Source organism: Pan paniscus, chromosome 1 (assembly GCF_029289425.2).
Source record: "Pan paniscus chromosome 1, NHGRI_mPanPan1-v2.0_pri, whole genome shotgun sequence".
Classification (NCBI taxonomy): domain Eukaryota; kingdom Metazoa; phylum Chordata; class Mammalia; order Primates; family Hominidae; genus Pan; species Pan paniscus.
The window spans coordinates 831,550-1,408,265 of record NC_073249.2 but is presented as its reverse complement, the minus strand read 5'-3'; the positions used below and the strand labels follow the sequence as shown (position 1 = coordinate 1,408,265).

Here is a 576,716-nt window from a genome sequence, read left to right as displayed (position 1 = left end):
GGAGACAGGAGTTACAGGCAGACATAAATCAATACATGTAAAGTGTACACTGGTTCGGCCCTGAAAGGTGAGACATCTAGAAGGTAGGGTGTGGGAGAGGGCTTTTCAGGTCCTGGGTGAATTCAAAGATTTCCAAAGACTGGCAATGGGTTGAAAAAGTTAAGTTTTGCCTGAGAAGAGTTGAAGTCAGCATAAAGAAATGCTTGAGTCAAGATGAGGGGGATAGTGGAAGCCAAGGTTCTTGTTATGTCCGTGAAGCCTGTAAGTAACAGGCTTCAGAGAGAATGGATGGTAAATGTATCTTATCAGATCTTAAAAAAATCTGGAAAAGACCTGGTAAGGGAAGGAGATTCCCTGCAGAATACAAATTCCTCTTACAAGAGAGGGCTTTGCAGGGACATTTCAAAATATGTCAAAGAGAATATATTTTGGGACAAAATACTTTGATTTCCTTCAAGGCCTGCTCTCTATCATGTGATCCCATACCAGAGTCAGGTCAGAGTTGGGTATCTCACTGCTACAAAGAATCTGTTTTGTCAGCCTTATGATCTCTATTTTAATGTTAATGCTGGTCCCTTGTGCCTAAACTCCACAGGGATGAGGGTATGTGTGACCCGCCTTTTCCATTATGGCCTGAGCTATGTTTTCAGGTTTCTTGGGATCCCCTTGGTTAAGAGGAGGGTCCATTCAGTCACTTGGGGCACTCAGAATTTTATTTGTGCGTTACATTATCTCTCTTTCTTGCTGGCTTACATTATATTTCTTTCCTGCTACTTCAATGAGTATGCTCCTAACCTCAGTTACTTTTTATCATTTTCTACTCAGTGTCCCACCTTCCCGACTGCTTAAAGATGTCTTTTGGATTGAAATATATCTTGGGCCTCCCACAATCTTCTCACCTCATTTTTTTCATTGTGCCCATTTAAAAGACTATTTCATTCCCACACATGTTTAACTTATTGTTGTTGTTATTATATCATATATAACAGATGCTAATACTAATTTAAATATTTAGGTTTTAGGGGATGGATACTGAAGGGGAGATTTTTATCAAAGATTATAAAATTTCAGTGAGACAGGAAAAATAAGCTTTAATGATCTATTGCACTGAATGATGACTATAATAAATAATTATGCATTATATATTTAAAAATTGCTAAAGAAAATAGATTTTAAACGTTTCCAACACAAAATAGAAGTGTATGAGGTGATAGATTTGTTAATTACCATGATTTAATCATTCCACAATGTAAACATGTATTAAAATATCACATTGTGCTCCATCAATATATACAATTCTTATTTTTCAATTAAAAATATAATAAAATAAATTAACTGCAGACAGCAGTTTGACTCCTGTTTATTAAGCCCCTTTTACATAGGCCAGAAGCCCACCACCTACTCTAGCTTCACACCAAGTGTCCTGCTTTAGTCTTCTGTCTCTCACATGGCCCCTTTATTCACCTTTATGTATGGGAATGTGCCTGCCTCTAGTGAAAGAGCCAGCAAATTTATAGTTCACCTCTACCTACTTTGTCATATTTTACCTGTTCCAGGTCTGCAGAGAGAGGAGTATTTTTGTCGTAGTAAACCTTTGTATTAATACCTAAATACACATAGATTTGAGAAGAACATTATTTTTCTTAGGTAGGTGTCCATAGACGGAGCTGAGATTTCTGTGCAATTGACCTCAATTTATAACTTCAGTTTTCCTGTGACACCTACAGCGATGTGTCCTTATGATCTTTTTGCTTGTTTTGGACCCCACAAGTGAGGTCTTAAATTTATTATCATAAAGTAATATTTTATTGCTCTTTTAGATAGCTATCTGTGGATTTGATATTGTTTGGACCTGGGTCCCCACCCAAATTTCATTTCAAATTGTAATCCCCTGTGTTGGAGGTGGTGCCTGGAGGGAGGTGATTGGATTATGGGGCTAGATTTCTCATGAATAGTTTACCATCATCCTCTTGGGGCTGTTCTTGTGATACTGAGTGAGTTCTCTTGAGATCTGGTTGTTTAAAAGTGTATAGCCCCTCCCCACTCTCTCTCTGTTGCTCCTGCTCCCAACATGTGAGATGCCTCGCTCCCTCTTTGATTTCTGCCCTGATTGGAAGCTTCCTGAGGCCTCCCCAGGAGCCTGGAAGATACCAGAATCACACTTCCTGCACAGCCCATAGAACCTTAGGACAATTAAACTTCTTTTCTTTATAAATTACACTGTCCAGGTATTTTTTTATAGCAATGTAAGAATGGACTAATACAGGCTTCATTATGGAAGCGATCACCTCTTTATATAGTCATTGGACTGCTGTGATTAGAAAATTCACAGCAATGAGTTGGTCTCATTTTGTATATATTTTATTGAGTGTTTGCCATATTTAGGTTACCTCTGGGATGGGGTGCAATTCTCATACACAATATACAGACCGTTTACTTATTAGAAGGATGTCTGTGTTTGTATCAGGAGTGGGAGGACAGTGGTGAACTCATTAATGTGATTCAGTAGAACATCAAAATGAGATCTTCATTGTGGCTTTGGAATACATTTTTGACACTTTTAAAATTAAAATTATTTTAATTCATATTATGAAATATATTGTACACAATAAAATCCATCTAATTAATATTTACAAATTTAAAATAAAATAACCTGTAATTACTACACATAGAAGAAATATATATCAACAATTTATTTGAGCTCCTGGTGTTCTCCTCCCATCTTCTCTGGAGAGCCACAACATTCTTAATTTTGTTTTGTAAATCATTTATCTTTACACTTTTATCATAAATGCCCATATCTTCAAATATTTGTGTGCATGTCTCTTGAGCTTTATATTGACAGAATCATATCAAAAGCATTTTGTTTGTTTGCACTTAACATTTTGCTTGGGAGATTCATTCATGCAAGTACTGATGATTAAGACATTTTAAAAATATATAACTGTTACATAGCATTTCACTGTTTAAAAATAACTATTTGTATTTTCTGTCCTCCAGTTTTCTGCTATCTAGAAAAGGCTCTTTGTTAAGACTTTTATTCTAAGGCAGATGGGAAGTCAATATAGGGTCTTGTGCAGAGAAGAAGTACACATATTATTTTTGCTACTCTGTAGGGAGTAGGTTGCTGAGGGTCAAGGGTAGAAGCAGCAAGATTACATAAACATTTCATAAATACACGAAGAATAAGTGGCCCAAAGCAGGTAGGTAGCAGTGAAGATGGTGAGAAGCGGCCGGATTCTGGATGTCTTTGGAGGTAGAGCCAACAGAAATATTGTAGACTGGCTGTAGCGTGTGTACAGAAGACAGCACTCATGGGTGACCCCAAGGCTTTGGGCCAGAGGTATTAAGGGGTACCATTGTGATCAGAAGTGGGAGGCAAAGATGTGCCTGGAACAGATATGGGATAGGGAAATATCAGAATACTGTACATCTGAGATGTCTAAAAGCCATTCAAGTGGAAAGGTCATGTGGGTAATTGGATGTGGAACTGAATCAGTAAGTAAATATATACACAATCTTTAGGAATCATTAAGACAAAGGAAAATAACCCAACAGAAAAAAAATGTCTGCAAAAGGCCTGAACAGATAGTTAACAGAGTAGAAAGTATGGATGATCAATAAACATATCAAATGATACTGCATATGGATAATAATCATGGAAATTAAAATAAAACCATTAGGTTGTACTCCATACTTGCTATTTTTCAGCGAATATTTAAATGAGTGAACATACTATGTTTGAATGAGGATATGGAGTGAAACGAACTCTGATGCATTAGCAATGGAAATGTGAATTTGTGTATCTCTTTGAAAAACAACCCGCATTTACCTAGTAAATATTCTAAGATCCATTTTTTTCTGTCCTAGACAGAAAGTCAAGGGCCTCAAAAAGGCTGCTCCAGGACCCTTTTAAGTCTAGTTTCCAGTCATATTTTGCTGTTATCTCTCACTGATCTCATCTTCCCATTCTCCATTCCAACCACACAGGCATCTATGCTGTTCTAGAATATATACTCCACAGTTCTGCTTCAGAGTTGGCATGCTAGGAATTTTCTTTTATTAGACTCTCTTCTCCAAAGTATCTATGAGACTCACTTTCTTATTGTTTTACCAATCTGTGCTCAAAAGTTACTTACTCAAGGCCCAGCCTGAGCTCTCTACTGTTACCCACCAGTATTATTGATCTGCCCGAGTTCGCTCTTTTTCCTCTTTACTATGATGCTGATGACCTTCCATCATGCTATGTAATTTACTTATTTATTATGATTATTTTCAGTATCTGCTCTCTCCCCACCCCTTCCCCGCACACATACACTCTTATCCTAAAGTATAATTTGCTCATAAGCAGGGATTTTTTTTATTATTATATTTTAAGTTCTAGGCTACATGTGCACAACGTGCAGGTTTGTTACATATGTATACATGTGCCATGTTGGTGTGCTGCACCCATTAATTTGTCATTTACATTAGGTATATCTTCTAATGCTATCCCTCCCCCCTCCCCCCACCCCACAACGGGCCCTGGTGTGTGATATTCCCCTTCCTGTGTCCAAGTGATCTCATTGTTCAATTCCCACCTATGAGTGAGAACATGCGGTGTATGGTTTTCTGTCCTTGCCATAGTTTGCTGAGAATGATGGTTTCCAGCTTCATCCATGTCCCTACAAAGGACATGAACTCATCCTTTTTTTACGGCTGCATAGTATTCCATGGTGTATATGTGCCACATTTTCTTAATCCAGTCTATCATTGATGGACATTTGGGTTGGTTCCAAGTCTTTGCTATTGTGAATAGTGCCACAGTAAACATACGTGTGCATGTGTCTTTATAGCAGCATGATTTATAATCCTTTGGGTATATAACCAGTAATGCGATGGCTGGGTCAAATGGTATTTCTAGTTCTGGATCCCATAAGCAGGGATTTTTTTTTTTTTTGTTATTTCCTGATGTATCTCAAGTGCCTAGAGCATTGTCTGGTACATGGCACATAAAGTTAGCTAGGTAGATGCTAGTTGAAGGATGAATGATAACCAGTTACATGCAGCAGCATGCACTCATGTGTGTGGTGATGAATATCAGAGCCTCTCAACATTTAATGACTCTCATTAATTTTTTTTGAGCAAATAATTTGAGCTTTCGGTTTCCTTACCTTAAAAAATGAAGATAAAATAAATCATACCAGTGTTGCCCTTTAGTAGATGAAAATATAATACTTTGGATTTTGTAAGAGACCTTTTTTATTATTTGGGGAAGGTTTTAGAATTTTCTCTTTGTCTTTGATATTAAACTTCACAAATATGTCTATGTTTAGATTTTTCCTAATATATCATGTTACATTTTTAAGGGGAGACTATAATCCTGCTTCACATAAGGAAAACACTTGTTTCTTCAAATATATACTCTCATATGTATACTTATTTATTTCATTCTGGTGATGCTATTATGTTGAAGTCTTATCTGGATTTTCTCTGAGACAATTCTTCTACATTCATCAGAGTAATCAATAACTAGTTATGTCAGATCTGTTAATTAAAACATTTTTTAGTGTTTTTTCTAGATATTTATATTTGTACTTATTATTCCTACTTACTTCTCTTTATATTTTTCTCCTTTATGTTAACTATGAAGTCCTCATTTGGGGGTTATATATTTATTTTAAATTTTACTGTATGAGAAATTAATAATTTTTTTTATCTGACAACATACTTTCATTTTGCTTGTTTCATTTTACTTTATTTAAGGAGTTTGTTTTTCTCAGACAGCTCATATTTCCCTAGACATATTATCTACCTTTTCTTTAAATGTATTTTTGTGACAAGTATTGAATCCAGGCCCCAATTTTTGCCCCTTCTATAAATATACTTGTGGCTATATCCTACAATTTTGAAAAGTAGTTTCCTCTTATTAAACAATTTTTATTTCCTGATCTCTCTATCTCTATTTCTTTCATCAATGGAGTGAGATCACAGTCTCTCTTTTATATTGTCCTAATACCATAGCAAATTAGAAAGCCATTTTACAGTTTCTAAATACATAATTCTTATTTAGGTTGTTTTTCTTTTGGTAAATAGTCTATTTAATTTATTTATGGTGTCCTAATGGAAAGTCACTTAATAAATTGTGCATTTGAAAAGAATATGAGTGCATGAATGTAGTTGAATGATTCAAATCTCTACATCTCTCATTTTGTTTACTTGATATGTTGAATTTCCCCTAACATTGTATTGTGAATGTTGTATTATAAAGAGAAAGTTGAGAGACTTCTTCATATACATGTTCAGTAAACACTCATATACCTATGAACATATACATGTTCAGTAAACACTCATATACCTATGGCCTCTGTATCATCCTTATAGCATATCTATCCTATTTGACTTTGATTTTTAAAGACTTTTAAAGACTTTTTAAAATTTTTAAGTTTCTTTTTAAGAGATGGAGTCTTGCTCTGTTGCCCAGGCCGAATTGCAGTGTTTATTCACAGGTACCATGATAGTGCACTATAGCCTCAAACTCCTGGCCTCAAGCAATCTTCCTGCCTCTGCCTCCTGCGTAGCTGTGACTACAGGCACATACCACCCCACCCAGAAGGCACTTTATTTTTTCACATCAGTTTTAGGTTCACAGCAAAATAGGAAGTTAAGGAGCTTTCCCATATGCCTCCTGCCTGCACACATACACAGCCTCCCCCTTATCAACATCCCACACCACAGTGGTACATTTTGTACAACTAATGAACCTACACTGATGCATGATCATCACCGAAAGTCCATAGTTTATCTCAGTGTTCACTCTTGGTGATGTACATTCTGTGAGTCTGGACAAATGTATAATAACTGTATCCATCATTATAGCGTCTTACAGAGTATTTTCACTGCCCTAAAAATCCGTTATTGCTCTGCATCCTCTCCGGAAACTGGTGATGTCAGTGTTTCATATTTCAGTCATACAAGTAGGTGTGCAGGGGTAACTTATTATTTTAATTTATATTTCCCTAACAACATACGATATGGAGCATCTTCTCATATGCTTATTTGCCATCTATATTTCTTCTTTGGTGAGGTGTCACTTAAGGTACTTGGCCCATTTTTAATTATGTTGTTAGTTTTCTTATTGTTGAGTTTTAAGGGTTCTTTTTTTCTTTTCTTTCTTTCTTTCTTTTTTTTTTTTTTTTTTTTGAGATGAAGTTTTGCTTTTGTTGCCCAGGCTGGAGTGCAATGGCATGATCTCGGCCCACCGCAACCTCCACCTCCTGGGTTTAAGTGATTCTCCTGCCTCAGCCTCCCAGGTAGCTGGGATTACAGGCATGCACCACCACGCCCGGCTAATTTTGTATTTTTAGTAGAGACGGGGTTTTTCCACGTTGGTCAGGCTGGTCTCAAACTCCCGACCTGAGGTGATCCGCCCACCTCAGCCTCCCAAAGTGCTGGGATTGCAGACATGAGCTACCATGCCCGGCCCTTAAGTGTTCTTTACATACTTTAAATAAGTTTTTTTTTTCTTTTTAATTTAGTGATGGAATCTTGCTGTGTTGCCCAGGCTAGTCTTGAACTTCTGGCCTAAAACAATCCTGCCACCTCAGCCTCCCTAAGTGCTAGGATTATAGGTGGGAGTTACTGGACCTGGCAATGGATAAGTTCTTTATCAGATGTATTTTTGTCAAATATTTTCTTCCAGTGTGTGGTTTGTCTTCTCATCCTCTTGACATTGTGTTTCACAGAGCAGATTTCTTTAAGATAAAGTTTGACTTTTCAATGATTTATTTTATGAATTGTGGCTTTTGTGTTTTATCTAAAAAAGTTATCGCCATGCCCAACATCATCTAGGTTCTCCCCTATGTCATCTTAGGGTTTTATAGTTTTGCATTTTATATTTAAGTCTGTGATTCATTTTAAGTTAATTTTTGTGAAGGACTTAAGGTTTATGTCTATTTATTTTTTGCACATGGATATGCAGTTGTTTCAGCACCATTTGTTGAAGACTATTATTGCTCTGTTTTACTGCCTTTGCTTCTTTGTCAAACATCTGTTGACTATATGTACGTGGGACTATTTCTGGGCTCTAGCCTCTCCTGTTGATCTGTTTGTCTATTCTTTTAGCAATACCACACTGTCTTCATCACTGTAGTTTTATAATAAATGTCAAATTCAGGTAGTATAAGTCCTCCAACTTTGTTATTCTCTTTCGCTGTTGCTCTAGCTGTTCTGGGTCTTTTGTTTCTTCCTTTAGCTTTTAGGAAAAGTTTCTTAATAAATACAAAGTCACTTGCTGGGATTTTGAGTGGGATTACATTGAATCTATAGATCAAGTTGGAAGAACCAACATCTTGACAATATCGGGCCTTTTAATGCATGAACGTGGAATATGTCTCCACTTATTAATTTCTTCTTTGATTTTTTTATTAGAGTTTTATAGTTTTTGTCATATATGTCTTGTGCATATTTCGTTAGATCTATACCTAAGTATTTTAATTTTGGGTGCTAATGTAAATGGTGTTGTGTTTCAAATTTCTTCTTTTTATAATGTTTAGAAATTATTATTTTATTTTTAAAATTTTACAGATAGCATTGTATATTTTTATCATGTGCCCATAATATTTTGAAGTATATATACATTGTGGGATTATGATGTCTAGCTAATTAACAATTGCATTAGCTCACCTAGTTACCATTTTAGTAGGAAAAGCACTCAACATCTACTCTTTCTGCATTTTTTTAAGAATCCAATCATCATTAATTATAGTCACTTTACTGTACAATAGGTCTCTTGAATTTATTTCTCCTAACTGTAATTTAGTATCCTTTGACAAACCTTTTCCTATTCTCTCCTTTCCCCTACTCTCCTTTCCTTCTGGAAACCACTTTTCTACTCTCTACTTCTATGAGGTCAATTTTTAGAAATTCCACATATTAATGAGATCATTCAGTATTTGTGTTTTGTGCCTGGCTTATTTCACTTAACATAATGTCTTCTGTAGCACATTCATGTAGTTCCTAATGAAATAATTTTATTCTTTTTATGGCTAAAGAGTATTCCATTGTGTATATATATCACATTTTCTTTATCAGTTCATCTGCTGGTGGACACTGAGGTTGATTCCATATCTTGACTATTGTGAATATGGTTCCCATAAACATGGGAGTGCAGATAGCTTTTCAACATACCAATTTCATTTTCTTTGAATATCTACCCAGTAGTGGAATTGGTGGATCATATGGGAGTTCTATTTTTAATTTTTTGAGAAACCTTCATACTGTTTTTTAAAGTGGCTGTACGAATTTACATTTCCACCAACAATGTGTGTGGGTTCACTTTTCTCCACATCCTCTCCAGCACTTGTTATTTTAAGTCTTTTTAATTATAGCCATACTAACTGCATTGAGGTGATATCTCATTGTGGTTTTGTTTTTCATTTCCCAGAACATTAGTACTGTTGATCTTTTTTTTATATATACCTGTTAGACATTTATGTGCCTTCTTTTGAGAACTATTTATTTAGGTATTTTGCCCATTTTTAAATCAGGTTCTTGGTGTTTTTTTGTTACTGTTGAGTTGCTGGAGGACTTTTGGTTTTGGATATTAACATTTTATCAGTTAAATAATTTGTAAATGTTCTTCTATTCTGTAGATTGTCTCTTTACTTTGTGGATTGTTTTATTTGCTGTGTAGAAGCTTTTTAATCTGATGTAATCCTATATGTATATTTGTGCTTTTGGTGTCTGTGTTTTTGAGGTCTTATCCAAATAATCCTCCCCAGACCAATGTTATAAAGCTTTCTCCTATTTTTTTCTAGTTGTTTTATAGTCTCAGATTTTACATTTAAGTCTGTAATCTATTTTAAGTTGCATTTTATATATGATGAGAGATAAGGGTCTAATTTTAGTCTTCTGAATGTGAATATCCAATTTTCCAACACCATTCATTGAAGAAGCTGTCCTTTCCCCATTGTGTGATCTTGGCACCTTTGTTGAAAATCACTTAACTGTACATTTATAGATTTAATTCTGGTATCTCTGTTATGTTCCATTGGCCTCTATGTCTACTTCTATGCCAGTATCATGCTGTTTTGTTTACTGTAGTCTTGTAGTAGTGTATTATGAAGCCTGTGATATGATGTCTTCAGGTTTGTTCTTTTTACTCAAAATTGCTGTGGCTATTTGGTGTTTTTTTTTGTGGTGTCATAAGAATTATAGAATTTTTTTTTCTGTTTATGCAAAGAATATCATTGGTATTTTGATAGGGATTGCATGAAATCTGTAGATTGCTTTGGGGAGTATAGAGATTTTTATTTATTCTTCCAAAATGAACTCAGGCTATCTTTCCATTTATTTGTGTTTTTCTTCAAGTTTTTAATCAATGATTTATAGTTTTCAGTACAGAAATCATTAACCTCCTTAGTTAAGTTTATTCCTAAGTACTGTATTTTATTTTATATTTTTGCCTATTGAGAATGAAATTCTGTTCTTGACTTATTTTTATAGCTGAAAAATTAGTATACAGAAATGCTACTGATCTGTATGTTGATTTTATATCCTGCAACTTTTCTAAATTTGTTAATCAGTTCTAAAAGAAGTTTTCTGTGTATTATAACATGGCACCTTCAAGCAGGGACAGTTTAACTTCCCCCTTTCCAATTTGGATGCCTTTTATTCTTTCTCTTGCCCAATTCTTCTGGCTAAAACTTCCAGTACTATGTTGAATAGGAGTGCCAAAAGTGGACACTCTTTTCTTGTTCTATATTTTAGGGGAAAAGCTTTCAACTTGTCCTCATTCAGCAGAAAGTTAGCTGTGGGTTTTTCATATATGGCCTTTATCGTGTTGAGGTACATTTCTTTTGTACCTAATTTGTTGAGAGTTTTGATCATGTAGGATTTTTGAATTTTACCAAATGCTTTTCTGCATCTATAGAAATGATCATGAGTTTCTTGCCCTTGATTCTGCTGATATGATATATCACATGTATTGATTTGCATATGTTGAATTCTTGTATCCATGGGATTAATCTCAATTTGAGCATGATAAATTATCTTTTCATTGTGCTGAATTGGATTTGCCAGGGTTTTTTTTTATTATTATACTTTAAGTTCTGGGATACATGTGCAGAACGTGCAGGTTTGTTACATAGGTATACATGTGCCATGGTGGTTTGCTGCACCCATCAACCTGTCATTTACTTAGGTATTTCTCCTAATGCTATCACTCCCCTTGCCCCCCACCCCCTGACGAGCCCTGGTGTGTGATGTTCCCCTCCCTGTGCCCATATGTTCTTATTGTTCAGCTCCCACTTATAAGTGAGAACATGCAGTGTTTGGTTTTCTGTTCTGTGTTAGTTTGCTGAAAATGATTTCCAGCTTCATCCATATCCCTGCAAAGGACATGAACTCATTCTTTTTTATGGCTGCATGGTATTCCATGGTATATATGTGCCACATTTTCTTTATCCAGTCTATCATTGATGAGCATTTGGGTTGGTTCCAAGTCTTTGCTGTTGTGAATAGTGCTGCAATAAACATACGTGTGCATGTGTCTTTATAGTAGAATGATTTATAGTCCTTTGGATATAAACCCAGTAATGGGATTGCTGAGTCAAATGGTATTTCTAGTTCTATATCTCAGAGGAATCGCCACACTGTCTTACACAATGGTTGAACTAATTTTCACTCCCACAGTGTAAAAATGTTCCTATTTCTACACATCCTCTCCAGCATCTGTTCTTTACTGACTTTTTAATGATCGCTATTCTAAACGGGTGTGAGATGGTATCTCATTGTGGTTTTGATTTGCATTTCTCTAATGACCAGTGATGACGAGCTTTCTTTCATGTTTGTTGGTCACATAAATGTCTTCTTTTGAGAAGTATCTGTTCATATCCTTTGCCCACTTTTTTATGAGGTTGTTTGCCTTTTTCTTGTAAATTTGTTTAAGTTCCTTGTAGATTGTGGAATTAGCCCTTTGTCAGATGGATAGATTGCAAAAATTTCCTCCCATTCTGTAGGTTGCCTGTTCACTCTGATGATAGTTTCTTTTGCTGTGCAGAAGCTCTTTAGTTTAATTAGATCCTATTTGTCAATTTTGGCTTTTGTTGCAATTGCTTTTGGTGGTTTAGTCATGAAGTCTTTGCCCATGCCTATGTCCTGAATGGTATTGGCTAGCTTTTCATCTAGGGTTTTTTATGGTTTTAGGTTTTACGTTTACGTCTTTAATCCATCTGGAGTTATTTTTTGTATAAGGTGTAAGGAAGGGGTCCAGTTTCAGTTTTCTGCATATGACTAGCCAGTTTTCCCAACACTATTAAATAGAGAATCCCTGTTGCTCGTTTTTGTCAGGTTTGTCAAAGATCAGATGGTTGTAGATGTGTAGTGTTATTTCTGAGGCCTCTGTTTATAGAATCCATTTGAAAGTGTTCTTTCTTCTTCAATATTTTGGAATCATTTAAGAAGAACTGTTGTAAGATCTTTTTTAACTTTTTTATAATATGAAAAATTATAATATGAAAAAATTATAAATCGATCAGGTCCTGGGCTCTTTTTATTTTTTGATAGGGAACTTATTACTGATTCAATTTCTTCACTTATTGGTCTATTCAGATTTTCTATTTTTTAATAATGCAATTTTTGTAGGTTTTATGTGTCTAAGAATTTATCCATTTCTTCTAGGATATTCAGTTTGTTGTCATATAATTGCTTATAATAGTCTCTTTTGATCCTTTGTGTTTCTGTGGTATCATTTGTAATGTCTCCTTTTTCATGTTTTATCTATTTGAATATTGTCTCTTTTTTCTTAGTTTGTCTACCTAAAGATTTGTGTGTTTATCTTTAAAAAAAACCCAACTCTTTGTTTCATTGACCTTTTACATTATTTTTTTTCTCTATTACATTTACTTGTGTTTTTTTTTCTTATTACTTCCTTCCTTCTACTAATGTTTTTTTTCTGGTTCCTTGAGGTGTAGTGTTAGACTGTTTATTTTAGCTCTTTCTCCTTTTCTGATGGAGGCATTTATTGCTGTAAACTTCTCTCCTAGAACTGTTTTTGATGTGTCCCATAGGTTTTGGTATAATGTGTTTCCATTTTTGTTTGTTTCAAAAATTTTTAAACTTTTAGTTAATTTCTTCACTGGCCCTTTGGCTATTCAAGAGCATGTTGTTTGTTTAATTCTCATGTCTCTGTAAATTCTGCAAATTTTCTTCTGGAATTGACTATCTAGTTTTATAACACTGTGGTCCCAAAAGATATTCGATAGAATTTCAATCTTCTTAAATTTGCCTAGATTATTTCTGGGGCCTAATGTATAGTCTGTCCTGAAATATGTTTCATTTGCTGTTGAGAAGAAAGTATATTTTGCAGCTTTTGGATGAAATGTTATTTTAATGTCTGTTAAGTCATTTGGTCTAGAATGGACTTTAGATCCTTTGTTGCTTTTTTATCCAGATGATCTATTAATTGATGAAGTGGGGTATTCAAACTCCTTACTATTATTGTTTTGCAATCATTTCTCCCCTTAGATTTATTAATATTTGCTTTATATATTTAGATGCTCCAATGTTGAGTGCATATATTTTTATAATTATTATAACCTCTTGGTGAATTCACCCCTTAATCATTATATAAAGACCTTCTTTGTCTCTTTCTATAGTTTTTGACATCGAGCCTGTGTTTTTCTCATATAAGTATAGCTACTCCTACTGTCTTTTGAGTTCCATTTCACAAAATATTTTTTGTTCCTTTAATTTTATCCCTTTCCTTATAGGTGAAGTGAGTAACCTATGGTCAGCATTTTGTTGGGTCTTGTTTTAAAAACTCACTCAGTCCCGGCGCGGTGGCTCACGCCTCTAATCACAGCACTTTGAGAGGCTGAGGCGGGCGGACCACGAGGTCAGGAGATCGAGACCATCCTGCTTAACACGGTGAAACCCCATCTCTACTAAGAAAAACACAAAAAAATTAGCCGGGCGTGGTGGCGGGCGCCTGTAGTCCCAGCTACTGGAGAGGCTGAGGCAGGAGAATGGCGTGAACCTGGGAGGTGGAGCTTGCAGTGAGCTGAGATCGCGCCACTGCACTCCAGCCTGGGCAACAGAGCGAGACTCTGTCTCAAAAAAAAAAAAAAAAAAAAAAGATTATTCCTAATAGATACGGTCTTACTTTTTGTTTTCCTTTGTGTTTGTGCGTTTTCTCTAGTAGCATATTTTTATTCCTTGCTTTTTATTTTAGTGTGTCTATTTTAAGATTTTGCCTTGTGGTCACCATGAAGCTTACAGAAAATATCTTGTAGCTAGATTATTTATCCTAGTAACAACTTAACTTTGATCACTAAAAAAACCTTCTAAACTTTAACTCCTTTCTTACTTTCCACATTTTGAATTGTTGACCTCATTTATGTTTATCATATTACATACCTTTTAACAAATTATTTTAGTTGTTATTTTTAATAGCTTTTTATTTAACCTTCATAGTAAAGATATAAGTAATTTCACACTGTCATTTCTTTTTTAGAGTATTCTGAATTTGACTGTTTTCAAATGTTTTTGTATTACTCAGTGATTTTATCTTTCAGCTCGAAGAACTGCCTTTAGCATATCTTATAAGCCAGGTCTGGTGGTGATAAACTTGTTCAGCCTTTTTAACATTTTTTATTTTTTGCTTTGGAAAGTCTTTCTCCCTTATTTCTGAAGGATAGATTTGCTGGATATATTATTCTTTGGCAGATTTTTCTTTCTTTAGCACTTTGAATGTATCATCCCACTATCTCCTGCCCTGAAGAATTTCTGCTGAGAAATTTTCTGCATGCCGTATTGGAGCTCCCTTGAATGTGATGTGTTTTTTATCTCTTATTTCTTTGAGTATTTTTCTTTGTTTTTCATTTTTGATAGTCTGATTATGATGTGCTTTATAAACTCCTCTTTTGTTGTTCCATTGGCAGCATCTGAGCTTCCAGTACCTATTTGTTGTCTTTCCCCAGATGAAAAAATTTCCAGCCATTATTTCCTAAATATGTTTTTTAGACATTTTCCTCTCTCTTTTCCTTCAGAAAATTCTATTAGGCAAGTGTTAGTTTGCTTGATGGTATCCTATAATTCCCATAGGCCTTTTCCATTTTTGTTTATTCTTTTCTTTTTACTTCTCTGAATTGATAATTTCATATGTCATATTTTCCAGCTAACTGGTTTTTCTGCTTGATCAAATTAGTTGTTGAAGCATTGTATTTAATTGTTCAATTAAATTATTTTATTCTTTATTTTGAGGATTTCTATTTGGTTCTTATTTATGGTTTCCACTGCTTTGTCAAACTTTTAATTTGTTCATGAATTGTTTTCCATATTTCATTTAACTTTTTATATGCATTTGTTTGTAATTTCTTGAACTTAAGAGGATACTTCTGAGGTCTTTTTTGGTCATTTCATAGATCTCCTAGTTTGTAATTGTAAGCATAAAGGAAAATGAGTATTTAATATAGAATATGTAGAATTAAGTATTTATCATCTTGAGAAAAATATTCTATGATTATTTGTAATTGTAATTGGCATAATAAATATAATAAAAAGTACCTTATTTAATTTCCCAAATATCTTATTATATTTTTAAGGTATTACCTTATAAATATGTAGACAGACTAAATTTGAATAGCAGTGTAGAATCTTGAACATTTGAGAACTTGAAAAATGACATGGTTGTTTTTATATTAACCTTTTTCATTCACTCATTAATCTTTTGTTGACTGAATAAAGATATCCAAGTGTCGTTATTATAGTAATTTTCTTTCCTAAATTTCATGATTTGAAGAGCTTGGTGATAAGATATTTTGCTTATTACAAGTATTGATCTGGGACAGATCTGGTGCTGCTTAAGGAAAGACTAATAACATGTCCCAAGTTCTCCTGGTTATTTTTATTTAAATACTGCTGGGGAAAAGGTGGTGGAAAATTATTTTATTCCATTTGTGTATATAAATCACTATGCATATTTTTTACTTTTTATATTTTACATGTTATCTTAGCAAAAAGAATATTAATAGTTTCAACCAAGCAAAATAAATATGAGGGCTGGACCATTAAAAGTGACTTTTGCATTTTTAACCACATATTATCTTTGAATTTAGTATCATATACAGGAGATATGAAAATAAAAGAAATTCATTTTTATAACAACATTAAAAATCTATTGAAGTATTGATTGAAGAAATTCAATTGAAGTATTTTTGTAAACATTGTGATTATGTGGGTTATTAAGATACATACAAATGTGGTTTTAAAATTCAACAAGAGTAAGGCCAATATATTTTACCATGTGTAATTTGTAAAAATACATGTTTGTATTTGTAGTAAAACTTCTTATACACAAGATCAAATATGTAAATATTAAAGGAGAAGGAGTTGTATATATATGTAAATAAATTTGTTTCTTATTTGAATGACATTTAGATACTGTCAACTAGGTTTAGCTATATTTTACAGTACAAATTTAATTAAAATATATGCTATGGAAGTATTTTAATGATTTTAGGTTGAAGTTATAAAAACATCCCCATATTTATTTCTTTCCAATAAGGAAAATTTGTCAGAGCATATAACACACCATTTATTCTTCACTTCATTATTTTATCTACCTTTTCCTATGTGACTTTTAATTCTTAATATTTACTAAAATTTCTGTATCAAGGAATAATACACACAGCTTTTACCTTCAAGTTATTTAGTATTGGAATAGTGCACAAAATTATAAACATTGAGATAATGCAGGCAGAATAAAGTACCCAAGTAGGTTTGAGAAATGCACCATCAGCTTTCACTGAATTATGAAATCCCAAATACTGCTGAAGGGTCAACAATGAAAGACAGTTGTACTGAGAAGGTAAATTTTTGAACGTCTCTTTATTTATATAGAGGGTTTCCCCTTGACAGGGAACTGAGGATACATATTTGAAGAAATATGATGGAGGTTTCCAGCAATACTCATAATAATTGAAACATCTAATTAAAATAGGGCTAACATCATTCATCAGCCTCACAACATCAGCTGTTTTCCAAGAACTTCTTATCACTGGGCCTCTTGTTTTTTTATACTAATGTATGTTTGTTTGTTTCATTCCCCTCCCCAAACCTCCACAGAAAAACCCTTGTGAAGAGAGAGGATGGGTGTTCACAATTTGTTCACAGTGACTCAGTTTATCCTTATAGGGCTCTCTTACTTCTCCAATGAGCACTACCTTCTTTTTGTGGCCCTTGCCATTATCTGTCAGGTGTTCTTGGTGCAAAGTGGAGACGTTCTCTTGGCCATTGGGACTGTGATTAAGTTGCACACTACTCATGTATTATTTTTTGGCAAATTTGTCCATCTTAGACATATTGTGTTCATCAGCTACTATACCTAAGATGTCTGAGATTCTCTAGACTGAGGATCACAGCATTTCTTTTGTTAGGTGAGCTTTGCAGCCCTATTTCCTAGTGGCCTGGGCTGGGAAGAAAGCTTTCTCACTGTTACGGCTTATGACTGGTGTGTGGTCACATGTTTCTCCCTTTGTTACATCCTGATCATGAACAAATTGGCTTTGTCCAGCTGGTTTATGGGACCTGAGCAGCTGGGTTTCTAAATTTCCTCCTCCTCCACGTAGTGTCTACCCTCTGCCTGTCTTTCTGCAAGCCTGATCGAGTTAACCAGTATTACTGTGATATCTCACCAATGGGGGCCCTGTTGTGCCAGTCCATGCACCTGGCAAACATGCTTGTTTTAGTGGAATCAGTTATCTTGGAGATCAGTGCTTTTCTGGCTGCCTTTAACTTTTACATATACGTCATCTCCACTATCCTAAAGATCCAGTGTGTAGAGTGGAGTGCAAAGTGCTTCTCTACATGCACTTCCCACCTCCTTACGGTCTGTTTGTTCTATGGCGTATTGACATTTACCTACATTTACTCCTTCCCCAGTCAACACTCACATGTCTAAGGCAAGCCCACATCTAGCCACAGACAGGCTCATCTCTATGCTATACAGAGTTATTACCCTGATGTTTAACTTCATCACTGACAACCTGAGAAACACAGAGGTAAAAGGAGCCTCAGAAAGGTTTTATGTCATTGAACATGTTTATAGAAACCATAATTTAAAATATAATAGAATGACTCAATGCTCCACTTTTAATTCATAGAAAAAGTAATTTTCTATTGATATATAGAATACATACCTACATAGGCATATAAATTTATAGAAAATACATATACATATAACTTCAGTTATATCTATTTATGTGTATATGTATATTTCTATTTGTGTCCATTGGGAACTTAACATTTATCAGCCAAAGTAGACTTTTTTTTTTTTTTAAGTTCCGGGGTACATGTACAGGATGTGCAGGTTTGTTATGTAGGTAAACATGTGCCATGGTGGTTTGCTGCACCTATCAACCCATCACCTAGGTATTAAGACCAGCATGCCTTAGCTTTTTTTCCTGATACTCTCCCTCTCTACGCCACCCTCCACCCAACAGGTCCTAGTGTGTGTTATTCCCTGTAGACTTTTTCAGAATAAACCAGGAACTGTTAGTAGTAATTACACTGGTATAAGATGTTTAAAATAGGCCTGTCTTAGGCTGGGCGTGGTGCCTCACACCTGTAATCTCAGCACTTTGGGAGGCAGAGGCAGGTGGATTACCTGAGGACAGGAGTTTGAGACCAGACTGGCTAACATAGTGAAACCCTGCCTCTACTAAAAATACAAGAAATTAGCCAGATGTGGTGGTTGGTGCATGTAGTCCCAGCTACTTGGGAGGCTGAGGCAGGAGAATCACTTGAACCCCAGAGGCTGGGGTTGCAGTGAGCTGAGATTGTGCCACTGCACTCAAGCCTGGGTGACAGAGTGAGACTCTGTCTCAATAAATAAATAAAATGGTCCTATCTTAAGTAAACTTGGATCTATAACACCTTAACTATATTCATACTCATGCTTATACCCATAGCCATATTTATGTCTACCAATATCTATATTGTGTGTATCTATATGGTTTATATCTGGCTTTCAACCTGTATTTAATCTAGCTGTAGATGTTTTCTTTAATTTTTTTCTTTTAATTGTTCATTTACACTTGGAAATTGCTAAGAGAGTGAATCTTAAATGTAATCACAATAAAAGATAATTATGTGAGGTGATGGATATGTAAATTCATTTTGTTTGATAACTTCACAGTTTATACCTATATAAAAGCATCACATTGCATACTATAAATATATGTATACGCGTGTGTGTGTGTGTGTGTGTGTAAACTATACCTTAAGGCTGGGGGAATAAGCTAAAGTGGTCAACATAACCTATTATATGATAAAGGTATATCTATGTTGGAAATTTTTCTGATATTGCTATCAAATATGTAAGATTTAAATGACAGTATTTTCATTATATTATTTGTAACCTGTTTAAATGGAATAAAATACCCATTTATGGCTATCTGGTGAAACTGTTGGGAAGTAAAGCCTGTTCATTGATCACCCTTCTATGTTTGTTGTTATTGATACTTCTCCTTTTTGTTGACATAACATGCTATGACTTCTTCTGTAGTTTTACTTTCAACCTACTTGTTTTGTTACTTTATGTGAGTTTCTCATAGACAGTTTATAGTTCAATTATGTATTTTTATCCAGTGTCCAATCTCTGTCTTTCAATTTGCATATATTATTGCATCATTTACTTTTAAGGTAATCATTAATATGCTACAATTTGTCGACTTTTTAATTTGTTTTCTGTTTGTTTCTTCTGTCTTTTATTTCTCTGCTTTTCATTTATTGATTTTCTGATGTTTTCGTTAAGATTTTTAAGGATTCTAACTTATGTATAGCATTTTTATTACATCACAATGTATAGTTTTTTTATACCAACTAATGTTGTTATAATTTTTCTTTCAACCATAAAATATAATTTAAGGAACTCATGAGAGAAATATAGTATATTGTAATTATTTCTCTTTGTACAAAATTTGTTTTTTCCTTTATGACATTGTGGCTTTCCTATCTCTGTAGAAAACCATATATACTGTACTCTTAAAAATACTAAGAGAGTGGGTATACAGTGTTTCCACCATGAAAATGATAATTATGTGAGGTAATGCATAGCATATGTTAATTAACTAAATTTAGTCACTCCACAATGCATCTATACTTCAAAATGTTAGGCTGTAAACAATAATACATAAATTTTATGTCAATTATTTTTGAATTACAAAAAAATGAATGCAAGTTGATCTCATAAAGATGTCATAAAGAATAAATAAAATGAGAACACAATATGAACAAATTATATGAACCTAACAAAATAGCCTAAAAAATAAACCAATAGTATTCTATTTTCAGAAATATCAAATATGTAAATACCTTAATAAACTTGAAAATGCATGCATTAAACTAATACTGTATACTATACTCTCCCAAAAAAAGAGTGGAGATTATTTATCAGCACATATAAAACAACTTAAAAATGGATAATTTATTTCACCCTAAAAATGAGTCTCAATAAATTCCAAAGGTTCAAAAAATTACAAATATTGTGGAATGTGTAATACATGTATGCACATGTGGATATATGTATATCTGTACATATAGGTATATATATGTGTGAGTGCACATTTGTATGTAAGACCATTATGAAGCTATCTCTAGATTATATTGTTAAGTAAAAAAAAGTATAATGCAGAAAGGGATATTTAATATTTGCTTATATTACAGTTATGTTACCTATAACATATAATGAAACATTGCATATATACATATATAACAGTTTATGATATATATAACAGTTTATGATATATATAACATATATGTATAACAGTTTATATATATCTAAGGTTATATATATAACATATCTAAGGTTATATATATAACAGTTTATGATATATATAACATAACATGACATTACATATACATATATAGTAAGGTTATATATAATATGTTATATATAACATAAGTGTTATATATGTTATATAACATGTTACTAATATATGTCACATATATAAAACAAAATGTTATAATTATAAAACAAAATGTTATACATGTAAAACATGAAATGTTTTATCATTTTCTTTATCAATTTATCTGATGATGGACACAACTGCTCCAGATATATTTGTAAGACAAAATTCCAACATGTTTTCATAATTGTGGAAATATATTGTAAAAATATGCTTTACTAATCACAGCAAATGATGTATTTCTTCCAATTTGTTATAAGATGTGTTGTATATTTTTATTATGTAGCCTCAGTTTTGGCATTCTCACTCTCTCAACCTAACTTTATTTCATGATTTAGTTTGTGACTTCAAATCTGCATTTATGATACATTTGCTAGTAGATACTCATAGCAACTGCCATAGTATAGACACCCACTTCTCATCCCATCTATGTTACATCCAAATTTTTTCAGGGGTGCCAAGTGCCTAATTTCAGAATATACTCTCCCAATTGGTACTTACAACTTGAAATGGTGTAATAATATAGCTATAGCCAATGAGATGTAGCTTATACTTACTGGGTTATCCTTATAAAAATAATAGACAGTGCTTCATTTGCCTCATGAAATCTCTGTCCTTAGCCTTCATTCTACTTGGGTTATGGATGAGATGCCTAGTAATACAAAAGCCATTCATGATCCTAGGGAAAACAATATTGAAGGGCAGAACAAGATGACTGAAGGTGCCTGTTTCATTGATGGCCCCATTGAACTGCCATACACACTATTGACTGCCTAATGTCAGACTAATGTTGCATGAGGCATAAGTGTACTCACTGGTTTAAAAGGACTGAAGTAATATTCTGTCACTTTTTCCTGAACACATGGAGACTTTAGAATTTGCCCAATAATTTTATTCAGTAGAGCACGATTTTTCTCCAATGAAATCTAAATAACGTAATGAGGTTCAACCCCAGAGTAGATACCTCATTATCACAATGCTGTAAGTGAATGAACCCAGCCTATTAAGCAAGGGAAAATTTATCACACACACTACTTCTCTCCAGCTCACATTCACATACCAACAAATAAATGGCACAAAATACACAAAATGTTTTGTGATATTTGCATGTATGATGTGCACATGCACGTATAGGTAAATATTTGTGTATATGCATATATAAGTATTCGAAGTTATGTACATATTTTTGGAAAATGTTGGAATATATATTATGACATATTTATGTGAGGGTATTGTGCATATTGCTTTATGAATATTCTTCACATAAAGAGTACAGAATTTTGGAGACAATGAGACTGCTAGGAAGAAGGCAGGAATAAGAGGGAAGGGAAAATTGGAATGGAGGTAAGTATGAAAAATCAGTAAAATCTGAGATGCTCTAGAAGATGGTTCCGGAGTACAGAAGTGATGTTGCATGTTGAAACTACTAGTGTTTCAGAAATGCAAACACGTTCCTAATTCCTGCATGCATCTCCCTATTCTGGAAGCTGTACACCATCAGGTTTAATGTGGGAGTCACAAGAGTATAGAGTGCAGCTACCACCTTGTCTCTTTCAAATGTATAGCTGGAAGCAGGGCGGATATAGGTGTAGATTACAGGAGAATAGTAAAGGGTCACCACTGTGAGATGAGATGAGCATGTTGAGAAGGCCTTCCTCTTGCCTTCTACTGTGCGGATACGGAGAATAGCAACAATGATAAAACCATAGGAGATGCAGGTAAGAATAAAGTCCCCTATGGCCAGGGTAATATCAGCAACATACACCATCACCTCATTGATTCTTACAGGGCTACAGGGCAAAGCCAGCAATGGGGGTGTCTCACAGAAGAAGTGGTCAATGGTGTTTGGCCCACAGAAAGTCAACCTCATGATAAGAGCTGTGTGCACCCAGGAATTGGTGACTGCAATAGCCATGACCATGCTGAGCAAGGCTACACACATATGGTGGTTCATAATAGTACTGTAATGAAGAGGGAAACAAATGGCCACATAGCGGTCATAGGCCATGGTGGTGAAGAGAACCATCTCAGCTCCCAGAGACCATGTGAAGAAGAAGAGCTGGGACATGCAGCCTGCATATGAAATGGTATTTTCTGATGTTAGCATGGTCCCCAGCATCTTCGGTATGATGCTTGTTGTGCAGATGATGTCCACAACAGCCAGTGTCAGAAGGAAAACATACATGGGCGTATGCAAGGTGTTGTTATAGATTACGGCAATGATGATGAGCATGTTGCCAAGAAAAGCCACAAGATAGATAATGAGAAAAAAGAGGAAGATAATTCCCTGGAGTTCAGGCTTTTTGGTGAGGCCCAGAATAATGAACTCAGTTACAACGCTGTGATTCATCCTGCTTGGGTGATTGAATGGCAGTAATTGCACAGAATAAACAACTGAAAATTGAAAGAATCCCTGTGTCGTTAGGAGATAACATGAGGAGTGTGTGTACTTAGGGACTTAATTCTTGATTGGACACAACTTTGCAGCAGGAATTCCCATATGATGGAGTTCTGTATTCCAGGCAATATCCTCTGTTTTCCAGACTAATCCCATTCTCTGATGTATGTTCCTCCATTGATGACTCAAACTGAAGCCAGTGGTTGAGAAGAAAAATATTTTCAAAATGCCTTCAAATATTTTGATATCATTTTCACTTAAAACTTGTCTAAATACACACACACATATATATATACACACACATATGTATATATTCTGGATATGCATATATATCCAATGGAGCTGTAATACAAATTATTACATACCTCAATAATTCAGTTAATTGCATGGTACATTTAGGTGTCCTTGAGATATACATGAGCAAAGATACTTGAAATAATACAAGCTGACAGGGCTAATTATAGTGAGGATATTTCAGATGAAAAATGCCCAACCTAGTATTTTGAGGCTGTATATTCATGGGAACATTGACTAACGTATCACAGTCCAAATACTAAACAATTTAATCAAATGTCTGTATTAGTAGTTTTTCATCAGTTTGAGAAGCACATTGCCAAAATTCACTGGACCAGCTATTTGTTTTGCTGTTATATAATGGCAAGATAATTGGATTTAAAAATATAAAATGTAGGGTTGTGTCTTCATTTCATCATAGCTATAGATTGGCCATTTAAGCTCTGTAAGATATGGATTTATTATTTCTAAACATTGAATAAATTGAAATAAATACCAGATGTTAGAGAGACAGAGCCATGATTTCTAAAGGATACCCAAGCATAAATGGCAACTGGAGTTTTCTGGAAAATAATTTCTAGGACACAAGAAAAATCTGTGTCCTATGTTATTTTCCCCCAAAACTTCCATAGCATTCTGTTTTCTGTTTTCTTTTACTTTCTTTTCTAAAAAAGATGGGGGTCTCATTCTTACCCAGGCGGGTCTCAAACTCCTGACCTCAAGAGGTCCTCCTGCCTTGACGTCCCAAACTGCAGGGATTACAGGCATGAGCCACTGCACTTGGTTGCTGTCCGTTTTCTTTTATGCTTATTTATTTTGGTACATTTGTATGCACAGACAGTTACACGAATTCATGGCTTTTGGAACTATTATGATTAGATGAATCTAGTGATAGTATTCAAAGTAGTTGTGAATTTAGTCATAAATTTATGTTTATCAATGTTCTTTAAGTTTTCAGAGATCATATTGTACCTCTGGTATCTAAACAGAGACATAAATAAAAAGTATTTTTGAGTGTGGGTCCACAAATCTAGTCTGTTTTGCTCTCTCATGCCTTGTAGCCTCAATAATTTGTTAACCAAATTTTAGCTACTGATAAATTCATCTTTAACTCTTTAAACTGGAAGAAAAAATAGAGCTTTTGTCTAATCCATAATCCATTTCAGAATCTCTAGCTTTAGTATTAATTTACCCATACTGAAGGAATGTTACAGCCACCATTATTTGGGTCTTTGACATGTGACAGGCTGTATGTTAGGTCCTCTGCAGAGATGATACAATTTTGTCCTCACAAGCACATTGAGTCTTTAATATTTTTATCTTTATGTAGTTGATAAGCAAACAATGCATGGGAGTAAAAATAATAGTAGGTAGATTGTGTGTCTCATAAGTGCCAGGATTAACACCTAGATCATCTGACTCCAAAAAATTTGCTATTAACCTCTCTACTATATACTTTCAAGCAAAACACAAAATAATATGGCAAATGTACACAAAAACTAAGAAATATAAGAGATATCTGAAAGAATATGGATTTTTATTTTGAATACGAGATGATTTGGAAGAGGAAAATATAGACAAGGTAGTTGATTCTTAAAATTTAATTCAAATATTAGAATCTTTGAAAGATCTGAACTGAAGTGATATTAACTAATTTAAAAAATACTATGTGTTGAATATGTTTTCAAATAGTAAGCGGTTCTGGTCTGGTCATTTTATCTTAATCATAAATCTGACATCAAAGCTTCTTGAGATAAATGTATAAGATAACAGACCCCTTTCAGCCTTTTGGTGATCTTAATCACCAAAAACAGGCACTCAAATATAAACTGAGCTTTCATTGTTGAAGAAAAAAGCTTTGTTTTTTTTTTCTTGGAGAACTCTCACTTATTAATGTAAGTACTGTTATTTATCAATGTTATTTATCCACGTAACTGTTACTGATCAATTTTCCTAAAGCAGGGTATGAAGAAGGAGATCCCAGTCCCAAGTACACAAGGGCAAGTTTCAAAAAATTCTTAAAGTTCACAGGAGATAGAAAAGCGCACCGCTGTTCCACCATCTCTAAGTTAAGAGCAAAGGCAAGGGAACCTGAGGATTCTGTTTCTCTTTTCTTCTTGTAATGTCCTCACCCGCTTCTCTGGAGTTATGACATTGGTTTGCTTGACTTTGTTCTCAGTGCGGCTTCCTTGGTTTGGGTGGTTATTGTGTGTGAAGGAGGCTGAATCTGGAATGACACTATGACACAGTTCACTGTGAGGAGAGGGTATCTACTGACTATGAAAACCTTGTTCAGGATGCCCACCATTGGCTTAAGGTGGAGATATGTACTGTTTTCTATCCATAGGTGTCCAAACAGTGGTCAGTAGTTTCTCTTGAAATTCTGCAATTGATGTTAGTCTGACTTGCATGCTACTGTAGGCTCCAAAAAAGCCACAGTATCCAGAAGAAGAGGGCCTGCCTGCATCAGCAGGAAAGTGTCTTTCTCCAGAAATAGAAAGTCTGTTTCTATTTGCTGCAAATCAAAAGCCATTTATTCCTGGCCGTGTGCATCCCTGGTCATCTCCTCTGAAATTATCAATTCAGCTCTAGTTATTATGTTTAATCTGGCTTAGATTTTCTAATGATCAAAATCTGGAGGCAAGAAAAATCGGTGAAATTTAGTTTGTATCATTATAATACATATGGCCTAATCTTGACCCTGTCTGTGACCTTCCATTTTTAAGACATTCTTCAAGCCTCAGTCCATTCGCATTAGTTAAATGGAGATAACAGTAGTAAACTCACCGAGATTCTTTGAGGATTAAATAATGAATATGAATCTTTAGCCCTATTCTGGTGACTTACTGAGCTACCAATCAAAGGTAAAAATAATTATTATTTAGAGTTCCAAATATATAATTTTGAAAAATCATGTTTTAGTATGTGAGTATTCAGTCGTTAATAATGAGGGAGTTTTTTACTATTTAATGGAAGAAATTTCCAGAAATGTATTTGAAAAGATTGAATAAATATTATAATAATTTAAGAATAACCAGATTGGGTTAGGGCAATAAAATATAATTCAATTAATTCTATAATAATTACAATAAAGGTGACTTTATTCATTAAATATTTAAAGGCCACAGTTTATGCTAATCATTATGCTATTAGATTATGACGATGTAGAAAATGTAATATACATTCTCAGTTATTTCAGCATCAGTGATAAAACAATGAACAATAAACTAATATTCTTTGGGACCATAAGAAAATCATTAGAGTTATAAAACAGTTTTATATAGTAACATAGCACACTTAATTTGGTCTTGGATAAAATAATGAAAATACTAACCAAAAACATGAGTGTGATATCTGAAACCCTAGCACCCGTGATTTTTATTGCTTAGTCAATATTCCTTTATATTTACCATTATATTTACCATTTATACTGTTCTTCTTTCTCCTGCATATCTTCCCTTATATGGGACAATTTTTATTCTCATGAATAACTCTGCTTTTAGTCCACATGAATGTGGTATTGTCTCCAAAAGTAAGCAGGTTTTGAGGAGTGTGAGTGGAAAGGGAAGAGGAAAGAGAAGATAAATTCCAATAAAACTGGCCTGGTGTGTGGTTCACACCTGTAGTCCCAGCACTTTGGCAGGCTAGGGTGGGCAGATGGCTTGAGCCCAGGAGTTCGAAACCAGCCTTGGTAACATAGTGAGACCTCGTTTCTACAAAAAATACAAAAATTAGCCGGCCTGTAATCCCAGCTACTTGGGACGCTGAGGCAGGAGACTCGCTGGAGCCTGGGAGGTGGAGGTTGCAGTGAGCCGAGATTGTGCCACTGCACTGCAGCCTGGGTGACAGAGCCAGACCCTGTCTTAATGAAATAAAAATAAAAATAAGAAAAGATAGGACTACTTGAGATTATTATATTCTAAGGTAAGGAATTATGTTGTTGTTAAGTAGTCGATAAGGGAGAAATTTTAGATTTCTGAGAGAGGAAGTAGTATGTGACATACCCCAGTTTTAGAAAGCCAGCCCTGAAGGTGTCATAGAGGATGAATTCAGAGGGAGACAGTATTTGTCCATCTTAAATGGAGACTGTGTTTACAGGCACCAACTGGTTTGTAGAACATTATCAATTTAAGTTTAACAATAGGATTTATTTATAATAATGAATTGCCAGAATAAAATGAAAGTGATATAGAATTGCCAGAATAAAATGAAAGTGATATAAAATATAAAACTACATACAGAAAAAACTTAGACCATTTTGTTTGGCAGGATGCAGTGCACTGCCAAATAAACACTGGCAACCTTTTCCTGGAAGGAGTGAATTGAGGTCACATTCTGTTTACTTACTTTAGAACACCAAACATTTACTAATAATTCACAATGATGCTTGATTTATGTGCCATTCACCATGCTATTTTGCTAAATCATGAGAATAAGTTTAAGAATTAATAGGGCCGGGTGCGGTGGCTCACTAATCCCAGCACTTTGGGAGGCCAAGATGGGCGCATCACCTGAGGTTGGGAGTTCCAGACCAGCCTGACTAACATGGAGAAACCCCATCTCTAATAAAAATACAAAATTAGCTGGGCATGGTGGCACATGCCTGTAATCCCAGCTACTCAAGAGGCTGAGGCAGGAGAATTGCTTGAACCTGGGAGGCGGAGGTTTCAGTGAGCCGAGATCGCGCCATTGCACTCCGACCTGGGCAACGAGAGCGAAACTCTGTCTCAAAAAAAATTGATAATATTTATGTCACTATTTTACATATGAAGTAGTTGGTGAAATTTGGTAGTTATCAAATGTGCTTATTGTCACACAGTCAGACACTGGCGACATGGAAATCTGAATCCAGGGAGTCTAATGACAAAATTCACTCATGTTGCGTTTTATAAGCCAATGTTATACCTATGTCAACTCCAACAGCAGTTTATTCTTATGTATCCATTACATCATTATCATCATCTCTGTTTTCAAGTATTTTCATCTTCATTGTCATAATAAACAATATCGGCACACGTTTAAAGGGCCCATGTTGTCTAAGGCAAGGTGCTAAGAACTCACCACAGCAGCCACTGTGCTCTATGGGGACAGAGTGATACGCATTTCCTCGTACTCTCATATTCCTGAATGACTTCTGTCAGACAGTTTCATTCTAGGCCACTTTCTATTAGGTAGGGCTAAGTCAGAGGTGATTCTAGTTCAAGCATCGTTTAAGGAGAATGTTACATTCTCTTCAGCTTAGCTTCACTGTTGAAGTACTAGAAAAGAAGTGAAAGTAGCTACTTCTTAATTTTCTAGGTTTCGAAGTGATCAGAGAGGTAGGAAAGGAAGATCAGTGTGAAGGCAGTATAATAAATGGTAAAAAGAGAAAAGGTGGAGATTAAGGAGAGTCAATACCTGCATACAAATCATGGCCCTACCCTACAAAGCATGATCAACCACTTGGTTAGCCAGGGATTGTCCAAGTTTTGCCACTGAAAGACCCACATCCTAGGAGACCTGTCAGTCTCAGGCAACCTGGGAAAGTTGGTCACCCTAGGACATCTGAAGCCAATGCAATTCCTGTCTGAAAGCATTTTATTCTCTATGTTTGGGAAGACATTATTTTTCACGTTTACATTGTTTTCTAAGTTTTGGAAGAAATCTTTTTTTTTTATAAATTCAACTCTGAACATGCCACTCACCATTTTATAGAGTCTGTCACAGATTCTTATATATGGTAGGTAGAATATGAACACTAAATGAGTAAATGAAACCCTTGTAAGGCTCTATTTTTGAGAGGCGTTTTAAGCAGCTTAGAGCATCCTGATACAATGAGAAGTTTTGCAAGCTAATTCTTAAACCATTTAGCTAAGTCTTTATGATAATTAAAGAAAGGACATATTCTAAAACAATTTCTCACACATGTCAAGCATTCCCATAACTTGGTAAAGTATATTAACCTAAATTTAGTTGACTGTCTTTTAAACTCCAACTTTTGCATATTTGATATGAAAGGAAAAATTTTGAAAGGCTGGCAGGCAATATAAATACTTGCATCATCAGTATTTTGATACATTGATAGCATAAAATCCCCTGTTTTGAATTAAAGTACAATCCGCGGATGGATTTTGTGTGTGTGTGTGTGTGTGTGCTATGGATAAAAAGGAATTAAGTATGTTACCTGGCTCAAAAATATCCCTACTCAGGCCATGATTTTATGGTAAACTTAAGAATTAGACAGTCTGCCCACAAATACTCACTGTAGTGTTTTGCAGAGTATTGTCATGTTCAAATGGTGACCTGTATTAAATCACTGTAAAAAACTAAAAGTACAGTAGCTCTTTCCAGTTTGCTATCAAAGGAGCTCTTTCATGCTTGCTTTAGTATTGGTTTATTTATACTTAAGATCAATGAAAAGCATGGTTCCTGACTCAAGGACAAGGGACCCCAGGGAAGAACATCTTGAAGTGATTTGCTATTAGTTACATTAAAATGTATCCCAGAGGAACAGTTTTTAAAACCCTGAACTAATTACCAATTATGATGTTCAATCACTTGGTCTTTGTGTGTCAACCTTTTTCTGTGAAGACCAAAAGGTATCCCGAGATAATGTCTTCATGGAGTAGGAAACCTGAATAATGAGACACAATGGAAATGCTGGTGGGAGATTTAAAGAATAAATGGATGGACATTGTTATAAAAGCAATTACATCTGCTTCAGAGATCTTCTCCCAATATAAACTTAGACAGTGTTAAAAGAAAAATCTTAGACAAGTTAAATTTAACAGAGTTCATTTGAGCAGAGAAAATAAAAAATATTTATGAACCAGATAACACTCAGGACCAAAAGCAGTGCAGAGAGCTTCATCCTACAAGGCGTTGCAGGCAATATTTATAGCTGGAGAAATGGAAATGACATGCGGAAATAACCTGATTGACTGGAGTTCTGTGTTTGCCTTATTTGGATGTTTTGGCAGGCTTCGGCCTACAGTTGGCTGAAGGTTAGGCTGCTATGATTCTCTGAGATTTTGCTACTTGTTATAATGTATGCTCTGAAGTTAGGTTGCAGGTTGTTTACACATTAAGTTAGGTTACAGTTTACCATGTACACAGGCAGATTTAGGACAAACAGTTCAATTTAATAAGAGGAAGAGTGGTAGGAAATGAATTCCAAGATGAAGGTTAAAGCAAAATTTGTCATTTAGTCCTCTACTCTGTGCAGGACTGGAGGATCTTACAAATAAAATATGAAATGCAATTTGATTTTCATTTGTTTAATGTAACACACAAACCCTTCAGCTAAATTTCTTTCTGAATTGTTTGAAAAACTGTTCTGTACATCCTTTTGGTGTTTATGCATACCCAAACACAAATGCAACTCATCTGTGTGTTGTACTCATAATGACATAACATTGTCTCTATCCCTCTTGCTGAATAGCCTCATAGTTTGAAATGTTCATTAGAATTCAAACACACATTTACATGTTTACCATGTATTTCTTTCTCCTATTTGTTTATCTTAAAGAAAAGTTACATGGGTAAATATCAGATCACTTTAACAGCTTTTTAAAGCTTCCAGACAGTGATCTAAATGCTTATTTCACATTTATTATAAGCATAGTATTACTAAATATTAGTTAAGTATATCAAACTATCAATATGAGAGCAAGTAAGGGGCAGGAATTATATGTAGTTGTCATCACATGGCCAAATAGAAATTAAATCATTTGCCTTTAAAGAGTGTTTGCTGTTGAGCCAGTTGACATAATTTATCTTGCTTTAGTAATATTCTTTACAGGTAAAATAACCTACTCATTTCCACAATGATAAAACATTGTCGTTTTATCGCTTTGAACAAGTACATTAAAATAATACAGAACAGTTGAAGATGTGATGACTGCACAATGAACCAGAATAACATTGAATTAAATGTATTCGTAAATGGGTGGAGAGGAGGTATTTGGTGGAAAAAAAAAAGCTGAAATACTTGAGCCAATTAAGTCCCTTGACTCCAAACCCATCCCTATGCACTCAGATCTTGGGTGCTGGATTGGGTGAACCCTACAACCACATCGCTGTTAGCGTGTTGGCACCACATGAACTCTGCCAGTAGGGGGCAATAGAGGTAAACTGTAAGACTAGAGGAGAAAAAACAGGTCCCTTCCCTGTTTGCTTCTCCTGGTCTTTTTGGTGAAGTTCTAGAACTTCTAGTATTTTGACTTTTGATTTTAAATACCCCAGGATGATTGGAATTTGCCTTATTCTTATTTTCAGTCTGTCAAATTAAGTCATGTATCATTAGAAGCAATACTGTTGTATGCGCCAGAGAACTGGTTTTATGATCTATTTGTAGTAGAAGGGCTGCCTTGTCATTATCAAAGGTTACTCTTCAGAAAAGTTGCTTGCCTTATTAGCTATGTATTCTAATAGCATAACGACTATACCAACTTTGTTTTGTTTAATTTTTCATGGTATATATTTTTCCATCTTCATTTTGGGTGTTTTCTTCGTGTTCATTTGAGAATATGTTAAGTGTAATACAGTTTTGTTTTTTAACAAAATCAGTCAGTCTTAGTGCTTTAATTTCAGCACTTTAGTTGCCTTTAATTTAATTTCAGACACATTTGTGTTTGCTTTATGAATATATTATTGTTATTTGGCTCATCTATGTTCTTTCTCCCTGTTTTACCTTACTTTATCTTATTTTATTCCACATTTCCATCTATGAGGTGAGTAGTCATGCATTTCTACACCGATTTGAGTGTTTATGCATTTTTGACTTATTACAGTCAAGTAGAAATTACTTATTTTACCACTTTCTACAGACACTGTGCTTTTAGAACACTACTTTAGTCCCTTCTTTGTATTGTTTTTATAATGGATTATAATTAAACGCATATCTCAAACCCCACCACCCATAACTTTTATTGTTTAATCAGTCCGTATTCCTTTGCATGTGCTCTTATATTGCTTTTTTCATTGTTCTTCCACTCTCCTGCCCATTTTTCCCATTTGGGCCATTTTCTTCTGCCTGCGTAACTCTTCTTTTAATGCAAACCTACAGGTTTGCTGACAAGAAATTCTCTCATTCTTTTATGTATTAAAATTTTTGGTTGGTATTAGTTTTGGAAATTATGTTTTCTGGGTATATGATTTTATGTTGACTATTATTTTATTTAGCACATTAAAGATATATCTAAATTGTCTTATAGCATTCACAGTTTATGTTGAAAAGTCAACTGTCAGTAGTATTGTTGCTTATTTGAACAAAATGTCTTCTTTTCCTCTTATTGCGGCATTTAAGCTTATCTTTAGTTTTAGCAATTTTAGTGTGATGTCTCTAGGATATGATTGAACTTTTCTTTATCTTGCTTGAAGATTGCCAATAATATTTATCTGTGGGTATCATTATTTATGCTGCTTCTGCCCCCCTTTTTAAATCTGTGTGCCTCCCAGGGTGAAAATAACATGCATGCTAGAACTTTTCACTATGGTTTTTATCTTACGTGTTGTACCTTCCAATTATGTTTCTTCTCTTTAAATATTTTTTATTAACTCATATTCAAGCAAGTAATCAGATCTTCTACTGGATCTAACATTCCGTCAATCCCAAACTATTAGCTGTTAACTTCAGGTAGAGTATTTCATGCTTTTATAATTCTATTGTATATTAATTTTAGACATATATATTTACTTCTAATATTTCTAGTTTTTTCTATCTGCATCTTTTCATCTCTCATCTCTATTTTCATCTCATATTCTCTTCAACATATTAATAATAGCCATATTATTTTATTTGTTTATTGTTGATTCATCAAACTTTTATTAAATAAAATTTACTGTATTGAAAAAAGGGAATTTGGGGTAGTTTCTTCAATGGCACAGTTATACAAGGTAGCTGCAGACTGATCTCTAGATCTTTTTTTCCATTTTTCGAATTTTCTTTGCCTATTTCCCAATCTCCTATCCCCTGAACACACACAGACACACACACACACATCCCTACACACTTTGTGTCCCTTTATGGGGACACACTTACAATAGTCACTTACTATGCAAGTTTACAAGCTTATGGCTAGGGAGGACACTGAAGAACAAATGCTTTTATATACCTTTAGTGGGCTTTTTTCCACGTTTTTCAAGAACACAAGACATCGCTATTAACTATGGTCACCGTGTTCTACAATATATTTCTTTAATTCATTCCTTCTGTCCAACTGGAATTTTTCATCCTTTGACAAGTATCTCCCCAGCTGCCTCCCCACCACACCACCACTACTATCCTAGCCTCTGGTAATCAACACGTTACTCTCTTTTTCTATGAATTTGACTTTTTACGCTCCACATGTAAGTGAAGTCATGAGCTATTTGTCTTTATGTGCTTGGCTTTTCTCACTTAACGTAATGCTCTCCAGGTTTATCCATTCTGTTGCAAATGACAGGACCCTTTAATGGCTGAATGGTATTCTCTTGTGTATATATACCATATTTTCTTACCCATTCATCTATGATGGACACTTAGGTTGACTCTGTATCTTGACTATTCTGAATAATACTGCAGTGAATACAGAAGTGCAGATATATTTTTGACTTAGTGATTCAATTTCTTTTATGCACACTCAGTAGTATGATAGCAGAATCATATAGTAGTTTTATTTTTAACTTTTCGAGGAACCTTCATAATGGCTGTACTAGTTTTGTATTTCTAAAAACAGTGTGCAAGAGATCCCTTTTTACCATATCTTCACCTTATCTTTCGTATTCTTGATAATAGCCATTCTAACAGATGTGAAGGTGATATCATTGTGGTTTCAATCTTCATTCCCCTTCATGCTTAATAATGTTGAACAGTTTTTCATATATCAATTGGCCATATGCATGACTCCTTTTGAGTGATATCTATTCAGATCCTTGGACCATTTTTTAACTAAGTTATTTGTTTTTTTCTTTTTCACTATAGAATTATTTGAGTTACTTAGATATTTTTGGCTTTAACCTCTTATCAAATGTATGATTTTCAAATAGTTTTTTCCATTTCATAGGTTGTCTCTTCACTGCTGATTGTTTCCTCTGCTGTTTACAAGTTTTGTAGCTTGATGCAATCACATTTATTTTTGTTTTTGTTGTTTGCAATTTTAGGATCAAATCCAAGAAAGTCATTGCCAAGACCAATTTCGTGGAACTTTTCTCTTATGTTTTCTTTTTGTACTTTTACTGTTTTAACTTTTACCTTTGCGAGTATAATCTATTTTGAATTAATTTTTGCTTACAGTGTAAGATAAGGCTCTAACTTGATTCTTTTGCATATGGATATCTAGTTTTCTCAGCAACATTTATTGAAGAGACTGCCCTTTCCCCATTGTGTGTTACTGACATATTTGTCAAAAATCAATTGGCTATAAATACATGTATTTATTGCTGGGCTCTCTATTCTGCCCCATTGGTCTGTTTGTTTTTATGTCAGTAAGTTGTTGTTTGGATGACTATAGCTTTGTAGGAGATATCAGAGTAATATTGACCTTGCAAAATGAGTTTAAAGTAATTTCTTTCTATTCCAATTTTGTAATTGTTTGAGAATAATTGTTATTAATGTTTTCCTTAAATGTTTGATAGAATTCAACATTGAAGCCATTTGATCTTGACATTCTTTTTTTGATGGGAGATTTTTACCACTGATTCAACGTCCTTATTCACTATTGGTGTGCTCAGATTTTTTTTTTTAATAATACAGTTGTGGTAGGTTTTATGTATTTAACAATTTGTTCATTTCCTGTAGGTTTTCCAATTAGTTGACTTATAATAGTTAATAACAGTATTTTATGATCCTTCATATTTCTGTGGCATCAGTTGTGTAAGGTCTTTTTTAATCTTTTATTTTATTGAGTCTTGTCTTTTGTTTCTAAGTTATTTTGTCTATTTTTTCAAAAAAATTATTTGTTTCATTGCTCTTTTGTAACTTTTTGTCTCTATTTTGCTTATTTCTGCCCTAACCTTTATTATTTCTTTTCCTTTAATAATTTTCAATGAAGTTTGTTCTTATTTTTGTATTTACTTGTGGTGCAATATTAGGTTGTTTACTGAAGATCTTACTTTTTTGATGCAGGTGTTTATTGGCATAAATTGAATTTTTAGAACTGATTTTCCTACATCCCAAGATTTTGATATGTTGTATTTTTTTATTTGTCTCAAAAATGTTTTTAATTTGCCTTTTAATTTCATCATTTACCGATTGGTTGTTCAGAAGCATTTTGTTCAGTTTCCATGTATTAGTAAACTTTCCAAAGTTCCTCCTCTTGTTGATTCATAGTTTTATATAATAAAAGACACTATAAATTTTAATCTTGTTAAATCTGTTAAGACTTGTTACGTGGCTTGATGTATGATCTATTCTAGGGAATGTTCCATGTGCAATTGAGAAGCACGTGTATTCTGCAGCTGTTGGATGGAATGTTCTGTAAATATCTGCTAGGTCCATTTGGTCTAGAGTGCAGTTGAGTTCTGGTAGACTTTACATATCTAGGAATTTCTTCATTTCTCCTAGCTTATCCAATTTGTTGGTGTTTTCTTGTTCGTAAGTGTCTCTTATGTCCTCTGTGTTTCTGTGGTATGAGTAGTAATGTCTCATTTCTATTTCTATGTCTCATTTTTGTTTCTATTTTATTTGAGTCTTTCATGAGGCTGTTTGTCAATTTGTTTATCTTTTAAAAACAATAACTCTTAATTTTGTTGCTCTTTTCCATTTTTTGTCTCTTTTATTTAAATCTGCTCTGAATCTTATTTCTCTCTCTCTCTCTCTTTTTTTTCTCTAACTCTAGGCCTAATGTGTTATTTTTTCCAGTTCTTTGAAGTGTAATTTTATGTCTTTTTTTATTTGGGAGCCTCTTTCTTTTTAGATGTAGGCTTTTTTTTGCTATAAACTTTTGTCTTATTACTACATTTTTTAATCCCATACATTTTGGTATCTTGTATATTCATTTTGTTTGTCTCAAGATATTTTTAATATCCCTTTTATTTTCTATTTGAACCGCTGGTTGTTTCAAAACATGGTGTTGAATTTCCATATATTTGTGAATTTTCTGATATTCATTCTCTTCCTGATTTCTAGTTTTATATTGTGTACTCATGAAAAATACTTGATAGTATTTCAGTCTTTTAAAATGCTAAGGCTTGTGTTGTGGCTAAACATATGATATGTCCTGTAAAGGGTTTCATGTGTGCTTGAGAATAATGTGTATTCTGCTGCTATTGAATACATAATATACATTCTATATAAGTGTGTTACAATTTAATCTAAATTGTAGTTCATGTCCAATGTTTTCTTATTGATTTTCTTGGTGGATAATGTATCCATTGTTAAAAGGGAGTAGAGAAGTCCCCTGCTCTTATTATATGGCAGTTTATCTATTTCTTTATATGTACTAATATTTGCAGATCTGATAATATTAATATTTTACCAGAAGGTGGGAAGGGAGGAGAGGTGAAGAGAAGTTGCTTACTGGGTACAAAAATACAGTTAGATAGAATGCCTTCTACTGTTTGTAGCACAGTATGGTGACTATAGTTAGCAAAAATTAATTGTATATTTCAAAATAGCTAGAAGTGAAGATTTAAATGTTTCCAACAAGGGAAATGATCAATCTTTGAGGTGATGGATATTCTAATTACCCTGATTTGATAATCACACATTGTATGCATGTATCACAGTGCCATATGAACCCTATAAATATGTACAGTTACAGTTATACTTTGATAAAGATACTGCAAAAGTTAAAAAATGAAAAGGAAGATCATATTAAAACAACGAGGAAAAATCTTGATGATATTCATTTATAAAGAATGGATGTGTTGCACTGTGTACTAGTGTTAAAATACAGTTTAAATGTGCAGTTATAAAAATGTTGTTACTAGTGAGGGAAAAAATAAAATGAAATAAAACAAAAACTTAAGCTTGGAAATAGACTCTAGCATACATAATGTTTTGGTATTTAATAATTTTTGCATTTAAAATCAGTAAAGAAGTAAATTATCTAGAAAGAAATTGTGGAGTAATTAATTAGTCCTTTGGGACACAATAACTCAGCTCAAAACCACATTCTCTAAACCAAAATTAATTACAAAAAATATGATTTCAAATAGTAAAATAAATAAAACTACAGAAGCTATCAGAATTTTTAAGAATTATCACTTCAATCTAAGGATTTACATTCTTGTCTGAACACAAAAGCAAATACAATAAAACATGACTAACAAAAAATTCAAATTTATTATTGAAATTATTGTAAAGAAATACAATATAAAATATAAAAATATTGGAAAAGAATATTTGGGATATATATGACGAACTAAATTCAATATTATGTTAAGGTTACAATTAATTTAGTGGCTTAAAATAACAATGAAACAAATTTATTAACATACATTTATATAGTTTAGAAGTCCGAGATTGGTTTCACTGGGTTAAATTTAAGCCATCAGCAGAATTATATTTCCTTCTGGAGGCTGTAGTGTAGAATTGATTTTCTTGCCTGTTTTTGTTTCTAGAGGCCATTCATTTTCCTTGGCTATTATCAGCTTCCTTCATGTGAGAGCTAGGATCGTTGTACCAACTCCTTCCTGCCCTGCCATCTTTCTCGTTCTCTTACATGTGCCTCCCTCTTCTACTTTTAATGAATGTTGTGATTACATCAAGCCCACCTGAATCATCCAGAATAATCTCCCTATTTTTAGATCAGCTGATAAGCAAAGTTAATTACATCTGAAACCTTAATTCTATTTCCCCATGTAACCTGACGTATTTACATGTTCTAGGGATTAGAACTTGGACATCTTTGAGAGCTCATTATTCTGCTTATTATAATTGCATGTCTCAAACATCATTGATGAGGCAAGTTTTCATTTTAAAACAAAACTTCAAAAAGTCCATTGCTTTTGTTATCACAAAAAAATTGTTAACTGACTCAACTGAACATCTTTACATGAAAATATTTATTTTTGAAAAGACTTTAGTGTCTGAAGTCTGGATCAAGTACAAACTTCACATTCAACTCACCTGCCCATGTCTGGGCAAGTACAAAACTCACATTCAACTCACATGCCCATGTCTGGCAAAATTGCTACAGTGAAACAAAAACTAAACTAAAACGTACAAAATAGCAGAATAAACTAAAACAAAAAATAATATAAGCCCTAAATCTGAAGTAGCATATTTCAATAAACCATCAAAAACTGTTAAACCAATCTCATGCAGTATAATTTTCTATAAACCTTAAGGATATTTGATGACAATACAATTTTTTTTATTATTATTATACTTTAAGTTTTAGGGTACATGTGCACAATGTGCAGGTTAGTTACATATGTATACATGTGCCATGCTGGTGTGCTGCACCCATTAACTCGTCATTTAGCATTAGGTATATCTCCTAAAGCTATCCCTCCCACCTCCCCCCACCCCACAACAGTCCCCAGAGTGTGATGTTCCCCTTCCTGTGTCCATGTGTTCTCATTGTTCAATTCCCACCTATGAGTGAGAATATGAAGTGTTTGGTTTTTTGTTCTTGCAACAGTTAACTGAGAATCATGATTTCCAATTTCATCCATGTCCCTACAAAGGACATGAACTCATCATTTTGTATGGCTGCATAGTATTCCATGGTGTATATGTGCCACATTTTCTTAATCCAGCCTATCATTGTTGGACATTTGGGTTGGTTCCAAGTCTTTGCTATTGTGAATAGTGCCGCAATAAACATACGTGTGCGTGTGTCTTTATAGCAGCATGATTTATAGTCCTTTGGGTATATACCCAGTAATGGGATGGCTGGGTCAAATAGTATTTCTAGTTCTAGATCCCTGAGGAATCGCCACACTGACTTCCACAATGGTTGAACTAGTTTACAGTCCCACCAACAGTGTAAAAGTGTTCCTATTTCTCCACATCCTCTCTAGCACCTGTTGTTTCCTGACTTTTTAATGATTGCCATTCTAACTGGTGTGAGATGGTCTCTCATTGTGGTTTTGATTTGCATTTCTCTGATGGCCAGTGATGGTGAGCATTTTTTCATGTGTTTTTTGGCTGCATAAATGTCTTCTTTTGAGAAGTGTCTGTTCATGTCCTTTGCCCACTTTTTGATGGGGTTGTTTGTTTTTTTCTTGTAAATTTGTTTGAGTTCATTGTAGATTCTGGATATTAGCCCTTTGTCAGATGAGTAGGTTGTGAAAATTTTCTCCCATTTTGTCGGTTGCCTGTTCACTCTGATGGTAGTTTCTTTTGCTGTGCAGAAGCTCTTTAGTTTAATTAGATCCCATTTGTCAATTTTGTCTTTTGTTGCCATTGCTTTTGGTGTTTTAGACATGAAGTCCTTGCCCATGCCTATGTCCTGAATGGTAATGCCTAGGTTTTCTTCTAGGGTTTTTATGGTTTCAGGTCTAACATTTAAGTTTTTAATCCATCTTGAATTAATTTTTGTATAAGGTGTAAGGAAGGGATCCAGTTTCAGCTTTCTACCTATGGCTAGCCAGTTTTCCCAGCACCATTTATTAAATAGGGAATCATTTCCCCATTTCTTCTTTTTCTCAGGTTTGTCAAAGATCAGATAGTTGTAGATATGTGGCGTTTTTTCTGAGGACTCTGTTCTTTTCCATTGATCTATATCTCTGTTTTGGTACCAGTACCATGCTGTTTTGGTTACTGTAGCCTTGTAATATAGTTTGAAGTCAGGTAGTGTGATGCCTCCAGCTTTGTTCTTTTGGCTTAGGATTGACTTGGCAATGCGGGCTCTTTTTTGGTTGCATATGAACTTTAAAGTAGTTTTTTCCAATTCTGTGAAGAAAGTCATTGGTAGCTTGATGGGGATGGCATTGAATCTATAAATTACCTTGGGCAGTATGGCCATTTTCACGATATTGATTCTTCCTACCCATGAGCATGATGGAAGGACAATACAATTTTTTTAAGTTGAAATGTTGGCTGACTTGTCTTTTGGCAAATTAGCTTTTTTTGATTTGACCTCATGAAGTTGATTTTTCAGTTAACTGTTTCTGTAAGTGAGGCTTTTAAAATAAATAAATAAATTAGTAAATTCACCTTTTGAGCAATTAGTTTGCTGTGAATTTGGTCATTCAGTAAATTAGTCATGAATAGATTTTGATGAATTGGTTTAGATCAAATTGGCCCAATTTGTAGTAATAAGTCCTAAGGTTCTGGGCAAGATTAATTAAGGCTGAATAACTCTGGGCTAGCTGAATGGTGAGTATTTTTATTTGCCAAGTGGTATCCTCCATCCAATGAGACTCAATCTCAGAGCAGTTTGCTATTATCCTGAACTGCATGGACATGCTATGTTTTTGATCCTCAATCAAGGATCCTGGATTCAGTACAAGGCAGATGAGTTAGAAAGGAGATTTGAGAATGTAGAAATCCCACAATGCTAGGATTTGCTGTTTTGAGGGCTGCTGAAAAGGGAGATCAATGAGAATGTCTTGGTTACAAGGAGGAGGTACCTCAGAAGGCTCAAGAGGGAAAGTTGGTAACAAGGGCCCCATGTATGTCAGGGAAACAGATGTGTTCTTTCTTCTGATAGGGAAAGACCACCCACATGAGCCTAAAAAGAAGCTGTGGACCGCAGCACAGCACCAAATGCAAGGGCTCCTTTTGGCAGTCTGACTTTACCCATCCTCAGAGCTTCTCTGGAAAACCAAAGGTCTCCTAATTTTTAGTGGAAGATGGGTGTGGAGAGAGGAAACAAGCCTCATAGAAGCCTGTATCCCATAATTAACCTAAAATCAGTCTCAGAAGAAAGGACTTCAAAAGAGAGGATAAGGATAAATGAACTTAGACATCCCAACAGTGACAGCAGGGCAGGCAGAACGTAGGCCATACATAGGCTTTCTGACCTCCAGAGTTGCTTAACACCTGGTCTTTGTGGCTTCTTTCATACTCTGGGAGAGAAATGGTGTGCTACCAAGCAGCAGACATTGATTCAAAGTACATTCTGCAGGCTGCAACTCTATCTCCCTTATAACCTGGCTATCAAATCAACCAAGGCGTGAGGGAAGGTGGAGAACAAGGGAGATGTGAGGGAGCAGGCCTTGCCTGTTCTTGGATCCTTGACAGACAGCTCTTCTAGCCTTTGTTCAAGATTCCTATGAAGAGTCTTCATTCTGTAATTGGGTTTACCTGTGTAGTCAATCAGCAGGGTCACTTCTTGTCAGCCCCCTTCCACCCAGTCCCTAAGCGTCCTGCTAGGGCACCTCCTCTTTCCATACAAATGTGGCCTCCAGATCAAGAATTCATCGACTATGGTCCTCTCCCATGGGAGGATGTACACATAGGAATTGTTCACTCTCTGTTTGAGGGCTGTGAAGATGCTGCAAATGACAACTAGAATAAATACAGAGCACATGAGCCATGAAAAGCCCATGACTCCGTATAACAGGAATTCTTCCTGTTAGGTGGCAGGCTTCCCTGTGTGTACCCTATTAGAAAAATATGTGATATTATACATGAAAAACCATAATCAATGATAAAATGAATATCAACAATAAAAGAATTCAACATGGTAGCAGGATATAAAGTTAAGATGCAAAAGTCAGTAGCATGCATATAACAAATGGTAGCCATAAAATATAATGAATAGTTAAAACCCAACTTACCAAAAATTGATCTGAATCCATGTGAAGAAAACCATAAAACATCCTGAAAGATACCAGATAGACAAGGCAAGGAATAGAACAGTATAGACCATTTCTTCTCACTCCACTCTACTAAGCACAACTATAAAACCTGGACAACTATAAAAGTGAAACCACAGAGGAACGTTTAAATGTGGTAGGAAGAATGCAACCTAGTTTGGGAATCCAAAACTGGATGAACAACACAGTGATGGGGTATCCTAGTCCCCCACTTGACTCAAGAAGGAGAAACAGACCCAATCTTTTTTAATTCCCAACATACCAACAAACACAGACCAGCTAGGCTTACCCTCCCACAGGTCAAACCATACTGCATTACTATAAGAGCAAGAGCAAAATGATCTCACTAACAATTAGAAGGCAAGGGAAGCACTCTACACTCTTGTCAGGCCTGAGACCCTCCAATCCATCTAAACCTGCTAACCTTACTGCTGAGCAGAGCCAGCAAGAGGGACTCTACCAAAAGGAGTAATATTTCTGGAAAGTCTCTATCCCCCAGCCCCTAGAACAGCAGTCCTTAACCTTTTTGGCACCAGGGACCAGTTTTGGGGAAGACAATTTTTCCATAGATGGAGGAGGTTAAGGGATGATTCAAGTGCATTACATTTATTGTGCACTATATATATATATATATATATATTTATTTATTTACAACTCACCATGATGTAGAATCAGTGGGAGCCCTGAGCTTGTTTTCCTGCAACCAGACAGTCCCATCTGGGCATGATGGGAGACAGTGACAGATTATCAGGCATTAGATTCTCACTGGAGTGCACAATGTAGATCCCTCGCATGCACAGTTCACAGTAGGGCTCACACTCCTATGAGAATCTCATGCCATCGCTGATCTGACAAGAAGCGAGATCAGGAACCATAATCGTCTGTGGCCAGGGGATTGGGGACCCCTGCCATAGGAGACCCCAAAGTAGCCAAAGACCACCAGCAAATATGATTATCCCAAAATAGGCACAGTGAGAGGTCAAGGAAACCTCTTTTCTCCAGAAACCTGATACTCCCCTCCCATGCCAATTGGGCCTATCACTACTGATCCTTCAGCTATTGAAAAGACAATGCAACCAACTTTATGCTCATAAATTCAACAACTTAGAAAAAAGAATAGACCAATTTCTCAAAAATTGTAAACTACCCAAACTCAACGAAGATGAAAGAGGTAATATGAATATTCCCATAACCACTAAGGAAATTTAATTTATAAATTAAAGCCTCTGACAGAGACATTTTCAGTCCAAAATGGTTCACTAAAAAATTGACCAAACTTTTAAAGAAAATATTAATGTGGATTTTATACAATATCTTATGAGGTTAATTTTTGTTTTGTTTTGTTTTGTTTTTGAGACAGCGTTTGCTCAGTAGCTCAGGCTGGAGGGCAATGGCGCGATCTCAGCTCACTGCACCCTCCACCTCCCGGGTTCAAGCGATTCTCCCATCTCAACCTCCTGAGTAGCTGGAATTACAGGAACCTGCAATCCTGCCTGGCTAATTTTTGTATTTTTAGTAGATACGGGGTTTCACCATATTGGCCAGGCTGGTGTTGAACCCCTGACGTCAATTAATACAACAAAGAAAATATAAAAACAGTACACACAAAAAAAACTACACTATTTCTTATGACCAGTGACTCTTATGAGCCTAGATATAAAATCTTAAAAAAAATGAAAACAAATCTAACAATGTATAAAAAGTATGGGATAACACAACAAAGGACATTTACTCCAGGTATGCAAGCTTAGTTCAATATTTGAAAATTAATAGAATCAACTATGTTAACAGGGAAAAGATGCAGCAAAAGCATTTGTCAAAATTCAGCTCTTATTTATAATCATTTTATTTAAAATTTTCAGCAAGTCAAAAATAGACAAATTATCTTAACCTGCTGAAGACCATCTACAAAAAAATCTACAGGTAACATCAGACTTAATAAAGACTAAATGCTTTTCCAAATAGTAGGGAACAAGGTAAGAATGTCCATTTTCATCTTTCTTACTCAATAAAAAGGTACTGGAAGTTCTAGCTTCTATAATAAGAGAAGGAAAAATAATAAAAGGTATAGAGATCGGAAAAGAAGAAAGAAAACAATGTCTAGTTGCAGATGACATTTTGTCTATATAGAAATTCCCAAAGAATTTGCAAAAAAAAAAGATAAACATCCAATTTTAAAAGGAACATAAGACATGGGTAGATATTTCACTAGAGAGGATATACACATGGCAAATAAACACATGAAAATATGTTCAAAATGACTAGCCATTAAATAAATGTAAATTTAAACTGTCACGAGTTACCAGAATGATTATTTTTTTTTTAAATCAGGATAAAGAAAAACTGGATTGCTTATGCATTGCTAGTGGGAATGTAAAATGGTACGGGGCCTCTGGAAAACAGGTTCATCCGGTTCTTATAAAACTCAACATGCAATTATTATACAATCCAACAATTCTACTCTTGGGTGTTAATCCCACAGGAATGAAGATACATATATATACATATATATTTCATATATGCATATATGTATATACATATATATGCAATATGTCCCATATATCTATATATGCAATATGTCCCATATATCTATATATACATATATGCAATATATGCTCATACATATATGTATACACGGGCATACATACATGTCCCATACATGTATACATGTATATACATACATGTCCCATATAGGTATATGTGCATACATGTCCCATATAGGTATATGTACATATATGTATGCACATATATGGCATATATGTATATACATAGGTCATATATGTATATATACACACATGTCATATGTATATACACACATATATGTTACAAACTTGTACATGAAAGCTCATAGATAGAAGTTTTCTTCATAATTTTCAAAAAGTGAAAGCATCCCAGAAGTCCTTCAATAGGTGAATGGTTAAATGAACTGTGAAACATACATAGCATCGTATGCTACTTGAAATAAAAAGAAGTAAACTATTGATATATATAACAATTTTGATAATCTCAAAGAAACTATGCTGAGTAATAAAAGGTAATACTATAATATTACAAGTTGTATGATCCACTTATAAAACATTGTTGAGATAATAAAATGTTAGGAAAGGATACAGATTGGTGGTTGCCAGCGATAAAGGATAAGCAGTGGAAAGGAAGTGGTTGCTATAAAAGGACAACATAAGAGATCCTTGTGGTGATGCAACTGTTTATTATCTTTGCTACAGTGGTGGATAAACCTTCACATGTGATAAAATTATACAGAAATAAATTCGCACACACAAATAAGTGAAAGTAAAACTGGGGAAATTGGAATAAGATTGTGAATTTTATCAATGTCAATTGCTGTTTGTGATATTGTACTAAAGTTTTGCAAAATGTTACCATTGTGAGAAACTAGTAAACTGTACCAAGAACCTCTTAGTATTATTTCTTAAAACTACATGTGAAACTAAAATGACCTTATAATAACAAATTTTAATGGAAAAGTATACTTGCATAAATTGAAATGTAATCTCTGTTCTAAGTTAGAAAGTCTCATGAAATGGTCAGTTCTAAAGTTATTTTTATACATTTAATACAAAAGCAATGAAAACTGCAAGCTTTTTGGTCAAGCTAGACACATGATCCTAAATCATGAAAAAGTAAATACGTAATATTAACTAGAAACATACTGAGCAGAAATAGTTAGGAGGTAGGATTTGCTGTATTAAATTTTAAAATTACTGCTGAGAGTATAATAGAATAATGAGGCATTGGAGCCTGTTTGAAAGGAGAGAAGAAGGAAAGAGACCAGGAAGTGAGGGGAGGGAGATAGAAGACAAACCTAGAAATAGGTCCTACTACATATAGAAATTTAACATATGATAAAATCACTATTGCAAATTACTGGGGCAAAGATAGTTTTTTAAATATATGGAGTTAGAACAACTGTATAGTTATTTGCCAGAATCAAAATTAGATTCATTCCTCATGTTACCTACAGGAAAAAAATGGTTCAGAGATCTAAATGTAAAACTGGAAATGTGGCAATTACAAATACTAGGAAAAAATGGATTTTTTTTTCTGTAATCTCAGAGTAGGGAATGGCCTCCTAACCAAGACTTAAAATCTATGTGCAATAGAAATATAATCTGTTTGACTACATAAAATTAAAGTAAAATACAGGGGGAAAACACCATGAGCAGTTAAAAATAATGGAGAAAAATATTTGTGGCATACATTATAGGTGAAAGGCTAACATCCTTAATATATAAAAAGATTAAACATTGACTAAAGATTTTTAAGCTCTGTGGAAAATTGCAAAAGATATTAGAGCAATTCATATAGAGATATGAAAATCGTTATTAGATATATTTTTAATGGTGAATTTCACAATAATAAGATAAATGCAAATTAAAACAACCTTAAGATACCACTTCTCATGAAACTGGCAAAAATGCAAAACCTTGACAGAGCATTCTGTTGATGGGAATGTGGAGAAACAGGCATTCTCACATATTATTCATGATAATACAAATGATGCAACCCCATTTTGGAAATTTGGGTTATATCTAACAAAACTAACTAAACATCGACCCAATAATTTGCTGATAATCAGAAAATAGATGTCTGACAGTACAAAAAAGATGTAGAAAATTATTCATCATAGCACTATTTATAATTGCTAAATATTGCAAAATAACTTCAATATTCAGGCATAGAAAATTGATTGAATAAGCTTTTGTACATCTACACAATGGAAGCATTATGCAAATGTAAGAAAAGAATGCGGTAGATCTGTATATAGCGTTTCCAAGAAATATTGCTAAGTGAAAAAAGCTAACTACTAAAAAATATAGAGTACAACCTCTTGTATAGAAAGAAAAGGAAAATAGGGAAAGCGTATCTGCTAGCCTACAAATGAAAACATAGAAAATAAAAGTAAAAAAAATTTTAGTGTATTAGCTACAATAGGTGAAAAGTGGGAAGAAGTAAAAGGTATAGGGCAGGGAATATCCCTTCTTGCATGTATCTTCTTGTGCATTTTTGACTTCTGAAGCATGTTAATATTCTTCATATTCAAAACATAAAATAAAATCTATAACAATGAGAAACATGGAAGTCCTAAAACTGAAAGAAAATAAAAGCAAATAAACTCAAGCATACTTGAAATGAATATCAGATACACACTGAAGGGGGAAAAAGAAGACAGAATAAAATAACAAAACCAGCTTAGTAATAATATAGTCCCTGATCATATGTAATGTTATGGGTGGGGTGAAATATGGGAGAATTGCTAGCAAATCCTGAACTACTTTTAATAAATGTATTTGTTTATTTATCTAAGTTTTGTTTTAAATTCTGGGGTACATGTTCCGGTTTGTTACGTAGGTAAACTTGTGTCATGGGGGTTTGTTGCACAGATTATTTCATCACCCAGGTATTAAGCCTAGTAGCCATTAGTTATTTTTCTGGATTCTCTTCCTCCTCCCACCCTCCACCCCTGATACGCCCCAGTATGTGTTGTTCCCCTCTATGTGTCCATGTGTTCTCACCATTTAGCTCCCACTTAAAAGTGAGAACATGTGGAATTTGGTTTCTGTTCCTAGGTTAGTTTGCTAAGGATAATGGTCTCCAGCTCCATCCATGTTTCTGCAGAGGATATGATCTCATTCTTTTTTACAGCTGCATAGTATTCCATGGTGTGTATGTACCACATTTTCTTTATCCGGTCTATTTGTGATGGACATTTAGGTTGATTCCATGTCATTGCTATTGTGAATAGTGTTGCAATGAACATACGTGTGCATGTGTCTTTATATATTGTAATGATTTATTTTCTTTTTGGTAGATAGTAATGGAATTGCTGTTTTGAATATAATGACTAAATATAATTTAATTTTACCCTCACCATTGTACAAAAATTATGTGTGCATAGATTTAATTTTTAGATTGATTGTTATATTCCTTCAGTGCTGTATTTGTTGTACGAAGGCAATTTATTATGGTTAAACCTATTTTTTTCAAACTTCTATTTTCCCTGATGGGGCATCTATTGTTTTTCCACTGCCAGTAATTTATTACTGGAAGATAATTCTGAATAATATGTATTTTATCTACAAATGTATCATCGTAAGTTATAGGCTAAAGAAAGAAGAAAGAAAAGTGAATCAGAATTCTAGTAGTCAAGTATATTTGCTTGAAAATTAATTATGCAAATTATGCTTAAGTGGGGTGTGTTTTTAAATCAGTATAGAAAGACCTGAGTCAATGAAAGCATTCTGTTCATTTCGATACTCCTTCACTTAACATTAAGTTTTAGATACAATTCCATATCAAAATGATTCATTCACTTGAAAAGCTGAAGACTACATTCTTCTTTTCAGTACTGAGGTGAGTAGCAGAAGTAGAGAGGTGTTGAAGATAACTCTTGTTGAGATAGATAGTAGGCGCTGCTTTTGGAGGTTTTGGAAATTGAGGCCTAACCTACGGAAGCAGGAAGGCTATTCATCCTCAGAGGGTAGCAATCTGATTTTTATTAGGAATTTTGATTTTTAGAAATCTCCAAGAATATGTTTAGGAATGCCATGGATCTGAAACTAATCCTCAGAATGAATAAATGAAGGGAACAGATCAGGTACGCAGTGTTTTTTATGAGTACTGTATTAGGGTTCTCTAGAGAGACGGAACTAATAGGATATATATTAACATATATATACATGTATGGAGAGTTTACTAAGTATTAACTTACGTGATCACAAAGTTCCACAATCGGGTGTCTGCAAGCTGAAGAGCACGGAGAACCAGTCTGAGTCCCAAAACTGAAGAACTTGGAGTCCTATGTTGGAGGGCAGGAAGCATCCAGCCCAGGAGAAAGATGTAGGCTGGGAGGCTAGATCTTTCCTTTTCATGTTTTTCTGCCTGCTTTATATTCCCTGGCAGCTGATTAGATTGTGTCCACTACATTAAGGGTGGATCTGCCATCCCCAGCCCACTGACTCAAATGTTAATCTCTTTTGGCAACACCCTCACAGACACACCCAGGAGCAATACCTTGTATCCTTCAATCCAATCAAATTGTCGCTCAGTCTTAACCATCACAAGTCCACCCTTTGTCAACTTGAACCCATACACATCTCCTGAAATCATACCTAATCTTCAAATAAAGACAATAATAAGGTCATAATTATGCCTAACATAATACAACTATCCCTCATACAACTGGAAGCACACCAATCCCCAACTCAAATACTATTACATAAAGTTAACAATATTTAAATGCTGATATGAAGTCAATAAATTTTATGTCACATGATAAAGGAAAAAAGAAATAAAATACAGATATTTTCTTAATACAAGCGTATACATGCACAAACATGTTTTTAACAAAAGAAGGAAGACATACTCATGACAATTACAGTCCCCATTTCTGCAGCTGGTCATGTGGTCACAGTTGGTACTGATGACTACCTTCTTCTATTACCCATTCTGTATTCCCTTTGCCCTCAGCAAGCACCTCAACACATCGTGGTTATTTTCCTGATGGAGTGACCCAAACTTTCATTCCTGAAGGGTCTGGGCCATTTGTAGTCCTGCCTGGATTGGGCTGTTGTAGTTTCCCATTGACATTAATCACAGGGCATGGTAATACTAAGAGATGCCCTCATGGATCTCCTGTATTTCATGCATACTCTTCTTCACCTCCGTTGTGGAGTAGTAGACTGATTTCATCTTGATAGTCTGGGCCAATCACCCCAGCCAACACGGTAACTTCCTTCTTAGCCTGTTGACTTAAAGATAGGGGGAGCCCAAAGTGTCCAAGTGGCAATCTTAACTTCCAGTTTAATAGGATCATTGTTGTGTCTCCTGGTGGCAGCATTCCTCCCTCTGGAACAAAGACCTCTAGACAAGAAGAACGTAATATTGTGGGAACAGGAAGCAAAAATTTTGCTACTGGATCACTAGGAGTGATGGTGAGTGGTGCCACTTCCATTTCCACCCACTGAATCCTGGACACGTGAATCCTGGCTATGGGAGGAACAGTACCATATATTGGACGCTGATTCAGAGCATACATGGCCTTCTGAAGAACTTTGCCCCAGCCCTGCAAAGTACTGTCACCTAGTTGGCATTGTAATTGTGACTTGAAAAGGCCATTCCCCCGTTCTATCAATCCAGCTGCTTCAGGATGATGGGGAACATGGTAAGACCAGTGAATTCCATGAACATGAGCCACTGCTGCACTTCTTCAGCCATAAAGTGAGTGCCTTGGTCAGAGGCAACGCTATGTGGAATACCATGACAGTGGATAATACATTCTATGAGTTGATGGAAGGTAGTCTTGGCAGAAGCCTTGCATGAAGGATAGGCAAACTCCCATCCAGAGTAAGCGTCTATTCCAGTGAGCACAAACCTCTGCCCTTTCCAAGATGGAAGAGGTCCAATATAATCAACCTGCCACTGGGTAGCTGGCTGATCACCCTGAGGAATGGTGCCATATCGAGGTCTCAGTGATGGTCTCTGCTGCTGGCAAGTTGGGCACTCAGCAGTGGCCGTAACAAGGTCAGCCTTGGTGAGTGGAAGTCCATGTTGCTGAGCCCATGTGTAACCTCCATCCCTGCCACCATGGCCACTTTGTCCATGGGCCAAAGACGTGGGCGATGACAGAGGTGGCTGGGGAAAGAGGCTGTGTGGTGTCCATGGAATGGGTCATTCTGTCCACTTTATTATTAAAATCTTCCTCTGCTGAGGTCAACCATTGCTGAGAACTTACATGGGGTACAAATATCTTCACAGTTTTTGTCCACTCAGAGAGGTCCACCCACATGCCTCCTCCCCAGATTTCTTTGTCACCAATTTTCCAATCATGCTTCTTCCAAGTCCCTGATCATCCAGCCATACCATTGGCTACAGCCCATGAATCAGTACATAATCACACATCTGGCCATTTCTCCTTCCATGCAAGGTGCACACCCAGGTGCACTGCTTGAAGTTCTGCCCACTGGGAAGATTTCCTTTCACCGCTGTCCTTCAGGGATGTCCTAGAAAGGAGCTGTAGTGCTGCAGCTGTCCACTTTCTGGTGGTGCCTACATATCATGCAGAACCATCGGTAAACCAGGCCCTAGTCCTCTCTTCCTCTGTCAGCTTATCATAGGGAACTCCTGATGAGGCCATCGGTGCAGGCTTTGGGGAGAGAAGGCAGGTGGCAGGAGTGGAGACTATGGGCATTTGAGCCATTTCCTCATGTAACTTACTTGTGCCTTCAGGATCTGCTGGAGCCTGATCCCATATATACTACTTCTAGTTGATGATGGAATGCTGCTGTGCACAACCCACTTTATGGCTGGATGGGTCAGAAAGCACCCAGTTCATGATAGGCAGTTCAGGTCGCATGTTGACTTGATGACTTATAGTCAATTTTTCAGTTTCCACCAAAGCCCAGTAACAGGCCAAGAGCTGTCTCTCAAAAGGAGAGTAGTTATCTGCAGAAGATGGCAGGGCCTTGCTCCAAAATCCTAGAGGCGTCCACTGTGATTCACCTATGGAGGCCTGCCAAAGGCTCCCAAACAGCATCACTATCTGCCACTGACACCTCAAGCACCATTGGATCTGCTGGGTCATATGGCCCAAGTGGCAGAGCAGCTGGCACAGCAGCCTGGACCTGTTGCAGAGCCTTCTCCTGTTCTGGACACCACTCAAAACTGGCAGCCTTTCAGGACACTTGATAAATGGGCCACAGTAACCCACCCAAATGAGAAATGTGTTGCCTCCAAAGTCCAAATAGGCTCACTAGGCATTGTGCCTCTTTCTTGGTAGGAAGGGCCAAATGCAGCAAATTATCCTTCACCTTAGAAGGAATATCTCTACAGGCCCCATAACCACTGGAACCCTAGAAATTTTACTGAGGTAGAAGGTCCCTGAATTTTAGTCAGATTTATTTCCCATCCCATCCTTTGGCATGCAAATGTCTCACCAATAAGTCCAATGTGTTTGCTACTTCTTGCTCTTTTGATCCGTCAGCATAATGTCATCAATGTAGCCAATCAGTGTGATATCTTGTGGAAGCAAAAAGTGATCAAGATCTCTCTGAATAAGGTTATAACACAAAGCTGGTGAGTTGATATATCCCTGAGGTAGGACAGTAAAGGTATATTTCTGGCCTTGCCAGCTGAAGGCAAATTTCTTCTGGTGGGCCTTATAGACAGGAATGGAGAAAAACGCATTTGCCAAGTCAATGGCTGCATACCAAGTACCAGGAGATGTGTTAATTTGCTCAAGCAATAAAATTACATCTGGTACAGCAGCTGCAATTGGAGTCACCACTTGGTTAAACTTAAAATAATCCACTGTCATTCTCCAAGATCCAAATGGGAGAGTTGAATGGGGATGTGGTGGGAATCACCACCCCTGCATCTTTCAAGTTCTTGATAGTGGCACTAATCTCCACAGTCCCTCAAGGGATGCAACATTGTTTTTGATTTACTATTTTTCTAGGTAGAGCAGCTCTAATTGCTTTCTTTTGGCCTTTTTCACCATAATAGCCCTCACCCTACCAGTCAGGGAGCCAATGTGAGGGTTCTGACAGCTGCTAAGTTCTGCTAAGTTCTGGCACTGGGGAAATGACCACAAGGTAAGTCTGGGGACCAACTGGACCCACTGTAAGTCAGACTGAGCTAAAATTCCATTAATTACCTGACCTCCCTAAGCCCCTACTTTAACTGGAGGTCCACAGTGATATTTTGGATCCCCTGGAATCAATGTCAGCTCAGAACCAGTGTCCAGTAGTCCCCACAATGTCTGATCATTTCCCTTTCCCCAACGTACAGTTACCCTGGTAAAAGAGCAGAGGTCTCCTTGAGGAAGGATGGGAGAAAGACTCACTGCATAAATTGTTGGTAATGTAGTGGGGTCCCTCCTCAAGGGGACCCAGCCTCCCCTTCAAGGTAGCTACGCCCACTTTGCCTTTTACAGTTGAGTGCTGCTGCTTGGCCCCTGACTCCTTGGGATCCAATTATTTTCATTGTATTTAAATTTTGTAGTTGAGTAACTGCAGTTCCCACAGTTAGATGTGACATACAGAGAAGAGCAATTACAGAGCTCTTCAAAGATGCAGGTGCTGTCCTCACAAATCTAATTCGCAAGGCATTGGTCAAGCGTATATCTTTTGGACCCTCCCAGCTGGGATGAGTAGGTCTAAAGTGACTAATCCACCCTACCATCCCAATCTCCCTAAGCCTTTGGATCTGTTCCTCTGCATTAAACCAACAGAGATCAGGCATTTCCAGCTCACTCACAGTGGTCCATATTTCAGCTAAACAAACAAATAAACTATTAGAACCTTTTTTAGCTCCCTGATCTGCACATTAAAAGCAGGGTCCCTACTGAGTGGGCCCAAATCAATAAATTCGGCCTGATCCAACTTTATGTTCCTTCCACCATTATCCTATACCCTTAATATCCATTCCTATGCCTGTTCTCCAAATTTCTGTTTATATAAATTACAGAACTCAAACAGTTCTTTTTGAGTGTAGCACACCTCCTCAAGGGTCACACTCTCAACCTCACCTCTAGGGGCCCACTGTGACTTTAGTCTAGTTATAGGTCTGGAAGTAAACAGAGGCATTGGGGGTGGCTCCTGAGGAGAATCAACATTATCTTGCCTGGCAACTGCATCAGGGGAGGCCACCACTGTTGCCTCGGTCAGATGTTCAATGGCAGGAAGCATCCAGCACAGGAGAAAGATGTAGGCTGGGAGCCTAGGCCAATCTCTCCTTTTCACGTTTTTCTGCCTGTTTTATATTCCCTGGCAGCTGATTAGATTGTGCCCACCAGATTAAGGTTGGGTCTGCCTTTCCCAGTCCACTGACTCAAATGTTGATCTCTTTTGGCAATACCCTCACAGACACACCCAGGATCAATACTTTGTATCCTTCAATCCAATCAAGTTGACGCTCAGTATTAACCATCATAGGTACCTTAAGAGGTAGACTTTCGACATAGATACAACTTCTGAAAGTTAATATGCATCATTCTCACAATGAGATATCTTCCCCTATTTTCTTCAGACATATAGCTTTCTTGTTCTATATTATACCACTTTACTTTTGAAACCAGAAGGGGTTTCAAATCATACAAACAAGCAAGGTCTGAAGAGTAGCTTCTTTTCTTTTCTTTTTTTTTTTTGAGACAGAGTTTTCGCTCTTGTCGCCCAGGCTGGAGTGCAATGGCGCGATCTCGGCTCACTGCAACCTCCGCCTCCTGGGTTCAAGCGATTCTTCTGCCTCAGCCTCCCGAGTAACTGGGATTACAGGCATGCGCCTCCACGCCCGACTAATTTTGTACTTTTAGTAGAGACAGGGTTTCTCCATGTTGGTCAGGCTGGTCTTGAACTCCTGACCTCAGGTGATCTGCCCGCCTCGGCCTCCCGAAGTGCTAGGATTACAGGCGTGAGCCATTGCACCTGGCCTGAAGAATAGCTTCTATTCAGCCCCTTAGGTATTTCTTTGAGAAGCAGACTACTTTGTCTACTTTGTACACATGTGAGTCAATATGAGTAAGACAAACAGAATATCCCTGCAGCCTATGTTAGCCTGCTGGAGCCCCCATTTTCCACAGCCATACAATAATGAGGAAAGGGAGGAGAAGGGACCTATCATGTGTTGATGGTTGAAAAGGAAAGTATTTTGCTTTCTGTGGAATGCAGTACTTTGGAGGAAAATCAGATAGTTATTAAAATTATTGTTTCCTATGGTTATGTTTTCCCTGAAACCACTGGATGTTCTATACTTGCTGACTTGACAATGGAATCTTTAGTATTTTTCCTTTTCTATGATCAATATTGTTATGCAAGAAACTTCTATTGCTTTGTTCAAACTCTCCTGCAGTCCCGTTTTCATCATCCACTTTTTGGATTGCTTTGTTCACTATCCTTGTGAAACAAATGTGGCACCTTGTAATGATCAAGTTCTAATTCCATATCTGTCTGTTTGACTATACCTTATCAAAAAATACTATGCTGCAATAACTGCACACACTCTAATTTCAGTTACATGTTTTAATTCATTTAACCTTTGCCTATTTCTCTTCCCTCGTGTTCCACAAATGTAGTTTTCAATACTTTATACTAAGACAATTTTGCTAATCTTTAAAAAGAAACAAGAATTTAGAGCTGATATACCAAAGCACTCTTTTTATTGCAGATGTCTCTAATTTATAAACCAAAGTCCAGAGCAAACCTAATTCAATGTATAATTATTTTTTGCTTAAAAATCCCATTTGCTTACGTCAAAAACTCCCATTTTTATCATACATGATAATGTATAGAAAATACAGTATTGCTTGTTTTGTTTGTTTGTTTTTTCTCTGTGTACCAAGAAAGATTTGCCCTATTCCTCCACATTCTTACTTGGAACCTCTGTATAGATGCAGAGACCATTTACAGGACATCTGTTGTGGTAGAGGAGATTTATTTTCCCTTCCATTTCTTCAGCAGAGTCTCTCTTACTTCCTTATTACGAAGCGTATAGATGAAGGGGTTTAAAACTGGAGTCACCACAGTGTTCAGGACGTGGACAGCTTTGATCAGATCCAAGGCGTCTTTGATAGAGGTGCGGACGTGAAGGAAAACTGTGGACCCATACCAAATGAGCACCACGGTGAGATGCGAGGAGCACGTGGAGAAGGCTTTGCTCCGGCCACTGGCAGAGGGGATCCTGAGGATGGTGCTGATGATGTACACATAGGAGACAAGGGTGATGAGGCATGAACTCAGGATAACCACAACAGCAATCACAAAGGCCACAAGCTCTACTGCCTGTGTGTTGGTGCAGGCCAGGGCAATCCAGGGTGCAATGTCACAGAAGAAGTGGTTGATGGCACGGGGGCCACAGAAGGACAGGCCACTGATGAGGGCTGTGGGCACTGCAATGGCCACGAAACCACAGACCCAGGAGCCCAGGGCCAGCTGCGCTGAGAGCAGGCTACTCATGATGGCTCCGTAGTGTAAAGGATAGCAGATGGCAAGACAGCGGTCATCAGCCATGGCTGCCAGGAGGAAGCACTCTGTGCAGCCTAATGAGAAAACAAGGTACATCTGCAAAAGACAGCTTGTAAATGATATGGTCTGACTTCTCCCCAGTAGGATGGCCAGTGCTTTGGGCACTGCTGCTGTGGTATACCAAATCTCCAGGAAGGAGAGGTTGCTCAGAAAGAAGTACATGGGGGTATGCAACTGATGGGAGGTGCTCACCAACATCAAGATAGCCACATTACCACTAACTGTGAGGATGTACATCACCAGAAAAAGCATGAAGAGAGAGAGCTGAAGAGTTTGTGAACCAGGAAAGCCCAGTAAGAGAAAGTCCTGGGGCAGAGTTTTGTTGCCTGTGTCCATTGTGGTACTTAAACCAGAAAACAGAGTCCCCGCACTGAGCCCTTTAACCCAATCACACAGTCCTAGAAAGATAAAAAGAATGGATTCATGAAAGAGCTCCAATAATTAAATGTAATTATTGGAGATATGATGTAACTTTCATTGAATGCCTGCTCTGTGTTTGGAGGCATAGTTAATATCAGTTATTTTAATGAAACAGTGAGATATGTATTATTATAACCAATTATCAGTTTAGAAAACAAATGTGCAAAAATGTCAGCAATTCTGGAAAGACTGCACTAATAGCTACATTTCAGCTCCAAGATTCAACTCCAGTCTTTCTGCCTTCATCCCACTCTGAGCCACATTCCAGCTCAGTCCCAGATTACATCTAAACCCAGAAAGCGCTGACTGAATTTACTACATTTTAACTAGACTCTGCACAGCCCCTGGCCGAAACATGTAATTTTGTCTTTGTTTAGAAATTGGCCCACTAAACCTAAGTTCTAGTCACATACGTTATTTAGCAGTTGTAGCTTCTAAATTGATCTAATTCATAAGATTTGTCTTCAAAAATAATGTTCAAAAGTCACCAAAGGTAACTTTAAAATTAGTTTCAAAATGAGTTTTGTCTTCTCTTGATGATTTCATGTTTAAACATTATATGACAGATACTTCTCATCAAAAAAATATATTTCCATATTGAACAATACACTGAAGCTAACAGTCTAGGAAATCCTGATGCCCACTTGGAAGTGAGTACACTGAAAGCAGGTGAAGGGCAAAAAATCATTGTGAAACCAGTTTTTAAAATTCTCATAGTTTATTTCTAAGCACTAGTTTTGAGAATAGAGTCTATAAATTCGAAGGTCAATTGGGAAGCTATTACTGTCAAACGTACACGTGACCAAAACCTATGTTTAGGAGACAGAGTTTTGAAGAAAGACAGTGAAGACTTTGGCGGCTTCATTCTAGGAATTCCTTTATAAATAGAAATGTTCTCTCTCCATCCTCATGTGTCCTACCCTCGCGTTCACCAACGCCGAATGTTGTTTCCCGCATAAACCCAAATTTATTGCATGTATCCAATATCGCTAAGGGCATTTAGACTATAAAATGGGTCTACAAAGTAAACGGTGCATACATTGGCTTTACCTCATTGATGGCAGAAGGGGCTTCCAAGCAGTGCTTCTCAAGCTCTAATGGGCACATGAATCACCTAAGGGTATTGCCAAAATGGAAATTTTGATTAATGCACCCTTGACATACAGCCTATGGTTTTTCATTTCATATGTTTCCAAATGTCACTGGCCAGGACCATACACTGAGAAACAAGGATCTAGCATCTTTCTTATTTTATAAAAAAGTAATAAATCTGCAGCTTTGCTTGATTGGGTAATGAAGAAGTTCAGAGTATGCCTCCGTAAAATGTGCTCCTCTGGCACTGGATTATTTTGAACTGAAGACAATTGTGAAAGACAAAAAATAGAGAGACACAAGAAAAACTCTCTGGCCGCCCCCTTTCTACCAGGAAGGATTGGATGATTTTTAATCACCAAAGACAACTCTAGGGTCTTATCGTCCTAGAGAAGGCAACAGAGGAATATACTCAACAGACCTTGCTTAAATAACCCTTATATTCCATTAATCTCCCCATATATCTACCTTCCCACAATTCATACCCCTGAGAACCCCTTCCTTTGTCTTGTCGCTTCTCTACAAATTTATTGTATTTTTGTTAAAATACTATATAAGACCAAGTTCTAACCAATTCTTTGAATTACTCATCCCTGAATTCTCCCGTGTGTATGTGCAACGCACTTGTCAATAAACTTCTGTTTTTTTTGTTGCTTATATGTCTTTGGTGAGTCTAAATTGCAGGATTCCACCCACTGAACCTAAGATGGGAAGAAGGAAAATATATTTTTCCTCCTCTACACTGGTAAAGGAGCCTAGATTATGAATTCATTACCCTAATACAGAAAAAAATGCCCTAGATACTGATGGGTGACATAGAATAAGAAACACAAAGAAAAGGTGTTCTTTAACAATAAATACTAAATAATATATTTGCAGATTTCTTAAAGCTAATATATTCCAACATATGTATCATTCACGGCCAACCAGTACATGTGATAACTATTTTTGAATTCAAGTGCCAATGTCAACTGTTAATGTCTTTTGGTATAATCCATTTTTTTTTCTTTAAAGGTCATCAGGGAGCATTGTTAAGAACAGCAAAAAGTAGCTAACATAGTGAATGGTGAATTGCCAGTCACTAGACTGTTAGCTAACGTGATCTTTGTAAATCCTATTAGCTTGCTTTTATCCTACTTGTTTCACAAATGAGAAAACCAAAACACAAAGAAGCTGAAGAAGTTATTCAAAGTGGAGCCATGACTGTCAATCCAAGATGTCTGATTCTGGAGCCAAAGCACTTTGAACTTGAGGCTTTCAGATATTTTTTTATAGGTTCCTACGGCATCTGATTGGCAGATTTTAAAAATATTTTAATTTATGTTCAAATAGAAATCGCTGGGCAAGGCTATTTTGAAAAGCTACTATGAAATAATTCTATCTTAATTCTTAACTTCTATGAGTAATGTGAATAAGGCAATTATACTCATAATTTTCTGTATTCAAAATTCAAAAATCATTTTGATAACTAAAAATTATAAAATAAATATCCAGAACCATATTATGAAATGACATTTTCGTATTTTACTTTTACTTATGCTGCTGAATTTGTCAGATGCCATGACCTAATATTTACGTGAAGCACATGATGATCAACCCCACATGTGAAAACCTGTATATATTGCTCTAGACTCGAGTGTTTCTCGTTTTACTTCTAAGACAGCCTAAATGGAAATCTGTGGATGTGACTTAACAAGAGCTTAAAATAAAAATCAGAGTTTGATTTATTAGGTTGAAGTAAATTACCTTTTAACTTTTCAGATTAACTAACAGATTAATCTTTCTTATATAAGTAGATTGAATTTTTAATAATTTTTTTGTTTGAGTATAAGTAATTTTAATTTCTTACATCTGAAAAATAATTTTAAATACATAATATGACAGTTATTTTTTCATAGAAACATGCACTATCTTATTTAAAAACACCTACATTAAAATTGTTTCTCACTCTCAGGAGGTTTTCAGTATTGATTGAATACTATAATGGATCAATCATATACCACAATTTTGTGATTACAAATTTACCCATCTGGCGGACGTGGTGACTGACACCTCTAATCCTAGCACTTTGGGAGGTCAGGGCGGGGGGATCACTTGAGGACAGGAATTTGAGACCAGCCTGGGTGACATGGTGAAACCCCCTCTGTACTAAAAATACAAAAATTAGCCAGGTGTGGTGGTGCATGCCTGTAGTCCCAGCTACTCGGGAGCCTGAGGCAGGAGAATCATCTGAACCCAGGAGGCAGAGATTGCAGTGAGCCAGGATCGCGCCACTGCACTCCAGCCTGGGCGACAGAGTGAGACCCTGTCTCAAAAAGAAAATTAGAAATTACCCATTGATGAAACACTGGACAGAACTTGTCGAATGCATAATCACCCTTTTCACTTACCCAGTTGAAATTCTTTCTGCCATAAACTCCAAAAGCTTTGTCTCTTGACCTTACTTTTACTCATTTTTTATTCCATGATTTTCTTTATTTAAAAATAATATATTTTGATTGCAATTATTCCCTCTATATCTCTGTTTTTCTTTGATTATCTTGCTATTTAATAGTGTGCTTCCTTCGGTTGACATCCATTACTCCTTTATTAACTCAAACTTTCATAATCTTTGAAATTTGAGCTCAGTTTTTTTCTGTTTCCTTTTGTTCTTATGCTCTGACCCCATTCTGTCCTAGTTCCATTCCACTTCCCTTTTGTTGTTTTATATTTTCTCCATCTCTCTTCATCATAATTGGCACGACTCTGGAAACCACTTGTTTTTAAGTAATTGGTTATGTACGGATGAATCTTCTGGGAGATGAAGTCTCTCTCAGGTATCTAGGGCTAGTTCAAAAAGACATGATGCCCTTGCACTAAATCTTTCCAAATGGATGACTTCAGAATGTTTTCAGTTATTTAATTTAAACAACTAAATTGTAAAGTTATTGGAACAGGAAAAGGATATCTCTTTGGGCTTTATATATGCTAATCTAAGTATTTTGTCTTGCGGAGAGTTTTTAGCAAATACAGCCATTTAATAAGTTCAACAAGTTTGTGAAAAACTCTTTAAAACAAATCAAACAGAATAAAATTGGACAAATGACCTTAACTAAAAATATAATTAAGTAATATGAAGCATGATATAACTAGAAATTTAAAATTATCTCTGAATTAAAAAAAAATCTGCCTGGCTGTTCATCAGACTAAAATAGCAAGGGAAGAAAAAGCCAGTTATAAATACATCAGAAAACAACTTTACCCAAGGACATGTTGGAGTTGTAAATTGTCATAATGATTCCCTTCTTTGAGTGATAACTGTTTTCTCACTGAGAAAATTTCTTATTTAAAAATCTTTCACATCAGAAATTTGTTGTTTTCAATCATATGGATAAGAAAAAAATATGGCATCCTTTCTGGGAGTACCTAATTCACGCTGACAGAGACATACAACCTCACATTCTATTCGAGGAGCAGAGCTTCAGATAAAGTTTCTGAACACAAAATTTCTCATGTATCTTAATTTTGTAGTTTCCAAGGAAAAAGAACATTTGTGTCCAGATCTGATGTTGACCTTCCATAAGGAGCTTTCTTTGCTTTCCGCCTATTAAATCACTTCTTTTAAATTTCACCTCAACTTCACCCTTCCCCAAATTTAAAATAATTGTCTTTTACATTGTTTAATGAGACGCCCTGTGATCCTTGTGATTTGCAGCCCCCTTTACGTCCATGGGTCAATAAAGCTGACTGCTGGACTACAAGGATGCCTCTAGAAGGCTTAGGCTGATTGAGCTCAGGTAAAACTAGAAGAGTGAAAACACATGCCGTGATCCTTCTACAGAAATATTTCCTAAATTCTAGAAAATTCACTTGCAAACTTATAATTGTTCTACACAATTAAATTTTAGTTAAAGGTATATTATCATCTATGTGCTCGTAGGGTAGGGAAAATGGCTTTCCTTCACCCTTCTAGGTTCTTTGACAGGGCTACAAATTAAATTGCCACAAGACAGACTAACAGGAGAAAAATTACATTCAATAATGTTCATATACACAGGAGTCCCACAAAATATGAGATTCAAAGAAGGGCCACATGATTGAGGCTTATATAACACCCTTAGCTATAGATAAGATTAAGGGGTAGGGATCTCTGGAGCATAGCGTTGACAGGTTATGGGAGCATGAGGGGGAAAAATGTATTGTGCATACACATTGTCTTGTTATGCAGATAAAAAGTATATCAGATAATGAAAGTTGCCCTAGAGCAGCCTTCTTCCTGATACAGATACATTTTCTATTATAGATTTTCTCTAGAGATGTAGTTTTTTAAAAAATAAAAAAGTAGCCATGTCTGCAGTTTCTTAAAGTAACCTGCTGGAAATTTGCCCAAGAAGTATACTTTGAGGTGACGTATTCTGATCTCTTACAGTCATATTTTGGAGTTGTATCCTAAGCCCCAACACGTTGATAAGCATTTTTTTAAGTTATTGAGAAAGAAATCACTGTGCAAAACAACTTAAGAGATAGAAAAGAAATGATAGAATTTCTCTCCTTTGCTGTTTATATTTAATATTTTTAGTTTATTTGTTCATGTGAAACAATCTGAAAATATATTCTACGGTAACACCAGTAATGCTTATGTTTGGGCTCAGAAAATGATACCTCAAAGTATGACACTTTGGCATGCTGAGTACTTTGGAAAAACTGGATAGCTATATACAGAAGAATGAAATTGGACCCTGTCTCACACAATATGCAACAATCAATGCAAAATGAATTAAAATTCCATGACTTTGGTCTGAACAATGATTTCTTGGATAAGACCCCTAAAACAATGCAACAAAAGCATTAGACAAATGGGATTGCATCAAACTAAAAGGCTTCTGCATAACAAAGGAAATAGTTAACAAGAGACAAACTGAATTAGGAGAAAACTTTTGCAAACCATATGTCTGATACAGAGTTAATATCCGAAATAAATAAGACACTAAACTCAATAGCAAGAAAACAAATAATCTAATTTAAAAATGGGCAAAGGACCTGAACAGTTATTTCTTAAAGGAAGGTATATAGTCAACAAATATATGAAAAAGTGCACAGCATCCCTAAAGATCAGGGAAATGCAAATTAAAACCACAATGAGACATCACCTCACACCTGTTAGAGTGGCTATCATAAAAAAGATAAAAGTTAAGTGTCAGTGAGGATGTGAACTTCAGCATATTTAGGTTTGTAATTCATCTGAATTTTATTTTTTGTATGTGTAGTGTAAGGTGGATTTTAAACATATTTAATTCTATTTTTTTCTACATCATTTTCCTTTCTAGTCCTTCCTTTTCCAGTAATGTGTGATTTATCCTCTGTCATATTCTGGTCACCATTCATGAATGGATTGAGTTTTCTTCCTTCGGTCCATTTTCTATCTCTAAACAACCATAATCTTTCAATTAGTATAATATTATAGACATGTTTATATCTGAAAAGCCGTTACTCTACTTCTTACTTTTTCATCTTAAAAATTGTTTTAATTTTCATGGCTGTTCAGTTGTGTATATGAATGTTTTAAAAACTTAAGTTCCATTTTGAACTACTTTAAGACTTCAAATGAAAAGTTTATTGGTTACTTATAAAGAATCAACACCTTTATTGAATCTTCTCATCCCTGTACACAGTATATAATCCAACTACTTTCATTTTGTTCATACTCTTAGGTAACTTAAAAAATTATATTCTCCAAAAGTTATTTTTCCCCATTGATGAGTTATTCTCAGATACCATATACTTTTCAATGTTCTTGTGAATATGTAATCCATCTTTAGTTTCTTTTACTCTAGGACTCTCCTTGGTCATTTTGCCCCCAAATTTGACTTTTTGAGCTGTCTCATCAGTCTCTTACAGGATGTCTCATATTATTCGTTTGTTCAGTTGTTTCTCATGTGGTATTATTAAATTTCTATCTTCTGTTTTTCTGAAAACTGGAAGTTAGTTCTGAGGCTTGATTAAACTCCAGGTTAAATATTTTAAGAGAATATTTCAAGGATGATGTAGTCTACATATTGTAACATATCAGGAGGCACGTAAGTTATTTTACTATTATTGTTATCAGTTTGATCAATTAGATTATGGAGGCTACCATCATTCTCTTTATTGTAAATACGGAATAGATAGTTTGAGGTTAAAAGCTTGTCATTATGAAGATATCTCATTTTCTTGCAACTCTTTTTCTAGTGGTTTTATCATCCATGGCTGATTCTTGCCTGAATCAATTCCAATATAGATGATTAATATTATGAATTTTTAAATTCTATTATTTCTTAAATATTTACTAGCTGTCAATCTTCTAAAAAATGGTTTTTTATCAATTTTTCCCTGGTAATTAAAACATATTATAGAAAAATAAGGCACTGATATAATTTGGACAGCTGTCATTAAGATGGCTAACTAGAAATGCCCAGCACTCACCTACTCCACAAAGAAGGACTGAGATAGCAAGTAAATAGCCAAATGTTGACGGCACTGTCTAGGAGAGAATGCTGGTATCCAGCAGGGAAGCAAAAGGAACCTTCTGAGGTATGGAAACTCAAAATGGCAGCATAGAGAAGGAAGTAAGGCAGCCAGTTGGATGGGCTAGGAGCCAGGAAGTACTTCCCTTCTCATATGGAAAAAAGGTAAATGAGAGATCCATGTAAGTACACATGTAGTCACCTGCACACACTGTCCAGAGGCTGAAGAGTGGTGTGTCCAGCCTACTGGAACCCACACACCCCACCCAGGAGCCTGAGGGCCAGCCTGCCCAGCCTGCTGTTTCTACAGCCAGCATCCTTGTTACACACTCAAAGGTCCAAAGACTGGCCTACTGAGGGTTTGCTGCCACTACTGCTAGCACTTGCACACACCACCAAAAGGCCTAAGCACCAGTCAACCTTGCATCCCCATCTTCAGCAAAGGCTAGTCAAAGCATCTGCAAACAACTGCAACCTAAGCCACTAAGGAACGCACAGAAACTACTGACATTGACAATGGTAAAAGAAATCAAACAGTGGCTACAGTATGGTGCATATCCAGAACCAAAGCCAAAGCAATCTGCCCAACCAAAATTGAAGCCACATATATAGTAAGAAAAAGTATTTCTTTACAGAAGCTACTCCATAAACCTGGAAGAAGTGACTGTTAAATGAGATGCACAGATATCAACATAGGGATGAAAGAAACACAAAACAGCAAGGAAACATGACACCTACAAAGGAAGACAATAATTCCCCAGTAAAAGACCCCAAAGAAAAGGCATATAAAATGCCTGAAAAAAAATTATTCTCTGAAAGAACCCGAGTGAGATACAAAAGAACACAGATAAATAATGCAAAGAAATAAGAAAAAAAAAATCATGATCCGAATCAGAAATTCGACAAGAAATAGATACCGTAAAAAAGAACAAATAGAAATCCTGGAACTAAAGAATTTAATGAATGGAATAAAAATGTAATTGAGAGCTTCAACAAAATACTAGATGAAGTAGAAGAAAAAAATTTTGAACTTGAAGACAACTCTGTTGAAATAATTCAGGCAGACAAAGAAAAACACAAATACTCCAATTTGATTATTATACATTATATGCCTGAATCAATATATCATATGTACCCTATAAATATATACAATTATTGTGTATCAATAAAACTAATAAAGTATAAGAAAAAGAGGACTATAATTATAAAATATCAGATGCTACTAAAAAACAAAAGGGAGGACACTGAAAAATCTCAACAGATTTTCCACAATGCACGTAATTTCTTAAATATTTAAACCAAAAACATTTCACCAATATAATTTAACTGAGGGTAGGGTAACAGTCTTTTCTCTTTTACAACTCTGCTTACTCAACTCTGACAATAGGTAGATGTACATGTCAAAGTAATTGATTCATGTTTAGCATACATTTTTTTCTTTAAAGGGAAAGAACAAATAATTGTGTGATTTTCCCTCTGGTAGAACTTAAAGGAAATTTTATGTGTAAGATATATCATGAAAGTTTAATTTAACCTTATTTATATTTTTAGCATCTTATTTTGGTATGGTAAAAATCAACATAGCTGTCAGAGGATATTTGGGACATGATTAAATAAGATAACATGTGACTCAGAATTAATACCTGGCCATCTAGTTAATTCAATGGTTAATAAAACATTAGTAACATGATTGATAAAAGAGCATAATAATTGAGAACAATCTTAGGAATATTTGTATTTTTTCTTAGATAAATAAGAACATAACAAAGTCAATATAAAACCCAGAAAGTTATTGTAATAAGACACAGAATCTCTAGGGGGGTTATACAGAAGGTAAAGAAAAAGGTTTCACATTGTAGACACTCGTGGTTAAACCAAAGGAAGTCTATCACAACTGAATGACTTGGGAAATCACTTTAACACATTTCCAAGCTTCTTTTCAGAATCAGATGTAAAACATTATTCTTTATACAGGGAGAGGTGAAGGCCTTTCTGAACTATAGACATGCAGACACATAGAAACACACAGTTCTCAGACCTTCAGAACTCTGCCTGGCCTGTTTCTGGAAATACTATTTACTGGGTGACCACCACTTGCCTAGGAGACCTTGGCTCAGACATGTCTTCTCACCTCTGCTTTAGGTGTCCTGCAGATTGTTTACAGATCTGGGCACACCTCTAAAATGGCCTTAGCTCACTGTGTTATTTTTGCCTAGTATTGTTCTTGCTCAGCTCTAGCTAGATTCTCAGGGGAGTCATGTGAATTTTATCTGGGTAGTATAATGCAAATGCATTATACTGCACTCATTGAATCACCTCAGCATTTTTAATTTGTTCTCAGTGAATAAAATAGAGAAAATGGGTTATTAAGAGACCAAAGATGAAAGCATCATGTTAAACAGAACCAATTCTTTCAGAAAGTTATAATACAAAGGCAGAAATGCTTTGTCATAGAAGAATACCAAATGATTACTATAACACTATGTATTATCCTGATGTAATGCAATTAAGTGACTTAGAAATAGTCAGTTAGGCTCTTGAGTATTTATTTCTTCAGGGAAAAAATAATGTGAGTATATTGCTTTCTTTTCTCAGGTCTTTCCAAAGTTACAAATAAGGAAAGTTTCTTGTGATCTGTGAGGCACTGTATCACTGACAGAACTTGAAAGTGTTAAATGAAGTAAGCCTCCTGACCATATGTTTTCTGCAACAACCTTATCAGAGCACATTTCGTGTCATTGTTCCGCAGGCTGTAGGTTACAGGGTTAAATACTGGAGGCATCACAGTGTAGATCACAGAAAGCAGCCTGTCAATAACAGATGGTGAATTTGAAGGTGGCTTAAGATAAACAAAATAAGCAGTTATGATAAAAACAGTGAAAACAATGAGATGGGGGAAGCATGTGGAAAAAGCTTGGACTGACCTTTAGTGGTAGGGATCTTCAGTACAGTGGAGAAGATATAAATGTAAGAGATCACAATACAGATGAAACAAGAAATGCTTAAACACGCACCAACTCCAATACCTGCATAAATTACCATGAGTGTTTCAGAACAGGAAATCCTTAGTAATGAAGGAACATCACAGAAAAACTGTGGAATCACACTGGAGCCACAGAAAGGCATGGAAAATGTGCCAGCTGTGTACACAGTACCAAAGAGCCCTCCAATGGCCCAGGAAACACTTGCCATTAACACACAGACGCCAGTATTCATGATTACCTCGTAGTTCAGGGGACAGCAGATGGCTACATAGCAGTCATAGGACATGGCAGTGAGGATAAATATCTCTCCTGCTGAGAAGGAAGTCATTAAAAGTAGCTGGAAGGCACATCCTAGAATGGAAATGGAATTGTGGGTTAGGTTGTTGACAATGAATTTTGGGATCGGAAAAGACACCAGGAAGACATCCAGAAAGGATAAGTTCTTCAGGAAGAAGTACGTGGGTGTTTGGAGCTTTACGTCCAGGGTAATGAGAGTAATGATGAGAGGGTTACTCATTAGGGCTGCCAGGTAAATCAGTAGGAAGAGCACACCATATAAAATCTGCAGCTTCTGGATATTAGAAAACCCCATAAGAAGAAATCCTGTCACCAAGGTGACATTGGCCATACTAGATTCTCTTCAGTGCCTGTCGAGGTGAGAAAATATGCAAAAAAAGAATAAAGGAGAAAAAAATTAAAAAATTAGTCTATACAGACTAGCAAGAGTCATACTGATATACAAAAATATTCAATGGAAAGGAGTCATGTACCTACCTAAAATGGCTCTCCATTTACTTAAAACTTCATTGTTCATTTTTTAAGATAAACTCCATGAGTAATGTGTAAATTCCATTAGACTTTATGAGTTTTACCTAATCCTATAGCCTCAAACTTAATTTCTTGTTACAAGACACATGTAACTTGACTAAACACAGAAGCTTTTCCAACCCACTGAGAATTTGCATCAAATTATTATTATGCCATGCTTCATGATGAATCCTTTGCTTTCAGAAAAGCAATCCAAAGGCCCATGTCTTTAGATTGTGTTAGTATCCCTAATATCCTATACAGGTGCAAAATATCAATTATCATGTGATGTTGTAAACATGAAGTCACACTTACAGATGTATTGAATAATCTAACACAGGTAAATAACCTTCTCTATTCTAATGATAGTAAGCAAGGGAAAATAAACAAGGATTTGTTGTTCAATGTTTGTATTATCTTGAGGTCATGCAATTCTAACATAATGAATATCTCACTTAGTGTAGAAATAAAAAATGAATTATTTAGCAAAATTTCATGTTCTTTGAATGTGCATATGTGTACTAAAGCCACATCATTATAAGGGTGGTTGATTTGTTTATAAAGGAATTTTGACAGGGCACCATGATAAAATGGCTTTCCCATCCTAACTGAATAATTTTTCTTGATCATGGTCAGTTGTCGATAATTTACTTTGTAAAACTATCAAATATCTTCTTTCAGTGTTTAAAATATTTCCCTCAATTATTAGTTACTGATGTAGAGTTATTTATTCTTTATTGAAAAGATAAAAAAAATGTTCCATATATATCAGACATCAAACTAGATGGTAGAGATTTAAAAAATAAACAACTTTGTTTTTTCCTAGGAGCTTTCTGTTGATGGGAGGAGGCATAAAAAGAACAAATAAATTAGTAAACAAGATAAACTCAGATTGGGGGAGGCATTAAGATAATATAAAGGTGTTATTTTAGAGATTAACCAGATGAAAGGGCTTTCTATGTGGGTGACCTGGGGGCTGACAACAAAATGAAGAGAAGAAATACAGGACAAAGATCTGTAGAGAAGATGCTTTAGGAAAAGAAGCTTAAAAAATAAAGTAAAGGTTATGGACATTTGGATCACATGTGGAGAAGCAGTATATAGTGAACTTGGAAAATGTGGTAGAGTGATTAAATAATTCTGAAGACATTTATTAGCTTACTTCAATGGTCAGTCTGGAGAAATACACAAGGAAGGACAAAAGGGAGGAGGAAGGATAATTAATTGTTTTTTTGTCTGCCCTAAATTTCCTTAATATCTACAAGATTTTATTTATTTATTTATTTATTTAATTTAATTTTATTTTTTATTATACTTTAAGTTTTAGGACACATGTGCACATTGTGCAGGTTAGTTACATATGTATAAATGTGCCATGCTGGCGCGCTGCACCCACTAACTCGTCATCTAGCATTAGGTATATCTCCCAATGCTATCCCTTCCCCCTCCCCCCACCCCACAACAGTCCCCAGAGTGTGATATTCCCCTTCCTGTGTCCATGTGATCTCATTGTTCAGTTCCCACCTATGAGTGAGAATATGAGGTGTTTGGTTTTTTGTTCTTGCGATAGTTTACTGAGAATGATGATTTCCAATTTCATCCATGTCCCTACAAAGGACATGAACTCATCATTTTGTATGGCTGCATAGTATGCCATGGTGTATATGTGCCACATTTTCTTAATCCAGTCTATCATTGTTGGACATTTGGGTTGGTTCCAAGTTTTTGCTATTGTGAATAGTGCCGCAATAAACATATGTGTTCATGTTGCTTTATAGCAGCATGATTTATAGACCTTTGGGTATATACCCAGCAATGGGATGGCTGGGTCAAATGGTATTTCTAGTTCTAGATTCCTGAGGAATCGCCACACTAACTTCCAGAATGGTTGAACTCGTTTACAGTCTCACCAACAGTGTAAAAGTGTTCCTATTTCTCCACATCCTCTCCAGCACCTGTTGTTTCCTGACTTTTTAATGATTGCCATTCTAACTGGTGTGAGATGGTATCTCATTGTGGTTTTGATTTGCATTTCTCTGATGGCCAGTGATGGTGAGCATTTTTTCATGTGTTTTTTGGCTGCATAAATGTCTTCTTTTGAGAAGTGTCTGTTCATGTCCTTCGCCCACTTTTTGATGGGGTTGTTTGTTTTTTTCTTGTAAATTTGTGTGAGTTCATTGTAGATTCTGGATATTAGCCCTTTGTCTGATGAGTAGGTTGTGAAAATTTTCTCCCATTTTGTCGGTTGCCTGTTCACTCTGATGGTAGTTTCTTTTGCTGTGCAGAAGCTCTTTAGTTTAATTAGATCCCATTTGTCAATTTTGTCTTTTGTTGCCATTGCTTTTGGTGTTTTAGACATGAAGTCCTTGCCCATGCCTATGTCCTGAATGGTAATGCCTAGGTTTTCTTCTAGGGTTTTTATGGTTTTAGGTCTAATGTTTAGGTCTTTAATCCATCTTGAATTGATTTTTGTATAAGGTGTAAGGAAGGGATCCAGTTTCAGCTTTCTACCTATGGCTAGCCAGTTTTCCCAGCACCATTTATTAAATAGGGAATCCTTTCCCCATTGCTTGTTTTTGTCAGGTTTGTCAAAGATCAGAGAGTTGTAGATATGTGGCGTTATTTCTGAGGTCTCTGTTCTGTTCCATTGATCTATATCTCTGTTTTGGTACCAGTACCATGCTGTTTTGGTTACTGTAGCCTTCTAGTATAGTTTGAAGTCAGGTAGTGTGATGCCTCTAGCTTTGTTCTTTTGGCTTAGGATTGCCTTGGTGATGCGGGCTCTTTTTTGGTTCCATATGAACTTTAAAGTAGTTTTTTCCAATTCTGTGAAGAAAGTCATTGGTAGCTTGATGGGGATGGCATTGAATCTATAAATTACCTTGGGCAGTATGGCCATTTTCACGATATTGATTCTTCCTACCCATGAGCATGGAATGTTCTTCCATTTGTTTGTATCTTCTTTTATTTCCTTGAGCAGTGGTTTGTAGTTCTCCTTGAAGAGGTCCTTCACATCCCTTGTAAGTTGGATTCCTAGGTATTTTATTCTCTTTGAAGCAATTGTGAATGGGAGTTCACTCATGATTTGGCTCTCTGTTTGTCTGTTGTTGGTGTATAAGAATGCTTGTGACTTTTGTACATTGATTTTGTATCCTGAGACTTTGCTGAAGTTGCTTATCAGCTTAAGGAGATTTTGGGCTGAGACAATGGGGTTAATGCCCACAAGAGAAAGCAGGAAAGATCCAAAATTGACACCCTAACATCACAATTAAAACAACTAGAAAAGCAAGAGCAAACAAATTCAAAAGCTAGCAGAAGGCAAGAAATAACTAAAATCAGAGCAGAACTGAAGGAAATAGAGACACAAAAAACCCTTCAAAAAATTAATGAATCCAGGAGCTGGTTTTTTGAAAGGATCAACAAAATTGATAGACCGCTAGCAAGACTAATAAAGAAAAAAAGAGAAAGAATCAAATAGACACAATAAAAAATGATAAAGGGGATATCACCACCGATCCCACAGAAATACAAACTACCATCAGAGAATACTATAAACACCTCTATGCAAATAAACTAGAAAATCTGGAAGAAATGGATAAATTCCTCGACACATACACTCTCCCAAGACTAAACCAGGAAGAAGTTGAATCTCTGAATAGACCAATAACAGGAGCTGAAGTTGTGGCAATAATCAATAGTTTACCAACCAAAAAGAGTCCAGGACCAGATGGATTCACAGCCGAATTCTACCAGAGGTACAAGGAGGAACTGGTACCATTCCTTCTGAAACTATTCCAATCAATAGAAAAAGAGGGAATCCTCCCTAACTCATTTTATGAGGCCAGCATCATTCTGATACCAAAGCCGGGCAGAGACACAACCAAAAAAGAGAATTTTAGACCAATATCCTTGATGAACATTGATGCAAAAATCCTCAACAAAATTCTGGCAAACCGAATCCAGCAGCACATCAAAAAGCTTATCCACCATGATCAAGTGGGCTTCATCCCTGGGATGCAAGGCTGGTTCAATATACGCAAATCAAGAAATGTAATCCAGCATATAAACAGAGCCAAAGACAAAAACCACATGATTATCTCAATAGATGCAGAAAAAGCCTTTGACAAAATTCAACAACCCTTCATGCTAAAAACTCTCAATAAATTAGGTATTGATGGGACGTATTTCAAAATAATAAGAGCTATCTATGACAAACCCACAGCCAATATCATACTGAATGGGCAAAAACTGGAAGCATTCCCTTTGAAAATTGGCACAAGACAGGGATGCCCTCTCTCACCACTCCTATTCAACATAGTGTTGGAAGTTCTGGCCAGGGCAATTAGGCAGGAGAAGGAAATAAAGGGTATTCAATTAGGAAAAGAGGAAGTCAAATTGTCCCTGTTTGCAGATGACATGATTGTATATCTGGAATAGCTACAAGATTTAAAAAATTTTGCTTTGAAACAGAGAGTACTTTAACATTTTACCAACAGAAATTTGAAATTAATACCATAAAATAATTCCAATTTTTCAACCACATGGACACAGGATTACTCATCAGATGTCCTTAAGGAGATAATTCCATCACATCTACACAAGGGTAGAAATATTCCTCCCAGAATAAAAAGTTTAATTTGTCAGTTGATTACCTGAAATTAAAACAAAACATCTAGCTTCCTTCATAAACTCCGTGTCAACATAGCACATGGTTCCATCTCTAGACTTTTGATAAAAGACTCAAAGAGCTCTGCAAAGCTGTGGTAGTTTCTTCACATGGAAGGATGCATACTTCCACAATGAGGAAGGCTATTTGCCTTTCTTTTATTTCAAATTTGACATAATTTGTAAACGTCTATAGTCAAGGGACTGCAACAAATTATTTTTAAGGCACTTGGCTAATACTTTAGAATTCCCCAAAGAAAAATGTTTTAAATATTTTCTGAATCACCTTGTTAAGTGATTATCTCTTAAGACCATTAGCAGTATAATCACATGTGTTTTCTGTAGGGAGGAAACAACTGTTTCCAACGTAGGTCCAGAACATTCTGAAATACACTGTTAAGGACATGACTCAGTCTTTTAGCAGAAAAATAATAAAGTACTCAAATATTCCCTTAATTCTACTTATCATAGAGTTATAGGCTATAGGACAGTGATAACCAAGCTATGTAATATACTGTATAATAATCATCTGAGCACTTTGCTAAAAATGAAGACCCCTGAAACATACAACAAGCCAACATAACATAGTTGAAGATTTGCTTGTAGCTCTGTTCCCCTTTAGACTTAAGAGTTTATATTAAGCCTATGGTTAAGTTACTTAAAATGGTTTCTTTCTATTTTCTTTTGAACATGGTTTTGTTTTTCATTCGAAGCATAGTTATTTCATTTGATTTGGTTTGCATTTAATTTTAAAGTTTTTTGTCCTTTACTTTTGTTGACAGTTTTTATATGTAAAAAATCAATATGCTTCTCCAAAGTAAAAATACACACAAAAACCCCACAGAATACTATTGTCAATGAAATGTCACTCTCTATCCTTTCCACCCCATTGCTCGAGATCTACAGAAAAGCAATTTCAGGGTTTACTGGTTTGTTGTTTGCAGGTTTCAATTTTACAAAAAAAGATTTGCTCATGTTTTCTTGTTACTTATAGCATACGAAGTATACTTGCTTACATTTGATTCTTTAATGTAATAAATGCTGGCAAACATTAGATACAGTTTATGGAAACTGCCTTCATTATCATTATTTTTTAATGGTTGAAGAATACTCCAATGTAAATATAGGTAATAGTTTATTCAATAATTACTATATGTTTTGGTATTTAGTTTTCAAAATTTTGTGGTTATAAACGAAGCTGCCAAATAGAAACCTTGTGAACATTTATTAAATTACAGGAGGTACACTTCAGGGTATTATATAAATGAGTCAAAGGTGGCTCCTGTAGATTGGCCCTCACGTAGTTTGCTTCTTCACAGCAGGCTGTGAGAGTTAGCTCAAACCCTGATGACACCAAACTCAAATCGTTACAAATCCAGTTGATTCAAACATAGCAAAAAAACCTCACATGTTTTAGTCATATATAACCTGCCTACCTCTACCCTGCATAACTGCACCCAACATCTGCTAGCTATAATGAAAATTAACCCTGGGGCTATAAAACACTTCAAACCACTTACCCTGCCAGATAATTTTTGTTTTTTACTGTTTTATTTCCTCTTTCTTTTCCTCTATTTCTTCTTTCCTGACATTTTCCAGTGATTATTTGAATAATTTTTAAAATTTCTTTTAAAAATTTGTTGGTTTTCTAGCTGCTTTTTATTGTGTATAGCTGCCCCAGGAATGAGAAAATATACATACTTAACTTTTTCTAACTCTACTTATAATTGATAATGCACTCCTTCTTGTAAAATAATATCTTTGGCATTTACACATGTATTAGTCAGGGTTCTCCAGAGAAACAAAACTGACTGGATAAAAAAATATATATATTTGAAGGCCTGGAAATGGGAACTCTGATGTTGGAGGGCCAGGAGAAGGTTGCTATCCCAGCCCAGGAAGAGGGTGTGAATTCACCTTTCCTCTGCCTTTTTGTTCTATTTATACTCTCATTGGATTGGATGATGCCTCTCCACCTTGGTGAGGGCGAGTTTCTTTACTCAGTCTACTATTTCAAATGCTAATTTCTTCTGGAAACACCTTGATAGACACACTCAGAAATAATGTTTTACCAGCTACTTGGGCACTGTTTAGTCCAATCGTATTGACACATAAAATTAACTATCATAGCCCATATATGACCATGTCTGATACTATTAACTTTTTTTAGTATTTCAGTATATTTCTTGTATTATTTATTTCATTCTAAAGATCTTACTCCAGTGTTTCTTACAGGCAGTTTTGCTGTCAACAAATTCCTCTTAGGCTTTTTTAATCTAGTGCTGTCTTTATTTTTCCTTCATTCTCAATTATATTTTTGCTGGACATGAAATTTTTGATTGATAGTTGCCCCTCCAAACCTTTCAACCTTTCAGTATGCTGAGGATGTTTTTCTGTTCTCTTTGTGTAATCATCATTTCTAGTGAGAAGTCATTATTCACAGTATTTTTTCCCTTTATGTAATATATTACTAATTTTTTCTTGCTGCTTTAAAGATTGGTGCTTATACTTTGCTTTCAATAGTTTTACTATTATTTATTTTTGTTTGAGTTATTTGTGTTTGTGTTCTGACTGGTGTTTTTTAGCACCTTGTACCTACAGATTTCTATTTCCCTCAGATTTCAAAAAATATTGGCCATTATATCTATAATTATTTTTTCTGGCATGTTCTTTTTTTTTCTCCTTCCAATTCATCAGCTTAGATAATTTATATGCTCTATCTTCAATGTACTTACTCCCTCAGTAAAATTTTAATTTCAGAAATAGAAATTTTCAATTTTGTAATTTCTATTTGGTTATTTTAAAGTGTTTCTATTTCTTTGTGGAGAAATCCCATTTGTATACTGAGATTTCACATGTATTGAAAACATATTTTTTTTTCTTAATTGAGATAAATGACCAATGTAAGTATCTTTGTCTGTTTGCTTCAACATCTGGTTCATCTTGAGTTTGGCCTAGATTTATTTTCTTTTCACATCTTAATGGGTTTAATTTTTAGATCCCTCATATGATGGGTAGAATTTATCCTGAATATTATGAAAGCTGAATTGTAGAGATTCTACATTTTATTTTATTTTTAAGTGAGTATTATTTCTACATATTAACAAGCCATTTCTTCATTGGTCTTGAACTACAATTTTTATTTCATTTGCAGTAGCTTCCATTTCATTCAGATCTTGGTATGGCTGAATATCTTTCAGTCTTTCTGTGCATGTGTGATTCAGGGGTAAGCCAGAGATGTGGGTAGAAAGTGTTTGGCCTAACTTTTTTTTTGTATTTTACTTTAAAGATCTCTACACTCAGGATTTACAGTCCCCAGTCTTCTCTTTTCTGGCGCCCCAGTCCAGAAAAAAATAGGATCTATCTCTATCCATTTTGGCCAGCATCGTAAGCTCACCACTGTTGTGTTGCTGTATGAATTGCACATATCCCAACGCTGAAAGCTGTGATGGAGGAAACTAAAATGGTTAAGCGCCCTTACAACACTTCTCCAAGTGAACAGAAACCTTTGGCCACAGTCCGCCAGCACTTATTCAGGTGTTTTTTATATTATGTTTAGGTTTCACATGTGCTTTCTGTTGGAGAAAAGGAGGGGTCTGAGGAGCTCTTTCCTAGTCCATCTTATTTGGAAGTAAAACCTCTCTTTTAGCAAAAGCGAGCATGGCCTTACCAAATGACCTAGTGATTTGGTCCCTTGGTACTTACCCAACTGATTTGAAAAGTTATGTGCAAACAAATCCTGCATATAAGTGCTTATAGAAGTTTTATTTATAATCACCAAAACTGAAAGAAACTAAGTAGTCCTTCAGTAGGTGAGTGGATAAAGTATACTTCAACAATGCAGTAGAATACTAATCATCAGTAAAAAGGCATGAGATATCCACACAACAACATGGATGAATCTTGGATGCATTTTGCTAAGTGAAGAAGCAAGTCTGAAAGTCTGGCTTCTTTCAGACTCAGCACGCCCTTCCCCCAGGCAGGATATGTTTGTAGTAAAGTCTTTTTGCCTGGAGTGGTCCTTTGATCTGGGAAGGCTCTGGGCATGCTATGGTTACTTTTTCCATCCTTTTGCCAATCCAGGAGAGATTCTTTCTTGGCTTTTTATTTGAAAGCCTTAGTGGGATTCCTAGATATAAAACCAATGAAAGTACGAGGTCCCCCTGAGACTGCGGCCCTCAGGAGTTTCTTACTTTTACACCATCCTGAGAGCATTCGGAAATTCATCAAACTTGTGACCCTTCCAGTTTGTTATTTCTGTGGCTTTCGTTCCTAGTGAGCAGATCTTAGCTGTGACTCTCTATATTCACCTGTCTCTCTAGATTTAAGGATTAATTTCCATAATAATGGACTAAAGACGAAAAATGAATAGATACACTTACCTCATTATCAGAAAACTGATTTGAAAGATTTGAAGAAATTTGTGACAAAAATCCTCAGTAACCTGGTATTGAAGGTAACCTCTTAAACTGATAAAGGCATCTGAAAAGAAACAAAAACCAAAGAAATGCATTGGACTATGGAACAATTCCTATTTTACAAACCTTCTGAAACTTAAGGAAAGACATTTCCTGTTTATCTGTTCAATCATGCTATCTGCTCATTCTACTCCCTCACTCCCTGTCCTTTCTAGTCTTCCTCACTCTCCCTGTATAACAAAAGCCCTTTCTGCCTGACCATTTAGAGGACTACAGGTATCATGCTTGGGGAAATTCTTTCTATTGCAATACTCTTTTTGAATAAGTTATCTGCTAACTCAAAACCAAGAAGAACAAAAACAAAAGCCAACAAAATGAACAAAAGACAAAACCCTGCAACTAATATCATAGTTAATGCTGAAAGCCAGAATGTTTATTCTGCAGATCTGGATCAAAAAGGATTATTCTCTCACCACCTCTATTTAGCCCCAAGCAGTGAAAAAAGGTAAGAAAAAGAAAAAGAAAATTCATTAAAAATGAAGAAGTGCAACTTTTCCTCACAAAATGAGTATCTACGTAGACATTTTGAGAAATCTACAAAACAGCTACCAGAGCTACTATGCTAGTTAAGAAGGTTGCATGATAAAAATCAGGCTGTTACATGGTATTAAAAAACACATGGAAATGGAAAGCAAAAACAATATCATTTATATTATGTTACAGGTTGAACTGTGTCTTTCCAAAATTCATCTTTTGAAGTCCTAACCTCCAAGACCTCTGAATGTGACTGTATTTGGAGAAAAATCCTTTAAAGAGCTTATTAAGATAAAGTAAGGCCATTAGGATGGTCCCCAATCTAAACTTACTGATGCCTTATTAGAACAGGGATTAGGGCATGCAGAGAGACCCTGGGGGCACGCATGCACAGAGACGACCACAGGGAGAGGCAGCAAGACAGTGTCCATCTGCAGCCCGAGGAGAAGATTCAGAGGAAACCAAGGCAGCTGACGTCTTGATCTCAGATGTGCAGCCTCCAGAATCGTGAGAAACACCCACTCACAGACGGCGTGTTTAAGCCACCCCATCTGTAGTATTTTGTCATGGCAGCCTAAACAAACAAATACAGATTTGGATCAAACTCATGAAGTATCTACTGATTAATTTAACAAAATGAGCTTGGGGGTTGTGTACTGATATGTACTGAAATAACAAAATGTTTCTGAGAATCTTTTAGAGACTTAAAAATGGAGGGATATACCATCTTTATTGCTCAAAATACTCAATGTTGCTACAAATACAGTGTTTTCTACATTGATCTAGATTCAGTCCCTGTCAAAATCCCTAGGAATACCTTAAAAATCAATAAGCTAATTTTTAAAATGTAGATAATGAAGTCCTATGGGGCTGGATGTCATATGTCTCTTACGAAATGTCATAAAATGATGAAGAAGAAGGTCTAATCTAAACGTCAACTTCACGATGAATGTGGGGTGTCCACAAGAGGTTGCTGGATGACAGAAACAAGCTCTAGGCAGCATAGAGGCTGTCCCCACCAGGATATCTAGAAAGTCAGTCATTCAAAGCAAACTAATGAGCAAATAACTGGAAATTACATGAATATAATATTACAAGATCAAAATCTGAAAATAAACTGTACCTCATCCCAACCCTGGAGAAGACCCCGCTGAGTTTCATTTTGTTGCTGCTTCCAAGGGAAATCTGAACTCGTAGGATGCTCATGAGGATGCCCCTGGCATCACTTAAGAATGAAACAGATGTTGGAAATTCGGTGCTCTTGGGAACTTTCTATACAGGCATCTCTTGTCATTTGTGAGAATCTGAAGGGACGTCATCTTCCCTGGAGGCTTAAATCCAGAGTGAGAGGGGAAAAGAAAGATCCAAGGGAAGTGTGATGGCTCAAGGACTTAAACAAATCCATGTTTCAGACCCCAAAGTCAGAGCACTGCATCTCCCAGTGTCCTTCTCAGTTGAAACTGGACTGAGATTATTACACTCAATTTAAAGATTCTGTGTACACACACCAAAATTTAAGGTGTCACATGCAAATGAATGTCTAGGAACCATTAGTCACATATTATGGATGCAATAAATAAAGGTTTATTCTCATGAGACCCAGAAAGATCTCCTTTTCTGACTCACTGGAGGAAAAGGTGTGGCATCACGTCTCAGATCTGAGGTGAGAGTGAAGAGCTGGGTCTCCAGGGCTTTAAAACCTATGAAATAAAATATAAGTACAAGTAAAAGTGTGACCTCCCAGGAGAGTCCCATATAGTCAATGAAAGTCTGTTTAAAGCTGCTTTAAAAGCCTTGCTCCTTCTTGAAGAAGGAAGTGCCTGATACAGAGGACATCAAGCAGAGCTTGGAGACTGCAAAAAAGAAATAAATACTGATACGTAGAGGACAGAAGTGGTCAATCAAAATCATCGTGAGTTTAACCCAGGGAGTTGGGGTCTTGAAGCAGGAATCGGTAAGCATATAGGAAACTGTTTGCAGCATTCACTAGATCTCCCTAAGAATTGAAAACTAGAGATCTCTTTGAACAAAAACTGTGAAAAGAAGTCCTAAATTACTTAGACATTTCATTTTTATTTTCTTCTCTTCTGAAATTATTTTGAAATAAATATAGAACTGTTTGGGAAAGCATTCTCAGCGGCCTTTGTTATGAATGTTGCTTCTATTGATCTTACTCGAGAATGGAAACATTTTCCGGGGCTCAAGATTCCATATAGCCTTTGTTATGAATGTTGCTTCTGTTGATCTTACTCGAGAATGGAAACATTTTCCAGAGCTGAAGACTCCATATAGGCCTCCCCTCCCCTCCCCTCCCCTCTCCTCTCCTCTTCCCCTTTGCTCTCTCATTCTCTCCATTCCTCATATTCTTGACAAAAGTGATAAAATTTGTTGTTAATATGATATAGAAATGGTAAAGAAACATATAAACCTGAACTTACCGTATCTTCCCAGCCTCCTTAGATACCCCTTGATTTTAGGATTATTTTGTGTATTATATGTATTTTCCCAGTTTTAGATTGATTGAGACTCAGATTGCATATTTTTATTTAATCATGTGGAATTTCCCTGGACCAAATAAGTATATAAATATAATGAGGCAAAGCTTTATTGTTATTAATGTTATCTGTAAAGAAAAGCACACAGACTTTTAAACTAATGCTATCACTCATTTCGTATGTAAGCATGTGAAATAAGGTGAAATATAAATCAAAAATGAGACTGAAGGGATAAAAATCTAGCATTGGAGTCAAACATCACTGGGGTGGAAGGAACTCAAAAGGACACTCACTCACTCACTGAGCTACCCTGGCTGTCTCTAAAACACACAGGCTAATGCAACAGAAACAAGGATGGATGGTTTGCTAGTTTGGAGGTAGCTCTTGGGGTATTTTGACACTGCTCCAGGTTTTATTCCCCAGCAGGTCAAACAAAGGAGGCTTTACTTTTGGGGCTTCCATGAATTAGCTCATGTTATGAGTCAGGCTCTCCATTATTGCTCTAAAGCTAGGGCCAGTGCTTTCTCCAACAAGAAAGCCCAAAGTTTGCAACATAGTAAGAAATTTCCATTTGCTCATGAATCTTTTCAACTTAAAACATTATTTTATTTAATTTTTGTAGACATAGAGGGGTCTCATCTTGTTGTCCAGGCTTGTCTCGAATTCCTGGCCTCAAGAGATCCTCTGGCCTCAGCCTCCTAAAATGCTGGGATTACCGGCATGAGCCACCATGCCTGGTCCCTTTTCAACTTTAAATCACTTGTTAATTTAGTTCTCAGAAAATCACCTGTACTGAAATGGACATATTCTATGAAGGTTAGAGGTACGACTGCTCATCCTGGAAAAGCTCTGTTTATTCTTGCTCATCCTCTCGGCTGTGTGTGTGTGCATATGTGTGTATAGAGAAGGAGGAGAATGTATGTTGTAATGGTCTGCTACATTCTCTTTCAGTTGAAAAACTGCTGAACAACAAAGTGAGACTCTCTTGTGTCTACAAAAATAAAATATTTTTTAAGTTGAAAAGACTCAAGAGCAAATGGAAATCTCATGCTATGTTGCAAACTTTGGGTGTTCTTGTTGGAAAAAGCACTGGCAGTAGCTTTGGAGCAATAATGGAGAGCCTGACTTATAGCTCAACATGAGCAAGTTCATGGCTGCCCCAAACTTAAAGCCTCCTCTGTTTGACCTGCTGGGGAGAATAAAACCTAGAGCAGTGTCTACATACCCTAAGAGCTACTTCCAAACTAGCAAACCATCCATCCTGTTTTCTGTTCTGTGTGTTTTAGAGATGGCCTGGAAACCAAAGGGGAAAGTGAAAAAATTGCCATTGAAGTGATACTAAAGTAAAATCAAGAGAGGTTCTAAAGACAAGATAATCTGAGGGAAAAACATGGCCAAAACTCTCCCTCACGTTGGGGTGTGTGAGGGATCTCAGATGACAATCTCTGAATGTCTATCACATAAGAGGACACACTGCATCTCTGGTTAGATGCAGTAGATATCCCTGTCTGTCGCTTCGTGTGGTTAATTAAATCCTTCCTAGAATATTATGTTAATCATCTGGCTAAGTCTCAGGTTTTTGTTCTTTTCATGAAAAATGACACTATATATTTGAAAACTGATTTGTGAAAATAACGAGTACTTTTTAATTTTTGTGCTATGCTATGTATATGGACTAAAGAAAGAAAAAAAATGATACTATAATCACATTTTCACCAAAGGAGTAAACTTTAATGCAAAAATGGGAGAATAATCTTAACATCCTTCAGTGAGAAGGGGATAGTAAATTAGAGTATCATCTGAGGATAATGACTATTTTAAATATTGCAGTAAGTAGCAAGCAGAAATTTCATTCATAACATTTAATACACACAAAACTACATTAACCAGGATATTTATACATGAAAATGTATGCCCTATTGCAGTTTTATATATAATTGCATAGCCAACCCTGTAATTCCCAAAGGAAATAAAATCACTCAAAAGTCATTTCAAGTAATGAGGGAGAGAAGTGAAGTTCTTTGCTTCTTTCATAATAAATCTTAGTCCAGGACTACTAAGTGTTAGACTGATATACCCACAGTTGTTTTACACCTGAGTCGATGAGAAATATAAATTGCTTGATATTTTTAAACTTTTTGTCTAGCCCTTGATGCTGCACATACCTTCATTCAACAAATGAAGAAACAAATGATACTTTTTAATATTAGTATGACACTTATTTTCCTTTACTCAATAGGGCGCTTATAATTTTAAACTATGACCAATCAGACACAGATGATGGAATTCTTGCTTGTGAGATTTACTGAGAATTGGATGCTCCTGAGGCTGCATGCTTTGCTCTTCTCACTGATCTACCTCACGGCTGTGCTGATGAATTTAGTCATCATTCTCCTCATGATTCTTGACCATCATCTCCACATGGCAATGTACTTTTTCCTCCGACATTTGTCCTTCTTAGACCTGTGTCTCATTTCTGCCACAGTCCCCAAATCCATCCTCAACTCCGTTGCCTCCACTGACTCCATCTTCCTGGGGTGTGTGTTGCAGCTCTTCTTGGTGGTACTGCTGGCTGGATCAGAGGTTGGCATCCTTACTGCCATGTCCTATGACCGCTATGCTGCCATCTGCCGCCCCCTACACTATGAGGTTGTCATGAGCAGAGGGTTCTGTGTCCAGTTGATGGCTCTGTCCTGGCTCAACAGAGGGGCCTTGGGACTCTTGTACACAGCTGGAACATTCCCTCTGAATTTTTATGGCTCTGATGAGCTACATCAGTTCTTCTGCGATGTCCCTGCCCTACTAAAGCTCACTTGTTCTAAAGAACATGCCATCATTAGTGTCAGTGTGGCCATTGGGGTCTGTTATGCATTTTCATGTTTAGTTTGCATTGTAGTTTCCTATGTGTACATTTTCTCTGCTGTGTTAAGGATATCACCGAGACAGAGACAATCCAAAGCCTTTTCCAACTGTGTGCCTCACCTCATTGTTGTCACTGTGTTTCTTGTAACAGGTGCTGTTGCTTATTTAAAGCCAGGGTCTGATGCACCTTCTATTCTAGACTTGCTGGTGTCTGTGTTCTATTCTGTCGCACCTCCAACCTTGAACCCTGTTATCTACTGTCTGAAGAACAAGGACATTAAATCCGCTCTGAGTAAAGTCCTGTGGAATGTTAGAAGCAGTGAGGTAATGAAAAGATGACTAAAGTTGAAGATGGGAAGTAACTTTTGTTGTTGTTGTTGTTCTGCCATCCACTAGCTGTTTAAAATTATCTCTATTTTGGGATAAAAATGTCATGGAGTCTTGCTACTGATAATCTCAAGCAGTCAGTTTTAATAGAAATAGAAAGCAACTATTTTCCTACAATTTTTGCACTTTTTTTTTTTTAATTTTGAGACGGAATCTCTCTCTGTCATCCAGGCTGGAGTGCAGGGGCGTGATCTTGGCTCAAGCAATTATCATGTCTCGGCTTCCCAAGTAGCTGGGATTACAGGTGTATGCAACCACGCCCAGCTATTTGTTTGTGTTTTTAGTAGAGACGGGGTTCCACCATGTTGGCCAGGCTGGTCTTGAATTCCTGACCTCAAGCAATCCGTTGGTCTCAGCCTCCAAAAGTGTTGGGATTACAGCGTAAGCCACCGTGCCCATCTCTTTTCCTATACTTCTTCACTTGACATCTCTTATTCATGTAGAAATAATTAAAGTTTTCCTATGACAACTTCAATGATTTTTACTCTTGTTCTGAAGATCCACATGCATTGCATGAGATTTGTATGAGGTTCTCATACCTCAAAAAGCTTTCATCTTTTCTGGCATTCTCTTCAGTTAGTTTCTGCTTTATTGTCCTATCTTTTCCAGCATTCTCTTCAGTTAGTTTCTGCTTTATTGTCCTAGATTTTGCATTGCATCTCAGGTTTTATCGATTCAACTTTCTTTATAGCTTCTGATTTTCACTATTTGGTAAAAGTTGTAATTTTAACTTAAAGTTATGATTTCAACTTACTTTTACAGTTTAAAAAATGTACTCAATTTTATTGCATTTTACCTATTTGATTCATGTGTGCTTGGTAGATTTTATACAATTACCCAAACACTTAGGAAGGTGATTTTCTCATGTCTTTTTAAAAATAAATTATGTTTTTGGAGTAGAATATTTTTCTCTTCATTAAAACTTCTTTTTCTCTAATGTGTTGATTCCTGACTTGTGCAAATTGCTTTCATAATGTATTAGACTTAATGAAATAGCATTTAGCACTGTTTCTAACATTGTGATAAATTATACCTTTTCTGGACCTTTAATATTATATAACATTTCAAGTACCCTAAATGTGTAGAATTGTTTTCTACTCCTTGCTGCAGGAGATAATCGTGTCACCCTATTTGTCCTCTTGCTGCTTCTTTCCTAGAGATGGAAATTAACATTTGTTGCCTAATTTCACTGTATCAGACACTTTTGTGTATACCACCTCTATTAATCCTCTGACTGATATGAGGCAGCATGTAATACTGTTAAGCAGATGGGACAGCTGAGACTGAGCATCTTTTTGTTTATGTTACTCATAACTTAAGAATGTAATAAAATATGTTTCTAGCCTTTGGCAATACCTTTCAAACTCTGTATGCTCACTACAGCATCTTTGAAACTTGGTCCATATTAGCTTCCTCATGAAATCTTCTATTTGCCCAAATTCTACCCAAATATTAAAATCTAGCTTAGATTTTTAGAGTCTAGCTATAAAATATTATGAAAGTGCTTAATTACATATTTCTCTGTCTCTAAACTCTTGTATGTCATTGTATGTATTGTATGTCAGAAAATAAATATCTTCTAGTGAGCTTTGCGCAAATATTTGACAGAAAATAAATATATTTTAAAAATTTGTTTAACACAGAAACTGGATTATCTAATGCCTGCATGGAAAGTTCATGCATAAACTCTTTGATTTACTCTTACAGTGCAGTTCACAGTTGTGAGCATATAATGGTTTTGTCATTACTTCTTTAACACTGCCTGGATCCTAAGCCAATTCATTTCAATGCACCATAAATTTAGTTATGTGTGTTTAAGGAAAAATAAACATTGCATTAAATGAACTTATCAACTTTGAGTTGAATCCCTGTTATAGAAACATTGAATTGGAATATGAATAAAAAAGTGTGTTTGAGAACTGAAGGCACTGGATAATGACTATATTTTTAAAGAGCAACCATACAGAGTGAGTGATAAATCACACAAGTATGCATATGTTAAATATACATATAGATACAATCAAAGTTTCAATGGAAAAAAAGGGTAAGAAGTAGTAACAGGAAGTGAATTTTTGCTGTTTTACATTCAAAGCAAAGAAAGCTGTAAATTGTCTTGAATCTATTGGTCATGTAGTTTTACATTTAAAGAGTACATTGCTGATGTTTGCTCTGATAGGTTGTGCTATGCAACTCTTTATTCACCATTGTGACACTTCTCTCCTTACTTTACGAAACGTTCATTGTACTATACCTACGTGCATTAGATGGAGACATGCCACAATGATTGAGAACCCTGCAAGCTTACAGATCACTTCTGTGATACCCTCACCACCTTGTTTTCCAAAATTTTACCTTTACAGTGATGATACAGATGAAAGTAAATTGAAATAGTACTTCTATTTCAGTTCAAAGGAATTCCGAGTATCTGGAAAAAATAGCTTTGCTCAAATGTTGAAACAAAATGTGTATTGCACTTTTGGAAAGCTTCTTCACAGTAGTTTGTTATGGGTTTATGGAAAAGTCTGAACTTGGTATGGTGTGAAACAGATTGCTTTATTATTTTATTTCAAATACCATGTAATTTTTATTTTAATCATGTAATTTCCAGTCTGGTTTTCTTATACCTCAATATTGAAATTTTGTGGAGATAATACACACACACACACCATGAAGTGAAGGCGGTGTTTACCATTGTAGAATGTAATCTGACGTTGAGATAATACACACACACACACGCACACACACACACCGTGAAGTGAAGACGGTGTTTGCCATTGTAGAATGTAATCTGATGTTGAGATAATACACACACACACGTGCACACACACACACCGTGAAGTGAAGACGCTGTTTACCATTGTAGAATGTAATCTGACGTTGAGATAATGCACAGACACACACACACACACACTGTGAAGTGAAGACGGTGTTTGCCATTGTAGAATGTAATCTGACGTTGAGATACTACACACACACGCACACACACACACCGTGAAGTGAAGGCGGTGTTTACCACTGTAGAATGTAATCTGACGTTGAGATAATACACACACACACGCACACACACACACCATGAAGTGAAGACGGTGTTTGCCATTGTAGAATGTAATCTGACGTTGAGATAATACACACACACACGCACACACACACATCGTGAAGTGAAGGCGGTGTTTACCATTGTAGAATGTAATCTGACGTTGAGATAATACACACACACACGCACACACACACACCATGAAGTGAAGACGGTGTTTGCCATTGTAGAATGTAATCTGACGTTGAGATAATACACACACACACGCACACACACACACCGTGAAGTGAAGACGGTGTTTGCCATTGTAGAATGTAATCTGACGTTGAGATAATACACACACACACGCACACACACACACCATGAAGTGAAGACGGTGTTTGCCATTGTAGAATGTAATCTGACGTTGAGATAATACACACACACACGCACACACACACATCGTGAAGTGAAGGCGGTGTTTACCATTGTAGAATGTAATCTGACGTTGAGATAATACACACACACACGCACACACACACACCATGAAGTGAAGACGGTGTTTGCCATTGTAGAATGTAATCTGACGTTGAGATAATACACACACACACGCACACACACACACCGTGAAGTGAAGACGGTGTTTGCCATTGTAGAATGTAATCTGACGTTGAGATAATACACACACACACGCACACACACACACCATGAAGTGAAGACGGTGTTTGCCATTGTAGAATGTAATCTGACGTTGAGATAATACACACACACACGCACACACACACACCGTGAAGTGAAGACGGTGTTTGCCATTGTAGAATGTAATCTGACGTTGAGATAATACACACACACACGCACACACACACACCGTGAAGTGAAGACGGTGTTTGCCATTGTAGAATGTAATCTGACGTTGAGATAATACACACACACACGCACACACACACACCGTGAAGTGAAGACGGTGTTTGCCATTGTAGAATGTAATCTGACGTTGAGATAATACACACACACACGCACACACACACACCATGAAGTGAAGGCGGTGTTTGCCATTGTAGAATGTAATCTGACGTTGAGATAATACACACACACACGCACACACACACACCGTGAAGTGAAGACGGTGTTTACCATTGTAGAATGTAATCTGACGTTGAGATAATACACACACACACGCACACACACACACCGTGAAGTGAAGACGGTGTTTGCCATTGTAGAATGTAATCTGACGTTGAGATAATACACACACACACACGCACACACACACCGTGAAGTGAAGGCGGTGTTTACCACTGTAGAATGTAATCTGACGTTGAGATAATACACACACACACGCACACACACACACCGTGAAGTGAAGACGGTGTTTGCCATTGTAGAATGTAATCTGACGTTGAGATAATACACACACACACGCACACACACACACCGTGAAGTGAAGACGGTGTTTGCCATTGTAGAATGTAATCTGACGTTGAGATAATACACACACACACGCACACACACACACCGTGAAGTGAAGGCGGTGTTTGCCATTGTAGAATGTAATCTGACGTTGAGATAATACACACACACACGCACACACACACACCGTGAAGTGAAGGCGGTGTTTGCCATTGTAGAATGTAATCTGACGTTGAGATAATACACACACACACGCACACACACACACACCGTGAAGTGAAGACGGTGTTTGCCATTGTAGAATGTAATCTGACGTTGAGATAATACACACACACACGCACACACACACACACCGTGAAGTGAAGACGGTGTTTGCCATTGTAGAATGTAATCTGACGTTGAGATGATACACACACACACGCACACACACACACACCGTGAAGTGAAGACGGTGTTTGCCATTGTAGAATATAATCTGACGTTGAGATAATACACACACACACGCAGACACACACACACCGTGAAGTGAAGACGGTGTTTACCATTGTAGAATGTAATCTGACGTTGAGATAATACACACACACACACGCAGACACACACACCATGAAGTGAAGACGGTGTTTGCCATTGTAGAATGTAATCTGACATTGAGATAATACACACACACACGCACACACACACACCGTGAAGTGAAGACGGTGTTTACCATTGTAGAATGTAATCTGACATAACAAGAAGCTTATTTAAAAGACCCCACCAGTAGCTAATTCAATCAAATATGTAATACCAGCCACGTAACTGCTTGTTCTAGGAAAGTGGGCTTCTATTCTCTGTGGGGCTATATGACAGAGGATAATCAATCAATATGATAAAATAATAGGGAATTAAGAAGATTACAAATATTTGATTTTTCCATTTACAAATTTAGGAAACTAATATGTGGAAATAATGATTTGAGACAACAAAACAACAGGAGGATACAAAGATGGGGAAAGACACAAAAAGGGGCACAAAAGTTTTCAAAAATATGCCTTGGAAAGTAGATGTAGGTTATTTAATTAGAGATAGGAACTCTACAATTAAAAGTAATTTTTCAAGTTAAATGTATCTGGAACTATGCTATCAAATATGGCACCACTAGACACACGTGACTACTGTGTACTTTGAAATATAATTCGTATAACTAAGGAGCTAAATTAGTACTTTTAATTAATTTGCATTTAAAAATTGATAGTGGATTCATTTATTGGAACATTTTTAAGTGTACTTGAAACAACCAGAGTATGGAAATCTATTTTTTTCCACTTCAAATTTCATAAAGTCTAAATACAAATTATTTCCAGTGAAAGTTTAGTGTTCCACTTCCTGCCCACAGAGCCCTCCACTGGAGTGCTTCCTGACTGTGGTGTCCCCTACCAGAACTCCCCCTACCAGAGCACCCCCTACCCATGGCACTCCTCTCTGGAGTGACCCTACTTGCAGAGCACCATGCCAGAACACCTCCCACCTATGATGCCCCTGCTGCCTCCACTGGAGCGTCTATAATGGCAGTCCCCAGTCATTTCCTATTGAGTGCTGTTGCCAGTGGTCTGGGAGCACCTTGGCCCCTCCAGCCCAACCAGAGATTGGCCTCAAGGGACAAAGTTTTGCACCAATTTTTATTTCCACCAATCATCTGTGACAATTTCTATGGTTCTGCAGTTTCAGGACTAATTGATATTTGGCAGGCCTTTTAATTTTAGGCATTCTGGTGGTCTGCAGGGACGTTTCATTATGTGTTTAAGATGCATTTCATTCATAATTAATGATTTTGAACACATTTTCAAATGTTTGTTGGCATTGCCTTTTTTTGTGTGTTGCCTCTTCAAGTTTCTTCATTATTGATTTATAGGAGTTTTTAAAAAAGTATTTTGGGTATGAGATCTTTGTTGGTTATATGCATTTCCAGTGTCTTTTTGTACCTTAGAGTCTATCTTTTTAACTGTCTTCATGGAAACATAAGTCTTTAAGTGTGTTGTAATTGGTAAAAATTTTCCTTCATGGTTGGATCTTTTTCTGTTTCATTGAAGGTTTATTTTTCTAACCTCACGAGAAATATTGAATATATTCTGCTATATTATGTTTACAAGCTTTATATTTTACCATTAAATTTTAGATCAATTATCTACCTGTAATTAATTTTTTGCACCCGGGGTAAAGTAGGCATCAAATTTTATTTTTAACCATATGGACATTTAAATGACCGCATCTTTTTCTCTGAAGTTCTACCTTGGCCACTGCTCATGTCATATATATGCATGGTATAGTTTTTGGCCCTTATGTTGCCTATGCCTGAACAAATACCATAGTGTTCTAATGATTGTAATTCTGTAATATATTGATATCCACAGAGCAAATTATTTTTCCTTTATGATGAAAGTTTTAGCTCTTTTCATATAATTTATATATGTTTTAGAACAGACTACAAATTTTCACACATATACATGTGATAGCTGGGATCTTTTTGTTTTGTTTACTCTAATGTAATCACGTTAAATCTGTTGATTAAGGAAAATAGAAATATTAATCATTTGGATCTTCAAATACATAAATATCATGAATTTTTATTGGTCTTCATTCCTCAATATATCTCTGACCTTCCTACTTGGATAAATATTATTATCTAAGAAGAACACTAATTTTCTTTGGGACAAATTGGTTAGGGTTGAATTCTCTGAGGTTTCTTAATTTCTTCTATTTGTGGGGGTTAAGAGTTTTGGATGTATTACACCTCTTCAAAGCAGATGCTGAATCAAAATTTGACATGAAAGATATCTATTGGTGGAGGACACTGTCCATAGATCTAGGTCTTTATTATTCCCATGTATCTTGATGGATATGCCAAAAATGTAAGCCTCTTCTTGTTCTTTTTAAATCTAACCTTAAGGGGTATACATGCAGTTCTGCTACATGGCTATATTGCATAGCCACGGGCCAAGGTTGAGCACAGCTGCCTGAGACATACTTTAAAGTTGCCTCAAGGAGTGCTTCAGAAAACAAAGGAGAACCTCCAGTTTTTAAAGAAAAAGGAACAAATCAGGAAAGGGGGAGATTATGAAGTTATAAATTGGACATACATTGTGGAACTATAGGGTAATGGTTACTCTGTTCAGTGTATGGTATTTTATGGCTACTTGGTGTCAGTCTAGAGCCCATGCAGAGAGTGGCTTCAAGAGTTAATTATTTAGCTCAAGGGAAGGAGTAAGACATGACTGTTATTGCACTTCAATGCGTTTCTTGGCCTGAAAATTAAAGGGGCTATCACTCCTCACATAAAAATATATTCTCTTTCTTACCTGGAAAACTAAGAATAATAGTGTATTGAAGTAATAAGATAATTCTATAATTACATTAATAAAGCCATTGTGATCTATAATTAGGTAATTATCACCTATGAAATGCAAAGGAAAATATATCCAAACGTGATTAATAAATTATTACTTAAATCATTTGGAAAAGGAGCTAAGAAAAATTCTAAGGTGATGCTATGAAAACATACACATTTAAAATACTCCTGCTGAGTGAAGGGGTTAAAAAAAAAGATGGTAGCTTGGAAAAAAAAAATAGAAAGATGTCTTTTGGCTTTTTTTTTTTTTGATAGTATGAACCATAATGCAGTAAAGGAGAGAAAAAAATCTTCCCTAAGCAAAACCCCAAAGCCAGAAGCCTTAAAGGAAAAGATCAGTAGATTTAACTAGATTGAATAAAATCTCATGGACAAAATGTAATCACAAAAAGAGTTTTAGAAAGAAGCTTTAATTTTTCTTTTTTTCTTTGTATTTAAGAAGCATGAGACCTACAGGACCTAAATTTTCTAATATATAGAAAACTTAAGCAAAGCAATAAAAATCAAAAATATAGGGAAAAGTTATAAAAAGACATCAGACAAAAAAATTAAAACAAATGGCTCATATACTTGGTAAAACTTGCCCAGACTGACTGACAAATATATGCACATCAGAACTAGGAGACATTTATTTCTCCTCTCATAATGTTAAGGAAGGATGGACCTAGATTAAAAAAGTTGAAATAATCTGTTTTTTTGAGACTTCCTTGCATTTCTAGGGGTAAAATGAGGCAGCTCCTGTAAAGTCTTGTTCTTTCCAAGGGCAGGATGGTGGTTAATTGGGTTCTGCTCCCAGGATATTTACTTAACCAATTAGGAGAATCACCTTAAAACAGGGAAAAACCATGGGCACAGCCGTTCATGGTTCTTGCCCTGTCTGGACAAGATTGTGTACATGATCATCTCTGCAGCTAAAAGAATCCAGTGAAATTCATGCCGTTATTGTTTTCCAAACTTTTTCTGTCCTTTTCTTTGCAACCCTAGTTGGATGTCTTAACTTCTGTAAGTATTCACCTTTTGTCTTTAGATTGTGAATAATTGGTCTACTTTGAAGCTCAGAAGGGTCATTGTGAGTAATATGGACAGAGTAAAAGAGTTATGACATTAGCTGTTAGTGACATTAGCTCGAAGCCCACAACAGTCATAGAAAGGGGGAGACTTCACAACACCATCTCCCTGGTATCCACTGGACTTTGATGGGTGGCATCCACTAGCGGAATTCAGAAAAATGAAGGTGTGAAATCGGTTTTTATAAAGAAGAGAACCATGCTATGGAGAAGGATTACTGTATCGCCTCTTCAGAAGCCTTGTATGATGCCATCCTGGGATACAGCTGAGTAAGCCTGCATTCTTAACATCGTATAGGACATTCTAGCATAGAAGCCTATGGAATGAGGCCACCTGTTTTCAAATCCAGCCCCCACCCTTGTGTGACCATGGGCTAATTGCTTAAGCTCCCCACAGTTCCAATTTCTCCATATAGTTGGCATACAAGGGTTTGTTTTGAGCATTGATGTAAGTTATATCCAGTAATATTTGCAAACATCTTAGAATGTGGCTGGTGTAGGTAAGTGCTCTCGATCTCACATTCCCAAAAGCACATTTCTCAGACCATGAGTCATTCCTGCCTCTGACCATCCTGCCAAAATGCATGCCTTCTCAGGTCCCCTTATTCTGAAGAAAATAAAACAACAACTTGTTGTTATTTAAGGATTAGAGTGTGGGAGGATGATCTGTATAAACTTCTTGATATATCCTCCTACACATAATCCATGGATCTGACCTCTTAGATACTTAAAAAAGGTGGACAGTTTACATCAAAATTATTTGTAAGCCTAGAAATATTTTCAGAGGCTTACCAAAATACAAGCTTTAATTTCATTTCAATTGAGATTTGAGTTCATTTGTTTATCTGAATCAATATAATTTAAAAAACATCTTCTAATATCTTGCCTTGGTCTAAGACGGTTAAGAGTTTGCCATTGTTTTGACATGTACAGTTGGGATCTTCCTTTCCATAGTAGTCCAAGGAAGGGAAGAGAGACAAATACCACTTCCTCTCCAAGCCTAGGCATCAAAGCCAGGGTGAATCAGCCTATGGGAAGTCTGCTAGTATTTGAAGGGACAAAGACATTCTTTCCCCCCGTATAAACACTTCTAACCATGAACTGCTAATGCGAAGACTTTTTTTTTTTTTTTTTTTTCCTGAGATGGAGTCTCGCTCTGTTGCCCAGGCTGGAGTGCAATGGCATGACCTCAGCTCACTGCAAGCTCTGCCTCCCAGGTTCTTGCGATTCTCCTGCCTCAGCCTCCCGAGTAGCTGGAACTACAGGCGCTCGCCACCACGCCCGGCTAATTTTTTTGTATTTTTGGTAGAGAGGGGGTTTCGCCGTGTTAGCCAGGATGGTCTTGATCTCCTGACCTCATGATCCGCCCACCTCGGCCTCCCAAAGTGCTGGGATTACAGGCGTGAGCCACTGCGCCTGGCCTTAATGCAAAGACTTTCTAAACACTAGTGGTAAGGTTTTCATTTGTATTTCATAATTAATAAAGATATCTATAAACAGTTTATGTCGAGACATAAGTTATGGTGATCGTCCTCACTGAGGTCAGAACACCCTCTTGCAGGCCCTCTCTCCCAAGTCTTTAATTAACAGAAGAGTTTTCTATAGCCCTGGGGTCTAGGACACGAGCAGGTCTGAACAAGAAGAGCCACAGTGGGAAGGAGGCAGAGACAGGAGGCTTGCTGGGAGCATCTACTTCTACCTCCTTCCTAGTTTCAAAGCAAAGGCGGAAAACTTTATATTCACCCCTCTGTATCAAGCATTTGCTCTTACATTGATTTCACTTTACTTTATTCAAGAACACATTCAAACCTCCCATTCATCTTCTTTCTCAAGTCAGTTTGTATTTTCTCTTTCGCTTTCATACCTATTATGACCACTTATTTCAAACCTTTTAATACTCATAGTATTTACTATTAAGTAATATCCTCACTAGTTTCTCTGCCTCAAAAATATCTTCTCTGCAAAAGTGACCTTATATAAAGAAAAGTTAAGTTATAGAAAATGCCGCTTTCATTATGCCACTTCCCCCTTAACCACTGAAGTGCCCTTTGCTGTCAGCAAGGTGAAAGCTAAACCTCTCAGCCCATTGCTCATCCTTTCCAAATCCCTCATCCTCCTAGCCCACACCACGTGCACAAACCTTTGCTACAAAGCATTCTATGTACACATCGCTCAGGATGCTGAGGTCCTGCTGTGTTCACACTGTTCTTGTAAAGGAATGGTGGCTTTAAAAACCTCTGTTCCCTTTTCTTTTCCTAAACAGTATCCATTTTCCAAAAGCTAATTATGTCATTTCCCACATTTCTACATCAGATGCACCTCGATTCCTTCGAACTTCTGAAGTACTTAGTGCCTTCCCTCATCTGGTTCAACAGACATCATTGTACATACTTATTACAATGGTAAGGAAGGAAGATATCAGTTGTTAAGAAATTAAAATGTATAATCAGAGTACTAAATAATGATGAAATAAGTAACTGGATTACCAGAGGAAATTTGGGATTGATGCTAAATTAATTTTGATTGCTGGAATTCCCAAAGTATACTCTGGAAGTAGAAAAGAAGAAAAGCATAAGCAATTTGGGGGTAGGGACAACCGCTTCTGAGAGAAAAAAATGCAAGTCTTCCAGAAAGAAATTTTATGAATCAGGACACTCTAACGCAGTGGTTCTGAAACTCTAGCATGCATACTGATTATTTAAAGGGATGGTTAGAACACCTCTCACTGGGCTCTACTCCCAGAGTTCCTGATTCAGCAGATCTGGGGTGGGGACTTGAGACTGCCTTTCTAGCAAGCTTCCCAGTGATACTGACATAGCTGAGACAAGGACTACACCTTGAAAACCACTGGTCAGGCCCGTGAAGAAGATTGTGATAAATATCAAACAGATATTTGTTGTAAATTCCAATAAGAGATCAAAAAAAAAAAAGAATTGACTCAATTGTTCATGGATAATAAAATATTTTATTTTGTGTTTGTTGGCTGATTGGTTGCTTAGCTGGTTTCACTATAGGGCGTATCAGATGGATTTAGGGAGAATATATAATTTCTGATTTCTCCTGCTGTGAACAGGCAGCCTGCATGAAGCAATCTTTTAGAAAATATGAAGTTTACAGTGGGAGAAATTACAATGAGACCCAGTTAAATAGATTATGGGAAAATACTTTTTTGAGATAAGAGAACTCTGCTGGATACTATCTCAGCTGTAACTGACTTTGGAAAGCTAATTTTTATTTATTTTCTAAAGTGTGACTATGCCCCAGGCCAAACAGTGAATTCTACCCTATTTTCCTTGTTGTGTAATTATATCTAATGGTCGCTCATAGAATACAAGCCTCTAGTGTTTTTTTTTCCATTGAGCATATACACTTATAGCCAACACCAGCACTTTTGTTGAATCTTATGTGGTTATTTGAATAATGGAGTTCAAAATGAAGGAGAGAGAGGGGAAACCAATAAAGAGCAAATTCTTGGATGCAGAAGTTTTGTCAAGATCTAGACAAAAAACTTAGTAGTAAAAATTAATAATATAGTTTAGGAAAAACTAACTGAGCAAACAGTTATTAGATTAGGAATCCGAAATACTGGGGAAAATCCTGAATCTACTTGATGTAGCCTCATAATGGGATCCTGCAGAGGTTACTTCCTGTCAACAATGCTTATGAATAGGTACATTAAACATGGCTTATTAAATGACATTGAGTGTTTCCAATGTTAGATATTGCACTGCAAACTTAGGAGGAAATAATTTTTTCTCTGAGACAAGGAAGAAGGAATGGAAATATGAGCAGAAAGCAGCTTGGTGGAGAAATACAGGATTAATTTGCTATTCTCAGCCATGCAGATGATGAGGTAACCCATGGAGGATGGAAGGAATATGGACAGTGGTGAAAGTTCAGGGCAGGAAGAACAACAAAAGAAAAGGGAGAGCTGGCCAAATAGCTATGAACCAAAACGAGAGCTTGTTGTCCCAGATAACTAAATAGGAGCCTTGACTAAAAACACATGGAGCAATTGCTGAAAGGTGACAGTACTAATGCTGAGAAATTTGCTAGAAGGTAAAGACTTTAACATATAATAAATGAATGTGAATATTATGTTGCACAATTCAGATATTTCAGTACTACTGAGGGACAAGTTTTCATTGAACAAAATGTAATACAACAAAAGGAATGAAAACGGATACTTTTTCTGTGTGTTAGATAAATTAGAATGATGTTTCTAAGATCTCACAAGTTTTTTCATAAAATTTGACTGTGTCAGCAATCACTGTCCATGTCAGATGCTAAAGGGTATTTTTTTAAAACAAGATAAAATCATGAGTCGCATATGAATATAAACACAGTTCAAAGATTTTATTTAACTCAATAATTAATGGGGGAATTTGCAAGATATTCCAACTGGTTCAGAAGAGAAATCAAAGTACCACAGTGAAATCAAAGTACCACACATATAAGGGCAGATAAAGAAAGCTGAAATAAATTTACAAATAGATGTAAAATAGGTCTACCTACAGAACAATAATCAATTACATTATATCAGAATATAACTAATTTGTATTTTTATGAGAAAGAATAATTTGCACGTTAACTGCTTCCTACAACTTCCAGAATTGTAAAGTAGCTCAAAGATAATAAAATACAATTAGACAGGACGCTTAGTACTTTTCACTGTTGTTATTTTCTTATTTCAAAGTTTTTCACAATTTTTCCCAACTCTGGCATAAGAATGAAGATTGGATGAGCAGAGAAAATGCTATTTGTTAAAGTCCTCCTTGTTCCTTGGTGTTGTCTGATATGATCTTGAACTTTTTGGCAGATGCACATGTGAGTGGGAGAAAGAGAAGTGAAGGAAATAAAACAGTAAACCCTTTTGTCCAAGTCTAAAACTGCTTACTTTATTTTTTACAGCAACTGGTAAAATGTCCAAAGAAATGAACAACTTCACCTTTGGTAGAATATTCTTCCTCATGGGGTTCTCTGACATTCGGGAGACCCAGATCCTACATTCTGTGCTCTTTTTGCTAATTTACCTAGCAGCGCTGCTGGGGAATCTTCTCATCATCACCCTCATCGTCAATGATCATCGGCTCCACACTCCCATGTACTTTTTCCTAAAGAACTTATCTTTCCTGGATCTGTGTCTTATTTCCATCACTGTTCCTAAGTCCATCACAAACTCCCTGATGAATCGCAACACCATTTCATTCCTCGGATGTGTGTGTCAGGTTTTTTTCTTCTTTCTCTTAGCCACTACAGAAATAGCTCTTCTCACAGTCATGTCCTATGACCGCTATGTTGCCATCTGCCACCCACTCAGATATGAGGTCATAATGAGTCATGAAGCCTGTGTGCAGATGGCTGTCTCTTCATGGGTCAGTGGAGGTCTCAATGCAATCCTGCACACTGCTTGTACCTTCTCTGTACCCATGTGTGGGTTTCCTGAGGTTCATCAGTTCTTTTGTGATATCCCACAACTGCTCTCCCTTGCCTGTTCTTATAACATTGGTGAATTAGTAATCACTGGGCTCAGCCTCGTGTTGGACTTTGGCTGCTTTGTGTTTATTGACATTTCTTACATTCACATATTCTCCACTGTGCTGAGGATGCCCTCCAAAGAAGGCAGGTCCAAAGCTTTCTCCACATGCCTGCCTCATCTCATTGTTGTGACTTTATTTTTCTCTTCTGGGTTTTTTGCCTATTTACACCCTCTGCCTAAATCTCCATCACCCTTGGATTTGCTGGTTCCAGTATTCTACACTGTGATGCCACCCATCATGAATCCCTTCATCTATAGCCTAAGAAATAAGGATATGAAGATGGCACTCCGGGAACTACAAATTAGTAGACAGCATCTTTCTAATTAGAAGAGTTATTCTCACATACAGCATTAGCTTTTCATAATCATTTAAACCATATGGTTACATAGTCTGGCAATAATATTGGACATCTAGAGTAAGAGTTCCCATGTAAACTCTGGTGGCACTCATTGGAGTGCTATTGAGAAGTGCCCTTATACCCAGATCGAGTGTGTGGTAAGGCCAGTAGTGTTCCACCTGTAGACACTGGGAAGATGTATGCCTTGTATGTGTCACCCTAGTGGGAGCTCCTTTGTTTCTGACAACTGGACAGGATGCTGGAACATTGGAGATAAACTTGGACACTCCCAGGAAAACAAAATGTATGGTCATTCTTAACAAAGGTGATACCTGAAATGCTATGTGAGATGACATGTAGAATCAATTCTCAAAGGGACTAGGTAGAGGTGATAGTTGCACAACCTTGTCAGTGTACTAAATGTCACTGAATTGTACAAGCTATAATGGTTGATTTTATGTTATGTGAATTTCACAACACCAATAAGACAAAACTAAAACTGAACAAATCTCTTTTCCTCTTTTCTTTCCCAAATCTACTAACATTTCCTAGCATAGCATGCGTCCTTGTCATCTGGAAAGCGACAGATACATTAAAACTCAACTTTACTATATATCAATACATATATTTTTTAATATTAAAACAAGTTCCTGGGTGCACTGAGTAAAGGTGCTCACACTAAAGAGCTTAGAATAAATTTGGGTGTAGGGAGGCAATATAGTATTTTTTGGAAACGGAAATATCTAAGCTGTATTTGAGAGGATGAAAAGGAATAAACCTGAAAGAGAGAGAGAAAGACCAAAATGAAGGCTGAGAGGAAAGCAAAACTAAACAAAACCCACGAAGACTGGGGGAAGATGAGAACCTGGTCTAGGAGGGGAACTACAGTGAACTGTGTCCTGAAAGACATAGAGAAAAGCTTGGGCAGAGGGGTAAAGGCTGGGCAAAATTTTGAGAGGCTGAAAACACACACAGGGAGATGAAGCTTTGCTCGACTGTTGGTATGAAGAGAAAGTAGCTACAGGGGCCTTTCTATCACGTGCCTTAGCTATTAGATATGTTTAGAGAGGCAAAAACAACAGCCAAGAAAATCAAGGTTACTCCCAATAACAATTTCAGATCTTATAACGTCTGGATATGCAACTCCCTGTGATTTTAAGTCTGCTTTGCCTTCCTACTGTAATGATTATTTTCCTGTTGTGGTGCAACGTAGTCCAGATCACCTAGGCCTAAGAATGCTGCAGAGGAGCTCCAATTCTCTCCTTAGATGCTCTCCCAGCCCCACTGGCCTCTCTATGATGGTGCTTATTTTGGCTGTGATTTGACATTCTCTCTCTAAGTCTTTGATATCTGCCATCTTCCCTCACTAAGCTGTGCATCATGAAGGTAGATTTCTTTCATATAAATATAACTTTAAGTTCTGGGATAAAATATATATATATTATTTAAGTTCTGGGATACATGTGCTGAACGTGCAGGTTTGTTACATAGGTATACATGTGCCACGGTGGTTTCCTGCACCTTTCTACCCGTCCTCTAGATTTTAAGCCCTGCATGCATCAAGTATTTTGTCCCAATGCTCTCCCTTCCTTTGTCCCCACCCGCCACAGGCCCCAGTGTGTGACGTTCCCCTCCCAGTGTCCATGCGTTCTCATTGTGCAGCTCCCACTTATGAGTGAGAACATGCGGTGTTTGGTTTACTGCTCCTGTGTCAGTTTGCTGAGGATGATGGTTTCCAGCTTCAACTCACAGTTTTTTATGGCTGCATAGTATTCCATGGTGTATATGTGCCACATTTTCTTTATCCAGTCTATCATTGATGGGGGTAGATTTCTATCTTTAGAATATGGCTTCATGTGTGGCCTACAGTGGACCTTTAGCAACAATGAATGGGCGCTACTCACATCTTTCTCTGTTGCCACAAAATTTTGTTATTCTCCCTATCTTTAAAAGCTTTTAGGCCCCTGTGCCTGCCAGACATTGGCGGTCCCATGACTCCTGGGAGCCTGCGGCCATCCCGACGTAGAGGGACGCGTGGGGCCGCACAGCCTCTGCCCGGTTGCCAGGTGGTGCCCGGGAGGCCGTGGGCCAGGGTAGGCGCTCTTTGTGGCTGTGGGTGTGTCAAGATGGCGGCCGTGGCTACGGAGGAGGGGGAGCGGGAAGCGGAGGAGGTGTGGGAGGGGAAGCGGCACGGGGAGGGGAAAGGGGAAGGGGGAAAGGGAGGGGTCACCAGTCCTCGTGTGGCGGGTCCTGAGCGAGCGCCCACCCGTGGGTCCAGGCCATGCGGCCGGAACACCCCGGTCTGTGGTGGAGGCCTGCTCTGGGGAAGCAGCCCTCGTGCCCAAACTACAAGGAGCTGAGCGCGGCAACAAGGAAAATGCCCGAGTCTCTCCCTCCTCATCCATGAGGAGGATCTAGGCGAGCACAAGCGCCCAGCGGCGGCTTCTGGACGGAGCCTGCCGCAAAGCCCTGGTGAAGCCTTGCCGGGGCCCCTGGCCGCTGGTGTTGCAGGCTTGCCTTAGGGCTGCCATGGAATCTCTGCAGAAACGGGCTGGTGTCTTACGTGAGCACACTGATAACATGGAATTTCCACCACAAGACTGGAGGGAGCCGGAAGAGACGTTCACGACAGGTTTTCAGGAACTTAGGGAGCCCAAAGAAGGTGGCCAGGGTTCCCCGCCCAGAAGAGGCCGTCAGACCCAGGCTGAGAGGAAGCCATGCTGCCGCCCCTGGGGACCCGGCGCCGGTGAGGGAGCCTGCGCACGGTGGCCGGTGGGCGTCCTGGGGAGGGAGCCCAGGGCCGGATGGACAAGAGCCTGCGCACGGTGGCCTGTGGGCGTCCTGGGGAGGGAGCACAAGGCCGGATGGACAAGAGCCTGCGCACGGTGGCCGGTGGGCGTCCTGGGGAGGGAGCACAAGGCCGGATGGACAAGAGCCTGCGCACGGTGGCCGGTGGGCGTCCTGGGGAGGGAGCACAAGGCCGGATGGACAAGAGCCTGCGCACGGTGGCCGGTGGGCGTCCTGGGGAGGGAGCCCAGGGCCGGATGGACAAGAGCCTGCGCACGGTGGCCTGTGGGCGTCCTGGGGAGGGAGCACAAGGCCGGATGGACAAGAGCCTGCGCACGGTGGCCGGTGGGCGTCCTGGGGAGGGAGCACAAGGCCGGATGGACAAGAGCCTGCGCACGGTGGCCGGTGGGCGTCCTGGGGAGGGAGCACAAGGCCGGATGGACAAGAGCCTGCGCACGGTGGCCGGTGGGCGTCCTGGGGAGGGAGCCCAGGGCCGGAGGGACAAGAGCCTGCGCACGGTGGCCTGTGGGCGTCCTGGGGAGGGAGCCCAGGGCCGGATGGACAAGAGCCTGCGCACGGTGGCCGGTGGGCGTCCTGGGGAGGGAGCCCAGGGCCGGACGGACAAGAGCCTGCGCACGGTGGCCGGTGGGCGTCCTGGGGAGGGAGCACAAGGCCGGATGGACAAGAGCCTGCGCACGGTGGCCGGTGGGCGTCCTGGGGAGGGAGCACAAGGCCGGATGGACAAGAGCCTGCGCACGGTGGCCGGTGGGCGTCCTGGGGAGGGAGCACAAGGCCGGATGGACAAGAGCCTGCGCACGGTGGCCGGTGGGCGTCCTGGGGAGGGAGCACAAGGCCGGATGGACAAGAGCCTGCGCACGGTGGCCGGTGGGCGTCCTGGGGAGGGAGCCCAGGGCCGGATGGACAAGAGCCTGCGCACGGTGGCCTGTGGGCGTCCTGGGGAGGGAGCCCAGGGCCGGATGGACAAGAGCCTGCGCACGGTGGCCTGTGGGCGTCCTGGGGAGGGAGCCCAGGGCCGGATGGACAAGAGCCTGCGCACGGTGGCCGGTGGGCGTCCTGGGGAGGGAGCCCAGGGCCGGACGGACAAGAGCCTGCGCACGGTGGCCTGTGGGCGTCCTGGGGAGGGAGCCCAGGGCCGGATGGACAAGAGCCTGCGCACGGTGGCCTGTGGGCGTCCTGGGGAGGGAGCCCAGGGCCGGATGGACAAGAGCCTGCGCACGGTGGCCGGTGGGCGTCCTGGGGAGGGAGCCCAGGGCCGGACGGACAAGAGCCTGCGCACGGTGGCCGGTGGGCGTCCTGGGGAGGGAGCACAAGGCCGGATGGACAAGAGCCTGCGCACGGTGGCCGGTGGGCGTCCTGGGGAGGGAGCACAAGGCCGGATGGACAAGAGCCTGCGCACGGTGGCCGGTGGGCGTCCTGGGGAGGGAGCACAAGGCCGGATGGACAAGAGCCTGCGCACGGTGGCCGGTGGGCGTCCTGGGGAGGGAGCACAAGGCCGGATGGACAAGAGCCTGCGCACGGTGGCCGGTGGGCGTCCTGGGGAGGGAGCCCAGGGCCGGATGGACAAGAGCCTGCGCACGGTGGCCTGTGGGCGTCCTGGGGAGGGAGCCCAGGGCCGGATGGACAAGAGCCTGCGCACGGTGGCCGGTGGGCGTCCTGGGGAGGGAGCCCAGGGCCGGAGGGACAAGAGCCTGCGCACGGTGGCCTGTGGGCGTCCTGGGGAGGGAGCCCAGGGCCGGACGGACAAGAGCCTGCGCACGGTGGCCGGTGGGCGTCCTGGGGAGGGAGCCCAGGGCCGGACGGACAAGAGCCTGCGCACGGTGGCCGGTGGGCGTCCTGGGGAGGGAGCACAAGGCCGGATGGACAAGAGCCTGCGCACGGTGGCCGGTGGGCGTCCTGGGGAGGGAGCACAAGGCCGGATGGACAAGAGCCTGCGCACGGTGGCCGGTGGGCGTCCTGGGGAGGGAGCACAAGGCCGGATGGACAAGAGCCTGCGCACGGTGGCCGGTGGGCGTCCTGGGGAGGGAGCACAAGGCCGGATGGACAAGAGCCTGCGCACGGTGGCCGGTGGGCGTCCTGGGGAGGGAGCCCAGGGCCGGATGGACAAGAGCCTGCGCACGGTGGCCTGTGGGCGTCCTGGGGAGGGAGCCCAGGGCCGGATGGACAAGAGCCTGCGCACGGTGGCCTGTGGGCGTCCTGGGGAGGGAGCCCAGGGCCGGATGGACAAGAGCCTGCGCACGGTGGCCGGTGGGCGTCCTGGGGAGGGAGCCCAGGGCCGGACGGACAAGAGCCTGCGCACGGTGGCCGGTGGGCGTCCTGGGGAGGGAGCACAAGGCCGGATGGACAAGAGCCTGCGCACGGTGGCCGGTGGGCGTCCTGGGGAGGGAGCACAAGGCCGGATGGACAAGAGCCTGCGCACGGTGGCCGGTGGGCGTCCTGGGGAGGGAGCACAAGGCCGGATGGACAAGAGCCTGCGCACGGTGGCCGGTGGGCGTCCTGGGGAGGGAGCACAAGGCCGGATGGACAAGAGCCTGCGCACGGTGGCCGGTGGGCGTCCTGGGGAGGGAGCCCAGGGCCGGATGGACAAGAGCCTGCGCACGGTGGCCTGTGGGCGTCCTGGGGAGGGAGCCCAGGGCCGGATGGACAAGAGCCTGCGCACGGTGGCCGGTGGGCGTCCTGGGGAGGGAGCCCAGGGCCGGATGGACAAGAGCCTGCGCACGGTGGCCTGTGGGCGTCCTGGGGAGGGAGCCCAGGGCCGGACGGACAAGAGCCTGCGCACGGTGGCCGGTGGGCGTCCTGGGGAGGGAGCCCAGGGCCGGATGGACAAGAGCCTGCGCACGGTGGCCTGTGGGCGTCCTGGGGAGGGAGCACAAGGCCGGATGGGCACTTGGACCGTCTCCTGTCACACCTGCGGAGCTCTGACTCCAGGGTGCAGCTGCCCGGATTTTTACATCAGTGAAAGAAGAGAAAAGCCTCGACTGGTACACTGTCCATAAATCAAACGGCTTCCACCTTACCACACCTGCCTTGGTTGTGGAGCGGGATGCTGTTTTTATATCTGTAGAATGAGAAGAAAAAATAGCTATTTTACATGAAAATTTAACAACCGGGAAGCCAGAAGATGCATATGAAGACTTTATTGTGAAGCCTCCCGTGAGAACGCTGGTCCATGACGAGCAGCTGGCAGCAGAGGGTGAGTAAGTGCTTCTAATGAAGGAACAGCCTCTTCTTGAGGAGCAGCCAGCCTCGCCACGAGAGCCTCCGAAGCCCGTGCAATAGACCCTCAGGCTTGCCAAGGACCCAGAGCCGGCCAGGGAGGTAACCACTGTGGCCAGTGCCTCTCCAGGCCGTCAGTAATGAAGCCAGACTGAGACATCCAAATGATGCAGTAAGTGAAGGGGTGTCGGACAGCTTCTGCAAAAAGTCTGTTGAGTGAAAAAACAGGCTCTCCTAGAAGTGCTGGTGCTGGTAGGATATAGAGCAGAGCACAACCAAGAAGTCAGGACAAAAGACAATTTGTCACATGTTCTGGAAGAACTGGGTAGAATGACTCAAAAACCAGACTCAATGGTAACAAACTCTTCAACAGAAAATGAAACCTCATCCTCTTTAAAAAGTGCATTATGTCAAACGACCAAATAACAGTGTATATTAATCTATTATACTACGACCGGGATTTTTCTGGTATGTCATACGCTATCGGTCTTTTAGGGCAGAGATGAACTTTAGAAGAAAAGAAAAACTTTATTGGCCCGTCCAGTGTGAAATGAACATTTAGGAAGGTTACATGACAGACCCCTTTGTTAAGGATAACCCTTGGGCTCTCGGGCATGTGGCTCTCTTGTGGGAAGCAAGTACTGCTGACTCTTTATGGAGGGGAAGGTAAAGCAAAAGAAAGGGGACCCACTTTCTATCAGGGTGGAGCAAATGAGGCCAGGAAAGCATTGACAGATGCTTGTGGTTAGCCTGACAGATTTTGCTTTAGCAAATTCACTTATTCTTGGGGAGCAAATTAAGTAGCAAAAAGTCCAGGAAAGTGAAAGACTAATAGGAGGAATGAGAGCAGTGATGGTGGGGAAGCTGAACTTTGAAGGAGGTGGAGGAAGTAGCGGATGAGTGGTGTTAGCAAATATTGTGTATTCAGTAGAAGTCAAAGTATCATTGTTTAAAATTAGAAGCAAAATGGGAATTAGGCTTGATCTGAACACATCTTTAATTTACAGAATATGTATTAATTGTGAGGGTGCCTGAGTCAGGTGGGGCTGACCTGGGGGTGGGAACGATGACAGCTGCCCAGGACCTATGTACTTAGTGCAAGCTGTGTTCTTCTGGGAGGTGCTGGGCTCCACACTTGTGTTGTGGGCCAGTCACTGTGGGGTATCCTCAAAGTCAGCAATTACAGAATTAGTTTATTTTGAGTTGTTTTTTCTAAATAGCTCCTGCTGGCTGGGCAGGGTGGCTCACACCTATAATCCCAGCACTTTGGGAGGCTGAGGCAGGCGGAACACGAGGTCAGGAGATCGAGACCATCCTGCCTAACACGGTGAAACCCAGTTTCTACTAAAAATACAAAAAATTAGCCAGGCATGGTGGCACGCACCGGTAGTCCCAGCTACTCAGGAGGCCGAGACAGGAGAATTGCTTTAACTCAGGAGGCGAAAGTTGCAGTGAGCTGAGATCGCACCACTGCACTCCAGCCTGGGCAACACAGCGAGACTCCATCTCAAAAAAAAAAAAAAAAAGGCAGCAATTACAGAATTAGTTTATTTTGAAATGTGTTTTCTAAATGGCTCCTGCTTTGTTTTTTAAAAATTATTATTTTTTTTTGCTACCACAGGCTGGCCTGCTAATAGAAAATGGGTGATAGACCTCTCATTTTACCATAATGCAATGTGTCACTGAATGTTTGGGGGAGGCTTTTAATGTAATTGCACTCTGGTTAATTGATTTCCACAGATCCCTGCCTTACAGTCCATGGAAACCTTCACAGAGTTCCACTGATGCAGAAGGGTCTTGCCCTAGTTCTCTGGTCTCATCAATGCTATCAGATTGACAAATAAGTGTGAATGTTTTATATTGAAACTGAAAATGATAGATTTATCTTGTTATGTGTTTTCATAACAGGTAGCATTTTTTTTTCTTATGGAAATAAAAGTTTCAGGTATCTGCCCACTTAGGAAAAAAATTCAGGAACATTGTCATGTCATACTACCATTCTAGAAATGGCTTCTGTGAATTTGAAATGGCACTTTTAATTTTAAACATGATACAGGGCATTTAAATGCAAACATTACCATGAATTTAATGCATAAAATTTTGTTGTCAAACTAAGGGGAAAAAACCACAGTTCACTATATGGAGTTTTCATTTTTATATGAATATTTGTTGTACTGTGTCTGAGCATAACATCCCTAATGTCATTACTTTTACATACCAGATTTGACTGACGACTAATGTAGTACTGGGCATAACTTAATACCCTATATTGTATACAAGACTCTTAAGACTATCTTGAATTGCTTTTAGAAAGGTTGGAACACTGTGAAGGAGAAAGCCACCAAATCAGAAGAGTGGGAGGAAAATTAGGAACACTAGTTGGGAGAGTCATAGCCAGATATTGGAGGAAAACAGAAGAATTGAGAATTTTGTAAGGAGTGACAAAATGTGCAAGACATCAGGATTCATTTCAATTTATGAGTAGATAACAAAGTAGAAAGCATAAGTAACATTCCACCCCTCGGTTTACCAGAGGTGAAAAATAGCTCACAGACAATAAACAGGATTATGATCTAATAATCCTGGAGGGTATACTGTACTTTCCATTGAAACATACAATTTCTTAAAAAAATATATATACACACACACACACATATATACACACTCTTTTTTTAAGAGACAGGAATCTGTCTATGTGGCCCATGCTGGACTCAAACTCTTGGTTTCATGAGATCCTCCCACCCCTCTCAGCCTCCCAGGCACGAGGCACTACCCCCAGCCAACACAAAATTTCTCTCGACAGTCATTCTGTTTTCCTATTTTTTTTTTTTTTTTTTGAGACAGAGTCTCGCTCTGTTGCCCAGGCTGGAGTGTAGTGGCCTGGTCTCAGCTCACTGCAGGCTCTGCCCCCCGGGTTCAGGCCATTCTTGTGCCTCAGCCTCCTGAGTAGCTGGGAGTACAGGCGCCCGCCACCTCGCCCGGCTAATTTTTTTTTTTTTTTTTTGTATTTTTAGTAGAGACGGGGTTTCACCATGTTAGCCAGGATGGTCTCGGTCTCCTGACCTCGTGATCCGCCCGCCTCGGCCTCCCAAAGTGCTGGGATTACAGGCGTGAGCCACCGCGCCCGGGCCTGTTTTCCTATTTTGAAAATGAGTTTGGTCCAATTAGATTTGGTCTCAGTATTTACGTAAGTGCAGCAAGAATGATGATTCACCATGTAGGACTTTTTGAATTTTCTTTGCTGGAATTTTTTGTAAGGAATCTCCCATTAGACTTTTAAGTCTCGAGACTAGAAAGCCAAACCATGGCTCACCACAAGATTTCATTTGTAGTACTTACAGAATTGAATGACTGCCTCTCTTCTTGAGGTCTCCAAAATATCCTGTGGTTCCTGAGAGTACCGGAAAGTGACCTTCTATTCTCACTGTAAGGCTAAGCATGCTATAAGTCAGGTACCAGGCTAATTTTTTCAAGAGGATTTTGTAAGCCTTGACCTCATAAAGTCAGCATAGTTCCTTAAAACTGTCTGATCATATCTGATTCTATGAATGTCATTTTCAAATATGACATTCCATTCAAAACCTGAGTAATATAACTGAACTTCTAATTACATCATGTTAGGAGGAAAGATTCTTATTGAATGTATGCAAGTAGTTACGTCACAATGGGAATTAGAATACTCAATAGCATTTCTAAATTCTGGAGGGATAAGCAGGGATAAATATATAAAAGTTTTATATCTGTTCACAAAAGTATCATCTACAAAATTATTTATAATATAATGGCTTTAAAAGAGGTTTCTTACATCCATAATATAAAACATTAAAGAGCTAATGATGTTCCAAAATAACACCATAAAAAACACCCACACTTCATTAGTTCATCTGCCGTATGTAATTGATTCTTGTTCTGCTTTAACTTCGGCTACCAGTTTGAAGAACCCATCAGCTTCTCCATTAAATTTCCGGAACTGTAGACTTAGACCAGGTGTACAGTCTCAAAGTTATTTAAGCAATGGCATCAGATGCTTGTACCCCGGATTACCTCTTATTGTTCTTTCCATGGGTCACAGAGATAGTCACATTTTGTTAAAGATGAAGCACTCTGGCTTGTAGCGGACTGCAAGAGCTTTCAGAAAAGCATCAGAGTAAAACAGACTATCTGTGGATGACAAAAGACTTAAAATGATTGTGATTTAAGAGCTAGTGAGAGGTCATTTAATGAGAAAATTCGGTTATTCCATGGCATAAAACATTTTAAATAGTAACTGGAATTATGACTGATCACATTATACCAGGACATATTATGGGGCAGCCAAAAATGACAAAATTCTATATACTTCATAAAATTTATGAAAAATTTATATTAAGAATATTTTCCTATTTACCTATACAAATACAGTCTAGGGAAGGTCACATTTTTTTCTTATGTGACAATACTTTTTATGCACTTGAGCATATCAAACAGACCTAATTTTTTTTAATCTCTATTTTTATGAAGTCAAAGAAGAAATCCTTTGAGATTTTCCAGAGCCCTATGGGAAATTTCAAAGTCAGTTCAAGTTTAAGATTACATTTATGATTTAATTTTCGGAAGGCAAAATATCAAAAAATTTGAATACTTAATTAAATGGAATCACAGATCAATGTGAAACAATACTTAGTTATCCATTTAGCCAAAGTGACAATAAAATATTTCAAAAGTGAATATGGAGTGGAGTGATGTTAGCAAGGTGGCCCTCATCTCCTCACATAGGCATCAATTCGAACAACTACCTACACATAAAATTACCTTCACGACAAGTAAAAATTATGTCATGTGGGTTTAGCACAGAAATAATAAAAGACTTACCGAAGAGGATAGGAAGGACAGCTTGACATTCCTTACATCACCCCTACATCAAGCCCAGGCAGCACAGTGTGGAGGGAGATACCCTCTATATGAAGGAAGGAAAGTGAAGTGAACATCCAACTTTGCAATCAGTACCAGCACCAGGCCCTTGAATAAACTCTAGTGCCAGGTCAGCCCCCTTGGCTTCATGCTTCAGACTATATCTGTGGACTAAGCCTTGAAGCCCGTCCAATTGGTACGCCAACTCCCACAGCTCAGACCAGCCCCTGTAGACTCAGCCTCCAGACCTGCCCTACCACCAGACCAGCTTCCATGGCACTAGACTACAGGCCAACTCCACAGACTAGGCTTCGGCCATCTTTAGCACTGGGCTAGCACCTGCAGATCCCAGCTCCAGGCTTGGCTCTGTGGATATAGGCTCCAGACCTACGCAGTTCCAGGACAACCACTGTAGCCCCAGGTACCAGGCTGGCCTCTGTGGCAATAGGGTCTAGGCCAACCACACAGACAAAGCCACTAGGCCAGCATCTGAGACCTTGTTTCCAGGCTGACTCTCATGGACTATGGTCTAGGCTAGCCCCTCATGGCCACAAGCAACAGGCCAGCACACATGGACCCAGATCTTAGACCTCTGTGGACTAAGGCCCCAGGCTTGCCCCAGTGCCATGCTTAACCCAGACCCTGGGGTGGTCCCCATGGCCCTAGGTTCAGAGGACTCAAGACCAGGCCCACCCCTGCAGACCTAGGCTATGAGCCTATGAGCCTATCCCTGTAGATGCAGCCTCCAGGCCTGTCCCAGTACCAGGATGACTCCTGTGTACTCAGGCTCTAGGCCTATATGAACCCAGGCACCAGGCCCATCCTAGCACCAGGCTAGCCCTCACAGACTCAGTCTCAAAGCTCATCCCAGCACAAGGTAAGTTCATGTGGACCCAGGATTCAGGTTGGTTCTTATGGACACAGGTACCAGGACCACCACCGAGGACCCAAGCACTAGGTCTTCCCTAATGTATGTAGTCAGAAAGTTCACCCAAGTGGACCTCTGTGCCAGGTCAGTTCCCATGGACCCAGAAACCAGATGCCCAAGTGGACATTAGCCTGAGGTTTTCCCCAGTGGATCTAGGTCCAGGCCAGCTCCTGTAGAACCAATAGCCAGGCCCACTCACCTGCTGACCAAAGCACCAAGCCACCCTGCTCAAGGACTCCAACAGCAAGTCTGCCTATGGATCCAGTCATATAGTTCTCCCAGAATCTCTGGGCAAGCTGATTTGTGAAGGGCTCTTCCTACATATGCCGGTCTGTAAAGATAGAAAAGGTGAAAAACTACTCAAATATGCAGGCATAAAAACTTGGCCACAGAGGTCGTAAAGAATCAGGGAAACATGAGAGCACCAAAGGAAAAACAGGACCAGTAACCAACCCTAAAGAAATAGGATATACAAACTTTCTAACTAATAATTAAAAGTAATCTTTTTAAAGAAGCTCAGTGAGTGACAGAAAAATACAAATAAACAACTAAACAATATCAGGAAAACAATAAAAGATGAGAAATTTGACAACGAGATGGAAATCATAAAAAAATGTTGGAGATAAAGAACATAATGTCTGAACTGAAAAATTCCATCAAGAACTTCAGCATCAAACTCAATCAAGCAGAAGAAAGAATCAATGAGTTCAAAGACAGTTCACTTGAGATTACCCAATCATTGGAATGAAAAGCAAAAAGAATAAACCATGGAAATTCTGGGACACTATCAAGAAAACTAATGCACACATTATGGAAACTGCAGAAGAGTTAGAAAAAGGGAAATAATGTTTAAAGAAATAATGACAGAAAATAATATTTAAAGAAATAATGACAGAAAACTTACAAGATCTAGAGAGGACAATGAACATACAGATCCATGAAGCATAAAGAACCCCTAATAGATGAATAAAAAGTCATCTGTACACTGAACTATAAAACGCTGAAGGAAATTGAGAAGAAACAAATAAATGGAAAGATATCTCATGTTCATGGGTTTTAAAAATTAATACAGTTAAAATGTGCATAGCGCCGAAAGCATTTATGTATTCAGTGCATTTCTTACCATAATTCCAATGTTGTTTTTCATAGAAATAAGAAAAAATCCAAAAACTTGTATGGAACCACAAAAGACTGCAAATAGCCAAAGCAATCTTGAGCAAATAAATAAATAATAAAAGAAGAAAACAAACAACAAAAAAATGAAAACAAACCTGCCAAAGCTGCAGGCATCATGCTACCTGATCTAAAAATATAATACAGATATATTTGACCATTTCAAAATAAGATTGTTTGTTATTTTGCTATTTGAGGTGATTGCATTCCTTGTATACTCTGGATATTAATTATCTTTCAGAGAAATGGTTTGTAAATATTTTCTCTTTTTCTGTAGGCTGTCTTTTCACTCTTTTGTTTCCTTTGTTTTGCACAAGCTTTTTTAGTTTGATGTGATCCCATTTGTTTATTTTTGCTTTTGTTGCCTGTGCTTTTGAGATCTTATTGATAAAGTGATTTCACAGACCAACTCTTGAAGTATTTTGCCCATTTTGTCTTTTAGTAGTTTTATTGTTTCTGGTCTTATATTTAAGTCTTTAATCCATTTTGAATTTTGTATAGGGAAAGAGGTGGGGATCTAGTTTCATTCACCCGCATATGGATATTCAGTTTTCCCAGCACCATTTACTGAAGAGACTGGCCTTTCCCCAGTGAGTGCTCTTGGTGCCTTTGTCAAAAACCAGTTGACTGTAGATACATGAATGAATTTATGGGTTTTTGTATTCTGTTTCATTTGTCTATGTTTCTATTTTTATGCCAGTACCATGCTGTTTGGTAACTATAGTATTATATTGTTTTTAACTTTTAGGTTCAGGAGTACATGTGTAGATTTGTTATAGGTAAATTGCGTGTCGTGGGGGTTTGGTGTACAGATTATTTTGCTACTCAGGTAATAGGCATAGTACTCAATTTGTGAAGGGCTTTTCCTACACAAATTTCCTACACCTAGTTTTTTGATTCTCACGTTCCTTCCCCTACCCTCAGGTAGGCCCTTGTATCTGCTGTTCTGTATTTTGAAGTTTGGTAGTGTGATGCCTCCAGCTTTATTTTTGCCCAGGATTGCATGAGCTATTTGGGGCCTTTTGTGATTCTATGCAAATTTTAAGATTTTTCTTTCTATTTCTGTGAAGAATGTCATTGGTATTTTGCTAGAGATTGCATTGAATCTGTAGATTACCTTGGGTAGTATGGCAATCTTAAATTAACATGGAATGAATTTAAATAATCTTTCCATTTGTGTGTGTCCTCTTCAATTTCTTTTATCAGAATTTACTAGGGTTCCTTGTAGAGAGCCTTCACCTCCTCGGATAAATTTATTCCTATTTCCTATATTTCCTGTATTTTAATAAATATATATTTATATATTTATTTTAATAATAAAATAAAATAAAATCATTTTTAAATTAATGCCATAATTTTATTAAAAATAATTTATAAAAATAACAAATTCGTGACATAAGAAGCATTGTTGTGCAACTTTGCAAATTTCTTTAATGTCTGGCTTGACAGAATGCAGTGAATCTCAGATATAATTCATTTATTCTGTTGTAATTGTTTTAGTTGAAATATGTAATACAAATGCACAATTAGAAAAGGTTAAAGGAGCACCTTCATTGCACATTAGAATAGTTCATACTATACAAATTGATCTCTTACAAAACAGTTGCAGTTTGCAATCTGAAACCATTAGCATTCTTTTTTTTAAGTTTTATTATTATTATACTTTAAGTTTTAGGGTACATGTGCACAATGTGCAGGTTTGTTACATATATATACATGTGCCATGTTGGTGTGCTGCACCCATTAACTCGTCATTTAACAGGTATATCACCTAATGCTATCCCTCCCCCTCCCCCCACCCCACGACAGTCCCTGGTGTGTGATGTTCCCCTTCCTGTGTCCAAGTGTTCTCATTGTTCAATTCCCACCTATGAGTGAGAACATGCGGTGTTTGGTTTTTTGTCCTTGCGATACTTTGCTGAGAATGATGGTTTCCAGCTTCATCCATGTCCCTACAAAGGACATGAACTCATCATTTTTTATGGCTGCATAGTATTCCATGGTGTATGTGTGCCACATTTTCTTAATCCAGCCTATAGTTGTTGGACATTTAGGTTGGTTCCAAGTCTTTGCTATTGTGAATAGTGCCGCTATAAACATACGTGTGCATGTGTCTTTATAGCAACATGATTTATAATCCTTTGGGTATATACCCAGTAATGGGATGGCTGGGTCAAATGGTATTTCTAGTTCTAGATCCCCGAGGAATCGCCACACCGACTTCCACAATGGTTGAACTAGTTTACAGTCCCACCAACAGTGTAAAAGTGTTCCTATTTCTCCACATCCTCTCCAGCACCTGTTGTCTCCTGACTTTTTAATGATCGCCATTCTAACTGGTGTGAGTTGGTATCTCATTGTGGTTTTGATTTGCATTTCTCTGACGGCCAGTGATGATGAGCATTTTTTCATGTGTTTTTTGGCTGCATAAATGTCTTCTTTTGAGAAGTGTCTGTTCATATCCTTTGCCCACTTTTTGATGGGGTTGTTTGTTTTTTTCTTGTAAATTTGTTTGAGTTCATTGTAGATTCTGACAAAAACAAGCAATGGGGAAAGGATTCCCTATTTAATAAATGGTGCTGGGAAAACTGGCTAGCCATATGTAGAAAGCTGAAACTGGATCCCTTCCTTATACCTTATACAAAAATTAATTCAAGATGGATTAAAGACTTAAATGTTAGACCTAAAACCATAAAAACCCTAGAAGAAAAACCTAGGCAATACCATTCAGAACATAGGCATGGGCAAGGACTTCATGTCTAAAACACCAAAAGCAATGGCAACAAAAGCCAAAATTGACAAATGGGATCTAATTAAACTAAAGAGCTTCTGCACAGCAAAAGAAACTACCATCAGAGTGAATAGGCAACCTACAGAATGGGAGAAAATTTTTGCAATCTAGCCATCTGACAAAGGGCTAATATCCAGAATATACCGTTAGCATTCTTAATGAATCACTCACTATTGCATGATTTTGTAACATCATGTATTGGTCATCTAGCAAATACTGGCTCACAGAATGATGCAGACCTTCTTAATATACTTCATTATACAATTACAAAGTCAATTATGTTTATTAACAACACTACTAATCTCATCAGAAAGATCTATAATTATTGAGAAAACATCAAGCTCATGTGAATAACACAAGTTTCCAAAATTCAAATTTTGATTTGAAACTCAAATTTTATTATGAGCAACTCATATATATATATCTATATTTAATAATATATAGTTTCAAATACCTGGAAGGATAATATTTAATGTTCTCAACATAAACAAGTAATAAGTGTTTGAGATGATGGATATGTCAATTACCTTGATCTGATATCTGTACATTATATTTATCAAAACATCCCTGTGTACTCCCATAAGTGTGTATGATTATTTTATTCCAATTAAATTTTAAAATGCAATAAAAAGATACAGTAATCAAAAATGGCATGGTACTGGCATAAAAATAGACACATAGAAATAAATTGATACATTCATGGTCAGTTGATCTTTGACAAAGGTGGTAAGGACACACAATATGGAATGGACCATCTCTTCAATAAGTGGTTTTAGAACAACTGAATATCCATATGAAGATGAATGGAATTGGACCCTTATCTGACACCATATACAAAAATCAACTCAAAATATATTAAACACATAAACAGAAGACCAGAAACTATAAAACTAATAGAAGAAAGCACAGGGGGAAAGCTCTATGACATTGGTATGCATGATAATCTTTTAGATATGACTCCCACAATTGACAAAACTAAAATTAACAAGCGCTAGTAAATTAAACTAAAAGTCTTTTACAGCAAAGGTAACAACCAGCAGAATGAAGAGATGACCTACAAAATGGGAGAAAATATTTGCAAATCATACATCTGATAAGGAGTTAATATTCAAAGTATATAAGGAGTTCAAATAACTCAGTAGCAAAAAACTGCCAAATAACCCAATTTTTAAAAACAGCAAAGTACTTGAATAGACATTTCTCACAAGAAGACATTCAAATTGTCAACAGATATGAAAAAATGCTCAAAATCGTTATTCATAAGGGAAATGCCAATTAAAACCACAGTGAGATGCACCTCACACTTGTCTGAGTGGCTATGAAAAAAGTCAAAAGATAAAAAAGTTTGATGAGGGTATGGAGGAAAAAGAATCCTTCTTCACTATCGGTGGGAATGTAGATTAGTATAGCCCTTATGGAAAACAGTATGACGTTTACTCAAAAAATTAAAAATAGAACTACTGTACGATCCAGCAATCACTATTGGGTATACATCCAAGAGAAATGAAATCAGTATGTCAATATAATATTTGATGTCATGGGGTAGTAGGCTGCCCAATCTGAAACTGTCCTGGGGGATATTTGAAAGCCTAACATGGATGGTCTCTAAACCCTAGCAGTGTCCTGCACCGAAACTTCTAAGCTTAAACAGTTTTCTACACCTACACTCTAGTGAAGGATTGAATTCACTTTTGTGACATAATCTTTTAACTACAGACACGTCTTACCCATTTTTATTGGGTAAAACTGAAGTTACAATTTACTTCACCAATGCTTTTATTTATTTATTTATATTCTGAGAATCTACATTTTTAAACTGTTATTTTAGATTCAGGGGTACATGTGCAGATTTGCACAGGTAAATTGCATGTCACAGGAGTTTGGTATACATATTATTTCATCACCCATGTGATAAACATAGCTCCTAATAGGTATTTTTTAAACCCTATTTGGTATTATAAATTAGGTATACATGTTAGAAGAGCTAAAATATCTATATCAACATTGTTGCTTTTTTGAAGAAACTTTTTTTCCCTGAATGGATTTAAATTTTCTTATGTATGTATGTATTTGGTCTTCCTTGAGAAAGGGTGCACGTGTGTGTTTATAAGGTTTTAAATATTATACATGTGTTCGTTCAAGAAATTACAGAGGTCTGTGAGCAGACATTTTAATTCTAGAAAAGGACAGGCAGAAATGATCTTAGTTCATTCTCAGATGTAAAATTGTAGAAAGGAACCGGAATAGGTTGAATAAACAACTAGATTGGATTGGATGGTTAATATCTTAAACGGAGTCAATTTAATTGAATGACCTCAAATATAATTATTTTTGCATACAGTATGTTAATTTTTTGTTAGGAAAGCAAGATAAAATAAAACCCAAGGGATTGGGCATGAGGCTTTGTTTTGAAAGAAGTTAATGTATTCCCCATATGAAAAATGCAGCTGAGAACCTGATCTCTTCTCTAAAGATATTGTATATCCAAAGCACTCCTAGTTGTTGGGGGAGATCAGCTAGCCTCTGCCCTGTAAAGATGGCTGGGAGATTCTGAGTTCCTCCATGCCTGAGATCAATTAGGGACACACATGACAAGGACAGGAGTCAATAGAATAAAATCATTGACTGTATTTGAAGTGAGAGGAGATTGGAGGAAAGCATACATACTTTAAAACTTGAATAAATTATTTTAGTGATTTTTAAGAAGACTCACTATTTAAAATGTGTTCTACCACATTGTTGAATTAACATTAGAATTTATGCCCCTTTAATTCTAAATCTGAACTCACAGACAAGAAGTTTAGGAAAATTTATCTTAATATGTAGCATTTGGGAACTATATCACAGAGATTCTCATCACTAAGGTATATTTGTACTGGAGTCAGAAACTATTTATCAGCTATGGGTTGTATGCAGACTATTTAACTTCCCTAAGATTCACTTTCTGTATACAGAATGCTATGGTTTTTATATATTTACTCAGAGGATTTAATGTGATAATTCATATAAAGGGCTTAACACGATTTCCGGCATAAGGGAGACATTTAATAGCTGTTGGTTTCTCTTCTCACTGTTATTGTGAGCATCTAGTCACACTTTCTCATCACCACATTAGTATTATTTAATTCAGTCACTGAGGTCATTATTGCTGCTGAAAGACTGTGCACTTGAAAAGCATTTTCTGAAGTCCCCTCTTCATAGCCCTGTTCCTTAGGGTGTAGATGAAAGGATTCAGCATCGGGGCTATGACTGAATACATGATGGTTGACAGAGTGTTGCTCTCAGGCATATGGGGGGATGAAGGGCTGAAATAGACGGCGATGGCTGTGCCATAAAACAACACCACCACTGACAGGTGGCAGCTGCAGGTGGAAACAGCTCTCTGCTTGCCCTGAGTAGAGGTGATCTTCAGAACAGTGGAGAAGATAAGTCCATAAGATACGAGGATACAGACAAGGGGCGTGAGAGCCAATAGACCTCCTACTGCAAAAATGATCATTACATTGAAGGAGACGTCAGAGCAAGAGAGCTGCAGGAGAGGATTGAGATCACAGAAGAAATGATGGATGATATTGGAGGCACAGAAGGACAGCTGTGCTATTAGGACAGTATGCAGGAGGGCGTGGAGGTAAGTAACAAGCCACAGTCCAGCCACTAGCTGGACACAAATGCACAAGTTCATTCTGGCGGTGTAATGTAAGGGGTGGCAAATCGCCACATATCTATCATACGCCATTACACACAGAAGGAGGCTGTCCATATTCACAAAAGAAACGAAGAAGAAGAGCTGGGTGAGGCAGCCTGCAAAAGAGATAGTCTTCGTGCCAGTCAAGATATTCACTACCATTTGGGGGACTGTAGTCGACGTAAAGCAGATGTCAACAAAGGCCAAGTTACTAAGGAAGAAGTACATAGGGGAATGGAGGTGAGAGTCAAAGCCAATCGTCGCAATGATGAGCATGTTCCCCAAGGTGGTGGCTAAATACATACAGAAAAAGAGCACAGACAGGAGGTGCTGCTGCTCTGCTGAGCTAGGAAGTCCCAGAAGGACGAATTCCCTGACAACTGTTAGATTTCTTTTTTCCATGTTCCCAACAAATCTAGAAAAATAAGTTATTAAATTGTAAAAGCCAGCAGTGTTAAGTCTCTTATTCATGAGAGAGAGACAGTGTATGTGTGTTTGTGTGTGTGTGTGTGTGTGTGCATGCGTGCACAGGTAAGTAGCATCCAAACTTGCTTGCTTGAATGCTTTCCAATGACATCTTGTGTTTATGATATTCTGTCTTCATAGTCACATAGACATGCTGGACATGTCAGTATCAACTTCTTTCAAGACTGACTTCTTCCCCCAAAAGAAAATGCAAATTATGTGAATAATAACCATTTAATTGGGTTATTTTGCCTTGTCTACAGTAACCACAAAATTCATATCGACTTTATATATAAGGTTATTTGTTATTTTTTTAGTAGTCAAGCTATTTATGCTTACCCAGTAGAAATATTTACCTTTAATAAATAATTTTCCTCCCAATCTGATGCTTATACTTATGATGGAAGATATCCTCATGTTAGCTTTCTTTTCTTTTAACGTATTTGGTCACTGATAACTGCAAGCTCACCTCTGTTCCTTGGGTTGACCATTGCTGTTTTGGTCTCTGCTCATCATTTGGTGGAGCCTCTGACTTGTGTAGTAAGTCATTGAGAGCCCAGTGTTTGTGGCCTGTGCTTTCAGGACACTTCCTTGTAGCATCTTGGTCATACTACCTTCTCTAGAAGGTGCCAGTATTCTCCCATACCTATCAACATTTTTCATAGAGTGTCTTACTTCTTGACGTCCCTCACTGTACTCTCCAACTTCTCACTTCTGTATCAATCCAATTTATACCTTCTTTTTAATTATAAAAATTATCAAATTATACAAAGTGTTGTACAACAATAAGCAAGCAAACATACGTCATTCATGTAATCCGTACTTTCCTTCAGCAAACATTTATTGAGCAATTTCTATGATCCAGGTGCTGTGCACAATTTAGGACCAAAGTTTTTTTCTGACTGAAGCAAAATTTGTGATACCTTCCCAAACATTCTCCTTGACATCTGAGGCCTTTCTAGTCTTTTCAAACCTATATTATTTCAGTTATGTTATTTAAGCCATATGGCTATCAAGTAAAGGACATGTTGTAGAAGTGGGAAGAGATTTGGAATTTTTAGTCCAAATATCATTATTTTCTCACAATATTCCAAGAGTTATCTAGGACTTCTATTTTATTGATTTGTATGACAAGGATCCTAATGAAAATAACATAATGTAGCACTAGATAATATACATGTTCTGGTTTTATGCTAAGACAGCTGATTAACCCTAGAGGACACAATGCAGTGTATTTGTTTCTATTACAATGTTTTGAATTCCAACTTAATCAGAAACCTCACTAACACTAATTATTACATTCATCTTCCTCTGATTCCTGTCAACTTTAATTAAGTTCCATGAACCCCCTTTTGCCCAACTTGAAGCATGTCAGGATAAAATCTGTACGGAAAAGAAACTATGCATGTATTTGCATGCCTTTGAGGGAGAAGCACTCTTTCAAAGACAGTTTCCTTCCCCTGTAGGCACTATCAGTTACATCATTTTTATTAATCTCATACTCACTATACAATATTCCTTTCATGACAAGCATAACGATTCCCCTTTTACTCGGTCTACTTCATTGTAGTTAGTGAAATTTTAAGGAAAGAATTGCGATTTATTATATTGAATCCTTAGGATATAACACATATATGCACGTAGTTTGCACAGAGTTGGTGCAAAAGAGTGCTTATGGAAACAACAAATGAATGAAAAATTCTGGAGAAATCATTTGATTATATAATGAATATATGAGTTTTGCAAGATATCTTTTAATTCTATATTCTCATTTGCAGCACATCATCTTAATTTCAAAATTTTCTCAACTAGGATTTGGAAAAAGTTAGTCCACCATTGAAATGCTTAACAGCTTCGTCAAAAAACTTCCATGCATTACAACTCAAAGGATTATACATTAGGTATGTCTTCACTAAAACAAAGAAAAAAATGTATGAATACATACCCTTTTCTGAGACCTTTGCCACCTATGACTTTTCTCTTTCCTGAATATCCAATCACAAAAGCATAGATGGACCTATGCATTGATTCAGATTTCTAGTCAAGGGTGAAAAAGAGAAGAATGAGATATAGACAAGTGTGTTTCTTTCGACAGAGAATAACAGTATCTCACGGGGGGAGTATTTGGTTAGATTCATTTATTTTGATAATACAAAAGGGGCAGGCCTTTAACATGGCACAGTTTTGTCCCTTGAGATCAGCACCCAAGAGGCTTCATGAAGTTCTAAATTTAGCTTCTAATGACTTTAGTTTATAAATTGGTTTTTCTCTTATTTTGAAGAGAAGGCAAACACAGGGGGAAATATTGTATGCGGGAAGAAAGCATGAAAGCTCATGAAGGTTCCAAGATACATTCTTGTTTTCTTTACAGGGTGCTTGGGTGAATGAATGATACAAAAAGATGGGAAACTGAAGCCACAATTTTACAAACCTATCTATTCCATCTCCATAAAACTTACAGCTTATCATGTCTCCCTAGTGCTAAAGAGAGATATAGTGACATAAACAACCACTTTTGGAGTAAGACACATTTTGGTTCAAATCTTCATTTGTAAATTAATTAATAGTTGCTTGACCTTGCACAAGGTATGATATTTTGTATGTTTTAGTTTTTCATCTATAAAAATACAAATACTACTTATCTCATTTAGTTGCTATAAAAACTATAATATTTATATAAAAACCTTGCATTGTGCATAGACCCAGAGGTTATCCTGAAGCTTCTGATCATCTAATGAATTAATGGCTGGGATAGTCAAATATGTGCCAATAAAAATGAAAACCAAAAGAGAGTGTGTTTGGAAATGAGATTTTTCACTGTACATTAGATAAAGATTATGTGTGTGGGTGATTGCAGATATATACATAGATAAATAGTTTTAACTCATACCATGAGCTACACGGTTACTCCACAGTATATAACTTAGTCTGAAGACTACAGCTAAACCAACCAATATTCAAAACATTTGAAACACAGGCCCATTTATCTGAATCCAAAGATGCATTTATTCTTCTTTATTGAAATCAATGTTTTATTAAACACATAGTTTTTGGTTTAATGTATTTATGTAAATATAAGAACAGACTACAATGACAAACATTCAAATAACCTTAATGTATACTATACATGTGTGTATATATATATGTATACTATACATGTGTGTATATATATATGTATACTATACATGTATGTATATATGTATATATATGTATACAGACACACACACATATATAGTGAAAGGTATACGTTGTATATTATATACATATACAATTTGTGTATGTGTGTATAAGTGTACATATATATTTACAAACACATTTATACATTTTTTTCTAATATGGGGAAGACCTCTATATTATCAATTGAAAGGAGATTCATTTACATTTATGTTTAGTGATAATGTATGTCTCAGAGTTCATACAATGTGGATAACTTAATAGCTTTTGTAAATTCTTTTAGGACATAAGTATTAAGCATTAGACTCTTGCAGAAGATCCATGAGCTACTGAAAACACTTTGGAATTAGAAACCTGGAAAGGAGCAAAACAGGGATGCTCTGTTAGTAATTACCATGTGTGGTGCACTATGAAGTGGCTTTTCATGCATCCTGTCAGGTAATACCTAAAACAGCTTTGAGACAATTAATTTTCCTTTTAGAGAGAAAGAAACAACACTTAGAGAAGTTACGAAGCTCCTGGGTGTGTTGGCTCACGCCTGTAATCCCAGCACTTTGGGAGGCCAAGGTGGGCAAATTACAAGGTCAGGAGATCGAGACCATCCTGGCCAACATAGTGAAACATAGATCTACGTTTGCGTGCTCTATTTGTGCATGTTAAACCTTATAAAAATACCCAGGTAATAGTTGCTTACATTCAAGAAGACAAAATATATTTGTGTCACTGCCAAACAAAATTTTATTTACTTTAACTTGTGCCTATGAAGAGATGGGGTGAATGGTAAGCTTCATGTTAATAATTTGACATCCAAGCAAAACTCCACTTTTGACTAATTTCTATCTAATAGATGTGTGTGTGTGTGTGTGTGTGTGTGTGTGTGTGTAATGGCAAAGGTCAGAGGGGGACTGAAGGAGACAATGTGTGGTGGGTCTGGTGATAGAATCACAATTAATAACTGTTTATGGATGGGGAGTGCCTGGGGTAGCCATGACCTGTCCACAGGCACTGCAGTAAGGATGTTGGAATAGCACACATACACTATATTAAATTTATACCATAATAATAGACAAATTCAGTAAAGTTATAGAATACAAAATCAACAAACAAATATCAGTAGTATTTTTATACATAAATAATGACCTGTCCGGGAGCGGTGGCTCACACCTGTAATCCCAGCACTTTGGGAGGCCGAGGTGGGCGGATCACGAGGTCAGGAGTTCAAGACTGGCCTGACCAATATGGTGAAACCCCGTCTCTACTAAAAATACAAAAATTAGTCAGTCATGGTAGCACACACCTGTAATCCCAGCTACTCAGGAGGCTGAGGCAGGAGAATCACTTGAACTCGGGAGGCGGAGGTTGCAGCAAGCTGAGATCGCACCACTGCACTCCAGCCTGGGTGACAGAGCAAGACTCCATCTCAGAATAAATAAATAAATAAATAAATAAATATAACCTAGCTGTCAACAAAATTAAGAAAAACAATCCCATTTATGATAACATTAAAAAAACCTTAGCAAAAAATTTAACTAAGGGAGTAAAAGATCTGTACAGTGAAAACTAAAAAACATTGATTAAAGAAACTGAAAAAGACACAAATAAATGGAAAGGTATCCATCTTGGATAAATCGCATGGAGCAAAATAAATTTACTAAAACAGGAATTGACTTTGAATTTTTACAAAAGGATCGTCATGTTTCATTGATATAAATGTGGAATTTGGGAAAGTTGAGAGGACCATAGAATCCTCTGGGTTATCAGATCACCAAAAGAAGGAAAATGTTGAGCTCTGATGGCTCAGAGTTTCAGGATCTAAGCCTGCTCTGTGAGGAACTGATCAAACCTCAGGATCACAGACAAAATCTGACTTCAATAGGACAATCTTTTCTGCACCAGGTCTTCCTTCATAAGAGAAAAATAGTTTCTGTTTCTCCTCACGTTGCCAGTTCTTCTGAATTTGCGGATGTCAGGAGTTTTAATATGTCTTGAATTTATAAAGTGGGTTAATGCATCTTAGAAATGAAGTTCAGTAGAAATGATGTGAAGATTCCCTTAATACTTTCAAAGCAGCTCATTCTTCTCTCCAGTCTGTGGGGGATGCAGCTGGCCAAGCTTCGTTCTTGCCTGTATTCACAGTCAGAGATCCACACTCTAAATTGGTCTCAGGATCATTCCATGAGAAGACCACCTTTTGCTTCCCCTTCTTTGGAAATGTATTTATGGATCTCCTCAAATTGTGTTATTTCTTCCCATTAATTAAACTGATTATCTTCTAAACTCTGAATTTTTTCTTGTTGTCAACCTTGAATGTAGATATGAATCACCTCATTGTTAATTCAGCCTTTGAATGAGTCTACTTCTGAAAATGTAGAAACGTAGGAAAGCATTTGGTGTCTTGATAAAATCGTCTTAATTATGTTTATGTAAGTGTAATTATTTTCAGTTAAGTAATTATAAAATTACTTAGATGGTGCTTAATATAATTTTTTGACCTTGTGGATTAAATGTTTCAAAATACAACATTTCAGTAATCTACCATCCCTAAAAAATATTTAGTAGAAATTTATCAGCATTTGAATGTCTGCACGAGGTAACTCTTCTCAAATGCTATTGTTTTCCCAAAGATCAGGTCAGTATCTAGAGTACAGTAGGTACTAAATAAATATTAATCAAAGAAGTCATTTCTGAATACGCTTTGGAAATACTTAAACTTATGAATATATCAGGTCTGATTCTGTCCACAAATGAAATATTTTACAGTTCCTGCCCTTTCAAAGTCCAGGTTGTGGACAAATAATTGTAGCATTTTTACATTTCCAAGTTAAGATTGTATGAAGATCAATTCTACACAATCTCTCATTTTTTGTTTATAAAAAATATTTTATTATATATTATTGTTTTGTTGAGGTGTCAGTTAAATACAATAAAATGTATGGATCTCAAATGTACAGTTTAATTGGTTTTAACAAATGCATTCAGTTAACTTGTGTAACCCACACTCCTATCAAATCACAGGACTTTTCCACCACCCCAGAAAGTTATCTTGGCCCCTTGAAACTCAGGCTTCTCCTTTGAAAGCAATCACAGATCTGATTTCTACCTCTATGGGTTAGTTTTACTTATTCTAGGAATTCTTATATTTAGAGTAATATAGTATGCTGATTTTTCTGTCTGTTCCCTTTCATTGAGATTTTTAAATTGTGTGTGTGATTCATCATGGGGCTTTGAGATTCAGTAGTTTGTTCCTTTTGTGTTGATGATTGATATCCCTTTTTATGGGTATCTTACAGTTTATCCATTCTCAGAACACTTGACACCAGAGCAGTTTTTAGATTTTGCCTGTTGTTGATAAAGATTTTTGAAAATTCTCATGCATAGCTTCCTGTGGACATATATTTTCATTTCTTTTTGGTATATATATACAATTGAAATTGCTGGTCATAGAGTAGAAGTACATTTAACTTTTTAAGAAACAGTCAAATAGTTTTCCAAAGTTGTTGAATTTTACATTTTTACCAGCAACAGAAGAGAAATGTGGAGGTACTCTACATCCTTTGTGACATTTGATGCTGTTGAACTTTTAAAATTTTAGATATTCTAATGGATAGTGGTCAATTATCATGGCTTTAGTTTGAATTTCCCTGATTACAGATGATATTAAGCTTTATTTCATTGCTTATTGGACATTTGTATATTATGTTGTGTTAAGTGTCTTTCAAGTCTGTTTTTTCGTGTTTTAACTTGATTCTTTGTCATTACTATTGTATTGCAGGAGTTCAATATACATTTAGAACACAAATCCACGATTAAATACACGTGTGTTAATACTTTCCCACAGTGGCTTGCCTTTTTGTTTTCTTCAATACGTCTATTGATATGCATATATATTTAATATCCTGTCAATTTTATCATTTTGGTTAAGATTAGTGCTTTCTGTGTCTTCAAAAGAAGTTTTTGCATACCCCACTGCTTTCTTCTAAAACCTTAGAATTTTACATTTTATGCTCAACTCTATGATTTCTCTCAAATTAAATGTGCACAGTATGAAGTAGTAGTTAATAGTTTTTTTCCAATATGGATATACAGTTTTTCCAACATAATATTTTGAAGAGATTTTCCAATAGCTTTGATGTCTTTCTTGACAATAATTTGATCATAAATGTATCAGCCTCTTTCTGGACGCTCTATGCTGTTTCATTGATCTTTCAAGAAAATGTTTTTAATTAGGCAAGCTTATGTGAAAAGTTGATATTACCTTCTGTTACTCCAGAAGTTCACATATAAGTTACCCACCTCTTAAGCCTGGTTAAGAAAAATTTAAAAAGTATTAAGTACAGTCAAACCCAGTTTGCTTGTTTTCCTTTCTAAAAGGATTAGGTAGAAATTATGTAAGCATACATTTCTTTTCACCATAAATCAATTTTCTGTCTCCTCCTAACAGATTTCCTAAACCCTGTGTATTTTCTGCCTTTAAAACTTCTGTTGCTGTCTATCATTACACACCTCCTTTGCTGTGTTTTTTAAAAATCTGTGTCAATTTTATTACCCAATCGCAAACACATGCAGACATGAAGGTATTTATTTACTTTGTTGTTTGTCCACATTTTCCCCCACAACATGCACAACATTTTATACATCATGGATGATATTTTTGCATTCCTTATACTTTTTTTCAATCGTAGTGCTAGATTTCTAAATAAGAGAGATCATTTCATTTTATCAAGTTTCCCAAAATGCATACTAGAATTTAATCCTTATGGAATAGAAACAATTTCAATAAGTCTTCAGGGAATATGAGGGCAAACTGCATAATCCATGAAGTTAGTTTGCATTTTATTCAAATTCTAACTCCATCAGTTACTCTGTAAATAATGTTTCAATGCTTTCTTTTTTTTTACATGTCATATGATTCTATTAAATATTTGCATAACTTTCTTAAAATGACAATTATAAAAATAAAGTACAGGTTAGTTGTTGCAGGGGTAGGGAATGGAAGATGGAAGAGAAGTGGAAGGTAAGGAGGTGTAGTTAAAAATGGGCTATACGAGGGATCCTCTGGTGATGGAAATGTTCTGTTTTTTGTGTGTGTTTTTTTGTTTATTTGTTTTTTGAGACAGTGTCTTGCTCCATTGCCCAGGCTGGAGTGGAGTGGTCTGATTTCGGCTCACTGCAACCTCTGCCTCCTGGGTTCAAGCGATTCTCCTGCCTCAGCCACCGAGTAGCTGAGACTACATGTGCGCACCACCGCGCCCGGCTAATTTTTGTAATTTTAGTAGAGATGGGGTTTCACTATGTTGGCCAGGCTGGTCTCGAACTCCTGACCTCAAGTGGTCTGCCTGCCTTGGCCTCCCAAAGTGCTGGGATTACAGGTGTGAGCCACCGCACCTGACCTGTTACGTACCTTTTTTTTTAAAAAAAAATATTTCTATAGGTTTTTGGGGAACAGGTGTTATTTGGTTACATGAGTAAGCTCTTTAGTAGTAATTTGTGAGATTTTGGTGCACTCATCCCCCGAGCAGTATACACTGAACCCAATTTGTAGTCTTTTATCCCTCAACCCCCTTCCCACCCTTTCCTCCCGAGTCCTCAAAGTCCCTGTATCATTCTTATGCCTTTGTATCCTTATGGCTTAGTTTCCACTTATGGTTAGAATGGTGGCCTCCAGCTCCACCATGTTGTGGCAAAGAACATGATCTCCTTCTTTTCTATGGCTGCATAGTATTCCATGGTGTATATGTACCACATTTTCTTTATCCAGTCTATCGTTGATGAGCATTTGGATTGATTCCATGTCTTTGCTATCATGAATAGTGCTGCAATGAACATGCACGTGCATGAATTCTTCGTGTTACTCATTTTCCCTGACTTAGAAACCTAAATTTTAGTGTTATAATGCCAATTTCCAGCCGGGTGTGGTGGCTCATGCCTGTAATCCCAGCACTTTGGGAGGCCAAGGCAGGCGGATCACCTGAGCTAGGGGAGTTTGAGATCAGCCTCAACATAGAGAAACCCTGTCTCTACTAAAAATACAAAACTAGCCAGGCAAGGTGGTGCATGCCTATAATCCTAGCCACTCGGGAGGCTGAGGCAGGAGAATCACTTGAACCTGGGAGGCGGAGGTTGCGGTGAGCCGAGGTTGCGGTGAGCCGAGGTTACAGCGAGCCGAGGTTGCTCCGTTGCACTCCAGCCTGGGCAACAAGAGGGAAACTCCATCTCAAAAAAAAAAAATGCCAGTTTCCAAAGATGGTGCCTCAATAGTTAGTTTGGCACCTTAGAAGAACTAGGTAGCAGAATTTCCCTCTGTCCTATATTAGGCATATGCTGTAATAGAAAAATAAAGTTTCATTAAGTCTTAGAAATTTGAGGCTTAAATTTCCATCACAGAATATTGCATTGGATGAATGAAGGATAGTATAGGAGTTAAGCATGAAGGTTGCAGAGCAGTACTCCCCAGTAGAACTTGCTGCATTAAGAAGAATGGTCTGTGTCGGTATTGTTTCTTATGTGGAACAACATGTGGCAAATGAGCGCTTGAAAAGTAGCTAGTTTAATAAAAAAGTGGCACTTTAAATTATAGTTAATTTTATTTTATTTAAATTCAGATATAATTGTCCAATATGGCCAGTAGCCACATACTGTAAACTGCAGTTCTATTGTCCAACAATTTGAAACAATCACTGCTCCACAATTATTTGCTTTCAAGCCTTGAGGACATTACTTGAATCTTAAGTGACTCCATTTCCACTTCTGTAAAAAGTATATAATATATATTATAAAATTTTTATACTGATTAAGGCCGGGCGAGGTGGCTCACGCCTGTAATCCCAGCACTTTGGGAGGCCGAGGCGGGCGGATCACGAGGTCAGGAGATCGAGACCATCCTGGCTAACACGGTGAAACCCCGTCTCTACTAAAAATACAAAAAATTAGCCGGGCGTGGTGGCGGGCGCCTGTAGTCCCAGCTACTCGGGAGGCTGAGGCAGGAGAATGGCGTGAACCCGGGAGGCGGAGCTTGCAGTGAGCCGAGATCGCGCCACCGCACTCCAGCCTGGGCGACAGAGTGAGACTCCGTCTAAAAAAAAAAACAAAACAAACAAACAAACAAAAATTTTTATACTGATTAAATAAGTATATGAGTGTGAAAATTATAAAAGATAACCTTGAGGGAACTCTTTAAAATTTTTTTCTATATTGCTGGTAATACTGTTTCTTGAGATGGGTGCTGTGTATATGGATGCCATCAGTTAATGAAAAACTAATGAATTATATTATTAATATACAAATTCTATAGGCTTTTTTATTAGGTTTAAATATTCTTATTTATTTGATCTAGAAGATGACGATGGAAAAACCTTTCTAGACATTGGTTTAGGCAAAGACGTCATGACCAAGAACCCAAAAGCAAATGCAACAAAAACAGAGATAAATAGATGGAACTTAATTAAGCTAAAAAGGTTCTACACAGCAAAATATATAATTGGCAGAGTTAACAGACAACACACAGAGTGGCAGAAAATCTTCACAATCTATACATCCAATAAAGGACTAATATCCAGAATGTACAATGAACTCAAACAAAAAGCAAGAAAAAACCACCCCATCAAAAAGTGGGCTAAGGACATGAATAGACAATTCTCAAGAAAGGATATACAAATAGCCAAAAAACATGAAAAAATTCTCAACACCACTAATTATCAGGGAAATGCAAATAAAAACCACAATGCGATACCACCTTACTCCTGCAAGAATAGCCATAATCAAAAAATCAAAAAGTGATAAATGTAGGCAGAGATGCAGTGAAAAGGGAACACTTCTACACTGCTGGTGGGAATGTAAACTAGTACAACCACTAAGGAAAACAGTGTGGAGATTCCTTAAAGAACTAAAGGTAGATCTTCTATTTGATCCAGCAATCCCACTACTGGATATCTACCCAGAGGAAAAGAAGTCATTATACGAAAAAGATACTTGGACACACATGTTTATAGCAGCACAATATACAATTGCCAAAATGTGGAACCAGCCCAAATGCCCATCAATCAATGAATGGATAAAGAAGCTGTGGTATATATGTACGAAGAAATACTACTAAAGCTATAAAAAGGAATGAATAAATGGCATTCGCAGCAACCTGGATGGAACTGGAGACTATTATTCTAAGTGAAGTAACTCAGGAATGGAAAATCAATGCTTTCTTGATGTTTCAGTCCCTTAATTTTTTAATACACAATTCAGGAAATAATACGCTGTGTATAAATATTTCAAAGATAATATAAGCAATCACTTTCTTGTGTTATATGGGTTAATACCTAACATATATTAACAGCAATTATTATAAGTGCTTTGGATATTCATTGTCATTATAATCAGAAACACATAAAGCAAAGTCCTTACTTCTTGTTCACTACCTATTTTCTATTAAAATCACAGTAACCCAAATATAACTTTAAATGTATTAAGAAATATATCTAAATAATGTATTTTTATCCTTGAATTTGCTTAGGTCATCAGAAATTTAGGCACCTGACAGATGTTATATAGATTTGATCATATGTGTTTATACTGTTCTAGATCTGTGGTCATGGGGCCTAAAGTAAAAGCAGATCAAATTCTATTAAAGTTTTCATCCTCAAAACTGACAAGTATGGTATACTTATTATTGTTTAAAAGATAGGCATCATGACTGGCATCATGTTTTGCTCTCAAATCTTTACTCTGGGACTTCATTCTGCCTTCTTGCCAAGTTATAGCACTTGAGTGAGTCAAACCACTCTTGTTACAATAAAACCTTGGGGAATAAATCTCAAATGACCAACACTGAGGAAAACAATATTATAATTCTCACTCTTATTCCTGGAAAAACAGTGCTGTGGACATTTTGTGTGGACTTCACTAACTGCAGAGTTGATGAGGCACCCGAGAGTCAGCGAGAAAGAGAAAGAAGTCACGCATGAAATTTAGGTGAGATTTGTTTCACTGACAACGTAAAATGATTATACAAAGACCCTGTAACCAATTCAATTAAATGGATATAAATTCTAGTAAATTAGATGAGAAATACAAGTCAATCACAGTTTACTGATGAACTCCAATTAATCTATGAAAATGGCAGACCTCAATTAAAACAGTTTTGGCAGCACTTTGGCAGGCCAGGGCCGAGGAGTTCGAGACCAGCCTGGCCAACATGGTAAAACACTGTCTCTACTAAAAGCACAAAAATTAGCCAGCGTGGTGGCAGGTGCCTTTAATCCCCCTACTCAGGAGGCTGAGGCAGGAGAATCGCTTGAGCCAAGGAGGCAGAGGTTGCAGTGAGCCGAGATCACACCACTGCACTGAAGCCTGGGTGACAGAGTGAGACCTCATCTCTAAACAAAACAAAACAAGACAAAACAAATAGTATTGGTCAATAATGGACTCAATAATAATATTAATACTGACTTAGATTTTATTTATTATACTAAAAACAATAATGACAATATGTGCATTGCACTTACATTGTACTAAACATAATATTATTAATAATGGAAATACTTACATTGTGCTTCTTATTTACCAAGAGATCTCCAAAGTACTTTCATCTATGAAATGCTTTAGCCCTCACAATGAAGCACATGCTTTTAATACTTACATTTGACGGGTCAGACTAATAAAATATAAAAAGAATGAGGCATTTGTCCAAGCGAGTACAAGTGTTTGAACCCAGGGCTTCTGGCCCCAGAGTTCTCGATGTTAACCACTGTACTCCATTGACTCTTTGTAGTATAGTGCCCATATCACTGTGTTTCTTTCACACGAGTAAAATGTATTTCTACAACATCATGTATCATCGTTATTTAAAAGCATGTAGACCAATATTTAGATCTTTTAAGTTGAGGATCACTGATACAAATTTAAAATACAAGTGTATCATAAAAATAATAATGCTTTGATTTCATTTTGTATACGTAAAAAGACAAAATTTAAAATTATGAACAGTTTATTCCTGTCTCTAATAAATAGGCATAGTGGTGTGGGTTCTGGAGCCAAATTGTCTGAGCTCACAGTGTGACTTCCCTGTTTATTAGTAGTATGAACTTGGATAAAGCCTCTGACTTTCTCAATCTTGTTTTTCCTCTCTGTACATGACAGTAATTACAGTAAAACCTCATATGGTTTTCAGAAGAATCAAATGACCCAGCGTTTCTATAATGGTTAGGCCCCTGCCTCGGGTGGGAAACCTGCTCAATCCATCTTACTACCGAACATCACAAAACACATTGCTCAACTTTTTCATTGGGCTATTGGCTGATTAGGAGCTAGAAATGCATTTCCTGATTTAGCGTTCAGGGAACACTCTAACATCACATTGATTTTTCACACCATCGTATCCTCAAATATCTTTCACTTATAAGTTGGTTTTTTTTATAATATTAATCCAAAGAAACACCGAAGTATTGTGACATCATGGTTAATGTTTCATTAGATTTTCCACCTTATTTCCACAGATATAACAAACAGATAGAGTAAGATATAATACAATGAAAAAAAGTAATAGTATTAACAATGAATGAATCTTGGCAATCAGCTGTTTCAAGGCTTCTGTCTCAGGTTTTATGCATATATTTCTCATCACAAAACTCATTATTGACCTAATCAGAATTAGATACCATGCTTGATGACTTGCATTGTGCTGCCTCTTAAGATAGTGGGATTCTAGTGAGTACAATGAATGTTTTGCACCAAGGGATAATGATCCAGCAAAAAATCTGAAACACATTAGCACACAGCATTGCCAGAGACACTGATCCTGACATGCGGGCTTGGATTAAAACAATGGCAAGTCAATGAGAGGGCAAGAGAATAGGCCCTGGAGTCAGGCAGAAAAACTCGAAACTCGGTTATTTTCTAGAAGGAAAACTTGGAACATTTCTTAATTTCCCTTGTAGAACTTACTAATATTAGCATGTGGCACATAGGGCTTCTGTGAACATTAAATAAAATAACACCATTTAAACATTTTTTAGATTGATTAGCCTATAGCAATTGTCCAATAAATGTTAGCTTTTTATCTCAGAATTAAGTTTGTGCTCTTTTATTTTCTATATCAGTTTATTAGATTGGTGCAAAAGTAACTGTGGTTTTTGCCAATGTAATATTAATTAATAATTAATCACCACTAATATTACAGTGCAACCATGAGTACTCATATCAAAGCACCCAAAACTGGGACCTTCGGTTAAATGAATGTTAAGTCCTCCAGTGTTCAAAAAAGCAAAAATCAGGTACATAATTTTTCTGTGGTTTTTGCTGATACTTCCTTTTGTTTGTGAGATTCTGTTGCACTGATTTTTCTAGGAAAATGAATGGCCTTTGGTGAGATGAGAACACGCATTGCTTCTCTGGGAGTCATTTAGTTTACACCACTCTAGAATTTGCCTCCTTCTAAGATAAAATAATACTATCTACACCTTGTTTATTGGATCCCAAAAGTGCAGCAGCATGCACTTATGACCATAAGCTGTAACTACTGTTTAACATAAAAATGACTTGCTTTGCTTTCCTTAAGCATGGCATGGCTTTGTGATTTGTTTGTTTCTACTTAGACTTGACTTTAGATCTTGGAATCTAGACTTCCAACAACATAAACTCTAATACTCAAAGTAACGAATTGTATTATACTCTGCCCATTATGAAAAGCATGTGAAATCAGTTCCACTCATGAAATCAATTCCATTCATTGAGGAATCATTTATTCATTCACTCAATACATTTATTTGAGTCTTGAATCTCAGCCAAGTGTTATTCTAGTTGCTCAAGTTTGATCAGTGAAGTAAACAGCACAATCTTCTCTTGGAGCCTGAAGCTTACATAGAAACAGTGTGCTCTCATATTAGTTAGGCTAAATTATCAGAACACAAGGAAAAGTCAAAAAATCATAGAAGTGTGATTACAGTTTCATGAAATCCCAAAGATCTGGAGAATTGAAAGTAGTAATGAATTTTTAAAAAAAGTTTCTGATACCTTCTCACTGAGAAATAAATTAATGAAGAGTTATTTAATTAATGGTACAAATTTTATGAACCATGGTACAGTTCATAAGAAAAGAGAGCAAATTCATCTCCATTTTGCATTTATTCTGAATAAAAATGTCCATTTACTCTGTCTTTGAATCTTCCCAGGGTATGTTTATTTCCATTTTGTATAGAGTAAGAAACAGTATCAGGAAATTTCCAAATGACAAATTACCACACACATGCAAACACACACACGTATACATGCACACTTACACACATATGCGTTGCTCTATCCCATGCTTCCTATTCCACAGATGGAAGTCACTCCCCACAGTGGAATTCCAACTTATTATAGTTCAAGTAGTCCTAAGGTAAACTGCCTAAATATATTATTGTTTTGTATATAATATTTAATAAATAATGGAATGTACGAGAGAGAGAGCTATTATAGGTAAAAAGAAATAAAAATAGGTTGATAATCACTGATTTAGAAAGAAGCCACATCAATGATTACAATAAAAAGGTCTAATTTGTATCACAAACCTAGCACATATTGTTAGATTTCTTTCACCTTATAATATAACCAAAATTTCATAAATCTATTCAAAATATATCAAACAGATAGTATGGTAGGATAAAGAGCGCCCTTCCAAGATGTCCATATGGTAAATTATGAAGCCTGTGGATATATTACCTTACATGGTAAAAGGAAATTTGCAGATGTGAATATTAAAAATGTTGAGATGAGATACCATCCTGGTTTATCTGGAAGGACCCAGTGTCATCACTAAGGTCCTTCTAAGAGGGAAGTAGGATGGTCAGGTACAGGAGATATAAGACCAGAAGCAGAGGTTGGAGAGAAGATGCTGTGCTGCTGGCTTTAAAAGCAGAAAAAGGGGCCATGGACCATTGAATACAGGTGGACTTCAGAAGCTGGCAAAGGAAAGCAAACACATTCTTCTCTAGAGCCTCCAAAAGAAACATGGGCCTGCTAACATATTATAGGCCTTTAAAGCTTACTCTGCACTTTTGTCCTCTGGAACTGTAAATTAAATAATTCCTGTTGCTTAAACCCATTAAATCTAAGATAATTTGTTTTAATAGTACCAGGAAACTAATAGAAATGTGACCAAAAAGTCTAAGTTAATTGATTTTACAAACATAATCAACTCCACTTGCCAGCATCTCCCTCAGCCCAGATAACAATTCTTGTAAAGAAAAACTAACTAAATAGTTGAGTCTCAGGTGTCATCATGTCTTTCTGCTCTGATTTTGAGACCTCTTTAAATTAAAAAAAAAGCTAATGATGTGGAGTGAAAAAAATTACTCAAAATACATGAGTATTTTGAGATTAGAGTTGAATTATATGGCGCCATATTTATAGAGGCAGACTATTTCTACATAAATGATTTATTTCCCATTTCTTTCTCTTACAGCTGAACTTTTCTCTTTACATGAAATACCAAACACAGCAGACCAAGACATTATTGCATTAAATAATTTTTGTCTTGGCTTATGTTTTCCTTCTTCCTCCTCCTCCTCTCCCATCTCTCTCTCTCTCTCTTTTTCTCTTTCTCTCTCCCTCCCTCTCTCTCTCATTCTCTTTCTCTCAGCACTTACACAATGGTGAATTTTACACATGTCTCAGAATTTGTTCTACTTGGGTTCCAAGGGGGTCCCGGAATGCAGGCTATGCTATTTCTGATTTTTCTGATCCTGTATGGCATAGCTGTGGTGGGAAACCTTGGCATGATTGTAATTATCTGGGTAGATGCACACCTCCACACCCCAATGTATGCCTTCCTGCAAAGCCTTTCATTGTTGGACATCTGCTATTCTTCCACAATTGCACCCAGGGCTCTGGCGAACTCCATGCAAGAGGACCACACAATTTCCTTTGGCGGATGTGCTGCTCAGTTCTTTTTCCTGTCTCTCTTTGGTACCACAGAGGCTTTCCTCCTGGCTGCCATGGCCTATGACCGCTTCATCGCCATCTGCAACCCTCTTCTGTACTCTGTGAGCATGTCTCACCAGGTCTGTGTGCTGTTAATATCAGGATCCTACTTGTGGGGTGTAGTCAATGCCATTGCTCAAACAACCATGACCTTCAGGTTGCCTTTCTGTGGGTCCAATGAGATCAACGACTTTTTCTGTGATGTCCCCCCACTCTTGTCCCTCTCATGTTCAGATACCTTTATAAACCAACTGGTTCTTCTTGGTTTATGTGGCTCCATTATTGTCAGTACCTTTTTGATTGTCCTGGTCTCATACATTTACATCATCTCAACAATTCTGAGGATCCCGACCCTGCAGGGACGCCAGAAAACCTTCTCCACATGCGCTTCCCACCTAACAGGAGTGTGCTTGTTTTTTGGTACTGTTTTCTTCATGTATGCACAACCCAGTGCCATCTTCTTCATGGAGCAAAGTAAAATAGTGTCCATATTCTACACTATGGTCATCCCCATGCTGAATCCCCTGATATACAGCCTGAGGAACAAAGAGGTCAAGCAGGCTCTGAGACGGAGCATGCAGAAGCTGTCTTTGTGATCACCGTCTCCATGGATCTCCTTAGTTATCCTGGACCTCGCCCCAAAGCGCTGCTACCCATGGAGGTTATGTCTTAGGAATATGGCATTCCAGGGCTTCTTAGTTTCTTTCTTGAAGTCTGTGATCCAGAAGACCAAGGGTATTTTAATTGTCTTTATATGTTTAACGATAAACAAAATCAAGGCTTATGAGGAATAAAATGCAGACTGGCGGAAAAGGTGACAGAATAGACGGATATATATGGCTTTTTTGTCTCACATATTACATAGTATCTTGGTCCAACTCCGTCAGAAAACAATTATGTAAAAATTGTATATTTTATTTAGAAAATAAATAAAATGTTTATCTTGAATGTAGCTTACCAAGTACAAATATGGATCCTACACAAAGGAAAAGAAAAATAAAATGCTTTAATATTTTACCTAAAACATTTAGAAATATATAAATTAGTAATTCATATTTTTCATGTTAAAAATAAATAACAAATTAGAAAAAGTGTTATTAAATTCTATTTTAAATAGCTTTTATGGAGGTATAATTGACACACAAGAAATTCGCATGAAGTGTATAATTTGTTATGTTTTGACTTATGTAAACACTGGTGTGACCATTCCCACAATCAAGATAATGAACGTATTATTATGCCAAATCACACCAACTGGTTCATTGGTTCCTTCCTAATGCTTCCCTCACTCTAGCCATAAACAACCCTCCTCCCAGGAAACAACTGATCTGCTTTCTGCCACTATAGATTAGTGCACATTTCGCTTAAATTGAACTATAAGCCATGTAATCTTTTTGAGGGGGTGGAATTAGACTTAGAACGGTGTAGCTTATTTTACTTAGTATAATTAGTCTGAGTTTTATACAACTTGTTTCATACCTCAATTGTTTGTCATGTTTATTACTGGAAAATATTCCATTGTAAGAATATACTACAATTTGTTTATCGATTTATGTGTTCATAAACATTTGAGTTGTTTCTAGTTTTTGGCTATAACAAATACAGTTGTTGGGCCGAGAGTGGTGGCTCACATCTGTAATTCCAGGTGTGATATAAAGGAAAATCTGCAGAAGCAAATGCAGAAATAAGTATCATGACATCTTTCTGCTTTTATCCAATATTAACTTATTAAGCATCTACTGGGCATGCTATTTGAGGAGAAGCACGAATGAATAAAACTCATATTTCACTTTAAGAATATCACAGTACAGTTGGAGAATTTACTTTCATAAACACAACATCTCAAGATTTACACTTGGAAGTCATCACAGTAAAATCAGAGTAATAAACATACATTGAAACATTAATGCATCAAGGTCTTAACTGCCTGGATGCAGACACAATATTTTAATTATGAAAATTTCACTTTCAGTAGAGGAATGAAAAACATGGAAACTGTAAAAAAAAATAAAGAATTAATTTATTTAATTAAGAGTTTGAGCAAATATAATTTTCTAAGCTCTAAACTGTTGGGATACCAAATTGAATAAACTTTTTTCCTCAGAAAGCTCAAGTATAGTAAATCATTGTTAGAAATTTAGTATTATTAGTGCTGACATAGGATAAGTTTATATGTATAGTACCATGCAAATTCAAATTGTGTTCAAGTATTGAAAACAGGGGGCCAAGGTGGCTTCACAGAAGAGATGGCACCTCTGTGATAGTTTATTAAATCTGTATGTTCCCACTCCTTACAGATTTCTTTATCTTTTTAAGGGTTCAAAGTCTAGTAACTCTCATTCCTCGCACAGCATTTTAGAGATTAAAAGCTTCCAATTACCTTGAATATAAAAATATATGCTTCTGCCATCATAGATATATACTGCTTAATGCTTTCTTGTACTGAAACCAATTCAAAGAAATACGAGAGAAGAAAAAAAGAAAAAAGGGAGAGAGAGTGAAATTTCAGCTTCCAATGAGAAGTGAGATTCTAAAAGATGGAATCTTTGAGTCTCAAGCTATGACTCAATATTCTCAAACATAATTAGATAGTTGGTAAATCCTTTTCTTCTTGGATAGGATATATTAATAAGATATCTTTATCCTGACTTATCCATGAAGGAAGAATTAGTAAGTAAGATGGGGGTGCTCGTATTAACTTATTGGACTCAGTAACCAACTATGAGATGTGAGTGCTGTTGCCCACTATAGAATCATAATTAGCATTTCTCTGACACAAGTGATCAAATTTTATATTTTGAATTAATCATTTGGGTGTCCTCTTTTGTGAAGTGATTGTTTAAACCATTTGCCCATTTTAGCTGGATTGACAATCTTTTCCACTTTTTAAAAGATATACTTTATATATGCTGGATATAGGTTTGTTTGCCAGATGTATACATGACAAATATCTTCTTACAGTTTTGTGCCATGCTTTTTCTTTTTTTTCTAATAAGAATTTTTATTTTATTTTATTTTTTTATTATACTTTAAGTTCTAGGGTACATGTGCACAATGTGCAGGTTTGTTACATATGTATACATGTGACATATTGGTGTGCTGCACCCATTAACTCGTCATTTACATTAGGTATATCTCCTAATGCTATCCCTCCCTGCTCCCCCCACCCCACGACGGGCTCTGGTGTGTGATGTTCCCCTTCTTGTGTCCAAGTGTTCTCATTGTTCAGTTCCCATCTATGAGTAAGAACATGCGGTGTTTGGTTTTTTGTCTTTGTGATAGTTTGCTGAGAATGATGGTTTCCAGCTTCATCCATGTCCCTACAAAGGACATGAACTCATCCTTTTTATGGCTGCATAGTATTCCATGGTGTATATGTACCACATTTTCTTAATCCAGTCTATCATTGATGGACATTTATGTTGGTTCCAGGTCTTTGCTACTGTGAATAGTGCTGCAATAAACATAGGTGTGCATGTGTCTTTATAGCAGCATGATTTATAATCCTTTGGGTATATACCCAGTAATGGGATGGCTGGGTCAAATGGTATTTCTAGTTCTAGATCCTAGTTCTAGATCCACAATGGTTGAACTAGTTTACAGTCCCACCAACAGTGAAAAAGTGTTCCTATTTCTCCACATCCTCTCCAGTACCTGTTGTTTCCTGATTTTTTAATGATCGCCATTCTAACTGGTGTGAGATGATATCTCATTGTGGTTTTGATTTGCATTTCTCTGATGGCCAGTGATGATGAGCAAAACAAGAAATGGGGAAAGGATTCCCTATTTAATAAATGGTGCTTGGAAAACTGGCTAGCCATATGTAGAAAGCTGAAACTGGATCCCTTCCTTACACCTTATACAAAAAATTAATTCAAGATGGATCAAAGACTTAAATGTTAGACCTAAAACCATAAAAACCCTAGAAGAAAACCTAGGCAGTACCATTCAGGACATAGGCATAGGCAAAGGCTTCATGACTAAAACACCAAAAGCAATGGCAAAAAAGCCAAAATTGACAAATGGGATCTAATTAAACTAAAGAGCTTCTTCTGCACAGCAAAAGAAACTATCATCAGAGTGAACAGGCAACCTACAGAATGGGAGAAAATTTTTGCAATCCACTCATCTGACAAAGGGCTAATATGCAGAATCTACAAAGAACTCAAACAAATTTACAAGAAACAAACAAACAACCCCACCAAAAGGAGGCGAAGGATATGAACAGACACTTCTCAAAAGAAGACATTTATGCAGCCAACAGACACATGAAAAAATGTGGCATGCTTTTTCAAAATTCTTTCAATAAAATTATTAATTCTTCTGATGAATTCTGATAAGTTTAAGAAGTTATTAAATTTAATACAATGCTTATTTCTTGATTTATTCCTTTTATCTATTTTATTATCCCAGTACATGTAACTTACGGTCATGATTTAGCTTACTACAATTAAAAAGAATTTCAAAAAAAAAGTATTCACACTTTTTTTTCATTACAAATATCTTGCTTGTCTGGCCAATCAATATTCTACAGACACATAATATTTGCTTCTTGAACTCATAAACCTCATCAATACCATTGACTGGTATTTTCGTGCAAATTTTGGATAACTGATAATAGCTTTATGACATTGAAAAATTCTATTCATGAACACAGTATATAATCCTATTTAGTTATGTTTGTTCATTGTTCATTATATTTTTCACATGTTTATATATTCTGCCAACAAATAATATTCTTGATGCATTATCAAATGGGATATTAAAAAACATCTCAAAGTTGATAGTGGTATATGAACTTGCATGGCTTTCATGTATTTATCTCAAGAATTCTCACTAACTTTCTAACTTCTCTTAATATCTAAAAACAATGTTCATAAATTATTATAATTATTGATGACAATAACCCAAGTCTACTAAGTCGTAATAGAAGAAATTCTTCTTAGCCATCTTATTTTAGTTCAGTGTAATTAATATTGATCTATTAACTAGATGGAAGAGAAAATTTATTTCACCCTAGTGTCCAGGGGTGGCTTTTTTCTTGAATGGTACTTTGTTGAATATTTTTCTATAGTGAGATAATTTTAGCATTTTATCATGTGTTAATGTATTAATCTGTTATAATAAGTTTCATTACGTTGATGAAAACTTGCACTACGGGAGTAATTCGAATGTGGTCATGATTGTTTATTGATGTACTGTTTTGTTTGTTATACTGAAACCTATGTCTCCTGTAAGGATTGGCCTGTCACTCCTTTTCTTCTAATGCCATTGTATGGTTTTGGTGTGAAGCTACATCTAAATATCTAAAATATGTTAGATCATATTTCTACTTTCCCCACTAGACTTTGCATGCGTTAAAAATATATATATATATATTATATATAGCTTAAATATTGAGTACAATTCACCTTTGCAAGTACTCATGCTGGATTTTTTTTTCTTTTTTAAAAACCTGATTTAGAGCATGCAAGTGCAGTTTTGTTACACCGATATATTGCATAGTGGTAAAGTCTGGGCTTTTATAACTTACCTATCACCCAAATAATGAACGCTATACCCAATAGGTAACTTTCCAATCCCCACTTCCACACCAACCTCCCCGCTTTTGGAGGCTCCAATGTCTATTATTCTCTTCTGTATGCTAGATATTTTCTTTATGGAAATATTTTCTCATCCCTGATTCAGTTTCTATAGTATCGTAGGATAATTTGGGCTTTACACTTCTTCCTGAGTCAGTTCCATACAATTTAACACATTTAAAAATATTTTCATACTGGGCATGATGGGGAGTGTCTGTAATCCCAGCTACTTAAGAGGCTAAGGCCTTGAGTTCACTTGAGTTCAGAGGTTTAGGCTGTAGTGCGCCATGATCACACCTGTGAAAAGCCACTTTGCACTGTAGCCTGGGCAATGTAGCAACAACTATTTTGCTAAAAAAATTAAAATGAGCCAACAAAATTGTTTTAAAGTATTTCTATTTCATATAAGTCTGCTATTCACTAATATATAATAATAGTTTCAGAATGTTTTAATCTTTCAAAAATGTATGTGACATGTATAATATTTGTGACATCTATGACATTATGTAGATAATAATATATAAATTATATTATTATAAATGTAATTTATATTCATTAATAAATATAAATTACACATATAATTTTCAAATATTTTCTCCCATTCATCATGGATTGTCTTTTCGATGGTGTACTTTTATTATGGTAGGAAAATGATATGCTATACCCAATAGGTAACTTTCCAATCCCCACTTAACCATCTTTACCATTTTTAACCATTTTTAAGAGTATCGTACAGTAATGTTAAGTATATTTGCATTGTTGAGCAACAGATCTCTGGAAATTTTTCATCTTGCAACAGTGAAACTCTTTCATAATGACTTTCATAACGACTGTATCATTTTACATTCCCACCAACAGGGCACAAACAAGGGTTCAAACTTCCCCAGTTCCTCACCAACACATTATTTTCTGTTTTCTTGATAGTGTCCATCCTGATAAATGTGATGTAAGATCTTGTGGTTATTTTGATTTGAATTTCCCTAATTTTGACTTAGAAATATTGAACATCTTTTCATATGCTTATTGGCCATGTGTATATCTTCTTTGGAACAATATCTATTTAAGTCACTTGTCCATTTTTAATTCAGGTTGTTTTGTCGTTATTTTTTAACTCTTTATCAGATACATGATTTTGGATTATTGTTTCCTATTCCACAGATTGCCTTTTCAATTTATCAATTGTTTATTTTATTTTTATTTATTTTTTGAGACAGAGTCTTGCTCTGTCACCCAGGCTGGAGTGCAGTGGCATGATCTTGGCTCACTGCAACCTTCACCTCCCAAGTTCGGGCTATTGTCCAGCCTCAGCTTCCCGAATAACTGGGATTACAGGCGCCCACCACCATGCCCGGCTACTTTTTTTGTATTTTTAGTAGAGGCAGGGTTTCACTATGTTGGCTAGGTTAGTCTTGAACTCCTGACCTCATGTGATCCACCCACCTAGGCCTCCCAAAGTGCTAGGATTACAGAAATGAGCCACCATGCCCGGCCTCAATTTGTCACTTATTTATTTTAAATCCTGCCCTCAAACATTGGACTTCAAGTTCTCCTATATAGGGGAGTTTCAACTCTCCCATGTAGGGGAGTTTATTAAGGGGTATTAAACTCACATGATCACAACGTCCCACAATAGGCCATCTGCAGGCTGAGGAGCAAGGAAGCCAGTCCGAGTCCCAAAGCTGAAGAACTTGAAGTCCAATACTTGAGGGCAGGAAGCATCCAGCAAGGGAGAAAGATGTAGGCTGGGAGCCTAGGCTCAGTCCAGTCTTTTCATGTTCTCCTGCCTGTGCTGAAGAACTGTCCTAACTGTGCTGGCAGCCAGATTGTGCCCACTCAGATAAAGGGTGTGTTGGCCTTTCCCAGCCCACTTACTCAAATGTTAACCTCCTTTGTCAACACCTTCAGAGGTACACCCAGGATCAATACTTTTCATCCTTCAATCCAATCAATTTGACACTCAGTATTAACCATTACATATCCACTCCTTGTGAACTTGAACCTATACACATCTCCTGAGATCATACATAATCTTCAAATAAAGACAATAATAAGGTCTTAATTATGCCTAACATGATACAACTATCCTTCATACAACCAGAAACACACCAATCCCCAACCCAAATGCTATTATATAAAGTTAACAACACTTAAATGCTGATATGAAGTCAATAATTTTATGTCACATGATAAAGAAAAAAAGAAATAAAATGAAGGGATTTCCTTAGTACAAGTGCATACATTCACAAACATGTTTTTATCAAAAGGTGGATAAAATAGTAATGACAATTACAATCCCTGTTTCTGCAACTGGTCATGTGGTCATAGCTGGTATTGATGACTACCTACTTTTACTACCCATTCTGTGTTACCTTTGCTTTCAGCAAGCGCCTCAGCAGGTTGTGTTTCTTTTCCCAGTGGAGTGACCCAAATCTTCATTTCTGAAGGGTCTGGGGCATTTGTAGTCCTGCCTGGATTGGGCTGCTGTAATTTTCCATTGACCTTAATCACAGGACATGGTAATACTAAGAGAGCCCCAAGAGGTCTCCTGTATTCCATGAATACTCTTCCTTACCTCCACTGTGGGGTAGTAGGCTGATTTCATCTAGATAATTCTGGTCAACCACCCCAGCCAACACTGTAACTCCCTTCTTAGCTTGTTGACTTAAGAATAGGAGGAGAACAAAGTGTCCAGGGGGCAATCTTAACTTCCAGTTTAATGGAATTTTTGTTGAGTCTCCTGGTGGCAGTGCTCCTCCCTCTGGAACTAAGACCTCTAGGCCAGCAGAAGATAATGTTGCAGGAACAGGAAGCAAAAATTTTGCTAGTGGATCACTAGAGGCGATGGTGAGTGGTGCCACTTCCACTTCCACCCCTTGGTTCCTGGACCCGTGAATCCTGGTGATGGGAGAAACAGTACTATATAATGGACACTGATTCAGCACATACACGGCCTTCTGGAGAACTTTGCCCCACCCTTGTAAAGTATTGTCACCTAGATGGCATTGTAATTGTGACTTCAAAAGGCCATCCCACCATTCTATCAATCCAGCTGCTTCAGGATGATGGGGAACATGGTAATACCAGTGAATTCCATGAGCATGAGCCCACTGCCACACTTCTTTAACCATAGACTGCCTTGGTCAGAGGCAATGCTGTGTGGAATACCATGACGGTGGATAAAGCATTCCATGAGTCCACAGATGGAAGTCCTGGCAGAAGTATTGCATACAGGATAGGCAAACCTGTATCCAGAGTAAGGGTCTATTCCAGTGAAGACAAACCTCTGCCATTTTCATGATGGAAGAGGTCCAATATAATCAACCTGCCACCAAGTAGCTGGCTGTTCACCCCGAGGAATTGTGCCATATCAAGGGCTCAGTGTTGGTCTCTGCTGCTGGCAAATTGGGAACTCAGCAGTGGCCATAGCTAGGTCAGCCTTGGTGAGGGGAAATTCATGTTGCTGAGCCCATGCATAACTTTCATCCCTGCCACCATGGCCACCTTGTTCATGGGCCCATTAGGCAATGACAGGTGGCTGGTGGTGAGTGGTGTCCACAGAACAGGTTATCCTATTCACTTGATTATTAAAATCTTCCTCTGCTGAGGTCACCTATTGGTGAGCACGGACATGGAATACAAATATCTTCACAGTTTTAGACAACTAGGAAAGTTTCATCCACATACCTCTTCCCCAAATTTCTTTGTCACCAATTTTCCAATCATGCTTCTTCCAAGTCCCTGACCATCCAGCCAAACAATTGGCTACAGCCTATGAATCAGTACATAATCACACATCTGGCCATTTCTCCTTCCATGCAAAGTGCACAACCAGGTGCACTGCTTGAATTTCTGCCCACTGAGAAGGTTTCCCTTCACCGCTGTTCTTCAGGGATGTCCTAGAAAGGATCTGTAGTGCTGCAGCTGTCCACTTTCTGGTTGTGCCTGCATATCGTACAGAAACATCTGTAAATCAGGCCCTAGTCCTCTCTTCCTCTGTCAACTGATCATAGGGAACTCCACATGAGGCCATTGGTGCAGGCTCGGGGAGAGAAGGCAGGGTGGCAGGAGTGGAGACCATGGGCATTTGAACCATTTCCTCATGTAACTTACTTGTGCCTTTAGAACCTGCTGGAGCCCGATCAAGTATATACTACTTTCATTTGATGATGGAATGCCGCTGTCTATGACCCACTTTATGGCTGGATGGGTCAGAAAGCACCCAGTTCATGACAGGCAGTTCAGGTCACATGTTGACTTGATGATCCATAGTCAAATCTTCGGTTTCAACCAAAGCCCAGTAATAGGCCAAGAGCTGTCTCTCAAAAAGAGAGTAGTTATCTGCAGAAGATGGCAGGGCCTTGCTCCAAAATCCTAGAGGCCTCTACTGTGGTTCACCTATGGGGACCTGCCAGAGGCTCCAACAGCATCCCTATCTGCCACTGACACCTCAAGCACTATTGAATCAGCTGGGTCATATGGCCCAAGTGGCAGAGCAGCTGACACAGCAGCTTGAGCCTATTGCAGAGCCTTCTCCTGTTCTGGACCCAACTCAAAACTGGCAGCCTTTTGGGTCACTCAATAAACAGGCTGGAGTAACACACCCAAATAAGGAATTTGTTGCCTCCAAAATCCAAATAGGTCCACTAGGCGTTGTGCCTCTTTTCTTGGACCAAATGCAGCCACTTATTCTTCACCTTAGAAGAAATATCTCAACTGGCCCCACACCACTGGACCCCTAGACATTTTACTGAGGTAGAACTTTCCTGAATTTTAGTCCGATTTGCTTCCTATCCTCTGGCACGCAAATGTCTCACCAATAAGTCCAGCATGTTTGCTACTTCTTGCTCGATGGATCCAATCAGCTGCTGGGCCATTTGTAGTCCTGCCTGGATTGGGCTGCTGTAGTTTCCCATTGATCTTAATCACAGGGCTTGGTAATCCTAACATCATCAATGTAATGGACCAGTGTGATATCTTGTGGAAGTGAAAAGTGATCAAAGTCTCTTCAAACAAGATTATGACACAAAGCCCGCGAGTTGATACACCCATGAGGTAGGACAGTGAAGGTATACTGCTGGCCTTGCCAGCTGAAGGCAAATTGCTTCTGGTGGGCCTTATGGACAAGAATGGAGAAAAAGGCATTTGCCAAATCAATGGCTGCATACTAGGTACAAGGAGATGTGTTAATTGGCTGAAGCCATGAAACCACATCTGCTATTGCAGCTGCAATTGGAGTCACCACTTGGTTAAGCTTACGATAATCCACTGTAATTCTCCAAGATTCATCTGTCTTCTGCACAGGCCAAATGGGAAAGTTGAAAGGGGATGTGGTGGGAATAACCACCCCTGTGTCTTTCAAGTCCTTGATGGTGGTACTAATCTCTGCAATTTCTCTAGGGATGTAATACTGTTTTTGATTTATTACTTTTCTAGGTAGAGGCAGCTCTAATGGTTTCCATTTGGTGTTTTCCACCATAAAATCTCTAACCCTACGAGTCAGGGATCCAAGGTAGGGGTTCTGCCAGCTGCTAAGTATGTCTATGCCAATTATTCATTCTGGTGCTGGGGAAAAGACCATAGGATGAGTCCAGGGACTCACTCACTGGACCCACTGTAAGTTTGACCTTAGTTAAAACTCCATTAATTACCTGACCTCCATAACCCTCTACTTGTACTGGAGGACCACAATGACGTTTTGGGTTCCCTGGAATCAATGTCAGCTCAGAACGAGTGTCCAGTAGTCCCCAACATGTCTGATGATTTCCCTTTCCCCAATGCACAGTTACACTTGTAAAATGCCAGGGTTCGCCCTGGGGAAGGATGGGAGAAAGATTGACATTGTAAATTTTTGGTAGTGTAGTGGGGTCCTTACCTGGCCTCCCCTTCATTCAAGGGGTTCTGGGTCTGTAAACTGGCTCAAGTCTGAAAATTAATTGAGGGGCCCATGATTCTCTCTTTTCATAATTCAAACTAGTCTTTTGTTCACTCGACCTGGAAGTTTTCTGCTTTTATAAATTAAGTAGGAATGCAATAGGCTTCCTGTCAATTTCACTTCTAGGAACAGCATGATTAATTAGCCAATGACAGAGCTCTATACAAGTCAGACAATTCTGATTGCTAGTTTGCCTCTGCTGTTCATTATAGTAGCTATGCCCACCTTGCCTTTGATAGTTGACTGCACCACTTGGCCCCTGCCACCTCGGGATCCAACTATTCCGATTGAATTTACATTTTGTAGTAGAGTGGCTGTGGTTCCCACTGTTAGAGCTGACATACAGAGAAGAGCAAGTACAAGGCTCTTCAAAGATGCAGGTGCTGCCCTCACAAATCTATTTTGCAAAGCATTGGTCAGGGGTATAGCTTCTGGACCCTCCCAGCTGGGATGAGTAGGTCTAATGTGACTAATCTGCTTCAGCATCCCAATCTCCCTAAGCCTTTGGATTCCTTCCTCTACATTAAACCAGGGGAGACAACACATTTGCAGCTCTCTCACAGTGGGCCACCTTTTAATCCATATTTCAACTAAACAAACAAAGTATTGGAAGCTTTTTTAACTGCCCAAGCACAACATTGAATGCAGAATCCATCCTTAGTGGGCCCAAATCAATAAATTCAGCCTGATCCGACTCTATGTTCCTTCCACCATCATCCCACACCCTTAATATCCATTCTCTTGCCTCTTCTCAAGATTTCTTTTTCTTTTTTTTTTTGAGATGGAATTTCACTCTCGTTGCCCAGGATGGAGTTCAATGGCGTGATCTCAGCTCACTGCAACCTCTGCCTGCCAGGTTCAAGTGATTCTCCTGCCTTAGCCTCCCAAGTAGCTGGGATTACAGGCACCTGCCATGATGCCTAGCTAATTTTTGTATTTTTAGTAGAAACAGGGCTTCACCATGTTGGCCAGGCTGATCTTGAACACCTGACCTCAGGTGATCCACCTGCCTCAGCCTCCTAAAGTGCTGGGATTACAAGCCTAGCCACCACACCCAGCCAAGATTTCTGCTTATATAAATTAGAAAACTCAAGCAGTTCTTTTTGAATGTAGCACACCTCCTCATGGGTCACACTCTGAACCTCACCTTTAGGGGCCTGACGGGACTTTAGTTATAGGTCTAGAAACAAACATAGGTGTTGGGGTGGCTCCTGAGAAGAATCAACATTATCTTGCCTGGCAGCTGCCTCAGGGGAGGCCATCACTGTCACCTCAGGCAGTGCAGGGTTTATCTCCTCAGACAAATATGGAAAGGCTGATGGCAGTGTGGATTGGGGAGGAGATGTTGCCACTACTGGGGATGGGAAAGCTGTCTCTTCTGGCAAAGAAGATTCATCAGAGTTTGCAAGCTCAGGGTCCTCAGCTTTATCAGGGTCCTCCCACACATCCCCATTCCAAGTTGCAGGATCCCAATATATTCCAGTCAATGCCCTCACTTTAACAGTAGACACCTGGTGAGGCTATGCATGCACCTTTCATTGCAGGTCAGCCACGTGCATGATAGGAGTTTGTGTCAGATTTTTCACGATTTTAGGTCTTTCTCTACAGGAGATAAGACTCTCACTCAGAGCAATCTTAGCAGATTTGAGGCTTAGTATCTGCTTCAGAAGCCACGAGTTAGAATCCCTGAGCTCATCATTTTCTTTCATAATTTTGTCCACTGAAGTTAGGAGGAACCAACCAGCTTCATTATGTTCCTTGGTTCTCCACATATGGTCAAAAGTATGATGTACAGAGTCACTAAACTCCTTGTCTCTCATGAGTGGTGAATCAGGATGTCAAATGCACTTATTTTGCATAACTCTCTAAACAGTTCACACCAAGGGCTATCAGTGTTCTCCATACTATTAGAAGTAGAGCTCTTAGCATTTTTGGGTCTAATCATATTAAGCAGCCAATTCCAGAAACCTCCAAACCAATGAAGGAACTCCATCCTTAATATTCTGTTCCACTAGAATCACTCCTGGTACCAAAATCTGTATTAGTCAAGGTTCTGTAGAGGCACAGAACTAATAGGATATATGTATATACATACATACATACATACATATATATACACACATGTATATACATACATATATACACACACATGTATATACATACATATATACACATGTATATACATATATACACATGTATATACATACATATATATATACACATGTATATACATACATATATATATACACACACACACACATATGAGTTTATTAAGAAGTATTAAACTCGCATGATCGCAATGTCCCACAATAGGCCCGCTGCATGCTGAGTATCAAGGAAGCCAGTCCGAGTCCCAAAGCTGAAGAACTTGAAGTCTGATGTTCAAGGGCAGGAAGAATCCAGCACAGGAGAAAGATGTAGGCTGAGAGGCTAAGTCATTCTAGTCTCTTCACGTTCTTCTGCCTGCTTTTATCCTAGGCACACTGGCAGCTGATTAGATTGTGCCCACTCAGATTAAGGGTGGGTTGGCCTTTCACAGCCCACTGACTCAAATGTTAACCTACTTTGCCAACACCCTCACAGACACACCCAGGATCAGTACTTTGCATCCTTCAATCCAATCAAGTTGACACTCACTATTAACCATCACAGTGCCATTGCTTCATGTGGGGCCTGCCACTCAGACCAGGAGGCTGGCAGATTGCTGGTCCTCACACTGGCCCCCTGTACGGCAGCCAAGCCCACACAAGCTGAGGGAACCTGGAAAGACCTTTACTTGGGTTCCTCATGGAAGACTGGTTTGTGCCATTTTGTCTCCTGTGGATGTGTGAGTGTCCCCTCTGCTCCCTGCAATATCAGGTAAGCTAAGGAGTAAAAGCCTCTGGCTAGATGGTCCGTTGAAAGCACTTCAACATTTGGGTGCCCCAAAGCATATCCTTGTCACCCCATCCCCAGTCCCTTCTCCTCTGTCTGCATTTTACTGTTCTGCCAGCTTTTAGGTTCAGTCTTAAAATGTTGGTTTCTTTTGCAGATTTTTTTTTTTTTACTTTGACTTTCTGAGCAATTTTTTAAGGCAGGGCAACTAGTTGTGAGAGGTCTCCTTTGTGTTATTCTGGGATGCCAGAGTCACATTGTTCTGTGGCCCCAATCAGGCCTTTGGCATTTGCTATTGGCTGCCCACCGGATGCTCCGGCGATTTTGGTGATGGTCAGCCCCCAGAAACTCTGGGGTTTCTGGCATTTGGAGTGGGGACCCTCGGTGGCTGATACTTGGGTACTCCAGGTTTTCAGCATCTGGTATTGGCTGCCCCCTGCTTCCTCCAGGGTTTTCGGCTCTGGCATTCCCTATAAGACTGTGGGCTGAAGGCCCACCCTGGGGAAATCTTGGTCTTGCCTTCTCCTGTTTTCTGCCCTAAAGTTATCATTTTCCATAACAACATTTTCTTTTCTAATTGTCACTTTATTTACAGTTTTCCTTCTACACTTTTTTAACAAAAATACTTCTTTTGTTATATTTCATTCACTGCTAAATGCTTATAATCCACTTGTGTAACCCTTGCTAACTGCACTTACACCTTCTCTACAGGAGGTGGGAATCTAAAAGGGAAAAATAACAAGAGTCCACTTGCTTTCCATCTTGCTAGACTTAGAAAAACCTCTGTGTCCAGCAGAAATCCTTATTAGACATGGGGACAATGATGAGCGTCCCAGGGGACTTGCCACTAGGGTGTGTTTTATGTTATTGGAGCGAATTCAAATTCACCTATTAAAAAAAAAACTCATTTTGTATTGCTATGTAGTTTAAGTTTAATACAAATTAGAAAACCAACAGATCTGGCCTAGGCATCATTCTTTGCATTACAATGATACTTTGCAATTAGACTTGTTCTGTGAAAAATACAAAGGAAAATGGGAGGAGGTTCCTTTTGTACAGGCTTTTAAGGCATTTTACTGACTCACGTTACTTCCAGGCACCAGGAAGCCACGCCTAAGGGATCCCCTCCTAGCTGCTCCCACTAGAAGGCCTATGCCCTCCCTGGAGCCTCCTCAGGTCCCCAGTTCTGAGGGGGGTCCCGCCAGTCCTCTAATGAAAAATTCCATCCCAAGGTCATCAGACACCCCTCCTCTTTATCCAGCTAACCCAAGCATATACCCTCTGATGACTGAGAAAGTAAGTCCAACCAGTACCACCAGGAGTGGGACCCCATATCAGCCCCTAAAGTCAAAGCTGTCTCCATTGCAGGAGGTAGTTGATAGAAATGAGGGAACACTTACGGTACGTGTGCCATTTTCTAAATGTGATTTGACTTCATAAAAGGAAACAGATGGCCATTTTTCAGTGGATCCATAAAAGTTTATAGAGGAATTTGTTAAGTTGAATATGCTGTTTAATTTAGGTCATGACTTGTAAATATTGTCTCCTGTTTTCTGTGCCATAGAAAAAAAGTGGAGAAAGACATGTATGGTTAAGCCATATGTATTTGGGACATGTATTGGTTGAGGCGCTCAGGAAATATACGATTGCAGACCCAGACTTCCTAGAAGGGCAGGCTCTCCTGGACATATGTTTTATTAGTCAATCTACCCTGACATTAGGAGGAAGCTACACAAAACAGCAATGGGGACACAAAGCCCTATGAGCCAACTCTTAATGTGGTCTTTAAACTTTACAACAATGGAAACAGGGCAAAAGAAGTAGAAAAAATAAAACAAATAGCTCAAAATTGCAATTATTAGAAAATGCTTTCAGTCCTCTGCCTCTCAGTGTTTCTCATCCCAATAAAGTATTGCAAGATCAACATCTGGGATGCCTAGAGAAGAGCCCCTGGCTCACCAGCCCCTGGGCCAGAGTCAGTTTGCCTACCATAAGCAAAAAGGCTATTGACATTGAGAATGTCCTAACCATCCCTGATGAGAGACAAAAAAAAAGGTCCCCGTCAATACAAAAACTAAACTTCTTCCACTAGACCCCTCAAGCTGCTTTGCTCAAGTAAGTTTACTGGGGGGGTATTGGACCCTTGACCCAATGGACAGCTTCCCACAGTAGCAGGAAAGTGGCCACCTGGTGTCTCTGCTCCTGGAGAAGCTCTCTGGTGGCTCAGGGACTCTGAGGTCTCCCCTTGAGCAATATGGTTTCACTCCTCCCTTATTTGATGCTATGGGAATCTCTTTCCTGCCTTTTCCTAACTTTCATACATATCAGGGCACACAAATTTGGCCAGGTAGACAGGTCCCAGTTTTGTAAATAACTTGCATCCACCTGTGATATATTAGTCAGTTTGTCTGTGTGGTATGTATTGTGTCTAGGATAGTATCAAATTGGCTTATGAATAAAAGAGCACTCATAAAATTAAACAAATGAGACTATTCTAAACTTATTAGTTTGAAGAGAATGTTGTGTCTTCTCCAATTGACTTTAAATTTTTCATCTAGGTAAACCAGTAATGTTTGCAGGCCTTTGAATAATTACAATGGCTTTAAGTAGTGATCTTTTCGCATAGTTAAAAACCTTAAAATTGTGAAACAATTCTCATCTATAGATGTCAATGTCTGGTGGTCAGTTCAGGATTTCTTGCTTCCTAAGTTTATATAAAATGTGCCAAAGGTATATATTTTTTATTGGGAAAAAGAGCAATTTTTGTCTAATTTGGAAATTACTAAAATGGAGATTCAAATGATGAAGGAAGAAGTGAATAGAAAAAAAGACATGTAAAGAATGTTATAAATAGAAAATGTACTTTTTGCAATGAAGGATTATAAAAAGAGTAATTTTCTACAAAAAAAAACTAGTATAATAAATTCTTGTCCTGGAGTAAAATGACTAGTTATTTAAGAAAGAAGTAAAGAAGTAATATGAGACAAGTGAGAAAGTCCCAGCATGTGATAGATGGTCTCTGTAAGTTGACACAAGGTTCATAATGGGGACATTATTAAAGAAATTTTGTATGTGATTAAGTTAGCTGTAATTTAAAAAACATTACAGACTTTCTAAAAATGGTCTGCATATTGAAATTAGGTTTTCTTAAGGTATTCATTTGCTAAATTACAGAAAATTTTGCCTTTCATTCCTAACTAGTTTCTTTTAAAACTTCTCATATTTGTGTCTCCAAAATTCAATCATGGTTGTGTCTTGTTGTTTTCAGCTCTTTCTCCCTTTAAAAAGGCCTAGGATAATGGCTCTCTCCTTTAGCTTTTGCACCAACTTCTGTGAGTTTTTCTCCTCTGATTCTGATATTTATTGTGGTCTGATGCTAAAGCATTTTGACTTAAAATTCTTTGAGAGCAAAGTTTTTTCCCAACTTAGCTTGATTCCATACTCTTGGTTTTTCTTGATATATAACCTTATTTTTGGCTTTTAGTTTTTTACTCTTACATGGCTTAAAAGAATTTTAAGAGCTAATAAGAGTCTGTCCACCTTCATTCCCTTCTGGCTTAAAATATTTAATTGGCTATAAGCCTTTTGACTCTCAGTTCTTTGGCCAAAAGAAATCTGAAAGAAATCTAAGAAAGCAAGTTTAGCTCATGATGGGAAATGGGGTAAAACACACCTCACTATGTCCTCTTTAAAATTTAGGTTAGGTTTACAGGTCCCTTAAAGAATAGAGAAATAAAGTGTTGCCTCCTTCAGAAGACATATTCTTACTAAAAACTCTTTTAAAAAATTCCCGAAGGATCAATTACAACCAAAATGAAAGAGCTGTCATTGTGTATTGTTAAGTATCTTCACTGCTGTTAAACTTCAGAGAATCACTAGCTGGGTACACCTTTCAAGGATTAAACCTGTTTCTTTTAAGTCCCTGTAGGCAGAGAAGGAGAACACCACAACTTACACTTGTAGACCCATAAAAGAGGTAAAGCTTTTATTTCACAAATGCATAGATAAATAACATGATTCTGTGAGTGGGAAAGAAGCATTAATTTTTCTCTTCCTTCTAATTGTAAGTTTGTTGTTCAACCTCCTAGTAAAGTTTATATCTTATAGATTCCATGTAAAAAGGATGGCTTCCAACTCAACCTGTGTTCTGACCCAGAAAATGAAAACATCCTACTGTTGGCCCCCTTAAATCAAACATTCAAATGTTTTTACTCACCCAGTGTTAGGCAGGCCTTATGCCCATAAAATCAGCAAGAAGCAGTTACAGAAGACAGACCTCCACCTTTCTGCAGCCTCCTTAAGGATAAGTATCTAATCTCTAAGGGATGAATGAGGTGGGAGACCAGCAGGGCTTATTTTCTGGCCACAAACTTGCTGACCAAAACAGAATCTGGTCCAGACAGGATAAAGTGAAGAAACCAGCAGGAATCAGCATTGGACAATGAAGGGGATCCCTAGCTGCTGTTGTTGCTCCTTAGCATAAGTTACTTCCACTAGACCCAGAAGTCACCACCCCTTTCTATAGAAACAGCTTGAAGTTTATCTCTTCTTTCCTAGAAAGTGCTAAATAACCCACTTCTCAGTTTGCATTGATCCATACCTTAATTTGCATGTAATTGGAAGTGGGTTTACTTGAGTATGCAGTTGCCAAGAGCCTATACATTGCCCACCCTGGGCACACTGCCTATGAGTAAGCCCTGCTCCAAAAGGGGCAGTATCATTCAATTATAGATTACTGTGTAACACCACCGGCTCACCCTTGAATTTTTTCCTAGGCAAAGCCAAGAACCCTCCTGGGCTCAGCCCCAATTTTGGGGCTCACCTGTCCTGCAACAGAATCATTCTTGCATTTCAGGTATAAATCCTACCTGGCCATGAGTATGCTCACTTTAATGTGCTGTCAAATTTAATTTTTTAGAATTTTATTCAGGATTTTTGCATTGATATTCATTGAAATATTGCTATGTATTTTTTTTCCTTGTGTTTTTGTCTGGATGTGGTATCAGGGCAATGCAGGCATCAAGGATAAGTTTGGGCATGCTGCTTTATCTTCAATTATTTACAAGAGTTTGAGAGAGATTGTTGTCAATTATTCTTAAAGGCTAGGCACAGTGGCTCATGCCTGTAATCCCAGCATTTTGGGAGGCTGAGGCAGGTAGATCACTTGAACCCAGGAGTTCAAGGTCAGCCTGGACTACATGGTGAAAACCCATCTCTACAAAAAACACAAAAATTAGGCAGGCATGGTGATGTGCACCTGTAGTCTCAGCTGTTCAGGAGGCTGAGGTGGGAGAATCACCTGAGCCCGGGAAGTCAAGACTGCAGTGAGCCACAGTCATATGACTGCACTTCAGCCTGGGTGTCAGAAGTGAGACCTTTCTCAAAAAAATAAAATTATTCTTGAAATGTTTGGTATTATTCTCCAATGGAGCCTTCTCGTTATGCAGTTTTCTTTATTGAGATGTTTTTTACTACTCCAATTTTTTCACCACTTACAAGTCTGTTCAGATTTTTTTGAAATTTAGGAGTGATTCACTCTTGATAAGTTAAAAGTTTCCAGGAATTAATTCATTTCTTCTATGTTATGCAGTTTGTTAGTGTAGAATTACTCATAGTAGTCTGTTATAATTCTTTTCATTTCTATGACATTAGTTGAAATGCCTCCTCTTATATTGCTAATTTTATTTTAGTTTTCTATCTTTCTTAGTTTCTCTAGATTTTTTTCAATTTTATCTTCTTTAAAAATCCACTCTTGTTTTTGTTAATATTTAAATTTGTTTTTCTTTGTTCTCTATTTTATTCATCACTGCTTTAATACTTATTATTTCTTTCCTTTTGCTAACTTTGGGTTTACTTTGTTCTTCTTTTTCTAGTTCCTTGGAGTTTATTATGAACTGAAAGTTGGTTTTTCCCAAAATTGGTATTGAAATTACAGCCACCATTGGATGGTATTAGGAAGTGAGACAATTAGGAGGTAATTAGGTCATGAGAGTGGAGCCTTCATGAGTAGGATTATTGCCTATTTTAAAAAAAGGTCCATGAGCACTTTCTTGCCTTTTATCTATCATCTGAGGACACAATGAGAAGAGGGATGCCTGCCACCAGAAGTGGGCCCTTACCAGAACCCAACCATGCTGGGCACTCTGATTTCAGATTTCCATCCTCCAGAACTGTGAGAAATACATTTCTGTTCACATAAGCCATTCATTCTGTGTTTTTTTATATAGAAGTTATTATTTTAAAGCAGTTATTATTCTTATATTTCTTATTTTTAATGTGCATTATTTAATTTCCACATATTTGTGAGTTTTCTTGATGATGCCTTTTGAAGCAGAAAATCTCTTAAACAGATTTTGATGGAATCAAATTATCTATGTTTTCTTTTGTTGCTTGTGCTTTTCCTGTATTTCTATGAATTTTTGTATGCCTTAGGTCATGAATAACCCTATTTTTTCTTCTAATTGATTTATTACATTAGCTCCTATAATTAGGGCAATGATACATTTTGCTTTCTTTTTTCCTTCTGGGGTGAAATAGGAGTTCACATTCATCCTTCTGCATGTGGCTATGCAGTCGCCCCTGCACTGTGTAATGAGAAGACTGTGCTTTCCCCAGTGAGTTCCTCTACACCTTGCTGAGTAGGTGTATTCTATAAGCTTAAAAAAGTTCAGTTGAACATAAAATACATAAAAATAACAAAATATTGCATCTTATGATTTTAAACATTGTAATGTATGAAATAAAAATATACTAGATAGGATTAGTAGCAGTTTAGATATGGGAAATAAAGGATTGGTGAACGTGAAGTGACAGTAATGGAAAGTACCCCAAACAACACATGTAAAGAAAAGAGAATAAATAAACAAATCATCAGTGGGCAGTGGGCAACTTCTAGGGGACTAATTTTCTGGTAATTAGAGTTACCTAAAAAGGGGAGCAGAGTAATCAGAATAATAAATTGAATAAATAATAGCCAAAAATCAAAAATTAATTTATTAGAAATAAAATAGTTGAAATTATTTTTATTTTTTTTCAAGTTTCTTAGTTTCTTCTTATCTATAAAATGAGTAGTCATGTCTGTAGATCTGTTTGGTACAAAATCTTTAAAAACATCACTGAGGCAGATTTATTGTCATTTTGTAGATTTTTTGATAGGTGGATTTATGGGTAGGGATTATATAAAAATCTCTAATTTGTTTGTAATTGACAAATTCAGATGGAAAATAAAAATTTTCTTCCCTCTTCAAATTTGTAGTATGGAATAAACATAATAGCAAGTAGAAACTCACTAGTGCACTGTTCTTGAGCATGATACATCAAGGTTTATGCCCAAGAATCATATAATATTAAAAGCCAATTAATGACCAGTGTCAACAATTTACATAGGAATAATTCTAAAGAAAATATTCCTGTTTTATTATTTCAAAGAGAAGATTTTTCAACCGTATTTATCCTTTTATTTAACACTAAACAGTACTCCTCACTTTATTGATTCTTTATTTGCAAAAGCTTTCATGGTTCTTAAAGTTACTTAATATTCACTAATTTTAATGTCAATGTTTCTAATGAGAATTTTCTAAAACAAAGGCACAGATTTTATTTATTTTTATTTTTTATTTTAGTGGATACATAGTAGGTGTATGTATTTAGGAAGTACATGAGAGGTTTTGATACAGGCATGCAATGTATAATAATCACATCATGGAATGGGGTATCCATCCTCTCAAGCAAAATTAGTACAACCACTGCGGAGAAGAGTGTGGAAGTTCCTCAAATAGCTAAAAATAGAGCCACCATATGATCCAGCGATCCCATTGCTGGGTATACACTTATATTTATCCTTTTGAAAACCTAAACTCTCAATGTTTTATTTTCATGTTCTTTGAAAGAAAATATTGATAGCAAGGTAAATAAAGTGATCTAATTCAAGCATTAGAAGTTCTGTTTGTTCATGCAATGAGTCAGATTTTACCTGTAGCCTTACAATTACTCCAACATCTTCCAGTTCTGTCTTTCCTTCTTACTTACAACATTCCTCCTACAGATGCTTTGGGACTACTAATTGTCTCAGCCCCAGAGTTACACTCATTTCTTGGCCTCCCAGTTACCCAAGGGTCCCTACCTACATCAGCTGTTACTCACTAGACTCACCAGGATTAATCCAGGGAGGAACACTCAAGAGACAGAACTCTGAGTATGAGCTCCAGGAAATTATCAGTCATCTTGTTAGCTTAATGAGTCCCGTGACTATTGATCAATTTCTTCATTTACTAAAAGTTCACCTACATTCCAAAACCTTGCCTCATTACTGCAGCCATTAATTCCTTTTCATGTTTTCCCTCAGTATTACTCAACTAATTTGTGTAGTGCTTTAATTATGCCCAGTGGGGTGTGGGAGATACATGGCCTGAATACAAGTTGTCTGTATGTTTCCAAGACTGGAAAGACACAGAGATGTCAGAATATTCCTAAGTGTCCCATAAGAAGAAAACACCCATTAGTAATTCATTTAGATTTATTTAGAAAATTGAAATCTACCTTCACTTTTTCCAAATTAGTGTCCATTAGAACACATAGAGACCAAGGATATTGAAGGTGATGACAATGAAGCCACCTCAGAAGATCAAGTTCTTCCTGTGCCAACTGATGTTATCAGTCACTAAGAGGCACATCCAACGAAAAGGTCTTTGTCTTAGATGAGTGCAATAATTCTACACTAGCACATGTTCAGATAAAATTACTATAATGTAGTCATTATTTTATAAGTGGTCAGCTCTAAGAAAAGTGGGAAAAAAATGAACTTTCAAAAGTAGTTATGGAGTTTGTAGAGTTACCTAAATTGATTAACAAGATTATTTTTAAGAAACATCTTTAAGTTTTCAGTTTTGTCTAATTATTAAAACTCTTCTTGTCCTATTTACATAAATCATTTTCCCATATTTTTCTTGCTTCTATTTTTTATTATTATGTATGCATTTTTGGGAATTATAGAAACTTAAATTAGATTCCAATTATCTTGTAATATTTCCATATATTATTGATAGAAATTCTTTTTCAGTGAGACCTCAGGTTCATAGTTCCTGAGTTGTGCCCCAACTAGGGAGCAGATGACGTGAACTGTCATCAGTGCAATACACACAGGCCCAGTGAAGGGCTCCATAAGAATAAGCCTGGAAAGAGAATACAAATGCAAATTTATTATTTAATTTCTCTACTTCATTCTTTCTCTTGACCTCTTTCCTATGCAAAGCTTCCTCACAGCCTGTTTTAATCCTCTCTAAATGAATACAATAGTTTGTTATGACCTCTATTTGCAATCTCCAATTATCTTTCATCTTTTTACTCCACCCATGCATTCCTCTACGGAGCTCTCAATCTTCACTCTTCTAGTAAAACGTTTCTCTTTACTTTCACCTACTTCTCTTGCTTTGAGGGGTTTAGATTCTCTGAGGGTAACATTTATTCTCACCTGGCATCCGTTAATGTGGCGAATACCAGTTGCTGAAATATAGGAAACCATCCAGAAAGACAAGTTACCTCATAATCTCACTTCTATGTGGAATCTAATAAAGTCAAATGCATAGAAGCAGAGTGTAGAATGGTGGTTTGATTACCAGGGACTGGAAGAGGAGGAATTTGAGGGTTATTAGTTAAAAGAAACAAAATTTCAATTAGACAGGACAAATAAATTCAGGAGGTCTATTGTACAACATGGTAACCATAATTAACAACAATGCACTGCATACTTAAAAATCACTGAGAGTTCATTTTAAGTGTTCTCACCACAAAAATATAAGTATGTGAAGTGATGTATATATTAGTTTAATTTAGCCAGTCCATGATGTATATATACATATTCCAAAGCATCGCATTGTATACCATAAATATATACAATTTTGTCAATTAAATTGTTTTATTAAAATAATTTTAACATTTATTTTAGATTCAAGGGGTACATATGCCAGTTTGTTACATGGGTGTATTGCATGATGCTGAGATTTGGAATATGAATGAGCCCATCACCCAGATAGTGAGCATAGTACCCAACAGTTAGTTTCTCAACCCTTGCCCAGCTCTCTCCCTCCCCGCTCTAGCAGGCCCCAGTGTCTGTTGTTCCCATATTTGTGTCCGTTATTACCCAATGTTTAGCTCCCATTTATACATACATATATTTCATTGAATCAATAATAAGAGAGGTTGATCAATAATACTGTACCCTATAATCCCAGTACAATACACTACATTTTAGCAGAAATATGTTGGCAAATAAGACATATTTTTTAAGTTTTTATTTCATTATTTGTCTTCATTCTTTCTAACTTTTGATTCATAACTGAAGTAAGCTTTATCTACTGTAATCAACTAATTGTTCATTTAATGCAGTGTAATCAGCACCCTGTTTTATGCATTACAATAAGGTTATGTATATGTTTCAATGTTTGATATATGTTTTAGCCAAAAATCTGTAATAAAAATCAACTCCTTGAAATAAGTCTTTTCTGAGCTCATGTTTCAGAAAATATGTTCAGAAATAGTATTTTATTTCTCTTCATTCTTTACTTATGAAACTAATGTCTAGAGAATTTAATATAAACCCTTGGTCAATCAATGAAGAAACTTTTCTAATTATAGCATTTAAAAAAGAATTTTCTTCCAGTCCTATCATTTGCTGACCAAAATTATAATAGTGAAAAATCAGAATTTTAAAAAATTAAAACTTTGCTGAAGTTGCTTATCAGCTTAAGGAGATTTTGGGCTGAGACAATGGGGTTTTCTAGATATACAATCATGTCGTCTGCAAACAGGGACAATTTGACTTCCTCTTTTCCTAATTGAATACCCTTTATTTCCTTGTCCTGCCTAATTGCCCTGGCCAGAACTTCCAACACTATGTTGAATAGGAGTGGTGAGAGAGGGCATCCCTGTCTTGTGCCAGTTTTCAAAGGGAGTGCTTCCAGTTTTTGCCCATTCAGTGTGATATTGGCTGTGGGTTTGTCATAGATAGCTCTTATTATTTTGAGATACGTCCCATCAATACCTAATTTATTGAGAGTTTTTAGCATGAAGGTTGTTGAATTTTGTCAAAGGCCTTTTCTGCATCTATTGAGATAATCATGTGGTTTTTGTCTTTGGTTCTGTTTATATGCTGGATTACATTTATTGATTTGCGTATATTGAAGCAGCCTTGCATCCCAGGGATGAAGCCCACTTGATCATGGTGGATAAGCTTTTTGATGTGCTGCTGGATTCGGTTTGCCAGTATTTTATTGAGGATTTTTGCATCAATGTTCATCAAGGATATTGGTCTAAAATTCTCTTTTTTGGTTGTGTCTCTGCCCAGCTTACAAAATCAATGTACAAAAATCACAAGCATTCTTATACACCAATAACAGACAAACAGAGAGCCAAATCATGAGTGAACTCCCATTCACAATTGCTTCAAAGAGAATAAAATACTTAGGAATCCAACTTACAAGGGACGTGAAGGAGCTCTTCAAGGAGAACTACAAACCACTGCTCAATGAAATAAAAGAGGATACAAAGAAATGGAAGAACATTCCATGCTCATGGGAATCAATATCGTGAAAATGGCCATACTACCCAAGGTAATTTATAGATTCAATGCCATCCCCATCAAGCTACCAATGACTTTCTTCACAGAATTGGAAAAAACTACTTTAAAGTTCATATGCAACCAAAAAAGAGCCCGCATCGCCACGTCAATCCTAAGCCAAAAGAACAAAGCTGGAGGCATCACGCTACCTGACTTCAGACTATACTACAAGGCTACAGTAACTAAAACAGCATGGTACTGGTACCAAAACAGAGACATAGATCAATGGAACAGAACAGAGCCCTCAGAAATAACGCTGCTTATCTACACCTATCTGATCTTTGACAAACCTGAGAAAAACAAGCAATGGGGAAAGGATTCCCTATTTAATAAATGGTGCTGGGAAAACTGGCTAGCCATATGTAGAAAGCTGAAACTGGATCCCTTCCTTACACCTTATACAAAAATTAATTCAAGATGGATTAAAGACTTAAACGTTAGACCTAAAACCATAAAAACCCTAGAAGAAAACCTAGGCATTACTATTCAGGACATAGGCATGGGCAAGGACTTCATGTCTAAAACACCAAAAGCAATGGCAACAAAAGCCAAAATTGACAAATGAGATCTAATTAAACTAAAGAGCTTCTGCACAGCAAAAGAAACTACCATCAGAGTGAACAGGCAACCTACAAAATGGGAGAAAATTTTCGCAACCTACTCATCTGACAAACGGCTAATATCCAGAATCTACAATGAACTCAAACAAATTTACAAGAAAAAAAACAACCCCATCAAAAAGTGGGCAAAGGATATGAACAGACACTTCTCAAAAGAAGACATTTATGCAGCCAAAAGACACATGAAAAAATGCTCATCATCACTGGCCATCAGAGAAATGCAAATCAAAACCACAATGAGATACCATCTCACACCAGTTAGAATGGCAATCATTAAAAAGTCAGGAAACAACAGGTGCTGGAGAGGATGTGGAGAAATAGGAACACTTTTACACTGTTGGTGGGACCGTAAACTAGTTCAACCATTGTGGAAGTTGGTGTGGCGATTCCTCAGGGATCTAGAACTAGAAATACCATTTGACCCAGCCATCCCATTACTGGGTGTATACCCAAAGGACTATAAATCATGCTGCTATAAAGACACATGCACACGTATGTTTATTGCGGCACTATTCACAATAGCAAAGACTTGGAACCAACCCAAATGTCCAACAATGATAGACTGGATTAAGAAAATGTGGCACATATACACCATGGAATGCTATGCAGCCATAAAAAATGATGAGTTCATGTCCTTTGTAGGGACATGGATGAAATTGGAAATCATCATTCTCAGCAAACTATTCCTAGGACAAAAAACCAAACACTGCATGTTCTCACTCATAGATGGGAATTGAACAATGAGAACACATGGATACAGGAAGGGGAACATCACACTCTGGGGACTGTTGTGGGGTGGGGGGAGGGGGGAGGGATAGCAGTAGGAGATATACCTAATGCTAAATGACAAGTTAATGGGTGCAGCACACCAGCATGGCACATGTATACATATGTAACTAACCTGCACATTGTGCACATGTACCCTAAAACTTAAAGTATAATAATAATAAAAAAATTAAAACTTATTAAAGTATCTGCCTTGTAAAAAATGGAAGGGGTCAATAAGCCTTTGATGTAGTTGTTGAGGAAATTATTACTGGTCATCAGTTGGATGGACAATGCTAACTCTGACCTAAATATTGATAAAATTCTTTCGTAAGAGGCACTTTCTTTCTTGATATCTTGGATTTGGCAAACAGTTGCTGGTAAGAGAAAATGGAATGAGAATGACAATGATTTTATGTCTGTTGCCCATCTCCCAAAGGCTGGAACTCTGACATATTCTAAAGGGAAGTGCTTCCACTGTTGAAATTGGTTTATTTAATCTGTTCCCCCCAGTTATAAGAGACATCTTGGCACTCTTTAATATATGGAAATAGAGTATGAAAACTGAACTTTACTTAGTAATGAGTAATTTCCAATGCTGGAATACAATCAAGAGTCTCAATTATTAGTGAGAGGGCATTGAAAGAACATATTTACCCAATCAGTTATTGAGATGTTATAGAGAAGAGACCATGACCTAGAATTTTCCTAGGGACTGGTTATCTGACTCTTAGTAGATATAGATTGTCACTTTATATTTTCTCATAATCATAGAGTCATATTTTCTTCTGTAGAGTTGGACTGCCTAGTCTTATTTTCTTTGGTGAATTTAGACTAGTAAATGCATGATTCTACTGAGGGATATTAATCAACCCATAACACATATGGAGATATGTAAAAGGTAATTTAACAAACTAGGCATTGGTTTACTTATATTTTGTTATAGGTAAACTGTCTAATAAAGTTGGAATTTCGGAAGTATTCAATAATAAATAGACTTATGTATACAAATTCTTTGAGACTGAGTGCCACACTAACACACATGAATTGTGGTGTCTAAAATAATCCCAGATCCAGTTGGTAAAAAAAAGTTATAGGATAATGTGATAAAAGTTTAAAGCAGTCGTATATTAAATATATATCTATATGCAAACATACACATGTATGTGGGTATTTCTAAAATTGTATCAGACAACCAAGACAAATATATTCGATATAATATTCATATGATTTGAATGTAAAATTATGCAAATGTGTAATAGAAATTCTGATCGTTCTGGGAAAATAATGATCAATGTGAAAATTCCACTTTGAAACTCTCAAAATCTGCTGAAAAAATTCATGTGCAAACACAATGATATTATAAAATATAATTAAAAATTAAAAACATAAAACTGTATAAAAATATTTTCCCATTTTATGTTATTTTAATCATTCAAATAAAAATTTTTGAGAATATTTCAATATTCCAGTATATCCAATAAATATATAAAATCTCAGCTCTATTAATATAATAAAGACGAAGTCAGTTTTATTACAAGTATCTTTTCTGGTACAATAAAAAAATTCATTTCAGTAATGTATTATGAACCCTCAAAACATAGGCTAGTGAGTGACAAAATGCTACCACATATTTGAATATTTTATTCAGATAACAGACTGTAATTATGGTGGAAAATATAAATTAAAAAAATTAAACATGAAAAATAAGATAGCTGAGTCAAAAGCTGTCTAAATAAGGAATCAGAAAGTTCAGGTTAAAGTTTTATTTATTTATTTATTTTTTCCTTTAAGTTCTAGGATACATGTGCAGAATGTGCAGGTTTGTTACATAGGCATACATGTGCCATGGTGGTTTGCTGCACACATCAACCCATCATCTACATTAGATATTTCTCCTAATGCTCTTCCTCCCCTTGCCCCACACTGCCTGAAAGGCCCCAGTGTGTGATGCTTTCCTCCCTGTGTCCATGTGTTCTCATTATTCAACTCCCACTTATGAGTGAGAAAGTGCGGTGTTTGATTTTCTGTTTCTGTGTTAGTTTGCTGAGAATGATGGTTTCCAGCTTCATCCAAGTCCCTGCAAAGGACATGAACTCATTCTTTTTTATGGCTGCATAGTATCCATGGTATATATGTGCCACATTTTCCTTATCCAGTCTATCATTGATGGGCATTTGGGTTGGTCCCAAGTCTTTGCTATTGTGAATAGTGCTGCAATAAACATACATGTGCATATGTCTTTATAGTAGAATGATTTATAATCCTTTGGGTATATACCAGTAATGGGATTGCTGGATCAAATGGTATTTCTGGTTCTAGATCCTTGAGGAATTGCCACACTGTCTTCCACAATGGTTGAACTTATTTACACTCCCACCAATAGTGTAAAAGTGTTCCTATTTTCAAGTGAAAATAATTTATATTCTGCTGCATTAGCCAGTGTGTTCTACTGATATCAGTTAGTGCTAAGAGTTTACTCTGTTACTTAAGTCTTATTATTGTTTATTTTCCACTGCTGACAAATACAAATTGTAAATATTTATGGTGTAAAACATGATGTTTAAAATAGTGAACATTGTAGAATGGCTAAACCAGTCTAATATGTGCATTACCTCACATAATTTTCACTTTTTTATGGTATAAACACAAAATCTACTCTGTTCAAAATTTTGAAATATACATTGTTGTTAACTATAGTCACCATGTTGTACAATAGATCTCTTAAGTTTATTTTTCCTGTCTAACTAAAATTTTATATCCTTTGACCAACATCTCTCCAACTCACTGGCAATTGCTATTCTACTTTTTGCTTCAGTGAGGTAAACTATATTTTATTCCACGTATAAATGAGAAAATCTTTTATTTCTCATTCTGTGCCTGGCTTATTTCACCTAACATAATGTTCTTCAGATTCATCCATGTTGTCATAAATGATGGGGTATCCTTCTCTTTTTTCTGGCTGAATAGTATCCCATTTTGTAAATATATATGTATATATGTATATTTGTATACATATATATGCACACATATATTTGTATATATACACATGTATATTTGTGCAATACACACATATGATATACACATGTACACAAATGTATGTGTGTGTATATACATTAATATATGTACACACACATTATTTATCCATTCATCTGTTAATGGAATCCTAGGTCTATTTCATTTCTTGGGTAAGGTGAATAGTACTGGAATGTTCATTGGAGTGTGGATACAGCTTTGACATACTACTGATTCCATTTCCTTTAGATACATGCACAGTAGTGGGATTGCTAGATTAAATGGTAGCTCTATTTTTACTTTTTTGAGGAAATTCTGTATTTTTTCTATGATATATAACTAATTTACATTACTGCCAACAGTGAACAAGGGTTCACTTTCTGCACCTCCTTGCCAACACTTTTTATCTTTCTTCTTTCTGATAATGGCCATTCTAATGGAGTGAGGTGACGTGTCATTGTGATATTAGTTTGTATTTCCCTGATGATTAATGATGTTTAGCATTTTTCTTACACCTGTTAGACACTGCTCCGTCTTCTTTTGAGAGATGACTATTTCCAACCTTTCCCATTTTTTAATCAGTATATCTATTTCCTGCTTTTGAGTTCAGTTCCTTATATATTTGGCATTTTAACACCTTATCAGATGTATACTTTCCAAATATATGATTTCATATCATAGGTTATTATGTATACACAGACGCTCCTTGCCTTATGATGGGATTATATCCTCTATAAATCCATCACAAATTGAAGATCTATAAAAATAAGATTAAAATTTCAAAAATTTAAAAATTTAATAAAAATAAAAATTGTGCTAAACTATTGCAAATATTATGTAAGATTTGTATTACTATCTTTAAAATAAAGCCTAATTTTAAAAATTAAAGAAATTTTAAATATCAATTGTGCTTGTATATGTAATCTGGCTAAATCTGAACCATCTTACTCCCTCCACATTCAGAAGTTTCCACTCTGAATCTTAACACATCTTTCTTTAGCAGGAATTAATGAAAATGTATTCTAATTTTATGTAGAAGAATACACAAGAATATACAGGGAATGTATCCAAAATTGCAACACTTTAAAAAGGAATTATTTTACCAGACAAATTATATTTTTTAAAAAATCAAATTGTTAAAAGAAATTTTAAAAATTATTGGTAAAACAATATAAAACTCAAAAATTGATATTAGTATATATGCTGATTTATTATAGAAAAAATTATTCATCAGTTCACTGGACAAAAGCAGATTATAATTACTTAATACAGGAAAATTGTTGTCTATCTGAAGGGAAAAAGTATCTCATGTCACAAAATAACTGATCTTAAGTGGATTAAAAATGTAAGCTAAAAATGACATAAATTAAGTAACATTTAAGAGCTTGAAGAAAGTGGTTTGGAATCTATAAGACAGAAAGTGTTAATGTCTATGCTAAATGAGGATTCCTTAGAAATTGAAAGCAAAGTAAGTATCAACGCCGTATGAAATAGAGACATAATCAACATTCAAAGGAGCATAAAATTCACAGAGAAATAAATCCAGTACATAGCAAATCAAAATTAAATACCAATGATAATGTTTATGTCTAGGAAGTTGTCAACGGTCAAAGACTCACTGTTACTAATTCTCACCTGAGAAGTGGCAAAAAGGGCCCAATACATACTTTTGGTATTTAAACAAAATGATGGGTTTTTATTTGGTTTCATTTTGTTTTGCTAAACAGACTATTGACAACACAACTACCTGTTACCCTAGACCCACTAATCTCATTCCTGGGTATTTATCATACCGAAGCGAAAGCCACTGCATGTCACTATATATGAGGATGTTCATTACAGCTTCCTTCAAAGGACAATGGGATGACAAAGAAGTGTCCAAAAATATAAAGATTGCATCTAAGAGGTATTTGAGGGACAGTCAGAACTTGTGGGCCCTTGTTGTAAATTGGAAATAATTTGGCTCAAAATAGAGACATGCATTACCTGGCTTAGGTTTTAAATATTGGTAGCTGGGGAAGAGTTCATAGAGTGTCAGATTCTACATTTGTGTTGAATTCCAAGCCACCAAGGTTTGCTGATGTGGTATGAGAAAGATGAGAGACAGAGAGCAGCCAAGAATCTCATGTCCTGGAGGTGGGCAGGATTCCTGAAGAACTTTGTGTTATGAACATCTTGCCTCTTTCTGTCCCTGGTGGGGGAAGGTAAATGGAAATGGGTCCCCAGAGACCTGCCTGCTTTGGAAGGCCACTCCCTCCAGGACCATCTGCTTTTAGAAGCTGATCACAACACATAGCCTTGTAAATCTCCAAATCTATATATGTAGCTCTGCATATTCACTTTTATACCCATTTATTACTCTCCCCAAGTGCTGAATATTGTCTCCCATGGCCTCTGTAACTTATGGTAATTGCATGTTTCCCATAGATCTTCAGTATCTTTGCTCCTCTGGAAACATGATGCCTGCATCCTTCCCGGCAGCCCTCTCACGATGGTGGTAGACACGCCCTGGAAGAAGGACTCACTGCCCAGCTGCAGTGAGGTCATCAGACAGGTTGAGGCTGTCAGCATCTTCAGGGACTCTTTAAGGAACGAGGACATGTCCCTCAGGGACAGCCCACTGGTGAATGAGGGATTTAGAGGTGGAGGAATAACTGGGGTGGGCAAAGCTTACTCCCCAGCCCTGATCAGGGTGAAGTATCCTGAATCCTCTTTCTGTGCAATCCTCCTTTCTTTCACTTTTCCCCACATTCCTAAAGTGCATTCAAATCACTTTCAGTGTCTGTGTCCGGAGAACTCCACCTGCCACATAGGTGGACACTGATTTCTCTTTTGCTCTCTTACATCACTCAGTCTGGAGCAGGGCAAGGTCCACCTTGCTGTTTCTCTACCAGCTCTAGATCACATTCTCCCCTTCCCCTAAGGGTTGACCAGTTGTTTTGAATTTTATTCCAAGGGGCTATACCACTCTCTGCTGCTTTTGTTGAAACATCTACCACTCTAAGTTCCATCACCCTAGATGAACATGCCCAACTTGCCACAGCGTCCAGTTCTCATTATCCTAGACATAGTGAAAATGAGGAATGTTGTGCGCCTGGTTCAATGCATCTGTGAAGTAATGACATATATCCTAATGTTAGTTTTAAGCTGATGTTATAAATGTGTGAATTTTTTTTGTTTTGTTTTTGTTTTTTATTTTATTATTATTATACTTTAAGTTTTAGAGTACATGTGCGCAATGTGCAGGTTTGTTACATATGTATACATGTGCCATGCTGGTGGGCTGCACCCATTAACTCGTCATTTAGCATTAGATATATCTCCTAATGCTATCCCTCCCCCCTCCCCCCACCGCACAACAGTCCCCAGAGTGTGATGTTCCCCTTCCTGTGTCCATGTGTTCCTCATTGTTCAATTCCCACCTATGAGTGAGAATATGCGGTGTTTGGTTTTTTGTTCTTGTGATAGTTTACTGAGAATGATGATTTCCAATTTCATCCATGTCCCTACAAAGGACATGGACTCATCGTTTTTTATGGCTGCATAGTATTCCATGGTGTATATGTGCCACATTTTCTTAATCCAGTCTATCATTGTTGGACATTTGGGTTGGTTCCAAGTCTTTGCTATTGTGAATAGTGCCACAGTAAACATACGTGTGCATGTGTCTTTATAGCAGCATGATTTATAGTCCTTTGGGTATACACCCAGTAATGGGATGGCTGGGTCAAATGGTATTTCTAGTTCTAGATCCCTGAGGAATGGCCACACTGACTTCCACAATGGTTGAACTAGTTTACAGTCCCACCAACAGTGTAAAAGTGTTCCTATTTCTCCACATCCTCTCCAGCACCTGTTGTTTCCTGACTTTTTAATGATTGCCATTCTAACTGGTGTGAGATGGTATCTCATTGTGGTTTTCATCCGCATTTCTCTGATGGCCAGTGATGGTGAGCATTTTTTCATGTGTTTTTTGGCTGCATAAGTGTTTTCTTTTGAGAAGTGTCCGTTCATGTCCTTCGCCTACTTTTTAATGGGGTTGTTTGTTTTTTTCTTGTAAATTTGTTTGAGTTCATTGTAGATTCTGGATATTAGCCGTTTGTCAGATGAGTAGGTTGCGAAAATTTTCTCCCATTTTGTAGGTTGCCTGTTCACTCTGATGGTAGTTTCTTTTGCTGTGCAGAAGCTCTTTAGTTTAATTAGATCTCATTTGTCAATTTTGGCTTTTGTTGCCATTGCTTTTGGTGTTTTAGACATGAAGTCCTTGCCCATGCCTATATCCTGAATGGTAATGCCTAGGTTTTCTTCTAGGGTTTTTATGGTTTTAGGTCTAACGTTTAAGTCTTTAATCCATCTTGAATTAATTTTTGTGTAAGGTGTAAGGAAGGGATCCAGTTTCAGCTTTCTACATATGGCTAGCCAGTTTTCCCAGCACCATTTATTAAATAGGGAATCCTCTCCCCATTGCTTGTTTTTCTCAGGTTTGTCAAAGATCAGATAGGTGTAGATATGCAGCGTTATTTCTGAGGGCTCTGTTCTGTTCCATTGATCTATATCTCTGTTTTGGTACCAGTACCATGCTATTTTGGTTACTGTAGCCTTGTAGTATAGTTTAAAGTCAGGTAGCGTGATGCCTCCAGCTTTGTTCTTTTGGCTTAGGATTGACGTGGTGATGCGGGCTCTTTTTTGGTTGCATATGAACTTTAAAGTAGTTTTTTCCAATTCTGTGAAGAAAGTCATTGGTAGCTTGATGGGGATGGCCTTGAATCTATAAATTACCTTGGGCAGTATGGCCATTTTCATAATATTGATTCTTCCTACCCATGAGCATGGAATGTTCTTCCATTTGTTTGTATCCTCTTTTATTTCATTGTTCAGTGGTTTGTAGTTCTCCTTGAAGAGGTCCTTCACGTTCATTGTAAGTTGGATTCCTAAGTATTTTATTCTCTTTGAAGCAATTGTGAATGGGAGTTCACTCATGATTTGGCTCTCTGTTTGTCTGTTATTGGTGTATAAGAATTCTGGTGATTTTTGTACATTGATTTTGTATCCTGAGACTTTGCTGAAGTTGCTTATCAGCTTAAGGCGATTTTGGGCTGAGACAATGGGGTTTTCTAGATATACAATCATGTCATCTGCAAACGGGGACAATTTGACTTCCTCTTTTCCTAATTGAATACCCTTTATTTCCTTGTCCTGCCTAATTGCCCTGGCCAGAACTTCCAACACTATGTTGAATAGGAGTGGTGAGAGAGGGCATCCCTGTCTTGTGCCAGTTTTCAAAGGGAATGCTTCCAGTTTTTGCCCATTCAGTATGATATTGGCTGTGGGTTTGTCATAGATAGCTCTTATTATTTTGAGATACGTCCCATCAATACCTAATTTATTGAGAGTTTTTAGCATGAAGGTTGTTGAATTTTGTCAAAGGCCTTTTCTGCATCTATTGAGATAATGAGGTGGTTTTTGTCTTTGGTTCTGTTTATATGCTGGATTACATTTATTGATTTGCGTATATTGAAGCAGCCTTGCATCCCAGGGATGAAGCCCACTTGATCATGGTGGATATGCTTTTAAATTTTAATTCTATCATTTTAACATCATCTTATATTCATACTTTATACAACACTACATAAAACTTTTTGAGATCTTGATTATAACATGTGTTGGCATAAATATGTTAGTATAAATTGTTGGTGTTTCCACTCCACTCCCAACGATTTTCTTCTTTTAAAATTTAGTTTAATTTTATTTATTTATTATTATTATACTTTAAGTTCTAGGGTACATGTGCACAATGTGCAGGTTAGTTACATACGTATACATGTGCCATGTTGGTGTGCTACACCCACTAACTCGTCATCTAGCATTAGGTATATCTCCCAATGCTATCCCTCCCCCCTCCCCCCACCCCACAACAGTCCCCAGAGTGTGATGTTCCCTTTCCTGTGTCCATGTGTTCTCATTGTTCAATTCCCACCTATGAGTGAGAATATGCGGTGTTTGGTTTTGTGTTCTTGTGATAGTTTACTGAGAATGATGATTTCCAATTTCATCCACGTCCCTACAAATGACATGAACTCATCATTTTTTATGGCTGCATAGTATTCCATGGTGTGTATGTGCCACATTTTCTTAACCATTTTCATAGTTAAAATCTGAAAGGAGACTCTGTTGCTTTGAGAAAACCACTTTATTTTTCAGTGATGTCAATGAATAGGTATCCAGAGCTTATAAGAAGAAGTTTGTGTGCCTGAAATCAAAAAGAAATTTTCAATTTTATCTTTATCTTTTTAAATAAGTAATAAAGTTAGAATTGTTTGTTCAAATTTAGTTATTTTGTCACCTAATTTAGATCATGGATTGACAGCATACACATATAAGAAAATATAGTTGCAGAGGTAAACGGTAACCTAGATTTTCTCCAAATTATCATTCTTTATTTTTCTGATTTATTTAATTGCATAAACTACACATTCATTATTGCATTCAAGCCAACGAAGCAGATTTTGTTTTACTTTTCTACTTTACAAAGACAAAAATAGAGGGAAGTTGTTCACTAGTATTGCTTTGACCTCATAGCAATTGAAATACATAGTCAGTTCCCAGTTTGTATAAGTAATTGAGATATTTAGAATCTGAGTAATGAAAGAACTCACACTGTTTTGATTATGCTCTGCTTATGGGATCATGGTGAAGAAAATCCCTCAGCCAGTACCCGGTGCTGCACTGCTCTGATTATATAGGACAAAGCTTAATGCACAAAAGTTATTCAGTTGCATTTAATCCTTGTTAGTTTGTTTTCTTTTGTGAGAATCGTGTTTGAAGATCATCAGTTCATGTCACGCAGAACCTCCTATATAGAATCTTCATAAGCATATTCAGTATAAATAGTGGTGTCAACCATGGCAACAGGCCAGTAGGGAATTCTCAATGCAAATGAGTTAAATAATGATTATCAACTTTTGCTGAAGACTCATTATTGGCACATGCATTAATAATGTAATCCTTGTAACAATCCTGTGAATGCCTATTTTAAAAGATTGGCAACACGTGGATATTGTCACTTGCTCTGTCAAAGTGAAGTCAGAACAGTGGTGACATTGCCTACAAAGCAAACAACGCACTGAGTGTTGAAATTCCCTGTTTGGGAACTGGTTTAGTTGAGGTGATTAAGAATGAAGCAGCAAATGGTTTTGTCTTATACTAACTGCTCACTGGGTTTTATGGGCCATTGCGTCATAACTAAACATATTATTGTGTTCACTTTTTACTCTGAAAGAGGCAATTTGTCATTTGTGTTAATTCATTATAATAAGAAGGGACTTGGTTAATAAATGTTTTTTAACATTCAAGAAGACATTTTCTGCTTTTCTTTGTGTCTTCTGGGAAAACGAAATCTGTGTCATTTTGACCTCAGTGCACATGTGTCCATTTATGTTTGTCAAATAAAAATAACATAAAAATATGTATTGAATTTGATGAATTAATGACATTATCTATTTGAAGCAATAAAAAAATCACAAGGAAACAATTTCACAAATTTAATTCCATAATTATTAAAAGCTTGCATTAAATAAAAAATAATATCAGTATAATTAAAGAGAAAACTGGAGATGAAAAATATTTACATGTAGTAGGTGTTAGTGTCTATAACTTTACAAAAGCACATTCAAGTTAAACACAAATGTTACGATGGAGTAGATAAATAAGCAAAATACATGAATAGATGATTGACTTAAAAGGTAAATTAGCACATTTCTCTGCATGCTGAACAAATAATAAATGGAAGCAATCCCTGTGTCACATTTTTATTGAAAAAAGCACCCCATGCAGTTAATATACAAATATAATTATAAAATTTGAATGTACTCAGTCTTTGTGAAAAACATACACATAGACATACACACACACATAATTTTAAATATTTTCATAGACCTAATATATTATGAAATATTTGAAGACATAATTATGTGCTCCAAAGACTTGCTTGAGAAAAATACCATTGTCAGTACACAGCTCTACATTTCACAAAGAGTAATTTAAGAAACTGGAAATTTGTAGTACAGATGCTGCAGAGAAAAATAATTCACATATTCTTCCAAGTTTATTTCACTTAATAGATTACATGATAGAAGAAAAAATATCTATTAGTAGAAGAAAGATTGAGCAATGTATGAGATATCTAGAAGGAAGTCCATCTAGCAGAAAATCTAATACTGGGCTTCCAAATACCATAATAAAGACTAAGGGGAAACCTCAAAATAGCTATAATTAAAATGAATATCTAAAATAGTCAAAGCCTATATATATATATTTAAATATGTATTTAAATATACACATTTAAAATGTATACATGGGAACCTTTTAAAACTATTTATATACTGATTTGTTTTGTAACTAGAGCATTAGGAAAGCCATGTTAGGGTTAATAAAACATCAATACAAATTAATAATTATTTTGACATCTGCCTTCAATGACAGTTCCTTTATTTCTTTGAGTGCTGATATCTTTCTCTGGCAAAATTCAATTAATATGCATTTTCTATTTGACCTTTCACCAAAAATGCAAAATGACTATATAGAAGGAAAGAAAACGTCCCATTCAAATTAATTTTTGAGTAAGACCACTTTTTTCATTTTATTCTTCTCAGTGACATTTAAATAGTCAAGTCAATACAAGGAATAAATATGGATAATTTGTCAAAGAATTCTATAAGATTTTTTTGTTCAGATTGATTAGGTCATAAGAGAGTAGAGGTTTGGGTTTTGTATTGCTGCTGCTGCTTCTTTAATAAGAGTTTTTAAGTGAGATAGTAAGTTCTAAACAAACATTCTTCCTTACATCATATTAAAGATAACTAGAAATCAGCTTATGTACACCACCCAAGAAGGGGTTTGGGAAATGGCTCCATATTGTAAAAATTCAGAATTTTACTTAAGAATAGAAAAATGTAATTAATTGCCCAAGGAAATTTTCTAATAAAATAATTGCTTTCATTTGTCTTTTTAAATTTTTACTTTTAAGAATTAGAGATAAAAATGAAGAATTAATGTGTGTACATTATAAATGGTATCTATTATTGAAAGAAAAAAAGCAACAGCTTTTACTTTTTGGTGAGCTTTCCCTTTATCAACATCCCCAGAGCCACCTTTATGGCCTTGTTTCTCAAACTGTATATAATGGGATTAAAGGTTGGGGGCAGCATAGTGTAGAACACAGAAATTACAGCATCCAAAATAGAAGGAGACTCTGAAGCTGGCCTCAGATAAGCAATGAGTCCAGTGGAAAGAAATAACACAACCACCAGCAAGTGTGGAAGGCAAGTAGAGTAGGCTTTTGACTGGCCTTCTGTGGAAGGGATCTTCTTGACTGTAGAGAAGACGTGGACATAGGTAATGATGATGACAATAAAACAGCAGAAATCCAAAACTACATTAATAAGGATGAGTGCAATTTCTCTTATTAAATTTTCTGAGCAAGAAATAGCTAATAACTGGGGAATGTCACAGAAGAACTGATGGACCATGTTGGACCCACAGTAGGATAAGGAGAAGGTGCCAGCTGTGTGCATCACAGCAATCAGACCCCCATACAGCCAAGACACAGTGGCTGTTTGGACACAGGTGCTCCTGTCCATGATGACATCATAGTGCAGAGGGTGACATATAGCAGTATAGCGGTCAAAGGACATCACCGTGAGGAGGAGCAGCTCTGCAGATGCTGAAAAAAGTAACAAAAAGACCTGGGAAACACAGCCAAGGAATGAAATGGAGTTGTTGTGTATCAAAGAATTGGCGATAGATTTGGGAGCCGTGACTGAAATAAGGCAGAGATCCAAGAAAGATAAATTCTTCAAGAAGAAATACATGGGGGTGTGGAGATGATGGTCCAAAGTTGTGATCATGATAATGAGGACATTCCCCATTAGGGCACACAAATAAATCAACAAGAAGAGAACCGAATGCAAAATGCACATATTTTTATTGGTAGAAAACCCCATGAGGATAAATTCAGTCACGATTGTGAGATTTTCCATTATTGCAGGAGTAATCTGCAGGAAAAGGAGAAGACTGAAGTAAAATATCAATGTCTACTCTTTAAATATTAAATATATATAACACATATATTATATTATTTAGCATACTGAAACACACACACGTACCACACGTATGGTAATTCCATGCCAATTTGCCACAAAAAATACTTTCATCTAGTTCTTTTTTAGTGCATTGATCACCAAGCATTTCCTGATTAATTTCATGTTATTGAGGCAATTTAGTTCACATAAATGCATTGTTATAATATTATCCAAATATATCTTATTAAATATACTGAAAGATTAAAAATTTTCTACGGATGTTATCAAAACTTAAAAACAAAGTTTTCCTGCCCATCTCCCTTGAAAACTCAAACCAACAAACCAATGGCTACTACATTGTACCATAGTCTTGCTCTTCCTACATCTTGTCCCATGACTAACAGGACCTCAGTTTCAACACACCTTCCAAGAATTTGAACAATAAACAATTCTGAAAACAAAACTTAACTATTACAGACCTCCCTCAAGCTATTCTACAAAGTCTTTAACCTACCTACTCTCTAAAAAACTTTGTTTGCAGGTATTCTTACATTTGAAATTTTAATAAGAGATTGAACTAATGGTGCTTTTTTAACACCATAATTTGCAATCTTGTGCCTATAGTTTCATAGGACACACACATGGTTACTGTAGGCAACAGATCCTATAATATATGAGCTGGCCGGGTGCGGTGGCTCACGCCTGTAATCCCAGCACTTTGAGAGGCCCAGGCAGGTGGATCGCCTGACGTCAGGAGTTCAAGACCAGCCAGGACAACATGGCGAGACCCCATCTCTGCTAAAAATACAAAAAATTAGCTGGGTGTGGTGGCGGGCACCTATAATCCCTGCTACTTGGGAGGCTGAGGCAGGGTGAATCACTTGAACCTGGGAGGCGGAGGCTGCAGTGAGCCGAGATCACACTATTGAACTCCTGCCTGGGCAACAGAGCGAGGCTCTGTCTCAAAACAAACAAATAAATAAATATTTTGTTAGCCTTATATTAACTGAATTACTCACTTTTCTTTTTTAATCCCCCATCTGCCACTTTGACTTTTTTCTCATATTTAATAAGTTAAACTATGTTTTCTCTTTCATCATAGCCAAGTTGTACAACGACAATGCGTGACCTTGCATATCACAATCTTAATGTTTTTATGTCCACTGCTTTCTCTGTTCCCCTCTATCCCTTCCAAAAAAGTATTGCAACTTATGGGGCAGGGGAGAAGGATCGCCACATAATTTGAACAAAATTCAGATGGTCTTACTCTGATGGAAAACTGTGGTTATTCATTCCTATTGCAGTGACATGTGGGGGCTTTCTAATTCTACAGATTGTATACATTGACCTTAATGTAAATTTAGTAAAATATTAAAACTGTACTTGACAATTTTCCTCCTGCACTCTCTTCTTTGGTTATTTCTTTTAAATATTGTGCCTGTTCTCTCTCAGGAGTGATAGATAAAGAAAAATCACAGTGTAAATGTTGTTTGCTGAATTTAGGAGAGAAGTGATATAAACTAATTTTAATCTGTTAGAAAAAAAACCCAGACATTTTAATGAACAGTTAAAAATAAATATTAGGATTTATTCCAGAAAAAGAAGTAAAAATATTTTGAGTGGTTTTTAAAAAATCATTTTAGTGATGTTCGATTTGATTAATCTCTGTGGCTGTTCTTGTTAAAATATTGTGACTTCATCTTACAGCATCACTAATAGTCCCCGAGTGGTTGAGTAAAAAAGCATATGATTACTAAGACAGATGTCCATACGTGTCTCTTTCTTCTAGTATGAGGGAAACAAAATGGTAAGGGAAAATTGACTCAAAGACAGTGGTATTGATGATTCTGTCTGACTGAGCTTTCTTCATAATCGTTTAGAAGCTGGAAAGTATAGCATGCCTTTTTAAGAAGTACTTCACATTTTTTTTTTAAGATTAGTCTTAAGTTTCTTGTTTCATTTATTTCTAGTTACCTCTCATTAATTTTGTGATTTCATTTAACATTTAATACACTTTCAGCTTAGTGTGGTAAATCCAAAAATATATCACTAAGAGTTACAACATCTGATATTCATAATACATACTCCTCAACGAAGATACTATAATGTGCCAAAAGTATTAAAAATTATAATCCTATTGTGGAATACTTAAAATTAAAAAGATAAAAAGTAGTATTTTATCCCATTTCTGTGTGTGAAGTTCACTCACAGGAAAAGCTAATACTGCTACTTTGAATAATTTGAGCATCAGAGAAAAAATATATCTTTAGGTTTTATTAGTTTCTATTATTTGTAAAATAAGAATTTTAATTGTTCCCAAATCCAGACAAATTTTAACTCCAAAATTTTTAAAATATGAAATGTGATTTTTATCATCAGAGAAATGCAAGTAAAAACTATAATGATATAATGATCTTACCCCAATTAAAATGGATTTTATCCAAAAGACAGGCAATAACAAATGCTGGGGAGGATGTAGATGTAGAGAAAAGGGAATTGTACACTGTTGGAGGGAATGTAAATTAGAACAGCCACTATGGACAACAGTATGGAGGTGCCTCCATAAACTAAAAATAAAACTACCATATGATCCAGCAATCCCATTGCTAGGTATATAACTGAATGAAAGGAAATCAGTATATCAGAGAGGTATTTGCACTTGCATTTTTATTCACTGTTCAGAACAGCTAACAGATGAGTAGATTTTAAAAATGTTGTGCATATGCACAATGGAATATTATTTACCCACAAAAACAAATGAAATCCTGTCATTTGCAACAACATGGATAGAACTAGGGGGCATTATGTTAAGTAAAATAAGCCAGGATCAGAAAGACAAATTTTGCATGTTCTCACTCTAATTGGGAGCTAAAAATCAAAGCAATTGAATTCATGAAGATAGAGAGTAGAATGGTGGTTCCCAGAGACTGAGAGGGTAGTAAGGAGTTTGGAGGAAAGTAGCAATAGTTAATGGGTGCAAAAATATCATTTAAAATGTGAATAAGATTTAGTATTTGATACACAACGAGGTGACTACAATCAACAGTAATTTATCGTATAATTAAAAATAAGAGAATGGAATTGGAATGTTCCTAACACAAATTATAAACGCTTGAGGCGATGAATGCCCCAATTACCCTAATATAATTTTTACACATCGTATATCTGAATCAAAACATCACAGGTACCCCATAAATATACACATCTCTATGTACCCACAAAAGTTAAAAATAAAAAATTTTTAAAAATAAAAAATATAATGAGTTTTCTTTTAAAAAATGACTTACTCTATACCTCCAATCTGGTGCACGAAGATTCCAGATGTCCTCTGAGGCTTGTTTTCAATGCTTCTTTATTCATTTATAGAGTGCTTACTAAAGGCCAGATCTTTCTGTTGGCAAACTTCAGTGAAAACAATGCAGTGAGTCAAATTCCAAAGGTGTGTGGGAAGTCACTTTCTCAAAACACCAGCATCTCCATGTTGTGCTTAGAGAGAGGGTGTGTGAGGAGCAGAGGAAAGAGCTATCCCAGGAGATTGCGATGGGAGTAACATCATGAAGAACACAGGTGGGGGTATAACAGGTGAGGTTCAGAGTTTAGCACAGCCCCAGGGGAGCAGATTTAAAAAAAAAAGACTAGGAGATGTGTTACAGAAAAAATGGAGAGCAGGATCAGGCAGACACTGCAGGTCATGGGAAGTAGTTTGTTTACTGTGAGTGAGAGAAAAATCTGGATGGTTTTGAGTAGAGGAGGAGAATGATCCGACTTATATTTGAACTTTTTGTCTTATTATCTATTTTATTGTATATATTTAAAGTGTATAATATGTTTTGATATGAATGTAGATAGTGAAATAATAATACAGTCAGGCAATCTAACATATCCATCACCTCACATAATTGCCTTTTATGTGTGAGTATGTAGTAAGAACACCTAAAATCTGCTCTCAGCAATTTTTTAGTTTACAGTAAAATATTATTAGTTATGGTCCTCATGCTGTGCATAAAATGCCCTGTTGAATGAAAGTATTGAGAGTGTCCATCCTTGTCTTGTTCCTGATCTTAGAGGAAATGTTTAAACTTTTCATTCTTGCAAATGATGTTAGCAGTGGGCTTGTGATTTATGGCTTTATGATTCTGTACCTAATTTGTTTAGAATTTTCATTATGAAAGGAATTGTATTAAATGCCTTTTCAGAATCTATTGAAATATTCTATGGTTTGGTCCTTCATTCTGTTAATGTAGTAGATCACAGTTATTGATTTGCATATTCTAAACCCACTTGCATCTGAAGGAAAAATCCAGATTTATTATGATGAATGATCTTTTTAATGTGCTGTTGAATTTGATTTGCTAGTATTTCATTGAAGATTTTTGCATCTGTGTTTATCTGGAACACGGGCCTGTAATTTTTCTTTTCTTGCAGTATCCTTGTCAGGATTCAGTATCAGAGTAATACTGGCCTCATAACATGATTTTAGAAGTGTTCCTTCATCTTCAATATTTTTGAAATGTGTAAGGGAGAACTGGCATTAGTTATTCTTTAAAGATTTGATAGAATTTACCCATGAAGCCACCAGTGACTGGGTGTTTTTGTTGTTGCTGTTATTGTTTATGTTTTTTAAAAAGGGGACTTAGTTTTGTTGCTATTTTCTATTGTCTTTCTGGACTTCATTTTTATTTTTCTCTGCTTTTTTCTTTGTTATTTCCTTTCTCCTACTAATTTTTGGCTTAGTTTGCTCTTTTTTCTCTAGGTTCTTGAGCATAATGTTAGGTTTTATTAAGATCTTTCTTGGGCCCGGCACGGTGGTGCACACCTGTAATCCCAGCACTTTGGGAGGCCGAGGTGTGTGGATCACTTGAGGTCAGGAGTTCGAGTCCAGCCTGACTAATATGGTGAAACCCCATCTCTACTAAATACAAAAAAAACCCAAAAACAATTACCCAAGCGTGGTGGTGCATGCCCGTAATCCCAGCTACTCGGGAGGCTGAGGCAGGAGAATCACTTGAACTTGGGAGGCGGAGGTTGCAGTGAGCCAAGATAGTGCCATTGCACTTCAGCCTAAGCAACAAGAGTAAAGCACCGTCTCAAAAAAAATCTTTATTTTTCATGTAGGCATTGGTGCTGTAAATTTTCTTATTAGAACTGCATGACTGCATCTCATAAGTGTCAATATGTTGTGTTTTCATGCTTGTTTGAATCAACATGTTTTTTCATTTCCTTTTTAATTTCTTCTTCGAACCATCAGTTGTTTATAAGCATGTTAATTTCAACATATTTGTGAAGTTTTCTGAAATTCCACTATTATTGTTATCTAGTTTCATACCATGTAGTCAGAAAAGATACTTGATATGATTTCATTCATCTTAAACTTGTTAAAAATCACGTTGTGGCCTAACATTTGGTCTATGCTGAATAATGTTTTATGTGCACTTGAGAGGAACGTATCTTCTGCTGCTATTGGATGGAATGTTTGGGATGTGTCTGTTAGGTCCATCTGGTCTAAAGTGTAGTTCAAGTCCAATCCTTGTTGATTGACTGCTGGATGATTACTAATACATCAGTTCATAGTTGAATGTGGAGTATTGAAATCCCCTACTATTACTTTATCACTATGTCTTTTCAGATAAAGTATTTGCTTTATATATTTGGTATGCTGATGTTACATTCATATATATTTGCAATTGTTATATCTTCTTGATCGATTAACCCCTTTATCATTATATAATAACTTTCTTTGACTATTTTTACAGTTTTGACTTAAAGTCTATCTTATGTAAGTATAGCTACCTCTGCTCTCTTTGATACCCATTTGGATGGAATATCCTGTCATCCTTATACTTTCAATCTACATGTGTCCTTTATGATGATGTGACTCACTTGAAGGCAAGGTATATTATCTATGCACCCACTTTATGTCTTTTGATTGGAACATTTAATTCATTTGCAGTTGATAAACTGGGTAGTACTTACTGCTGCCATTTTGTTAAATATTCTCTGGAGTTCTTTTGTGTGTTTTTAAAATAGATTCTTTGTTCCTTTCTTCACCTTTTGCTGTCTTCCTTTGTGATTAGATTTTCTCTAGTGGTGTGCCTTGATTCCTTACTTTTTATCCTTTTTGTGTCTACTATAGGTTTTGGCTTTTTTGGTTAGTATGATAATAACTTAAAACATTTTATACTTATAATAGGCTATGTTAAGGTGTTAACAATTTAACTTTATCCACATTAAATGTAAAAACTGTATTACTCCTCTCATTTTAAGTCTCTTATGTCATAATTTATGTTTTTTATGTTGTAAACAAATTTGTTGCTATTATTATCTTAATAGTTTTGTATTTTTCACACTGTGATAGTTAATTTTAGGTGTCAAACTTGACTGGATTAACAGAGGCTTAGGTGGCTGGTGAAGCTTTGTTTCTGGATGTGTCTGGGAGGGTGTTTCCAGAGGAGATTAACATGTGAGTCCATGTACTGAGAGAGGAAGGCCTGCCCTTAATGCCCTTAATGGGGCTGCGGTGTGTGTGTGTGGCGGGGGGGCGGGGGTGCTGGCGAAAACAAACAGTAGGCAGAAGGGGGATTTTTTTTCTCTCTTTCTGTTATCTCTGTCTTCAGGAGTGAGATGCCTCTCTTCCTCTGGCCCTCAGACATCAGACTCCAGATTCTTCAGCTTTTGGACTCTGGGACTTGCACTACTGGCCTCCCAAGGGCTCTTGGGCTTTTGGCCTTGGACTTGGGGCTGCACCATCAGTTTCCCTGGTTCTGAGGCTTTCAAACTGAATCATAATACCAGCTTCTCTGATCATCCAACTCACACTTGGCCTTTCTGGGACCTCTCTGCCTCTATGATTATGTGAGCCAATTCCCCTGAATAAATCCCCTCTCATATAGCCTATTGGTTATGTTTCTCTGAAGAACTCTAATATACGTTTAAAATTACTAATACATCTTTCAAATTACAGATTTCACACAACATCTAATAATCTGACTAGGCTCTCAGTTCATAATTAAGAGTGAGGAAGCTTATTGGGTATTCTAGGAGCAAAGACTGAGCTTATCAATAGCTGAACTTCATCAAGAAAAGATGCAGAGGTTTTGAGGGATCTCAAACACAAATTTTTTCCAGAATTGTTGCCCCAGAAGGGAAGCATATAAAATATTTGGCCAGCTGAATGTAAGACTGTCACTTGAATTTTGTAAAATAAAATTAAGGGTTTCAAAATATATAATGTCTGTATTCACTAAAGGACCCTATTGATTTGTATTCCTTATTCCCACTACCCTTTGTGGGGCGCCTGATATCTCTGAGGCTTATCTCTTCTTCAACTTCTGTAGAACCTACATTCCACTACTTTTACCAGGAGTTGGAGTAATTTCTTAACTTTTGAGGTGAAGATCTAGAGTTGTATTACAGTATTAAAATAAAATAAGCCAGGCACACAATGGCTCATGCCTGTAATCCCAATGTTTTTGGAGGCAAAGGTGGAAGGATCACTTGAGGCCACAAGTTTGAGACAAACCTGAGCAACCTGGAGAGACCCCCATTTCTACGAAATAAAAAAATAAAAACATTATCTGGGTATGGTGCTGCACACCTGTAGGCCTTGCTACTCAGGAAGCTGAGGTGGGAGGATCCTTTGAGCCCAAGAGGTTGAGGCTGCACTCACTGAGCCATGACCATGACACTACACTCCAGCCTGGGTGACAGAGCAAGACCTTGCCTCTAAAATATTATAACAAAAGATGATAAAATAAAATAGTTACCCCAACATCTAGCATGACAATTAAATAATACTGTAAGTGCTGCAGTAGGTCTTCAAGCATGCATACAGAACATAAATATAATATGGGAAAAATGTTTTTAGGCAGTGGACATCAGAGCACAAAACTGTCAATTCTGAATGAATATTAGTGGAAAAATACTATGCAACTATTTTTTACTGGGAAGGATATGATAACTATGTATTTCCTGTTTTGAAGCATCCAGAATTGGAGGAGACACACACTCAAAAGTTAAGCACCAATCCAAACTTCAAATTTAAAGTTATTAATATCGTAAAATTGAATTGAATTAAAAGCAAAAATATAAAAATAAATAAAATAATATTCATATTGTTCTAAATATCGGTAGATCATCCAGATAAGCTGTAAAATTTAATACTGTTCCAACAATACCTTTATAATTGAAGTGGTGTCACTGTCTGGGGTAAATATCCAGGATTCACTGTCTCCCACAAAGAAGATTTAGGACACGGACACACACCAGGAGTTCAGGAGCAGAGGTTTAATAGGCAAAGGAAAGAGAAAAGAAAATAGAGCTCTCTCTAGTAAGAAAGAGGGCCTTCTGAAAGGAGGGACCAGCCAGCAGCGGAGTTCGCTGGATTTTATAGGCAGGCTTGGGGAAGTGGTGTCTGATTTACACAGGGCCCACAGGTGTGACATTTGCATAATGCCGGGGGGAAGGCTGGCCACGTCACCTTAATCTCGTTATGCAAATGGGCTTTTCACTTGACCAGGGCGTCTTGTCTGCTTTTTACTGTGCTCATGGCTGGCAAAGAGAAGCAAAGATGGAGCCGCCATTTTGAACATGCCTGGTCCTAGGTAGCTTTTTCCTCTCTGCATTCACCTGGGCAAGCTTCCAGCTTCCTTGTCTATGTGGGCAGCTCAATTTTATAGGCTGCTCTTTGTTAGAAAATGATTTTGGTGCTGCTGTACATTAAAAAGAGAAACTTTATCGAGGACTCCCATACCCTATCTGCTTATGTAGTTTCTTATCTCCTATATCATAATTATGTCATCATTAAAATCTGTATCTCTTCTATATCTGTATCTTTGTCTATGTCTAAATCTACATATTTAAAATTCAGTACATTAATCTCACATTGCATTTAACTGTCACGTCCTTTTATTCCCCGTTAATCTGGAGTAGTTTATCAATCTCTCTGTGTCCATGAGTTTGACATTCTGAAGAATGAAGGTCAGATACTTTGTAGAATGTCCCTCGATTTAAATTTTCTGTGACTTCCTCAAAATTAGAATCAGATTGTTATAAGAAGGCAAGGATGTCAATTTGTTCCATTACTGTTGGTGCTAACTTTAATCACTTGGTTAAGATGGTGTCTGCCAGATTTCTCCACTTTGAAGTCATGCTTTTTCCCTTTGTAATGAATAAGAATTGTATGTGCATATACCTTGAGTCTAGGCTTCAGATGGAATTGTTTTCACATGGCACATACTTTTCTAAAATTCTGAGCAATATGCTTGGCAATTATTTTCTAGATCTTTTATAAAGTCCATTAGTCATCCCTTCATATTTGCATATCTCTTTATGTAGTTGTCCCTTTGAATCTGATATTTGTAATTTTAAATATTTCAACTTTATATAACTGACTTTAGTTCTTAACTAAGATGTCTGACCATGCTTCCATGCCTGATTGCCACTTGTATCTTCCTAATTTTACTGAGTCTCTAATTACATGCTTTTACACTTTTACATGTAAATATCTACCATATTTGAACATTGGCCATTTAGATACCTGTGTAACTTGGAATCAAATTTATGATCTCTTTTTTTTAAATGAAATTCAGACATGGTAGTCTGCCTCTTTGAGTGTGCAGTGATCTTTGAATGTAAATATAGACATTTACAAAGTTGATTATTTATAAAGTTACTGCTAGTGACATTAGAACACCTCAGCCATCTTTACGGCTGAAATGGTGCAGTAAAGGAGTAAAGTAAAATGGAGAAAGAGATGGGGGGAAGTGCTGGCGGGCGGAAGTGCTGGCGGGCAGAGATGAAAGCTTCAATCAGATTATGCAACCAACCTGAGAGACTTTCACAAAAAAGGAACAGAACTTAATTCTATCTGCTCTGCAAATTCTCCTCATTGGCCTGATCTAACCAGAAGCCAAGGACAGTGACTTTGCTGATACAGTCCAGAAAACTTAGACTGCAGGCCACAGTGCAGGCTGGAGGAGAGTTAACAATGGATCCAGAGGGGTATATATATATATACACACACATTCTACACACAATCTGTAGATTATTTGTTATCTATCCGGTCAGGATAAATTGTTCTTCAATTCATACCTTTCACAATTTTGAAAAAATGTCAGCCATTACCCCTAAGACATTATCTCTCATCCTTCTTTTTGATTCTTATTTTCTTTTTCGTTTCTTATATTCCTAACTTATTCCTGACTTCTGTGTATGTGTGTGTTTGTGAAATTTCATTTTTCTATTCTCTGTTAAATGTTCTGGAAAATTATCTCAATGTAATAATTTTTTATTAAAATTGTATAGGAATTTCATTTTAAACAATAATCTGCTTCCACATTTGAAGTTCTACTTGGCTCTTTCTCCAAATCTGTGTGGTCAATAATTATTCTCATACTTTATTTCTTAAACTTTTTTATTCTTTCAAGTGAATTTTTAAATATATGGTGCATATTTCTTTATATTTTGAGTTCAACAATTGCAACGTATGGACTTCTTCCAAATTAAGAACTTTGAAACAAATCTTAAAAAATTAGAGAAGTGTTCACATATTGTATAGTTCACAACTATAATTATGTGAATAAGAAACTCTTTGAGGTCCATTATATAAAGAGATAAGAATATAAAATAATTTACTAACTCAAAGTGAGATAAAATGAGAAATCAACATAATCATGAGTAATTGTGACTAAATGAATTTGAATACATACAATCTTGAGACATGATTTAACTTTTTTTTTTTTTTTGAGACAGAGTCTCGCTCTGTCGGCAGGCTGGAGTGCAGTGGCATGGTTTCAGCTCACTGCAACCTCTGCCTCCTGGGTTCAAGTGATTATCCTGCCTCTGCCTCCCGAGTACCTGGGACTACAAGCACACAGCATCACGCCCAGCTGATTTTTTTGTACTTTTAGTAGACAAGATTTCAACACATTGGCCAGGGTGGTGTTGATCTCCTGACCTCGTGACCCGCCTACCTCAGTCTCCCAAAGTGCTGGTATTACAGACGTGAGCTACCGCACCCGGCCGATTTAACATTTTTTAACTTACTAAAAGATTTTTATTGCATTATTTAGTCAAAATCAACAAAAAGTTAGCAATGATACTGTCTTAAAAACTACTTTTAAATAGTCTAATTAATTTCCTAACTAAAATATTGATTTTTATTATGTTTCAGTATTTTTGTAGGTAATAAAGTTATTACAGTAATGTGCATTAATATTAATAAATCAAAATGTTAAAGCCAAAAAATAAAAATTTTAATCATTTGAAAGTAAAATTTACAATATGGGCAGATGGCAACACAATAAATCCAAAAAATCAAGATTTTATTTTATTTTTTAACAATTCATGAATGGGATCCAAATACACATGGTAGCACTCATTAAAATCAGTATTTGGCTAAAGTCAAGGTTACAACTGAATATCATCATCATAGCATAAACTGCTTGAAAATTAATTTAGGCCTGGAAGTGTGCAGGCACAAAGATGCAAAAGGTGTTTTTGATCACCGGGGCAAGCAGTGGCATTGGCCTAGCCCTCTGAAAGCGGCTGCTGGTGGAAGATGATGAGCTTCATCTGTTTGACGTGCAGGAACTTGAAGCAAGACAGAAGCTGTCCGTGCTGCTCCGCTGGCCTCTCACCCCACCACCGTGTCAGCTACCTGCAGTCAGTTTTCTGGGCCTCCAAGTGACTTAAGCAAAGGTTTCAGAAATTAGACTATATATAAGTCGAAATGCTGGGATCATACCCAGTCCACAGCTAAATGTCAAAACAGTTTTCTTTGGCCTCTTTGGAAGAAAAGTGATTCATATGTTCTCCATAGCTGAAGGCCTGCTGACCCAGGATGATAAGATTACTGCTAATGGACTTCAGGAGGTGTTTGAGAACAATGTCTTTGGCCGTTTTATCCTGATTCAGGAACTGGAGCCTCTCTTCACCATGGTGACAATCCATCTCAACTTAGCTGGACATCGTCTCGCAATGCAAGGAAATCTAATTTCAGCATCAAAGATGCTGCCAAGCATCTTTGCCAAGCTAAGCAAAGGCAAGGAACCCTACAGCTCTTCCAGATATGCCACTGACCTTCTGAGTGTGGCTTTGAACAGGAACTTCAACCTGCAGGGTATCTATTCCAATGTAGTATGTCCAGGTAGAGCATTCACCAGTTTGACATATAGATTTCTGGCTCCCTTTGTTGGACACTGTTGATGCCACTAATATGGCTGCTTCGCTTTTTTGCAGATGCATTCACTTTGACACCATACAATGGAATAGAATCACTGGTATGGCTTTTCCACCAAAAGCTCAAATCTCTCAATCCTCTGATCAAATATCTGAGTGCCACCACTGGCTTTGGAAGAAATTACATAATGACCCAGAAGATGGATCTAGATAAAGACATTGCTGAAAAATTTTATCAAAAGTTACTGGAACTGGAAAAGCATGTTAGGGTCACTATTCAAAAAACAGATAACCAGGCCGGGCACAGTGGTTCATGTCTGTAGTCTCAGCACTTTGGGAGGCCAAGGCGTGAGGATCACGTGAGACCAAGAGTTCGAGACCAGCCTGGGAAACATAGTGATACCCTATCTCTACAAAAAGAAATACAAAAATTAGCTGGGCATGGTGGTATGCGCCTATAGTCCCAATTACTCAGGAGGATGAGGTGAGAGGATTGCCTGAGGCTGGGAGGGGAAGGTTGCAGTGAGCTGAGATTGTTCCACTGCACTTCAGCCTGGGTGACAGTGTAAATACAGACACATCAATCAATGGAACAGTTTAGAGAGCCTAGAAATAAGTGGAGCCCATGCACCCATAGTCAACTAATTTTTGATGAAGATGCCAAAAGTATACAATAGGAAAATGACAGTCAATAAAAGGTGTTGGGAATACTGGATATCCATATGCAAAAGCATAAAATTAGACGTTATCTCATACTATATACAAAAGTCAACTCAGAATGAATTAAAGACTTGACATAAGGCCTGAAGCTGTAAAACTACTAAGAAAATATGGGGTTAAAACTATATAACATTGGTCTGGGCAATGTTTTTTTTTTTTTTTTTTAAATTTGACCCCAAAAGTACAGACAACAAAATCAAAAATAGATAAATGGGATTACATCAAATTAAAAATCTTCTGCACCACAAAATGTCACCTGACACCTGTAAGAATGGATATAATAAAAAAAGACAAAATGTAAGTGTTGGTGAGGATGTAAGAAAAGGGAACCCTTGTACACTGTTGGTGAGAATGTAAATTAGTACAGCCATAATGGGGGTTCCTCAGAAAACTAAATATTGAACTACCATATAATTCATCAATCTCACTTCTGGGTAATTACCCATAAGATTGAAAATCAATATGTCAAAGAGATGTCTGTAGTCCCGTGTTTGTTGCAGCATTATTCACAGCAGCCAAGTTCTGGAATCAACCTAAGTATCTATCAAGGTATGAATCGGTAAAGAAAATGTGGCATATATACACAATAAAATACAAGTCATCCTCAAAGTGGAAGAAACTGTCATTTGTGAAAACATGGATGGAAATGGAGAACATTATGCTACGTGAAATAAACCAAACACAGAAAGAGAAAAACCACATGCTCTCACTTATATGTGGAATCTAAATCAATTGAACTCACAGAAGCAGAGAAATAAACTTGAAGCCAGACCCTCTAGCTATAACTGGAAAGGCTGGGGTTTTGGCTGTGCACTGGATTTCTTTCTATCCTCATGTTGAAGGTGAACATGGGCTTTTCCACTCTCTGCACTGAGCTGGGGGGATCTGTGGCAAATGCCTGTGTGCACATTCATACTGCACCCTTTGATACAGAGCAGATGGCTCTTGGAAATTAGCCCATTGTATGTCCACCTTTTTGTTTTCTGTGGCCCAGGGCCACGCAGGAATGCAAAACTTCATTGACTCCCAGGGCTAGGTCATGAAAGAGATAGTCACTTGAGTGTGAGCTATAGTAGTTGTAGCACCTGATGCATGGATAAGCTCCTTCGAGGAAGAACGGACAGATTGGGTTTATCACTGAGGTGGGCCAGAGGAAAGGCTTGGGAAGTTCTTAGCTCTGGCTCAGGCAGCCAGAGGGCTATTGTCTGTCTGCCCTGTTAGCTCCTCAATGCAAGTTTATTGTCAGGCTGTCAAGTATCTACTGGAAATGTGTGCTGTAAACCTCTTAGGAGAGATTTAGAGCTGCACGTCCCAGCCCTTTTTCTGCAACACTACTCTCAAAGGTGTAGCCCCAAAAATGGAAATGTTTGCAGTCTTGTTTAAAACCACCTCTTTGTTCATGATCTAAGATGACTCACATATGCCAAGGCCCTTCTGCATCCAGAGCTAGAAAGTTTAGGATGCAGTCTCTCCAGTGGGAGCGGTAAAACTTGAGGCATTCGACGTTTCGACAATCTCCTTCCCAAGAGAGATGAATAGATCTGGATTTATCTCTGAGGCAAGCCCAGGAAGAAGGCATGGGAAGTGCTGATTTTCCTCTCAGGCTGCCAGCAGGCTACAATTTGTCTGTCATTGCAAATTCACGATGGAACTGAGAAGCCATTGGAAGAGTGTGTTTTTGGGGAGAAACGCCGAGCTCTTTTCCCAAAGGGTGGAGGCCCTGGAAACGCATCCACAGCCATATCAATAGCAAACTGCCTCCCTTTTTCTTGTGTTATAGAGATGCTTGCTCATGCCTAATCCCCTCTGCTCTCAGAGATGGTGAATTAAGAGCCATGCCATGGGGGACCTTAGAGTTAGGGTGATATATGTGAGGTCTGAACTTTCTTCTCCACAGGGGAGAGCTGAGTGTTGAGGATTCCCTTCCTGATTGTGTGGCACAGTGCCTGGAGCAGGGTCCATGCTGGAGTGTGCCTCAGCTTTTCCTCCCCTTCTGATGTGGATGTTTTCTTTGTTGCGCAGAGGGTAGGAGTCTCTCAACAACTGGTTTCTTTCTCCCAGAGAGAACTGATCTATAAATATATGTTTATTGGCACATCCTTGGGTGTCATTTATTTTCCATTCATCCTAATTGCTTTTGTTTCACAGTTTATCCTCTCTTGTTGTTAACATATTATTTTAGTGTTTCCTTTCATTTCTCCTATTGAATTCTTAGGTATACTACATAATATTACTATTATTTTTAGTACTTGTTTTAAAGCTAATATTGTATATTTAATTTATTAAAATCTATAATAGTTCATATTTTACAACTATACTACACACTTTATAGTTCATCCTTCTTCCTCCCAAAAACAACAGTAAAAATGTCTAGACCCGCACTTCCTGCATCCTGTTTCCTATTTCCTAGTCACATTTCCTATTCCAAAAATGTAACAACTATTAGACAATTTTTGTCATATATATTACTTCTATTTATTCCACATTACATTTTCATGCTGTTTATGCTTTAAGCAGTCTCTTGTTTTTTAAATTGCAAGAAAAAATAAAGCAAAGTCTTTGTTATGACCTAACTTAATAACCATTTCTGGTGCATTCTGTTTCATTTAATTGATACAATTTTCCATTGGTAATCATTTCCCATTTACCTGTAGATACCTTTTAATATTACTTATTATCTACATGTGTGGTGACAAATACTTTCTGCTTTCTTATGGCTCTAATCAGAAAGTTGTTATTCTGGCCAGGTGCAGTGGCTCATGCTTGTAATCTCAGCACTTTGGGAGGCCGAGGCGGGCAGATCACCTGAGGTCAGGAGTTTGAGACCAGCCTGGCCAACATGGCTAAACCCCGTCTCTACTAAAAATACAAAAAAATGAGCGGGGCGTGGTGGCGCATGACTGAAATCCCAGCTACTCAGGAGGCTGAGGCAAGAGAATTGCTTGAACCCGGGAGTCGGAGGTTGCAGAAAGCCCAGATCACGCCACTGCACTCCAGCCTGGCCAACAGAGTAGGATGCTGTCTCAAAAAAAAAAAAAAAAAAAAAAAAGACAGAAAAAGAGGATATAGATGTTTGATTTCCATGGCTTCTTATTTATATATTTGCTCATTTTATTCTTTCAGCCTTTAAAACATGTCTTTCAGTTGTCGTCTGCCTACCATTGTTATTGATGAAAACTCAATGACTATTTTTAAACTTTTCCCCCAGCATCCAATGTGTCATTTTTTAATGGTTCTTTTTAAATTTTATTTTGAGGTTTAGTTTGAAACAGACTAGTACGTGCCAAGATGTTATTTATTGTATTGTTTGGGTTTTATTATCTTTTTTTTTTTGAAATCTAGGATTTTTTAAATACAAATTGGGAATTATTTAGTTACTAGTTCTGTATATTCGTTTTCTTTCACAGTTTCTCTAATCCTTTCTAAGTGTGACTGCAATTATACATAAGTTAGAGAATGTTCTACTGTGACAAAACTCCCTGTTGGTGTGCTCATTTTTCTGTATTGTTTTTCCTTTTATACTTCAGCTTAGATAATTTATATTATTTTACTTTCATGTTCAATTTTCCATTTTTTTCTATTATCCCTGTTAGCAGTTTAGATGTGCACTACGTTTCCCGAAGCTTATATCAGCATGCTCGCTCTCAAACGAAGTTTCTGATACTATCAATTCCCAAACAATTATTTTCTGACTGTACAAAAATGTTTTCCTCTTTGTCCTTGACAAATCTATTTTCTTCAGTTTTTTGTTTTTTGTTATTTTTCTCCAATGATCATGTATTCCTTCATTGCCTCGCTCATTACAAATGTTGACAATTAATTTTTTCAGAATAACCTTAATACTAAATTATAAAATACTTGTACTTAAACTGTGAAAAGTAGAAAACAAATCAATATACAGAAATATTTTAAGCACTTTATTTAGACATTTTCCATTTGCTTATCCAAAAAGCAAATACCATTAGTAAAAATGAATGAAAATGATGAATTAAAAAATTAATGACCTATATTCAAAGTAATATAGAGTTTAAGCCCATAATACAACTTCTGAAATTATATTCCAAGGATGAATTTTTGTTTAAGTGTATTTGTGTTGAGAGGAGACGTGCTCTGAAAACTTTTCTTTCCACAGTGCATAGATATGAAAAAAAGTATATAAATATATATACGCACACACTCTTACCCACCACCACATCCTCTTACCACCTATAACGAGAAGTTTCATTAATGATACACAATATTGGAAATTTAAATTGCACAAAACCTGGTATATTTCATTATGAAAACTGGAAATTTTTTCATAACTAAGATCATGTATTCATTTACAAATGTCTTAGGACTTTGTTAGAATCATCATTGATGAAGCTGAATATATCCAGGACTAAGAGTATTTTCAGAGAATCCTCATGTGGACCTTACCCCTTTGGGCAAGCTCTGTCCTCTGGCCAAGGCGTCCTTCAGTGCATCTTTCATGGCTTCATTCCGCAGACTGAAGATGAAGGGATTCAGGAGGGGTGTGATGATGCTGGAGAGGATAAAGAGGATCTTGTTGAGGTGCAGGCTGCTCTTCTGTGAGGGGTGAACATAGACAAAGATGGAGATCCCATAGCCCACGGAGACCACCGTGAAGTGAGAGGCACAGGTGGTAACGGCTTTGCATTGACCTTGGCCTGAGGGTATCTTCAGAATGGTGGAGATGATGTAAACGTAGGAGACCACTGTGAGTGAGAGGGAGCTGAGGAGCAGGACCAGTGAGCTGAGAAAGTCCAACAGCTCAATAGCACGAATGTCAGCACAGGCCAGGTGGAGGAGAGGGGCGCTGTCACAGAAAAAGTGCTCAATCACGTTGGGACCACAGTGTGGCAGTCCTGCCTTGAGGATGGCCGATGGGAGCATGAGGAGAAAGCCACCCACCCAGGAGAGGATGACGAGGCGGGCACAGAGTGAGCTGGTCATAATTGCAGGGTACTGAAGAGGACTGCAAATGGCCACATAGCGGTCATAGGACATGACAGCAAAAGGAATAAACTCAGTGCATCCGGAAAGAAAATAGAAATAGGACTGTGCAGAGCATTCGCCACTTGTGATGCTCTTCCTCTCCGATGGGAAGCCCTCCAGCATCTTAGGAACAGCACAGGTTATGGTTAATGTTTCACTGAAAGAGAGATTGCTGAGGAAGAAATACATGGGTGAGTGGAGCCTGTAATCCACAAGAATCAGGGTAATAATAAGGGTGTTTCCAAGGACTGTCACCAAATAGGCTGATAAAAAATCACAAAGAGGAGGCCCCCAAGGGCTCTGGTGGTTGGTATCCCCACGAGAATAAACTCAGTCACCAATGTCCAATTTCCCCTTTCCATGCTTCATATCTCGTTTTACTGTAAAGAGAGTTATAGAACAAACAAGGTAATTCACTTATCAAATTACAAACTTCAGGATAAAGTGAGAAGAAATAGTTTTAGCCCCTTTTTTTTGTTTCTAAAAAAATTGAGCAACATGGTTGAAATTATGGTTGAGTGCAATATTTCCTATAAAATCCAGATTAAGATATATGATAATCAACTTCTCTAAATCTTTCTTTTTTATATTCCGTAATTCTTGGGAGGGGGAGGATATTTGTTAAATATATTAGTAGACTTGTATTTCCTAGATCTAATAACATATTTAACATATTGACCTATATTTCCCAGGTCTAATATATTTAACATATTTAACAAATTTGTCATGTGTTTTAATAAATGGAGCAATAAAAGATGTAGATGGTAGTTGTAAATATCATAGCAGTTTATTTTCAATGTTTACCTTGCGGGGACTAAGCTGCCTGGGATGTTGCGAGCACATGCAGAGGGCTCAGGATTCCAGTTCGAAGTCAGTGGGGCAGCTATGGCTTCCAGTGTCACATTGGACCATAGGTGCACACGGCAGCCAATTATGACAGAGGCACTTGAGCACCTAGGAGTCTGGAACTCCAGCTGCTCCAACTGCCAGTAAGGGTGGAAAACTACAGATGAATTAGTTTACCCTCCTTCACACACTGAAAATTATTGTCTCTTTAAGTTTAAACATATCCCCCTTTTCTAACTTTTATTTATCTTTGCCTTGTATGGAAGCACATGGAGGTTAATTTATTCTTCAAAATCTTGCAGTTGGTATAAAAGTACTGTAGAAATAAAGTATAAAGATTTGCAAAAGTGTTGATAATTTTTCAATCTTTTACAAAACTATCTTTGATAGGATCAACTAAATGTTTGAATAAAAGTTTGTGTCTCAATTAGCTGGAGATGAAAAGAGTATCTGAGACAAGGTTTTGCTGATGTAGATTAGTGCTAACATTGCCCATATGGAGCAAAAATTTGCAATAATTTGGTATTATTGCAAACTTGTGAATGACAGAATTCTCAAGTTTAAAAATTATCATAGGCTGGTGCGGTGGCTCACGTCAGTAATCCCAGCATTTTTGGGAGGCCAAGGTGGGAGGCTCGTGTGAGCCCAGTAGTTGGAGACCAGCCTAGCAACATAGAGAGGCACCACCTCTAGAAATGATTTAAAAACTAGTCGGGTGTGGTGGCACATGCCTGTAGTCCCAGCTACTCAGGAGGCTTAGGCAGAAGGATTGCTTGAGCCCAGGAGGTCGAGGCTGCAATGAGCTATGATCATGCCATTGCACTCCAGCCTAGGAAACAGTGTGAGACAGAGTCAGACCCTGTGTCAAACATATAAAAAATTAATTAATTAATTAAAATTATCATATTAAAATAAGTAGAACCGTATAAACTATAGTAAGATTATATAACTGGCATCAGTGGAGCATGATTATCTCAACAAAGAAAAGTGGGAATAATGAGAGAAACACAATCTGTTTACGCAATGAGAAATAAAACAAATTTTAGAAAACAAGAAATGGAAATATGAATTATGAATCTGCAACAATAAGAATTGTATCAATAAACATGAATATATTAATTTTTACTGTTATAAATATCAGATTGAAATACAAAGCCCTATGCAGTTTGCTAGAATAAATATACTAAATATAAAAGCTTAAAATGCAAAAGAGAGGCCGGGCATGGTGGCTCACCCCTGTAATCCCAGCACTTTGGGAGGCTGAGGCAGGCGGATCACCTGAGGCCAGGAGTTCAACACCAGCCTGGTCTACGTGATGAAACCTTGTCTCCACTAAAAAAGATAAAAAATTAGCCGGGCGTGGTAGTGGGTGCCTGTAGTCCCAGCTACTCGGGAGGCTGAGGCAGGGAGAATGAACCCAGGAGGCGGAGGTTGCAGTGAGCCGAGATTGCACCACTGCACTCCAGTCTGGGCGACAGAACAAGACTCCGTCTCAAAAAAAAAAAAAAAAAAAAAGAGATAAAAGTACACAGGCAAGCTAGTATTACAATAAATCAATCATACCCTATTTCAACTAAGCTTTCATTTTTGCTCGCAAATCCACCTCTGTGTCTTCAGTCAGCTGTCAATCTCACTCTGCAAGATGAGTATGGAATGCCTTTGCCACTTTCTTCAAATCCTGACCTACACTGTCTATGGTAAATAAGAACAATTGACCTTGTCACCAAAACGTGTCATGTAACTCCTCAGGTGGGAAATTGTACAAGTGCCATTTCCATTTCTTTCCTTTTTTATTTGAGACAGGGTCTCACTCTGTTGCCCAGGGTAGAGTGCAGTGGCACAGTCATGGCTCACTGCAGCCTCTACCTACTGGGTTCAAGTGATCCTCCTGCTTCAGCCTTCTGAGTAACTAGCATTACAGGCACATGCCACCATGATCAGATAATTTTTACTATTTTTGGTAGACACATAGTCATTCTTTGTTGCCCAGGCTAGTCTCCAATTCCTGGGCTCAACCATATTCCCGCCTTGGCTCCCAAAGTGCTAGGATTAAAGATGCGAGCCATTGAGCCTGGCCCTATCTCCATTTCTTTAAATCCTCATAAGACTACGATGATCCTCTCCTTTCTGCCTCCTACACTAAAGAAAACACTTCCCGTACTGAATGTTGGTATTTCCACATTTGAACAAGATGCCTTCTTGTTTTATCTCAGGCTATCAGTCATCACTTTCTATATTGATTCCTCTGATTTATTTTTTATCACTATGGACCTTTCCCATAAGTGTTCAAACTTACTTAGATGCTAACATCTTACAAAAGTACAACTGCCCCTCCAACACAATTTTTTCTTTCAACCTTTCAAAATTATGTGTCTCATGGCCGGGCACGGTGGCTCACCCCTGTAATCTCGGCACTTTGGGAGGCCGAGGCGGGCTGATCACCTGAGGTCGGGAGTTCGAGACCAGCCTGACCAACATGGAGAAACCCTGTCTCTACTAAAAATACAACAAATTAGCCAGGCGTATTGGTGCCCCCCTGTAATCCCAGCTACTGGGGAGACTGAGGCAGGAGAATCGCTTGAACCCGGTAAGTGGAGGTTACGGTGAGCCGAGATCACACCATTGTACTCCAGCCTGCACAACAAGAGCAAAACTCCTTCTCCAAAAAAAAAAAAAAAAAAAGAAGAAGAATTACATGTCTCAGGATAATTGTTTCACACACAATTGCTTCCATTGTTGTACAAGTCATTCCTGCCCCATTGCCACTAGTCTGATGTGCACTACCCCGATGCCAATCATGCTGCCCTTCCCGGGAACAACACTAAAGTCTGTGATGAGAAGTTCGATGAAAACCCTTTAATCCTCATCTTCCGTGTTGACTGCCTCTTCCTTCTCCCAACACTCTCACCCCTTAGAGAAACGCAGCCACCTCATAAGTGCCCCCCAACCTCTGTGCCTCTTCCTTCTCCCAACACTCTCACCCCTTAGAGAAACGCAGCCACCTCACAAGTGCCCCCAGCTTCTGTGGTCATTCCTGCTAGCTCCTTTTGGGGTTTCTTTTCCTTCAATTAAATTTAATGTTTTAAAATTCTTTTTTTTAATTTAATTTGTTTTTATTATTATACTTTAAGTTTTAGAGTACATGTGCACAATGTGCAGGTTAGTTACATATGTATACATGTGCCATGCTGGTGTGCTGCACCCACTAACTCGTCATCTAGCATTAGGTATATCTCCCAATGCTATCCCTCCCCCCTCCCCCCACCCCACAACAGTCCCCAGAGTATGATGTTCCCCTTCCGGTGTCCAAGTGTTCTCATTGTTCAATTCCCACCTATGAGTGAGAACACGTGGTGTTTGGTTTTCTGTCCTTGCGATAGTTTACTGAGAATGATGATTTCCAATTTCATCCATGTCCCTACAAAGGACATGAACTCATCATTTTTTGTGGCTGCATAGTATTCCATGATGTATATGTGCCACATTTTCCTAATCCAGTCTATCATTGTTGGACATTTGGGTTGGTTCCAAGTCTTTGCTATTGTGAATAATGCCACAATAAACATACGTGTGCATGTGTCTTTATAGCAGCATGATTTATAGTCCTTTGGGTATATACGCAGTAATGGGATGGCTGTGTCAAATGTTATTTCTAGTTCTAGATCCCTGAGGAATGGCCACACTGACTTCCACAATGGTTGAACTAGTTTACAGTCCCACCAACAGTGTAAAAGTGTTCCTTGTGCTCTGTTCTTCACTCTCTTATTATATTGGTTTGCACTCTCCCTGAAAAAATCGAATTTGTTTCCATATTTTAAAATATCATCTATATGTTAAAAACTTCCAAATGTTTAACTTTTGGCCAGGCCCCTCCTCTGAGCTCCAGATCCATACATCCAAATGTTCTTTTGGTGTAATTTCTTACTGTCCCCAATATGTGGATCAATAATTTTTTACTCTCCGTATGCAGAGCCCTGCACCATCAAATTTAACACGTTAGAAAAAGCTTTTGGTAGAGTAACATAAGTCCAGTTAAACACAAGGCACAGCTAATATACTAATCAGAGATGACCATCTGCAAGGTAAGATATTGATCGTTTGGGTACTCTACCGAAAAGCTGAAACCAATGAGACTTCTCTCCCTACTGCACCCATTTCCTGATCTGAGATTCTAATGCATCACTTTCCTTCTACCCAATATTTGAACCAGATGAATCAAAAAAGCACTGAGGACATTTCTCACAGGTCAAATCCCAGAAAGGAGAGAAAATGTGAGGGCTAGAAAAAGGCAGGTAAAAGAACCCAAGGACATGTGGTGGGGGAAATTACATGAGCTAGACGGTGAAAGTGCATTGAACCCTGAGGCTCAGGGACCACTGCACTGGAACGAGTGAGACCGGAACAGGTACTCCCAACCTCACCATCCATGAGGTACTTCCTGTGATGGATTACATCATGAAACCTAAAATCAAACCAACTTCCGCTCCCGCGTGGGCTACTGCAATGATCCCAACAGCTCTTGCTCTCTTTTAGTCTTTTCTCTACACAGCAATGGAATTCGCACATGCAAAATATATCATGTCATTCCCTAATTAGTATGTTTTGATAATCATTTCCCTTAGTGCAAGATCTGAAAACCCTATGAGGTTTTTAATGACAGAGATGGATTGGCCCCTACCATTCTCTCTCCAGACTGAGCTCCTTCCTCTATCTCCCCAGTTCCTCAGCCTTCTTCTGCCATGCCCTAGCTGGACTACTCTCCACTCTTGTTCTCCTCACTCTTGAAGCGTAGGTGAAGCGCTACATAACATAGAAAGCTTCCCTAATCATGTATGTTGACTCAGACTTGTCGTCCTGTGTTCATGCTCCAGCTTGCACTTTATTATTTCTTTTCTTTGGGATGGAGTCTCGCTCTGTCACCCAGGCTGGAGTGCAGTGGTGCGATCTCGGCTCACTGCAAGCTCCGCCTCCTGGGTTCATGCCATTCTCCTGCCTTAGCCTCCCGAGTAGCTGAGACTATAGGCACCTGCCACCACACCTGGCTAATTTTTTGTATTTTTAGTAGAGATGGGGTTTCACTGTGTTAGCCAGGATGGTCTCGATCTCCTGACCTCATGATCCGCCCGCCTCGGCCTCCCAAAGTGCTGGGATTACAGGGGTGAGCCACTGCGCCCGGCCTCACTTTATTATTTCATAGTGATCATCACAAGTAGAAATAAATCAATCATTGCTTTATGATTTGTTACATTTTTCTCCTCCCTTCTGCATTGGAAGGTCTATTAAGGTAAAGTCTTGCTTGGCCCTTTCTTTCTTTTTTCTTTTTCGTTTTTTTTTTTTTTTTGAGATGGAGTTTCATTCTTGTTGCCCGGGCTGGAGTGCAATGGCATGATCTCAGCTCACAGCAACCTCCGCCTCCTGGGTTCAAGTGATTCTCCTGCCTCAGCCTCCCTAGTAGCTGGGATAACAGGCATGCTCCTTGCCCGGCTAATTTTGTATTTTTAGTAGAGACGGGGTTTTTCCATGTTGGCCAGGCTGGTCTCGAACTCCCGACCTCAGGTGATCCGCCCACCTTGGCCTCCCAAAGTGCTGGGATTACAGGCGTGAACCACTGTGCCTGGCTTGCTTGGTCCTTTCTATGTCATTGTCTTTCCAGGAAATTCAGACTGTGGCACAGGACGTGGCATGCATCATGAGATTAAAAATATTTGTAGAATTAATGAATCAAACAATGGGCAGGATTTGTAGAGATCTTCTAAACTGGCTGAATAAAATAAACTATAAAAGTGATTTAAGAGCCTGGGCGCGGTGGCTCACCCCTGTAATCCCAGCACTTTGAGAGGCCAAGGCGGGTGGATCTTGAGGTCAGGAGTTCAAGACCTGCCTGACCAACAGGGTGAAACTCTATCTCTACTAAAAAAAAAAAATACAAAAATTAGCTGGGCCTGGTGGTGCATGCCTGTATTCCCAGCTACTCAGGAGGCTGAAGCAGGAGAATCGCTCGAACCTGGGAGGCGGAGGTTGCAGTGAGCCAAAATCGCGCCATTGCACTCCAGCCTGGGCAACAGAGTGAGACTCTGTCTCAAGAAAATAAAAAGTGATTTAAACATTTTAGTGACATCCTCTGACTCTCAGGACTCACAGTAGCACAGAATACTGAGGATCTTCTCCTTCCTCCCTCCCTCCCTCCCTTCCCTCCTTTCCTCCTTCCTTTCTTTCCCTCCCTCCCTCCCTTCCCTCCTTTCCTTCCTTTCTTTCCCTCCCTCCCTCCCTTCCTTCCTTCCCACAATTTCATTAAACAAAAAACACTAAAACATCTAAGGTCTTGTAGATGAATATTTGGCACTTCAAAGGCCTTACTTCTTTCTTATCTTTAGGAGATAATATAGGTCAACAAACATTTTAAAGGTCTTCTTTTTTTTATTTATTCTTTCTACTGCTATTTAATAAGCACCAATGGCACCCACCAGGTTTTAGGTCCACAAGGCCAGTCTACTAAGAGTACTTAAAAGATGCAGAGCTTTCTGTACATAAGGTTATGTAAACAAAGGGAAATCTTATTGTGGAATGTGAAAGTAATGTGTGTGTAATCAACCATCCACTGGAATTCAATCCGATTTTCCTAACAAGATGTTAGAAAGTGTCTAGGACAAAACTGACCTCAGAATGGTTTGATGGAGGCAGTTTATCTTCTGACTAGTTGCTAGTGAGGAACCCTCAAAAAGCTGTTGTTTTGTGGCCTACAGAATTCAATGCAGTTCTGACAATGATCTTCAGGTTTAAAGGTCTGAATCTACCATTCACTTAACCCTGAATTTAATCCACTGCACGTTCTGTGCAATTTTCTTTACCTAATAAAGGAACTTCCTTTTACTCATACTCCATAGATACCACATTTCCTTTTCATGACCTTTCTAACAGCTTCTATGAAGTCTTTGTTCCTCAAGCTGTAGATAACTGGGTTCAGCAGTGGTGTGACCACAGTGTAGAAGACAGAAATGATCTTGTTGATTTCAGGCAACAGGTGGGGACTGCGACACACATACATGGAGATCATGGTCCCGTAGTAGAGAGTGACAACAGCCAGGTGGGAGCCACATGTGGAAAAGGTCTTTCTCCGGCCAGAGGTGGAAGGGATTCTCAATATGGAGGACACAATGAAAACATAGGGCCCCAGTGTCAGAAAAAAGCAAATGCACAGCACGGCAATTGACAGGATGAAGATGGTCACCTCGGTGATATAAACTCTGGAACAGGAGAGCTGCATGAGTGGCGGGAGGTCGCAGAAGAAATGGTTAATCTGATTGGGCCCACAGAAGTCCAACCTGGAAATCATCAGGGAAGGCAGAAAGCCTGTGCCGACCCCTGTGCACCAGGAGACCGCCACCAACCTGGTACAGAGCCCACGATGCATGAGGAAGGGGTAGCGGAGCGGGCTGCAGATGGCCAGGTAACGGTCATAGGCCATCACGGCCAGGAGAAAGCACTCGGTGGCGCCGAGGAACACGAAGAAGTAGAGCTGTGCCATGCAGGCAGAGAAGGAGATGGCTTGGCCCCAGGACAGCAGGTTGGCTAGGAGAAGGGGCACAGTGGTGGACGTGTACCAGACCTCCAGAAAGGAGAGATGCTGGAGGAACATGTACATAGGGGAGTGCAGTCGCAGGTCCTGGCTCACCACGGTGATGATGACAACATTCTCTATAATGGTCAGGCAGTAGATGAGCAGGAAAATGACAAAGAGCAGGGTCTGCCATTCAAGAAGGTTCTGGAATCCTAACAGCTGGAAGTTAGTCACAGTGGAGGTATTTTGGGGCTCCATTGCCTGTGGGGGATGAAAAACATTCTGGAAAAGCACAGGATGCAAGGCGCAAATTTATCACTGGTGATGTTTGGAACTTCGGAGATTAATTTTTAAATAGTTTAGATCTGTATGTACAGCTTTTTAGTAGGATAAATGCATAATTCCATATCTCTTTCGTAAGAATACATTTTGAAATCTTAAGCTGAATGTGAATATTAGATCTTGTAAGGAGACTCAGCAAGTTTCATTCATCTGGGTTCTCTGAAATCTTGAAGTCTCCTTCCAAAGACAGGCAAAAAAGGACTCTGATTAGTAGATCTTCAGTGTTCTCACCATACAAAAAAGAAAAATTGAGGTGATGAATATGTTAATTGGATTGATTGTGATGATTATTTCACAATGAATACATCTACGAGAACAAAGTTGTACACTTTAAATATATAGTATACAATAATTATCAACTACACCTCAATAAAGCTGGACAAAAACTCAGAAAACTAACAATAACAACAAAGCTTTAAAAAAAATCCTGCACGGCCGGGCGCAGTGGCTCATGCCTGTAATACCAGCACTTTGGAAGGCCGAGGCGGGCGTATCACGAGGTCAAGAGTTCGAGACCAGCCTGAGCAACATAGTGAAACCCCGTCTCTACTAAAAATACAAAAATTAGCTGGGCGTAGTGGTGCCTGCCTGTAATCCCAGCTACGTGGGAGGCTGGGGATGGAGAATCGCTTGAATCCGGGAGGCAGAGATTGCAGTGAGCCAAGATCGCACCACTGCATTCCAGCCTGGGTGACAGGGCGAGACTCCGTCTCAAAAAAAAAAAAAAAATCATGCACATGTGGAAGCAAATGCCTTTCCCTTCTCATTTGTGGGCTTTGTCTGAAAAAGAAGCCAGACACAGCACATCTCCTATGCCATCTTGGGAAAGTGTATATATTCCACCCTCAAACAATATTTATTAGTCCCTGCTGTGTGTGTGTGTTTGTGTGTGTGTGTGTGTGTGTGTGTGTGTGAAGGCCTGTGCTGAACTAATCTGTCTCACTCCACTGGTGTCCTTTCTCGCCTCATCCGATACCATACTCATGCTCAGCCACTATAATTACACCCTCGCGTACACCTTTTATTCTTTCATTTAATTCATTATCTATAGTTCTGGATAAAGTAAACATCCACCTGCCATACAGGAGCTTCTGTGAAGTTGAGGGAGTGAGACAAGCAAGAATAGAACCTCTTTAAAATGTACAACCAACAAACTCAGTGTGCCCTTACTGCTGGAGAGCGATCATTCTGTATTTCCCTTATAAACCAAAAATAAAATTCTAAACCCCACAACTGACTGAGCGGACTCCTCCTTTCAGCCAAGGGGATTTCAAAGAAACCTAAAAATTCTGGTTCAGGTCATGATGGGAAGAGGGGGTTGGACAAACCTCATTACACTCTCCTTTCTTCAGAATTCAGGCACAACTGAGCAGCAATAACATCAAAAAAGAGATTTTAAGGCTGACGAAACAGACTCTGTAGAAATAAGCTACCAAATTCTAACCTGACTCTAGTATAGCATCATGACAGACAGCTGACTCTGAAAGAAATGGAAATATTGTACCACAAAATATATTTATTTGTCATATTTAAAATGGCCCTGCAAAGCTGTCTCTTGTGGGGGAAATCTACATTCTGCGGAGAATCCCTTTCCCTCTCCAGGCCTTTTTCTGATCCTCAAGGATTAGCTGAAAGTCTAGCACCTTTTAAAGGTCTCAATAGAACATTTTTGCCATCTGCTGCTTCTCAGGCTGGCAACATATGAGACTTCATCTACATCATAAGAACCTTGGTTTCCCCAACCCCCTTATCTTAACCCAGATTCTCCTTTGTATTGATTCCAGGTCTTCAGACAATAACTTAATTCTTTCAACCAGTTGCCAATCAGAAAGTCTTTGCATCCACGTATGACTGCAACCTTCCCCCATTCTTGGAGCTGTCCTGCCTTTCCAGACCAAACCAACGCATAGCTCACACGTACTGACTGATGTCTTATGTCTCCCTAAAATGGATAAAGTCAAGCTGTAACACAACCACCTTAAGCACATATTCTCAGGACCTCCTGGGACTGTCACAGATCATGGTCTTTAAATTTGGCTCAGAATAAACCTCTTCAAATATTTGTTACAGACTTTGGTTTTTATCAATACCCGTATCTATTCACTCTTCCAATCTCCTAAGTGACTATTTCACTTATGCTGGTCTCTTTTCAAATGTCTAGCACATCCCTGTTGCTCTGTACCCTCAGTAAGAGACTTATTTCACTGGAAGATCCTGAAATCCTTCAGTGGAAGTATCCACAAGCTCAGGCCACTAAATTCTGCCGTCGACTACCTTTTGTTCCTGTGCACCTACTCCCTACACTTCCTCTGAGTAAACTATCTGTGTCCAAGTCTAAGGCAAATCCTTCCACCTGGGCATTAGGCGCCATAACCTCCTACACACTGGAAAGGTATTGCAGGTGACGGAGGCAAAACTATTCCTATCCAAAAGACTCAGGAGTGTTGAGCTGAAGAAGACGAACACACAGGGGACCTGCCCCTCCCTCTGCTTCCCTGCAGGCAGGACCAAGATTTACAAAGACAAAGGTCTTCCTGCCTCCCCTCTGCCTCTTCCCACCTGCAGACAGTCTCCTTTATAATGCTTGCTTAACAGCTCAGACAGCAACGCCGGGCATCTCGGAACAGACTACACTCTTCCTGTAAATTTTCCTTCCCAAATGTCTTGCGTTTGGGAAGCCTGAAGATGCCGTTTTTTTTGTTTTGTCACCGTAGAGGATGTATGGCTGCTTGCTAAGACACTATTTCAGCAAGGCCTCAAAGCCACTGCTTCCAGACCGTCGCAACAATCTAGGTGAGCCGTTTTCCTGAGAGAGCTGCCTTCTTTCTTGTGATGGGCATGACATGCATAAATAAACATGCTTGTTTTTCTCTTGGTGATCTGTGTTTTGCTCATGAAAATCTGTCCTAGCAGTGAATGTAATGAAAGTCGAGAAGAGAAATTCTTTTTTTCTCTCCTTCACTAGGTATTCTCAGCTTCATGCCTGAATCACCCATGGTGCCCTTTCTGCCAAAGCATTTCCTCAGCATGTCAATGGGCTGGATTTCTCTCCCCTACTTTAAAAAGACAAAACAGAGAAGAATGTCTAGAGGCTTTGCTGTTCTCTGAATACTACCTGCACTTTCCTGCTCCCTTTTCCCGATGCTTTCCCTTCTGGAGGGCACTGTCCCTCCCTGCTGCTCCTCGTCCTCCGCCTTCTTGCTCGCTGGAATGCACTATGATCAGGATGTTTTTCTTGCCACTGCCCCAGAACGGCGCAGCTGTGCTGGCGTCGCCCTCCAACCACCCATCGCATTCCCGATCCTCTTCATCTGTGGCATCATCGTGGATCCACTGGTCACTTAATATCCACTCTCTTAGATCAGCGACAGCCCTGGTTTTTCACACTTGTACAGGGCTTCGTGTCTTTCAATCTACCTTCATTTCCTTCACAGTTTCAGGCAGTCTCTTGACTTGAATGCTGTCACTTTGCTCTCAGCCCTCAAATTTATGTCTCAAGCTTGAACAGAAGCGTCCTGTAAAAACTGCCCTATGTGAAATGCTCACTCATGACTAGTCAGCATTTGCAATTTAACGAGACCTAACTTAGCTGACCAGCACTCCTGACTACCCCAGCCTCCCCCATCTCCATCCTCCCACTTGCTCAGACCAGAAACTCTGAATTTGACTCTTGTTCCTTTCAAACCCAATGTCCAATTTTCCAGCAAAATTGACTGGCTCCACCTGAAAATGTATCCAGAACTGATCTGATCACCATTCACTACCACCATCGCTTGCTCCCTGGAAAAGTCACCACTATCTCTCATCTAGATTGTTGCAATAGTTTCGTTAAAGCACCTCCACGTCCAGCCTGCCCCACTCAAGAAAGCAGTCAAAGAGAATATTGTAAAACACGGGAGAGTTTTTGCAGGGAACACAGATGTACTGTGAATTGTTCCTGAAAAGGAAGAAAACATTGTGACTAGACAATCCACATATTCACCTCTGCAGTTTCTACTTTGTCAGAATCCACGTTCTGTTGACTTGCTGTTTCTGTTCTTCATGTCTGTTGCAATTCACTATTTCTGCTCTGTTCTACGTTCTCCTCTCATGCTTGGCCAAAGTCACTGGGAATATTATTTTCATGTAGCCAGGAAATAATTATATCAAGAGAAAATAATATCTTAACATTATTGCACATGCTAAAAAGAGTATAATACTGAATGTGTCATATATATTGAACTATATAGTACTTGATTTCTTCAATAAACCTTAAGAAACAAAAACAAAAAACCAACCAACAAACAAACAAAAACAAAGCCTTGACAGGTTACCCAGCCCTGCTTGTTCTCTCCTCCCACAGCCTCACCAAACTCTTAGTCTACTTTCTTCTTGGTCCGTTCTGCACCCAGTGCTTCCGCCTCCTTCGTATTCTTCAAGTTACCTGAAACTTGCCTCGTTTTCTCCTTAGCATGTTTAGTTCCCTGCAATGTTGTCCTTGAACAGCTTTGTATGGCTCATTTCTCATGTCCTTCCAGTCTGCTCAGATAACACCTTCTTCTTTAGGCCTGATCTAACTACTCTTCTGCCATTCTCAGAATTTATAAGAGTCAAGATAAAAGTGTTAAGTATATGTTGGTTTGAAGGCAAAATATTCCAGCAGTTCTGGCTTGAAAACACTGAACGAAAACTAAGAGATGTGAGAAAATTGTTATTTGATCCACATAGATTGATTTATTCACATAGATTATTTATTCAGCCGGGCACGGTGGCTCACGCCTGTAACCCCAGCACTTTGGGAGGCCGAGGCGGGTGGATCACTTGAGGTCAGGAATTCAAGACAAGCTTGGTCAAAATGGTAAAACCCTGTCTCTACTAAAAATACCAAATTTAGCCAGGCGTGGTAGGGGGCACCTGTAGTCCTAGCTACTCAGGAGGCTGAGGCAGAAGAATCACTTGAACACAGGAGGCGGAGGGTGCAATGAGCCGAGATTGCACCACTGCACTCCAGCCTGGGTGATAGAGCGAGACTCCGTTTCAAATAATAATACTAATAATACTAATAATAAATACTCTTGGTAAAACAACAATGCTTTCTTGGAAAATGGTTCCTTTTTGCTTTGGCTTTCCCTTAGTATTTTATAAGCATATGACCATGGTATTCAATTTAAAATGAACATCCACAGAAAAATAAGTTAAACATGGAGAGCAATGAGGGTCTCCTTGATGAGACCACAGTGAAAACAAAACAGCCCTTTATTACAATAGACTAAGTTTACAGGACACTGGGCTCAGTTCCTAGTTTTCTAAAGTACCTCCCGCAATTCATATCCAAATGCACAAGGAAAATGAACTGTTGTATAATCATCGCTTCATGGTTAAATCCTTTCAGTAATGAAGAGCTCACCACCTTTTGAAATCCTGATTTTTTTTTTTTTAAGAGACAAGGTCTTGCTTCGTTGCCCCGGCTGGAGTGCAGTGGCACAATCATAGCTCACTGTAATCTCAAACTTATAGGCTCAAGTGTCCTCCTGCCAGGGTGGCTAGGACCACAGGTGTGTGCCACCATGCCTGGTTAATTATATATCCACATATTTTTTGTAGAGGTAGAGGTCATGCTATATTGCCCAGGCTGGCCCTTAACTCCTGGCTCCAGTGATCCTCCTGCCTTGGCCTCCCAAAGTGCTGGGATTACAGGTGCTCTGGGCCTGATTACTTAAATACTGACTATTTCCAAGTGCTAAAATTACTTTAATTACATTGAGCTGGAAAAAAAAAATGCTTCCCAAAAGACTGGGTTGGCTTTAGCACTAGGGCAACAAGGGTAACCTCAGATTTAACTTTGTAGCTTTCTTTGAAATAAAAATAATTACGAATGTTGTTGTTGTTGGGGGCAGTGGCTCATGCCTGTAACCTCAGCCTTTTGGGAGGCCGAAGAGGGTGAATCACCTGAGGTCAGGAGTTTGAGACCATCATGGCCAACATGGTAAAACCCCATCTCTACTAAAAACACAAAAATTAGCCAGACATGGTGGCGGATGCCTGTAATCCTAGCTCCCTGGGAGGCTGAGGCAGGAGAATCACTTGAACCCAGGAGGCAGAGGTTGCAGTGAGCCGAGATCATGCCATTGCACTCCAGCCTGGGCAACAGAGCAAAACTCTGTCTCAAAAAAAAAAAAAAGAAAAAAAAGAATGTTGTTGTTCTTAGATGCAATCTTGCCCAGAGTAAACTAAATGGCCTTTTGACTTCTCGAGAACTCTTGATTAATTGTCTGTTATTACAGTTTTATAATTTAGGCAAGATCATTTACTGTTTCCATAAAGATAGAGAATCTGCAAAGGCTAAAATTGCCTTGATAATGATGAATAATTTATTGAAGTCGATGTATTTTTAGAATCCAACATACACAATCAAAACAAGGACATTTATGTTATTTGACAGTAAAATACACACCACGTTGATTTTCTTCTTCTCTGCATGAACTGCCCCTACCTGTCTGTTTTCCCGGCGTCCAGAGCGCTAAATGGCCCCTGCTCTAGGCAATGTCTACCGTGCCCTCCTGTAACCCAAACTCTTACTGTGCTTTCTTTGTGAGATCTGAAATTTGCCATCTTCTGCCGGTGTCTGACACTGGGTAAAGCCAACTTCTCCTTTCAATAGCCTTGGGTTTCTTGGGGACCTGGCCCTTCTGAGAATCTTGTTCCCCAGATATTATTCTATAATTTGACAATCAAGTCAGAAAACAATCAAATCAACCTTTTGAGATTCAACTCTGCCCACTGGGGCTTAGATGATGATAAAATATTTGAGACACATGGACACATGCAATTCTTCCATTCTTTTTGAAAAGGATTTATTTTTTTAATTTAACTTAAGATAGGTCCCAAAAATGTTGACCTAAAATCTGAATCAAACAAATGGAGATTTCTCTAAAATCCAGCAAGCAGACACTGAGTGGGTGAGTGAGCCGTTCTGACTGAAAACATAACAGGTGCTTTTTGCTGAATGGCATTTCCTCTGCATACCTTAATTACAGACGTGGCTAAATGGAAAAAATTATGGCCACAAATTAATTAATTCATTCAATTAAAGCAATCTGTAGCAAAGATCATTCTAAATTTAAATCTGTCAATTTAACAAAGAAAATGCAATATATAAATTGGTCTGAGAGGCTATTAGGCTTGAGTTTTAGAAGAGAAGTTAAAAAATAAAATATTTTCTTTTTTTTTTGAGATGAAGTCTCTCTCTGTCGCCCAGGCTGGAGTACAGTGGCATGATCTCAGCTCACTGCAACCTCTGCCTCCCGGGTTCAAGCAATTCTCCTGCCTCAGCCTCCTGAGTAGCTGGAATTACAGGCATGCGCCACCATGCCCAGCTAATTTTTTTGTATTTTCAGTAGAGATGGGGTTTCTCTATATTGGCCAGGCTAGTCTCGAACTCCTGACCTTGTGATCCTCCTGCCTCGGCCTCTCAAAGTGCTGGGATTACAGGCATGAGCCACCACTCCCGGCCTAAAAAAGAAAAGATTTTCAACCCATTCGTAATATAGCAGGATTTTTTTTTAATTCCAGTATATAGAAGTCTAATTAAGAAGAGCAAATTTATTAATATTTCTAGTTAAATTTATATATTTTAGTCTAAGAGAAAATATTAAAGCGTTGAATAAATAAATGTATAAAAACAAAAAATCACATATTTTGTTTGGTTATAATTCATTTATTCAACAAATACCCACCATGTGCCTGGAGTTCATTCAGGCATTACGATACAACAGTGAATCACACCATGTTATAGTCTGACAGGATTTATGATTTATTGATGTTTGATTTAACCAATATGCATTTTTTCAAGATAATATGATTCATATGTATAGTTTTTAGAAAATTTGGAGGAGGAAAGACAGTGCAGAAAAAAGTACATCTTTTTAAATAGTCATAGAACTGTCTTTCAGAGTTGCATACCTAATGTCTTGCCTTCCAAACTCTTCGTGTCCCACATACGGGGTAGAACAACTGGGTTACTACTTATACAGCCTGTATCTTGGCTTTCTTTGCAGCAAATTTTATATAGCCTGAATCTTGGCTATTTTGCAGCTACTTTTCCAGTTAATTCCTACCATAGCTCTTTTCTCCTCCTGTTAAATTAAAGGGAAAAAATGAATAAAGCACCCTTTATGGATTGTGTAACAGTCCATTGTCTGGGTGGTCTTTTCATAGCTTATCACAAATCTAGCTCTTGTAATATCTGCATGTTTGCAGAGACAGGCATGACCCAGCCAGCAAAGATTATGTATCCACTTTCTTTTTGTTTTTTTTTTTTTGAGATGGAGTCTCACTCTGTCGCCCAGGCTGGAGTGAGGTGGCGCAACCTCGGCTCACTGCAACCTCCGCCTCCCGGGTTCAGGCAATTCTTCTGCCTCAGCCTCCCGAGTAGCTGGGATTACAGGCTCCCGCCACAATGCCCGGTTTATTTTTGTATTTTTAGTAGAGACGGGGTTTCACTATGTTGGCCAGGCTGGTCTTGAACTCCTGACCTCGTGATCCACTCGTGTCGGCCTCCCAAAGTGCTGGGATTATAGGCGTGAGCCAAATAACAAAACTTCTGTACTCATCAGCAACAGCTGAGAAAATGGAGATAAAAGGGTGCTCAGGCCTGCAAAACCATCAAGGCTTAGACTCGAGAGAGCACCCGGCAAAGGGTACCTGGAACATCAGCCATGTACACAACCATAACCAGAAGGTGTTAGGCCCTCAATGTCCAAGGACAATCTTGGGCAAGATGGTTGTTTTTAACTTAGAACAACTCTTTGGAATCCAATAATTGAATAAAACTGGTGAGTTAATTGAAACAACCAGCCACAAAAGGTAAATATCCAATCTAGAAATCAACAATTATTCCTTCTCAGTCAGCCACATCTTAAAGTTCTCAGATAGTCTGTTGTTATCTTCACAAACCTCCTGGCACCTAATTGGGGAGAAAGTCCTCACTTCTGTATATCTCCAGGTAAAACACACAATGGAAATAAGGAAACTTCAGAAGAATTAGCCCTGCAGACAATTAAACAAAAAATATGTCCCCAAAGATTTGCATTTGCTTTTCTTTCTTCCATGTGGATTAATTGATTGGGAAGCCAAGGGTTTGGATGAGCATTTGTTGAGTGTGTATTAGATTCCAGACACTCCATGTATAATGCTTTATATAAGCCTTATAAAAGGACCCTTTTCATCGCAGAAGGCATAGGCAGAGAGACTTACATAACGCACCAGGGTCAGAGGAAGGGTGCATTAGAGCACTATTGTCTGAAGGCAGGTCAGCTTCAGCCTCATTGTCTGAATTTCAGTTTAACGCACTGCTTTCAAGACAGTTACGGAAGTTGCGGGGATTGTATTAGCAGAATCTAGTTCAAAGGGCATCTAAGGAAACGTGTAAATATTAGTTATGGGAATGATGCAAAGTTTCTGGTTCTGCTAAGTAATTCAGCAGCTAGTAAGAGGGACAAATGAGGGAGAGACCTGATACACGAATTGAAGAGAACTTCTACTGCCGAGTGGTAGACAAGGTCAGAGGGAGAGGGAGTTGACAAGGAAAGCCATTCCGCAAGGGCCCTGGGAGAGTGTTGGAGATGGAGCCACTTGGATTGGTACTTCTTATCAGCATTTTCATCTAGGAAGATCTGCTTTTCAGACAAATTTTATTTTTAAAAATAATTTTTAAAAATTTACTTTTCAAAGACTCAACTTGCATTGTATTACCTTCTTTACTTACGTACTTTGAAAAATGTGCTCATTTCTTTCAAAATTGAGGTTAACGTTTATAACTATTTATTTGGAGGGCTTTGCCTCTTGCTATTTCCACTATTGGGAACCACCTCCCTTCAAATATCATCATGAATTTGTTCCTGCTTTTCTTCCTACCCTGCCATCAATTAATCAAATATATATGCTTCTTATCTTTCTTTAAATCTTATATAAAGCAGGAGAAAATACTCTTTTATAACTCATGCATTTTGTCTTCTTGTGCTATGGAGTGTGTTTGCGGAAGATTCTTGAATTCACAGACATTCTTAACACATGTCATATAACTATGAAGAGCCAATACGTATTTTTTGTATCAAACTGATTTACACAATAGGATTTACACAAACGGATTTAACACAATATGGAACACTGGATCCATATTAGCCCATTCATTGCAGATTCATTGCGGAAGTCTGTATATCTGGAAAAATGCCTCAGTGCCTTTCTCCTCCTCATTTTACACAGAATAGAGATAGCAAGGGGGTGTTGAGGGATCACTTCAAACTCATTGCAGAGCTTTTGTGGGCTTTCCTTGGAGAAGTGGCTAGAGAGGCCTACTATGGGTGTTTGTGCATTTATCAGCTGGAACAATGCGATCTATGCAAATGCAGTTGGATCTGGGCTGCCTCCAAAGGCTATCAGAAAACCCCACAACTTTGCTGTCCCATTCCAACCACCCCAGCCACCCTAGAGCATCATTCGGACAGACAAAGCCTCTAATTCACGGTAATCCACAGGATGTCAATGCTGGCAACCACTGGGAAAGAGAAAAGTAGGGTCTATATACCACATCCAGTGGTGATAATTGTGAGTGTCATTGATATCCATTGCCTACCAATAAAGACTAAACTGTTTGGCATAGCATACAAAATTAGCCATGATCTCTTTCCCTGCATTGCCACCTGAGTGGGAGCCACATCCAGCCATACTAAAAATACAAAATCAGTCAGGCGTGATGGCATGTGTCTGTAATCCCAGCTACTCAGGAGGCTGAGGCAGGAGAATCGCTTGAATCCGGGAGGCAGAGGTTGCAGTGAGCCGAGGTCGTACCATTGCACTCCAGCCTGGGTGAAAGAGCAAGACTCTGTCTCAAAAAAAAAAAAAAAAAAGAAAAGAAAAAAGAGAAAAAAATGCAGTGTTCAGTTGCATGAATGAGGTCCTTTTAAAGCCAGAAGCAGGGAGGAAATGCTGAGTCAGTGGCTGCTAGTCTTGAGGGCTGTGCTTTTATTTTTGGCATTGTGAATTTGCCAACCCAATAGTCCTATAGACACACACACACAAACACACACACACACACACACACACACACACACACAGAGAGAGAGAGAGAGAGAGAGAATTTGACCCTTCTGGTCTTAGAGCTTGAAACTTACTTTTGTTTTATCTGAGTTCCTTCCTCAGGAAAGGACCACCAGCCCTCTTGAAAAGTAAAGTAACAAAGAACTGAAACTTACCGGATCACCCCAGGTCATCTCAACCAGTTAATGAGATGCCAGTCCAGCCCGCTTATTCAACATGATTGCTTCCTTACCCCTCCCTAGTTCCTCTTTTTCCACACAGTGTTATATTTCTTCCCTGCCTCTATATAAGCCTCTAATTTTAGTCAGTCAGGGAGATGGATTTGAAACTGAGCTCCTATCTCCTCTGCTGCAGCACCTGATTAAAAGCTTCTTCTTTGGCAATAATCGTTGTCTCAGTGATTGGCTTTCTGTGTGGAGAGCAGCAGGACCTAGACCGAACTCCTGGTTTTTGGTAACAAATTGGGCCGATTTGGGGGCTATGGAGCTAGGAGATTGTGAATCCCCAAAGCTGAGGCAAAGGGTTTGGCCATGGAGAGCTGAGAAACTCCGTGAAAAGGGTTCAAAGTAGGGAAGAAAATATTGCTGTCCTGAAGAAATGGTTTCAGGAGCCCAAAGCCATGATACCAAAGAAATTACAAAAAAGAGCCGGGAGGAATAATGGTCAGATGACGGCAGATCCCATATTTTAAAGATGTCACAGAAGGCAGGACACAACTGAAGAGGAATATTAGAGAAGGAGGATGGTTGCAGGTGGTATTAGCTAAAAGATTTGCAACTCTGCAACCTGCAAATGAGTCACAGGGTGGAGTTAGCCTATAAATTCAGGAGTGGGGTGCATTAGAATTTGGTCGTATTGGCATAAACCAAGAGGTGCTTTATTTACGCCAAAAGAAAGCTCATGAGAAAATACAAATTTAAGTTAGAGTATTCCCATTAAACCAGAAACTGCCTGGCGAGGCACTCCACATAGCATTTGTAAATACAATGACATCTAGATATAATCCAGTCCACGACTTACCTGCATGGACGTGCTGTAAGGGAAATGTGTGTTTCTAAGAACAATGGTACCGATGTCATTCCTAGTCAACCAGTGTCAGAGACAAAACAGTTTAAGCTCAGCAACTCTAGAACCAGCAGGGGAAGAAGTGAGCTCGCCCACTCTGTCACACCCTCCTGAAAACCACAGTGACCCCCAACATCAGAAGCCAGGGGCCTTTCCTTAGGATCACAGGCACTAGGAAATCTGAATTTAAGTGAGCCTAGTTATCAACTGGCCCATACATTTGAGTAAATGGATTGTTTTACTGTGTCTTGTTATGCCTGCAAAATAGAAAAATGCTCCCGCATCTGCCAGAGTTATGGAGAGCCAGGGCAAGATCATATATGTAAAATGCAGAAAAACATGGATTTGACATTTGACATAATATAATCATCTTTGAACTTCCCTCTTTCATTAGCTCCTATGATAAACTGTGCTAATTCTGTTCATTCACTTATTAACTTGTTTAATCAATTAGTATGTGTGGAGTGTCCATTTGTGCCAGTTACTCTTCAAGGTCCTGGGGATAGATAGAGCAGTGAACAAAATAGAAAAAAATCTCTCTTCCTAATGTAGCTTACCTTTTGACTCACCATCCTTCCATTCACTTCGCTATTTCATTTCCTTTTCTTCAATTAAATATATTTGCTACATGGCCGGGCGAGGTGGCTCACACTTGTAATCCCAGCACTTTGGGAGGCCAAGGTGGGGAGATTGTTTGAACCCAGGAGTTTGAGACCAGCCTGGGCAACATGGCGAAACCCTGTCTCTACAAAAAATACAAAAATTAGCTGGGCGTGGTGGCAGGCACCTGTAGTCCCAGGTACTTGGGAGGCTGAGGTGAGAAGATCACTTGAGCCTGAAAGGCAGAGGCTACAGTGAGTCAGGTTGTGGCACTACACTATAGCCTGGGCAGCAGAGCAAGACCCTGTCTCAATATATATACGTGTGTGTGTGTGTGTGTGTGTGTGTGTGTGTATTTCCAACATGCCAGGACCTATATTATCTACTATTAGCTCGTTTAATACTCTGAAAGGCCTTACATGAATGACACTAACACCTCTTCACTGCACGTCAGAAGAAATGCAGGGCAGAAACGCGGCACAGCTTGCCTCAAGCTTCTCAGCAAGTGCCACAGCCTTTAGTCCGGAGCCAGAGTCTGTTTTTCTTTGCTAAGCCTTCTGCTCTTTAGCTTTTTTCTCTAATGCCACATCTTTCATGTTTTGCTAATACAGATCCATGTGTGTTCTCCAAGAATCTATTCGCTTTAATTGCGCACTTAACCTTTAGGCCTCAAGATCATCTGCTCTGCCTGTCGCCAGAGATCCAGCCCAAGAGTTTGTCCTTATAATGAAGACCCACAAACCCCACAGGATCCCCAAGGACCTGAGTCATCTGGCCCCGCCTCTTGCTGCAGCCTTATCTGCTGCCACCATATTCTGGCCCAGCTTGCCAGCCTGCCTGGCTTCTCAGTGTCGTCTGGGTATGTCTTGCTCCCACCTGCTGAAGTTTACCTTGTACCCTTCATGGCTTCTGGGGGCACGGCCTTGCGGAGCCCCCCTTCCCGCTGGCCAGCTTGTGTTCACCTATCAGAGGTTTGCTCGGAGACCTCAGGTGTCTGCCCCCGACCCTGCAGCCTCGTTCAGAGTCCTCTGTTATATTCCTGCAGGACTGGTGAGCGACCTTCCTTGCAGTTATTGGTTTGTCATTATATGTTTGCATGATTTCATATCCACCTCTTCTAGTTGATCTTAAGGCTCCTGGAGAAATGGGGTCCCACCTCTTTTCCTTAACATGTGTATTTTCAGTACCTGGTGCAATGTCTGAGACTCCTGGCTGCAAACAGACACAATGTGTGCTCAGGGACAGATTGATTTTCCACAGGCACACCCCACCATCACTTCAAACTCCACCATACTAAAGTGATTTTGCACAGATGCAGACACTGCCTCAGACTTGTCGACTTTCTGGACGACATTAGAGACTTTAATGTACTTTATCCTGATTCAGCCTTCCACTGGATGAAGTAACATACTCTGTCAAATCATTTTGCTCCTGTCTCAGCCTCCCCCATCTGGCAGGTACACCACTGAGAGGCTAAGCTTGAATTATTCCTCTGATGAGTATCTCTATAGCTTTGTCATCTCCAAGACTGGCTTTGCAACAATCCTACAACACGTGTGTATTCCTTATAGGATCCTCATTGAACTAGGCCAGATATTTATTTAAATATTTAGAATTATTTTTGGCTGGGCTGTAAACCTATAGTTACACACACCTATGCAGGCATCTTCCCGTGTCAGGCGGTGTCTCATTTCTTTATCAAGAGGTAATTAGTGCAAGAGAAAAAAATGAAGTTTGAAAAAAACATTTAAAAATTGATTATGCCATATAAAGGGGGAAAGCCTTTTAAGAAACGATTATGGCATGAGAGGACCATGGAGTAGCTCAGTAAACAATGGAAGGGGCTCGGAGGGTGGAAGGCGGGCGAGGGATGAGAGATCACCTAATGAGAACAATTTACGCCATCACAGCGATGCCTGCGCTAAAGCCTAGACTTTATGCAGTGTCTCCATGTAACAAAACTGCACTGGTACCCCAGAAATCTGCACTAAATCTATATAATGATGATGGAGGCTGGGCGCGGTGGCTCACGCCTGTAATCCCAGCACTCTGGGAGGTCGAGGCGGGCAGATCACCTGAGGTCACGAGTTCAAGACCAGCCTGACCAAAATGGTGAAACCCCGTCTCTACTAAAAATACAAAAATTAGCCGGGCATGGTGGCGGGCGCCTGTAATCCCTGCTGCTTGCGAGGCTGAGGCAGGAGAATCGCTTGAACCCGGGAGGCGGAGGCTGCAGTAAGCCGAGATCGCGCCACTGCACTCCAGCATGGGCGACAGAGCGAGACTCCCTCTCAAAAAAACAAAAACAAACAAACAAACAAAGATGGAAAGAAGGAGGGAATTTAGCAATTCTCCAAATCTACTGACAGTGAAAACAGCATATGAGGAGGGATTCCAGTTAGAAATGCCCAGTTTCCTGGGTGTGTGTGTGACGGGGACGGGGGGTGGGGGGGGAACCATAACGTTAATTTTATCCCCGACATAGGGAGCGCCTGAGTGGTGGCTTTTCACCGGGTGTGGCTCGTCTGAGCTCTTGAACTGAAGCCAGCGGACACCACCCATCGGCGCCTGCTTTCCTGGGGCGTGGGCTCCTCCCCCTGTGCAGACCGCGAGGGGAGACGGTGCGGGCGGCCGGGAGCGCGGCCCTCCGGGAGGCGGGTCATGGCCTCGGCGCCGCCCGGGGAGCGGCTGCGCGAGGATGCGCGGTGCCCGGTGTGCCTGGATCTCCTGCAGGAGCCGGTCAGCGTGGACTGCGGCCACAGCTTCTGCCTCAGGTGCATCTCCGAGTTCTGCGAGAAGTCGGACAGCGCGCAGGGCGGCGTCTACGCCTGTCCGCAGTGCCGGGGCCCCTTCCGGCCCTCGGGCTTTCGCCCCAACCGGCAGCTGGCGGGCCTGGTGGAGAGCGTGCGGCGGCTGGGGTTGGGCGCGGGGCCCGGGGCGCGGCGATGCGCGCGGCACGGCGAGGACCTGAGCCGCTTCTGCGAGGAGGACCAGGCGGCGCTGTGCTGGGTGTGCGACGCCGGCCCCGAGCACAGGACGCACCGCACGGCGCCGCTGCAGGAGGCCGCCGGCAGCTACCAGGTGAGGCGCCCCCCGGCGGGGGCTGCGGGCGCTGCGGTGACCGGGAAGCGGGGGCGACAGTCCGGAGCGGAGCCGCCAAGGCCACCCGTCTCCTGAGCGGCTCCCACGGCCGCTCCCCCCACCCCGCGCCGTCCCCCCCGCCCACGCGGCTCACTCAGTGTGGGTCTCTTGGCCTTGGCTGTGGTAACCCCCTTTGCGACACACACCCATTATTTTACACCGTCCGCCCCTCCCCCAAGCACTCTCCTGTCCTCGAACTCGCGCTGGGCTGGTTTTTCCCGATGCGGATAGTCTGGTCCCTCAGCTGGGCTCTGGTCGGGAGGGCTGTGTGGTCCAGTTCATTCTTGGTAACAATTGTACGTCTATATCGTAAACTTGCCATAATAATTCTCATTTGTGCAATGCTTTGCTTTTGCACAGTGTTTACATTAAATGAGTGTTGTCACCAAAGCAACCCTCGGGTATGGGCGTTGTTAAGAAGAGTGTGGAGCTGGGTACGGGTTCCGACCCCTCCAAACCTCAGGTGCACGTGCCTCCATCAGCAGGGATTTGGGGACTGAGGATTCGAACATCCTCAATGAAGAGGTGCTTCATTTGGGGTGTAGCCCGGGAAGCTTAAAAGAGAGAGAAGAAAAACAAAATGGGAGTATTTGGCCCCCATAGTGGCATCTGTGAAATTGTGTGTCGATTTCTTCCTACTGGTGCCCTTCAAAAGTTCTTGGATGTTTTCTGAACACACTTGAATCCCAGCATGTAGAACAACTGCCAGCACAAAGGAGGTCTAAGTCGTCTTTACTGACATATTTAACCAAAGGACTGTCAGTCGCGCTGTAGTGCATTGCAAATACTAGCTTTCCTAAATTTTTATTTATTTATTTTGTTTGTTTTAAATTAAGGTTTAGGATATTTTCCCCTTCCTTCTCTACCAATATCTCTCTTGGTATTTCTTCTTGATTTTCGTCGTCATTTGCGAGATGTAGGTACTAGTACTAGGTAATTTCTAGCTAAACTTTTCTGGAATGTTCTTGCCTTTTTAAAATAAAGTCCAGAAAGAGGATTGGTAGTAATTTTTTTTTTTTTTTTTTTTGAGACGGAGTCTAACTCTGTAGCTCAGGCTGGAGGGCAGTGGCGCAATCTCGGCTCATTGCAACCTCCGTCTCCCGGGTCCTGGTGCAAGCAATTCTCCTGCCTCAGCCTCCCGGGTAGCTGGGATTACAGGTATGCGTCACCACACCCGGCTAATTTTTGTATTTTTAGTAGAGACGGGGTTTCACTGTGTTAGCCAGGCTGGTCTTGAACTCCTGACCTTGTGATCCATCCGCCTTGGCCTCCCAAAGTGCTGGTGTTACAGGCAGCCCAGCCTCTAGTGTAATATTTCTAAAGGTGTTCTCTGTATTTTCAGTAGTTCTTCGGTTAAATACCAAATAAATATTATCTAAACTCCTGAGCCTCTCAGTGAAAGCTTTCTAGGGCCCTAAGTTATGTTTCCATAGCTCTCTTGTCTTAACCAGCCAGGAAACACAGCAAATTTAGCCGAATCACTGTTTTCCTAACTGTGCTACATCTCCTTGCTTTTGCTGACAGTTTCTTTGGCCTGAGGGAGCTTTTCTTTATCTACAAGTGTCAAAGTGCTCCGTTCTTTGTAAACACCAAAACACATGCCACTTTCCCCACTGGGTCAAATGGTATCATGAATTCTACTGTTATTTTATATATAACAATTATAATATTCTCCTTTTAAAAAGCAATTGATGTGTATGTAGGATTTATTGAGTAACTTTGGGAATAGAATTTTTTGATTAAAATCCTGTTTATGTATGTATCTTTGTGAGTATTTAAAATACACATATTTACCTCTAGTGAGTGCCCTATCATTGAAGGAAGATTTAGTTCTCATTGTATTTTTACTCATCGTAAGGTTTACAACATATAGTGTTTTTTCATATAAAATATGATAACCTACCAAGTTCCTTCTGACCTAATAATACTACTAATACTACAATAATAAACCCATGCTTTATCATAAAGTAACCGATAACTTCAAGAAGTTGAAGTTATATAGAGAAATATAGAATATAGTTATATAGAGAAATATATAAATATAGAGAAATATATAAATATAGTTATATAGAGAAATATATGAAATATAGAGCGATATAATAGCATCACTCTTCATCCAAACACCAATAGATGACATTTTACCTAATATCATTCTCATTTACTTCAGCCCAGTTTTAATATATTCATTACCAGCACATTTTTTTTTCAAAATTCATGTTGTTTTGTAAAATAGATTTATTTATTGGACATTATCATTGTATGTCTAGTCATTAAACATTCTGTAACATCTTATTTTAATTCTATCCAGTTAATATAATTTTTTTCTCCCCTATCTTCAATGTTTTAGTTTAGTTATGCTATCGTATATAACAATGCAGTGAGCATACTTTTAGATAAATATTTGATGGTATCTGGTATTAAAATACATTTAAGGAGCTAGGCACAGTGGCTCATGCCTATAATCCCAGCACTTTGGAAGGCCGAGATGGGAGACTGTCTGGAGGCCAGCAGTTTGACACCAGCCTGGGCAATGTAGTAAGACCCCATCTCTACAGAAAACAAAATTAGCTGAAATGTAATGATGTGTGCCTGGAGTCCTAGCTGCTTGGGAGGCTGAGGTGGGAGGATCATTTGAGCCCAGGAGTTTGAGGCTGCAGTGAGCCATGATCGCACACTGCACAACAACCTGAGTGACAGAGCGAGACCCTGACACTAAAACTTAAGTACATTTATGTTTAGTTTTTAATGATATTGAACATTTTTATGTGCTTTCTAGGGACTGTTTAAGTTGCCTTTGTATTTCCTCACACATCTGTGTGACGTTAGGTACAGATTGAGGGCATCTGTAACAGCTGAAATGTTCCCAAACAGGTAAAGCTCCAGATGGCTCTGGAACTTGTGAGGAAAGAGTTGGAGGACGCCTTGACTCAGGAGGCCAACGTGGGGAAAAGGACTGTCATTTGGAAGGTAAGACCATGTTGGGGCTTTAGGAGGCTTGCCTGTTTGAAGGATCCAGATTCGGGTCAGTAATTCTTCTACCATCTTCCATTCTCCAGCACTTTTGTTCCATCTCCATATATGCCCAAGAGCACCTCAGAGCCATCCTGGGTCATCCCGTCCCCTCAAATGATATGGTTCATTTTTGTTCTTTTTGTTTCTACTGCCATCACCCAATCCAAATTATAATTAAATAGCTTTGCTAGTTTGATCTTCTTGTAAAACCCACTGCTGTATCCCTGTCACCTAGAATAGCATCTTATACTGTCGCTACTAGTTTGAAAATATTTGTTAGGTGAATGAAATAATATTTCACAACTTTGTAACAGAAGAAGTGTAGCCCAAGGTGATCATCTTATATACAGGGAAATAATCTGAACGTTTAGGCTTTTTTTTTTTTATCATCTATACATACACATATTCCATTTTTTTATACCTCACTAGCTCTTTTTATTCCATGTTTCATTCGTGCACATGTGCGTGCACACATGTACACACACACACAGTGATTCATACACACACAGTGATTCTCAACCTGAGGCGATACCTGCCCCCCAAGATAACATTTTGCAATTTCTGGAGATGATATTTTTGGATGTCACAACTGAGGAAGGGTGGGTGCAGTGCACCTGTCATCTAGTAGAGGCAGGAATGCAGCTTAACACCCTGTAGTCCACAGGACAGTTCCCATATCTCGTGAGGAAAAAATGATCTGTTCAAGATGTCAATAGTGTCAAGATTGAGAAACTACATATAGAAACTGTGTGTATAGTTCTATGTATTCATATAATGTATTATATAATATGATATATGATAGGTTATACTTTGCAGAATATTCCTATTCTTTCTCCTTTTCCAAATAACCCTTCTTTTCTGATCACTCTATATATTTATAATTATTTCCTTCTTGTTTTCTTTGAAAATTTAGTCTTATACTCTGTCTTTATACAGATATTACATAAAGACTTTTTAAACTATATTTTTCTTTATTTACTACATTACTAGATTACAATATAGATACATACGGATAGGAAAAGATAACACTTATCCCAGAAGAAAGATGTACATTAAGGCCAGGCGTGGTGGCTCATACCTGTAATCCCAGCACTTTGGGAAGCCGAAGCAGGTGGATCACCTGAGGTCGGGAGTTCGAGACCAGCCTGACCAACATGGAGAAACCCCGTCTCTACTAAAAATACAAAAAAAAATTAGCCGGGCGTGGTGGCACATGCCTATAATCCCAGCTACTAGGGAGGCTGAGGCAGGAGAATCGCTTGAACCTAGGAGGCAGAGGTTGTGGTGAGCTGAGATCGTGCCATTGCACTCCAGCCTGGGCAACAAGAGTGAAACTCTGTCTCAGACAAAAAAAGGAAAAAAGAAAAGAAAAATGTACATTATAGGTAAATGATGTAGACAGTGATAGGAAAGGATAAAAGTTATCAATATTAAATAATATTGATGTTAATAACATTAGTACCTAACGTTACTCAGATGTGTGAAGAAATATTTAAACTTATTAACGTTGATACTGACAAACTTGTTTATCAATATTATTAACAAATATCTTTAAACTAGTAGTGACAGTATAAGATGCAATTCTAGGTGATAGGGATATAGCAGTGGGTTCTGCAGTAAGATCAAGCTAGTAAAGCATAGTTTCGATTGGGTAGTGGCAATGGAGATAAAAAGAACAAGAACAAAGCTTTACAATATTAAATAATGTTCATTACTTGCCTATAATGTACATAGTGGTAGGATGTACATTATTTAATATTGTAATATTGATTGATAATTTTTGTTCTTTTCAGGCTGAAATACAAGTCAATTGTTTTCAATCCTGGCCTGACCATAGATCTATAAAATCGGAATCCCCATATCGGAGAGCTGAGTTCCTGCATGTTTTAAGCCCTCTACAGATTATTCTTAAGTAGGGATGATACTAAGATGCCTGTTCTAAGCCAAGTAAACTTGCATGATCATTACCATCAAGAATGTATCCATGTGAGCCAAATGCAGCAAACACATTTTTGGTCAAAAGTTATTCTAAATACTACAAAACAACCTTTCCTTTTTCTCTATCTGCAGATATAGTTGTGCTCAAGAGGGTGGTGTGAAAGGAAGATGAATTGCAGGCAAATCGCTTCCCACCACACCCCCCCTCATGCCCCAGGTATGACTCTACTCTTTTCTAGTGGCTGGGTTATTTGCCCCACCCCACGACAGCACAGCCTGTGATATGAAGAGAGCTTCTCATATTTACATGAGTTACACTTTCAGGAATCAGTGTATGGAGTTCAGACTTGGCTGATTTCAGAAAGAAGATGAAGTTTTCTGAATCTGATGGTTTAGAAAATGGTGGAAGGAGGTAGAGATGGAAAATGGAAGGAAGTAGTTAAGTCTTAGGGGGTGTTTAGTTTAAAAAGGTGATAGCTCATGCCTTTTAGTCAAAGCAAGAAGTTATCACGTTTAAAAACAGGCAAATAGGCTGGGCACGGTGGCTCACGCCTGTAATCCCAGCACTTTGGGAGGCCGATGCGGGCCGATCATGAGGTCAGGAGTTTGAGACCAGCCTGACCAATATGGTGAAACCCTGTCTCTACTAAAAATACAAAAATTAGCTGGGCATGGTGCTGCGTGCCTGTAATCCCACTTACTCGGGAGGCTGAGACGGGAGAATCACTTGAACCCAGGAGGAGGAGGTTGTAGTGAGCCGAGATCGCGCCACTGCACTCCAGCCTGGGTGACAGAGCGAGACTCTGTCTCAAAAAAAAGATTAAAAAAAAACCCAGGCAAATGACTTCACCTACAAGGCCATATAACAATGTAACAAAACTGCATTTGTACCCCATGAATATATACAAAAAATAAAATAAATCGATAAAACAGGACAGAGAATGGGAGGTATAGATACTTTAAGGGAATAATTTGCCTCTGGTACTCAGCTTAAAGTTAGTTTTTGATATACTTGTCTTGAGAGAAGAAAATCTAGAAACTAAGCCTGGGACGAAGTATGTTCCTTAGGTCTATTCAGAAACTGAAGATGTGAGATTCAGGTAGAAATTGGGATTAATTCTCCGACGTGAACTCTGAAATCAGTGGCCTGAGCATCACTTAGTTCTTTCTTGGCTTTGTAGAGAACGTTAGGCTTATGGTTGTGTTCACTATTACCATATTATGAAACAGCATTCATATTTTCTCATCTCTCAGCCTTTTCTTATTCAAACAAACATTTCTTCATCATTCAGTTGTTTCTAGTGGTTCTAGTGACTGATCTAGTAGTAAATAGTAACTTCTGCTGTGTGACTGCTCTATGCTAATCACTGTTCTTGTAGTTTAATAGATATTTAGCTGTAATGCACACACTCCTCTTTTTCCCCACATTTTTTAAGAGATGGAGTCTTGCTCTGTTACCCAGGCTGAAGTGCGGTGGTGCAATCACAGCTTACTGCAGCCTCGAGCTCTTAGACAAGTGATCCTCCCAGCTCAGCCTTGTGGGTAGCTGGGACTACAGGGCTTACCACCATGCCTGGTCAGTTCATTTTAATTTTTTTAGAGATGGGGTCGCATTTTGCTTTGTTACCCAGGCTGGTCTTGAACTCCTGACCTCAAGCACTCCTCTTGCCTCGACCTCCCCAAAACCTCACATTTTGTATATGGTACTGAAACTTCAGTATACAAGTGCCTTGCCCCCAAGCCTGTGGCAAAATGGGAACTCCAGTCCAACAGTATTTTTTAAACTTAATTTGGAAACTCTCCGGGGCTACTTCTTATATGAATGGACTCCAGTCTGTTCATGTTGCTAGAATGCAGCCAGTGAGTCCACAGAATTACGGAGCCCAGGGAGGTCTGGACATTGCCTTCTGCAGCACTGGCCTGTACGTGGCTGCCGGGGGCCAAGCACTGATGATGTGATCCACGGTGTCCCCGCAGGAGAAAGTGGAAGTGCAGAGGCAGCGCTTCAGATTGGAGTTTGAGAAGCACCGTGGCTTTCTGGCCCAGGAGGAGCAACGGCAGCTGAGGCGGCTGGAGGCGGAGGAGCGAGCGACGCTGCAGAGACTGCGGGAGAGCAAGAGCCGGCTGGTCCAGCAGAGCAAGGCCCTGAAGGAGCTGGCGGATGAGCTGCAGGAGAGGTGCCAGCGCCCGGCCCTGGGTCTGCTGGAGGTGAGGCCGGGTGCCAGAGAAGCAGGCAGATGTGAGACTCAGGTGACAGAGACTAGTACAATGGCTTTCAGAGACAAACACTTTGGCGTTTATGTTCTTTAGGAAAAGGGCACCCTCGAATTTACTCAGAAGGCAGCTTAAACACCCTAGAATTTACTCAGAAGCCATTCCTGGCATCAGAATCATGAGATTCTACAGAATCATATAGTTTGAGTCTGGCATGGTGGCACATGCCTGTAGTCCCAGTTATTAGGGAGGCTGAGACAGGAGGATCACTTGGGCCAAGGAAATCGAGACCTGCCTGGGCAACATAGCAAGACCCTGTCTCAAAAAACAAACAAACAGCATATAGTTCATTTTAAGGACTAAAGAATTCTTAAAATTAAAATTAATGATTTCTGAAAACTTAAACAGCTAGGGAAAGGACAAGCTACACTCTGCTGGCTGAGAAGTAATTCCTAAAACCTCAGTTTGTCCCTGATAGCGTTGCTGTTTTTTAGGGATGGCTAGCACAGAAAGTCTGCATAATACATTTCAGTGTCACTGGCCAGAAGGATGAATAATGATTTAAATTGTCCAGCTTGAAATTGTTATATTGGATTGTAAAGCAAACACTGATTTCCTGGCCCACATTGCATGCCCGTTCCAGGCATGGTGAGGAGGGATTACGTGGACTCCCGTGCAGCTTCGTCCCAGTCTGTTTGGGATTAGAGAGCAGAAAGACGAATAACAGTGAAAGGAAATCTTTGTTTTTAATCCTCTGTGAGGCATCATGTCCCAAGTGAACAGGGAAAGCCAAAGTTGTTGATGGATCCATGTTTTCTTGATAGAAGCAATGGCAACAGAAATTTATCTGGACCGACTTCTATCTCGTCCCCAGTGGCTCACGCAGGGGGTTCTAAACTGAGTGATTCCTGTTCTCATTTCACAGCTGACGTACAGATTCCACCTTTTCTGACTCAGTTCCAGGCACTGAAAGTACCATGAATATAAATAATCCTATTAACTGTCTGTATAATATTTGCAAGTACAGTGACTAAACAGTACTGATTATGAGGCAGGGGACCCTTAAATGAATTTATAAAGCCATTTAATTTGTCTCATTTTATCTTATATATATTAAATTTATATTTTATTATTATTGCCATGCTCATTTCCTTGTTAGCAAACTAAGAGTCAGAAAGGAATTAATTTTCCAAATAGCAGACAGCAAAATACAAGAACTTTGACAGTTTCTTTTCTTTTTTTTTTTTTTTTAGACAGAATCTCGCTCTGTTGCCCAGGCTGAGTGCAGGGTGCAGTGGTGTGATCTTGGCTCACTGCAACCTCTGTCTCCTTGGCTCAAGCGATTCTCCTGCCTCAGCCTCCTGAGTAGCTTGGATTACAGGCGTGTGCCACCACACCTGGCTAATTTTTTTTTTTTTTTGCGTTTTTACTAGAGATGGGGTTTTGCCATGTTGGCCAGGCTGGTCTTGAACTCCTAACCTTAGGTGATCCGCCCACTTTGGCCTCCCAAAGTGTTGGGATTAAAGGCGTGAGCCCCTGTGCCCGGCTTGACAATTTCAACAATAGTATTTATTGCTCTGCCTGCCTTGGCCTCCCACAGTGCTGGGATTGTAGGCATGAGCCACCCCGCCTGGCATGGGAGGGTATATTCTTAAATAAGGTATCTTATCTATCTAGTTTTTTTATAAGGGCAGGATCCCACTCTGTCACTCACGCTGGAGTGCAGTGGCTCAATCATAGCTCACTGCAGCCTCAGTCTCCTAGGATCAGGTGATCCTTGTGCCTCAGCCTCCCGAGTAGCTGGGACTAAAGGTGTGCACCACCACGCCCAGCTAATTTAAAACAAATTTTTAGTAGAGATGAGGCTTGGTTGTGTTGCCCAGGCTGTATATTTTTATACTTTCCTTTCCCTTTCTTCCCTGGTACTAATAAGCTACATTTTACCCCTGAAGGCCAGGACCAAGGCCTGACATTCCCATACAGGGTAAAGCAAATTACTCCCCTGCTTTTATGCCATTAAAACTTATCTGACTGGCAACTGTTTTTAAGGGGAGAGGGGAAATGTATCCCAAATACAATTATTAATATAATAAATGTATCACAGATATATATATTTAATAATCTACTTTGAGAAAATAATGTTACTAGTTATTAAAGGCTTCCTTTATTAATCTACTTAGATAACCTCCTCATAGGAATAGCTCTGGTATGTTGGTTCAGAGAATTAGGAATTTATAATTCCTATAAAGACATTTAGGGAAACATTTTGTGTCTTTATTTGAGGAACCTATCCATGCCCCTCAAATAAATTCTATGAGTACTTAGGATCTATTTTATCCTGTTCCGTCTGAATTACATGCAGAATGTTACTCTGTTACAATATCCAAGTAGCAGAATTATTAATTCAGAAGATAATTAAATTGATAGGTGTTGCAGGAATTAACCTAAACTTTGTATAGCTTTAAAGAAAAGAGATTTGGCTGGGTGCGGTGACTCACGCCTGTAACCCCGTCTCTACTAAAAATACAAAAAAATAAAAAAAATTAGCCAGGCGTGGTGGCGGGAGCCTGTAATCCCAGCTACTTGGGAGGCTGAGGCAGGGAGGTGGAGGTCGCAGTGAGCCGAGATTGCGCCATTGCACTCCAGCAGCCTGGGCAACAAGAGTGAAACTCCATCTCAAAGAAAAAAGAAAAAAAGAAAAGAGATTTATTGTCCCCTATAATTTTATCTTAATAATGTTTTGCAGTAGTTTCTAAGGAAATTTTTATGGGGTCTTCAGTCTGACTGTGAAAAGCAGTTCAGAGTCCAACTCACACTGTGTTTTTCTTTCCTTTTCAGGATGTGAGAGGAGTCCTGAGCAGGTATGTGTGCTTTCTGAATTGGTGAAGGGATTGGGAGAGGCAGAGGAGCTGGTGGAGAACCCTGCTGACTTCTGTGGTTTCTGTGCTCTTCCCAGAAGTAAGGCTGTCACAAGGCTGGAAGCAGAGAACATCCCCATGGAACTGAAGACAGCATGCTGCATCCCTGGGAGGAGGGAGCTCTTGAGGAAGTTCCAAGGTAGTTGCATCTTAGAGACTGGGAATGAGGCTGCCTGGGGTTTGCCTCGTATTGTGGTTTGTCATATGCCAGTCAGCTGCAGTGACCAACAGAACCTAAAGTCTTAGTGGCCCAGATCAGCAGAAATTTATTTTGAGAGTGTGCTGTTGGTTTGTTCCTGGGTGTGGGGACCACTGTGCCACATCTTCTCACTCTGGTACCCATACTGACGGAGCTCTACCTCCCTCTTGGTGCTGGGAGCCATAGAAAAGGGCAGGTTATTGAAGAGATGGGGGAAGAAGTTCTCTTCCAGAGTCAATACAGCACGTCACCAAAATGTGTGGGGATTTCTCCCCGCAAACAGCCAGTCAGTTCTCCAGCAGATACTCCAGCCAGATGTCCTTCCATGCAATTTGGTTTTGACACTATCTACCTGGATAGCACCAGGTTCCCCGGGTTGAGGGCTTCGTCCCACAAGACTGACCCCACTTCAGATGCTGGTCACAAGCACAGGTTGTGGCCTGTGATTCTGACCAACTGACTGTAAACTGGGGTTCCCACAACCCTCTTCTTGAGTTCACTTAATTTCCTGAAACAGCTGACAAAACTCAGGGACACATATTTACTCATTTATTATAAGGGCGTTACAGAGGCTAGAGATGAACAGATGGAAGAGATTCTTAGGGCGAGGTTTGTGAGAAGGGGTACGGAGCTTCCACGCCCTCTCTAGGCCTGCTACCTTTGGAACCTCCATGTGTTCAGCGATCTGGAAGTCCTCAGGACTCAGTTCTTTTTTGTGTGTGTGTGATGAAGTCTTACTCTGTCGCCCAGGCTGGAGCACAGTGGCGCCATCTCAGCTCACTGCAACCTCCACCTCCCATGTTTGAGCGATTCTCCTGCCTCAGCCTCCCGAGTAGCTGGGATTACAGGCACATGCCACCATGCCTGGCTAATTTTTATATTTTTAGTAGAGACGGGGTCTCACCATGTTAGCCAGGCTGGTCTCAAACTCCTGACCTCAAATGATCTGCCTGCCTCGGCCTCCCAAAGTGCTGAGATGACAGGCGTGAGCCACTGTGCCTGGCCAACGAACTCAGTTATTTTGGGTTTTTATGGAAGCACTATGTAGACATGATTGATTAGATCATAGGCCATTGGTTTATCAACCCACCCTTAAGCCCCTCTCCGTCTTCAGAGGTGGGTGAGGGTGTGGCGTGGAGGACTGAAAGTTTCAAGCCTCTAATCACATGGTTGGTTCCCCTGGCAACCACACCCAGTGGGAGGCTTTCTGGGTAATCACCAACCACAATTCATCTTATTAGCTTGCAAAAGACACTCTTATTTCTGGAAATTTTAAGGATTTTAAGAACTGTATGTCAGTAAACAGGATATAGACCAAATACACACTTCACAGTATCATAGGCATGGTGAATATAGACCAAATATATACTTCCCAGTGTCATAGGTATGGTGCCTCCTGCACTGTAGACCAAATACGTACTTCACAGTATCATAGGCATGGTGAATGTAGACCAAATATATACTTCCCAGTGTAATAGGTATGGTGCCTCCTGCACTGTAGACCAAATACGTACTTCACAGTATCATAAGCATGGTGAATGTAGACCAAATATATACTTCCGAATGTCATAGGTATGGTGCCTCCTGCACTGTAGACCAAATACGTACTTCACAGTATCATAGGCATGGTGACTCATGCACTCCTCTTAAAGGCACCCATGCTGAATTGGAGCATCTGGCCTTCCTGAGATTTCATGGCTAAGTCAAACTATCAAGGAGACAGTGTAGGGGGCAAGGGAAAACTTTCCCCTTTCCCTATGAATGTTTGCTGAAAATCAACTGACCAAAGACAAATAGGAACAAAGGCATAGAAAAAGTTTAACATTCATAGCACAGTGGAATCGCAGGAGAATAATTACCCAATAACTCAGTGGGATACAGATGCTTATATACCTTTCTTTATTGGAGGAAAGGGAGATGGGGAGGTGTGGATGATTTTAGGGAGATAGTAATTGATTTTTTGGAGGATTCGTTGGGCTTAGAGTGCACGCAGTGGCTTGGGACAAAGTGTTGAAAAGTAGACAGTGGTTTGTGACTAAAGTCTGTCCAGGTGTATTGACAGACTTGTCTGTCTTCCTGCAATATGAGCTAAATTAATTAAAACGCAGGGACTTCAGGCAGATAAATGAGTGTTAGAATAAAGCTTCTTACAGTGTGTGATGGTCTCCAAGGGCCTTTAATTTAAAATCATGGGCATACCAGGGTGCCATATTTTAGGGTAAAATTCCCTGGTCTCCTTCCGTGGGAGAGTGTACCATGCCCAGAAAAATTAGGATTGGTATATTCATGAGCAGTATCAGAGTCACGGCCACCCATAGAGCCTGCACCACCACGCCCAGAAGAACGAGGATTAGTATATTCATGAGCAGTATCAGAGTCGTGGCCACCCATAGAGCCTGCACCACCACGCCCAGAAGAACGAGGATTAGTATATTCATGAGCTCAGAGTCATGGCCACCCATAGAGCCTGCACCACCACGCCCAGAAGAACGAGGATTAGTATATTCATGAGCTCAGAGTCATGGCCACCCATAGAGCCTGCACCACCACGCCCAGAAGAACGAGGATTAGTATATTCATGAGCAGTATCAGAGTCGTGGCCACCCATAGAGCCTGCACCACCACGCCCAGAAGAACGAGGATTAGTATATTCATGAGCTCAGAGTCATGGCCACCCATAGAGCCTGCACCACCACGCCCAGAAGAACGAGGATTAGTATATTCATGAGCTCAGAGTCATGGCCACCCATAGAGCCTGCACCACCACGCCCAGAAGAACGAGGATTAGTATATTCATGAGCTCAGAGTCATGGCCACCCATAGAGCCTGCACCACCACGCCCAGAAGAACGAGGATTAGTATATTCATGAGCTCAGAGTCATGGCCACCCATAGAGCCTGCACCACACCCAGAAGAACGAGGTTTAGTATATTTATGAGCAGTATCAGAGTCACGGCCACCCATAGAGTCTGCACCACCACGCCCAGAAGAACGAGGATTAGTATATTCATGAGCAGTCTCAGAGTCATGGCCACCTATAGAGCCTGCACCACGCCCAGAAGAATGAGGATTAGTATATTCATGAGCAGTATCAGAGTCACGGCCACCCATAGAGCCTGCACCACCACGCCCAGAAGAACGAGGATTAGTATATTGATGAGCTCAGAGTCATGGCCACCCATAGAGCCTGCACCACCACACCCAGAAGAACGAGGATTAGTATATTCATGAGCAGTATCAGAGTCACGGCCACCCATAGAGCCTGCACCACCACACCCAGAAGAACGAGGATTAGTATATTCATGAGCCGTATCAGAGTCGTGGCCACCCATAGAGCCTGCACCACCACACCCAGAAGAACGAGGATTAGTACATTCATGAGCAGTATCAGAGTCACGGCCACCCATAGAGCCTGCACCACCACACCCAGAAGAACGAGGATTAGTATATTCATGAGGAGTATCAGAGTCACGGCCACCCATAGAGCCTGCACCACCACACCCAGAAGAACGAGGATTAGTATATTCATGAGCAGTATCAGAGTCACGGCCACCCATAGAGCCTGCACCACCACGCCCAGAAGAACGAGGATTAGTATATTCATGAGCAGTATCAGAGTCACGGCCACCCATAGAGCCTGCACCACCACGCCCAGAAGAACGAGGATTAGTATATTCATGAGCAGTATCAGAGTCACGGCCACCCATAGAGCCTGCACCACCACACCCAGAAGAACGAGGATTAGTATATTCATGAGCAGTATCAGAGTCACGGCCACCCATAGAGCCTGCACCACCACGCCCAGAAGAACGAGGATTAGTATATTCATGAGCAGTCTCAGAGTCACGGCCACCCATAGAGCCTGCACCACCACGCCCAGAAGAACGAGGATTAGTATATTCATGAGCAGTATCACAGTCACAGCCACCCATAGAGTCTACATTTGGTTAGACTATGGGCTTAAAACTGTAGCTGATATGAGTAACGTTACTTCCAGTAAATTTACATTTCCTTGCTTATAAAATGCTAAAAATAAATTGCTTGGAGGACAAAATGAAACATTTGAAAGCACCCCACCTCCTAAAAGTAATCAATATGAAAGCACTGCAAAGTTATCAATTAGCAAGAAGTTTGGTTTAATTTATTGGCTGAGAATTTGATGAGTTGCTTGAATTAGTGAGTCAATAAAGCCAAAAATATTGTCAGTTATTTTCATGTAGGAATAAGCAGTGTCACAAAAAACTAGTGTGTTTAATCTGATTGTATTATTCTTTAAAACAGTATAGATTCAGTATTGTTTACAATTTCATTTTAAAATCTAATTTATCCCAAGTAATGAAAACTATGTCTAAATAGTGACTTCACTACTTAGAGGGAAAGAGTGTAAAGTCCCTTAATGAGAAAACCCATCTCTGCAGCGTAGTACCCACGTTCTCCTGGGTAGATGAATGTATGCTAAATGCCCAACTTGATTAAAATCGTCATGGCACCCTCAGACTCAGTAACCTCATATCCACTTTTGTTTTTATTGAATGAAATCATTCAAAATGTGTGATTAATTTTATCTCATCCATTCTTTTAAACATTGGAATATATCATTCAACAACAACAACAAAATACTCTGCAATCCGTAGCTTTGTGTTGCAGATATGTACTTCACCAAAATACACAGGCTGTAAGTGGCTGACACAGAATATTGAAGAAAATCAAAAAGAGTATGCAAAGGGTAATGAGAAGTTCTAGTTTTGAATAAGGTGACCAGGAAAGACCTCGCCCCACAGGGGATCACCCAGCAAATATATGATCTGGAAGAAAGCATTCAGGCAGCAGAAATGAGCGCCAAGGCCTGACATGGAGGATGGCAGGTGTGTTCCAGGAGCTGTGAGGATGTCAATGTGAGGACTCTGTGGCAGAGTAAGTGACAGGAGGGTCGGAGAGACCAAGGAAGGGCTAGATAGGCAGGCCACTCTGAGCATGATACTTTATCCCTGAGTGAAATAGGACATCATTGAAAGTTGTACCTAGAAAAATAGTTTGATTGGACTAATGTTTTATGAGGATCACTCTCTATGCTTTCTTGTAAGTAAGTTACCGAGAGGAGAAGATTGACATGGGAAAAGCAGTTAAGGGTCTTTGCAGTAATTTGATGAGAGATGATTATGTGTTGGAATAGATGTTATTACGGAAGGTGCCGCAAGATGGACAGATTTTTGTTATATACTGAAGGCAGAGCTGTTAAGATTTGCTGTTGGATTATATATGATGTGCTATAAACAGGAAGAGCCATGAATGATTCCAAGGTTTTGGATCTTGCGAACTGGCAAAATGTGATTGCCACTTATATTGATGAGGAAAGCGACAGTTGAAGCAGAAGAAGGGCACTGGGTTTTGGATATGTGGATGTTGCGATGAGTGCTAAATATTCAAATGTTGCTATCAAGTGGGCGGATGAATGTACAATAGGGAGTTTCAGGGTAAAGTTCAAAGCTAAGCACACGCATTGGGAATCAGTCAGCATATGAATGGAATTTTATCAAAGCAATGAACCAGCCAGCACCCGGGTAGATAGGGAGTGAGGTGAGAGAGAGAGAAGAAGTCCAAGTCTTGGGACTATAGGTTTCTCCAGTGGTGGTGGTGGAGGAGAAGAGAACAGCAAAGAGGATCAAGGAGTAGTGAGCAGTGAGGGAAGGGAAACATGGATGAGTGTTACCTTTGGAAAAGGGAGATTTTCCAGCACAAGTAGATTCTCAGTGTTGAGAGATACAGAAAAATCATTGAAGACGAACTCTGGGCCGGGCGCGGTGGCTCACGCCTGTAATCCCTGCACTTTGGGAGGCCGAGGCGGGCAGATCACCTGAGGTCAGGAGTTCGAGACCAGCCTGACCAACCTGGGGAAACCTTGTCTCTACTAAAAATACAAAATTAGCCAGGTGTGGTGGTGCGTGCCTGTAATCCCAGCTACTCGGGAGGCTGAGGCAGGAGAATCACTTGCACCCAGGAGATGGGGGTTGCAGTGAGCCAAGATCATGCCATTGAACTCCAGCCTGGGCAACAAGAGCAAAACTCCATCTAAAAAAAAAGACAAACTCTGACAAATAACCATTCATCAACACGGAGGTCCCTTGGAAGATGGACATGCGCAGTTTGGTTGGGGTATGGTCACATCATGATGAAGAATTGAGTTTAGGAGAGAAGGGGTAGGGAGAGGAATGGGATATAGACCATATCAAAAGCCATTTGACAGATCTCTTTTGTTAGAAATGAAGCAGACCAATGTGCCGGAAGAGGAATGGCTTGGGAATACATGACCTGTTAGATTGTGTTAAATGCACAATCCATGGAGACCTACCTTTCAATCTCTGTTATTTACCTCTAGAGTTTGGGAAGACCACATAAACTCTTTGATTCTGAATCTACTCTTGTGTAATGTAGGGATGACAATGGCGACCCTCAGGGTGGTTACATAATAAAAATAATGCAATGCGCAGTTATGTGACCACTCAGGTTGGGTATCAATAAAAATTCACTAGGCTGGGCATGGCAGCTCACGCCTGTAATCCCAACATTTTGGGAGGCTGAGGCGGATGGATTGCTTGAACCCAGGAGTTCGAGACCAGCCTGGGCAACATGGCAAAACCCCTTCTCTACAAAAAATACAGAAAACTAGCTGGGAATGGTGGTGCATGCCTTCCCAGCTACTCAGAAGGCTGAGGTCAGGGGATGGCTTGAGTCTGAGAGGTGGAGGCTGCAGTGAGCTGTGATTGCACCACTGCACTCCAGACTGGGCAACAGAGCGAGACTCCGTTTCAAAAAAAAAAAAAGTTCACTGGAAGTGTTTAAAGGCAAATAAGTATAGTGGTAGTGGCAGTAGTAGTAGCAGTAGCAGTAGCAGTAGAAACAGTATTTGTTCTGATATTAAAAATCAAACTATATTAACATGTTAGTGTGATTTTGCATTGCTATAAAGAAATACCTGAGGCTGGGTAATTTATTAATATAAGGAAATATGCTTTATTTTGGCTCATGGTTCTGTAGGCTGTACAGGAGGCATGGTGCTGGCACCTGCTTCTGGTGAGGCCTCAGGAAACCTACAGTCATGGTGGAAAGCAAAGGAGGAGCCAGCGTATCACATGGCAAGAGGGAAGCAGTGAAGTGGGGAGGCGCCAGGTTCCTCTTAAACAACCAGCTCTTGCATGAACGGATAAAGAACTCACTTATCACCAGTGGGATGGCACTAAGTCATTCATGGGGGATCTGCATCCATGATCCAGCACCCCCCACTAGGCCCCACCTTCAACATTGGGAATCACATTTCAACATGAGACCGGGAGGGGATACACATCCAAACCATATTATTAATTAACTTACTACTTATAAGCAATGCTAGTAAGGAAATGCACTGAATATTTTACATCCCCCCTTCACTGAGGTTTCATATCTAGATGTATTTATTTATTATGTATATGGGTCAAATGTCTCATCAATCTCACTGGGACTTCAGAGTATCAGTATTTTTTATTGTTGTATAACGCATAACTACAAGCTTATGTGCTTAAAGCCATACCATTTAGTAGCTCATGGTTCTGAAGACCAGACATCCAAGTGGGGTCAGCTGGCTCCTCTGCTTAGGTTTTCTCAAGGCCCAAATATGGGTGTTGGCCAGGCCAGGCCAGGCTTCTGTGTAGGTCGGGGGAAGAACCTTACCTCCACCCTTATTCAGGTTGTTGGCATAATACAATTCTGTGCAAATGCGGTACTGAGATTCCTGTTTTCTTGCTGGCTGTTGGTTGGGGGCTATTCTCAGCTCTGGAGATCACTCTCAGCTCTAGAGGTCACTCGTTTTTCTCTTCATGTGACCTTTCCATCTTCAAAGCCAGCAAAGAGATATCAAATCCACATCTTATTGACCTTTCCTGCTGCCACCAACCCAATAGCCAGAGAAAACGTTCTGATTTTACAGGACTTGTGGGATTCGATTAGACTCACCTTGATAATCTCTCTCTTGTCATATAGTGTAACATACTCATGAGGCTAACACCAGGGTGTGAAGGTCATGGGGTCCATCTTAGAATTCCGCCTACCACAGTAATATAACTTTGGAAGTAGTGGATTTACTATTAATAAAATTCTATAGATTTTTAAGAAAAAAAATTCCTAAGGGGTTTATAAATTTTATGTTAAATGCAGAAGATCCTCCTAATTGCACCCAAATGCTTTGGATGTAAGCCAGACATGGTGGTGTGCACCTGTAGTCCCAGCTGCTGGGGAGGCAGACACGGGAGGATTGCTTGAGTCCAGGAGTTTGAGGCTGTAGTGTACCATGGCTATGCCCATGAATAGCTCTGCACTGCAGCCTGGACAACATAGCAAGACCCCATCTCTCTGTCTCTCTCTCTCTCTCTCACGCACACACACACACACAAATGCTTTAGATGTAAATGAAAGGAAACTAAATGATAATTCACTTGGTTTGTCGTCATCAATAGTTGTTTTTCATTGGGGAAGTTAAAGAGTTCTGGGTTATGCAGAGGTAACAGTGGAATATACCAGAAAGTTATAAAGAATAAGAATAATAAAGTAATAAAGAAGATTTCACCTGTAAGGTGAAATACTGATTTGTTTTCTCTAGGAGTTAATAGAGAGAGAAAAGTGAGGAACTGTGGGACTATTCTTTTCAGTGGTTTCCTAAGTTTCTACCAGTCCTTTCTTTCCTTTCACCTGCTCCACCACATTCTTTCCGCAGTGGATGTAAAGCTGGATCCCGCCACGGCGCACCCGAGTCTGCTCTTGACCGCCGACCTGCGCAGTGTGCAGGATGGAGAACCATGGAGGGATGTCCCCAACAACCCTGAGCGATTTGACACATGGCCCTGCATCCTGGGTTTGCAGAGCTTCTCATCAGGGAGGCATTACTGGGAGGTTCTGGTGGGAGAGGGAGCAGAGTGGGGTTTAGGGGTCTGTCAAGACACACTGCCAAGAAAGGGGGAAACCACGCCATCTCCTGAGAACGGGGTCTGGGCCCTGTGGCTGCTGAAAGGGAATGAGTACATGGTCCTTGCCTCCCCATCGGTGCCTCTTCTCCAACTGGAAAGTCCTCGCTGCATTGGGATTTTCTTGGACTATGAAGCCGGTGAAATTTCATTCTACAATGTCACAGATGGATCTTATATCTACACATTCAACCAACTCTTCTCTGGTCTTCTTCGGCCTTACTTTTTCATCTGTGATGCAACTCCTCTTATCTTGCCACCCACGACAGTAGCAGGGTCAGGAAATTGGGCATCCAGGGATCATTTAGATCCTGCTTCTGATGTAAGAGATGATCATCTCTAGAATTCTGTTCCCAAGATGCAGTCCTAGCGTAGCGAACGTTCCTGGAGTGGGGTGAAGGATATCAATATACTAAGTTTTAACAGATACCCCATTTAGGTCAGCACTTGATTCGTTGTTGCTGTGAAATATTTCCATGGGACAAAAGAGGGAATATGAAATATTTGCGTATGGGAAGATTATAGAGCATAATAATTTTGTAAATGGAGCAATCTCAACCTCTATTTCTAGATCACATTTTCTTGATGTCTTCCTTCAAATTAATGACCTTGGATTACATAAGGATTTCTATGCATTCGTTATAATTTGTTATTCCTTTCAATATCCTTGTATTTCAAATCTTCCATATAAGAATTAGACATGGCAATTCTTAAATTGATTCAGAATGGTCTGATACTATTCCAGTATCACCTCCTTAATTCTGTTTCTCCTCGTTTTCCTGATTTTCCTTCTCATTCTCTCCTTCCCCGCTCTCTCTCTCCCTGTCACTCTCTCTCTCTCTCGTTCCTTATTTTTTGTTTCTTACCTCTTACTGTTTAACCTGTTGCTTCCTTCTAGATTAATACATTTAGAGCCATTCCTTTATATGGTCACATTTCCTATGACTTTACTCAATTACTTTTAAAATCCTTTCTATTCTGAGACTAATTTTTAAGAATTACAAAGCTCATTCCTCTGAATCTAATATCACTAACTCCTAGACTTTTTCCTTTTTCTTTGGATACACTTTAAGTAGGAATTTATCAGAATTTTCATTCAACTCGTTCTTTAATGTAGATATTTACTAGTTATAAGACGTTAAGTCTGGGTGCAGTGACTCACGCCTGTAATCCCAGCACTTTGGGAGGCTGAGGCGGGTGGATCACAAGCTCAGGAGTTCAAGACCAGCCTGGCCAACATGGTGAAACCCTGTCTCTACTAAAAAAAAAAAAAAAAAAAGAAAAATTAGCTGGGCATGGTGGCAGGAGCCTGTAATCCCAGCTATTCTGGAGTTGGAGACAGGGGAATTGCTTGAACCCTGGAGGCGGAGGTTGCAGTGAGCCAAGATCTCACCACTGTACTCCAGCTCAGTGCGAGACTCCATCTCAAAAAAGAAAAAAGACCTCAAACAACACTTCTCTCTCTCTTTTAGCTGCTTGTTATGGTTCCTATACATGGAACAATTATACTGGCCTCACTGTGTTATGGTAAATATTTAAGGTCATATTTGATATTGCTGGTTTGAATTCAGCTTTTCCATTTAAATACATTATAATGATGAAATGATGATAATATTTAACTTATTTTTAAAGTATATTCTGTACCTTTCCCACAAAAATGTTAAAAGTCATTGAAGGCTAACCTTACTGCCTTCTTTGTATCACTGTCTTCTAAATAATTATTATGGCTGGGTACGGTGGCTCACGCCTGTAATCCCAGCACTTTGGGAGGCCGAGGTGGGCAGATCACGAGGTCAGGAGATTGAGACCATCCTGGCTAACACAGTGAAACCCCGTCTCTACTAAAAATACAAAAAGAAATTAGCTGGGCGTGGTGGTGGGCGCCTGTTGTCCCAGCTACTTGGGAGGCTGAGGCAGGAGAATGGCATGAACCCAGGAGGCAGAGCTTGTAGTGAGCCGAGATCACGCCACTGCACTCCAGCTGGGGCAACAGAGCAAGACTCCATCTCAAAAATAAATAAATAAATAAATAAATAAATAAATAAATAAATAAATAAATGTTACACAAATGCTAAAATGTTTAAATGGTAAATGCTTCAATGCTAACCAAATATTAATGGCAAATTATTTAATATTATCTGATAATAATCTGCAGAAGGTTTAATTTTCCTCCCCAATTTGAAGTTCAAGATGTTTTTCTCTTCCAGGGAGATTTTTTCGACTGACATCTTTAACTTACCTTCCAATCATATTACTAACGTAGCCTTCTTCCTAGATTTTTTAATTGTTTGATCATGAGCGAACACTTCTACTCTCTGTGATAGATTTGCAAACAGAGGGAATAACGCATCCTCGTGTCCCTCTTCTTGGTGTTCCACAGGCCATGTGTGCCCTAGCCCTCGTTCATGCAAGGTCTGTGTAGGGAAGGTAGACTTCAGCTCAGGAACAGCACCCCTTCCCACAGGGATCAGGTGGGTGGCTTGAGATACCCCTTCCATGGGGCACCACCCATTCAGTGAGACGGGGAAGCCCTGGGTGGGAGGGAGAACACCTCCACATGTCTTCTACTCTCTCCATAGGATGGAATGAGTGTCCCAGTCCCAGGAGTATCCATTTCCCACTGTGTAGCCCAGTACTCTAGTCTCACTGTCTCTGCTGAATCCTGTCTCACTGTGCATATTATTGTGGTTTATATCAGTCAGTAAACCAATGTGAGTCTTCATCTCTTGCATTCTTAGGTTCACAGTTTTGTGTGTCTCCTGTAATGACCCTTCTCTTTCCCTTTCCAACTCCTGAAAGATTGCCACTATTTCCTCTGGAACTTTGTTTCGTTACCAGCAAAATCCTCGACATCCATACCCGTTTCCTGGCTTTCCCTCTCCTTTCCTCTGAATGGTAGTCTTTTATATTCAGCTGTCCACTTGACATCAAAATAGACATTTTGAACTCAATTTGCCTAAAGCTTACCCACAAATTTCTCCCCAAGTCTCTCCCTAACTGCAACAACAAAAACCACAGGCTTCTCCCTGTCACTGGATGGCAACTCCATTCTTTTGATTGCTTAAGCCAGGCATCCGATTGAGTACTTTCTTGATTTCTCCAGCCCACATCCAGTCCATCAGCAAGCCCTGTTGGTCCTACCTTCAGAATATGTCCGGGGTTCAGTTGTCCTGGCCACCCTGCTGCTGTAACCATGGTCAGAACTCCATCCTGCCCCTCTGAATTATGACTTTCGTTTCCTCACAGTGGTCCTGCTTGGGCTCTAGGCCCTTCCACTCCCATTCTCTCTACAGCAGCTGGGCTGATTCCTTTAGCACCCAAGGATATGTTGGCATCACAGTGACTTAGATACCATCACAAAGACCTCCCATTCAACTTAGAGTGAAAGTCAGAATCCTCACAGTGAATCCCCAGGCCCTAGAGGATGTGAACCCCCAGGCCCTAGAGGATCTGAACCCCCATCCCTCCTCTGATTCTCTCTTCCACCCCCACTTCCCTTTGCATTCTGCTCCAGCTGCCCTGGCCTCATGGATGGGTTTCCACCAAAGCAGGCACTTCCCATCACAGGGCCATTTCCCCACCTGTGGCTTCTGCTTGACATTCCCTTTTCCCTGATGTCCCCTTGACTCATTATTCCCTTTCTTCCTTAAGTCTTCTGAGATCCAGCTTCTCAGTGATACCACACAGCCCTACTCCCCCAGAGCCCACCTAGAGCTCACCTTTCCAGTCGCCCTTGCTAGGCTCAGTGGAGGCTCTTTGTTCCCCATATAGTACGTGTCGTCTAGTGTACTATATTGTTAGGCTTATTTAATTTATATATGTTTTGCCTTTTTGTGCTAAATGTAAACACCACAAGGGGAGGTATCTTTGTCTGTTGACAATGATACATTCAATGTTTCTCAAGCACCCCCAATGCTGGTTTGTATGTGGTTATCACTCAATCTGTATTTGTTGAATGAATAAATGATTGACTATGTGGAGAGCAAAATTGATGGACCTGAAAATGTTTTGCAAAATGTAATATAGTCTACTGATACAATATTTATTATTATTGGCCAATAATGTTTAATGCCAAGTGCTAAATTAGTAAAATTTTGGGGATATAGAGAAAAATTGAGCAGAAGTCTTAAGTTTGTAAACATAATGGATTTTGTGACCTGATAACTTGGCATGTCCAGGCCTAGTCCCATTGAACCCCCTGTGGTTTTGATTCCCTGTGACATCACAGTGACACCTTCGAATTATGCTTTGTCTCATACTCCATAAGCCACCTCTCAAAATGGTATCGTCACTAAAAATATGGGGAACTTTCTATAAACTTACATAGACTACAACCTTTTAAAAAAAAAAATTGATGTTAATGTTTTATGTTGCCTTTCTTCACCTAAACGATATGGTGCATCCACGCCATCTAGAAATGGGGTGTCTTGGGTCTGCTGTCCTTCCCGTCGCTTCACTGTTACTGTGCATTTCTGTTATATACATTTGGCTTTTTTTCTATCTCAAATCATAATTTTTTTTCTTTCTGACATATCCTTAAGGACTGCTCTGACAGTTACCAGTGAAATTCTTTTGTTCTCTATAAAAATTTGAACATCAACCCTGGTAGAGCACAGTGGCTCATGCCTGTAATCTCAACACTTTGGGAGACTGAGGTGGGAGGATTGCTTGAGACCAGAAGTTTGAGACCAGCTGGGCAACAAAGCAAGACCTGGTTCCTACAAAAAAAATACAAATTAGCCAGATATGGTGGTGCAAACCTGTAGTCCCAGCCACTTGGAAGGCTGAGGCGGGAAGATTGCTTGAGCCCAGGATTTCAAGTCTGCAGTGAGCCAGGGTCACGCCACTGCACTCTGGCCTGAGTGACAGAGTGAGACCCTCTCCCTTAAAAAATAGAAAACTAAAAGAGAAAGTCAATCCCCAACATGAGCTTCTAGCCTTTTCTAAGCTATAACCCTCCAGAACTATGTCTACATATCCAGAAGTCTGGATAATTTATTCAAAGAACTAATTTGCTCCATACCCCCCGATATGATTTGGCTTTGTGTCCCCACCCAAATCTCATGCTTAATTATAATCCCCAGTGTTGGAGGTGGGCCTGGTGGGAGGTGATTGGATCGTGGGGGCAGTTTCTCATGGTTTAACACCATCCCTCTTGGATGAGTTGTGAAATCTGGTTGTTTAAAAGTGTGTGGCTCCGCAACTTTCTCTTGCCCCTGCTCTTGCCACGTAAGACACCAGTTCCTGCTTTGCCTTCTGCCATGAGTAAAAGCTCCCTGAGGCCTCCTGGAAGCAGATGATGCCTTGCTTCCTGCACGGCCTGTGGAACGGTGAGCCAGCTAAACCTCTTTTCTTCATAAGTTTTCCAGTTTCAGATATTTATAGCAGTGTGAGAACAGGCCAACATACCCTCATGACCCTTTCTCCAAATCAGGTGACTGGTTTATCAATTTACTAAGCTTTTTTTTTTTTTTGAGATGGAGTCTCACTCTGTCACTCAGGCTGGAGTACAGTGGCATGATCTAGGCTCACTGTAAGCTTTGCCTCCCGGGTTCAAGTGATTCTCCTGCCTCAGCCTCCTGAGTAGCTGGGACTACAGGCGCCCACCACCACACCCAGCTAATTTTTGTGTTTTTAGTAGAGACGGGGTTTCGCCATGTTGGCCAGGCTAGTGGTCTTGAACTCCTGACCTCAGGTGATCTGCCTGCCTCAGCCTCCCAAAGTGCTGGGATTACAGGTGTGAGCCACTGCACCCGGCCTTAGACTAATTTTTCTAGCATGTTGAGAAGGCCCTGAGTGAAGAGGACTGGGAGGAGGGGATACAGGGAGCAATCAGGAGTGGGAAGTGAAATAACCTCTTTAGCCAGCAAAAGTAATGGAAAGCACTTAGAGTGGTGATTGCAACCCCTAGAACCCCAGAACGCAGAGAATTGGGAACACTGGGATCTATTCAACCTGTCTGCCCTGCAAGCACCGACTCCTTGGTACTTGCTTTCTCTGTGCTTCTGGGGCCCCCTGTGGTCTGCTTTTCTATTACACAGGGAGGAAGAAAGGATGTCAGGGCCTGCATATGTGTACCACACATATTCTGTGAATTCTACACCATGTAGAATAGTCTCTTTACTCTCTAATTCTCTGACTACATCTACCCAAAAGTACCCAGTCATATTGATAAGTTTCTTAGTTAATTGACTCTAAGTCTGATTTTTTTCTGACATTGCTTGGCTATTTCTGTATATTTATTTTCTTTAAAAAATTCAGCATCGTGATGTCATTTTTGCCTTTACAAGAGCATTGAAAACATAGTTACATATACATATCTAAGTCATGATACTTGCTCAATTTCCTTATCAGTTTTTGAAACTATAAACCTATGTATGCTAACATCTTCCTTTCAAATCAAAAAGTAAAAATAAGGCTGGGTGCAGTGGCTCACACCTGTAATCCCAGCACTTTGGGAGGCCAATGAACGTGGATCACCTGAGGTCAGGGGTTCAAGACCAGCCTGGCCAACATGGTAAAACCTCATCTCTACTAAAAATACAAAAATTAGCCAGGTGTGATGGCGGGTGCCTATAATCCCAGATACTAGGGAGGCTGAGGCAGGAGAATTGCTTGAACCTGGGGGATGGAGGTTGCAAGTCACAGTGAGCAGAGATTGCACCACTTCACTCCAGCCTGGGCAAAAGAGTGAAACTCCGTCTCAAAATAAATAAATAAATAAAAATAGAACAGGCCATGCTGTAGCTCCTTAATGTAATAATACACTTTATGTGATTTTTTTCACTATGTAGGACAATGGGTTCTTTCTCTTTCATACATAAAAATATTAGTAAAAAGAAGATGTCAAAATATTTTGGCCCTATTTTCAGCAGATGAGAGAGAAAAAACAAAATGCATGATTCTGTTCTAGGTAGCATGGGACCAATTATGCCTCGGCTGTTTTCTTAGCCATATAATGATTGTTGGGAACAGGGGAGGGGAGCAAATGGCTCATTGGTATTTATGTTTTTAGAACAGCAATGAATTGAGTCCCCTAATTTTACTTATGTGAGGTAGTAAATTCTTTTTATATCAAGGGACAAATTCTCATGGTCCTCATTTTCTCTCTGGACCTGACGGGAGATGGGGCAATTTGATGTGGTGCGCGCCTCTGCCTCAGTGGATGTGCTGGTGATCCCTGTGGGTCTGAAGTTTCCCCAGCGCTTCGGGCTGCTGATGAACCCAGGCCGCCATCAGGGTCCGTCTCCAGTCTTCCCTCAGCAGAGCTGCAACACTGCGTAATTGCAAGAAACCCCTATTCACCAATACTGTGGGCCATTGCATTTATAAGGAATGGGCCAAGCCTGAGAGAGGCACTTGGATTTCCTTACACCTGGCTACAGCACCTGTGTGCGCCCGAGAGGGTAGAAGGCATTTCGTGACCTGGCTGAGGCCCTCTCGCTATGTCTGTGTTCCTGCATTCTTTGAGTGTGGCCTAGCAGCATGCAAGTGAAAATGGTGAGCAGGTTTCTGGATTGAGGAACTCAGCTCAGAGGTCTGCACGTCTAGGTTGGTTTGTTAAATGAATAAGTCATAGGGAGTGCCTCAAGGGTTAAAAAAATCTGAAGAACATACTCCTTGCTCTTAGAACATTTATAAATTATGACAGGCTGGGCGCGGTGGCTCACGACTGTAATTCCAGCACTTTGGGAGGCCGAGGCAGGCAGATCACGAGGTCAGGAGATCGAGACCATCCTGGCTAACACGGTGAAACCCCGTCTCTACTAAAAATACACAAAAAAGTAGCTGGGCGCGGTGGTGGGCGCCTGTAGTCCCAGCTACTCGGGAGGCTGAGGCAGGAGAAAGGCGTGAACCCGGGAGGCGGAGCTTGCAGTGAGCCGAGATCGCGCCACTGCACTCCAGCCTGGGCAACAGAGCGAGACTCTGTCTCAAAAAAAAAAAAAAAAAAAATTATGACAGACACACCAACACACAAAGACATACACAGACAGCACTTATATCACAAGTCGTTTAATTATAACGAAGCACTACATCTACCAATGCAAAATTATTATTATTACTATTATTATTATTATTATTTTTGAGACAGTGTTTCGCTCTGTCTCCCGGGCTGGCGTACAATGGGGTGGTCTCGGCTCACTATAACCTCCGCCTCTCGGGTGCTAGTGATTCTCCTGCCTCAGCCTCCCGAGTAGCTGGGATTACAGGCATACGCCACCACCCACGACTAATTTCTTTTTTTTTTTTTTTGTATTTTTAGTAGAGATGGGGTTTTCCATGTTGGTCAGGCTGACCTCGAACTCCCAACCTCAGGTGATCCGCCTGCCTCAGCCTCCCAAAGTGCTGGGATTACAGGCGTGAGCCACCGTGCCCGTTCTAATGAGAGTCTTCTTTAACCTCCACTTCACTTTCTAAAAGTGAGTCTCTTTTTGGCGGGGGTGGGGGAGGACAGGGTCTCACTCTGTCGCCCAGGCTGAGGTGCCAGTGGCATGATCACAGCTCACTGCAGCCTCGACCTCCTAGGCCCATTGACCCCCGTACCTCAGTCTCTTGAGTAGCTGGGACCATACCTTTGTGCGACCGTGCCGGGCTAAGGTTTAATTTTGACTTTTGTACAGATGGTGTCTCCCCATGTTGCCCAAGTTAGAAATGAGCCTTTTCAACAATTTCAAACCGTACGTCCAGATATCAGTTCTGTTTGAATACAAATACAGTCATGCGTTGCTTAACGATGGGGATGTGTTCTGAGAAATGCGTCGTTAGGTGATGTTGTCGCTGTGTGAGCATCACAGCATGTACTTACACAAACCCAGGTGGTGTATCCTACCACAATCCTGGGCCATAAGTGTCTGCGATAGCTTGTCACTCCTAAGCTACAGACGAGTACAGCATGGTACTGTAGTGAATACTGAAGACAGCTGTAACACCGTGGTAAGTATATGTGTATCTAAACATAGAAAAGGCACAGTAAGAATACTGTATAAAATAGAAAAAATGGTAACCTGTCTAGGGCATTTACCATGAATGGAGCTTGCAGGACTGGAAGTTGCTCTGGGTGAGTCAGTGAGTGGGTGGTGACTGAATGTGAAGACCCAGGACCGTCGTGTACATGACTACAGACTTTATCAACTTTGTACACTTAGTCTATATTAAATGCATTAAAAAGTATTTTTCTTTCTTTAATTAGAAACCATCCTTAGTTTATGGAAACATTTTTACATTGTAAACCTTTTACTTTTTATTAACTTTGTGACTTTTTTTGTAATAGCACTTAGCTTAAAACACACATTGTAAAACTGTATGAAATACTTTCTTTTTATTCTTATTCTACAAGTTATATTCTATTTTTTTATTTTTATTTTTATTTTTATTTTTTTTTTACTTTTCAAACTTTTTCATTGCAAACTAAGACACAAGCAAACACATTAGCCTGGGTGTCCACTGAGACAGAATGATCAGTACTACTGTCTTCCACCTCTACACCTTGTCCCACTGGAATGATTTCCGGGGCAGCCACATGCATGGAGCTGTCACCTCCTATGATCACAATGCCTTCTACAATACTGCCTGAAGGACCTGCCTCAGACTCCTCTTGAGGAGGTGAAACCACCACAGGTGTAATTTGTTGTTGACCAAAATGTGTTGTTCTGCAACATGTGCCTGTATACATATATACGTACCATGTGTGTTTGTGTGTGTATAGTGAGAGTTTGTGAACAAAAAATGGAGTCACACTACATATAATCTCACTATACATTATATTTAGCTTTCTTTCTTTCTTTCTTTTTTTTTTTTGAGATGGAGTCTCGCTCTGTCACCAGGCTGGAGTGCAGTGGTGCGATCTTGCCTCACTGCAACCTCCGTCTCCCGGGTTCAAGCGATTCTCCTGCCTCAGCCTCCTAAGTAGCTGGGGTTACAAGCATGCGCCACCATGCCTGGCTAATTTTTGTATATTTTAGTAGAGATGGGGTTTCACCATCTTGGCCAGGCTGGTCTCGAACTCCTGACCTCGTGATCCACCCTCTTCAGCCTCCCCAAGTGCTGGGATTACAGGCGTGAGGCACCACACCCAGTATAGTTAGCTTTCTACTTGTTTGATATTAATATCTTTTTTTTGGACAAAATTCTGGGTAATGTCATTCCAATTTAGTGATTGTTTCCAGTCATCGTCTATTAAATCATGTCTATCACTTTAACATACCTTGTTTCCCAGTATTATCTATTTCAGTAGATGCTATAATGAAGTTTTTGAGAGTATGTGTTTACTGATTGAGGGTTAATAAATGCAAAGCAGATTCCTGGATGTGGAATTAACAGGGCAATGAGAAAAGCATGCCATTTAACATTTTATGAAAGATATTTCTTTTGTTAAAATAATATGTACTATGTCAAGGTATATGTGTATTTAAATAGTCATTTTTTTAAGATCTCTCCGAAGATACTATTTCAATTTTGACTCTTATCAAGAGTTCATGAGGCCAGGCATGATGGCTCATACCTGTAATCCTGGCACTTTGGGAGTCCAAGATGGGCGGATCGCTTGAGATCAGGAGTTCAAGACCAGCCTGGGAAACATGGCAAAACCCCATCTCAACTAAATATACAAAAATTAGCTGGGTGTGGTGGCACATGCCTGTAATCTCAGCTACTTGGGAGGCTGAGGCAGGAGAACCTGGGAGGATGAGGCTGCAGTGAGCCCAGATCACACCACTGCACTCCAGCCTGAGTGATACAGTGAGACTCTGTCTCAAAAAAAAAAAAAAGTTTATGAGATTGGACTTATTTCCCACATTTTTTCAAGCTCTGGATATTACCACGCTTTTCACTATTTACCTATCTGGAAAAGCAAATATCTTTATATTTAAATTTTTATAACCTCAATCATCAGTGAAAACATTTCTAATGTTTATATCACTTGCTTATAAATCATGCATTTTCCTGTGAACTGTTTCTTCAAGTCATTACATATTTTTCTTTTACTACAGGTTTTTCTTGCCACTTTTTTGAGAAAAAAATTAAGTAAGGTAGCCTTCATTTGTCTTGTTGAATTTTTCTACTATTGTTATTATTTTTTAGACTTTGCTAGTAGTGTTTCTTTTTTGTTTTGTTTTGTTTTGTTTTTGAGACAGAGTCTCACTCTGTCACCCAAGCTGGAGTGCAGTGACACGATCTCGGCTCACTGCAACCTCCGCCTCCCGGGTTCACGCTATTCTTCTGCCTCAACCTCCCAAGTAGCTGGGATTACAGGTGTGCACCACCACACCCATGTAATTTTTGTATGTTTAGTAGAGAAGGGGTTTCACTGTGTTGGCCAGGCTAGTTGTGAACTCCTGACCTCAGGTGATCCACCCACCTTGGCCTCCCAAAGTGCTGGGATTACAGGCATGAACCACCGCACCTGGCCAAAAGTGTTTCTTAGAGTGTAAATTTTTCTAAATACGTAATACAATTTATCTATGTTTTGCTTTTTAACTTTTGAGAATTGCAACTTGGCTTATGATGTATACTTATTCAAGATAATTGGGAAAAAAGGAAAAATAACTGTCATGCTTTCTGATTGTAGTTGTATTTTTTAAATGTTTAAATATATAATTTGTAATTTTATATTTTTGGTGTAAGGAATAAAGAAGCGACCCACACTCCCTTCCTCCCACAAATGCCTTGTCAGTTATCATGATATAGTTATTGTATTTTCAAAGCTTGATTTGATATAAGATAGTTTCTCTTCAGTAGGCTTTTTTTCTTCTGGATTTCTCTGGCTAGACTTATGGGCTTGTGTTCCTGTTCTGTGTTTGCATGACACTTCACCTTTTTTTTAACATATGTAGAAACCTTGACACTCACTGAACTTGTATATGTTTTATATATTTATATTTCATATTAAAACTCTCAAAGCATATCTGTAAACTAAGTAAGGTAGATTTGATTATTACCATTTTAGATGAGAAAACTGTGAAAAGACAAATGAGCTTGCTCAGATCTTGTAATTTAGTCTTGTTGGCGTAGGGATAATGCAGAGTAGTTTGGAGCTGTAGCCCAAAATGTATGCATGTATTTATTTTTATTTGTCTTAGTTTGAGAGTACTGTTTTTTTACCTCCACGTATGGATTTATATTAATTTGCGACTACTGCTTTTTACCTGCACATACATGCTTATATCTATTTATATTAATTTGGGGGTACTGCTTTTTACCTGCACATACATGCTTATATCTATTTATATTAATTTGGGGGTACTGCTTTTTATCTGCACATACATGCTTATATCTATTTATATTAATTTGGGAGTACTGCTTTTTACCTGCACATACATACTTATATCTATTTATATTAATTTGGGGGTACTGCTTTTTAGCTGCATGTATTGCATAGTGGCGAAGTCTTGGCTTTTAATGCATCCATCACCCAAACACCAGGATGGACCAAGTCTCCCTATATCCATCTGTAAGACTTGTGGTTTGTCTCATCAAATATGCTTTGCTTTGAATGTGATGTGGTATTGGAGTTGGAATGTGATCGAGGTTTCTGTACACATGCATGAATTTTGCATTACAGTTGTAATATCTGTTACAAAGTTTTTTCAATCTCTTTTATCCTCTCAAGCAGTATATAGTACTTTGGAAGAAAAACCCATACACTCTATTTCTTCAATACCAGGCCCATTTAAAAGACAGAGAGAAAAAAGAGATTTTATGTATATTTTGCTTGTCTCTTACATTATTTATCTACTGAGGTAATTTTAAAATTAAATTAAATTAAATTCTGAGGTAATTTAAAAATTACCTCAGAAATGATAACCCAACGAATGAGGTGTGTCTTTGAGACCAGTAATAGATAAAGTACTCTGTGTGTAATGAGTATTTCCTAAATACTATTGATGGATTATTTTGAGGCTCCATTTTGAGTCCTTGAGGTTTTTGGCAGGAACTTAGGGACTGGAGTCTCTAGAAAAATTCATGGTTTGGCCACAGCAGGATTTGCCTTCACTTCACTGGATTTGGAGGCAGTGCTACTGGTGGTTTAGATTGCACACTCTCTGCACACTCTCAGCTACATTGCCGGGGTTCACAATCAGCTCTGTGTCTTCCTACATATCACAGTTTGCTCAACACACATGTGTTTCAGTTTCCTTTTCTATAAGTTGGGAGCTAATAATAATAGTGCAACTCCATATAACTGTTGGGGTTAAATGAACAAAATAAATATAAAAAGCATAGAAGAATGCTTAGCTTCTGATAGGTTAAATGAATAAAATAAAAAGCAGAGAAGAATGCTTAGCTTCTAGTAAGTTCTCCCTTAATATCAGCTGTTATTATTATTATTATTAGGATTGATATTTCTGTTCAGCTGCAGTAGAGATGGATGGAACCAATGGCAGCACCCAAACCCATTTCATCCTACTGGGATTCTCTGACCGACCCCATCTGGAGAGGATCCTCTTTGTGGTCATCCTGATCGCGTACCTCCTGACCCTCGTAGGCAACACCACCATCATCCTGGTGTCCCGGCTGGACCCCCACCTCCACACCCCCATGTACTTCTTCCTCGCCCACCTTTCCTTCCTGGACCTCAGTTTCACCACCAGCTCCATCCCCCAGCTGCTCTACAACCTTAATGGACGTGACAAGACCATCAGCTACATGGGCTGTGCCATCCAGCTCTTCCTGTTCCTGGGTCTGGGTGGTGTGGAGTGCCTGCTCCTGGCTGTCATGGCCTATGACCGGTTTGTGGCTATCTGCAAGCCCCTGCACTACATGGTGATCATGAACCCCAGGCTCTGCCGGGGCTTGGTGTCAGTGACCTGGGGCTGTGGGGTGGCCAACTCCTTGGCCATGTCTCCTGTGACCCTGCGCTTACCCCGCTGTGGGCACCACGAGGTGGACCACTTCCTGTGTGAGATGCCCGCCCTGATCCGGATGGCCTGCGTCAGCACTGTGGCCATCGAAGGCACCGTCTTTGTCCTGGCGGTGGGTGTTGTGCTGTCCCCCTTGGTGTTTATCCTGCTCTCTTACAGCTATATTGTGAGGGCTGTGTTACAAATTCGGTCAGCATCAGGAAGGCAGAAGGCCTTCGGCACCTGCGGCTCCCATCTCACTGTGGTCTCCCTTTTCTATGGAAACATCATCTACATGTACATGCAGCCAGGAGCCAGTTCTTCCCAGGACCAGGGCAAGTTCCTCACGCTCTTCTACAACATTGTCACCCCCCTCCTCAATCCTCTCATCTACACCCTCAGAAACAGAGAGGTGAAGGGGGCACTGGGAAGGTTGCTTCTGGGGAAGAGAGAGCTAGGAAAGGAGTAAAGGCATCTCCACCTGACTTCACCTCCATCCAGGGCCACTGGCAGCATCTGGAACGGCTGAATTCCAGCTGGTATTAGCCCACGACTCCCAACTTGCCTTTTTCTGGACTTTTGTGAGGCTGTTTCAGTTCTGACATTATGTGTTTTTGTTGTTGCTCTTAAAATTGAGACGGGGTCTCACTCTGTCACCTAGGGTGGGGTGCAGTGGTGCCACCATAGCTCCTTCGACTATTGGGCTTAAGCGATCCTCCCCCACCTCAGCCTTCCAAGTAACTGGGACTACAGGTGTGCATCACTGGCAGTGGGAATTGTGGCTTTTCTGTCTTCTATGGAGATGGGGTCTTGCTGTGTTGACCAGGCTGGTCCCAAACTCCTGGCCTCATGTGATCCTCCTGCCATGGCCTCCTAAAGTTCTGGGATTACAAGTGTGAGTCACTGCAACTGGCCAACATTATGTGATTTATGTGTGAACTATATAACACAAATCATCCCCAAAACCCATCATGATCTGTAAAGCAGCTGCAAAGAATGAAGTGAGACAAACAGTTGTAAAGATGAGTTTCCACCAACTTATACCAGAGTGCTAAGAGGAAATAACTCTTCTCAATCAGAGCTTTGCTTTGTTTGTTGTTGTTTGCTTTAAAGTCTAACACACCCGACATGTTTCAGTCAGAATGACCCCAAATGCATCACTGTTCTCCACGTGGTCCAAGTGCCTCTCTGTTTAGGGCCATCAAATCATGGAATGCAGCACAGTTTGATATTTTCTATATTCCCAATTCCTACCCAAACCTTTTCATGAAATCGTAGAGTTTGTTTTACCCTTTATCTGGTGTAAGATTCTGCATAAATCAAAAAGTGAACCTGTAAGCTATGATGCATGGGTCGTTTGAATCTTAAAGCATCGTTCTTTCTCAGGCATGTTTTTTTCATTATCAGTAAGAAGAGCCTGACATTGGTTTAGTCCCTTCTGTGTACCAGACGCTCCTAATTCATCTAACCTCAGTATTTGTATGAGGTCAGCATGATTATCATTATTCCCATTTTATCTCCCTGGTCCTTGAGATCTGAAGGTTAAATCTTTTGCTTGAGGGGAACTGAACCAGGGTTTTTTCCAAGTTCTGTCAGACTCCCGATTCATATGGTTTCTATTGCATCATGAAATTTCAAAGAGCAAAAATCCTTAAGCATTTGGCACACAATGTCAAAGACCCTTTGGGGCTAAGGGGCATGACTGGCTACTGTTCCTTACACATTGTGGTCCTCAGTGTGTCCCACTAACGTGCCCTCCAGTTATCTGAGGTCTTGTTCCAATGCAATTCCAATTCAGCTGGTGATAAGAGGGGTCTGAGTTTCTGCGACTCTGCAAACCTCCCAGGTGATGTCCCTACTTTGGGGACTCGGACTACATTTTAAGGACCTAGGAAGTATATCACCCCCTGCTCTTGTTCCGGGCATTTGGAGGGTGGACACATTCTGGAAAAAGTTGGGAGAGTGTTCATAGACCAAGGGCGAACACAAGGTGAGAGGGAGTGGTGTGAAAGGCCAGCTGAGGGGCGGTCCTCATTCCTCTGCCATTGCTCCTGTGCCCCGCTCCCTCCTCCTCCACAAGTGTATTTCTGCGCTCTTTTGTATCCTCACCTCCACAACTCACATCTAAAGTCACCAGCCCCAGGGCATTGTGTAAGTGTAAACAAACCAGAGCCCCAGAGAGGGGGATTCCTGTGCTTCCAGAGCACCCCCTCTGACTATTCAAGGATGCTGTTTGTAAGAAGTACTGATGTGGATGTGTAGTAGGAAGAGCCGCAGACAAAACTCCTCAGACACCCAGTTAGAGAAGGCAGGGGTTTATTCGACCAGGGGCATCAGCAAGATTCCTGTCTCAAGACAAGTGAGCAATTCCTGTCCCTTTTAAGGGCTCACAACTCTAAGGGGGTGCGCGTGAGAGGGTTGTGATCGATTGAGCAAGTAGGGGGTATGTGACTGGGGGCTGGTAATTAGATCGGAACAAAACAGGACAGGGATTTTCACAGTGCTTTTCTATACAATGTCTGTAATCTATAGATAACATAACCGATTACATCAGGGGTCAATCTTTAACTACCAGGCCCAGGGTGTGGCGCTGGGCTGTCTGCTTGTGGATTTGATATTTGCCTTTTAGTTTTTACCTTTTTTTCCTTTGGAGGCAGAAATTGGGCATAAGACAATGTGAGGGGTGGTCTCCTCCCTTATTCCCCCCTTCGAGAATCTCACTCAATAGTGGGAGTTCTCACTTTCATTTTTACTACCCATGTCTTCTGGCAAGACAGATCAATAGTGATTCATATAGTACACTTGTGCTGAAGCATTTTGGTGAACTAAGGTAGCAATGAAGCTTTTTATCATTTGAAGAAGTACAGGTAGCAAACAAAGGAGCAGTAAATAGGTTCCTATTACTATTATAACTCTTATTATAAGAGTTTTAAATCCTCCTAGCTCTGGGAACCATTTTCTAAACATGGCCCCAGGATCAAATCCGTCACACTTGCATGGGCACATGTGCCAGTTTTGTCATATCTCTAACTATGTCTTCAAATACTTGTCCTTGATTATCTATGTGTAGGCAGCAATTAATAAGGTTAAATTTCCTACAGACTTCTCCTTCAGCTGCTAGCAAGTAGTCAAGAGCCAATCTGTTTTGATAGATAGCATTTCTCATCTGAGTTTCTTGCTGGGTCAGAATGGTCAAGGCTCTGCCGGTTTTATTAGTGATTATTTTTAAGACAGCTTGTAACCATATGATTTGGTTGATCATGTACATGTGGGTCCGGTATCCTCATGAGCCGTCTTGTACCTAAGTAGCAGGCCCATAATATTGCACGATTCTCTTAGGGGGCCATTTATCATTTTTTCAATTTCTTATAGCTATGCTTCTCTTTTCATGGGAAGCATAGACAGGGAAGCCCAGGAGTTTGCCTGTTTTTATGGGCGGTAGGAAGAAAGATGGTTTAATAGTGCCAATAACACAACTACCTGCCTACTGGTCAGGTAATTTGGCATAAGCTCTATGCCTACATATCCAGTATAATCCAGTGGGGGCCGTCCAGTCCCGGTGGGACTCCAGGTGGGTCCACACGGTCTGCAACTTTGGGAATTTATGAAATGGATTTCTCTCTGTGTGATTTGAACTCCACCAAGTGACTGTTTTTGTGGTACCATTATACAGTTTCTGTCTCTGACAACTAAGTCATCCTACAGGGTGAGTAAATTCTTTTCCTTCTCTAGCTATGCAATATTGTCCAATAATTGAGGCGTTTAGGACCTAGAAATTATCAGGGTGATTCTTTTGAGCCGGGAATTCATCAGGAACTGGATCTGTAGGTACTAATTCTCGGGCTTCCCATGGCCATTGATCTCCCATTACAGTTCCTCCACATACATAATGTGAAGTGACATTGAGAGACTGGGCTACATGCTTGGCTAATTGCAAAAACAAATTTCTTGTTTTTCCTGGAATTTCTGGTACTGGCACATTTAGTTCATCATAGAAAGTTTGAAACGCTGGCTCAGGAGAGCGTTTGTAAACTTCTCCTCGAACCAAGATATTTACTCAAGGATCCAGTCCGGCCCCGTCGATTCCTAAGGTCACATGCTCCTCTTTTTTCCAGGGAGGATCAAGGGGATTGGTTATTACTAGCTCTAAGGGGTTACATTGTCCCTTAGTACAGGAAGGGCCATTTTTTCCTTTCTGAAGGTGGACTGGATCCTTTTCATTTTTTTTTTTAATCCAAGTGGCCTAAATGACACAAGACCAGTATTTATATTTATTTCCACACAGCCCTAATTTATGATAGATGTACTTATTTTCTGCCATATAGCCTCTTTTCTAATTAAGAGAACCACACCTTATTCCTAACTTATTACTATTAATGACAGCACAGGCATCAAATTTTAAGGTGACTTGTTTGGGCACCCCTTTTTCTTCTGGTTTGGCTAACACTTTACTTGTATCATTTATGAGCCCCCACCAGTCCTCAGTCCTTAATCTTATTTTAAAAACTGTGGTCATAGGAGGCTCAGATGGGTCATAACACATATCAGATTTGTCATTTCCTGGGCTACATACCTTGTATAGAATAACATTATACAAACAAATTCTTTTTAGAGTTCCAGTACACTTATAATAACCATAAAATAATAGGACTGTAGCAACCTTTTATCCTACCTCAGTGACTTGATGTATACACTGGGAACAGCCCCAGTCTGAGGAAGGTCAGTTGAAGTCCTTACTGTACAAGTCCAAATTTTAAGGAAAATGAGTCCCGCGATGAGTTTCCTCATGCTTCAGCCATGCGTGGACCAGTCAGCTTCCAGGTGTGACTGGAGCAGGGCTGGTCGTCTTCTTCAGAGTCACTTTGCAGGGGTTGGCGAAGCTACTCCCATCCACATACAGCTCACAGTCTACTGATGTTTAAGGATGGTCTCAGAGGTTGGGCCTGCTAGAATAAACTGAGTCCAACACCTCTATACAGTTATGTTCAGCTGGGCTCTCTGATACCGGGAGCAAGGTGGTGGGGTTTAGGGTGTTGCAAACTTCAATGGTTATGTGGGGATTTTCACATAGCAAGCTTTGGTACTTGGTTAATCTAGCCTTTGTTAACCAATGATGTCCTTCTGTATTTATTAAAGTTACCACAGCATGGGGGGCCTTTATATCCAGGTTTTGCCTAAGGGTTAGTTTATCTGCTTCTTGTGCTAACAGGGCCCTTGCTGCCAGGGCCCTTAGACCTGGGGGCCAGGCTTTGGAAGCCCTGTCTAGTTGTTTTGAGAGATAGGCCACTGGCCTTGGCCAGGGCCCCACAGTCTGGGTTAAAACTTCAACTGCTATTTTTTCTCTTTCTGACACATAGAGTGTAAAGAGTTTTGTCAGGTCAGGTAGCCTCAGGGCTGGGGCTGACGTGAGTTTTTCTTTTAACTCATGAAAAGCTCGTTGCTGTTGGTTGTAATAGATGTAGTTTATCTAATCTACATTTTTCTTAACTGTCACCCACCAAAATATTGACTTAAATCCTGCAGCTATTTGATTTCAAGCTTTAGATTGATCTGATATTCTTCGTGGGACTCCAGTTGCATCTAAATAGACTCGAGAGTCGAAAGACCTGTAGGGGCTTCTCTCGCTTTACGATGTCTTATTTTTTTTCCTTCTGGTTGATGAAATGCCAGGGTGAAAGGGATAGCCAGTTGGACTAAAGCACAAGTGCCACTCCAGTTATTCGGCAGAGTGCCCAGTAAAGGTCCACCACAATACCACCACACATCCGCTCAGGGATGAACAAGGGCTGACTGATTGGTAAGCTCTCGAAAATTCTTAAGCTCACTGCATCCTTTCAGGTATCCAAGGAATGCTAAGTTTCCTCCCTGTCGTGAGAGACATGAAGTGAACTTAGTGTTGGAAGACGGAAGCTGGATGGCCCTCAGGGCCTGACCCTCAGGGTGCTGGACTTTGGGATACAGCAGAGAGAGCTTGGCACGTCTTGTTACTCCAGGCTGTAGAATCCTGGAAAAGAGCTACCATGCAGCCTACACCTGGTCGACTGGAGGACCACCTTAGTGGAAAGGGGACAATCTGGGCCTCTGGCCTACCATGTGCACGAGCATAACAATTGCTTTTGTTTAACGTGCAGATGGAATATTTGATCCATTTTAACTAGGCATTTGCATCGTGGTATCCTGTCTTAATTGCTAAAGTTTGTTTTAAGTCTTTAACTTCTATGATCCTCTAGTAAAATGAATGTATGGTTTTAGGAAATTACAAAAACTGGTTGGGGCAGTCCATCCTTGCTCTTTAGTGGTCCGCAGAACATTGGACCAACTATGGCAGGGAAGCTCTACATCAGGGGGCAAGACTCCTGGTTGTCACTGGGGTGTTTATCGAAATCTCCCGGGATTAAATGGTCCTAGTTTACTAATGCCCAGTCTGAGGAGGGTCAGGAGGGACAGAAGTACTTTTCTGAAGTAGAAAGCTGTCTTTGACTTGGCAAGTCCCCACAGGGTATAAAAAGGCAAGCATTAAATGCAATAGTTTGAGGCAAAATTGACTTGGTTATGTTAATAACTAGATGGTCAGCAATAGAGCGTGGAAAGAAGAAAGAGTAATAGATGAAAAGCGTTAGATTTTTCTTAGCTTTAGTTTGGAAGGGTTTTCCTCTGGGACTATGGCCCACAACTCTGTGGCGGGGGGGTGGCACTTTCTTGACTGGGTGTGATGAGTCCATCCTTTTTTGCTGTATGAGCAGCAGTCTTGGTGGTTAGCAGCACAAGGTAGGGTCCTTCCTAGGCTGACTCGAGTTTTTCTTCTTTCCACCTTTCGATGAGAACGTGATCTTCAGGCTGGTGCTGGTTTACTGGAAATTCTGGAGGTAGTACCTGTGCTAAAAGACTTTTAGTTTTTTTTGCGAGAAAGGAAAGTGGAAGATAAACCAAGTATATAATTTTTAAGAGACTGACCTTTTGTTTTAAATGTGGGGACCTTGGCAGTGGACTTTATAATACTTAGTGCCTTTTTACTGAGAAATTTCCTTTAGCACCTATTTTTATTAGTTTTTAAACCAAAGAAAACCAAATACCATTTTACATTTAACAATGCTTCTCATATGATTTTTATACCAGATAAGCTTAATTTTATCTTTATATTAGTGTGTTATTAATGTTAAACCTAATTTTGATAAAACCTTGTAGACGTTTATTTAATTTTTAATGTTTGACCATAAGGTAAGATTTTATAGACTCTTTTTAACCTTCTATAATTTTTGCTAAAGAGCAGGTTGGTGCTTTAAGAAAAACCTGTTATGCTTTTACTTTAATGTCCAGTTCACAGAAAAACTGGATGATACTTCTTTAACTTTAGCTAATATGTTTACACACATAATTTTCTTTATAACTAATGTTTTAAAACTTGCTTAAACCTTCAAAACAATAACTTTTTAAACTTTTTAATGTAGGTAAAAATGTACATTCTTATGCCTCATAATCCTTTTACTAAAGGTATATTTTACTTTTCTTATACACCTTGGACATAAACTGTTTTTTTTTCCAATAGTTTTACATTCAGGAGGCCTAGTTACTTTTAAATTATATAACGTTTTTTGCATAAGTTCTTTTTTTAACACACTTTTTAAAATAACCTTTTTGTTTCTTTCACGACTTTTACAGGCAATTTTTCGACATGCCTTAACTTTCTGACTTATTACAAACATTTCTTTCTTTAAACAACCAGCTAATTTATTTCAGGACAAGAATTTACCATATAACACTCTTTTTATATGAATTCCGCCCCCACCCTTTTTTTCCCCAAAGATGATAAACATTTTTTCCAAAGCGAACCTTTTTTTATGTCTGTGAACTAGACTGTCTAAGGGCACAAGAATAGAAGTTACCATAATACATGTTACACTGTTAACTTTCAGCAAACTTTACTTTTGTTGAAAACCTTGTAAGTTTGGGATTTTAATTATCCTTTGCTATTAATGAGACCTTGTCTTGTCCAAATTAGAATTGGTATAGATGGCTTTTTTTTTTTTTTTCAATTACCCAGAAGGAACCATAGATCGTCCTGTCCTGAAGGGAGTTCCTCCTAGGTTTGGTCAGACCTTCGTATGGTAATTAAGATTTAGATCCCGTTAGGAAACCTGCTGGGTTAAGGGAATTTTCAGCAGTCGATGTTAAATCATCTTTCTTTCTTTCTCTCTTTGACTTTGTCTCTCTCTCTTTCACTTTCCTTTTGCCTCTGTCTCTTTCTCTCTCTCTCTCTGTCTCTCTCTTTCTTTCTCTTTCTCCCTCTCTCCTTGGCTCCTTCTTTGTCTGTCTCTTCCTCTCTCTCTTTTCCTCTTTTCCTCTCTGTCTCTTTCCTTTCTCTCTCTGCTGGTCTTTCCTTGCCTCTGCCAGTTGCTTATGCTGCTGTTCTCTCAACCACTGTGTGTTGGGGGCGTGGGGTCTAAAACCAGCTGTAACCAAGTGTCTATGTACGGGAACTGGTCTGGATGCCTTGGCTTACGGGTTACCTTGTGCCATACCTTTGAAACAGGGGACCTGTCCAGGCTTCCTTCTAATGGCCAACCTACCTCTAATGCTGGCCAGTCTACCTTACATAAAGTTTTAAGTTTTCCTGGTGTCATAGTACTCCATAGTCTCCCTTAAATCCTTTTTTTGAAATTTTTCAACATAGTTCCTAGTGGGGTGGGCTTACTTTATGCCTCACCCATGTTTCCTCGAGACAAAACACCACGCTCACACCACACGCACACCACAAAACAAAGAAGGGGTAAAAAGGGCACACACACACTTTTGTAGTTTACACCAAACCAAAATCAAAACCAAAATCAGAGTATCCAGAAATCCAAGCCAGGTCAATATCAAAACCAAAGTATCAAGCAATCCAAGTCAAGTCAAAAACAAAAACCAAAGTGCCGGTACGGGCATGCCGTGGGTGATCAGGTCACGCTTCCACTCAAATGGAGTGGGCAAGTTCCCAAGACTAGTCTTACCAAGTTTCAGATGTCCAGACTCCAAGTACTAGTTCCTTCCCGGTGTTCAGCCACTGCACTGATCCTCCACAGGGGCCTGCCACACACTACTCTGGCGAGGCGTCCCACTGCGCTCTCAGGATCCGCGTTGCTCGGGCTGGTCGGAGTTCCCCACAGGGATGTTCCACAGGGCAGGCTTAAGCTCCTTAGGAGCTGCCTCGACCATCCGCCAATCACCTCACTTCCCAGTCAAGGAACCAAGAAATGTAGCAGAGAAGCCGCAGACAAAACTCCTCAGACACCGAGTTAAAGAAGGAAGGGGTTTATTCGGCCGGGGGCATGGGCAAGACTCCTGTCTCAAGAGCCGAGCTCCCCAAGTGAGCAATTCCTGTCCCTTTTAAGGGTTCACAACTCTAAGGGGGTGTGCGTGAGAGGGTCGTGATCAATTGAGCAAGCAGGGGGTACGTGACTGGGGGCTGCATGCACCAGTAATTAAATTGGAACAAAACAGGACAGGGATTTTCACAGTGCTTTTCTATGCAATGTCTGTAATCTATAGATGACATAACTGGTTACGTCAGGGGTCGATCTTTAACTACCAGGCCCAGGGTGTGGCGCCGGGCTGTCCGCCTGTGGATTTCATTTCTGCCTTTTAGTTTTTACTTTTTTTTTCTTTGGAGGCAGAAATTGGGCATAAGACAATATGAGAGGTGGTCTCCTCCCTTAGATGGGCTAATGGTGAATAGAGAATGAGTTATCTGTGTGGCAGTTAGGATTTATTTCCAACAGTTATAAAACTCCCCACGTCCACATATATATGTTAAAAAAAATACTTTATTTTTTTGAGATGGAGTCATGCTCTGTTGCCCAAGCTGAAGTTTCTTCTCCTTTAGCCCAATGGTTTTCTGCTGCAATCACTGTTTGATGAAGGCTGCTTTGGCTGCAGATGTCCCATTCTGTACTTATTCCTCTGCTTGTTCCCCTTTCTCGAATAGTCACTACATTTTTTATTTTGTCTCATCTTTCTTTTCTTCTTTAAAAAAAAATCTCTCTTGAAACTCCTATCTACTTAACTCTTTGTTGTTGTTCCCTCCCTCCCTCCCTCTTTTCCTTCCTTCCTTCCTTCCTTCCTTCCTTCCCTCCTTTCCTTGAGACGGAGTTTCACCCTGCAGTCAGGGTGGACTGCAGAGGCACAACCTCGGCTCACCGCAACCTCCACCTCCCGAGTTCAAGCGATTCTTCTGCCTCAGCCTCTCGAGTAGCTGGGATTGCAGGCATGTGCCACCATGCCCGGCTAATTTTTGTATTTTTGGTAGAGATGGGGTTTCACCATGTTGGTCAAACGCCTGACCTCAGGTGTTCCACCTGCCTCGGCCTCCCGAAGTGCTGGGATTACAGGCGTGAGCCACCGCGCCCGGCTCTTGTTATTACACCTGCGGCCCCTCTTCTATTCGTGTCACTTCTAGCATACATCAAAGCGAAATATAATTTTCTGGAAAAAATAAACTCATGACTCACAGCTATAAAAATGAATATGAGTTAAAGAATTTGTGTTACTCATAGTATCTGAGGGAACTAGGCAGATGCTATAACCAGCTTAATGGAAAAGTCAAGCCAATTTAAATTTACAGAGTAGAAGAATGTTGAGATGAATTGCAAATGAAAGTGAAACTGGTTTTTCCACTGGGAGGAAGTCTGTTCCTAACAAGATATAATTTGCATGTCTGTCAGTTACAACTTAGCAAGAAGTGCAAATAGCTCAAACCCAGGAAAGGGCTGGAATCTGATAACTTGATAACCAGAAGGGTGTGCTGAAAATTACTGTTTGCTTGCTTGCTTGCTTGCTTGCTTTCTTTCTTTCTTTCTTTCTTTCTTTCTTTCTTTCTTTCTTTCTCTCTCTCTCTTTCCTTCTACCTTCCTTCTTTCTTTTCTTTTCTTTCTTTTTTTTTTTGACGGAGTTTTGCTCTTGTTGCCCAGGCTGGCATGCAATGGCACGATCTCGGCTCACTGCAACCTCTGCCTCCCAGGTTCAAGCGATTCTCCTGCCTCAGCTTCCCAAGTAGCTGGGATTACAGGCATGTGCCACCACGCCTGGCTAATTTTGTATTTTTTTTTTAGTAGAGACGAGGTTTCTCCATGTTGGTCAGGCTGGTGTTGAAATCCCAACCTCAGGTGATCCGCCTGCCTCGGTCTCCCAGATCACTGCGATTACAGGTGTGAGCCACCCCACCCGGCCTCATTCACAGTTTTCAGTTGAAACATAATTATGTTTTTGCCATGCTAATGATGGTTTATACTCTGGAGGTGGTGGGTATGTGTCAATCACTCAGACAATTTACCTGTGTTTACTCACTGAATCCTCAAGAAAGAGAGGTGGGAAATACATCACATCTATCTTACAAAGGAGGAACTTGGGGCTCAGAGGTTTTGGATTTCAATACACTGTTGCTGCAGGAGTGGGAATTTGAATAAAGGTGTTCTGATGGCCACATGTCAGTTCTTTGCCACTGGGCTATGCTATTTGTGTGAAGCCCTGGGCAGCTGAGTCCTAGAAGTCGTGCGGGCTCCAGAATGTAGAACGACAGTATCTCTCCACCTGGGAAGGTAGTGCTCTATTTACTTTTTAACTTTCCAATTTTAACTGGAATAAGCTTTCCTCCTCCTCCCACTATCCACATTCTCCACTGAATCCTCTAACTGTTACTAATTCTACGGAAATTTGTGGAAATTAATAAAACCTTGTGGAGGACAAGGGAAAACTTCCCCTTCATCTGAATGTTCACAGAAAATCAACTGAAAAAAGACAGCTGAGAAATAATAAGAGAAAAGGCATATGAGTTTATTAAAGTGCACAGGAGTTTTACAAAACATAAGATCTCAAATAAACGACCGGATGGTTGACGCTTTTACACCATCTTGAAGTTCCAGAAAGAATGAGGCTTGGATCAGTGGCAAAATGGCTTATGGGACCAGAGAAGAGTTGGCCTGTCTAGCAAAGGTGGTCTTGTTACATGGATGGACACTCACAGGTAGCAGTGCTCAGAGAGAATAGATGTAAATGTTTCAGGCCTTTAGAAACATTAGACCCTCAGTTAATCATCCCTAAATCTGGACAAGGGAAGGCCTCAGAGAAAGCCTGGCTGCATCAATGCAGATTTTTCTCTACAGGTGCGAATCTTCTTCACAAAAGACAGCTTTTCAGCGAAATTTTTATTTCCAGCCCTTCTGAACAGCCATCTTGAAACATCTCAAAGAAGTATATTTTAGGCTAAAATATTTTGGCTACCTTTGTGATCTGAGAAGCCAAAATAGATATCTCTTTATCGAATAAGATGGACCCCAAGGTTAAGGCAACGAAAAGTTACCTACGGGCTGAGGGCTCCAAGGCCTTGCTGCCATGGCAACTCCCTAAATTCCTTTGGCTACAGCAAAAACCACAGGTTTGCTAAACTCCCTAACAATAGGAACCATCAGGCAAAATGTCAGGCCCTTCCTAACTCTGATTTACGACCTCTCTTTGTGTCTGGCTTGGGACCCCTTCTGGTAACAATCCTGTTCATTCTTTGGATGACACTTTCAACCTTGCATGTACAATATGATATACTTGCCCTGTTTGATCTGTCATCTAACTCGTTGTTTCTCAACCTGTTTATTTTTTATTACTGCTGGCCCTAAAAACTTTTATGTGGCATTATTTCTGAGAGCTCTGTTCTGTTCCATTGGTCTATATCTCTGTTTTGGTATCAGTACCATGCTGTTTTGGTTACTGTAGCCTTGTAGTATAGTTTGAAGTCAGGTAGCGTGATGCTTCCAGCTTTGTTCTTTTCACTTAGGATTGACTTGGCAGTGTGGGCTCTTTTTTGGTTCCATATGAACTTTAAAGTAGTTTTTTCCAATTGTGTGAAGAAAGTCATTGGTAGCTTGATGGGGATGGCATTGAATCTATGAATTACCTTGGGCAGTATGGCCATTTTCACGATATTGATTCTTCCTACCCATGAGCATGGAATGTTCTTCCATTTGTTTGTATCCTCTTTTATTTCATTGAGCAGTGGTTTGTAGTTCTCCTTGAAAAGGTCCTTCATGTCCCTTATAAGTTAGATTCCTAGGTATTTTATTCTCTTTGAAGCAATTGTGAATGGGAGTTCACTCATGATTTGGCTCTCTGTTTGTCTGTTGCTGGTGTATAAGAATGCTTGTGATTTTTGCACATTGATTTTGTATCCTGAGACTTTGCTGAAGTTGCTTATCAGCTTAAGGAGATTTTGGGCTGAGATGATGCGGTTTTCTAGATATACAATCATGTCATCTGCAAACAGGGACAATTTGACTTCCTCTTTTTGTAATTGAATACCCTTTATTTCCTTCTCCTGCCTGATTGCCCTGGCCAGAACTTCCAACACTATGTTGAATAGGAGTGGTGAGAGAGGGCATCCCTGTCTTGTGCCAGTTTTCAAAGGGAATGCTTCCAGTTTTTGTCCATTCAGTATATTGGCTGTGGGTTTGTCATAGATAGCTCTTATTATTTTGAGATACATCCCATCAATACCTAATTTATTGAGAGTTTTTAGCATGAAGCGTTGTTGAATTTTGTCAAAGGCCTTTTCTGCATCTATTGAGATAATCACCTTTCTCTCCTCTCCTGGATATTACGAATCACATCACAAGGAGGTGTACCCCCTAACGATATGGGGAGTGTATCATGTCTCTCCCACTGGATATTATGAACGATATCACAGGGAGGTGGACACCCCCGCAATATGGGGAGTAATATAATTCTTCTTCCCTCTCTGGATATTACAATCCGTATCACAGGGGTGCGTACGCCCCCGTGATATAAGGAGAAATATCACCTTTCTCTCCCTCACTGGATATTACGAAACATATCACAGGAGGTGACGAGGAAAGAGGATGATATTACCTCCAATATTGTGGGGAGTGTACATACCCCCTTGTGATATTGTTTCTAATATCCAGGGAAAGAGGATTATATTACTCTCAATATTGCAGGGGGTTGTACAACCACCCTCTGATATTTTCCTAACATCCGGCGGGGAGGCGGGGGGCAGAAGACGATGATATCCAGAGAGGGAGATGATGATATTACTCTTAATATCGCAAGGGGTGTACACCCCCCTGTGATATTGTTTGTAATATCCAAGGCGGGGAGACGATGACATTAGTCCTGACATCACAGGGGGTGTACACCCTCCTGTGGCAGTGTTGGTAATATTAAGGGTGGGAGAGTATAATATTACTTGCAATATTGCAGGGGATATACACCCCCCTGTGATATTGTCCGTAATATATAGAAGGAAAGAGGATGATATTATTCCCAATATCCCAGGGAGTGTACACCTTCATTTAATGTTGTTCTTAATATCCAGGGTAGGAGAAGTTGACATTACTCTTAACATCAGGGGCTGTACACCCCCCTCTGATATTGTTCGTAATATTCATGGAGAAAGAGGATGATATTACTCCCAATATCCTGAACACCCCATGTGTACACCACCCTCTTATATCGTTCATAATATCCAGCAGGGGAGAGGTTGGTATTACTCTCAGTATCGCAGATGGTGTATGCCCTGCTGTGATATTGTTTGTAATATCCATGGAAAGAGAGGATGATACTACTTCCAATCTTGCGGAGCGTGTACACCCCCTGTGATATTCTTCCTAATATCCAAAGAATGAGAGGATATTACTCCCAGTATCACAGGCTGTGTACATTCCTCCTGTGATATTGTTTTTAATATCCAGGGGGCGAGAGGATGATATTACCCCAATATTGCAGAAGGGTATACACACCCCACGATATGGGGAGTAATATCACCCTTCTCTCCCCCCTGGATATTACAAACAATATTTATTGGGATATTGTTTCTAATATCCAGGCGAAAAAACAATAATACTTCCAATATTTCAGGGGACGTACACCGCTCCTATGACAGTATTCCTAATATCCACGGGGGGAGAGGATGATATTATTGCCAGTATCGCAGGGGCTGTACACTCCCCCTCTTATATTGTTCCTTATAACTGGTGGGGACGGGACGGTATTAGTCCCAATGTCGCAGAGGGTGTACACTGCCTCCGTAATATCCACAGGGGAAAAGGACGATACAATTCCCACTATCGAAGGGGGTGTACCCCCCTGTTGTATTGTTCCTAATATCCAGGGCGTGAGGAAATGATATTACTCTTAATATCGCAGGGAGTGTACACCCTCACGTTGATAATGTTCGCAATATCCAGGGGAAGGGAGGATAATATTATTCCCAATATTGCAGGGGCTGTACATCTCCCCTGTGATGTTGTTCCTAATATCCAGGAGGTAGATATTACTCGTAATATCGCAAAAGGTGTACAACCCCTCTGTGATATTGTTTCTAATATCCAGATGGAAAGGGGATGATATTACAACACCCTGTGATATTGTTTCTTTTTCTTTCTTCTTTTTTTTTTTTGACGGAGTCTCGCTCTGTCGCCCAGGCTGGAGTGCAGTGGCGCGATCTCAGCTCACTGCAAGCTCCGCCTCCCGGGTTCAAGCCATTCTCCTGCCTCAGCCTCCCGAGTAGCTGGGACTACAGGCGCCCGCCACCACGCCCGGCTAATTTTTTGAATTTTTTAGTAGAGACGGGGTTTCACCATGTTAGCCAGGATGGTCTCGATCTCCTGACCTCGTGATCTGCCCGCCTCGGCCTCCCAAAGTGCTGGGATTACAGGCGTGAGCCACTGCGCCCGGCCAAAGAATACATTTTAAATTAGAAGAAATCATGTAAGTGCTATTCTTGAAGTTTCTTAATTTGTGATTTAATTAATTCAGTCTAATAAATAAACCCAATGAAGAAGGAAGAATGTGGAACTGACAATGTAAGTTGCTTACATAAATTGCCTCATATGGCTTCAGACTGAGTCTCTAAATTGAGAAGATCTTAATGCGTGACAATTAGCTACATGGTAGAGAAGAAACTACTCAATGAAAATTTATTTCTATTTCTTGAGCCAAAATTTGAATGATTATCCTTATTTATGGTAGCCCAGTAGAGAGATTCCAAGGGTTTCTTTCCTTTCTTTTTCTTTTCTTCTAGGTTTCTTCCAAAATTAACTTAAAGTAACTCCTGAGGTTGTATATAGGATAGTAGAAAGCACACTTTCATAACGTTGTTTGGAAGGTCAATTATATGATGAATGCAAAATGCTGGGATTTTGCATTTTGTAATGACAGTTACAAAACACTGCCAAAATAAATCAGAGATGACACAAATAAATGGAAAAACATTCCATGCTTATACATAGGAAGAATTAATATTGTTAAAATGCCCATACTGTACAAAGCAATTTACAGATTCAATGCTATTTCTACCAAAGTACCAATGTCATTTTTCACAGAATTAGAAAAAACTAATCTAATGACCAAACTAACTGAAAGGCCAAAACTAACCGAATGGTCATATCAATCTCAAGCCAAAAGAAAAGAGTTGGAGGAATCACACTATCAGATTTCAAACTGTACTACAAGGCTACAGTAACCAAAACAGCATGGTACTGGTACAAAAACAGACTTATAGACCAATGGGACAGCTTAGAAGATCCTGACACAAAGCTGCACACCTATAACCAACTGATCTGACAAAGTCGACAATAACAAGCAATGGGGAAAGGATTTTCTGTTCAATAGAGACTCTGGGATAACTGACTAGCCATATGCAGAGCATTGAAACTAGATGTCTTTATTTCACCATGTACAAAAATCAACTCAAGATGGATTAAAGACTTAAATGTAAAACTTAAAGATAAACTCTAGAAGAATACCTACGGAAATACCATTCTGGACATAGGCCTTGGCAAAGGTTTCGTAAGGAAGACTCCAAAAGCAATTGCAACAAAAATAAATATTGGCAAGTGGGACCTAATTTAACCAAAGGCCTTCTAACATCAAAAGAAACTATAAACAGAATAAACAGACAATGTAGAGAATGGGAAAAAATTTGCAAACCATGTGTCCAATGAAGGTTTAATATCCAGAATCTATAAGGAACTTAAACAAATCAACAAGCCAAAAAAAGGAATTCCATTAAAAAATAGGCAAAGGGCAGGAACAGACACTTCTCAAAACAAGACATACATGTGGTCTACAAGCATATGGAAAAATGCTTATCACTAATTATTAGAGAAATACAAATGAAAACCACAATGAGATACCATCTCACACCCGTCAGAATGGCTATTTATTATTAGAAAGTAAAAAAAAAATCAAAACAACAGATGCTGGGAGGGTTGCAGAGAAAAGGGAATGCTTATACACTGCTGGTGAAAATGCAAATTAGTTAAGCCACCGTGGAACAATTTGAAAATTTCTCACAAAACTGAAAACAGAGCTACCATTCGACCCAGCAATCCCATGACTGAGTACTTTCAATGGCAAAAACCGCAATTACTTTTACACCAATCTCATACATATAAAGCATGGAATACCACACAGCCACAAAAAAGAACAAAATCATGTCCTTTGCAGCTGCATGGATGCAGCTGGAGGCCATTGTCCTTAGTGAACTAACACAGGAACAGAAAACCAAATACTGAATGTTCTCACTCATAAGTGGCAGCTAATCATTGAGTGCACATGGACACAAAGAAGGTAACAGTAAACACCAGGGCTTATTGGAGGGTAGTAGGTGGGAGGAGGGTGAGGATCAAAAACTATCTCTCAGGTACTATGCCCCAAAATACATAAGAATGATGAATTATTCTAGCGCAAACAACGTTACATATAAAGATTCACATAGATAATAAATAATAGAGGGAGATTCGTTATGCTAAGACCACGAATTAGCTGCATACTTCACACAAGAAAAATGATTCAGGCTAACTGTGGGCAGTTCATAATAATAAATGGGATGCATACTCAAAATTACATGACAAGCTTTAAATTACATGTAATGACAAAAATTCTCTTGTTATTGTCCCACGGGACCCTGAAGCTCTTTTCATTACCCTTTCAATCTTTTTTCCTCATTATATTTAGATTATGTAATTCCTATTTGTTTATCTTTAAGTTTGCCAACTCTTCCACCTGTCATCTTTATTTTGTTATTACACTGAACTACAGTGAGGATTTTTTTTTATTATTATTACTATTTGGTCTGCCTTTTTTGGCTCTTACGTTTCTATTTAGATCTTTTGTTTTTCTTTGCTGAGAATTCTCTTCACTAAATTATAGACTTAATGTTGTAGAAAGTACATTTAGACCTCCTGTATTTCTGGAACTGTATGCAAGTCCAGCTGCTCACCACCTAGAAGCAAACTGCAAAAGAGGTAGGATGCAGTGACAGCAAAGCAGTTTTATTTTTCAATTGCTAGGAAATGGGAGATGGGCTGCCTCAAGCCTCAAAAACAAAACAAAACAAACAAAGCAAAAAAAAAAAACCCATCTCAAAGCTTTGAGCTGAGGGCAGGGGCTTAAAAAGGGAAACGTGGTGTGGGAGGTTTGCAGGGGTTATGCAGAGTGTAGGGTCTGCGTGTCTTTTTGCGATGGCTATCTTGAGTTATTGTCCACCTAGAGTGCCAACTGGCACCATCTCAAGTGTGGCTGGGCTGCAGATTATTCATCTTGAGGTCATCTTTCAGAGGGAGAGAATTTGCCACTGGGTCTCCATGCCTGGCTGGTTTCAAAATTAGTCCCTAGAATCTCTTAACAAGCATACAGTAAGATAAGTGTGTGTGGTGCAAGGGAGTGCCTGGTCAGAAAGAGAGGGAAGCTGTTTCCATTTCAGCTCCTCAGGCCAGCATACTCCTAGTTGGCAAATTCCAAACCAACTTGTGCCTTTCAGTTGGAACTAGAACTTCCAGGCAAACATATTTTAGTGCCTTGGTCATTGTTTCTAGATGTCGTCTATACCTGCACTCCATGTGACCGCCCCCCTGCTCTGTGCTACAAGAACACATCTGTGTGAATAGCACTGGGGCTCCCTTCATACTGAATTCTGATCGAGTTTGGCTCATGCAGTGTAATGTACATTATACAGTGTCATGTGCTCTCCACACTCCCCTTCCCACTTGAGCACTGAAGTACTTGTTCCCCCAGCTGCCAGGAGAATTAGTATGTGACAGCTCTCAGCTAAGTCCTTCTTAAGTCACTGTTCCCAGTTGAGGTAAACTGCCTCACCCAAGCTTATGCTCTCTTCCTGGGGGCAGCCACATGCAATCAATGCTCCTGTGGGAACACAAACGCGGGGCCACCTGCCCTACTACAAGGCAACATGGAAGGGTAATCTCACAGTTCATCCAAGGAGTAGCCAAGACTGTAGTTGTGACTACATCACAGTTCATCTTCTCCCAGTGCCCAACTTTGCTTCATTAATGCCACAGGAATTGACTAGGAACTCTCCTTGGTCAGCTTCCTGAATGTCGAAGTCTCCATCTCAGTCTTTTTTTCAGGAATTTCTGAGTGATAATTATTTCTCCTGCTCAGTCTTGCTGGTGTGTGGATTCTTGACTTTGCCCTCTGGCAGGGTCACCTTGGAGGTGGCCTCCTCCATACAGCCCATCTGTGTGAAATCTGGAAGCTGGTCTATCCCCACAGGCCATCAGGAGGCGAGTGGGCAGAACATCACGGTCTTGGTGGTGTAGGGACTCAGCATAGCCTCTCTTTGGTTTTCGTAAATTGTGCCACATAGTAGTTAATCTCAACTCAGCTACCCAGCATCACTGTCCTTTCCGTTTTTCTGTGGAGCTCTGGGCAGTACATACATCTTTTTCTCATCTGACTCACAGCTTGTCTGGCCTTAATTCTCACACACCCTAGAGTCCTTCAGAGAGATTGATCTACTTAAGGCAAAAGGCTACTTCCCCCATTGGACAGTAGCCACCTGTGTTACTACACCATTGTATTGATACTCCTGGGACCCCAGAGACATCAGTGTTCAGAACATGGAAAGATAAAACTTTTATCATAAGTGATAGGTAAACTTTCATTGAAAGTTTTATTTGTTACTTGATATACTAAATATCTACAACCTACTGCTTGCACTTAGCCAGGAATTTGTTTTTTTTCACAGGAAATAAGATAACCTGACTTTAACTGTAGACTGCATGTGATCAATAACATTCTAAATCAGAGTAGGATTAGCCACTTCAGTAAGATCCAACATGCAAAGGCAGAGGTGTCACTAAAATCTATGATGGGCTTGCCTTCTAAACAAAAACAATGGTGATTACAACTTCACTTGGAATAAGCAATTACAATATCTCACGTTTTGTCTAGGAGCAGCTTTCCCCATGATCTATTCCATGAGAAATGTTGTTTAAATATTTTTTTTTTACAGTTTTGGAGGCTGAGATTTATATATACTGGTAGTGAAGCCTGAGTTCACTAAACTTGCAAAAGGTGGAGCCAGGATCCCAAGGGTGCTTGACAGTAGAAAATATTAAGAACAAATAACACAATCATAGAAGGCAGCCCCAGATAAAATCAAACCGCAAACTGCCTGGCACAGTGAATACAATCTGTTGTTACTATTGTTGTTATCACTGATTTTATTACATAGATACAAACATACAAAATATTAAAAAATACAATTATATCACACAGATGCAAAAATATTGATACTTATAAAGCAGCAGAGATTCTGTCAAGTTTAGTTCAATAAGGAAACTATCATGGATTCTACCACGGTTTCTTTTTATTTCAACTACTTTCTTTGACAAGAGCTGGTCTTTCAATATCACACTGTTTAATCTTCCCATCCTATTAAACTACACACAAGTAATGCCAGAGCCACATTACCTCACCCTTTAATGTATTTTTCAACATCATCTTTTCCATGCACATCTATTTACATTTCATTTTTGCTCCTAAATAATTCTCTCTTCTTTCAATAAATCGCAGCTTTCCAAAAGCATTTTGGAAGTATATTAAAATTATGGGTATTTATAAAATGTCCCTGAAAATTAAACATCTTTGGCAACCAAAGTGGCAAGCTCATGCCTCTCTGGTTTATTAATCAGATTTAATTTAGGCCACACCCCTAAACAGTAGACTGTAGACACTGATATAAGTGAAGCCAACACAGCCAGGCTGGAAGAGCTTTTCTCGATGCTGCTCAGACAGGATCCAGCCTTTTGGGAAGAGTCATCACTTTTATCTTCTGTAAGTAGAAAATCTGTAATTCTGTAAATACTAATCACTTAATATTTAATAATTTTCCTGTAAAGTTTGAACTCTAGATAATTCACAGCTATATATCTTTACATATTTTACAAATAAAATTCTATTATCCATTCTACAACCTGAAGAATCAAAACTTGCTAGCTGACACAGTCATCAGGTTAAATTCCTGTAATAACCTGTCAATTTTGTCAAATATATGATTTGGCTGTTTCCAATTTATTTTCTGACAGGACAAATTGATTAATCATTTCAGTATCATGGGGAGGAGAGTTACAGTTTTACTATTAAGTTTTGGCAACAGGGATCAGAAAAGCACAGAATGGAATGTTAGAGGCATTGTTCTCAGTGTTCTGTGATTACTTGACGAATTATTGATGAGAAAAAAGGAAGGGATATATACGTGCCTTCTACTAGCATTGCAAAAGAGATCAGTGTGATTTAAAGTAAAAATGTCCACATTTTATCACCATTCTAAGTAAGAAACTATGGGGACAGAAGAAAATATAGTTCAAAATTCTCTAGCTTTCTAAGCTATAGTGAAGAAAGAAAAGGAAAATATTTATTTTTCAGGGTAATACTTTATCATACTTCTTTCTACACTAGTCAATCTTGAATTTTCAACCCTCTTTTAAATGAAATTATGGACATTTTATTAGCAAGATTATTTAATTCTTCATTTTTCATTTAACTGTTCTTTGTATCCATGGCCAATTTAAAAAAAAAATTATCCCAAATAATCATTTTTGTAGGTTTATAAACATTTTAATTAGTGGCAAATTATCTTAGCTTTGTAACATAAAAATATAGACAGTAATTTCAATAAAGCAAATAATTTAATATTATCACATCGTAGAAAAATACAGTTATCTACTAATTTTATTTAACACATTTAATTAATCATTTCGTGAAATAATCTGAATGCTATGGCATGATGACCAGTTAGACTGATAAAAACTGATAATTTTTATACACCTGGAAATAAAGAATTTTTATTCCACATAAACATAAAGAATAGAAATATTATCTATTTTCACTGAAAAGGTACAAGCTAATGACATCAAATTTTACAAACTATTTAACCATAGTAGGAACTTCATAATAAGAAAATGTATTTCCTGAACTGAAAAGTCATGCAAGTTGTTGAGATTATTCTCTGAAAACATATGAACCAGTCTGGCACAATTTAAGCGGCTAATTAATTGAAATTGCTATATTTTTATGCTATATATGTTTACCTTACCAAAATAAAAAAAACTAACATCTGTCATGAAACATTCCATTAAATTGATACTTAAACATACAGCTGAAGTGAGTGGGAGCGACGTTAATGGCTATGACTGGATAATTGAACAAACTGTTATATATGCAGATAATGAAATAGTATTCACCCTTTGGAAGGAAATTCTGACACATGGGATGAACCTTGAGGACATTATGATAAGTGAAATAAGCCAGTCACAGACACACACACACACACACACACACACACACACACAATACCACATGATTCCATTTATATGAGGTTTCTAAAACACTCAAATTTATAGAGACACAATATAGAATGGTGGTTGCTGGGGGCTGTGTGTGAGAAGAATGGGGAGTTATTTCACAATGGGTACAGAATTTCAATTTAGGGAGGTGAAAAGAGATTCATAGATGGATATTGTGGATGGTCATACAGCAATATGATTATACTTGAAGCCACTGTACTGATTGTGCACTTAAAAATAGTTAATATGATAGAAAAAATAATTTAAGAAACTTGTCCAACACCTACAGTTATGACATTACAGACTGATTTTTTAAAAGATATTTAAAGTTGATCAAGCTGCAACACTAAGGAAGGTTGGAAAAACGGAGAAATGGAAGATATTGAGTGAAAGAAATGAGTCAGGAGGGTTTTGAGGTCTTTCAGCAAAGTGACACTAAGGGCTGTAATTAGAGATTTTGTATAGTTCCTACATGTGGAAAGTACATGTTATTGCATTTTCTAAGAAGTAAAAAGAAAAAAATAGAGCATGTTAGAGATACGAAGGTGTGAAGATCACAAAGTTTTGTCAAATGCAGAATTTATTTGTCAAGAAGGACATATGTATATTTCCATGATGTTTAAATTTTAAACAACCAAATAAAACCCTCAGGTATTGTGCTGCCAGTACAATTATGATGCTCAAGTAATGCACTCTGGTATTGACTGACGCAACCGCACTGCCTTTCCCAGTCGTGACTGGCATTTTAGTTTAGGGTGGATACAAAAAGTGGAGGCAAAGGGAATGCGCATGGAAGAGATGGGCTCCTTCTGCCATATAACTTTATTGAATTAGACCATATTGTTGAGATTGAATCAGCATCAATACTTCTGCAGGTGTGGCGACATTTATTCAACAAGGTAGAAAACTTCCTGCACCAGCAGATCTAAGATGAAAATGTCTATAAAGATTTCATTTCTCTTGAGACTGAAGAAGACATTAATTTATCTCTGTGATTGGATAAAGATCTTAGTTTTCTTTTTTCTCCTTTACCTGGTAAAGGTTATACTTGTGGACTGATGAGAAAAAGTCTCATTGCAACAAAGTACCTTGTACAGTTAATGAAAATGTGTGTTTACCATTATACTCTTACGCTGCAAAGAAATAAAAAATATCCAAGAAGGTCAGTACTGTTTTCAGTCTATCACCTATAAAGGAGGACTAAATGTGTTCACAACTCCAAATTAACTATGTTTTCATCTGCAGACTCAGCCTTTCCAGACCTGAGAATATAAGTCACCCTCTTTAGAAAGGAAAAAAAGTCTTCTTGGATTAAGTCAGGGAAAACTGCCTGATTTTGGTAGGTTTCAATGAGTTTTGATATGTTATAGACCCACAACCTTCACAGTCAAGGATGTAGTTTTATATAATGAAATATACTGACTTAATTCAGCTTCTAAAATATTGACTATGCATGATGTAACTCAAGCACAAATAAAATGACAAATTATGTGAATCATTTCATTCTCACTCACTTATGATGGTACCAGATAAAGCAAAACCATTCTGACAGGTTACTTGCAACTTATCCAGAACGTGGATTTGTGATATACAATTAATCAATACTTAGCCTGAGAAGCATTTATTATGAAATCCTTGGAAATGAGAAAAAGTTTAATTAATTTTATGCACAAATTAGAACATTCTGCAAGTGGCAAATGAAAGATTTGACATAGGTTTCATCGCTTTCACACAAGTACTTTTCTATTTTTTTACTACGTAACTCAAATGGAGTACCATAAAGGATAAACACTCTGTCTTCTTTTTCTCCATTTGCAGTGTCACTCTTATTTGAAATCATGGAAAATGGGAGCTATACCTCTTATTTCATTCTCCTAGGACTCTTTAACCACACCAGAGCCCACCAAGTCCTCTTCATGATGGTTCTGAGTATCGTTTTGACCTCCCTGTTTGGCAATTCCCTCATGATTCTCCTGATTCACCGGGACCGCCGGCTCCACACGCCCATGTACTTCCTCCTGAGCCAACTCTCCCTCATGGACGTGATGCTGGTTTCCACCACTGTGCCCAAAATGGCGGCTGACTACTTGACCGGAAATAAGGCCATCTCCCGCGCTGGCTGTGGTGTGCAGATCTTCTTCCTCCCCACACTGGGTGGTGGAGAGTGCTTCCTCTTAGCAGCCATGGCCTATGACCGCTATGCGGCTGTCTGCCACCCACTCCGATCTCCCACTCTCATGAGCTGGCAGCTGTGCCTGAGGATGACCATGTCGTGTTGGCTCCTGGGTGCAGCTGACGGGCTCCTGCAGGCTGTTGCTACCCTGAGCTTCCCATATTGCGGTGCACACGAGATCGATCACTTCTTCTGCGAGACCCCCGTGCTGGTGCGTTTGGCTTGTGCTGACACTTCAGTCTTCGAAAACGCCATGTACATCTGCTGTGTGTTAATGCTCCTGGTGCCCTTGTCTCTCATCCTGTCCTCCTATGGTCTCATCCTCGCTGCTGTTCTGCACATGCGCTCTACAGAAGCCCGCAAGAAGGCCTTTGCCACCTGCTCTTCACATGTGGCTGTGGTGGGACTCTTTTATGGAGCTGGCATTTTTACCTATATGAGACCCAAATCCCACAGGTCCACTAACCACGACAAGGTTGTGTCAGCCTTCTATACTATGTTCACCCCTTTACTAAACCCCCTCATCTACAGTGTGAGGAACAGTGAGGTCAAGGGAGCCCTGACAAGGTGTATGGGTCGGTGTGTGGCCTTAAGTCGTGAATAAGACTATATATTTGCCCCAACATTCAAAACTGTGCAAAGTGTTTGTGTGGAATTTCCTAGAAATAAGGAATATACACTTTTATATCTACATCTGTTGTCTCTCTCTCTCTCTCTCTCTCTCTGTGTGTGTGTGTGTGTGTTTATGTGTTGCTTTGAATTGCAGATGAATCTTCCTTCCTCGGGTTCATTTATTCAGCTATCATTATCCAATCAAATCATGGATTGTTAAAAATCGGTGAACTCACTAATCCTTTTAAGATGGTTTTACATCATACCTCACAATAATTTTTTGTTCAAAGAATGAATTAACCATTCAAGCAGTTTTGAAAGTTGTTGCCATTTGTTTCAAATTGAAGTGTAGCTTACACACAGTAGAATGCTCGCATTTAAGATGTTCCTTTTCAACTAATTTCCACAAATATCTACCCTGGTAATTCACCCATTAGGAAGAGACACCATTTTCACCACCTCAGAAACGTCCTGCAGGCCCTTTTCCAGTGATACCCCAGGCCTAAGATACATCCACTGCTCTAATTTTTATCTCTGTTCGTTAGTTTGGGCTATTCTAAAATTTCACATCAAAGGAAACAAATAGTATGGTCTTGAATCTTGTTTCCTTCTTTCAGCTTAATGTATTTCTAAAATCCCTCCACATTTTTACCTCATTGTTACATTGCTGTTTTTTACTGCTAAGTAGTATTTTGTTTTCTGAAAATTTCATCATTTGTTTATCCATTATTTTGCTGATGGACATCTGGGCTATTTTCAGTTTGAAGTTCTGGTGACTGAAATGTATGTTAATCTCCTATTTGTAATCATATGTTTTTATTTTTCTTGGTAGGTGTCTGGTGAACTCTTCAGTAAACTGTTTTCAAAGTGGTTGTTTACTCTTATACTGCCGCTGACAATGCACTCAAGTTCCTGTTGCTCCAAATGTCGATGTTTTCTTCATTTTAGCAATTCTTCTGAGTGTAGTAGGAACTCAGTTTGCTTTTAATTTGCATTTTCCTGATGACTAATAATGTTGAGGCCTCTTGCGTTAGCTTATTATCTATTGCCTATTGATGTAAACTGTCTTCTTCAGTTTTTGGAAAAAAAAATTTGTATATGCTTCCAAAGCGAAAACAACTTGGTCATTAACTAATAGGCAATCTATGGCATTCATAGGACTACTTGGAATTTTGGAAATAAAATCGTATATTGGGTCATTTGTTATTATATTTCCTGACACATGTGTTATCATTCAATGCCTCAAGATTTGCTGTTTTATTAAACCAGGTATTTAGTACATCTCTTCCACCTCCTGCATTCTGCTTAAAGCTATAAATCTGTTTGTTTTAATTATGAGTTGTAACAGAACATTACACTTCACTGGAGGAATGATGCCACTAAAAACACACAGATTTTATTAATTTTACATATACAGGGGCTTCTTCACAAGAGCATGAAATCTGAGGAAGTGGCCAAAGAGAGAAATTTTGTATTTTCTCGAAAAAGAATGATAAATTTAAGAAGACATGACAAGACAAAGGGGATGGTGTAACAGCAGTACATTTCTAGGTGAGTCATTAGGATGTATGTGAAGGGGAGTAAAACTCGTAGAAGGGTTACTTCGCTAAGTATATTCATTCTGATCCATTGCACCCCCGGATCCCAGTGTCTGGTGTAAGGGCTATTTTCTCAGCTGGTACATGGAGGGTGAACCTCCCGAGGAATCTCTATGGCTTCGCACATGTAGGAAGAGAATGATCAGCTGGCCCTTTCTGAAATAACCATTGCTCCTATGTTTTTAATTCAAAGTAATCAATATTCCAATTTGGTATTTGGGGAATGGCATGTCTTTCACTCCTTTACAGGTAAATGATTATATAGATACAGTAATTTTCAGGCAAGAAATTTGGCATGTTGAAGAGACTGCTGATTTTACGAAGGAAACAAACATAAACATACGTTTATTTCTATATCAATTTCTTTATAAATATATACTCATGTGATCTCCAAAAACAAAAAATTAAATCCAAAAATCAATTGTAATACAATAATTTCACATACTTAGAGACTGTTTTTTTTTTTTAATTTTGCTTTTTTTTAGTCTGAATCTTTTCCTTCACAACTTTTTTTTTTCTTTTTTTTTTCTTTTTTATTATACTTTAAGTTTTAGGGTACATGTGCACATTGTGCAGGTTAGTTACATATGTATACATGTGCCATGCTGGTGCGCTGCACCCACTAACTCGTCATCTAGCATTAGCTATATCTCCCAATGCTATCCCTCCCCCCTCCCCACCACAGTCCCCAGAGTATGATATTCCCCTTCCTGTGTCCATGTGATCTCATTGTTCAATTCCCACCTATGAGTGAGAATATGCGGTGTTTGGTTTTTTGTTCTTGCGATAGTTTACTGAGAATGATGGTTTCCAATTTCATCCATGTCCCTACAAAGGATATGAACTCATCATTTTTTATGGCTGCATAGTATTCCATGGTGTATATGTGCCACATTTTCTTAATCCAGTCTATCATTGTTGGACATTTGGGTTGGTTCCAAGTCTTTGCTATTGTGAATAATGCCGCAATAAACATACGTGTGCATGTGTCTTTATAGCAGCATGATTTATAGTCATTTGGGTATATACCCAGTAATGGGATGGCTGGGTCAAATGGTATTTCTAGTTCTAGATCCCTGAGGAATGGCCACACTGACTTCCACAATGGTTGAACTAGTTTACAGTCCCACCAACAGTGTAAAAGTGTTCCTATTTCTCCACATCCTCTCCAGCACCTGTTGTTTCCTGACTTTTTAATGATTGCCATTCTAACTGGTGTGAGATGATATCTCATAGTGGTTTTGATTTGCATTTCTCTGATGGCCAGTGATGATGAGCATTTTTTCATGTGTTTTTTGGCTGCATAAATGTCTTCTTTTGAGAAGTGCCTGTTCATGTCCTTCGCCCACTTTTTGATGGGGTTGTTTGTTTTTTTCTTGTAAATTTGTTTGAGTTCACTGTAGATTCTGGATATTAGCCCTTTGTCAGATGAGTAGGTTGCGAAAATTTTCTCCCATGTTAAGGAGCAGAGGAATGTAGAGCAGACGCTCTCAGGGAGCAGGAGCCAGTGAGATCCAGGTTGGCAGGTCCCTGCAGTACTGTGGAAGTGGCGTCCCCTGGGGATTGTGGAAGAAAGCCTGGTTGAGGCATTTACCCCGGGCCTGCAGGTTGTGCTTTAGGGTATCTAAAGCCAATTTATTACACTTTAAACCTGGTTCATTTCTATAAACATAGGCATAATTTGATCATAGGGTAATTTCATCAAATAGCCAACTTCCATATTCTTTCAGAAACATTAAGTGAGTTGGTTTAACCCTCGCCTAGATGGAGTAAAGAGAGTATAACTTCTTATGAAATAACTATAATAACAGTAATAAACACAAATACCTCTCATTCATTTAGTACTTAATTTGCAACTGTATTTTGCTTAATATTTCACCTTCATTTTATTATTTTAGTTATAACCATAACCTTCCAGAATTGGCTTAGTGTTCATTCTCATTTTTTTAAAAAAATGGAGACAAGCTTATTGGGGTAAAATTCACTATCCACTTTTATACAGACCTGAATTCAACTGCCTGACTTTAAAAAGCTTGCACTCAGGAAAGAGCTAGTTTTCATAGTGTTTCAGTGAGCACCTGCCCCCACCCCACACATATACACATGCACACTCATTTGAAATCGCCATCATTTCTTCTACTAGTGTTCAAGATGTTGTCACATGGTTTTCCTCCTTCACACAAGGTATTGCTGCAGGTTCTCCTCACTTTTTTCTCAGGCATCCCCTAGGGACATGAGTCCTCATGGTGCCCTATGAAAGGGTGGCCGTTTTCTCTCCCACAAGCCACATGCTACAGGACTTCCAACTGGGAAGGTGTCTTTCATCCTTTTCCTTGCTCCTTTCAAATCACATATCCCCTTCTCCCTATAAACTGTCAGCTAATCGGAAGGAAATCGCTGAACTGAGTATCACCCAATGCCTCTGAGTCACTCTCAGGGACATGACATTGAAACAAACATCTGAGTAGCATGAACAGCAGCTGGACACCATGAGGGAGGAAGGGGTGTTGAGCCCAGTGTGCTAAATGTGAAAGGCCCTGCCTGGAATGTCCTGTGCGGAGCGGAACGTGGTAAGGTCAAATGTGGTGGGAGATGGATACCCCGGGAGGACTTCAGGGTCAGGTCACATAGGAAGGCGCAGGTTTTGTTCAGAGCGCGCTAGGGTACACCTGCAGTCAGCCCTTATCAGGAAGGAGCAGACGGTCCACATAAACATAAGCAGCTAAACTGTAGATTAAACATGATATTCTGACAGAGCAGATTCTGAGGGGGAGAGAGTCATCCTCTTTAAGAGAACAGGAAAGTCTCCATGGAGGGAAGATTTACATGTAAAATCTTGGGAGAATGGAAGAAATTGAAGCCCTTAGAAGTGCTGGGGAAGAGTGTTTATGTGCAAGAAATAATCCAACTTATGAAAAAGATGCAGAATAGCTCAATTTATATAAATATAAATACTTCAGCTTCACCGGAAATGAGAACTAAATGTAGGCAAATTTTATGAATTTTTTTTTAATTTAAAAGAATGTGACCTAGCAGAATGTCTGCAAATGCAAAGTTGTGGTTACAGAAAAAGGAATCTAGTGTTAGGACTGAAATGGATTTATACACGGAGAAATTTGAGGCAGGGAATTAACTTAATTGTCATTATAATTTTTGTGTTTCTATCCTATAAAAGCGGGTGCTAAATACTTTGAGTAAAACATACTGGAATTACAGTAGGTTGAAGATTCCGCCAATATAAAATCTAATAGATGCATTAAGGGTAGCAAACGATTATCACAGACTACTGTACTAGGTTTTCTATTCCCAGATCAACTCATTTGCCTTCTTCAATGATTCTTTCTCATCAATATATTTCTTCTGTAAATTCTGAACACAAAATGTGTAACATTCTAATATAATCTGCATACATACATAATGTACTAAAGTGAATTTAGTATAGAACTTTAAGATATGCCTGTAGTAGGCTTGATTTTCACATATTTATTCAATAAAGCAAATTAAATCATGCCATTTTATTTAGATAAATGAAACACCATTTAAAATCATTTGAAATAACTTAAAATAAATATAAACATTATCTTTAGCATAGAATTTTAGTTTTGATTTAAATATAAAAATTTGGAAACTCAATGTTACTTATTATATTATTTTTACTATTAAAAACTGAAAGGTAATATAAATGTAACAAGTAAGATAATAGTTGACTAAATAGTTGTACACCCAGTTGAAATTTACTACATTAACACACAATAATCCGAAGATCTTTGACTGATAGCAATGGTAAAGAGTTTCTCTGCTGCCAGTGGAGAAGTCATATAGGTTAACTTGTTATATACCCCTTATTTTGGCCTCTGAAAAGATTGTTTGTCCACCGTGGTCTTTTAACCTTGACATCGCCTTCGGATTGAATTTTCTTTCCCTCAGCATAATGCTATTGCTTTTTTGATCTCTAGGGGAAATTGGAGATTGTACATTGATGCATACAATTTGTGGCCAAATTCCTTCTACTGCAGTCTCAATGGTCTAGGGGTTACTTACAGTTCTACAACACACAAATTCCGAGTGGTACAACCAGACTTAGGTTTCCTTTGGCAGTACTGGTGTTTCAAAAACATAGCTAGCATTTATTCATTTCCATTTGAGACCACTATCAGTCAAAATCTACTGCCAAGACAGAGTTTTTAATCTCTTGATTGCTCCCAACATTAGTTAAATGTGGCTACACTGAGAATGGTTTCAACAATAGACTTTAGTGGGAACAAACTAGCTTGATTCTTTGTGACAAGCAAGATGCCCCCTGTTTTGTGCAGCGTTCTCAAGGAAAAGTGCTTGATGAGGCTTGAGCCATGGAGTCATTTCCTTGTCAGGCGCACACACCCCATATGCAGTTGATGTTTTCAGTCCTTCGAGACTTCTAAGTATTAGGCTTGGGTGATATCTATTTCATGTTTCAGACAGAGAAATATTTGATCAGCAAAGCTTATTTTCTCATCTCTGCTAACTCTAGCTTGGTTCATCTCACACTTGCTGGACTTTGCTTTGTGTTCTGTGGTAGAACAGGTAACAGAGTTAAATAGCCTGCTAACTCCCACACAAAAGACATTTCCCTAATTTCTAGAAATCATCTCAGTTTTTTTCAATCACCTGCACTATAATAAGAAAATCTTTCTCTTTTTTCTAACAGCATTAAGTGCATAATAAGAGAGAATTCAGTTCTATCATCAGTAACAGAGACCTGGTCAGTAGGGACTTCAACATTAAACAAGGATTTAAAAAGTTAATTGACACACAATTCTTGTACAAATTTATGGGGTACAGAGTAATATTTGGATACATACAAAGTTTAATGATCAAATCAGGGTTATTAGCATATTAATCACCTTAAACATTGAGGGTGTGTGTGTGTGTTTGTGTGTGTGTGTGTGTGTGTGTGTTGGGAACATTGAAAATCCTTTCTTCTAGCTATTTGAAAAGATAGAAAAAATTATCATTAACGATAATCATCCTAGAGTGCTATAGAACACTAGAACTTATTCTTCCAACATAGTTATAAATTTGTACTCATTGAGCAACTTCTCTCTCTTCTCTTTAGGCCCCCATGTTTCCCAGCCTCGAGTAAATACTATTCTACTCTCTACCTCTATGAGATCAGGTTTTTTAACCTTCTGTATATGAATGAGAACATGTAGTATACATCCTTCTGTGCCCTGGTTTATTGAACTCAACATAATGTCATCCAGGCTCATCCATGTTGCCACCAACTACAAGATTTTATTCTTTTTATGACTGAATAGTATTCCATTGTGTATACATACCACATTTTCTTTAACTATTCATTGGTTGATGAACATGTAGTTGATTCCATATCTTGGATATTGTGAACAGTGTGGCACTAAACATTGAGGTACAGATGTCCCTTCAATAGGCTAATTTCCTTTCCTTTGTATATATGCCCAGTAGTTGAATTGCTGGATCATATGATAGATCTATATTTTTAGTTTCATAGTGTTCTTTATAATAGCTATACTAATTTACATTCCCATCAACACTGTATAAGATGTCTCTTTCTCTACATCCTCACCAGCATTTGTTATTTTTTGTCTTTTTTGATAATGACCACTCTAATTGCAGTGAAATTATATGTCATTTTGGTTTTGATTTATATTTCCCTTATGATTAGTGATGTTGAACATTTTTTCAAATATTTGGCTATTTTTATGTCTTCTTCTGAGAAATGGGTATTTAGATCATTTACCTATTTTCAATTGGATTATGGGGTTTTATTTGCTATTGAGTTCCTCGCATATACTATATATTAATCTTTTGTCAGAAGAATAATTTGCAAATATTTTCTTCAATTTTGCGGGGTGTTTTTTCATTGAGTTGAATGTTTTCTCTTCTGTGCAGGTGTTTAGTTTAATATAGCCCCATTTGTGTGTTTTTATCTTGTTGCCTGTGCCCTTGAAGTCTTAGAGATAAAATCTTTTCTGAGACGGATGTTGAAGCATTTCCCTTAAAACAAGCATCATTTTTAATTTCTTCATAAGAATTAAGTGTTGATTTTGGCCAATCAGGGCAGCTTTTTTTCTTCATAAGAATTAAGTGTTGATTTTGGCCAATCAGGGCAGCTTTTGTGATTGGTGATCAACAGGAAATTGCCTGGTAGCAGACAGTCTTCGGCTCCTTAATCCCTTGAGTTTTGTCCCTATGAAGTGGTTACAGGAACATTTCAGGGACATACATCATCATATCCATATGCTAAAGAAACAGGATGGGCCTGGCACGGTGCCTCATGCCTGTAATCCTAGCACTTTGGGAGGCCAAGGCGGGCGGATCACGAGGTCAGGAGATCGAGACCATCCTGGCTAACACGGTGAAATCCCGTCTCTACTAAAAATAAAAAAAATTATCCGGGCGTGGTCATGCGCGCCTGTAGTCCCAGCTCCTCGGGAGACAGTAATTATAGGAATCCCTTAAATCAGGTGGCAGTAACCAGGAGAAGACATGTGGTCACTCACTCCGTAATGATTGTATGGAATTGAAAAGTTAGAAGGGCCAAAAAAAATGGTGAATTAAAACATCAAATGGCTGGCATAAAATGAGATTGTAAGCAGCTCAGGTTATTTGATTTCAAAGTCTTCATTTGCTCTTTCACACTCATTTTCATGTGTGCATGTGGGTGAGGAAGCCGACCTAAACATTCTCATTCAGTGTGGTGAGTTTCTTTCTCCCCAGCTTAATGAGTCAATTTTCTGGACAGTGAGTACAAAATATACTTCTGATTCACGCATTATATTGTACTTTGCTTTACATAGCTACATTCTATCATATCCTGAATCTCTCTTCTTTCATTCCTTTCCTTCCTGCCCCTCTTTTCCTCTCCCTAGCTAGCTCATTTTCTCCCTCCCCCGGTATATAACCCCTTACATGTGTATTTAAGAGACAAAAAAGAGTAAGAATATAGTAATTATAGGAATACTAATATAGTAATAATAGTAGTAGCAATAATAATCATCCTGAGTATTGACTGTGTGCCAGGCTCTATTCCCCCCCTTCACTCGGTCTGTGTGTGTGTGTGTGTGTGTGTGTGTGTGTGTGTTTGTAGTGGGGGTATTTAATGAGTCTCATCTAATATTCAAAACAACTTTATCAGGCAGGTACTGTCATGATCTTCATTTCATAGAAATTCATTTCAGACATAATTTAATGGATATTTCAGATATAATTTCATATCTGATTGGTGTTTCATGTAAGACAAAAAAATGAAATATTTTTGGGATATTGCATTTCCATTAAATTTTCCTGTTTATCTCTTCAAAGCAGTAGGGTATTGATGATATTGTTATTTGCTTAATAAAATGTTTGAGTCAATAGCGTACGAATTCCTGGGCTAGGTAACATCCATTATATTTCTATTATATCCATGTCTGCTCTAGATAAAGTAATAGTTAAATTTCATCCAGATTTAGGTTAATTTAGTATTTGAGTTTTGCCTCTCCTATGAAATTCCACTGTAGTCCAGTGAAATACCAGTGACCCCTTTTTAAAAATAGTCAGTCACTAACTCATTAAGTCTGATATTTTAAGCTTATGATAAAGCTTATCATAATTGATTTAGTGATTTTCTTTTGTCTTGTGCTTGTCTTGCAGTCAAGCATGTAATGTAAAGAAATAATGTAGGAACAAATAAATAACTACTTAATATTTGAATGTCAAGTCATGTCAATATTAGTGAACAATCGACGTCTGTATAAATCAAAATTTAAAGAAACATGTTGTATGCTTTATCAGTATAATGAGAGATCTGGTAGATAAATTAAAAAGTATTTTTTAGTTGAAATAAATCTAAATTAATGAATATGTAGTGTGTTTTAACAATCTTCTTAAATATAAAATGCTCAGAAGGATTTGAGTGTAGTGAGTCAATGAGTGAAGAGTACAAAAGGAGACTGGGGTATGATGGTGTCTGTACCTAGAATATAATTTCCAAGCAGGAGTAAATTCAATGGAACATTTGCACAGTAAACAGATAGGAACAGTTTGATTCACTAATGGGAATAAACATATGAACTCTGAAGTAGTTCCACTGACAAAATGAAACAATTTGGCTACATGTACAAATATTTGGAATAGTTGGCTAAATAATTTAAGGAGCCTAAATGATTGTTCCTAAATGAAGACATTTTTAGATATGGTAAAGTCTCACACACACATACCCACACCCAAACACACACACACACAGACATTTAATCACATACAGTTATCATTTGAAGGAAGTGTGATGTGTCTGGAAAAAAATGTGGGCTCTTCTTTTGTATTAAACTTAGTATGAAATTATGTACACGATTTATGCTGGTGTCACTCTATATTTCTTTCTCTATAATCATGACCTGCGTTTCTTCAAATCAAAGTGGCTCTTTTATGCTCAGTTTATGTGAAGTATAATGTACACTGGTTAAATTTCAGACTGACCTGCCTGACTGCTTCTTCCAAATGATAAAACTTGAAGTATATATAAAGATGTAAACAGACTTTTGGGAAACTAGGAATTTCCTAAAAATTACAGAGCCACAAAGCTGAAAAACTTAAGACAAAATCCTGAGGAGAGCATGTTCTCTGATTAATCTCCAAGCTTATAGAAAAGACATGGATGTAGAGTGTGTATTTTTCTCCAACATTTAATATTATTAACAAGGTATACTTGGAGCTAGATGGGTGATAAATGAACTTTACCTCGTCAAAGAGTTTCATGTGTGGGGAACAAGCTATAGGATAGGTGACACGTGTTTTCTCCACTTTCAAACATGGAATTGAGAACATTTCTCTTTGCATACAACGGCAGATTTCACCCAAAATTGAAATACTCCTGGGTAACATAGAGGATACACTTTCTTGAATCATTCCATCATCATGGGAGTATATTTCAGATCCCTGACTGACTGGTTAAGCCAAGAGATATGAAAAAAAGTTGCAGAAATATGAGGTGCCTCATAGTAGTGGACATACGGTGTTGGAAGTAAGATGATGAGGGAGATAAGAAATAAATTGTGGATTGCTTCCAATTTCTGAAGAAAAAATATAGGTATTATTGCATAGATGATATGAACTCTAAAAAATGTAAAAGCCAGTATGAAATACAGAGAAGGAGAATTTATGCATAGCTGAAAATATTTTTACATCAAAGACCACTAAAACAATTAACTCCTTCTCGTAAAAAGCAATTAATGAGACCTAAAATGGGCCAGAAGTCAGCTAAGGACATATGATTCAGTAGGACATGGAATTATGATAATAAAGTAAATCATTGATTAAACAAGTAAAACGAGAAGAATGATATAACTCCAGGGAGTGGGGAAAAGTTAACTTCGGATACAGGTGTGTTGATTTGAGTTGTCAGCAGTGTTTATTGATTTTGTAAATTTATTTACGATCAGCTCATGCAGGGCACCACTGCCCTGAAGTCTGAATCTCTGTGTATCATCACATTTTACAAAGCCGTGGGTCAAAACAGTCAAAACGGAAAGGAATGGCTGGGCGCGGTGGCTCACGCCTGTAATCCCAGCACTTTGGGAGGCCAAGGTGGGTGGATCATTTGAAGTCAAGAGTTCGAGACCAGCCTGACCAACATGGTGAAACCCCATTTCTAGTAAAATACAAAACTTAGCCGGGTTTGGTAGTGGCGCCTGTATTCCAAGCTACTTGGAGGCTGAGGCTCGAGAATTGCTTGACTCCAGGAGGCTGAGGTTTCAGTGAGCTGAGATCACACCACTACACTCCAGCATGGGCAACAGAGCAAGATTCTGTCTCAAAAACAAATAAACAAAACAAAACAACAACATAAAAAAGAGGCAGGACTAATTACACATACATTTATAAACTTCATTGAGGTGCTTATCTTTTCTAAATCTTCTAGGTCATAGCACGCAACTGTTGTTATTCAAGGAAATTAAAATAGGATTAAGTGATCTGTTTATTTATGAAGAATCTCAATATTCACAAAAATTAAAATAATCATTTATATATTGTCGGTGACATACTTCTGCATTTATTTTACAAAAGGGAAAATCTAAGCTCATTTTATTCGAACAAGTAGTTGTTAATAAGATGGAAAATAATTTTTTAATGTTTGTTATTTGTTTTGATGATCATAAAGCATCTTGAAAGACAGAAACCTGGACTAATGTATTTATAAATTTTATAATTTACGTATTAATATGTGAAAGTATATATGTATGTATTTATGCATATTGAGGGAAATGTTATACATACAGAAGGTGCACAAATAACTCTTATGTAAACATTTAAGTAACCACCATCAAAATATAAATAAATAATATGAACAGCTACTATCCCACATATAGAATCAATATATTATACTTCAATTTCAACAAGTTAACCAAACAGGTAAATATGAAATACAACCTTAAAGACACATTGTTGATGTTGACTAGATGATACTTCTATTTTTTACATTTAAAATATAGTGTTTCAAATTATAAACATATTGAGTTTTGTGACAATATTTCATTACTTATTATTTTGGAAATTCTTAGAATTATACATTTTATTTTCTATAAGTTTAATCTAAATAATAAATGCAATAGACAGAAAGATAAGTTCCACAGTTCATTCATTTCATTCAAATATTCAACATTCTTGAGTAACTGCTATGCACTAGGCTCTGTTCCAGGCAGTTGGTTATACCAGTGAACAGAACAAGGATCTCTCATTGTGAAGTAAAAATTCTGGCATAGAATGAAAATAAACAGTAAATATAACCAGTGTGTTTATTATTTAATGTACTAGAAGGTGAAAAGTGACATGCAAACATGTGAAAATGGAGCAGAGCAAGGAGGACCAGGAAATTAGGGTTTAAGTGGGAGCCCTACAATTTTTTAAAGGGTGTGCAAGGGTAGGCCTCCTTGAGAAAGTGACATTTGAGAAAAGAGTAGATTTGAGTAAATTATGTGGAATTAATTAAGATTATGAGACTCAAGATGGAGCCAAGGGCCCACTCAATATACTGAATATCATCGATTATTTGAAGAAAGAAATGCCCAGCTTGTAAAACATGCCCACTCCAAAAACTGGCTAAGAGTCTTTTGATGTTGATTACAAAACATGCATCACTAACTCTCATTTTATTATGCAGGTATATTATTGTTAGATTAAGATTTACACTAATATTTTTTCTTTATTATTAATTCATTATTTCTTTTTAGGTTAAAAAATAGAGAATTCATGATGGGCCATCAGAATCACACTTTCAGCAGTGATTTCTTACTTTTGGGATTGTTCTCTTCTTCCCCAACAAGTGTGGTCTTCTTCTCATTTTTATTTGTCATTTTCATTATGAGTGTAACAGAAAATACGCTCATGATCCTCCTCATTCGCAGTGACTCCCGACTCCACACTCCAGTGTATTTTCTGCTCAGCCATCTCTCCTTTATGGATATCTTGCATGTTTCCAACATCGTTCCCAAAATGGTCACTAACTTTCTGTCAGGCAGCAGAACTATTTCATTTGCAGGTTGTGGGTTCCAGGTATTTCTGTCCCTCACCCTCCTGGGTGGTGAGTGCCTTCTCCTGGCTGCAATGTCCTGTGATCGCTATGTGGCTATCTGTCACCCGCTGCGCTATCCGATTCTTATGAAGGAGTATGCCAGCGCTCTCATGGCTGGAGGCTCCTGGCTCATTGGGGTTTTCAACTCCACAGTCCACACAGCTTATGCACTGCAGTTTCCCTTCTGTGGCTCTAGGGCAATTGATCACTTCTTCTGTGAAGTCCCTGCCATGTTAAAGTTGTCCTGTGCAGACACGACACGCTATGAACGAGGGGTTTGTGTAAGTGCTGTGATCTTCCTGCTGATCCCTTTCTCCTTGATCTCTGCTTCTTATGGCCAAATTATTCTTACTGTCCTCCAGATGAAATCATCAGAGGCAAGGAAAAAGTCATTTTCCACTTGTTCCTTCCACATGATTGTGGTCACGATGTACTATGGGCCATTCATTTTTACATATATGAGACCTAAATCATACCACACTCCAGGCCAGGATAAGTTCCTGGCAATATTCTATACGATCCTCACGCCCACACTCAACCCTTTCATCTACAGCTTTAGGAATAAAGATGTTCTGGCGGCCATGAAAAATATGCTCAAAAGTAACTTTCTACATAAAAAATGAATAGGAAAATTCCTGAATGTGTGTTCTATTTCTATGTTAAACGCCTGAAGGATGCTCACGAGAGGTTTCCTAGAAAGAAATCAAAGCTTCTATCTTACCACATATAAGAAGTGAATATTTCAGAAACATTGTTAATAATAAACAATAGTATGTGTTTGTGTTGTAAACACGTACCTCTAAAAATGTAGTGTTCCTTCTATGGTACCAATTATAATCATGCAACAGTTACAGGAAGTAGAAGTTACCCAAGGCGTCCTATTCCCTAACACCAAAATTGTAAGACTTATGAGAATATCCTTAAAAATACAATCACACATCCATTGTATAAAAGACAAATCTATGTTTATTTTTATAAAATTTTGTTAAATTATATTGCTAACAATCACATCAAAAATTCACAAATTCCATATGAAATCATTATTCTTTGCCTGGTTTGTCAACACCTTTGTTTAGTAAAATTTTATAGATACACATATATATGCACACACGCATATATACGTACACACATATATACAGATATAAGTTGTGTTAAAATTGAATTACTCATCCTATGCTAGAAGCAACTATACAATATTAGATAGGAATATCATAAAAATTGCCTTATTTCATTTTATACATATAGGATGATGTTTTACAAACTCTTCTAGCAATTTATCCTAATAGTTATTTCAAAGAAGATAATAAATATTTCTATTGAGAATTCATTTAATTTTTTCCTTTTTTTTTTTTTTTTTTTTTTACAAACACTAAGACACACTTTGTAAGTTTAAAACGTATGGGCCAGGCGCGGTGGCTCACGCCTGTAATCCCAACACTTTCGGAGGCCTAGGTGGGCGGATCACGAGGTCAGCAGATCGAGACCATCCTGGCTAACATGGTGCAACCCCATCTCTACTAAAAATACAAAAAAATTAGCCGGGCGTGGTAGCGGGCGGCTGCAGTCCCAGCTACTCAGGAGGCTGAGGCAGGAGAATGGCGTGAACCCGGGAGGCGGAGCTTGCAGTGAGCCAAGATCACGCCGCTGCCCTCCAGCCTGGGAGACAGAGCGAGACTCCATCTCAAAAAAACAAACAAACAAAAAACGAAACAAAAACAAAAACAAAAAACACGTATGAACAGCTTGAGTCAAATCTGCCTTCTGGCAGCTGGGCATCAAGTCTGCTCCCCCGCAGGCTCCTGCCTTCCTTCACATTGTACTGCTCATTGGGTTGTTCTCGCCCTGGGACCTGGTGGTAGGGGCTGGAGAATGGGGATTGGGCAGCCCAGTTCCGCTCTCCTCATGCAGTGTCCTGCGCCTGTCATCTGCTTGGGTTGTGGCTTGTGTGGAAGGACGACGACTGAGGTTGCCAGGCCAGCAAAGAGGGGGTGCAGAAGAGTCTCAGCCAGAGTGATGTGCTGGGCAGCGTCCAATTTTACCACCCTCCGCATCAGCTCAAACAGCTGCACGTGCTCCAGAGAGTCTTGGAGCATGTCACTCTTCAGACGTTTGCAGTTCTTCACATATGGGCTGTCAGAGCTGTTCTCATCCCAAACTAGGCCCCATTTGTAGAAATATTTCTGCTTCTTGGTACAGGAGATCACGCATAATGGGATGGGCCGTAGGGTCTTCAACATCACCAGGCGCTCTTGGTTTTCACAGGTCTGGAAGAGTGTGAAACCTGGTAGTACTTAAAGAGAAGGTAGCCCATGCCCTGGACATGGCAGGGGCGTGTCCAGCCCAGATCAAGGATCAGTTCAGGCAGGCGACAGTGACCGTGGTCACCATGGCGGTGTGATGCTCACGGTCAGAGGTGGCATTGGGGAAGTCAGCCACTCGGACGCTGGTGCTCCTCATTGACTTCTCATCGCTCCTGTGCTTGCTGTAGACAGTGTTTAACTCAGAATCCACATGCAGGATGTTCTCGGTTTTCAGGTGTGCGTGGGTCAGCCGGTTCTCGTGCAGAAATCTAAGAGTGTGGCAGAGCTGGTGGGCCATGTGCCAGACATGTGGGAGGGGAATGGCTGGATGTTATTATCCTTCGGGAACTCAAGGGTTTTCCTGCCCAGGAGCTCAAAGGTGATATGCATGGACCGTGGAGGGTGAACCAGTCACACCCCAAGACGCACAGCAGCTGGTTCTCTTAGTCCTTCTCGTTTATTTTTTTCGAGAGCGTTGATTTTTGGCGGTACCGCCTCCCGGTGCTTGCCTACATTGCAGATGACCCTCCGGCAACCCGAGACGTCCTTCTGGCAGGGTCCAAGCACTCACCCCCTTGCCACAGGCGCCTTGGCCCAGGTTCCCACTTGTCTTTGTTGCTCTTGGGGCCGATCACCGACCCGGCCACCAGGTGGCGCCTGTTTATCATCTTCCGCACCTGCGCCCTGGGCTAACTCGCGGGGCTCCTGGAGGACGCGCTCCTTCAGGACCCGCTGCGGCCACCAGGGGGAGCCCGTTTATCATCTTCCGCACCCGCGCCCCGGGCTCACTCGCTGGGGCTGCCGGAGGACGCGCTGCTGCGAGACCAGCTGCGGCGTCTTTGGCAGTGGTGGGCGTGCTTGCGGGTCCGGGAGGGCCCCTCTCCCGCGACCGCCGACCACGATGAGAGCGTGAAGACCCTCTCGAAAGGAAGGGCTCTGCTCTACACACTGGTGTCTCCTGCGGAAGGGCAGCTGGGCACGCCTTCCAGACCGAGGTATGGGGCGAGAGGCCCCCTGGGGACGGGGTGGTTACCGCAGTCTCCCTTCTTGCTCCCGACTGTCAGGCCTCCTCCTCTCCCATCAGCAGCTCAGGGATGGGGCTGGCTCTGGGGCCTCCTCTACCATCAACCCCTCAGCTACGGGGCTGGTTCAGGGGACTCCTCCTCTCCCATCAGCAGCTCAGGGATGGGGCTGGCTCTGGGGCCTCCTCTACCATCAACCCCTCAGCTACGGGGCTGGTTCAGGGGACTCCTCCTCTCCCATCAGCAGCTCAGGGATGGGGCTGGCTCAGGGGCCTCCTCTCCCAGGCTCAGCTGCCGCTCGGACCCACTCCCCTGAGCGCCTCTCCCCTAAATAATGTTATTCATAGCAAAAACTAGAAAAACACATTTTAATGAAATAAATGTTCGGGTTAATTTTATTATAGCATGTTAACTAAATGTTTTATACTATAGAAATAAATATTTAACAAAATATGAAGATATATATGAAACTTTAATGAAAAATGATTATTTAGCCTTTCACAATTGGAAAATGAAAAACAATAGTAATAAATGTTAACCATATTTTGGTGAATTGGACATCATAACATATTGTAGGCATACATGAAATATGGTACAAACATTTTAAAAAGAACATTGTGGCAATATATATTAAGGACCTTAAACTATGAAATTATCTTCTAATAATACAACTATTTAATGTTCATAATTTAGACATAAAATAAGCAATTATTATATATTAATATCATTTTTTCCCTGACAATTGAGTTTTTTTACTTGATTCCAGTCCTGTAACAGTCTCCTATCCCTGGTGTGCTAAGGAGTTTTATTTCAGTAGAGAATGAGTAAAATTACTAATATAATGATATATAAAAATGTATTGCTAAGAGAAGTTCAAAATTGACTGGAAGTGCTAATGTTAATATTAGATGCATCAGGTGCTGTATTTTTTTAAAGCCTGCTTTTACAACTCATAATAATACCTAATGTGGACCCAAAAGCAGCATGAAATCAGAGACAGTAAAAATCCGAATAGCAAGATATTATTGTAAGCAAGAGAAAGTCATTCTGCTGAACAGATCTGAGGATGATATAGAAGTTTAGAAGTCAGAATTCATAGATTTACGAATTTCCAGATTAAAATACAAAAATAATCTGTGATAGGGCTAAAAAAACATTTTTTTCCTATTGGGGATATAGAAACAGAAAAGCGTATCACAATCTAAAGACATGCATTTGTAGTGGTGCGTGTTCAGATACCTGGGTATTGTGGTGGAGATACACATAGTCTTTTGAACATTCCGTTGTCGGTCGCTGGTAGCTGGATATGTCCTTTAAACTTTTGTGGCAATTCATTTGAGAAGAAATGCAGCTTTTTCTATTGAGGAGTTCTTATGCTATAAGTAAAGGATGCAAGACATTAATTAGACAAAATAAGGTAAAATTTTGTATTCGCTTAGAGAGTTTAAGAGGCTATTAGCCACTAGGCTCTATAGTGCCTAAGTAAATAGATTCTGCTTAATAAACTGCTACCTGGCTTAGTAAGTAAACAAATTGAAACTTATTTTAGGAAAGAAATACATATTCTTATATCTACATCAGATTCTGTTATGCAGAAACATTACAGGGTGAATGAGGAGTTAATGTAAGCAGCATCATATTTTTGCTCATTCCTTTCTCTATGATTTCTGCTTCTTCTGTCCAAATTCTGTGAGGTGTCCTCTAGATGAAATTATCACAGGCATGGAAAAGGTCATTTTCCACTTGGTCCATCCTCATGATTGCAGTTGTAACATACTGGGACTCATTCATTTTCACATATGTATATGAGACTTAAATCATCCACATTTCAGGCCAGGTTAAGTTTCTAGAAATATTCTATGCTTTCCTTGCACTTACACTCAATCCTATCATCTACAGCGTTGGCACTGACAGTGTTCTGGTGGCAATTAAAAATATGCTCTAGAGCAACGTTCTACATAAAAAAAAAGAATAGGAAAATTCCTTTCACTTGTGTATTCCCTCTATTTCCACATTCAGTGTCTATAGAGTGTTGTTAGTTTCTTTGGAAAGAAAACCGAACCTTCTGTCTTTCTGAGTGTAGAAAGATGTGGATATTTTCAAAACCCCAATAATAATAAAGTTTTTACATATGTTTGTTTTTTCAATGCATGTCTAAAAATGTATTTTTCCTTTTGTGGGTACCGATTTCAATCACCCAACACACTCTAGAAAGACAAAGATAACCTAAGGCTTCCACCACCCTCCCACTAAAATTGTAAGAATATATAAGAATTACATTTGAAATACAATCAAACCATTATATTAAAAACATGTACTAATATAATATCTGTGTTTTTATGAAACTTCCTAAAATTGTATTTCAAGTCTCACAATCAGTTTCTTTTCAAAAATCTACAACTCCACTTGAAATTACCATTATTCATTGAATGGTTTATTTTGACACTTTAGTTTTCTCAAGTGAAAAATACATGCACATACACATATATACATACACATACTTACATACATTCATTGTAGTCAAATCAAGTTTCTCATTCTTTGTTGGAAGCATGAATACAATGTTTAAGAATATCCTGAAAATTATGTCTTATTTCATGTATACATACAGGCTTATATTTTACAAACCCTTCTAGCAATTTATCCTAAAAGTTATTGCAAAGAGAAAAATAAATGTTTCTATTAGGAATACTTTTAAATGGTTTTATTAATAGGAAAAACTAGAAAAACATTTTAATGAGGTAAATGTTTTAAGTTAATTTTATCAAGTTAACTAGATTTTGTATATTTAATAAATATCATAAAGTATTTAACAAAATATAAAGGTATCATAGCAAGCTTTAATGGGTGAAAGTGTTACTTTGCCTTCCATAATTGGAAACTTTAAGACAGTAACAATAATTGTTATCAAAGTTTTGGGTTGAATTTAACAGAAAACCTATAGGTATTCCTTATCCAACTCACTGTTGATGAGCACCTAGGTTGAATGTATGTCTTTGCTATTGTGAATAGTGCAGCAATGAACATATGAATGCATGTGCCTTTTTGGTAGAATGATTTTTTTTGTGTGTGTGTGCATACGTGCGTGTGTGTGTGTGTGTGTGTGTGCGCTAAGCAATGGAATTGCTGCGTCAAATGGTATCCTTTTTAAATTTTTTGAGAAATCTCCAGACTGCTTTCCATAGCTGCTGGACTAATTTACATTACCGCCAACAGCATATAAGAATTCCCTTTTCTCTGCAGCTTCATCAACATCTGTGCTTTTAAAAAATTTTTTGTAATAGCCATTGTGACTTGTGTGAAATGGTGTCTCATTGTGGTTTTGATTTGCATTTCTGTGATGATTAGTGATGCTGAGTATTTTTTCGTATGCTTGTTGGCCACTTGTATGTCTTCTTCAGAGATGTGTCTGTTCATGTACTTTGTGCATTTTTTAATGGGGTTGTTTTTTGCTTGTTGATTTATTTAACTTCCCTATATATTCTGGGCATTAGATCTTTGTCAGATGCTTAGTTTGCAAATATTATTTCCTATTCTGTAGGTTGGCTGTTTCCTCTGTTGGTAGTTTCTTTTGCTGCACAGAAGTTCTTTCATTTAGTTAGGTCCTGCTCGTCAATTTTATTTTGTTGCTGTTAATTTTGGAGACTTATAAGTCAGGTAGAGGAGTAAGTATTTGGGTTGTATCATAGATATTGAAAGGTTTGCTCTCTGAGGCATGTCAAAAGAGAGTTTAGATATATAAAGAATGGTGAATGGATACTAGACTTTCTGATGAACTAGCATTACCATGCCCCTCATTTATTTATTTACATGGTCATTGTAAAGGAGATATGGAATATGTAAGAAGTTTGTTATATGCATGATACTTGGAGAAATAGACATGGAAGATGAAAAAAATAGATGGGTTTTGGTCTTGATTCCTCAATTAAACCAACAAATTCCTGTGGTGCTATTTGGACAGACGCCGAATGGAGGGAGATAGAGAAAAAGAGAGAGAGAGAGAGAGACCTTGTCATGAAAGAGAGAGACCTTGTCATGAAAGAATTTGTGAAACAAATGGACAAGCATTGGTACCTATAGAACCTAGTGATGGAGTGTGACTCAGAGCTGTGTACAAAGGCTGTCTCTTCATTTCATTAATGAATACAGTGTGTGGCAGGGATGCAGGAATGTCTCTTATTCTCTTCGGCATCTTAAAGTTTCTGTATGTTTCAGATTTTGTGGCATGGAGCCTTCCTAGTGAGAATCCCAATCATGATTAATTCCCATTTGGTCTCACAAGCTGGTAAATACTGGGAATTATTGTGTTACTATGACTGTAGCCTCCCAGTACCAGTCTTGGTTTCCTTTCTTTCTGTCCTTCAATCCAGACTGGCTTTCAGATACACACATACACAAAAATACTACATGATCTCACTTACATATTGGGCCTAAAAATAATGGGAATAAGTTGCCCAGACTGGTCTCAAAATCATGGGTGCAAATCATCTGGAAACCATCCTCACAAAATGAATAAAACTAAATTCTGGGTTTTTAACCAAAAGCATAAACTTTTAGTAGAAGCATACAGTAAGCATGAACCAGCTTGCCTAATAGCCTATTTTGTGTGGCTGCTTAGTGCTTAAAAGTCATGTAGCCCCTGTCACAAGGTCCTCATTTCCCTTAATTGCTTCTTTAGATATCATCTTTAATATTAGGAAACCTCAAGTTTTCTACATAAAATGTTTTCTAGATCCTGAATTCCAGTGGGTCCACCGAACCAGTGGGGCTACCGAGCTTTTCTGAGAAACTGACTCAGTGCAGGACGCAGCGTCTTCATCTCCCTGTCTCATGACTCCACCACTCACTTCTCCACCAATCAGCAGTCCCCACAGTTTAGCTCATCACCCATCCGGACTCCTTAAAAACGTCATCCACGAGTCTCTCCAGAAGGCTGATTTGAGGCTTCCTTTCTCTTCCTCCTTCAGATGACCTACTATTAATAAACTTTCTCTGTTGCAACTCCCACTGTTTTGATGCTTTGGTCTACTACCACTACATGGGCAATTGAACTCTGTGGCCCTGTAACAGTCCTCCTGTCTCAGTCTCCCCATCGGTGGAATTACAGGCCTGTGCCACCATGCCCTCATATCCACCACACATGTTTACAGGATCCCAGTGGGTAGTCTAGAGTCATGACCTATAAAGTCTTTCTTTCATACAGAAATCCTCTCAAAGCACCTCTTCCCGCATCAAATAAGGACTCTTTCCTCCTTGTTCAGCACAAATGTGTTTTGTCTTCTAAAGAAGATGTAAAAATAGGGCCCAGCGTGCACTACATGTGTCATCTACTTTTATGTTCAAACACAGGGTTTTAAAGGTAAAGAAATTCTTTAGATTTTCAAATGCAAGAATGTCAAAACATCTGTGTTTGACTTTCAGGAAATTATCTTTGGTAGTATTATACACTTCCTACCCTGATTAGATCATTAAATAACATATAGTTAGATAAAAGCATCAAATGGTAACCCATAAATACATACAATGACAATGTATCAATTAAATAAATAAACAATTCTTAAAAACATTTAAACATTTGTAAAATCCCAAATATTTAAAATGGACTAATGCTACCTTTTCAAGATAGAAGGCATAATTAATTTACTGGAAACCATGAAAAATTTGAGTATATTTAAGGTATTCTTTGCCATAAAAATTTAATTACTAAGTATATTCTAGATAGTGTTATACCACAGTCAGTAGTAACATCATTTTATCATCTATTTTAATAAGAGAAAATTGTTGTAAAATTTAGTGGGCATATCCAAAAGAAAAGAAACAATATAAACATATACTTAAGATATGTTAAAGATAACTCCCATATGTGATATTTTAATACCTTATACTTCTGTGTTTTAATTAAATTAATGTCGTTCTGTTTTTATGTTCTAAAGCTTATTGCCAATATAAACTAAATTGGGAAACAATATATACAGACATATCATTGCTATGAATGCAATGAATAACAACATATAAAGTGTAGGATTTCATAAAGTATTAGAGACACAATTGCATGAGTAAAATCAGAATAAATATACTTGCGTTTCTTTCCCCACTGAATTTACCCTTGACATGCCTTGAAACATCTAAATACATGATCAGAGCTCATTTCTGAACTTTGGAGTTAGGCAATCCTATGTTATTAGTGATCTAGCCTAGAATGGCCAAACTCTCAGTGGACATTCCCCAGTGAATCCCAGTGAAACAATCATTAAACTTGTTCTCCCAGTAAAGAAAGACTGGAATCATGGTTGCTACTGAATCATCATGAAGTTCTCTAAAATCTCAAGTGTAGGGATGAAAAACAAATATATATATATATATTTAAAATTTACAGAAATATATATATATATTTCTTTAAAAAACATTCAGAAAGCTTTTTCATAAAGATGACTTTGTTCATATGATGACTGTAGGACTGCTGACAGCTAAGCAAGGCAGTGAGTGTTTGAAATTGAGGAGATAATAAAAAGCACTAATTGTATTTGTATTTTTAAATTTTTGTTAATCACATGGAAGAAGGGACTATGGCAAGTGCTAAAGAGAACTTTATCTCACTTTAATTAGATCCCATTTGTCAATTTTGGCTTTTGTTGCCATTGCTTTTGGTGTTTTAGACATGAAGTCCTTGCCCATGCCTATGTCCTGAATGGTATTGCCTAGGTTTTCTTCTAGGGTTTTTATGGTTTTTAGGTCTAACATTTAAGTCTTTAATCCATCTTGAATTAATTTTTGTATAAGGTGTAAGGAAGGGATCCAGTTTCAGCTTTCTACATATGGCTAGCCAGTTTTCTCAGCACCATTTATTAAATAGGGAATCCTTTCCCCATTGCTTGTTTTTCTCAGGTTTGTCAAAGATCAGATGGTTGTAGATGTGTGGTATTATTTCTTAGGGCTCTGTTCTGTTCCATTGGTCTATATCTCTGTTTTGGTACCAGTACCATGCTGTTTTTGTTACTATAGCCTTGTAGTATAGTTTGAAGTCAGGTAGTGTGATGCCTCCAGCTTTGTTCTTTTGGCTTAGGATTGTCTTGGCAATGTGGGCTCTTTTTTGGTTCTTCGAACTTTAAAGTAGTTTTTTTTTTTTTCAATTCTGTGAAGAAAGTCATTGGTAGCTTGTTGGGGATGGCCTTGAATCTATAAATTACCTTTGGCAGTATGGCCATTTTCATAATATTGATTCTTCCTATCCATGAGCATGGAATGTTCTTCCATTTGTTTGTGTCCTCTTATTTTGTTGAGCAGTGGTTTGTAGTTCTCCTTGAAGAGGTCCTTCATGTCCCTTGTAAGTTGGATTCCTAGGTATTTTATTCTCTTTGAAGCAATTGTGAATGAGAGTTCACTCATGATTTGGCTCTCTGTTTGTCCATTATTGGTGTATAAGAATGCTTGTGATTTTTGCATATTGATTTTATATCTTGAGACTTTGCTGAAGTTGCTTATCAGCTTAAGGAGATTTTGCGCTGAGCCGATTGGGTTTTCTAAATATACAATCATGTCATCTGCAAACGCAGACAATTTGACTTCCTCTTTTCCTAATTGAATACTCTTTATTTCTTTCTCCTGCCTGATTGCCCTGACCAGAACTTCCAACACTATGTTGAATAGGGGTAGTGAGAGAGGGCATCTCTGTCTTGTGCCAGTTTTCAAAGGCAATGCTTCTAGTTTTTGCCCATTCAATATGATATTGGCTGTGGGTTTGTCATAAATAGCTCTTATTGTTTTGAGATACGTCCCATCAATTCCTAATTTATTGAGAGTTTTTTTTTTATTTAAGTTTTAGGGTACATGTGCACAATGTGCAGGTTAGTTACATATGTATACATGTGCCATGTTGGTGTGCTGCACCCATCAACTCGTCATTTAACATTAGGTATATCTCCTAATGCTATCCATCCCCCCTCCTCCCACCCCACAACAGGCCCTGGTGTCTGATGTTCCCCTTCCTGTGTCCATGTGTTCTCATTGTTCAATTCCCACCTATGAGTGAGAACATGCGGTATTTGTTTTTTTGTCCTTGCAATGGTTTGCTGAGAATGATGGTTTCCAGCTTCATCCATGTCCCTACAAAGGGCATGAACTCATCAATTTTTATGGCTGCATAGTATTCCATGGTGTATATGTGCCAGATTTGCTTAATCCATTCTATCATTGTTGGACATTTGGGTTGGTTCCAAGTCTTTGCTATTGTGAATAGTGCCACAATAAACATACGTGTGCATGTGTCTTTATAGGAGCATGAGTTATAATCCTTTGGGTATATACCCAGTAATGGGATTGCTGGGTCAAATGGTATTTCTAGTTCTAGATCCCTGAGGAATCCACACTGACTTCCACAATGGTTAAACTAGTTTACAGTCCCACCAACAGTGTAAAAGTGTTCCTATTTCTCCACATTCTCTCCAGCACCTGTTGTTTCCTGACTTTTTAATGATCACCATTCTAACTGGTGTGAGATGGTATCTCATTGTGGTTTTGATTTGCATTTCTCTGATGGCCAGTGATGATGAGCATTTTTTCATGTGTCTTTTGGCTGCATAAATGTCTTCTTTTAAGAAGTGTCTGTTCATATCCTTTGCCCACTTTTTGATGGGGTTGTTTGTTTTTTTCCTGTAGATTTGTTTGAGTTCATTGTAGATTCTGGATATTAGCCCTTTGTCAGATGAGTAGATTGTAAAAATTTTCTCCTATTCTGTAGGTTGCCTCTTCACTCTGATGTTAGATATTGAGAGTTTTTAGCATGAAGGGTTGTTGAATTTTGTCAAAGGCCTTTTCTGCATCTATTGAGATAATTGTGGTTTTTCTCTTTGGTTCTGTTTATATGCTGGATTATGTTTATTGATTTGCGTATGTTGAACCAACCTTGCATCCCAGGGATGAAGCCTACTTGATCATGCTGGATAAGCTTTTTGATGTGCTGCTGGATTCGATTTGCCAGTATTTTATTGAGGATTTTTGCATCAATTTTCATCAGGGATATTGGTCTAAAATTCTCTTTTTTTGTTGTGTCTCTGCCAGGCTTTGGTATGAGGATGATGCTGGCCTCATAAAATGAGTTAGGGAGGATTCCCTCTTTTCCTATTGATTGTAATAGTTTTAGAAGGAATGGTACCAGCTCCTCCTTGTACTAAAGAGCTTCTGTACAGCAAAAGAAACTACCATCAGCATGAAGAGGCAACCTACAGAATGGGAGAAAATTTTTGCAATCTGCTTATCTGACAAAGGGCTAATATCCAGAATCTACAAAGAACTCAAACAAATTTACAAGAAAAAAAACAACCCCATCAACAAGTGGGCCAAGGATATGAACAGACACTTCTTAAAAGAAGACATTTATGCAGCCAACAGACACATAAAACAATGCTCATCATCACTGGCTGTCAGAGAAACGCAAATCAAAACCACAATGAGATACCATCTCACACCAGTTAGAATGGCAATCATTAAAAAGTCAGGAAACAACAGGTGCTGGAGAGGATGTGGAGAAACAGGAACACTTTTACACTATTGGTGGGACTGTAAGCTGGTTCAACCATTGTGCAAGACAGTGTGGCAATTCCTCAAGGATCTAGAACTCCAAATACCATTTGACCCAGCAATCCCATTACTGGGTATATACCCAAAGGATTATAAATCATGCTACTGTAAAAACACATGCACACATATGTTTATTGTGGCTCTATTCACAATAGCAAAGACTTGCAACCAACCCAAATGTCCAACAATGATAGACTGGATTAAGAAAATGTGGCACATATACACCATGGGATACTATGCAGCAATAAAAAATGATGAGTTCATGTCCTTTGTAGGGACATGCATGAAGCTGGAAACCATCATTCTCAGCAAACTATCGCAGGGACAAAAAACCAAACACCGCATGTTCTCACTCATAGGTGGGAACTGAACAATGAGAACACTGGGGCACAGGAAGGGGAACATCACACACCGGGCCTATTGTGGGGTGAGGGGAAGAGGGGAGGGATAGCATTAGGAGATATACCTAATGTAAATGACGAGCTAATGGGTGCAGCACACCAACATGGCACATGTATACATACGTTACAAATCTGCACGTTGTGCACATGTACCCTAGAACTTAAAGTTTAATTTTAAAAAAAGAGAACTTTTTTTCAGAAAAATAATTGAAGTTTCAGCACTAATGACTGTAGTTTCCGTTAACAAAATTCAACAGAAATCTTGGAGTATCTTTGGGACACAGATTAGGGCTTCTTTTTAAGTAAATATGATTATGCATTTAAAGATGTATGTGATTTAATGAATAATTCAAATGGACTGAACACAGGCATGTAGAAATGTAAAATAAGGTCTCTCCAGAAGGCTGGAGTTTTATTTACATTCCTTGTTCTAATCTCTTCTTTCAGAATAAACTAAGTTGTGGACTACTTTGTGCTTAGTTTTGTGGTTTCTACTGCAGAAGTGTGAAATAGTCAATTTCTACTTCCAGAAAACTCTCAGGAGACCTGGGATATTTCAGGAGGAAGTTGTTGACTCATATCCCTCATATTTGCCTATGTGACCCTAGTGGGTAGTTTCCAGGTATACCTAAAAGTCTTTCTTTTTTACAGCAATTCCCTTGAAGTCTGTCTTCTCACATCAAATATTCTTACTTCACATTTCAGCACAAATAGGTTTGTCTTTTAAAGATGTGAAAACATTTCCCTGGTTGCACTAGACATGGCGCCTACTATTATGTTAAAAGCCAAGGTTTTAAACTTGAGAAAAAAAATCCTTCAGCTTTTCAAAAGCAGGAATATTGAAACATCTGTACACTTTGACTTTCAGCAATTTGTCCTTGCCAGGACTGTGCACTAACTACGGTGACTGGATGGTTATAAAACATATACATGCATCAGTACATCAGATTAGCTGGTCCGAATGTAGTGGTGTTTACAACTAATTGATCACAACCAGTTACAGGTTTCTTGGTTCCTTCTCCACTCCCACTGCTTCATGTTACTAGCCTATACATATTTGTATATATATATATATATATATATATATCACAATAAATATGAGTCAAAATATGTATACAAATGTGTCAAAAATTATTAATAATATTAATTAAATGTATAAAAAATACAAATAATTTTAAAGCTCAACAAAATTAAAACTGAACCAATATCACATTTCCCAGGTGGATTGTATAATTAATTCATTTAGTAGAAACTATAAGAAATTTCAGAACATTTAAAGCACTCTACTGAATAAAACTTTAATTAAATTACTAAATATTTTCTAAATATTAATAAACCAAAGAGAGTAGTAACATCATTTATGTTTTAATAGGAGAAAATCACTTTATAATTTAATGAGCATTTCCAAATGTAAACAATTTGAACATGTATGATGCCTAAAATATGTTAAAAGATAATTCCATGTATGTGATATCTTAATAATTTCTACTTAAGTGTTTTTACTAAATTAACCTCGTTCTATTTTAGTGGCTTAAATCTTGCCAATATAAATTGAACTCAGGAAGAAATCAATGTATGCAGATTCATTATTACTGTGGATGCCTGAATAATAACATTCAAACTATAGGGTTTCATAAAGTTTAGAAACACAAAAACATTGACATAATGTGAATAAATATGTTTGTTTCTTCCTCCATTGAATTTACCCTTGACATGCCTTGAAACATCTAAATACATAATCAGAACTCATTTCTGAACCTTGGACTAAGGCCATCCTATGTTATTAGTGACTTAGCCTAGAATTTCCAAAGTCTCAGTGGACAATCCCCAGTAAATACCAGCAAAACAACTGTTAATCTCATTCTCCAGGTAGAGAAGGACTGGATTCATGGTTGCTACAGAATCCCCATGAAGGTCTCTGAAATCTCATGTGTAGGGATGAAAAATGAATATATACATTTCCTAAAAAATATTCTTAACGCCTACTTAGAAAAATGACTTTGTTCCTATGATGACTGTAGGACTGCCATCAGCTAAGCAAGGCATGAGTGTTTGTAAATGAGGAAACAATAAAGGTACTACTTACAATTGTATTTTAAAATTTTTATTGATCACAGGGAAGAAGGGACTCTGGCAAGTGCTTAAGAGGACTTTGTTTCAGAAATAGAAGTGACTGTAGTTTCTGTAACACCATTCAGCAGAAATCTTGGAGTATGAAATGCAGACAACCGAAAGTGGTTTTGCAGCTAATTCATAAATGTGTTATCTGGACGGAAAGGGAAATGATGGTCAATGGAAGAGACAGGGATACATTATATTAGACTATGCTGAAATGAAAGAACCCACATTCACACTAATGATTGTAGGAGGCAGCATTTCCCTCGTTCCTACTTGGTTGGTGTTTTGTTTTAGTTTGGTTTGATTATTTTGCCATGAGTGATGAGTGATTGGTGCTCATTATAATCTTACTGCCGCTTCTTACTTGCTATTTGACCTTATGTGAATTCAGTCTTTCTAATGAAATGCCGTTTTATCATTTCCCAGCCCTACAGGTAAGTAACAGAGATCACTTTCTGGAATTTTCAGAGGTTCAGAAGTTTAGTATATTTCAGATATTGCTTCAGAAGACAGGAAGTAATCCAGATTTCTGCAAAACCCGGTAAACAGTTTCTTGGGTTTTGGTAACTTTTCAAAGTTCAATCTGATTTCTTATAAAACTTCCAGCATAGTCAATTTGTGCCCCTGCCTCCCCAGCTTTTTTTTTTTTTTGGTAAATCCAGAATTTTTCTGCACCTATGCAAGTGTTCAGACCAACTTTAAGGAGAGCAGCCTCATATTGTGATGAATAGTGATTTTTCTTTGAGAATAGTTTTGATCAAAACTGAGGAAAGGGTAGGTTAATAAATCTGTGCCTCAGTGGAAAACTGCAGAATCTGGACTCAAGAGGACCGTCCTCCTTGGTTCCCAACTCTGTCACTAGGTCACTGCACAGTCATGAATAACTCTCTTCAAATCTCTGTGATTCAGTTATTCTTCCTTTTAATAATGAGACTATAGTTGAAAAATCTTTGTCTTCTGTGAATATATGAATCACAAAATTAGGCTATTTTCATTAACTCATTTTCAACTCTAAACTGAAGGATAGGAAAAAGAGATCTGTGCAATACAATGATGCATTTAGACTTCAAAAGGTAGTAATATGTAATTCATTTGGAACTTGGGCACCGTTTGGAGAATTTCAATTATTATGTTGAATATGGACATCCTCAGCTTGATTTACACAGATTATATGGGTGTTTTTTTGTAAGTGAATTCCTCCAGTAGGGAAACTTTTATATTGGAAACAAGATAGAAAACGTCTTTCATTTAGAGTTTCTGGGAGACCATTTTTCTGTGAAGATATGTAATTGTTGCCAGGTCAAGTGAAAGTACAGTAAAACCAGGTGGCATAAGGAAACAGAAGAAGATTTGTAATGAGTAAATTTTAATCATTAAAATAATTCTATTTGTTGTTTTAAAAATTTTTATAGTTTCTCAATTATTTACCACTTATATGGAGTTTTATATCAATACATTTAATAAATTTAATTACTTTTTTATTATATTTTTGTTTTGGGTGATTAAAGGGTGAGCCACCCTTATTTCAGATTTACTGCCAAACATTTTTGAGGGATAAACTAGACCACACATTTTTAAGAGGTCTATATTGATGTATGTTTATTTGTATATGTGTCACACACATACATAGATATGTATGTGTGTGTCTGTGTGTGTGTGTGTTTGTGGGTCTAGAGAAGTTTACTGAAAATCCCTGAATCTGAGTTTTGTCATCTATAAAATATCAATGGCAATACCAGTCTGAAGAGTTATTTTGATTAAATCCAATGGAATCACAGAATGAATCGTTTCACACTCCAGGTGCCAATGTGTGGAGAGAGTCCGTGAAAGTTCATGCCTCCCTCCTTCCTTTCATGTGAGACGTAGTTCAGGTTTAAGGTTTGTGGGTCCTACTCACTCTGAAATAATGACCAGAACTTTTTCTGCTTGTTCTTTCCTCCTGTGTATTATGTCACTAATGCTGATGCCTGCATACTGAATTTTTAGTGAAAATAAAACTAAAAGCAAATTAAGATGTTTCTTAGTAGGCTAAAATACCTTCCTTATAGCTATTTCTGTGGATTAAAAAAAAAGAGACATAAATAATCCATTTGGATTTATTTTTACCTGAGAAAAAATGTCCTGTTTATTGAAGCAGGACTATCATGGCTGAGGCTGCTTTCCTATCAGGAACCAACCTCTAATTTTATTAAATAATATGATATGATAGGATATTAGAATATTAGAACCCTGGAACATGGGCAATGAAAAAGATGCTACATTGGCAGTCATAAAACATGGCATTTAATATTAGAGCTGATTTGCCATTTATTATGCTGTTCTATGTTCTTTTTTCCTCTCTTTAAAATTAGGATAATAACTCTCTCTTGGACAGTTTGTCTTAGAGAGCCCTATGTAAAATGCAAATGATAGAGATGTTTGGATTGCCAATTGTGTTAGTTATTTCAAATACTACATGTTCTACTTGCTAATAATTAAACTAGTAATATAAATTATATAATATTGGATTAGTCTTAATCCCAGTCTCTTATTGATTCCTAATGACATTTATGAAAATAATTTGGTGTTCTAAATTTTCTATAAAAAATTGCCCAAAGTCATAAAGTAACTGAAAATAAATTGCTCTGCAGAGAAGCAGAAACCTGCCAAAATTTTTAAAAAATGTATTTGGAAATTAAATTAGAATAGTTTCAGTGCATTTAAATGATTTTTATTAGGGTAAATATACATAAGATAAACACCATTTTAACCATTTTAAGTGTAGAGTTCTGTGTCATTAAGTACATTTATATTGTGCAATCATCCCTATCGTGCATATCCAAAACAGTTTCATTGTCTCCAACTAACACTTTGTTCTTGTTAAACAATTACTCTCCTTCTCTCCCTTTTCCCATTCCCTGGGGTCCACTCTTCCACTTCCTCTCTCTATGAATCTCACTACTCTGGGTACTTCGTGTAGGCGAATTCATACAATATTTGTCTTTTTGTGACGGACTTATTTCACTTAGCATAATATATTCAAGGTTCATCCATGTTGTAGCATGCGTCAAAATGTCTTCTCTTTTTAAAACTATATATACATACATTTTTATTGATTCTTCTGTAGATGAGCACTTTCTTTCTTTCTGCCTTTGGGCTATTGTGAATAATGTTGCTATAAACATGGGCATAGAAATATTTGATGCAAAAACAGAGTAACAAATAAGTGGGAGCTAAACATTGGGTACACATGGACATAAAGATGGGAATAGTAGACACTGGGGACTCCAAGAGAGGAGAGTGAGGGAGGAGGCAAGGGTTGAAAAGCTACCTATTTGTGCTATATTCATTATTTCGGTGAAGGGTTCAACAGAAGCCCAAACCTCAGCATCACACAATATAACCATGTAACAAACCACAAATGTACTCCCTGAATAAAAAATAATCCAAAAATATCTGTTCAGGTGTCTGCTTTTATTTACTGGATACACATTCAGAACTGAAATTGTTGGATCATATACTAATTCTATGTTTAAATTTTGAGGAATTCCTACACATATGGTTCCAGATTTACAATAATTTGATGTTTTTTGACTTTATGATGAATTTATCGAAACATAACCCCAGTGTAAATTGAGGAGCACCTGGACATATGATGGTTTGACTTGCACCTTTTGATGTTATGATGAGTTTATCAGGATATTAACTTTTTACTTATAGTATTTTCAACTTATGATGGGTTTATCAGGGTGAAACTCCACTGTAAGTGAGAAGCATCTGTATCATTTTCCACAGTGCCTTTATTATTTGACATTTCCCCCAACTATTCTTTTATAATTTTTTCTCTTACATTTTGATTTTTGATTCATTTTGACTTAATTTTTCTTTATACTATAAAGTAAACATCCAACTTCAATATCTTGAATGTAAATATCCACTTTTCCAAACACCATTTATTGAAAAGACTGTCCCTTCTCCACGAGTGGACTTAGTTCCCTTTTTGAAAAAAGGTTGTTGCCATGTATATGAGAGTCTATTTCTTGACTCTGTTTTCCTCTGTTGGGCTATATGTCTGGCTTTGTGCCAGTGCCACATTGTTTTGATTACTATAGCTTTGAGTAAGTTTTAAAATCAGAAAGGATGAGCCTTTAAATTTTGTTCTTTTTTTAAAAAAGTCAAGATTTTTTGACTATTGAGGATCCTTTAAGATTCATATAAATTTTAGAATGAGCTTTCTGTTTGTGAGAAAAAAGATTTATTTGAATTTTGATGGAGATTCCATTGAATCTTTTTTTGCTTTGCATGCTTTATTTTTTTTTAATAATTATTTTATTGTTTGTTTTTAAGTTTCAGGGTACATATGCAGGATGTGCAGTTTTGTTACATAGGTAACCATGTGGCATGGTGGTTTGCTGCTTTTATCAATTCATCACCTAGGTGTTAGGCCCAGCATGCATTATCTCTTTTCCCTAATGCTCTCCCCCAAATTGTCCTCCCCCAACAGGCCCCAGTAAGTGTGGTTCTTCTCCCTGTGTCAATGTGTTTTCATTGTTCAGCACCCACTTACAAGTGAGAACATGCAGTGTTTGCTTTTCTGTTCTTGCATTAGTTTGCTGAGGATAATGGCTTCCAGCTCCATCCATGTCCCTGCAAAGGACATGATCTTGTTCCTTTGCATGGCTGCATAGTATTCCATGGTGTATACGTACCACAATTTCTTTATCCAGTCTATCATTAATGGGCATTTGGGTTGATTCCACGTCTTTGCTACTGAGCATAGTGCTGCAATGGACATACACGTGCATGTACCTTTATAATAGAATAATTTATATTAGTATTCTCTGATGATTGTATTTCTGTGGGATCAATGGTGGTATTTCCCTTATGGTTTCTGATTGTGTTTGTTTGAATATTATCTCTTTTCTTCTGTATTTGTCTTGCTAATGATCTATCTATTTTATTGATTTTTTTTTTCAAAAACCAGCTCCTGGATTCATTAATTTTTTGAAGGGATTTTGTGTCTCCATGTCCTTCAGTTTCTCTCTGATCTTGGTTATTTCTTACCTTTTGCTAGCTCTGGGGTTTGTTTGCTCTTGGTTCTCCAGTTCTTTCAGTTGTGATGTTAGGGTGTCGATTTGAGATCTTTCTAGCTTTTTGCTGTGGGCATTTAGTGCCATAAGTTTCCCCTTTAACACTGATTTAGCTGCATCCCAGAGATTCTGATAAGTTGTCTCTTTGTTTTCATTGATTTCAAAGAACTTCTTGATTTCTGCCTTAATTTCATTATTTACCCAGGAGTCACTCAGGAGCACGTTGTTCAATTTCCATGTAGTTGTGTGGTTTTGAGGGATATTTTAATCTTGAGTTCTAATTTGATTATGCTGTGGTCTGACAGACTGTTTGTTATGGTTTCATTTATTTTGTATTTGCTGAGGAGTGTTTTACTTCCAATTATGTGGTCAATTTTGGAGTAAGTGCCATATGGTGGTGAAAAAATGTATATTGTTTTTGGATGGAGAGTCCTGTAGATATCTATCAGGTCCACTTGGTCTAGAGCTGAGTTCAAGTCCTGAATATCTTTGTTAATTCTCTGGCTCAAGATCTAATAGTGACAGTGGGGTATTAAAGTCTCCCGCTATTATTGTGTGGGAGTCTAAGACTCTTTGTATGTGTCTAGGAACTTGTTTTATGAATCCGGGTGCTCCTGGATTGGGTGCATATACATTTAAAATGGTTAGTTCTTCCTGTTGAATTGAATTCTTTAACATTACAAAATGCCCTTCTTTGTCTTTTTTGACCTTTGTTGGTTTGAAGTCTATTTCGTCAGAAACTAGGATTGCTACCCCTGCTTTTTCCTTCTTTCCGTTCACTTGGTAAATTTTCCTCTATCCCTTTATTTTGAGTCTATGTGCATTTTTGCACATGAGATGTGTCTCTCGAATACAGCACACCAATGGGTGACTTTGGGTATTGTTGACATCTTAACCGTATTAGCCTTCGATAAATAAATATGTAGGATGCATTTCCATTTATTTGTGTCTTCTTTAATCGCTGTAATCAGCATTTTGTCATTTTCAGTGTGTAAAGTTTTCACCTCCTTGGTTTGGTTTATTCTAAGTGTTTCATTTCTTTTTGATACTATTGTTAATAAAATGAGAGTGCAATTTTCAGATTGTTTATTGTTAGTGTATAGAAGTACAACAGGTTTTGGCTGTTGTTGATGTTACATCCTATAATTTTCCTGATTTTGTTTATTACTTATCCTAAGTTTTCTACATATATAATTATGTCATATGCAAACAGAAATAATTTTACTTTTCTTTTGAATTAAGATATTTTTATTTCTTTCTTATTTAATTGCTTTGACTGAACTTCCAGTAATATGTTGAACAGAAGCAGGGAAAGTGGACTGTAGTGTCTTGTTCCAAATCTCAGACTAAAAGCTGCCAGTCCTTCATTATTATGATGAAGCTGCAGGTTAAATTCTTAACTGGGACAAAATTTTTACATCACTTTAATGTTTTATTCAAGTAATGCATAGACATAGTCTCAGCAGACCACAGGGTAAAATGTTAGAAACATAACAAACTCTTGCTGACCCCAAAGGCAAGGACTTCAATTTATCTTTCCAGTTTTTCCCCATATTTGCCCTTGTATTTTTAGACAATATGTTCATCTGCTAATGCCTGATTTCTATATCCCAAATAGCATTCCTTGACCCATGATATATGCTAGCATGGATAGCGACCTGCTCCCTCCTCCATAATCACCCCCAGGTTCCTTACCCTTCTCCCATTGTCACAGCAGAATTACATTCCACTTTATGTCTGCAATGAGGGGTTGACAACATCATTTCATCTTACAGAATTTATTGCTGCAATACAAAAAAAAACTATTGCATTTGAACATGATAGTTAATATATTTCAGTTGAGAGAAATTTTTTTAAGAATACTAACTTCACTATTATTTTGCTATATCCCTTTCTAGGAATGTCCTTAAGCACATATTGGTCCTCCTGTATGAATTCCCTCATTTTTCTATCTTCCCTAAATAGCAGTCTTTTCATGTTGTTGTTGCTTTTGTTTACCTTCAAATAGAGTTTTCTTACTTTGTCTTTTGAAACTTCCGCTTAATATTTTTATCAATTAATACAATTTTAGTTTTCAAAAGTTCTTTAATGTTATGTGTCACATCCTTTCACATAGCAAATGATATTTATTTTATGGATTTCATAACAGATCATACATCTCTGAAGATAGGAATTTTGATCACAAAAAATTATTCTTTCTGCATATTTTAATCATTTTAAAGTCAGTGTATTTATGCATATGACTGTGTGTGATTGTGCATATTTGTGTGTGTTTGCACACTGGGAATCTTCCTTGTATATGTTGTTATACTTGCTCCAAATTCTGGTGATCTTTGGCTCTAGACTAATATTTAAGCCTAAAAACTCCGGTTCTTTTAGGCTTACTGTGCAAAGCTGTTTACTGATGTCTTACATCTGGAGTGGAATTTCTAACACACCTCTACCTAGAAGTCTGTCAGAATTTTAGTTTCTTTTTTTTATTTAGGCAATTGAACGCTCCTCCAAGTGCATTCTTTTGAAGGGTCCATAAAGCAATGTGTAATGTTATCTAATCACTAGAGAAGCAAAAGACAAAATCTGTAACATATTTGGTAAGGGGTCTGCTTTAAATAGAGTATTCTGAAATTAGGCGAGGAGGCCAAAGAGAATGGATGATGATGAATATTGAAAATCAAGAGTGTGGATTAATATGACTTTCCGTAAAAGGGACATAGCAATAAGGATTTATTCTAGGTTTCTAAATAGGAGGACCAAATTATAACTGACAAAAGAAGTTTGACTTGGCATTATTGCACAAAGATCATTCAAGTTTCTCAAAATGAGAGACAAGCTGCTGCAGTTTTAGAAGTAAATCTGACAGAATAAACATGGGTTGGGTGGGGAGCTGTTGCCTGCAATCGCAGCACTTTGCAAGGCCGAGACAGGAGGATTACTGAGGCCGAGGGTTCAAAACCAGCCTGAGCAATACAGTGACACTTCATGTCTACAAAAGTATAAAGTTAACTAGGCATTGTGGCACGTGGCTGTAGTCGCAGCTACTCAGGAGGCTGAGGCAGGAGGATCACTTGAGCCCAGAAGTTCAAGGCTGCAGTGAGCTATGATCTTGCCACTGCACTCCAGCCTGGGTAACAGAGAGAGACCCTGTCACTTAAAAAAAAAAGAAAAACAATAAGTGTGGAAATATAACAGATCATTCTATAAAGGTAAGACTAATTTATTCAAATATAAATCTGTAATGTATGCATTTATATTGACTTTCTATGCATAGGTATTCAGTATAATATTTGACTTTGAATATATCTGAGTTTGCATCAGGCAGTAAACCATTCATATTCTATTGAAGTTGTAATAGAGGTATCTTTCTTATAAATTTACATATTTCTCAGAAAAAAAACTGGTAACAAATGTTGATCTCATCAAATGTGAAACTCTGGGTAAGAAAATAAGATTTCTTTTTTCAAAATAGGTAAAAATCAGAACAAAGAAGTCTGAGTACAGTACAATAAAAGATTTTGAGAAAGATAGAGATCATATTCACATATTTATATTATAGTATACTGTATAATTGTTCTATTATCAGTTACTCTTGTTAATCTCTTACTTGTCTAATTTATTAATTAAACTTTATCAGAAGTATGTATAGACAAAAATAATAGTGTATTTAGGGTTCAGTATCAACTGCAGTTTCAAACATCCACTGGGGGTCTTGGAATACATCCCCTGCAGATAAGGGCAAATTACTGTACGTAAGTTACTCTTGTGTCTCCCTTCCGAATGGATTGTAGGAATGCTCCATGGAAAATTACAATCAAACATCAACTGATTTCATCTTATTGGGGCTGTTTCCACCATCAAGAATTGACCTTTTCTGCTTCATTCTCATTGTTTTCATTTTCCTGATGGCTCTAATTGGAAACCTATCCATGATTCTTCTTATCTTCTTGGACACCCACCTCCACACACCCATGTATTTCCTACTTAGTCAGCTCTCCCTCATTGTCCTAAATTACATCTCCACCATTGTTCCTAAGATGGCATCTGATTTTCTGCATGGAAACAAGTCTATCTCCTTCACTGGGTGTGGGATTCAGAGTTTCTTCTTCTTTGCATTAGGAGGTGCAGAAGCACTACTTTTGGCATCTATGGCCTATGATCGTTACATTGCTATTTGCTTTCCTCTTCACTATCCCATCCGCATGAGCAAAAGAGTGTGTGTGCTGATGATAACAGGGTCTTGGATCATAGGCTCGATCAATGCTTGTGCTCACACTGTATATGTACTCCATATTCCTTATTGCCGATCCGGGGCCATCAATCATTTCTTCTGTGATGTCCCAGCAATGGTGACTCTGGCCTGCACAGACACCTGGGTCTATGAGGGCACAGTGTTTTTGAGCACCACCATCTTTCTCTTGTTTCCCTTCATTGGTATTTCATGTTCCTATGGCCAGATTCTCCTTGCTGTCTACCGCATGAAATCTGCAGAAGGGAGGAAGAAAGCCTACCTGACCTGCAGCACCCACCTCACTGTAGTAACTTTCTACTATGCACCTTTTGTCTACACTTATCTACGTCCAAGATCCCTGCGATCTCCAACAGAGGACAAGGTTCTGGCTGTCTTCTACACCATCCTCACCCCAATGCTCAACCCCATCATCTATAGCCTGAGGAACAAGGAGGTGATGGGGGCCCTGACACGAGTGAGTCAGAGAATCTGCTCTGTGAAAATGTAGAAACACTTTCTGCCTAAGGTCTCAGGACTCAGATACACATCCATCCAGCAGTGTATAGTAATTAAAATATTATGTCCTTCCTAGAGTGCAGGAATAAAACTAACCAAGGGAAGAAGAAAATCACTGATGTATGGACAAAATTGTTTTACAAATATATACATAATTCTAAGAAACCTTTTTTCTTGATGGCCTTTTTCCAAAAATTTTGAAAGTACATATTTTTGCTAATATGTTGTCAATAAGAATGTTTTTTTTTGGTCATGCAGAGATGAAAATGAAAATGGCCTAACTGAAGTTGGCACTCAGCATAACAATTTTATTATTGTCAATTTATTTTCCAGTAATTTAATTTTTTTTTTGGTTATGTCTAAAACAAAAACAAAAATTTCTTGACTTGGTGGATCTAATCGAAAGCCGTAAGATGTTTTCTGTTTCTTATCTTAGACACTTAACGTACCAGTTACTCTTTCTTTCAATTTAGGGGGACTTATTATTACTGAGATTTAGCAGAAGGCTCATCAGTGGTTCTTAAGTCCTGATACCACTCTGGATGGCCTATGGCAAGTTTATGCTTTCTGTAGTGGAATGAATCCCAGGGAAATGATTTAACATCAGGTAAATTTTAGATCAACAACAAGTATTGGAAGGTGCCATCAGTGATCAAGAATGATTACACTTAGGTCTTTAACCCATTTTATGTTGATTTTGGTATAGTGTAAGAATTGGGAGTTTAGTTTCGTTTTTCTGCATATGGATATCCAGTTTTACAAGCACCTTATATTGAAGAGACTGTCAGTTTCCCAATAAATGTTCTTGGCATTGTTGTCAGATATCATTTAACCATGTCAGGCACAGAAAGACAGATTTTGCATGTTCTCACTCCTACCTAGGACCTAAAAATTTTAAAAATTGAGCTAATAGAAATAGATAATAGACTGGTGGTCACCAGAGGATTGGAAGGGTATAGGGGAGGGGGGATAAAGTGGGGACAGTTAATGGTTGTAAAAATATAGATAGCATGAATAAGAGCCAGTATGTGGTAGCACAACAGAGTGACTGTAGCAAACAATAATTCATTGTAGAATATATTGTATATATTAAAAAATAACTGAAAGTTTGGAATTAGAATGTTCCCAACAGAGAGAAATGATACATATTTGGGGTGCTGGTTATCCCAATTACCCTGATTTGATCATTACACATTGTACGTGTTTATCAAAACATCACATACACTCTATAATTACATATTACTATTATGTATCCATAGTGATTAAAAATAAAAAAATTAAATCAGTTAGCTAGAGATACATGGATTTATTGCTGAATTCTCTGTTCTGTGTCATTGTTCTATGCATCTGTTTTTATGCCAGTACTATTCTGTTTTGATTACTACATCTTTGTAGTATAGTTTGAAGTTTGCTACTGTTATGCTTCCAGCTTTGCTCTTTTTTTCAGGATTGATTTGGCTGTTTGGGGTCTTTCATAGTTCATACAAATCTTAGAATTGTTTTTACTATTTATGTGCAGAATGTCATTGGTATTTTGACAGACATTGCATTGAATCTGAGGTTTGGTCATTTAAATAATATTAATTCTTCCAATCCACGAGCATTGGATGTCTTTCGATTTGTTTGTATTCTTCTTCATTTCCTTTCATCAGTATTTTGTAGAAATAAATTCTATTGTTCTCTTCTATGACTAAAGTTAACAGTAAAGTATTGCATAGTTAAAATTCTTGAAATGCTCCTTAACATCATTTCTATTTCTAAGCCTGTGGATATTTGTTTTGCAATGTTGTTGCAGTTAAAACACACATTTTGAACTTGTCTTATGAATCAGAGTAAGTCCTTTTTGTGTTTTGCTGCAATGAGCAGTGTATATTTTTATTTTGTAATAATTTGCTAACAATGTTTACTGCTAATCTTCCTGGCTTTTCCTTTTCTGATATTCAATTAATACAACAAGCGTGGGCTCTGGGACAGAGGGAAAATAGGCATCCCATCAGCAGTCACTTGCTGCTGCCAGGGCAAGCACCTCCTCTCTTCCAAGCTAGGGACACTTGGACCCTACTGCCACCTGCACTGCTGCTTCTGTCATCACCATCAATATGAGCTCAGGCATACCCCAGACACTGCTTGGGTCCTGTGGTGCTGTGAAGTATTACAAGATGTGTGTGTGTTTGTGTGTGTGTGTGTGTGTGTGTGCGCGCGCGCGTGCACGCATGAGAAGACCAGGCCAATTGCCCCACGTGGTTGTTGCCTGAGCCCACTTGTGTAGTCACTACCACTGGAACCAAACTGCGTGCTAACACTGCCAGCCTGTCTAGCTCCTCTATCACATTCATACTCAGAGATGAAATTATTAGATATTTCAATGACAACAGAAGAGCATGAAACCATGCATGGAGCCCTTTGAGTGTGAACCCTGTGCATATGCCCGTGAGGCCAGTCCTGAGAAGGATGGAAAGAGTGGACAGGAAGTGAATGACATCATGCAGTCTAGGATAGTGGTGGGAATGTGTGATGGTCTGAGTGTTTGTATCATCTGAAAATCTATATGTTTAAATCTAAACCCCTAAAATGAGAGTATTAGGAGTAGGGGCCTTTTGGGAAATGATTAGGTCATGAGGGTAGCACCTTCTTGAATAAGATTAATGCCTTTCTAAAGGAGGCTCAAGGGAGCTTGTTCATCCCTTCTACCATGTGAGGTCACAGTAGACGGTGCCATCTATGATGTCATAGAAGCCACCATCTATGAACCAGAAAGCAAGATTTCTCCAGACACTGAATCTTCAGGCACCTTGTCTTGGACTTCCCAGCTTCCACACCTCTGAGAAATATGTTTCTGTTGTTTATAGGTTACCCCAGTTTAAGATATTTTTTCATAGCAGCTTGAATAGTCTAAGAATGTCTGCTGTTTTTGTTAATTATTATTATTGGAAAGAGCCTGAGGGAGGACTGAATTAAGCAATGGTGTCTGGTTCAGACCCTATACCCATTCCAGGTAGTGATTCATGGAGGGAATCAGGAGACCTAGCTCTGTGATTTTCTCTGACATACCATGGCCTTGGGGAAATCATTCCATTTCTCTGAAGTTAGTTTACTGAAAAACAATATGGGTGCCTTGTACCTGATCAGTAAATGGCATCACTGACATTTACTGCTGACATTCCTGTAGAGGCAATGGTAATCCTATTTTTCATGCCAATGACCCTGGGATTGGAGATAAAGAGGTCACCCCTCTAACATGCTGTCTTCACTTAGAGGCCACTCCTTTCCCCTTAAGGTCATTAAGAAGAACAACAGAAAAAGAAGTCAAATTATTCAAATCTACTGTCATTTGCTACATTGTTTATGAGAATGTACTCCAGATAATTTTGAAAGTTGGACGATAATTCCTCTTGGTGGGGAAACTAATGAATTCATTACCTCACAGAGTCCTTGGCTCACTGTCCATTGTGCCTCGTTTTAGCCATTGTTCTTTGCATGCAAATGTTATGCTGTGGTTATTATTTCGCACTTCACAGTCATTCTTTAATTGTTTCATGTCCTTAGACTAGGAGATGCAAATTTTATATCATGTGGTATCTATGTGGATTTCATAACATAGACTCTGTTTATTTAGAGATTTCTTATGTATTACATTAGCAAAATTTGATTTATGGAAAGGGACATGAGTATTCTTTCTATTTTAAAGGACGAGTATCTTTCTCATCACAAGAAGCTGTGGTTCAATAGTCAAATAGAGCTGTGGTTCAATAGTCAAATAGGGTAAATTGAAGGAATGAATGATATGCCATCCACAAATATGCTAAGTTGGCATATTTATTAGTTTGAGCTGAAAACATTGAAGAAATTTTGGTTAACATTAGAGGAAGAGGTTATCTGACCTGTCTTTTTTGGCATGCAGCAAGCTCTAAAGATTCCTCCAGGAGTCTTTGGTACATTCTAATACTCTTTCGGTACCCTCCCTGTAATGGAATATAAAATAGCCCTTATCACTACAGCCTGGGAATTGGGGGAATGCAGTGTACCTGAATAAATAAACTACCAGAATTAACTTATTTTTCACTATCTTCACACCCCCATATACCTCCTAGGGACTCCCCTGGAATTTATGGTTTCGAGCCAGTGTCTCTTTTTTTTTTTTGTAATTTTTTCTGCAATTTATCATTCTGTTTCTAAAAGTATAAAGACATCTTGCTTTGACCATTTATTTAGATTTCACACTCTTGTGAGGATTCCCATGTACATGTGAAATGCATAAAACTCATATGCTTTTCCTTCATTAATCCATCTTGTATCAATTTGTTTCCTAGACCTGGGCAGAAAGCTCACATAGGAGATAAAGCGGGTGAGGTGGAGGTGATCCCTCATGTTTCCACAGAAGTAATAAGTAGCTTCCTTTTGTAAGATTTATGTCAACCACCACTACTAAATTTTTTTTACTTGCCTTTTAAATCTGGAAAAAAATAGACAATGACTTTAAAGGCTAAATATCTTTTCAATTACTGAATAATTATTCAGTACTTATAGCATGGTAAGAAAATGCAAAGATATATACATGGATTCCACAAATTGGATGGAGGTCAATTTGACATTTGGGACTTAATCTCTGCTATTTTGTCTCATTACCACAAATTCAACATAAGATCCTTTTAATTTTGTCTGCTAAATATTTTAAAATACATTTATATTCCTAAATCCCTGGGATCACTGCCCTTACTTTTCATAGGGTTTTCTAGTTAAATTTAAACTGACATTAAAAATCTGATTGTGTCAATCAAGGTCCTTAATTGAAAGTGAAATATAAAATGTCTTTTCTTTTTTTTTGATTTTTTGAGTACTGCTAGATTTAATTGTTAGTGACTACAAAATTAGTAACTTATTTCATGTGTTTAAAAATGCAAAACTGAATTTCTACATAACAAGATAAGGAGGATAATCAGTGGATATTTAAAGCATGCCAACATTTTCATCATGTTCAGGAGGAAGATAAGAATACAACTTGAAAATTGCTAGAAAAAGATCATCATTATGTATACATTAAGACTTTCTCAAAATTACAATTATGTATACAGTAAGACTTCTATTTCTGACAGTATGTTGCACTAAATAACCTGAAATTTGCCATTCATTCATTCATTCATTCAATATATATATATATATATATTTTACTTTAAGTTTTAGGGTACATGTGCATAACGTGCAGGTTAGTTACATATGTATACATGTGCCATGTTGGTGTGCTGCACCCATTAACTCGTCATTTAACATTAGGTATATCTCCTAATGCTATCCCTCCCCCCTTCCCCCACCCCACAGCAGGCCCTGGTGTATGATGTTCCCCTTCCTGTGTCCATGTGTTCCCATTGTTCAATTCCCACCTATGAGTGAGAACATGCAGTGTTTGGTTTTTTGTCCTTGAGATAGTTTGCTGAGAACGATGGTTTCCAGCTTCATCCGTGTCCCTACAAAGGACATGAACTCATCTTTTTTTATGGCTGCATAGTATTCCATGGTGTATACGTGCCACATTTTCTTAATCCATTCTATCATTGTTGGACATTTGGGTTGGTTCCAAGTCTTTGCTATTGTGAATAGTGCCACAATAAACATACGTGTGCATGTGTCTTTATAGCAGCATGTTTTATAATCCTTTGGGTATATACCCAGTAATGCAATGGCTGGGTCAAATGGTATTTCTACTTCTAGATCCCTGAGGAATTGCCACATTGACTTCCACAATGGTTGAACTAGTTTACAGCCCCATCAACAGTGTAAAAGTGTTCCTATTTCTCCACATCCTCTCCAGCACCTGTTGTTTCCTGACTTTTTAATGATCACCATTCTAACTGGTGTGAGATGGTATCTCATTGTAGTTTTGATTTGCATTTCTCTGATGGCCAGTGATGATGAGCATTTTTTCATGTCTTTTGGCTGCATAAATGTCTTCTTTTGAGAAGTGTCCCTTCATATTCGCCTGCTTTTTGATGGGATTGTTTTTTTCTTGTGAATTTGTTTGAGTTCATTGTAGATTCTGTATATTATTAGCCCTTTTTCAGATGAGTAGATTGCAAAAATTTTCTCCCATTGTGTAGGTTGCTTGTTCACTCTGATGGTAGTTTCTTTTGCTGTGCAGAAGCTCTTTAGTTTAATTGGATCCCATTTGTCAATTTTGGCTTTTGTTGCCATTGCTTTTGGTGTTTTAGACATGAAGTCCTTGCCCATGCCTATGTCCTGAATGGTATTGCCTAGGTTTTCTTCTAGGGTTTTTATGGTTTTAGGTCTAACATTTAAGTCTTTAATCCATCTTGAATTAATTTTTGTATAAGGTGTAAGGAAGGGATCCAGTTTCAGCTTTCTACATATGGCTAGCCAGTTTTCCCAGCACCATTGATTAAATAGGGAATCCTTTCCCCATTGCTTGTTTTTGTCAGGATTGTCAAAGATCAGAGAGTTGTAGATATGCGGCATTATTTCTGAGGGCTCTGTTCTGTTCCGTTGGTCTATATCTCTGTTTTGGTACCAGTACCATGCTGTTTTGGTTACTGTAGCCTTGTAGTATAGTTTGAAGTCAGGTAGCGTGATGCCTCCAGCTTTGTTCTTTTGGCTTAGGATTGACTTGGCAATGTGGGCTCTCTTTTGGTTCCATATGAACTTTAAAGTAGTTTTTTCCAATTCTGTGAAGAAAGTCATTGGTATCTTGATGGGGATGGCATTGAATCTATAAATTACCTTGGGCAGTATGGCCATTTTCATGATATTGATTCCATGAGCATGGAATGTTCTTCCATTTCTTTGTATCCTCTTTCATTTCATTGAGCAGTGGTTTGTAGTTGTCCTTGAAGAGGTCCTTCACGTCCCTTGTAAGTTGGATTCCTAAGTATTTTATTCTCTTTGAAGCAATTGTGAATGGGAGTTCACTCATGATTTGGCTCTCTGTTTGTCTGTTATTGGTGTAGAAGAATGCTTGTGATTTTTGCACATTGATTTTGTATCTTGAGACTGTGCTGAAGTTGCCTATCAGCTTAAGGAGATTTTGGGCTGAGACAATGGTGTTTTCTAGATATACAATCATGTCATCTGCAAACAGGGACAATTTGACTTCCTCTTTTCCCAATTGAATCCCCTTTATTTTCTTCTCCTGCCTGATTGCCCTGGCCAGAACTTCCAACACTACGTTGAATAGGAGTGGTGAGAGAGGGCATCCCTGTCTTGTGCCAGTTTTCAAAGAGAATGCTTCCAGTTTTTGCCCATTCAATATGATATTGGCTGTAAGTTTGTCATAGATAGCTCTTATTATTTTGAGATATGTCCCTTCAATACCTAATTTATTGAGAGTTTTTAGCATGAACGTTGTTGAATTTTGTCAAAGGCCTTTTCTGCATCTATTGAGATAATCATAGGTTTTTGTCATTGGTTCTGTTTATATGCTGGATTACATTTATTGATTTGCATATGTTGAACCAACCTTGCATCCCGGGGATGAAGCCCACTTGATCATGGTGGATAAGCTTTTTGATGTGCTGCTGGATTCGGTTTGCCAGTATTTTATTGAGGATTTTTGCGTCAATGTTCATCAGGGATATTGGTCTAAAATTCTCTTTTTTTGTTGTGTCTCTGCCTGGCTTTGGTATCAGGATGATGCTGGCCTCATAAAATGAGTTAAGGAGGATTCCCTCTTTTTCTATTGGTTGGAATAGTTTCAGAAGGAATGGTACGAGCTCCTCCTTATACCTCTTTTAAATTCGGCTGTGAATCCATCTGGTCCTGGACTTTTTTTGGTTGGTAAGGTATTAATTATTGCCTCAATTTCAGAGCCTGTTATTGGTCTATTCAGAGATTCAATTTCTTCCTGGTTTAGCCTTAGGAGGGTGTATGTGTTGAGGAATTTATCCATTTCTTCTAGATTTTCTAGTTTATTTGCATAGAGGTGTTGATAGTATTCTCTGATGGTAGTTTGTATTTCTGTGGGATCGGTGGTGATATACCCTTTATCATTTTTTATTGTATCTATTTGATTCTTCTGTCTTTTCTTCTTTATTATTCTTGCTAGTGGTCTGTCAATTTTGTTGATCTTTTCAAAAAACCAGCTCCTGGATTCATTGATTTTTTGAAGGGTTTTTGTGCCTCTATTTCCTTCCGTTCTGCTCTGATCTTAGTTATTTCTTGCCTTCTGCTAGCTTTTGAATGTGTTTGCTCTTGCTTCTCTAGTTTTTTTAATGGTGATGTTAGGGTGTCAATTTTAGATCTTTCCTGCTTTCTCTTGTGGGCATTTAGTGCTATTAATTTCCCTCTACATACTGCTTTGAATGTGTCCCAGAGATTCTGGGATGTTGTGTCTTTGTTCTTGTTGGTTTCAAAGAACATCTTTATTCCTGCCTTCATTTCGTTACATACCCAGTAGTCATTCAGGAGCAGGATGTTCAGTTTCCATGTAGTTGAGCAGTTTTGACTGAGTTTCTTAACCCCAAGGTCTAGTTTGATTGCACTGTGGTCTGAGAGACAGTTTGTTATAATTTCTGTTCTTTTAGATTTGCTGAGGAGTGCTTTACTTCCAACTATGTGGTCAATTTTGGAATAGGTGTGTTGTGGTGCTGAAAAAAATGTATATTCTGTTGATTTGGGGTGGAGAGTTCCGTAGATGTCTATTAGGTCCGCTTGGTGCAGAGCTGAGTTCAATTGCTGGATATCTTTGTTAACTTTCTGTCTCTTTGATCTTTCTAATGTTGACAGTGGGGTGTTAAAGTCTCCCATTATTATTGTGTGGGAGTCTAAGTCTCTTTGTAGGTCTCTACGGACTTGCTCTATGAATCTGGGTGCTCATGTATTGGGTGCATATACATTTAGGATAGTTAGCTCTTCTCGTTGAATTGATCCCTTTACCATTATGTGATGGCCTTCTTTGTCTCTTTTGATCTTTGTTGGTTTAAAGTCTATTTTATCAGAGACTAGGATTGCAACCCCTGCCTTTTTTTGTTTTCCATTTGCTTGGTAGATCTTCCTCCATCCCTTTATTTTGAGCCTATGTGTGTCTCTGCACGTGAGATGGTTTTCCTGAATACAGCACACTGATGGGTCTTGACTCTTTATCCAATTTGCCAGTCTGTGTCTTTTAATTGGAATATTTAGCCCATTTACTTTTAAGGTTAATATTGTTATGTGTGAATTTGATCCTGTCATTATGATGTTAGCTGGTTATTTTGCTCGTTAGTTGATGTAGTTTCTTCCTAGCCTCAATGGTCTTTACAATTTGGCATGATTTTGCAGTGGCTGGTACCGGTTGTTCCTTTCCATCTTTAGTGCTTCCTTCAGGAGCTCTTTTAAGTCAGGCCTGGTGGTGACAAAATCTCTCAGCATTTGCTTGTCTGTAAAGTATTTTATTTCTCCTTCGCTTATGAAGCTTAGTTTGGCTGGATATGAAATTCTGGGTTGAAAATTCTTTTCTTTAAGAATGTTGAATATTGGCCCCCACTCTCTTCTGGCTTGTAGAGTTTCTGCTGAGAGATCTGCTGTTAGTCCGATGGGCTTCCCTTTATGGGTAACTAGACTTTTCTTTCTGGCTGCCCTTAACATTTTTTCCTTCATTTATACTTTGGTGAATCTGACATTTGCTTTTCTTGGAGTTGCTCTTCTCAAGAAGTATCTTTGTGGCGTTCTGTGTATTTCCTGAATTTGAATGTTGGCCTGCCTTGCTAGATTGGGGAAGTTCTCTTGGATAATATCCTGCAGAGTGTTTTCCAACTTGGTTCCATTCTTCCCGTCACTTTCAGGTACACCAATCAGATGTAGATTTGGTCTTTTCACATAGTCCCATATTTCTTGGAGGCTTTGTTCATTTCTTTTTATTCTTTTTTCTCTAAACTTCTCTTCTCACTTCATTTCATTCATTTGATATTCCATCACTGATACCCTTTCTTCCAGTTGATTGAAGTGGCAACTGAGGCTTGTGCATTCGTCACGTAGTTCTTGTGCCTTGGTTTTCAGCTCCATCAGGTCCTTTAAGGACTTCTCTGCATTGATTATTCTAGTCAGCCATTCATCTAATTTTTTTCAAGGTTTTTAACTTCTTTGCTATGGGTTCGAACTTCCTCCTTTAGCTCAGAGTAGTTTGATCATCTGAAGCCTTCTTCTCTCAGCTCGTCAAAGTCATTCTCCGTCCAGCTTTGTTCCATTGCTGGTGAGGAACTGCGTTCCTTTGGAGGAGGAGAGGCGCTCTAATTTTTAGAGTTTCCAGTTTTTCTGCTCTGTTTTTTCCCCATCTTTGTGGTTTTATCTACCTTTGGTCTTTGATGATGGTGACGTACAGATGGGGTTTTGGTGTGGATGTCCTTTCTGTTTGTTAGTTTTCCTTCTAACAGTCAGGACCCTCAGCTGCAGTTCTGTTGGAGTTTGCTGGAGGTCCACTCCAGACCCTGTTTACCTGGGTATCAGCAGCAGAGGCTGCAGAACAGCGGATATTGGTGAACAGCAAGTGTTGCCGCCTGATCGTTCCTCTGGAAGTTTTGTCTCAGAGGAGTACCAGGCCGTGTGAGGTGTCAGTCCACCCCTACTGGGGGGTGCCTCCCATTTAGGCTACTCGGGGGTCAGGGACCCACTTGAGGAGGCAGTCTGTCTGTTCTCAGATCTTCGGCTGCATGCTGGGAGAACCACTACTCTCTTCAAAGCTGTCAGACAGGGACCTTTAAGTCTGCAGAGGTTTCTGCTGCCTTTTGTTCAGCTATGCCCTGCCCCCAGAGGTGGAGTTTACAGAGGCAGGCAGGCCTCCTTGAGCTGCGGTGGGCTGCACCCAGTTCGAGCCTCCTGGCTGCTTTTTTTTACCTACTCAAGCCTCGACAATGGTAGGCACCCCTCCCCCAGCCTCGCTGCCACCTTGCAGTTGGATCTCAGACTGCTGTGCTAGCAATGAGTGAGGCTCCGTTGGCGTAGGACCCTCTGAGCTAGGCGCGGGATTAATCTCCTGGTGTGCCATTTGCTAAGACCATTCGAAAGTGCAGTATTAGGGTGGGAGTGACCCGATTTTCCAGGTGCTGTCTGTCACCCCTTTCTTTGACTAGGAAAGGGATTTCCCTGACCCCTTGCACTTCTCAGGTGAGGCCATGCCTTGCCCTGCTTTGGCTCACGCTCAGTGTGCTGCACCCACTGTCCTGTACCCACTGTCCGACAATCCCGTGTGCGATGAACCCAGTACCTCAGTTGGAAATGCAGAAATCACCCGTCTTCTGCATCGCTCACGCTGGGAGCTGTAGACTAGAGCTGTTCCTATTCGGCCATCTTGGCTCCACCTCCAGAAAATTTATTTTCATCGAGATATAAAAGAAACATTTTTAAAAATCAGGTGGCTCATAAATTTTCAGAAACACAGAAGAATCAGGCTTGGTATACACACTTTATGCACAATGCCCAATATGAGCCTGGAATAAATTCCACACATCACCAGGACACAGAGAGATAAATGGGCATAATTTCCAGCCTAGAACTGTCAGGTCAAGTAACCTCAAGGAAGACCACATTGCATAGGTTTGAGGAAGTATTTGTAAGAAGATAGTATTGAGAACTGGGTCTTGGAAGGAATTGGGCATGTGGACTGTGGCTCATGAAATTGACTTGAGGCAGATAGATGAGAAAGGATGGGAATGTAATGATAAGTAATCTACAAGCCTGTTTGTAAGGCTTGTGATGGTAAAGTAAGGTGCCCTTTGGGAAGCAGGCTAATTGAACTGCCCAGATTCAAGGAAGGCAAAGACTCCGATGTCTGGTTCAGATGGACCATGGATGTCATATACAAGGAAAAATCTCCTAGTAGAGTCAGGGATCATGGACAATATTGGGTCAGAAATTTGTCCCAAGATCAGGATCCACATCCAGAGAAAGAAGCCATGTCTGGACCTGAAGAGGAGGACTCCCTGTGTTTTTATTGGGAGGCAATGACTGGGTAGAACTTTGGGGTGTCTTTCCAGACGGTGTTTAAATAATTTCATGGATAAAATGCAGTTTACATTTTTGGATATTTGGTAGCTAGCAGAGCTCAGTATTACACACTTTGGCAAAGGCCAAAAAAAAAGCCTGATTCTCGTGTGCTTCTGAAAATGTATGAGCCACCCGATTTTTAACTTTTGACTCATTAAAAATTCAGAATCTTACTTGTAAGGATTAGAACAGTTACTGGAAGGGGGCCAATTTGGTCAGGGAGAACCTATTTTCGTTGCTGCTTCCAGTGTGATCATATGAACCCTCCCCTCCTCCATCTCAGATTTCCAGATTTTCAGAATGGAATCCAGTTTTTTGCTTTGGCCCAGAGGAGAAAGTCTAAGAAATATGTAAATATACTGAGTAAACTTAAAAATTTCACAGAAGTTGTGCCTTTACCAGAAGTAGTGGGTTATTTACCTTCAGTATCCTCTATGAATTCTATAATTGTAAACTGGTGAGACTAGAGTGCCAATTAGGTAATTGCAAAGATATTTCCCTGGTGCTAAATCTTAATTAGTGGAGACAGCTACCAGGGATCAGATGCTAACTACTGATTCAATAGACTATTGAAAGTAAATTAATACAAGTATCTACCATTCACAGAAGAAAGTATTGACTCCAGGAGAAGGAGAAGGGCTGAATGTCAGGAAGCAGACACTGGCTGTGTGACACTGATTTAAAATGCAAGTAGAAATTCATCAGGGCTACTAATTTTATCACAAGTTAGAGTTAATGACCTGATTAAATATCTCATAAGTATTGAATGGTTTATCCCTATTTGCCCTATAAATTTCACCTTTTCAATGTGCAGTTTTACCAGCGTAAAGTTTTTTGAAAATCTAACTATCACATTATAGCAGAAGTGTCTACTTTTACTATTATCAACTAAAACATCTTTTTGGCCTCCTAATAAACTGTTTTGTTAGAAATATAGTTGCACTGTATCTTCCCAGGTAGTTTTAATTGACTTTCTACAAATCGCCAAATTTAATTGTTCCTAGATAGTTGCATGTTTTAAAGAAATCCAGGAAAAATACTCCTAAATATGACAAAAATATCTGATGCAATTCCTTGCTCATATTATTATTCTTGTAAATTATTTTTCTTTAATTTCTAAATAATACATGTATTTTCTTTTTTTAAGGATAAGACTCAAATTTCAATACACAATAAATTGAAGAAATAGATAAGTTTGGACTTGCAAATGTTCTAGTCAGATTATCACAGGGCAAACCGCAAAATTGAGGCTCAGCCCGGGATGCCATGTGGGTTCTTGCCTTCATGCAGGAAGGAATTCAAGAGCAAGCCAACAGAGTAAAGTGAAAGCAAGTTTATTGAAAAGTCAAGGAATAAAAAGGTGCCTACTCATAGGCAGAGTAGCAGCATGAGCTTACCACATACTTGTGGTTGTTATTTCTTGATTATATGCTAAACAAGGAGTGAATTCTTCATGTTTTCTGGGAAAGGTGAGGGGAGTTCCAGGAACAGAGGGGTCCTCACCTTTTCAGACCATATAGGGTAACTTCTGGACTTTGCCATGGCATTTGTAAACTGTCATGGTGCTGGTGGGAGTTTCCTTTGGTATGTTAATGTATTCTAATTATAATGAGCAGTGAGGACCACCAGAGGTGGCTTTCATTGCCACGATGGTTTTGGTAGGTTTCAGTCAGCTTATTTATCACATCCTGTTTTATCAGTGGAGTCTTTGTTCCGTGTATCTTTTGAAACAAGTCCGGCTGAATTCCTATCTCAGGAATATTCAAGGGCATTTTGAAAAACATACATGCTTGGGTTGAAACTCCAGATTTCAGATTTTTAGTATAATCGAGATATGCCTTTTTCTTATGTCTATGTTTTAGTTAATTTTGGCATAGTTATAAGTAATTAATATATGACAATAACATAAGCATAAAATTAGAAAAACATTTAGAATTTAGGCTGATTTTCTTTCCAATCTGCATTCCTCATATATGTCCTGTGTCCTCTCTCTAGTACAAAAAGGGTTTCCAGTTCATTGTGTATCATTCCATAGGTAGACACATATATGACCATATATTATTTTTATTAATTACTATTCTGCATCTTACTTTTATTAATGTTGTTATGGTAAAATTTAAAACACATACACACACATAGCCATAGGCAAGATAACCACAAGGAAACAAGGTATGATAAATTGAACACCTGTGTGACCACTTGCCAGTTCAGGATATAGACCAATGTCAGCACGCTCAGAAGCCCTTTGCATTCCCATTTCCAAACAAAAAGTCCTCCTTCCACCTGAATGTAATTACTATCTTATCTTGTAGTAATACTCTTCATACTTTCATTTATTTATAAGTTCTAAAGAAATGTGTAAACAGTGTACATTAATTTTAAACTGCTTATTCTACTGAGTTTGGCCTCCAGTGAGTTTTGTGTTTATGACACATTCCTGTCTCTCATTTTTATTGACATATAGTATTTCATTGTGCCATCTTACTGCAGTGTGTTTAGCCGTATCAGGACTGATGGGCACCTATTTGGATTCTCTCACATCTGATTCTGTAATGGAGATGGCTATAGAAATCTACTTGTCTTCCTGTGCGAAGCTCTAATTGATTCTATACCCAGGAACTGCTGCGTTGTAGCAAGTAAATTCCAAATTTACTAGAAAATAACACATGACTTCCAAAGAGTATGAAATTTGCACTCTATTGGAAGACTTTGGAAGTCATAATGATCAAATTTATCATCCACACAATTTTTCTGTGTATTTCTTTTATTATTTTTAAAGTTTCACAATTCTGATATATATAGTGCATGGTGGTGTTACTTTACATTTTTCTGGTTTTTAGAATAATATTTAATACTCTATTTTATATTAACATAGCATAGTTCATTAATCCATTCTACTTTGGGACATTTTCAGTTTCTGACTATTTTGAGTAATGCTGCTATGAATTTTCTTCTACACATCTATGATACGTGTTCTTAAACTTTTATCTTTTTTATAAGTTTACACACATATGTGTACATATGTGTATATGTATTGCTGTACACATACATAAGCATGCATGTTATATATTAGCATATATGTAATATATAATATATTGAAGTATATATAGAAATTACATATATTTTTATATAATATTCATAAATACACATGAGTAATATGTTTATAGATAAGTGTATATAAAATATACATGTCTTTAAAAGATATATAACTGAGTATATATAATTCATATATACTTAAGCATATGTAAATATACATTTACATATATTTCTATTACTATATGTAAGTATATTTAAGTATTATATATGTATATGTACATATACTTACATATAATTTAAGTTATCTCATGTATGTTTGCATATATAATCTGTCTATACATTAGGTAATTCTTCCAAAAAGTTATAAAAATTTGCATCCCAGTAACAGTATGCGAGAATGTGTTTGCCATTTTGTACCAGAAAGCACTTTGTGCTCTGAACATGTAGATAGTTGCCAAACATGTAAGTGAATATTTATTTCTGAATGCCATGTCATTTTACTTTCTCTTAAGGGAAGTCAACATTATTACATGAACATTTCAGATGTCATCTCCTTTGATATTTTGGTTTCAGCCATGAAAACAGGAAATCAAAGTTTTGGGACAGATTTTCTACTTGTTGGTCTTTTCCAATATGGCTGGATAAACTCTCTTCTCTTTGTCGTCATTGCCACCCTCTTTACAGTTGCTCTGACAGGAAATATCATGCTGATCCACCTCATCCGACTGAACACCAGACTCCACACTCCAATGTACTTTCTGCTCAGTCAGCTCTCCATTGTTGACCTCATGTACATCTCCACCACAGTGCCCAAGATGGCAGTCAACTTCCTCTCACAGAGTAAGACCATTAGATTTTTGGGCTGTGAGATTCAAACGTATGTGTTCTTGGCCCTTGGTGGAACTGAAGCCCTTCTCCTTGGTTTTATGTCTTATGATCGCTATGTAGCTATCTGTCACCCTTTACATTATCCTATGCTTATGAGCAAGAAGATCTGCTGCCTCATGGTTGCATGTGCATGGGCCAGTGGTTCTATCAATGCTTTCATACATACATTGTATGTGTTTCAACTTCCATTCTGTAGGTCTCGGCTCATTAACCACTTTTTCTGTGAAGTTCCAGCTCTACTATCATTGGTGTGTCAGGACACCTCCCAGTATGAGCATACAGTCCTCCTGAGTGGACTTATTATCCTGCTGCTACCATTCCTAGCCATTCTGGCTTCCTATGCTCGTGTGCTTATTGTGGTATTCCAGATGAGCTCAGGAAAAGGACAGGCAAAAGCTGTTTCCACTTGTTCCTCCCACCTGATTGTGGCAAGCCTGTTCTATGCAACCACTCTCTTTACCTACACAAGGCCACACTCCTTGCGTTCCCCTTCACGGGATAAGGCGGTGGCAGTATTTTACACCATTGTCACACCTCTACTGAACCCATTTATCTACAGCCTGAGAAATAAGGAAGTGACGGGGGCAGTGAGGAGACTGTTGGGATATTGGATATGCTGTAGAAAATATGACTTCAGATCTCTGTATTGATTGAGCATTAACAACATAAAAAGCTGTTCCTGAAAACTATCTGGAAAGATATAAATACGTGTTTTCTGTATAGAAGTCACAAAAACAGTGTTTATCAATCTTGTTTAACTTGTAAAGCAATAGAATTCAGGCTTCTCAAATCTGTGTTCCCCTGGCATTTTAATGCTTTTACTTGCCCTCTTGAATACTCTGAAATGTGAACCATAAAAATAAAATCTACTTAAACATTTAACCTCAAGATAATCTATATAACAACCAAAGTTAACAGAGAGAAAAATGCATAATTCATTTATTCCTTCTTTCACTCAGGTGTTTTAATGCTTTAATTTGTGTGTGACGCTGTTACAGACACTGGTCATGTGAGAGTAAACAAAAATAAAAGCTGACAGAAATCTCTGCTGATCGGCAAACTTAATTTCTGTTCCTGTTTTTCTTTCGTGGTTTTCATGCTTGATTAATAATGTTTCTTTAAGAAAATCCAGTGATTGAAATTTATTAATATTGAATAATGTATTAACAGGAAATAAATTGCTGTTTTCTTATCTTGAGGAAGAGAAGAGTCAAAGCTTACAGCATCTGAAGGGAAAATCATGACAGGTGGCAGTAGAAAAGAGAGTAGGGTGAAACAAAGACAGGAGTATCTATTGATGTGACTCTTTTCCTTCTGCACCATAACACCTTTTGTGCATGCAAACACACCACACACACCACACACACACACACACACACACACACACACACACATACACACAAGGTGCACACCCGGGGCCACCCAGGCACTTCTGACAAGTTCCTTTAAGGGGGATTACACAACTGCTTTTCCCTCTGCCTCTATTTTCAGAAAATATTCTCTTAAGACACAATGCACATCATCCATTCATTTCTTTCTTTCTTTCTTTCTTTCTTTCCTTCCTTCCTTCCTTCCTTCCTTCCTTCCTTCCTTCCTTCCTTCCTTCCTTCCTTCCTTCCTTCCTTCTTCCTTCTTTCTTTCTTTCTTTCTTTCTTTCTTTCTTTCTTTCTTTCTTTCTTTCTTTCTTTCTTTCTTTCTTTCTTTCTTTCTTTCTTTCTTTCTTTCTTTCTTTCTTTCTTTCTTTCTTTCTTTCTCTTTCTTTCTTTCTTTCTTTCTTGTTTTTTTGAGATAGAGTCTTGTTCTCTCTCCCAGGCTGGAGTGCAGTGGCTTGAGCTTGGCTCACTGCAACCTCTGCCTCTCGGGTTCAAGTGATTCTCCTGCCTCAGCCTCCCAAGTAGTTGAGATTATAGGCACCCACCACCACACCCGGCTAATTTTTGTATTTTTAGTAGAGACTGGGTTTCACCATGTTGCTCAGGCTGGTTTCGAACTCCTGATCTCAAGTGATCCTTCTGCCTTGGCCTCCCAAAGTGCTGGGATTACAGGCATGAGCCACTGCGCCCAGCCTCAGTCATTTATTAATACAAAATTAATATATCAAATTATTGTTATTGATACTATTGATGTTTTTTAATATCAATATTCCATTATTAAACATTTGATTATTTTTTATTTAATCAATTTGTCCAGAAATACCAGCTTTTGATTTCTATTTTTTCTTTTTCCTCCCCCCTTACTTCATTGACCTCCTATAATTACCTACCTATTTAAATATGAATCTCAAACAGCTCTTTATATATTATTTTTGAGAATCCTAGTATTATTATTAAAAAATAATTTCACAATGTCTTTTACTTCCTAACCAGTTGTAAGTTCTCCTCCTCTTCCTCCTCCTCCTCCTTCTCCTCCTCGTCCTTCCTTCCTCCTTCCTCTTCCTCTTCCTCTTCTTCTTCTTCCTTCTTTCTTCTCTTTCTTCTTTTTCTCCTTCTCCTCATCCTCCTCCTCTCGTTCTCCTTCTTCTTCCTTTTAAATCTCTTCTCATTACTGTGTATCATATCAGAAATCAAGACTTTCTGTTACAGAAAGTAGAAAGGAGAAAGAGGAACAAACGTTTGTATGTAAAAAGCATATATGTGGTGCTTTTTATTCATCGCATAAAGTAAACCATGAATAATCATAATAACCATAAATAATAATAAACTTTATAATATAAAAGGAGAATATGACTCCACTTTTATAGATAATTAAACTGAATGTCAGAGAGTTTATGTAACTTACCCTAAATCATAAAACTAAGAAGTTTTAAGATTAGAAGAGTTCAATGGAACCATCCTGCTTTTGGAAGAATACCTTTTGGGACAAGACATTTTTATTTATTTATTTTTTTAGTATACTTTAAGTTCTAGGGTACATGTGCACACTGTGCAGGTTTGTTACATAGGTATACATATGCCATGTTGGTTTGCTGCACCCATCAACTTGTCATTTACATTAGATATTTCTCCTAGTGCTATCCTTCCCCCAGCCCGCCACCCCCCAACAGGCCCAGGTGAGTGATGTTCCCCACCCTGTATCCAAGTGTTCTCATTGTTCAATTCCCACCTATGACTGAGAACATATGGTGTTTGGTTTTCTGTCCTTGTGATAGTTTGCTGAGAATGATGGTTTCCAGCTCCATCCATGTCCCTGCAAAGGACATGAACTCATCCTTTTTTATGGCTGCATAGTATTCCATGGTGTATATGTGCCACATTTTCTTAATCCAGTCTATCATTGATGGACATTTGGGTTGGTTCCAAGTCTTTGCTATTGTGAATGGTGCTGCAATAAACATACATGTGCATGTGTCTTTATAGCAGCATGATTTATAATCCTTTGGGTATATACCCAGTAATGGGATGGCTGGGTCAAATGGTATTTCTAGTTCTAGATCCCTGAGGAATCGCCACACTGTCTTCCACAATGGTTGAACTAATTTATACTTCCACCAACAGTGTAAAAGTGTTCCTATTTCTCCACATCCTCTCCAACATCTGTTGTTTCCTGACTTTTTAATGATCACCATTCTAACTGGCATGAGATGGTATCTCATTGTAGTTTTGATTTGCATTCCTCTGATGACCAGTGATGATGAGCATTTTTTCATGTGTCTTTTGGCTGCATAAATGTCTTCTTTTGAGAAGTGTCTGTTCATATCCTTTGCCCATTTTTTGATGGGGTTGTTTGTTTTTTTCTTGTAAATTTGTTTAAGTTCTTCATAGATTCTGGATATTAGCCCTTTGTCAGATGGGTAGATTGCAAAACTTTTCTCCCATTCTGTAGGTTGCCTGTTCACTCTGATGGTAGTTTCTTTTGCTGTGCAAAAGCTCTTTAGTTTAATTAGATCCCATTTGTCAATTTTGGCTTTTGTTGCCATTGCTTTTGGTGTTTTAGTCATGAAGTCTTCATGGGACAAGGCATTTTTATAACACACGTTCCCCTATGTTATTACTAGCTCTTTCTTGACACATTGGTTATTAACGAAGTGTAGGCTAGCAGGATTGGATGCTTTCCCAAGAAGGAGATAATTACTTTACAAATGCTATCTCATTTAACAATAGTTTAATGCAGACCTCACTTTCAAATTAGTCATATCCTGACGTTAGCAGTATATTAGCAAAACAGGCCATTTTCTGCCAGGATTAAATATCTCCAGATTTGAAAATAATCTGCAGAAATGTAGAAAGTATTTGGTAATCTTTTTTCTCCTAAATGTGATCCAGTTGGCATTTTCAGAGCCTGAAGCTAAGGTCTTTATTCAGATGCCTTGCATTTTATACCAGCAGCAAAAGCACCGATGAGATCTACATGGTGATCTAGGGGGCCAGAGCCATGGAATACTAGGAACCTTCTACATGATGGCTGCTCCTGATGCAGATTATTGCTAAGACTCTGAGACTGAGTGCATACAACATGGGAGGTGTTCTCTGAAGCTTTTGGGTTAATTCCGCCAGGTTTTTCACTTCCTGGCCAACTCCTATGCAGAGCTATACTTCAGTCAGTTACTGAATGCTTATGTTTTGGTCATGTACTACAGCATTGTAATAACCTGCCAGAATTAAGAAAACCTGTGTTGCCAGGGAGGATGTTTTATTTTTTTATTTCCAAAATTATTTCCATAATTTTAAGGATTTCCTCAAAATTAATAGCATTTTGTAAACAAAGTATCTGGATCTCCCCTAATAATTTAATAACTATTCCATTTTATAGTCTCTCATATACATTTTATAAAATTTGTAAAACATGACATTTGCCTGTCAATTAACATGTATACGTATGTAACTAACCTGCACCTTGTGCACATGTACCCTAAAACTTAAAGTATAATAATAATTAAAAAACAAACAAACAAACAAAAAACATGATCTCTGAGATCACCTTCACTTTCATATTGTATTCCATGGCAACAATGTAATAGTTTTGTAATAGTTTTTCTTGTTATGCATCATGAAGAATCTTGGGGAAAAACCCAAAACTTGTGTGTATATAGGATTTTTCCCCCCTTTCTTTTGGGTTACTTCTTAGAATGCAACTTGGATCATATTCAATAGTACCAAGGGACAAGACTAACGCTACAGTTTTCATCCTATATTGTCAACCCGATTTTATAAAGATTTTTTATTTTTACTCTAAAATTAATCTTCACTATATTCCAACTGGCAAAGCATATTATAAAGAAACACATAAATTTCTAGGTGAGTCACTAGAAGATATACAAAGGGATGTAAAACTTGTAGAAGAGTTACTCACGTAACTTTATTTATTCAGATCCATTGCAGCCCCAGATCCCAGGCTCTGGTGTAAGAGCTATTTTATCAACGTGGTACACGGAGCTATTTTATCACTGAGGAATCTTTATGGCTTCATGCATGCAGGAGGAGACAGGTCAGCTGGCCCTTTCTGAAAGAACCATTGTTCCTATGTATTTAACTCAAAGTAATCAATATTCCAATTTGTTGTTTGGGAGATGGCATGTCCTTCACTCCTTTACTGATAAATGACTATATAGATATAGTAATTTTCAGGCAAGAAATTTGGCACCTTTAAAGAGACTGTTGATTTTACCAAGTAAACAAATATAAACATATATTTATTTCTATATCAACTTATTTATAAATATATACTCATGTGATCTCCAAAGATAAAAAAATTAAATCCAAAAATTAACTGTGATACAATAGTTTCACATACCTGGAGACTGTTTTTTTACTTTGCTTTTTTTTAGTCTGAATCTTTTCTTTTCTTCAAATAAGGAGCAGAAGAATGTAGAGCAGACACTATTAAGGAGCACCAGCCATCGAGATCCAGGTTGGCAGGTCCCTGCAGTACTTTGGAAGTAGTGGCACCTAGGGATGGTGGAAGAAAGGTTGGTTGAGGCATTTATCCTGAGCCTGCAGGTTGTGCTCTCGGCTATCTAACAGAACTCAGCCAATTTGTTATAGTTTAAACCTGTTTTATTCCCATAAACATTGACATAATTTGATGATAGGGTAATGTCATCAATATTCTGCTTCCATATTCTCTTTCAGACACATTAAGTGAATTGGTTTAATCCTCATCTAGATAAAGTAAAATGAGTATAACTTCTTGTATAAGGTGTAAGAAAGGGGTCCAGTTTCAGTTTTCTGCATATGGCTAGACTTAAACTTCCACGCTATAATAGTGGGAGACTTTAACATCCCACTGTCAATATTACACAGATCAATGAGACTGAAAATTTACAAGGATATTCAGGACTGGAACTCAGCTCTGGACCAAGCAGACCGAATAGACATCTACAGACCTCTCCACCCCAAATCAATGGAATGTACATTCTTTTCAGCAACACATAACCCTTATTCTAAAATTGACCACATAATTGGAAGTCAAACACTCCTCGGCAGATGCAAAAGGGCAGAAGTAATAGCAAACAGTCTCTGAGACCACAGTGCAATCAAATTAGAACTCAGGGTTAAGGGACTCACTCAAAACTGTACAACTACATGGAAACTGAACAACCTGCTCCTGAATGAATACTGGGTAAATAACGAAATTAAGGCTTTAAATAAATAAGTTGTTTGAAACCAGTGAGAACAGAGACATAACATACCAGAAGATCTGGGACACAGCTAAAGCGGTGTTTAGAGGAAAACTGATAGCACTAAATGCCCACATTAGAAAAGGGGAAAAATCTAAAATTGACACACTAACATCACAATTAAAAGAAATAGAGAAGCAAGAGCAAACAAATTCAAATGACTGCAGAAGACAAGAAATAACCAAGATCAGAGTTTAACTGAAAGAGATGGAGACATGAAAAACCCTTTAAAAAAATCAGTGAATCCAGGAGCTGGTTTTTTGAAAAGATTAACAAAATAGACAACTAGCAGACAAATAAAGAAGAAAAGAGAGAAGAATCAAATAGACACAATAAAAAATGATAAAGGGGATATCACCACTGATCCCACAGAAATACAAACTCGCGTCAGAGAATACTATAAACATCTCTATGCAAATAAACTAGAAAACCCGGAAGAAATGGATAAATTCCTGGACACATACACTCTCTCAAGACTAAACCAGGAAGAAGTCGAATCCCTAAATAGACCAATAACAAGTTCTGAAATTGAGGCAGTAATTAATAGCCTACAAAAAAAAAAAAAAACAAAAAAACCCCAGGACCAGACAGATTCACAGCCAAATTCAACCAGAGGTACAAAGAAGAGTTGGTACCATTCATTCTGAAACTATTCCAAACAATAGAAAAAGAGGAACTCCTCCTTAACTCATTTTATGAGGCAAGCATCATCCTGATCCAAAACTTGGCAGAGACACAACAAAAAAACAAAATTTCAGGCCAATATCCCCAATGAACATTGATGTGAAAATCCTCAATAAAATACTGGAAAGCCGAATCCAGCAGTACATCAAAAAGCTTATCCACCACGGTCAAGTTGGCTTCATCCCTGGTATGCATGGTTGATTCAACATATGCAAATAAATAAGTGCAATCCATCAAATAAACAGAACCAATGACAAAAGCCACATGATTATCTTGATAGATGCAGGAAAGGCCTTCAATAAAATTCAACACCCCTTCATGCTAAAAACACTCAATAAATTAGGTATTGATGAAATATGTCTCAAATTAATAAAAGCTATTTATGACAAACACATACCCAATGTCACACTGAATGGGCAAAATCTGGAGGCATCCCCTTTGAAAACCATAACAAGACAAAAAATGCCCTCTCTCACCACTCCTGGGCAACATAGTATTGGAAGTTCTGGCCAGGGCAATTAGGCAAGAGAAAGAAATAAAGGATATTCAAATAGGAAGGGAGGAAGTCCAATTGCCTCTGTTTGCAGATGACATAATTGTATACTTAGAAATCCCCATCATCTCCACCCAAAAACTCCTTAAGCTGATAAGCAACTTCAGCAAAACCTCAGGATACAAAATCAATGTGCAAAAATCACTAGCATTCTTATACATCAATAATAGACAAACAGAGAGCCAAATCATGAGTGAACTCCCATTCACAATTGCTACAAAGAAAATAAAATACCTAGGAATACAACTTACAAGCAATGTGCAGGGCCTGTTAAAGGAGAACTACAAAAAGTGGGCGAAGGATATGAACAGACATTTCTCAAAAGAAGATATTTATGTGGCCAATAAACATTTGAAAAAAAGCTCATTATCACTAGTCATTAGAGAAATGCAAATCAAAACCACAATAAGATATCTTCTCATGCCAGTTAGAATGGTGATCATTAAAATGTCGGGAAACAACAGATGCTGGTGAGCAGTGGAGAAATAGGAAAGCTTTTACACTACTAGTGGGAGTGTAAATTAGTTCAACCATTGTGGGAGACAGTGTGGCAATTGCTCAAGGATTTAGAACCAGAAATACCATTTGCTCTAGCAATCCCATTCCTGGGTATATACCCAAAGGATTATAAATCGCTCTAGTATAAAGACACATACACACGTATGTTTATGGCAGCACTATTTACAATAGCTAAGGCTGGGAACCAACCCAAATGCCCATCAATGATAGACTGGATAAAGCAAATGTGGCACATAGACATCATGGAATACTCTGCAGCCATGAAAAAGAACGAGTTCATATCCTTTGCAGGGACATGGATGAAGCTGGAAACCATCATTCTCTAGCCAGCTAACACAGGAATAGAAAACTAAACATCTCACTCATAAGCGAGAGTTGAACAGTGAGAACACGTGGACACATGGAGGGGAACATCACACACCAGAACCTTTGTCGGGGGGCCAAGAGGAGGGATAGCATTAGGACAAATACCTAATGCATGCGGGGCTTAAAACCTAGGTGATGGATTGATGGATGCAACAAACCACCATGGTACATGTATACCTACATAACAAACCTGCACATTCAGCACGTGTATCCCAGAACTTAAAGTATATTAAAAAAAAAAGTTATTTTGACAGAGAGAAAAAAGAGACCACATTTACATAATGTTTACTATGGTGTATTTTTATAATTGTTCTATTTTATTTTTATTTTTGTTAATCTCTTACTTGCCTAACTTATAAACTGAATGTTATCATAAGTATATATGGATCCAAAGAAATAGTGGAAATAGTGTATATGAGACTCAATATTATCCTCAGTTTCAGGCATTCCCTGGATGTCTTGGAATGCATCCCCTGTGGATAAGGAGGAACTAATTCACTTATCCTTCTGCCGCCCTGCAGGAAGGATTGTAGGAATGCCCCATGGAAAAATACAATCAAACATCAACTGTTTTCATCTTATTGGGGATCTTCCCACCATCCAGAATTGGCTTTCTCCTCTTCATTCTCCTTGTTCTCATTTTGTTATTGGCTTTAATTGGCAATCAGTCCATGATCCTTCTCATCTTCTTGGACACTCATCTCCACACGCCCATGTATTTCTTACTTAGTCAGCTCTACCTCATTGACCTAAATTACATCTCCACTATTGTCCCCAGATGTTTTCTGAGATTTTCTGTTTGGAAACAAGTCTATTTCCTTCATTGGGTGTGGAATTCAGAGTTTCTTCTTTGTGACTTTAGCAGCTGCAGAAATGCTGCCACTGACATCAATGGCCTGTGATCATTATGTAGCTGTTTGCTTTCCTCTCCACTATCCCATCCATATGAGCAAGATAGTATGTGCTGATGATAATAGGATCTTGGATAATGGGCTCTATCGACACTTGTGCTCACATTTCATATATGCCCCATATCCCTGTTGCTCAGCCAGGGCTGCGATGTCCCAGCCATGGTGACTCTGGCCTTCATGGACACCTGGGTCTATGAGTGCACAGTGTTTTTGAGCACAACCCTCTTTCTCATGTTTACCTTTATTGGTATTGCATGTTCCTATGGCCAGGTTCTCCTTACTGTCTACCACATTAAATCTGCAGAAGGGAGGAAGAAGGCCTGTTCGACCTGTAGCACCCACCTCACTGTAGTAACTTTCTACTATGCAATGTTTGCTTATACCTGTCTATATCCAAGATACCTGCAATCTCCAACAGAGGACAAGGTTCTGGCTGTCTTCTACACCATCCTCACCTCAATGCTCAACCCCATCATCTACAGCCTGAGAAACAGGGAGGTGATGGGGGGCCCTGACATGAGTGAGTCAGAGAATCTTCCCTGTGAAGATGAAGACAAACTTTCTGCCTTAGAGTCCAAGCACTAGCCTCACATCAACTTAGCAGTGTACAGCAGTTACGAAAAATAATATTCCATGCCAGGAGTGTGGAACAAAAATTACTCTAAAAAATTTTTTAAAATTGAGTCTTGACATTATAATTGCATATTCTAAGACATCTATGTTGTTTTGTTTTTGCTGTTTCTTTTTATCAAAATATAGATCATTTATTTTCCACTAAATTGTGGGCAGTAGGGTTTCATTAAAATTAAAATAATAAATGTTCAAACTAATCATAGCATTCAGCATAATAGTTATACGCCATTCATTTCTCATTATTATTAAGAATAATAAATTATTTAAGATTACTGAATCTAATTGAATATAAGATAGTATTGTATTTTCTCTCGACTGGTGGGTATAGCTTATTCTTTTTCCTAAAGTAATGATTTATTAATAAATTTACCTCAGGATAAATAATTATTTTGGGGGATAAGCCAATTTGTCTTTAGAAAAACAAGAGTTTCTTTACAAGAGATTCTATAGAAGTTACAGTCTACTGAGTGTGGAGTAGGTTATTTGAACCATTCCCCAGTCACATCACAACACACTCAATTTCTGCCCCCTTGGTTGCCACTGGTATTCTCATACAAGACATTCTGCCTGGACAATTTTATTTCTACTTATTTTTCTCATAAATCAACACATCTATACAGCTTGGGTTGGGGTCAAATTCTCTGCTCCACTATTTTTATACCTGCTTAGGCATGTGCCTAAAAGCATCAACATTATTTCCATAAAACTTATACTGTATTATATATTGAAAATTTGCTAAGAGAATGGGTTTTAAGTCCTCTTACTATAAAGATTGTAACTATGGAAAGTGCTGTATAATTTGAGTGTAGTAATCATTTCAACATGTAGTTGGATGTCAAACATCATGTTGTACAGTTTTAATAACATAAAATATGTGGCACATCTTTAATGAAATCAATAATCAATCTAGACTGGCTTGAAATGTTCCTAGAACTATCTAATTAAAATATATTTTGATGATGTCATTTTCCTTAGTAGGGTACGTGATTCTCTCCACTGGCTAATTCACTCCTACATTGGCAGGATCACACTGTACCTGGAACTTTATGTTCTCTTCATCTTAAGTTGAATGCAGTTTTCTGAACAAGTTTTGAAAAGGCAGTCCTTCATTACATTAAGGATACAATTGGTTTTACCTTTAATGCATTGTTCTCTATCCTCACAAGTTTCTTTCACTGCGTGAATCCTCATTTCTCCCTTTTCTCAAGGTAAACATCAGGTATCATCTACATGAGGAAGCATGTTGAATGTGCTTGTTCAACTTTATATTCTACTCTCATACATCCTACTATTTCTAATAATAACATGTGTCATCACAATGTATTGTAATAATCTCTTTTCTCTATGGCTCCACAGACTATTATCTGTTACCATCAGTGGCTTGGTCTTTTCCTCTTCACATGCCCAGATGATGCTCTTAAGTACCTGTTCTATGTTCAAATTATTCATACCTCAAAGCATGTTTACGTATTCTTAGCCCATTGCATTTTCACATAATAATTAGAATCAACCAGCAAAATGTCTATAGGAAAAAAGTTTTGTGTCTCAGTGTGAATTCTTACCATCTAGAGCATGATTTGTGGGAAAATGAAATCTTTTCTATATTAAATCTCTTGATTCATTAATGAAACATATTTTACTACATATATATCTACTTATGAAGAGCAGAATCCCATCCATATCTAGGCAATAGTCATGGGAATGATTCCTGTAGATACTTTTTTTTAGACACCGTCTTACTGTGTTGCCAAGGCTGGTCTCAAACACCTCAGTGCAAGTCATGCTAAAACTATTCTCATAAAGTGAAGAAAACTAAATTGCTGGGTTTTTAGCCAAAAGCATAAACTTTTAGTAGAAGCATACACTAAGCATGAACCAGCTCGCCCGATAGCCTACTTCCGTATGACTGCTTACTGCTTAAAAGTCACGTAGCCCTTGTCACAGGGTCCTAACTACCCTTAATTGTTTCTTTAGATATCATCTTTAATTTTAGGAAACCTCAAGTTTTCTATTTAAAATGTTTTCCGGATCCTGAATTCTAGTGGATCCACTGACGCAGGGGGTCTGTGGAGCTTGTCTGAGAAACTGACTCAGTGCAGGTTGCAGCATCTTCATCTCGCTGTCTAGTGACTCCATCACTCACTTCTCGACCAATCAGCAATCCCCACACTTCAGCTCATCACCCGTCCAGACTCCTTAAAAACGTCATCTCCAAGTCTCTCCAGAAGGCTGATATGAGGCTTCCTTTCTTTTCTTTCTTCAGAGAGATGAAGCCAGCTGGACTTCCTGGGTCGGGTGGGGACTTAGGGAAATTTTCTGTCTTACAAGAGGATTATAAATGTACCAATCAGCACTCTGTAAAAATGCACCAATCTTGCTGCTGCTCAGTCTTCGGGTCCGCACCACCTTTAAGAGCTGTAGCAATCACCGCGAGGGTCCCAAGTCAGCGAGACCACGAACCCACCGGAAGGAACAAACTCCAGACATACTTCAGCTGACATATGATTATTAAACTCCTTCTCTGCTGCAACTCCCACTGTTCTGATGTTTTGGTCTGCTACCACTCAATGGGCAATTGAACCCCGTGGGCGTGTAACGATCCTCCTCCCTTGGTCTCCCCATAGGTGGAATTACAGGCCTGTGCCACCGTGCCCTGCTCTTTAACAAAAGATTTGGCATAATGGTTATCACTTGAATCTTGGATCTTTGGGACATTTGTATTTGGGCTTCTTTTTAAGTAAATGTAATTATGCATTTCATGTGCCTGCAAAGGACATGAAGCAACTATGTTGTTTAATGAATAATTCAAATGGACTGAACACAGACATTAAAAAATTTAAAATAAACAGGTCACTTTTATTTACATTCCTTGCTCTCATTTCTTCCTTCAGTATAAACCAAGTTGTGGCTACTCTATGCTTAGTGGTTTCTACTGAGGAAGTGTGAAATGCTCAGTTCCCACTTCCAGAGCATTCTCAGGGAAAGCAGGGGTATTTCAGGATCCCCTCCTCCTCTGGGCTTCCTTGTGTTGCGTAGGAGCTGTAAGGGACTGCCACAGTGCTTCTCTGACACAGGCCACTCGGACCTGTCTACTCTCCTGGGCACCCTGCCACAGTCTTGGTGGTCCCCTGAAGATGATTCTGTCCTGAGATCCAGACTGCAGGCTTCCTTTGTTTCATATGCCCAAGTCCATGTTAGTTTCTGTCTCATGTCCCCCACATGTGTTTACAGGATCCCAGTGGGTAGTCTTGAGTCATGACCTATAAAGTCTTTCTTTCATACAGAAATCCTCTCAAATCACCTTTTCCCACATCAAATAAGGATTCTTCCTTCCTTATTCAGCACAAATGTGTTTTGTCTACTAAAGAAGATATAAAAACAGTGCACAATGTGCACTAGATGTGGCATCTTCTTTTATATTATTATACTTTAAGTTCTAGGGTACATGTGCATAACGTGCAGGTTTGTTACACATGTATACATGTGCCATGTTGGTTTGCTGCACCCATCAACTCGTCATTTACATTAGGTATTTCTCCTAATGCTATCCCTCCCCCAGGCCACCACCCCCCAAAAGGCCCTGGTGTGTGATGTTCCCCTCCCTGTGTTCATGTGTTCTCATTATTCAACTCCCAGTTATGAGTGAGAATATGTGGTGTTTGGTTTTCTGTCCTTGTGATATTTTGCTGAGAATGATGGTTTCCAGCTTCATCCATGTCCCTGCAAAGGACATGAACTCATCCTTTTTTATAGCTGTATAGTATTTCATGGTGTATATGTGCCACATTTTTTTTATCCAGTCTATTATTGGTGGACATTTGGGTTGGTTCAAAGTCTTTGCTATTGTGAATAGTGCTGCAAGAAACATATGTGTGCATGTGTCTTCAGCTTGACCTCCGTGGGCTGTACCCACTGTCCAACCTGTCCCATTGAGATGAACCAGGTACCTCAGTTGGAAATCCAGAAATCACTCGTCTTCTCTGTTGGTCCCGCTGGGAGATGTAGACTGGTGTTGTTCATGTTCGGCCATCTTGGAAACGACTCCTAGATGTGGCATCTACTGTTATGTTCAAAGGCATGGTTTAAAAGGTAAAGAAATTCTTTAGATTTTCAAATGCAGGAATATTGAAACAGTTGTGTTTGATTTTCAGGAAATTATCTTTGCTACCTACCCTGATTAGATAATTATATAACATACACTTGTATAAAAACATCAAATTGTAACCCATAAATTCATACAATAACAGTGTATCAACTAAATAAATAAATATTTCTTAAAAACATTTATAAAATTCCAAATATATAAAATGGACTAATGTTACTTTTTCAAGATAGAAGGCATAATTAATTTACTGGAAACCATGGAAAATTTGAGTACATTTAAGGTACTCTTTGGCATAAAAATTTAATTACTAAATATACCCTAGATAGTATTATACCACAATCAGTAGTTACATCATTTTTAACATCAATTTTAATAACAGAAAATTGTTTTAAAATTTAATGGGCATTTCCAGAAGAAAAGAAACAATATAAATATATACTTAAAATATGTTAACGATAACTCCAATATGTGATATTTTAATACCTTCTACTTATGTGTTTCAAGTAAATTAACATAGTTCCACTTTTATGTTCTAAAACTTATTGCCAGTATAAACTATATTGGGAAAGAAATTAATATATACAGACATATCATTGGTATGAATGCAGTGAATAACAACATATAAAATGTAGGATTTCATAAAGTATTAGAGACACAAATGCATTAGTAAAACCTGAATAAACATAATTGTTTCTTTTCCCAGTGAGTTTACCTTTGACATAACTTGAAACATCTAAATACATTATCATAACTCATTTCTAAACGTTGGACTAAGGCCATCCTATGTTATTAGTGACTCAGCCTAGAATGTCCAAACTCTCAGTGGACATTCCCTGGTGAATCCTAGCAAAACAGTCATTAAACTTGTTCTTCAGGTAAAGAAACACCGGAATCATGGTTGCTACTGAATCACCATGAAGCTCTCTAAAATCTCAAGTGTAGGGATGAAAATGAATACATACCTTTCTTTAAAAAGCATTCAGAGATCTTGCTCAGAAAAATGACTGTTCATATGATGACTGTACGACTCCTCACAGCTAACCAAGGCAGTGTGTGTTTGAAATTGAGGAGATAATAAAAGGTACTAATTATATTTGTATTTTAAAATTTTTATTGATCACAGGGAAGAAGGGACTCTGGCAACTGCTTAAGAGAACTTTGTTTCAGAAATAGAATTGAAGTGAAGTTTGAGCAATAGTGACTGTACTTTCTGTTAACAAAATTCAGCAGAAATCTTGGAGTATAGAATGCAGACAACCAACAGTGGTTTTGCTGCTAACTCATAAATGTGTTTTCTGGATGGGAAGCTAAATGATGTTCATGGAAGAGATGGGGCTAAATTACATTAGAATATGCTTTTATGGGCTCAAGTCAAATTAATGAATCCACATATAATAATCCAGTCCTTCTAGTAAAATACCTGAAAGTACTAGTGTTGTTTTTGCATAAAAATATTAAAATGACATTAAGGTAAAGGCAAAATGAGAATGGTTAAAATTACCATCTGTAAAGCGATAATATATATTTTTTAAAATAAAGGACCCTCTTCTGAAAATAAATAATGCAGGTAACCATATGATTAGTAGCTGTGATATGGTTATCCAGATTTTGTTTTTACCTCCAATTTGTGCAAAATTATAGTGCTTTGTGCTTTTAATTTTTATAATGTGTTTATTTTTTCTTCAAGACACAAAGTAAACTTCCAGTGAAATAATAGAAATATCTGCTTTAACAACCATGCAGAGTTTTTGTGAGAAGCAAATGAGCATAGTATGTGGAAACAATGTGAAGGCTGTATTATTCTACAGTCATAGCGGATAACAAGTGTGTGAGTGTAAGTGATAGTGATTATTTTGATGTTGAGGGCACTGATAATGAGAAAGATGCTTAAACTTGCAGCTTCTCTTCAATGATACCCTCAGTCAAGTAATACATGTTCACTATGTCACAGACTGCTCATAATAACAATTTTTTTTTGTTTTTTGAGACGGAGTCTCGCTCTGTCGCCCAGGCTGGAGTGCAGTGGCGCGATCTCAGCTCATTGCAAGCTCCGCCTCCCGGGTTCATGCCATTCTCCTGCCTCAGCCTCCCGAGTAGCTGGGACTACAGCCGCCACCACACCCGGCTAATGTTTTGTATTTTTAGTAGAGACGGGGTTTCACCATGGTCTCGATCTCCTGGCCTCGTGATCCATCTGCCTCGGCCTCCCAAAGTGCTGGGATTACAAGCGTGAGCCACCGCGCCTGGCCCATAATAACAATTTTAAGTAGAGCAGCCTTATTTTGTAATGAATAATAATTTTTCTTTGAAAATAGTTTTGATAAAACTGAGGACAGTGTAGGTTTCATAAATCTCTGAATTAGTGGAAAACTGCAGTATCTGGACTCAAGAGGACCATCCTCCTTTGTTCCCAACTCTATCACTAGGTCATTGCACAGTCATGAATAACTCTCTTCAAATCCTTGTGATTCAGTTATTCCTTCTGATAATGAGAATATAGTTGAAAAATCTTTCTCTTCTATGAATATGTGAATCACTACAATTCGGTTATTTTTATTATCTCATTTTCAACTTTAAATTGAAGGATAGGAAAAAGAGATCTATGCAATGCAATGATGCATTCTGACTTTAAAAGATAGTGATATGTAATTCATTTGAAACGTGGGCACCGTTTGGAAAATTTTAATTATTATGCTGAATATGTACATCCTCAACTTTATTGTGTAGTATATTAAATGTGTATTTTTTAGTAAGTGAATTCTTCCAGTAGGGAAACTTTTATATTGGGAACAAGACAGAAATTGCATTTCTTTTAGAGTTTCTGAGAAACCATTTTTCTATAAAGCTATGTATGGTTGTTGCTGGATCAAGTGAAAGCACAGTGAAACCAGGTGATACGAGGAAACAGAAGAAGTTGAAGTGATTAAATTTTAATCGTTAAAATAATCTTATTTGTGATTTAAAAATTTTTATTTCACAGTTATTTACTATCTATAATGATTTTTTTATTTTAATAAATTTAACCTCTTATATTTTTGTTTTGGGTAATTAAAAAGTGAGCCAGCCTTATTTCAGACTTACTGCCTAAAAATATTTGAAGGATAAAATAGACCACACATTTTAAAGAAGTTTATGTAAATATTTATTTTTATATATAATATGTTTATTTATATGTTTGCATAAATATATGTGTATATCAACTTATATGTGTATGTGTTTGTTTGTGTGTATATATATGCATATGTGTATGTGTGTTTGTGTGTAATCTGGATAAGTCCACTTAAAATCTCTGAATCTCAATTTCATCATCTATAAGATGTCGTGGTGATGTCCATGTGAAGAGCTTGTTATTAGGATTAAATCTAATGGAATTATGGAACAAATCCTGACATATTGCAAGTGCCAGTGTGTGGAGACAGTCAGTAAAAGTTCATGCCATTATCCTTCCTTTCATGCCAGACGTCACCCGGGTTGAATGTTTGGTTTTCCTACTCACTATGAAACCATCATCAGAATTTTTTCTGCTTGCTTTTTCTCCAGCATACAACATCATTAATGCTGATACCTGGATATATACATGTTATGAGAATTACAAAAATAAAAGCAAGTGTATATGTTTTTAAATGGGCTTAAAATACTTATAGCTATTTTGGTGGATAAAAAACTAAGGGACAGAAGTAACCATTTGGATTTATTTTTATCTAAGAAAAAAATGTCCTCCTTAAATTACTTAGACAGATATATAATGGCTGAGACTGCTTCCTTGTTAGTGACAGGGCTCTAATTTTATTTAAATAATGTAATATGATAGAATTAGAACCGTGGAACGTGAATAATCAAAGAGACACTACATTGGTGTTCAAGAGATACTGTAATGTCACAGAACATATCTCCTGCCACTCACCACTTGCAAAGTCCAATTAACGAGAACAAGGTCTGGTAGAAAGAAAGTGACTTTTTCTTCCAAGCTTAGCTGAGAGGAAGCAGGACAGGTGTCTGCCTTATTGGGAAGTGCTTCCCCTTTCAGGGCAGTAGGCAGGGTCTTTTAAAGGGGTCTTGGCGTGAATGACATGCAGGGGGTGAGGAGATGGGGGGTCCAGTGATTTTCTTCTGATGTCTTTTCTACCTGGTGGTCTGGCTGGCACCATCGCAGGCAGAGCTGTGTTGTAAATTGAGGCAATCTCCTAGTGGGAGGGAGTTTTGAGGATGCCTGATTTGCTTCAAGGTTCCGTCTCTAGAACTTCTAAGTAAACACAAAGTCATATAAACTTGCCTTGTAGAACGCGTCTGGTGGAGACAGTAAAGGATATATCTGCATTCCTAACCAGTTAAGTAGGAGGTGGGGGGAGGAGGAGAAAACAAGTCATTATTATTATTATTATTATTATTTTTAAATGAGATAGTCAGTTACAACGTGGCATTAAATATGAGATCTGATGTGCCATTTAGGATTCTGTCCTATGTTACATTTTCTCTTTTTAAAGTTGGGACTATAACTATCTCATGGAAAGTTGATCATAGACTGCCCTGTATAAAATACAAAGGATAGAAATGTTTGAAATGTTAATTGTGTTAGTAATTTCGAACAGTATATATTCTACTTGCCAATAACTAAACTACTAATATAAATTACATACTATTGCATCAGAATTAATGCTGATCTTGTACTGTTTCCAAATGACATATATGAAAATAATTTGTTCTTCTGAATTGTCCTTCACAAATTACCAGAGGTCATAAAATAATTGGAAATAATTTGCTCTGTAGAGGCTGAGAAACTTGCCAGAATTTTCTTAAAATGTATTTGGGAATCCAAATATGGAATAATTTCAGTACATTTTAATGTTTTTATGAGGATAAATATGCATAAGGTAAACTGCACCATTTTAACTATTTTAAGTGTGGAATTCGGTGGCACTAAGTACATTTATGTTGTTGTGCAACCATCCCCACCATGCATCTCCAGAACAGTTTCATTGTCTTCAACTAAAATTTTGTTCCCTACACAATTATTCTCCTTGTCTCCCTTCCACTATCCTCTGGGTTCCAGCATTCGACTTTCTGTCTCTATGAATTTGACTACTCTGGGTACTTCATGTAGGTGAATTCATACAATATTTGCCTCTTCATGGCTTATTTCACTGACCATAATGTATTTAAGATTTATCTATGTTGTAGCATGTGTCAAAACTTCATTCACTTTTAAAACTGAATATGTACTTACTACATTTTTTTTACTCTTTTTTTTTAATACTTTAAGTTCTAGGGTACATGTGCACAACGTGCAGGTTAGTTACAAATGTATACATGTGCCATGTTGGTGTGCTGCACCCATTAACTCATCATTTAACATTAGGTATATCTCCCAATACTATCCCTCCCTCCTTCCCCTACCCCACAATAGGCCCCGATATGTGATGTTCCCCTTCCTGTGTCCATGTGTTCTCATTGTTCAAGTCCCACCTATGAGTGAGAACATGCGGTGTGTGGTTTTTCGTCCTTGCAATAGTTTGCTGAGAATGATGGTTTCCACCTTCATCCATGTCCCTACAAAGGACATGAACTCATCATTTTTATGGCTGCATAGTATTCCATGGTGTATATATGCCACATTTTCTTAATCCAGCCTATCATTGTTGGACATTTGGGTTGGTTCCAAGTCTTTGCTATTGTGAATAGTGCCACAATAAACATACGTGTGCATGTGTCTTTATAGTAGCATGATTTATAATCCTTTGGTTATATACCCAGTAATGGGATGGCTGGGTCAAATGGTATTTCTAGTTCTAGACCCCTGAGGAATCGCCACACTGAGTTCCACAATGGTTGAACTAGTTTACAGTCCCACCAACAGTGTAAAAGTGTTCCTATTTCTCCACATCCTCTCCAGCACCTGTTGTTTCCTGACTTTTTAATGATCGCCATTCTAACTGGTGTGAGATTGTATCCCATTGTGGTTTTGATTTGCATTTCTCTGATGGCCAGTGATGATGAGCATTTTTTCATGTGTCTGTTGGCAGCATAAATGTCTTCTTTTGAGAAGTGTCTGTTCATATCTTTCGCCCACTTTTTGATGGGGTTGTTTGTTTTTTCTTGTAAATTTGTGTGAGTTCATTGTAGATTCTGGATATTAGCCCTTTGTCAGATCAGTAGATTGCAAAAATTTTCTCCCATTCTGTAAGTTGCCTGTTCACTCTGATGGTAGTTTCTTTTGCTGTGCAGAAGCTCTTTAGTTTAATTGGATCCCATTTGTCAATTTTGGCTTTTGTTGCCATTGCTTTTGGTGTTTTAGACATGAAGTCCTTGCCCATGCCTATGTCCTGAGTGGTATTGCCTAGGTTTTCTTCTAGGGTTTTTATGGTTTTAGGTCTGACATGTAAGTCTTTAATCCATCTTGAATTAATTTTTGTATAAGGTGTAAGGAAGGGATCCAGTTTCAGCTTTCTACATATGGCTAGCCAGTTTTCCTAGCACCATTTATTAAATAGGGAATCCTTTCCCCATTGCTTGTTTTTGTCAGGTTTGTCAAAGATCAGATGGTTGTAGATATGCGGCATTATTTCTGTGGGCTCTGTTCTGTTCCATTGGTCTATATCTCTGTTTTGGTACCAGTACCATGCTGTTTTGGTTACTGTAGCCTTGTAGTATAGTTTGAAGTCAGGTAGCGTGATGCCTCCAGCTTTGTTCTTTTTGCTTAGGATTGACTTGGCAATGAGGACTCTTTTTTGGTTCCATATGAACTTTAAAGTAGTTTTTTCCAATTCTGTGAAGAAAGTCATTGGTAGCTTGATGGGGATGGCATTGAATCTATAAATTACCTTGGGCAGTATGGCCATTTTCATGATATTGATTCTTCCTACCCATGAGCATGGAATGTTCTTCCATTTGTTCGTATCCTCTTTTATTTCATTGAGCAGTGGTTTGTTGTTCTCCTTGAAGAGGTCCTTCACGTCCGTTGTAAGTTGTATTCCTATGTATTTTATTCTCATTGAATCTTTAAGTAACTTTGGATATTATTGACATCTTAACAGTGTTAAGCCTTCTAATCTATAAATACAGGATATATTTCCATTTATTTGTGTCTTCTTTAATTGCTGTAATCAACATTTTGTCATTTTTCAGTGTATAAGCCTTTTACCTTCTTGGTTATGTTTATTCCTAAGTGTTTCATTTTTTTGATACTATTGTAAATAAAATCACAATCTCTTTTTCAGATTGTTTGTTGTTAGTGTATAGCCACTTGAAGCCTAGGCTCAAAACAGACACAGTTTTGTTTCTGTCACATTCAATGGGTCACAGCAAATTGTTAGTGTATAGAAGTCAATAGGTTTTGACTATTGTTGCATGCTGCAATTTTGCTTATTTTGTTAATTATTTGTAACAGTTTTTAGTGTGTGGAATCCTATGGCTTTCTACATATATAGTTATGTCATATGGAAATAGAAATTATCGTGCTTCCTTTCTTTTAATTAACTTTTTTTTCTTCTTTTGTTCTATTGCTTTGGCTGAACTTCCAATAATATGTTGAATAGATGCAGTGAAATTGGACATCTGTGTCTTGTTCCAAATCCTAGAGTAAAAATTGTCATTCTCATTATTATCATGAAGTTGTGGGTTAAATTCTTAACTGTGATAGAATTTTTACATCACTTTAATGTTTTATTCAAGTAATGCATAGACATGGTGTCCACAGTCCACAGGCTAAAATATTGGACCCATAACAAACTCTTCCTGACCCCAAAGATAAGGACTTCAAAATTTCTTACCAGTCTTGCCCTGTTTTTGCCCATGTATTTTCAAACAATATGCTTATCTGCTAATGCTTGATTTAAGTATCTCAAATACCAGCCCTTGACTCATGACACAGGCCACTGTCACTAGTTACCTGCTCCCCCCAGCATCACTACCCCCAAACTCATTACCCTTCTCCCACTTTTCCACATAAATACATTCCAATTTATGTCTGCAGCAAGGGGTTGACAGCATCATCTCATCTGATAGAATCTATTGATTAAATACAAAAAATATATACTCTTGTAAAACCTGATGGTAATACATATATGCATGTATTTCTTCTGATTGTTATTACTACTATTTCTCTCAAAAACTTAATATTTTATCTCTAGATAATTAAAATTTTTAGAAGTGTTTTCAAGGAGACACAATTTCCATGAAATTTTTTCTAGGAAAATATTTCTCACTTTGTGATTTAACATGCCATTTGAGTATGGTGGCTAATATATTTCAGTTCTGAGAATTTTTTTTTTACAATATTGGGTTTATTATTATTTGCTATGTGCATTTCTGGGAATGCCTGTAAGTATATGTTGGTCCTGTTATATTAATTTTCTAATATTTCTCTCTCTTCTAATTTTTAGTACTTTCAGGTTGTTTTCTTTTTTCCTTCTGATAGAATTTTCCCAATTTGTCTTTTGAAATTTTCTTTTAAATTTTATCAATTATTGTATTTTTAATTTCCAAGAGTCATTTATTGTTACCTGTCACATCCTTTTACATAGATAATGATATTTATTTTGTGGATTTCATAGCATATCATACATATCTTCCTTCCTAAAGATAGGAATTCTTATTTTTAAAAAATCTTTCTTTTTGCAGGTTTCTGATCATTTTAATCAGGGTATATATACATGTGTGTTGATGTTTAAGTGAGTGTACATCTTTGTGTGTGTGTATAGATGTGTGTTTGCACAGTGTGTGGATCTTACTCTTTCACATTGTTACACTTCCTCAAAGGTCTGCTGACCTTTGGCTCTAAAATAATATTTAAGCCTAAAGACTTCAGTTCTTTTAGGCATTCCGTGCAAAGTCATCCACTGATGTCTTCTATCTGGAGGAGAATGCTCGAACCACCTATACCCAGGAAACTGTCAAGTTGCTGCTTCCTTTTTTCAATTTAAGTGAATGCTCATTTCTCCAAACCCCTTCTTTTGAAGGATCATAAAGTAATTTATTGTTTTTTCTTCCCTAATGCTTAGATTACATTATACTTTATGGATCCTTCTAAATAATTGATAAATATTCTTATGATCCTTTCATAAGACTTGAAGGATCCACAAAGTCTATGTAATCTAAGCATTAGGGGAGCAAAGATACAGAATACACATTCTATTGGGGAGAGCGTGAACAGAGACATGGAAGGTAAAATGAACTTGGCATATGGATATTCAGATGGGGGTCTGCACTAACTTAAAAATTCTGAAATTGGATGAGAAGGCAAAAGAGAATGGATGGTGGTAGACATTAAAAATGAACTGTATGAATTACATTTCATGAAAAAGGTACTTGAAATAAGGATGTATTCTACATTTCTAAATAGAAGAACCAAATAATGATGCTTAACTAATGAAAGTTTGACTTGGAATTATTATGCAAAGACAATTCAAGAAGGAAATATAAGTTACTCCAAATGAGCCATAGGCGGCTGCAGTTTTAAAGAATAAATGTAGAAAAAAATCATCCTGAAAAAGTAGTGCTAAATTGTTCATAATATGGATCCATAACATATGCATAAAATTTACTGTTGCATGCATATGTTTTAAGCATAACAAATGATCTTGATGACATCTGAGTTTGTGTTGGGCAGCAAACATTCGTATCCTATTGAAGTTGTAAGAGAAATGTTTTTTCCTATAAATGTGTATATTTCTTATTAAAAATTGTGGTTATAAATATTTCTCTCACAAAATATAATTTCTGGGTGACAAGATATTTTTCTAAATAGGAAAGATTACTTCGTCATTTAAGAGTTGTAAAATTATATAAATAATTCATAGTCTAACTAAACTAAGGACTTTTTAAAAACTATTGGCTTATTGTTTTATAACTAGTCCCTGTTATCCACTGCTTTGCTTTTTGTGGTTTCTCCTGCAATCAACTGTCATCTGAGATTGCATGGAAAGTTCCACAAATGAGCACTTCATAAATTTTAAATTTGTTTTCAGTCATAGCCCAATGTTGCATTACCGTGCCTACATTGTTCCCCTCACTTTATCTCATCATGTAGACATTTTATCTTTCCCTGAAGCATTTTATCATCAGAAGAAAAATAAACACCATTCAATAAGATATTTTGAGAGAAAGAAAAAAACTGCATTCACACAACTTTTATTACAGTATATAATTATATTTGTTCGATTTTCTTTTTAGTTATTTTTGTTAATCTCTTCCTTGCCTAATTTATAAATTAAACTTTATAATATATATTTATTGATACAAAAATAGTGTATATTGTGTTCAATGTAAACCCCAATTTCAGGCATTCACTGGCGGGCTTGAAATGCATCCCCTGCAGATAAGGGGGAACTACTGTACTTCACTTACCCTTGTGTCTCCCTTCAGGAAGGATCATATGAATGCTCCATGGAAAATTACAATCAAACATCAACTGCTTTCATCTTGTTGGGATTGTCCCCACCACCAAAAATTGGCCATTTCATCTTCATTCTCATCAATTTCGTTTTCCTAATGGCTCTAATTGGAAACATATCCATGATTCTTCTCATCTTCTTGGACATCCATCTCCACACACCCATGTATTTCCTACTTAGTCAGCTCTCCCTCATTGACCTAAATTATATCTCCACCATTGTTCCTAAGATGGTTTATGATTTTCTGTATGGAAACAAGTCTATCTCCTTCACTGGGTGTGGGATTCAGAGTTTCTTCTTCCTGACTTTAGCAGGTGCAGAAGCGCTGCTCCTGACATCAATGGCCTATGATCGTTATGTGGCTATTTGCTTTCCTCTCCACTATCCCATCCGTATGAGAAAAAGAGTGTGTGCGCTGATGATAACAGGATCTTGGATGATAGGCTCCATCAACTCTTGTGCTCACACGGTATATGCACTCCGTATCCCATATTGCAAGTCCAGAGCCATCAATCATTTTTTCTGTGATGTTCCAGCTATGTTGACCCTAGCCTGCACGGATACCTGGGTCTATGAGTGCACGGTGTTTTTGAGCACCACCATATTTCTTGTGTTTCCCTTCATTTGTATTGCATGTTCCTATGGCCGGGTTCTCCTTGCTGTCTACCGCATGCGCTCTGCAGAAGGGAGGAAGAAGGCCTATTCGACCTGCAGCACCCACCTCACTGTAGTAACTTTCTACTATGCACCCTTTGCTTATACCTATCTACGCCCAAGATCCCTGCGATCTCCGACAGAGGACAAGGTTCTGGCTGTTTTCTACACCATCCTCACCCCAATGCTCAACCCCATCATCTACAGCCTGAGAAACAAGGAGGTGATGGGGGCCCTGACACGAGTGATTCAGAATATCTTCTCGGTGAAAATGTAGACATACGTTCTGTCTTAGAGTCAAAGCGCTAGGTTCATATCAACTCAGCAGTGTACGGCAGTTAAGGAAAATATTATTACATGCCCAGTATGTCAAACGGAAATTAATCTAAAAGATTTGTATTTTAATTTAGTCTGGCATTTCAATTGCATATTCTAAGACACCTATTTTGGTTTTGTATTTGTTTCTTTCTATCAAAAGATAGATCGTATATTCATTTTTTTCCTAAAGTAGTGATTTATTAAAAGTTTACCTCAGGATAAATAATTATGTCTGGGGAGCAGTCTACTTGGCTTTAGATAGACAAGAGTTTCCCCATAAGAGGTTCTATACAGCTACCTTCTGTAGAACCTCTTAGACTGTAGTTGACTTAGACTCAGTTGGGTGTCAAGTAGGTTATTTAAAACATTCGCAGTCACATCACAACACACTCAACGTTTCCTTCCTGAGTAGCCACTGGTATTCTCGTGCAAGACATTCTCTTCTGCACAATTTTATTTCTACTTACTCTTGTCATAAATCAACGGGTCTATTTAGCATGACTTGGGATCAGCTCCTCTGCTCCACTATTTTTATACATGCTTAGGCATGTGCCCAAAAGGATCAATGTTATTTTCATAAAAGTTGTCCGCTTAGGTCCTTTCTCTGAGTGAAAGGCCATTGCTCTCCAGAAGAGCCCATTCCTGAGAAACTCTTTAATCTCTGAGGAGAGGAGGCAAGAAGGAAGGTAGAATGAGCAAATGAGAAAAGCCCCGAATTATCCAAGTGACAGCAGTGGTGAATGACTGATAGGCAGTTGGTCCTTGAACAACATAGATCTGAACTGTACAGGTCCACTTACATGTGGCTTTTTTTCTGCCTCTCCTGAGACAGCAAGACCAACCTCTCCTCCTCTTCCTACTACTCAGCCTACTCAATGTAAAGGCAACATGGATGAAGATCTTCATGACAAACCACATTCACTAAATAAGTAGTAAATATATTTTCTCTTTCTGATGATTTTCTTCATAAGATTTTCTTTTTCTAGCTTACTCTACTGTAAGAATACAGTATATAATACATATAAGATACAAAGTGTGAGTTAATTAATTATTTATGTTATTTTTTAAGGCTTCCTGTCAACAGTAGGCTATCATTAGTTATGTTATGGGGGGAGTTTGAAGTTATATGCAGATATGTTTTATTTCAACGTCTATTTTAGGTATGAGAGTACATGTGGATATTTTTACATGGGAATATTGCATGTTGCTTAGAGTTAGAGTGTGGATCCTGTCACCTGGTAGTGAACATAGTAGCCAATCAATAGTTTTTAATCCCATCCCCTCCCTCTAGCATGGCACAGTGTCTACTGTCACCATATTTTTGTCCATGTGTGGGCCAATGCTTAGTTCCCACTTACAAGTGAGAACATTCTGTATTTGGTTTGCTCTTCCTCAGTCAATTTGCTTAGGATTATGGCCCCCAGCTCTATCCATATCACTTGCAAACAGTATGCTCTTACTGTTTTTTATAGCTGTGTAGTGTTTCATGGTGTATATGTAGCATATTTTCTTATTCCAATTCACTATTGATGGGCACCTAGGTTGATTGTAGGTCTTTGCTGTTGTGAATAGTGCAGCAATGAGCAATGAATGCATGTGACTTTTTGGTAGAATGATTTTGTGTGTGTGTGTGTATACAGAGCACTGGAATTTCTGGGTCAAATGGTATCTCTAAGTATTTTGAGAACTCTTCAGACTGCTTTCCATAGTGGCTGGGCTAATTTACATTCCCACCAACAGTGTATAAGAATTCCCTTTTCTCTGCAGCTTCACCAGCATCTGGTGTTTTTTTGATTTTTTAATTATAGCCATAGTGACTGGTATAAAATGGTCTCTCATTGTGGCTCTGATTTGCATTTCTCTGATGATTGGTGATGCTGAGTATTTTTTCTTGTTTTTTGGCCACTTGTATGTCTTCTTCACAGATGTGTCTGTTCGTTGTTCATGTAACTTCTGCATTTTTAATGGGGTTAGTTTTTTGCTTGTTGATTTATTTAACTTCCCTACAGATTGTGAACATTTAATCTTTGTCAGATGCATACTGTGCAAATATTTTTTCCTATTCTGTAGGTTGGCTGTTTCCTCGTTGTTTTTTTTTTTTTTTCTGTGCAGAAGCTCTTTTGTTTAATTAAGTGCCTCTTGTCAATTTTGTTTTGTTGCTATTGTTACTCCTCAGGTAGAGGAATAAGTGTGTAGGTTCTATCATGGATATTGAAATGTTTGCTCTCTGAGGCATGTCAAAAGTGAGTTCAGATATATAAAGAATGGTAAATGGAATCTAGACTTTCTGCTGAACCAGGAGTCCCATGCCCCTCATTTATTTATTTACATCATCATTATAAGGGAGATATGGAATATGTAAAAAGTTTGTTGTATGCATGATACTTAGAGAAACAGATATGGGAGGTGAAAAAAGTAGATATGATTTAATCTTGATTCCTCAGCTAAGCCAACAAATTCCTGTGGTGCTATTTGGACAGACACTGAATGGAAAGAGACAGAGAGAGGGAGAGAGAGAGAGAGAGAGAGAAAGAAAGAGAGAGAGACCTTGTCATGAAAGAGTTTGTAAAACCAATGGACATGCATTGGTACCTGTGGGACCTAGTGATGGAGTGTGACTCAGACCTGTGTAGAAAGGCTGTCTCTTCATTTCATTAACGAACACAATGTGTGGCAGGGATGCAGGAATGTCTCTTATTCTCTTTGGCATCTTAAAGGTCCTGTATGTTTCAGATTTTGTGGCATGGAGCTTTCCTAGGGAGAATCCCAACCACAATTGATTCCCATTTGGTCTCAGAAGCTGAGAAAAACTGAGAGTGATTGGCCGGGCACGGTAGCTCAAGCCTGTAATCCCAGCACTTTGGGAGGCCGAGGCGGGCGGATCACAAGGTCAGGAGATCGAGACCATCCTGGCTAACACGGTGAAAACCCCGTCTCTACTAAAAATACAAAAAATTAGCCGGGCGTGGTGGCGGGCGCCTGTAGTCCCAGCTGCTTGAGAGGCTGAGGCAGGAGGATGGTGTGAACCCGGGAGGCGGAGCTTGCAGTGAGCTGATATCGCTCCACTGTACTCCAGCCTGGGCGACAGAGCAAGACTCCAGCTCAAAAACAAACAAACAAAAAGAACTGGGAGTGATTATGTTACTATGACTGTAGCCTAACACTCCAAGTCTTGGTTTCTCTTCTTTCTGTCCTTCAATCCAGACTGGCTCTCAGACACACACACAGAAATACTACATGATCTTACTTATATTTTGGGTCTAAAAATAAGTGGAATAGATAGAAACAGAGAGTAAAATGGTGGTTACTAGCAGTGGGGAGGGAGAGAAAGAGCGTAGGTCAAATGCTACAAACTTGAAGTTATGTAGAATGAGTAAGTCTAGATAGCTGATGAAGACTATGGTTAATACTATTGTATTATATATTGAAATTTTGCTAAGACAGTGGGTTTTAAGTGTTCTTAGTAAAAAAAAATCATAACTATGGAACATGCTGTATAAGTTGAGTGTGGTAATCATTTCAATATGTATATGAATGTCAAACAACATGTTGTATATCTTTAATAAAATAAAACATTTTCTGGTACATCTTTAATAAAATCAACAATCAATCAGACTGACTTGAATTATTCCTGGAATTATCTAATTAAAATATATTTTGATGATCTCACTTTCCTTAGTATGGTATGTAATTCTCTCCATTGGCTAATTCCTTCCTTCATCTGACTCTACCTGGAACTTTATGTTCTCTTCATGCTAAATTGACTGCAGTTCTCTGAACAAGTTTTGAAAAGCCAGTCCTCATGACATTAGGTCCAATAGCTTTTATCTTTAATGCATTGTTCTCTATTCTCATAAAGTTCTTTCACTGCATGAATCCTCATCACTCCCTTTTCTCAGTGTAAACATCAGGTATCATCTACACAAGGAAGCATTCTGAATGTACTTGTTAAACTCTATCTTTCCCTTCCACTCTCATAGATCCCACTATTTCTAATAATAACATGTGTCATCAAGATGTATTGTAACAATCTCTGTTCTCTATGGCTCCACAGACTATTATCTGTTACCATCAGTGGCTTGCTCTTTTCCTCTTCACATGCCCAGATGTTGCACTTGAGTACCTGCTCTGCATTCAACATATTCATAGCTCAAAGCATGCTTAGTTATTCTTAGCCCATTGCATTTTCACATAATAATTAGAGTCAGCCTGCAAAGTGTTTACAGAAAAAATTTTGTGTTTCAGTGTGATTTTATACAATCTAGAGCATAATTAGTGGAATAACAAAATATTTTCTATATCAGATTTCTTGATTCATTAATGAAACATATTTTACTATACATGTCTATTTATGAAGAGCAGAAACCTATCCACATCTCAGTCAATATTCATCGGAATGATTTATTTTATAATTCCTCTAGCATTTATTTTTTGTTTATTTATTTTTTTGAGACATCATGTCCTTCTGTTGCCCAGGCTGGTCCTTGTCACCAGGTCCTCACTTCCCTTAATTGCTTCTTTACATATCATCTTTAATTTTAGGAAACCTCAAGTTTTCTGTTTAAAATGTTTTCCAGATCCCGAATTACAATGGGTCCACTGACGCAGTGGGTCTGCAGAGCTTGTCTGAGAAACTGACTCAGTGCAGGATGCAGAGTCTTCACCTCCCTGGCTTATGACTTCACCACTCGCTTCTCCACCAATCAGCAGTCCCCACATGTTAGCTCATCACTCATCCAGACTCCTTAAAAATGCCATCCCCAAGCATCTCCAGAAGGCTGATTTGAGGCATCCTTCCTCTTCCTCCTTCAGCTGACCTACGAATGTTAAACTCTTTCTCTTCTCAACTTCTACTGTTTTGGTGTTTTCGTCTGCTGCCACTCCATGGGCAATTGAACCCTGTGGGCCTAAAACAATCCTCCTGCCTCAGTCTCCCCATAGGTGGAATGACAGGCCTGAGCCACTGCGCCCTGCTCTTTTACAAACATTTGACATAAATGCTTATCACCTGAATCTTGTATCTTTGGGACATAGAATGGGACTTCTTTTCCAAATTGGTAAATATGATTATGCATTTAAAGATCCATGTGATTTAATGAATAATTCAAATGCACTGAACACAGACGTCTAAAAATGTAAAATAAAGAGCTCAGTTTTATTTACACTCTTTTTCTAAACTCTTCTTTCAGAATAAACCAAGTCGTGGCCTACTCTATGCTTGGTTTTGTGCTTTGTACTGTAGAAGTGTGAAATAGTCAATTTCTATGTCCAGAAAACTCTCAGGGAAAACTGGGTATTTCAGGAGTAAGTTGCTGACTTATATCCCCCATATTTGCATACATAACCCTTGTGGGTAGTTGTGAGGTACACCTAAACATCTTTCTTTTTTTTTACAGAAATTCCCTTGAAGTCTGTCTTCCCACATCAAATAAGGATTCTTACCTCCTCTTTCAGCACAAATAGGTTTTGTCATCTGTCTTTTGAAGATGTGGAAACAGTTCCCTGGTTGCACTAGACATGGCACCTACTATTATGTTAATAGCCAAGGTTTTAAACTTGACAAAAAAAATTTTCAGCTTTTCAAATGCAGGAATATTGAAACATCTGTACATTCTGACTTTCAGGAAATTGTCATTTCCAAGAATGTACACCAACTACCCTTACTGGATCATTATACAGCATATACGTGCATTAATATATCAAATTGGCTGGTCTGAGTGCAGTGGTGTTTATAATTGATCACAACCAGTTACAGGTTTCTTGGTTCCTTTCCACTCCCACTGCTTCATCTGACTAGCCTATGCATATCAAAATAAATATAAATAAAAATACATATCAAAATGTGTCAAATAATTTATCTATTAAATACATGTGGAAAAATTCAAATACTTTTAACATTCAAAAAAATTAAAATGAACGAATACCTCTTTTCCCATGTAGGTGGTATAATTTATTCATTTACTAGAAACAAGAAATTAGAGAACATTTAAAGCACTCTACTGAATAAAAATTTATTCAATTACTAAATATTTTCTAAATATTAATAAAGCAGAGTAACATCATTTTATCATCTGATTTAATAGGAGAAAATCACTTTATAATTTAGTGAACATTTCCAAATTAAAAGAAACAATTTGAATGTGTATAATACCTAAAATATGTTAGAAGATAACTCCCATGTATGCGATATTTTAATAATTTCTACTTATGTGTTTCTATTAAATTAACCTCATTCTATTTTAGTGGTTTAAATCTTACTGCCAATATAAACCAAACTGAGAGAGAAATTAATGAATGCAGACACATTGTTACTGTGGATGCCTGAATAACAACATTCAAGCTATAGAGTTTCATGAAGTTTAGAAACAAAAAAAACTGAAATAATGTGAATAAATATATTTGTTTCTTTCTCCACTGAGTTTACCCTTGACATGCCTTGAAACATCTAAATACATGATCAGAACTCATTTCTGAACATTGGACTAAGGCCATCCTCTGTCATTAGTGACTTAGCCTACAATGTCCAAAGTTTCAGTGGACATTCCCTAGTGAATACCAGCAAAACAACTGTTAATCTCATTCTCCAGGTAAAAAGGACTGGATTCATGATTGCTACCGAATCCCCATGAAAGTCTCTGAAATCTCATGTGTAGGGATGATGAATCAATATATACATTTCTTTAAAAAATATTCTTAATTATTACTCAGAGAAATGACTTTGTTTCTATGATGACTATAGGACTGCCATCAGCTAAGCAAGGCACGAGTGTTTGAAAATGAGGAAATAATAAAGGTACTAATTATAATTGTATTTTAAAATTTTTATTGATCCTGGGGAAGAAGGGACTCTGGCAAGTGCTTAAGAGGACTTTGTTTCAGAAATAGAATTGAGGTGAATTTCAGCACTAGTGACTGTACTTTCTGTAACACGTCAGCAGAAGTCTTGGAGTGTGAAATACAGGCAACAAAAAGTGGTTTTGCAGCTAATTCATAAATGTGTTTTCTGGAGGGGAAGGGAAGTGATGATCAATGGAAGAGATAGGGATAAATTATATTAGACTATGCTTTTATAGGATCCAGTGAAATTAAATAACCCACATTCACAATAATTATTGTAGGGGGCAACATTTCCTCATTCCTACTTGGTTGGTGTTTTGTTTTGTTTTTGTTTGATTTATTTTGTCCTGAATGATCAGTGATTATGTCATGCTCATTATAATCTTATTGCTTCTCACTTTGTATTTTACCTTATATGAATCCAGCCTGTCTAATGAAATACCTGGAAAGTACTCGTGTTGTCTTTGCATAAAAACGTTAAAAGGGCATTAAAGTAAAGGCACAATGAGAATGGTTAAAATTACCAGTCTGTAGTGCAATGATATATTTTCTTAAAAGAAGGACCTTGTTCTGGAAATAAATAATGAAGGTAACCGCATGATTAGTAGCTGTGCTATGGTTATCCGGATTTTGTTTTTACACACAATTTGTGCCAAATTGTAGTGCTTTGTGCTTTTAATATTTACAATGTATTAATTTTTTCTTTTGGTACATCATATGGTAAAGTTTCAGTGAAATAATAGAAATATCTGCCTTAACAACCACGCAGAGTTTTTGTGAGAAGCAAATGAGCAGAGCATGTGGAAACAATGTGAAGCTTTATTATTCAACAGTCATAGCAGATAACAAGTGTGTGGATGTAAGTGATAGTGATTATCTTGATGATGAGGGCAATGGTAATGAGGAAAATGCTGAAACTTGCAGCTTCTCTTCAGTGATACACCCAGTCAAGTAAGACACGTTCACTGTCTCACAGACAGCTCCTGGTAACCCATGGATTCTTCCCCCTGTTGTAATTATAAACTACAGGGTCAGACATTCATCAATGAAAGCTTACATTTCTAGTAATTGTAAGAGATAGAATTTGATTTAGTTTTAAATGGAGCCTCTGTCCCTTGAACTTACCCAGTGAAGCAGAGTAAGCACATTCTCATTCCAAAATAACAGACAAAGGATATACTTTCATAATCAATTTCTATATATCCATGAAAATGTCTGTCTACGTATTTACCGGTATATCTATCTGTGAGAGCTGATACACTAGTGTGGGCCTCAATGCAGGTTGTGACTTGGAAGCACACATACACACAAGCAAATACTCACTTTACATTCTTTACTCCTTTACACCTTAAAGAGTTATGGTTCTCCAACTTCATACCCTTCTCAACAATTAAATATACACATTGTGTAAATATGTGTAAGACCAGTTATTCCTACATCAGTTAAATACAACATTATGTACTGTGTCTCTTCTTAGGAGAATCTATTGTGGAGGAACTTGAAGGAAGGAGGAATCTCCTATATAGGATTCCATGCCAGGATACTGTGGAGAGCCATCCTTGTCTAGACTCCAGAGGACACTCTTCTGTGTCATCTGATTGACATTCTAGACAAGTGCTGTCAATGTGAAATAATTCTTACTAAAGACATGCAGATTCAGGTACAGACAGCTTGTTTTAAGGAATTAAGACTGACTCATGGAGTCAATGACTTCACTGCCCTTTCAGTGAAACTGATGCTATTTCCTGTTTTACCATTTCCCAGCCCTATGTGTTAGTAGGGAGATCACTTTCTGGAAGTTTCAAAGATTCAGAACTTTAGGATATTACAGATATCACTTCAGAAGAGAGAAAGTAATCCAGATTCTGGAAAATCCCATAATGAGTGTCTTGGATTTTGCAGACTTTTATAAGTTCCATGTGATTTCTTATAAATCTTGCAGGTAAGCCAACTTGTGCCCCTGCCTTCCTAGCTTTTTCTTTTCCTTTCTTCTCCTTTGTGTGTGTGTGTGTGTGTGTGTGTGTGTGTAAATCCAGTTTTTCTGCACCTATGCAAATAATCCTATCAATTTTAAGGAGACCAGCCTTATTTTGTGATGAATAATGGTTTTTCTGTTTGATCAAATCTGAGGAAAGTATAGGGAGGAAAATCTGTGCCCCAGTAGAAAACTGCAGAATCTGAACTCAAGACGACCGTCCTCCTTGGTTCCCAACTCTGTCACTAGGTCACTGCACAGTCATGAGTAACTCTCTTCAAATCCTGTGATTCAGTGATTCTTCCTTGTGATAAGTAGACTATAGGTGAAAAATCTTTGTCTTCTGTGAATGTATGAATCACTAAATTAGACTACTTTCTTCATCTTACTTTCAACTCTAAATTGAAGGATAGGAAAGAGATCCATGCAACGCAATGATGCTTTTTGACTTCAAAAGTTAGTAATAGGTTCTTCATTTGAAACTTTGGCAGCTTTTGGAGAATTGTAATTATTATGCTGAATATGTACATCCTCAACTTGATTTACACAGGAGATTATATGGCTGTTTTTTTTTTTTAACTGAATTCTTCCAGTAGGGAAACTTTTACATTGGGAACAAGACAGAAAATGTCTTTCGTTTAGAGTTTCTGAGAAACCGTTTTTCTGTGAAGATACGTAACTGTTGCCAGGTGAAGTTAAAGTATATTAAAAACAGGTGATATGAGGAAACAGAAGAATTGTAATGAGTAAAGTTTAATTATTAAAATAATTCTACTTGTTTTTAATTTTTTATACTTTCTCAATTATTTACCACTTATATGGAGTTTTTGATTTAATAAATTTAATTTTTTTTCCTTTTGTTTTGAGTGATTAAAAAGTGAGCCACCCTTATTTCAGATTTACTGCCAAAAATTTTTGAGGGATGAACTACACCACACATTTTTAAAAGGTTTATATTAAAGTATGTTTATTTATGTAGGTGTGACATTTACTCATAGGTTTGTGTGTGTGTACATACATATGCGCATATGTATGTGTGTTTGTGGATCTAGAGAAGTTTACTGAAAATCTCTGAATCTCAGTTTCATCATCTATAAAATATCAGTGGCGAAACCAATCTGAAGAGTTATTTTGATGAACTCCAACAGAATCAAGGAATGAATGCTGTGACGTTCCAGGTGCCAATATGTGGAGAGAGTCTGTGAAAGTTCATGCCTCCCTCCTTCCTTTCATATGAGATGTAGTTCAGGTTTAAGGTTTGTGGGTCCTACTCACTCTGAAATCTCAACTAGAACTTTTTCTGCTTGTTTTTTCTTCCTGTGTATTATTTCATTAATGCTGGCACCTGTATACTGAATTTTTAGTGAAAAGAAAGTAAAAGCAAGTAAAGATGTTTCTTAGTTGGCTTAAATACCTTCTTTATAGCTATTTCTGTAAATAAAAAAATAAAAGGGCCAGAAATAATCCATTTGGGTTTATCTTTACGTAAGAAAAATATATCCTGTTCACATTATTGAAACAGGAACATCATGGCTGAGGCTGCTTTCCTGTCAGGAACCAGCCTCTCATTTTATTTAAATAATATTATATAATAGGACATTAGAATATTAAAACCCTGGAACATGGATAATAAAAAGATGATACATTGGCAGTCCTAAAACATAGCATTAAATATCAGATCTGATGTGGCATTTATTATGCTGTTTTATGTTCCTTTTTCCTCTCTTTAAAATTAGGATAATGTGAACTATCTCTTGGACAGTTTGTCATAGACAGCCCTCTGTAAAATATAAATGATAGAAATGTTTGAAATGTAAATTGTGTTAACAATTTCAAATATTACATGTTCTACTTACCAATAATTAACCAATAATATAAATTATATTGTATTGGATCTGTATATAGTATTGGATTTGTCTTAATGCCAATCTCCTATTGATTCCAAATGACATTTATGAAAATAATTTTCTCTTCTAAATTTTTTAAAAAATTACCAATGTCATAAAATACCTGAAAATAAATTGCTCTGCAGAGGCTTAGAAACCTGCCAAGATTTTTTAAAAATGTATTTGGAAATCCAAATTGGAATAATTTCAGTAAATTTAAGTGATTTTTTATTAGGGCAAATATACATAAGAGAAACACCACTTTAACCTTTTTAAGTGTAGAATTCTGTGTCATTAAGCACATATACTGTTGTGCAACCATCACTACCATGCACCTATCTCCAAAACAATTTCATTGTCTCCAACTAATACTTTGTTCTTGTCAAACAATTACTCTCCTTCTCTCCCTTCCCCCATCCTCTGGGGTCCAGCATACCACTCCCTCTCTGTGAATTTCACTACAGTGGGTACTTCATGTAAGTGAATTCATGCAATATTTGTCTTTCTGTGACAGGCTTATTTCACTTAGCATAATGTATTCAAGCTTCATCCATGTTGTAGCATGTGTCAAAATTTCTTCGCTTTTAAAAACTGTATACAGGCCAGGCGCAGTGGCTCACGCCTGTAATCCCAGCACTTTGGGAGGCCCAGGCGGGAGGATCACGAGGTCAGGAGATCAAGACCATCCTGGCTAACAGGGTGAAACCCCATCTCTACCAAAAATACAAAAATTTAGCCAGGCTTGGTGGCGGGCGCCTGTAGTCCCAGCTACTCGGGAGGCTGAGGCAGGAGAATGGCGTGAACCCGGGAGGCGGAGCTTGCAGTGAGCCAAGATGGCGCCACTGCACTCCAGCCTGGGAGACAGAGCGAGACTCCGTCTCAAAAAAAAAAAAAAAAAAAAAGAGTTATGGTGGATTCCCCCCTTTTCAATTGTTTGGAACAGTTTCAGAAGAAATTGTACCAGCTCCAGTTTGGACCTCTGATAGAATTCAGCTATAATCCATCTGGACCTGGGCCTTCTCTTTGGTTGGTAGGCTATTTATTATAGCCTCAATTTCAGAACTTGTTATTGGTCTATTCAGGGATTGAAATTCTGCGGATAAGGATGAATTTCTGTCTTAACTTACTCTTGTGTCTCCCTTCCGGATGGATTGTAGGAATGCCCCATGGAAAATTACAATCAAACATCAACTGATTTCATCTTATTGGGGCTGTTCCCACCATCAAGAATTGGCCTTTTCCTCTTCATCCTCATTGTTCTCATTTTCCTAATGGCTCTAATTGGAAACCTATCCATGATTCTTCTCATCTTCTTGGACACTCATCTCCACACACCCATGTATTTCCTACTTAGTCTGCTCTCCTTCATTGACCTAAATTACATCTCCACCATTGTTCCTAAGATGGCATCTGATTTTCTGCATGGAAACAAGTCTATCTCCTTCACTGGGTGTGGGATTCAGAGTTTCTTCTTCACGACTTTAGCCGTTGTAGAAGCGCTACTCCTGACATCAATGGCCTATGATCGTTGCATTGCTATTTGCTTTCCTCTCCACTATCTCATCCGCATGAGCAAAAGAGTGTGTGTGCTGATGATAACAGGGTCTTGGATCATAGGCTCGATCAATGCTTGTGCTCACACTGTATATGTACTCCATATTCCTTATTGCCCATCTAGGGTTATCAATCATTTCTTCTGTGATGTCCCAGCAATGGTGACTCTGGCCTGCACAGACACCTGGGTCTATGAGGGCACAGTGTTTTTGAGTGCCACCATCTTTCTCGTGTTTCCCTTCATTGGTATTTCATGTTCCTATGGCCGGGTTCTCCTTGCTGTCTACCACATGAAATCTGCAGAAGGGAAAAAGAAGGCCTACCTGACCTGCAGCACCCACCTCACTGTAGTAACTTTCTACTATGCACCTTTTGTCTACACTTATCTACGTCCAAGATCCCTGCGATCTCCAACAGAGGACAAGGTTCTGGCTGTCTTCTACACCATCCTCACCCCAATGCTCAACCCCATCATCTATAGCCTGAGAAACAAGGAGGTGATGGGGGCCCTGACACGAGTGAGTCAGAGAATCTGCTCTGTGAAAATGTAGAAACGCTTTCTGCCTAAGGTTTCAGGACTCAGATACACATCCATTCAGCAGTGTATAGTAATTAAAATATCATTTCATTCCTAGAGTTCAGGAGCAAAAAGTAATTAACAGAAGAAAAAAAAATCACTGATTTCTGGACAAAATTGTTTTACAAAGATGTATATAATTCTAAACAACCTTTTTCTTCATGGCATTTATCCCATAAATTTTGAAAGCACATACTTTTGCCAAAATATTGTCAGTGAGAATGTTTGTTTTTTGTTATGCAGAAATGGAAATGAAATTTGTCTAACCGAAGTTGGCACTTAGTATAACAATTCTATTATTGTCAATTTATTTTCCAGTAATTTTAAATCTACATTTTTGTTTATGTCTAAAACAAAAAAAAATCTCTTGACTTGGTGGATCCAATTGAAAACTGTAAAATGTCTTTCTTATTTAGACACTTAATGTACCAATTGCTGTTTCTTTCAACTTAGGGAAGTTATTTTTACACAGTTTAGCAGAGAGCTCGTCAGGGATTCTTAAGTCCTGATACCACTGTGGATGGCCTATGACAAGTTTATGTGTTTTATAGGGGAATGAATCCCAGGAAATGATTGAACATCAGGTATATTTTAGGTCAACAACAAGGACTGGAATGTGCCAGCAGTAATAAAAATGATTACATTTAGTTCTTTAACCCATTTTGAATTGATTTTGGTATGGTATAAGAATTGGGAGTTTAGTTTCATTTTTCTGCTTTAAAATATCCAGTTTTCCCTGCACAGTGTATTGAAGACACTGTCTTTTTCCCAGTGAATATTCTTGGGTCTCTTGTCAAAAATCAGTTGACTGCACCAGGCACAGAAAGATTCTGCATGTTCTCACTCATCTGTGGGAGCTAAAATTTTTAAAAATGGAACCAGTGGAAATAGAGAATAGACTGATGGTCACCAGAGGGTGGGAAGGGTGCAGGGGAGGGGTGATAAAGTGGGGATGGTTAACAGTTGCAAAAATATAATTAGATATAATGAATAAGAGCCAGTAATTGGTAGCACAACAGAGTGACTATAGTAAACAATAATTTATTGTAGAATTTATTGTATATCTTCAAGAATAACTGAAAGTGTGGAATTGGAATGTTCTCAACACAAAGAAATAATGCATATTTCAGGTGATGGTTACCCCAATTACCCCAATTTGATCATTACACGTTGTATGCCTTTATCAAAACATCACATACACTCCATAATTATATATTACTATTATAGTAATTAAAAATAAAAAAATTAAATCAGTTAACTGTAGATGGGTGGATTTATTTCTGGGTTCTCTGTTCTGTTTCATTGTTCTATGTGTCTTTTTTGTGCCAGTACCATTCTGTTTTGGTTATTCCATGTTTGTAGTATAGTTTGAAGTTTGGTACTCTTATGCCTCCAGGTTTGTTCTTTTTGTTCAAGATTGCTTTGACTATTTGGGGTCTTTTATAGTTCCATACGAATCGTAGAATGGTTTTTACTATTTATGTGCAGAATGTCATTGGTATTTTGATAGACATTGCATTGAATCTGTAGTTTTGTTATTTAAATAATATTAATTCTTTCAATCCATGAGCATTGGATGTTTTCCCATTTGCTTGTATTCCTCTTCATTGTCTTTTACCAGTGTTTTGTACAAATCATTCTAGTGTTCTCTTCCATGACTACAGTTAACAGTAAAGTATTACAGTAAAAATTATTTCAATGCTCTTGAAATGTCATTTCTATTTCTAAGCCTGTGGATATTTGTTTTACAATGTCGTAGCAGTTAAAACATACATTTTGAACTTGTTTTATGAATCAGAGTAAGTCTTTGTTGTGCTTTGTTGCAATGAGCAGCGTATATTTTTATTTGGTGATGATTTATTAACAAAGTTTACTGCCTAAGCTTCTTGCCATTTCCTGTCCTGAATTCAGTCAGATACGTCATATTCCATGAATACAACAGAGATGGGCTCTGGGGCAGAGGGAAAATAGGCTACTTGCTACTGCCAGGGAGAGCACCTCCTCTCTTCCCCGTTAGGGACAATTGTACCCAACTGCCACCTGTGCCACTGCTTCTGTCATTACTACCAATCTGAGCCCAGTCATACCCCAGCCACTGCTTGGGGTCTTGTGGTACTGTGAAATATTGCAAGATATGTGTGTGTGTGTGTGTTTGTGTGCATAAGAATGCCAGGCCAATTGTCTCATGTGGGTGTTGCCTGAGCCCACTTGTGTAGTCACTGCTACTGAACCAAAACTGCATGCACTCTGCCAACCTCTCCAGTTCCTCTGTCACAAGCATGCTTAAAGATGAAATGATTGAAACTTCCAATGATAACAGCAGAGCATGAAACCACGCATGGAGCCCTTTGAGTGTGGGACCCTGTGCATAGGTCCATGAAACCAGTCCTGAGAAGGATGGGAAGAGTGAACATGAAGTGAATGAGATCATGCAGCCTAGGATAGTGGTGGGAATGTGCGATGGTCTGAGTGTTTGTATACTCCCCAAATCCATATGCTTAAATCTTAACCCTCAATGTGATAATATTAGGAGTTGGGGCCTTTTGGGAAATGACTAGGTCATGAGGGTAGCACCCTCTTGAGTAAGATTTGTGCCTTTCTAAAGAAGGCTTGAGAGAGCTTGTTTGTGCCTTCTACCATGTGAGGTCACAGCAGACAGTACCAACTATGGTGTCATACAAGCCACCATCTATGAACCGGAAAGCAACCCTTCTCCAGACACTGAATCTTCAGTCACTTCGTCTTAAATTTCACAGGTTCCACAACTCTGAGAAATACATTTCTCTTGTTTATAGGTTACCCCATTTAAGATACATTTGTCATAGCAGCTTGAATACACTAAGATGGAATGTCTGCTGTTTTTGTTATTTATTATTATTGGAAAGAACCTGAGGGAGGACTGAAATAAGCAGTGGTGCTCAGTTCAGACCCTTTACCCTTTCAGGTAGTGATTCATGGAGGGAATCAGGAGACCTAGCTCTATGATTTTCTGTGATGTACCATGGCCTCGGGGAAATCATTCCATCTCTCTGAGGTTAGTTGACTGAAAAACAATATGGATGCCTTGTACCTTATCAGTAAATGGCATCATTGAAATCACTCCTACTGACATTCCTGTATAGGCAATGGTGATCCTATTTTTCATGCCAATGACTCTGGCAGTGGAGACGAAGAGGTCATCAGTGAATATTGAGCCTTCCAAGGCTATCATAAATGACATTTCAAAAGTCTTTTATGCCAGTAGGCTCTGGGTCAGGAAAGCAATAAGCTAGTCCCCTCTGACGTGGTGTCTGCACTCAAGAGGCCACTCCTTTCCCCTTATGGTCATTAAGAAGAACAACATAAAAAGAAGTCAAATTATTCAAATCTACTGTCATTTGCTACATTGTTTATGAGAATATACATAAGATAATTTTGAAAGTTGGGCAATAATTTCCCTTGGTGGGGAAGTTAATGAATTCATTACCTAACAGAGTTCTTGGCTAATTTTTAAGTTATGCCTCTGCCTCGTTTTAGCCATTTTTCTTTCCATCCAAATGTTATGCTGTAGTTATTATTTTACACTTCACAGTCGTTCTTTAATTATTTCCTGTCTTTGGAACAGAAGATGCAAATTTTATAGAACATGGTATCTATCTGGATTTCATAACATACACTGTGTGCATTTAGAAATTTCTTATGTATTCCATTAGCAAAGTTTGATTTTTGGAAAAGGACATGAGTACTCTTTCTATTTGGAAGGATGAGTATATTTCTCATTAGAACAAGTTGTGGTTCAGTAGTGAAATAATTAAAGGAATGAGTGGTGTACCATCCACAAATATGCTGACTCGGCATATTTGTTAGTTTGAGCTGAAAACACTGGAGAAATTTTGGTTAACATTAGAAGAAAAGGTTACCTAAGCTGTCTTTTTCTGCATGCAGCAAGCTATAAAGATTCCTCCAGGAATCTTTGGTACATTCTTATACTTTTCTGGTACCCTCCCTGTATCACAATAGAAAATAGCACTTACAACCAAAACCTGGGAATTGGAAGAATGCAGTTGACCTGAATAAATAAACTTTAAGAATTAACCCTTATTTTCCTCTAGCTTTACACCCCCATATACCTCCTAGTGACACCCCTAGAATTTATGGCTTCAAGCCAGTTTCTCTATTCTTTGATTTTTTCTATAATTTATCATTCTTTGTCTAAAAGTATAAAAATATCTTGCATTGACCATTTATTTGGACTTCATACTCTTGTGAAGAGTCACATGTACATGTAATATTAATAAAACTTATGTTTTTTTTTCTCATTAATCTGTGTTGTATCAATTTGTTTCCTAGACGTGGGCAAAAAGCTCACATAGGAGATAAAGTGGGTGATAAAGAAGTAACAATTAACTTCCTTTTGTACTTACAAAGAGGCTTAGACTCCCACACAATAATAGTGGGAGACTTTAACACCCCACTGTCAATGTTAGAGAGATCACTGAGACAGAAAATTAACAAGAATATTCAGGACTTTAACTCAGCTCTGGACCAAGCAAACCTAATAGGCATTTACAGAACTATTCACCCCAAATCAGTAGAATATACATTCTTCTTAGCAATAGATTGCACTTATTCTAAAATTGACCACATAATTGGAATTCAAACACTCCTCAGCAAATGCAAAAGATTGGAAATCATAACAAACAGTCCCTCAGACCACAGTGCAATCAAATTAGAACTCGGGACTAAGAAACTCACTCAAAACCACACAACTACATGGAAACTGAACAACCTGCTCCTGAATGACTATTGGGTAAATAATGAAATTAAGGCAGAAATAAATAAGTTGTTTGAAGCCAATGAGAACAAAGACACAATGTATCAGAATCTCTGGGACACAGCTAAAGCAGTGGTTAGAGGAAAATTTATAGCACCAAATGCCCACATCAGAAAGCAGGAAAAATCTAAAACAGACGCACTAACATCACAATTAAAAGAAAAAGGGAAGCAAACCCAAACAAATTCAAAAGCTAGCAAAAGACAAGAAATAACTAAGATCAGAGGAGATAGAGACTCAAAAAATCCTTCAAAAAATAAATGAATCCAGGAGCTGGTTTTTTTGAAAAGGTTAACAAAATAGACCACTAGTCAGATTAATAAAGAAGAAAAGAGAGAAGAATAAAATAGACACAGTAAAAAATGATAAAGGGGATATCACCACTGATCCCACAGAAACACCGACTATCATCAGAGAATACTATAAAGACCTCTACACAAATAAACTAGAAAATCTAGAAGAAATGGGCAAATTCCTGGACATATACACCCTCTGAAGTCTAAACCAGGAAGAAGTCAAATCCCTGAACAAAACAATAACAAGTTCTGAAATTGAGGCAGTAATTAATAGCCTTATAACCAAAAAAAGCCCAGGATCAGATGGATTCACAGCGGAATTCTACCAAAGGTACAAAGCAGAGCTGGAATCATTCCTTCTGAAACAGTTTCAGACAATTGAAAAAGAGGAACCCCTCCCTTTTATGAGGACAGCATCTCCCCAACACCAAAACCTGTCAGAGACAAAACAGAAAAAGAAAATTTCAGGCCAATATTCTTGATGATTGTAGATGCAAAAATCCTCAATAAAATACTGGCAAACCAAATCCAACAGCATATCACAAAACTTATCCACCACCATCAAGTTGGATTCACCCCTGGAATGCAAGGATGGTTCAACATAAGCAAATCAATAAATGTAATGCATCACATAAACAGAACTAATGACAAAACCATATGATTATTTCAATAGATGCGGAAAAGACCTTCAATAAAATTCAACACTCCTGCATGCTAAAAACTCTCAATAAGCTAGGTATTCATAGAACGTATCTCAAAATAAGAAGAGCTATTCATGACAAACCCACAACCAATACAATACTGAATGGGCAAAAGCTGGAAGCATTCCCTATGAAAACCAGCACAAGACAAGGATGCCCTCTCTCACCACTCCCATTCAGCATAGTATTGGAAGTACTGGCCAAGCCAATTAGGCAAGAGAAAGAAATAAAGGGTATTCAAATAGGAAGAGAGGAAGTAAAATTATCTCTCTTTGCAGATGACATGATTGCATATTTAGGGAACCGCATAGTCTCAGCCCAAAATCTTCTGTTTGTTATGATTTCCGTTTTTTGCATTTGCTGAGGAGTGTTTTACTTCCAATTATGTTGGGTCAGTTTAAGAAGAAGTGCAATGCAGTGCTGAGAAGAATGTATATTCTGTTGATTTGGGGTGGAGAGTACTGTAGATTTCTATTAGGTTGGCTTGGTGCAGAGCTGAGCTCTAGTCCTAAATATCCTTGTGAATTTTCTGTCTCATTGCTCTCTCTAATATTGACAATGGGGTGTTAAAGTCTCCCGTTATTATTGTGTGGGAGTCTAAGTCTCTTTGTAGATCTCTAAGAACTTGCTTTATGAATCTGGGTGCTCCTGTATTGGGTGCATATATATTTAGAATAGTTAGCTCTTCTTGTTGTATTGATCCCTTTACCACTATGTAATGCCCTTCTTTGTCTCTTTTGATCTTTGTTGGTTTAAAGTCTGTTTTATCAGAGACGAAGATTGCAAATATTGCTTTGTTGTTGTTGTTGTTTTGCTTTCCATTTGCTTAGTAAATCTTCCTCCATCCCTTTATTTTGAGTTCTATGTGTGTCTTTGCATGTGAGATGGGTCTCCTGAATACAGCACACCAATAGGTCTTGACTCTTTATCCAATTTGCCAGCCTATGTCTTTGAATTGGGATATTTAGCCCACTTACATTTAAGGTTAATATTGCTATGTGTGAATTTGATCCTGTCATTATGATGCTATTTGGTTACTTTGTCCGTTAGTTGATGCAGTTTCTTCATAGTGTCGATGGTCTTTACAATTTGGTATGTTTTTGCAGTGGCTGGTACCTGTTGTTTCATTCCATGTTTAGTGCTTCCTTCAGGAGCTCTTGTAAGGTAGGCCTGGTGGTGACAAAATCTCTCAGATTTGCTTGTCTGTAAAGGATTTTATTTCTCCTTCACGTATGAAGCTTAGTTTGGCTGGATATGAAATTATGTTTTGAAAATTCTTTTCTTTAAGGTTGAATATTGGCTCCCATTCTCTTCTTGCTTATAGGGTTTCTGTAGAGAGATCCACTGTTAATTTTGATGGTCTTCCCTTTGTGGGTAACCCAATCTTTCTCTCTGGCTGCTGTTAACATTTTTCCTTCAGTTTAACCTTGATGAATCTGACAATTATGTGTTGTGGGGTTGCTCTTCTCGAGGAGTATCTTTGTGGTGTTCTCTGTATTTCCTGAATTTGAATGTTGGTCTGTCTTGATAGGTTGGGGAAGTTCTCCTGGATAATATCCTGAAATGTGTTTTCCAGCTTGGCTCCATTCTCCCCATCATTTTCAGGTATACCAATCAAATGTAGGTTTGGTCTTTTCTCATAGTCCTATATTTCTTGGAGGCTATGATCTTTATAGTAAGAGGACATAAAACCCATTTTCTTAGCAAATTTTCAGTATATAATGCAGTATTATTAACCATTAGCTATCAAGACTTATTCAACCCTTTCTCTGCTGCAATTTCTGCTGTTTTGGCATTTTGGTCTGTTACCACTCCATGGGCAATTGAACCCTGTGGGTGGGCCTGTATCAATCCTCCTGCCCTCAGTATCTCTGTAGGTGGAATGACAGGCCTGTACCACTGTGTCCTGCTCTTTTACAAAAGACTTGACATAAATGGTTATCACCTGAATCTTGTATCTTTGGGAGATAGAATGGGCTTACTTTTTAAGTAAATATTATTATGCATTTAAGATCTATGTGATTTAATGGATAATTCAAATGGACTGAAAGTAGACATTTGAAAATATAAACCAAACACCTCAGTTTTATTTATGTTCCTTATTCTAATCACTTCTTCCAGAATAAATCAAGGTGTGAACTACTTTATGCTTGCTTTTGTGGTTTCTGCTGAGAAAGTGTGAAATACTCCATTTCTACTTCCAGACCGTTCTCAGGGAGAACATGGGTATTTCAGGGTTCCCTCCTTCTCTGGATTTGTTGGGTAGGAGATGTAAGGGACTGCCACAGAGCTTCTCTGACACAGGCCACCCTGCCACAATCCTGGTGGTCCCCTGAAGATGATTCTGTCCTGAGATCCAGATGGCAGACTTCCTTTGTTTCATATGCCCAAGTCCATGTTAGTTTCTGTCTCATATCCCCTACACGTGTTTACAGGATCTCAGTGGACAGTCTTGAGTCATGACCCATAAAGTCTTTCTTTCATATAGAAATCCTCTCAAAGCACGTCTACCCGCATCTAATAAGGATTCTTCCCTCCTCATTCAGCACAAATGTGTTTTGTCTTCTAAGGAAGATATAAAACCAGTGCCTAGTGTGCACTAGATGTGGCATCTACTTTTATGTTCAAAGGCAGGGTTTTAAAGGTAAAGAAATTCTTTAGATTTTGAAATGCAAGAATATCAAAACATCTGTATTTGACTTTCAGGAAATTATTTTTGCTAGTAATATACACTACCTACCCTGATTAGATCATTATGTAACATATACTTAAATAAAAACATGAAATTGAAACCCATAAATACATACAATAACAATGTATCAATTAAATAAATAAATGATTATTAAAAACATTTAAACATTTATAAAATTCCAAATATTTTAAATGGACTAATGCTACTTTTTCAAGATAGAAGGCATATTTAATTTACTGTAAACCATGAAAAATTTGAGTACCTTTAAGGTACTCTTTTGCATAAAAATTTAATTACTAAATATATTCTAGATATTATTATACCACAGTCAGTAGTAAGATCAGTTTTATTATCTATTTTCATAAGAGAAAATTGTTTTAAAATTTAATGGGTATTTCTAGAAGAAAGGAAAAAATATAAACATATATTTAAAATATGTTAAAGATAACTCCAATATGTGATATTTTAATAACTTCTACTTACATGTCTTAATTAAATTAACCTAGTTCCATTTTCATGTTCTAGAATTTATTGCTAAAATAAGCTAAATTGGGAAAGAAATTAATATATACAGACACATCCTTGCTATAAATGCAGTGAATAACAACATAAAAAGTGTAGGATTTCATAAAGTATTAGAGACACAATTGCATCACCATAATCTGAATAAATATACTTGTTTCTTTCACCACTGAGTTTCCCCTTGACATGCCTTGAAGCATCTAATTACACAGTGAGAACTCATTTCTGAACCTTGGACTAAGGCCATCCTCTGTTATTAGTGACTCAGCCTACAATGTCCAAAGTCTCAGTGGACAATCCCCAGTGAATACCAGCAAAACAACTGTTAATCTCATTCTCCAGGTAAAGAAGGAGTGGATCATGGTTTCTATGGAATCCGCATGAAGGTCTCTGAAATCTCATGTGTAGGGATGATCAATGAATGTATACATTTCTTTAAAAACCATTCAGAAATCTTGCTTAGAAAAATGACTTTGTTCATATGATGACTATACGACTGCTGGCAGCCAACAAAGGCAGTGCGTGTTTGAAATTGAGGAGATAATAAAAGGTACTGATTATATTTGTATTTTAAAATTTTTATTGATCATAGGGAAGAAGAGACTCTGGCAAGCGCTTAAGAGAACTTTATTTCAGAAATCGAACTAAAGTTTGAGCACAGTAATTGTACTTTCTGTTAAGAAAATTCAGCAGAAATTTTGGGGTATAGAATACAGACAACCAAAAGTGTTTTTGCCGCTAATTCATAAATGTGTTTCCCGGATCGGAAGGGAAATGATGATCAATGGAAGAGATAGGGCTAAATTATATTAAACTATGCTTTTTTGGGCTCAAGTGAAATTTAAAAACCCATATTCACAATAATTATCATAGAGGGCAGCATTTCCTCATTTGTACTTGGTTGGTGATTTTTTGGTTTTGGTTTGATTTGTTTTGCCACAAGTGGTGAGTAATTATATGATGCTTATAATAATCTTATTGCTGTTTCTTACTTGCTATTTCACCTCATATGAATCCAGTATTTCCAAGGAAATATGTAGAAACAACTAGTGTTGTTTAAAAGTATTAGGAGGCCATTAAAGTAAAGACAGAATGAGAGTGGTTAAAATTACCAGTCTGTAGAGCAATGATATAGTTTTTAAAATAAAGGACCCTCTTCTGGCAATAAATAATTAAGGAAACCATATGATTAGTAGCTATGCTATGGGTATCCAAATTTTGTTTTTACACCCAATTTGTGACAAACTGTAGTGCTTTGTGCTTTTAAATTTTGCAATATATTTATTTTTTTCTTTTGGTACACAAGGTAAACTTCCAGTGAAATAATAGAAATATTATTTCTGCTTTAAGAACCATGCAGTGGTTTTGTAAGAAGGAAATGAGCATAGTATGTGGAAACAATGTGAAGGCTATATTACTCTACAGTCATAGCAGATAACAAGTGTGTAAATGTAAGTGATAGTGATTATGTTGATGATGCCAGCAATGATAATGATGACGATGCTGAAACTTGTAGATTGTCTTCAGTGATACACCCAGTCAAGTAATACACGGTCACTATGTCACAGACAGCTCCTAATAAGCCATGGATTATTCCCCCGTTGTAATTATAAAATACAGGGTCAGACATTCAGCAACAAAGTTTACATTTCTAGTAATTGTAAGAGCTAGGATTCCATTTGGTATTAAACCGAGTCTCTCTCCCATGAACTTACACAGTGAAGCAGACTAAGCACATCCTCATCCCAAAATAACAAAGGATACTTCATGCTCACTTTCATAATCATTTTCTGTCTATCCATGAAAATGTCTGTCTGCCCACTTACCTATGTATCTATCTATGAGAGCTGATGCACTATCGTGGACCTCAATGGTAGGTTGTGACTTGGAAGCACATGTACACAGAAGCAAATATTCACTTTATATTCTTCACTCCTTTACACCTTAAAGAGTTGTGGTTCTCCAAATTCATACCCTTCTCAACAATTAAAAATACATATTGTGTAAATATTAAATAAGATCAGTTATTCCTATGTCAGTTAAATACAACATTATGTACTGTGTCTCTTCTTAGGAGTATCTATTGTGGAGGAACTTGAAGGAAGGAGGAATCTCCTGTAGGATTCCATGCCAGCATGCTGTGGAGAGCCGTCCTTGCCTATACTCCAGAGGACACTCTTCTGTGTCATCTGATTGACATTCTAGACAAGTGTTGTCAATGTGAAATAATTCTTACTATAGACATGCAGATTCAGGTACAGACAGCTTGTTTTAAGGAATTCAGGCTGACTTACTAAGTCAATGACTTCACAGCTGTTCCAGTGAAACTGACCCTGTCACCTGTTTTACCATTTCCTAGCCTTATCTGTTAGTAAGAAAGATCACTTTCTGGAAGTTTCAGAGTTTCAGAACTTTAGGATATTTCAGTTATCCCTTCAGAAGAGAGGAAGCAACCTAGATTTTTGCAAAATCTGGTAAAGTGTGGCTTGGATTTTGGAGGCTTTTAAAAGTTCAATCTGGTTTCTTATAAAACTTCCAGCAAAGCCAACTTGTACCCTTATCTCCCTTCCTATTTTTTTTTTTGGTAAATTCACACATTTTCTGTGCCTATGCAAATGATCAGACCAACTTTAAGAGGAGCAGCCATATTTTGTAATGAATAATGATTTCTCTTCGAGAATACTTTTCACCAAAACTGAGGAAAATATAGGGAAAATAAATCAGTGAGTGCCCCAAGGGAAAACTGCAGTATCTAGACACAAGAGAACCATCCTCCTTGGTTCTCAACTCTATCACTAGGTCTCTGTACTGTCATGAATAACGCTCTTCAAATCCTGTGATTCAGCTATTCTTCCTTGTGATAATGAGACTATCATTGAAAAATCTTTGTCTTCTATGAATATGTGAATTACTTAAATTAGGCTATTTTAATTAGCTCATATTCAACTCTAAATTGAAGGATAGGAAAAAAAATCTATGCAATTTAATGATGCATTCTGACTTCAAAAGACAGTAATATGTAATTCATTTGCAACTTGGGCACCATTTGTAGAATTGTAATTATTATGCTGAATATGTACATCCTCAACTTGATTTACACAGGAGATTACATGGGTATTTTTTTTGTAAGTGAATTATTTCAACAGATAAACTTTTATGTTGGGAACATGGTGTAAATTGTATTTCTTTTAGATTTTCTGAGAAATCTTCTTTCTTTGAAAATATGTATGATTGTTGCCTGGTCAAGGAAAGTACAATAAAACCAGATAACATGAGGAAACATAAGAAGTTTAAATGATTGAATTTTAGCCATTAAAATAATCTTATTCGTGATATAAAAATCTTATTATTTCTCATTTATGTAGCATCTATAATGATTATGTATTTCAGTAAATTTAACCTCTGTCTTTTATTTTTGTTTTGGGTAATTAAAAAGTGAGTCAGCCTTATTTCAGATGTACTGCCTAAAAATATTTGGATAAACTAGACCACACATTTTTTTAAACGTGTATATAAATGTATATTTATATATGTAACATATATATTTATTTATATGTTTTCATAGATATGTATGTGTGTATATAAACTTATGTATGTATGTGTGTGTTTGTGTATATATAGGCATATGTGTGTTTGTGTGTGATGTAGAGAAGTTCACTTACAACCCCTGAATCTCAATTTTGTCATCTATAAAATGTCGGTGGTGATGTCAGTGTGAAGAGCTTGTTATTAGGATTAAATCTAATGGAATCACGGAAGAAATCCTGACATATTGCAAGTGCCAGTGTGTGGAGATAGTCAATAAAAGTTCATAATGTTATCGTTCCTTTCATGTATGATGCCTCCCGGGTTGAAGTTTTGCTTTTCCTAATCGCTGTGAAACTATCATCGGAATCTTTTCTCCTTGCTTTTTCATCTTTTGTATGACATCATTAATGCTGATGCCCAGGTATATACATTTTAGAAGAGTTATAAAAATAAAAGCAAGTGGAAATGTTTTTAAATGGGCTTAAAATATTTACAGCTAATTCTGTGGATAAAAAATTAAGGGGCACAAGTAACCTGTTTGGATTTATTTTTACATAAGAAAAAAATGTCCTCTTCACATTACTGAAACAGACGTATAATGGCTGAGACTGCTTCCTCATTAAAGACAGGGATCTAATTTTATTTAAATAATGTTATATGGTAGAATTAGAACCCTGAAACATGAATAATCAAAGAGATGCTACACTGGTGTTCAAGAGATATTGTAACGTCACAAAATATGTCTCCTGCCACTCACCACTTGCAAAGTCAGGTTAACAAGAGCAAGGTCTGGTAGAAAGAGACTTTTTCTTCCAAGCTTAGCTGAGGGGAAGCAGGACAGGCTTCTGCCTTAATGGGAAGTCCTTCCCCTTTCAGGGCAGTAGGCAGGGTCTTTTAAGGGGGTCTTGTCGTTAATGACATGCAGGGAGTGAGGAGATGGGGTTCCAGTGATTTTCTTCTGATGTCTTTTCTACCCGGTGGTCTGGCTGGCACCATCGCAGGCAGAGCTGGGTTGTAAATTGAGACAGTCTCCTAGTGGGATGGAGTTCTGGGGTTGCCTGATTTGCTTCATGGTTCCGTCTCTAGAACTTCTAGGTAAACACAATGTCATATAAACTTGCCTTGTAGAATGTGTCTGGTGGGTAGAGTAAAGGATATATTTGCATTCCTAACCAGCTAAGAAGGAGGTGAGGGAGAAGGAAAAAGTAAATTCGTAGCGAGACCATCCTGGCTAACACGGTGAAACCCCGTCTCTACTAAAAGTATATGTATATATAAAAAAAAATTAGCCTGGCGTGGTGGCGGGCCCCTGTAATCCCAGCTACTTGGGAGGCTGAGGCAGGAGAATGGCGGGAACCCAGGAGGCGGAGCTTGCAGTGAGCCGAGATCACGCCACTGCACTCCAGCCTGGGTGACAGGTCGACTCCATCTCAAAAAAAAAAAAAAAAAAAAAAAAAAAAATTCATTATTTTTCTTTTTTAAAAATGAGGTACTCAGTTGCAACATGACAATAAATATGAGATCTGATGTGCCGTCTATTATTCTGTCCTATGTTACTTTTCCTTTTTTAAAAATTAGGATAATAAGTCTCATGGAAAGTTTATCATAGATTGCCCTATATAAAATACAAATGATAGAAATGTTTGGAATGTTGTGTTAGTAATTACAAATAGTACCTATTCTACCTGCTAATAATTAAATTACTAATACAAATTACATACTATTGCATCAGTCTTAATGCTGATCTCATACTGTTTCCAAATGACATATATGAAAATAATTTGTTCTTCTATACTGGCCTTCACAAATTACCAGAGGTCATAAAATAATTGCTCTGTAGAGGCTCAGAAACTTGTAGGAATTTTCTTAAAATGTATTTGGAATTCCAAATATGGAATAATTTCAGTACATTTAAATGTTTTTAATTAGAATAAATATACTTAAGATAAACTGCACCATTTTAACTCTTTTAAGTGTACAGTTCTGTGGCATTAAGGACATTTATGTTGCTGTGCAACCATCACCACCATGCATCTCCAGAACAGTTTCATTTTCTCCAACTAAAATTGTGTTCTCCACACAATTATTCTCCTTGTCTCCCTTCCCTGGTCCCCTGGGGTCCAGCATTCCACTTTATGTCTCTATGAATTTGACTACTCTGGGTACTTCATGTAGGAGAATTCATACAATATTTGCCTCTTTGTGGCTTATTTCACTTTTCATAATGTAATCAAAGTTCATCTATGTTGTAGCATGTGTCACAATTTATTTCATGATTAAAATGAATAATAGTCCATGTATGTACTCACTACATTTTTTATTGATTTCTCTGTGGATGGACACTTGTTTCTGCCTTTGGGGTATTGTGATAATACTGCTGTGAATGTGGCCATATAAGTATCTTTCTGAGGGTCTTATTTCTTTGGGTCCACATTCAGAAGTTAAATAGCTGGAGCATATAATAATTCTGTTTAATTTTTGAAGAAATTACTATACAGATGATCCAGAAATACAATATTTTGATGATTTTTTGACTTTAATATGCATTTATAGGAACATATAATCCTATTGTAAGTCAAGGAGCATCTGGAATTACAATGGTTTGACTTACACTATTTTAACATTGAGATGACTTTTTCAGGATAGTAAATGTATATTTTACTTACAATATTTTCAACTCATAATGGGTTTATCAGGATGAAACCCATCATAAATTGAGAAGCCTCTCAATCATTTTCCACAGAGGCTGTAGAACTTGATTTTGGCACTGACTATACTTTTATGGTTTTAGCTCTTACACTTAGGTCTTTGATTTATTTTGAATTAATTTTTCTATATGGTGTAAAGTAAGCATCCAATTTCATATTTTGAATGTAGTTATCCAGTTTTTCAAACACTGTTTATTGAAAACACCGTCCCTTCCCAACTGAGTAAACTCAGTTTTGTTTCCAAAAAATATATTGCTGTTTATAGGAGAGTCTATTTCCTGACTCTATTTTCCTCCTCGCCCTCCTCCTCCTCCATTCCTTCTCCTTCTCCTTCTTCTTCTTCTTCGTCTTGTTCTGCTTCTTTCTTCTTCTTCTTGTTTGAGACACGGTCTCACTCTGTCACCCAAGTGGGAATGTGGGGCTACAATCTTGGCTCACTGCAACCTCGGCCTCCTGGGCTCAAGCAATCCTCCCACCTCAGCCTCTCCAAGTAGCTGGGACTACTGGTGCGAGCCACCACCCCTGGCTAATTTTTGTATTTTTTGTAGAAACAGGATTTTTCCATTTTGGTTGGTCTCAATGTTCTGAGCTCAAGCAGTCTGCCTGCCTCAGGCTCCCAGCGTGCTGGGATTACAGGTGTGAACAAATGCACCTGACCTCTCCTTTCTTCTATTGGTATACATGTCTGGCTTTATACCAATGCCATACTGTTTTGATTACCATAGCTTTTGGAACTGGAACAAGACAAGGATGCCCACTCTCACCACTCCTCTTCCACATAGTACTGGAAGTCCTAGCCAGAGCAATCAGACAAGAGAAAGAAATAAAGGGCATCCAAATTGGTAATGAGGAAGTAAAACTGTCGCTGTTTGCTGATGCTGTGATTGTTTACCTAGAAAACCCTAAAGACTCCTCCAGAAAACTCCTAGAACTAATAAAGGAATTCAGCCAAGTTTCATGACACAAAATTAATTTACATAAATCAGCAGTTCTCCTATTCACCAAGAGCAGCCAAGCAGAGATTCTAAGCATTAGGGAAGCAAAGACACAGAATACACATCCTGCTGGCGAGAGCTTGAGCAGAAACATGGAAGCTAAAATGAAATTGGCATATGGATATTCAGATATCTATATCTGGGGTCCACAGTAACTGGAGAATTGTGAAACTGAATGAGGAGGCAAAAGAGAATGAACATTTAATGGTGGCAGACATTAAAAACCAAGACTGTGAGTTACATTTTGTGAAAAGGAGACTTAAAATGATAATTCATTCTACGTTTTTAGATAGAAGAACCAAATAATGATGTCTGACTTAGAGAAAGTTTGACTTGGAATTATTATTATTTTTATATAACTTTCATTTATTTTATTTTATTTTATTATTATTTTATTTTTTTATTATACTTTAAGTTTTAGGGTACATGTGCACAACATGCTTTGCATAATAATTCCAAGTCACATATATATACATGGGACCAACATGGCACATGTATACATATGTGACTTGGAATTAGTATGCAAAGACAATTCAAGAAGGAAATATAAGTTCCTCCAAATAAGTCATAGGCTGCTGCAGCTTTAGAAGTAAGTGTTACACAATAAATGTAGAAAAAAATCATCCAGAAAACATAATGCTAATTTATTCCTAATAAGATCCATGATATATGCATTTAACTTTTCCATGCATTTGTTTTAAGCATAACATATGATCTTGATTACATCTGAGTTTGTGTTGGGCATCAAACATTCCTATCCTTTTGAAGTTGTAAGACAGATGATTTTTCCTATAAATGTATATATTTCTTAGAAAAAATTTTGGTTATAAATATTTATCTCATCAAATATTAATCTCTGGATAGAGAATACGATTTTTTTCTGAATAGGAAAGATTAGTCATCTAAGAGTTATAAAGTTGTATAAATAATTCACAGTCTAACTAAACTAAGGATTTTTAAAAACAATTGGCTTACTATTCTATAAGTAGTCCCCTCTTATCCACTGTTTTGCTTTCCATAGTTTCTCCTGTGATCAACTGCAGTCTGAAAATATTGGGTGGAAAATGCCACAAATGAACACTTCATAAATTATCAGTTGGATTTCAGTCATAGCCCAATGTTGCTTCATAGTGCCTACATTGTTTCCTTCGCTTTATTTCATCATGTAGACATTTTGTCTTCCCATGAAGCATTTTGTCATCACAAGAAAAATGAGTACAGTACAACGAGGTATTTTGAGAAAAAGAAAAAGATAGAAACTGCATTTGCATAACTTTTATTAGAGTATATAGTTATAATTGTTCTATTTTATTTGCAGCTATTTTTGTTAATCTCTTCCTTGTCTAATTTATAAATTAAAATTTATAATACATATTGATGGATATAAAAAATAGTGTATATAGGGTTCAGTGTCAACCACAATTTCAGGAATTCACTGGAGGCCTTGGAATGCAACCCCTGCAGATAATGGGGAACTACTGTACTTGACTTACCCTTGTGTCTCCCTTCAGGAAGGATCGTATGAATGCCCCATGGAAAATTACAATGAAACGTCAACTGATTTCATCTTATTGGGGCTGTTCCCACCATCAAAAATTGGCCTTTTCCTCTTCATTCTCATTGTTCTCATTTTCCTAATGGCTCTAATTGGAAACCTATCCATGATTCTTCTCATCTTCTTGGACACCCATCTCCACACACCCATGTATTTCCTGCTTAGTCAGCTCTCCCTCATTGACCTAAATTACATCTCTACCATTGTTCCTAAGATGGCTTCTGATTTTCTGTATGGAAACAAGTCTATCTCCTTCATTGGGTGTGGGATTCAGAGTTTCTTCTTCATGACTTTTGCAGGTGCAGAAGCGCTGCTTCTGACATCAATGGCCTATGATCGTTATGTGGCTATTTGCTTTCCTCTCCACTATCCCATCCGTATGAGCAAAAGAATGTGTGTGCTGATGATAACAGGATCTTGGATGATAGGCTCCATCAACTCTTGTGCTCACATGGTATATGCATTCCGTATCCCATATTGCAAGTCCAGAGCCATCAATCATTTTTTCTGTGATGTTCCAACTATGTTGACATTAGCCTGTACAGACACCTGGGTCTATGAGTACACAGTGTTTTTGAGCACCACCATATTTCTTGTGTTTCCCTTCACTGGCATTGCATGTTCCTATGGCCGGGTTCTCCTTGCTGTCTACCGCATGCGCTCTGCAGAAGGGAGGAAAAAGGCCTATTCGACCTGCAGCACCCACCTCACTGTAGTAACTTTCTACTATGCACCCTTTGCTTATACCTATCTATGTCCAAGATCCCTGCGATCTCTGACAGAGGACAAGGTTCTGGCTGTTTTCTACACCATCCTCACCCCAATGCTCAACCCCATTATCTACAGCCTGAGAAACAAGGAGGTGATGGGGGCCCTGACACGAGTGATTCAGAATATCTTCTCGGTGAAAATGTAGACATACGTTCTGTCTTAGAGTCAAAGCACTAGGTTCATATCAACTCAGCAGTGTACAGCAGTGAAGAAAAATATTATTACATGCCCAGTATGTCAAACAGAGATTAATCCAGAATATTTGTCTTTTAATTTAGTCTTGACATTATAGTTGCATATTCTAAGACATCTATTTTGTTTCTGTTTGTGTTTCTTTTTATCAAAAGACAGATCATATATTTTACACTAAATTGTAAGGCCATAGAATTTCATTATCACGTATAAATCAAAACAATAAATGTCCAAAGGAATCATATCATTCAGCATAATAGTTATATGTTGATTGTTTCCCATTATTATTAAAATAAGACAAAATAATAAATTATTTAAGATTACTGAATCTAATTGAATATTAAATAATATTTTATTTACTCTCAACTGGTATGTATGTGTTCCTCTTTTTGCTAAAGTAATGATTTATTAATAAATTTACCTCAGGATAAATAAGTATGTCTGGGGTGAAGCCAATTTGGCTTTAGTAAAACAACAATTTCTTTATAAAAGATTCTATGGAAGTTACCTTCTATAGAACCTCTTAGACTACAGTTGACTTAGACTTAGTTGAGTATGGAGTAGGTTATTTGAACCATTCCCCAGTCACATCACAACACACACAATGTTTGTCTCCTGAGTAGCCACGGGTATTCTCATGCAAGACATTCTCTTCTGAACAATTTTTTTCTACTTACTCTTCAAAATCAACAAGTCTATACATCTTGGATTGAGATTAGCTCCTCTGCTCCACTATTTTTATACCTGCTTAGGCCTGTGCCTAAAAGGATCAACATTATTTTTATAAAAGTTGTCTGCTTAGGTCCATTCTCTGAGTGAAAGGCCATGGCTCTCCACAAGAGCCCATTCCTGAGAAACGCTTTAATCTCTGAGGAGAGGAGACAAGAAGGAAGGTAGAATGAACAAGTAAGAGAAAAGCCCTGCATTATACAACTTTCCATAATGTAACATTTTTCTATAACTATTTTTCTAAAGTTCTTTCTGTTGCTCTCAAATAGAATAATCTTCACTCTGGAAATATAATTAAAGTGCATAAAAACTATTTATCTGAAGAATAACATCATGTGATCAGAAAATATATTTTTATTTTTATTTGTTATTAATTTTATTTATTTATTTTGTTTATTTTTTATGGGGGTTCTGGCATATGTGAGCAGAACGTGCAGGTTTGTTACACAGGTATACGTGTGCCGTTGTGGTTTGCTGCACCGATAAACCTGTCATCTAAGTTTTAAGCCCCATATGCTTTAGGTATTTGTCCTAATGCTCTCCCTCCCCTTGCCCAAGAATTTGTAATGATAGCCATTAAAATCCCAATGTAGAAAATTTTATATCTGATTTGAAAAAGAAAACTGTAGGTTTTAATATTATGTGTTTAAAATGCTATCATAGCAATGTAAAATAAAAAAGATGATAGAGTAAAATGACTGTCAAATTCAAGGAAATATGCATTCAATATTTACAACATTGAACTTATCTTTTCATTGTAAATAATATAAAACTACATTTTGTCTTTACTAGTATAAAATGCATTTTTATTAAAATACACTGTGTATCCATTAAAAATCATTTGGCCCTAGGTTTTCTTCTAGGGTTTTTATGGTTTTAGGTCTAACGTTTAAGTCTTTAATCCATCTTGAATTAATTTTTGTATAAGGTGTAAGGAAGGGGTCCAGTTTCAGCTTTCTACATATGGCTAGCCAGTTTTCCCAGCACCATTGATTAAATAGGGAATCCTTTCCCCATTGCTTGTTTTTCTCAGGTTTGTCAAAGATCAGATAGTTGTAGATATGCGGTGTTATTTCTGAGGGCTCTGCTCTGTTCCATTGATCTATATCTCTGTTTTGGTACCAGTACCACGCTGTTTTGGTTACTATAGCCTTGTAGTATAGTTTGAAGTCAGGTAGCGTGATGCCCCCAGCTTTGTTCTTTTGGCTTAGGATTGACTTGGCGATGCGGGCTCTTTTTTGGTTCCATATGAACTTTAAAGTAGTTTTTTCCAATTCTGTGAAGAAAGTCATTGGTAGCTTGATGGGGTTGGCATTGAACCTATAAATTACCTTTTGCAGTATGGCCATTTTCATTACTATTCAGGACATAGGCATGGGCAAGGACTTCATGTCTAAAACACCAAAAGCAATGGCAACAAAAGCCAAAATTGACAAATGAGATCTAATTAAACTAAAGAGCTTCTGCACAGCAAAAGAAACTACCATCAGAGTGAACAGGCAACCTACAAAATGGGAGAAAATTTTCGCAACCTACTCATCTGACAAAGGGCTAATATCCAGAATCTACAATGAACTCAAACAAATTTACAAGAAAAAAACAACCCCATCAAAAAGTGGGCGAAGGACATGAACAGACACTTCTCAAAAGAAGACATTTATGCAGCCAAAAAACACATGAAAAAATGCTCACCATCACTGGCCATCAGAGAAATGCAAATCAAAACCACAATGAGATACCATCTCACACGAGTTAGAATGGCAATCATTAAAAAGTCAGGAAACAACAGGTGCTAGAGAGGATGTGGAGAAATAGGAAGAGTTTTACACTGTTGGTGGGACTGTAAACTAGTTCAACCCTTGTGGAAGTCAGTGTGGCGATTCCTCAGGGATCTAGAACTAGAAATACCATTTGACCCAGCCATCCCATTACTGGGTGTATACCCAAAGGAGTATAAGTCATGCTGCTATAAAGACACATGCACACGTATGTTTATTGTGTCACTATTCACAATAGCAAAGACTTGGAACCAACCCAGATGTCCAACAATGATAGACTGGATTAAGAAAATGTGGCACATATACACCATGGAATACTATACAGCCATAAAAAATGATGAGTTCATGTCCTTTGTAGGGACATGGATGAAATTGGAAATCATCATTCTCAGTAAACTATCGCAAGAACAAAAAACCAAACACCGCATATTCTCACTCATAGGTGGGAATTGAACAATGAGAACACATGGACACAGGAAGGGGAACATCACACTCTGGGGACTGTTGTGGGGTGGGGGAAGGGGGGAGGGATAGCCTTAGGAGATATACCTAATGCTAAATGAGGAGTTAATTGGTGCAGCACTCCAGCATGGCACATGTATACATATGTAACAAACCTGCACATTGTGCACATGTACCCTAAAACTTAAAGTATAATAATAAAAAAAGAAAAATCATTTGGCAAATATAAGTGTGTCTATGTAAAAAGTAGAATATAAATATGTTTACCTCCACAAATCTAGCATTGTTTTAAAAAGAAAAGCCCTGGATTATTCAAACTACAACAGTGATGAATGCCTGATCTGCAGTTGACCCTTGAACAATGCAGACTTGAACCGTGCAGTCCACTTACGTGTGGATTTCCTTCTGCCTTCGCCACTCCTGAGACAGCAAGACCAACATCTCCTCCTCTTCAGAGGTCATTCAAAGGTCCTGCATGTTGCAGATGTTTTCACATGGAACTTTCCTGGAGAGAATCCGAAGCATGGTTCACGTTGGTTCCCTCAAGCTGGGAAAAACTGGAAATGATTATGTTGCTATGATTGTAGCCTTCCAGTGAAAGTCCCATTTCTTTCTGTCCTTCAATCCAGACTGGCTTTCAGACACAAAAAGAAAAATACTGCATGATCTCACTTATATATTGGTGTTGCGGGAAGTCAGGACCCCGAATGGAGGGACCGGCTGAAGCCATGGCAGAAGAACATAAATTGTGAAGATTTCATGGACGTTTATTTGTTCCCCAAATTAATACTTTTATAATTTCTTACCCCTGTCTTTACTGTAATCTCTGAACATAAACTGTGAAGATTTCACGGACACTTATCACTTCCCCAATCAATAGGCTTGTGATTTCCTATGCCTGTCTTTACTTTAATCTCTTAATCCCATCATCTTCGTAAACTGAGGAGGATGTATGTCACCTCAGGACCCTGTGATGATTGCATTAACTGCACAAATTGTTTGTAGTGCATGTGTGTTTGAACAATATGAAATCTGGGCACCTTGAAAAAAGAACAGGATAACAGCAATGTTCAGGGAACAAGGGAGATAACCTTAAACTCCGGCTGCCTTTGAGCCGGGTGGAACAGAGCCATATTTCTCTTCTTTCAAAAGCAAATAGGAGAAATATCGCTGAATTCTTTTTCTCAGCAAGGAACAGCCCTGAGAAAGAGAATGAGTTCCTAGGGGCCAGCCTCTGAAATGGCCACTTTGGGGATGGCTGTCTTTTATAGTCGTAGATAAGGGACGAAATAAGCCCCAGTCTCCTGTAGTGCTCCCTTGTCGTAGATAAGGGACGAAATAAGCCCCAGTCTCCTGTAGTGCTCCCAGGCTTATTAGGACAAGGAAATTCCTGCCTAATAAATTTTGTTCAGACCGGTTGTCTGCTCTCAAACCCTGTCTCCTGAGAAGATGTTATCAATGACAATGTGTGCCCAAAACTTCATTAGCAATTTTAATTTCGCCCCAGTCCTGTGGTCCCGTGATCTCACCCTGCCTCCATTTGCCTTGTGATATTTTATTACCTTGTGAAGCATGTGATCTCTGTGACCCACACCCTATTTGTACACTCCCTCCCCTTTTGAAAATCGCTAATAAAAACTTGCTGGTTTTACGGTTCAGGGGGCACCATGGAACCTGCCAACATGTGATGTCTTCCCAGGACACCCAGCTTTAAAATTTCTCTCTTTGTACTCTGTCCCTTTATTTCTCAGACCAGCAGACACTTAGGGAAAATAGAAAAGGACCCATGTGAAATATCGGGGGCTGAATTTCCCCTGATATATTGGGCCTAAAAATAAACAGAATACAAAGAAACAGAGAGTAGAATGGTGATTACTCAAAGTTAACTTGTCTGAGAAACTGACTCAGTGCAGGATGCAGCATCTTCATCTCCCTGTCTCATGACTTCACCACTCACGCCTCGACCAATCAGCAATCCCCACACTTTAGCCCATCACCCAAGCAGACTCCCTAAAAACGTCATGTCCACACCTGTGATCCCAGCACTTTGGGAGGCTGAGGCGGGTGGATCACGAGGTCAGGAGATCGAGACCATCCTGGCTAACACAGTGAAACCCCGTCTCTACTAAAAATACAAAAAAATTAGCTGGGCGTGGTTGTGGGTGCCTTTAGTCTCAGCTACTCAGGAGGCTGAGGCAGGAGAATGGCGTGAACCCAGGAGGCTGAGCTTGCAGTGAGCCGAGATCGTGCCACTGCACTCTAGCCTGAGCGACAGAGCGAGATTCCGTCTCAAAAAAAAAAAAAAAAAAAATCATGTCCAAGTCTCTCCAGAAGGCTGATTTGAGGCTTCCTGTCTCTTCCTCCTTCAGCTGACCTATGATTAACAAACCCTTTCTCTGCTGCAATTCCTGCTGTTTTGGTGTTTTGGTCTGCTACCACTCCATGGGCAATGGAACCCTGTGGCCCTGTAACAATCCACCTGCCTCAGTCTCCCAGTAGGTGGAATTACAGGCCTGTGCCAATGTCCCTTGCTCTTTAACAAAAGATTTGACATAAATGGTTATCGCCTGAATTTTTTCTCTTTGGGAAATAGAATGGAGCTTCTTTATAAGTGAATATGATTATGCATTTAAAAATCTGTTTGACTTAATGAATACTTCAAATGGACTGAATACAGACATGGAAAAATGTAAAATAAGCAGCTCAGTTTTATTTATATTTCTTATTCTAATCTCTTCTTTCAGAATAAAACAAGTTGTGGCCTACGATCTGCTTAGTTTCGTCGTTTCTACTGCAGAAGTGTGAAATCGTCAATTTCTACGTCCAGGAAACTCTCAGGAGATCTGGGGTATGTATTTCAGGAATAAGTTGTTGACTCATATCCCCCATATTTGCATATGTGATGTGACCCTGGTGGGTAGTTTTGAGGTAAACCTAAAAGTCTTCCTTGTTTTACAGAAATTCCCTTGAAGTCTATCTTCCCACATCGAATAAGGAGTCTTACCTCCTCTTTCAGCACATATAGGTTTTGAGTTTAACAAAACTGTGAAAACAGTACCCTGGTTGCACTAGACATGGCACATACTATTATGTAACAGCCAAGGTTTTAAACTTGCAAAAAAATTCTTCGACTTTTCAAATGCAGGAATATTGAAACATGTGTACATTTGGACTTTCAGGAAATTGTCCTTGCCAGGAATGTACACTAACTACCCTGACTGGATCATTATACAACATATATATGCATCAGTACATCATATTGGCTGGTCCAAGTGTAGTGGTGTTTACAACTAATTGATCACAACCAGTTACAGGTTTCTTGGTTTCTTCTCCACTCCCACTGCTTCATCTGACTAGCCTATACATATCAAAATATATATCACAATAAATATAAATAAAAATACATATCATAATGTGTCAAATAATTTATCAATTTAAATACATGTGGAAAAATTCAAATACTTTTAAAACTCAACAAAATTAAAAATGAAGAAATATTACTTTTCTCAGGTAGATTGTATCATTAATTCATTTAGTAAGAAAATAAGAAATTTGAGAACATTTAAAGCACTCTACTGAATAAAAATTTAATTAAATTACTATTTTCTAAATATTAATAAACCAAAGAGAGTAATAACAACATTTAATTATCTCTTTTAATAGGAGAAAAATCACTGTATAATTTAATGAGCATTTCCAAATACAAAGAACCAATGTGAACATGTATAATACCTAAAATATGTTAAAAGATAACTCCCATGTATGTGATAGCTTAATAATTTCTACTTATGTGTTTTTATTAAATTAACCTCATTCTATTTTAGTGGCTTAAATCTTGTTGCCAATATAAATTGAACTCAGAAAGAAATTAATGTATGCAGATTCATTATTACTGTGGATGCCTGAATAACAACATTCAAACTATAGGGTTTCATAAAGTTTAGAAACACAAAAACATTGACATAATGTGAATAAATATGTTTGTTTCTTCCTCCATTGAATTTACCCTTGACATGCCTTGAAACATCTAAATACATAATCAGAACTCATTTCTGAACCTTGGACTAAGGCCATCCTATGTTGTTAGTGACTCAACCTAGAATGTCCAAAGTCTCAGTGGACAATCCCCAGTGAATACCAGCAAAACAACTGTTAATCTCAGTCTCCAGCTAAAAAGGACTGGATTCATGGTTGCTACTGAATTCCAATGAAGGTCTCTGAAATCTTGTGTGTAGGGAAGAAAAATGAATATATGCATTTCTTTAAGCAATATTCTTAATGCTTACTCAGAAAAATGAATTTGTTCCTATGATGACTGTAGGACTGCTGTCAGCTAAGCAAAGGCACTGAGTGTTTGGAAATGAGGAAATAATAAAGGTACTAATTATAATTGTATTTTTAAATTTTTATTGATCCCAGGGAAGAAGGGACTCTGGCAAGTGCTTAAGAGGACTTTGTTTCAGAAATAGAATTGAGGTGAATTTCAGCACTAATGACTGTACTTTCTCTAACACCATTCAGCAGAAATATTGGAGTATGAAATGCAGGCAACCAAAAGTGGTTTTGCAGCTAATTCATAAATGTGTTTTCTGGAGGGGAAGGGAAATGATAGTCAATGGAAGAGACAGGGATACATTATATTAGACTATGCTTTCATGGGCTCAAGTGAAATTAAAGAACCCACATTCACAATAATTATTGTAAGGGGTAACATTTCCTTGTACCTACTTGGTTGGTGTTTTGTTTTGTTTTGGTTTGATTTCTTTTGCCATGAGTGATGTGCGATTGTACGATGCTCATTATAATCTTAATGCTGCTTCTTACTTTGTGATCTAGAGAAGTTCGCTTACAAACTCTGAATCTCAATTTTTGTCATCTAAGATGTCGGTGGTGATGTCAATGTAAAGAGTTTTTATTAGGATTAAAACCAATGGAATCATGGAACAATCCTGACATATTGCAAGTGCCAGTGTGTGGAGATAGTCAATAAAAGTTCATGCTGGTATCATTCCATTCGTGTAGGACATCACTGGGGTTGAAGGCTGGTTTTTCTACTTGTGATGAAAATATCATCAGAAATTTTTCTGCTCTCTTTTTCCTCCTGTGTATAACATCATTAATGCTGATGCCTAGATATATACATTTTAGGAGAGTTACAAAAATGAAAGCAAGTAGAAATGTTTTTAATAGGCTTAAAATATTTATTGCTATTTTGGTGGATAAAAAACTAAGGGACAGAACCCACGTGGATTTATTTTTACATAAGAAAAAAATGTCCTCTTCACATTACTGAAACAGATGTATAATAAACATCCTCTTCGCATTACTGAAACAGATATATAATGGCTGAGACTGCTTTCTCGTTAGGGACAGGGCTCTATTTTCTCTAACAATAATATTATATGGTAGAATTAGAACCCTGGAACATGAATAATCAAAGAGATGCTACATTGGTGTTCATGAGATATTGTAACATCGCAGAACACATCTCCTGCCCCTCACCATTGTAAAGTCCTGTTAACAAGAGCAAGGTCTGGTAGAAAGAAAGATTTTTTTCTTCCAAGCTTAGCTGAGGGGAAGCAGGACAGGCTTCTGCTTTAATGGGCAGTGCTTCCCCTTCTGGGGCAGTAGGAAGGGTCTTTTAAAGGGGTCTTGGCTTGAATGGCATGCAGGGGGTGAGGAGATGGGGTCCAATGACTTGCTTCTGATGTATTTTCTATCCAGTGATCTGGCTGGCACCATTGTAGGCAGAGCTGGGCTGTAAATTGAGGCAATCTCCTAGTGGGAGGGAGTTTTTGGGGTGCCTGATTTTCTTCAAGGTTCCTTCTCTAGAACTTTTAAGTAAACACAAAGTCAAATAAGCTTGCCTTGTAGAATGTGCCTGGTGGAGAGTGTAAAGGATAGATTTGCATTCCTAAACAGTTAAGTAAGAGGTAGGGGGAGATCGGAAAAATAAATTTGTTATTTTTCTTTTTTAAAAATAGGGTACTCAGTTACAATATGGCATTACATGTGAGATCTGATGTGTCATTTAATATTCTGACATATATTACTTTTCCTCTTTTTAAAAGTAGGATAATAACTCTCATGGAAAGTTTGTCATCGACTGCCCTATATAAAATACAAATAATAGAAATGTTTGGAATGTTAATTGTGTTAGTAATTTCAAATAGTACATGTTCTAATTGCCAATAATTAAACTACTAATATAAATTCAAACTATTGCATCAGTCTTAATGCTGATCACATATTGTTTCCAAATGACATGTATAAAAAGTAATTTGTTCTTCTAAATTGTCCCTCACAAATAACCAGAGGTCGTAAAATAATTGAAAATAAATTGCTCTGTAGAGGCTCAGAAACTTGCCTGAATTTTCTTAAAATGTAGTTGGACATCCAAATATGGAATAATTTCAGTATATTTAAATGTTTTTATTATTTTTTATTTCTTATTTCATACATGAGATAATACATATTATCTCATGTATTAAATATACATAAGATAAACTGCACCATTTAAACTATTTTAAGTGTTCAGGTCTGTGGCACTAAGTATATTTATATTGTTCTGCAACCATCCCCACCAGTCATCTCCAGAATAGTTTCATTGTCTCCAACTAAAATTTTGTTCTCTACACAATTATTCTCCTTGACTCCCTTCCCCCATCCCCTGGGGTCCAGCATTCTACTTTCTGTCTCTATAAATTTGACTACTCTGGGTACTTCCTGTACGTAAATTCATACAATACTTGCCTGTTTCTGGCTTATTTTGCTTAGCATAATGTAATCAAGTTTCATCTATGTTGTAGCATGTGTCAAAATTTCTTTCATTTTAAAAACTGAATAATATTCCATTGTATGTACTCATTACATTTTTTATTGATTTCTCTGTGGATGGACACTTAAGTTGTCTCTGCCTTTGGGGTATTGTGAATACTGCTGCTGTGAATGTGGGCATATAAGTATGTTTTTGTGTGTCTTGTTTCTGTGGGTCCACATTCAGAAGTGAAATAGTTGGAACCTATACTAACTCTGTTTAATTTTTGAAGAAATTACTATACAGATGGTCCAGAAACAATAATTTGACAACTTTTTGTCTTTACTATGCATTTATAAAAACATAAAACCCTATCGTAAATCAAGGAGCATCTGGAATTACAATGGTTTGACTTACAATATTTTAACATTGAGATGACTTTTTCAGGATAGTAAATGTATATTTTACTTACAATATTTTCATAATGGGTTTATCAGGATGAAACCCATCATAAATCGAGAAGCCTCTCAATCATTTTCCACAGAGGCTGTACAATTTCATTTTGCCACTGACTATACTTTTATGGTTTTAGCTCTTAAACTTAGGTCTTTGATTTATTTTGACTTAATTTTTCTATATGGTGTAAAGTAAGCATCCAATTTCAATATTTTGAATGTAGATATCTAGTTATTCAAACACTGTTTATTGAAAAGACTGTCCCTTCCACATTGAGTAAACTTGGTTTGCTTGCCAAAAAAATATTGCTGTGTATATGACAGTCTATTTCTTGACTCTGTTTTCTATTTCTTCTTCTTCTCCTCCATTTTTTTTTTTGAAACAGGGTCTCACTCTGTCACACAGGTTGGAATGTGGTGGTGTGATCTTGGCTCACTGCAACCTCTGCCTCCTGGGCTCAAGCAACCCTCCCATCTCAAGCCCCCAAGTAGATGGGACTACTGGTGCGAGCCACCACACCTGGCTAATTTTTGTATTTTTTTGTACAGACAGGATTTTGCCATGTTTTACTGGCTGGTCTCAATGTTCTGAGCTCAAGCAATTCTGCCTGCCTTAGCCTCCCAAAGTGCTGGGATTTCAGGTGTGAGCCATGGCACCTGTCCTCTCTTTTCTTCTATTGGTATACATGTCTGGCTTTATACCAATGTCATACTGTTTTGATTTCTGTAGTTCTTGGAAGTGGAAAAATTCAAGGATGCTCACTCTTACCTCTTCAACGTAGTATTGGAAGTCCTAGCCACAGCAGTCAGAAAGATAATGAAATAAAGGGCATCCAAATCAGTAAAGAGGAAGCCAAACTGTCCCTCTTTGCTGATAATATGATTGTTTACCTGGAAAACTCTAAAGCCTTCTCCGGAAAACTTCTAAAACTGATAAAAGAATTCAGCCAAGTTTCAGGATACAAAATTAATGTACACAAATCAGCTGCAAATAATAAACTGCTTAGGAATATACCTAACCAAGGAGGTGAGAGAACTCTATAAGGAAAACTACAAAACACTGCTGAAAGAAATCATAGATGAAACAAACCTATGGAAACACATACCATGCTCATGGATATGTAGAATCAATATTGTGAAAATGACCATATTGCCAAAACAACCTACAAATTCAATGTAATTCCCATCAAAATACCACCATCATTCTTAACAGACATAGAAAAAACAATCCTCAAATTCATATGGAACCAAAAAGAGTCTGCATAGCCAAAGCAAGACTAAGTGAAAAAAACAAATCTGGAGGCGTTTGGTAAGTTTTAAAATCAGAAAGTATCAGTTTTTCAATTTTGTCCTTAAAAAAACGTTTTCCAGATTTTTCGACTATTTAAGGTCCTTTGAAATTCCATATAAATTTTAGCACGGGTTTTTCTATTTCTGAAAAAGATTTATCATTAGAATTTTCATAGATTCCATTGAATCTTTAAGTGACTTTGGATATTCTTGACATCTTAACAGTGTTAAGCCTTCCAGTCTATAAATACAGAATGTATTTCCATTTATCTGTGTCTTCTTTAATTGTTCTAATCGGCATTTTGTCATTTTTCAATATATAAGCCTTTTACTTCCTTGGTTAGGTTTAATCCTTAAGTGTTTCGTTTCTTTTTGATACTATTGTAAATAAAATCACAATCTCATTTTTAGATTGTTTACTGTTAGTGTATAGCCACTTGAAGCCTAGGTTCAGAACAGACATAATTTTGCTTCTGACACTTTCAGTGAGTCACAGCAAATTGTGGGTGTATAGGAGTGCAAAAGGTTTTGGCTGTTGATGTTGCATGCTGCAATTTTGCTTATTGTGTTAATTATTTATAACAGTTTTCTTTGCGTGGAGTCCTAAGATTTTCTACACATATAGTTATGTCATAAACAAATAAAAATTATTTTACTTCTTTCTTTTGAATTAAGATAACATATTTATCTTTCCCTTTTTTTTTTTTTTGTTCAATCGCTTTGGTTGAACTTCCAGTAATATGCTGAATCGATGCCGTGAAAGTGGACATTTTTGTCTTTCTCCAAATCTTAGACTAAAAAGTGTCACTCTTGGCCGGGCACGGTGGCTCACGCCTGTAATCCCAGCACTTTGGGAGGCCCAGATGGGCGGATCACGAGGTCAGGAGATCGAGACCATCCTGGCTAACACGGTGAAACTCCGTCTCTACTAAAAATACAAAAATTTAGCCAGCTCGGTGGCGGGCGCCTGTGATCCCAGCTACTTGAGAGGCTGAGGCAGGAGAATGGCGTGAACCCGGGAGGCGGAGCTTGCAGTGAGCTGAGATCGCGCCACTGCACCCCAGCCTGGGTGACAGAGCAAGACTCCATCTCAAAAAGAAAAAAAAAAGTGTCAGTCTCATATTATGATGAAGCTGTGGGTTAAATTCTTAACTGTGACATAATTTTTACATCACTTTAATGTTTTATTCAAGTAATGCATAGACATGGTGACAACAGTCCACAGGCTAAAATATTGGACCCATAACAGACCCTTCCTGAACCCAAAGGTAAGGACTTCAAATTTTCTTACCAGTTTTTCCCTATTTTTGTCCATGTATTTTCAAACAATATGCTTATCTGCTAATGCTTGATTTATATACCCCAAATACCAGCCCTTGACTCATGACATAGGCCACAGTCAATAGTGACCTGCTTCCCCCAACATCACTACCCCCACACTCGTTACCTTTCTCCCATTCTGTCAACATAATTACATTCCACTTTATATCTGCAGTAAGGGGTTGACAGCATCATCTCGTCTTATGAAATTTATTGATTAAATACATAAAATATATACTCTTGTAAATCCTGATGGTGATACATATATACATAGATTTCTTCTGATTATTATTACTACTATTTCTCTCAAAAACTTATAATTAAAATTTTTAGAATGTTTTCTAGAAGACAGGATTTTCATGAAATATTTTACTAAAAATATTTCTCACTTACTTCGTGATTTTACATGCCATCTGAATATGGTGGCTAATATATTTCAGTTCTGAGAATTTTTGTATGGTATTGAGTTTATTATTATTTGCTATGTGCATTTCTGGGAATGCCTGTAAGTATATGTTGGTCCTGTTGCATTAATTTTCTAATATTCTTGTCTCTTCTAATCTTTTCAGGTTTTTTTTTCCTTCTGATAGATTTTTCACTTTCGTATTTTGAAACTCATTTAATGCGGTATCAATTATTGTATCTTTAATTTCAAAGAGTCATTTATTGTTACATTTCACATCCTTGCATATAGCTAATGATATTTATTTGGTGGATTTTATAACATATCATAGACATCTTCATTCCTGAAAATAGGAATTCTTAATTTTAAAAACTCACTCTTTTTGCAGGTTTGTGATAGTTTTAACTCAGTGTACATACATGTGTATTGATCCTTAAGTGAGTGTTCATCTTTGTGTGTGTGTGTATAGATGTGAGTTTGCACACTGTGTGGATCTTACTCTTTCATATTGTTACACTTCCTCAAAGGTCGGCTGACCTTTGGCTCTAAAATAATTTTCAAGCCTAAAAACTTCATTCCTTTTATGTATCCTGTGCAAAGTTGTCCAGCGATGTCTTCTATCTGGAGAAGAATACTCGAACCACCTCTAGCCAGAAAACTGTCAGGTTGCTGTTTCCTTTTTTCCATTTAAGTGAATGGTCATTTCTCCAAATCCTGTCTTTTGAAGACGTAAAGTGATTTATTGTCTTTGCTTCCCTAATGCTTAGATTACATTATACTTTATGGATCTTAACAAAAAATTGATAAATATACTTATGATCCCTTCATATGAATGGGAGGATCCCTAAAGTCTATGTAATCTAAGCATGAGGGAAGCAAAGACACAGAATATACATCGTATATGGGGAGAGCTTGAGCAGAGACATGGAAGCTAAAATGAACTTGGCATATAGATATTGAGATAGAGAGTCTGCATTAACTTGAGAATTCAGAAATTGGATGAGAAGGCAAAAGAGAATGGACATTTGATGGTGGTGGACATTCAAAATCAAGACTATGAATTACATTTCATGAAAAAGGTACTTAAAATAACAATTCATTCTACATTTTTAAGTAGAAGAACCAAATAATGATGTCTAACTTAGAGAAAGTTTGACTTCAAATTATTATGCAAAGACAATTCAAGAAGGAAATATAAGTTCCTCCAAATTAATCATAGGCTGCTGCAGTTCTACAAGTAAGTCTTAAAGAATAAATTTGGTGAGAAAAATCATCCAGAAAAAGTAATGCTAATTTATTCATAATATGGATCCATAGCATATGCATTTAATTTACCTTTCCATGCGTATGTTTTAAGCATAGCACATGATCTTAATGGCATCTGAGATTGTGTTGGGCATCAAACATTCATATCTTTTTGAAGTTGTAAGACAAATGATTTTTCCTATAAATGTATATATTTCTTAGAAAAAACTTTGGTTATAAATATTTGTCTCATCAAATATTAATCTCTGTGAAAGAAAATAATTTTTTCTAAATAGAACAAATGAGTTCATCATTTAAGTGTTGTAAAGTTCTATAAATAATTCACAGTCTAACTAAACTAAGGATTTTTAAAAACAATTGGCTTACTATTCTATAAGTAGTCCCCTCTCATTCACTGTTTTGTTTTCCGTGGTTTCTCCTGTGATCAAATGCGGTCTGAAAATATTGCATGGAAAAGTCCACAAATGAACACTTCATAAATTTTCAATTGGTTTTCAGTCATAGCCCAACGTCGCATCACAGTGCCTACCTTGTTCTCCTCACTTTATGTCATCATGTAGACATTTTGATTTCCCATGAAGCATTTTGTCATCACAAGAAAAATGAGCACTTTTTCAATATGATGGTTTGAAAGAAAGAAAAATATAGATTGCATTCACATAAGTTTTATTACAGTATATAGTTGTAATTGTTCTATTTTATGTGTAGTTATTTTTGTTAATCTCTTCCTTGCCTAATTTATAAATTAAAGTTTATAATATGCATTTATGGATATAAAAATAGTGTATATAGGGTTCAGTATCAACCCCAGTTTCAGGCATCCACTGGGAGTCTTGTAATGCAGCCACTGTGGATAAAAGTGAATTACTGTGCTTAATTTACCCTTTTGTCTCCCTTCAGGATGGATTGTAGGAATGCCCCATGGAAAATTACAATCAAACATCCACTGATTTCATCTTATTGGGGCTGTTCCCACAATCAAGAATTGGCCTTTTCGTATTCACCCTCATTTTTCTCATTTTCCTAATGGCTCTAATTGGAAATCTATCCATGATTCTTCTCATCTTTTTGGACATCCATCTCCACACACCCATGTATTTCCTACTTAGTCAGCTCTCCCTCATTGACCTAAATTACATCTCCACCATTGTTCCAAAGATGGTTTACGATTTTCTGTATGGAAACAAGTCTATCTCCTTCACTGGATGTGGGATTCAGAGTTTCTTCTTCTTGACTTTAGCAGTTGCAGAAGCACTGCTCCTGACATCAATGGCCTATGATCGTTATGTGGCCATTTGCTTTCCTCTCCACTATCCCATCCGTATAAGCAAAAGAGTGTGTGTGATGATGATAACAGGATCTTGGATGATAAGCTCTATCAACTCTTGTGCTCACACAGTATATGCACTCTGTATCCCATATTGCAAGTCCAGAGCCATCAATCATTTTTTCTGTGATGTTCCAGCTATGTTGACGCTAGCCTGCACAGACACTTGGGTCTATGAGGGCACAGTGTTTTTGAGCACCACCGTCTTTCTTGTGCTTCCTTTCACTGGTATTGCATGTTCCTATGGCCGGGTTCTCCTTGCTGTCTACCGCATGCACTCTGCAGAAGGGAGGAAGAAGGCCTATTCGACCTGTAGCACCCACCTCACTGTAGTGTCCTTCTACTATGCACCCTTTGCTTATACCTATCTACGTCCAAGATCCCTGCGATCTCCAACAGAGGACAAGGTTCTGGCTGTTTTCTACACCATCCTCACCCCAATGCTCAACCCCATCATCTACAGCCTGAGAAACAAGGAGGTGATGGGGGCCCTGACACGAGTGATTCAGAAAATCTTCTCGGTGAAAATGTAGACATACGTTCTGTCTTAGAGTCAAAGCGCTAGGTTCATATCAACTTAGTAGTGTACAGCAGTGAAGAAAAACATTATTACATGCCCAGTGTGTCAAACAGAAGTTAATCTAGAAGATTTGTCTTTTAATTTAGTCTTGACAATATTATAATACATATTCTAAGACATCTATTTTGATTTTGTTTGTGTGTGGTTTTTGTTTGTTTGTTTGTTTGCCTTTTTAATGGATTTTGGCTCTTGTTGCCCAGGCTCTAATGCAATGGCGCTATCTCAGCTCCCCATAACCTCTGCCTCCTGGGTTCAAGCGATTCTCCTGCCTAGCCTCCTAAGTTAGCTGCGATTACAGGTGTGAGCCGCCATGCCCTGCCTGTTTTTTTTAAATCAAATATAGGTCATATATTTTCTACTAAATTGTGGGCAACAGGGTTTCATTAACATGTAGAAATCAAAACAATAAAGGTCCAAACTAATCATATCATTCAGCATAATAATTACATAATAGTTGTTTATCTCCCTTTATTATAAAAATAAGACAAAAATAACAAATTATTTAAAATTACTGAATCTAATTGAATATTAAATAGTTTTTATTTACTCTCAACTGGTATGTATGTCTTCTTCTTTTTCCTAAAGTAATGTTTTACTAATAAGTTTACCTGAGGATAAATAATTATGTTTGTGGGGCAGCCAATTTGGCTTTAGAAAAACAAGAGTTTCTGTATAAGAAGTTCTATAGAAGTTACAGTCTATAGACCCTCTTAGACTATAGCTGACTTAGTGGAGTGTGGAGTAGGTTATTTGAACCATTTCCCAGTCACGTCACAACACACTCAAGATTTGCCTCCTCAGTTGCCACGGGTATTTTCATGCAAGACATTCTCTTCTGCACAATTTTATTTCCACTTACTCTTCTCATAAATCAATAGGACTATTCAGCTTGGATTGGGATCAGCTCCTCTGCTCCACTATTTTTATACCTGCTTAGGCATGTGCCTAAAAGGATCAACATTATTTCATAAAGGTTATCTGCTTAGGTCCATTCTCTGAGTGAAAGGCCATTGCTCTCCAGAAGAGCCCATTCCTGAGAGACTCTTTTATCTCTGAGGAGAGGAGGCAAGAAGGAAGGTAGAATGAGCAAGTAAGAAGAGCCTCATATTATCCAAGTGACAGCAGTGGTGAATGACTGAATGGTCCTTGAGCAACACAGATTTGAACTGTGCAGGTCCACATATAGTGGATTTTGTTCTGCCTCCACCACTCCTGAGACAACAAGTACAACCTCTCCTCCTCTTCCTCCGCCTCAGCCCACTCAACGTGAAGACAACAATGATGAAGAACTTTATGACAAACCTCTATCCCTAAATAAATAGTAAACGTATTTTCTCTTTCTGATGATTTTCTCAATAAGATATTCTTTTTTAGCTCACTTTACTGTAAGAATAGAGTATATAAGACATGTGAGATACAAAGTATGTGTTAATTGAATGCTTATGTTATTTGTAAGACTTCCTGTCAGTAGTAGGATATCAGTAGTTAGGTTTTGGGGAGTTCAAAGTTAAATGCATATTCTACTGCATGGCGGTCAGTGACCCTAATTTCCACGTTGTCCTAGAGTCATCTGTACTACAATTGGAATAATCATTTTCAAACAAGAACATTAACATTTGAATAGGAGATACAAATATGGATCTGGATATACTCATACCAATTAAGCATTTAGAGTTTACTAGAGTACTGAATAATTTAAATTTTGACTTATAGAACGGCAAATGTTTATGACTTTCTTCTCCTCTAATTTAAATTAAGTAGAATTTTCTCATCATTAGGACTGTATGAGAATGTCATAATAATATGAGAAAAGGTAGTAGTTGCCTGATGTTGGAAGATTTACCTAATCTCACATAAATAACCAAAACAGCATGGTACTGGTACCAAAACAGAAATATAGATCAATGGAACAGAACAGAGCCCTCAGAAATAACGCCGCATATCTACAACTATCTGATCTTTGACAAACCTGAGAAAAACAAGCAATGGGGAAAGGATTCCCTATTTAATAAATGGTGCTGGGAAAATTGGCTAGCCATATGTAGAAAGCTGAAACTGGATCCCTTCCTTACACCTTATACAAAAATTAATTCAAGATGGATTAAAGACTTAAACGTTAGACCTAAAACCATAAAAACCCTGGAAGAAAACCTAGGCTTTACCATTCAGGACATAGGCATGGGCAAGGACTTCATGTCTAAAACACCAAAAGCAATGGCAACAAAAGCCAAAATTGACAAATGGGATCTAATTAAACTAAAGAGCTTCTGCACAGCAAAAGAAACTACCATCAGAGTGAACAGGCAACCTACAAAATGGGAGAAAATTTTTGCAACCTACTCATCTGACAAAGGGCTAATATCCAGAATCTACAATGAACTCAAACAAATTTACAAGAAAAAAACAAACAACCCATCAAAAAGTGGGCGAAGGACATGAACAGACACTTCTCAAAAGAAGACATTTATGCAGCCAAAAAACACATGAAAAAATGCTCACCGTCACTGGCCATCAGAGAAATGCAAATCAAAACCACAATGAGATACCATCTCACACGAGTTAGAATGGCAATCATTAAAAGGTCAGGAAACAACAGGTGCTGGAGAGGATGTGGAGAAAACACTTTTACACTGTTGGTGGGACTGTAAACTAGTTCAACCATTGTGGAAGTCAGTGTGGTGAATCCTCAGGGATCTAGAACTAGAAATACCATTTGACCCAGCCATCCCATTACTGGGTATATACCCAAAGGACTATAAATCATGCTGCTATAAAGACACATGCACACGTATGTTTATTGCGGCATTATTCACAATAGCAAAGACTTGGAACCAACACAAATGTCCAACAAGGATAGACTGGATTAAGAAAATGTGGCACATATACACCATGGAATACTATGCAGCCATAAAAAAGGATGAGTTCATGTCCTTTGTAGGGACATGGATGAAATTGGAAATCATCATTTTCAGTAAACTATCACAAGAACAAAAAACCAAACACCGCATATTCTCACTCATAGGTGGGAATTGAACAATGAGAACACATGGACACAGGAAGGGGAACATCACACTCTGGGGACTGTTGTGGGGTAGGGGGAGGGGGGAGGGATAGCATTGGCAGATATACCTAATGCTAGATGACGAGTTAGTGGGTGCAGCACACCAGCATGGCACATGTATACATATGTAACTAACCTGCACATTGTGCCCATGTACCCTAAAACTTAAAGTATAATAATAAAAATAAATAAATAAATAAATAAATAAATAAATTGCAAAAAAACAAAAAACGAAAACAAACAAGCAAAAAAGACAATAAAATAAAAGACAAGTGCTTACCAAGCACTTACTCCACTGTGAGGGACACAGACCATCACATGTCACATAAAATGATGAGACAATCTAGCAACTGCAAGTTAACTTAGGTCTTTTGTTCTTTCATTGTAATGAATAAAATTAATCATAATATTTTATCAATCTTGTCTACATTAATATTTTAAAACTCTCTTTCTCATATTTTATAATCACTGCCTTGCTCCAGATCCTCATCCTCTCTTCACTAAAGTTTTTCAAACTAAATCAAAATATAATTTGAAATTTGATATTATCAGCTAAGATTCTTAACTAAAAACAACAAAAATAAATTCATCGTAATTAAACAGAAAATATAGTATTTTAAGAAGATGCGAAGGCTTGCCAAATCACCAAAAAATGGACACTAGTAAGGTCTGAAAATCTGCCACCATGAGCAGTTTCCAATATGTGCTTGATAATGAGTTCTGTGAAGTCACCACTCTTGCTCCTTCTGGGTGCCATTCACAGCCCTAGAAACTTGGTAAATTTATTTCTGCGGTGTCCATGTAGCCTTAGAGGATTTGCACCCGCCCTGCTGCTTTGAGCTACCCATTCCCATGTTAAAATCTGGGATCCAAAAATCTAATAAAGACTCTCCACCTATATACAATAGCCATAGCTGAAAGTCAGGTAGAGAAGTAAGTATTTGAGTTCTATCAGGGACAGTGAAATGTTTGCTTTCTGAGGCATGTCAAAAGAGAGTTCAGATTCATAAAGAATGGTAAGTAAATTCTACACTATATGTTGAGGCAACAGTCCCACGGCCACAGATTTATCTATTTACATGGGCCGATATGAAGGAGATATGGAATATGTGAGAAGTTTGTTATATGCATGATACTTGGAGAAATATTCATGGGAGAAGAAAAGAGTAGACATGATTTGTTTTGTATTTCTCAAGCAGGCCAACAAATTTCGGTGGCCCTATTTGGACAGACATTGAATGGAGTTGCAAGAGAGGCAGATAGACGGACTTGACATGAAAGAGTTTGTGAAACTTACTGGAAAGGGGTCCTGATCCAGACCCCAAAAGAAGGTTCGTGGATCCTGCACGAGGAAGAATTCAGTGCAGGTCCCCAGTGCAAAGCAAAAACAAGTTTATTAAGAAGGCAAAGTTTGAAAGAACAGCTACTCCATAGACAGAGTAGGGCGTTCCCGAAAGTAAGAGGAGGACGTGTCCACCCTGGGTACAATACTTGTTTATATATAGAATAAAAAAGAGCATGGGGAGATGTGCTCTGCTACTAGGGTTTGTGATAAAGGATTAATTTTCTTAATTAGTATATTTTTCAAGAATCATTATTATCTTTAAAGAAAAATTAAGAATGCCTTTGTTCTTAGGATGTCGGGATATCTGGACACTCCCAAGTCTGGATCTGTTTAGTAAACATTGTCAATCTGTTTCCTTAGCCGTAAACACCTAAAGGCTCAAAATACCAAACTTTCTAGAAATATCAAACTTTCTAGGAATACCAAACTTTCTGGGAATGCAGCCCAGCAAGTCCCAGGCTCATTTTCCAGCCCTCACTCAAGGTGGAGTCGCTCTGGTTCAAAAGCCTCTGACAAAACGAGTGGACAACAATTATGTTACCAAGATTGTAGCCTCCCAGTGCAAATCTCAGTTTCTCTTTTTTCTGTCCTTCAATCCAGACTGGCTTTCAGACACAAAAAGAAAAATACTACATGATCTCACTTATATATTGGGCCTAAAAATAAATGGAATACATAGAAACAGAGAGTAGAATGCTGGTTGCTCAAAGTTAACTTGTCTAAGAAACTGACTCAGTGCAGGATGCAGCGTCTTCATCTCCCTGTCTCATGACGTCACCACTCACTCTCCACCAATCAGCAATACCCACACTTTAGCTCATCACGCATCCGGACTCCTTAAAAACGCCATCCCCAAGTGTCTCCAGAAGGCTGATTTGAGGCTCCCTTTTTCTTCCTCCTTCAGCTGACCTATGATTATTAAACTTTCTCTGCTGCAACTCCCACTGTTTTGGTGTTTTGGTCTGCTACCACTCCATGGGCAATTGAACCCTGTGGGCCTGTAACAATCCTCCTGCCTCAGTCTCCCCATGGGTGGAATTACAGGACTGTGCCACTGTCTCTTGCTCTTTTACAACAGATTTGACATAAATGGTTATCATCTGAATCTTGTATCTTTGGGACATAGAATGGGGTTTCTTAATAAGTAAATATGATTATGAAATTAAAGAACTGTGATTTAATGAATAATTCAATTGCACTGAACACAGACATTTAAAAATGTAAAATAAGCAGCCCAGTTTTATTTACATTCCTCATTCTAATCTCTTCTTTCAGAATAAACCAAGTTTTGACCTACTCTATGCTTGGTTTTGTGCTTTCTACTGTAGATGTGTGAAATAGTCAATTACTGCTTCCAGAACACTCTCAGGGAGAAGTAGCGTATTTCAAGAGTAAGTTGCTGACTCATATCCACCATATTTGCATACTTGACCCTCGTGCGTAGTTTTGAGGTAAACCTAAAAGTCTTTCTTTTTTACAGAAATTCCCTTGAAGTCTGTCTTACCGCATCAAATAAGGATTCTTATCTCCTCTTTCAGCACAAATAGGTTGTGTCTTCTGTCTTTTGAAGATGTGAAAACAGTTACCTGGTTGCACTAGACATGGCACCTACTATTATGTTAAAAATCACGGTTGTAAACTTAACAAAGGAATTCTTCAGCTTTTCAGATTCAGGAATATTGAAACATCTGCACACTTTGACTTTCAGGAAATTGTCCTTGCCAAGACTGTACACTAACTATGCTGACTGGATAATTATAAAACATATACATGCATCAGTAAATTAAATTGGCTGGTCGGAGTGTAGTGGTGTTTACAACTAATTGATCACAACTAGTTACAGGTTTCTTGGTTCCTTCTCCACTGCCACTGCTTCACCTGACTAGCCTATGCATATCAAAATATGTATCACAATAAATATGTCAAAATATATATCAATATATGTCAAAGTACAATTTATCAATACATGTTTAAAAAATTCAAATATTTTTAAAACTCAAAAAAATTAAAATGAACCAATATCACTTTTCTCAGATAGATGGTATAATTAATTCATTTGCTATAAACAGTAAGAAATTCGAGAACATTTAAAGTACTCTACTGAGTAAAAATTCAATTAATAAACATTTTCTAAATATTAATAAAACAAGAGTAGTAACATCATTAGGTCATCTAATTTAATAGGAGAAAATAGCTTTTCAATTTAATGAGCATTTCCAAATGAAAGGAAACAATTTGAACATGTATAATACCCAAAATATGTTAATAGATAACTCCCATGTATGCGATATTTTAATAATTTCTACTTATGTGTTTCTATAAAATTAACCTCATTCTATTTTAGTGGTTTAAATCTTACTGCCAATATAAACCAAATGGAGAAAGAAATTAATGAATGCAGACGCATTGTTACTGTGGATGCCTGAATAACAACATTCAAGCTATAGAGTTTCATGAAGTTTAGAAACACAATAACATTGACATAATGTGAATAAATATATTTGTTTCTTTCTCCACTGAGTTTACCCTTGACATGCCTTGAAACATCTAAATATATGATCAGAACTCATATCTGAACCTTGGACTAAGGCCACCCTCTGTATTAGTGACTCAGCCTAGAATGTCCAAAGTCTCACTGGACAATCCCCAGTGAATATCAGCAAAACAACAGTTAATCTCATTCTCCAGGTAAAGAAGGACTGGATTCATGATTGCTACTGAATCCCCATGGAGGTCTCTGAAATCTCACATGCAGGGATGAAAAACCAATATACACATTTCTTTAAAAACCATGTGTTTGTTTCTATGATGACTGTAGGACTGCCGTCAGCTAAGCAAAGGCAGTGAGTGTTTGGAAATGAGGAAATAATAAAGGTACTAATTATAATTGTATTTTTAAATTTTTATTGATTACAGGGAAGAAGGAACTCTGGCAAGTGCTTAAGAGACCTTTGTTCAGAAATAGAATTGAGGTGAATTTCAGCACTAATAACTGTACTTTCTATAACACCATTCAGCAGGAATCTTGGAGTATGAAATGCACACAACCAAAAATGGTTTTGAACCTAATTCATAAATGTGTTTTCTGGACGGGAAGGTAAATGATGGTCAATTGAAGAGACAGGGATACATTATATTAGACTATGCTTTCATGGGCTCAAGTGAAATTAAAGAACCCACATTCATAATAATGATTGTAGGGGGCAGCATTTCCTCATTCCTACTTGGCTGGTGTTTTGTGCTATTTTGGTTTGATTTCTTTTGCCATGAATGATGAGTGATTATATGATGCTCATTATAATCTTATTGCTACTTCTCACTTTGTATTTTACCTTATATGAATCCAGTGTTTCTAATGAAATGCCTGGAAAGTATTAGTGTTGTTTTTGCATAAAAATGTTAAAGGGGCATTAAAGTAAAGGTACAACGAGAATGGTTAAAATCACCAGTCTGCAGTGCAATGATATATTTTCTTAAAAGAAGGATGTTCTTCTGGAAATCAATAATGAAGGTAACCGTACGATTAGTAGCTGTGCTATGGGTATCCAGATTTTGTGTTTACACACAACTTGATCCAAATTGTAGTGTTTTGTGCTTTTAACTTTTACAATGTATTTATTTTTTCTTTCGGGACACAAGGTAAACTTCCAGTGAAATAATAGAAATAGCTGCTTTAACAACCATGCAGAGTTTTTGTGAGAAGCAAATGAGCATAGTATGTGGAAACAATGTGAAGGCTATATTATTCTACAGTCATAGCGGATAACAAGTGTGTGAGTGTAAGTGAGAGTGATTATGTTGATGATGCTGGCAATGATAATGATGAAGATGCTGAAAATTGCAGGTTCTCTTCAGTGATACACCCAGTCAAGTAATACACAGTCACTATGTCACAGCTCCTAATAAACCATGGATTCTTCTCCCTGTTGTAATTATAAGATACAGGGTCAGACATTCAGCAACAAAAGCTTACATTTTTAGTAATTGTAAGAGGTAGAATTCGATTTATTTTAAATGGAGTCTCTGTCCTGTGAACTTACAGCGTGAAGCAGAGTAAGCACGTCCTCGTTCCAAAATAACAGTCAAAGGATATACTTTCATAATCAGTTTCTGTCTAGCCATGGAAATGTCTGTCTGCCCACTTACCTGTGTATCTATCTGTGAGAGCTGATGCACCATCGTGGACCTCAATGGCAGGATGTGAATTGGAAGCACACATACACACATATAAAGCAAATATTCACTTTATATTCTTTACTCCTTTATACCTTAAAGAGTTGTGGTTCTCCAACTTCATACCCTTCTCAACAATTACAAATACACATTGTAATTATTAAATTACAATTATAATAATCATAATTATTAAATACACATTGTAAATATTAAATAATATCAGTTATTCCTAAGTCAGTCAAATACAACATTATATACTGTGTCTCTTCTTAGGAGAATCTATTGTGGAGGAACTTGAAAGAAGGAGGAATCTCCTGTAGGATTCCATGCCAGGATGCTGTGGAGAGCCGTCCTTGTCTATACTCCAGAAGACACTCTTTTGTGTCATCTGATTGACATTCTAGACAAGTGTTGTCAATGTGAAATAATTCTTACTGTAGACATGCAGATTCAGGTACAGACAGCTTGTTTTAAGGAATTAAGGTTGACTCATGGAGTAAATGAGTTCTCAGCTTTTGCAGTGAAACTGACACTGTCACCTGTTCCACCATTTCCCAGCCCTATGTGCAAGTAACGGAGATCAGTTTCTGGAAGTTTCAGAGATTCAGAACTTTTGTATATTTTAGATATCGCTTCAGAAGACAGGAAGTAAACCAGATTCTGGAAAACTCCATAAAGAATGTCTTGGATTTTGGAGACTTTTAAAACTTCAGTCTGATTTTTTATAAAACTTCCAGCAAAGCCAACTTGTGCCCCTGCCTCCCCAGCTTTTTCTTTCCTTTTCTCTCTCTCTCTCTTTTTTTTTTTTGTTAAATCCACACGTTTTCTGCACCTATGCAAATGATCATACCAACTTTAAGGAGACCAGCCTTATATTGTGATGAATAATAATTTTTCTTTGAGAATAGCTTTGATCAAAGGTGAGGAAAATATAGGGAGTAAAATCTGTGCCTCCGTGGAAAACTGCAGTATCTGGACTCAAGACGACCATCCTCCTTGGTTCCCAACTCTGTCACTAGGTCACTGCACAGTCGTGAATAACTCTCTTCAAATCTTGTGATTCAGTTTTTCTTCCTTGTGATAATGAGACTCTGTTTGAAAAATCTTTGTCTTCTCTGAGTATATGAATCACTAAATTAGGCTACTTTCTTCATCTCACTTTCAACTCTAAATTGAAGGATAGGAAAGAGATCCATGCAATGCAATGATGCTTTTTGACTTCAAAAGTTAGTAATAGGTTCTTCATTTGAAACTTGGGCAGCATTTGGAGAGTCGTAAATATTACGTTGAATATGTACATCCTCAACTTGATTTACAGAGGAGATTATATGGGTGTTTTTTTATAACTGAATTCTTCCAGTAGGGAATCTTTTACATTGGGAGCAAGATAGAAAATATCTTTCATTTAGAGTTTCTGAGAAACCATTTTTCTGTGAAGCTACATAATAGTTGCCAGGTGAAGTGAAAGTACAGTAAAACTGGGTGATACGAGGAAACGGAAAAAGATTTGTAATGAGTAAATTTTAATCATTAAAAAATCCTACTTGTTTTACATTTCTTATACTTTCTCAATTATTTAACACTTATGTGGAGTTTTTGTTTTAATAATTTTTTTTCTATTATTTTTGTTTTGGCTGATTAAAAACTGAACCAGCCTTATTTCAGATTTACTGCCAAAAAATTTTGAAGGATGAACTACACCACACATTTTTAAAAGGTTTATATTAATGTACGTTTATCTACATGTCACATTTATTCACAGATATGTGTGTATATATGTATATATGCATATATGTATGTGTGTTTGTGGATCTAGAGAAGTTTACTGAAAATCTCTGAATCTCAGTTTTGTCATCTATAAAATATCAGTGGCGATACCTATCTGAAGAGTTATTTTGAGGAACTCCAATAGAATCACGGAACGAATCCTGTGACGTTCCAGGTGCCAATGTGTGGAGAGAGTCTGTGAAAGTTCACGCCTCCCTCCTGCCTTTCACGTGAGACGTAGTTCAGGTTTCAGGTTTGTGGGTCCTACTCACTCTGAAATAGTAACTAGGACTTTTTCTGCTCGTTCTTTCCTCCTGTGTATTCTGTCATTAATGCTTATGCCTGCATACTGAATTTTTAGTGAAAAAAAAAAGTAAAAGCAAGTGAAGATGTTTCTTAATAGGCTAAAATACCTTCCTTATAGCTAATTCTGTTAATACAAAAGTAAAAGGGCCAGAAATAATCCATTTGGATTTATTTTTACATAAGAAAAAATATCTTCTTCACATTATTGAAACAGGAACATCATGGCTGAGGCTGCTTTCCTGTCAGGAGCCAGCCTTTAATTTTATTTAAATAATATTATATAATAGGACATTAGAATATTAGAACACTGGAACATGGATAATAAAAAGATGATACATTGGCAGTCATAAAACATGGCATTAACTATCAGATGTGATGAGCCATTTATTATGCTGTTCTATGTTATTTTTTTCTTTAAAATTAGGATAATGTTAACTATTTCTTGGACAGTTTGTCATAGAGAGTCCTATGTAAAACACAAATGATACAAATGTTTGAACTGTTAATTGTGTTAACAATTTCAAATATTACATATTCTACTTACCAATAATTATACTAGTAATATAAATTACGGAGTATTGGATTAGTCTTAATGCCAATCTCATCTTGATTCCAAATGACGTTTATGAAAATTTGCTCTTCTAAATTTTCTTTAAAAAATTAGCAATGTCATAAAATTACTGAAAATAAATTGCTCTGCCATGGCTTAGAAACCTGCCAAGATGTTTAAAAAATGTATTTGGAAATCCAAATTGGAATAGTTTCAGTACATTTAAGGGATTTTTTTATTAGTGCAAATATACTTAAGAGGAACACCATTTTAACCATTTTAAGTGTAGAGTTCTGTGTCATTAAGTACATATATTGTTGTGCAACCATCACTACCATGCACCTATCTCCAAAACAATTTCATTGTCTCCAACTAACACTTCGTTTTTGTTAAACAATTACTCTCCTTCTTTCCCTTCCCGTATCTTCCAGGGTCCACCATTCCACTTTCCATCTCTGTGAATTTCACTACTGTGGGTACTTCATGTAAGTGAATTCATGCAATATTTGTCTTTCTGTGACAGACTTATTTCACTTAGCATAATGTATTCAAGCTTCATCCATGTTGTAGCATGTGTCAAAATTTCTTCGCTTTTAAAAATTGTGTATACATACTATATTTATATTGATTTCTTTGTAGATGACCACTTGCTTTGTTTCTGCCTTTGGGCTATTGTGAAAAGTATTGCTATGAACATGGGAATAGAAATATTTGTTTGATGCAAAAACAGAATAACAAATACTGCATGTTCTCAGGTATAACTGGGAGCTAAACATTGGATACACATGGACATAAAGATGGGAACAGTAGACACCAGGGACTCCAAAAGAGGAGAGTGAGGGAGGAGGCAAGGGTTGAAAAGCTACCTATTTGTGCTATGTTCATTATTTTAGTGAAGGGTTCAACAGAAGCCCAAACCTCAGCATCACGCAACATATCCATGTAACAAACCACGATTGTACTCCCTGAATACAAAAAATCCAAAAATGTCTGTTCAAGTGTCTGCTTTTATTTTATTTATTTATTTATTTATTATTTTATTTATTTCATTCAGAACTAAAATTGTTGGATCATATACTTATTCTATGTTTAAGTTTTGGAGGAATTACAATGCAGATGGTTCCAGATTTACAATAATTTGATGATTTTTGACTTTATGATGAGTTTATAGGAACATAACCACATTGTAAATTGAGGCATACCTGGACATGTGATGCTTTGACTTGCAATTTTTGACATTATGATGACTTTATGCAGATATTAAATGCATTTTTACTTACAATTTTTTCAACTTGCGGTGGGTTTGTAAAGGTGAAACTCCACTGCAAGTTGAGAAGCAGCTGTATCATTTTCCACAGTGCCTTTATTATTCGACATTTTCACCAACTATTCTTTATAGTTTTATCTCTTGCATTTAGGATTTTTATTCATTTTGACTTAATTTTTCAATATGGTATAAACATCCAACTTCAATATCTTGAATGTAAATATCCACTTTTCCAAACACCATTTATTGAAAAGATTGTTCCATCTCCACTGAGTGGACTTAGTTCCTTTTTGAAAAAAGGTTACCATGTATATGAGAGGCTATTTCTTGACTCTATTTTATACTGTTGAGCTATATGTCTGGTGCCATTGCCACATTGTTTTGATTACTATAGCTTCGAGTAAGTTTTAAAATCAGAAAGTGTATGTCCTGGTGCGGTGGCTCATGCGAGTAATCCCAGCACTTTGGGAGGCTGAGCCGGGCAGATCACAAGGTAAGGAGGTTGAGGCCATCCTGGCTAACATGGTGAAACCCCATCTCTACTAAAAATACAAAAAAAATTAGCTGGGCGTGGTGGTGGGCACCTGTAGTCCCAGCTACTCAGGAGGCTAAGCCAGGAGAATGGTGTGAATCTGGGAGGTGGAGCTTGTAGTCACCTGAGATGGTGCCACTGCACTCCAGCCTGGGTGACAGAGTGAGACTCCATCTCAAAAAAAAAAAAAAAAATCAGATTGTATGAGTCTTTAAATTTTGTTCTTTTTCCAAAAAAGTCAAGATTTTTTGACTACTGAGGATTCTTTAAAATTCATGTAAATTTTAGAATGGGCTTTTCTGTTTCTGAAAAAAAAATTTATCCTTTTAATTTTGATAGAGATTCTACTAATTTTTTTTGGCTTTGTACACTTTTTATTTTTATTTTTAATAATTATTTTATTGTTTGTTTTTAAGTTCCAGGGTATATGTGCAGGAAGAGCAGTTTTGTTTCATGGGTAAACGTGTGCCATGGTGATTTGTTGCACGTATCAATCCATCACCTAGGTATTAAGCCCAGCATGCACTAGCTCTTTTCCCTAATGCTCTCCCCTCCACTGCCCTCCCACAACAGGCCCCAGTAAGTGTTGTTCTCTTCCTGTGTCAATGTGTTTTCATTGTTCAGCTCCCACTTATAAGAGAGAATATGCAGTATTTAGTTTTCTGTTCCTGCATTAGTTTGCTGAGGATAATGGCTTCCAGCTTCATCCATGTCCTTGCAAAGGACATGATCTTATTATTTTTATGGCTGTATAGTATTCCATTGTGTATATGTACCACAGTTTCTTTATTCAGTCTATCATTAATGGACATTTGGGTTGATTCCATGTTTTTGCTATTGTGGATAGTGCTGCAATGAACATACACATGCCAGTACCTTTATAATAGAATAATTTATATTCCTTTGGGTATACACCCAGTAACGGGAATGCTGGATCAAATGGTATTTCCAGTTCTAAGTCTTTGAGGAATTGCCACACTGTCTTCCACGATGGGTGAACTAATTTACATTCCTACCAACAGTGTGAAAGCATTCCTATTCCTATTTCACAGCCTCACTAGCATCTGTTGTTTCTTGACTTTTTAATAATTGCCATTCTGATTGGCAGCAGATGGTATCTAATTATGGTTTTGATTTGCATTTCTCTAATGATCAGTTATGTACTTTTAAAAATATGTTTGTTGGCCATACCTATGTCTTTTTATTGAGAAATGTCTTTTCATATCCTTTGCACAATTTTAATGGGGTTGTTTGTTCTTTTCTTGTAAATTTGCTTAAGTTCTTTGTAGATTCTGGAATTAGACCTTTGTCAGATGGATAGATTGCAATAATTTTCTCCCATTCTGTAGGTTATCTGTTCATTCTGGTGATAGTTTTGGTTGCTGTGTAGAAGCTCTTTAGTTTAGTTAGATCCCATTTGTCAATTTTTGCTATTGTTGCAATTGCTTTTGGAGTCTTTGTCATAAAATCCTTGCCCATGCCTACTTCCTGAATGATATTGCCTAGATTTTCTTCTAGGGCTTTTATAGTTTTGGGTTTTACATTTCAGTCTTTAATCCATCTTGAGTTAATTTTTGTATAAGGTGTAAGGAAGGAATCCAGTTTCTATTTTCTGCATATGGCTAGCCAGTTCTCCCAGCACCATTTATTAAATAGGGAATCCTTTCCCCATTGCTTGTTTTTTTCCAGTTTGTTGAAGATCAGATGTTGTAGATGTGCAGTTTTATTTCTGAGTTTTCTATTCTGTTCCATTGGTCTATGTGCTTGTTTTTGTACCAGTACCATAAGTTTATGTTACTGTAGCTTTGTAGTACAGTTTGCGGTTGGGTAGCCTGATGCCTCCAGCTTTGTTCTTTGGCTATGCAAGCTCTTTTTTGGTTCCATATGATTTTAAAATAGTTCTTTTTTTCTAATTCTGTGAAGAATATCAATGGTATTTATTGGAATAGCATTGTATCTATAAATTGCTTTGGGCGGTATGGCCATTTTCACAATATTGATTCTTCCTATCCATGAGTATGGAATGTTTTTCCCTCTGCTTGTGTCCTTTGTGATTTCCTTGAACAATGGTTTGTAGTTCTCTTTGAATAGGTCCTTCACTTCCCTTGTTAGCTGTATTCCCAGGTATTTTATTATCTTTGTGGCAATTATGAATGGGAGATCATTCATGATTTGGCTTTCTGCCTGTCTGTTGCTGGAGTGTAGGATTGCTTGAGATTTCTGCACATTGATTTTGTATCCTGAGAGTTTGATGAATTTGCTTATCAGCTTAAGAAGCCTTTGGGCTGAGTCAGTCGGGTTTTCTAGATAGAATCATATCATCTGAAACAAAGACAATTTGACTTCCTTTCTTCCTATTTGCATACCCTTTCTTTATTTCCTTTGATTGATTGCCCTGGTCATACCTTCCAACACTACATTGAATAAGAGTCGTGAGAGAGGGCATCCTTGTCTTGTGCTAATTTTCAAAGGGAATGCTTCCAGTTTTTGCCCATTCAGTACAATGTTGGCTGTGGGTTTGTCATAAATGGCTCTTATTATTTTGATGTATGTTCCTTAAATACCTAATTTGTTGAGAGTTTTTAACATGAAGGGAAGTTGAATTTTTTTGAAAGCCTTTTCTGTGTCTATTGAGATAATCATGTAGTTTTTGTCTTTAGTTCTGTTTATGTGATGGATTACATTCATTGATTTGTGTATGTACAACCAGCTTGCATCCAGGGGATGAAGCTGACTTGATTGTGATGGAGAAGCTTTTTGATGTGCTGCTGGATTCAATTTGTCAGTATTATATTGAGTATGTTTGCATTGCATTGTTCATCAGGGATATTGGCACAAAGTTTTCTTTTTTTTTTGTTATGTCTCTGCTGGGTTTTGGAAGCAGGATGATGCTGGCCTCATAAAATGAGTTAGTGTGGGCTGGGCATGGTGACTTATGCCTGTAATCCCAGCACTCTGGAAGGCCAAGGCAGGTGGATCAACAGAAGTCTGGAGTTCGAGACCAGCCTGGCCAACTTCGTGAAACCCTATCTCTACTAAAAATACAAAAAATTAGCCAGGTATGGTGTTGTGTGCCTGTTGTCCCAGCTACTCTGGAGGCTGAGGCATGTGAATCACTTAAACCCAGGAGGCGAAGGTCGCAGTGAGCTGAGATTGTGCCACTGTAGGTGACATCATCACCTGGGTGATTGTGAGACTGGATGACAGTGAGACTCCGTCTCAAGGAAAAAAATGATTTAGGGTGGAGTCCCTCCTTTTCAATTGTTTGGAAAAGTTTCAGAAGAAATGATAACAGCTCCTCTTTTTACCTCTGGTAGAATTCAGCTGTAATCCATCTGAACCTGGGCTTTTTTTTCTTTGGTAGGCTATTTATTATTGCCTCAATTTCAGAACTTGTTATTGGTCTATTCAGGGATTCAAATTCTTCCTGGTTCAGTGTTGGGAAGGTTTATGTGTCCAGGAATTTATCCATTTCTTCTAGATTTTCCTGTTTATTTGCATAGAGGTGCTTTTAGTATTCTCTGTTGGTTGTTTGTGTTCCTGTGGGGTTGGTGGTGGTATTTCCCTTATTGTTTCTGATTGTGTTCATTGGAATCTTCTCTCTTTACTTCTTTATTATTCTTTTTTTATTATACTTTAAGTTTTAGGGCACATGTGTACAACGTGCAGGTTAGTTACATATGTATACATGTGCCATGTTGGTCTTGATAGTGGTCTATCTAGTTTATTGATTTTTTTTTTCAAAAACCAGCTCCTGGATTCGTTAATTGTTTGAAGGGTTTTTTTGGGTCTCCATCTCCTTCAGTTCCACCCTGATCTTGGTTATTTCTTGTGTTCTCCTAGTTCTGGGGTTTGTTTGCTCTTGGCTCTCTAGTTCTTTTAGTTGTGATGTTAGGGTGTCGATTTGAGATCTTTCTAGCTTTTTGCTTTGTGCATTTAGTGCAATAAATGTCCCTCTTAACACTGATTTCTCTGCATCCCGGAGATTCTGATGAGTTGTCTCTTTGCTTTCTTTGGTCTTAAAGAACTTCTTCATTTCTGCCTTAATTTTATTATTTAGACAGGAGTCATTCAGGAGCAGGTTGTTCTATTTCCCTGTAGTTGTGTGGTTTTGAGGGGGCTTTTTTTTTTTTTTTAGATGGCTGGAGTGCAATGGTGTGATCTCTGCTCACTGCAACTTTTGCCTCCTGGGTTCAAGCAATTCTCCTGCCTCAACCTCTTGAGTAGCTGGGACTGCAGGTACACGCCACCATACTCGGCTAAATTTTTTTGGATTTTAGTAGACACAGGGTTTCCCTGTGTTGCCCAGGCTTGTCAGAAACTCCTGAGCTCAGGCAATCTGCCCGCCTTGGCCTCCCAAAGTGCTGGGATTACAGTCGTGAGCCACTGTGCCTGGCCTTGAGGGGGCTTTAATCTTGAGTTATAATTTGATTGTGCTGTGGTCTGAGAGACTGTTTGTTATGATTTCAGTTCTTTTGTATTTGCTGAGGAGAGTTTTACTTCCAATTATGCGATAGTTTTAGAGTAAGTGCCATAAGGTGCCAAGACAAAATTTTATATTTTGTTGTTTTGGGATGGAGAGTTCTGTAGACATCTATCAGGTCCACATGATCTAGAGCTGAGTTCAAGTCCTGAATATCTTTGTTAATTTTCTGTCTCAATTATCTAATAGTGACGGTGGGGTATTAAAGTCTCTCACTATTATTGTGTAGGGGTCTAAGTCTCTTTGTAGGTCTCTAGGAACTTGTTTTATGAATCTGGGTGCTCCTGTATTGGGTTCATAAATATTTACAATGGTTAGAAATTTTTGTCGAATTGAACTCTTTTACATTATGTAATGCCCTTCTTTGTCTTTTTTGACCTTTGTTGGTTTAAAATCTGTTTTGTCAGAAACTAGGATTGCTACCACTGCTTTTTCCTTTTTTCCTTTTGCTTGGTAAATTTTTCTCTATTCCTTTATTTTGAGTCTGTGTGCATCTTTGCACATAAGATGTGTCTCTTGAATACAGCACATCAATGGGTGACTTTGGCTGTTGTTGACATCTTAACAGTATTAACCCTTCCAATTGATAAATATATAGGATGCATTTCCATTTATTTGTGTCTTCTTTAATAGCTCTAATCAGCATTTTCTCATTTTCAATGTATAAAGTTTTTAACTTCTTGGTTAGGTTTATTCTTAAGTGTTTTATTTCTTTTTGTTACTATTGGAAATAAAATCAGAGTGTAGTTTTCAGATTGTTCTTTGTTAGTGTATAGAATTACAACAAATTCTGGTTGTTGATGTTGCATCCTGTAATTTTGCTAATTTTATTTATTATTTATCCTAAGTTTTCTACATATATAATTATGTCATATGCAAATAGAAATAATTTTAGTTCTTTCTTTTGAAATAAGATAATTTTTATTTCTTTTCTTGTTTAATTGTTTTGACTGAACTTGCAGTAATGTGTTAAGTAGATGAAGAGAAAGTGGACTTCCGTGTCTTGTTGCAAATCTTAGAGTCAAAGCTGCCAGTCTTTCATTATTATGATGAAGCTGTGGGTTAAAATCCCAACTGTCACATAATTTTTACATCACTTTAATGTTTTATGAAAGAAATGCATAGACATGATCTCAGCAGACCACAGAGTAAAATGTTAGAAACATAACAAACTCTTGCTGACCCCAAAGGCAAGAACTTCAAATTATCTTTTCAGTTTTCCCTCATATTTGTCCATGTATTTTCAGACAATACATTCATCTGCTAATGCTTGATTTTCTATATCTCAAATATCATTCCTTGATCCATGATACAGATCCCCATGGATAGTGACTGCTCCCTCCTCCGTCATCACCCCTAGGTTCCTTACACTTCTCCCATTGTCACAGCAGAACTGCATTCCACTTTATGTCTGCACCAAGGGGTTGACAACATCATTTCATCTTATAGAATTTATTGCTACAATACAAAAAATATAAACTATTGTAAAACCTGGTTTTATATATATATATATATATATATCTTCTGATATTTATTACTTTTATTTCAAAAGCTTTAGAATTTGTCTTGTGGGTAATATTTAGAATTTTTAGGAAATTTTCCCAAGGAAATAGAATTTTTATATAATATTTTTCAGGAAAGTATTTCTCACTTATTTTTGTGAATTTGCATGCCATTTGAATATGATGGTTAATATATTTCATTTCAGAGAAAATTTTTTAAGAATATTAACTTCATTATTATTTTGCTATATGCATTTCTAAGAAAGTCCTTAAGCACATATTGTTCCTCCAATATGATTTCCCTACTTTTTTTATCTTTCCTAAATTACAATTTTTTCATATTGTTGTTGCTTTTGTTTACTTTCTAATAGATTTTTCTTACTTTGCCTTTTGAAACTTTCACTTAATATTTTTTATCAATTATATTTTTAATTTTCAAAGTTCCTTTATGTTACCTGTTGTATCCTTTCAGATAGCAAATGATATTTATTTCACGGATTTCATAACATATCATACATCTCTGAAGATGTGAATTCTGATCACAATTCATTCTTTCTGCATTTTTAATCATTATAATCTCAGTGTATTTATGAGTATGATCATGTGTTATTATGCATATTTCTGTGTGTTTGCATGCTGTGTGAATGTTAGTTGTATACGTGGTTATAGTAGCTCAAAATTCTGGTGGTATTTGGCTCTAGACTAATATTTAAGCCTAAAAAACTCCAGTTCTTTTAGGCATACTGTGCAAAGTTGTTCTCTGATGTCTTCTATCTGGAGTAGAGTTTCTAACGCACCTCTACCCAGAAGTTTGTCAGAATTCTAGTTTCCCTTTTTATTTAAGAGATTGAATTTTCCTCAAAATTCATTCTTTTGAAGGATCCATAAAGCAATCTGTAATGTTATCTAAGCACTAGAGAAGGAAAAGACAAAATGTGTAACCTATTTGGTAAGGCATCTGCTTTAACTAGAGAATTTTGAAATTAGGCAAGGAGGCAAAAGAGAATGGATGATGATGAATATTGAAAATCAAGAGCGTGAATTAACATGACTTTGGTTAAAGGGACATAGCAATAAGGATTCATTCTGGATTTCTAAATAAATGAACCACAAAATGATAACTGACTAAATAATTGATAATTGGCATTATTGTGCAAACATCATTCAAGTTTCTCAAAATAGCAGAGAGGCTGCTGCAGTTTTAGAAGTAAATCTGGCAGAATAAACATGGGTTGGGTGGGGAAGCTCATGACTGCACTCCCAGCATTTGCAAGGCCAAGACAGGAGGATTGGTGAGGCCAAGAGTTCAAAACCAGCCTGGTAACATAGCAAGACTTCATGTCTACAAAAATAGAAAGTTAACTAGGTATGGTGGCTTGTGGTTGTAGTCTCAGCTACTCAGGAGGCTGAGGCAGGTAGATTGCTTGAGCCAGAATGTCAAGGATGCAGTGAGCTATGATATTGCCACTTCACTCCCGCCTGGGTAACAGAGAGAGACCCTGTCACTCAAAAAAAAAAAGTATAAATATGGAAAGATAATAGATCATCCTATAAAGATAATACTATTTTTTCAAATATAAATCTAAATGTATGCATTTATATTGACTTTCTATGCATATGTATTCAATATAACATCTGATTTTGATTATATCTGAGTTAGTGTCAGGCAGTAAAACATTATTCTATTGAAGTTGTAATAGAGATATCTTTCTTATAAATTTACATATTTCTCAGAAAAATATCTGGTAACAAATGTTGGTATCATCAAATGTAAAACTCTGGGTAAAAATTAAGATTTCTCTTTCAAAATAGGTAAAACATCAGATCAAAGAAGGCTGAGTACAATAAAACATTTTGAGAGAGAAAGACAGAGACCATATTGACATAATTTGTATTATAGTATACTGTATATTCATTCTATTTTATTATAAGTTACTCTTGTTTATCTCTTACTTGTCTTATTTAAAAATTAAACTTTATCAGAAGTATGTGTGGACACAAAATAATAGTGTATATAGGGCTCAGTGTCAACTCCAGCCTCAAGAATTTACTGAGGGGCTTCAAATGCATTCCCTGCAGATAAAGACGAATTTCTGTGCTTAACTTACCCTTGTGTCCCCCTTCAGGAAAGAGCACACGAATGCCCCATGGAAAATTACAATCAAACATCAACTGATTTCATCTTATTAGGATTCTTCCCACCATCAAGAATTGGCCTTTTCCTCTTCATCCTCATTGTTTTCATTTTCCTAATGGCTCTAATTGGAAACCTATCCATGATTCTTCTCATCTTCTTGGACACCCATCTCCACACACCCATGTATTTCCTACTTAGTCAGCTCTCCCTCATTGACCTAAATTATATCTCCACCATTGTTCCTAAGATGGCTTCTGATTTTCTGTCTGGTAACAAGTCTATCTCCTTCACTGGGTGTGGGATTCAGAGTTTCTTCTTCTTGGCATTAGGAGGTGCAGAAGCACTACTTTTGGCATCTATGGCCTATGATCGTTACATTGCTATTTGCTTTCCTCTCCACTATCTCATCCGCATGAGCAAAAGAGTGTGTGTGCTGATGATAACAGGGTCTTGGATCATAGGCTCGATCAATGCTTGTGCTCACACTGTATATGTACTGCATATTCCTTATTGCCGATCCAGGGCCATCAATCATTTCTTCTGCGATGTCCCAGCAATGGTGACTCTGGCCTGCATGGACACCTGGGTCTATGAGGGCACAGTGTTTTTGAGCACCACCATCTTTCTCTTGTTTCCCTTCATTGGTATTTCATGTTCCTATGGCCGGGTTCTCCTTGCTGTCTACCACATGAAATCTGCAGAAGGGAGGAAGAAAGCCTACCTGACCTGCAGCACCCACCTCACTGTAGTAACTTTCTACTATGCACCTTTTGTCTACACCTATCTACGTCCAAGATCCCTGCGATCTCCAACAGAGGACAAGGTTCTGGCTGTCTTCTACACCATCCTCACCCCAATGCTCAACCCCATCATCTATAGCCTGAGGAACAAGGAGGTGATGGGGGCCCTGACACGAGTGAGTCAGAGAATCTGCTCTGGGAAAATGTAGAAACATTTTCTACCTAAGGTCTCAGGACTCAGATACACATCCATCCAGCAGTGTATAGTAATTAAAATATTATTTCAATTCTAGAGTTCAGGAGCTAAAAGTAATCAAGGTAAGAGAAAAAAATCACTGATTTCTGGACAAAATTGTTTTACATATATATGTATATATAACTCCACACAACCTTTTTTCTTCATGGCATTGTTTCCATAAATTTTGAAAGCACCTACTTTTACTAATATGTTGTCAATGAGAATTTTTGTTTTTGGTCATGCAGAAATGGAAATGAAATTGGTCTAAGTGAAGTTGGCACTCAGCATAACAATTTCCTTATGGTTAATTTATTTTCCAGTAATTTTAAATTTACTTTTTTGTTTATGTCTAAAACAAAACAAAAAATAGGTCTCTTGACTTGGTGTATCTAGTTGAAAGCTGTAAGATGTTTTGTCTTTCTTATCTTAGACACTTAACGTACCAATTACTCATTCTTTCAATTTAGGGAACTCATTACACAGTTTAGCAGAGAGCTCATCAGGGATTCTTAAGTCCTGATACCACTCTGGATGGCCTATGACAAGATTATGTTCTTTATAGGGGAATGAATCCCAGGAAACGATTTAACATTAGGTATATTTTAGATCAACAACAAGGACTGGAATGTGCCAGCAGTAATAAAAATGATTACATTTAGGTCTTTAACCTGTTTTGAGTTGATTTGGATATAGTGTAAGGACTGGGAGTTTATTTTCATTTTTCTGCTTAAAAATATCCAGTTTTGCCAGCACCTTATATTGAAGACACTGTCTTTTTCCCAATGAACATTCTTGGGTCTGTTGTCAAAAATCAGTTGCACAGAAAGGTTTTGCTTGTTCTCACTCCTATGCAGGAGCTAGAATTTTTAAAAACTGAACTAGTGGAAATAGAGAAGAGACTGATGGTCACTAGAGGGTGGGAAGGGTACAGGGGAGGGATGATAAAGTGGGGATGGCTAATAGTTGCAAAAATATAATTAGATAGAATGAATAAGAGTCAGTATTTGATAGCACAATAGAGTAACTATAGTAAACAATAATTTATTGTAGAATTTATTGTATGTATTAAAGAATAACTGAAAGAGTGGAATTGGAATGTTCCCAACACAAAGAAATAACACATATTTGAGGTGATGGTTACCCCAATTAACCCAATTTGATCATTACGCATTGTATGCCTTTATCAAAGCATCACATACACTCCGCAATTATATATTACTATTATGTATCCATAGTAATTAAAATAAAATAACCAGTTCACTGTAGATATATGGATTTATTTCTGGGTTCTCTGTTCTGTTTCACTGTCCTATGTGTCTGTTTTTATGCCAGTACCATTCTGTTTTTGTTATTCCATGTTTGTAGTATAGTTTGAAGTTTGGTACTCATGCCTCCAGTTTTTTCTTTTTATTCTACAGTGCTTTGACTATTTGGGGTCTTTAATAGTTCCATACAAATCTTAAATAATGGTTTTTACTATTTATGTGCAGAATGTCATTGGTATTTTGATAGACATTGCATTTAATCTGTAGTTTGGTTATTTAAATAATATTAATTCTTCCAATCCATGAGCATTGGATTTCTTTCCATTCATTTGTATTCCTCTTCATTTTCTTTCACCAGTGATTTGTACAAATACATTCTAGTGTTCTCTTCCATGATTACCGTTAACGGTAAAGTATTACATAGTTCAATGCTCTTTAAATGTCATTTCTATTTCTAAGCCTGTGGATATTTGTTTTACCATATTGTAGCAGTTAAAACATAAATTTTGAACTTGTTTTATAAATCAGACTATGTCTTTGTTGTGCTTTTTTGCAATGAGCAGTGTGTATTTTTATTTTGTAATGATTTACTAACAAAGTTTACTGCCTTAGCTTCCTGGCATTTCCTGTCCTGATATTCACTCAGATACGTCATATTCCATGAATACAACAGGGAGGGGCTTTGGGACAGAGAGAAAATAGGCCTTCCATTACGAGTCACTTGCTGCTGCCAGGGAGAGCATCTCCTCTCTTCCCAGGTAGGGACATTTGTACCCAACTGCCACCTGTGCCACTGCTTCTGTCATCACCACCAATCTGAGCCCAGCCACACCCAAGCCACTCCTTGGAATCCTGTGGTGCTGTGAAGTATTACAAGATGTGTGTGTGTGTGTGTGTGTGTGTGTGTGCGCATGCCTGAGAAGGCCAGGCAAATTGCCCCATATGGGTGTTGCCTTAGCCCCCTTGTGTAGTCATTTCTACTGGACCAAAACTGCTTGCTAATGCTGCCAACCTGTCCAGCTCTTCTGTCACATGCATACTCAGAGATGAAATTATTAAATATTCCAATGATAACAGCAGAGCATGAAACCACGCATGGAGCCCTTTGAGTGTGGGACCTTGTGCATAGGTCCACGAAGCCAGTCCTGAGAAGGATGGGAAGAGCGAGCAGGAAGTGAATGAGATCATGCAGTCTAGGATAGTGGTGGGATTGTGAGATGGTCTGGGTGTTTGTATCCTCCCAAAATCCATATGCTTAAATCTTAACCCTCAATGTCATAGTATTAGGAGTTGGGGCCTTTTGGGAAATGATTAGGTCATGAGGATAGCACCCTCTTGAATAAGATTAATGCCTTTCTAAAGGAGGCTCAGGGGAGCTTGTTTGTCCCTTCTACCATGTGAGGTTACAGCAGATGGTGCCATCTAGGGTGTCATAGAAGCCACCGTCTATGAACCAGAAAGCAAGCCTTCTCAGGACACTGAATCTTCAGTCACTTTGTCTTAAGACAAAGAACTTCCCAGCTTCCACAACTCTGAGAAATACATTTCTCTTGTTTATAGGTTACCCAGTTTAAGACATTTTTGTCATAGAAGCTTGAATAGACCAAGACACAATACCTGCTGTTTTTGTTAGTTGTTATTACTGGAAAAAGCCTGAGGGAAGACTGAATTAAGCAGTGGTGCCCAGTTCAGACCCTTTACCCATTCCAGGTAGTGATTCACGGAGGGAATCAGGAGACCTAGCTGTATGATTTTCTGTGACATACCATGGCTTTGGGAAAATCATTCCATCTCTCTGAAGTTAGTTTACTGAAAAACAATATGGATGCCTTTACCTTATTGGTAAATGGCATCATTGAAGTCCCACCTACTGACATTCCTGTATAGGCAACGGTAATCCTATTTTTCATGCCAGTGTCTCTGTGAATGGAGATAAAGAGGTCACCAATGAATGCTGAACATTTCAAGGCTATCAGAAATGACTTCAAAATTCGTTTACCCCTGTAGGCTCTGGCTCAGGAAAGCAATAAGCTCTTCCCCACTGACATGGTATCTGTACTCAGAGGCCACTCCTTTCCCCTTGTGGTCATTAAGAAGAACAACGGAGAAAGAAGTCAAATTATCCAAATATACTGTCATTTGCTACATTGTTTATGAGAATGTAGTCCTGATAATTTTGAAAGTTGGACAATAATTCCTCTTGGGGAAATTAATGAATTCATTACCTCACAGAGTCCTTGGCTCACTGTTCATTGTGCCTCGTTTTAGCCATTTTTCGTTCCATCCAAATGTTACGCTGTGGTTATTTTTCACTTCACAGTCATTCTTTAATTATTTCATGTCCTCAGGCTAGAAGATGCAAATTTTACAGCACGTGGTATCTATTAGTATTTCATACCACACAGTGTGCATTTAGAAATTTCTTATGTATTAAATTAGCAAAGTTTGATTTATGGAAAGGGACATGAGTATTCATTCTATTTTGAAGGATGAGTATCTTTCTTTTTTTTTGCATTCTTTTTTTATTTATTATTATTATACTGTAAGTTTTAGGGTACATGTGCACAATGTGCAGGTTAGTTACATATGTATACATGTGCCATGCTGGTGCGCTGCACCCACTAACTCGTCATCTAGCATTAGGTATATCTCCCAATGCTATCCCTCCCCCCTCCCCCCACCCCACAACAGTCCCCAAAGTGTGATGTTCCCCTTCCTGTGTCCATGTGTTCTCATTGTTCAATTCCCACCTATGAGTGAGAATATGCGGTGTTTGGTTTTTTGTTCTTGCGATAGTTTACTGAGAATGATGATTTATCACAACAAGCTGTGGTTCAATAGTGAAATAATTGAGTAGAGTGAAGGAGTGAATTACATGCCATCCACAAATATGCTGAGTCAGCATGTTTATTAGTTGGAGCTGAAAACATTTGAGAAATTTTGGTTAACATTGGAGAAAAAGGTTATCTCACCTGTCTTTTCAGCATGCAGCAAGTTCTAAAGATTCTTCCAGGAATCTCTGGTACATTCTGATATTCTTCCAGTACCCTCTCTGTATCAGAATAGAAAATAGCCCTTCACCAGAGCCTGACAGCTGGAGGAATGCAGTCTGAATAATAAACTACCAGAATTAACCCTTATTTTTCACTATCTTTACACCCCCATATACCTCCTAGTAACTCCCTTGGAATGTATGGCTTTGAGCCAGTTTCTCTTTTTTCTGTATTTTTTTCTGCAATTTATCATTCTTTGTCTAAAATTATAAAAGCATCTTGCTTTGACCATTTATTTGGACTTCACACTCTTGTGAAGATTCCCATGTACATGTAAAATGAATAAAACTTATATGCTTTTCCCTCGTTAATCTGTCTTGTATCAATTTGTTTCCTAGACCTTGGCAAAAAACTCACAGAGGATATAAAGTGGGTGAGGTAGAGGTGATCCCTCATGTTTCTATAGAAGTAATAATTGTCTTCCTTTTGTAAGATTTACCTCAACCCCACTACTAACTTTTTTTTTACTTGCCTTTAAAATCTGGAGAAAAAATAGGCAATTATTTTACAGATGAAATATCTTATCAATCACTGAATACTTAGTCAGTACTTAGAGCATTTTAGGAGAATACAAAGATGAATACATGGATCACACATGTTGGACTGAGGTCAATTTGACATTTGGGACTTAATCTCAGCTATTTTGTCTCACTGCCACAAATTCAATCATATGATCCTTTTAATTTTATCTGCTAAATATTTTAAAATACATTTGTCTTCCTCAGTCCCTCTATTCACTACCCTTACTTTTGATAGGGTTTTCCCTCTTTAAGGAAACTTAAAATTTCAGAAATTTTGTCTTTACCACAAGTAGTGTGTTATTTACCTTCAGTATCCTCTATGCATTCTATAATTGTAAGCTGTCTGGTGAAGCTAGCAGTGCCAATTAGATAGTTGCAAAGATATTTCCCTGGTGCTAAAACTTAACTAGTGAAGATAGCTACCAGGGATCAGATGCTAAATACTGATTCAATAGACTTTATTAAAAGTAAATGATCACAAGCATCTACAATTTGCAGGAAAAAGCATTAATTCCAGGAGAAGAAGATGGGCTTAATGTCAGGGAGCAGTCATTGGCTATGTGACACTGATTTAAAGTGCAAGAAGTAATTCAGCAGGGCTACTAATTTTATCACAAGTTAGAGTTAATTTCCTGATTAAACATCTCATAAGTTTTGAATGGTTTATCCCTATTTGCACTAGAAATTTTACCTTTTCAATGTGCAGTTTTACCAGCATAAAGTGTATTGAAAATCTCAGTATCATATTATAGCAGAACTGTCTACTTTTACATATTATCAACTAAAACACCTTTTCAGCCCCCTAATAAACTGATTTGTTAGAAATATAGTTATACTGTATCTTCACAGGTAGTTTTAATTGGCTTCCTCTGAATTGCTGAGTTTAATTGTTCCTAGATAGTTGCATGTTTTTTAAAAATCCAGGAAAATCTCCTAAGTATAATAAAAATATTTGGTGTAATTATTTGCTCATATTATTCTTTTTGTAGATTAATTTTCTTTAATATCTAAATAATATGAGGCCTGGCAGCCAAGATGGCCAAATAGGAACAGCTCCAGTCTGCAGCTCCCAGCGTGAGCGATGCAGAAGACGGGTGATTTCTGCATTTCCATCTGAGGTACCGGGTTCATCTCACTAGGGAGTGCCAGACAGTGGGCACAGGACAGTGGGTGCAGTGCACCGTGTGCGAGCCGAAGCAGGGCGAGGCATTCCCTCACTCAGGAAGCACAAGGGGTCAGGGAGTTCCCTTTCCTAGTTGAAGAAAGGGGTGACAGATGGCACCTGGAAAATCGGGTCACTCCCACCCTAATACGGCGCTTTTCCAACGGGCTTAAAAAACGGCGCACCAGGAGATTATATCCCGCACATGTCTCGGAGGGTCCTACGCCCACAGAGTCTCCCTGATTGCTAGCACAGCAGTCTGAGATCAAACTGTAAGGCGGCAGCGAGGCTGGGGGAGGGGTGCCCGCCATTGCCCAGGCTGGCTTAGGTAGCAGCCGGGAAGCTTGAACTGGGTGGAGCCCACCACAGCTCAAGGAGGCCTGCCTGACTCTGCAGGCTCCACCTCTGGGGGCAGGGCACAGACAAACAAAAAGACAGCAGTAACCTCTGCAGACTTAAATGTCCCTGTCTGACAGCTTTGAAGAGAGCAGTGGTTCTCCCAGCACGCAGCTGGAGATTTGAGAAAGGGCAGACTGCCTCCTCAAGTGGGTCCCTGACCCCTGACCCCCGAGCAGCCTAACTGGGAGGCACCCCCCAGTAGGGGCAGACTGACACCTCACACAGCCGGGTAATCCTCTGAGACAAAATTTCCAGAGGAATGATCAGACAGCAGCATTCGCGGTTCACGAAAATCCACTGTTATGCAGCCACCGCTGCTGGTACCCAGGCAAACAGGGTCTGGAGGGGACCTCTAGAAAACTGCAACAGACCTGCAGCTGAGGGTCCTATCTGTTAAAAGGAAAACTAACAAACAGAAAGGACATCCACACCAAAAACCCATCTGTACATCACCATCATCAAAGACCAAAAGTAAATAAAACCACAAAGATGGGGGAAAAAACAGAGCAGAAAAACTGGAAACTCTAAAAAGCAGAGCACCTCTCCTCCTCCAAAGGAACGCAGTTCCTCACCAGCAATGGAACAAAGCTGGACGGAGAATGACTTTGATGAGAGAAGAAGGCTTCAGACGATCAAACTACTACGAGCTACAGGAGGAAATTCAAACCAACGGCAAAGAAGTTAAAAACTTTGAAAAAAATTTAGATGAAAGTATAGCTAGAATAACCAATACAGAGAAGTGCTTAAAGGAGCGGATGGAGCTGAAAGCCAAGGCTCGAGAACTACGTGAAGAATGCAGAAGCCTCAGGAGCCGATGCAATCAACTGGAAGAAAGGGTATCAGTGATGGAAGATGAAATGAATGAAATGAAGTGAGAAGGGAAGTTTAGAGAAAAAAGAATAAAAAGAAATGAACAAAGCCTCCAAGAAATATGGGACTATGTGAAAAGACCAAATCTACGTCTGATTGGTGTACCTGAAAGTGACAGGGAGAATGGAACCAAGTTGGAAAACACTCAGCAGTATATTATCCAGGAGAACTTCCCCAATCTAGCAAGGCAGGCCAAAATTCAGATTCAGGAAATACAGAGAACGCCACAAAGATACTCCTCGAGAAGAGCAACTCCAAGACACATAATTGTCAGATTCACTAAAGTTGAAATGAAGGAAAAAATGTTAAGGGCAGCCAGAGAGAAAGGTCAGGTTACCCACAAAGGGAAGCCCATCAGACTAACAGTGGATCTCTCGGCAGAAACTCTTCAAGCCAGAAGAGAGTGGGGGCCAATATTCAACATTCTTAAAGAAAAGAATTTTCAACCCAGAATTTCATATCCAGCCAAACTAAGCTTCATAAGTGAAGGAGAAATAAAATCCTTTACAGACAAGCAAATGCTGAGCAATTTTGTCACCACCAGGCCTGCCCTAAAAGAGCTCCTGAAGGTAGCACTAAACATGGAAAGGAACAACCGGTACCAGCCACTGCAAAATCATGCCAAATTGTAAAGACCATCGATGCTAGGAAGAAACTGCATCAACTAACGAGCAAAATAACCAGCTGACATCATAATGACAGGATCAAATTCACACATAACAATATTAACTTTAAATGTAAATGGACTAAATGCTCTAATTAAAAGACACAGACTGGCACATTGGATAAAGAGTCAAGACCCATCAGTGTGCTGTATTCAGGAAACCCATCTCACATGCAGAGACACACATAGGCTCAAAATAAAAGGGTGGAGGAAGATCTACCAGGGAAATGGAAAACAAAAAAAGGCAGGGATTGCAATCCTAGTCTCTGATAAAACAGACTTTAAACCAACAAAGATCAAAAGAGACAAAGAAGGCAATCACATAATGGTAAAGGGATCAATTCAACAAGAAGAGCTAACTATCCTAAATATATATGCACCCAGTACAGGAGCACCCAGATTCATAAAGCAAGTCCTGAGTGACCTACAAAGAGACATAGACTCCCACACAATAACAATGGGAGACTTTAACACCCCACTGTCAACATTAGACAGATCAATGAGACAGAAAATTAACAAGGATACCCAGCAATTGAACTCAGCTCTGCACCAAGCGGACCTAATAGACATCTACGGAACTCTCCACCCCAAATCAACAGAATATACATTTTGTTCAGCACCACAACACACCTATTCCAAAATTGACCACATAGTTGGAAGTAAAGCTCTCCTCAGCAAATGTAAAAGAACAGAAATTATAACAAACTGTCTCTCAGACCACAGAGCAATCAAACAAAAACTCGGGATTAAGAAACTCACTCAAAACCACTCAACTACATGGAAACTGAACAACCTGCTCCTGAGTGACTACTGGGTACATAACGAAATGAAGGCAGAAATAAAGATGTTCTTTGAAACCAACAAGAACAAAGACACAACATACCAGAATCTCTGGGACACATTCAAAGCAGTGTGTAGAGGGAAATTTATAGCACTAAATGCCCACAAGAGAAAGCAGGAAAGATCCAAAATTGACACCCTAACATCACAATTAAAAGAACTAGAAAAGCAAGAGCAAACATATTCAAAAGCTAGCAGAAGGCAAGAAATAACTAAAATCAGAGCACAACTGAAGGAAATAGAGACACAAAAAACCCTTCAAAAATTAATGAATCCAGGAGCTGGTTTTTTGAAAGGATCAACAAAACTGATAGACCGCTAGAAAGACTAATAAAAAAAAAGAGAGAAGAATTAAATAGATGCAATAAAAAATGATAAAGCAGATATAACCACTGATCCCACAGAAATACAAACTATCATCAGAGAATACTACAAACACCTCCACGCAAATAGACTAGAAAATCTAGAAGAAATGGATAAATTCCTCGACACATACACCCTCTCAAGGGTAAACCAGGGAGAAGTTGAATCTCTGAATAGAACGATAACAGGCTCTGAAATTGTGGCAATAATCAATAGCTTACTAACCAAAAAGAATCCAGGACCAGATGGATTCACAGCCAAATTCTACCAGAGGTAAAAGGAGGAACTGGTACCATTCCTTCTGAAACTATTCCAATCAATAGAAAAAGAGGGAATCCTCCCTAATTCATTTTATGAGGCCAGCATCATCCTGATACCAAAGCCAGGCAGAGACACAACCAAAAAAGGGAATTTTAGACCAATATCCTTGATGAACATTGATGCAAAAATCCTCAATAAAATACTGGCAAACCGAATCCAGCAGCACATCAAAAAGCTTATCCACCATGATCAAGTGGGCTTCATCCCTGGGATGCAAGGCTGCCTCAGTATACACAAATCAATAAATGTAATCCAGCATATAAACAGAACCAAAGACAAAAACCACATGATTATCTCAGTAGATGCAGAAAAGGCCTTTGACAAACTTCAACAACCCTTCATGCTAAAAACTCTCAATAAATTAGGTATTAATGGGACATATCTCAAAATGATAAGAGCTATCTATGACAAACCCACAGCCAATATCATACTGAATGGGCAAAAACTGGAAGCATTCCCTTTGAAAACTGGCAGAAGACAGGGATTCCCTCTCTCACCACTCCTATTCAACATAGTGTTGGAAGTTTCAGCCAGGGCAATTCGGCAGGAGAAGGAAATAAAGGGTATTCAATTAGGAAAAGAGGAAGTCAAAGTGTCCCTGTTTGCAGATGACATGATTGTATATCTAGAAAACCCCATTGTCTCAGCCCAAAATCGCCTTAAGCTGATAAGCAACTTCAGCAAAGTCTCAGGATACAAAATCAATGTACAAAAATCACAAACATTCTTATATACCAATAACAGACAAACAGAGAGCCAAATCATGAGTGAACTCCCATTCACAATTGCTTCAAAGAGAATAAAATACCTAGGAATCCAACTTACAAGGGACGTGAAGGACCTCTTCAAGGAGAACTACAAACCACTGCTCAAGGAAATAAAAGAGGATACAAACAAATGGAAGAACATTCCATGCTCATGGGTAGGAAGAATCAATATCGTGAAAATGGCCATACTGCCCAAGGTAATTTATAGATTCAATGCCATTCCCATCAATCTACCAATGACTTTCTTCACAGAATTGGAAAAAACTACTTTAAAGTTCATATGGAACCAGAAAAGAGCCCACATTGCCAAGTCAAACCTAAGCCAAAAGAACAAAGCTAGAAGGCCTCACACTACCTGACTTCAAACTATACTACAAGGCTACAGTAACCAAAACAGCATGGTACTGGTACCAAAACAGAAATATAGATCAATGGAACAGAACAGAGCCCTCAGAAATAACGCCACATATCTACAACTATCTGATCTTTGACAAACCTGAGAAAAACAAGCAATGGGGAAAGGATTCCCTATTTAATCAATGGTGCTAGGAAAACTGGCTAGCCATATGTAGAAAGCTGAAATTGGATCCCTTCCTTACACCTTATACAAAAATTAATTCAAGATGGATTAAAGACTTAAACGTTAGACCTAAAACCATAAAAACCCTAGAAGAAAACCTAGGCATTACCATTCAGGACATAGGCATGGGCAAGGACTTCATGTCTAAAACACCAAAAGCAATGGCAACAAAAGCCAAAATTGACAAATGGGATCTAATTAAAGTAAAGAGCTTCTGCACAGCAAAAGAAACTACCATCAGAGTGAACAGGCAACGTACAAAATGGGAGAAAATTTTCACAACCTACTCATCTGACAAAGGGCTAATATCCAGAACCTACAAGGACCTCAAACAAATTTACAAGAAAAAAACAAACAACCCCATCAAAAAGTGGGCAAAGTACATGAACAGACATTTCTCAAAAGAAGACATTTATGCAGCTAAAAAACACATGAAAAAATGCTCACCATCACTGGCCATCAGAGAAATGCAAATCAAAACCACAATGAGATACCATCTCACACCAGTTAGAATGGCAATCATTAAAAAGTCAGGAAACAACAGGTGCTGGAGAGGATGTGGAGAAATAGGAACACTTTTACACTGTTGGTGGGACTGTAAACTAGTTCAACCATTGTGGAAGTCAGTGTGGCGATTCCTCAGGGATCTAGAACTAGAAATACCATTTGACCCAGCCATCCCATTACTGGATATATACCCAAAGGACTATAAATCATGCCGCTATAAAGACACATGCACACGTATGTTTATTGTGTCACTATTCACAATAGCAAAGACTTGCAACCAACCCAAATGTCCAACAATGATAGACTGGATTAAGAAAATGTGGCACATATACACCATGGAATACTATGCAGCCATAAAAAATGATGAGTTTATGCTCTTTGTAGGGACATGGATGAAATTGGAAATCATCATTCTCAGTAAACTATCGCAAGGACAAAAAGCCAAACACCGCATGTTCTCACTCAAAGGTGGGAATTGAACATTAAGAACACATGGACACAGGAAGGGGAACATCACACTTTGGGGACTGTTGTGGGGTGGGGGGAGGGGGGAGGGTTAGCATTAGGAGATATACCTAATGCTAAATGACGAGTTAATGGGTGCAGCGCACCAGCATGGCACATGTATACATATGTAACTAACCTGCACATTTTGCACACGTACCCTAAAACTTAAAGTGTAATAATAATAAAATAACAAAAAATTTTAAAAAAATAAATAAATAAAAATAAAAAGAGAAGCATGGATGTTAGCTTGCTAGTGGGTGCAAATCAGGTAGATGATTTTTCATTAATGAAAGCGTGCATGGTTAAAAAAAGAAATATTAAAGAAAAGTTAATATGTAGATAAATAACATGTTTTGACTAAAACATTATACACTTAAAAACCACAAATCTCTCTCCATTGACACATGGACTAATATAAATATTAACTCTATAAAGCTCTAAAAAAGTAAGATGGCATCTTTTAACTTTTGAAGTATATAATTTTTTTGTAGAGACAACTCATAAGAAAAGCCCACTAATTGTATAAAACGGAGTTATATATCTGACTTAAAAAAATTAAATCTCTGTTCTGTGAAATACACCATTAAAATAATAATCAGGCTATCCAAAAAGCAAGAAAAAAATTTACAGTACACATGTTTGACAAAATACTTTTCTCCGGAATAAATAAAAAATTTAAAACTGAATAAAATAAATTAAAAACATTTTGGCCACAGATATAAAGATACTTTTCTTAAAATAAAATATATCAATGACCAGTAAGCATCTAAGAAGGTGATGACCTTGATTATTCTCTAGGTAATGGCATATTTTAAAATGACATGAAGATACCACCACTAGAAGGGTTAAAATTAAAAATATTCAAATGCCAAATGCTAGTGATGATGGAGAGTAATACGAGCTCTCAAACATTGCTGGTGGAGAGGTAAAATGTGTTAAAAAAAAAAGAAGTCAAATTATCTTTCTTCATTGACGATATGATTCTATAACTAGAAAACCCCAAAGACACAGCCAAAAGGCTTCTAGAACTGATAAACAACTTCAGCAAAGTTTCAGAATACAAAATAAACATACAAAAATCAATAGCATTTCTATACACCAATAACGTTCAAGCTGAGAGCAGGAACAGAACACTAAATAGTGAATGTCTCACTTAAAAGTGCAAGCTAAGCATTGAGTACAGAAGGACACAAGCATGGTAACAAAAGACACTGAAGACTACTAAAGAGGTTAAGGAGAGGGAGACGTGGGGAGAAAAATTACCTATTGGGTGGTATGCTCACTACCTGGATGACAGAATTTGTACCCCAAAGCTCAGCATTATGCAATATACCATTTAACAAAACTGCACATGTACCCCTTGAATCTAAAATAAAAGTTGAAGTTAAGAATAAAAATCTTAGAAGACATAGACGAAAATCTTCTTTTTTTATTGTTATACTTTAAGTTTAGGGTATATGTGCACAATGTGCAGGTTTGATACATAGGTATACATGTGCCATGTTGGTTTGCTGCACCCATCAACTCATCATTTACATTAGGTATTTCTCCTAATGCTGTCCCTCCCCCAGACCCCCAGCCCCTGAGAGTCCCCAGTGTGTGATGTTCCCCACCCTGTGTCCAAGTGATCTCATTGTTCAATTCCCACCTATGAGTGAGAACATGCGGTATTTGGTTTTCTGTCCTTGTGATAGTTTGCTGAGAATGATGGTTTCCAGCTCCATCCATGTCCCTGCAAAGGACATGAACTCATTCTTTTTTATGGCTGCATAGTATTCCATGGTGTATATGTGCCACATTTTCTTAATGCAGTCTATCATTGATGGACATTTGGGTTGTGAATAGTGCTACAATAAACATATGTGTGCATGTGTCTTTATAGTAGCATGATTTATAATCCTTTGGGTATATACCCAGTAATGGGATTGCTGGGTGAAATGGTTATTCTAGTTCTAGATCCTTGAGGAATCACCACACTGTCTTCCACAATGGTTGAACTAATTTACACTCCCACCAACAATGTAAAAGAGTTCCTATTTCTCCACATCCTCTCCAGCATCTGTTGTTTCCTGACTTTTTTAATGATCGCCATTCTAACTGGTGTGAGATGGTGTCTCATTGTGGTTTTGATTTGCATTTCTCTGATGACCAGTGATGATGAGCATTTTTTCATTTGTCTTTTGGCTGCATAGATGTCTTCTTTTGAGAAGTGTCTGTTCATATCCTTTGCCCACTTTTTGATGGGGTTGTTTGTTTTTTTCTTGTAAATTTGTTTGAGTTCTTTGTATATTCTGGATATTAGCCCTTTGTCAGATGGGTAGATTGCAAAAATTTTCTCCCATTCTGTAGGTTACCTGTTCACTCTGATGGTGGTTTGTTTTGCCATGCAGAATCTCTTTAGTTTAATTGACCCCATTTGTCAATTTTGGCTTTTGTTGCCATTGCTTTTGGTGTTTTAGTCATGAAGCCCTTGCCCTTGCCTATGTCCTGAATGGTATTGCCTAGGTTTTCTTCTAGAGTTTTTATGGTTTTAGGTCTAACATTTAAGTCTTTAAGCCATCTTGAATTAATTTTTATATAAGATCTAAGGGAGGGATCCAGTTTCAGCTTTCTACGTATGGCTAGCCAGTTTTCCCAGCACCATTTTTAAATAGGGAATCCTTTCCCCATTTCCTGTTTTTCTCAGATTTGTCAAAGATCAGATGTTTGTAGATGTATGTCATTATTTCTGAGACCTCTATTCTGTTCCATTGGTCTATAATTCTGTTTTGGTACCAGTACCATGCTGCTTTGGTTACTGTAGCTTTGTAGTATAATTTGAAGTCAGGTAGCGTGATGCCTCCAGCTTTGTTCTTTTTGCTTAGGATTGTCTTGGCAATGTGGGCTCTTTTTGGTTCCATATGAACTTTAAAGTAGTTTTTTACAGTTCTGTGAAGAAAGTCATTAGTAGCTTGATGGGGATGGCATTGAATGTATAAATTACGTTGGGCAGTATGGCCATTTTCATGGTATTGATTCTTCCTATCCATGAGCATGGAATATTCTTCCACTTGTTTTTGTCCTCTTTTATTTCGTTGAGCAGTGGTTTGTAGTTCTCCTTGAAAAGGTCTTTCCTATCCCTTGTAAGTTGGATTCCTAGATATTTTATTCTCTTTGTAGCAGTTGTGAATGGGAGTTCACTCATGATTTGGCTCTCTGTCTGTTAATGATGTATAGGAATGCTGTGATTTTTGCACATTGATGTTGTATCCTGAGACTTTGCTGAAGTTGCTTATCAGCTTAAGGAGTTTTTGGGCTGAGATGATGGGGTTTCCTAAATATACATTCATGTTATCTGCAAACAGGGACAATTTGACGTCCTCATTTCCTAATCGTATACCCTTTATTTCTTTCTCTTGCCTAATTGCCCTGGCCAGAATTTCCAACACTATGTTGAATAGGAGTTGTGAGAGAGGGCATCCTTGTCTTGTGCCAGTGGTCAAAGGGAATGCTTTCTATTTTGCCCATTCAATATGATATTGGCTGTGGGTTTGTCATAAATTGCTCTTATTATTTTGAGATACGTCCCATCAATACCTAGTTTATTGAGAGTGTTTAGCATGAAGCACTGTTGAATTTTGTCAAAGGCCTTTTCTGCATCTATTGAGATAATCATGTGGTTTTTGTCATTGGTTCTGTTCATGTGATAAATTACATTTATTGATTTGTGTATATTGAACCAGCCTTGCATCCCAGGGATGAAGCCAACTTGATTGTGGTGGATAAGCTTTTTGATGTGCTGCTGCATTCGGTTTGCCAGTATTTTACTGAGGATTTTCGTATCGATGTTCATCAGGGATATTGGTCTAAAATTCTCTTTTTTTGTTGTGTCTCTGCCAGGCTTTGGTATCAGGATGATGTTGGCCTCATAAAATGAGTTAGGGAGGATTCCCTCTTTTTCTGTTGATTGGAATAGTTTCAGAAGGAATGGCACCAGCTCCTCTTTGTACCTCTGGTAGAATTCGGCTGTGAATCTGTCTGGTCCTGGACTTTTTTTGGTGTAGGCTATTAATTATTGCCTCAATTTCAGAGCCTGTTATTTGTCTATTCAGAAATTCACCTTCTTTTCTGGTTTAGTCTTCGTAGAGTCTATGTATCTGGGAATTTATCCATTTGACATAGAAGAAAATGTTTATGACTTGGGGTTAGGGAAATAATTCTTGGGCATGACAGCAAAGACATGATCCATTAAGAAAAACTGTCTAAGTAGGACTTCATGAAAATTAAAAACTTCTGTTAAAGGGAGATTAGAAGAAAATATTTGCAAATCACAGCTCTGTCAAAAGACTTGTGTAGAGAATATGCAGGTAACTATATATTTATCAGTACATAAAAACTAAATCCAATCAGACTATGAACAAAAGAGTTAAACAGACAACTCACGAATGAAATATATGTATGTCAGTATATGAAAATCACAAATGTGACAAAGGCCTATTCTCTAGAATGTGTAAAAAAACACAAAAAGTGAACAGTGAAAATAAATGATAAAAGACATTAAGAGGCATCTTATCAAATAGGATAAACACCTAAATAAGCAAAACAAACAAAAACACTAAAATGATTTCCAATATATTTTTATAATGAAAATTAAATCTGTGATAAAATAAACTACATACTTATCAGAATAAAATTATTGGTAATGCCAAGTGCTAAATAAGATGCAATGCAACTGGGTATTTCAAAAATTGCTAGTAGGAATAAAAAATGGTACAGCTGGCTGGGCGCGGTGCCTCACACCTGTAATCCCAGCATTTTGGGAGGCTGAGGCGGGTGGATCACGAGGTCAGGAGATCGAAATCATCCTCGGCAATATGATGAAACCCCGTGTCTACCAAAAATACAAAAATTAGCTGGGCGTGGTGACGTAGTCCCAGCTACTCGGGAGGCTGAGGCAGGAGAATCACTCGAAACCAGGAGGCGGAAGTTGCAGTGAACTGAGATCGCGCCATTGTATTCCAGCCTGGCAACAGAGCGAGACTCCATCACACACACACACATACACACACACACACAAACTAAGTACAACTGTTTTGGAAAAAAAAGGGGCAGTATTTTATGCAGTTAAATATATATTTATTATACCACACCAGGATGGCAGTGATTCGTTTTACAACCAAATGTTCCTGGATCGTTATCCTAGAGAAATAAAAACTTACAGTCATTTAAAAACCTGTACATGAAGGTCCATAGCTATGGACCTTCACTTGTAATAGCAAAATCTGTAAACAACACAAATGTTCTTCAATACAAATGTATAAACAAACTTTGGTACAATTAGACACTAGAATGCTATTCAGAAAATAAAAAGAACAAATTATTGACACATATGATAACTTGGATAGAGCTCAAGGGCATTGTACTTTGTAAAAAAAAGAAAAGTTAATCTCTAAAGTTTACATAATGTATGTTTTATATCTATATCTGTATCTATGCAATGAAATTATAGTGATGTAGAACAGATCATTGGTCTCCAGACGTTAGGAGGTTTGGGGATAAGATGTGACTGACTATTGAGAAATAACAAGAGGAAGTTTCTCTGTGGTAATAAAACAGTTCTGTATCCTGATTGGGGCGAAGGTTACATAAATCTACACATGTGATAAAAATTTCATAGAATTTTACAAACACACACACACAATACATTTAACAACTGGTGAAATTTGAATGAGTTAATAGTATTCTACCAAAATGAATTTCCTGGATTTGATAATGTACTATGGTTATATAACATAGTAACATTGGGACAAGCTGGGTGAAGGGTATACAGAAATTTTCTGTACTTTTTTTAATGTCCTAAAACTCAACACACAAATAACGGCAACAAAAATTCAATGCAAAAATTGTAATAATAAAGCAAAAAAGTAATCTTTAAGTTATGATTTTTCCCTAAATTGAGCTAAATACTTACTGCAATCTGAATTTAAAAATTTCAGCATTTTTTGTGTGTGAAAATGGAAGCAGAGTCTAAAATTTCTACAGGAATGAAAAGAATCAAAAACAGGAAAACTTGAAAACAAAAAGAAAGAAAAAGAACAAGATAGGATGATTATTCTACCTAATATGAAAATGTTTTATAAGGCTACAGAAATTAATATAATGTGATATCTGTTCAGTAATAGAAATATAGACAAAGGGTAAAAAATAGCCAGTCTATTAATTGCCCCACATAGATACATAATTAATAACAATACCTAATCTGTCACTGAGGCCTTTTCAATAAATGATGCTGGGTCAGTTTGTAATGATCCTACAACATATATGCAAAAACTAATTGGAAAAGAATTACAATGTTAGCATAGTAGACTATCTTTATGACTTGGATTAGGCCAAGATTTCTTAAAGAAGACCAAAAGAAAAACCACAAAATAAAAGATTGATGAATTTATCTTCATGCAACTAAAACTTTCTGCTCATGAAACAGCTCCATTATGAATAAAGATGCAAGCCACACATTGGAAGATATTGCGCAAAATATTGATATCCAACATGCACAAGGAATTCTTAACAAATCAGCAAGAAGAGTCAGCTCTCCCTCCCCACCAATATGTTAGAATAATGATTTCCTTTGTGAAGGTATCGACTTGGAAGAGACAAAAGGAAGACATAAAGGGAACTAGATGATCTTTTTCGTAGTTACACAGATACATATTTTTTTTACATCTGTAAAAAAAATTATCAAGCTGTACAATTAAGATTTGCATTAACTGTATTAAATAAATCTGTATTAATGTAAATAAATTGCACTTTGAAGATGAATGAATTCTTTTTTTCATTGCATTAGGTATTTATTTTAATTTATTAGAATTATACTTTAAGTTCTGGGGTACATGAGCAGAACGTGCGGGTTTGTTGCATAGGAATACACATGACATGGTGGTTTGCTGCACCCATCAACTCATCATCTACATTAGGTATTTCTCCTAATGCTATCCCTCCCCTAAACCTCCACCTCAAAGAGGCCCCGGTGTGTGATGTTCCCCTCCCTGTGTCCATGTGTTCTCATTCTTCAACTTCCACTTTTGAATGAGAACATGCAGTGTTTGGTTTTCTGTTCCTGTGTTAGTTTCCTGAGAATGATGGTTTCCAGCTTCATCCATGTCCCTGCAAAGGACGGAAACTCATCCTTTCTAATGGCTGTATAGTATTTGTGGTGTATATGGGGCACATTTTCTTGAGCCAGTCTATCACTGATGGGCATTTGTGTTGGATTCAAGTCTTTGCTATTGGGAATAGCTGCAATAAACATACGTGTGCATATGTCTTTATAGTAGAATGGTTTCTAATCCTTTGTGTATATACCCAGGAATGGGATTGCTGGGTCAAATAGTATTTCTGGTCCTAGATCCTTGAGGAATCACCACACTGTCTTCACACTGGTTGAACTACTTTACACTCCCAACAACAGTGTTTGTTTCTGGGTGCTAGAGCTTCGTATATTCAAAGTAACTCCTCATTCGAAATTTTGTTTCTACCATTCATGGGCTTGTATAATCTGTCTCTATCAGGTACTCCTTTTTTAACTTAGAGATTCATGAGAACCATATCAGCTCATTTTTAAACACACAATGGGAAATCACTAAAAGCTTCCAGGGACAATGTATCTTCAATATAAGTGTCTGAAAGCTAATCCACCATTTTGAAGATTTTGAAGATTTTCTATGCAAACCTTTATTAAGAAATTCAGAGTAGAAACATCTGCAAATTGAAAATGCAATAAGAAATGAACATATTTCTAAAATTATTTAAAACTTTTATTTTATATTTAATTTCATTGTGGTCAGATAACAAGTCTGAAATACCACTTCTTTGAAACATATTTCTATTTTTATAGGTATTTTGTGCATTTTTATTAATGTCTTACATTTGCTTGGAGATAAAGTTCATTCCGTTTTTGTTGTTGTCGTCGTTGCTGTTGCTTTCGCCTGTATATTAGGCTTAATTTTCTGGTTAGAATTTTTTATTCTTCCAAATTTTTATAGGCCTCATTTACCATTTTTCAGCTCAATATGTTTTAAAATAATTTCTCTGATGGTGAATGAACCTGGTATGAGTAATGAAATTTCCGCGACGACATGTACTTGTGTAATTTTCATTCATTCTAAAAGAAGATTGTTTAGATGGTATAAATGACAGAATGTATGCAGTTCTGTTCCTTTCTCACCCTAACACTGGGTAAGGAGATAATTAAAAAGAGTAGCAAACTTTTAGTCTTAAACAAATGATGCTCTCTCCTGTCATCCTCAACTCTTCCAAGGAGACAAGTGTTTACTGAATAACCTTCTCTTGAGACATGGGCTCAGGATTTACATGCACTGGTTAAGGTACTATCTTAAATATATTACTGCTTTGGAAACTGAAGCTCTATATGAAGCAGGAAACTCCTCTCATTTGTTCTAAAACAAACCCCTTTTGAAATTCAGGATGGTCTGAAATGGCGGGTTAACTTTCAGACACTTATATTGAAGATACATTGTCCCTGGAAGCTTTTAGTGATTTCCCATTGTGTGTTTAAAACTTATATTATTTCTTAAGTGTGTTTTACCTACAGGAAATATAGGCTTTATCATAAAACTCTCTAAGACAATGTGATAGCCTGTCTCTGATTGCAATTTGGCTTTGATAACCACAGCTTTCTGCCATCATTATCTAGCTTGTGTCTTCATAAATAAAATAGTCTTCTTTTTTTGTTTTGCAAACCCCAAACCTTTAGAAGGTGTCCCAAATTTTTCATTAGAAATATCTCTACTCACCTATGCCTTCGCAGAAGTAAGGTGACTCAATTATGTATAAGGTTGTTGAGTGTTACTCAGCTTTGATAACTCATTGTTAGTAACTGTTAACATTCAGCATGATTATGCAATTAAGAGTTCATATCCATGGATCTATGTCCATAAGTCAAGGTAACCTTAAAACATGTGTAGAAAAAAGAACTTAGTTGTAGTTTAAAGCAATTTTCCAATGCAATTACAGTGAGACTCTGGGAAAAGATAAATATTGCTTAAATGAAAAATTACATAAATTTTAAAAGGTTTGCCTTTAAACACCAAATAAAAACAGACTGTGGAATAAATACAAAAGAAATGTGACAATATAGCAGTTACATTTGAGTTGTGTACCTCCCCTTTTTCATGCAACTATATTTTAAAATATAATTTTAAAATAATGTGATTTGTCTTTGGTGGAATCCTCATATTTAGTTTTTAATCATAGAGCATACACATAGAAAATAACACTTAAAATACGTTATTGAACAGAAATAAACTTTTCCAGGTTATGGTACAAGCTCTGGAGTCACTTTTTAATATTTCCGCGCTATGTGAAATTGGGAACAATATTTAACTTTCCATTGTTAATTTCTTTTTTTAGAAAGTGGGTTATATTGTCAACAGTACTTATATTATGGGGTTGTTTTAGGATACAAAGTAATATATAGATTTTACTTCACTTGAAGAAAAGTACATAAATGCTCAAAAATGAAATCTCTCAATACAATTAGCTCACTTCATTCTTAAAAATATCTTATTATATCAATGCACAAACTTAATTTTCTGTTCATGAACTACTAAAGGGAGAGAATTACAATGTGTTAAAATGTTAATAAATTCAGGAACTTAGAGTCATTTGACACTAGATCATCTTGACCTGTGGGCCTCATTTTGCTGGTGTTTCAGGTTTACACATGTCCCCAGCCACCGTTTCAGGGCTTCCTTGACCTCACTGTTCCTCACACTGTAGATGAGGGGGTTTAGTAAAGGGGTGAACATACTATAGAAGGTTGACACAACCTTGTCGTGGTTAGTGGACCTGTGGGATTTGGGTCTCATATAGGTAAAAATGCCAGCTCCATAAAAGAGTCCCACCACAGCCACATGTGAAGAGCAGGTGGCAAAGGCCTTCTTGCGGGCTTCTGTAGGGCGCATGTGCAGAACAGCAGCGAGGATGAGACCATAGGAGGACAGGATGAGGGAAAAGGGGACCAGGAGCATTAACACACAGCAGATGTACATGGCGTTTTCGAAGACTGAAGTGTCAGCACAAGCCAAACGAACCAGCGTGGGGGCCTCGCAGAAGAAGTGATCGATCTCGTGTGCACCGCAATATGGGAAGTTCAGGGTAGCAACAGCCTGCAGGAGCCCGTCAGCTGCACCCAGGAGCCAACACGACATGGTCATCCTCAGGCACAGCTGCCAGCTCATGAGAGTGGGATATCGGAGTGGGTGGCAGACAGCCGCATAGCGGTCATAGGCCATGGCTGCTAAGAGGAAGCACTCTCCACCACCCAGTGTGGGGAGGAAGAAGATCTGCACACCACAGCCAGCGCGGGAGATGGCCTTATTTCCGGTCAAGTAGTCAGCCGCCATTTTGGGCACAGTGGTGGAAACCAGCATCACGTCCATGAGGGAGAGTTGGCTCAGGAGGAAGTACATGGGCGTGTGGAGCCGGCGGTCCCGGTGAATCAGGAGAATCATGAGGGCATTGCTAAACAGGGAGGTCAAAACGGTGGCCAGAAGCATCATGAAGAGGACTTGGTGGGCTCTGGTGTGGTTAAAGAGTCCTAGGAGAATAAAGTCTGGGGTAGTATTTCTCATCTCCATAATTTCCCCTGGTGTGATGGTGCAAATGGAAAAATAGAGAAGGAAGAGGCTTTTATCATCTGAATAACGAGCTAATTTCCCTCTTTTTTTCGTAGAAAATTCACAAATGTCATGGTTTGAATATTTTTTTTATCATACTTTAAGTTTTAGGGTACGTGTGCACATTGTGCAGGTTAGTTACATACGTATACATGTGCCATGCTGGTGTGCTGCACCCACATGGTTTGAATATTTTAGACTTCATCTCAGACACAGATGGTCTCATTCAGGGACCTCCAGAAAGGCAGTGCCAAGGACTCATTAAATTACTACATCCAGCATGTGAGCATTCAGATGTGAGCAGCCACAAACACACAGTAACACTAGCATCTTTGAGATGATACCTTGTCTGTGACTAATAACAACACTTCATTTTTAAGTTGTTTCCTGTCCTATACTTACTCCAAGTACTACTTACTCATTATAGTTACTGCTATTCTCTTCCAGCATTTACCAACATCAAAGATTCTCTCATGCCATCAGGGAAATAAACAGAGATTATAGGACAATAAAACAGGCAAAATAGGCAAAGATTCTACCTAATCAAGCCTGTGCCAAGCCTTGTCGGTTGCATTACTGTCTTCCCATATGCACTCCCCTTATTTTACATACTATTTAAAGTATCTTTCTCATGTGATTGCCACAGCCCACTGACTCCTTGACTGCAGACCTGCACTGCCTCCATTATAACTTTAAACCACCCTCAAACTCATTTTATTAATGCAGAACTCATGGATAAAAAAGCACTGGACATGGCATTAAAAAGTCCATGTCAAAAAATCACTACTGTCCAAACCACCATCGCCCTGGTATACTTATGTAACAAACCTGCACGTTTGGCACATGTATCCCAGGACTCAAATAAAATAATAAAATAAAATAAAATAAAATAAAATAATAAAATAAAAAAAGTGTGCAGAGAAGCACCAAAAAAAAAAAAATCACTACTGTCTAGTTATCTTTTTCCAGATTACAGTAGGTGTACCACTGCTAGTATGTGTCATGATTTTAGGAAGTATGTGAAATAACATATTCTACCTGCAAAGTTACATAACTTGTATTTGTGCTAAGAAAAAAAGTAAACATGAAAGCATGGGAAAAAAAGAATCATTTCTGTCATTTTACATTATAAGGACAAAGTTATATAACATTTCTGTTTTGTTTTGTTTACTTAAATGTTTTTAACCAGTGGTCCCCAAACTTTTCTACCAATGGGGGTTGTGGGAGAGGGGATGCTTTCGGGATGATACTGTTTCACCTTGGATCATCAGGCATTAGATTCTCATAAGGAGCATGTGATCTAGATCCCTCACACATGCAGTTCACAATAGGGTTCACACTCCTATGAGAACCTAATGCTGCTGCTGATCTGACAGAGGCAGAACTCAATGGGTAATGCTTGTTCACCTGCTGCTTACCTCCTGTGCAGGCCAGGTCCTAACAGGCCACAGTCTAGCACTGAACTTTCTAAAAAGATTACTAAAAAAAATTACATGAGTTTTGCATATCGGAGTTTGAAAATAGTTTTTTAAGCCATAGTGCATATTGAAACAAAATTTTTATTTTTAATTTAATTTTTTAGTTTAGATCATTTTATGTTGCCATTTTTTCATATATTCAGAAGCTTAAAAATCACAGCATAAAATATTAATTAGATTAGTGAGCTGAATACTATATTGACATGATGGTGAAAGTCTAAGATTTGAAAATTCTTAGACTTTCTAAATGGTTATACTTTTTCAGAATTGAATTCTCTTCTCTACAGGTGGAGGCAAAGAGTAAATATCGCTTTAATTTGGAACCATTGCTCTTTTCTTTAACATTAAAATGTAACAAAAATAAATAAACCTGTATTATCCTAAGCTGTGAAAAATTATGATGTATAATATTGTTATAGATTAGACTTTTCAGCACATTGTATCGGTCAGATAATTTAATAGAAAAGTTATTTAACTTTATTAATTCTTCTTTCAGGTATACGGAGGTATTGCATCTTGATTGTTTTTACTAATTACCATTTTTGAATAAAGGATTTTTTGGCGTTTTAAATATACAGCTATATTTATTTGTCAAGTGGAATATTTGTCTCTCATTTAAAGGCTGTATTAACTCAGCAAATTATAAGAATGTGAACAAATGCTGATAAATATTTCTTCTTTAAGTCAATTTGTGGGCTGATATTAATTCTAAGCTATTAAATAGGATACCTGGATTTAAATAAAACATTTTAATACTTTTGTATTTTTATGTATAAAATATATATATTTTTATATATTTTTCCACATACACTTATATATACATTTCTATTATATATATTTATATTTATTTCTATTTGTCTTTCTTAGCTCTTCTAGGCACTTTATTTAGAAATAGCTGAGGAATGTTGTGTCTATTAATGTCAAAACCATGCCCTTTCTGAAGCTGGTAGGTAAACCGATTATCGTCCCCTTCCCCACCTTCATGCTTACTTGAAAACACACACAGATCACTGTTCGGGAACATTAGAGTTCCACTCAACAATCTCCTTCTCTCTTCTTTCTGGCATCCTACCCTCCACAAAGGCAGTGTCTCTATGTCCACAAGCTGTTGATATAACATGGAGAAATTATTGAAACAGCCATACTCTTCAGTAAAAAAAAAAAATCTTCTAATACAAATTCAATCATTTGACCTAATTAACTGCTTTATTCAAGAATTTTTGAATTGGTGTTCTGGGTAGACACAGACTGCGTCTTACATTTTCAAAACACCCTGTGGATGACAGGACAACATTTAATTTGTGTGATTTGTGCCTGCAACTTTACAAAGGTTACTTTGCAATTCAAAATTCATATATAAAATGCTGAATACATAATAAATACAAGTAATTTGAAATTACTACCTAAAATTAAAGAAAAATAATTATCAAACAAATTGACTCACCTTTGCAGTAGAGAATCACAGCCATTGTGACATATATATGGGACTGAATCTTTCTGATGGGTTGAGTACAAATGTTTGCTTAACCTCAGTATTGTGGCTACTGCTTTGTGCTTTTTGCTCTATTTAGTTAAAAATCCTCTGTGGTCACTGAAAGTTTCTAACAACCAAATATCTTCCCTGGAGCTATGCCACTTGGAAAGGTATATCATCTTTGGCAAGGGAATACAGATTAAAGTATTTCCTAAGGGTAAATGAATGTAATGAACAAATTATCACCCAAGTTTTGCTAAAAGCAAAAACACTCTGAATGGGAATGTGAACAGATATGTCCCTTGTAAGGATAGCAAGCACAATGAATTAGTGAAGTGAAAGCCTAGAATTCTGATCATTGATAATCCTTGAATATATGTGACTTAATTACCTGAAATAAATTTTTAAATTTTCTGAAATTGTATCATGAAAATAATAATAGATTTTATTTATTGAACATTTCTACATGCTAGTGAATATGCTCGGCATTTTACATGCATTTACATGCGTGCTATTTAATCTTTTAATTAACTGTTTGTTCTAAGAATTTTTACATTAATATAGCAATGTAAACAATGTTAATGGTTTTAAATACCATACCTATATTTAACTATCACGAGGTAGCAGAGCGGAAGAACTTTAATGTTCAAATCATAGATTTGTAGTTCTTAAAGGTTGAGGAACATCTGAATCACTCAGAATACTTAGGAATTACACTTTGAGAAACACTGCCTTTTATAAAAAAAAAAAATCTGAAGGTGAATTTCGACTATTTTGAACTGGGCCCCAATGCTTGGATAGCCTATAAACTAATCAATTCCCAACTTTACATGTTTAAATGTTTTTGTGTTTTGTTTTTAATCTCACTTCTATTTCTTACGCATTTCATGATTTTGGATAAAATGATCTTCATGTTCCTTTCCTATAAAAGATGCATAATAAAATTGCTTACTTTGTAGCAATATAGGAAGGAATAAATAAAATATTGGTAAATGTTCTGGGAGAGTATCTGGCCCATAGTATATTCTCCATCCATGTTCATTGATATCATTATTGTAATTGTTCTGAAATAAAAAACAATCCCTGCAAGGCAGAGTAATGTTGATTCTGGCCTACATATTATAAAAAGTTATCTAAAACAAGATAAGGGCAGGGTAGCCTGTTCTTTCGGTGTTTAATAGTCCTGCTCAAAGACTATTTAGTGCTCTGGGTGAATGCTTCTGTGTTTGGTTTGCCATTTACCATAAATTACGGCCCAGAATCTGTGAAGTTGTTTTGTCAAGTAGACATGTAAAGAACTTCTGTCCATGCCATATTAGATATCAACCAGTTTTATACTAATGGAAAACAAAACAAAAATAATGAATTTTTTTTTGAAATCAAATTCGCAGTGTCTTTTCCAATACCGCTTCTCCAACTCTCACACCAGCTAGGTGTCTTACTATTCAATTTAATCCTGACACTGACCGGAGTCTGGAGCATCAGACTCCAGATGCTGATGGAGTCAATCCCACAAGACTGCCTTCTCTTCAGATGCCAGTCTCAAGTAGGGGATATCCAGGTTACCTCTACCTGATTTGGATACAAACTTGGAGGATCTCACAACCACTCTGCTTCAGGTTATATAACTGGCTGGAATGAAGCATGGAAATGAGGAAAATGCTACCCTTGCTATTATAGTTTATTATAAAGGATGCAAATGAAGAATCAAATGAAGAGGTACATCTGGGAAGCTCTGGAAGGGTCCCAAGCACAGGAGCTCCTGTGCCACCCTCTGGGCAAGTAAATGTGTTTGCTAACTCAGAAGCTCCCTGAACCCTGTCATTATGGGTTTTATGGTGGCTTCATTATATAGGCATTAATGTGGCTGTTGGTAATTAACTCAATCTCCAGCCCCCACCTCCCCAGAAGTTGAGTCATGGGGCTTGAGATGGAGCAGGGAGCCCTCTTAGTGACCTGTAAGTTCCTCCAAGTGCAGAGATAAAGGAAAAGCTTAAGTTCCTTCAGGGAAATTCCAGGCACCTAGCTAGTCCTGAGAAATAAATGAGCAACTTGCTAAGTAAGAAGATAATAGCCTAGTATAATTGCCAAGGAAGTTAAAATCACAGGATACTTAGTTCCTTTATAAAAACTAGAGATAACAGCTTAACATTTGTCCCTGAGTTGTTTTTCAGAAACTTGGAATCCCGCTAAATAGCTCTACTGGCACATAGACCTCAGATAAAGAGGAACTGAGGACAGAACTTGGACAACCATGTTTTCTTCTGAATTTCTTCCTGAAGGTCCTGGAGGAAGTCACACCCATGGATGAGAGTTAACATTGTTTTCTGCTGACTCTAATTGTTTAGACAAAGCTTTACTTCCTTAACCAATCACAAATCAGAAATTTTTTGAATCTCCGTATGATGTGTGGGCCCCCCACTTTGAGATGTCCCATTTTTTCAGGTTAAACCCATGTATAACCTCCATATATTGATTTATGACTTTTCCTGTAACCTCTTCCTCCTTCCCTTTAAAAACTTACCTGTAGCCATCCATCAGAGAGTTCAGGTCTTAAGCATTAGCTGCTCACTTCTCCTTGCTTGCCCCCCTGTAATAAATTCCTCCCTTTCTCTTGCTGCAATCCCCATGTCAGCATTTGACTTTGCTGTATCAGGCAGGCTGACTTGAGTTTCGTTTGGTAACATCTCTGTAGACTTGGGGTGTGCCACTCTCAGGGTATGTAAATGTGTTTGCTAACACAGAAGCTCCCTGAACCCTTTCGTTTAGTATATTTTTTAATTTCTAGTTTTTGGGGTATATGTGCAAATTTGTCATACAGGTAAATTGTAGGTCACAGAGGTTTCATGTACAGATTATTTTGTCATGCAGGTAATAAGCATAGTACCCAATAGGTGGTTTCTCATTGTCTCTCACCTTCCACCCTCAAGTAGGCCCTGGTGTCTGTTGTTTCCTTCTTTGTGTCCATGTGTACTTAATGTTTAGCTACCACTTATAATGAAAACATGCAGTTTTTGGCTTGTAGTTCCTTGGTTGCTTTGCTTAGGCTAATGGCCTCCACTTCATCCATGTTGCTGCAAAGGACATTATCTCAGTCTTTTTGTGGCTGCATAGTATTTCATGGTGTATATGTACTACATTTTCTTTATCCAATCTACTATTGATGGGCATGTAGGTTGATTCCATGTCTTCGCTATTGTGAATAGTGCTGTGATGAACATACATGTGCAGGTTACTTTGTTGTAGAACAATGTATACTCCTTTGGGTATGCAAGTAATATTGAGATGGGTGGCTTGAATGGTAGTTCAGTTTTAAGTTCTTTGAGAAATCACAAAGCTGCTTTCCACAATAGTTGAACTAATTTACATTTGCACCAGTAGTGTATAAGCATTCCCTTTTCTCTGCATCCTCACCATGTGTTATTTTAAGATTTTTTTAGTAAAACCCATTCTGACTGGTTATGAGATGGTATCTCATTGTGGTTTTGATATGCATTTCTCTAATGATTAGTAATGTTGAGTACTTTTTCATATGCTTATTGGCAACATGGATGTCATCTTTTGAAAAGAGTCTACTAATATTCTTTGCCCACTTTTTAATGGAGCTGTTTGATTTCTGCTTGATTTGTTTAAATTTCTTTATAGATTTTGGATAGTAAACTTTTGTTGCATGTATATTTGCAAATATTTTATCCCATTCTGTAGTTTGTCTGTTTATTCTTTTGATAGTTTATTTTGCTATGCAAGAGCTCTTTAATTAGTTTCCACTTGTTAATTTATGTTTTTGTTACAATCAATTTTAGTATCTTCATTGTAAAATCTTTGCCAGGTCCTATGTCCAGAATGACATTTCCTAAGTTATTTTTCAGAGTACTTAGAGTTTTAGGTTTTATGTTGAAGTCTTTAATCCATCTGAAGTTGATTTGTGTATGTGATATAAAAAGGGTTCCAGTTACAATCTTCTGCATTTGACTAACTAGTTATCCCAGCACCATTTATTGAACAGGAAGTCATTTCCCCATTGATTATTTTTGTTGGCTTCGTCAAAAATCAGATGGCTCTAGGTGTACGGCATTATTTCTGGGCTCTCCATTCTGTTCCATTGGTCTGTGCATCTGTCATTGTACCATTAACATGCTGTTTTGATTATTGTAGCCTTGTAGTATAGTTTGAAGTCAGGTAATGCTATGTCTCCAGCTTTGTTCTTTTGGCTTAGGATTGCCTTGGCTATTTGGGTTTTATTTATTTATTTTTATTCCATATGAATTTTAAAATTGTTTTCTCTAATCCTGTGAGGAATGTCATTGATAGTTTGACCTAGGAATAGCATTGAATCTGTAAATTGCTTTGGGCAGTATGGCCATTTTAAGAATGTTGATTCTTCCTATCCATGAACATGGAAAGTTTCTCTATTTGTTGGTGTCTCTCCAATTTCTTTGATCAGCATTTTATATTTCTCATTGTAGAGATCTTTCACCACCGTCGTTAGCTGTATTCTTTTCATGGCCATAGTGAATAGGATTGAGTTCCTGATTTGGCTCTTACCTTGGCTGCTATTGGTGTATAGAAATGACACTGACTTTTGTACATTGATTTTGTATGCTGAAACTTTGCTGAAGTTGTTTATCAAATCAGGGAGCTTTTGGACAGAGACTATGGGGTTTTCCAGATATAGAATGGTATCATCTATGAAGAGAGATATGTTGACTTCCTTCCATCCTGTTTAAATGCTTTTCATTTTTCACTCTTGCCTAATTGCTCTGGCTAAGACTTCCTACATAATACATATTAATACTTAATGTGTATGCACCTAACAACATAATGTCAAAATAGATGAGGCAAAAACATATAGGACAACAAAACAGAAATAATAAATCTGCAATTAAAGTTGGATATTCAGCACCCCTCTGTTAGTAATTGATAGATCCAGAGGCAGGAAAACAGTAAGAATATAACTGAACAGCACCATCAACCAACTTGATCTATTTCACATCTGTGGACTACTCCATTCAACAACATTAGAATACACATTTATCAAAGTACACCACATTCTGGTCTATAAAACAGACTTTCACAAATTATACCTGCCTCACAGTCTTCTTAGAAGGGTTACACTGGTTAAACCAAAACTTTATAGTCACTAAGAAATTGTAAAGAATCTCTCAACTCATTATAAGCTCCCAGGCTTCATGGAGACACCATCACAGAGTAATTCATTACATCCTGGATTTTTTTTAATTGATGGCACCTACTGAAACCCCTTGTCTATAATATCCATCACCGCTCCGACTTGATAATGAGTAACTTCCATCTCTGCAGAAAGAAAAGATGCTCAATCTTTGGTCAAAGCCTCCAAGGAGTATGATTGAATCTTTGACAGCCATATTTTCCTCTAAAGAATTTATGTTTCTGTGCAGATGAAGATGGAAATGGAAATGTAAAGAGGAGATGCTGAGAGTGGCTGAGCCTTGTGCAAAAGTAGAGAGTGGGTTTAGGCAGGAGCACGGTCACTTCATACACTGTCACAGCAAACAAGGCTGAGTATATGGTACAGAATGAGGGAGGCTGATACAGTTCATGGAAGAAAAGTTTGAAATCTGATTGTTTTATTAACAGGTTTGTTTATTTTTCCCAGAGGAGTCTAAGAGCTGTGGAAGTGGGGTAAGGTTTGGGGAAAGCAGGAGGAGGCATGGATCACTACTTTTTAGAGAAAGTCTGCAGAGAACAAGAACATACTGTGACGTGGCAAAAGGGCCATGAGATTTGTATTCATAAATCTGAGATGTATTGTCATAAATTTGAGGTGAGATGCATCATCATATATTGGACTTTCCTCAAGTCACGTTTCATTGCTGTGTATGGATCTCACAGGGAGGGTAACAGGCTGAGAATGAGTTTTACCTGGGTTTGAGTTTTGCATTGAGTTAAATGCAAGCAGCACCACATTGCATCAGGGAAAAACATAGAAGTTACCAAAGACTAACAAGAGCAATAAAAAAATCTGTATGCGATCATAACTGGTCCACTCTTCTTATTTAAAGCACTAGAATAGCTTTGTCCAGTTTCGTACTTCATCGTATTTGCATACAGTATTTATTGAGTCTCATCTCATCATCTCCTAGGACAAAGGGTGCCAAGATAATTCAAGAATCCAGCATTACTTTAGTTCCAGTTCCATCCATGTTGTTGCAAATGAAAGGACTTCACTCTTATTTTTTTTTATGGTTGAATAGTGTTCTATGTATCTAGTAAATTTTCATTATCCATTATATTACATGAAATAAGCCAGGCACAGAAAGACAAACTTTGAGCATTCTTGCTCATATGTGGAAGCTAAAATTAAAAATTAAAAAATAATAAATATAGTAGAATGACTGTTACCAGAGGCTCGGCAGAGTAGAGTACAGTGGGGAATAAACTGGAGATGATTAATGGGCTCAAAAATACAGTTAGGATGAATAAGACTTAGAATGTAGTAGCACGACAGGATGACTATAGTTAACAATAATTTATTGTATATTTCAAAATAACTAAAAGTGGAATTGGAACGTTTCTAACAGAAAAAAGTAATAAATGCTTGAGGTAATAGATACCCCAAATACCCTTATTTGCTCATTACACATTGATTGCCTGTATTGAAACATCACATGTACCTCATGAATATATGCAACCATTAGATAATCATAATAATTCTAAAAAATTAAAGGAAAAAAACAAAGAACATGGATATTAATTTTATAGCATTATTTCTAATTTCTGACATAAAATATAGCAGTTAGTGTCTTCAAAGATAAAAAAAGAACAATATAACCCCAAAAAAAGTGTTCTTTTCTAGTTAACCAATGTATGGATTAAAGAGGTTAAGAGATGCTACAGTTGATTGAGCCCTTCCTCTGCAACAGACACTATGTAAACATTTGGCATACATCATTCTATTTAATTATTAGAATGTCCCTCAAATTAGTCCAGTTGTAAAGATTAGTAACAGGCTGAAATCTTAAGTAATTTTCCCAACTCAGCTTCCTAATTAGTGGCATAGCTGTCAGACTAGAGTATTCTCTCCGACTCTAAATGCTCATTTTATCACTTTCTCTTTAAGAGTCAACTTTCACTTTAGTAGAATAGCTAAATGGATAAATATTTTCATGTATCAATTATCTACCCCCACCTAACAAGTAGAAGGAAGTGTTTTATCCTAGTATAATTTAATTTAGTCACAATCATCAATCATTCCCCCTGGAAACTCACTAGAGAGCGGACAGGAAACTATCCTTGGGACTAGTTCTGCTATTACTGAGTCGAGTACTTGTAAGTGGTTCCTGCACTTTTTAAATCCTGAATTCTCTAACTTACATGATGAGAGAATTTCCGTAAACATAATTTAACATCTTCTATAGCTCTGAAATCATGTACTGGAATATTAAATACACCCCTCTTTAGTCTGATTCTGGGTAGCAGCTGAATGCAGCAAAGTTGATTGGGTTGGTTGATTTGCTTTAAGTTCAGAATTTGAGTTCATCCCCAAATCAGCAAAGTCAAGTGAAGTGACCAAGGTTTTGGCCCCCGTGGACTTGGACACTGGAGATCAATTAGAGGAGAAAGAGGAATATCTAAGGGTTGGTGACTTAAGGTTCTGTGTGTAAAATATAGCCATTCATCCTTCTGTCTTCCAATGGTAGAACCTGAGGGACTTCAGTGTAAAATGCCTTATTCCGTTCTCACTGAAACAAGGTAAGAGGAAAGGAAGAGACTTTATCTAAACACTGCATATGCAAAAAGGATAATATTTCACAAGAGCTGGTGAAGTTGTTTTCTGATTTCACCATAAAGACAATGACTAGCTGTGGGAGCTGTAAGGAATGAATATTATAAAGTGTTACCTGGTGTTTCTTCCTCATGAATTTTGGCAGATAAAGAAGAGATTCTCACTTCAGAAAGAGTTTTGGTTTAATGCAGGGCCTATTGATCAGTGATATAATGTTATTGATAGCCTGATATACTATCAGAACATAGCTTGATGCTTACATGTTTTAAATAATTATATGGAATGTTTGCAGATTATGATGTCACTGTAAAACTGCTGCTTTTTTTTTTTTTTTTTTTTTGAGATGGAGTCTCACTATGTCACCCAGGCTGGAATGCAGGGTCACGATCTCAGCTCACTGCAACTTCTGCCTCCCAGGTTCAAGTGATTCTTCTGCCTCAGCCTCCCGAGTGGATGGGATCACAGGCGCATGCCACCATGCCTGGCTAATTTTTGTGTTTTTAGTAGAGATGGGGTGTCACCATATTGGTCAGGCTGGTCCCGAACTCCTGACCTCGTGATCCGCCCACCTTGGCCACCCAAAGTGCTGGGCTTACAGACCTGAGCCACTGTGCCTGGCCATAAAACTGCTTTTTCTACCACTATATAAACTGAAGAACTTTGGGCAAAGTGAGTCATAGTAATATAACTGAATTGAGTTGATTTGGGTTGGCTTTATCCTAGAAAGCTTTTTTGGAAATGTTTTCCTATCATCAGGAAACTCTCTGCTGCACAGGGAATAGACAGTTCCATATCAAATTGAAAAAGAAGGCCGGGCACGGTGGCTCATGCCTGTAATCCCAGCACTTTGGGAGGCCGAGGTGGGCAGATCATGAGGTCAAGAGATCGAGACCATCCTGGCTAACACAGTGAAACCCAGTCTCTACTGAAAATACAAAGAAAAAAAAAAAAAAATTAGCCGGGTGTGGTGGCGGGCGCCTGTAGTCCCAGCTACTCTGGAGGCTGAGGCAGGAGAAGGGCATGAACCCGGGAGGCGGAGCTTGCAGTGAGCCAAGATCAGGCCACTGCACTCCAGCCTAGGCGACACAGTGAGACTCTGTCTCAAAAAAAAAAAAAAAAAAAAAAAAGAAAAAGAAGAGTGAACTAAAAATGTAAAAGAAGGTAACATGAACTTGTTAGAGTTGCACTATATGCAGCTCTCAAACAATGTGACATTAATAAAAACATTTTCTCAGGGCGTGAGGGCTCTCCATGGTTAACACAGGGAATGGGCAAAGGACAGTGACAATTACTAAGGACCTACTATGTGCTGAACACACAGAACTGTGAATTCTCTTTATAGTTGTCCTATATGTTGTTGAGATTGAGGTAGCTGAGTCTATGACTATTTGCTATTGGTCTCCTGCTGATTGTCTAAAAGAGTTTTAAGAAGCATTCACTAATTGTAATTTTGCAAAATAAATTCAGGACCCTACACTTGCTACACTTACATTGTTAGTTTCTGTGAAATGAGGTGTTTTTTAACTCTATAAATTTCAGCAATGCATCTTTTAGAATGAGAAAGAAAATCAACTTTTTATCTGAGGAATAAGTAGCCCCCTTTAAATTATCAGGCCCAGCAAGATTGAAATGTGGCCGCAGTCACATCTCACTCTTTCTTGAGCTAGGTAATCATCTCCTGAATCTACGTGCTATGGGGGCTCTGGACTGACTTGTGGCAACTAACCATGAATTAACCTATCAATCCCCTAAACCACATATCCTATAGTTAAATAATGCATAACCAATCACTGATCAATGTTGTTGCTGAAACCAGTGAGACTTGCTGATAAATAACTTTAGAATTTGTCCCCTCCCCTGATTCCTCCCTTTCTTTACCTTAAAAACTTGGGTCTCTTCTTGTTCTCCAGGTTACTTGCCACAGAAGTGTTTCTGGGCTGCAGCCCTCAACCTTGGCCCAAATAAACTTTCTGTATTAATTTTGCCTTAGTGTCATTCTTTAAGTCAACAAGGACGGCCAAGGCAGTCACTAATCTTACACTCACCTGATAGCCACAGGAACAACATTTTCCCAGCTATAAGGTAACCGACAGAATGATGCTTCATGTAATTCTGGTGCATGAAATAAGGTCCCATGTCTAACAAGGAAAGCTGCTGGACATCAATGGAAATAGATCCTAAACTCAAACTCCAATATCCCATGACCTAAAATCTCCAAGTCCCAGATTCACAGGATCCTAAAAGTAACTATTCTCTTCCATTGCCTAACAACATGCCACTTTTCCATTTTTGGAAACAAAATCGTTATTGTAGTAACTGCCATAAAACAATCTTGATAATACTCTGAGCTATAGTCTATGCAACAAAGAATCAAAATGTCTCTCTTCAAAACAACTCCAGGATGGAACACATAAACCTAGACCCAAGTCAGCTTGTTCAGGGCTCGGTATTGGATACACCTCATGGGATCATGCTGGCAGCTTTCTTCCCCTGGATTTAAACCTGGATTAAACAAAGGAATTCAGAAAGCACTACAAAAGGCTTTTCCAATTTCCAGGACATGTTGGGCATCCCCTAAGGCCTGGGCACATCAGGACAGTTGGTCGCCCACTTGGGGATGGGACAGCACCTGATGAATCATTCTATCCCTACTGCCTCACTCAGTGACTACTGCATCAAAGGCTGTCAACATGTTAATCTGATAAAATTAATCAAATATCTGCTTGGAACTAAATTACTAGGATAGTTCTTACTGACAGAATGAAGGCACATGAGTTACAAAATCAATCTTTATCATACATACCCTGGAAATTAGAAAAGTCGTTTGGAGTACTTTTTGAATTCCTTTGTTTAATCCAATGATCTCTCTGCTTTTTTATTTTTCTATAGAATCGTAATCACTACATAACATCACACTGTATGTTTGAGTTTGTTGGTCTATTGTTTGTATAATTAACTCAATTTTAATTACATATTCTAAAATCCTTTGTGTTTCATCACCAAAGCACATCAGTAGCTAGCAGCACTGTCATAAAACATAAATTCAGTGAACACTATTTGAGGAAATGAATGTATCATAATGATGGTTTTCATGTTTTTTTCTGATCAGTTTTTATTTCTAAAGCACTATAAGAAGCAGAGAGTGCCTGTGATCCCATTTGGCATCCAAGTCCAATGCTACTGTGCACCTGTCATGTTCCCAACTTTTCATTGTTAGTGTTTATTCCTTAGACAGCTATAGAAATGAATTTCCATTTTTTTTCTGTGGCAGGCTCTCTTTCACAATTGTATTCATGCTACCCAAGGTTATATGAACTAACAGTTGAGTTTAAGTTCCTAAATGTGAATAATTGCAACAAACTATGATTTGCTTTTGAACAGCAAAAGTTGAAAAATCAGTAACCCAAGATGACTAACCAAATCAATATGCTGGGCAGGATAAGACATCAGTGTCTGCCTCAGACAGAAGAGCACACACAAAACATGACCTCTCACTCCAAGCCCAGGTAAAGGAAGAAGTTTACGAAATGTTAGAAATATAGTTTACGAATACCTGGGAAACTGCATGAAGAAAAAAACAAACTGCCAGATTTGGGGTGGTGTAAAGAGAAAAAGAGAGATTCTAAAAGTCATAAATAAAAATTCCCAAGGAAAAGCCTAGGCATAAAAAGCTAGACAAACTTTCCAGGGAGGGAAAATTATTTATTTTTGTTTGCTTGATTTCTTTATTCTCAATTATTAACATTTAATTGTGTTGTTCTATCTAATTAAATTGGAAGACATGCTTAAGCCATAAATTACAATTGTTCTACTGCTCACACTGGCTTTTCCAGTTGAATAGATTTGTAGCTGCTTGACTCTGCTGTCATCTACAGTAATGAAAATCAAGCTATAAGAACAGAAAGTGAATATCCTCTCTAATCTCCATATGCTTCAGATATAGAAATTGATTAAAAAAAACCTGCAGTGTTAGTGGAGAAACAACTCATTCTAAACAAACATTGATAAAGTCAGTTCCTTTTTGTTTTTCTATTGTGTTTTATTTCATATTTTGTGCTTTGCTTTTGTTTCTATTTCTCTTTCAACAGTTACAGCAGAAAGTTTTCATGGAGAAATGGAATCACACTTCAAATGATTTCATTTTGTTGGGTCTGCTTCCCCCAAATCAAACTGGAATATTTCTCTTGTGCCTTATCATCCTCATATTCTTTCTGGCCTCGGTGGGTAACTCGGCCATGATTCACCTCATCCACGTGGATCCTCGTCTCCACACACCGATGTACTTTCTTCTCAGCCAGCTCTCCCTCATGGACCTGATGTACATCTCCACCACCGTCCCCAAGATGGCGTACAACTTCCTGTCCGGCCAGAAAGGCACCTCCTTCCTGGGATGTGGTGTGCAAAGCTTCTTCTTCCTGACCATGGCGTGTTCTGAAGGCTTACTCCTGACCTCCATGGCCTACGACCGTTATTTGGCCATCTGCCACTCTCTCTATTATCCTATCCGCATGAGTAAAATGATGTGTGTGAAGATGATTGGAGGCTCTTGGACACTGGGGTCCATCAACTCCTTGGCACACACAGTCTTTGCCCTTCATATTCCCTACTGCAGGTCTAGGGCTATTGACCATTTCTTCTGCGATGTCCCAGCCATGTTGCTTCTTGCCTGTACAGATACTTGGGTCTATGAATATATGGTTTTTGTAAGTACAAGCCTCTTTCTTCTTTTCCCTTTCATTGGCATCACTTCTTCCTATGGCCGAGTCCTATTTGCTGTCTATCATATGCACTCAAAGGAGGGGAGAAAAAAGGCCTTCACCACCATTTCAACACATTTAACTGTAGTGATCTTTTACTATGCACCTTTTGTCTACACCTATCTTCGGCCCAGGGATCTCCGCTCACCAGCTGAAGACAAGATCCTGGCAGTCTTCTACACCATCCTTACCCCCATGCTCAATCCCATTATCTACAGCCTGAGGAATAAGGAAGTCCTGGGGGCCATGAGGAGAGTGTTTGGGATATTCTCTTTCCTGAAAGAATAATCATGGCCATCCCCACTCCCTTTGTATTTCCTCTTTCCAAGTTGATTCCAACACCCTAGAGCAGGGTTGACCAATAGTAATACAACATAATTTAAAATTTTCTAATAGGTACATTTAAGCAGTCAAATAAATTTAAATAATATATTTAATTCAAAACAATGTTATAATTAATATTAATATTAACAATATTGATGTTAATTACATAGCATACTATTTCAATAAATTATATGCAATATATTATAGTACATGTTTGTACATATATTACTATTAACGTGATAATGTTTATTCTTGTATATTGACATAGAATTTCTTCATGTAATAACACAAATTTGTTAATGTTGCCTTTTACTCTGTTTGCATTCTAAGTCTTCAAAGTCTTGTGTTTGTTTTATAGAGTGCAGCGCAGCTTGGACAAAACACATTTCAAGTGCCCAGTAGTCAGTGTCTATAGTGTTGGACAGCACAGCCTTAGAGCATCCCCAATCAATAGTTTCAGAAGTTATATATGCGTGTGTATGTGCATGTATGGTGTATACAAACATATTTTTGTTATATACAATATTGCTGATGAACTGAAAATTAACAAGTAAAATGCACATGCTAAGGTAGTGTTTATGTGTTTCTTTATCTGTTGGCTCATTTTTAGCATATGCATATTTATTGTAATTAACATTTGAAGTCCAGTTTATCCTAACTCCTTTAATAAAACTATTCAGGGAGAGCTTATCTGACTTATGATTTTGCTGATTTCATAAAGATACTGAGATTAAATAACTTGAATATGAATATAAAAAAACCCACATTTATGTATACATACAAATTAATAAAATCTTTATATAAATAACTTTATCAAAGTTGTACTTAAAGAAATTATTTATATAAAGGCACAGAGACAGTGACAGTGTAGAGACAACATGCAAAATATAAAACGGAAACTGGGACCTCAGGCTTCAGCTTTGATGTGTAAAATGTATATATGACTTTGCACAGGATGAAATCCTATGTTGCTATATGGAAAGTTGTGTTTAACAAAAGTTTTACTATGGTTGTTTTACTAATTCACTTAAGTGACTTCAAGTCTATCAATAGTTGGAGTTATAGAGGGGTTCTGATTTTTGTGGAAAAAAAATTGAGACTTGTATTAATATATCCCTTTTATTTACTGCCCAAATTCAAGCTCCCAATATCTTTTTCTAGTTTCTTACTGCCTTAAGTGTTTTCATCTCTTGAGTCCAGTTCTTACTGAGAATATAGTGTACTCATTGCCATTTGAGTTATTTCCCTAAACATACATTTGATCTTCTCATTCTATAATCTATGATTCTTGTTGGATTATCTAAATTTTGGAACATGAAACTTATATCCCCGTGCTTTTAAAGCATACATTATGTCTCCCTTTACCTGTTTCTATCACTTACACTCAGTACCACAGTCACTCTAGACCTCCTGCCTTTCTCCATAGCCCTCTATTTCCTTGCCCATCTGAACCTTATCACAGACCATGTCTCACTTCTGGAAAGTTCTGATTTACATAGCTTATGACTATCAATCTGAATCCCACATAATCAGTAAACATAACTCAAAATTGACATCCCATCTCTTCTTATGCACAGCTGATATCTCTTTCCCCCACACTTCTACTCCTGCTTATGATCACATTTTATTAACACTTATTCACATCTATGTCTGTCTTATTTTAAATTGAAGCTCATAGAATATTTTAAAAATTATAATAATTAGGATTATAAGGCTAACAAATATTTACTAATTGTAAATGCTTTTCCCACATACATAACTTAACCTGCACTACAACACTATGATTCTGATATTTATTCCATGTTGAGTGAGCACTTTGAGGCTTGGTGAGGCAAAACAAACAAACACGAAAAATGTCATAGGTCAGAGAGCTGGGAAGGGAAGAACACAACTTAGAAGCCAGTTTTCTTTGAATCAGGCTTTGATTCATGTCACCCAGTCTCTGAACAAGACCCTCATCATTTTGGCCTGGAGGTCTCCGCAGAATGGAGTGCTATGGCATGCAATGATGGGGACATTTTTTTTGTGGTAATTTATTTATGTTTATTGGTATGCAGTGCAAGTTTAAGGAACTAGTGTTCATGCCACATTACAGATCCAGGGGGAAATATAAGCAGATAGTAGTTAACAGATCATTACTTAGAATTTCCTTTTACTTCTTCAAATGGGTTGTCGCTCATTCCGGGAGGGAGATTCCTCAGTCTGCGATGTATCTCACTCATTTTTCCACTAGTATCAGGTTTTCCTCCTTGAATTAAAAAAAATGTATAATTTTTTCTGCTCTGAATATGACCACTAAAATTAATTTTTGTGGTTTGGTTTAGATTTTTTTTGGAGATTCTGCCATTACTTTGATGTTAAACAATCACCAATGCAGTAAATCCTTATTTAGTATAAAGTATAATATGTCCTAGTATATTCTGCAGAAATTAAACACATTGATCAATCTTTGTACAAAAACAACAAACCACAGTTGTGAAAGGAAAACAGCAAGCTAAAAAAAATAGCCTCCAGATTTTCTGCAAGACAAGGCATTTGGAAAAATTTCCCCAAGCAAAAGTAATTGGAAGGCTGCTGAAGTTCATTCACCTTAATTAACAAGAACCATATCATATAGGAAGGGTTCAATGCATACCTAATTAATTAATTTAAGGTATGTATTAATTAATTAAAAACCAATTTAATTTTAATTAATTAATAAATAATTAAATTAATTAATAATTTAATTAAATAATAAATAATTAAATTAATTATTAATTTAATTAAATAATAATTAATTAAATTAATTATTAATTTAATTAAATAATAAATAATTAAATTAATTATTAATTAATTTAAGGGATGTATCAAACCCTTCCTATGTGATATGGTTCTTGTTACATCAGGTAAAATGATGGACAAGCAGGTATAGTCTTTTACCCTGTGGAGCCCACATGCTGGTGTGAGCCATAAAAACATTAGTACACACTATCTGGTCAGGCTGGGCAGTGATGAATTCAGGCAGAAAAGTAGCAAATGATTTATCACATGGAGTCATCAGGCCCCTCTGACATGATGAAGGGGCTGGCCATGTAAACCTGAAGGATAAAACCCACAAAGCCCTCCAATGACTGAGACAGGAGCACAGCAGAAGGCAGTGAGCAGAGAGGAGTAGGAGAATAAATCAGAGGCTTCTCAGGGCCAGGTGAAGGCAAATAATCTGGACTTTATTCTAAATGTAGCAGAAGCCTTGCAGGGAAATATTTTCTCAAATACTAACATCCAGAGCTGCTTGGCGAGTCGGTTGGTGTGAACTCTGGGAAAATATCTGAACACGTGGCAAAATGGGCCATATAACAGCCAATACTTCCAAAGAGAAACTCTGAGCTTTTAAAGGAGTCATTTGTTTTATTTCAAGGTTTAGTTTGATTCTTGGAGAGATATTAAACCTTAGGTGGCTCTAAAGACCCATTATTATTTACATCTCTCATTGTTCTCTTGGCATATTTTTCTATGGCATAGGAGGATAACTAGAGTTAATGTATTGCATATTTCAAAATAGCTAGAAGAGAGGTTTTTGAATGTTATCATCACAAAGAAATGATGAATGTTTAAGGTGATGAATATGCTAATCATCCTGGTTTGAGCATTACATAGTGTATACGAGCATCAAAACACCACATTGTACTCCACAAATATGTACGAATAACATTTTAAAGTGAATAAATAAAATAAGCTGTTCCTGTCATGAGGCCAAATACTACACTTTTATGTTATTGTTCTTTCTTGATTCCTCTTCCAATTCCAAGAACAGATCAGTGACATAATCACAGAGGGAAACAGGAATGAGATCTTATCTTGACACATCTTCATGAAGTGTCCAATGACATTGAGGTTTTGATTTCTTTCAACTGAAAGATCCTAGCCCAAGACAGAAAAATGAAGTTGAAAAATTATATTCTGCTACTTCTCCCAGACCAAAACCTATCACAAGAAATCTTTTTAATTTTATTTTGAATTAACAAATAATATTGTATGTGTTCATGGAATACAATATGATGTTTTAGATATGTTGATAATGTAAAATGATTAAATCAGGCTAATTAACAAACCCAACACTTCATATATTTATTTTCTTGTGTGGTGAAAACTTTTAAAATCAACTTTAAGCAATTGTGCAATATATAACACACTATTATTTATTATAGGCTTCGTTCTGTACAATAGATCAGTAATACTTATTCCTCCTGTCTAACTAAAACTTTCTATGCTTTGATCAACATCCTTTTCCCACCCATTCTTATCCCCATACCTCTGGTAACCATCATTCTACTCTCTACTTCTATGAGTTGAACTTTTCTAGATTCCACATGTAGGTGAGATCACTTAGTATTTGTCTTTTTTGAGCCTAGCTTACTGACTTAGTGTTATGCTGTTCGGGTTGATCCATGCTGTCAAAAATGAAAATATTCCCCCATTTTTGAGGGCTGAATAACATCCCATTGTGAATACATACTGCATTTTCTTTATCCATTCATCTGAAGATGGATACCTACGTTCCTTTATAAATTTGTTTTGTCCAAATTCCCCTTTCGTTTTTTTTTTTTTTTTCTATTTTAAGTTCTGGGATACATGTGCAGAACCTGCAGGTTTGTTACATATGTATACATGTGCCATGGTGGTTTGCTGCACCCATTAACCCATTGTCCAGGTTTTAAGCCCTGCATGTATTAGGTACTTCTCCTAATGCTATCCTTCCCCTTGCCACCACTCCCTGGCAGATGCTGGAGTATGATGTTCCCCTCCCTGGGTCCATGTGTTCACATTGTTCAACTCCCACTTATGAGTGAGAACATGTGGTGTTTGGTTTTCTATTCCAGTGTTACTTTGCTGAGGATAATGTCTTTCAGCTTCATCCATGTCCCTGAAAAAGACATTAACTCATTCTTTTTAATGGTTGCATAGTATTCCATGATATATATGTGCCACATGTTCTTCATCCAGTCTGTTGGGGCGATCAGACCCAACACCAGGCTGTGGGGGCTATGAAGTCCGGCGGAGTCAAAGGAATGAGACAAGACAAGTTAAGAGCACTTAAAGAGGGACCACAGGGCCAACGCTAGTTTGAAGGCTGTGAAGACCCAGGCTCTGAAAGCCCGCACTATTTATAGGTGATCAAACAAAGAAGCAGGTGGTGAGGATGTGGGGGTTGAAAGAAAGTGGTGTATCAAGTGCATGATCTACAACTGTAACGGTTTAGCATTTTCTTTGAAGCATATGGAACATGTTCTGCTACTTGAGATAATGGGAAACATGTTCTTCTCGTTGCAGATACAATTGATCTCTGAACCTGGGAATGCTAGAAGCAAGAAGCCAGTAAGTCTAAACACATTCCAGAGGCCACGAGGGGTTTTATGCCCTGAGCTATGGATTCCATCCAAGCCATGAGGGGTTTTATGCCCTGGGCTTAGATTGTGGTGCAGCAGGGCAGCCTTCCACCCTTTGGCACAGAGTTTGGTGTACCAAAGGCCATGAGGGGTTTTAGACCCCGGACCCCGGACATGTTCCAAGACTCTTTTACACTATGTCAGACATGCAAGCCCTGCCTCAGCTTTTTTCCCAACACTCAGCTTTTCCCCAACACAGTCTATCACTGATGGGCATTTGGGTTGGTTCCAAGTCTTTCCTGTTGTAAATAGTGCTGCAATAAGCATACGTGTGCATGTGTCTTTATAACAGAATGATTTATAATCCTTTGGGTGTATATCCAGGAATGGGATTGCTGGATCAAATGGTATTTCTGGTTCTAAATCCATGAGGAATCACCACACTGTCTTCCACAATGGCTGAATTAATTTAAATTCCCACCAACAGTGAAAAAGTGTTTCTATTTCTCCATATCATCTCCAGCATCTGTTGTTTCCTGACTTCTTAATGATTGCCATTCTAACTGGTGTGAGATGGTAGCTCCTTGTGGTTTTGATTTGCATTTCTCCAGTGACCAATGATGATGAGCTTTTTTTTATATGTTTTTTGGCTGCATAAATGTCTTATTTTGAGAAGTGTCTGTGCATATCCTTTGCCCACTTTTGATGGGCTCTTTTTTTTTCTTGTAAATTTGTTTAAGTTCATTGTAGATTCTGGATATTAGCCCTTTGTCAGATGGATAGATTGCAAAACTTTCCTCCCATTCTGTAGGTTGTCTGTTCACTCTGATGTCAGTGTCTTTTGCTGTGAAGAAGCTCTTTAGTTTAGTTAGATCCCATTTGTCAATTTTGGCTTTTGTTGTTATTGCTTTTGGTGTTTTAGTCATGAAGCCTTGCCAGTGCCTATGTCCTGAATGGTATTGCCTACATTTTCTTCTAGGGTTTTTATGGTTTTGGGTCTTATATTTCACTCATTAATTCATCTTGGGTTAATTTTTGTGTAAAGAGTAGGGAAGGGGTCCAGTTTCAGTTTTCTGCATATGGCTAGACTGTTTTCCCAACACCATTTATTAAATAGAGAATCCTTTCCCCATTGCTTGTTTTGTCTGGTTTGTCAAAGATCAGATGGTTGTAGATATGTGGTGTTGTTTCTGAGGCCTCTGTTCTGTTCCATTGGTCTATATGTCTGTTTTGGTACCAGTACCATGCTGTTTCAGTTACTGTAGCCTTGTAGTATAGTTTGAAGTCAGGTAGCATGATGCTCCAGCTTTGTTCTTTTTGATTGGGATTGTCTTGGCTATACGGGCTCTTTTTTGGTGCCATGTGAAATTTAAAGTAGTTTTTTTCTAATTCTATGAAGAAAGTCAAAGGTAGCTTAATGGGAATAGCATTGAATCTATACATTGCTTTGAACAGTATGGCCATTTTCATGATATTGATTCTTCCTATCTATGAACATGGAATGTTTTTCCATTTGTTTGTGTTCTCTCTTATTCCTTGAACAGTGGTTTGTAGTTCTCCTTGAAGAGGTCCTTCACGTTCCTTGTAAGTTGTATTCCTAGGTATTTTATTCTCTTTGTAGCAATTGTGAATGGCAGTTCACTCATGATTTGCCTCTGTTTGTCTATTATTGGTGTATAGGAATGCTTGTGATTTTTGCACATTGACTTTGTATCCTGAGACTTTGCTGAAGTTGCTTATCACCCTAAGGAGTTTTTGGGTGAGATGATGGGGTTTTCTAAATAAACAATCAAGTCATTTGCAAACAGAGACAGTTTGACTTCCTCTCTTCCTATTTGAATACGCTTTCTTCCTTTCTCTTGCCTAATTGCCCTGACCAGAACCTTCAATACTATGTTGAATAGGAGTGGTGAGAGAGGGCATCCTTTTCTTGTGCCTGTTTTCAAAGGGAATACTTCCAGCATTTGCCCATTCAGTATGATATTGGCCATGGATTTGTCATAAATAGCTCTTATTATTTTGAGAAATGTTGCAACAATACCTAGCTTATTGAGTGTTTTTAGCATGAAGGGGTGTTGAATTTTCTGCATCCATTGAGATAATTATCTGGTTTTTGTTATTGGTTCTGTTTATATGATAGATTATGATTAATGATTGTTTTATGTTGAACCAGTCTTGCATCTCAGGATGAAGCCGACTTGATTGTGTTGGATACGCTTTTTGATGTGCTGCTGGATTTGATTTGCCAGTATTTTACTGTGAATTTTCACATCGAGGTTTATCAGGGATATTGGCCTGAAAATTTTTGTTGTTGTTGTGTCTCTGCCAGGTTTTGGTATCAGGATAATGCTGACCCCATAAAATGAGTTAGGAATGAGTCCCTCTTTTTCTATTGTTTGGATTAGTTTCAGAAGGAATGGTACCAGATCCTCTTTGTACCTCTGGTAGAATTTGGTTTTGAATCTGTCTGGTCCTGGGCTTTATTATTATTATTATTTGGTTGGTAGGCTATTAATTACTGCCTCAATCAGGACTTGTTGTTGGTGTATTCAGAAATTCATCTTCTTCCTGGTTTAGTCTTGGGAGGGTGTATGTGTCCAGGAATTTATCCATTTCTTCTAGGTTTTCTAGTTTATTTGCACAGAGGTGTTTATAGTATTCTCTGATGGCAATTTGTATTTCTGTGGGATCAGAGGTGATATCCCCTTTATCATTTTTTATTGTGTCTTTTTGATTCTTCTCTCTTTTCTTCTGTATTAGTCCGGCTAGTGCTCTATTTTGTTAATCTCCTCAAAAAAACGGCTTCTGTGTTTATTGATTTTTGAAGGGTTTTTCATGTCTCTATCTCCTTCAGTTCTACTCTGATCTTAGTTATTTCCTGTCTTCTGCTAGCTTTTGAATTTGTTTGCACTTGCTTCTCTAGTTCTTTTAATTGTGATGTTAGTGTGTGAATTTTAGATGTTTCTCAGTTTCTGATGTGGGCACTTAGTGCTATAAATTTCCCTCTAAACACTGCTTCAGCTATATCCCCGAGATTCTGGTACATTGTGTCTTTGTTCTCATTGACATCAAAGAATGTATATATTTCTGCCTTAATTTTGTTCCTTTATTTCTTAACTAATGTAAATAACACTGCAATGAATATAGGAATGCAGATATCTCTTCAACGTACTGATTTTGATTCCTTTGGTTATAGAGATTGTATGGTACTACTGTTTCCAATTTTCTGAGGAATTGCCATATGGTTTAGCTTACTTCACAACCAAGAGTGCACAAGGGTCTTTTTTACTCCACCCCTTCATCAACACTTGTTATATTGTATGTTTTTGATAATACCCATTATTACAATTGTGAGACAATATCTCATTGTGGTTTTATGTTTTCCTGATGATCAGTGATGAGAAGCATTTTCTCATATATCTGATGGTCATTTGTATGTCTTCTTTTGAGAAGTGTCTATTTAAGTACTTTGCCTATTTTTTGATTGGGTTATTTGTTTACTTGCTTTTGAGTTGTTTGAGTTTCTTATATATTTTGGATAATAAACCTCTAAAAAAGTGTAGTTTGCATTTTCTTCCAACCTGTGGGATGTCTCTTCACTATATTGTGTCTTTGCTATGTGAAGCTTTTTAGTTTGAAACAATTCTTTTTTTTCTTTTTTTGCTTTGTCACCTGTGCTTTAGGTGCCATATGCAAGAAATCGTTGTCCAAACCAATGCTGTGGAGCAGCTCCCCTGTGTATGTTTTCTTCTAGAGGTTTTACAGTTTCAGGTCTTACACTCAAGTTTTAAATCCATATTGAGTTGATTTTTGTATATGGTATGAAACAAGGATCCAATTCTATATTTCTGCACATGGATATATAATTTTCCCAACAACATTTGTTGAAGATAGTGTTCTTTTTCCATTGTGTTTTTGGCACCTTTGTCAAAAATCAAGTGTTCACAAGTGTGTGGGTTTTTACAATACATTATAACATACATGTCAGACCTTTTATAATAGGTCCTGGGCCAAAGTGACCATTATTCTCTGAATGAGAAGTCCACTCATTCAAAGCACATAGAAATGGGCCCATTCAGCATAATTATTCCTCACATAAGGTTTAGCAAAGAGTGTTCTAGCTCCCTGAAGAATTATTGATTTTCACAGCCATATCTCACACATTCTGTTTGCTAAGATTTTTGTTTTATTGTCACCTTCTTGAAGAGATATTCTTAGGCTAACTACTTAAAGAAGCAATCACTCCTCAAACTCTTATTCTACAACTTTCTTAACTGCATTAATTTTCCACAAGGCACATTTATCTCTCCAAACCACAGTATTTGTTAATCCACTTTATTGTCTATTTTTACCATAACATTTATTCATAGTTTATTTCATCAGTGCTTGCATCTGGCAAATAGTACAAACTTAATAAAACTGTTAATGAATCACATCATTCTGATCTAAGTAATTAACTAATGAATGGGCATATAGCCCATTTGGCTAATAGCTATAATCATCAGGGTTTCTGACATTGGGAAATACATATGGTGACTGCCAGGTTGCTGAGAAGGGAAAAACATACGCAAGAGCTTTTCTAATAATTAAGCTGAAAAGAGATAATCAGAGTTAAGACACACATATATTTATGTACATGAAGCAAAGATTTAGGCTGAGCACCATGAGTCACATCTGTTATCCCAGCAATTTGGGAGGCAAAGGTGAGTGGATCACTTGGGTCCAGGAGTCTGAGACCAGCCTGGGAAACCTGGCAAGACATGGTATGTTAGTCTCTTCTCACACTGCTATAAAGAACTTTCCTGAGACTGGGTAATTTATAAAGGAAGAAGATTGAATTGACTCACAGTTCCTTATGCCAACAGAAGGAGAAGGGGAAGCAAGCGCCTTCTTTACGAAGCAGCAGGAGATAGAGGGTGAAGGGGAAAGAGACCATTATAAAACCAAAAGACCTCATGAGAACTCACTATCATGAGAGCAACATGGGGGAAACTGCCCTATGATCCAATTACTTCCTGTTAGATCTCTCCCTCAACACCTGGGGATTACAATTCGAGACGAGATTTGGGTGGGGACAGAAAGCCAAGCCATATAAAATGGTCTCTAAAAAACAAACAAAAAAAAGAATAGCCACACATGGTGGCACACGCCCATAGTCCCAACTACTCAGGAGGCAGAGATTAGAGGATCAGCTGAGCTTGGGAGGTTGAAGCTGCAATGAACCATGTTGGATACAGTGAGTTCCTCTTCAAAGGTTCCGCTTGTTCAACTCCCTCTCTTTGTCCTCTATTTTCAAAGCTTAACTTCCTTGCCTGCTTGACCCTAGTTATGGTAAACAACCTTCTAGCCATTCCCAATCTGTAATCCACTTCCTTTCCCAATCTTTAACCCATATCCATTCCCAATCTGTAACAACCCACATCTGTTCCTTATTTGGCACCCTTAGTTCCGAAACTGCCTTTCTCGCTGCTGTAGCTCCACCCCCTGCTCCATAGGAAGTAGCCAATTGAGATCAGCTTAGATTGTGCTGTCTGACTGCAGCCAATGGGGACTGGACACAGTAGCAGGGACTGACTGCATTAGGAATAAAAACCCCATCCCTCCTTTTTTCTGTGTGCTCTTATAGTGACCAGAAGAGCAAGCAGTACCCTTCTGCAGAAGTAAATTTGCCTTGCTGAGAAATCCTTTATTTGAGTGCTCATTTTCTTTGCACCCCCGAGCTCTTCCTTCCAACAATTTGGGGGCTCGTCCAGGATTCCTATTCTCCTCCGGGAAAGGGTTTCTGATACCCTCTCATGAAAAGATGCATCCCACTGTCTTGTTGTGATGGCCTCAGGGTAAGGAATCGGGACTCACTCAGTGTGATGAATAAACCTGGACTCTCAGCAACGCGGGCATAAAGTATCTTTACACACCATGGTGACCATGTAACTCTGTGCACAGATCAAGGTAAGAAACGTCGTGGGGGTGACAAAGTAATAAATATAGACAATATATCTATTTTATATATTATATATATAAAGAAATAGATAATTTTGGACTTGCAAATATTCTAGTCAGAATATCACAGGGCAAACCCCAAAATTGGAGCTCAGCTTGGGAGGCTACATGGTTCCTTGCCTTCATGGAGGAAAGAATTCAAGAGCAAGCCAGCAGAGTAAAGTGAAATCAAGTTTATTGAAAAGTAAAGGAATAAAAAGGTGGCTACCCCACAGGCAGAGTAGCAGCATGAGTTTATTACATAGTTGTGGTTATTATTTTTTGATTATATGCTAAATAGAGAGTGAATTATTCATGAGTATTCTGGGATGGTGTGGGGAGTTCTAGGAACTGAGGGGTCTTCACCCTTTCAGATGATATAGGGTAACTTCTGGACATTGTCCTGGCCTTTTTAAACTGTCATGGGGCTGGTGGGAGTTTCCTTTGGTATGCTAATGTAGTCTAATTATAATGAGCAGTGAGGACCACCGGAGGTCGCTTTTATTGCCATGTTGGTTTTAGAAAGTTGTGGCCAGCTTATTTACCACATCCTGTTTTATCAGTGCAGTCTATGTTACTTGTATCTTGTGAAACAAGTCCTGCTGAATTCTTATGTCAGGAATATTCAAGGGCATTTCGAAAAATATACGTGCTTGGATTGCAACTCCAGATTTCAGATATTTAGCCTAACTGAGATATGCCATTTTCTTATGTCTATGTTTTAGTTAATTTTTGCATAGTTATAAGTACTTAATATATGGCAATAGTATTAGCATAAAATTAGAAAAACATTTATAATGTGGGATGATTTTATTTCCAACCCCCATTCTTCAAATATGTACTCTGTCCTCTCTCTAGTATAAAGGAGTTTTCAGTTCATTGTGTATCATTCCACAGATAGGTACATATATGACCATATATTATTTTTATTAATTGCTATACTGCATCTTACTTTTAAAAATGTTGTTATGGTGAAATGTAAAACACATACACACACAAAGCCATAGGCAATATAACCACGAGGAAACAAGGTATTATGAATTGAACACCTGTGTAACCACTTGCCAGTTCAAGATACAGAACAATGTCAGCACTCTCAGAAGCCCTTTGCATTCTCATTTCCAAACAAAAAGTCCTCCTTCCACATATATGTAATTACTAAAATATCTAGTAGTAATATTGTTCATACTTTCATTTATTTTTAAGTTCTAAAGAAATCTGTAAACTTCATACATTAATTTTAATCTGCTTATTCTACTGAGTTTGGTCTCTGGTGAGTTTTACATTAGTGGGACACATTTGTGTCTCTCTTTCATTTTTATTGTAATAAAAACATTTCATGTTATCTTCTTATTGCAATACATTTAGCCATTTCAGGGTTGATGGGTACCTATTTGGATTCTATCACATCTGATGCTGTAACACAGATTGCTGTAGAAATCTTCTGGTTGTTCTGTGCAAGAGCTCTAATTGATTATATACCCAGGAACTGCTGGGTTACAGCACTAGTAAATTTCCAAATTTAATAGAAAATACCACACTACTTCCAAACAGTATGAAATTTGCACTCTATAGGAAGACATTGGAAGTCATAATAATCAAATTTATCATCCACACAATTTTTGTGTGTATTTCTTTTATTTTTAAAGTTTCATAATTCAGATACATGTAGTAATGTTGAATAGTGCTATTACTTTTCATCTCTCAAGTTTTTACAGTAAGGTTTAATACTCTGTTTTATATTAACATATCATCATTCATTAATCCATTCTACTCTAGGAATTTTCAGTTTCTGACTATATTGAATAATGCTGCTATGAATTTTCTTTTATATGTCTTTGGTACATGTGCTTAAACTTTCTCTTTTTGATAAGTTTATAAATATATGTATACATATGTATATGTATAGCTGTATACTTACATAAGCATATATGTTACATATAAGCATATATAATATATAATATATAGAAGTATATATGTATATATACTTATTTAAGTATATACAGAAGTTATATATGTTTTATACATGATATACATAAGTATATACACATAAGGTTAGTAGATAAGTATATTTAACATATGTAAGTATATTTAAAAGATATATACTTATATATCATTCATATATACTTAAATAAGTGTACATAAATATATGTTTACATATATTTATATTATACGTAAGTATATTTAAGTATTATATATGTACATATATGTACATAATTCATATAATTTAAATTACTTAGTGTGTGTAGATATATAATTGATCTATCCATTAGGTAATTCTTCCAAAAAGTTATACAAATATTCATCTCAGTAATAATATGTGAGAATGTGTTTGCCATTTTGTACCAAAAAACACATTGTGCCCTAAAACATTTTGATAGTTTGCAAACATATAACTGAATATTTATTTCTAAGTGCCACTTACATTTTCATAAATGAGACAACATCTTTTTCTATTTTTTAGAGCTATTTGTGTTTTATTTTCTGGGAAATGTTACCTATTTTACCATAGAGTTATTGGTTTTTTAAATATATATATATATATTGATGTTTGGAACCCTTTATATTTCCAGTATAAATCTGTGTCTGTGTCTGTGCAATATAATTCAACATTGTTTTAAGTTTTACGTGTCTTTTGTTTTTCTTTATAATGATCACTACAATCAAGAATTGTTTAAAAATAGTCAAATTTATAAATAAATCTTTTTTCAGTGATAGATTTTGTATCATATTTTTAAAGGTTTTTGAGCTCCAGGATTTTTAATTTTTTTCTGATTTTTTTGTAAAGGTCTTTTTATTAACAAGTCTAATGCCTATTTGGAGTTTATTTTCTTATAAAAATGTAAGCATTAACTTCATTTTGGTTGTTGTTACTGGTTAACTGGTTGTCCCAACATGGTTAACTGAACAAGTTCTCTTCTCTGGCAGTTTCAAATGCTAGTAAACGGTATATAATTTTAATTTTTATTACTTTATATTTTAATATATTAGTTTTTCAATTCAGTAATAGTCTTTTTTGCAGGACTTTTCTGACAATTTTTGCATGTTAATTATGCATGTGATGAACTTTAGAAACAGCTTGACTACTTCTTGAAGTTATATATTCATATATTATTGTAATCAGATTAAATTTTTAAACTAATTTTAATTTTAAAATCAAATTTATTCATATGCGCTATGTTTATACATACAATTGAAGAAAAAATTATGCATCATTAAATACCACACATATCCACGCAGTCAGTCCCTGTTACTGTGTGTGGTCCCCATTGGCTGGAGTCGGACAGCACAATCTAAGCTGATCCCGATTGGCTACTTCAAATGGAGCAGGGGTCTGGGCTACAGCAGCTGCAGGAAGAGCAGTTTCCGAACTAAGGGTGCCAAATAAGGAACAGCTGTGGGTTGTTACAGATTGGGAATGGATGTGGGTTACAGATTGAGAACAGATGTGTGTTACAGATTGGGAACGGCTGGAAGGTTGTTTACCGTAACTAGGGGCAAGGACGCAGGGAAGTTAGGCATTGAAAACAGAGAGCAAAGACAGAGGGAGTTGAACAAGCGGAACCTTTGAAGAGAAACTCACTGTATCCAACAATTTCCCCCTCTTTCTTTTTATAATTCTTCCTCTTCAAACTTTTTAGCATGTTTTGACTCTGCTGTTCTGCTTGGTTTTCTTAAAGTAGGAGCTTATCTGAATAAGACGGGGGAGAATTAAAGGTTTTGGTGAGAGCTGTTTTTATAGTCTCTGCACTAATCCATGAAGACAAGGTATAATGCAGCATTCTGCAAGAATAACCTGTAACAACTAAAAGAGGTAAGGCTTAAGGTCTTTTTAATTGTTCCATCAGGGGCTGTGTTATTAGGGATGGAATAAGGAAAGACTGGTTGGTAAGCTCTTGGAAGGGCTTAAGCTCCCTGCATCCCGTTAGGTCTCCAGCGAAGGCTAAATTTTCCCCCTGCCGTGAGAAACATGAGGTAAAATTGGCATCAGGAGACGGAGGCTGGATGGCCCTCGGGGGCTGACCTGCAGGGTGTCAGACTTCAGGGAACAGCAGAGAGAGAGAGAGCTCAGCAGAATTCATTACCCCAGGCTGTGGGGTCTTGGAAGAGAGCTACCATACAGCTCATGCCGGGTCGGCTGGAAGACCATCCGACTGGTCATTGGGTATGGAAGGGATAAAGGAGATATAAGAGGGTTCAATTTTTCTTAGCTTTAGTTTGGTAGGACTCTCCCCCAGAACAATGGTCCATGGCTCTGGAGGTGGTGATGCCTTCTTGACTCGGGTATGATAAGTCCACCCTCTTTATGCTGCGGTCTCGGTGGTTAGAAGCACTAGGTAGGGTCCTTCCCAAGCCGGTTTGAGTTTTCCTTCTTTGCGACCTTTGATGAGGATGTTATCCCCAGGCTGATGCTGGTATGCTGGGAACTCTAGGGGTAGTGTCTGTGCTAAAAGACCTTTAGTTCTGAGGGAAGAGAAAGTGGTAGACCAAGTATGAATGTCAGCAGTGGATTGTAAATAGGGCAACCCATATAGCATCTCATAAGGAGCTATACCAACATATTTCTGAGGGGCAGTTTGGATTCTTAACAAGGCAATGGGAAGGCATTTGGTCCATGGCAACCGTGTGTCTAAGACTAATTTGGTCAAGTGGCTCTTCAAAGTTTGGTTCATTTTCTCCACTCTTCCTGATGAAGGTGGGTGCCAGGGAGTATGGTATTCCCATGTTATGTCTAGTGTTTGGGTTAATTTCTTAATGACATGCACAGTGAAATGAGTCCCATTATCTGAATCAATATTTTCTATTCGTCCAAATTTTTCCAAAGGTGTGAGGTACCCCGAAGGCATACTTGGAATCAGTATAAATAGCCCCTTCCTGGTTTTGCAAGCGTTTCAAAGCCTGATTTAATGCAAATGATTCACAAGTTTGGGCAGACCAATTATTAGGCAATCTTCCTGACTCTATTTCTGTGAGAGCTTCCCCATAAACTACTGAATAACCTTTGCGTTTTTTCCCTTCAATTACCTGGGAAAAGCCATCTGAAAAAAGTGCTGCCCTGTTTTGAAAGGGGTCTGTATTAAATCGGACCTTACTTTTGTGTGATAATCAATTAAATCTAAACACTGATGCTCAGGTCCTTTTAGATTTGGATTCCCTGTTAGGAAACCTGCTGGGTTAAGTGAATTATCAGTGGTTAGGGTTAAATCATCCCTTTCTAATAGGATAGCTTCATACTTTAAAATCCTTGAGCCACTGATACTTTTAAATCAGTGAGCCATCTTCCTGCTTTCTGGTTTAAAATAGTTCTAACTTGATGGGATGTGCTTATAACCAAATTTCCCCAAAGGTTAGCTGTCTGCTTTCTTCAGTTAACAAGGTGGTGGCTGCAATAGATGGACCACATTCAGGCCATCCACAGGTTACGGGGTCTAAAACCTTTGATAGGAAGGCTACAGGTTGCCGGTGGCCCCCATGTTCTTGGGTAAGTACCCCTAAAGTTACTCCCTTGTTTACATTATCTTGTCCCCCAGTCTGGAGTGCAATGGTGTGATCTTGGCTCACTGCAACCCCCACCTCCTGGGTTCAAGCGATTCTACTGTCTCAGCCTCCCTAGTAGCTGGGATTACAGGTGTGTACCACCATGCCCAGCTAATTTTTTGTATTATTTAAGTAGAGATGGGGTTTCACCATGTTGGCCAGGCTGGTTTCAAACTCCTGACCTCAGTCGATCCACCTGCCTTGGCCTCCTAAAGTGTTGGGATTACAGGCATAAGCCACCATGCCCAGCTGACTGCGGGTCTTATTCTTAAAAATAAAATACATATATTATTTAGATTTATTTTATTTTATTTTTTTATTATTATACTTTATAGAGTTAATCTTTATATTAGTCCATGTGTCAATGGAGAGAGATTTGTGGTTTTTAAGTATATCATGTTTTAGTCAAAACATGTTATTTATCTACATATTAACTTTTCTATAATATTTCTTTTTTTAACCATGCACTCTTTCATTAATGAAAAATCATCTACCTGATTTGTACCCACTAGCAAGCTAACATCCATGCTTCTTTTTTTTAATTTTAATTTTAATTTTTAAATTTAATTTATTTTATTTTATTATTATTATACTTTAAGATTTAGGGTACATGTGCACAATGTGCAGGTTAGTTACATATGTATACATGTGCCATGCTGGTGTGCTGCACCCATTAACTCGTCATTTAGAATTAGGTATATCTCCTAATGCTATCCCTCCCCCCTCCCCCCACCCCACAACAGTCCCCAGAGTGTGATGATCCCCTTCCTGTATCCATGTGTTCTCAATGTTCAATTCCTACCTATGAGTGAGAACATGTGGTGTTTGGTTTTTTGTCCTTGGCGATAGTTTACTGAGAATGATGATTTCCAATTTCATCCATGTCCCTACAAAGGACATGAACTCATCATTTTGTATGGCTGCATAGTATTCCATGGTGTATATGTGCCACATTTTCTTAATCCAGTCTATCATTGTTGGACATTTGGGTTGGTTCCAAGTCTTTGCTATTGTGAATAGTGCCGCAATAAACATACGTGTGCATGTGTCTTTATAGCAGCATGATTTATAGTCCTTTGGGTATATACCCAGTAATGGGATGGCTGGGTCAAATGGTATTTCTAGTTCTAGATCCCTGAGGAATCGCCACACTGAGTTCCACAATGGTTGAACTAATTTACACTCCCACCAACAGTGTAAAAGCATTCCTATTTCTCCACATCCTCTCCAGCACCTGTTGTTTCCTGACTTTTTAATGATTGCCATTCTAACTGGTGTGAGATGGTATCTCATTGTGGTTTTGATTTGCATTTCTCTGATGGCCAGTGATGATGAGCATTTTTTCATGTGTCTTTTGGCTGCATAAATGTCTTCTTTTGAGAAGTGTCTGTTCATGTCCTTCACCCACTTTTTGATGGGGTTGTTTGTTTTTTTCTTGTAAGTTTGTTTGAGTTCATTGTAGATTCTGGATATTAGCCCTTTGTCAGATGAGTAGGTTGCAAAAATTTTCTCCCATTCTGTAGGTTGCCTGTTCACTCTGATGGTAGTTTCTTTTGCTGTGCAGAAGCTCTTTAGTTTAATTAGATCCCATTTGTCAATTTTGGCTTTTGTTGCCATTGCTTTTGGTGTTTTAGACATGAAGTCTTGCCCATGCCTATGTCCTGAATGGTAATGCCTAAGTTTTCTTCTAGGGTTTTTATGCGTGTAGGTCTAACATTTAAGTCTTTAATCCATCTTGAATTAATTTTTGTGTAAGGTGTAAGGAAGGGATCCAGCTTCAGCTTTCTACATATGGCTAGCCAGTTTTCCTAGCACCATTTATTAAATAGGGAATCCTTTCCCCATTGCTTGTTTTTCTCAGGTTTGTCAAAGGTCAGATAGTTGTAGATATGTGGCATTATTTCTGAGGGCTCTGTTCTGTTCCATTGATCTATATCTCTGTTTTGGTACCAGTACCATGCTGTTTTGGTTACTGTAGCCTTGTAGTATAGTTTGAAGTCAGGTGGCGTGATGCCTCCAGCTTTGTTCTTTTTGCTTAGGATTGACTTGGCGAAGCGGGCTCTGTTCTGGTTCCATATGAAGTTTAAAGTAGTTTTTTCCAATTCTGTGAAGAAAGTCATTGGTACCTTGATGGGGATGGCATTGAATCTATAAATTACCTTGGGGGGTATGGCCATTTTCACGATATTGATTCTTCCTACCCATGAGCAAGGAATGTTCTTCCATTTGTTTGTATCCTCTTTTATTTCATTGAGCAGTGGTTTGTAGTTCTCCTTGAAGAGGTCCTTCACATCCCTTGTAAGTTGGATTCCTAGGTATTTTATTCTCTTTGAAGCAATTGTGAATGGGAGTCCACTCATGATTTGGCTCTCTGTTTGTCTGTTATTGGTGTATAAGAATGCTTGTGATTTTTGTACATTGATTTTGTATCCTGAGACTTTGCTGAAGTTGCTTATCAGCTTAAGGCGATTTTGGGCTGAGACAATGGGGTTTTATAGATATACAATCATGTCATCTGCAAACAGGGACAATTTGTCTTCCTCTTTTCCTAATTGAATACCCTTTATTTCCTTGTCCTGCCTAATTGCCCTGGCCAGAACTTCCAACACTATGTTGAATAGGAGTGGTGAGAGAGGGCATCCCTGTCTTGTGCCAGTTTTCAAAGGGAATGCTTCCAGTTTTTGCCCATTCAGTATGATATTGGCTGTGGGTTTGTCATAGATAGCTCTTATGATTTTGAGATAAGTCCCATCAATACCTAATTTATTGAGAATTTTTAGCATGAAGGGTTGTTGAATTTTGTCAAAGGCCTTTTCTGCATCTACTGAGATAATCATGTGGTTTTTGTCTTTGGTTCTGTTTATATGCTGGATTACATTTATTGATTTGTGTATATTGAAGCAGCCTTGCATCCCAGGGATGAAGCCCACTTGATCATGGTGCATAAGCTTTTTGATGTGCTGCTGGATTCGGTTTGCCAGTATTTTATTGAGGATTTTTGCATCAATGTTCATCAAGGATATTGGTCTAAAATTCTCTTTTTTGGTTGTGTCTCTGCCTGGCTTTGGTATCAGGATGATGTTGGCCTCATAAAATGGGTTAGGGAGGATTCCCTCTTTTTCTATTGATTGGAATAGTTTCAGAAGGAATGGTACCAGTTCCTCCTTCTACCTCTGGTAGAATTCGGCTGTGAATCAATCTGGTCCTGGACTCTTTTTGGTTGGTAAGCTATTGATTATTGCCACAATTTCAGAGCCTGTTATTGGTCTATTCAGAGATTCAACTTCTTCCTGGTTTAGTCTTGGGAGGGTGTATGTGTCGAGGAATTTATCCATTTCTTCTCGATTTTCTAGTTTATTTGCGTAGAGGTGTTTGTAGTATTCTCTGATGGTAGTTTGTATTTCTGTGGGATCGGTGGTGATGTCCCCTTTGTCATTTTTTATTGCGTCTATTTGATTCTTCTCTCTTTTTTTTTTATTAGTCTTTCTAGCGGTCTATCAATTTTGTTGATCCTTTCAAAAAACCAGCTCCTGGATTCATTAATTTTTTGAAGGGTTTTTTGTGTCTCTATTTCCTTCAGTTGTGCTCTGGTTTTAGTTATTTCTTGCCTTCTGCTAGCTTTTGAATGTGTTTGCTCTTGCTTTTCTAGTTCTTTTAATTGTGATGTTAGGGTGTCAATTTTGGATCTTTCCTGCTTTCTCTTGTGGGCATTTAGTGCTATAAATTTCCCTCTACACACTGCTTTGAATGCATCCCAGAGATTCTGGCATGTTGTGTCTTTGTTCTCATTGGTTTCAAAGAACATCTTTATTTCTGCCTTCATTTCATTATGTACCCAGTAGTCATTCAGGAGCAGGTTGTTCAGTTTCCATGTAGTTGAGCAGTTTTGAGTGAGTTTCTTAACCCCAAGTTCTAGTTTGATTGCACTGTGGTCTGAGAGACAGTTTGTTATAATTTCTGTTCTTTTACATTTGCTGAGGAGTGCTTTACTTCCAACTATGTGGTCATTTTTGGAATAGGTGTGTTGCGGTGCTGAAAAAAATGTATATTGTGTTGATTTGGGGTGGAGAGTTCTGTAGATGTCTATTAGGTCCGCTTGGTGCAGAGCTGAATTCAATTGCTGGGTATCCTTGTTGATTTTCTGTCTCGTTGATCTGTCTAATGTTGACAGTGGGGTGTTAAAGTCTCCCATTATTATTGTGTGGGAGTCTAAGTCTCTTTGTAGGTCACTCAGGACTTGCTTTATGAACCTGGGTGGTCCTGTATTGGGTGCTTGCGCATGGTGCACTGCTCCCACTGTCCTGCACTCCCTAGTGAGATGAACCTGGTACCTCAGAGGGAAATGCAGAAATCACCCGTCTTCTGTGTCGCTCATGCTGGGAGCTGTAGACCGGAGTTGTTCCTATTCGGCCATCTTGGCTGCCACCCAATGGATTGCCCTAATTTTTAATGGATAAAAAGGATGCTCAGAAGAAAAACTTAGCTCCATAATTTTATAAGTGAGACAGTGCTGAAAGAACATATTTCTTTATGATTCTATAATTCTTAACCTTTGAGTTTCCTACTTCTAGTCATGCTTTATTGATCACTCAACTACAGAATTTACCACAATCACATGCTTTATAAGGTACCAAGTAAAGTTTTGCCAAATTAATGAACTGGTTTTGTTGTGCTAGGGAAAAAACATATTCATCATGGCATGGGAGAATCAGACCTTCAACTCCGGCTTCATCCTCCTGGGAATCTTCAGTCACAGCCCCACCCACACCTTCCTCTTCTTTCTGGTCCTGCGCATCTTTTAGGTGGCCTTCATGGGAAACTCCATCATGGTTCTCCTCATCTACCTGGATACCCAGCTCCATACCCCCATGTACTTCCTCCTCAGTCAACTGTCCCTCATGGACCTCATGCTCATCTGCACCACCGTACCCAAGATGGCCTTCAACTACTTGTCTGGCAGCAAGTCCATTTCTATGGCTGGCTGTGCCACACAAATTTTCTTCTGTGTATCACTGCTTGGCTCTGAATGCTTTCTGTTGGCTGTTATGGCTTATGACCGCTACACTGCCATTTGCCACCCTCTAAGATACACCAATCTCATGAGACCCAAAATTTGTGGACTTATGACTGCCTTCTCCTGGATCCTGGGCTCTACAGATGGAATCATTGATGCTGTAGCCACATTTTCCTTCTCCTACTGTAGGTCTCGGGAAATAGCCCACTTCTTCTGTGAGTTACCTTCCCTACTAATCCTCTCATGCAATGACACATCAATATTTGAAAAGGTTATTTTTATTTGCTCTATAGTAATGCTTGTTTTCCCTGTTGCAATCATCACTGCTTCCTATGCTGGAGTTATTCTGGCTGTCATTCACATGGGATCTGGAGAGGGTCATCGCAAAGCTTTCACCACCCGTTCCTCTCACCTCATGGTGGTGGGAATGTTCTATGGAGCATGTTTGTTCATGTACATACAGCCCACATCTGATCACTCCCCAATGCAGGACAAGATGGTGTCTGTATTCTACACCATCCTCACTCCCATGCTGAATCCCCTCATCTACAGCCTCCGCAACAAGGAAGTGACCAGAGCATTCATGAAGATCTTAGGAAAGGGCAAGTCTGGAGAGAGAGTTACCTCATAAACTTTATGTTTTGATGTCTGCTAAATTATTCTTTCTAATATCCTTCTTTTTCTATAAAGTCCTAAAAATATCATTGATTGTGTGCATTGTTCAACATATTTATGGGCAGGTATATAATTTATTTCAGATAAACTATTTTAGATATGTTTATATTCAATTCAGTTGTGACTACAATATAAGGCATTTTAAAGAAAGACATTAAATTTTTTTTAATTTTTAAATTATCTTTTTGGGAACCAAGTAGTGTTTGATTACATTAATAAGTTCTTTAGTGGTGATTTCTGAGATGTCGGTGCAGCCATCAACCAAGTAGTGTTCACTGTACCCAATATATAGTCTTTTTCCCTCTCCAGTCCCCAATATTTACTCCAAGTCCCCAAAGTCCAGTGTATCATTCTTATGCCTGGATGTCTCATAACTTAGCTGGCACATGTGAGTGAGAACGTATGATGTTTGGTTTTCCATTCCTGAGTGACTTCACTTTGTATAATAGTCTCCAATTCCAACCAGGTTGCTGCAAATGCTATTAATTCATTCCTTTTTATGTCTGAGTAGTATTCCATGGTGTATATATATATATATATATATATATATATATACATACATACATACATATATATACCAACTTTTATTTATCCACTCATTGAGTGATGGGCATTTAGGCTGCTTCCATATTGCTGCAATTGCAAATTGTGTTGCTATAAACATGCAACATGTAAGTATCTTTTTCGTATAATGACTTGTTTTCTTCTGAGTACTAACCTTGTAGTGGTATTGCTGGATCAAATGGTGAATCTACTTTTAGTTGTTTAAGGAATCTTCACACTGTTTTTCCTAGTCTTGTAACAGTTCACATTCCCATCAACTGTGTAAAAGGGTTTCCTTTTCACCACATCCGTGCCAACATCAGTTATTGTTTGATTTTCTGATTATGGCCATTCTTGCAAGAATGAAGTTGTATTGCACTGTGGTTTTGATTTGCATTTCTCTGATAATTAGTGATGTTCAGCATTTTTCCATATGCTTATTGGCCATTTGTATATCCTGTTGAGAATTGTCTATTCAAGTCCCTTAGCCCAATCCCAGTTTGATGGGATTGTTTGTTTTCTTCTTGCTGATTTGTTTGAGTTCTTTTTAGATTCTGGATATTATTCGATTGTCAGATGCATAGACTGTGAAGATTTTTCTCCCATTCTCTGGTTTGTCTCTTAACTCTGTTGATTATTTCTTTTGCTGTGCAGAAGTTTTTTAGTTTAATTTAGTCTTATTTTTTATCCCATTTTTTTTTTGCATTTTCTTTTGGGTTCTTAGTCATGAAGTCTTTGCCTAAGCCAATGTCTAGAAGGGTGTTGCCAATGTTATCTTGTAGAATCTTTATGGTTTCAGGTTTTAGATGTAAGGCTTTGATCCACCTTGAGTTTATTTTTGTATAAGGTGAGAGATGAGGATTCAGTTTCATTCTCCTACATGTGGCTTGCCAATTATTCCAGCACCATTTGTTGAATAGGTTGTCCTTTCTCCAGTTTATGTTTTTGTTTGCTGTGTGGAAAGCCAGTTAGCTGTAAACATTTGGCATTATTTCTGGGTTCTCTATTCTGTTCCATGAGTCTATGTGCCGATTTTTATACCACTACCCTGCTTTCATGATTATGGCTTTATAGCACAGTCTGAAGTTGGGCAATGTGATATTTCCAGATTTGTTATTTTTTAGTTTTGCTTTGGTTATGAAGGCTCCATTTTGATTCCATATGAATTTTATGACTTTTTTTCTAGTTTTGTGAAGAATGATGGTGGCATTTTGATGGGAATTGTATTGAATTTGTAGATTGCCTTTGGCAGTATGGTCAAATACTGAATAGGAGTGGTGAGAGTGGACGTGGACATCCTTGTCTTATCCCGTTTCTTAGGGGAAATGCTTTCAGCTTTTCCCCATTCAGATTATTATTGGCTGTGGATTTGTCACAATTGGCTTTGCTTATCTTATGGTATGTCCCTTCTACACCGATTTTGCTGAGGATTTTAATCGTAAAGGCATGCTGGATTTTGTCAAATGCTTTTTCTTGTCTATCATGATGATAATGTGATTTTCCTGTTTAATTCTGTTTATGTGGGATATATCATATTCATTGACTTACGTATGTTAAACCATCCCTGCATCCCCAGTATAAAACCCACTTGTACGTGGTGGATTATCTTTTTGATATGCTGTTGAATTTGGTTTGCTAGTATTTTTTTGATGAATTTTTCATCAGTGTTCATCGGGGATATTGGTCTGTAGTTTTATTTTTGTTATGTCCTTGTCTGCTTTTGGTATTAGGGTGATAGTGGCTTCATAGAATGATTTAGGGAAAATTCCCTCTTTATCTTTTGGAATAGGGTTAATAGGATTGGCACTAATTCTTCTTTGAATGTCTGATAGAATTCAACTGTGAACCTGTCTGGTCCTGGCCTTTTTGGTGTTGACATTTTGTTTATTACCATTTCAATCTCGCTGCTTATTTTTGGTCTGTTCAGAGATTTTATAACTTCCTCATTTAATCTTGGAGTTTTATACATTTCCAGAAATTTATCCATCTTCTCTAGGTCTTTTAGTTTATGTGCATAAAAGTGTTCATAGTAGCCTTGAGTAATTTTTTTGTGTTTCTGTGGTACCAGTTTTTTTTTATCGCCTGTTTCCTTCCTTCCTTCCTTCCTTCCTTCCTTCCTTCCTTCCTTCCTTCCTTCCTTCCTTTTCTCTTTCTTTCAACAGAGTCTTGTTTTGTTGCCCAGGCTGGAGTGCAGTGGTGCAATCTGGGCTCACTGCAACCTGTGCCTCCTGGGTTCAAGAGATTCTCCTGCCTCAGCCTTCTGAGTAGCTGGGATTACAGGCACATCCCACCATGCCTGGCTAATTTTCATATTTTTGGTAGAGACGGGGTTTGACCATGTTGGTCACGCTGGTCTCGAACTCCTGACCTCGTGATCTCCCTGCCTCGGCCTCCCAAAGTGCAAGGATTACAGGCATGAGCCACCACGTCTGGCACCTGTTTCATTTCTAGTTGAGCTTATTTAAATCTTTGCTTGGGTAATCTCACTAATTGTCTGTCTATTTTATTTATCTTCTCAAAGAATCAGCCTCTTGTTTCATTTATCTTTTGTATTTTTTTTTGTTTCAATGTCATTTAGTTCTCCTCTGATCTTTGTTATTTCTTCTCTTCATCAAGGCTTGGGTTTGGATTGTTTTTGTTTATCCAGTTCAGTGAGGTATGACCTTAGATTGTCTATTTGTGTTCTTTCAGACTTTTGATGTAGGCATTTAATGTTATGAACTTTCCTCTTAGTACTGCTTTTGCTGTATCCCAGTGGTTTTGATAGGCTGTGTCACTATTTTCATTCAGTTTAAATAATTCTTTTTTAGTTTCCATCTTGATTTTATTGTTTACTCAATGATCTTTCAGGTGCAGATTGTTGAAATTCCATGTATTTGCCTGGTTTTGAGTGTTCCTTTGGAGTTGATTTCCGATTTTATTCCACTGTGGTCTCAGAGAGTACTGGATATAATTTTGATTTTCTTAAATATACTGAGGCTTGTTTTGTGGCCTATCATATGGCCTATCTTAGAGAATGTTCCATATGCTGATGAATAGAATGTATATTCTGCAGTTGTTGGGTAGAATGTTCTGTAAATATCTGTTAAGTCCATTTGTTGTAGCATATATTTTAATTTCATTGTTTCTTAGTTGACTTTCTGTTTGGATGATATGTCTAGTGTTCTCCGTTGAGTATTAAAGTATCCCAGTATTTTTGTATTGTTGCCTATCTGATTTCTTAGGACTGGTAATTTTTTTTTATATATTTGGGAGTTTCACAATTAGGTGGATATATATTTACAATTATGATATTTTCCTGTTGTACTAGTCCTTTTATCATTATATACTGTTGCTCTTTGTCTTTTTTTTTATCTGCTGATGCTTTAAAGTTTGTTTTTTTTTCTGATATAATAGTAGGTACTCCTGTGCACCTTTGGTTTACATTTGCATGGAATATCTTCTTCCACCCCTTTATATTAAGTTTATGTAAGTCCTTACGTGTTAGGTGAATCTCATGAAGATGGGGATGCTTGGTTGTCAAATTCTTATCTATTCTGTCATTCTGTATCTTTTAAGTGGAACATTTAGGCCACTAACATTAATGATAGTATTGAGATGTGAAGTACTGTTCTATCTGTTGTGCTCTTTGTTGGTTTCATTTTCATTCTGTTATTGTTATGTATGTCATGTGATATTTATGCTTTAGGGTGGTTCTGTTTTGGTGTAATCCAAGAATTTGTTTCAACTTTAGAACTCCTTATAGCAGTTCTTATAGTGCTGGGTTGGTAATGGTGAATTCTCCCAGCATTTGTTTGTCTGGAAATGACTGTATCTTTACTTCCTTTAAGAAGATTAGTTTCACTGAATAGAAAATTCTTGGCTGATAATTGTTTTGTTCAAAGGGGCTGAAAATAAGACCCCAATTCCTTCTATCTTATAAAGTTTCTGGTGAGAAATCTGCTGTTAATCTGGCAGGTTTTTCTTTATAAGTTACCTGATGCTTTTGTGTCATAGCTCTTACGATTGTTTCCTTCATCTTGACTTTAGATAACCTGTTGTTATGTGCCCTAGGGGCACCTTTTCAAGTATTCATATTTCTCAGCTGGTGGGCATGGCCTTAGAGCACCCAAGAGATTATTACCTTTGTCTTCGGCCCCCAAGGTGGGTAGAGAAGGTCCACCAGGTGTGGGCTAAGATAAGCTTGTCTGAGCTCAGCCTCTCCTTGGGTGGAGCTTGCTGTGCTGCTGCTGTGAGGTCAATGGGGGTGTAGTTTCCAGTCCAATGGAGTTATATTCCCAGGGGGATTATGGCTACCTCTGCTGCAACAAACAGGTCACCAGGAAAGTGAGAGAAAGCCAGCGGTTACAGGCCTCACCCAGCTCCCACACAGCCAGGAGTCCTAAAGGCCAGTCATACTTTCAGCGTGCCTCCGCAACAGCACCGAGTCTGTTTCCAGGAAGCTGGTGACCAGGGCTGAGAACTTGTTCCAGAACACGAGCCTCTCTGTTGAGAAAGCAAGCAGACTCACAGGTTTTCTGTGTCTCAGGGAGCCTACAGCAGGAATCCAGTTCCTTCAAAGGGTCTGTGGATTCTCTCAGCTTTCCCGGTATGTTTCTGCAGTAGTTCTTGGAGCGAAAGTTCACAATGTTTGAGTTTCCAGATGCTACTCTGTCCATCTGAGTGGGAGCTGCAAGCTAGTCCTGCCTCTTATCCACCATCTTAATTCTTATCAGCACATTAAAGTTTTATGCATTTTCAGTATCATAAATTTTGTGCTATGCATCCAGGTAGCATACACATCTTCTTTTCCCAATGTATAAACTCAAAATTTTATTGATCCTCTTGAAATCTGCTTTGGAATTAAAGTTAATATACTGGAAGAGGGGCCAAGATGGCCGAATAGAAACAGCTCCCAGTGAGGCCAATGCAGAAGATGGGTGATTTCTGCATTTCCAACTGAGGTCCCCAGTTCATCTCATTGGGACTGGCTAAGTAGTGGGTGTGACCCACAGAGAGTGAGCAGAAGCAGGGCGGGGCATCGCTTCATCCAGGAGGTGCAAAGAGCCAGGGGACCTCCCTCCCCTAGCCAAGCAAAGAGGTGAGGGACTGTGCTGCCAGCCTGGGGTACTACGCTCTTTCCGTGGATTTTTGCAATCCACAGAATAAGATATTTCCTTGTGAGCCTACACTGCCAGGGCCCTGGGTTTCGAACACAAAACGGGGTGGCTGTTGGAGCTGGTGCTGAGTTGCAGGAGATTTTTCAGACTCCAACGGCACCTAGAACTCCAGTGCAACAGGAGAACTGTCCACTCCCCTGGAAAGGGGGCTGAAGCCAGTGAGCCAAGTGGTCTTGCTCTCCGAATCCTACTCCCATTGAGCCCAGCAAGCTAAGAACCACTGGCTTGAAATTCCCACTGACAGCACCGCAGTCTGGAGTCGGCCTGGGACTATCGAGTTTGGTGTTGGGGTGGGTGGGGAAACGAGGAGGTCACCGTTACTGTGGCTTAGTAGGCGGTTTTACCCTGCTAGTGCTAAGGAGAATGGGAGGTTTGTACTGAGCAGAATTCACCACAGCACAGCAAATGAGCTGTGGACAGACTGCTTTTCTAGATTTCTCCTCACAGGGCAGGGCATCTCTGCAGGAAATCCAGAAGCTCCATGCAGGGGCTTACAGACAGAACTGTCATCGTCCTGGGACAGAGCACCTGGGGGGAGGACAGGCTGCAGTCACAGGTTCAGTGGACTTAATCTTTCCTGCCTGCCAGGTCTGAAGAGAACAGCTGATTCTGACAAGGGGGTTCTCCCAGCACAGTGCTACAGCTCTGCTAAGGGACAGATAGCCTCCTCAGGCAGGTCCTGACCAGATGCCTCCTGACTGGGAGAGACCTCCCAATAGGGGTCGACAGACACCTCATACAGGAGAGCTCTGGCTGGCAACAAGCTGGTGCTCCTCTGGGACAAAGCTTTGAGGAAGGAGCAGACAGCGACCTTTGCTGTTTTATGGCCTCCACTGGTGATACCCAGGCCAACAGGGCCTGGAATGGGCCCCCAGCAAACTATAGCAGACCTCCAGAAGTGGGGCCTGGCTTAGAAGAAAAACTAACAGAAAGCAACAGCAATCAAAACATCAACAAAAATACCCACCCAAAAAACTGCTTCCAAAGATCATCAGCTTCAAAGATCAAAAGTAGGTAAATCCATGAAAATGAGGAAAAAACCAGTGCAAAACACTAAAATTTCCGGAAGACAGAATGTCTCTTCTCCTCCAAATGATTGCAATACCTTTCCAGGAAGGGTGCAGAACTGGATGGAAAATGAGATGGATGAATTGACGAAGTAGTCTTCAGAAGGTGGGTAATAACAAACTCCCTTGAGCTAAAGGAGCATGTTCTAACCCAAAGTAAAGAAGCTAAGAACCTGGATAAAAAGTTACTGTAGCTGCTTACTAAAATAACCAGTTTACAGAGGAACAAAAATGACAAGATGGAACTGAAAAACACAGCATGAGAACTTCCTGAAGCACACACAGGTATCAATAGCTGAATTGATCAAACAGAAGAAAGGACATCAGAGAATGAAGATCAACTTACTGAAATAAGGCATGTAGACAAGATTAGATATCAAGCAGACAAAAGGATATCAGAGTTTGAAGGCCATCCTGCTGACATAAAGCATGCAGACAAGATTAGAGAAAAAAGAATAAAAAGAAACAAACAAAACCTGTGAGAAATATGGGATAATGCATAAACACAAGACATTCAGAATGGCACCAAGTTGGAAAACACACTTCAGGATATCATCCGGGAGAACTTACCCCAACCTAGAAAGACAGGCCAACATTCAAATTCAGGAAATGCAGACAACACCACTGAGATATTTCATGAGTAGATCAACCCCAAAACGCATAATCATCAGATTCTCCAAGGTTGAAATGAAGGAAAAACTATTAAGGGCAGCCAGAGAGAAAGTTCAGGTCACCTGCAAAGGGAAGCCCATTAGACTAACAGCAGATATCTCAGCAGAAACCCTACAAGCTAGAAGAGAGTGGGGCAACTATTCAACATACTTAAAGAAAAGAATTTTCAACCCAGAATTTCATACCCAGGCAAACTAAGCTTCATAAGTGAAGGAGAAAGAAAATGCTTTCCACACAAGGAAATGATAAGGAACTTCATCACCACCAGGCCTGCCTTGCAAGAGGTCCCAAAGGAACCACTAAATATGAAAAGGAAAAACTGGTAGCAGCCACTGAAGTAACACAGCAAAATATGATGACCAATGATAGTATAAAGAAACTGCATCAACTAGTGTGCAAAATAACCAGCTAGCATCATGATGACAGGATCAAATTCACACATAACAATTTTAGCCTTAAATGTCAATGGGTGAAATCCCCAATTAAAAGACACAGACTGGCAAATTGGATAAAATATCAAGACCCATCAGTGTGCTATATTTAGGAGATCCATCTCATGCGCAAAGACACACAGAGGCTAAAATAAAGCGATAGAGGAGAGTTTACCAAGCAAATGGAAAGCAAAGGAAAGCAGAAGTTGCAATCCTACTCTCTGATAAAGCAGACTTTAAAGCAACAAAGATCAAAAAAGTAAAACAAGGGCATTAAATGACGGTAAAGGGATCAATTCAACAAGAGAAACTAACTATTCTAAACACAGATGCACCAAATACAGTAGCATCCAGATTCATAAAGCCAGTTATAAGAGACCTACAAGGAAACTTAGACTCCCACACAATAATAGTGGGAGACTTTAACCCCCAACTGTCAATATGAAACAGACCAACAATACAGAAATTTAACACGGATATTCAGGATTTGAACTCTGCTCTGGATCAAGTGGACCTAACAGACGTCTACAGAACTCTCCACCCCAAATCAAAAGAATATACACTATTCTCAGTGCCACGTGGGGCTTATTCTAAAATCAACCATAATTGGAAGTGAAACACTCCTCTGCAAATGCAAAGGAATGGAAATTATAACAAACAAGGGCAACTGTTATAAGTGCCCTTGTCAATGCAATCAAATTAGAACTCAGGATTCAGAAGCTCACTCAAACTGCACAGTTTCATGGATATTGAACAACCCGCCCCTCCTTGACTCCTAGCTAAATAACAAAAGTAATGCAGAAATCAAGAAATTCTTTGTAACCAATGAGAACAAAGAGACAACTTATCAGAATCACTGGGACATAGCTAAAGCATTGTTAAAAGGGAAATTTAGAGCACGAAGTGCCAACATCAGAAAGCTGGAAAGATCTCAAATCAACACCCTGACATCAGAATTAAAAGAACTAGAGAAGAAAGAGCAAACAAATCCAAAAGTTAGCAAAAGACAAGAAATGACTAAGATCAGTGCAGAATTGAAGGAGATAGAGACACACAAATCCCTTCAAAAAAATCAATGAATCCAGGGGCTAGTTTTTTTGAAAAAAAAAAAACAAAATAGATAGACCACAGGCTAGACTATTGAAGAAAGGAGAGAAGAATCAAATAGACACAATAAAAAATGATAAAGAGGATATCACCAATGGCCCCACAGATATACAAATTACCATCAGAGAATACTATAAACACTTCTATGTAAATAAACTAGAAAACCTAGAAGCAATGGATAAATTCCTGGACACATACATTCTCCCCAGACTAAACCAGGAAGAAGTCAAATCCCTGATTAAACCAATAACAAGTTCTGAAATGGAGGCAGTAATTAATAGCCTACCAACAAAAAAAGCCCAGGACCAGATGTATTCACAGCCAAATTCTACCAGAAGTATAAAGAGAGGTTGGCACCATTTATTCTGAAACTATTCCAAATAATTGAAAATGAGGGGCTCCTCCCTAACTGATTTTATGAGGCCAGCATCATCTTGCTAACACAACATGGCAGAGACAAAACAAAAAAAGAACACTTCAAGCCAATATCTCAGATGAACATTGATGTCAAAATCCTCAATAAAATACTAGCAAACTAAATCCAGCAGCACATCAAAAAGCTTATACACCCCAATCCAGCTGGCTTCATCTCTGGGATGCAAGGCTGGTTCAATATATGCAAATCAATAAATGTAACCCATCACATAAACAGAGCCAAAGGCAAAAACCACATGATTCTTTCAATAGATGCAGAAAAGTCCTTTGATAAAATTCAACATTCCTTCATATTAAAAACTCTCAATAAACTAGGTATTGGTGAAACATATCTCAAAATTATAAGTGCTATTTGTGACAAAGCCATAGGCAATATTATACTGAATCACAAAAGCTAGAAGTATTCCTGTTGAACACCAGCACAAGACAAGCATGCCCTCTCTCACCATTCCTATTCAATACAGTTTTGGAAGTTCTGGCCAGGGCAATCAGGCATTATATTTTAAAAAAGTATTCAAATAAAAAGAGAGGAAGTCAAATTGCCTTTTTGCAGGTGACATGATTCTATATTTAGAAAACTCCATCATCTCAGCCCAAAAACAACTTAAGCTGACAAACAGCTTCAGTAAAATCTCAGGGTACAAAATCAATGTGCAAAAATCACAAGCATTCCTATATACCAGCAATAGTCAAGCAGAGAGCCCGATCATGAATTAACTACCATTCTCAATTGCTACAAAGAGAATAAAATACCTAGGAATACAGCTAACAAGGGATGTGAAGGACCTCTCAAGGAGGACTACAAACCACTGCTCAAGGAAATAAGAGTGGACACAAAGAAATGGAAAAACATTCCATTCTTATGGATAGGAAGAATCAATATCATGTAAATGGCCATACTGCCCAAAGTAATTTATAGATTTAATGTTATTCCCTTCAAACTACCATTGACATTCTTCACAGCATTAGAAAATACTTCTTTAAATTTTATATGGAATCAAAAAAGAGCCTGTATAGCTAAGAAAATCCTAAACAAAAAGAACAAACCTAGAGGCATCATGCTACTTGACTTCAAACTATACTACAAGGCTACGGTAACCAAAACAGCATGGTGCTGGTACCAAAACAGACATATAGGCCAATAGAACAAAAGAGAAAATTCAGAAATAACACCGTATATCTACAGTCATCTAATTTTTGACAAATCTGAAAAAAACAAGCAATGGGGAAATTATTCCCTTTTTAATAAATATTGCTGGGAAAACAGGCTAACCATATGCAGAAAACTGAAACTAGATCCCCCTCCTTACATATTATACAAAAATTAAGATAGATTAAATACTTAAATATAAAACCCAAAAACATAAAATCACTAGAAGAAAACATAAGCAATACCATTCAGGACATAGTCATGGGAAAACACTTCATCACAAAAACACCAAAAGCAATTGCAACAAACCCAAAATTGACAAATTGGATCTAATTAAACTGAAGAGCTTCTGCACAGCCAAATAAACTAGCATCAGAGTGAAGAGGCAACCTACAGAATGGGAGAAAAATTTGCAGTCTACCCATCTCTCACGGTTCTAATATCCAGAATTTCACAAATGCATCATCCTGTTCTGCCAGTTTTGTGTTTGATTTCTTCATGCTCTTCTCGAATTTTCTCATCACATTCTTTCAGAAAACGTTCACAGACCTACTCATCCTGCCCTAGAGTAGACAAGACCTGTCTTTATTTAATGGTGAGGATGTTATAGATGAAGTCCTTTGAGGAGAAATGCACGTGACCGTGCATCGGAAGTACGAGGTGGATCTGTCGGTTGGAAACTAGTTTCTAAAACGCCTTCTCTTCCGCATGCGTTTATTCTCTTAGCTGCACAGAATTTGCTCCGTGGTGAGGCGAGAGGAGACTGGAGGGGGACAGCTCCGTTCCCAGCTACTGCTGGGCTGGTGGCGCGGAGGTGGGCGCAAAGGCTGAAGGTCGCACGTCCTGTGCTTCTGGAGGAGGTGCTGAACCCGGAGTCCACATGCTTCCTTTCCAGCGGGGCTCCTCTCACCTTGGTGCCCTGCTGGGTGGGACTGAGGAAGAGGACAGGAGAGGGAGACGAGAGAACGCAGGGACCAAGGGAGCCTAACCAGGGACTCAGATGGAGCCACGCGGATCGCGGGTTGTGCAGCGCCCTCCTGAGGCCTGGAGCCGCCTGAGGCCTGGAGCTCCCTGAGGCCTGGAGCCCCCTGAGGACTGGAGCCTCCTTACAGATTTTTGGAGTATGTACCCAGAAGTGAAATTGTTGGATCATAGGAAAATTCTATAATATTTTTAACTTTTTAAGTATAGTATTTTTTACTGTTGATATACCAGTTTGCCATTTGTATGTCTTCTTTGGAGAAAGTCTATTCCCATCTTTTGCACTTGATCCTCTCCTCTCCTATAGAGTTAAGACTAAGGGCTCTACCTGCTCTCGATCTCATGCCATGTGAGCAGTGTGCAACTATCAACCCCTCAACCATGCTTTCTCAGAAAACTCCATTTAAAATTTCAAAACATAATGAATTTTATTTCCCTATCTTGTTTTATTTTTACAGCATTTTCACCTCCTAGTACTCCATAAAATTTACTTGTGCAACTTGAGTTTTTGTACTTTGCTAGAGAAATATGCTTAAAAACAAACTCTCCTCAAAACCCAAGAATCCTCTTCATAAATTTAGAAGAAAATAAACAATTTAATTATTGAGTAAGTATTATAGGAGAATGTAATATGCATCACAGGCAACTCACCAAACTGCTTGCAAAGATAGAATGAAATCTCACTCTTTTTGATAGCTAACTCAATATAACCCACTTCATACTTTAAATAGGCTTTATAATGTGGGGTCAGATGACAGCAGAAGTTAGACCTATGGTTCTTCCTATAACCTGAAAGATGGGGTTGTTACCTTGCTTTATTACATTTCTTGACTTTTTAATAATCGCTATTCTGACTGATGTGAGATGGTGTCTCGTTGTGATTTGCATTTCTCTAATAATCACTGATGATGAGCTCTTTTTCATATGTTTGTTGCCTGCATAAATGTCTTCTTTTGAGAAGTGTCTGTTCATATGCTTTGCCCACTTTTTGATGAAGTTGTTTGGTTTTGTCTTGTACATTTATGTTCCTTATAGATTCTGTGTGTGAGTTAAAGAAAAAAAAAGTCAATGATGCATGTTAAAGCATAGTAAGGAAGGTTTTATTCAAAAACGTTGTGAGACAATATACAGGAATAATTCAGGGTGGTTGCAGAACAATATAAAAATCCAGGAAGAAGTTTTGCATGACTAGCAAAATTCATGCAAAACTCAGTTATTGCTTGTGAAAAGTCAATTATTGCTTTGCTTGAGTTTATAAATTATTCACTAAAAACAGCCTCAGGAAAACAGGACATTCAACAGAGATAAAAGAAAATACATCAACCAGCAACCCTAAAAATGGGCCAACCAGTCCAATAACAACATCTTGAAGGTGTACACAAGGTCACAAAGCATTGACCAAGAAAGCAATAATTAGCTGCCTTTTTAAGACTGTACGCATTTTACAATAATGTTTTTATTATTTCCCCTAATTTCTCTTAAAAACTCCTGAACCAGAGGCACAACTCAGAAAGGCAGTCTTTGAATGCCGTTTAATGGCTCCTCTAGGTTGTTCGCTTCTCAAATAAAGGTAACTTTTTTTTTAAACACCAAACCCTGTGTCTTCAGTTTGTGGCTTTCAGACTACAAGTGGTCCAGACCTCAGTTTGGCTAAAAGAGCAGTGTAAACCAAAAATCAAATTCTAAGCCCCCAACTGACTGATGAATCTGCCTCTCAGCCAAGAACATTCCAAAGTAAACTTCAAATTGTTGTTCAGGCCGTAATGGAAAGAGGGTGGAGGCTGAACATGCTTTATCCCTTATAAACTTCTCCCTTTGGAATTCAGGTACTACTGACCAACATCAACCATTAAAACAGATATATGTCTACAATAAAAACAGTAAAACATTGGTGCCATAAATTGAGTATGATACACAAAAAAGTAAAAATATTCCTTGTTGATGGATTTTAAGAATCAATATTGTTAAAACGTCTATACTACACAAAGCAATTTACAGATTCAAACTAATCTCTATCAAAATATCAATAACATTCTTCAAAAAATAGAAAAAATTCTAAAATGCATGTGGAATCCTAAAAGACCTAGAATACCCAAAGCAATCTTGAGCAAAAAGAAAAAAACTGGAGGAATCACATTGCCTGACTTAAAATTATACTATGGAGCTATAGTAACAGAAACAGCATGATACTGACATTAAAAACAAACACATAGACTAATAGCATGGAAGAGAGAACCAGGAAGCAAATCCATACAGGGAAGTAATTTTTGACAAAGATACCAAGAACATATATTGGGAAAATATAGTCTGTTCAATAAAATGGTGCTGGGAAAACTGAATATCCTTATGAAGAAGAATGAAACTAGACATCTGTTTCTTGGCTTATACAAAAATCAAAATGTTTTAAAGCCTTTAATCTAAGACCTCAAACTATGAAACGACTAACAGCAAACATTGGGGAAACTCCCCAGGACATTGGACTGGGCAAAGATTTCTTGAGCAATTCTCTGGAGGCACAGCCAATCAAAGCAAAGGTGGATAAATGGAATCAAATTAAGTTAAAAAGCATCTACAGCACAAAGAAAACAATAAACAAAGTAAAGAGACAATCCACAGAATGGGAGAAAATATTTTAAAACCACCCATCTAACAAGAAATTAGTACCCAGAATATATAAGGGGCTCAAACAACTCTATAGGAAAAAGTCTAATAATCCTTTTTTTTTTTGTAGTTTACATTATGGAGTGATCTTTTTTATTCCTACTAGTTTTTGCTTTTTATTATTATTATACTTTAAGTTCTAGGGTACATGTGCACAACGTGCGGGTTTGTTACATATGTATACATGTGCCATGCTGGTGTGCTGCACCCATTAACTCGTCATTTAGCATTAGGTGTATCTCCTAATGCTATCCCTCCCCCCCTCCCCCCACCCCACAACAGTCCCTGGTGTGTCATCCATTTTTAAAATGGGCAAAAGATGGGAATAGACTTTCTCCAAAGAAGACATACAAATGGCAAACTGGTATATCAACAGTAAAAAATACTATACTTAAAAAGTTAAAAATATTATAGAATTTTCCTATGATCCAACAATTTCACTTCTGGGTACATACTCCAAAAATCTGTAAGGAGGCTCCAGTCCTCAGGGGGCTCCAGGCCTCAGGGAGCTCCAGGCCTCAGGCGGCTCCAGGCCTCAGGAGGGCGCTGCACAACCCGCGATCCGCGTGGCTCCATCTGAGTCCCTGGTTAGGCTCCCTTGGTCCCTGCGTTCTCTCGTCTCCCTCTCCTGTCCTCTTCCTCAGTCCCACCCAGCAGGGCACCAAGGTGAGAGGAGCCCCGCTGGAAAGGAAGCATGTGGACTCCGGGTTCAGCACCTCCTCCAGAAGCACAGGACGTGCGACCTTCAGCCTTTGCGCCCACCTCCGCGCCACCAGCCCAGCAGTAGCTGGGAACGGAGCTGTCCCCCTCCAGTCTCCTCTCGCCTCACCACGGAGCAAATTCTGTGCAGCTAAGAGAATAAACGCATGCGGAAGAGAAGGCGTTTTAGAAACTAGTTTCCAACCGACAGATCCACCTCGTACTTCCGATGCACGGTCACGTGCATTTCTCCTCAAAGGACTTCATCTATAACATCCTCACCATTAAATAAAGACAGGTCTTGTCTACTCTAGGGCAGGATGAGTAGGTCTGTGAACGTTTTCTGAAAGAATGTGATGAGAAAATTCGAGAAGAGCATGAAGAAATCAAACACAAAACTGGCAGAACAGGATGATGCATTTGTGAAATTCACGCTTGGTGAAATAATGTGACGCTCTGGCGCTGGCTCTTACGTTTCATGACTCACACATTCTGCATTTGCCGCTGCCTTATTCCTGCTGACTTATTGCAAAGGGTCCCAATTTTGTCCTGACACAATGCCAGGATCCCTCGGTGAATACAGGTTTTTGCAAGCTTTTGACAATGGCACCCACTCTTAGGCCCTAGCAACTGGTTTTGGACATTTCCCCGATTTCAGCACCACTTAATGTGGACCTTTGCTACCTATATTAATACAGTTTTGGCTCCTTATTTTAATATGTTTGAAAAGGACTAAAGGGGGATATTCTAAAACATATCCTTCGCTGGTTATGTAAATAAAACTAGAATGACAATGCAGAGGAAGTTAGTGTGATTTTAATTGTGTGGTACAACCAGTACATAACCAGTTATTAAAAATTGAGAAAGTAATCCCAGGACAATCTGAAGCAAATAGCCACAGCACTTCTTGAGAAATAGTGAAGGGGGAAGCCATTCCTGTATTCCAGGAGTTCTTGGGCATTCACAATGGGTTTGTGATTTTTTAAGTGTTTTATTTTTTCTATCAGTCTTTTAAACACATGTTTATTATGGCATTTTTTCCAGTATATTATTGTTTTACCACTTTGGTAGTACTGGAATTTAGTTTAAAGAATAGAACATTTACTCCCTCGAAAAAAGAAAGAAACAAGTGAGAGTATTTAACAAAAAATGCAGGTTTTATTATGTCTAGAGGCAAAGAACAAAGAACATACATTCAGGTTATGTGCACACAGACTTCTACTAATTTCTAATATTTTATTTATTATTTTATTTTTATATTTTAAATGTTATTTTTGAGATGGAGTCTTGCACAGTCGCCCAGGCTGGAATGCCATGGCGTGATCTCAGCTCACTGCAACCTCCACCTCTCAAGTTGAAGTGATTCTCCTGCCTTAACCTCCTGAGCAGCTGGGATTACAGGCCTGTGCCACCACGCTGGCAAAGTTTTGTGTTTTGAGTTTAGAAGGAGTTTCACCATTTTGGTCAGGCTAGTCTCAAACTCCTAAACTCAAGTGATCCGTCAGCCTCAGCCTCCCAAAGTCCTAAGATTACAGGCATGAGGATCCGTACATGGTCTGTAATATTTTATTTTAAGCTGGTGATGGGTACATTGGTGTTTTATTTGTTTTATACATTATCTTCCACTGAAATATTTATGAAGATACAAAATAACTATCATTGTAATTGAGGCTATGAACAATTTAAGGAAAACAATACAATTATCAGTAAAAGCAGGATATCATTCAATACAATTCAGTGAACATTTATTGAACAAAGCATTGGTAAAAGAGATAAAATGGGATTTTGCTAATGTGCTGAATCTATCTACCTAAGCCTCAGACAAACACTATATCTAATGGAGAACCATAATTGCTAAAGGCTTAAGGTACTCATTAATATTATTCTTCAACATTTTAACAATATACATTTTAATCAATGAAGTAAGGAAAAATAGATTAATTTGGAAAGCGATCTAAAGTTGTTCAGCCATTGTATATAATATTTTTCTATGCAATAAGAAATACAAAAATAAAAATAGCATTCTTGGATTCAAGGTCTATAAGCAACAATTAATAGATTTCTATATATTAACTAAAAGAAATTGAAGAAGTAATACACACAATATTCCATACGCTAGAGCAACAAAATGGAAAATTCCCCATGAACATTTTATTTTATAATAATAACTTTTACAGAAAATATATACAGTAGTTTTAAGGGATAGAAAGCATATTAAGGAACATACATATAGAATTAGAATTATGTAGGGAACCTCAAGATGTTAAAAGTGCCAATTCTACCCAAGCATATCTTGCTTTGATGATGGAGCAGAAGGAACAGTGAAGAGAAACCATAGAAGAGGAAGGATATTAGCCCTGAATGCCCTGACTGCCATTCTCTAGCTCTGCGACTTAAGTCAATTTACTTAAGCTTCTGCCCTCAGTTTCACATGTAAAAAAAATGACAGTATAATTAAAGATATTATATTATAATATATACATGTGTCTAATAGGGGTATCTGACATACACAATGGTTGTAGGTGTTATGTGAGTTTACAGTTTTGTTTTGTTTTTTTTTTAACCATAGTGCCAGTTATACAGAAAGCACTTGGTGTGTTTGACCTCATCATGTGAGAGAGAGGGAGAAGTTTCAGAAAGTTTCCACTGATCTACAGGGAAGGGGACATAATTATCTTTGTAGTATTTTCAAGAAAAGGAAGCTAATTTGGCTTCATGTCCTAAGAGAGGAGATGGAAGGAAATACAAACTTTGATAATTAAAGACAAGGGAATGGATTCCCCAAGGGCTGAAAATTTAAGTTTTTGTCCTTTCATTCATTTGTCAATAACAATAAAGATTCCAACTGTATGTTAGGTGCTTTTTTCCTGATGATGGAAACATAAAAACATGTAAGATATTCATATATTTTTGCCTTTTTAGGAACCTGCAATCTTACTGAAAATACATATTATTCAGATAAGTACTAAGAGGTAAGTTAACCAAGCGCAAACAAGACTGTGTATAAGCTAGTACTGAAATTTCTGCTGAACGTGCTGATGATTGATTTCATTTCTTATGTCATTTTTGGGCTGAGAATTTTTTGAATTTTATTCTATTTTATCTGTACAATATGACTTTGAGAAATGTGGTACAACCTGAGGCAGAAGGAGTGGTTACCTGTCCCAGCTTATCAATGTGAAAGATTGGATAAAATCCATTATTTTTATTTTTTCATGTCCTGGCATTCTAGTTTTGTAAAAGATATTGATAGTGAATGGGAGTCAGAGGAGAAAAGTAGCAGATGAGAACAGGACATGATTTGAAAGTTTTGGCCACATTCTCTTTTCTTTTAATAATTGTAGCTCATGCAGGATGAGAACTCCTAAACCAAAAATCTAATATCCAAACTACTCCAAAATCGGAATCTTTTTGAGTGCTGACATGAGACTGTGTCACTCTTGCTTTCTGATGGTTCAGTGTAGACAAACTTTCTCCCTTACACAAAATTATTTTAAAATATGGCATAAAATTACCTTCAGGCTATGTGTATAAGGTATACATAGAACATAAGTTAATTTTGTCTCCACTCTTGGGTTCCATTCCCAGGACATCTCCTTATACATATGCAAATATTTCAAAGTGTGAGAAAAATCTGCAATCTGCAACACATCTGGTCCCAAGCATTTTGGATAAGGAATCCTCAACCTGTATTAATGAATGCTTACATCTGTCATGTGCTCCTCTAAGACATTTACACCTATTATTTAAATATGTTTTTAAACTTCAAGTATACAAAAATGTTTATTTACAACAAATATGTTGGATATACATTTTGTAAAATGCTTTAAAATATTACCAGTGCTTTTGAAACACAGCTTACCTCTCTGTGATCATGTAACCTTTCAGGCCAATTTTGTAGGTAATCATTATTCCAGTATTGCTGTGCTTTATAATAGATTTTTATATGTGTGTTTAAATTACTCATAATAGGATTCATGAAGTCATTCCCTGTAATCTACTTTGTTCATTCAACATTCTATTTGTGAGACTCATCAATGCTACTTCCTGTAGTTTTGGTTATAAATTCCATTTTCAGTGTGCATGCAGGGAGCAGTTTTATATTACAAATAAAGTTGCTATGCTCATTTTTGCTAATATGAGAAATTTGTTGTTTTCTTTTGTTTCCTGATCATTCCTCTTACAAAAGGGTTAATTATTATTACAAAAGTGTAAAGTCAGTTTAGCAACTACAGTGGATTACACATGCTGTCTGACAGTATTTCAGAACTGCTTTATTTCTTTTTTTAATAAAATTTTGTCCACTCAATGTCTCCTTTCCATCATCTAACTCAGTAACTTCTCAATTTCTGAACATGATTTTCATGGTTTCTGTGTTATATTGCTCTGGGAATGTGCACAGTATCACACTGTCATGAATTATGACCAGGATTTTCATAAGTTCTGTGTTACTATTGCTCTGGACATGTGCACAGTATCACAGTGTCATGAAATCTGATGACTCCTCTTCCAGATGTAACGAGGTTAATGTATAAAAAGACACTTGAAAAAACTAAATGTATGCACCATCTTTTTACAAAATGATGGAGTTAATTACAACAGATACAATGTGGATTAGATAAAATAAATAAAAATAGAAGCATGACATTACAACTAAGGAAAATAAATACTTGGCAGGCTATGTCTAGAGTTCAAAATGTTGTACATCATTATGTGAATGCTTTTGAGATGTCGATAGATATTCTGAAAAAAATTGAAAACAAGATGTCATAGTTTCAGATCCATTGTGAAAAGGCTGCTTTTTATTTTCCTCCTAGTACAGAGCTGCAACTCAAATGTTCTGCTGTGTTTGGCAGTGAATAGTCCTGCACAAATTAGAGTTGCAAAAAATATTTCACCACAAACCCATTTTTATAAGAATACAAACACATCTTGGATAACTTACACTGAGCTTCAGAATTTGGTCTCATATTCTTAGTGCCTAAAAGTAATCACAATCTGTCATATGTATCTTACTAACTTCGAAGAAATCTCTAATTTTCTCACAAGTAACAACTATTTCTCTTTCTAGAATTTTATTGAATAAATATTCATATGAATCTTAATATAGAAGGTACAAGGCAATGTAGTGCTCAATATTTTCAATTTTATCACTTATAAATTGTTATAAATTTGTGATATATCTTGCCACAGTCTCTGTGACAGGACAAACTCAATGAAGACAATTTTAGTACATGGGTATGAAGGGAATTTTGAGGCAATGGAAGGAGGTGAAAAAATACAACACAAATAAGAGTGAGTTTATATAAACTCAGCCTAAACTAATGTAACTGAGAAAAGTCAGAGGGATATGTGGATTTACATTCGTTATTCAATTGTTTTAACGCTTCATCATTCAGTGGAGTTTAAAACATATGTGGTAAAAATGTCTAAATGATCGAGTAGAATTATTCAACATTTTATTTCAATTTAGTGACTGGGAAGGAATGATTCTCAAATGTAAAGAACACTTTGCCAACTTAAAAACAAACATAGGAACAAGCTAACTTGACCAGATAGCTTCCTTCTTGGAGTAATATTGCAGACCTACTTAAAGAAAAATTATGATGGAAATTTGAGTCAATACAGTTTTGTTTGCATAAATTAGTGTATTACAACAGTTGACAAGATCAAGGCAACTGGGAATACTATGGTATGATGCTCACAATAGGTGGTTCCATAAAGTAAGTTGAGATGAGTTATTTTCCTGAAGTGAATTCAGCCAATACGTACTGGGAATTATTGAGGCAATATAAAGTCTTTTCTCCTGATTGACCTTAAAAGCCCACCTCCTCCTGAGGACAAAACAAGGGAACTCTGTGGTAGGAAACCCTCAACACTAAAGATCCCAGAGATGCCCATTTCTCATTCTGAAGACATTGACTGGACCTGGATCTGAGCTACCACTAATCAGCTTTATCCAACTTCTTGATAACTATTTGTTTTAAAACCTGAATGGAGGAAAGTTGCATCCTGTTTCTCTCTTCATACTGATTGAGAAAAATGATTTGTTTTTCTTTTAAAAATTGCTATTCTATTTCATGAGAGTCCCATAAGGAGGTTCCCTCTCTATCTTCCCAGCACTGAAGAGATATTTTTTGGTAGGTTTGTATTCTCAGGTCACAGTTGTTGTTGAATTAAAATTTAAACTACTTTTGAGTATTTTTTTTCTTTCTTACCCACAATATTATTCACAATTTATTTAAATAAATAAAACTCAAAAAAGTATACTTTACTACCTCATATTTAAAAAATTGTATTTCAACCCATCAGGCCGAATTCAAGATTCCATCTCCTCTGCAGATTTCTTCTAACTCCTTTGTTGCTCCTAGATTATTCAGCTTTCATTATTGCTGATTTTAGTCCCTTCAGTAAAATGTGATGCATGAATAAACATAAAAAGTACGTTTCTGTCAAATAAGTCTACTCACCAGGCTTGTCTTTCTGTTTATGACATCATTTTTTATTGTCTGGAATAATTTTCCTTCACAAATTGGCTTTGCTGATACATTTAGAATTATCTCATAGAATAAAATCTAAATGCCACAACATGCAAGAAATATAACTCTAAATTAGAAAACCCTATGTTTTCCCAAAATCTTCTAATTACTGCATATCATTTTGTGGAATGCATATATGGATAAACCTTTCCTGTGATCTGGTCTCTTTCTCACTTCCTCAGAGTCTTTGCGAAATGCCACTAGACGTGTGAGGTTTCCCTTGACTACTCTGTTCAAAGTTGAACATGCTCTTGCAATTCAAACACCTTTCTTTGACTTACTTTTCTCTGAAGCGTTTATCCTCTTATGACATAAAGTGGTTTATATGTCATCATCTGACCTCACTCCCTATGACCTGTGTGGGCATGGGCCTTCTTTGTTCTGATTATTGTGGTAGCCCCAGTGCTCAACACATAGCCGGGCTTCATAAGCATTTTTTGAAAGCGTGCATCTCATGCTTTTCTGAAATTCTGTTTTTCTTTGTACTTATTCTTCAGAGGAGATATTGGGTGTATTAGTTTCCTAGGAATGAGAATACAGAGTATCACAAACTGGTTACCTAAAACAACAGAAATTTGTTTTCTCACAGTTCTGCAGGCTAGAAATCTGAAATCAAGTTGTCAGCAGGGTTGGTTATTTCTGAGGGCTCTAAGAGGAGGAATCTTTCCCATTACTTTCTCCTAGGTTCTTGTGATAACTAACAGTTTTTGGCATTTCTTGGTTTGTAGATGCATCACTCCAATCCCTGCCTCCCCTATCACATGGTATCCTCAGTGTCTCAGTCTTCACATGGCCACCCTCTTATCAGAACATGAGTCATATCGGATTAGAGAGGCGCGCTCTGCTCCAATATGACCTCACCTTAACTAATTACAGTCTTTATGTTTTTCCAAACAAGCTCACATCCTGAATATCCTTTTGACAAAAAAATATAATTCAATCCATAACACAGGGCTATAGAAAAAAGGGCCTAGGTTTTAGATTTGAATAATTGAAAATCCTTTCGGTGTATCCACTTAGTGTATAGAAAACTCACTATGAGGAGTAGATCAAATACTCTAAACTGTAAAGTAATAGGCAACCAAATAGTTTCTGTTAACACTGGTAGAAAAGTGCCTACTATAATGTGAACAAAGACACAAATTTACTTTCAATTTCTACTATTGTGTTGGTCACATGCTGACTAAAGCTGAATTGCTGTATCAACTTATCTGTAAAAGACTTCTGATTTCTAAGGAAGTATCTGTTTGCTTTGGAGACATATTCTTTTTGGAAAAACTCCATCAATAATGTATTAAATATTGTTATTCTAATATTTCAGTTGAGAAAAAGGACACTCGGAAGAGAAACTTAGGACAGGCTCCATAATTTTATCAGTGAGGCAGTGCTGAAAGAACACATTTTGTTCTGATTCTATACTTTTTGAACTTTTAGTTTCTTACTTCTGGTCATACTGTATTGATCACTGACCTGCAAAATTTACCAAAATCACATGCTTTATAAGGTACTGGGTAAAGTTTTACCAAATCAATGAACTGGTTTTGTGTTACTAGGTAAAAAACATATTCATCATGGCATGGGAGAATCAGACCTTCAACTCTGACTTCCTCCTCCTGGGAATCTTCAATCACAGCCCCACCCACACCTTCCTCTTCTTTCTGGTCCTGGCCATCTTTTCAGTGGCCTTCATGGGAAACTCTGTCATGGTTCTCCTCATCTACCTGGACACCCAGCTCCACACCCCCATGTACTTCCTCCTCAATCAACTGTCCCTCATGGACCTCATGCTCATCTGCTCTACCGTACCCAAGATGGCCTTCAACTACTTGTCTGGCAGCAAGTCCATTTCTATGGCTGGTTGTGCCACACAAATTTTCTTCTATGTATCACTGCTTGGCTCTGAATGCTTTCTGTTGGCTGTTATGTCTTATGACCGCTACATTGCCATTTGCCACCCTCTAAGATACACCAATCTCATGAGACCCAAAATTTGTGGACTTATGACTGCCTTCTCCTGGATCCTGGGCTCTATGGATGCAATCATTGATGCTGTAGCGACATTTTCCTTCTCCTACTGTGGGTCTCGGGAAATAGCCCACTTCTTCTGTGACTTCCCTTCCGAACTACTAATCCTCTCATGCAATGACACATCAATATTTGAAAAGGTTCTTTTCATCTGCTGTAATGATTGTTTTTCCTGTTGCAATCATCATTGCTTCCTATGCTGGAGTTATTCTGGCTGTCATTCACATGGGATCTGGAGAGGGTCGTCACAAAGCTTTTACTACCTGTTCCTCTCACCTCATGGTGGTGGGAATGTACTATGGAGCAGGTTTGTTCATGTACATACGGCCCACATCTGATCGCTCCCCTATGCAGGACAAGATGGTGTCTGTATTCTACACCATCCTCACTCTCATGCTGAATCCCCTCATCTACAGCCTCCGCAACAAGGAGGTGACCAGAGCATTCAGGAAAGTGTTAGGAAAGGGCAAGTGTGGAGAGTGAGTACTTTGTAAACTTTATGCTTTGCTGTCTGCTAAATTCTTTTAAATGTCCCTTTTTTTCCATTAAGTCCTCAAAATAGCTTTCATTTTGTACATAAACGGGCACCTATATAATCTATTTCAGATAAACTATTTTAAATATTTCTTGTTTTATATTCAATGCAGTTGTTACTACAATATAAGGCATTTTCAATAATGACATTAAAGTTTTTTAAATTTTTTTATTTAAATAGGTTTTTGGGGAACAGATGGTGTTTGGTAACATGAATAAGTTCTTTGGTGATTTCTGAGATTTTTGTTCACCCATCACCCAAGCAGTGTTCACTGTACTCAATGTGTATTCTTTAATCCCTCTTCACCCCCACCTTTTCTCCAGGTCCCCAAAGTCCAATGTATCATTCTTATGCCTTGGTGTCTCATAGCCTGGCTCCCAGATATGAGTGAGAATATTCAATGTCTGGTTTTCCATTTCTTCATTACTTCACTTAGAATAATAGTCTCCTATTCTATCTTGGTTTCTGCAAAATGCTAATATTTTTTCCATTTTTTGGCTGATAGTATTCCATGGTCTGTCTATCTATCTATCTATCTATCTATCTATCTATCTATCTATCTATACACCACCTTTTCTTTATTCACTTGTTGATTGATGAGCTTTTGGGTTGGTTCCATATTTTTGCAATTGCAAATTTTGGTGCTATAATCGTGTGTGCAAATACTTTTTTTGTATAATGACTTCTTTTCCTCTGGGTATACACCTAGTAGTGGTGTTTCTGGATCAAATGGTAAATCTACCTTTAGTTGTTTATGGAATCTTCACAGTGTTTTCCATCTTCACAGTGTTTTCCATAGTGGTTGTACTAGTTTACATTCCCACCAAGAGTGTAAAAGTGCTCCCTTTTCAGCACATCCTGCCAACATTTTTTTTTGTTTGATTTTTTGATTTTGGCCATTCTTGCAGGACTGAGGTGGTATCACATTGTGGTTTTCATTTGCATTTCCCTGATAATTAGTGATGTCCAGCATTTTTCCATATGCTTGTTGGCCATTTGTATATCTTCTTTTGAGAATGGTCTATTCATGTCCCTTAGCCCACTATTTGATGGAATTTTTTTTCTTGCTGATTTGTTGGAGTTCTTTGTAGATTCTGGAAATTATTCCTTCATCAAATGAATAGACTGTGAAGATTTTCTCCCACTCTGTGTGTTGTCTGTAACTCTCCTGATTATATCTTTTGCTGTGCAGAAGCTTTTTAGTTTAATTAAGTCACATCTATTTATTTTTGTTTTTGTCACATTTGCTTTTGGGTTCTTGGTCATGAAGTCTTTTCCTAAGCCAATGTCTACGAGGGTGTTTCCGATGTAATCTTCTATAATCTTTATGGCATCAGGCCTTAGGTGTAAGTCCTTAATCCATCTTGAGTTGATTTTTGTATATGGTGAGAGATGAGGATCCACTTTCATTCTCCTACATGTGGCTTTTCAATTATTCCAGCACCATTTGTTGAATACCTTGTCCTTTCCCCACTTTATGTTTTGGTTTGCCTTGTTGAAGAACAGTTGGCTGTATTTGACTTTATTTCTGGGTTCTCTATTGAGTTTCATTGATCTATGTGCTTATTTTTATACCAGTACCATGTTGTTTTGATGACTATGGCTTTATAGTATAGTCTGAAGTCAGTTATTATGATGTCTCCAGATTTGTTCTTTTGCTTAGTGTTGCTTTGGCTATGCAGGCTCTTTTTTGGCTCTATATTCATTTCAGGATTGTTTCTTCTAGTTCTGTGAAGATTGATGGTGGCATTTTGATGGGAATTTCATGGAATTTATAGATTGCTTTTGGAAGTATTGTCATTTTCACACTACTGATTCCACCATCCCTGGGCATGAGATGTGTTTCCATTTGTGTGTATTGTCAATAATTTCTTTCAGCCATGTTTCGTAATGTTCACTGTAGAGGTCTTTCACGTCCCTGGTTAGGTATATTCCTAAGGTTTTTTGTTCTTGTTGTTATTGTTGTTTTTGCAGCTATTGTAAAAGGGATTGAGTTCCTGATTTGATTCTCAGCTTGTTCGCTGTTGGTGTACAGCAGAACTACTGATTTGTGTACATTAATTTGGTATCCTGAAACTTTGCTGAATTTATTTACCAGTTCTAGGAGCTTTTTGGATGTGTCTTTAGGGTTTTCTAGGTATACAATTATATCATCAGCAAACAGCAACAGTTCTACTTTCTTTTAACCAATTTGAATGCCCTTTATATCTTTCTCTTGTCTGATTGCTCTAGGTAGGACTTTCAGTACTATGTTGAATAGAAGTGGTGAAAATGGGCATCCTTTTCTTGTTCTAGTTCTCAGGGGAAATGCTTTTAACTTTTTTCCATTTGGTATAATGTTGGCTGTGAATTTGTCATAGATAGCTTTGATTATCTTAAGGTATGTCCCTTCTATGCTAATTTTGCTTAGGGTGTTAATTGTAAAGGGATGCTGCATTGTGTCAATTTTTTTGTGTGTGTCTATTGAGATAGATGATCATGTGATGTTTGTTTTTAATTCTGTTTACATGGTGTATCATATTTATTGACTTACTTATGTTAAACCATCCCTCCATTCCTGGTATGAAACCTACTTGATCATGGTGGATTATCTTTTTGACATGCTGTTGGATTCAGTTTGGCCATATTTTTGAGGATTTTTGCATCTATATTCATCAGGGATATTCATCTGTAGTTTTCTGTTTTTTGTTGTGTGCACCCCTGCTTTTGGTATTAGGGTGATAGTGACTTTATAGAATAATTTAGAGAGGATTCCCTCTTTATCTTTTGGAATAGTGTCAATAGGATTGGTACTAATTCTTCTTTGAATGTCTGATAGAATTCAGCTGTGAATCAGGTCCTGGACTTTTTTTTGTGTAAGCAGTTTTTTTTTTTTTTATTACCATTTCAGTCTCGCTGCTTGTTATTGGTCTGTTCAGAGATTCTATATCTTCTTTGTTTTAGCTAGAATGGTTATATATTTCCAGGAATTTATCCATCTCCTCTAGGTTTCCCAGTTTATTCACATTAAGGTGTTCATAGTAGCCTTGAATACTCTTTTGTATTTCTGTGGAATCAGTTGTTATATCTCCCATTTCATTTCTAATTGAGCTTATTTGGATCTTCTCTCTTTTTCTTGGTTAATTTTACTAATGGTCTATAAATTTTATTTATCTTTTCAAAGAACCAGCTGTTTGTTTCATTTCTCTTTTGTATTGTCTTTTGGTTTCAATTTCATTTAGTTCTGCTCTGATCTTTGTTATTTCTTTTCTTCTGCCGGGTTTGGGTTTGGATTGTTCTTGTATCCCCAGTTCCATGAGATGTGACTTTAGATTGTCTATTTGTGCTCTGTCAGACTTTTTGATGTAGGCATTTAATGGTATGAACTTTCCTCTTAGCATTGCTTTTGCTGTATTGCAGAGGTTTAGATAGGTTGTGTCACTATTATCATTCAAGTTAAATAATTTTTAGTTTCCATCTCTATTTCATTGTCGACTCAATGATCTTTCAGGAGCAGGTTATTTAATTTCCATGTATTTGCACGTTTTTGAGTGTTCTTTTGGGAGTTGATTCCAATTTTATTCCACTGTGTTCTGTGAGAGTACTTGATATAATTTCTATTTTCTTAACTTTACTGAGATTGCTTTGTATCCTGTCATATGGTCTTAGAGAACGTTCCATGTGCTGATGTATATTCGACAGTTGTTGGGTAGAATATTCTGTAAATAGGCTGGGCACGGTGGCTCACACCTATAATACCAACATTTTGGGAGGCCAAGTTGGGCAGGTCAGCTGAGGTTAGGCTTTTGAGAACAGCCTGGACAACATGGAGAAACCTCATTTCCATAAAAATAAAAATAGCCAGGTGTGGTGGCAGGCACCTGTAATCCCAGCTACTCAGGAGGCTGAGGCAGAATAATCACTTGAAACCCAGAGGTGGAGTTTGTAGTGAGCTGAGATCATGCCATTGCACTCCAGCCTGGTGACAAGAGCAGAACTGCATCTCAAAGAAATAAAAAAAGAATGCTGTGTAAATATCTGTTAAGCCCATTTGTTGTGGGGTATGGTTTCAGTACATAGTTGACTTTCTGTTTTGATGACCTGCATAGTGTTCTCAGTGGAGTATTAAAATCTGCCATTATTTTTTATAAGAATTTTTTATTATATTTATTTTATATATATATATTTTTATTATACTTTAAGTTCTAGGGTACATCGAACACCGCATGTTCTCACTCATAGATGGGAATTGAACAATGAGAACACTTGGACACAGGAAGGGGAACATCGAACACCGCCACTATTTTTGTGTTGTCATCTATCTCATTTCTTAGGTCTAGTAGTAATCGTTTTATAAATTTGGGAGTTCCACTGTTAGGGGCATATATATTTGTGATTGTGATATTTTCCTGTTGGCGTAGTCCTTTTATCATTATATAATGTCCCCTTTTGTCTTTTTTAACTACTGTTGCTTTAAAGTTTTTTTTTCTGATATAATAATAGCTACTCATGCTCACTTTTCTTGTCCATTTGCATGGAATATCTTCTTCCACCACTTTAAGTTTATGTAAGTCCTTATGTGTTAGGTGAGTCTCTTGAAGATGCAGAAACATCTTTGGTTAATTCTTAACCATTCTGCCATTCTGTATCTTTTATGTGGAACACTGAGACCACTAACATCTGTGTCAGTATTGAGATGTGAGGTACTATTCTATATGTCGTGCTATTTGTTGCCTGAATACCTTGTTTTTTTTTTTTCATTCTGTTATTGTTATATAGATCCTGTGAGATTTATGTTTTAAGGAGGTTCTATTTTGGTGTATTCTAAGAATTTGTTTCAAAATTTAGAGCTCTTTTTAGCAGTTATTATAATGCTGGCTTGGTAGTGTTGAATTGTCTCAGCATTTGTTTGTCTGGAAAAGACTGTCTCGTTCTTTCATTTATAAAGGTTAGTTCCATTGAATACAAAATTCTTGGCTGATAACTGTTTTGTGTAAAGAGGCTGAAAATAGGTCCACAATTCCTTCTAGCTTGTAAGGTTTTTCATGAGAAATCTGCTGTTAATCTGGTACGGTTTTCTTTATAGATTACCTGCTGCTTTTGTCTCATAGCTCATAAGATTCTTTCCTTCATCTTGACTTTAGATAACCTGTTGATTATGTGCCAGGTGATGAGATCTTTTGCAATGAGTTTCCCAGGTTTTCTTGGAGCTTCTTGTGTTTGGATGTCTAGATCTCTAGCAAGGCTGGGGATGTTTTCTTCAATTATTCCCTCAAATACGTTTTCCAAACTTTTAGATGTCTCATCTTATCAGGAACATCAATTATTCTCAGGTTTGGACACGTAACATAGTCGCAAATTTCTTGGAGGCTTTGTTCATTTTTAAAAATTCTTTTTCTTTGTCTTGGATGGATTGAGTTAATTCAAAAACCTAGCCTTCAATCTCTGAGGTTCTTTCTTCTGCTTGTTCGATTCTATTGGTCATGCTTTCCAGTGCATTTTGCATTTCTCTCAGTGTTTCCTTGATTTCCAGAAGTTGTGATTGTTTTTTATTTATGCCATCTATTTCATTGGAGAAATTTCTTTGCAGCTCCTGTATCGTGTTTTTGATTTCTTTAAGTTGGACTTCACCTTTCTCTGGTTCCACCTTGATTAGCTTAATAATCAACCTTCTGAATGCTTTTTCTGGCAATCCAGAGATTTCATCTTGGTTTGGATCCATTGTTGGTGAGCTGGTGTGATCTTTTGGGGGTATGAATGAACCTTGTTTTGGCATATTACCAGAATTGTTTTTTGTTTCCTTCTCATTGGGTAGACTTGTCAGAAGGAAGAGCTGAGATTCAAGGGCTGCTATTCAGATTTTTTTGTCCCACTGTGTGTTCCCTTGAGGTGGTGTTCTCCCCCCTCCCCTAGGAATGGGGCTTCCTGAAAGCCAAACTGTATTGGTTTTTATGCTCTTCTGGGTCTAGCCACACAACAAAGCTACCAGACTCTTGGCGGGTACTGGGGAATGTCTGCAAAGAGTCCTGTGATGGGATCCCTCTAAAGGTGTTGCAGCCATGAATACTAGCACCTGCTCAGGTGGAGGCAGCAGGGGATTTAAGTGGACTTTGTAAGGGTCCTTGGGTCCTTTTTGTGTTGGTTGTGGTTGGCCTCCAGCCAGGAGGTGGCGCTTTCCAGAGTGCATCAGCAGTGGCCCTGTAGGGAGGATGCAAACTTGCCCTACCTACAACTGGTCAAGTATTCAGGTTTCTAAGGTGGTGGGCGGGGCCATAGAGCTCACAAGAGATTATGACCTTTGTCTTCAGCTACAAAGGTTGGTAGATAAATACCACCAGGTGGGGGCAAGTATAGGTGTGTCTGAGCTCAGCCTCGCCTTGGTTGGGCCTTGCTGCTCCTGCTGCTGTAAGGGATGGGGGTGTGGTTTCCAGTCTAATGGGAGTTATATTCCCAGGAGGACAATGGCTGTCTCTGCTGCAGCACAGAGGTTACCAGAGAAGTAGCAGAAAGCCAGCCATCACAGGCCTCACTCAGCTCCCACACAGCCTGCAGTTCTGAAGGCCAATCTCACTTCCCTGTTGCCCCCACAACAGCAACAAGTCTATTTGCAGGCAGCTGGTGACCAGGGCTGACAACTTGCCCCAGACCATGGGCCTGTCTTTTGAGAAGGCAAACAGGCTCACAAGTTCTGAGACTCTCAGGGAGCCTGCATCACTGATCCAGTTCCTTCAAAGGGTCTCTGGATTCTCTCAGCTTTCCTGGTATGTTCCTGTAGTAGTTCTTGGTGCAAACATTCACCATGTGAGTTTCCACACGCTACTCTGTCCATCTGAGTGGGAGCTGAAAGCTAGTCCTCCCTCCTATCCATCATCTAAATCAGGATGTTAAAGTTCCATGTTTTTTCAGTATTATAAACTGCATAGTATGTAGCCAAGTAGCAAAGAAATCTTCTTTTCCAAAGGTATAAACTCCAAATTTTATTGAACGTCTCGAAATTCACTTTGAAATAAAAGTTAATACACCGATTTTTACATATTTAGTCAGCGTTTCTTCTTGATTTTTTTATTTTTGGTGGCTCTTGGAAGATACTGCCGTAACTTCAACCCAGACGACATCATAATTTTTCACCTCTAATTGCTTCCATCCAAAAAATTTAACTTTTACTATGGGATACCAGATCCAACTCTCTTTCAAGTTGTTAAAATTAATCAAATCTTCATGCACTGATCCAACAAAGAAATAGTTTTGTTATTTAGATTCCCAGTGAATAGATAATTTACAAGTGCCCCTAAATTACACACTGATACTTAAATATTTTAGTAATGATTATTGGACTTACATTGAAATTCACAATATAAGTAAACTTTTCTGAATTTTCAAATGTAAATATCTTTTTACATAATAGTAAGAATAAAATTTTTGTAACTCTGTTGCTGTCACATTCCCAATAATGAAAAATCATTTAATCTTAGTTGGACTGACTTTATTTGTCTTATTGATTCATAGGTGAAGCAAATTTTTCTATAATTGGTAAATGCTTCAGTGGTTCTGCTTATTGAAAAGGATTAGAGTGTTTGGAATATATTTCCAGTCCTTGAAGTTGTTTTAAAGAAAATCATATCAGGCATATGGATTAAATGGCCAAAGACATATATCCACAGTGGCTCAAAGTAATAAACTAAGAAAATAACATTTAGACTTTATTCTGTGACTATAATAGATGTTCCTTACCTTGAAATAAGTAGTGAACCTGTACATAAAACAAAAAATATGGTAATAGCTAACAAATATTTTTAAAATTAATCCATAATACTATACGTTAATGACTATGCATCACAACAATGTATATATTGGGTTGAAGGAAATAAAGAGAGAATATTCATTAATTGTTATCTTTTTTTATTATACTTTAAGTTCTGGGGTACATGTGCACAATGTGTAGGTTTGTTATATAGGTATACATGTGCGATGTTCGTTTGCTGCATCCATCAACTCGTCATTTACATTAGGTATTCCTCCTAACGCTGTCCCTCCCCAGGCCCCCCACCCAATAATCCTTATCTTTTTAACAATTAAGAAAAAAGCATGATCATAGTTATTTAAAATCACTTGGCTAAATTAGAAAATTAAATTTTGTAATATCTGCTTCTAAGCATAATACACTTTTGATTACATAAAGTTAGATTTATTTATATCCATAAATCTATGGTATTATGAGATATAGATAATTTCATTCAGGCCACCATCTGATTTTTCAAAACTCAAATAGTTTCTAAATTATCAAAATTATTTTCTAATCCAGTTGTTTTCTTCTTCTTGGTCTAGTATTAATGAAGTATTTTACTGAAGTTAATTTATAATTTGAAACGTAATAGTTTTTGCAAGTTAATTGAAATTACTGATAAGGAAAAAGAATCTAGACGCTATTTAAATTTATACAGGCCATGCAAAACAGAAACCAGGCTCATGTCTTTGTTCCTGGTGTCTCCTATGTCTAGCAGGGAGCACAATATTATTCTATAGAGTGGTGTTCTACAATGCCCTATTTGTTTCAAACTCAATGTTACTAATAATTTAACATCTTCTTACATCATTTTGTTTTGCTCATGTTATAAAAGATTGTGTATCTCTGTGGGTATGGAATATCCAGTATGTATTTTAAAATTTCTGAAACCACTGAGAACAATAAAAACATATTTAATAGATTATTATTTGTGAAGATAATTACCATCATTCTGGTCACTGTGAAGAGTAAGCTCTCTTTGCTGTTTTTTCCTTCTTCCTCCATATCTCTGTTTCTTTGATGTTCACTAAAAATGGTTAGCATTGCTTGGTACTGAAACATCAGAGTCTGTTTCTAAATCTAGAGGCTGTATCTATTTGTGTTCAGGAAATTTTCTCTTCATATCATGTAAAAACAATACATATCTCCATTTTTCCTGATATCTCCAGCCCCTGCTCTTGTCTCATTGTACCCATGAAACTCCCACTTCCATCAGTCCTGCTGATTATCAATGCAACTTTGTTAGTGGACATTCAAGACTATCTGCAACTATTATTGCTTACACCCTAATCATAATAATGTGTAACATTTTTTTCCTTTCATATATATATATAATTGTATACAAACACATACACACACATATATAATTTAACCATTTAATGAGGCCATTTGTACTTACATCAATGTAATTCTAGAACAAAATACCAGAAGCAAAATGTATAATAGCATAAAACCTCATCATTGGTTCATTTTGAAGAATGTAGATATGGTATTAATTCAACAATAACTCAATTTACACACATATCTTTGTATCAGCCTTATATTGTTTTATGCTTTTTAAACTTGTACTATAGGCTTCTACCTGCAGCCTCCACTACGTGTACCTTATGTGCGCGTGTGTGTACGCACACATACACACACACACACACACACACACAAACGAACTATCTATTTTTTGGGGTACTTAGATGACACTTTAGTTCTGCAATCTTACTGGTATTTCTGGCCATATCATGGTTCCTTGGTTTTGGGATTAGAACAAGTTCCTCTGGCAGTATGGGTCCAATTAAGAGACAGAAAGTACAAGGGGATTTTTAAAAGGAGACATTTAATATACAGAATTACTGTCTATAATAAAGTGTAACTATAATGTATATTATTTTAAAACTCTGTATAATATTTGGAATTTCTTGACCTAGGGCGAGGGAGAGTACCCAAAAAAGACAAAGTTGGAAAAGGTACACAGCTCACTGGAGAAAGGATGGTTCAAAGCAGTAAAGTTTGCTGGTTTAGCCAGGGCAGAGCTGGTATAGAGCTGCTGGGAAAAAAACAGGAAACTGTCCAGAGTGCAGTCCAGAGAGCAGGCAAGCAACAAGCAGTGACCTGAGAATATAGCTGAAGTCCAGGTGCCAATGGAGGTAGAAGGACTTCAGAATACAGAGGCCAAATACCATGACAGCAGTGAACTTACAGAAGGAGCTACTGCTCAGCATGTGACTTTCTGGGCCACAGACACTATTGAGCATGTTACACAGGCCTTTGTTTCCATGGCAACAGGACTACAGGAAGGTTATGGCCAGACTGACGTAGACAGTGTTCTAGGTATCTTCCTGAGGAAGGATCTACTAGAAATTATGGTACTCAAACCTCTCTGACACCCTGCAGAGATTGTAGAAAGTGTCTTCTCCCAGCGGAGTCCCTCTAGTACTAAATACTGAAAAAGCATAATGTCATGTTCACTTTAAATGAAAAACACTCAAATTCCATTGTTCACCACAGAAATTATATTAAAGGATGCACTTGGAGCTGAAGGACGATAGATCGAACATTGACACTCTATTATTTTGGCCAGTCAGCTTCCATATGCATCTTTCAATACATGTTTTACCTTTTTTGTAACAGCAAAACAATTCTATATTCCTGTATAGCAATATATATCTGTAGCTCTTTCAAGTAAAGAAGTTCTCACTCTTCTCTAGAATAAGAAGACACACAATCCTATCATTTATATATTGTGGGCTATATTAATTTTTTCCAACTTACTCATGGTCTCACTGAATACATTATCACCTAAGGACTAAGTTTTAAAATTTACCTTCCATAAGTCTTACATAATTTTTAAGTGAGAAGCTATAGAAAAATAGAATGGTTAGTATATGTACAAATAAACACCCGCATGTAACAAGCATAGAGAAAATATGAAATGCCATCACAATCCTCATTTCTATAACTGGATATTAATTTGTAATTAATATTTATCACTTCTTTCTTCAATCTGTTCCATGTAATACCCTGAGCTTTCTTTTAAATCATACTTTAAGTTCGAGGGTACATGTGCACAACGCGCAGGTTCGTTACATATGTATACATGTGCCATGTTGGTGTGCTGCACCCATTAACTCATCATTTACATTAGGTATATCTCCTAATGCTATCCCTTCCCCCTCCCTACACCCCATGACAGGCCCCAGTGTGTGATGTTCCCCTTCCTGTGTCCAAGTGTTCTCATTGTTCAATTCCCACCTATGAGTGAGAACATGCGGTGTTTGATTTTCTGTTCTTGCAATAGTTTGCTGAGAATGATGGTTTCCAGCTTCATCCATGTCCCTGCAAAGGACATGAACTCATCCTTTTTATGGCTGCATGGTATTCCATGGTGTATATGTGCCACATTTTCTTAATCCAGTCTATCATTATTGGACATTTGGGTTGGTTCCAAGTCTTTGCTATTGTGAATAGTGCTGCAATAAACATACGTGTGCATGTGTCTTTATAGCAGCATGACTTATAGTCCTTTGGGTGTATACCCAGTAATGGGATGGGTGGGTCAAATGGTATTTCTAGTTCTAGATCCCTGAGGAATCGCCACACTGTCTTCCACAATGGTTGAACTAATTTACACTTCCACCAACAGTGTAAAAGTGTTCCTATTTCTCCACATCCTCTCCAGCACCTGTTGTTTCCTGACTTTTTAATGATTGCCATTCTAACTGGTGTGAGATGGTATCTCATTGTGGTTTTGATTTGCATTTCTCTGATGGCAAGTGATGATGAGCATTTTTTCACGTGTCTTTTGGCTGCATAAATGTCTTCTTTTGAGAAGTGTCTGTTCATATCCTTTGCCCACTTTTTGATGGGATTGTTTGTTTTTTTCTCGTAAGTTTGTTTGAGTTCTTTGTAGATTCTGGATATTAGCTCTTTGTCAGATGAGTAGATTGCAAAAATTTTCTCCCATTTTGTAGGTTGCCTGTCCACTCTGATGGTAGTTTCTTTTGCTGTGCAGAAGCTCTTTAGTTTAATTAGATCCCATTTGTCAATTTTGGCTTTTGTTGCCATTGCTTTTGGTGTTTTAGACATGAAGTCCTTGCCCATGCCTATGTCCTGAATGGTATTGCCTAGGTTTTTGACTAGGTTTTCTTCTAGGGTTTTTATGGTTTTAGGTCTAACATGTAAGTCTTTAATCTATCTTGAATTAATTTTTGTATAAGGTGTTAAGGAAGGGATACTGTTTCAGCTTTCTACATATGGCTTGCCAGTTTTCCCAGCACCATTTATTAAATAGGGAATCCTTTCCCCATTGCTTGTTTTTCTCAGGTTTGTCAAAGATCAGATGGTTGTAGATGTGTGTTATTGTTTCTGAGGGCTCTGTTCTGTTCCATTGGTCTATATTTCTGTTTTGGTACCAGTACCATGCTGTTTTGGTTACTGTAGCCTTGTAGTATTGTTTGAAGTCAGGTAGCGTGATGCCTCCAGCTTTGTTCTTTTGGCTTACAATTGTCTTGGCAATGCAGGCCCTTTTTTGGTTCCATATGAACTTTAAAGTAGTTTTTTCCAATTCTGTGAAGAAAGTCATGGTAGCTTGATGGGGATGGCATTGAATCTATAAATTACCTTTGGCAGTATGGCCATTTTCATGATATTGATTCTTCCTATCCATGAGCATGGAATGTTATTCCATTTGTTTGTGTCCTCTTTTATTTCGTTGAGCAGTGGTTTGCAGTTCTTCTTGAAGAGGTCCTTCACATCCCTTGTAAGTTGGATTCTTAGGTATTTTATTCTCTTTGAAGCAATTTGAATGGGAGTTCACTCATGATTTGGCTTTCTGTTTGTCTGCTATTGGTGTATAGGAATGCTTGTGATTTTTGCACATTGATTTTGTTGTTGAGACTTTGCTGAAGTTGCTTATCAGCTTAAGGAGATTATGGGCTGAGACAATGGGGTTTTGTAAATATACAATCATGTCATCTGCAAACACATTCTTTACTAGGTAAAGTGACCCAAACCTTTATTTTCAAATGTTATGAGTCATCAGTCATTCTGCATTTTTTTATTTGTGTGATTTTACAGTTATTTATATTGTCAGTCATGAAAATATTAAAAGTTACACTAGCGAATTCCCTGGGCCTGACTTACAGAATTTCTTCCTTTTATTGGATAGCAGCAACCAAAGTTTTGCCTAGGTAAGCAGTATCAATCACCCCGTTCCATAAATTGAGCTCTCTTTTTATTTATAGGTTCAGTGTCATAAGGGGCATTAAATGGTTGAATGTCAGTTTCATCTTCTAATTCAGGGCAACTGTAGCTGCATTCACAATGGAATAATTTTCCCCTTGTGGAACAAAATCTTTAAACCAACAGAGGTCAAAATGTCTAGGACAGAAGGTACATATTCTGCAAATGGATAATTAAATATAATGATGAGAGAAGCCACATCGTTTCTATTACTTCATTCTCAGATCATGGGTTCTGGCCAGGAAGGAGGCAGAATTCTACAAGCAAAAAGAATACCCTGTAAAGCAGAAGCGCATGTGTTCAAGGGGTTTTATCCTGAGTGGTGCTGCAATTAAATTTTTTTATAATCAATTCCACCCTTCAACTAGGTCAACTTCTTCTTGGCAATGAGGTATATGGTATGACAAGTTGATTCCAAGACCATAAACCCGTTCTTAAACTTCCTTTGCTGTGAAATAATTCCTTTGATCTAATTCACTTTTCCACTGGATACCATGATAGTGGATTAGACATTCTGTGAATCCACAATAGTGGTGCTGGCAGAGCATTATGATCAACGAAGGCAAATCCACATAAAAAATATGTGCTTATTCCAGTGAGGACAAATGTGTGTTCCATTATGGAATAGGTCTAATGGGGGAAGTCTGGTACCCAGGGTAATAATAGGATGTAGGGAACTCAGAGTTGTTCTGCGCTATCTTCAGAGTAAGCACTCAGTAATAGGAGTAACCAGGTCATTTTGATAAGGGAAAGTTTAGAATGTTGATCCCAGGCATAGCTTTCATCCATGCCACTATGGTCATTTTGTTCAAAAATCATTAACCAGGAAAAGAAGCTGACTACTTTTTATAGAGCACATAATTTCATTCAATGGTGGATAAGAGTCTCCTGTGGGACAGATGCCCTTGCATTGTGTAAAACACAGGTATCTTCACAATCCATGCCAATTATGGGAGGTTTATCCACATACTTCTTCATCAAAATTCCTTGCCACCAATCTTCTTATTTTCTTCCTCCAACTTCTTGACTGTCAGCAAAACCATTCATTGCTGATGTGTACAGCAGTTGTGCTGCAGCCTGATCCTTCAGCAGAGACTTTCCTTGCTCTAGTCTCCACTCAAAACAGCCTTACAGCGACTTTTTACATGAGTCAATGTAAAACACTTAAATGTGGTCCATGCTGCTTCCAAAATCCAAACATTTTGCCTATTTCTTTGTCCTGGTGGGTAAATCAACTTGTTTTCCATCTTGGAGGGAAGCTCTCATTATGTTTTAAATCACTGTGACCTTCACTGAGATGGTGAGTTCTTTAAACTGACTGGGGCTATTTTCTAGCCTCTTATTTTAATATTCCCTATTGAAGCATTTAAAGTCCTTGCTACTTTCTACTAAACAGAACCAATCAGCCTAAGTTAATCAAAGAGTCAACCAATGTGATGATCTTTGGAATATCAAAAGAATAAATACTTCAGCAAACCATATTATAGCAAAGAGCAGAGAAATTTGCGTAGCCCTGAGGTGCTATATTGCTGGCCCTGACAAGTAAAAGCAAATTGCCTTTGGTGGTAGTTACATACTGTTATAGAGAGATTAGAAAACAAGTTAATGGCCACATACCAAGTAGCAGGAGTTGTTATAACTGACTGCAGAAAAGACCGAACATCTGAGACAGCAGCTGTTATTGGATTTCCCATGGGTTAAGTTGATGATAGCCCATACTCATATTCTAATACCCATCTGACTTCTGCACAGGCCACACTGATGAACTAAATGGGATGTGATTGTTATCACTATTTTTTGTTTTTTTAACAAATGTCCTTTTTTTTTTTTACAATTACCCCCCCCTTTTTTTTTTACAACTGCCCTATATTGAGAGAAAACTTAATATTATTTTTTGTTTTTGTTTTTTTAATTGGCATAGATTTTTTTTCTTATAGTTCATTCTGCATTGCACTGTTTTCTTTTTTTTTAATTATTATTATACTTTAAGTTTTAGGGTACATATGCACAATGTGCAAGTTAGTTACATATGTATACATGCGCCATGCTGGTGTGCTGCACCCAAAAACTTAATATTATACCCATTTTAAAGGAATTTTTAATGAAATTCCATGTTACAGAGTGTATTTTGAAGGGTGCATTCAGAGCTGAAATGAAATACGTTGATGATTGATGAAGGTGACTCAGAAAGAAAGATTTGTTCAAAAGTCTGATGTGCTAAGCTTCTGAGTACCCTTCACATTCCATCTATCCCTCCAGACACAGTACACAATCATTCCCATTGGAGAGAAACTTTAAAATGTTATAAAGTTTGACATGTCATAACTGATGCGTTATGACTTTCTCTGTCTATAAAAACAAAGAAATCAGAGCTTCATTAAATAATGCAGTATTCAAATTCAGGGTCAAGAAATCAATTTGACACATGAGGGTGGAACAGCTAAAGGCATAGGAAAAGTAACACTAAACAATTAGAAGCAAAAGAGGTGGAGATATAACATGAAAACTCACACACATAACATAAAATTGCAGGAAAATTTATAAACATTGCCTTGGATAAGATGAACCATTAAAAGACAGAGCTGCAAAAGATGGATTTTTTTTTTTTTTTTGAGACGCAGTCTCGCCCTGTTGCCCATGCTGGAGTGCACTGGTGAAATCTTGGCTCACTGCAACCTCCACCTTTTGCGTTCAAGCGATTCTCCTATGTGAATCTCCCGAGTAACTGGGACTACAGGTGCACGCCACGCCTGGCTAATTTTTGTATATATACACACACACACACACACACACACACACATATATATATATATTTTTTTTTTTTTTATAGTAGAGACGGGATTTCACCATGTTGGCCAGGCTGGTCGAACTCCTGACCTCAGGTGATCCGACTGCCTCAGCCTCCCAACACGTTGGGATTACAGGCGTGAGCCACCACGCCCATCCAAAAGATTGATTTTTAAGATGATTGATTTTTAAGATGATTTACATATGCTTAAGAAAAGCTGCATAAAATTACAGAGAAATATTTTCGTTGGGCAAATTTTAAAAAGCAATTCAGACCTGCTAATTCAATATAACATGAAATAAAATGCAATGTAAAATGAAATAAAATTATCAATGAAAGATATTTCATAATGAAAAATTAGTAACAAAAAAGATACAACTATAAATTTGTAAGAACTAAGAAGTTTATTTTCAACAAAAAACCCAAAAATAGAAATGCAAGGAAATATTGATACTTCCACATTCTTTTTTTAACTTTTATTTTAGTTCAGGGCACATGTGCGGGTTTGTTATATAGGTACATTTTGTTTTATGGGAGTTTGATGTAGAGATTTCATCAACCAGGTAATAAACAACGTAACTGATAGGAAGTTCTTGCTCATAAGTGGGAGTTGAACAATGAGACCACATGGACACAGGGAGGGGAACATGACACACTGGGGCCTTTCAGGCTATAGGTGGCCAGGGGAGGGATAACATTAGGAGAAATACCTAATGTAGATGGTATGCTTGTTGATGGGTGCAGCAAACCACCACGGCACGTGTATAGCTATGTAATAAGTCTGCACGTTCTGCACATGTATCCCAGAACTTAAAGTACAACTGAAAAAAAATAAAAAAAAGAGGAATAACAAAGAAAGGCAACACATCATCTGACTTTGATTATTTTGCTATGTAAGAATTATTGTTGGGATATTGGCAAAATTTTAATAGGGTCTGTAGACTAGATGGTAGTAATGTATCGATGGTAACTTCATGGTTTGGGTGGTTTTATTTGTTTCTTATGTTGGAGAAAGGTCTCTATTTGTAGCAAAGCCTCTAAGATATTATTAACAAGTGATGGTTCAAATCTCAAATGGTTCAGAGGAGAAAAATTTTGTGTTGTTATTGCAACTTTTGAACAACTTTGAGAATGTTTCCAAACAAGCCTTAAAACTACATATTTGAAAAAAGAGCTCATTTGCTATAAAATTAAAATTACACTTTCCATATTACAGAGATGCAGTTTATATTTTCTCCAATAGAAATTGTAAAATCGAAGACTACCAGTTGATCTGGCTTTGAAATTTCAGTAAGATGCAAAAAAATGTACTGCTAAAGATAATAAAACTATCAATTAAATTTAGTAAAGTTGCTAGATGCAAATCAATGTAATAACTACTATTTTGTTTTTATGTCAACAAATAAATAAAATAAAATTACAAAGTTACAACTACTTACGACAATGTCACAAAACATTATATACCCAAAAGATGTGCCAAGTCCCTGTTTTAGGTCCTTAAGATATAACAGAAAACAACCGAGAAAACACCAACAATTACTTTTATGTAGCTGACATCCAGAGTCAGGTTTGCTAGATGGTCAAATTAAGCAAATCAAGACACAGGACAACAGTTACATTTGAATATCAGATAAATAACAAAGAATTTATTAGTATAAGTTTGCTAAAAAATACTGCATGGAACAGAATAATATTTCATTGTTTATCTGAAATTCAAATTTAATTGGGTGCTACTTATTTTGTGGTAACAATATTCAGGTGGTAGACCAAACAATTCAAAAGTGTATCAATAGTTACTTTTGGCTAAGCATAAAGAGCGTTAGAAATTTAAATATCTTCCTGCTGACAATGTAAATTATTACAGTCTGCGAGAAGTGTGGAAATTTTGTAAAATTCATACATGAAAATTCTTTTTCACCATAATTCCACTTCTCATTTATTTTCTGGATAGACTTGAGCATATATCTGAAGGAAAATATGAACCCAAGAAATAGCATTGCTTTTAATTTTCCAACAAGGGAAGAAATAGAAGGCTGCAATTTATTAAAACTGAAAAAAGCACAGCTACATGTGGCTACATGTTTCAACATGGAAGAAGTCCACCGAGATTTCTGAAAGAAAGAGCATAGCTTACAAAATCGTACTTTTTACTAATAAATGCAGACATTAAAGACATAAAGAGCCCCGTGTCGTGCTGCCTCTCCTGACTAGGCCTCCGGGCCCGCCTTGGCCTCTGTCCCTGAAGTGGACACAATTGCGGCGGCTCCAGTCCTCAGGGGACTCCAGTCCTCAGGGGGGTGCTCCAGTCCTCAGGGGGGCGTTCCAGTCCTCAGGGGGCTCCAGTCCTCAGGGTCTCCTGTCCTCAGGGGGCTCCAGTCCTCAGGGTCTCCTGTCCTCAGGGGGCTCCAGTCCTCAGGGTGCTCCAGTCCTCAGGGCGGCTCCAGTCCTCGGGGGGCTCCAGTCCTCGGGGGTCTCCAGTCCTCAGGCGGCTCCAATCCTCAGGGGGCTCCAGTCCTCGGGGGGCTCCAGTCCTCAGGGCGGCTCCAGTCCTCGGGGGGCTCCAGTCCTCGGGGGTCTCCAGTCCTCAGGCGGCTCCAATCCTCAGGGGGCTCCAGTCCTCGGGGGGCTCCAGTCCTCAGGGCGGCTCCAGTCCTCGGGGGGCTCCAGTCCTCAGGGGGCTCCAGTCTTCAGGCGGCTCCAGTCCTCAGGGGTATCCAGTCCTCAGGGTGCTCCAGTCCTCAGGTGGCTCCAGTCCTCAGGGGGCTCCAGTTCTCAGGAGGGCGCTCCAGCACCCGTGACTCGCCAGGCTCCGTCTGAGACCCGTGCTAGGCTCCCTCTGTCCCTGCGTTCCCTCGCCTCTCTCTCCAGTTGTTTTTCCCATTCTCACACCAGCACTGCACCAAGGTGAGAGGAGCCCTGCTGGAAAGGAAGCATTCGGACTCCGGTTTCAGCACCTCCTCCGGAAGCACAGGATGTGCGACCTTCAGCCTTTGCGCCCACCTCCGAGCCACCAGCTCCGCAGAAGTAGCTGGGAATGGAACTGTCCTCCTCCAGAGACGTCTCCTCCAGGCTCACCACGGAGCAAATTCTGTGCAGAACAGAATAAACGCATGCGGAAGAGAAGGCGTTTCAGAAGCCAGTTTCCAAACGACAGATCCATTGTACTTCTCAGATGCACGTCACAAGCATTTCTCCTCAAAGGACTTCATCTATAACATCCTCACCATTAAATAAAGACAGGCCTTGTCTACTCTAGGGCAGGATGAGTAGGTCTGTGAACGTTTTCTGAAAGAATGTGATGAGAAAATTCGAGAAGAGCATGAAGAAATCAAACACAAAACTGGCAGAACAGGATGATGCATTTGTGAAGTTCACGCTTGGTGAAATAATGTGACGCTCTGGCGCTGGCTCTTACGTTTCATGACTCACACATTCTGCATTTGCCGCTGCCTTATTCCTGCTGACTTATTGCAAAGGGTCCCAATTTTGACCTGATACAATGCCAGGATCCCTCGGTGAATACAGGTTTCTGCACGCTTTTGTCAATGGCACCCACTCTTAGGCCCTAGCAACTGGTTTTGGACATTTCCCCGATGTCAGCACCACTTGAATGTAGACTTTGCTACCTGTATTCATACAGTTTGGCTCCTTATTTTAATATGTTTGAAAAGAATTAAAGGGGGTATTCTAGAACATGTCCTTCACTAGTTGTGTAATAAAACTAGAATGACAATGCAGAGGAAGTTAGCGTGATTTTAATTGTATGCTACAACCAAGCTGTAACCAGTTATTAATAATTTAGAATGTAATCTCAGGGCAATCTGAAGCAAATAGCCTACAGTGCTTCTTCAGAAATAGTGAAGGAGGAAGCCATTTCTGTATTCCAGGAGTTCTTGGGCATTCAGAATGGGTTTATGATTTTTTAATAGTTTTATTTATTTTATCAGTCTTTTAAACAAATGTTTGTTGCTGCATTTTTTCCAGCATATTATTGTTTTGCCTCTTTTGTACTACTGGAATTTAGTTGAAAGAATAAAACATTTGCTTCAAAAAATAAAAAAAGAAGTGAGACTATTTAACAAAAAATACAGGCTTTTGTTATCTCTGGAGGCACAGAAAAAAGGACATACATTCAGGGTATGTGCACACAGACTTGTATTAATCTCTAATGTTTTATTTACTATTTTTTTCACATATTTTATATTTTATTTTTGAGATGGAGTCTTGCTCTGTCACCTAGGCTAGAGTGCAGTGGTGTGATCTCAGTTCACTGCAACCTCCACCTTCCTAGTTCAAGCAATTCTCCTCCTTTAGCCTCCCAAGTAGCTGAAATTAAAGGACTGTGCTACCATGCCCTACTCATTTTTGTATTTTCAGTTGAGATGGGGTTTCACCATATTGGCCAGGCTGGTCTCAAACTCCTGGCCTCAAGTGATCTGCCCGCCTTGGTCTCCCAAAGTGCTGGGATTGCAGGTGTGAGCCACCGTGTGCGGCCTGTAATATTTTATTTTAAGTTGGGGATGGGTACATTGGTGTTTAATTTGTCTTATACGTTATCTTCCACTGAAATATTTCTGAAGATACAAAATAACTATCATTGTAATTCAGGCTATGAACAATTTAAGGAAAACAATACAATTAACTCAGTAAAAGCAGGACATCATTTAATACAATTCAGTGAACATTCATTGAACAAAGCATTGGTAAAAGAAATAAAATGAGATTTTGCTAACGTGGTGAATATATCTACCAAACCTCAGACTAACACTATGAGTAATGGTGAACTATATTGCTAAAGACTTCAAGTACTCAAGAATATTGTTCTTCAACATTTTAAGTATATATGTATATATTAATCAAATGATGTAAGAAAAAATAGATAAAATTGGAAAGAGATATAGGCTTGTTTCATCTATTGTATGTAATATTTTTCCCTGCAATAAGGAATACAAAAATAAAAGTTAGCATTCTTAGATTCAAGGTCTACAAGCAACAATTAATAGATTTCTAAATATTAACAAACGAAATAGAAGCAGTAATAGAGGCTGGGTTTTGTGGCTCATGCGTGTAATCCCAGCACTTTGCGAGGCCGAGGTGGGCGGATTGCCTAAGCTCAGGAGTTCAAGACCAGCCTGGGCAACATGGTGAAATCCCATCTCTACTAAAATACAAAAAATTAGCCAGGCGTGGTCACGTGTGCCTGTAGTCCCAACTACTTGGGAGACTGAGGCAGGAGAATTGCTTGAACCCCGGAGGCAGAGGTTGCAGTGAGCCCGGATCATGCCACTGCACTCCAGCCTGGGTGATAGAGCTAGACTCCGTCTCAAAAAAAAAAAAAAAAAGTAATAGAAACAATATTCCACACACTAGAGCAAGAAAATATAAAATACCCATGAACATTTGTGTTTTATAATAATATTCTTTGCAGAAAATATATTCCGTAGTTTTAAGGGATGGAAAACATATTAAAGAACAAACAAATAGAATCTCTATTGATGTTCTCTACAGAATTATATAGAAAACATCAAGATGTTAAAAATGCCAATTCCACCCAAGCATATCTTGCTTTTATGATCGAGCAGAAGGAAGAGTGAAGACGACTGCCATTCTCTAGCTCTGCAACATCAGGCAATTTTCTTAAGCTTCTGCACTTAGTTTCATCATGTAAAAAAAAAAGAGATTATAAAATTAAAGATAATATATAATAATATCTACATGTGTCTAATAAGGGCATCTGACATACACAATGGTTGTAGGTGTTAGGCGAGTTTACAAATTTTTTTTAAACCACAGTGCCAGTTACACAGAAAGCACTGGTGTTTTTTTCCTCATCATGCGAGAGACAGCGAGAAGTTTCAGAAAGTTCACACTCATCTACAAGGAAGGAGGCATAATTATCTTATTATGTAGTATTTTCAAGAAAAGAAAAGTAGTATTTTCAAGAAAAGAGGCTAATTCTGCTTCATGTCCTAGGAGAGGAGATAGAAGGTAATACAAACTTTGATAATTAAAGACAAGGGAATGGATTCCCCACAGGTAAAAATTTAAGCTTCTGTCTTTTTATTCATCTGTCAATAGCAATAAAGATTCCAACTGTGCTTTCTCTGATGATGGAAATATAAAAACATGTAAGATACTTATAGATTTTTGCCTTTCCAGGAACCTAAAATCACATTGAAAATACACACTATTCAGATCAGTACTAAGAGGTAAGTTAACTAAGCCCAAGCAAGACTGTGTGGAAGCTAGCATCAAAATTTCTGCCGAACATGGTGATGATTGATTTCATTTCTTTAGTCATTTTTTGTGCTATGAATTTTATAAACATTATTCTACTTTATCTGTACAATATTACTTTGAGAAATGTGGTATCGCTTTAGGCAGAAGGAGTGGTTACCTGCCCCCGCTTACCAATGTGAAAGATTGGATAAAATCCATTATTTTTGTTTTTTATATCCTGGAATCCCAGATTTGAGAAATAAATTGATAGTGAATAGGTGTCAGAAGAGAAAAGAGCAGATGAGAACAGGATATAACCAAATGATTTGAACATTTTTACCACATTCTCTTTTGTTTCAATAATTGTAGCTCATGCAGGATGAGAATCCCTAAACCAAAAATCTAATATCCAAAATACTCCAAAACCTGAATCTTTTGACTGCTGACATGAGATTGTGACATTTTTGCTTTCTAATGTTTCAATGTACACAAACTTTCTCCCATATACAAAATTATTTTAAAATACTGCATAAAATTACCTTCAGGCTATGTGTATATGGTATACAATGAACATAAATGAATGTTGTCTCCACACTTGGGTTCCACTCCCAGGATATATCATTATCTACATGCAGATATTCCAAAGTCTGAAAAAAGCCTGAAATCTGCAATACATCTGGTCCCAAGCATTTCGGATAAGGAATCCTCAACCAGTTTAATGATTGCTTTACATTTGTCATGTGCTCTTCTAAAGCATTTACACATATTATTTAAATATTTTATTAAACTTCAAGTGTATAAAAATGTTTATTTACAACAAATATGTTACATCTATATTTTGTAAAATGTTTTAAAATATTTACCAGTGCTTTTGAAAAACAATTTAACTCTCTCTGATCATGTGACCTTTCAGGTCCATTTTGTAGTAATCATTATACCAGTATTGCTGTGCTTTATATATAATTTTTACATGTATGTTTAGGTTTCTCATAATAGGACTCATGAGGGTGTTCCCTGTGATCTACTTTGTTCATTCAGCATTCTATTGGTGAGACTCACCAATGCTACTTCTTGTAGTTATGGTTATAAATTCCATTGTCAGTGCACATGCAGGTTGCCTTTTTATATTACAAGTCATGTTGCTATGCTCATTTTTGCAAATATGAGAGATGTGTTTTTTTTTGTTTCCTGATCATTCCTGTTACAAAAGGGTAAAGTCATTTTAGCAACCTCAGTGGATTACACAGTGGATTACACATGCTGTCTGACATTATTTCACATAATGCTTTACATTTTTTCATCAAATTTTGTTCACTCGATGTCTCTTTTCCATCATCTCACTCAGTGACTTCTCAATTTCCGACCATGATTTTCATGGTTTCTGTGTTACTATTGCTCCGGCATGTGCACAGCACCACACTGTCATGAAATCTGATGACTCCTCTTCCAGACGTGATAAGGTTAATATATAAAAAGACATTTGAAAAATCTAAATGTATGCACCATCTTTTTACAAAATGATGGAGTTGATTACAAAAGAAACAGTGTGAATTCAATAAAATAAATAAAAATAGAAGCATAAAATTACAATTAAGGAAAAAAAATACTTGTCAGGCAATGTCTAATCCGAATTCAAAATGTTGTACATCATTATGTGAATAGTTTTGAGATGTCAAAGGTATTCTGAAAAAAAATAAAAAACAAGATGTCATAATCTCAGATCCATTTTGACAAAGCTGCTTTTTATATTCCTCCTACTACAGTGCTGAAACTCAGAATGTTCTTTGTTTGGCAATGAATAGTCCTATAAACTTGGAGTTGCAGAAATATTTCATCACAGATCCATTTTTATAGGAATATATACAGATACCTCTTGGAAACCCAATTTTACCTTCACTGCATTTTCAGATTGTTTATATCCTGAATAACTTACACTGAGCTTCAGGATTGGGTCTCACATTCCTAGTGCCCAAAGATAAGTACAATCTGTCACATGTATCTTAGAAGAAATATCTAATTTTCATGAGAAACAACATTATTTTTCTTTATAGGATTTTACTGAATAAATGTTCATACAGATCTTAACATAGAAGGTACAGTGCTCAATATTTTCAATATTATCACTGTTTGTTATAAATTTGTGATATAGCTTGACACATTCTCTGTGACAGGACAAACTCAATGAAGACAATTGTCAATGAAGATAGTTTTAGTAACTGGATATGAAGGGAAATTTGAGGCAATGAAAGGAGGTGACAAAATACGAGACAAATAAGAGTGTGTTTGTATAAGTTCATCCTAAACTAATGTAACTGAGAAAATTCAGAGGGTTATGTAGATTTACATTTGTTATTCAATTTTGTTTTAATGCTTCATCATTCAGTAGAGTTTAAAACATATGTCGTAGAAATGTCTAAAAGATAGAGTAGAATTACTCAACATTTTACATCCATTTAGTGACTGGGAAGGAATGGTTCTCAAATGTAAAGAACACTTTGCCAACTTAAAAAGATATATAGGTATAAGCTAACTAGACCAGATAGCTTCCTTCTTGGAGTAATACTGCAGACTGACCTAAGGAAAAATTATGGTGGAAATTTAAGGTAATACAATTTTGTTTGGATTTATTAGTGTCTTACAACAGTTGACAAGATCAAGATAACTGGGAAAGCTATGGTACGATGGTCAAAATAGGTCATTCCATAAAGGAAGTTGATATGAATTATTTTCTTGCAGTAAATTCAGCTCATAAGCACTGGAAATTATTGAGGCAATACAAAGTTTTTTCCCCTGATTGACCTTAACAGACTACCTCCTTTGAGGACAACATAACAAGGGAAACTTAGGGTAGGAAACCCTGAACACAAAAGATCCCAGAGATGCCCATTTCTGCTTATCAAGACGTTGACTTGACCTGGATCTGAGCTACCAAACAGGTTTATCCAACTTCTTGATAACCATTTTTTAAAAACCAGAATGGAAGTTGAGACCTGTTTCTCTCTTCAGGCTGATTGACAAAAATGATTTGTTTTTCTTTTAGAGATTGCTATTCTATCTCATGAGTGTCACATAAGGAGGTTCCTTCTCTATCTTCCCAGCACTGAAGAGGCATTTTTTGGTAGGTTAGTATTTCCACATAATAGCTGTTCTTGAATGAAAATTTAAAACTGCTTTTGAGAGGTTTTTTCTTTCATATTCACAATATTATTCACAATTTATATAAATAAATAAAACTCAAAGAGGTATACTTTACTACCCACCTATTTAAAAAATTGTATTTCACCCCATGAGGACAAATTCCAGATTCCATCACCTCTGCAGATTTCTTCTAACTCTCTTGTTGCTCCTGGTTTATTCAGCTTTCATTGTTGTTTTTAGTCTCTTCATAAAAATGTGATGCGTGAATAAATTTAAAAAGCACATTTCTGTCTAATGAACCTACTCACTAGGCATATCTTTCTGTTTATGACCTCGTTTTTTATTGCCCATAATAATCTCCCTTCATACATTGGCTTTGCTCATACATTTATAATTATCTCATACAATAAAAACTAAATGCCACAACATACAAGCAATATACCTTAAATTAGAAAACCATGTTTTTATTCCCAAAATCTTCTATACATTTCTATTTTCTCTATGTATATTCTGATTATTGCATTTCATTTTGTGGAATGCATAGATGTACAACCCTTTCCTGTGATCTGGTCTCTTTCTCACGTCCTCAGAGTCTTTGTCAAATGCCACGAGATGTGTGAGGTTTCCCTTGACTACTCTGTTCAAAGATGAACATGCTCATGCAATTCTAACACCCATCTTTGACTTACTTTTCTCCAAAACATTTATCCTTTTATGATATAAAGTGGTTTATAGTCATCATCTGATCTCACTCACTATGACCTGTATGAACAAGGGCTTTCTTTGTTCTAATTACTGTGGTAGCCACAGTGGTCAACATATAGCCAGACTTCACAAGTGTTGTTTGAAAGGATGGATCTCATGCTTTTCTGAATTTCTGTTTTTGTATGTACTTATTTTCTAGAGGAGATAGTGTGTGTATTAGTTTCCTAAGAATGCCAATACAGAGTATCTCAAACTGATTATCTTGAAACAACATAAATTTACCTCACAGTTCTGGAGGCAAGAAATCTGAAATCAAGATGTCAGCAGTGTTGGTTATTTCTGAGGGCTCTAAGAGGACGAATCTGTCCCATTCCTCTCTCCTAGGTTCTTGTGATAACTAACAGTTCTTGGCATTTCTTGGTTTGTAGATGCATCACTCCAGTTGCTGCCTCCCCTATCACATGGTATTCCCAGTGTCTCGGTCTTCACATGGCCACTGTGTTATCAGAACATGAGTCATATTGCATTAGAGAGACCCACTCTGCTCCAATATTACCTCACATTAACTAATTACCATCTTTACGTATTTCCAAACAAGCTCACATGCTGAGTATCTTTTTGGGAAGAAATATAATTCAATCCATAACACTGGGCTAGAGAAAAAGGGCCTAGGTTTTAGAGATGCATAATTGAAAATCTTTCCAGTGTATCCACTTACCATATACAACAAAGCTTACTATAAAGTGTAGATCAAATATTCTAAACTGTAAAGTAATAAGCAAACATACAGATTTTGTTAACACTGGTGTAAAAATGCCTATTATTATGAGAGCGAAGCATACATTTATTCTACATTTGTAGTATTGTGTTGGTCACATGTTGACTGAAGCTGAATTAGCCTATCAATTTGCCTCTGAAATACTTCTCATGTTTAGGAACTATCTGTTTGCTTTGGAGACATATTCTTTTTGGAAAACTCCATCAATCATTTATTAGATATTTTTATTCTAATTTTTCAATTGAAAAAGGATGCCCAGAATAAATCTTAGAACAAGCTCCATAATTTTATAAGTGAGGCTGTATTGAAAGAACATATTTCGTTCAGATTCTATACTTCTTGACCTTTTAGTTTCCTACTTCTATTCATGCTGTATTGATCACCCAACTACAGAATTTACCAAAATCACACGATTTATAAGACACTGGGTAAATGTTTACCAAATTAATAAGATGGTTTTGTGGTACTAGGTAAAAAGCACATTCATCATGGCATGGGAGAATCAGACCTTCAACTCTGACTTCATCCTCCTGGGAATCTTCAATCACAGCCCACCACACACCTTCCTCTTCTTTCTGGTCCTGGGCATCTTTTTAGTGGCCTTCATGGGAAACTCTGTCATGGTTCTCCTCATCTACCTGGACACCCAGCTCCACACCCCCATGTACTTCCTCCTCAGCCAACTGTCCCTCATGGACCTCATGCTCATCTGCACCACTGTACCCAAGATGGCCTTCAACTACCTGTCTGGCAGCAAGTCCATTTCTATGGCTGGTTGTGTCACACAAATTTTCTTCTATATATCACTGTCTGGCTCTGAATGTTTTCTTTTGGCTGTTATGGCTTATGACCGCTATATTGCTATTTGCCACCCTCTAAGATACACCAATCTCATGAGTCCTAAAATTTGTGGACTTATGGCTACCTTCTCCTGGATCCTGGGCTCTACAGATGGAATCATCGATGCTGTAGCCACATTTTCCTTCTCCTATTGTGGGTCTCGGGAAATAGCCCACTTCTTCTGTGAATTCCCTTCCCTACTAATCCTCTCATGCAATGACACATCAATACTTGAAGAGGTTATTTTCATCTGCTGTATAGTAATGCTTGTTTTCCCTGTTGCAATCATCATTGCTTCCTATGCTCGAGTTATTCTGGCTGTCATTCACATGGGATCTGGAGAGGGTCGTCGCAAAGCTTTCACGACCTGTTCCTCTCACCTCATGGTGGTGGGAATGTACTATGGAGCAGCTTTGTTCATGTACATACGGCCCACATCTGATCACTCCGCTATGCAGGACAAGATGGTGTCTGTATTCTACACCATCCTCACTCCCATGCTCAATCCCCTCATCTACAGCCTCCGCAACAAGGAGGTGACTAGAGCATTCATGAAGATCTTAGGAAAGGGCAAGTCTGGAGAGTGAGTTACCTCATAAACTTTATGTTTTGCTGTTTGCTAAATTCTTCTTTCTAATATCCATCTTTTTCTATGATGTCAAAATACTAGCATTGATTATGTACATTGCCTAACATATTTATGGGCACCTATACAATTTATTTCAGGTAAACCATTTTATATATTTATTTTTGTATATTCAGTTATGACTACAATATAAGTCATTTTCAATAAGGACATTAAAGTATTTCTTTAAATTACTTTTTAGTTTCAATATCTTTTTGGGGAACAGGCAGTGTTTGGTTTCATTAATAAGTTCTTTAGTGGCGATTTCTGAGATTTTGGTGCATCCATCACCCAAGCAGTGTTCACTTTATCCAATGTGTGGTCTTTTATCCCTTGCCACCCCCCCACCGTTTCCATGAAGTCCCCAAAGTTTATGGTCTCATTTTTATGCCTTGGTGTCTCGTAGCTTAGCTTGCACATATGAGTGAAAACATGTGATGTTTGGTTTTCCATTCCTGAGTTATTTCACTTTGAATAATAGTCTCCAATTCCAACCAGGTTGCTGCGAATCCTATTAATTCATTCCTTTTTATGGCTGAGTTATATTCCGTGGTAATTTATATATATCTCACATTTTCTATATCCACTCCTTGATTGATGGGCATTTAGGCAGGTTCCACATTTTTGCAATTGCAAATTGTGCTCCTAAAAACCTGCAAGTATAAATATCTTTTTCATTTAATGACTTCTTTACTTCTGAGTGTATACCTAGTAGTGGTATTACTGGATCAAATGGTAAATCTACTTTTAGTTCTTTAAGGAATCTTCACATTGTTGGCCATAGTGGTTGTACTGGTTTACATTCCCACCAAGAGTGTAAAAGTTTTCCCTTTTCACTGCATCCATGCCAACATCTATTATTGTTTGATTTTTTTATTATGGTCATTCTTGCAGGAGTGAGGTGGTATTGCACTGTGGTTTTGATTTGCATTTCCTTGATAATTAGTGATGTTGAACATTTTTCCATATGCTTGTTGGCCATTTGTATATCTTCTTTTGAAAATTGTCTATTTATGTCCCTTAGACCACTTTTTGATGGGATTGTTTGTTTTCTTCTTGCTGATTTGAGTTCTTTGTAGATTCTGGATATTATTCTTTTGTCAGGTGTATAGATTGTGAAGATTTTCTTCCACTCGGTGGGTTGTCTGTTAACCCTGAGGATTATTTCTTTTGCTGTACAGAAGCTTTTTAGCTTAATTAAGTCCTCTCTATTTATCTTTGTTTTGTTTGTTTGTTTCTTTTTTGCATTTGCTATTGGGTTCTTGGTCATGAAGTCTTTGCCTAAGCCAATGTCTAGAAGGGTTTTTCTGATTTTACCTTCTAGAATCTTTATGGTTTCAGGTCTTAGATGTAAGTCTTTGATCCATCCTGAGTTGATTTTTTATAAGGTGAGAGATGAAGATCCAGTTTCATTCTCCTATATGTGGCTTGCCAATTATCCCAGCACCATCTGTTGAATAGGTTGTCCTTTCCCTACTTTATGTTTTTGTTTGCTTTGTTGAAGACCAGTTGGATGCAAATATTTTGGTTTATTTCTGGGTTCTCTCTTCTGTTCCATTGGTCTATGTGCCTATTTTTATACCAGTACCATGTTGTTTGGTGACTGTGGCTTTAGAATATAGTCTGAAATTGGGTCATGTGATGCCTTCAGATTTGCTCTTTTTGCTTAGTCTTGCTTTGGCTATGTAGGCTTTTTTTTTTTGGTTCTATATGAATTTTAGAATTGTTTCTTCTAGTTCTCTGAACAATGATGGTGGCATTTTGATGGGAATCTCATGGAATTTGTAGATTGCTTTTGGCAGTATGGTTATTTTCCACTATTGATTCTACCCATCCATGAGCATGGGATGTATTTCCAGTTTTTATGTTGTCAATGATATTTTCCTGCAGTTTTTTATAGTTTTCCTTGTAGAGGTCTTTTACCTCCTTGGATAAGTATATTCCTATGTTTTTGGTTTTGGCTTTTTGCAGCTATTATAATAGGGATTGAATTCTTGATTTGATTCTCTGCTTGGTCACTGTTAGTGTATAGCAAAGCCACTGATTTGTGTGCATTAATTTTGTGTCCTGAAACTTTGCTGAATTCATTTACCAGTTCTAGGAGCTTTTTGAATGAGTCTTAAGGGTTTTCTAAGTATATACTTATATCATCAGTAAACACTGAGTTTTACCTCCTCTTTACCAATTTGGATGCCCTTTACTTATTTCTCTTGTCTTACTGCTCTAGCTAGGACTTCCAGTACTATCTTGAATAGGAGTGGTGACAGTGGATATCCTTGTCTTATTCCAGTTCTCAGGAGAAATGCTTTCAACTTTTGCCCATTCAGCTTAATGTTGGCTGTAGGTTTGTCATAGATGGTTTTGATTATATTATGATAATTCCCTTCTATGCCGATTTTGCTGAGGATTTTAATCGTAAAGGGATGCTGGATTTTGTCAAATGCTTTTTGTGTCTATTGATATGATAATGTAATTTTTGTTTTTAATTCTGTTTATGTGGTTTATCACATGTATTGACATACATATGTTAAACCATTCCTGCATTCCCGGTATGAAACCCACTTGATCATCGTGGATTATCTTTTTGATATGCTGTTGGATTCAGTTTGCTAGTATTTTGTTGAGGAGTTTTGCATGTATGTTCATCAGGAATAATGGTCTGCAGTTTTCTTTTTTTGTTGTTTCCTTCCCTGATTTTGGTATTATGGTGATAGTGGCTTCAGAGAATGATTTAGGGAAGATTCCCTCTTTATCTTTTGGAATTATGTTAGTAGGATTGGTACTAATTCTTCTTTGAATGTCTGATAAAATTCAGCTGTGAATCTCTCTGGTCTTGGACTTTATTTTGTTGGCCTGTTTCTTTTTTTATTTTTAAATTATCATTTCAGTCTCTCTGCTTGTTATTGGTCTGTTCACAGATTCTATATCTTCCTTGTTTAGTCTTGGAGGTTTATATATTTCCAGAAATGTATCCATCTCCTCTAGGTTTTTTAGTTTATGTGCAGAAAGGTGTTCACAGTAGCCTTGAATAATCTTTTGTGTTTCTGGGGTACCGATTGTAATACCGCCTGTTTCATTTCTAATTGAGCTTATTTGGATCCTCTCTCTTCTTTTCTTCGTTAATCTTGCTAATTGCCTATGAATGTTATTTATCTTTTCAAAGAACCAGCTTTTTGTCTCACTTACCATTGCATTGATTTTGGTTTCAATTTCGTTTAGTTCTGCTCTGATGTTTCTTATTTCTTTTCTTCTTCTGGGTGTGGGTTTGGATTGTTTTTGTTTCTCCAGTTCAGTGAGGTATGACCTTAGATTGTCTATTTGAGCTCTTTCAGACTTTTTGATGTAGGCATTTACTGGTATGAACTTTCCTCTTAGCACTGCTTTTGCTGTGTCCCAGAGGTTTTGATAGGTTGTGTTAACTATTATCATTCAGTTTAAATAATTTTTAAATTTCCATCCTCATTTCAACGTTGAGCCAATGATCTTTCAGGAGCAGATTATTTAATTTCCATGTATTTGCATGGTTTTTAGAGTTCACTTGGAAGTTGATTTTCAATTTTGTTCCACTGCGGTCCAAGAGAGTACTTCATAAAATTTCAATTTCCTCAGTTTTACTGAGGCTTGTTTTGTGGCCTATCATATGGTCTATCTTAGAGAATATTTCATATGCTGATGAATAAAATGTACATTCTGCAGTTGTTGGGTAGAATATTCTGTAAATATCTGGGTCCTTTTGTTGTGGTGTATAGTTTGAGTTCATTGTTTCTTAGTCAACTTTCTATTTTGATGACATGTCTAGTGTTCTCTGTTGAGTATTAAAGTCCCGAAGTAATTCTGTGTTGTTGACTATCTGATTTCTTAGGTCTAGTAGTAATTGTTTTATTAATTTGGATTTCCACAGTTAGGTGCATATATATTTGTGATTTGGTATAGTCCTCTTGCACTAATCCATTTATCATTATATAATGTTCCTCTTTGCCTTTTGTAACTGCTGATACCTGAAGGTTTTGCTTTTTCTGATATAAGAATAGCTATTACTGCTTGCTTTTGGTGTCCATTTACATGGAATATCTTCTTCCACCCCTTTATCTTAAGTTTATGTGAGTCCTTAAATGTTAATTGAGTCTCCTGAGGATGCAGAAACTTGTTTGTCGAATTCCTATCTATTCTGCCACTCTGTATCTTTTATATGGAACATTTAGGCCAATACATTAATGTTAGGATTGAGATATGAGGTACTATTCTATACATTGTGCTATTTGTTGCCTGAATACCTTTGTTTATTTTCATTCTGTTATTGTTATATAGGTCCTGTGATATTTATGCTTTAAGGAAGTTCTATTTTGGTGTATTCCAAGAATTTGTTTCAAGGTTTAGAACTCCTTTTAGCAGTTCTTGTAGTGCTGGCTTGGTAGTGGTGAATTCTCTCAGCTTTTCTTTGCCTAGAAAAGACTGTGCCTTTCCTTCATTTGTGAGTCTTAGTTTCACTGAATACAGAATTATTTGCTGATAACTGTTTTGTTTAAAGAGGCTGAAAACAGGACCCCAGTCCCTTCTAGCTTGTAGGGTTTCTGCTGAGAAATCTGCTGTTAATCTGGTAGGATTTTCTTCATAGGTTACCTGATGCTTTTGTCTCACAGCTTTTACAATTTTTTCGTTCATCTTGACTTCAGTTAACATGTTGGCTATGTGCAATGATCTTTTTGCAATGAATTTCCTGGGTGATGTTTGTGCTGCTCTCATTTGGATGTCTAGGGCTCTAGCAAGGCCAGGGAAGTCTTCTTTAATTATTCCCTCGAATATATTTTCCAAACTCTTAGACTTCTCTTCTTCCCTGGAACACCAGGGAACACCAATTATTCTTATGTTAGGATGTTTAACATAGTCCCAAACTTCTTGGAGGCTTTGTTCATTACTTAAAATTATTTTTTCTTTGCCTTGGATGGATTGGGTTGATTTGAAAACCTTGTCTTCAATCTCTGCGTTTTTTCTTCTGATTGTTCAATTCTATTTGTCAGACTTACCAGTGCATTTTGCATTTCTTTCAGTGCTTCCTTGATTTCCAGAAGTTATGACATTGTTTATGCTATCTATTTCACTGAAGAATTTTCCTTTCAGATTCATATTCTGTATTATGTTTTTTATTTCTTTAAGTTGGTCTTCACCTTTATCTGTTTCCTCCTTGATTAGCTTAATAATCAACCTTCTGATTTTTTTCTGGCAATTCAGAGATTTTATCTTGGTTTGGATCCATTTGTGGTGAGCTGCTGTGATCTTCTGGGGGTAATAATGAACCTTGTTTTGTCACATTACCAGAATTGTTTTCCTGGTCCCTTCTCATTTTGGTAAACTATGTCTAAAAGAAGATCTGGGGTTTAAGGACTGCTGTTCAGATTTCTTTAATGCACTGGGTGCTCCCTTGACGTGGTGTTCTCCCCGCTCCCCTAGGAATGGGGCTTCCTGACATCCAAACTGTAGTGGTTGTTTTTGCTGTTCTGTTTCTAGCCATGCCGTGGAACCACCAAGCTCTGGGCTAGTACTGGGCAGTGTCTGCAAAGAGTCATGTGATGTGATCTGTCTTCGGGTTTTGCAGCCATGGATACCAGCACCTGCTCCAGTGGAGGTAGCGGGGGAGTGAAGTGGACTCTGTAAAAGTCTTCAGTTGTGTTTTTGTTTATTGTGCTGGTTTTGTGTTGCTTGGCCTCCAGCCAGGAGGTGGTGCTTTCCAGAGTGCATCAGCAGTGGCTGTAGGGATGATGCAAACTTGCCCTAAGATCACCTGGTCAAGTATTCAGGTTTCTCAGGTGATGGGTGAGGCCACAGAGGTAACAAGAGATTATGACCTTTGTCTTCAGCTACCAAGGTGGGTAGAGAAAGACCACCTGGTCAGGGCAGGGATTGCTGTGTCTGAGCTCAGCCTTTTCTTGGGTGGGGCTTGCTGCTGCTGCTGCTGTGGGGGAAATGGGCATGCAGTTTCCAGTCCAATGGAATTATATTCCCAGGGAGATTATGGCTGCCTCTGCTGCAACACACAGGTCACCAGGGAAGTGAGAGAAAGCCAGCAATCATGGGCCTCACCCAGCTCCCACACAGAAGGCAGTCCTAAAGGCCAGTCGTGCTCCCACCGTGCCCACACAACAGCACCAAGTCTATTTCCAGGCAGCTGGTGACCAGGGCTGAGAATTTGCCCCAGACCATGAGCCTCTCTGTTGAGAAAGCAAATGGACTCACAGGTTTTCAGTGTCTCAGGGAGCCTGCAGTGGTGATCCAGTTCCTTCAAAGGATCTGTGGATTCTCTCAGCTTTCCTGGTATGTTCCTGCAGTAGTTCTTGGAGCAAAAATCCACATTGTGAGTTTCCACACACTACACTGTCCATCTGAGTGGGAGCTGCAAGCTAGTCCTGTCTCCTATCCACCATCTTAATTCTAGTCAGGACATTGAAGTTTGTTTTTATTCAGTATCATAAATTTTGTGGTATGCAGCCAGGTAGCCAACAAGTCTTTTTTTTCCCAAGGTATAAACTCAAAATTTTATTGAGCCTCTTGAAACTCACTTTGGAATAAACGTTAATACATTGTAGGAGGGGCCAAGATGACTGAGCAGAAACAGCTCTGGTGTGCAGCCCCCAGCAAGGCCAATGCAGAAGGTGAGTGATTTCTGCGTTTCCAACAGAGGTACCCAGTTCATCTCACTGGGAATGGCTAGGGAGTGGGTGTGACCCACAGAGAGTGAGCAGAAGCAGGATGGGACATTGCTTTGCCCGGGTAAGGCATAGACCTAGTGCACCTCCCTCTCCCAGCCAAGGGAAGCAGTGAGGGACTGTGCTACCTGCCCAGGGTACTACGCTTTTCCCACGGATTTTTGCAATCCACAGATCAGGATTCTCCCTTGTGAGCTGACAACACCAGCTCCCTGGGTTTTAGGCACAAAACTGGGTGGCTGTTCGGCTGGCACAGAGCTGCAGGAGTTTTTTTCATGCTCCAGTGGTGCCTGGAACTTCAGTGAGACAGGAGAACTGTCCGCTCCCTGGAAAGGGGGCTGAAGCCAGGGAGCCAGTTGGTCTTGCTCAGCGAATCCTACTCCCACAGAGCCCAGAAAGGTAATAACCACTGGCTTGAAATTCTCACTGCCAGGACCGCAGTCTGGAGTCTGCGTGTTTGATAGTTTGGTGGAGGGAGGGGCGACCGCCACTACTGTGGCTTTAGTAGGCGGTTTTCTCTTGACAGTGCTAAGAAGAGTGGGAGTTCTGGACTGAACGGAATTCACCACAGCGCAGCCAAGCGGCTGTGGACAGACTGCCTCTCTAGATTTCTCCTGACCGGGCAGGGCATCTCTGCAGGAGATCCAGGCCCTCCAGTCAGGGGCTGACAGACAGACCTCTCATCTCCCTGGAACAGAGCCCTGGGGGAGAGGGGCGGCTGTGGGTGCAGCTTCAGCAGACTTAACCTTTCCTGCCTGCGGGCTCTGAACAGAGCAGCTGATCCTGACAAGGGGGCTTCTCCCAGCGCAGCACACCAGCTCTGCTAAGGGACAGATGGCCTCCTCAAGCGGGTGCCTGACGCCATGCATCCTGACTGGGAGAGACCTCCCAGGAGGGGTCGAAAGACACCTCATACAAGAGAGCTCTGACTGGCATCAGGCCGGCACCGCTCTGGGACGAAGCTTCCAGTGGAAGTAGCAGGAAGTAATCTTTGCTGTTCTGCAGCCTCCACTGGTGATACCCAGGTGAACGGGGTCTGGAGTGAACCCCTAGCAAACTGCAGCGGACCTCCAGAAGAGGGGCCTGACTGTCAGAAGAAAAACTAACAGACAGAAAGCAGCAGCAACAACAACAACATCAACAAAAAATACTCCCCCTTCACAAAAACCCCATCCAAATGTCATCAGGCTCAAAGATCAAAGGTGGATAAATCCCTCAAGATGAGGAAAATCCAGCTCCCAAACACAGAAATTCCAAAAGACAGAATGTCTCTTTTCCTCCAAATGACTGCAACACCTCTCCAGCAAGGGCAAAGAACTGGATGGAGAATGAGATAGATGAATTGACAAAACTAGGCTTCAGAAGGTGGGTAAATAACAAACTGCACTGAGCTAAAGGAGCATGTTCTAACCCAATGCAAAGAAGCTAAGAACTGGATAAAAGTTTACAGGAGCTGCTAACTAGAATAACCAGTTTAGAGAGGAACATAAACACCTGACATAGCTTAAAAACATAGCATAACAACTTCATGAAGCATACGCAAGTATCAATAGCTAAATTTATCAAGTGAAAAAAGGATACGAGGGTCTAAAGACCATCTTGCTGAAATAAGGCATGCAGACAAAATTAAAGAAAAAGAAGAATAAAAAGGAATGAACAAAACCTCTGAGAAATATGGGACTATGTAAAAAGATGGAATCTACAATTGATTGGAGTACCTGAAACACATAAGGAGAATGGAACCAAGTTGGAAAACACACTTCAGGATATTATCCAGGAGAGCTTCCCCAACCTAGCAAAACAGGCCAACATTCAAATTCAGGAAATACAGAGAACACCAATAAGATACTCCACGAGAAGATCAACCCCAAGGCACATAATCATCAGGTTCTCCAAGGTCAAAATGAGGGAAAAAGTGTTAAGGGCAGCCAGAGAGAAAGGTCAGGTCACCTACAAAGGGAGATCCAGCAGACTATTAGCAGATACCTCAGCAGAAACCCTACAAGCCAGAAAAGAGTAAGTTCAACATTCAAGATTCTCAAAGAAAATCATTTTCAATCCAGAATTTTATATCCAGCCAAATTCAGCTTCATAAGTGAAGGAGAAATGAAATGCTTTCCAGACAAGCAACTGTTAAGGTGATTTCATCACCACCAGGCCTGCCTCACAAGGGGTCCCCAGTGAAGCATTAAATAGGGAAAGAAAAAACGGGTACCAGCCATTGCAAAAACAGACCCAAATGTGAAGACCAATGACACTATGAAGAAACTGCATCAACTAATGCAGTTGGTGCAATATAACCAGCTAGCATCATGATGACAGGATCAAATTCACACATAACAATATTAACCTGAAATGGAAATGGGCTAGATGCTCCTATTAAAAGACACAGACTGGCAAATTGGATGAAGAGTCAAGACCCATTGGTGTGCTGTATTCAGGAGATCCATCTCACGTGCAAAGACACACATAGGCTCAAAATAAAGGGGTGGAGGAAAATTTACCAAGCAAATGGAAAGCAACAACAACAACAACAAAAAGCAAGGGTCGTACTCTGAGTCTCTGATAAAACAGACTTTAAACCAACAAAGATCAAAAAAGACAAACAAGGGCATTATATAATGGTAAAGGGATCAATGCAACAAGAAGAGCTAACTATCTTAAATATAGATGCAACCAATACAGGAGCACCCAGACTCATGAAATGAGTTCTTAAGAGACTTGCAGAGTGACTTAGACTCCCATACAATAACAGTGGGAGACTTTAACAACCAACTGTCAATATTAGACAGATCAACGAGACAGAAAATTAACAAGGATATCTAGGACTTGAACGTTGCTCTGGATCAAGTGGACCTAATAGACATCTACAGAACTTTCCACCCCAAATCAACAGAATATACATTCTTCTCAGCACCACGTAGCACTTATCCTAAAATTGACCACGTAATTGGAAATAAAACTCTCCTCAGCAAATGCAAAAGAACTGAAATTGTAACAAACAGTCTCTCAGACCACAATGCAATCAAATTGGTACTTAAGATAAAGAAACTCACTCAAAACCACACAACTATATAGAAATTGAGCAGCCTGCTTGTCAATGACTCCTGGGTAAATAACAAAATTAAGGCAGAAATCAAGACGTTCTTTGAATCCAATGAGAAGTAAGAGACAACTTACCAGAATCTCTGGGACACAACAAAGCAGTGGTAGGAGGGAAATTTATAGCACTAAATGCCCACAACAAAAAGCTGGAAATATCTCAAACTGACAACCAGATGTCACAATTAAAAGAACTAGAGAAGCAAGAGCAAACAAATCCAAAAGTTAGCAGAAGACAAAAAATCACTAAGATCCGAGCAAAACTGAAGAAAATAGAGTCACAAAAAACTCTTCAAAAAATCAATGAATTCAGGAGCTAACTTTTGGAAAAAAATTAACAAAATAGATAGACCGCAGGCTAGACTAATAAACAATAAAGAATCAAATACACACAATAAAAAATGATAAAGGGGATGTCACCAACGGCCCCACAGAAATACAAACTACCGTCAGAGAATACTATAAAAACCTCTATGCAAATAAATTGGAAAATCTAGAAAAAATGGATAAATTCCTGGACACATACATTCTCCCAGGACTAAACCAGGAAGAAATGAAATCCCTGAATAGACCAATAACAATTCTGAAATTGAGGTAGTAATTAATAGCCTACCATCCAAAAAAAAGTCCATGGTCAGATGGATTCACAGCCAAATTCTACCAGAGGTACAAAGAAGAGCTGGTACCCTAGCTTCTGAAACTATTGCAAAGAATTGAAAAGGAGGGACTTCTCTCTAACTCATTTTATGAGATCAGCATCATCCTGATACCAAAACCTGTCAAGGACACACACACACAAAAAAAGAAAACATCAGGCCAATATCTCTGATGAACATTGATGTGAATGAAAATCCTCAATAAAATACCTGCAAACAAAATCCAACAGCACATCAAATGCCTCTACAACCCAATCAAGTCTGCTTCATCCCTGAGATGCAAGACTGGTTCAACATATGCAAACCAATAAAAGTAATCCATCACATAAACAGAACCAAAGGAAAAAAAAGTTATTTCTCAACAGATGCAGAAAAGGCCTTCGAGAAATTTCAACATCCCTTTCATGTTAAAAACTCTCAATAAACTAGGTGTTGATGAAACATATCTCAAAATAATAAAAGCTACTTATGACAAACGCATAGTCAATATGATACTGAATGGGCAAAAGCTGAAAGCATTCCCTTTGAAAACTAGCACAAGACAAGGATGTCCTCTCTCACCACTCCTATTCAGTATAGTATTGGAAGTCCTGGCCACAGCAATCAGGCAAGAAAAAAAAAAAAGCATATTTAAACAGGAAGAGAGAAAGTCAAATTGTTTCAGTTTGTGGATGATATGATTCTATATTTAGAAAACCCCATCATCTCAGGTCCAAAATTCCCTAAGCTGATAAGCAACTTGAGCAAAGTCCCAGGATACAAAATAAATGTCCGAAAATCACAAGCATTCCTATACACTAACAATAGAGGCAATTCATGAATTAACTCTCATTCACAATGACTACACAGATAATAAAGTACCTAGGCATACAGCTAACAAGGGATGTAAAGGACCTCTTCAAGGATAACTACAAATCACTCCTCAAGGAAATAGGAGAGGACACAAACAAATGGAAAAACATTTCACCCTTGTGGATAGGAAGAATCTATATCATAAAAATGGCCATATCGAGCAAAGAAATTTATAGATTCAATGCTAATCCCATCAAACTACCATTGACATTCTTCACAGAATTAGAAAAAAACTTCTTTTAATTTCATATGGAACCAAAAAAGAGCCTGTATAGTCAAGACAATCTTAAGCAAGAAGAACAAAGCTGGAGGCATCATGCTACCTGACTTCAAACAATATTGCAAGGCTACCATAACCAAAACAGCATGGTAGTGGTGCCAAAACAGATATATAGACCAATGGAACAGAACAGTGACCTCAGAAATAGCACCACACATCTACAACCATCTAATCTTTGACAAACCTGACAAAAAAAGCAATGGGGAAATTATTCCCTTTTTAATAAATGGTGCTGGGAGAGCTGGCTAGCCATAAGCAGAAAACAGAAACTAGACCCCTTCCTTACACCTTATATAAAAATTAACTCAAGATGGATTAAAGACTTAAATGTAAAACTCAAAACCATGAAAACCCTGGAAAAAAACCTAGGCAATACCATTCAGGACATAGGTATAGGCAAAGACTTCATGACAAAAACCACCAAGAGCAATTGCAGCAAAAGCCAAAATTGACAAATGAGATCTAATTAAACTGAAGTGCTTCTGCACAGCAAAAGAAACTAGCATCAGAGTGAACAGGCAACCTATGGAATGGGAACAAATTTTCACAATCTATCCATCTGACAAAGGTCTAACATCCAGAATCTACAAGGAACATAACCAAATTTACCAGAAAAAAACAACCTCATCAAAAAATGGGAAAAGTATATGAACAGACACTTCTCAAAAAAAGACATTTATGCATCCAACTAACATGTGAAAAAAAAGCTCATCATCACTTATCATTAGAGAAATCCAAATCAAAACCGCAATGAGATACCATCCAACTCCAGTCAGAATGGCCATTATACTTCCTGCAGAAGTAGCTGGGAATGGAGCTGTCCCCCTCCAGTCTCCTCTCGCCTCACCACGGAGCAAATTCTGTGCAGCTAAGAGAATAAACGCATGTGGAAGAGAAGGCGTTTCAGAAACTAGTTTCCAACCGACAGATCCACCTCGTACTTCCGATGCACGGTCACGTGCATTTCTCCTCAAAGGACTTCATCTATAACATCCCCACCATTAAATAAAGACAGGCCTTGTCTACTCTAGGGCAGGATGAGTAGGTCTGTGAACGTTTTCTGAAAGAATGTGATGAGAAAATTCGAGAAGAGCATGAAGAAATCAAACACAAAACTGGCAGAACAGGATGATGCATTTGTGAAGTTCACGCTTGGTGAAATAATGTGACGCTCTGGCGCTGGCACTTACGTTTCATGACTCACACATTCTGCATTTGCCGCTGCCTTATTCCTGCTGACTTATTGCAAAGGGTCCCAATTTTGTCCTGACACAATGCCAGGATCCCTCGGTGAATACAGGTTTTTGCAAGCTTTTGACAATGGCAACCACTCTTAGGCCCTAGCAACTGGTTTTGGAAATTTCCCCAATTTCAGCACCACTTAATGTGGACCTTTGCTACCTATATTAATACAGTTTTGGCTCCTTATTTTAACATGTTTGAAAAGGATTAAAGGGGGTATTCTAAAACATGTTTAGAACATATTTCGCTGGTTGCTTAAATAAAACTAGAATGACAATGCAGAGGACGTTAGTGAGATTTTAATTGTGTACTACAACGAGGACATAACCAGTAATAACTGATTGAGAAAGTAATCCCAGGACAATCTGAAGCAAATAGCCACAGCACTTCTTGAGAAATAGTGAAGGAGGAAGCCATTCTGTATTCCAGGACTTCTTGGGCATTCAGAATAGGCTTATGGTTTTTTAAGAGTTTTATTTATTTTACCAGTCTTTCAAACAAATGTTTATTGCTGCACTTTTGTCCCAGTACATCATTGTTTTACCTCTTTCGAAGTACTGGAATTTAGCTGGAAGGATGAAACATTTACTTCTAAAATAAAGAAAGGAGAGTATTTAACCAAAAATGTAGGCTTCTGTTATCTCTAGAGGCAAATAATAAATAACATACATTCAGGTTATGTGCACACAGACATCTATTAATCTGTAATATTTTATTTATTTTGTTTTATTTTTATATGGTATATTTTATATTTGAGATGGAGTCTTGCTCTGTCGCTGAGGCTGGAGTGCAGTGGCGCAATCTCAGCTCACTGCAATCTCCACCTCTCAAGTTCAAGCGATTATCCTGCCTTAGCCTCCTGAGTAGGTGGGACAGGCCTGAGCCACCATGCCCTGCTAATTTTTGTATTTTCAGTTGAGATGGGGTTTCACCATATTGGCCAGGCTGGTCTCAAACTCCTGGCCTCAAGTGATCCACCCGCCTTGGCCTCCCAAAGTGCTGGGATTACAGGCGTGAGCCACTGTGCCCAGCCTGTAATATTTTATTTTAAGCTGGTGATGGGTACATTGGTGTTTTATTTGTTTTATACATTGTCATCCACTGAAATATTTCTAAATATACAAATAGCTATCCTTGTAATTCAGGCTATGAACAATTTAAGAAAAACAATAACATTATCTCAGTAAAAACAGGATATCATTCAATACAATTCAGTGAACATTTATTGAACAAAGCATTGGTAAAAGAAATACAATGGGATTTTGCTAATGTGCTGAATACACCTACCAAAACCTCAAACAAACACTATACGTAATGGTGAACTATATCGCTAAAGGCTTCAGGTACTCAAGAATATTGTTCTTCAACATTTTAAATATATATATTTTAATCAAATGATGCAAGGAAAATAGATAAAATTGGAAAGACATATAAAGTTGTTTCATCCATTGTATGTAATATTTTTCTTTTCACTAAGGAATACAAAAAAAATACCATTCTTGGATTCAAGGTCTATAAGCAACAATTAACAGATTTCTATATATTAACAAAAACAAATAGAAGATGTAATAGAAACAATAATCCATACACTAGAGCAACGAAATATAAAATACCTATAAACATTTCAATTTTATAATGACTTTGACAGAAAATATATACAGGCGTTTTAAGGGATAGAAAACATATTAAAGAACATACAAATAGAATTAGAATTATGTAGGGAACTTTAAGATGTTAAAAATGCCAATTCTACCCAAGCATATCTTGCTTTGATGATGGAGCAGAAGGAAGAGTGAAGAGAAGCCATGGAAGAGGAACGATATTAGCCTGGAACGCCCTGACGGCCATTCTCTAGCTCTGAGACTTCAATTTACTTCTGCCCTCAGTTTCACATGTAAAACATATGACAATATAATTAAATATATTATATAATAATATATACATGTGTCTAATAGGGGTATCTGGCATACACAATGGTTGTAAGTATTATGTTAATTTACAAACCTTTTTTTTTAAACATAGTGCCAGTTACACAGAAAGCACTTAGTGTGTTTCACCTCATCATGTGAGAGAGAGGGGGAAGTTTCAGAAAGTTCACCCTAATCTACAAGGAAGGAGGCGTAATTATCTTTGTAGTATTTTCGAGAAAAGGAAGCTAATTCGGCTTCATGTCCTAGGAGAGGAGATAGAAGGAAATACAAACTTTTAAAATTAAAGACAAGGGAATGGATTCCCCAAGGGCTGAAAATTTAAGTTTTTGTCTTTTCATTTATTTGTCAATAACCATAAAGATTCCAACTGTACGTTAGGTGCTTTTTTTTCTTATTATGGAAACATAAAACCTGTAAGATATTTATATATTTTTGCCTTTCCAGGAACCCACAATCTCACTGAAAATATACACTATTCAGGTAAGTACTAAGAGGTAAGTTAACCAAGCGCAAGCATGACTTTGTATAAGCTAGTGCTGAAATTTCTGCTGAACATGGTGATGATTGATCTCATTTCTTAGGTCATTTTTTGTGCTAAGAATTTTATAAACATTATTCTATTTTATCTGTAGAATATTACTTTGAGAAATGTGGTACAACCTGAGGCAGAAGGAGCGGTTACTTGCCCCAGCTTATCAGTGTGAAAGATTGGATAAAATCCATTACTTTTGTTTTTCCATGTCCTGGTATTCCAGATTTGAAAAAGAAATTGACAGTGAATAGATGTCAGAGGAGAAGAGTAGCAGATGAGAACCATAAACAATGATTTGAAAATTTTGGCCACATTCTCTTTTCTTTTAATAATTTTAGCTCATGCAGGATGAGAATTCCTAAACCAAAATCTAATACCCAAAGCACTCCAAAATCAGAACCTTTTCAGTGCTGACATGAGATGGTGACACTTTTGCTTCCTGATGGTTCAGAAACTTTCTCCCATACACAAAATTGTTTTAAAATACTGCATAAAATTACCTTCAGGCTATTTGTATAAGGTATACATAGAACATAAATTTTTTCTTTACACTTGGTTCTATTCCAAAAAAATCTCATTATTAGCTATGCAGATATTCCAAAGTGTGAAAAAAAAAATCTGAAATCTGCAACACGTCTGGTCCCAAGCATTTTGGATAAGGAATCCTCAACCCGTATTAATGAATGCTTTACATTTGTCATGTGTTCTTTTAAGACATTTACACCTATTTTTAAAATATTTTATTAAACTTCAAGTATATAAAATGTTTATTTACAAAAATATGTTAGATATACATTTCGTAAAATGCTTTAGAATATTACCAGTGCTTTTGAAAAACAGTTTAACTCTCTCTGATTATATAACTTTTCAGGCCCATTTTGTAGGTAGTCATTATTCCAGTATTGCTGTGCTTCATAAATGATTTTTAGATGTGTGTTTAAATTACTCATAATAGAATTCATGAGGGCATTCCTTGTGATCTACTTTGTTCATTCAACATTCTATTTGTGAGACTCATCAACGCTACTTCTTGTAGTTATGCTTATAAATTCCATCGTCAGTGCGCATGCAGGTTGCATTTTTATATTACATATAAAGTTGCTATGCTCATTTTTGCTAATATGAGAGATTTGTTGTTTTGTGTTGTTTCCTGATCATTCCTATTACAAAAGGGTAAAGTCAGTTTAGCAACCTCAGTGGATTACACAGTGGATTATACATGCTGTCTGATACATAATGCTTTACAACTTTTTTGATCAAATTCTGGCCACTCAGTGTCTCTTTTCCATCATCTCCCTCAGTGACTTCTCAATTTCTCAACAAGATTTTCATGGTTTCTGTGTTACTATTGCTCTGGCAGGTGTACAGTATCACAGTGTCATGAAATCTCATCATGATTTTCATAATTTCTGTGTTGGCATTGCTCAGGCATGTGCACAGTATCACAGTGTCATGAAATCTGATGATGATTTTCATGATTTCTGTTACTATTGCCCTGGGTATGTGCAAATGTCACGTGTCATGAAATATGACCATGAATTTCATGACTTCTGTGTTACTATTGCTCTGGGCCTGGGCACAGTACCACAGTGTGATGAAATCTGATGACTCTTCTTCCTGATGTGATAAGGTTCATACATAAAAATAATTTTTAATATTAAATATATGCACCATCTTTTTACAAAATAATGAAGTTTATTACAAAAGAAACATAGTAGATTAGATGAAATAAATAAAAATGGAAGCACAATATTACAATTAAGAAAAAAATACTTGGCAGGCAATGTCTAATCCAGAGTTCAAAATGTTGTACCTCATTATGTGAATACTTTTGATATGCCAGTGGGTATTCTGAAAAAAATAAAATAAACAAGATGTCATAATTTCAGATCCTTTCTGAAAAAACTGCCTTTTTTATTCCTCTTAATACAGTGCTGCAACTCAAAATATTCTGGGTTTTTTTGACAGTGAATGGTCCTGAGTAACTTGGAGTTGCAAAAAATATTTCGCCACAGGTCCATTTTTATAAGACTACATACAAATACCTCTTTGAATCCCAATTTTATCTTTACTGCATTTTCAGATTGTTTATATCCTGGATAACTTACAATGACTTTCAGAGTTGGATCTCATATTCCTAGTGCCTAAATTAAGCACAATCTGTCATATGTGTCTTACTAACTTAGAAGAAATATTTAATTTCCTCATGAGTAACACATTAGTTCTTTTTATAGAATTTTATTGAATAAATATTCACATGGATCTTAATACTAAAGGTACAGGGCAATGTAATAGTCAATATTTTCAATTTTGTGACTTCTAAATTTTTATAAATTTATGATATACCTTGCCATATTCTCTGTGACAGGACAAACTCAATGAAGACAATTTTAGCACATGGATATGAAGGAGGTGAAAAATACAACACAAATAATAGTGCATTTATATAAGTTCAGCCTAAACTAATGTAACTGAGAAAATTCAGAGGGATATGTAGATTTACACTTGTTATTCAATTTTGTTTTAATGCTTCATGATTCAGTGGAGTTTAAAACATATGTGGTGGAAATGGATAAATGATGGAGTAGAATTATTCAACATTTTATGTCAATTTGGTGACTGGGAAGGAATGATTCTCAAATGTAAAGAACACTTTGCCAACTTAAAAAGAAGCATAGGAACAAGCTAACTTGACAAGACAGCTTCCTTCTTGGAGTAATATTGCAGACCTACTTAAAGAAAAATTATGGTGGAACTTTGAGGTAATATAGTTTTGTTTGCATAAATTAGTGTATTACAACAGTTGACAACTTCAAGGTAACTGGGAAGGCTATGGTATGATGGTCAGAATAGGTGGTTCCATAAAGTAAGTTGAGACGAGTTATTTTCTTAAGATGAATTAAGCTCATCGGCACTGAAAATTATTGAGGCAATACAAAGTCTTTCCCCCTGATTGACTTTAAAAGCCCACCTCTTCTTGAAGACAACACAAGGGAACCCTGTGGTAGGAAACCCCCAACACTGAAGATCCCAGAGATGCCCATTTCTCATTCTCAAGACATTGACTGGACCTAGATCTGAGCTACCAATAATCAGCTTTATCCAACTTCTTGGTAACCATTTGTTTTAACACCAGAAAGGGAGGAGGTTGAGGCCTGTTTCTCTCTTTATACTGATTGACAAAAATGATTTGTTTTTCTTTTAGAGATTGCTATCCTATCTCATGAGTGTCACTTAAGGAGATTCCTTCTGCATCTTCCCAGCCCTTAAGAGGCATTTCTTAGTATTCCCAGGTCAAAGTTGTCCTTGGGTTAAAATTTAACATTACTTTTGAGTATTTTTTTCTTACACACAATATTATTCAAAATTTATATAAATAAATAAAACTCAAAAAGATACACTTTACTATCTCCCTATTTAAAAAATTTTATCTCAACCCATGAGGCCAAATTCCAGATTCCATCTCCTCTGTAGATTTCTTCCAACTCCCTTGCTCTTCCTAGATTTTTCAGCTTTCATTGTTGTTGTTGTTTTCAGTCTCTTCATAAAAATGTGATGCATGAATAAATGAGGAAAAGTACATTTCTGTCTAATAAGTCTACTCACCAGGCTTCTTTTTCTGTTTAGAACATAATTTTTTACTGCCTGGGATAATCTCCCTTCACATATTGGCTTTGCTCATACATGTATAATTATCTCCTACAATAAAATCTAAATGCCACAACATATGAGAAACATAATTCTAAATTTTAAAACCCTGTGTTTTCTCAAAATCTTATACACATTTCTATTTTTTTCTGTGTATGTTCTATTTATGCATTTCAGTTTGTGGAATTCCTATTTGGATAACCCTTTCCTGTGAGCTGCTCTCTTTCTCACTTCCTCAGTGTCTTTGCCAAATGCCATTATAAGTGTGAGGTTTCCCTTGACTACTCTATTCAAAGTTGAACATACTCATGCAATTCTAACACCCTTCTTTAACTAAGTTTTCTCCAAAGCATTTATCCTCTTTTTTATTATTTTTATTGTTATTATACTTTAAGTTTTAGGGTACATGTGCACAATGTGCAGGTTAGTTACATATGTATACATGTGCCATGCTGGTGCGCTGCACCCACTAACTCGTCATCTAACATTAGGTATATCTCCTAATGCTATCCCTCCCCCCTCCCCCCACAACAGTCCCCAGAGTGTGATGTTCCCCTTCCTGTGTCCATGTGTTCTCATTATTCAATTCCCATCTATGAGTGAGAACATGCGGTGTTTGGTTTTTTGTCCTTGTGATAGTTTACTGAGAATGATGATTTCCAATTTCATCCATGTCCCTACAAAGGACATGAACTCATCATTTTTTATGGTTGCATAGAATGATGAGGCTGCATTTATCCTCTTATAACATAAATTGTTTTATATGTCATCATCTGATCACACTCACTGTGACCTGTATGCACAGGGACTTTGTTCTGATCACTGTGGTAGCCACAGTGGTCAACACGTAGCCAGGCTTCATAAGTGTGGTTGGAAAGAGTGGATTTCATGCTTTTCTCAATTTCTGTTTTTGTATGTACTCATTCTCTAGAGGAGATATTGGATGTATTAGTTTCCTAGGAATGCCAATACAGTATCACAAACTGGTTACCTAAAACAACAGAATTTTATTCTCTCACAGTTTTGGAGGCTAGAAATCTGAAATCAAGATGTCACCAGGGTTGGTTACTTCTGAGGGCTCTAAGCAGATGAATCTGTCCCATTCCTCTCTCCTAGGTTCTTGTCATAACTAACAGTTGTTGACATTTCTTGGTTTGCAGATGCATCACTCTAATCCCTGCCTCCCCTATCACACGGTAATCCCCAGTGTCTCAGTCTTCACATGGCCATCCTTTTATCAGAACATGAGTCATAACTGATTAGAGAAACCCACTCTAATCCAATATGATCTCACCTTAACTAGTTACACTCTTTATGTATTTCCAAACAAGCTCACATGCTGAGTATCTTTTTGGGAAGAAATACAACTCAATCCGTAACACTGGGCTATGGAAAAAATGGCCTAGGTTTTAGATTTGTATAATTGAAAATCTTTTCAGTGTATCCAATTACTGTATAGAAAACTTACTACAAAGTGTACATCAAACACTCTAAAGTAATAGACAAACAGATTTTGTTAACACTTCTAGTAAAAATGTCTACTATTATGTGAGCAAAGGCACACATTTATTCTCCATTTCTAGTACTGTGATGTCACATGCTGACTGAAGCTGAATTTCTCTATCAATGTGTCTGTAAAAGACTTCTAATTTTATAGGAACTATCTGTTTCCCTTGGAGACTTTAAAAAAAAAAACTCCATCGATTATTTATTAGATACTATAATTCTAATTTTTCAATGGAGAAAAGGGATGCTCAGAAGAAAACCTTAGGACAAGCTCTATAATTTCGTGAGACAGTGTTGAAAGAACATATTTCGTTCAGATTCTATATTTCTTGACCTTTTAGTTTCCTACTTCTATTCATGCTGTATTGATCACCCAACTACAGAAGTTACCACAATCACATGATTTATAAGGCACTGAGTAAAGTTTTACCAAATTAATAAGCTGGTTTTGTGGTACTAGGTAAAAAGCATACACATCATGGCAAGGGAGAATTCGACCTTCAACTCCGACTTCCTCCTCCTGGGAATCTTCAATCACAGCCCCACCCACACCTTCCTCTTCTTTCTGGTCCTGGGCATCTTTTCAGTGGCCTTCATGGGAAACTCTGTCATGGTTCTCCTCATCTACCTGGACACCCAGCTCCACACCCCCATGTACCTCCTCCTCAGCCAACTGTCCCTCATGGACCTCATGCTCATCTGCACCACCGTACCCAAGATGGCCTTCAACTACTTGTCTGGCAGCAAGTCCATCTCTATGGCTGGTTGTGCCACACAAATTTTCTTCTATACATCATTGCTTGGCTCTGAATGCTTTCTTTTGGCTGTTATGGCTTATGACCGCTACACTGCCATTTGCCACCCTCTAAGATACACCAATCTCATGAGCCCTAAAATTTGTGGACTTATGACTGCCTTTTCCTGGATCCTGGGCTCTACGGATGGAATTATTGATGTTGTAGCGACATTTTCCTTCTCCTACTGTGGGTCTCGGGAAATAGCCCACTTCTTCTGTGACTTCCCCTCCCTACTAATCCTCTCATGCAGTGACACATCAATATTTGAAAAGGTTCTTTTCATCTGCTGTATAGTAATGATTGTTTTCCCTGTTGCAATCATCATCGCTTCCTATGCTCGAGTTATTCTGGCTGTCATTCACATGGGATCTGGAGAGGGTCGTCGCAAAGCTTTTACTACTTGTTCCTCTCACCTCTTGGTGGTGGGAATGTACTATGGAGCAGCTTTGTTCATGTACATACGGCCCACATCTGATCACTCCCCAACACAGGACAAGATGGTGTCTGTATTCTACACCATCCTCACTCCCATGCTGAATCCCCTCATCTATAGCCTCCGCAACAAGGAGGTGACTAGAGCATTCATGAAGATCTTAGGAAAGGGCAAGTCTGGAGAGTGAGTTACCTGATAAACTTCATGTTTTGCTGTGTGCTAAATCCTTTTTTTAAATGGTCCTCTTTTTCCATTAAGCCTTGAAAATGGGATTCATTGTGTACATAAATCTGTAATGACATATTTATGGGCACCTATATAATTTATTTCAGATAAACGATTATAACTATTTATTATTTTATATTCAGTTCTGCTATGACCACAATGTAAGTCATTTCCAATAAGAATATTAAAGTTTTAAAAATTATTTTTAATTTCAATAGGTTTTTGGAGAACAGGTAGTGTTTGGTTTTATGAATAAGTTCTTTAGTGATGATTTCTGAGATTTTGGTGCACCCATCACCCAAGCAGTGTTCACTGTACCCAATGTGTAGTCTTTTATCCCTTGTCATTCCCCGTATTTCCCTCATGTCCCCAAAGTCCAGTGTATCATTCTTATGACTTTTTGTCTCATAGTTTAGTTTCAACATATGAATGTGAACGTATGATGTTTGGTTTTTCATTCCTGAGTTACTTTACTTAGAATAATAGTCTCTAATTCCATCCCAGTTGCTGTGAATGCCATTATTTTGTATTTTTTGTGACTGAGTAGTATTCCATGGTATGTGTGTGTATATATATATATATATATATATATGTATATATATACACACATATATATATATAACCTTTTCTTTATCCACTCGTTGATTGATGGGCATTTGGACTGGTTCCATATTTTTGCAATTGCAAATTGTGCTGCTTTATACATGCACCTGCAGGTATCTTTTTTGTATAATAACTTCTTTTCCTCTGTGTAGTTAGTAGTGGTATCGCTAGATCAAAGGTAGATCCACTTTTAGTTCTTTAAGGAATGTTCACACTGTTTTTTACAGTGGTTGTACTAGTTTGCATTCCCACCAGCAGTGTAAAAGTTCCCTTTTGACCACATCCACACCAACATCTATTATTGTTTGATTGATTATGGCCATTCTTGCAGAAGTGAGGTGGTATTGCATTGTGGTTTTGATTTGCATTTCCCTGATAATTAGTGATGTCAAGCATTTTTCTAGATGCTTGTTGGCTATTTGTATATCTCCTTTTGAGAATTGTCTATTCATATCCTAGGCCCACTTTTTGATGGGATCATTTGTTTTCTTCTTGCTGATTTGTTTGAGTTCTTTGTAGATTCTGGAAATTAATCCCTTCTCGGATGTATAAATTGTGAAGATTTTCTCCCACTCTGTGGGTTGTCTATTTACTCTGCTGACCGTTCCTTTTGCAGTGCAAAAGGTCTTTAGTTTAATTAGTTCCCAGCTATTTATCTTTGTTTTTATTGCATTAGTTTTTGGGTTCTTGCTCATGAAACCCTTGCCTAAGCCAATGTCTACAAGGATTTCTCTGATGTTATCTTCTGGAATCTTTATGTTTTCAGGACTTAGATTTAAGGTTTTTATCCATCTTGAGTTGATTTTTGTATAAGGTGAGCGATGAGGATCCAGTTTCATTCTTCTACATGTGGCCTGTCAGTTAGCCTAGCACCATTTGTTGAATATGGTGTTGTTTCCCCCACTTCATGTTTTTGTTTGCGTTGTTGAAGATCAGACGGCTGTAAGTATTTTGGTTTATTTCTGGGTTCTCTATTCCGTTTTGTCTGTCTATGTCTCTATTTTTATCCAGTACCATGCTGTTTTGGTGACTATGGCTTTATAGTATAATTTGAAGTTGGGTATGTGGTGCCTCCAGATTTGTTCTTTTTGCTTATTCTTGCTATGGCTATGCAGGACTTTTTTATTCCATGTGAATTTTAGGATTGTTCTTTCTAGTTCTGTTAAGAAGGATGGTGATATTTTAGTGGGAATTGCATTGAATTTGTAAATTGCTTTTGGCAGCATGGTCATTTTTACAATATTGTTTCTACCCATCCATGAGTATGGGATGTATTTCCATTTATTTGTGTTGTCAATGATTTTTTTCAGCAGTGTTTTGTATTTTTCCTTGTAGAAGTCTTTCACATCCTTGGTTAGGTATACTCCTTAATATTTTGTGTTGTTGTTGTTATATTATTTGCTTCTATCATGAAAGGGTTGAGTTCTTGATTTGATTCTCAGCTGGTTGCCATTAGTATATAGCAGAGCTACTGATTTGTGTACATTAATTGTGTGTCCTGAAACTGTTGAATTTATTTACCAGTTCTAGGAGCTTTTTAGATGAGCCGTTAGGGTTTTCTATGTATTCCATCATATCATCAGCAAACAGCGACAGTTTTCCTTTCTCTTTACCATTTTGGATGTCCTTTATTTCTTTCTCTTGTCTGACTGCTCTAGCTAGGACTTTCAGTATTATCTTGAACAGACATGGTGAAAGTGGACATCCTTGTCTTGTTCCAGTTCTCAGGGGGAATGCTTTCCAATTTTCCCCTTTCAGTATAATGTTTGCTGTGGATTTCTCATAGAAGGCTTTGATTACCTTAACGTCACCTCTATGTCCCTTCTGTGTTGATTTTGCTTAGAATTTTAATTGTAAAGGGATGTGGGATTTCATCAAATGCTTTTTCTCTGTCTATTGAGATGATCATGTGATTTTTGTTTTTAATTCTGTTTATGTGGTGTATCATATTTATTGACTTATGTATCTTAAACCATCCCTACATCCCTGGTATGAAACTCACTTAACTATGGGTGGATTAGCTTTTCGATATGCTGTGGGATTCAGTTCTCTAGTATTATGTTGAGGATTTTTGCATCTATGTTCATCAGGGATATTGGTCTGTAGTCTGTAGTTTTCTTTTTTTGTTATGTCTTTCACTGGTTTTGGTATTAGGGTGACAATGGCTTCACAGAATGATTTACAAAGGATTCCCTCTTTATCCTTTGGAATAGTGTCAATAGGATTGGTATTAATTCTTCTTTGAGTGTCTGATAGAATTCAGCTGTGAATCTGTCTGGTCCTGCACTTTTTTTTGGCAATTTTTTTTTATTACAATTTCAGTCATGCTGCTTGTTACTGGTCTGATCAGAGATTCTATATCTTCCTTTTTTAATCCAGGAGGGTTGTATAGTTCCAGGAATTTAGTTATCTCTTCCAGGTTTTTTAGTTTATCTGCACAAAGGTGTTCATAGTAGCCTTGATTAATCATTTGTTTTTCTATGGAATCAGTTGTAATATCTCCCGTTTCATTTCTAATTGTGTTTATTTGCATCTTCTCTATTCTTTTTTGGTTAATCTTGCTAATGGTCTATCAACTTGATTCATCTTTTTAAAGAGCTAGCTTTTTGTTTCATTTATCTTTTGTATTTTTTTTGTTTCAATTTCATTTAGTTCTGCTCTGATCTTCATTATTTCTTTCCTTCTGCTGGGTTTGGGTTTGGATTGTTCTTGTTTCTCCTGTTCTGTGAGGTGCGACCTAAGATTATCTCTTTGTGCTGTCTCACACTTTTTGATGTAGGCATCTAATGGAATGAACTTTCCTCTTAGCACTGCTTTTGCTGTATCCCAGAAGTTTTGCTAGGTTTTGTCACTATTATCATCCAGTTCAAAGAACTTTTAAATTTCCCTCTTGATTGCAATGTTGTCCCAATAATCATCCAGGAGCAGGTTATTTAATTTCCATGTATTTGCAAGGTTTTGAGGTTCCTTTTGGAGTTGATTTTCAATTTTATTCTACTGTGGTCTGAGACAGTACTTGATATAATTTTGATTTTCTTAAATTCACTGAGACTTGTTTTTTGGCCTATCATATGGTCTATCTTGGAGAATGTTCTGTGTGCTGATGTATACTCTGCAGTTGCTTAGTAGAATGTTCTGTAAATATCTGTTAATCCCATTTCCTGTTAGACTAGCCCTTTTATCATTACAAAATGTCCCTCTTTGTCTTTTTTTAACTGCTCTTGCTTTAAAGTTTGTTTTTTTCTAATATAAGAATATCTATTCCAGCTTGCTTTTGGTGTCAATTTACATGGAATATGTTCTTTCACCCCTTTAACTTAAGTTTATGTGAGTCCTTATGTGTTTGGTGAGTTTCCTGAAGATGCACAAACTTGGTTGGTGAATTCTTATCCATTCTGCCATTCTGTATTTTTTAAGTGGAATATTTAGGCCACTAACATCAATGTCGGAATTGAGATGTGAGGTACTATTCTATACATCGTGCTATTTGTTACCTGAATATCTGAAGTTTTTTTGTTTGTTTTCATTATGTTATTGTTATATAGGTCCTGTAATATTTATGCTTTAAGGAGGCTCTATTTGGTGTATTCCAAGAATTTGTTTCAAGGTTTAGAGCTCCTTTCAGCAGTTCTTGTTGTGCAGGCTTGATAGTGTTGAATTCTCTCAGCATTTGTTTGTCTGAAAAAGATGGTGCCTTTCCTTCATTTCTGAAGCTTAGCTTCGCTGGATACAAAATTCTTAGCTAATAATTATTTTGTTTAAGGAGGCTGATGATAGAGCGCCAATCCCTTCTAGCTTGTAGGGCTTCTGCTAATAAATCTGCTATCAATCTGATAGGTTTTTCTTTACAGGTCACCTGATGCTTTTCTCTCACGGCTGACATTTTTTCCTTTGCCTTGACTTTAGATAACTTGTTATGTACCTAGGGAATGATCTTTTTGTCATGAATTTCCCAGGTGTTCTTTGAGCTTCTTGAGTTTGGATGTTTAGATCCAGCAAGGCTGGTAGTAATTTTCCTCTATTATTCCTTCAAATATATTTTCCAAACTTTTAGATTTCTCTTCTTCCTCAAGAACACCAATTATTCTTAGGTCCGGACGTTTGATATAGTATCAAACTTCTTGGAGGCTTTGTTTTTAATTTTTTTTTCTTGTCTTGAATGAACTGGGTTAATTTGAAAGCCTTGTCTTCAAGCTCTGAGGTTCTTTCTTCTGCTCGTTGGATTTTATTGGTGAGAATTTCCAGTGCATTTCACATTTCTCTAAGTGTGTCCTTGATTTTTAGAAGTTGTGAGTGTTTTTATTTATGCTGTTTATTTCATTGAAGAATTTTTCTTTTATTTTCTTTATCATGATTTTTATTTCTTTACGTTAGACTTCACTTTTCTCTGGTGCCTCTTTGATTAGCTTAATAATTGGCAATACTTTTTCTGGCAATTCAGAGATTTCCTCTTGGTTTGGATCCATTGGTGGTGAACTGGTGTGATCTTTTGGGGGTATTACAGAACCTTGTTTTATAATATTACAGGATTTTTTTTTTTCTGGTTCCTTCTTATTTGGGTAGACTATGTCAGAGGGAAGACCTGGGATTCAAGTTCTGCTGTTCAGTGTCTTTTGTCCCACTGAGTGCTCCCTCGATGTGGTGTTCTCATTCCCCTAGGAATGAGGCTTCCTGAGAGCCAAACTGTAGTGGCTGTCTAGCCACACAGTGGAGCTACCAGGTTCCAGACTGGTACTGGGGAGTGTCTGCAAAGATCCTGTAATTTGATCTGTCTTCAGGTCTTGCAGCCATGGATACCAGTTCCTGCTCCAGTCGATGTAGCAGGGGAGTGAAAGGAACTCTGCTAGGGTCTTTGGTTGTGTTTTTGTTTATTGTGCTGGTTGTTTTGTTGGCCTTCAGCCAGGAGGTAGTGCTTTCCAGAGTGCATCAGCGGCCCTTAGGGAGGATGCAAACTTGCCCTAGGGACACCTTGTCAAGTATTCAGGTTTCTCAGGTGATGGGTGAGGCCATAGAGGTAACAAGAGATTATGACCTTTGTCTTCAGCTACCAAGGTGGGTACAGAAAGACCACCAGGTCAGGGTAGGGATGGCTGTGTCTGAGTTCAGCCTCTTCTTGGGTGGGGCTTGCTGCTGCTGCTGCTGTGGCGGATGGGGGTGTGGTTTCCAGTCCATTGGAGTTATATTCCTAGGGAGATTATCGCTGCCTCTGCTGCCATAATCTGGTGACACATAGGTCACCAGAAAAGTGGGAGAAAGCCGGCAGTCACCAGCTTCACTCAGCTCCCACACAGCCCACAGTCCTAAAGGCCAGTCGTGCTCCCGCCGTGCCCACACAACAGCACCAAGTCTATTTCCAGGCAGCTGGTGACCAGGGCTGAGAATTTGCCCCAGACCATGAACCTCTCTGTTGAGAAAGCAAATGGACTCACAGGTTTTCATTGTCTCAGGGAGCCTGCAGTGGTGATCCAGTTCCTTCAAAGGATCTGTGGATTCTCTCAGCTTTCCTGGTATGTTACTGCAGTAGTTCTTGGCACAAAAGTTCACACGGTATTTGTGTCAGGCCTCTGAGCCCAAGCTAAGCCTTCATATCCCTTGTGACCTGCATGTATACATCCAGATGGCCTGAAGCAACTGAAGATCCACAAAAGAAGTGAAAATAGCCTTAACTGATGACATTCCACCATTGTGATTTGTTTCTGCCCCACCCTAACTGATCAGTGTACTTTGTAATCTCCCCCACCCTTAAGAAGGTTCTTTGTAATCTCCCCCACTCTTAAGAAGGTTCTTTGTAATTCTCCCCACTCTTGAGAGTGTACTTTGTGAGATCCACCACCTGCCCCCAGAACATTCCTCCTAACTCCACTGCCTATCCCAAAACCTGTAAGAACTAATGATAATCCCACCACACTTTGCTGATTCTCTTTTCGGACTCAGCCCACCTGCACCCAGGTGAAATAAACAGCCTTGTTGCTCACACAAAGCCTGTTTGGTGGTTTCTTCACATGGACACTTGAGACACTCTGTCCATCTGAGTGGGAGCTGCAAGCTAGTCCTGCCTCCTATCCACCATCTTAATCCTAGTCAGGACATTAAAGTTTTCTATTTATTCAATATCATAAATGTTGAAGTATGCACCAAGGTAGCAAACAAATCTTCTTTTCCCAGGGTATAAACTCAAAATTTTATTGAGACTCTTGAAACTCACTTTGGAGTAAAAGTTAATACACTGGACTTTTACATTTTTAGTCTGTATTTTATAGTGACATTTTTATTTTGGGGGGACTCCTGGAGATGCTGCTGTGACTTCAACCCAGGTGACATCTTAACATTTTATCTCTAATTACTTCCATCACAAAAAGTTAACTTTTATTATGGGATCCCAGATCCAAATTTCTTTCAAGTTGTTAAAATTCATCTAAGCTTCACACACTGATCCAACAGAGAAATTGTTTCATTATTTAAATTCTCAGTGGATAGATAATTTACATGTGCCCCTAAATTGCACACTGATACTTAAACATTTTATTAATAATTACAGGACTTATATTGAAATTTAGAATATAAGTAAATGTTTCTGAATTTTCAAATGTAAGTATCTTTTTACATAATAGTAATTTTTTTTTTTTTAAATTACAGAGTCTCGCTCTGGGGCCCAGGCTGGAGTGCGGTGGTGCGATCTTGGCTCACTGCAACCTCCTCCTTCCGGGTTCAAGCAATTCTCCCTGCCTCAGCCTCCCAAGTAGCTGAGACTACAGGGGCCTGCTAATCTCTCAGGTCCCATGCTAAATCTATCTCAATCAAAAGTGCATTATTCTTAGAAGCAGATATTACAAAATTTAATTTCCTAATTTGGCCAAGTGGCATGGGCTGAGCTAATTTTTGTATTTTTCAGTAGAGATGGGGTTTTGCCATAAAATAAAATTGTAATAACTCTATTGCTGTCACATTCCCTATAAGGAAAATCATTTAATCTTAGTTGCACAGGCTTTATTTATATTATTGATTCACAAGATAATCAAATTTTTCTAAACTTGGTCAATTATTTTAGCATTTCTGCTCTTTGAATAGGATTAGAGTTTATGGAACAATGTAAAATCCTATAATATATTTCCAGTCTTTGAAGTCCTTTTAAAGAAAATCATGTCCAGCATATAGATTAAGTGGTCAAATAGATATTTCCACAGTGGCTCAAAGTAATACATTAAGAGAATAACATTTAGACTTTATTACATGACTACAGTACATGTGCCTTACCTTGAAATAAATAGTGAAACTGTACATGAAACAAGAAGTATACTAATAGCCATCAAATATTTTAAATATTAATTCATAATGCTATACATTAATGACTCTAGAATATGCATCACAACCATTTATATATTAGGTAGAAAGAAAGAAAGAAAATATTCAATAATCCTTATCTTTTTAACAATTAAGCAAAATGCATAATTAATTATAGTTATCTTAAATCACTTGGCCAAATAAGGAAAATAAATTTTGTAAAACCTGCTTCTAAATATAATGCACTTTTTATTAAGATAGATTCATTTATATCCACAGATCTATGGTTATACTGAAGTATAGATAATTTAATTCAGGCCAAAAACTGATTTTTAAAAACTCATATGGTTTCTAAATTATCCAAATTATTTTCTAACTTAGTTTTTTTTTCTTTTTCTTGGTCTGGTATTAAAGAAGCATTTTCCAAAAGTTATTGTTTTATAATTTTAAACATAATTTTTTTCTAAGTTAATTGAAATTACTGATAAGGAAAATGAATAAAGACACTATTTAAATTTATGCTGGCTATGAAAAACAGAAACCAGGCTCCTGTCTTTGTTTCCAGTCTCACCTATTTTCAGCAGACAGGACAATATTTATTCTACAGAGTGTTGTTTTACAACGTCCTATGTGAACTCATTTCTCTTTTGAACTCACTGTTACTAATAATTTAACATGTTTTTACATCATTTTGTTTTATTCATATTATAAAGGATTATATATCTGTTGTGGGTGTGAATTATCTAGTATACATTTTGATATTTCTAAAACCACTAAGAACAATAAAAACTTGTTCAATAAATTATTGATTCTTAAAGTAATTACCATCACTGTGATTACAGTGAAGAGTAAGCTCCCTTTGCAGTTCCTTCTTTCTTTCTCAATATCTCTGTTTCTTTGGTGTAGACTAAAATGGTTAGAATTGCTTGGTACTAAACCATCAGAGTCTGTTTCTAAATCTAGAGGCTGTATCTCTTTATGTTCAGAAAATTTTCTCTTAATATCACCTATAAACAATACTAATCTCCATTTTCCCTTACATCTTCAGCCCCTGCTCCTGTCTCATCCTACACACCGAACTCCTACTTCCATCAGTCCTGCTGATTACAAATGCAATTTTATTAGTGGACATTCAAGATTACCTGCAAATATTACTGTTTACACCCTAATCATGATAATGTGTAATATTTTTTCTTCAGTTAACCGTATATATATATATACACACACACACACACACATTTACACACACACACATATATATATTTGATGATTTAATTAGGCCATTTATGTTTATATCAATTTAAATCACAAACAAAATAATGGAAGTAAAATATATAAGAAGGTAAAACCTCAACATTGGTTTATTTTGAGGAATATAGGTATGATATTAATTCAACAATAGCTCAATTAACACACATATCTTTGTATCAGCCTTATATGATTTTTATGCTTTTTAAACTTGTACTATAGACTCCTACCTGCAGGCTCTACTACATGTACCATATGCACACACACATACATACATAAAGCATCCATTATTTGGGGTTACATAGCTGACATTTTAGTTCTAAAATCTTACTGGTATACCTGGCCATATAATAGTTCCTTGGAGATGGGATTAGAACAAGTTCCTATGGCAGTTTGGGTTCACTCAGGAGACAGGAACTACACAGGGATTTTAAAAAGGAGACATTTAATATATAGAATTATTAGCTATAATAAAGTGTAACTATAATGTATATTATTTTAAAACTCAGAATAAAATTAGGAATTTCTTGACTTAGGGCAAGGGAGAGTACCCAAGAAGGACAAAGTTGGAAAAGGTGCACAGCTCGGTGGAGAAAGGATGGTTCAAAACAGTAGAGTTTGCTGGTTCAGCCGGGGCAAAGCTGGTATAGAGCTGCTAGGAAAGAAGTAGGAAACTGTCCAGAGAGCAGGCCAGGGAGCAGGTACGCAACAAACAGTGACCTGAGCATAGAGTTAAGTCTAGGTGCCAATGGAGGTAGAAGGACTTCGGAATACAGATGCTAAATAGAATGACAGCAGTGAACACAGAAGGAACTACTGCTCATCAAGTGATCTTCTGGGTAACAGCCTCATGCACGTTACACAGGGCTTTGTTTCTGTGGCAACAGGACTGCAGAAAGGATATGGCCAGGCTGATGTAGACAGTGTTCTAGGTTTCTTCCTGAGGAAGGATATACTCGATGGATTAAAGTCTTCAATGTAAAACTGAAAACCATAAAACCCTAGAAGAAAACCTAGGCAATACCATTCAGGACATAGGCATGGGCAAAGAATTTGTGACTAAAACACCAAAAGCAATGGCAACAAAAGCCAACATTGACAAATGGGATCTAATTAAACTGAAGAGCTTCTGCACAGCAAAAGAAACCATCATCAGAGTGAAAAGGCAACCTACGGAATGGGAGAACGTTTTTGCAATCTATCCATCTGACAAAGAGCTAATATCCAGAATCTACAAGGAACTTAAACAAATTTACAAGAAAAAAAAATCAAAAAGTGGGCAAAGGATATGAACAGACACTTCTCAAAAGAAGACATTTATGTGGCCAAGAAACATATTTCAAAAAGCTCATTGTCACTGGTCGTTAGAGAAATGCAAATCAAAACCACAAAGGGATACCATCTCACGCCAGTTAGAATAAGGATCATTAAAAAGTCAGGAAACAACAGATGCTGGAGAGGATGTGGAGAAATAGGAATGCTTTTCCACTGTTGCTGGGAGTGTAAATTAGTTCAACTATTGTGGAAGACAATGTGACAATTCTTTAAGCATCTAGAACCGGAAATACCATTTGACCCAGCAATCCCATTACTGGGTATAGACTCAAAAAATTATAAATCATTCTACTATAAAGTCACATGCACATGTATGTTTATTGTGGCACTGTTCACAATAGCAAAGACTTGGAACCAACCCAAAAGCCCATCAATGATAGACTGGATTAAGAAAATGTAGCACCTATACACCATGGAGTACTATGCAGCCATAAAAAAGGATGAGTTCATGTCCTTTGCAGGGACATGGATGAAGCTGGAAACCATCATTCTCAGCAAACTAATGCAGGAACAGAAAACCAAACACCACATGTTCTGATTCATAAGTGGGAGTTGAACAATGAGAGCATACGGATACAGGGAGGGGAATATCACACACCGGGGCCTGTCGGGGGATGGGGGGCTAGGGGAGGGATAGCATTAGGAGAAATACCTAATGTAGATGACAGATTGATGCGTGCAGCAAACCACCATGGTATGTGCATACTTATGAAACAAACCTGCACATTCTGCAGATGTGTCCCAGAACTTAAAGTATAATAACAATAAATAAATAAATAAAAGAGAAATAACAGAATGATTAGTATATGCAAATGAACACCTGAAAGTAACAAGCACAGAGAAAATATGAAATGCCACCACAGTTCTTATTTCTGTAACTGGACATGAGTTCATATTTTACATCTATGGTTTCTTTCTTCAATTTCTGTTCCATTATTCCCCTGAGCTAGCACCTCAGCTATACTCCATTCTTTACTAGGTAAATTGACCCAAACCTTTATTTTGAAACATTCTGCAATTTCAGTCACCCTGCATTTATTTTTTTATTTCTGTGATTTTACATTGATTTTATTATCGGACATAAAAATACTAAAAGTTACCCTAGGGAATTACCTGGGCTCAACATAAAGAATTTCTTCCTTTAATTGTATAGCAGCAACTAAAATTTTGCCTAGGTAAGCAGAAACAATCACTCCACTTCATAAATGAAGCTCTCTTTTTTTGTTGTTGGTTTAGTGGCATAAGGAGCATTAAATGGTTGAATGTCAGTTTCATCTTCTAATTCAGGGCTACTGTAGCTGCATTCACAATGGAATAATTTTCCCCTTATGGAACCAAACCTTCAAACCAACAGAGGTCAACATTTCTAGGACAGAAAGTAAATATTCTGCAAATGGGTAATTAAACGTAATGTTGAGAGGAGCCACGCCGTTTCTATTACTTCATTCTCAGACTCATGGATTCTGGCCAGGAAGGAGGCAGAATTCTATAAGCAAAAGCTATACCCTGTAAAGCAGAACCCCATCTGATCAAGGGGTTGTTTCCTGAGTGGTGCCGCAATTAATTTTTTATAATCAACTTCACCCTTCCATTAGGCCAACTTCCTCTAAGCAATGAGGTATGTGGTAAGACAAGTGGATTCCATCACCATAATCCCATTGTTGCACTTCCTATGCTGTGAAATATTTCCCTTCATCTAAGTCAGTTCTCCATAGAATACCATGATAGTGGATTAGACATTCTGTGAATCCACAATAGTGGTGCTGGCAGAGCATTATCATCAAGGAAGGCAAACACGTATCCAAAATATGGGTTTATTCCAGTGAGGACAAATATTTGTTTCCTCTACTGTGGTGTGGGTCTAATGGTGGCAGTCTCTTATCCAGGGTAATAATATGATGTAAGGAACTCAGTGTTGTTCTCTGCTTTTTGCAGAATAAGCACTCAGTAATAGGAGTAAGCAGGTTATTTCGATAAGGGAAAGTTTAGAATGTTGAGCTCAGGCATAGCCTTCATCCATGCCACTGTGGTCATTTTGCAGGGACCATTGACCAGAAAAAGAAGCTGACTAAGTTTTATACAGTGCATAATTTCATTCAATGGTGGATAAGAGTTTCCTCTGGGACAGATGCTTTTGGACTGTATAAAACACAGATATCTTCACAATCCATGCCAATTATGAGAGGTTTACCCACATACTTCCTCATCAAACTTCCTTGCCACCAATCTTCTGATTTTTTCCTTCCAGTTTCTTGACTATCAGCAAAATCATTCACCACTGATGTGTAGAGCAGTTGTGCTGCAGCCTGATTCTTCAGCAGAGACTTTCCTTGCTCTAGTCTCCACTCAAAACAGACAGCCTTACAGTGACTCTGTAGATGGGTCAATGTAAAACACTCAAATATGGTCTATGCTGCTTCCAAAATCCAAAATATTTGCCTATGTCTTTATGGTAGGTCCTGGTAGGTAAATCAACTTGTTTTCTACCTTGGAGGGAATACCTCCTTATGTTTTAGATCACTATAACCTTCACTGAGATGGTAAATTCTTTAAATTGTCTGGGGCTATTTTCTAGCCTTTTACTTCAATACACCTTATTAAAGCATTTAAAGTCCTTGCTACTTTCTACTAAATAGAACCAATCAGCATAAGTTCATCAATATAGTAAACCAATGTGATGATCTTGGGAATATCAAGGAAATAAAGATTTCAGCAGACAATATTATGGCAAACAGTAGAGAAATTTGTGTAGCCCTGATATAACATATATATTGCTGGCCCCAACAGGTAAAAGCAAACTGCCTGTTGTGGTAGTTATATATTGTTATAGAGAAAACAGAAAACAAGTTAATGGCCACATACCAAGTAGCAGGAGTTGTTATAATTGACTGCAGAAAAGACAGAATATTTGAGACAGCAGGTTTTATTGGATTTACCCTCTGGTTAAGTTGATGATAGCCCACAGTCATATTCTAATATCCATCTGACTTCTGCACAGGCTGCAATGATGAACTGAATGAGATGTGATTGTTATCACTGCTTCACCTGTTTTTATGTCTTTGAAAGTAGCATTAATCTCTGCAACTCCCCTAGGGAGACACATTGCTTCTAGTTTACTGTCTTGGCAGAAAGGTGAAGTTCCAGGTGGTTTCATTTTGCCTTTTGCATTATAATATCCCTCATCCCATGGGTCAAATTCTCAACTTCAGGATTCTACCAGTATGATATTTACCAAATATGCTTATCCCAATTATACATTCAGGAACTGGGGAAATAGCAACAGGGTGGTTCTGTGGACCAACAGGTCTCACCGTGAGTCAGACATGAGATACAACTCCATGTATCATCATAAGTCTCTACTTTGACTGGTCAACCACAATGATATTTTGACAGACCAGTAATTAGCATCATTCAGAGCTGGCGTTTAGTAATCCTTCAAAGTTGTGGCTACTTTCTTCCCCTAATGTATGGTTACTCTAGTAAATGGCCTCAGGCCATGTTGGGAAAAGCTCAAAGACAGTAACTTACCCATATCAACTCATCTATACCCATCTAGTGTTATATTTTTCTCTATTTGGTTTGCCATCCTGAGAGTTTATTCACACACACGTTGCCTAGCTACCTGCTTCACACAATATTGCAATGATTTTAGTGCATTAACTACTTTCTCTTAGATCATAGTGTGAGCTTATCTCTTGGAACATGTTGAAATTTGACTCTAGTTATGTGTCTAGTGTCAACAAGGGGTGATTGTGTTAGGCCCTAAGGATGATGATAGTTTACTTTCAATGGCCTTCTCAACAGGTATTGCATGTTTTCCAACTAAGGAAGTCTACTCAGATATCAGAGGGCAAGCTGCTTTCACTGGAAAAGGAGTGTCTTTGTCCAGCTGGGCTGCTGGATAACAAAATACCATAAACTGGGTAGCTTATAAACAACAGAAATGTAAACCTTGCAGTTCTGGAGGAAGGTGCTGGCAGATTTGGTGTCTTTTGAGGGTGTGCTTCCTAGTTCACACTCAGAGCCTTCTTGCTCTATCTTCACGTGGTAGAAGAGACAGCTAGTTCTCTTGTGTCCCTTTTATACATGTGCAAATGCCAATCATGAGTTCTCTTCGTTCATGATCTAATCAACTCCTCCCAAATACACATCCTATTACCGTCATCTTGGGGGTTAGAATTTCGACGTGAATTTTGTGAGGACACAGGCATTCAGACTATAGCAGGTGGATTAAAATGACTTGGGATTTCAGGATTGTCAGTTATACCTTAGTATAACCAAATGTCTCTATTCAATTTTTAGGCTGTGAATCTGTCTGATCTTGGGCTTCTTTTGGTTGCTAGGCTATTAATTACTGCCGCAATTTCAGAAAATGTTATTGGTCTATTCAAGGATTTGAACTCTTCCTGGTTTATTCTGAGGGGTGTTCCTGTGTCC

At 37.9% G+C, this 576,716-nt stretch overlaps 25 protein-coding genes and 2 pseudogenes across 39 annotated transcripts; 19 read left to right on the top strand and 8 right to left on the bottom strand.

Annotated features, from left to right (window-relative positions):
* Positions 1–21,081: 21,081 nt before the first annotated feature.
* Positions 21,082–29,982, bottom strand: LOC100980741 (olfactory receptor 13G1). The gene is made up of 2 exons (XM_057303141.1): positions 29,883–29,982; positions 21,082–23,536 (listed from the first exon to the last, which is right to left on the bottom strand). The coding sequence occupies exon 2, from the start codon at positions 23,296–23,298 to the stop codon at positions 22,375–22,377; it is 924 nt and encodes a 307-aa protein (XP_057159124.1). The 5' UTR covers positions 23,299–23,536; positions 29,883–29,982; the 3' UTR covers positions 21,082–22,374.
* A 25,385-nt stretch (positions 29,983–55,367) lies between these two features.
* LOC100982295 (olfactory receptor 6F1) lies at positions 55,368–60,569 on the bottom strand. The gene is made up of 3 exons (XM_003815333.4): positions 60,254–60,569; positions 57,822–57,885; positions 55,368–56,749 (listed from the first exon to the last, which is right to left on the bottom strand). Exon 3 carries the CDS (start codon positions 56,685–56,687, stop codon positions 55,761–55,763), a length of 927 nt encoding a protein of 308 aa, XP_003815381.3. The 5' UTR covers positions 56,688–56,749; positions 57,822–57,885; positions 60,254–60,569; the 3' UTR covers positions 55,368–55,760.
* Positions 60,570–67,016: 6,447 nt separating this feature from the next.
* Positions 67,017–68,164, bottom strand: LOC112438149 (olfactory receptor 14A2). Its single transcript, XM_024927142.3, is given in 2 exon segments — positions 67,017–67,258; positions 67,261–68,164. Coding segments are annotated over 2 exon segments (939 nt in total). The 5' UTR covers positions 67,958–68,164.
* Positions 68,165–82,507: 14,343 nt separating this feature from the next.
* LOC112438148 (olfactory receptor 14K1) lies at positions 82,508–83,889 on the top strand. Its single transcript, XM_024927137.4, has one exon. It carries the CDS (start codon positions 82,508–82,510, stop codon positions 83,447–83,449), a length of 942 nt encoding a protein of 313 aa, XP_024782905.3. The 3' UTR covers positions 83,450–83,889.
* A 30,690-nt stretch (positions 83,890–114,579) lies between these two features.
* Positions 114,580–123,681, bottom strand: LOC100980037 (olfactory receptor 1C1). The gene is made up of 3 exons (XM_057303072.2): positions 122,674–123,681; positions 120,148–120,239; positions 114,580–118,152 (listed from the first exon to the last, which is right to left on the bottom strand). The coding sequence occupies exons 2-3, from the start codon at positions 120,225–120,227 to the stop codon at positions 117,195–117,197; spliced, it is 1,038 nt and encodes a 345-aa protein (XP_057159055.2). The 5' UTR covers positions 120,228–120,239; positions 122,674–123,681; the 3' UTR covers positions 114,580–117,194.
* A 6,570-nt stretch (positions 123,682–130,251) lies between these two features.
* Positions 130,252–139,604, top strand: LOC100979694 (olfactory receptor 9S13-like). The gene is made up of 2 exons (XM_057303127.2): positions 130,252–130,337; positions 134,806–139,604. Exon 2 carries the CDS (start codon positions 134,885–134,887, stop codon positions 135,917–135,919), a length of 1,035 nt encoding a protein of 344 aa, XP_057159110.2. The 5' UTR covers positions 130,252–130,337; positions 134,806–134,884; the 3' UTR covers positions 135,920–139,604.
* A 35,085-nt stretch (positions 139,605–174,689) lies between these two features.
* LOC100979352 (olfactory receptor 14A16) lies at positions 174,690–184,145 on the bottom strand. Its single transcript, XM_003815324.6, has 3 exons — positions 183,979–184,145; positions 179,092–179,206; positions 174,690–175,777 (listed from the first exon to the last, which is right to left on the bottom strand). Exon 3 carries the CDS (start codon positions 175,760–175,762, stop codon positions 174,830–174,832), a length of 933 nt encoding a protein of 310 aa, XP_003815372.3. The 5' UTR covers positions 175,763–175,777; positions 179,092–179,206; positions 183,979–184,145; the 3' UTR covers positions 174,690–174,829.
* A 3,041-nt stretch (positions 184,146–187,186) lies between these two features.
* LOC100979014 (3-keto-steroid reductase/17-beta-hydroxysteroid dehydrogenase 7-like) lies at positions 187,187–189,210 on the top strand (annotated as a pseudogene).
* A 2,173-nt stretch (positions 189,211–191,383) lies between these two features.
* Positions 191,384–194,599, bottom strand: LOC129393148 (olfactory receptor 6J1-like). Its single transcript, XM_055092335.2, has 2 exons — positions 194,504–194,599; positions 191,384–194,079 (listed from the first exon to the last, which is right to left on the bottom strand). The coding sequence occupies exon 2, from the start codon at positions 193,886–193,888 to the stop codon at positions 193,106–193,108; it is 783 nt and encodes a 260-aa protein (XP_054948310.2). The 5' UTR covers positions 193,889–194,079; positions 194,504–194,599; the 3' UTR covers positions 191,384–193,105.
* A 4,576-nt stretch (positions 194,600–199,175) lies between these two features.
* LOC100978675 (olfactory receptor 11L1) lies at positions 199,176–202,361 on the bottom strand. Its single transcript, XM_008968276.4, has one exon. It carries the CDS (start codon positions 202,359–202,361, stop codon positions 201,417–201,419), a length of 945 nt encoding a protein of 314 aa, XP_008966524.3. The 3' UTR covers positions 199,176–201,416.
* Positions 202,362–217,128: 14,767 nt separating this feature from the next.
* Positions 217,129–278,066, top strand: LOC129392906 (E3 ubiquitin-protein ligase TRIM58). Of its 5 annotated transcripts, XM_055091781.2 has the most exons (7): positions 217,132–218,267; positions 221,199–221,294; positions 225,255–225,485; positions 228,330–228,352; positions 228,448–228,548; positions 275,889–276,454; positions 277,688–278,066. In XM_055091781.2, the coding sequence occupies exons 1-7, from the start codon at positions 217,848–217,850 to the stop codon at positions 277,841–277,843; spliced, it is 1,593 nt and encodes a 530-aa protein (XP_054947756.2). In that variant the 5' UTR covers positions 217,132–217,847; the 3' UTR covers positions 277,844–278,066. The 5 variants fall into 5 exon arrangements, with proteins under 5 accessions (XP_034806305.3, XP_034806301.3, XP_054947756.2 ...); XM_034950414.3 differs by having other exon boundaries at positions 217,129–218,267; positions 275,949–278,066; XM_034950410.3 differs by having other exon boundaries at positions 217,129–218,267; positions 275,889–278,066.
* On the top strand, positions 228,448–252,762 carry LOC100992178 (olfactory receptor 2W3). Its single transcript, XM_008968275.4, has 2 exons — positions 228,448–228,548; positions 250,931–252,762. Exon 2 carries the CDS (start codon positions 250,961–250,963, stop codon positions 251,903–251,905), a length of 945 nt encoding a protein of 314 aa, XP_008966523.1. The 5' UTR covers positions 228,448–228,548; positions 250,931–250,960; the 3' UTR covers positions 251,906–252,762.
* A 2,677-nt stretch (positions 278,067–280,743) lies between the features above and the next one.
* Positions 280,744–293,314, top strand: LOC100991478 (olfactory receptor 2AJ1). The gene is made up of 2 exons (XM_057303028.2): positions 280,744–281,023; positions 289,679–293,314. Exon 2 carries the CDS (start codon positions 289,698–289,700, stop codon positions 290,640–290,642), a length of 945 nt encoding a protein of 314 aa, XP_057159011.2. The 5' UTR covers positions 280,744–281,023; positions 289,679–289,697; the 3' UTR covers positions 290,643–293,314.
* LOC100989812 (olfactory receptor 2L13) lies at positions 293,102–467,868 on the top strand. 11 transcript variants are annotated; one of them, XM_034950481.3, is made up of 6 exons: positions 293,102–293,314; positions 342,773–342,843; positions 394,197–394,300; positions 462,154–462,245; positions 463,545–463,669; positions 464,252–467,868. In XM_034950481.3, the coding sequence occupies exon 6, from the start codon at positions 464,270–464,272 to the stop codon at positions 465,206–465,208; it is 939 nt and encodes a 312-aa protein (XP_034806372.2). In that variant the 5' UTR covers positions 293,102–293,314; positions 342,773–342,843; positions 394,197–394,300; positions 462,154–462,245; positions 463,545–463,669; positions 464,252–464,269; the 3' UTR covers positions 465,209–467,868. The 11 variants fall into 11 exon arrangements, with proteins under 11 accessions (XP_034806372.2, XP_034806375.2, XP_034806379.2 ...); XM_034950484.3 differs by having other exon boundaries at positions 462,074–462,245; XM_034950488.3 differs by lacking the exon at positions 462,154–462,245 and adding an exon at positions 416,484–416,537.
* LOC100976667 (olfactory receptor 2L8-like) lies at positions 314,300–315,238 on the top strand. The gene has a single exon (XM_034950641.3). It carries the CDS (start codon positions 314,300–314,302, stop codon positions 315,236–315,238), a length of 939 nt encoding a protein of 312 aa, XP_034806532.2.
* On the top strand, positions 330,678–332,185 carry LOC106634333 (olfactory receptor 2AK2). The gene has a single exon (XM_014343571.5). The coding sequence runs from the start codon at positions 330,777–330,779 to the stop codon at positions 331,782–331,784; it is 1,008 nt and encodes a 335-aa protein (XP_014199057.4). The 5' UTR covers positions 330,678–330,776; the 3' UTR covers positions 331,785–332,185.
* On the top strand, positions 340,415–341,354 carry LOC100990822 (olfactory receptor 2L3-like; annotated as a pseudogene).
* Positions 355,902–356,942, top strand: LOC100990488 (olfactory receptor 2L2-like). The gene has a single exon (XM_003815345.2). It carries the CDS (start codon positions 355,902–355,904, stop codon positions 356,838–356,840), a length of 939 nt encoding a protein of 312 aa, XP_003815393.3. The 3' UTR covers positions 356,841–356,942.
* On the top strand, positions 367,838–369,684 carry LOC100977675 (olfactory receptor 2L8-like). The gene has a single exon (XM_003815321.4). The coding sequence runs from the start codon at positions 368,746–368,748 to the stop codon at positions 369,682–369,684; it is 939 nt and encodes a 312-aa protein (XP_003815369.3). The 5' UTR covers positions 367,838–368,745.
* LOC100976330 (olfactory receptor 2L5) lies at positions 379,206–389,859 on the top strand. The gene is made up of 2 exons (XM_057302970.2): positions 379,206–379,284; positions 387,477–389,859. The coding sequence occupies exon 2, from the start codon at positions 387,498–387,500 to the stop codon at positions 388,434–388,436; it is 939 nt and encodes a 312-aa protein (XP_057158953.1). The 5' UTR covers positions 379,206–379,284; positions 387,477–387,497; the 3' UTR covers positions 388,437–389,859.
* LOC100976999 (olfactory receptor 2L2) lies at positions 403,720–411,153 on the top strand. Its single transcript, XM_008968265.5, has one exon. It carries the CDS (start codon positions 403,865–403,867, stop codon positions 404,801–404,803), a length of 939 nt encoding a protein of 312 aa, XP_008966513.3. The 5' UTR covers positions 403,720–403,864; the 3' UTR covers positions 404,804–411,153.
* On the top strand, positions 411,471–428,715 carry LOC100977334 (olfactory receptor 2L3). The gene is made up of 2 exons (XM_008968266.4): positions 411,471–412,130; positions 425,963–428,715. The coding sequence occupies exon 2, from the start codon at positions 425,984–425,986 to the stop codon at positions 426,920–426,922; it is 939 nt and encodes a 312-aa protein (XP_008966514.2). The 5' UTR covers positions 411,471–412,130; positions 425,963–425,983; the 3' UTR covers positions 426,923–428,715.
* On the bottom strand, positions 446,638–462,066 carry LOC117977749 (olfactory receptor 2T12). The gene has a single exon (XM_034950535.3). The coding sequence runs from the start codon at positions 449,405–449,407 to the stop codon at positions 448,445–448,447; it is 963 nt and encodes a 320-aa protein (XP_034806426.3). The 5' UTR covers positions 449,408–462,066; the 3' UTR covers positions 446,638–448,444.
* Positions 467,869–486,719: 18,851 nt separating the features above from the next.
* On the top strand, positions 486,720–488,337 carry LOC129398742 (olfactory receptor 2M3-like). The gene has a single exon (XM_063595426.1). The coding sequence runs from the start codon at positions 486,939–486,941 to the stop codon at positions 487,770–487,772; it is 834 nt and encodes a 277-aa protein (XP_063451496.1). The 5' UTR covers positions 486,720–486,938; the 3' UTR covers positions 487,773–488,337.
* Positions 488,338–510,831: 22,494 nt separating this feature from the next.
* Positions 510,832–511,768, top strand: LOC100989119 (olfactory receptor 2M5). The gene is given in 2 exon segments (XM_014343621.4): positions 510,832–511,442; positions 511,444–511,768. Coding segments are annotated over 2 exon segments (936 nt in total).
* Positions 511,769–533,760: 21,992 nt separating this feature from the next.
* Positions 533,761–540,013, top strand: LOC100975982 (olfactory receptor 2M2). Its single transcript, XM_003815319.6, has 2 exons — positions 533,761–533,811; positions 538,913–540,013. Exon 2 carries the CDS (start codon positions 538,931–538,933, stop codon positions 539,867–539,869), a length of 939 nt encoding a protein of 312 aa, XP_003815367.2. The 5' UTR covers positions 533,761–533,811; positions 538,913–538,930; the 3' UTR covers positions 539,870–540,013.
* Positions 540,014–560,835: 20,822 nt separating this feature from the next.
* Positions 560,836–561,831, top strand: LOC100975643 (olfactory receptor 2M3). The gene has a single exon (XM_003815318.4). It carries the CDS (start codon positions 560,836–560,838, stop codon positions 561,772–561,774), a length of 939 nt encoding a protein of 312 aa, XP_003815366.1. The 3' UTR covers positions 561,775–561,831.
* The last annotated feature ends 14,885 nt before the right edge of the window (positions 561,832–576,716 follow it).

Coding starts and splice junctions, on each gene's coding strand:
- LOC100982295 (XM_003815333.4), bottom strand. CDS start 56,687: ATGGACACAGGCAACAAAACTCTGCCCCAGGACTTTCTCTTACTGGGC.
- LOC100992178 (XM_008968275.4), top strand. CDS start 250,961: ATGGATGGAACCAATGGCAGCACCCAAACCCATTTCATCCTACTGGGA.
- LOC112438148 (XM_024927137.4), top strand. CDS start 82,508: ATGACCAATCAGACACAGATGATGGAATTCTTGCTTGTGAGATTTACT.
- LOC100976999 (XM_008968265.5), top strand. CDS start 403,865: ATGGAAAATTACAATCAAACATCCACTGATTTCATCTTATTGGGGCTG.
- LOC100975643 (XM_003815318.4), top strand. CDS start 560,836: ATGGCAAGGGAGAATTCGACCTTCAACTCCGACTTCCTCCTCCTGGGA.
- LOC100980037 (XM_057303072.2), bottom strand. CDS start 120,227: ATGCATAGGTCCATCTATGCTTTTGTGATTGGATATTCAGGAAAGAGA. Junction 118,153..120,147: donor GGCAAAGGTCTCAGAAAAGG/GTATGTATTCAT, acceptor TTATTTTTCTAG/ATTTGTTGGGAACATGGAAA.
- LOC100989812 (XM_034950494.3), top strand. CDS start 464,270: ATGGAGAAATGGAATCACACTTCAAATGATTTCATTTTGTTGGGTCTG.
- LOC100979352 (XM_003815324.6), bottom strand. CDS start 175,762: ATGGAAAATCTCACAATCGTGACTGAATTTATCCTCATGGGGTTTTCT.
- LOC100976330 (XM_057302970.2), top strand. CDS start 387,498: ATGGAAAATTACAATGAAACGTCAACTGATTTCATCTTATTGGGGCTG.
- LOC100977675 (XM_003815321.4), top strand. CDS start 368,746: ATGGAAAATTACAATCAAACATCAACTGATTTCATCTTATTGGGGCTG.
- LOC100978675 (XM_008968276.4), bottom strand. CDS start 202,361: ATGGAGCCCCAAAATACCTCCACTGTGACTAACTTCCAGCTGTTAGGA.
- LOC100975982 (XM_003815319.6), top strand. CDS start 538,931: ATGGCATGGGAGAATCAGACCTTCAACTCTGACTTCATCCTCCTGGGA.
- LOC100990488 (XM_003815345.2), top strand. CDS start 355,902: ATGGAAAATTACAATCAAACATCAACTGCTTTCATCTTGTTGGGATTG.
- LOC129393148 (XM_055092335.2), bottom strand. CDS start 193,888: ATGTATTTCTTCCTCAGCAATCTCTCTTTCAGTGAAACATTAACCATA.
- LOC100979694 (XM_057303127.2), top strand. CDS start 134,885: ATGTTTTCCTTCTTCCTCCTCCTCCTCTCCCATCTCTCTCTCTCTCTC.
- LOC129398742 (XM_063595426.1), top strand. CDS start 486,939: ATGGGAAACTCCATCATGGTTCTCCTCATCTACCTGGATACCCAGCTC.
- LOC106634333 (XM_014343571.5), top strand. CDS start 330,777: ATGAACATTTCAGATGTCATCTCCTTTGATATTTTGGTTTCAGCCATG.
- LOC100980741 (XM_057303141.1), bottom strand. CDS start 23,298: ATGAATCACAGCGTTGTAACTGAGTTCATTATTCTGGGCCTCACCAAA.
- LOC117977749 (XM_034950535.3), bottom strand. CDS start 449,407: ATGGAGATGAGAAATACTACCCCAGACTTTATTCTCCTAGGACTCTTT.
- LOC100977334 (XM_008968266.4), top strand. CDS start 425,984: ATGGAAAATTACAATCAAACATCAACTGATTTCATCTTATTAGGATTC.
- LOC100991478 (XM_057303028.2), top strand. CDS start 289,698: ATGATGGGCCATCAGAATCACACTTTCAGCAGTGATTTCTTACTTTTG.
- LOC129392906 (XM_034950410.3), top strand. CDS start 217,848: ATGGCCTCGGCGCCGCCCGGGGAGCGGCTGCGCGAGGATGCGCGGTGC. Junction 225,486..228,329: donor CGGCCCTGGGTCTGCTGGAG/GTGAGGCCGGGT, acceptor TTTCCTTTTCAG/GATGTGAGAGGAGTCCTGAG. Junction 228,353..228,447: donor GTGAGAGGAGTCCTGAGCAG/GTATGTGTGCTT, acceptor TGCTCTTCCCAG/AAGTAAGGCTGTCACAAGGC.
- LOC100976667 (XM_034950641.3), top strand. CDS start 314,300: ATGGAAAATTACAATCAAACATCAACTGATTTCATCTTATTGGGGCTG.